The sequence below is a fragment of the Crocodylus siamensis genome, chromosome 7 (genome assembly GCF_052110815.1).
Source record: "Crocodylus siamensis isolate JL-2025a chromosome 7, ASM5211081v1, whole genome shotgun sequence".
Taxonomy (NCBI): domain Eukaryota; kingdom Metazoa; phylum Chordata; order Crocodylia; family Crocodylidae; genus Crocodylus; species Crocodylus siamensis.
Genome location: NC_143401.1, coordinates 25315386 through 25886106, shown reverse-complemented (window position 1 = coordinate 25886106; position 570721 = coordinate 25315386). Strand labels below are relative to the sequence as shown.

At 46.5% G+C, this 570721-nt stretch overlaps 3 protein-coding genes across 42 annotated transcripts; 2 read left to right on the top strand and 1 right to left on the bottom strand.

Annotated features, from left to right (window-relative positions):
- Nucleotides 1-13128: 13128 nt before the first annotated feature.
- Nucleotides 13129-196959, top strand: CAMK2G (calcium/calmodulin dependent protein kinase II gamma). Of its 26 annotated transcripts, none has more exons than XM_090058133.1 (24): nt 13129-13393; nt 14744-14838; nt 95870-95929; nt 115889-115943; nt 116349-116414; nt 122796-122868; nt 128133-128235; nt 130353-130436; nt 131261-131355; nt 140736-140858; nt 144646-144729; nt 145273-145315; nt 164350-164412; nt 169001-169041; nt 176150-176182; nt 179993-180061; nt 181547-181591; nt 182191-182239; nt 184102-184215; nt 185867-185992; nt 189056-189131; nt 189703-189797; nt 190853-191098; nt 194194-196959. In XM_090058133.1, the coding sequence occupies exons 1-23, from the start codon at nt 13329-13331 to the stop codon at nt 191083-191085; spliced, it is 1890 nt and encodes a 629-aa protein (XP_089914259.1). In that variant the 5' UTR covers nt 13129-13328; the 3' UTR covers nt 191086-191098; nt 194194-196959. The 26 variants fall into 26 exon arrangements, with proteins under 26 accessions (XP_089914259.1, XP_089914260.1, XP_089914266.1 ...); XM_090058134.1 differs by having other exon boundaries at nt 194191-196959; XM_090058140.1 differs by lacking the exon at nt 184102-184215.
- A 23055-nt stretch (nt 196960-220014) lies between these two features.
- Nucleotides 220015-474337, top strand: NDST2 (N-deacetylase and N-sulfotransferase 2). Of its 13 annotated transcripts, none has more exons than XM_090057078.1 (18): nt 221150-221341; nt 273810-273889; nt 305524-305666; nt 315648-315729; nt 380549-380611; nt 438278-439652; nt 452405-452492; nt 453088-453242; nt 455850-456035; nt 456723-456851; nt 461749-461931; nt 462731-462827; nt 463971-464094; nt 465800-465974; nt 466215-466385; nt 471093-471202; nt 472050-472152; nt 472376-474337. In XM_090057078.1, the coding sequence occupies exons 6-18, from the start codon at nt 438660-438662 to the stop codon at nt 472499-472501; spliced, it is 2640 nt and encodes an 879-aa protein (XP_089913204.1). In that variant the 5' UTR covers nt 221150-221341; nt 273810-273889; nt 305524-305666; nt 315648-315729; nt 380549-380611; nt 438278-438659; the 3' UTR covers nt 472502-474337. The 13 variants fall into 13 exon arrangements, with proteins under 13 accessions (XP_089913215.1, XP_089913204.1, XP_089913202.1 ...); XM_090057083.1 differs by lacking the exon at nt 221150-221341 and adding an exon at nt 221414-221734; XM_090057076.1 differs by lacking the exon at nt 305524-305666.
- Nucleotides 474338-479145: 4808 nt separating this feature from the next.
- On the bottom strand, nt 479146-570150 carry ZSWIM8 (zinc finger SWIM-type containing 8). 3 transcript variants are annotated; one of them, XM_090057373.1, is made up of 26 exons: nt 568939-570150; nt 536835-536988; nt 533495-533589; nt 527302-527474; nt 525449-525556; nt 520822-520903; nt 520263-520383; nt 519479-519680; nt 516280-516455; nt 511641-512649; nt 509341-509472; nt 506662-506841; nt 505190-505373; nt 504504-504602; nt 503256-503380; nt 499562-499796; nt 497102-497254; nt 496396-496618; nt 495923-496212; nt 495288-495511; nt 494520-495002; nt 493702-493870; nt 484953-485123; nt 482331-482450; nt 481835-482013; nt 479146-480151 (listed from the first exon to the last, which is right to left on the bottom strand). In XM_090057373.1, exons 1-26 carry the CDS (start codon nt 569114-569116, stop codon nt 479948-479950), a joined length of 5469 nt encoding a protein of 1822 aa, XP_089913499.1. In that variant the 5' UTR covers nt 569117-570150; the 3' UTR covers nt 479146-479947. The 3 variants fall into 3 exon arrangements, with proteins under 3 accessions (XP_089913499.1, XP_089913498.1, XP_089913500.1); XM_090057372.1 differs by having other exon boundaries at nt 484953-485126; nt 568939-570149; XM_090057374.1 differs by lacking the exons at nt 533495-533589; nt 536835-536988 and having other exon boundaries at nt 484953-485126; nt 568939-570149.
- Between the last annotated feature and the right edge of the window lie 571 nt (nt 570151-570721).

Here is a 570721-nt window from a genome sequence, read left to right as displayed (position 1 = left end):
CAACACAATTCTATATCTTCCATGTTTTGGGGGGTGTTGGTTGTAGCTGTGTTGGACTAAGGACATATAAAAACAAGGTAAGTGTGATATATTTTATTAGACCAACTAAATAGTTGGAAAAATTGTTCTTTGTAAGCTTTGGAGCATGAACACCCTTCAGGCATAGAAAGAGTCTGTTGGTGTTCTGTGTTCTCCGGGGTGGAATCTCCCTATAGGGTGTGTGACCTCCTGACTACAAAACTTTCATTCTCCTCGCTGGGAACTCTTCTTGGACAGGGCATGGCACAATAGCAGTTAGACCAGGTGCAAAAACAGTCTGTTCAAGTCTTTGTACAACATACACGTAGCTTCTAAAAGTAGGTACATGGTAAACAAAGCTAACAGCAGCAACTGGGCAAAACAGCCCTTTCTACCACCAAAGCTGAGAGTTAAAGTAGTAAATTCTACAGCATAATGAACTGCTTCCTGCCCGCAAGCAGTACTGGATGTATTCATTCAATCACCTGTCTAGTCTTGGGTGTGACAAAAAATAATGGAGAAACCCTACATTGCCAGGAAGTGCAAAATGCCTCAATACAACAAGGAATAGTATCTTCTGAACAACTGATATAAAAGATAGCATGGGGGAAATGCTATCGCTGTGGTTTAGGGAAACTTGAGGGATGTTTGATGAGCAAGGATTGAGGTTTTCCACTTGCTGCAGAAAAACGCGAATTTTCTCATTTTAAAGAGAAAAACGCAGATTTTCATATTTTAAGAAGAAAAACATAGATTTTCTCTTTTAAAGGAGAAAAATGCAGGAAATGGCAGGTTTCCCCTTGGAGGCTGCCAGAGTTCCCACCTGCAAGGGGCTGGGGGGAGCAGGAAGAGGGCAATCAGGCAGGGGGCATGACGTGCATGTGCACACATGCACTTGGCATCCAGACAATGGGGAAAGCAGCTTCTGCAGCTCCATGCAGGTAAGCCTGGAGGGTAGGGGAAATTGAGTCCCTCACAGTGAGGGAGGGAAGGGGGGAGATGGGTGGGGCTGGGGGCACTGTGGTGCATGGGGCCTGGGGCTGGAGTGGGGAATGCGTGGCTGCAGGGCCCAGGCAGGGAGCGGGACAGAGCTGTGGGCGGCTTCTCCAAGGGGCAGCACGGGGGGGGGGGGGGGGGGGGGGGCGGGACTAGTTCCCTGCCGCTGCGTGCACTTCTGGGGAAAAAGCATGGGAGGCATGTGTCCCCCAGATTTGTATGCTGGGGAGAGGTGGATGCAGGTTGCCTGTTGTGGACTGCCTGCTGTGGGCTCAGGGCCCCCTGCCTTGCTATCCTTCTCCTGGGAGCCTCTGCAGCAGATTGGGTGGGACCTGGTGTAGCAGGGCAGAGTAGGGCAGGGAGGCTCAGTGCCACTGTCAGGAGCCTCGCATCACCATGGCAAGTTGCCCCCTGCCTGCCCAGCAGCATCTGGGGGTGGTGCAGAGTTGTGCCCCCTGCTGCTGCTGGGTGGGCAGGGGGTGCCTTCCTATGGCAGTATGGGGCTCCTGACAGTGGCACCAAGCCTCCCACCCTGCTCTACCCTCCCACATCAGGTCCCACCTGCTGGCCATGGAGGCCTCTGGGGAGGGGCAGCAGGGTGGGGAGCCCTGAGCCGGCAGCCGGCATCCCCCCTGCTGCCTGTGGGGGAGGGGGAGAGGGAGGGGGAGGAGGAGCTGGGCTCTGCCCTCCACTCTGGCTGCAGCAGCCATTGCCTCCCACAGACAGCAACTGGGGCTGAGGCATTTCTTGGGGGCCGGGCAGGGAGCTGTGTACCCAGGTCCCTGGCCCCGTAGCCCTGGAAGCTGTGGGCCCCTCCAGCAGGGCTGGGGCGGGGAGTAGGGGGTTGCAAGTGAGGGGCACCGGCAGAGCTGGTGGGGTTGTGGGTGGGGAGTGAGGGGCACCAGCATGGCCAGGGGGATGTGGGTTGGGAATGAGGGTCACCAGCATGGCTGAGGGGGTGTGGCTGGGGTGTGAGGTGCACACCTTGCTGGGGTTATTTGACCCCAGCAGTTTCCTGCCCAGAGCAGGGGGGCTGGACCTGATGATCTCACGAGGTCCCTTTCAGCCCTAAACTTCTGTGAATCTGTAAGGGGCAATGGCAAGGGAAGGGTACTGGCATATCAGAGCTGCTCAGTGCCACAAAGTTGTCGGGGGAGTGGGGCAGGGGCAGCCACAGCTGGACCCACATCCTGGTAAGCGAAGGTGGCAGGGAATGCTCTGATTTTCTCTGATTTAAAAAACCCTAAACTCAAATGCCAAAATATAAAATTAATTCTAAATATCTGTATTATAATGTTTGAGGCACTGGTACTGCTTTAAAATTGTAAAAATATTAATAAAAGATTGTGTTCAACTGATAGATATTAGTGGTGCTTCATTTTAATAGTGGAAAAACACAGATTTGGGAGTTTTTAATCAGAGAATTTGGGATTTTTATCAGAGAATTTAGAGTTTTTAAAACAGAGAAATCCCTGTTGATGAGAAATATAGGTGTGCAATATATAGCTACAATCTTTGTGGCCACAAAAACTGGGCAATGTACAAAAGCATGAGGAGTGGCAAGCATGTCCACAGTATATTTTGTTCAAGTTCTGACTTATGTTCTGTAATACCATTTTCAGTGCAGTATTTTATTATCTATGTGAAAAGCAACATAAGTAAGCTTACAGAGGGGGGAAAAAAAACCACTTGAATGAAGTGTCAGCCAAAGCGATGCCCCGAATGTGCTCACTTGCTTGATGAAGAATTAGGACTGGATTTTGTGCCTCATGAATAAAGTCATTGGGATGAAGAGAATACCCAGAACTTGCATGTAAGACCTAAGCCGGAATAGACAGAGCAGAGCCAATGCTTGTGTGTCCATGGCTATGTCTCTCCACTAGAGGGGACTCTTCTACACACACAAATGGAAGTAGACCATTTCACTTGTTCTGAGGATTCAGCCAGGTGCATAGGGGAACTTGCTGGAAGGTGCTGAGTAACTGTCTGCAGACACTTAGCTCCTTACTGGATTAAGCCTTTAATTCTTGCCAAATGCAAGAGAATGATCTACAGAAGATGTTTGTTCTGCTGCTTTTATTTACACCCCTCATGCAATTTGCTTGAGGGGGTGGCTCAACTCAGGGGAAAGATTGCTGACTGAGTGCTGAGGCCATCAGAAACCCATCGAGGGGAGGCTTTCTTCCAAACCGCTCTGGAGCCAAAAGGTGGGCAAAGGCCGGCCTGACTTCCTAATAATGGCTGGCTCTTAATTTTTAATGTGCAAATAAAGTGCTTCGTCACTCTTTCTCTATCTGGCAGCAGTTGTTAGTTGTTTCTTGTTCAACTGAAGCTTAGTTAATTACTAGGGCTGTGTGAAGCTTCGGTCCCTGATTCAATTCAGCAGAGATTCAGCCTGATTCAGTGGCCAAATCTCCGAATCAGAATCGAATCAGGAGAGCCTTTAATCTCTCCAAATTGAATCAGAACCCTCCAAATCAATTCAGAGAGATTCAAAAAGATTTGAGAATTTGAACATAGACACAGCTTAAAACGGTTTTTTTTACATACCTCATGGTACCAGGCGGCTTGTGAATGCTGATGGGGCAGATGGAGTGTCCCACAGGAGCGCAGGCTCCCCAGTGCTCTCAGCAGCAGACCTAGAAGTGCACCAGAAATGCTTCCAGTTTTGCTGCCAAACCCCCATGCTTCTGTGCCAAACCCCCATGCTCCACCCACCCCACCATCGCAGCATTCACGAGTCACACCTGGTACATCAAGGTATGTTATAAAAATATATATATAGCTGTGTCTATGGCCGAATTACTGATTCTCTGAATCGGCATCAAATCTTCAGATTCAGCCGAATTGAATCGGGGACAGTGATTCAAATCAAATCACTGTCCCCAACTCAGGCTGAAGCCTAATCCGAATTGAATATGGCCCATTTTGCACACCCCTATTAATTACCCTTTCTTTCTGGACCTTTGGCCCTTAAACAGCCATGTCCAGACTTCCTTTGTCTTGGACTACCAATGCAAAACTAAAATGGCCTTCATCTGGAACCAGGATCCTTGGCCAGGTATAAGCATTTCTCTTGATAAGCACAGCTTGGAGGCTAAGTTTCATTGTCCATGCAGGTGATTTGCCACACATCTGTGCAAACATAAAGCAAACCTGTTACCTTGTACCACTTGCAAATAGAATCACAGAATCATAGAAGTAGGGTCAGGAGGGACCTTATAGATCTCCAAGTTTGACCCCCTGCCTGGGCGGGAGAAAAAAACTGGACTCAAATGATCCCAGCCAGGTAGGCATCAAGCCTCCTCTTAAAGACCCCCAGGGTAGGAGCCAGCACCACTTCCCTTGGAAGTTGGTTCTGGATCCTAGCCGCCCTGACTGTAAAGTAGTTCTTACAGATGTCTAATCTAAACCTACTCTCCAACTTGTGGCTGTTATTCCTTGTTATCCCAGGGGGCACTAGGGGAAACAAGGTCTCCCCCAAACCCTTCTGGTACCCCCTAGTGAGTTTATAGACGGTCACCAGGTCCCCCCTCAGGCTTCTCTTGTGAAGGCTGAACAGGTTCAGGTCCCGCAGTCTCTCATTGTAGGGTCTGCCCTGTTGTCCCCGGATCATGTGGGTGGCCCTCCTCTGGACCCTCTCAATGTTGTCCACATCTCTCCTGAAGTGGGGCGCACAGAACTGGACACAGTACTCCACCTGTGGCCTGACCAGTGTTGCATAGAGGGGGAGGATCACCTCCTTGTCCCTGCTAGAGATGCACCTGTGGATGCACGACAAGGCGCGGTTAGCCCTTCCAACCGTGACCTTGCATTGTCGGCCCATGTTCATCTTGGAGTCAATAATGACTCCAAAATCCCTTTCTGCCTCCGTGCTCTCAAGGAGTTTCCCATCTCATAAGTGTGCTGCTGGTTACTACTGCCCAAATGTAGCACCCTGCACTTGTCAGTGTTGAAGTGCATCCAAGTCTTGCTGCAGTCTTTCCCTCCCTACTAGCATGCTCACCTCACCCCAAATTTTGGTATCATCAGCGAATTTAAACAGGGTGCTTTTCACCCCATCATCCAAATCACTGATAATGAGATTGAACAGCACGAGAGCCCTGGGGGACTCCGCTGCCCACTTGTCCCCAGGTCGAATATGACCCATCCACCACCAACCTCTGAGTGCGATCCTTCAGCCAATCTGCAATCCATCCATGCCACAGTTGCCCAATTTTTTAATGAGGATGGTGTGGGAGACAGTGTCAAAGGCCTTGCTGAAGTCCAGAAAGACTACATCCACGGCAACACCATCCAATGCTTTTGTGACCTGATCATAAAAGGCAATCAGGTTGGTCTGACATGATTCTCAAGGAACAAATCCTAATCAGGTGAGATCTTTTGTGGCTGTACAGCAGCATCTCTGACCCTTTTTGGTATGTAATAAAAAGATGTTTAATGTTGAAATAATAATCTCTTCTGTGGTATAAAAGCTTTTCTAAATATTTTGAGAAACTTTGGTTGTGCTAACACTTATGTTCCAGCAATCAAGTACATTTTCTTACTGCCCCTCCAAGGCAGGAAGTCTGTGCCGCTGCAGAGCTCACGATGGTAGCTTCTTAATGGGGATCCCAACCCAAACTGACAGATCTCAGATATAATTTTTTTTAACCTGTGAAGAACCATCCTTCTGCATTTTACCTCTATCAACAAGACATAAAGTACATGCAGAAGGAGCTTCATGAAGGACTAAAATGTGCAGCTGCTCCACAAAAGGGCAGCTCAGCATGGCTGAAACCTAAGATTGGTGAGTTTTTGACAGTGCGTGGCAGTCTGAGATGCAGTCATTCCCTTCCTTCTCCCTCCCATTTATCCCATCCCACTTTTGGGCAGAAATATAATGAGAGCAGGAGTCTAAATGCCAGTGACATGATCAGAGCATCAGTTCCTTCCAGTGTTAGAACCGCTAGGAAAATATCCTTGCCTATTTCTGTCTTAGCAGTAAAACTGAATTCTAAATCTTTTGCTGCTACTACCTTTCTTTATTGCCCTGGACAAATAACCATCTTCCTCTCAGCCTTTTTTTCCTGATCTGTAACACATATACCTGTCTTTTACCTCTTTTTCATCAGTGTTCACAGTGACTGTAAAGCACTACTTCATCATTGCTTAGGCTTGGAAATTTGGGTGCATTACAGTCACTGAAAGAGACTCATCTGTCTGACTTGTCATGAATTAATGAATCTCTAATAAACTGGAAGACCTAATATGTGGAAAGCTGGGTGTAGTCTTCGCTGTAGTTCCCAGCTACCCTTTTGCGGCATTTGTTGCCTCAGCCTCTGTTTGTAAACAGTTGCAGTGCCTGTCTTTTGGATTGTTCTCCAGAGCCAGATTTTCTTTGAAGTCTAACAGGATGTGTGTGTTAATTAATTTATCTTACTCAGAGTATGAAATTGCTGCCAATGTTCTTCGAAGAGTCATGTGTGCTGTCTCTTTCCTCACATAAACACTGGCCAGCTTTGGTTAAAGTGTTTTATTTTTTAACAATGCATAAATGTTAATCTGGCTGTCAGGTGGAAGATGGGCTTTACAGGCTCCTTTAAAATATGAAGGTCTTGTTGAAACAAGATTACAGTTTATGCAGAAGAGATGCACTTCAGGACTAAAGGGTTTCAGAAGGCAGTGATCCCAGTACCTTCTCCTAATAAGTTTTATCTTCAGTGCTGATGCAAGTTGTTGGCTGGATACCCTAACAGACTGATTGCCTCTATGCTTATTCAAAGACACGTACAGTGTAGGTAGTGGCAATGCAAAATCTGCACCCTCCCCCCCTCATTTTTGCCTCTCTCTCTCTGCCTGAAGAAGGGTGTTTGTATCCAAAATCTTGCAAACAAGAATGTTTCCAACTATTTTACTTGGTCTAATAAAAGATTTACCCAAAGAACCTTACCTGCCTATGTCCTTAGACCAACATGGATACAACCAGCACTACTGATAATGGCAATTTTTCAGAGGAGCGTTCCAGATTTTTTCACTGCTACTCTCCAAAGAGTAACTACTGTCCATTGACAGCAGCAGCTTCAGAGTTAGCATCAGGTCTGGAAATTATGATCTTTTTCCACTAGATGAAAAAGTACCTGCCTCGCTCTTGGTCCTCTACTGTGGAAGGCAGCAGACTGAGCAGTTCTGAGATGGAGTCCAGTGAAATACACTTTTAACACTAGCCACCATTACTGGAAGAATCATGATGTTTGTTGAATATGATCCATGGTATCATTTTAGATTCACATAAATCAGGCCAGATGGGTGGTGAGGGACTGATCCAAAGATTGCATTAATGGTGCAGGGCTGGCCCCATGTGGTAACTGTTCCAGACAGTCCAGGACCCAGCGGGAACAGACCCTGCATCCTGGCCACTTGGCTGCCACCATAGAACCAAGTAGTGGTGCCGGGCAAGAGCCATGGTGCTTGAGCACCAGCAGCATTGCAACTTCTTCTTGTGGCTACAGCCAAGTGCCTGGGCAAGAGCTACAATGCTAGAGCCCCAGCAGCACTGGGGGAAGGTGCCTGACACTAGAGGCACTTGGCTGCCATGGGGGGAATAAGCTGAAGTGCTGGGCTGCTTATTGTGGTGCTCCAACATCATGGGTCTCACCCAAGGGCTTGGCTGCCACCATGGGAAGGTTCCCCATTGAGGCCAGAGCTGGGGTAAAAGTCTGTGGGCCAGATGATCTAGCTCTGCGGACTGGACTCTGCTGTATGTTTGACAGTCTAGATGTAAATGGTAGGAAATGTTTCCTGCTGTCTAGCTGATTAACACTGGACATTGACCATGCTCAAAGAGGATAAGAGTGAAAGCTTGAAAACTTTCTAAGTACAATATTGAAATGCCCACAATAAGTCTAGGAAGTCATACATGAGTTGAGTGCCGCTTAGAGCTTTAGTCCAGCTGCAATAATCCTTTTCAGGGCTTTATATAAACTACCACTTCTTAATCTTAAGCTAACGTTCAATCAAAATTAATAACTAAAGTATAAATGTATTGTGGGAATCAATCAATTATAGGAGTAGCTAATGGCATTTTAGCTCACTGTTCACAAAATATGCAAGACTTTTCCTTAGAAAGAGTGAAAGCTTGAAAGTGGATGCCAAAGAGGATATGACTGACAGTTAATACAGACTCTCCTGTGGCTCAGTCAGACCTCCAGCATACAGTCCAGAGATATCTGGCTCAGATTTTGGATGGCTTAATTCCTTGCAAGACAAGAAATAAGTAATGAGACTGTAGGGAGGAATTCTCGCAGCTTTTCCTGCACTGCCTATTCCTGTGCCAAGAATCAAGAGCTGGCTTTTCTGTCTCAACCAAAGGCCAGTAAATAAATATGTTGGTCCCTCTGCAAAGTCAGCATGAAGATCCTGCACAAGAGCCTTGAGTAGGGGCTGTAATGTCAGCTTGCTGTAGTGTCAGCATAGGAAGCCAAAACACATTTGAGTGCTGACATCTCAGAATTGCGAATCTAAGCTGTACTTGAAATGTTACAAGTCTCAAGCCTATAGGCTGAGAAGAAAACTAATCTTTCCCTTTTACCAAGAGCTTTGTCCAACTCACTGTACTAGAACAGTAGCCCTACAAGTCAGCAGGGGGAGCTGGAAAACCAGAGCCTATGAGGCAACTCAGCTGCTGAAGAGTCAGAGCAGCTAGTCCTGTTGAGTAACCAGTCCTCCCCTCCCATTTATTCCATTCCCTTTCAAGGCTTCCAAAAGGGCAGTAAGTTACAATGCTTATAGCGGTATAAAATTAGGAATGCCACACCTGTTAAGATTTCTCCATAACACAAGAACACCCAGTGACATTAAACCAGAAGAAACATAAGAGTGCAGTCTGGTTGTGTGTTTTATGAGCCATATAATTAACATGAGGCACTCAGTGCCGCAGGATATTGTTGAGTTAAATAGCTTGATGAAAATAAAAAATTCATTAGGCATTGACATGAAACAGAATAGTGTCGACACAGATGAAGACCAGCATTACAAGGGCTACCAATCTTCATGCTTCCAGGTGTGTCAGCACTGGGTTCAGGAGGACTCTCAATGCTTTGTGATCCAGTATCGCACAAATATATAGATACATTATGTGGTACTTGCTCTACTTTTTCCTTTCATGCTTATCACTTAGAAGGTGTCATTACCAGATACAGGACAGTAATCTAGGTAGATAATTGCATTCTAGTCTTCCAAAATTTAGTACTCTTCATGCAAGAAATTTAAACTGGTCTGCTTAAAGGTTCCTCCATTTCTCTACTGCTTTTTATGTTTGTGGATGTGTGATACTTAGACCTATGATACTATGCTTGGATTCATCAAGCTCAAGGCTTTCAGTATTACCTTTAGATTCACTTTTGTTCTGTATGTACAGCCAAGTATCTTGACTGTTATTCCTGGTAAACTGATCTGTGGTGTAGGCACTCTTTTCTTCTGCAGAGAGAAGCATTTTTCATTTTTCCCTTAACTATTTTTCATGCTTCCATGTAAGCTCTGCACCCTTGTTTTAATATGGTTCAGTATTTTATTGTGTTGTCTGTTTTCTGTTATTTATTGCTTGCATTATAGTAGTTCAGGGGACCTCAGCTGAGATCAAGGCCCCATGTTACTGAATATTCTACAATAAAATTGAGACAAGCCAAACCCCAAAAAACTGACAATCAATAGACTCCTCAGAGAAAAGATGAGAGAAGAAATAGAAGACAAGTTAACATATCCAGGGTTATGTGAGGAATCTGAGGTAGAGCTGAAATAGAGCCCAGTCTCCCCATCCACTGGACCATGAAGAGGTTAACAACCATACAGCCTTCTAAATGTTGTTATGTCCCCATTTTTTCTGTGTGGGTTAAGCGCCAGCCAGTTTTTTTCACTCATTTTGTAGCCTTTCATTCTGCATTCCTGAAGTTCACTGTTTTTATGCTGTTGCCCTTCCCACAAACCCTTTTCAGTATTCTGAACTGGACCTTAGGACCTGCAGATATTGGGACCTAATCCAAATCCCACTAAGAAATAAAAGAAAGGCTCCCATTAGATATCAGTGGACTTTGAATAGAGTCTTTGATGTTTGCTTTTTTATTGTAATTAAATCAATTCTAGGTATTAAGCCCAGATTAATCCATGACCTGGCTGACAGTTCAGTATAATGTCCATGAATATGCATCCTCCTTAAATTCACGGTGTTTTCCCAGTCAGTGGGCTATATTCTGCCCCCAGGCTAGTGTGAATCTGGAATAATGCCACTATAAGGCAAAGGATTTTCTTTATATTTTATCTCTGGGTAGCTGAAAGCAGAATCTGCTTCAGTATTTATTAGCTAAATCCCCCATTACCATTGCAAAGGCCTTTTCAAAAGCCTCTTTTATCTGTACAAATATTTTTCTGGTTTCTACATCATCTTTCTGCTCAGGCACCTTCAAATCTTTACTTTTTTTGCTGTTTTTATTTTTTACCTCAATGCAAGTCAACTCTGCTGTGTCAGCCAGAACACTAATATTGTTTTTGTTGACACAATACTCTCTTATCCAGCTTTGCCATCCCTTCTCCTGCTTCACTATGCTTAGATTCCTTCCAAAAACTGTATGCCCATCATTTAATCTCCTGCTCAGTGCCTGGCTTAATCAAGTCTGTCATGCATTGTATACCACATTTCTTTTTTGAATGCTAGTTTCTAAGTTAGCAATCTTGCATTTGCTGTCCAGGCAGCACAAAATTGTAAAATCTGGCCCTAATCTGTCCATCCTAAAATGTGCTTGGTGCGAAGAGCTGCTTATGGTACAGAATGGTGTAACCAGTTCCTATACCAGGTGCAGTAATACTCAGCCCAGTGGCTGGGCTGAGTATTACTGTAGTACAGCAATTCACAGGTGGGGTAAAGTCCCATAAAGATATTAGCTATTGAGTTTAAGATAGAGTAGCTTAGAGATTGCACTAATTTATGCTGTTGGGCTTCAGACAAAGAATAGGTCTAGGTACAGGAGAATTGGGCAGGTCCATGGTCCACCTTTTTTCTACACTGACCCCATCCTTTAATCTGAGCCACAGAGATTTGTCACAGACTAGACACATCTACATGAGACATTTACTGTACAGTAGATTAATTAGCTGCACAGTAAATGTGACACATCTACACGTGGGCCCCTATTAAACTAATTAACCCTGCAGCAGGATAGTATTTGTAAATACAACTCTGTAACATGTTTAGACGCTGTCCAATCTAGCTGAGGCATGAGGGTGCTTCAGTGCAAGTGTTGCCTATTAGCTAGCCCCACTCTGGAGCACCCTTATGCCCCTGCCAGCCTCCCTGCAGCACGCTGAACTGGGGAGAGCAGCCCTGGGCTGGCAGGCTGACCCCTAGGGGCTGCTCTGACCCAGCTCAACATGTTGCAATCTTGGGCACATGAAGATGCTGTGCCAGGAGCAACAAACTCCAGAGCAATGAGCAATGGGAAGCGGTGAAGCAATAAGCTCTGCAGTTTATTGCAGATATAGATGTGCCCACTGTGTATCATCTGGCTCGCTCCACCTCAGCACCCAGAATCTCACCTGTGTACTCTTGGCTGAACATGAGCAGCTCCTTCCTGTTAGAAGGGGATTGTGGGGGTCTCACTGTTGCCTTACTCTCTGAACTTCATCTAAGAAACTGTTGAGCAGAAAAATAAGGCCAGAAGAACAGCTTTAATTTAGTATTGAAAGTCTTTCTACTAGGCAGACTCAATGACTGGCACCTACTGGCTAAATAATTTGCTGGCTTTGAACGATTCTGTTGGGTCAGCAGGTTTCCAGCTCTAAGTGTTGGCATGACAAAAGAGGCAGACTGCTGTAGGCTCATAGCTATGTATTGAAAGTGGTGCTTGCTTGCAACATTGCTGTTCTTAATCGTCCTGTGTTTGCTGCCCCTCATCCATGTGGACTGACTGTTACTGCTGTCCATTTCTTCTTTCTTGTTGAATGGCGTGGATTGCTTCCTCTCTGATCCTTTAGTACTTAGTTCTTATATAGTGCTTTTTGGCCTTGGATCACTTTGATGTGGGCCAGGCCTTGTTCTGCATGAGCGACTTGGTGACTCCCGAGTTTGAGGGGCACCAGATCAATGACAGAGGGAGGTTCCACAGCAGCCGACTGCAATGGGGGGGGTTCCCCAACAGCCAATCACTGAGCCAGCAGCAAAACCAGAAGTACACTTCTGGTTTTGCCGCTGGTGCTTCCAGGGGCTGCACAGATGATCTCAGGGGTGCATGCACCCTCGACACATCACCAATGAGTCTCTGCGTCCAGTATATTTCCTTTTCCAGTTTCCTTTTAAGAAACCAGAAAACTTCCCCCTCTCCTCCTTTTCTGCTATATGAGTTGGGGTGTTTTCAAGCCTCCGTCAGAGGCACTGGGTGCCAACTACAGCCAAGACTGGGGACTTTGACTGGGGTGTGCCAGTGCTCCTGCTGGGACCGGTGCCAGAGGTTCCTGCCTGGAGGGTCTTGTCTGTCTGCTCAGGGCCAGACCCGTGGTCGTCTTTGGGGTCAGGAAAAAAGTTTATCTCTGCCTGGGACCTCGGGACCATGTACCGAAGACGTTTCAGAGACACAGGATGCTTGACCTGTGCCAGGGCTGCCTTATGTAGTGTTTACACCATGGAGCCAGGGGATGGTTTGAGAAGGGCTGATCCTGCCTCAGGCCGGGGTGGACCTGATGCCTCCGCAGCGCCCTCCCCTTCCCGGACCGCCGTCTGCTCCCCGGCTCCGGCCTCTTCATAGCACCAGGACCTGCCCCTGCTGTAGCCAGCTGCCACCCACTCCGTGGCAGGAGCTGCGGCTCGTCCTGGCCGGGCCCTACCTGCCTGCCCCCGGCTTCCCGCAGCCCGCCCGGGCTAGGCCCCCCCACTGGGCGCGCACCTGGAGGGGGCGGAGGCGGGGCGCTGTCCCCGGCGGCTCCTCCCCTCCCGGGTGTGCGCGGGCGGGAGCCGGGCACGAGGCCAAGGGGTCTGGCTGCAGCCCCCCCTCATCCCGGTCCCGGCGAGCGCCCCGACGCAACACGAGGCGACCGCCGCGCACAGCGCCCTCGTGGGCCGGGCTGGGGCTGGGCTGGGGTGGGGTGGGGTGGGGCGGGGGAGAGAGGGTGTCTCTCAGTAAGTTCTCGCGGTGCTGCCGGGCGCAGCCGCTTCCCCTCGCGGCGGGTGGTGACTGTGCAGCGGCGCGGGGCGCAGAGCGGCCGCAGGGATCTGCCGGAGCCGCCGATCGGGAGCACGTCCGCCCGCCTCCAGCCCCATGCCAGCGCCGAGCTGAGCGCCGCCGCCGAACATGGCCACCACGACGCCCTGCACCCGCTTCACCGACGACTACCAGCTCTACGAGGAGCTCGGCAAGTACGAGCCCGCCCGGCCCGGCCCGGCCCAGCCTCCCCTCCTGGCGGGCCCTGGCCCCACCACAGCCGCAATCCCCCCCACGCCCGCCGCCCGCGCCGGGGCCCTGGGCAGCGCCCGCCGTGGCTCTTCCGCCCCGGCCCCTCGCTGGGCTCCCCCGCATCGGGACCAGGCGCTGCCCCCCGCTCACACGCGCAGCCCTGCTGCGGCAGCCCGCGGGCGCTGAGGCATCGGGGGGAACGGGAAGTTGCTGCTTCGCTGCGGGCTGCCGCGCTCCCTCCGCGCGCCGGTCCCCAGGCTTTGCGGCTGCTGCGCCCCGGCCGGTCCTCCAGGCGCTGCTGCAGCCCCGCGAGGCCGAGCCTACTGGTTTGCCGGGGGGGCGGGCAGGAGGGATGCGGAGTGTGAGCGGGCTCTGCGGTGCAGGGAGGGACCCGGTGCTTTCTGTCAGCTCCGGTTTCCTGTGGGCTCCTGCTTGGCTCTTTCTCTATGTAATTTATTTTGCCAACCTACAGAGTCCTCGACAGCCTGGAGGGACCCAGTTTCCTCCTCGAAGGCTGGGCTGCTTCCCTGTCAGATTTCCCTGATTCATTCTTTGGCCCATGCTGAGTTCATCTCTCTGTCCTGTGCCCTGTCTCCAGGTTCCCCACTGGCCTTTAGAGCTGAAGGCATCTTTCCTTGCACCTCTCCCTCCCATCTTATTTCTTTTCTGCTTGGAGTCCTTCCTTCTTTCTCTGCTTCCTTTCTTGGAGCTCTCCCCTGCCCTCTTTTCCCCCCTTAGCCCCTTGGTAACAGTTGTACTAGTTGCCCTGATTCCTACTTGTAAACTGTTAACAAACAAGTGGTCTTCCCCGGCTCCTAACACCTGTGTCCTAGGTTTGTATCCCCCCTCTTCCTTTTCCTGGTGACTTGTCCAAGGTGTTTTAGTGGTTCAGTGGCAGGGCCTGAGACCAGAACCTGGGTTAGACAGCTAAGAAACACTTCTCCAACTGCAGGGTTGGCTCTGTTCAGAGGATGCTGGTTTTTTTCAGCCTTCTTGGCTGCTTTTCTTTCTCTGTTTGGTCCCTATGTGGTTTCCACACTCTACCCCCTGCAACCAAGGAGAAATTAGAGCTGTTTTGTTCTTGTGGGTATCAAGGCCCCGTGGAGTCTTGAGGCAGGCACTTGGGTGTATTCTTCTCAGCCTTTATTTGTGAACGTAGACAGCATTTTTAACTGGCTCTCACCTATTGTCTTCCCTGTACTTGTTTTTACCAGCATTTACTCCTGTGCATGTTGGTTGGGAGGGATGGAAACTGCATGCTGGATTTTCATTTTTTACTTGACAGCACCCAGCATCTTTTTGTTTTTTCCTAGGGGAGCTTTCTCTGTGGTTCGCAGATGTGTAAAGAAGAGCTCAACCCAAGAATATGCTGCAAAAATCATCAACACCAAAAAGCTGTCAGCCAGAGGTTAGTGTTCTGTTCTGCCATTCTTCCCATCACCCTGCTTGATTAACAGGAGAACCATGACTGGAATTTTATTTTCCACACATTTTGAAGGTGCTTATCTCGGTTCTTATTCAGTTATGAAATAAATGTCAGTCATGATGCAGACATTAACTTGAAGTGAGGCAGAATAGAGTCCTGGAAGGATCCCAAATACTTAGATCAGAAGTATTCTGGTGGTCACGTCCTAGAGCATTTTGTCATTTCTGTTTTTGAAAACCTACTGCTGTGAGCTGAGCTAAAGGTGTGTTTATAGAGGACTTATCCTCTGTGTTTGAGCATGCATTGCCAATAACAGAGGGAAGTCTTCATAGGAATTGAAATGTATTAGCATTGCTTGAGGCCTTGTAGGCCTGGGGCCTTTCTTTTACCTTGACAATATAATCTTGTGGGGTAGAAACTACAGATATGTCTAATTTCAGGTTGTATTTTTGGTGTATTGTTCTAGTAGTAGCTAGTCCTATGTTATAAGTGCTCATTTTCAGATGGTTTGGGATTGCATGGGAGAATTTGGTATACTTTGCTGCTGATGGAGCTAGGTGAAACTTCGGTTGGTCACATCTACGACCCATTAGCTAAAACCGATACGTTAGTATAGTTTGGTAGAAAAAGAGTGAGAGCCTGTCAAGTAGAGGTTATTCCTCAACCTGTTCTTTGTTTTGCCCTTTTTGGCTTTGTCATGAGTTATGCATGCATGTGGTGTGGAGCCTCTTTCTTTAGAGGGACTTGGTGATGCTGAAACTGCTGAAAGTGGGGAAAAACATGTACTGGACTGTGTTTAAAGGGAACTGCAAGGAGAGATTTGATAGGTGGAGACCCCAAAGGGAAGAATGTGGAAGAAACATATATGGGAAGACTTGATGCCGTCAGGGTCATTGGGCTTTGACAGAAATGATAGAGGTTCTTGATTTATAGTGCAATGGACAGACAGTGAGGAAGCTGAGAACTAGGCAGTAGTTCTACCAACAGGTGAAAAGGAGTCACCAGAGGTGTAGAAGGAGGCAAGTAAACTTGATGAGCAATTTGGTAGCAAAGAACATAGCTGGGTTGTCTAATTCCTGAAAAAGAGAGAAGGATAATGTGCTATCTCCCCAGTGCCAGAATATGAAATGTGCTGACAAGGGCTAATGGTAGCTTGAGGAAAGCCAGGGAATTTCCACTTAATGTAGCTTATGGAAGAACTAGTGACAGAAGGAAAGAGCTGCTATCAAAGAAGATTCTTTTAGGACCTTTGGAAGACAGCTGCAGCCAGGTCAACATAGGGCATCTTATATTTTTCTAGTACTTAGTGTGAGTAAAGTAGAAGGTCATACTGGAGACCAGCTGCTAGAACCTTGGATCATTTAAAAAGAAGCAGCGCTGGGTCTTCTGAGCATTGCCATCCCTTTTGTGATGAGTAGACAGTCTTCAGCACAGCCAGTGGGATTCCTGTCTCTTTGATTCAAATCTGTCAGGGCTAGAAAGACATAGAAAGGGAAATATAACTTAGTGAAAATAGAGGTTTTATTTAATCAAAGGAGAATATTATCTAGTGGATGAAACTGAAACATAATATTCCAGTGAATGATCCTGTTTGAGAGAGAGAAGGTGTGTGTCTATAAATTTAAGAAACTACTTTAATGTGAAGAAGGTGGTGGTGAGCTACTTTATGAAGGGCAAAAGAAATGGCAAAATTGAACTTCTAGAAGAAAATAACAACAAAAAAATACTGTCAACTTCCATGGAGTCCAGAATCACTGGAAAATAGTCATATGGATTTTAAGCACTTGGACAACTGTTGACTTGGAAGCACTCTAATATATGGTTCCTAAGCCCTCTTCTAGTGAAATAAAAGGCAATTTTTATGAGCCTGAAAGTAGATAATTTAGCTAGAAGAGAAAAGCCTCTTTGATCATCTTCTTACTGCTAGGGAGGCAATATTTGTGAATGTAAGTGTAGTAGGGATGCTGTGCTGACCATGAGACTCTTAAACTCCAGTTGTGCAGGAATAGCTCAATCAAACAGCTGTTTGAAGGTATTGGAGAGGAGGAGAAAAAATGCATATATAGTTGGGAAGAGAAAAGAAACCTGAGTTTTCCACTGAAAGAAAAATACTGGGGGCAGGAAGAAGTGGCTGACGATGCTTCTTGAGGCTCCACTAGTATATGAAAACAATAAAGAATCTACATTGAAAATCAAGGCTAGAGAGAAAATGCTAGCTGAATATACAGGCTTAGTTAAAGCAGCAGAAAGAGCAACGATAGTTTGAGTGGCTTGTGGGGGTAAGGCATCAGGTGCTGTAGAACTTGAGACAAACAAAAAGATGATCATTATAAGGGCTGTTTTAAGTAGTAAAGGCAAGAAACTCCAGAAACACACTGGAGACATTAATCAGTGATGAGGCAGAGAATAACCATTTGAAACTGGCAGAGTAATGAACAACTTTCTTTCCTTCAAACAAACAAACAAACAAACTGAAAATCCTGGCAGTCTTGGCAGCAGGATCATGAGATTAATTCTGCAGTACGCTGCATTTACCTTACCTGCTGCTTCCTTTTCCCAGCCTAGTACTTGTTCCAAATGAAAGTATGCACCAATTTAGTTTGTGCATGTAGTGTGGCATTCTCCCTGTCCCACACAGCACCATACCTAGTTCCTGTTTCCCATACAAGTTATCCCAAACCTTTTGATGTGCCTCCTCCATATCTCTAGGCTTAGCTGCTTCACCTCTGTCACATGCAGGGAAGCTCTGCCCTTCTGCACTGCTAAATTAAACAAACATTTAACACCTGTTCCTAGCAGTAGTTGAAACTGTAGTAACTGCTACTTCAGTCCATAGTGTTGCACTGCTTGTGACCATGGCCCCTTCCCAGAGGTTGATCTGTTATAATGCTGTCTGTATTTAAATCCAGGATGCTGACATAACAAGAAGCTTGGGTGGAGAGAGGTATTTTCTTTAAAAAAAAAAAAAATTGTCAGTGAAGACCCGGAAATAGAAGGCTGAAAAGCAGCAAAGAAAATGATTTAGAAAATCTAAATGTCTGGAGTCTGTCTTACTGCTTTAAACAAACTGTGTGAGGTGCAATATCTTTATTAAACAATAATGATTAAAAAGATGTGAGATGGTGTTTTTGTATGTTAAAACACTGAAAGCAAATGCAGCACTGATATGACTTTAAGCCAGTCATGGGACTTATAGTTTAGGTCTTTTATCCTGTGTAATACTATGCAACATCTAAAGAGATGTATTGGCATCTGAAACTGACCATAAGCAATAGGCAGCCTTACTTTAAAGAAAAATCATGCCCTACGTTCAGAATTCACAATTAAATTTAAAGACTTTGATATCATGGTGGGGCTAGGAACCCTAGCCCTGGGGTGGAGAAAGCTTGCTAAGAAAGAAACGAGGAAAACTTAAGCTGGCAGTTGAACAGAATATTCTGTATGAAGCCAGCCTCCCAAGGGAAGGTGATGGAAGTTCCATCAATAGCAGGCTGCATAAAACCTTCCAGAATATATTGTAGGAAAAAATCCCTCACTGGAATTTGGGGGGTAGGACTCTTTCTTGTGATACTTTGATAACTCCTGGGTTAACTTGCAATAGTAGCAGGCTGATTGGAGAGCTGTGGAAGGTGGGAGACCATTTTTTTCCCCCCATTTTTTCCCCTATTTCTTTTGTTGTTGAATCTTGCTTCCTGCTGAAGATCTGTTACTTTTACTTTGGAAAATGATATCCTTCCCCACCTGGACATAATAGGAATGCAACCTTCTTTCACCTTTGTAGAGAAACAAGTTTCCTGCAGGTCTTGTCTTTGTTTATAAATCAGTACTTGTCCTAGGACCTCTGAGATGCAGTCAACATCTATTTTGGGTAGCAGACACTACCTGCCCTTGAAAGAGAGGGTTTATTCTCAGCTTTGGTAGTGTTTTGAGTTCAAAACAGTAAAGCCTCTGCTGCAATTGAAGATTCCCCCTTTCCACTCCTCATTTGGCCCCTTCCCACTCTTTCTCTTGCAACTGTGACACTGTCTTTGGAAGTGGAAGATGGATCCCCATGCTGTCCCTCCTCTTGCCAAGAAGTAAACATCCCTTTGAGACCTAAATTTTCAGTCTTCTGGATTGTTTGTCTTACGTGCGTTGGGGAGGCAGTTTAGCTGTTTTTCTTTGAGTATTGTGGAGGACAGAATACAGAATTGCATTTCTCCAAGCTCTCCTTCCTTAGGTTCAGAGGTGTGCCACAGAAGACTCCATTCCCTGGGAGCTATAGGTTGGGATTATGTGTGATAACATGACTTGTGGTTTCCTGCCCACTAAATTTGTTGAGCCAGATTGGTTCTAAGAGCCTCACCTATAGAAGCCAGTGCTCATCCTACTGCTCTCTTTTATGCTTGCTCCTAATCTGTAGTCTTACTTGGACTACAGTAAACCTTGGGCTGCTCTCAGGATTGCCAGACTGAAGTCTCATCTCATCTACAGCGTACCCAGCTGAACTGGCTGAGGCAGCCGTGGTGCACTGCAGCCCTGTGTACAAGCTCCTTATTAGGGCAAGGAGAGCCCAGAACACCCGTCATAGCAGCCTGAAATGAAAATTCTGGTGCATGGACAAATGTCTGGGAAGCAGATGCTTGTCTCCATCTGTGGGACTTGTTTGGGGATTTTCTTGTGTTTTCTCTTGCGTGGGGTCTTTTTCCCCTCCTTTCTTGAAGAGATGGTGAATCAAACGCAGGCTCTTAGGCTGCAGTCAGAACTTCAGTGTGTGCTAGATGGAATCTGGTGCTGTGGGGTGGGAGCACCCTGCTTTTCTGTCAGGGTGGGCCTTCCAGTGAATGTGAAGTGCTGTGCAGCTCTCCCTGAACCCCTCCTCCCCTCTCCTAGCTGTCTGAGAGGCTGTGTGGATGGGGAGTCTGTGAGCACTGAGGATTTTTGCTGGTCTTTGTGCATGTGGCAGGGGGTGTGGGAACAACCCAGTCCACTTCTGCCTTGCCTCATGCACTCTCTGTGGCTCAGTTATTGTTTGGTGTAGTTAATATAATGGGCTTGGGAGGGGGTTGAAGTTAATTGGAAGCAGGGCCTGCTGAACAATAGTTGATGTTCACAGATAAATGTGTGTTGTGGTAGTGGTTGGATTCTTCTGCTGTGAATTTTAATCTATGTATGAAACAGTAAAGTACAAAGGGATAGGGACGGGAGGGTTAATCTGCTGATGTCATAAACTGCAGCCTTGCACCTTGTGCCAGCAGCCTTTTTCTCCACCCCCCCTCCCCCTCCCTATCACCTCTTTATCTTGTAGTGTTGCTTATAAGCACAATGTTTAGAATCATGATTATTTATCACTGCAGGAAATTCACGTTATAAGATGCTCGGAAAAGGAGATGGAGAGAGATGCCAGCCTAGGAGAAAACACAAGGAAGGGGATAGTTGCGGCCTTTCTCTTTTACTGGTGGCATTAGTTCGTCAGAAATAGCTGTAGGGGAAGACAGTGGTGCAGGCACTTGTGCTGTGGTTTGCAATTGCCAAAAGTTGGCTGTCTTCCCTACATGGTTACCCCAGGTTGCCTCTCAGTTTACGCTGTATATTTTATAAAGGAGACAGCAGGAGAGGCAGGATTTCAGCTTGTCAGTCCTCTCCGTGGTCACATTGGGTGTTAAATTACCAGCATTAACAATGGTAGAGGGAGGGGGAAGAGTAGTGTGGCAGGTACACAGATTGAGCAGAAGTTGTTGAGCCTTGATGTTAAGTTGTGGTCCCTGAAGAGGCTCTGTCAGGTGTATCATGTGTTGTTTCCCCCCTGTTTTTAAAGGAGAATGGTCACAATACAGATGAGTCAGCTCATGCCTGAAATTCCTGGGCTTGGGAGCCCTAGCTGGTCAGACCTGACTAGAATAAGTCCCGGTGTCCTGCAAGCTGGGAAAATGAGGATTTTGAAGCATGGTATAGATTCTCAGACCAGGGAGCGCTGATTTTTGTACAAAACACATTGTGTGAAAGTCCTTTGCATGTGGTGTTTGTTTTGGAGGAATGGGTGTGTGCATGTCTCCCTGGCTGTGGATTTACTCGCCCTTTGTGGATATTGATTTAAAAAAAAACAAAAAGAAGTCCTTGGCAGAAAGGGCTACTATCCCTGGATTACAAAGCTACTTCTGAAGAGCAATTTTTCCCACAAAATGAGCAGTTAGCACAGATGTTCTAGAGGAAGGGTCGTGGCAGTCTCCTCCCTTTCTCAGAAGGATTTTATTTCCCTGATCTCTGCAAATCTCTTTATTGCCTCCCTTCTGGATACCTGGTTATTCCATGCTGTGGAGTCTTTTTCCCATCTAAAAACTGTCATTGTGCAAGTTATCTCATAAAATCTCTTGCTGGTTTTCCTAAGCTAATTAACTTACTGGCAATCTTAATGACTACTTTTTTAAACAGTAAAAAGGAGAGGACATGTGATTGAGTTAACATTGGCTTTCAGAGCAAGCTGTGATTTGATGATGGCCAGCGGTTTTGGAAGGTGAGCATAGGATCATTTTCTTGGAAAGATCATCTTGAATGTAGTAGGTGTTTCTTACATCCTGCTTTTCCCTACCTGCAAAGCAGCTGGCTGTAGGTCTGTATTAGAGACTGCTTGAACCATTGTCCCATTGTGACTACAGGAGGAGACTGGCATAACAATGGCAATAACATGTTTAAAATGTAGGCCTTATTACTGGAATTTGTTTCTATGGAAGGAAAGTGTAAGCTTGCAAGTCATACAACTATTGTTTCTGCCGGTTGTTACAATGCTACATTTAATGCTTCAAGCTGAGGGGTTCTGTGGAAAGGGTTGACTTCGGATACCCCTCTGTTTCTTCTTAAACTGATATCTATTTAAATACCACTATACACTGCAGTTACAGCCTTCCATATTCTCTTGTCTTGCTGGTAATATGCTTGTTGGAGCCTTGCAACACAGCGTTTCATAAGAAAGCAGGGCTGGTAGACATTAAGAAATCAACATTGCTCAAAGTAAGTGCCAGTTAGCGGGGTTTGTAGCACGTCTGCTGAGATGCACATGAGGCCTTACTTCAAAAATTATTTGATAGTTTTTTTTGCACCCACTCAGCCAGAATGCTATCCTAGGTCTTGTTTGTTCATTGAGTTAACTGTGAGAAGCCAGCATATATGGCCATCAGGGCCTATATTTCCTAGGAGAAGTAATTGTTCTCAAGTAATTCTCATAATATGCCTCTTTAAAAACAACCTCCTCTTAGGATTGATGCTGGGCCATTCCCTGACTGACTATACTGCAGAGTTGCTATTGTGTGTAAATCTGAACGAAGCACAGTACAGAGAAGCTAGTGGTTGGTGCAAGCAGCTGTCTCCAGACAACAGCAAGCATAAATTAAAGCTGTCTGAAGAGCTGATTAATGTTGGATGCAGCCTGCCAGATATTGCCTGTTTTATTACCAGGAGGCAGGCAGTTAGGATATGACTGTAGCTCACTCTGTGCTTGAAACTCTGTTGGCAGGGTAAAATGGGTAGGAGAACAGTGTCTCTGACAGGAGTCCAATAAATACACTGATCTGTTGAAGAATGTGTGTTTGTGCCTGTATGTCTGTACCCAACATGTGAGTGTGTAAATGGTTCAGAGTAGGAGCAATCTATACATCCAAAGAAATGGGCCTGCTGTGCTGGTGTCTTAGTGCTGCGTTCTCACTCCTGGACAAGTTCTGTTGCAGGTACTCCTAGTACCTTGCCTCATTTGTTGTGACAGTACTGATAGAGATGGATGACCATGCATTTACATGTGGTTGTTGCTATCAGTTTCCCTAATCAGTCAGGGAGTGGGTGTCTTTCTGAGAACTAAATTAACTAAACAGTGCTGTTGGCCAGCCCCTTCCCTTAACCCTTCCTGATTTCTAGCATAGCAGTGTAACATGGTATGTAAATGTGCATTTCTTCCTGTGTTGATAAACTTGGCTAGCAATATCTATTTAAAAAATGTTATTGCTACCATGGGTCTGTTTGGTGTTTAAATTGGACAGGGAATTACACATTACTGGTGGAAAAAGTAGGGAAATGTTGGAGCTGGGACCTAGATTTTTGTGTTTTGTTTTTTTTAAAGGCAAGGCACCTCAGGGGATGTGGGTAGGGAAGAGAATGGATTCTTCCAGGGCCTAGCGATTTTCTTCAAACAGTAGGTGGGAAGGGGGTGGTATAAAGCGGAGGGAGATGTCAAAGGATGGCAGTGAGCCTGTAGTAATGGAATTGCTGTCATCTCTGGAGGGGTATTGCCCTGCCAACAGTGGGGACCAGGGACTGAAAAATCCAGCAAGTGCTTATGAGCCACAGAGCTAAACCTTCTCACTGGAAGAATGTGCCTGCAAAGACAAGGACCTGCACAGTTGTGAGAAATTCAGATCCTATATCTTTCAGCTGCTGAGATGGAAAGGGATTCCTAGTGGGATGCTGTTTCTAGGCTCTACTCATGGAGTCCTGAATCAGTCTTTGGAGTGTAGTACTCTGAAAGACTACACCTGCACTTTTCTCTACCAGAAGAGGAGGAATAAAAGTAGGAGAAAAGAATTGTCTTTAGTGTCTGCTTAGGAAGCGTGGGAGCTTGTACAGTCTCATTTCTCAGAGGTTGACACACAGTGATACTTTCCTGATGAGATTTTGCACCAGGCTACTAATAAGAGCTGAAATAATGTGGTGCTAGTGTGAAACTGGTTGCAGTGAAGACTTGGAAAGCTCAGCTATGTGGGACTTCATGCAAATTACAGAAATGTTTTGTGGGCTGCTATATTATTCTAATGCTGCTTTTACCACATTTTTAATTCCTGAGCTGAAGAACCAAATAAAACTAAGGAACCTTCACCCTGCTCCACTGTCTTTCTTTAATATGATTAGAAAGGCCTGGTGTGGGCTGTTAGTAGGGAGAGATTTTTCTCCAACCTCCTCCCCCTCCCCCCTGCAGTTTTAGAGAGGCTGCAGGTTGAGAAGCTACGCTCTTATCTTCATTCAAGAGCCAGGATGTTCAAAAGTTTTGTGGGTCCATGATCATCTGCAGTCAAATTTCTAGTAATATTAGAGTGGGTGTTTGGCACTGTCCCTCTTTGTCCCTCTTTGTCCTCTACATGTTTGAACTGGTTTGCCGTGTAGAATAGTCAGTCCCAATAACGCATGGCTCACTTGTATACCCTCATCAGTTGCATATAACTTGCCTGAGCATAGACCTGTGACGGTCTTCTCTTCTGGTCATTCAGTCCAAATGAGGACAGCCCTGAGGCTTTTGGAGAGTCAGAATCATGGCAGAAACCCATTCTCAAGTACTGTTACCATGCCTAGGTGACTCTGGTCACTGTACTCTGTACTGCTACAGAGGAGGTGACCCAGCTTTCAGGAAACACAGATGCTTTACAAGTTCTTTTTTCTGGCTATCTTCTCTTAATTTTAGGTATGCTTAACTTAGGGTTGAGCTGGTTAACCACCTAATCATAAATTTGAACAGGTTTCTACTTTGGCAAAAGACTTGTTTCATAACTAGTCCTGTGTCTTCCTACCTTAAAGCTGAATCCTCAGGTTTGAAGAGTTGAATTACTTTATTCAAATATATAGGTACAACTCTTTCCCCTCTACTAGAACTGAACTTCCTGTGGGAGAGCGAGGAGTATGTCCAGGGAGGCTAGCTTGAAAAAGGAGCAAGAAGGGATCTGAACTTCCTCCTTTATCCTTGAATTGCCAATTTCTGCATTGCAGTGACTTGGAGGTGTCTGCGGAGGACTTGCTGTCTCTGCTGACAAGCTAATGGCTGATATTTTCCCCTCTTCTCTCCTCTCAGCTAAGATTAAGGCCAGGCAGGTAATATTGTTGTCTGAAATCAGCTCCTTTGGGAGGTGGCTGTATCTAAGTGTTTCAGGACCCTCTGCCTGAAGTGGCAGGAGGCTGAGGCAGGGACCTTCACTGAGTCTACATGTTTTGGGGACGCAGCCTAGTATGTGCAGGTCTGCTTTAGAATAGCTCTGTGCCCTACTGTCTCAGTTACAGTGTGTCCACTTTAAGAGGGTTCATCTGCAATGCAGCTGTTAGCAGGGAAGCTCTGTAAATCAAGAGGAAGCAAGCGCAAGCAAGTCTAGTGCTTGCAGTTGTGGTTGGGTCCCCATCACAGCAGAGAGAGAGAAACTTGTTCAGAGAGGTTTCTGCGAGGTGGGGAGAGGGAACAACAGCAACGCAATGCAGATAATAGGAGCCCCTCCTCTTGTGCCTCTCTCAGCACCAGCTGCTCAGGGGCTGGAAAACATGTGGAAAAACACAATGGGCAACTGCCATGGAACTAGAAAATCCTGTCGTGTTCCCTTTCCCCTACCCTATAGGCAAACTAGGTATTTGCTTTCCACTGATCCTGTCAAGCTCAAAGCATCCCACCCCTTTCTTACACAGGATGTCCTGTTACAGTGTTACAGTTAAGTGCCTGAGAGCTTTTGTGTGGAAGGCAGAAAGTCAAGGAGGTCTCTAACCTCTGTTCTTCCTCCTCCATTGCCCACTCCAAAAACTGGCTGGACAGCTGCTTGAGAGTGAAAGAGGGCTGTGCTAAAGACCTACCAGGCTAGCATAATTACTGAGGAAGCTGATGGGCAGGGCCAGGGTGCTGCTTCTATGCAGATGTTTTATGCTCAGTGAGCAGGTCACAGCTGCTGCCAAGTGTTCCTGAAGGAGTGAAAGATAGGTTAGGGTGCTGCTGTAGTAAGGTAGCTGTATGGGCTGCACACCCTTTGAATGGGGTGTGATAGTTGTGTGCAAGATCTGCTTCAGACAGGGTGGTGGGGGTGCAGAACCAGATAGCAAGTTAGCTATGCTGTTTTTTTCCCCTGCTGTATTGCTTTCCCTGCTTGGGTTTGCTCAGGATTCTGCTTTGCTGGTACTGTGAGAATGAGTTAGCTGATTTTATGAATTGGAAGCTGATTTTTCTAATGGAAAGTCTTCTATAGTGACTGCTGCAGAGGGTTGGGGCTGCTGCTCAGAGAGGGCCCGAATTGGAATTTTGGTCTACTGAGGCAAGAGGGTGGGGAGTAGCACATTCAGCCTTTGCCTGCTCTTAACATGTAGCACTCAATTGCCTGCACCATTCCTACCGCTTTCCTGAAGACACAGTTGCTGCCAGGAAGGTTTTCTGTTATGTTTTCTTTGCGTCTTTCTCTGCCCCCCTGGGAGGGCAACACCTATTGACTGAAAAGCTGTGCCTTGGTAATTCAGGAGAAAGTATTAAGTGATCTGCTTTCTCCCCCCTCCTCTTTTCTTTCCCTTTCCTTCCTCTGGGGTTCTTATTCTCTCTGGGCTCTTGTCCTGACTGAATTGCTCTGGCCATGTATAAATGGTGTCCCCTCCCCTTTTGCCAGCTGGCTGACTTGTTGTAAGAAGCTATTTTTAGGGTCTGCTTCCTGGGATATTCTACCCACAGCCAGTTATGGTGATGAAAATGTCACTGAGGCATATGAAAGGGCTCCTAAACCCATTGCTAGCATTCCTGATTTTTGTCTTTTACTGGCCCACATGAAGGGCACCCCTCACCATCATGTACATTCATGATTTAAGGAGGAGTACAGTGTGACCCCTGCCTGTCCCCCTTTCCCATGATCATAGTATTTTGTGTTCCAAGGGTAATAGCAATACAGTAACCAGCGTTGCAGTTGAACTTGTAAGGGAAACAAGGGGACTGTTCTGGTTGTGTTGGGATGCATTTCTTTTGATCCTCTGGGGTATAAGTCAGGAAGCATTTTGTGTACATTAAAATACCAGTGCTTCAGAGAGTGCTATCCTTGACATATACAGGGTTGTCCATGACTGGCAATTTACTCCTTGTTTTAAATTGCACTGGGTTGCTGCCAAAGCCTGGTCTAGGCTAAGAAAGAAGGTGGCTTTTAAAACAGGTTGATGTCTTGGATAGACAGGGTTTAACATCTTTTAAAATGAATGATCTGGTTGTGATCACTTCCCATTTTTCTGAGTAGTGTTCACTGTGTGTAGATAAGTCATTGGCTTATGACTTGCATGATAATGGATTTCAAGTCATTAGCGCCTAAAAAGGCAGTTTTTATGTATAGTTTTTAACTAATCCTTTACATAAACATGTTAATCATGTTTTTATATCCCCCTCTTATTTAAAAAAGGACTAAAAGCATTTCCATGGCAGGTAGGTGCAGTTAGCAAAGGCAGTGTTGTTCTGTATCTGTAGATCCTTTACCCAGACTCAGGGATTTTAAAAGTAGCTCCAAAGCAAGAGATTGCTACTTTTCCTTCATTTGTTGGCCATTGGGTGGGTTTGCTGTCTTCTGTGTTGTTTGATGTATCTTGCCATTTGATAGAACATGTTTCTGAAGGCTTTGGTACAGATGTCTTGACACACCTAGTTTTACTTTTCAATCTTTTATATTCAATCTTTTATATTGAAGACAGGGATTGTTTCCAGTAACTTTCCCCTCTTTTCTGTGCTCCCTTCCTCTCTTCCTGTCTATAGCAGTTGCTATAGGGGATGTGATGAGTTCTATGCTACGTTGGTCAAATCTCTCTGTGCAGATTTATCTCTCACTGAAGACTGCATCTTGGGCATGTTTAGAAGACAGAAATTTTCTGGTTTTGTTCTGTTTGGGAGCCCCCCTGTCCCTGGCTCTTCTATATAAACAGTCAGTTCTATATTTAAAAATGTCAAGGCCGTGTTGAAAAGAGCTGGCACAGCCCTTCCTCTGTAAGACAGGCAGGTGGTTAACATTGTTAAGGAAGTTTTTATATAGCTGCGGAGCACTTCTGATCCACCTTGCGTATGCCAAAGGTTTGTTTTACTCTGGAAAGATGTCATTCTGTTTGTCTTTCTATATCACTTGTTATATTGCGATCCTGATTCTCCTTCAGCATTTCTTTCTCCCCTAAAAATAGTGAGTCAACTTCAAGTACTGCTTCCCCTTTGCTGTTCTCCATTAGAACCTGAGATGTGTCCATATTGCTTTTTAGCAGTATCTAGCTGCCTTCTTTGTTACCCTTGTTGACCACTTTAATGCTTGTGTGCAGTATCTCAAGATATCAACTTTTTAAGAAATACTAGCTGCCTTTATCCATCAGTACAACTATTGGGTAAGAACGTATAAGTCCTGTTTTACAAACAGAAAAAACTGAGACATGTAAAGGCTTTAAATGGCTTGCCAGAGCCTATGTAACATGTCAGAGAGACTAAATTAGGAAATGTCTTCAAGACCATCTTCAGAAGTGAGATGGAAAAGTGGCCATGGGGATTGGAAGAAAAACAGCATACATAGGTTAAAAACTTGTATGTGTTCAAGATCCATCATAGTATGACTGAACTGAGGCAATAGGGCTACAGATAGATCCTACATTTATCCCAGGATAAACCGTTTTATTCGGGCAAAGGGAAATCATTCAGATATCCATGTCTGTCCCAGGATGGATCCTAAAAAGGTTCGTGGGATAAGAAGTACTGCCAGTTATCCTGGGACATTCCAGAGTGTGTCTGAACAGTTGTTATTCTGCAGTTGCATCACTGAATCAATGGCAGAAAAGACCAATGTAATCTCTTCTAACCTAAGAGTCAGAACTCCTGGTATTCCTAGTAAAGCCTTCCTTTGTTTCATCTGCCTTATTTTTAATCCTGAATAAACTTTGTCATCTTTAGTCTAGTGTGGTTCCTGCATGCACCTTCAAATCATCTTCCACAGTATTCTGTACCAGATGTCAGGAGATGACTCAAACTAATGGCCAAAGATACTGAGACAAATAATTCTTTTATGTGATGAGTAAGAATTGTGTGAATTTGATGGACTCGCAGGTTATGAAGTTCTCAGTACAGAAGCTACGGGAAGAATAACTGTCCTAAGGTTACTTCTCGGGTTGCAGAAGGACTGGCAGTGCCAGATGAAGACTCAAGTGGTTGTCAATACAGAACATTGCTAAGCAAGGGTTGTGGCGGGCCAGTAGGGAGTGCTCCTGCGTTGATCCACCCACCTCACTGTGCCCAACCATCTTCCAGGCTCCGAGTGCCTCCCTAGGGATGCCTCGCATCTGCCTGACCCCATTCCTGGAGCACACTTGCTAGCCTGGGGGTAACGCAAGCTGCCACCGCTCTGAGAAGGGACTCTCTCGGCCCTGTGTCCTTGGGGAAAACACAGGCCTAATAGTCCTACGGGTACTCGACCCAGTCCAGGCACTTAGGGCACTTCCCCAAATTGGGGGCCAAAAAAGGAAGTCTCCCTTAGCCTGCAGACCTAAGGGGCCTCTTAGGCATAATTTAGGCTCACCCCTCAATAAGTGTCCTACACCAGTCACAAAGGAGAACTTTATTGATTACCGGGGGTAGGGTGAAAATAGGGTACAAGATAGAGCAATATCATAGGAATCCCATAGAGCAAAACAGTCTGGCTGAGGTAGCCTTTTGATCACGCATCTGAGTTACTGCCAGCTATATATCAGATCTTGAGTAGCTTACAAGTATCATCCAGAGGCTGTTGGAGATTCGCTCTGGAGGCAGGCCATTCCTAGCTTATGAGTTATGGGGGAGAGAGTCAGTTTCAGATGGTAAAACTCCTCTCTAAGTCCGAGTCCCCCGCATGACTGCTGCCCCCTCTTCCTGGGCAGTCTTAACTTATAAAGCCCCTGTGACCTCGTTCACCTGGTCCAATGGAGGCCAGCACCTGTTGGCTGTTGGCCAACCAATTTGCAATATATCACTAGTTGTTGGGCAGACTCTAGCCCACCAGGTAGAAGCCCCTCACCCAGGTAGCTGATACCAGTCAGGTAGGCAGAAGGAGCAGGTTTCCCCCCTCCCTCAGGAATGTAGCCAGCTCGGGTTACCTAAAGAGATAGGGTAAAGGTGTGTCTCCCCATCCTAATCAGATTGTCACAGGGCAGAGATTTTGGGGAGAAACAAAAGTGGCTTCCTGTCACAAAGGTAACACAGGTTTGCTAAGTCTGAAAAAAATGAACTGTTAACAGTAAATGTAAGATTTTTCACCAATACTGTATCCTGAGGCAACAATCTTATTCCTTATCCGTATAAAGAAAGGGGTTAAGAGTAGTGTCTTAAGAAAGTAATGTTATGAAAACTTAAAATTGTAGAAGAGTTAGGGAATTAGGTTTTATTCTTTGCTTGTTATGTTGCTTTGTGCTCATCTCTGTGCCACAGTTTCCCTTTTCTGAGGGAGTTGTAACGGTTTACTTTAGAGAATCTCTAAGATTTTCTGTATTGGTTAAAGGAAGGAACTATTGAAGTGCAAAACACATTGCTAGAAAGCATCCTGATCTTATGTGAAATGACCAAGTGCTGTAAATTTCTCAAACTGTCCTGAAATCTGTGACTATTCCAGGGTCCCCAAGGAATTTCTGACATTGTATTTTTGTCCTGATAGGGAAGCTGAGCTCAGATTTGTTGAATGCTCCCCTGGAACTAGGTAGCATCCTGGTGTATCTGCTCTGGGATGCAGCCCAATGCTGCCTGCTGCTGTCAGTGCTGCTGAATTGCTTACGATTCTAAAGGTAACTGCAGGAAGCAGTTGGGCTCCAAACCTGACAAACTAGCTCTGCTTCTCAACGGGGCTACTGGGCACCTATACACATACATTGAGGCTGCTCTGATGTGCTGTGATTGCAATGCATCAGAGCAGATTTGATTTAATCAAGCCTGCTGGAGTGTAATAATTGCCACTCTCCAGCAGGTTGTAGTGTCATGTGTATCAATGTCCCTGTGCTGAACAATGGTGGTGGGGGGTGCTTTAACTAAATCTTGTTCGAGCTTTAGTTGAAGTGCCCCTGCCACCATTTTTCAGCATGGGGATGCTGATGCACATGAGCTGATGCACCTGTAGCAATGTCCCAAGAGAGCTCTGTTGGCTGGAATCTGAGGTAGTGCCAGCTGCTTCCAGTTACAAAGCTCTGTGTAGCATCCAGGACTGCTGTGGATTTTGCTCCTGCAAGTTATTTGTTTAAAGCATATGATAAAGACAAACTAGGATCATTTCTTTAAAGGCAAAGCATTTCTTTCCAGCCTTCTGAATATTAACATATTTGTGGCTGTGTTTTAAGTAGTTTCCTGCTGCTGTGGTGTAGGGGTGCTAAGGTGTACAGTTGGAAGCCTAGAGGTCACAAGTTCAAGGCAGAAGCTCACAGCATGGCCACGGTTGTATTCCAGTGAATCTGCAAATTCTGCTAAATACCTTGTCGCAAGGACACATGAAGCAGGAGGAGTAGTTTCCTAATAATTCTTTCTAAACAGGTTCTAAGTAACCACAGATGAGAACTGCAGTCCTGTCATGAGGTTAAAAACAGCCAGAGGTGGGGAATGAAATGCGGAAGGAAGTAGCTAGTATTTAGAAAAAGTGTAAAGGGCACAGAGGTGTCTTCTAGGTTCTTCAGCCCTTCATAATGGAATTTGGTGGTTAGACAGGTAGAACAGTTGGGAATAGTGTGGGGCTGCCTGAGAAGCTCACAAAACTGGGCAACAGTTTGGCAAATAGAAATTAATAGTTTAACTGCTTGTGTATGCTAATGCCTCTTGAATGGTTCTGACCTTTCAAGAAAAATCTTAGAATAGATGTTTCCCCTAAGAGTACATGTGTACTGGCAGTGATACCTGAGCAGGTCAGAAAACCACCAAGAAAATATTTTTAAAGGTGTCCGTTCTTTGTTATATGCATGCCTTAGGTGCTTCATTAAGTTTAGATTGTGCGCTTTAAAATAGTCTAAGAGGACAACAGAAAGGCAGTAAAAAATAGTAAGTAGAGCTATTGAATCAGCTTCCATAAAAGGACAAGAGTAGAGTACAAAGGAGAACAGTAGAGAAGACATGGCAGAGGTTAAAGTGTGCTGTGAAAGTTGGGATATTCCTGACTCCCGTTTTTATAGTGAGGAAGAGGTTCAGGATCGCAACAAATTAAATGTAACTTCTTGTCACAGGGTAGTGTTGAGGCAACTGTTGTGGATGCAGAAGAGGGGTGAGAAGCTTCTATAAAGTTCTAGCAAATGTAGTAATACCAGTAAAAGGTCAAGTGCTTTGTCGTCTTCTGTTAGGTCGGGAAGAAATCCTCTCTTTCCCTATTTATCCAGTGCATCAAGTTGTCTAGTTTTCCTTTGCCTGAAACATCAGGTTTTAACAATTGCTAGTGACAGTTTACTCGTCTAAATGAACTGCTGGTCTGGCAATGAGCAAGTTTTGCTGCAGAACTTGTGGTGTTACTTATTACTATTTAAATATTTTTCACCTTTTGTAGTTGGAACTTGAATTTGAGCTTAATTTCTCTTTACCTACAGCGGTCTGAAAGTGCATGTGATGCTAGAGTCCTAATGTTTGTGTGGATTTTTTTTTTTGCAGTTACTGGCCATTGCTTTTTGATCTCTAGAATGCAAGGAATATAGTCCCACCTGGAGGCTTTTTGTATGCGAGTGATCCCAGGAGCACTTAGCTTGCACTAAAAACTTGCATTGCATCATCTGAAAATGAAATAAATCATCTTATGATGGGTTTATAGTACTTAAAATAACTGTAGAAAAATGGTCCCTTAATTGCTCACAAGCCTGCTTTGTGGTTTCATTATCAGTGACAAACAAGTATTTTTTTTTCTTTTTCTTTTTTAACTCAAGTTTCACCCTTTTTACAGTGAAATGATGAGCGAGCTCATCCTTCTCAGTGTCGGCAGCTAGGAAAATATTTGTTTATATAAACCCTGAGTAGACTCAACCTAGCTTTTTTGAAAATCAATAAACTTGGGAGTCCATGATGCAACTCTCAGAGCCTTACCATGCTGCTTAAGAGCTGAAGTTCCTTCAGGCTTGTTCCCAGCGAATCCATGGTCAAATTTGTGAAGTAGTGGACAAGACAAATGGTTCAAAGTAGTCTGCGCCCAGTTTTGGTCCCCACAGGTAAAAGGATAGAGAAGGGCAGCGAGAATTATTTATGGTGTGGGCAGGAAGTGGGGGGGGGGGGACACGGACTTCCATATGAGGAGAGACCAAAGAGGCTAGGCCTGTGCAGTTTAGAAAAGAGATACTTGAGTGGGGACATAAGGGCTTACAAAATACTAAATGACAAAGAGAAAGTAGATGGGGATTTCTTATTCTCTCATAATACAGGAACTAAAGGTCACACAATGAGAAGTTTAAAACTAACAAGAGGAAGTTATTTTTCACATGGAGTAAAGTCTGTGAAAGAATCCCATTCCAGCCTCCTCCCTCCTCACTGGGGGTTGCCTTCCCCCCCGACTTTCTCTGCCCAAGTGTCTGTTGGCAACCAAATTGCTGCCCTACAGTGCCTTAGCCCAGGTAAGAAGGGGGTGGATCTAGCTGTCTGTTGTTCTGGGCTCAGACCTCGCGACCTGAGGACAAGGGCTCGAGTTATGTCATACTCTTGGGTGACCCCGATGCTTTTTAAATTGGTTAGCTGGCATCAAACAACATCTGTCTTTGATTAGTTCTTGAAGGTAAGGTCAGAGAGGTTATTTAAGGGTCCCTCCATCTTGGGGGAGGGAGGGAAGAGGCATCTTACCTGAAAGTTATCTAGAAATATAGCTTACTGTAATGTAGAGGTGTAACAAAAGGCTACCAAGCCATACTGTTTGCTCTGGGTTATTCTTTGACGCTTCTACCTGTAGTCTTCCCCAGCCCTACCCTCTTTAGCTAATAAAGCTCTCTATTATAACAAGCTCAGTGGCACTTGCAGGGAGAGAGGTGGGGCATGCCTTTTTGCTCCCTTTGCTTGGCTGACTAAGGGAGGCTACTTTTCTATGCTTCAGGCTAATAGAAGCACTCCATGATCCCAAGGTCAACTGGGCCCAGATAAAGACCTGAGTCTGGGTATTGGCGGCACTACCCCGGGTTTGTGGCTGTGCTCCAGGAAGGGGATTGGTCAGAAATTGGCACCCCTGGGGAAGCATCCAAAGCCTGGTTTTTGGTGGGGTGCAGTGAGGCAGGTGGCTCAGTGCAGGAGCACCCCCTGCTGGCATGCCACACAGTTAAAGCTCATTGCTGCCAGATGTTGTAGAAACTGACAGTTTAGCCAGATTTAAAAAGGGATTGGACAAATTCTTGGAGGAAATGGGCATTAGTGGCTATTGAGCATGGGAGTGAGGGGTACAGCCCCTGAATTGGAACTTCCTAGATCTTATATGCCAGAGGCTGCAAGTGCGATAAACGGTGGGAGAGGAACCCCTGGGCATACCCAGTTCACTCTCCTTTTCAGCATCTACTCTGCCCCTGTGTGACACAGGATACTAAAAAAGCCAGACCTGTGGTCTGACCCAGTAAGTGGCAGTATTTATGTTCTTGTTTCCTCATCTTTTGATCTGTGACTTATGATCAGCATTGTAATTAATGAGAGCTGCATTGTCTCTTTGCACTTTTAGTCCCAGTAACAACATACATTGTCATTTTAGGCCTCTGGTTTGGTATTCCTACAACCATAATCAAAAGTTTGTCTAAAGCAGCAGTGCTCAGGCAGCAGTCCAAGGGCTAAACATACCCCTCAAAGCCATGATATCTGGCCTGTGGGGCTGTCCCCAGTTTTGGAAATTTGGTTGCAGCATTAATTGCTGTTTCCAGAGTGCTTTTCTGGACCCAGGGGAAGTCCTGCAGGCTAGATACCATGGCTCTGTACTCTAGATTATGCTGATGTGCCGGTACCATGCTGGATCTGGTCCACAGGCCATCCCCATGCCACTCATCCAACTTGTAGGGCCGGAAAGTTTAGCACAACTGATGTAAATCACTGAGTGCACTTTCTGAAAGTTTTGTGAACAAAGTTAGATCTATTGCAGTAACTATTTCAGGGTGCCAGCTTTAACTACAAGTACAGCTATTGTTAAAATGCATAGCACAGCTTCACTTTTCCTGTAGTGTTGGGTCAGTGCCCTAATAACTTGGAGAGCCAGCTTCCTGATTCTTGTGTGGACTTCAAAAGTGATCTCTTCTGACTGATAAAAGCTGCTAACTTTGTCAGGGTTTGGCAGCTCTACGAGCTCTGAGGTTCTTCTATAGCTTCTTTTCTGCAACCCACCTCAGCTATACAAAACTGAAGCTATGTTCCTGTCTCGGCTGTTATGACCTTGACCTGAGTTGTTATCCAGAATTTGACTTTTGAAAGTGGTTCTTCCTTTTGTTTGCCTGATGCCTAGAATTCATGGCTGATCTCACCTACTTTTGAGTGTATTTTAAAAGAGATTTGTGATCAACTTGAGCAAAAAACCCTGAATGTGTGTTGGTAGAAAGAAGTAATTTTTTTTCTTTTTCTTTTTAACGCAGTTATTTTGTAACTTTTTAAGTTTATGTAGGTATTACTTCATTGCTGAGTAGAGATCCTAAACTGTTCCTTTTTTTAAAAAAAAAAAAGCTTTTAAATTCATAGTCACTCTGTGGATCTACATAAAATGTAAATAACACCTTGTTCTGGGATTTATCAGTGTTCATAGAAAGATCAAGACCATTCTTTCCATCTTCCACTGTCCTTGCTCTAGTTAAGGGCATTGCAAACTGCACTCAGTTGTGGTCTTGTGCTTAAGAAATATTATTTAAGCATTTTAACAGGAATGAGAAATGAATGGCTTAAAGTGCAGGCCTAATCACAGAAGTGACTTTTCAAGAATGACAGTTGGAGGAAACCATACTTCTGTGTCACTGCTGATCTAACTTCTCAGAAAAATGGTCTTTGACTCTTAAACTAAGTCCTTTCTGCTGCAGTGTCATCCTGTGATCTGCATGTCCAGCTGTGATTATTTTTGGTGTCTCATTGACAGAAAAGCTTTGCTGTTGGAACCTAGCTGACAAACCTGTGTGGGACAGCATAGGCTGGAGTCTTCCTTCTATGTTTATGGTGGCTGAGCAGGACTAACAGTAGTAAAAAATGGTAGAGCAAGCAGATCTTACTCAGCAGCACAGAGCATGTGTGGAGTAAGAAGGTGCCGTTTTTACATAATGACTCATCTGACTAGACTCACACTTCAGCATGTTGCCACCTCCACATCGTGTGCTGTTTTAGTTGGGAGTGATGAACATTACTCTTCAATGGATGAATGGTTCTGCCTAAAGAAAGACAAGGATTGGCAGCTTGTGGTCTGCTACTAAAAAATAGAACATTTCTCCTGGGGAATCGCAGAGTAAATAGTGCACAGGTGACATCTCTATTTAATAATGGACAAGCACCTCTATCCTTTTGGAAAACTACTTCTCTGCCTGTCACGTCACATGTCTGTCACACTTGGTGTACCTGCTCTGTAGCTCTTTAAGACTGGTAAACTGTTAGGAGCCCAAGGCCCGTCTGTGTGTGAATACTGTTGATGTTAACGCAGCCTCTCCTACTTACCCCACTAACAAGTGTGGGGGGAAAAGCTGGGAGCCCAAGGATGAAGAGTGGGTTGTTCAAGATGCAAAGGGTATCAGTGTGAGGGGAGAGAGAGCAGTGCTTTCTGCATACCAGACTCCTGTTCTGAAGAACCCTGGGACATGTCAGTTCTGAAGACTTCTGCCTGTGGATCAGTAAGCTTTGAAAAACCTCTTCCTGTGACAATCATATGGTCTCATGCAGTGGTATCCCAGCCTCGCTAGTTGTTACTGCCTGTCCACAGTGAGCTTCACAGTGAGACAGTGAAGATGGCTGAGCTGAGCTATCTTTCCTCTGAGGTGCCTCTTACAAGATCATCTGTGTTCACTCTGCATGCCAGAGTCTAATTTCCTATTTTCATAGGAACCATCTTTCCAGAGCTAGACAGTGTTACATTGGAAACAGCCGGGAAGTGACTGTCAGGTGCCTTCATCACTCCCTGGAGACGTAGGCTGCTGTCTGCATTGCTGCAAGCTTAAACAAGGAGGGGATTTCAAGTTCTTAGGGTCCCAGCCTGTGTGTGACAGCAGAGATCAAATATCTTGTATTACTAGGTCCTGTCCCTTGGATAAAGACTTTCTGCCACTATCTAGCTTACAGGTATTAGACTGAAATGTTACTCTGCCATTTTACTTTTCACTTAAAATATAATTTGAACAGTTTATAGACTCCTAAATAGCCTTTCAGGCTTTCATACCTCATGGAGTATTAGCTTCCCCTGTGCTTATAACAACAGCTTGTAACTGAAACTTTAACACAAGTGAGGGAGAGGAAGCAAGATAGCCATCAGTGAGACATACCTTTTGGGGTTCAGTATTTTGGGACTTGTCATGCATACATCCTAATAATGAATGCTACTACTGTAGGCCTTCCTCAGAGGAGTTGTAGGCCAGGCCTGGGCATTGGAATGATTGTGTCGGAGAGTGTCATGGAATCCCTGTGTACCTGTGGTCAGCGTATTGTCGCGTTCATCTCCTGTTTGTGAAGCACTCAGTTCTTTGGGTAGAATGAGTACCTCTCTCCTAATGCTTCCCTCTTTAAAGCACTCGCCTGTCCCTTGGTGCTTGGTTAAGCAATTCTTGCATGGATTCAGGACTGAATAAAGCCAAGCCTTGGACTATCATGACTTCAGATTCCGCATAGTGGGATTGTATTATCACTCGACTACTTGGCTAGCACTTTAAATGTGAAAGTTGAAAATTAAAACCTTCTACTGCCCCCTCTAACTCTGCAGCTGGTGGCCAAAATGTGTGGACCAAATGACAATGATGTGAGTACATTGACTGGTCAAATGTTAGCATTAAATATCACTGCTATGTTCTACCGTGTGCTTAGAGGAAGATTCCTACACACTGTTAAAGCCTTTCAAATATTTCAAACTGTCCTTTTCTCTGACAGTTGCTTTTTGCATCTGGGGGCGGTGGGACTTTGGAGCTCATATAACTTTTTCAGGGTGCATTATAAGCTTGTGCACCTGCTCTTCATGGAAGGTGGGGGTAGGAGTGTTTACATGTTGAACACCCTAATCCTACTGGGCCTACAGAGCCATCTGTGAGAGGCCCAGCTGTCTGAACAGAAAACATGTTTGTGGTTGAAGCCTCTTCTTTGCACACAGAAATCGAACTGATGGATGCCTAAAGCATGCAGTAATATTGACTAGCTGTTTCAGCTAGGCAGAAGCTCTGGTGAATTGCAGAACCCTGTGGGGCTGAAGGGCAGCAAAAATGTGAACCAGGAAGTGGGTTGTTGTGTGGAAAAGGAAGTGGCCATACAACAGAAAAGAGACCGTGGCAATGATGACTTCCAGGATGCTATTGTGTTAGCTGAGAGAAGAAGAAATTAGCCCTGGTGGAAAACCATTGTGTGGCCTGGCGGTCTGGGTGCATCTTACTTGCTGTGTATGCATATATGGAATTTGACTAAATCTAATGGTGCCCGTCTCCTGGTTGCACGTCATCTCAATATTAGTTTTTTGGGGTTTTTTTGACACAGGTATGTGCCAGATCAGAGGCTGCTTTTAGTCCACTTCTTATGGCAGTCATGTTTGAAAAACTTGGTTTTTTACCCTGGAAGAAAAAAGAAGGATTTATGTAGAATATTCTATAAATAAAGCATATTTTAATATGTATTAAATATTAATAATGCAAACAGTGAAGAATCTTGAGATTTTTTTTTTTTAATTCCCAGCCCAATTCTCTTTGCTTCAGACTCCAACATTTTACAAACACTAAATGTCCAGCTGCCAGTGAATTCAGTTGCAGCATCACAGCATAGTTCTTCTGAAAACCAGGCCCTAGGCACCTGATGAATTGAAGTACATAATTATGCCAATAGACTATGTCTTATATAATGGGTATCCACCCTTGCTTCTGCTCATGTGAATGCAGTCTGGGAAGTCAGGGAATTTGAGTAGTCAGTTGAACTCAGTCAAAGCACTTATTATTTTGTCTGCAACTTAAACCTGAAGGGAGAAAAATACTAAAGACACTTTCTGTTGCAGGTAACTATCATGTGGTGCTAGGGAAGCATTCTTCTCCTTGTCATTGCAGCATGGATTTTTTCCACTTAGGCTCCAGGACTAAATACAGTAGTTGGCAGGAAAAGAAAGGCTTTTATTGCCTGTGCATCCTCCACTGATGGAGGGTACACAACACCCCAGCAAACAGCTAGGTACAAGTGCCTGCTCATCCTGCCCCTGACTAGTCAACATGGTAAATGACAAATATATGCTTGTTTTTTTTCTGAGTGGAGACAGACTTAGTGAATGGGCTTTACACCTATTGGGTTCTCTTCCCAGCTGCATAATATGATACCTTGCTTGGTAATAGTTTTGATGAGTAAAAAGGGCCACTTTTGTTAACAAGTATGGAGACTTAGACTCTGGTTCTCACATCTGTTTATTTGTCCCTGCATTGGTCGTGGGAAGGGGCCTTTGTCTGGTGACTCTCTTCTTGCTCTCCCCAGCATGTTCTAACCTAGTGCCAGGTCCCTGGTGAGCTTGGCCTGCCTTACTTTTACTCCACCTACTTGTTTTACCTTCTGTGGATTCTGTGTTAGATTATTCAGCGCTTATGGCATGAGCTTAAAAAATCAAGTACTAATAATGCAAGCTATAGAGAGAACCTTTGAAAGCTCTCATAATTTTCAGATTTGATCACATCTGAATGGAACTGCAGCAAAAAGCATTTTCTTGACCTCGGGATTTTTCTCTTGACAAAGACTGAAGCCTTGTCAGAAACAAAGGATATGTCAGGGTTTTGGCAAAATGATCCTTGCAAAGGTCTTCTACGACTGAAAGTATTAGGCAACATAAACATACAAGTTGGTGCCAGTTCCCACGTTTGTGTCAATGTACAAAGAAAAGGGTGTTGAAACAGCAAAACATTTGCTGTTCAACCAGTCTTTTATAGGTCTGAGGAAAGCAGAAGTGAGATTGTCTGGGGGTAAAGCCAAAGCCACATCTCCCTACGTGCTGTCACAATGTCCGCAGCAAACTGATTCTCTGGAATTTGAAGAAGTACTGTTCTTCTGCTTAAAAACAAAACTTGCTGATGGAAGATATAGGGGTCTTTTGCTGGCTCTTCTATAGACTAGCTTGGGTCTGAATTTCCATTCATTTTGAATGTTTAGTTGCCACACCTAAAGCCTGACTTTTTCTCTCTAGATTTGCTGTAATCTAAAGGCCATTGGAACTTTTGGACACCCAGCACCTGAGCATATCTGGGGCTGACAGTGTTGCACTGAATTCTCAAAATGTTTTCTTGGAAAGCAGTTTGTTTTTTAACCTCTGCTTAACCCATTTTCAAAACAAAGACTGGTTTCTTTTTTTGCATTTGGCAATGTCTAACTTCATTCACTTTCATAAAATATTTTTTAAATTCTGGGCTGGATGTTTGCATGTTGTCAGAATAATTTATAAATGCCCATTCCAGTTGGAGGGAAGAAAATGTAGGCCTGCCCCCACCCCACCCCATATCGGTTCCACTTAGACAAAGATATCACCTCTTCCCCCATGGATCTTTTTTCTTCACTATTTGAGGTTGGAGTGGAAGATGTAACAAAATTGACTAGAAGGCAGGAAAGATGCTGTTCTGGAAGTGCTTCCTGGTATTGATATCCTGCGTTGCATGAGAATTCCTGTCTCCGCTGAAGTAAGTGGTTGAGGTGACTTAATATTACCCTCGGCCTTCTCCAAAAAGAATAAAGTAATTGTGTCAGTAAAGAACCAGTGCTGGGAGTTTGTTCAATGTGAAAGCCAACATTTTACCTATATTAGCATCTTTCCTCCTGAAGGATTCCAAGCACTTCAGAAACAGACTATGGAGAGAGCCCCAGTGAACTACAGCTTTGTTTTGGGAAGGAATACAGAGGGATGCTAGACAAATTCAGGGCTGGAGTTGAAGAGTCCTATTGTCTTGAACAGGGGCTTCAGATAAAAAGCAATTAGTATGTGGGAAAGAAAATGACAGTTCCACATCTTTCTTGTTTTCTCACATGTGAACAATGAAGGCAAACAGCCATGGTCATCTGTTCTAGTAAGTTAGAGGAAGTTAAATAGTTCAGTTCTGGGTTGGCCTACTCATTTGTTTCTGCGTATGGTTCAAACAGTCTTTGCCATTTTATCCTAATCCCTGTGAATGTGTCAGTTCATCAGAGTAGAGCATCTTCAAGCAAGTTCTCTCTAGTGCAAAAACACAATTATAGTATGTTTTCATTACAAGGGTGGCCTGGTAGGCCTCAAACTATACCATAAACCCAGCTTTCTGTTGCACAGTGGTTGGTTTACTTGGGGGCCAAATTAGTATCACTCTGTTCCAAAAAATACATAAGAGTTCCCATCTTGCTGTTTCCTAAAGGTTTCCATCCATAGTTTCTAGATGGTGAACAGTTTTGGCATCCCCAGGGCTATTGTTAGATGTTTCCAAAAGCAACTGCTGCCTTGCATCTGTCACTGCACTAAATACATAGACTTCTGTGAGGGGAGTATGTCAGTCTTCTAGGAAAGTGTGTTCCTTACCTAGTACAGGTGGGAGAGGGAACAAGAGCTGTGTTTGGCCCTTTGTGGTGCACGTTGTTTGCTATGTTACGCAATGCTGACAAAGCATGTCATTCTAGTGTCTCTGTTTTGGCTTTTGGTCCTTTATCTGTGAAGCCATGAATGAGCTCCTTACTCTAAGCAAGGGCTAGGGGAAGCATTTCTTTAAGAAGGAATGGCATGTCTTAATTTTCCCTGCTCTTCTGTCAGCTCTTAATGACAATAAACATCAGCATTCTTTCGTCTTACAATGAAGAATTTGTATGGAGATGTTTAAAAATAAAGCTAAGCTCTACCTTCAGGACACTGATGTATCTTCTAAATTGGTCACTTCTAAATTGATCACTTAAGTTGTTTTACCTGCCTAAAACTTCCATTTTTATTAGTTATAGGGTCAAGTATAGCATCATTTTAATACCCAATTCATCTTCCTAGGTGTAGACACCATTCTGCCCTTGTAGGGAGAAGTAGTGGGAGCTACTATAGGTCTTTTTCATTTCCATTTAAGTATAGCTTCCCATAACCAGTTAGCAACAGTTAAACATTTGATGTGCAGATATGTAAAATGAGAACAATGCTTGAGACTAGCAATATAGTACATGGGGGAGTGTGGGGAAGGCAAGGGAGCATAGACTGTCAGTGTGTTTATTCTTGGCTGTTCCTGTTGAATGGCAAGACAGTTTGCCAAGGGAATATTGAAACATTGCATCTTTCATAGGTCTGTCTTTGGTACACATGATCTATAACCAGGCAAATGATACACACCAAGTACTTGCTTCCTGAGGAGTCATTATGTCTCATTGGCTTCCTAAGCAGAGTCATCATAGAATTAGGGTCGGAAGGGACCTTGTAGATCTTCAAGTCCGACCCCCTGCCTGGGCAGGAATAAAAACTGGGCTCAAATGATCCCAGCCAGGTAGGCATCAAGCCTCTTCTTAAAGACCCCCAGGGTAGGAGCTAGCACCACTTCCCTTGGAAGTTGGTTCCAGATCCTAGCCGCCCTGACTGTGAAGTAGTTCTTATGGATGTCTAATCTAAACCTACTCTCCAAGTTGTGGCTGTTATTCTTTGTTATACCAGGGGGCGCTAGGGGAAACAAGGTCTCTCCCAAACCCTTCTGGTCCCCCCTGGTGAGTTTATAGATGGTTACCAGGTCCCCCCTCAGGCTTCTCTTGTGAAGGCTGAACAGGGTCAGGTCCCACAGTCTCTCACTGTAGGGTCTGTCCTGTTGTCCCTGGATCATGCGGGTGGGCCTTCTCTGGACCCTCTCAATGCTGTCCACATCTCTCCTGAAGTGGGGCGCACAGAACTGAATGCAGTACTCCAGCTGTGGCCTGACCAGTGTCACGTAGAGTGGGAGGATCACCTCCTTGTCCCTGCTAGAGATGTACCTGTGGATGCATGACAAGGTCCTGTTAGCCCTGCCAACCGTGACCTCACGTTGTCGGCCCGTGTTCATCTTGGAGTCAATAATGACTCCAAAATCCCTTTCTGCCTCCGTGCTCTTAAGAAGGAGTTTCCCATCTTATAAGTGTGCTGCTGGTTACTACTGCCCAAGTGCAGCACCCTTGTCAGTATTGAAGCGCATCCTGTTTTTGTTAGCCCACCCTTGTAACCTGTCCAGGTCTTGCTGCAGTCTTTCCCTCCCTACTAGCATGCTCACCCCACCCCAAATTTTGGTATCATCAGCGAATTTAAACAGGTTGCTTTTCACCCCATCATCCAAATCGCTGATAAAGAAATTGAACAGCGCGGGCCCAAGGACCAAGCCCTGGGGGACTCCATTGCCCCTGTCCCCCCAGGTCAAATATGACCCATCCACCACCACCCTCTTGAGTATGACCTTTTGGCCAATCTGCAATCCATCTGACTGTGTAGGCATCAATGCCATAGTCGCCTAGTTTTTTAATGAGGATGGGGAGGGAGACCGTGTCAAAGGCCTTGCTGAAGTCCAGAAAGACTACATCCATGGCAACACCTGCCTCCAATGCTTTTGTGACCTGATCATAAAAGGCAATCAGGTTGGTCTGACATGACCTGCCCCTAATGAAACTGTGCTGGTTGCCCTTGAGCATCATCCTTGAGGCCGGCCCATCGCAGATGTGATCATCTTCTCAAAGAGTTTCCCTGGGATTGAGGTAAGACTGACAGGCCTATAGTTGCCTCCTCCCTTTTTTAAAGATGGGGGCCACGTTGGCTATCTTCCAATCATCTGGCACCTGGCCCAAGCACCACGAGCGCTCGTAAAGCCATGCCAAGGGCCCTGCAATAACCCCTGCTAGCTCCTTCAACAGCCTGGGGTGGAGAGCATCTGGACCCACTGATCTGAACACATCCAGCCCCTCCAGAAGCTCTCTAGCCCAGTCCTTCCCAGCCTGAGGTCTGGAGATGTTCCCCTCATGTCCGTCTTGCATCACGGTGGGGAAGTCCTGGTCTCTGCCCCTGCCCAAGAAAACGGAGGTGAAGAATTGGTTAAAGAGGTCTGCTTTCTCCTCTGGTACAACCATCAGATTGTCCAGAGGATCTTGCAGGGGCCCCACATTTCCCGGTCCTTTCTTCATCCTCCCTATATATTTGAGTCCTGAAGCATGCCATAACCTGTCTTACTGTAATGTAGATCTTGGGCAACATTCTTGATCTAGGGGATTGATTTGAAGCACAGAAACTAGAGAGGAAGGTGGGGAGGGTTTCTGTTTCTTTGTTGAGACCTAGCTTTGCCACTGATTTCTTATGGTTTGGACAAGTTGCCTTTTTTATTTTTTACTTCCCACTTTCTTTGTGGGAGATTTATCATCTTTGTGTATGTGGGTGCAGTGAGAATTACTGTTTGCACGCTGCTGCTATATTTTCAGTCCTTAGTAGGAACCCAGGAATCTCAATTGGCAGACTGGGGAATCTGATTCATTCTAGAAAACAGAAGATTGTACATTTCAGAGATTTACAGAATTAAGCTCTTCCCATGCTTACACAAAATAATTATTCCAAAGAATTCCAAAGCTCAGGCCAGGATTGTTTGGAGGCTTCTTTGTGGTACCTGTTCTGTTTTATTAGGAAACACACTTTATCGTACATGCAAACAACCTAATTTTGCTTGCTGGTCAGGTCACTTGGACTGGTTTCACTGTAGTGCTGGCAGGTTAAAAATGGGACATCTTTCTAGAAATCTGCTGCTGAAAACTTGGCCCCTTCTTTGCCCTGCACGCGGGGGTTCTTCTGGTACATCTGTGTTGATCAGGATTGCCAAAAAGTGATCCCTGAATAATATAACTGTGCTAGGAGAAACCCCTAGTGTAGATGCAGTTGGACAGGAAAGCTGTGTGTGTCGTCCCTGTCCCCCCCTCCTCCCCCCTCCACTGCAACTTGTTTCCCTTGTGGGTTAGCAGCTCTGTTCTTAAGACACAAAGCACAGCACTGCTGTTGTAACTAGCTGTACCACTTTAGTGCTTTGCTTGTATAACATACCAGTACTGTATTCCCACCTCAGGAAAACATCCCGCCTGGATGGAGGGATCCACACAGAGCAAGATTAATTGTTGAATCAGTAGAACAATGAACACTGTTTCTCATAATGAATTTTACTCTGCACCAGTAAGATTTTTTGACTACTTGATGTAGCGAGTCTCTTATTTTGTGAGCTTTGTTTTCTTTATCTTGGATTTAGCGATCATCAACAAAATTTGGATCCAGCAAGCGGTCTGTTTCTTTAAGCAAAATGACAGTAGTTGAAGAGGAAACTATACAGGTTCTGGTCTGAATGGCCTCCTTTTGTCCCCTTGAAAAGATGTTTCCTGTGGGCCTACAGCTAAGCCCCAAGAGTGGGAGCAGGTTTCTGTGCGGTCCCTTACAGTGTCGTCACCCACACCGTGAGTCACTGGTAATGCCTGAGCTCTTATTTTTAGTCCTGTTGCTGCCATTGGTCTGTAACCATTAGCCAGTAAGAGACTTAAGCAAAGAGATAAACACGTTAATCTCTCTATACCTCCCTTCCCCCCCCCCCAGCTGCTGCCTATGCTGCTCTGTACATCTGGAGATGTAGCTTTCCCTAGACCAGCCTGCTGGCCTGCAAACCCTGGTAGACTATCATTCAAACCTCTTCATAGCAAAGGTTCTGGGGCCTGTGAGTGAGTGACTTTTTGTGGGTGGGTGAATGGCTTGATTTTTATCTACAGAGCAGCATTCTTCCTGTATTTGGTGGTGGAGATTACATCAGTCTCTCTTTTTTTCACCCCCTTTTTCCTAAGTCAACTCCCTGTTCCCAGCATCCTTGTTTGGTGAGCATCCTGACCTCTTTGCTTTGTCACTTTACTCCCTTGTGTCTCTCTCCTTGGAGAGAAGTCTCATGCACATTTATGGAGATGGAACAAAAGCCTGTGGGATGTAATAGAAAATGTCGACCGCTGTCTGTGAGGTTTCAAAGCCTCCTTTAGAGATCTACAGCATGGGTACTAGTCGCTGAGACATTCTGTAAGATTAGAAGATAAGGGATATGTGCTTCCCTCTCCTCTGGCTTGAGTATACCACATGCTTTCATGGAAGGATGAGTGCTAAATAAAATTATAGCTCTGTCTGCTTCCACTTCAGCCACTGAGGAAAGAGGTTCAAGGGATAAGGCTGAGTTAGAACTTTTCTCCCTTTGGCCCCCAACTGCCACTGAGCCTAAGAGGCGAGTTACTTTACTTTTCAGGCCACAGGTTGTAAGTCTTTCTTCTTCCACCCATTGTTTATTAGCATATCCAGATATGTAACTTCATGGAAGCATTTTTGTACAAGATTACAATGTATTGATTTAATTGGGAGGAGGGAAAACGTGCATTTCGCCTGACTTTCTATGGCTGGGTTAGAGGCATGCGTGCAGGGGGTGTGCAGATTAATTTTAAAGGATGCATAGGAAAGTACTGTTTTGAGAAGGGAAAGGAAAGAGTCTGAAAATGCCCAGTACTTCTTATTAGCCATGGTTTCCTAATGGCAGCTGAGGATCCCAGTGCCCCAGCAGTCCCATGCTACACGGGTATAGCTGGTGGTGTTGCAAGGAATCGGAGGTTGCGACAGTTTCAGATTTCTGTTCTCTGGGAAAGGAGCTGGACATGCTCTTGTGTATGTTCTAGATTTTACTGGGTCCTTTTAGAATCTACTCCAGCTACCAGTACAGGTTATCCAATTTTTGTTGTTTTTTTGTATCTACACCTACCGCCTCGGATGCAAGACGTGTGTGTGTGTGTGTGTGTGTGTGTGTGTGTGTGTATGAAGGCATTTAGTCTTAATACCCAGATCCTAAGGTGATGGGAACTCCCAAAATGTAGGTGTGATCTTAAAGGTGTCTGGGCTGGAGCCTGCTTCCTAAGGCTGCTTGCTCATGGCATTGAAATATAAGTTGGCTACAGCTGATGGAGTAGGGAGGGTTGAGGCACAATTGCAGATGGCTGTAAGATGTTACAGTAGCCTCTGGATTTTTTCTCAAATGTATAACTCCTCTTGCAAGTAGCTCATATTGGGTGCATCCAGATGAGCGTGTGTGTACCTTTTTCCCAGTCTCAAGCCCCCTTGAGACGGTGCAAGAGGCACATGTGGTAATGTTCCCTGCACTACAAGTTTGCAGCATGGGGAGAAAATTAGACCCCTGGGGTCTAAAAAAAAAGAAGCTAAAAAAAAAGTGGGGCAGGCAACCAGAGGCTGGGTCTTCCAGGGAGATTCTCTGGCTGCCAGAGCTTCTCTGTGGTTGGCCCCTTGCCCTGGTGCTGAAATGTGCGGCTTGCCAGGCTGCATATTCAGCACCAAGGCTCCAGTGCTGGTCAGTAAGGGGTCGGGGGGTCTGGAGGAGGGGACCATAGGGAGGATCACTGTCCCTCCTGGCCAGGCTGGACCCATGGCAGCAGGACCCGGCACAGCGTGCAGGGACCACACACTGAGCCCAGACGGGTCCTAGAAGCCCTGGAGCTGCTCCTTCTGGCCAGACAGAGCAGCCCCAGGGCCAGCAGGACCCGTCTGGGTGCAGTGTGCAATTCCCGCATGCCATGCTGGGTCTTGCTGCCAAGGGCCTGGCCCTGCCTGGCTCAGCAGCAGAGGGGCCCCAAGAGTGGCAGGTTCTGCCACCAAGGGCCTGGCCTGGTCGGGCAGCAGAGAGGCCTCAAGACCTGGCTGGGCCCAGCATGCAGTCCTCATGTGCCACGCCAGATCTTGCCACCAAGGGCCAGGCTCGGTCGGGCAGCAGATATTCCTCAGGGCCAGCTGGACCTGGCTGGGTCTGACACACAGTCCCCGTGTGCCACGCTGGGTCCTGCCACCATGACTCAGCCTGGCTGGGTGGCAGAGGAGCCCCAGGGCCAGAAGGACCTGGCTGGGTCTGCCGCGCAGTCCCCGCATGTCGCGCCGGGTCCTGCTGCCATGGCTCAAAGTGCTCTACTCCTGCTGCTGCTGCTAAAGGTAAGTTATAGGCCCAGGGTGCCTAGGACCCTGGGGGTGGGGGGTGGCTGTGGCCTTCCAGGGGGGAGCTGGGACCCTGGGGTGGGAAGGTGCTATGCCCCTCCAGGGTGCCTGAGACCCTGGGCAGGGGGGCTGGGGCCCTTTGCGGGATAGGGGCTGGGGCTCTCTTGGGGGTGCTGTACCCTGTGGGGGCCAGGGAACCCACCCTTCTAGAGCAGTCCTCCACAGTACCCCCAGCAATCACCCCACACCTACCCACACACCAACCCACATCCCTCCGCGTGCGTGCACGTGCCTTCCGCCACACCCCTTCCTGCAAACACTACATCCCCTCTATCACACCATCATGTGCAAAGAGAACTTAACTCCTATATAGGTATTTAGAATTTATTTTTTCATGATGGAGACACTGGTAGGCTTCCACATTGCTTTAACATTGCCCAACCCCTCCCTGTCTGTGTGTGTGTGTAGCGTGGTCTCTTGGAGTTTTTTTAATTGTGGAACAACATAGATTTGGGGGTATTTTTAAAAATGGATTTGGGATGCTGCTGCAGCAGTCCAGCTGGCACAAGGGGTAGTGTCCCCAGGTACCAAGTGGCCAGGCCCCAGAATCTCCTGAGAGCGAGTGGCCCTGAGCTGCTTGCCAGGGCAGCTTTTTCTATGGATGGGGCCAGGACAGGGCAGCTTTTTATACTGCTGGGACAGCACAGGTGCTGGCCCCGGACTCTAGCTCTCCCCAGCTGCAGATCCAGGAGGAGCCAGGCAGGATTATTTTGCCCCAAGTGGCACAACTTGCTCCACAACAAAGTGCATGTCCAAGTATGTGTGCGGAAGCAAAAAGCCCTGGCTCAAATTTGTATCACTTCCATTTGAGCTGCTGCAGGTGTGCATGCTTGCATGCGTGGACATACCCATTAAGTCACAAAGACATCATTAGCATGGAATAGGTAGACTTGCAGTTTGTCTGACATCTGCTTGGGACTTGGAGCAGGGATAGCGGTGGAGTCATGTGTTGTATTGTTTCCCTTTGTAGGATGTTTGTATATTTTTAAGTATTCGGTGCTGAATTGAATGCGGAGGAAAATGGAACCAAGTATTGGGCTCTGTGTGATTGCTACAACTGAAGGTACTATTGCAGTATGGGACTTGTTCCTTCTCTAATTATTAATTAGGTAGTCTAGGTAGTCTAGGAATGATATTAGTGAAGACAGGCTTACATGAAGTTGAGCATGTAGCAGCAAGCAGAGGTCTTTTGGAGTCTGTGCTGTTGCATCTATTCCACTCAGTTACCTACCTATTGTGCAATCGTACATTTGATTGCAGCGTAAAACTCCACTCACAGTTAGGTTAACCACTTGAGGTGGCAAAACTTTTGGTAATTTGGTGAATCTTCCAACGTTACAGTATAGAGCAGTCTTCCATCTCCTTTCTTAGTGCTGATAGGAAGACGTGTCCTAAAGATGCTCTTGGGGTCTACACTAAAGGTGCACCAATACATTGCACCATATCATATCAGGTGCACCATATCATATCAGCACCAGTATAAGGAAAATTGACATTATTGGCAATTGGCTTTTTTGGCTGATGTGGCCGATTTTTAATGTCGCCAATTTAAATGCCATGTGCATGGAGTGCAGCCCGGCAACGTGGAGACCAGCGTCAGGCTCATAAGTCTGTTGTGGGGGAAAGGAGCAAGGTAAGGCCTCTGTGGTGAGGGAGGGAGTGGTCCAGGGACAGGGGCAGGTGCTGCACAGCCAAGGTCATAGCACGTAAGGGAGCCGCAAGGGTGGGAGCTTCTGCTGCTGCTCATATCCCAGGAGAACATGGGGAGTGTGTGCCCCTGGATCTGCATGCAGGGTGAAGGCAGGCTGCCGATGCCAGGCTTTTCCCCCTGGGGGGGTTGGGCTGGGGCTGTGCTCGGGGCAAGTGGCAGTGACACTGGGCAGGGGGTTACGGGGAGGAGGGCTACAGCCACTCCAAAATTTGTCTTGGCCCCCCCCCCCATGCTGCCAACACCTGGCCCAAGTGCAGCCCCAGCCTGGCACTGCCCCTGGCCTCAGTCTGCAGCAGCAGCTCACCCTCGCCCTGCATACACATCTGGAATGTTAGCATCACTATCCCCCAGATAGTGCTTGGGGATCATTAAAGTCTGATTAACCCTGAAATGGAACATGGAATACGAATGCAGACAACTCTGCGTCCTAAAACCAAGTTTCACTTAAATGTAGACAACTTTGTCTTAAAATCAAAATATAATTTTATTAGTACAACAAGTATTATTTTAGCAGTTTCTACATTGAGAGGAAAAACATTCAGTATAATAATCTCACCCAATCCCAGATGTTATTTTGCTCAACAGAAAAGCGGGCCACTCAGTTCCTGGAAGCAAAGGGTAAGTTGTGGGCTGGGACGGTCGAGACAGGTGTTAAAGGCTAGATTTATGACTACAACAACGAACTTTCTTTTCCCCCCTTTTTATGGTTTACTTCAACTTCACTTCTTTGACTCTTTGCTTTCGGATTGGTCTCTCTGCAGTTAGCATACTGTCCATCTTTTATCCCGTCAGCATAGTCATTTGTCTAACAGACCCATTGCATACGCATCTCTTAATTTGGCCTTTTTCTGGTGTCTTACTTTGATCATTGTCCATTGGTCTCCCTTATCTTTCATTAATATATCCAATTCTTTCATCCCTCCAATTCAGCTGGTTAGTGCCAAGTTCAGTTAACTGGAGCTGGTAACAAGGCCATTACTATGTTATAGTAAAAAAATACTTCTCACAGTGATAAAATAATAAAAGATATAATGAGCACCTATGAGCTCTACAACAACAACTTAAAGCCAGCTAATTTAGAAAAACCCCAAAAGCTAATAAGGACAAAACGTAAGCAATGGTTAAATAAGGCTAAATATAAACAATGCTATAAGGAGGTGCAGCTTCAAAACATTAAATATAAGCTACCCTAACAGGGGCACATGCCTCACCCCCATGCCTTCTGGGGGTGCATGCAGTGGCAGGAGTCACCCCCAGATGAGCCGCAGCTCCATCCTGCACCCTGCCCCAGCTGTGCAGCACCTGCCCCTTCCTCAGCACCAGCCCCACTCCTTCCTTCACCACGGGGCCTCAGTCTGCCCCCTCATACCCCTCCCCCCTCACTTCTTCCCCCACAACAGACTTAGCAGCCAGACACTGCTCTCCGTGCTGCCTGCTGGGGCTGCATATTGGGAATGGGATTGGTATTGGCTGATATGGCTTGTTAAAAATCAGCCATTGGTGTCAGCCCAAAAAAGTCTCTATTGGTGTACCCTTAGTCTACACTGATGCCTACTTGGGAAAGCATTAAGAGAGGGCACCATGGACTAAACGTAGTAGTATTTAGCATTTAGATGGTTTTCTTATTTTGAAGGTGTTTTATGAATATTATTCTTGTAATGCCCAATGAGTTGAGAAAGATGGTACTATCCCCATTTCATGCTGGGGAAACTGAGGCATAAAAATGATTATTGGACATAAGATTTGCAAGGGTCTTTTTCGAGGTGGTTTTACCTTGTTTTGAATCTTTCAAGTGGTCATTTTTCTTTCTTCCTTTTTCTAAAGGAGTCCTGTTGCATTTCATTTGTTCTTGCAACATTCATTTCTGCTTGGAAATTAGAGATTAGTCTTTTGCATAGGCCTGCAAACCAGTTTCAGCTGGTAATAACTCTTTGCAGCAGAATATTTATCCTGTAGGGCTGTGCAAAGCTTCGGTCCCTGATTTGATTCGGCCCGATTTGGTGGACGAATCTTGGAATCAGAATCAAATCGGAAGACCCTTTAACCTCTCCAAATCGAATCGGAAAGATTCAGAGATTCAGACATTTACTCATCTTTAAATGTTTTTTCTACATGCCTCTAGAGAGCATGCAGCTTGTGAATGCTGGGATGCTGGGGCACATGGAGTATCCCACAGAAGCGTGGGGGGCTCCCCAGCGTGCTTGGCAGCAAACCCAGAAGTGAACGAGAAGCAATTCCAGTCCACTTCTGGGTCCACCAGGGAGCATGCTGGGGGGCTTCTCCTGCCCCACCCCCCTTGGTGACTGGTGCCTCCTGGATCTGGGAGGGTACCTGGGGTCCCCCTGCAGCTGACTGTTGAGCTGGAGGGGCATGGGGGGGGACCCCCAGTGTGCTCCCTGGCAGATCCAGAAATGGACCGGATATACTTCTGGTTCACTTCTGGATGTGCCACAGGGCACCCCCCTGCTCCTTTAGTATGCTCCATCTGCCCCAGCATCACAGCATTCACAGGCTGTGCCTGGTACCTTGAGGTATGTAGAAAAAACATTTAAAGCTGTGTCTATGTCCAAATCGGCACCAAATCTTCAGATTAGGATTCAGCTGAATCGAATCGGGGAGTGATCCGAATCAAATCACTGTCTCCGATTCAGGCTGAATTGACTAGGACCTGTTTCACACACCTTTGTTATCCTATTGCAACTCTTGCATCCCCTTGGCAGCTGAACCTCTCACCCACTGGGCATGTGCTAGTACCATTCTGCAGGTAGAAATGGAGCGCCTCTTGCCTGCCCATCAATATATTTCCCCACACACTGTACAACAAATCCTGCTTGTCTCATCCCTTTGGCATGGCTGCAGTCCCTGATATATGTTAAGGAGGAGAGTGGCAGAAGGCAAGTAATCTTGCAAGCCGCTGGAAGGCAGAATACATGCTACCTTCCATCCTGTTACTACAGAGGTGGGGGGGGCATCTACTGGAATACCTTCCCCGCCCCCCCTGCCCACACACACACTACAGTACAATTCCATGCGGTACAAATTATAGCAGGGTCACTGCAGTAGCCAGACTGTTGCTGCATCATGCTCTTGTTTATTAGTGAATGTCAGAAGCTGCAGTATTTGTAATGCTTCAGAGCTACTTGCCACACAGTCTAGCTTTCCTCTGCAAGTGGATTTTCATATAAACTCTGGCAGCTGTTGGGGAGTCTTCAGCCTCAGTAGTTTCCCTGTTTTCTTCAATATGGAATTTACAGCATGTTTTGATATTTGTTTAGTGGACTGAACTGCCAGGGGTAGCACAGGATGGTAGTGATCTGGGAGGAGGAAGGAGGGGGTCACTTTACATCTGCAACCTCTGAGTCGGCGCCTGTCTGAGAGCAGGCGGTATTTCCTCATGGTGGGTGGGTTGTGTTTTGTTTTGTATTTTTACACTGATACTGAGCACCTGCTGAAATAAGGCTTAGGAGAACAGTGATTGTGCCTTTTTGAGTGTGGAAGCCTCCTCTCCTGTGGAAGCCAAGAAGACAGAGCCCTTGGCTCCCTCTGGCATGAAATCGGTGGATGACTAATCCACTTTTTGTAAATACAACTTATCCTATCAGTGACTAATGAGGGTTTTTGTCTCTCACTAAAATAAAAATTGTTACTCCAAGCAAGTCTGTTGATGGAATGACTTTCCCCTCTAATTTCATTTCTTCCCTTATCAACAATATGATCAGGGCTTCAGGGGCTTTACAAGGGGCAGCCGATTGCCCGTACTGTTTGGTTGAAATTTTATTCTGGGTTTTAATTGTAGGTTTGATTTTTGTTCTGATAAATGGGCTTTGGTTTAATATCTGCCCCTGAGGTGATCTTCTGCCTCACTAATGAAGAGTTTCTCCCTATATTGGCTTCTGTATCCTTCCCACAAATCAACATGCTGTTTCAGTTTTCCTGCTCGCTGTAGAACCATATTGTTAGATTTGTACCTAACATCTAGTATGTCTGGGCTAAATGGTCTAATTGCTCTTTCCTGGCTGTTCTTCCTGTATGCTGGTTGTGATGGTCAACAGCAGGCACTCTTTCTTGCTTGGCATCTGCTTTATGTGGGTGATTTGGCGTGTCCTCCTTGCCTGCAATCAGCTGGCATGCTAGCAAGGCATCAAGAAAAACCATGTTGCATTCAGGTTTGAAGGGGCATGTCATAGGTAAGTTGACTAGAATTGTTTCATAGTTTCTAGGGTCGGAAGGGACCTGAGTAGATCATCTAGTCTGAGCTCCTGCCATGGCAGGAAAGAGTACTGGGGTCAAATGACCCCAGCAAAGTGTTCAGCTAACCTCCTCTTAAAAACCCCCGGGGTAGGAGCCTGCACCACTTCTCTTGGAAGTTGGTTCCAGATCCTAGCTGCCCTGACCATGAAGTAGCGCCTCCTGATATCTAGCCTAAACCTACCCTCTGCTAGCTTGTGACCGTTATTCCTGGCCTCTCCTGGTAGTGCTCGGGGGAACAGGGACTCCCCCAGTGCCTGCTGATCCCCCCTGACTAGTTTATAACAGGCTACTAGATCACCCCTCAGCCTTCTCTTTTGGAGGCTGAACAGGTTCAGGTCCCATAGCCTCTCCTCATAGGGCCTTCCCTGTTGTCCCCTGATCATGCGAGTGGCCCTCCTCTGGACCCTCTCCATGCTGTCCACATTCCTCTTGAAGTGTGGCGCCCAGAACTGGACGTAGTACTCCAACTGTGGCCTGACCAGTGCCACATAGAGGGGGAGGATCATCTCTTTGGACCTGCTTGAGATGCATCTGTGGATGCATGACAAGGTGCAGTTGGCCTTCCTGACTGCCTTCCCACACTGCCGGCCCATGTTCATCTTGGAGTCAATGATGACTCCAAGATCCTTTTCCACCTCCGTGCTGACAAGAGGGGAGTTCCCCAACCTGTAGGTATGGTGCCGGTTGTTCCTCCCCAGGTGCATCACCTTGCACTTGTCTGTGTTGAAACCCATCCTATTCTCGTCCGCCCACCCTTGTAACCTGTCTAGGTCTGATTGTAGCCTGTTGCTTCCTTCTAGTGTGCCCACATCCCCCCCCACATCTTAGTGTCATCAGCAAATTTGAACAGGGTGCTTTTTACCCCTTTGTCCAAATCACTGATGAAGATGTTGAACAGTGCGGGTCTGAGGACCGAGCCCTGCGGAACCCCACTGCCCATGTCCTTCCAGCTTGAGAAGGACCCATCCACTAACACCCTCTGGGTGCGGCCCTCCAGCCAGTTGGCGACCCATTTGACTGTGTGGGTGCCTACACCACAGTCCCCCAGTTTCTTAATGAGAACGGGATGAGAGACAGTGTCAAAAGCCTTCCTAAAGTCCAGGAAGATTATATCCACTGCTATCCCTGCATCTAATGATCTGGTGATCTGATCGTAAAAGGCCACCAGGTTGGTCTGACAGGACCTGCCACTGATGAACCTGTGTTTGTTGCCCCTAAGCATGCAGTCCCCTGCTGGCCCCTCCTGGATGTGTACCAGAATAATTTTCTCAAACAGCTTGCCTAGGATCAAGGTAAGACTAACTGGCCTATAGTTTCCCGGGTCCTTCTTCTTCCTTTTTTGAAGATGGGAACCATGTTGGCCCTCTTCCAGTCCTCCGGCACCACACCAGAGCACCACGAGTGCTCATAAAGCTGTGCCAGGGGTCTTAAAGGAATTGGCCGAGGTCATTGCAGAACTCTAGGGTGGAGATCATCCGGACCAGCTGACTTGAATACGTCTAGTCCCTCCAGAAGCTCCCTAACTGGTTCCTTGCTAACCCTTGGCCCAGGTGTGCTTCCCCTGGGACCCGAGGGGGGCCCAGCAGGGAGGTGGCTGTTCTGGTCCCTACTTAAGAAGACGGAGGCAAAGAAATCATTAAACATGTTAGCTTTGTCGTCTGGTGTGACAACCAAATTTCCCAACACGTCCTGCAGGGGCCTCACATATCCCAGGACCTTCTTTTTACTCCCTATGTATTTAAAGAAGGACTTCTTATTGTCCCTAATCTGGGAAGCTAGTCTAATTCCATCTCTGCCTTGGCCTTCCTGACTGCCCCCCTACATCCCCGAGCGACTGCAGTATAGTCCTCCCTGGTGATGACCCCTTCTTTCCATTGGGTATATGCCTCCCTTTTAGCAAGGAGACCATCCCGGATGCTTTTGGTGAGCCATGGAGGCTTGTGTGCCCTCCTGCTCCCTTTGATCCTCATTGGAATTACCTTCCTTTGGGCTTGGAGGATTGTCTTCTTAAGGAGCGACCACTGTCCTTGGACACCTGGCTCCCCTCCCCTCTGGGACCTCAGTGCTTCCCCAACTATCCCTCTTAGCTCATTGAAGCTTGCCCTCCTGAAATCCAGGGCTGCTGCCTTACTGCAGGCCTTTGCCGCCTTGCGCTGGATGGTGAATTCCAGCAGGCGATGATCGCTGTTGCCCAGGTGGTCAAGCACATGCAGCCCCCTCACCAGGTCATCACCCGTGCCCAGCACTAGGTCCAAAAGCCCTGGTGGGGCTGTGCACCTCCTGGGTTAGATGGAGGTCCTGCATTCTGTCTAAGAACCTATGTGAGTGGTCAGACCTGGCTGACTGCTCTTCCCAGCAGATGTCTGGGAAGTTCAGGTCCCCCATGACCACCACATCCTTAGACTTCACTACCCCTGTGAACTGACCTAAGAATTCCTGGTCAAGCTCTTCTCCCTGGTCGGGAGGTCTGTAGTAGACCCCCACTGTTAAGTCTCTTTCCCCTCAACTGCCTTGTACTCTAACCCAAAGCACTTCCTCTGACTCTTTGCTAATTAACGAGGATGTGTATTCCTCCTTAATCTAGAGTGCCACGCCCCCACCTCTCCTTCCTATCCTGTCCCTCCTGTACAGCCTATAGCCCTTGACATTCACTGCCCAGTCATGCGTCGAGTCCCACCACGTTTCCGTGATCCCCACTATGTCCAGGCTGGTGTCAGCTAGCAGGGGGGTGAGTTCCTCTTGCTTGTTTCCCATACTACGAGCATTTGTGTAGAGGCAAAAAAGAAAGAGGTAGGCTTTCTAGCTCACAGGAAGTGTTCTAAAAAAATTTAGAAAATGTTGTTCAAATTGGCTGGAAACCAAAAAATTATCAGTTTCCTGTTATCTGGCTCCGAGGCCCCTGCAGTTGCTTAGGCAAGCTAATTATTTTAACCTTATAGTGATAGCAGTAATAAACTAAACAAGATTGTCAAGTTGACTGATCAGCTACAGGGGGCCACCCAGCATCCCCAACTCTAGGTCAGAAATGCCAGTGGATTATCATGGGCCTAAGGACCTGAAGTTTCTAGCATCCTTGGCCTTGAAATAGACTTCTAGGAATCCAAGGTGGCTATTCAAACCTTGCCTTGGGTTAAGTAAAAATTCAACTATAGAGAAGTGTACTGAGCATAACATTTTAGGTTTAAGACTGGTACTTAGAATCATAGGGCTGGAAGGGACCCTGAAGGATCATAGGGTCCAGGTCCCTGCATAGGCAGGAAGGACATCTGGGGTCAGACAGCCCCAGCCAGGTGATCATCCAGTCTTCTCCTGAAGACCTCTAGGGTAGATGATTGCGCCACCTTTGTAGGGAGCTTGTTCCATAGTCTGGACACCTTAGTTATAAAGAAGTTTTTCCTAATGTTCAGCCTGAAACTATCTTCCAGGAATTTGTAGCCATTGTTTCTAGTTTTTCCCCCAGGGCGACCTGGTGTAAACAGTTGTTCTCCAAGCCCCTGATGTACACCTCTGATATAGTGGTAAGCTGCAATCAGGTCCTCTGCCTTCTTTTCTTTAGGCTGGAGAGTCTGAGATCCCTCGACCTCTCCTCATGGCTTGCCATGCAAGTCCCTGATCATGCGGGTAGCCTTCTCTGGACCCTCTCAAGCTTTAGCACGTCCTTGTTAAAGTGCAGCACTCAAAACTGGATGCAGTACTCCAGCTGTGGCTGCACCAATGCTGAGTAAAGTGGGAGAATCACTACTTTGGATTTACTGGAGATGAATCAATTGATACGTGCTAGAGTTTTCTCTATGTTAAAACACATCTGGTTCCATTCTGCCCAACATGCCAGCTTTTCTAGGTCTGCTTGTATCCGCAGGTGTCTGCACAACCCCATATCTTGGTGTCATCTGCAAACTTGGCCAATGGGCTTTTCACCCTCTCATCCAGGTTGTTGATGAAGATACTGAACAGTACTGGGCCAAATACCAAATCCTGGGGTACGCCGTTGCCCACGTCTCACCAGGATGACACTGATCCATTCATTTGGATTCTGCGTCCTACCCCATAACCAGTTTTGCACCTAGCTGATGGTCCTGCAGTTGAGCCTGATATCTTCCAGTTGTCTGATCAGTACTTCATGAGCTACTAAGTCAAAGCCTTTCTGGAAGTTGAGGTATATGATGTCAACTGCTTTTCTCTCATCCAGGTGATGAGTCACCTGATCATAGAAAGAAATGAGGGTGGTCAGACAAGACCTGCCCACGACAAAGCCATTCTGGCTGTCATTCAGTATCGTGCCTTCTGCAAGTTTGTCACATATAGCCGCTTTGAATGTTTCTAGGATTTTCCCTGGAATAGAAGTTAAGCTAATTGGCCTGTAGTTTCCCAGGTCTTCATGCTTCCCCTTCTTTAAGATGGGCACAACATTGACCCTCTTCCAGTCCTCTGGGATTTCTCCAGAGGCCCATGATTTTTGAAAGGCCTTTTCCAGAGACTCTGTGATTACTTTATCAACTCTTGCAGCACTCTTGGGTGGAGTTCATCTGGTCCTACTGATTTTTATATACTTCTGATTTCTTTTAATTGATGGTTCGCCAGTTCTATGGCAATGGTGAGAACAGTGTCAATCCCGCCCTGCTTGTTCTGTGCCCTACCTAGGTCTTGTGAAAGACAGAGGCAAAGTAGTCATTTAGGAGTTCCACTTTTTTCCTGAGTGGTAGTGACCAGGTATCCTGAGGCATTGAGCAGCAACCCCACACTCCCATTACTTTTCCTTTTATTCCCTATGTAGCTACTTCAAATAGGTGGGGATGTTGCCCTCTCTCTTCCCTACCTAATCCCTTTTGTGAAGGACATAGCCCTCCATGGCTACGCTCTAGTCATGAGAGGAGTCCCACCAGATCTCCGTGATCCCTACTAGATCATAGTGGCCAGTAGAAAGCAGGAGGACTAGTTCCTCCTGCTTGCTCCCCATTTCTAATGGTACTTTGATTTATTCCTTTCCCATTGTCTGCTAAGTATGTCACTACCTGCTAGAAATAGTTGGGCCAGTGGTGCCCCACCTGTCTGGGCTCGGAGCTGGCAGGAGATGTCCCAGACAGGCGCTCCACACCCGTGCCTGGAAGCAGCAGAGCTTCCCCAGTGCCTCCTGGCAGGCAGGTGAAGCCCTGGCCCCAGCCCCACATCCTGCCTTTCCCTATTCAGCACCGAAGGCAGTCCACCTCCTGGCTGGAGCCGGAGTTGTTCCTGTCCCGTTTGCCCAGGTACGGCTGCTCCCAGCATCCTGGGGCTCATCCTGGGGGAAGGGGGACCCCTGGGCTGTGGGTGGGTTCAGCCCGCATGGTCCTGGTGGGAAGCTGGGGCAGGCTGGAGGGGGGTTGTTGCCTCCCCAAAGCCTGGGGAAGTCCAAGTGTGGATGGGAAGGAGTTGTGGGGAGGGGGCAGGTGGCTTTGAGGGGTGTGTCAGGGTGCAGGCTGATGCAGGAGCTCACTTGTGATTTGACTGGATAATGTCGGGGCTTTGCTGGGGCTCAGCATGGTGGGGGGCGGGGGGATCCTTCTTTGGCCGAGTGTCCTGCTGGCTTGTTTTGGCTCCCTTAGGAGAGAGGCTTTATTTTATACAATCGCCTCCTATATACGCTACTCAGAAACACCCAAATTGGGACAAATTATTTTTTGGAATAAAAATAAAATATTTTATAGTAGATGTTTGATTTTTAGCATATGATTTGTTTTTTTATCTATTTGTTAATGATGTCCTCACTGTTAATTTTATGTGTGTGGCCCTCAACAGCTTACCAAAACTCATGAAGTTCAGGCAGCTATGCAGCCTTCCAGGCAAAATAATTGCCACACCCCTAAAATAGCCTCTATGTCAGGTAGAAAGTATGTGCATAATAGCCCATATTTTAATAAGGCTGTTTGGGTCCTCCCTCCCTTTCTTACTGTTGGAGACCTACCTCCACCTCCATTCTAGCTGCTCCTTGGCTATTATGACAAGTATGTCAGCTTATATGGAGCTGTAACACTGGTAGAGAAATTTAACTCAGTGCTATGAATTCCTTATGCTGTTTGAAAATAGTGAATCTCTCCACTTTTTTTCTTCAAGCTGCTTGCTTGCCATTGCTCCTAAACATATACCTCCCCACTCCCTTGGATGTGCTGTCTTTCTTTCTTACTTTTTGCTATAGCAGTCTGATTGGCTGTCAATTGTTCTTGTCCCTACAGTGATTCCAGTCACTTACAGTCCTTTCTGCATCCTCCTCATGTGTAGTTCTGGCCCATAGTTGAGGCAGCTATGGTAGACTAGTTCCCTTTTGTATGCAGTTACTTTTGGCCTCCAGGATTATCTTTCAGGTGTAATAAAAAAAAAAAAATCTGCATACCCTTTTTCTTTTTTTCTTTCTTTTTTTAAAGAAGTAGACCAGCTAGTTTCCACAGATCTCAGGAAAAGTCTCTGGATCACAGGTTGAGATCCTTTAAACTGGAGGACTGGACTATAGTCTCTGCTTTTTTTTAATTTTTCAGTGAAGTTGTCTCCACCTTGATGTTAAAAGGCAAAGTACAAATGACATGCAGTAACTGGAGTTTCTCTAAACTCCTCTACAGAGTGAGTGAACCTTTTTTGTTCTGCCTCTAGCAAAGAAAGAATCCAGCTGTTCTTAATGTTTAAGAAAACAGACTTTACAGGAAATTTGTTTGCAAATGAGTAAATGTCTGAGTAGTGCTACAAGAAGAAGCAGAAAGCCCTGTGTGAGGCAGCAATTTATGCTGGGAGCAGGCCTTGAGCAAAGTCCATCAGGACAAAACCAACTTACCAGTAACCCAGTACAGAAGGGCACTGAGCTGGCCCGTTTAGAGCCATGGTTTTTTACAGAGGCTGGATGCTGATTACATTCTGTGCAGGGCATAGCAGTCCATTTGTAAGGGTCTTGTTCTGTCCAGAGCCTTTCTGGAGTGGTAGTGTTCTGAGATTACTGGCAGAGGAATCCCCTGCCCCAGGTCAGGGCGGTTTGGCTACAGAAATGCCACTTTCAGATATGACAAATAGTGATCAATTACACAAACAGGACCTGAGCCAGGGGATGTAAATCTGCCTCTAACCACAGATGTATAAACACAGGGGCATGTGACGTGTGTTCTGGGCTCCTGAGCCATATGCTGCGGGAAAGTTAAGCAGAGATTAAACTGGTCTGCTAGAGGAGGAGTCACATGGTTTGGCAGACCTGTGAAACCTCCTTTATTTCTCTATGCCAGGCATGTCAAACACATGGCCTGCAGGTCAGATCCAGCCCACAGAGCTTTATGATTCAGCCTGTAGGTCTCCAGACTGACCCCACATGCCGCATGGTCCTGGCCTGTCCCCAGCCCCGCGCAGGCTGGACCTGGTGCCACATGCAGTGCCTTTGCAGGACTGACTGCACTTTGGCTCCAGGATCGGTCCCAATTGGACTGTGCCAGAGCCAGTGGACAAGGTTGTCCTAGGTGCTGCATAAAGTGTGTGCTCCACCCTGGCTCCTGTGCTGTGTGGATCAAGTGCAACTGGTCCAGCCCACAATTTATGGTCCAGCCCTAGGGCTTGCTCTGCACCTGGTGCCCAAGGTGGGCCCAACACATAGTTTTGGAGCATAAGCTGCGTGGGGCTCCCACACTAGACCAGTCCTTTGCTGATTTTCGTGTACATGGGTGGCCAGAATAGGTTCTAGGAGCTGCCCTGGAGCTGTCATGGAGGGCTGGTAAGGCAGCCTACGCCCCCGAACCCCATGCTGCCTGCAGAGCAGACCCTTGATGCTGCGTCTGGCCTACAGCATGCGGGTTGGGGATAGCTTGTGTGCCATGTGCAAAGCAAGCCCCAGGATGGGGCCAGGACATGTGGGCAGGACTGGACTTGATGCAACATGCATTCCATGCAGCACTGAATCGGTCCCAATCTGGCCTGCATGAGTCTGACATCCCTGTCTTATGCCTTTGCTCCTTAGCTGGTCTGACCTGAGCCATGGGAGGGTAACTCATTTTCCATAGAGTGAAGAATATGAAGGCAAAGTGGCAGTAAAGCTCCTTTAACTCTTACTCACCTGAAATCCTGTGACCTCCAGGTTGATTCCTTTTATTGAGGTGGTATGCTATGTTGTTCATGGGACACTTCTGTACTGGGCATGTACCTGCTTTAAGAGGTGGTGTGTGACCTGACCTTAGCTTTTTTTGGAAGACTTGAGAGGCTTTGTGAATTGCACATGTTCTTGGGGACCGTGATTTCTGGCAGGGCTGGTGTCACTTGTAGGCCAAGTGCTGGCATGGGATAGCAGAACTCAATGTATCCCTAGCACTAGAAAGTTCAGGTGCCTGATGAAATGCAAAGGCTGGCCCAGCAGTGTAGTGCTTGTGCCATGCTTCATTCTGAAGGTGATTAGCACTTGCTTCCACATCAGTAGAGTGGGAATACCATGCTCTGTCCCACTGGAGTAGGAAGGAAGCAGTCCTCTTGCCACTGGCCATCACTGCTTCTGCCCTTCATTGGCAGAAAATGGATTTGCTTCCAATTAATTCATTTGCTTTCTCCCTTTCTTATGGCATCCCCCATACCTTTTTGTGTTCTGTCTGAGGTGGTCATCCCCTGCTGTATTCGTTCCATGGCTACCCTGAGTTCAGATGCAACAGTGATGGGCACAGTAAGAAATCACAAGGAGGGATGATCCAAATCAGTGGTGCTCAACATTTTGGCCACATGGAACAGATGAGCAGGGATCCGAGTTTTCAGGTTCCCATGGGGGAAATGGAGAAAAACATGGGAAGAGGGCAGTCAGGCAGGGGGGTGCCATGTACATGTATAGGCACATGGCTGCCAAGGCAGCCTGGAGAGCAGCTCCCACAAGCAAGTCATGGGGTGGCAGGGGAGGGAGCCAAGTTGAAGCTGCCATGGGAAGGCAGGGAGCAAGTTGGGCAGGGCTGGGGCCACTGCCCAGCTGGGCAGCATGTGGCACTTGGGCCTGGGGCCGATAATATGCACAGCTGCAGGGCCCTGGCAGGGAGCGAGATGGGGCCATGGGTGGCTCAGCCAGGGGGTGGGAGGTGGGGCAGACTCCACCACTGCAGACTCCTGGGAAGATAGAGCAGACCCATGCCCCCACCGCCCCCCGGATCTGTGCATGGGACGAGTGTGGGCTGCACTGGCTTTGGCTTCCTGCCCTGCTACCTTCCCTGGGGCCTCCACAGCCCAGTGGGTGTGACCCAGTGCTGCAGGGTAGAGTGGGGCCATGTGGGGAAGCTCCTTGCCCCAGCAACCTCTTTGCTGCCCTGGTGAGATGACCCCTGCCTGTGCAGCAGCAGTGAGGAGCCTCATTCCTGTGCCACTGCTGCCATGCAGGCTGGGGATGTCATGCCAGGGCACAGGCAGGCAGCAGGAGAGAGGTAAGCTCTGCACTTCACTCCTCTGTAGCAGCTGCCACCTCCCACAGGTGACAGCCAGGGCTCAGGCACCACTGCAGGGGCCTGCAGACCCAAGTCCCTGGCCCGGTAGCCCTGGCAGCTGTGGGCCCCTTCCAACAGGGCAGGGCTGGGGGGTGGGACAGGGGGCTGTGAGAGTAAGGGGCACAAGCAGGGCTAGGGGGATATGGCTTGGGAATGAGAGCCCTGGACCTGCATCCTAGTCAGCTAAGGGGGCAGGAGGAGCTCTGATTTTTCCATGATAAAAAGCCTGAAATCAAATACCAGAATTTATAGGTATTTAGAACTTTTTTTTGTAGTGACTGAGGCACTGGTAGGCTTCCAAATAGCTTTAAAATTGTAAATATATCAAGAAAACATTTGTATTCAACTGATATACCACGACTGGGCGGTACATATTGAGGGCTATAGATTGTACAGAAAGGACAGAGTGGGGAAAAGGGGGGGTGGGGTTGCGCTCTATGTTAAGGAGCAATATACATCAACCCTCATCAAGACAGAATCAAAGGATGAGGAAGTAGAAGGACTGTGGGTTAGGCTACATGGGGGGCAAGGAGAAAAGGATTTGGTGGTAGGGGTCTGCTACAGACCCCCACATCAAGGGGAAGAAATAGATTTGGGGCTCCTGAGGCAACTCTCGGAGACCATAAAAGCTAAAGAGGTGGTGGTCATGGGGGACCTAAACTACCCGGACATCTGCTGGGAGACACAGACAGCAAAGTCCCACTGCTCACGCAGGTTTCTAACCTGTGTACAGGACCTCCACCTGATGCAGGAGGTACATGCTCCCACTAGGGGGAATGCCTTACTGGATCTGGTATTGGCAACGGGGGATGACATAGTAGGGGACCTACAGATCGGTAGCCATCTGGGGGACAGTGATCACCTAAAAGTACAATTCAACATAAGGCGTCGAGTGGGTAAGGTAACTAGTAGGGTGAACGTGCTGGACTTTAGGAAAGCTGATTTCAGTGAACTCAGGCGATTAGTGAAGGACGCACTGCAGAGTAGTAGTTTTGAAATGATGGGAGCCCAAGAAGGGTGGCTGTGCCTTAAGGAAGCTATCCTTCGAGCACAAAGCGAGACAATCCCCGTGCGAGGTAAAAGAGGGAAAGGGGCCAGGAGGCTTCCCTGGCTGACCAGAGAAATTCAGGGCAGACTAAGGGCCAAAAGCGGAGCACATAAAAAGTGGAAACAGGGAGAGATCACCAAAGAGGAATATACCTCTTCTGCTCGTGCTTGTAGGGAGGCAGTTAGACAGGCCAAAGCTACCATGGAGCTGAGGATGGCAACCCAAGTAAAAGACAATAAGAAATTGTTTTTTAGATATATAGGGAGTAAAAGGAAGGCCCAGGGAGGAATAGGACCCCTGCTAAATGGGCAGAAACAATTGGTGACGGACAGAGGGGACAAGGCTGAACTCCTCAACGAGTTCTTCGCCTCAGTGTTCCTAAGCGAGAGGCACGACAAGTCTCTCACTGGGAGTGTAGGGAGGCAGCAGCAAGGCACCAGACTTCCATGCGTGGACCCTGAGGTGGTGCAGGGTCACTTGGAAGAACTGGATGCCTTTAAGTCGGCAGGCCCGGATGAGCTCCATCCGAGGGTACTGAAGGCACTGGCCAACATCATTGCAGAGCCACTGGCGGGAATATTTGAACGCTCGTGGCGCACGGGTCAAGTCCCGGAGGACTGGAAAAGGCCAATGTGGTTCCCATTTTCAAGAAGGGGAGGAAGGAGGACCCGGGCAACTATAGGCCAGTCAGTCTCACCTCCATCCTTGGCAAAATCTTTGAAAAAATCATCAAGGCTCACATTTGTGAGAGCCCGGCAGGACAAATTATGCTGAGGGGAAACCAGCACGGGTTCGTGGCAGGCAGATCGTGCCTGACCAATCTAGTCTCTTTTTATGACCAGGTCACAAAACGCCTCGACGCAGGAGGAGGGGTGGATGTCGTATACTTGGACTTCAGGAAGGCCTTTGATACGGTATCCCACCCCATACTGGTGAACAAGTTAAGGGGCTGTGACTTGGATGACTGCACAGTCCGGTGGGTGGAGAATTGGCTGGAGGGTCGCACCCAGAGAGTCGTGGTGGATGGGTCGGTTTCGACCTGGAAGAGTGTGGGCAGTGGGGTCCCGCAGGGCTCGGTGCTTGGACCGATACTCTTTAATGTCTTCATCAGCGACTTGGAGGAGGGGGTGAAATGTACTCTGTCCAAGTTTGCAGATGACACTAAGCTATGGGGCGAAGTGGACACGCCGGAGGGCAGGGAATAGCTGCAAGCAGACCTGGACAGGTTAGACAAGTGGGCAGAAAACAACAGAATGCAGTTCAACAAGGAGAAATGCAAAGTGCTGCATTTAGGGAGGAAAAATGTCCAGCACACCTACAGCCTAGGAAATGACCTGCTGGGTGGCACGGAAGTGGAAAGGGATCTTGGAGTCCTAGTGGACTCCAAGATGAACATGAGTCGGCAGTGTGACGAAACCATCAGAAAAGCCAATGGCACTTTATCGTGCATCAGCAGATGCATGACAAATAGGTCCAAGGAGGTGATACTTCCCCTCTATCGGGCGCTGGTCAGACCGCAGCTGGAGTACTGCGTGCAATTCTGGGCGCCGCACTTCAAGAAGGATGCGGATAACCTGGAGAGGGTCCAGAGAAGGGCCACTTGTATAGTTAAGGGCCTGCAGGCCAAGCCCTACGAGGACAGATTAGAGAAACTGGACCTTTTCAGCCTCCGCAAGAGAAGGTTGAGAGGTGACCTGGTGGCTGCCTATAAGTTCATCAGGGGGGCACAGAAGGGAATTGGTGAGTATTTATTCACCAAGGCGCCCCCGGGGGTTACAAGAAATAATGGCCACAAGCTAGAAGAGAGCAGATTTAGATTGGATATTAGGAGGAACTTCTTCACAGTTCGAGTGGCCAAGGTCTGGAACGGGCTCCCAAGGGAGGTGGTGCTCTCCCCTACCCTGGGGGTATTCAAGAGAAGGTTGGATGTGTATCTAGCTGGGGTAATGTAGGCCCAGCACTCTTTCCTGCTTATGCAGGGGGTCGGACTCGATGATCTATTGAGGTCCCTTCCGACCCTAGCATCTATGAATCTATGATATCTCATATATATGTTTTAATTGGAGAAGTTGCAATTTTTATCAGGGAAAACCAGGATCACTGGAGATAAGTGGCACAGGACCTCTTTGCAGGCTGGATCGGGCCCTAGGGCCTGGCATGGCCCCCGCTTCACACCTCTCACCAAGGTTCCCCCCAAGGTGCACATGTGCACGGCCGCGCACACCTAAAAGTGTGGCAGCACACAGCCTTTTCAAGGCCACACACCAGGAGAGACTGGGGCAGGAGCCTGGCATGGGGCTCCGCTGGCTCTGGGGAAGTGCCCTGCTCTCCCTTATCAGGGCTGTGGAGTGGAGCACTTCCTTGGAGCTAGCAGAGCCTGTGCCAGCTGCCTGTACCAGCCTTCATCCCTGCCTTGCCTCCCCTTGGGGAGGAGCCGCTGCCTGCCCCAGTGAGGCTCTGCCAGCTCTGGGACACTGCTCTGCCCCGCCACATCGCCTTGGGGAGCCAGGAGGCACATGGTGTCAGGGCTAGGGAGCAGAGCAGTGTCCTAGAGCTAGTGGAGCCTCACTGGAGCAGGCATTGGCTCCTTCCTGAAGTGAGGCAAGGCAGGGATGGAGGCTGGCACAGGCTCTGCTGGCTCAGGGGAAGTGCTCCACTCTGCGGGCCTGATGTGGGGGAGTGGACCACTTCCCCGCAGCTGGGGAGCCCATTCCAGGCTCCGGCCCCAGCCTCCAGCCACTGCCCCCCACCCCGTCTCCCAGCTCCAGCCCTTGGGCCTAGCCTCTGGCCCCCAACCCTCAGCTCCTGTCAGTAAGTGTCCCATGCTGGACCGAGGTGGCCTGCTCATGGACCGCTGCTCCTTAGAGGGAACATTGCCTCCCACTTGCCAGGATTGGGCCCTAGAGGTCCTGTACAACCTTCTCCTTGCCTCTGAGTGTTAGGCTTAAGCCCTGGGATCTAGCCCCACCCCCACCTGGCCCTTTGTACTGAGATCAGGCGCCAGATCAAGTGTGCAGGGCCTGGGGCTCCCCAGGGGTGTGAAGACTTGGCAGTAGGGGACCAGTGGCACTGTGAGGAGGCCCATGGGCTGAGTGACACTGGGTTGCGGGCTGGATCTGGCCCACAGACTGGAGGCTGAGCACCTGTGGTTTAAATGCATTTGCGTTCCTCCTAGTTTGCTCCTAAGTGAAGAGGGTGACAGAAAAAGGGTGTCCAGGCACACTCTGCCTGCCCCTCAGAGTTAGGCATCTTGTCTTTCTCACCTTGTTGGCTTTCTTTGGCCTTTAATATTTAGCATGCCCATGCCTAAAATTACCGTAGAATATATTGTTAGAGATGGAGCCTGGGTAGAGTGGAAGGAGTTCTACGCAGATTCCCGTTGTCTGTTTGGTTATTGACATTCCTGTGGCTGAGGGCTTTCCCCAGCCTTTGACTCAGTGCAAGACAGTGCAGTATATAACCCTTTCACATTATGTATTTCACACAAGCAGTTTTCTAGGAACTGCTTCTAGGAAGTATCTGAGTTAAGTAATACAGGAGGACGTATCCATGATAGACGACAGGAAATACCTGTATACAAGTAGTTTTGACACACAAGGCCCATAGCCAGGGGAGGAGACCTGGGAAACAAGGGAGAAATGATTTTTTTCATTCCTTCACTTTTTTTTCAAGCTGCTTACAAGTATGTTTCCAAAATGTGTCAGACTGATCCAGGAAAACCAGTCACATAGGGCTGGCCTACAGACTTGGACCAATTATACCTGAATGTGTCTAGGGCCCCATACATTCTGTGACTCCATAGTCAAGGAATCTGAGGAGGAAGGATATTGATTCATGCCTTACAGCTTGAAAAAAATAGGCTGTCTGCACTGGTTATACTCTGAAACAAAGACTTAGAACTGCCTCTTTCATATATCACTTGTATGTAGATTCTGAAGTCTAAAACTGACAATCTAAATATCAGCATGATTAAGTTCCACAGCTGATCACTGGAGCAGCTACGGTATTTTTATTTCTGGAATCTGAGCTACTTCCCAACACCACTCTGGGTACAGAAACCCCAAACTACCTCCATTCCTTCCTGTTTTCCTCCAGCTTCAACAGCGCAGTTCTCTATTGTTGATGCAAAAATGTGTGGCATGTTGAAACTGAAAGCGTGGGAACAGGGCAAAATTTAAATGACTCTGTCTTCTGTGGGACTGTATTATTAATTTTTGGATTTTATTCGTTAAAAAACCCTCAAATATAAAACAAAAAAAAATTGCATGAAGCAACTGCAGGATTTGTAGGCCATGGTACCTCAGGACCTGGAAACTTGCATTTTATTATAAAATTTAAGTCCAGCTTGCCGGTAGTGCAAGTCAGGCTTCGACTATAAACCAGTTGTGTGCACACATGGATTAGAGTTTTGCTGTCACTTTTTAAATATTTAATCTGCTTTTGAGGCATTCAAATGCTTATCTCCGTCCTAAATTTCTGCCTCAAAATAAGGGGATTGAAAGACTACAGCTGCCTGGAAGCATTGCAGCAATGGTAGGTGTAAGGAGCAAAGGCCACAGGCAAGCTTAATGTCACTGAAGAAAAGGGAATGTCTTTCTAATCAGCATCCTCAGAATTTCCTGCCCCTCACTCCCTCCCAAGATTTCTTTTGCCATTTGACAATTACACACTCCCCTGTTTAATTGTTTTGCCCTGCATTGTTTCTGCCCCTTGTGTGTTGCAGTCTGAAATGCTAGTCCTTGAGACTTAGGAAGCTGCAATAAAATCAGCAGAGACCTGATTAAAAGTCCATGGCTGTGTTGTTGTTGTTTTTCATGCATTATGAGCAGTAAGCATTGTATTAAAGACCCATTAGGTCATCTAAACCTACCTTGTATGGCTCTGATACAGGTTTGTTGTCTACAGCATATTGCCTGGGCTCTGATCTGACCTAGCCTGATGCCTCTTGTGACTCCAGCAAGCAGGTTAGCAACAAGAGGTTATGTTGTGGTACATAAATGTGGGTATGGAGCTGGATGCAATAGAGCAGAAGAAGTGCTGTAGGCTTGATAGTTTCCTTGAGTTAGCTTGCAGCACTCGTTGAATGACATCAGTACTTATCTAGGCTGTCAGAGATTTAGGGTGGGGGTGAAGGGTGGATGAGTTGAGTGACTCAGTCTAGGATACTACATCTTGGTTCTCTGTCTGACTTGTGGTTTAGTCCTCAGCAGTGTGGGGTGAGGGCACATTTTGTGGTTGCTGCTAACAGTGGACAGTTTCTGGTGATAGAACTAATGGTGTGACAGGTGACCACAGAACTTCAGTCTGTCCATGGGGATAGTGGTATCATGGAATAGAATGTCCTTGTTTTCAGACCTGGACAGCTGCCACGGTATACTTCCTTGACTATATGTGCTGAAAATCATTTGTATCTCTTAGGAACTCAGGGCATTTTACATGTGCTCCAAGATGTGGCACCAGGTGCTTTAATTATGGAGCTGTGCTAATTAAAAGCGCCTGTGTGTCATGCGCATAAGTGTCCCTGCGCTTTAAAAAAAAAAATGGTGGTGGGGCACTTTGAGCTAAAGCTCATCAAGTGTGTTTTATTTCAAAGTGCCTCTCCACCACTTTCAGCACTGAGACATACAAGGATGATTGAGTCTGTTCCACGCTGGATTTCCAGTACTTCAGAGCAGGCTCCCCACATGCATATAGGAGTCCACACATTGTTAATGATTTTTGGTGTCCTTGGAGAACAAAATCTGGGCCCCTCTTCTGTCTCTGGGATTCTAAATGTATTTGAACGGATGCAGCTGGGTAGTCACAAACCCTATGGGTGGATTTGGTCAGAGGGACAAATCCTATGCAAGGATGTTTTGCACTGGGGATCACTGCACTTCTCCTTTTTGCTAAGTGCTTTGTGGGTGATAGGATCTTTCAGCTGGCCCACAAGAGAATTCAACTGCAAGTTGTTTAAAAAAAAAAAATAGGAAGTAGGCTGCAGGGATGTTTGCCAGCATTTATTCTGGAGGGAGATGGCATTCTTGATGACTGGAGAAACAGACTAGCATGGAACTAATTGGCTATTGAACAAGACATAGAGTTTAACAGTATAAACTAAGAGTAAAGAGAAATTTGTATGGCAAAGGTGGTTGAAATACTGGATATTCTGGGAACTTCTCCTACACTCATGCTATTGATAAAATGGATGATGCTACATATTTTGGGTGGCTGAGTTGGGTTACAGCACATTCTCTCTTCTTCCAGGTTGCTTTTCGGAATTCAGTCAGGTGCATAACAATAGAAATTGTGGTTGAAGACTGTGACCTAAGACTCCTCTTGGGTCAGAACTGAGGCACCCTAGTGGGGTACAGTGAGCTTTCTCTGTCTTGGCTCCTGCTCTGTTCTGTACTTAAAAAAACAAACAAAAAACAAACCAAAAAACCCAACAACAATAATACCCTCCCCCCCAAAAAAAAAGGAGAAAAAAAAGCCTTCAGTCTCTTGTTGTCAGTTTGACACTTCCCACCAGAACTAAAACTTGCCAACAATCCCAATAGGGAGAGTTGCTTAGTACAAGTGAATTGCTTGTGTTCTGCTTGGTAGCTGTTCTGGTTCATTTCCGCTTTTCCTCTAGAGATGCTTTTCTCTTCTTTATTCATTTTCTTTGGTAGACAACAATTGAAAGGGCTGCATGCTCAGGTGGAGGCCAGGCCTGTACTATAGATTTCTCTTCTGTCTGTGTGTCTATCCATCCGTGTATACATTGGCTCCTTATTTGACACCGGAAGGTTATATTTAAGCATATACAGGCAGTCCTCGGACTTACGACACAATAGGTTCCTGAAAACCGAGTCTTAAGTCGAAATGTAACTTGGAACCAATTTTCTCATAAGAAACGATGTTATAAATGGGGTATTGGTTCCTGAACCAAGACCCGATACCCTATTTTCACCAAAAATACCCCGGAATTTTATATTCTATTATAGCAATCATATTGATTCGAAAGGACTTCTTTGAGGTGACTTTGCTGGACTTTTTGAAGGGTTCTTGACTGGAGTAGTCTCAGGAGTTTTGGCTGCAGGTTTTTCTGGAGTCTTGTCTGCTTTCTTAAAGAAAGTGTTCAAGGAAGTTTGGACAGAGGCTCTCCAAGGAGATGAGTGACTTAGCGAACTTGTTTGCTGGCGAGGCGTGGCATCAGAGCATTGTAAAGTCTAAACTGATGTCATAAAGTTGAAACAGTGTCAATTTATAAATGTTGTTAGTGCGAAACATTGTAACTCAAAACGTTGTAAGTTGAGGACTTGCCTGTATTATTCTGGTAAATAACTGTCTCTTTACTACCGTGATTATATGCAGTGTTATGCTAAGTATACCGTGTATTTAGATCCACGCAATTTTAAAAATGTCCGTGCAAAAAAACTCTTAAGAACTCCAGCAGTTAATTCAGTATGGGCTGGGTCCAGACTGCCAAGCCCCTCTCGAATCGGATCCAGACCTAGACTCAGATCTCTAGTGACAGGACAGGCAGCAGTGGTACCTAGGAGCTATGCAGGTAAATACGCCTGTCACTGGCCCCCTGAAACAAATATCCCAGGTGGGCTCAGTACCCTGGATTTTAGTGGTAAATCCTGCCTCAGCTCTGCACCTCCAAATTCCCAGCCCCTCTAGGACCCCTATAGGCAAGGTCCATGGTCATTACTACAACAGCAGCATTAAATACCCCAAAACAAATAAGATGCTAGTGCAACCAGCCAGGATTACTGTATATACTCATATCTAAGCCAAACCTGAATTTAAGTGACCACCCCCAATAATGAGTCTGTAAATGGAAAATGTATGGTCCCGGTATAGAATCTCATTATTCAAGGTTGTCTTTCCTGTCCCACCCCCCTCAACTGCCACAGCAGGGAAAGTGGTCGCTGGTGGGGAGTGGTCAAGTAGCCCCCTTGCCCTCTGCACATACTTCTGTGTCTTTCTTTTTTCTCTTCCTCTCCTACCCATCCAAGGACAAATATCTTCATTATGTGCTTCTCTATTTTTGTTGGATAACTCTGCTCTGTGTGCATGGCTTCATGGGGGAGGAGGGAATTAATATCTTGTCTCTCTTGTGGTTTAGGGCCTATCTCCTCATATCTGGCTGCCGCCTTATAGCCGAGGCCAGGGGCAGGCAATTATTTTGGGCAGAGGGCCACTTAACAGGTTTTGGTGAGCTGTCGGGGCTGTGTAGGTAGCCCTGCCCTTTGACAGTTCCCCCACCCCCTGGTTGCCACATTGGGACCAAAGGTCCTGCCCCCCTAATACCTGACCTTTGCCCCTGGAAGTTCTCCCCCTTGCTGCCCCCCTCCCCACCCCCAGCCAAATACTCCTTTTGGGAGTGGGTTGCCTTCTTAGAACCAGAAAAAAAAAACAAATTATACACTAGAAGTCAAACACCTACTATAACATATTTTAATTTTATTACAAAAAATTTGTCATGATTTATTGTTTACTGTATAGAAGGGATTGCATAAACCTGAAAAATAAATTCTTTTATTGTGTGTGTAGTGCAGCACTGGCCACTTTTATCACAAGGGCTCCACACCACACACCTGCAGCTCCACACTCGCAGTGGGGGACTGTGCTGGACTCCATGGAGAAGCAGGAGGCAGAGCTCCCTCCACTCCTGGCAGCATGTGGAGACCTCCGTAGAAGGGAGTGGGGGAGGCAGCAGGCTCCAGTATGGGGCTTCGCCTGCTGTGAGTGGTGGAGCTGCAGGCAGCAGTGCAGAGTCCTGGCAATAGGGAAGTCTCCGCTCCCTCCCCCCACGCTAGGCATGAGCGCCCTGACTTTCCCGCCTACTGCTGGCAGCTGGGGCTGTATGTGCAGAGGGTCCCAACACCCCCTTTCTTTCTGCCCCCCCTTCCCCCCCCAGATAAGTTTTGCTTTCCTGCTGCTCCTCTGAGTGCAGGCTCTGCATTGCACTCGCTTCTGCCCAGCTGCAACTCCAGGCCCCCCCCCCCCCCCCCCCCCCCCCCCCCCCTGCTTCCCTACCTGCTGCCCTGAGTGAGCAGGTTCTGGCTGCAGCAGGAGCCCTGCCTAGGAGCTGCTGGCTGGGCAAAGCCCTTCTGCCCAAGAAGGTGGAAGTGAGACCCAGTAGGGTATGTTGGGGGCTTGTACACTTGGGTGCCTCACTTCCAACCTCATGCACAGAAGGGCTGGGCAAGGTGCAGTTCATTCGCGGGGAGGTGGTGCTGCAGGCTAAATGAGTGCCTGGCGCAGGCTGGATTTTGCCCACCCCTGGCCTGGGCCTTTGCTGTGAACTCCTTTTGCATCTGAGATCAAGAAGAGTGCCTGGGAAAGGGGTGTATCTGGGGCAGGAGAGGAAGTCCCTTTCTTGCTCTCAGTGATGTTGCTGATAAGCTAGTCACATGAAACAAAGAATGTTAGATCTCCTGCCCCCACACGCTGTAGTGATTCTTGACTTGTCTCCCAAATTATCAGCTGAGCATGTGATATTGTAAACTGCAGTATAAAGATTGGTGGTATTGCAGAAGGGGATCAGGACTCAGGGTTCCCCATGCTGAATCCCTGAGCAGGGCTGATGGCTAGAGGGTATCTGCAGAGTGTAGCCTGCAGGAGGTGAAGCTAAGAGAGGGACTTCATATGTGTGCTGTAGGAGTCCCAGAGCATGAGGAGTGCATTGAATTGCAGGGTTAATGTGAGTGAAGTCTCATCGTATTGTAGAGCTGACAGGGCAGGAGCACAGGGTAGATGTGGCCTGCAGCTCTGCAAGATGTGGCTGACACGTGCTCAGCGCTGTTGGCTATGAGGTGGGGTTTTGGTTTCACAGGATGCAAGGTCAGCCAGGCAGGAGCTGAGGGATGTGCTAGGTTTGCTTTGTAGCAGGCTGACTCTAGGCTTGCTTTGACCGTTCAGCGCCCAAGGGAGGAACTGCTCCTTACAGTCAAAAGGCTTATAGCTTTTGTCTCCATTTAGACCCCATAATTTTCCTTCCTTTCACTGACTACAAAGGTCCTTTAGGCTTCTGAATTATTACTGGCAAAACATGCCTACCTAACAACTTCTATAATAATCCTTCCCTCCAGCCAAACAAAAATCAGTGGTGATTCCCAAGGGAATGTTCGGTCGAGATATTTGCACCATTGAGGGAGTTGCACCATTCCTGAGTAGTTATACAAAAATGCCTTCCTGGGTCAGTATTGGGGCTGGTGTACTTTTAGGTTTGCAGGCTTTGCGGTGATTGGTCTCTGCTGTGTCAGTATGGTGTAGGGGGTATCTGCCTCTGTATTGTGCTCTGTTTTATTTCTTTCTAACTGGTGGATTTCATGCTTTTGAAAAATGCCAACTTAATGACCTAGAAACTAATGCTGCAGACCTAGCCACAGACTGGCCCTTCTCTAGAGCCCTCTGTCTTGTCACAGAGTGCGTCCATTTAGAATGAAAAGAAAGACAGACCAAACCACTAGTTTGTTTGGTTGCGGGGGGGGTTTGGGGGGGGGAAGGAGGAGCTAGAGCAGGTAGGGGCAATTATTTTGGGCGGAGGGCCACTTACCGAGTTTTGGCAAGCTGTCAAGGGCCACATGGGTAGTCCTGCCCCTTGACAGGTGCCCCGCCCCCTGGTCACCATCTTGTGACTGGAAGTCCTGCCCCCTAAACCCTGACCTTTGCCACCTGAAGTCTTCCCCTTGTCCCTGGAAGTACTCCTTTCATCAAGGGGTTTTGCCATCTCAGAACCAGAAAAATACCAAATTATATTCTAAAAAGCAAATGTCTACAGCATTCATTAATTTGATTTCAAAAAAATATTTTTGTCCTGATTTACATGTGTTTGTGTCGTGTATATAGAGGTGATTGCACAATAGCTTAAAATGAAGTCTTAATGCTTGTATATTGTGGGGGAGGGTATAGGTTTGTGGTGGGGTGTGGGTGGGTATGGGGTTTATGCAGGGGCTGTGTATGGGGGGAGGGTGGCTGGGTTGTACGAGGGGATGAGCGTCTGGGGTTCTGCATGTATAGCATTGCAAGGGAGGTACAAGTGTATGTGTTTGGTGGGGCGTGCATGTGGGATTCACCCTACAAACACATGGACACTCTGCCCCAGCCTGCCTCCACAGACACACATACTGGCATAGTCCCATGCTTTCTAGTCCAGTGATGAAGTTGGGAGCCATGTCATGCCAGAGCAGGGCAGGGGCAGGAAGAGAGTGAAATAGCTGGGGGAGGGAGGCTTGGCTTCTCGGTTCTGCTGAGGGTTCCCTCTGCGTCTTACTCCCCCTCATCTTTGTCAGGTGGCCAGGAGCAAATGAATGTTAATCTACTAATTTTTTTAGGGGTCTCGTTCATCAGATAGAATGGCCTAGTGGGCCAGATCTGGCCTGTGGGCTGTATTTTGCCCACCCCTGAGCTAAAGATTATGAATTTTGTGGGTGCCTTTAGTGAAAAGTTTAGCAAGAGCCATGTTACCAGATGGCAGTGACCACAATTCACAACCATCCTGGCTTAAGGTAGAAAGTTTAAAAGTAGAAAGATGCATCAACATGAAATAGGATTTTTCCCCAAGCTGAAGTATTTTAGGTAGCTGCATAACAGCATTTTTAGGAACTTGCACCTGGTTTAGATTCTGTTGCTATGTGTGGCAACAAAATATGTGCACACATTGGTGGCGAGGGAGGAGGAGGCTGGCTTTCCCACTCTTTTAGTCCACTACCTTAGTGGTTATGCTATATGTTGAGAAAATATGAGGATCTGGGTTATTGGCCCATTTCACCTAGAGAAGGTTTAAACCTGCATCTCTTTGATGCTATCAAAGTACTGTAACCACCAGCCCGTAGGCTAGGTATTGCCCTGAACATGCCCCAGCCCTTCTCATGAAGGTGTCCCACTGTACCTTATGACTCATGATCATTGGATCATTGAATAAAATCAGTAAATGGTACTGAGAGAGGCTTTTATCCCATTAGGAGCAAGACTTCAGGCAAGAACTCGGGGACCCCTTCTTTCTAGGGCTGCATCCAGCTTGCTGAGCTACACTTTCTCTGGCTTTCTCTCCTCCTGGACCTGCCTATCTTCTTTCTCCAGCTGCCTAGTGGGCCAGCTCCAGTGGGGGTGGGGAAGGTGCTCTGAGCCAGCATTTCCTAACCTTTTTCACCCTGGGGCACACTTACATGGCCTCCCACAGCACACTGGCTGAGCAAGGGGGGGTGGGGAGAGGGTGGGGAGTGGCCGAATGCTGCAGACTGGGACGGTGGGGGGGCGGTGTTTAGCGAGCAGTGGGAAGCAGGTGGCACAGCATTTGAATCACCGTCTGGAGCCACATCCCCACCCATCTGTCTGCCCACAGCAGCAGGCAGGGGGTATAGCTCCAGCCCAAAATGCCGTGGCACACCTAGACATGCTTCACGTGCAGCATACCAGTTGGGAAGTGCTGCTCTAGGCAGTGTCTGGCTTATGGTCTGGTGGTTAGAGCCTTTGGCTGGGAAGCATGAGGTGAAGGCTGAAACCCTGTATGGGTGAGGGAAATGTGGAACCTGGGTCTCCCGCTTCTTGGGCAAATGTTTTAACACCACTATTCCACTGAAAAGCGGGAGGCCTGCCCTTCTCTGCTAACCAACTCCTTGCTAGTTGTGTTTTTTCTGCCATTATAGTTTCAGGACTTGCCTGGTGTTTTGTGCATGCCTGGGAGCCTCTCATTCCTCCAGATGCTATACAGCCAGCATGCCACCTATTGAACATGTTCAAAGGGAAATGCAGAATGAGTCTACCTATGCAAAATCCAAATGACATAAATGCTAAAAATTACAGTTGTGTGGCTCTGTAAGTGAGAGTTAGGTGTGCACAGGTGACATAGTATTTATTTAGCTCCATGTCCTACTGCTTACAGCAGTGATTCTCAGCTAGGGTGTTGACAGCCAGGAGAGTCTTTCAAGGTTGTCCTAGGGTGTGATGCAGTTAGCATTGCTGGGTGTACAAACATGATTCATGAGATGAACCCCAAAACTTCAAATGGGAATCTGTAGTGTCCGAAACAGTCTGACCTGCTGTTTGTCTGAGTTCCTTGCAACAGAAAAATTGCTCTAGTATTTTTTTTCTGTAACCAAAAAAGTGTGAAAACTGAAAGCTGGCACTTTCTGGGGAATGCCTTGTTTTGAGTATAAAAATGCTGAGAACCATTGGTCTGTACCCTCCCAACTCAAAAGGTGGTACTGCTGATCCAGTTTCTCCAGAAGTAGAATAGTTGCAGAACACCAGTCAGTGTGGTAATTTCTGGCTATTAAAAACAACTCCATATCAAACAGAGGCATTTGGAGGGATTTTGTGTTTATGATGACTTGGGTAATTAGCTGGCAGGGGAAGCAAAACACAGAATAAGGATGTGTGCATAGGTGAAGGCCTGTGCTCTCCAGCTGGGGCTGTGGAAAAAGAGAAGTAGGGAGAAGAGGCACTGCCACTAGGGGTATTGCATTTATTTGGAGGAGCAAGTGGAGTTTGTGAAGCACAGCAGGGTCTGACTCTCTGAAGTAGCTCATTTCTCAAGTCAGGACCGTGGAAGCTGGAGACTTTGTTGGTTGGAGATTAATAACTTATGTGGATTTTTATGGGTCGTTCAGTAAGGTGGAATTAATTTTTTGCTTGCCTCACCTTTTTTTTTTTGTACTGCTGCCCCCTGTTTGCTTAGAAGCAGTTCTTTTGTGTGGCCAAAGCCATGAGCTCTTCTCAGAAGTGTGGCTGGATGTTTGAGGACAGTGAGGCATAGTACTCCTTGTATACAGGCTTTAGAGATTGCATGGGATGAAGGGTACCTGTTAAGTAACTGAGCTGCCTCTTGTTGGATTCTTAGCATTTTATTGTTGTGTGGCGCAATGGTGCATCACATATCTGGTTATACTACCGCTGTTACTATGTTCTCTAGTGGTTACAGCTCTTGTGCCGTCACTGGCATACTATACTCAACTTCAGTATTATAGTGATCTACCCTCAGTTCTGCCAGGTCACTCTGGTTCCTGCCTTTGTTTCCTGGATACAAGGCAGTATGGCTTCTGAGGTTAGTAAGTGATGGATTCACAGATACTCGCTGTCCCTCTGCCAGGCCCTTTAAGTCACTTTTTAATCTCCTGAGCATACTTAAATGTGCAGCTACCTTATCCTGAGTGTTAGGTGTGCTTTGGCTCTATTATGAGTTCCCTGGCCCCAGATCCAGGGTCAGAAGTTATCCCTCAGGTAGGCTCTAGTAGGAGGCATTCTATGCATTCCTCATCCAGGGTTAGAGATGACCTCCTTCTTGAATCTTTTTGGATATGTGCTCATTCCATGTGGAATCTTTAGGTGTTTGCTAGCTTTGTACGCAAGCTTTACTGAGTAATGGAAGTAAAGGATCCAGTCTCTGGGACTTCTTTCCTGCCCTGTTCTCTATCAACCTCTGGAGAACTGCTTTAGTGATCTCCAAAGTGCCCCTTTTAGAGCTATGATCATGCGGTGTGCCAAGCACTTATGTTCTTCAAAGATTTATGTTGTCATGTTGCAGCTCTTCTCAGCTGCCCTTCTCTGAAGATGGATGTCTCATTAACTGCTCTGGTGCCTTGGCAGTGTTTTAGTTGGGTGCGTCTGTGTTGCAGCATTTTTCCAATGTGTCTGTACCTGGGACGTAACCTGGCTTGCAAGAAAATACACCGGGGTAGGCAACCCTCAGCACAGGTGCCAGAGCATGGCATATGAAAGCATTTTACTTGGCACGCATGCTTTGGGGCAGATGGCAGGGATAGGACTGAGGCTGCACTGCCACAGCAAGGATCAGGCCCCTCGCCAACCCCTGAAATATACCATTTGATCTGCAGGCAGCATAGATTTGGGGCTGCGTGTGTTTTGTTTTGGTGTTTGTTACTTCTCATGTATCATCAAGCTGTTATTTCAGCACTTGGTTTGGCTTTGACCAGTGGCAGCTTTATTCACTGTGTATGGTGCTACAAATCAGGATTCCCAATTCATTCCTTCCCTTCCTCATGCAGGATCATAGAATCATAGAAAGAAGGACCGGAAGGGACCTGTAAGATCAAGTCGGTCCCCTGCCATGGGCAGGAGCTAATTGGGCTCAAATGAGCTCATCAAGGTGCTTGTCCATTCTCCTCTTGAACACCGTGGTGACTGCATGACCTCTGCTGGAAGTGTGTTCCAGATTCTAATTACCCATGCAGAAAATAAGTTTTTCCTTATGTATAGCCTGAACTTTTCCTTGACTAGCTTGTGCCCATTGGTCCTTGTCCTCTCAGCAGATGCTTTTCTGAAAAGTTGGTCTCCCAGATCCTGGTGTTCTCCCTTGACATATTTGTAGGTGGCTATCAAGTCACCCTTCAGCCTTCTTTTTACTCAGACTAAAATAAACCCAGATCCCAAAGTTTTTTCTCATAAGGCCTATCCCCTGGGCCCTTCTCTGCATCATTTGAAGCACTAAGATGGGGGATGTGGGCACGCTAGAAGGGAGAAATTGGCTGCAATCGAACCTAGACAGGTTACAAGGGTGGGCGGATGAGAATAGGATGGGATTCAACACCGACAAGTGCAAAGTGATGCACCTAGGGTTGAACAACCGGCACCATACCTACAGGTTGGGGAACTGCATTCTTGTCAGTACAGAGGCGGAAAAGGATCTTGGAGTCCTCATTGACTCCAAGATGAACATGGGCCAGCAGTGTGGGGATGCAGTCAGGAAGGCCCAACCGTACCTTGTCATACATCCACAGATGCATCTCAAGCAGGTCCAAGCAGGTGATCCTCCCCCTCTATGTGGCACTGGTCAGGCCACAGCTCAAGTACTGCATCCAGTTCTGGGCGCCACACTTCAAGAGGGATGTGGACAGCATGGAGAGGGTCCAGAGGAGGGCCACTCACATGATCAGGGGGCAGCAGGGAAGGCCCTATGAGAAGAGGCTATGGGACCTGAACCTGTTCAGTCTCCACAAGAGAAGGCTGAAGGGAGATCTAGTGGCCCATTACAAACTAGTCAGGGGGATCAGCAAGTACTGGGAAAGTCCCTGTTCCCCCGAGCACTACCAGGAGTGACCAGGAATAACGGTCACAAGCTAGCAGAGGGTAGGTTTAGGCTAGATATCAGGAGGCGCTACTTCACGGTCAGGGTGGCTGGGATCTGGAACCAACTTCCAAGTGAGGTGGTGCTGGCTCCTACCCCAGGGGTCTTTAAGAGGAGGCTAGATGAACGCCTTGCTGGGGTCATTTGACCCCAGTACTCTTTCTTGCCATGGCAGGGGGTCAGACTAGATGATCTACTCAGGTCCCTTCCGACCTTAGAAACTATGAAACGTCCACATCCTTCTTGAAGTGTGGTGCCCAGAACTGGACACAGTACTCCAGCTGTGGCTTTACCAATGCCAAGTAAGGGGGCAGGAGCACCTCTCTGGAGCTGTTGGTGAGACATCTGCTGATGCATGCCAGAGATTTATTTGCCCTGTTGGCAACTTCATCCCACTGGTGGTTCATATTCGTCCCCTGGTCAATTGACACCCCTGGGTCCTTTTTGGGTGCAGTGCCAGCCAGTGTACCACTACCTATCGTATAGATATGGTGAGGGTTCTTCCTATCTAGATGAAGGACCTGGCACTTGTCCCTGCTGAACCTCATCTGACTGTGTTCAGCCCATAGGACCAACCTGTCAAGGTCATCCTGGATCTTTGTCCTGTCCTCGAATGTGCCTGCTTGTCCCCACAGCTTGGTATCATCTGAAAACTTAATCATTGTCTTTTCACTTCCTCATCTAGGCATAACCAGAAATGTTTTGATGATAGACGGAGGGAAAAATGGATGCATGCAACAAAACTGGGAAAATCCATTTAAATTTACCCTAAGACCTTTAGAAGAGATCTAGAAGTTGTAGTTAGTCATTTAGAAGTATCCTCTGAGCTAGCAGATATGCTGCTGCTGATTTTATCCTTCTTGTTGTTGTTATTACTATTATTATTATTATTAACCAACTGCAGTTTTGATGTTTGATGTTTGCTCAAGAAATTGGGGAAGTTGGGAACTTAGTGGTTCAAGCCCAAAATGATGGTGGTGGGTATCGCCCAATTAGTTCAGAGTTCCTTAGAAAGGAAGTTAAAATGGGCAAAGAAAAGCATGAAAGACCTGATGACACGGACTAGTCCCTTATTATAAAATCTATTTGGTAACTTGATTTAGGGATGTGAATGGTTAACCAACTAATTTTTTAACCAGTAAGCTGTGATAACCAGTTATAGCTTACCGGTTATTATTTAGTGCAGTGCAGGGCTCAGTCCAACTTGTGGCGGGGGCAGGGGGAGGAAAGCTGCACAGTACCCCAACAGCAGGAACTGGAAGGTGGTGAGGGAGTGGGGACTAATAATAACTTGGCTCTGTGGATCCCAGTGCAGCTGCTTGCAGCCTCCCTGCTTTAAGCAGTCTGGACTGTGTGGTGGGTGGCAGTGCCCTGCTGCTGCTAGGCAGGGGAGCCCTACAGGCTGGGCTGGAACAGTCCTATGGGGGCCAGGACGGGGTTGCCATATAGATTAATCATTTAACCCTTGTAATTACAACAGGTTAAACGGATATTTTTAATCTGCATTTATATGCCTAGTTTGATTTTAGTCTGAAAGCAACTTAAAAAGTATCTTTAGCAGGAGGCACACATTTACTATCTTTTGAAACTGGCATGATGACAGCAATCAATATGAATTTATTGCTCTAGTTTGCTTCCTCTTCCAGGCTCTTCCCATAGTTATTCTCAAAAAAGTAATCTAGAATGAAGATGCTATTCCTTCGGGGAAACGAACCTTCTTTAGTAAACCATATAGCCCTGTTACATGAGGAAGACTCTCAGGACCCACTTTGTATTGGGCAGCTCAGTTGATTCCAGTTGGCTCCAGAAAAACTGAAGGAAATACTAGTAGAAGTTTTCCTTGGTTCTTTAACCATTTTGGCTCAGATACCAGCTGCATCCCCAAGCTGGTAAATAGCAGTGTGAAAAGAGTAAGAGCCATTCTTGCAGTCCCTCTCAATGCAGATAGAAAAATTTTTTTTTTCCTGCAACGGTAGTTGGATTTAGCAAGGAGGATGGAGGCATCACAATACATATATAAACTTACTCATCTAACTGACTTTGGGGTAAAGCAATGGATACCAGGCCAAAATATTTTAAGCAGTCTGTTGGTTAAGGGTGCACAGTCTCTTTAAATCTTCTTGATTAAGAGTGGATCCTTTAGGCAGCTGATGGAAGAGCTTTGGCTGCAAAGCAGTGTTTGTGTTACAGCTGCCTAATGCTGTAATGAAAACCTTCTTTACGTCGCCTGGGAGTGGGAGCTGGTCAGGGCATCCGCAGCTATGTATGAAGCAGGGGGGAGGGGAGTTCATTCTGTGCTGTGTATGAATAGTAGGAATGGTACCACCTGACTTCTCTTCCCATGTTCCCCACTCCTTCTCAAGTTCTTGAACCTCAAGGCTGATCATCATTTCAGGTGTATTTCAAGTTGGTTTTTTGAGTTTCATTCTACCTCTGAAAAGCAGGACCACTATGGGCAGTTCTCTTCCCTCTGTCTGATCTTCCCTTTATGAAAGGCGGATTAGGCATAGTGAGCTTTTCCAACTTATATTTTTATGTTATGTAAATATTCCCAGTGGACAGCTCTAGAGAGAGAGAGACTCTTTCAACCTGTATTATACAATTCTTAAAAACAGGAAGGTGAAGGAAGAAAAAAGTGTGTGATCCCATGAATGTCGCTGAGGGGAAGAGGTTTCACCCCCTGGTGATATGAGTGGTGTAATGACAAGTGTTTCATGCTCAGCCCCTGGAGCAAGAGAGGCAGATATGTGCATACATGCTTGCTCGCTCACTTTCCTCTGGCCTTGATCTCTCTGTAGAAAAAGCTTCTTAAGAGTGCTGGTAATCCTCTTGAAGGCAGTGTTATCTAGTAGCTAAAGCCAGGAGTTGTAATGTACCTGCCAAGATCTTGGGCCATGTCTTGGCTCTGTCTTTTGTCTTCCAAATACAGTGGTAGCTTTTTTTTTTTTTACCAGTCCTGGGAGAAGTTTCTAGCAGTGGCCCATATGTAGGAGGAATCAACCACTTTATTTAGGTTCAAGTCCTGGACTAAACATTTGCCAAATTTCCCTTTTTGAAGTACTCCTGTTCAGTTCAATAGGATTCGTTTTATGTGTAAACTTAAGTATTTCCATATTTGTAGCAGAAGGTCCTTAATTTACATTGATAGTGTCAGTCTGAATTTTTTTTCCTTTTATAAAAATTGTAAAAAAAAAAAAAAAAATGAAAAAAATTATAAGCAACCACTTAACAAACTTTGTCAGAACTTTAGCGTGACTGCTAATAAGGCATCTTCTTAGATCAAAGTTGCTCTTTCAGAATAGAAATGCTAAAGGGAAATTAGCCAAAGTAGAACTTTGTTTTGTTTTTTTAATTGCCCAAGAAGTCACAATAAGAGCTTCTTTGAAGGCCAGGCAAAGAGAGCAGTATTAAAGTTGCAATTGTAACATGCACAGTGAACCTAAGTGTCGCCTTTCAATTTTTAATCAGTAATTGTGGGCAGTCATAATGTGTCATACTGGAATTGTTCAGAAATAAGAAGATCTTATTTTTATGGCTGGAGAACATTAAGGCTAGGGACAAACATTCAAAAAGCCTGAGCCTGATTCAATCTTTTCAGGTTAAAGTAACCAGCCTAGGTTAAACTGATTTGCAAGTGCACAGATGTTCTCTCTGGACTGAGGAAATTTAGGCACATGCCTTCAGCAGCTCAGGCTAGGGAGTGGGGGCGCTAGAGTAGTCTTCCCTTCCCTTTTATAGTGCTGAGCTGAGTGGGAGTGTGACCAGGATGCTCTGATCAGGGAGGGGTTTAAACTGTCACCCTGCCTGCATAGTCCCAGGCTTTTCCATGCTTGCTCAAGGAGCAAGAGTGTTGCCAGACCCCAGCTCCTGCCTAGCACTCTAAGGCAAGGTGGGGAGAGAGGACTATTTGTGTGCAGTGCATGCATCTATTGATGATACTGAGCTTCTCAATCTCCCTTTTCCTGCTTCTTCATACTGTCTTAAAGCCTGACAGGTTAGGGGAGCCAGCAGAGAGCTGAGTGTTAACAGAGTTTAGCAGGCCATCAAGAAAAGCCTGTCTCATTAGTTCAAGCTCTTCTTATGCAGCTTTTTCCAAGGAAGGAGGGGAGAAACATTACCAGCTGACATGTTGATTAGCTCCAAAAAGCCCTAAGTGGACACTGTCCTGTCTGCCTTTGTCCTATCCCAGTGAAATTGGATGGACGGAAAGACGGATGGACGCATGTCCTCAGCGTTACATGGCATACTGCATGCCTAGGGTCTGTGTGACTGGGGTTCGTACTGTGGGAGATGGCGGGGAGGGGGGAGAATCTCTGCTTGAGTGGCAGAGGCAGGGGGAAGCCAGACGGACCTGGCTGTGCCTGCAATCTCTGGTGGAGCTGCAGCTAGGGAGCAGAAAGGTGGAGCCAGCCCTGCTCTCTGGAGCAGACAGCCCAGCCCAGCTCAGGGCTGCAAGGCATCTGGGATGCTGGGGGACTCTGGTTTAACTTGAACCAGGAAGGGGTTTGGGACAGACATTGCATAAACCAGTTTGACCAAAATTAGTTAAGTCTGATGCTAGTTTCAGCCAGGTTCATCTTAAACCAGTTTCAGCCATTTTGAAACAGGTTTATGTGCACTGAACTTCTGTTCTGTTACAGATTTAAACCAGTTTCTGATCACTTGAACCAGTTTGTGTAATGTCCGTCCCTAGCCTAGAATGTATGTTGCATTATAGTTAAATTTTAAGTGTTTAATACTTGTTTAGGAAGAAGGTGCTCTTTAATTTAGTAGGAAAGAAAGTAGTGAAATCCAGTGGTTAGAAACTGAAGCTAGACAAATTCAGACAAAAAAATAAGTGCAAATTCTTAAGAGTTAGGTTATAACATTTGTAAAATTTAACTTAAAGATGTTCTCCATCATTTGGAATCTTTAACTAGGACCTGGATATCTCTTTAAAAGATATTCTATGGTTCAGACAAATTACAGACTTGATACAGAAATTACTGCATTAGATGTTCTGGCTTATTTTGCAGAAGGTCAGACTAGATTATCCCTTAACAGTCCCTTCCGGATTTAAAACATATCAGTTGCTCAAACTTATGTCAGACTGCATTGCTTCGCTTCTATTAGCATTGGGTTTACTACTGATGTGGATTAGGGGGTGGAGGAATGAATACTTCCTCACTTGACAGATGGTTTGTGAAAATCTGAAGTTTAATCTCTGGAAAAAGTGACTAGCCTTACAAACTGTTGATAAGACAGAGATCTGAACACATGGCTACCTTTCATCACTTCTGCTAATGCTATGAGTTAGGTTAGCAAGTCAGTGCAGTTTAGGAACATTTTAAGATTCCCGAATCCTTGGTTTTTTCATACAGTGTGTACCTTATGTACTGAAGCTGATTGCTCTGACTATTCTATTTTTTCAATATCTTGCCTTGCTTTTACAATCTCGCTATACTGTGTTTGTGACTACAGCAAAAAAACAAGGAAAAAAGTGTTGACTTTTTTAAATTTCTTGGATCAGAAATTTAAATCAACTTTTCAGTTTTGTGATTCAGTTACTTTCTAAAAGTGGTGTTCTGATTGACATAACTCTAAAAACACACAGACTTGCAACTGAATGGGGCCATTACACTATATTTGGCATGTCTTGCTGCCTGGAAGAGGGTACACTATGTGTACATTTAAGCAATTGTGTAGCGTTAATATTTTCATATTCTAACTATTAAGTACATTAGAAAATGGTGAATGATATATTGGTTATTTCTTAGGCAATTATTTTGCTTGTGACTTGTGTGAAGCAGTAGTTGTATTTAATGTGGTAACTGGAATATAGTCCTAGTGAGCTAAATGATGGGTGTCTCCTGAAGTCTAAACTCTGCTCCCAGTTTTGTTGCCTGTAGGGACCTACCTAATTTGTGGTGGCTGCCTCCAGATTTTGTGGTCCTGGTGTGGCACAGGTCACCATTTTCATGGCAAAGTGCAGGGTAGGGGTAAGCCTCAGGCCGAGGGACCCCAAAAGTCCTACCTCTCCCTGGAGATGGACAGAAGGCCTTGGGCAGGACTTCTGGGGCCCCTCAGCCAGAGGCACGGGCCTGGCCTGCTGCACTGCTGCAACTAGCTCTTCCCTCCCCTCCCCCCACACTCCACTTTCCTCTCCTTTCCCCACCACTGCGCTTCAGGACAGGCTTCTCACCTCTGTTTGCAGCTCTCTTTTTCTTTCCCCTCCTTTCCCCACTTCCATTTGCTGGCCATTTTCCTGCTTGTTTGTGGTCCCTGAGCTTTTTTGCAGGGACTGGGCTTTTTCACGGGGGACCCACTAAATTCACAGTTTTTGTGAAGTAGCAAATTTGGTAGTTCCCTAGTTATCTGTCTTGGACCTAGTAGTACATCCCCTGGGTCTTTCCCAGGATCAAGGCCTTAATACAGGACATGACCCATTTTCCATATTTTTACAAAACTTCTTTACAAAAAAACCCTGCTGTTGTGGTTCAGTGGTAGAATCCTTGTCTACCACCTGGAGACCTGGGTTGAGTTCCTGGAGATGCACATAGTGACAGCTATCAAGTTACCAAGTCTCCAGACTTGGTCTGGCCTTTGGATTCTGTCTCAATGGTCTGAAGTGGGGATGGAAGGTCTGGGCAGCCTCCACTCCTCTATACTCTTGCCTAGGTATACATGTCAAAGGTCCTGGTGACATCTCATGTGTACACCATGATACAGAAGGATCAACAGTTGCTTACTAATAAAACTTAATTTAAAAAGTCTATGCCCTGCCTCCCCTTGGTTCTTCTTTTTTTGTATATAGGAAAATGAGCAGCCTGTAAACCAAACCAAACCAGACCATGGAGTCGGTGCATTTATTAGGAGTGCACTAATAGAGATTTTTTTGGGTGATAGCTGATTTTTAAGGAGGCATATCGGTCAATACCAATCCAATTTCTGATGAACAGTCCAGCAGCTTGAAGAGCAATGTCCAGACAGTAAGTCTGGTGTGGGGAGGGGGGGAAAGGGCAAGGAGGAACAGATTGATGCTCCTGCAGTTGGTGGGGGGGGCAGGGGCAGGGACAGGTGGTGCCGGGGTGGAATGGAGCTGCAGCTCATCCAAGGGGCATGGAGGGGAGGTAACTGCTCAAGCCGCTACTCGCACCCCAAGAGGGCATGGGGGACATTTGTCACTGGATCTGCATGCAGGGCAGGGCAGGCTGCACTGGGGGCTGGGGCTGGGGCTGGGGCTGGAGCCAGAGCCAGGACTGCACTGGGCTCTTGCCAGCAATGGCTGGGCTGTGTTTGGGGTGGGCGAGGTTGGTGCTGGGAAGGGAGCTATGGGGGGGGGCTGCAGCCACCCCAAAATTTTCCATAGCCCCCCAATACCCACTCCCAGCACTGCCACCTGCCCTGACCCAAGCACAGCCTGGCCCAGCCCTGCCGGGAAGTGCCCAGTTCAGCCCTGGCCCCAGCCCACTGTAGCAGTCTGCCCTTGCCCCACAAATCCAGGGGCAAAAGCCCCCTCTGCCCTCCCAGTGTGCATGCAGCAATGGGAACTGCACCCCCTGGACAAGCTGCAGCTCTGTTCTGCTCCCTGCCTCACTCCTTCCCTCACCTCAGGGGCCTTGATCTGCCCCTTCTATGCCCCTTCCCTCCCTCCTCCCCGTCTACCACAACAGACTTACCAGCTGCATGCAGCTCTCCAAGCTGCCAGGTTGTGCTCCTTGCCACCTACATGTTGCACTGCGGCTGCACGCATGCACAGGGCACTTATCGGCCACGTTATCAGCCACATCAGGCAAAAAAGCAGATTTCCGATGCAGTCAATTTTCTTTATATCAATGCCAATTTGATATTGGACCAGTGTATCCATGCGCCTCTAGTATTCATTTATTTAATCCAAGACCACTTTAAATTTAAACCCCTTTCCCTCCTCCCCCCCATAATTGTATTCTATACATGGAAAATTTATAACATTTGGTATACTTTTCCATGTATAGAGTCTAATGTGTAGAAACGTTGTCTTAAATTAATTCCCACCCCCCGCTACTGTCACAAGGAAGCAATAGCAGAGGGTGAGGGGCCAGTGACTCCCAGTGCCTGCCCCCCCCACCATGTGACTGTGCCTGCCTGCCAACCCTCTGCAGCCTGCCCCTGGACCCCTTGCTTCCTATGCTTGATTCATGCTGCTTCCTCCTCAGTCAAAGGTGCCACTCTTGCCCAAGGTAGGCTTTGGCTTAGATCTGGCTTTAGCCCCAGCACTGGGGCCAAAGCTAAAGCTGAACAGCTGTCTGACCTGAATCATAAAATTAGAAACTTAGGGTTGGAAGGGACCTCAGGAAGTCATCTATTCCAACCCCCTGCTCAATGCAGGACTCCCCAACTAGATTAGCTCAGCTAAAGCTTTGTCTAGCTGAGCTGGTACTCAAATATAAGACAAGGCTTTGAAAAACCTAAAAAAAACCTCATGTTGGATTTGAGTAAATGCAGTATTTGGGATCTAATTTTAAATTTAAAAAGTGTTATAAGCAACAAAAATCCTAATTGAATAAAAGATTCAAATTATTTAAGGAAAAACCCCCAATATTTTATCAGACTAAGAAAAAGTAGAATGGGAATAAAACCCAATAAATGTGCCATAAGGAACAACCCTAAATTACAGCACAGAGGAGTAGATTAGATCGGACTAGAAGAGCCTCTTCACCTCTGAAAGTAGGAGATGGAGTCCTCTCTGCCAAGGGCTACTTGGAATTGAAGAGTAATTTAAAAGGTATTTTTAATGAGGGGCCCCTTCTCAAGTCACGAGTTACAGGGTGCCCTAGTGTCATCTGGAATGCAGTTGGTTATCCTCCAGAGCCCACTGAGTCAACGGCAGGGAACCTACCCTGTCTGACCTTTCTGTGCTTGTTCGTTGAATGAGGCTTACGTTGTCAGGGACTGGGGCAGCCACATGCAGTCTGAGTGCACTTTCTCTCTCCAAGTTGTGCTTGAGTTTGCCTGTTATGTTCCCTTGGCAACAGAGCATGGTGGAATGTTTTCCCCCGACCAGAAATAGTTTCCTGTACCTTGTGACTACAGTGCTGTACTCCTTCCTTGGTCTGAAGCCAGCCTGCGTATGCTGGGGGATGTAGGGCTTGAGGTCATGGCCCCTTGTCACAAGCTCTGGTGAGTATGCTGTCGTAATTGCTAGCCTGCCCTCTAGTCCCCTGCTCTCCTCCCTCTTCAGGAAGATCTAAGGTTTCAGGGGAGCAATTGCTCTTGATATATGTCTCCTGTGGCATTTTGGTGGTTATGTCATGATGTCTGGGGCTGCGCTCCTGTCAGCTGTCTGTTCTGGCTGTCAGGGCTCTGGCTGAGTAGCACACAGTGATCTCTTACCTCTCCTTCCCCCTTTTGCTCAGCTGTTTTGCTGCCCTTGTGAACAAGTTAATTCATAGTGAGCTTGTTCCTACACACAAGGGCAGTGTCATCTGTGCAAGCTTCAGGATCCACCACTGGGAGGTTGAGATGGAGTTGGGAGGGCAAGTGGAGAATATGTAGTACCCACTGACAGGGAAGGGGGTGCAGGTTCCATAGTTTATCTTCAGTTCTGGCAAGTAGATCCCCATGTGATATATAGCTAGTAAGAAGTAGAGGTGCAGCGATATATTGGATTGGCACTGATAAATGCCGCGTGCACGCACGCAGCCAGGAATGCATCTCAGCATCTTGGAGAGCAGCATCCTGCTGGTAAGTCTATAGGAGGAAGGAGTGTATGCGGGGGGGTGCAGATTGAGGCCCCCATGGTGAGGGAGGGAGTGGGGCAAGGGCAGGTGCTGCCCAGCCAGGATGGTGAATGCAACCCTGGGGACAGAGGACAGAGTAGGACAGAGCCACAACTGGATGGGGAGAGGGGGTGGCTCCCCACTGCTGTGCACACCCCTAGGGGAGGCATGGGGGCATGTACCCTCCTCCCCCAGATCTGTGTGCGGAGCAAGGATGGGCTGCGAGCTCAGGGCCAGGGGCTGTGCCAGGGAAGCTCAGATTGGGTAGGCTCAGCTGTGCAGGGCAGGCAGCAGCACTGGAAGGGGTGGCACTGGGGGAGCTTGGAAGCTATAGCCAACCCAAAATTCCTTTTATACCCCCTGTAGCCACCATTCCCAGCACCGTTGCCTCCCACACTGCACAAGTGCAGCCCCAGCCCAGCCCTACCGCTGGGAAGAAACTGGTGCAGCCCCTGGCCCTGAGCCCACAGTAGGCAGCCCGCCCTCACCCCACACACAAATTGGTGGGGGGCACATGCCCCCATGTCTCCTTTGGGGGTGTGCACAGTGGTGGGGAGTCGTCCACCCCCTGGACAAGCCACCTACAGCTCCATCTGGCTCCCTGCCCCGGGTTTGCATTTACTGACCTGGCTGGGCAGTGCCTGCCCCTGCTCCACTCCCTCACTGAGGGCCTCAGTCTGCCCCCCATGCTCCCTTCTCTCTTCCCCTCCCTCCACTCCCAACAGACTTACCGGCAGGATGTTGCTCTCCACACTGCCCAGCTGCATTCCTGTAAATTAGCTATTGGATTGGTATCGGCTGATATGGCAGGTTAATAATCGGCTATCGGTGTCAGCCAAGAAAATCTTTATCTGTTCATCCCTAGTAGGAAGGGGTGCCTAGTTCATTACTTTGCTGCTGTTCAGATGGCATGTGGTACCCTGCATGTGAAATCCTAGGGGAGTCTCCAAAGATTATGAAGGGGTCGTCTTCACAGAGAGCTTGGACTGCATTGCCCTTTGTGCATGTTACAGTCCTTCTGTATCATCCACTTAGGTAAGCTGAAATGCCTTGGTTCCCACTGCATCTAATGATTTGTGGTTCCTCAGAATTTCAGGCCCTTGACCATTAAGCTTTGCTGCTCTTCATACATGTGTTATCTTTATAGAATCACAGAAAATTAGGATTAGAAGGGACCTTAGGAGGTCATCTGGTCCAATGCCCTGCTCAAAGCAGGACCATCCCCAAGCAGATCATCGCAGCCAAGGCTTTGTCTATCTGGGGCCTTAAAAATGTCTAAGGATGGAGATTCCACAACTTCTCTGGGTAGCCTATTCCAGTGCTTTACTGCCCTCCTCATGAGAAAGTTATTGCCCACCAAAAGTCTTGCCTTTGGCATAGACAGGTATTTCAGGTCACAATCTACCTCTTAGGAGCCTCTTCTAATGATTGTTTACAGCAAGGGTAGGCAACCGCTGGTGCATGTGCCAGAATGTGGCACAGAAAGGCATTTTGCTTGGCATGTCTTTTGGGGAAGGGGCCGAGGTTGTTCTGCCACAGCAAGGATTGGGCCCCTTGCGGTTTCCTCGCTGTCCGCCCATGGCATGCCAACATCTTACAAGTCAAGGTTGTGGGTATTTTTGGTTCACTGCCCAAAAACCTTGTCGACCCCTGGTTTACAGTGTCTTTAAGGATACTTACCTCTTGATATTTAGTTTCTTTCTGAGTTGCAGTCTGGAAACAATGGGCTCCTTTCTACCCAGTGAATTGCTACAAGGAATTGTGGGTGAAACTGTACAGAGCTTGCCTATCTCATTTTAAGGGATTTTGCCTTATTTAATTGGTTTCTGCTTCTTATAAAGTTTACACCATGTCAGACTGGGGCTTAAGTGTTCTCCCTTCTCTCCCACTGCACAGAATTTTGGGTAGCTTTGAACTGAAACAGTGGTGTGGTCTGAGTTCATGCTAAATTCTTACCTCCCCTTGTTTAAAATGTAATTTAAGCCTTCCAAGGTACCTGGACTGAGTGTACAGCTTGCAGCATGCTCTGTTACCTCACAGCTGTTTTGCATGACCTTTGTTGTGAGGGATGCCACTGAAGAGAAAGCCAAGCCAATCTTTTTTTCAGCAATACAGGCAAAAGAACAGGGCACTGCACCAAGGCCTTGAGAGTCTAGAGCAGTTGTTCTCAACCAGTGTGCTGTGGCACCTACAGGTGCCCTGAGATCCTTTCAGGAATGCCATGTAATGTTAGCACTGTTAGGTGTGGAAACTATTCACAAGATAAATCCACAGATTTCAAATAGGAATCCATAGTTTGAAAAACATCCTGACCTGGTATGGGCTTTTTTAGTGCTTTATAACAGGAGAATTGCTCTATTTTTCCATAGTCAAGAAAACAAGTGAAAAGTAAGAGCTGGCATTTTCCAAGTGGTGCCTCAAGTCTAACAAGGGATGATTTGAGCCTAAGAAGGTTAAGAACAACTGATCTAGAGCTTCTCCAGGCCTTTCTGCTCCTTGCTTCTTTGCTTTGGGGTGATTCTGCAATAGAAGAGGAAGAGTGCAATTAAGTTTACTAACGTTGAGAGAGGGTGAGAGATGACAGGAATAGCCTTCCATCCTTTGCCCTCAACTGCTGTAGAGGAGGATGTGAGCATATTTGATCTTGTATCAAACATTAATCAAGATACTGTCTACACTGGTGCAATAGGAAAACAAAGACAAAAACCCTACAGCAGCTTGAGCAGTCCCTGCTCCCAGTCTTGGAGAGCACCTTCTGAGCCTAATCTTGTCTTACTGCAGTGCTTCCCAAAGTTTTTATTCAGCATGACCCCTCACTTCCACCTCACAGCCCTCAACTCCCCAAAATGCCCCACACTCCCAACCCACAGTCCATCACCCCCTAGGGGCCCCAGGGCCTGCAGTGCCCAAGTCCTGGTTGCCACCAGTGGGAGGCAGCAGCTGCTGCGATAGGGGCAGAGCGTGGAGCCTGGCTCCCTCCAAACTGAAGTGCTCCCTACCTGCCTGGCAGCAGCAGGGGCACAAGTCTGCACTGCTGTGACCGTACCTCACCTTGGCAGCCATTGCAGTGCGGCATTCCCTCCCATGCCAGGTCCCAGTCACTGGGCTGCAGGGGTGCCTCCTGCCCAGAGCTGGTCCAGCCCAGCTGCAGCCACATGCCCCACTGTGGGTGCAGGAATTTCGTGGGGGGAGGGGGGTAGAGGGGCATATGCCTCCTCTGCCACATCACCTTGGACCCCTGTTGCCCTCTGACACGTTGCCTTAGCCTCCCTGCCCCTCAACATGTTGCCAGTGGCCTCCAGATCCTTGTTTATTGTGATCCCATCTGCTGATGTTGTGACCCCATTTGGGGTCATGACCCACAGTTTGGAAACCGCTGTCTCACTGGTTGTGTTTGCATCTGTGGAAAGAAACTGTTACCCAAAGGTTTCCTGATGCAACAGAACTGGGAGGTGGGGAGTGAAGGAAGGACTGAAGGCAGTGAGAGGGAGATTTGGCCTTGCAAACGTACACTGACTGTGGGGTGCCTAGAGTATGTTGCAGTCCTGCCACTGAGTACACCATTGCTGTCCAGCAGGTTAGGCCCTGCTGTTCACATTATGCATGTGCCCATGAGGTAGGCTTGCATCTCTGAGTCAGGTACAGAGGAGTGTGTAGTTTCTGTGGAGGAACCCTGCTCCAGCATCCTCCTCACTCTGGGGCTAGTCTGGTCTGCCCCCTCTACCATCTCATATGTCTATCACTCTGGTTGCTAGGCAACTAACTCTGCCTGCCTGTAAGGGCAGGTGACCTGGGCTGGGGACATTCCTAGGGGAGGGAGAACCTGCTCCTCCTCCTGTCAGTTTCTCACCTCTGTAGGTCATGTGACTAGTTCTCTCACCAGGTCTGTCAACCTGGTTGCCTGGGTTCCCCTAGCTCCTATGGTTTGGGCACTTACTTCATGGCAAGGGGGCAGGGGTCCACACCACTAAGTGACCAGTATTGCTTTTTAAACTGACTTGGTTAGCATCAGAAACACCTGCCTGATTTGAACCTGGAAAGTGAGGTCACTTGAAAGCACCAGACATCAGCCAACAGGGCTGCTTCTAGTGGGAACTTAGTGGTGAGGTCATAACAAGGATATATAGGGTCCCTTCTTCCTGGAAGAGGCAGAGTCATCTTGGAGAGCCATTTTGGAATGCATAACAAGAGCTCCCATGCTGGAGCCCTAGGCTTCTGGCAGGGGGAAGAGCAGCTAAACAGCTGTTCCTCACTCCCTCTCTTTGATAACTGGACACGCGTGAACTGCCTGCCTCTAGAGGATAACAACCAGGCTCTGGATGATACTTGAGAGTAAGCTACTTGAAACCTACCTAGAATATATAGCTTGCAGTACAGCAGATGTTTGCGCTAAGATTATTCTTTGATATTGCTCTATCCTGTACCCTACTCCAAACCTACTGCCTGTAATTGATAAAGTTCTCCATTGTTCTAGGCATGGCTAACTGGCTGGGAGAGGAAGAGGGGTGCCTTTGTGTCCCCTTGGTCCAGCTGACTAAGGGAGACGGCTATTGGTGCTCCAGGCCAAGGAAAGCACCCCAAGTTCTTGCAGTGGGTCGAGCACCCTCAGGGTCTACAAGGGCTGTGAATCCCAGGGGCACAGGGCCACAGACAGACCAAGACTCCTGGGTGGTAGCATTGGTGACTCCGGGCTTGTGGGTGTGCTTCAGGAAGGGAGTCACCAGACATGAGGTGCCCCAGGGAGGCACTTGGAGCCTGGCAGGTGAATGGGTGCAGAGAGGTGGGTGGCTCAGTGCAGGAGCGCCCCCTACTGGCCCACCAAAGTTTCCACTTAATCTGCTGAAGATGCATAGTGGGATAATAAGGGGAGAGCAGAGCCAGAAGTGTTGTGTTCCTCTTGTGTTGGTGGAAATGGGGGAAGGAAGGACAAGATGGATTGCTCACATTTCCAGGGTTATGCCTTCCTGAGAGATCTAGGATTTAGCTGCTGTTGTGGCTACTTCTGCTGTCTGGGTCTTTCAGATCCTCTTAGCAAAGCTGTTCTTGCTTGTTACCCTCTTGTGAGAAACCCTCTCATGTGAGAAGATAACTAAGTGCCAGGACTCGGTCATGGGTACAGTGACACATCCCTTCTTTATGTTTGTCAGTGACTGGAAGCAGGGGGTTACCCAGCAAACATGCATAGAGGTGCTCTCTCTTGCTCTCAGTTCTTCCTTCCCAACCATTTGAAATATCAGGGAAAGAGAAGCTTTTCCTGTTCTTGTTGTTCCCCCTATGTGACAGTTCTGCTTGAGCTGACATTGCCTTTCTGTTGGAATAAATGTACTTAAAACTTTGCCAACTCTTCTCATCTATGGATCTCAAAATTCTTCATCAGCATTTCACCAGGGAACCCAAGCCCGTAAATGGGTGCTGAAATGCAGTTGCCTCTAGGGTCGGTTGCAAGCTGCAGGCTCCCCCATGTTGGCTGTGCATAGTTTTGACCTGTTTTATCGTTGTCTTTCTCTGGAAAATGGCACTTTTTTCCCCACAGAGGACTGGTGGAACTCATTTCATGCAAGTTCCTTAGTATCTATGGAGAATATCCCTCAAGAGAAGTAAAGTCACAGAATTCATTTAATTCAAGCTAGTACTGCATGAAAGATCAGTTTTTAACCCCTGTACTACCAGCTTTTAATCTAAGTTGGCTAAGCAAACCCACAACAAATGGAGCTGGAATAGATGTCTGTAGCCTGGGGCACTCAGCTCTTAAGGTAGTTGAGTTCTTGGGAGGCTGCTGCATTCCAGTTGCATTTGTCCTTTGGGAAATCCCCTGGGTTGCTGGGTTCTCTCCTATTAAATTTGAGAAGAACTTCTGTTAAGTATCTGTTTTTCCTTCTATTCATGCTACTTCTGTTTTTCTTCTTTCCAGATCACCAGAAACTGGAGCGAGAGGCCCGAATCTGCCGACTCTTAAAACATCCAAACATTGGTAAGTATCTCAATGAGTGTGTGGCTAATTCAAGCATCCAACAGGTGTGTGATGTTTGCTAGACTTCTGAGCTTGGCTACTGGATGCTCACAGCTAACCTCTGCACAATTTTAGCCATATTTGCATAGTGTGACCCCATAAGTTGTTCTTTCTTTCTACAGTTCCTGCACACAGAGCTATTTACGATGCTCTGTGACACTGGAGAAAAGACCTGGAACCCCTCGGTCCTGGTATATGCAATTGTAGCTCACAGAGGTGCATTGTGCACCCCTCCATTCTTGCACAGCAAACTGTCCCTGATTTTTGTGGCATGGTACTCTGAGTCCATTTGGCATTCTGCACCAAGGGCGAGTTTCTGTTGTATCCTGCTTCCGCATCCTGGCATCTTTTTCTAAACACCCATTGAAAGCTGTATTCAGTGAGATCTCCCATTAAAGCACAGTGGATTGAGCTCTTGGCTCCTCTCAACTTGGTGGTCACAAGCTCTGAAAGCAAGAGAGCCAATACTTTGTTTCCACTCTTGAAACTTTTTTTTTTTGGTTGAGTTTTTCTTGTGCGTGTCTATTTCCAAGTGTCACTTGCACATGGTCTGTTTCCATGGATATGCTACATGCAGGTTTATTTTCTCTCCCAGAAAAACAGAGGGGCAGAAAGAAGTGCCCACTCTGAAAGCTTTGGTGACAAGCTAAAAATAAATGATGGAGCTACAGGGACAGCTCTGACTTGAAATATGAGGAGGGGGAAATTAAGACCCAATTTCTAACAAAACAAAAAAACCAAAAAAAACGTTATTTACTGAACAGGAGAAACAGGAGCAGGATTGTGTCCTGTTCCAAAAACCCATGGAAGCTTGCCCAGCAGTCCTACTCCAGTGAAATTTGACATTATTTACTAGAAACTGCCTTGAACAGAAAATGTGGACCATGTTCTCTGCTTCTGTTTTTTCTTTAAAAAAAGAGGTAGGGACTAGCTAGAAACTAAACTGAGGTGCCTGTTTCCCTAGGGAAGAATAGTGAGTAAGTAACACCATTCTGCCTCTTTCAGGTACATGACAAAACTACTCTAGGTACCTCTGCTGCCTGGTAGACCCGTAGTAGAAGACCTGGCTCTGTTGCCTTCATAGGGAAGGCTTGGGTCTGCAGCCATCCTAAGAGAGGTTGCGTCTCCTAAGTACTATATTTAGTAACTCTGGTCCATGGGTAGCAGCCATGTACTTTAGCCCTAATCCAGATAGATTGGATGTTTAGTTCAGTTTTCATGACCCAGGCAGCCCTTTGACCTCTTTCCTAACCTTGTTAATTACCATCCTGTTGGTTTATATTGCATATTGCTGTAGGTCTATATTCAGTTAAAAAGATGTATATCTAAAGCTTTTAGTTCCTGTGGCACTTTCCAAAAATAGACATTTTTTTCCTGAAAAGCCAGGGGAAGGATGTTCCCCTACTACGTCTATAGTATGTTCTTTTTGTAAATATGTCCTAGGCCCCCAACTTCCTCCCATCCCTGCCCCACCAAGGGCTTGGGAGTGGAGTTGAGCTTTGCAGTGTATTCTGAAGGCCAACTGATGTATGCTATTTCAAAGGCAGTGAGCAGTTTCAGTAGTCAGGGCCCTCAACATGCAAAACAATCTGCCATGAGTGTTCAGGTAAGTGTGTTGCTATTAATTGCAACCATACGTGTATGGCACTGGGAGAGAAGTAGTGACCCAAAGAGACCATTGGAGTTTCTCTACCTTGAGGAAATAGCTACAGTCCAGGGGGATCTCTTCTAGGACCCTTCAAAATGTGGCATTTGTTACTATTCATCCACTGCACTTTATTAGTACTGATAAATAAACTGGCTTGTATTGGTTCAAGGTATAGTAGTGTAATAAGGTGCTAACACGCATTTTAGTAGTTCACTTCCAGATTTCTTGAAACCCAAATGTTGTTGGTTGGTTATTTACATGCTGGAAATTAAGCAAGAGAGAGCCATATTTTCATTTTCTTTTGGTCTTAAATTTCTTTCTTTCCCAGTCTTCTCTCCTCTCAATTCCTACATCGCTTCTTGTCAGGCCTTGGCAGATTAAGTATTGCCTACAAGGACAAGAGCATTTTCTGAGTGGATCTGGCTGTAAATGTGAACTGACTGAGGTCACATGAGCACAGGTAGTTTCTCTCTGCAGCTGGAACCCAATATTGAGGTACCTTGCCTGGTATTGGGTGTGTCCTGGTCTGTAGTCCATGACTAGGGGTATGGAGTTTTAAAAAGGAAGATGGCGTTGAAGGGGCACCTCTAAGTCGTGGCCAGCAGTCTCACTTAAACTCTGAAAGAAATGCACCATTTTTCCCCTCCTGAGAACAGCCTTTAGTTGCTTTAGATACCAATTTAAATCAATGTGGCTGTCCCAGGTCATAGAAAGGTACCCTGTAGGTGCTGTCATCTCTGAATCCTTTATTCTGTAATGTACCTCACATGAAAATTTCTGCTTATTGCAGTGCATGAGTGTGCACTATGCTAGTGATATTGCCCAACCACCAAAGAATTATGCAGATTGGAGCATGGTGACAAAGAAAAGATTAAATTAGTTTTGGAAATCCTGTAACAACATGTAATGAGATAATAGGGAGGACTGGTGCCTATGATCTGCAACACAGTTGCTGGTAAATTATTGAAAGGTAAAAGTTCATCCCATATGTAATTGCTGTCCCTTTTCTCCTGGACTTGTGGGGCATGAAGTATGCTAGTGGCTAATTTTGCGGGTCACCTGGTCTGGCATAGCAACTCCAAAGTGTGAAACCATGACTGCAGCACTTCTGTTTTACTCTAAATAACCTTTTTGTTACCTATTTGAGTACAAAGCAGTGCTGATGTTGCATTTGATTTTTATTACATTTCCCTTGCTGTCGCTCTTTGCATTATGACCACCTAGGGATTTATCCTGAAATGCCACCACCCAGTCTCAGCCCTAATTATGGGCTATTGCTCTGTAATTAGCTGTTTTGACTGTTTATGGATGCACACTGGGGCCAAGGTAATCTCAGTAGTGTAATCCTTTTGGAGGTTTATTGTTACAGTGCAGTTATTCCTCGATCCAAAGATGTTGGCAGTCTCTGGAGGGAAGAGACTTATCTTGAGGCAACTTTCAGAAAGCCTTCGTTTCCAAAGGCAAATTACTTGTAGGAGATATGTAAAGTGCTCTCAACTGGCTACCATCCAAATGTGGCTGACTTGAGTGCAGCATTTCAGACCTTATTTTCTTTGAAGAAGGGAAAATGTGTTCTAAGTTTTCTTCCTTAACCCTTCAGGTTCATTCCTCACCACTTTGTGCTGACTCTGAGTGGCAGTAAGCTAAAGTCCAATGGGATGGGGATCAGATAAGGACCCATCCACTTTCATGTACTGTTCCAAAAGGAAAAGAAACAGCTTTTACTGCAGAGGTGGAAGTACACGGGAAGGGAGCAGAAGGAAACTTGGCCCTAATCATGTCATTTTTAGGCTGGCAAAACTCATATGGCAGTCCATGAGAGCTTTTCCTGTGTTTCCAAGGTAGGTTCTGCTCTTTGAACCATTCGAACTCAAGACAGCTTTTATAGAGCTGTGTATCGCTATGAACATTCAGAAAACTCTTTGGCTTCTTTGGAAACCATAGGCAAGTGTTTTTACATAGTGCATGGGCAGCCAGATACTACCTCTTGTCCTGTAGTTTGAACTATAGCAGGGGTAGGCAAAAAGTGGCCTGCGGGCTGGATGCGGCCCACCAGGCCATTCTATCTGGCCCACCCAGCCCCCCCAAAATTTAGAAAATTAATATTTATCTGTCCCTGGCTGCCTATCATGTGACCCTCAATGGCTTGTCAAAACTCAATAAGTGGCCCTCCACCCAAAATAATTGCCCACCCCTGAACTATAGAATCAGACTTCCGTAGGCATAGTTATAGTCAGCCCATTCAACAGGGTTAAGCAGGCTATTTTATTGCTAGGATAAAATGCACGTTTTATTTTCCTTGTCAGAAACCAATTCAGCAAGTCTAGCAGTGTAGTTGCTTTTAAGAGTCTCTTAATTTTAGTTACTATCCATACTGTTCTAGAGAGGTTTGAAAACATTCCCTTACTTGGCATCAGGACAACTTTTGGGAGGCTTGAGAGCCCTAGTGTCACCAGAACAACCACATTCTCTATCCTTGCTTAGGTTCTTTAACTACAGATAGCTAAACATGGCCTTGCCTATACAAGAGCACCCAAAGCTGCAGTGGCAGGAAATGTGAAGGGAAAAAACCTTGTAGATAGATCATCAGTCTCAAATTGCACCTGATTAATCAAAGAACCTCAAAATATGTAGTTTGAAAAGTTTTCCCCCTTGCTTCCATTTCAGTGCAGGAAGACTATCATTTTATTTTCTTATTTTATTGCCTCTTGTTCTACAAGAGGCAAGGTAGGGTTGGGGTTTTTTGGCTTTTTGTGTGATTTTTTTTTTTTTTTTTTTTTTTTATTGGAGCAACTAATCAGTTGACAGAGATGTTGGACAAGTTTGTGACATGAAGAAAGGGCACTTTGTGCCCCAAAACTTCGTCGCCGTCTCAGCCCAATTATATAGCTGTCCCAATAAAATGTCATAAACCTTTAGTTTTAGTCTTGTACATTTTCTATACCTTCATGGTACAGAAATGCAAAAACACCCCAACAATATTTGTTCTACTAGAGTCAAGCAATTGGATTTTCCCTTGTATTTCTAGATTTAAAATATCTCACTCAAAATTTTTTACCTTCCTTGATTTCATTCTTACTGTGTGCTGCTCTCTGAATACAAGTAGATTGTCTATTTCCTGTTAGAGACATCACATAGCCAACAACCTATAGCTTCTTTGCCCATAAAGTAAGCCCAACCTGATTTTGTTTTGACATTCTTTTCTGTTGCTAGCTTTTTTGCTCACTGGCCTCCAGAACAGAATTCACTAAGAGCTACGGTAAAGTGCATGTACGTGTGATGTCATGTGTGGGCACCAGATGGGCTACTGTTCCCCTAATGTCTGCTCTGATGTCTGTCTTTAGTTGCTTTAGTGGTTCACATTCTTTATTCGTTTGAAGAAGTTTTGAGCATCAGCACGTTCTTCTAGGTCTTTGTAAGAATTACTGCTTTTTAGGTTTCTCTTTCTCCTAATATCTGGGTTCCTGATAACATTTCCGTGAATTTTTCAGGTGTAGTTTTCCTTCCTGCCTTTTCCCTATTGGACATTACCATGTTTGTGGTTTAGAGAGAGACCAGGAAACATTTGTTGTAGGTGAATTTAATCTCTTCTGACTTCACTTAGTTTGACATGTCTTTGTCAGCTGGTGTGCCACTTTAGAGGCCAGTTCCTCTAGTGTACAAATAGTACCCAGGTTTGTACACGATCAAATTTTGTGGGTTGTTGCAGGGCCAAGGCATTGTGCTTAAGTATGAGGAACTTTGGTTAGTCAGGAGTGTTGTATGGGTCTGCCTGTGAAATATTAAGCAGTGACCATGGCTGAAGGCCAGACGCCAGACTTGACAGGTTGATGGTTTGAACCAGTACTTGGACTTCTCCCTCTTCTAATTTTAAGAAATTCTATTCCCCTTTACTGTATCTTTACTTATTATTTGGAATACTTTTTCAACAGCCTTTTCCTAACAAGGAAGATGAATCTCTATCCCCTTTATTGAACACAACAACCACCCAAAAAAAATACTTTTAAAAGTGTTTGCTATAAACAGCAAGTTCGGTTTTTTCTTTTTTCTTTTCCTTGCTGTAAAGGTTTAGGCTGCCTTTGAAATGAGGACAAAGGAAACATTGTGTACAGAGACGAGTTAAAATGCTGGCTATAGCTACTTTCCGGCAATGGGGCCAAATTTATCCCTGCTGAAGTTCAGTTGACTGATTTGATACAACGCGATTAAAAAAAATATGGCCCTTTGCATTTAAACTGTCTGCTTTCTGACTTTTCTAGCTTGACAGAGGTTGTGATGCTCAACTTGTTCCTTTTTTCCTTGTGAACCTAGGAGTGAGAGGGAGTGGCTTGGAGAGTGGCCTGTATGAATTCCTTGTAGTAGGAGATATGTAGTTCATTGCTTTCCCAATTTTTGAATGGTTTTGCTTTGGAAGAGTCGTGCCCTACTTGAGTTGTGACTGGGTTGCTATGGCTTCTGGGAGTGCTTTCAGCAGTGGTTCCCAAACTGACAGATTGTGTGCCACCAGTTTTAAAATGATACAACCTTAAGTACCACCAGCAAATTTTTCATACATATAGGCAACAGACTATGCATTAAATCAACATTAAAACTTTTAGTAATCATAAAACATTGTTTTATATGGCTACTGTAACTGATACAACAATTGTAAATTTGAAAAAAAACCCAGTGTAAACTTACCAGTGATGCTTTTGGGGATATCTTTACTGGGCGGGGTGAGCTTGCTTGATAGAACACAGTATTCACATGTCTGGTGGGGGGCTATGTGTGTGGGGTTTGGAGCCCAGGGAGTTGGGTGGTATCCCACATGCTCTGGCAGGATGCAGAGTACTGTGGGTCAGGAGTGAGGGGCCGCAGGCTGGGGGTGCTGTGGCTTGGTAGTGACAGACAGACACAGTGCCCAGCAGGTAAGTCTGTGGAGGGAGAGGTGGGGGGGCAGATCAAAGCCCCCACGGTGAGGGAAGAAGTGGGGCAAGGGCTGGGGCCAGGGCAGGTTGTGAGAAGGAGCCATGGGAGGCTCATGCAGGGGTGCTGGGGGGGCGTGGCTTCCTACCATTGCACACACTCCAGAGGCGGCATGGGGGGCACATGCCCCTCCCCCCTGATTTGTGCTGGGGGCAGAGATGGGCTGCATGCTGGACTCTGCCCCACTGGCTGCAGATGCCACCATGCGCTGACTGTGCCTTGTCCCTTGCCTGCCCAGCGGCGCAAGGCACATGACATTGCACCCGGCTCTGGAGGCAGTGGCAGCGGGGTGCACAGCCCAGCAGACAGCCCACCTCTACCCTGCACATAAATCCCAGGGAGGGTACGTTCCCCCTGTGCCTTCCCTGGGGTGCATGCAGTGTTAGGAGCCTCTCCCTTTGCCCCTGGACAAGCTGCCCAAGCTCTGACTGTCCTACCACCTGCCCCAGCTCCCCATTCACCTCTGCCCTACTCCATCCCTCACTGTGGGAGCCTCAGTCTGCCCCCTTTTTCCCCCATGCCCCTTCCCCCCCAGCACACTTACTTGCTGGGTGCTGCTTCACATGCCATGTGCATATGCCTCCCTCCCCCCAGCCTTCCACATACCACTTGCACGTCATCTGTGTACCATTGATGGTATGTGTACCATGGTTTTGGAACCACTGGCTTTCAGGATGAAATAGTAATGTTTCCCCCACTTTTATTTGTTCTGTTTTATCTTTAGTTTAGTGGGCGGGGGTTTAGAAACATAAGAGAAGGAACAAAGCCCCTCAACATCAGAGGAGTCAAATGCCTTCCATCCCATAAGTGTTTGACTGTTGAGCTCTAAGTCCCGTGTGGCTGCTAATGCACATCAACTCTGTCCAACTGAGAATTCCCTGAACTGATGGTACTCTATCCCTTAATTTTTGCCTGTGATTCTCTCTCTCTCTCTCTCTCTCATTTTTATCTGCCAATAGCCTTGTCTGTTCTTTCAGCTTTAGAAACATATTTCCCCCTCATCACGTCAGTTTAGGGGCTGTGGAACAGCTCTGCACTTGTTAATCATGGTACATATGGTATGTGTTCTCCCATCTTAAGGTGCCTTAAAATGGCAAACGAGCAATAAATGTTCTATATGCAATATGTGGCTGGTTGGTATGGTTCCTTAAATTGAATGTGTGGCAGGGCCAGGGCCAAGGCTGACTATCAGCTTGTTGTTGGCCCTGGCCTTGGAACTGTACTGGGGCCAATTCAAGACCCCAGGGCCAATAGTTGGCTGATTGTTTGCTCCAGCCCCAGACCTTTGGGCATCTGGCTTTCAACTTGCCAATGAAAGGGGAGCCTGGGATCATACCGCACTAGCAAGTAGAAAGGGTATAATTGGGATCTGGTCCTTAATCCCAGGACGGTGCCTTTTGCCATCAACTTGTGATGGCAGAGGAGGGGGCGTATGATTCTCTGGCACCTTTAAATGGATATTTGTCAGCAGCTGTAGTAAAATTTATTCAAATATCTCATTGAGGATTTTGAGAGAGCCAAAATGATCGGTTCAAACTGAGAATATTACAAAAGGCAGAGAAGGAAGCATAATCCTTTGCATAAACAATATTAAGGAGGTAGAAACGGCACCTTTTTGGAGTTGCCTCTCTGAAAAAGCCCATAGAAATTGTCAGTCTGCAGGCTGATGAAGTAACAGGTTGCATTTTAAAGACCACAATTACTCCAGCATTAGGATTCTAGCCAGACTTCCCTGAGTAATGTGAACTGGGATTTTTTCTGAGAAACATGTTAGGAAAACTTAGCTTATTGAATATGCTGGCTGGTTGGCATTGGCCATGCCCATGCTGGGGGGTGGGGGGTAAGTGTAACGACAAGGAAACTATAGGACATTAGGAAACAATCTTTTGGCAGGCCTGGCACCAATTAAGCTCAGTGTCCTCCCTGAGTGCCACTTCACTTCCATTCCCCTGCCTAATCCACTGCTCTGCTTTTTGCTTCCTGCCATATCTGCCACTTGTCTTGACTGCCCCCTTCTCTGTCTCATGCCATACACAAGGCTTCCTGTGCCATTGGTGGCACACGTACTGCCCATTAGTCAACCCCTTCCTTAGGATGTGGCTAACACCAAACACTGCTTCAACCATGTTGTAGACAGAAATAAAGGAACACTGACTGTAGGACAGATCTTGGATTTAGGGCTTTTATTTGAAAACATTCATAAAATAAACTGGGAAAAAGACTAATCCAATTGAATCCCAGTTTCTATTTTGGATTCAGTTTAAAAAAAAAAAAAAGTTTCCTTTCCTTTGGATAAACTAGTACATTGCAGCCTTGGGACCCAACAGTGTGCTGGGTCAGGATAAGAAAATGAAAGTACCTACAAGTGGAAGCCTGATCCATCCCACACTGTTCCAAGCAAAAAACAAGCAGAACAGGAGGAGGAACTAAATTGTAGGATTTTAAACAGCTCTTTTAGTGTTATCCTTGTTTTGGCCTGATGCACACACAGTTGCATGTCAAATTTAAAACAAATTGCAGCATGTTGTCTTTAATTCATGGGTAATTGGGAGCTGTATCATGATTGCAGTTGAAGCAGGACAGAAGCAAAAAATCCCAGTTTATGCAAACTCATTTGACTTGCAGTAGGGTTTAGCCAAGTGTTTAAGAAACGTGCTAATCTTTCCTCTTATCAAGGTTGCAAAATAAAGGGGTGAATAAAGGTCGGCTGAAGTTGAAATGTAATTAATGTAAAATATTGACTGGAATGTGTTTTTTCCTTTTCCTACTTAAACTGGTCTCTGAGCAAATACTTATTCCAGAGGGTAAGCTCAGTCAAGTAGTGTTCCTGATTTCCCACAATACAATCTGGGTGTATATTCCTGGAGACAGTGCAGGGAGAGGAAGGAATGTGAAAGAGGAAGGGAATGGAGAAAAATGTATGGTGGAAGGAAGCCAGGAATGAAGATCAAACTCTAGAATGAGTCTGAAGTATATTGGTCTTTTCCAAGGAAGCTATGTATTGAGAAGGGAAAAACATTTATGATTCTCTAGGGTCTTAAAAACACAAGCAGTGTGAAATGGTTGGGTTTAGGGAGCTAGTAACAAGCTGCAATCCATACAACATTCAGTAACCTCTCTCTACTGGAGAGCCACAAGGAAGAGGAGGGGCAGAGGGGAGACTAATCCTTTGGGAGTGGTTAGCAGCAGCATGCAGTGTCCTATTAGCTAGCTGTCCTGCTGCCGTTAGTTACCATTCTAACAAAGTTGGTCATTAACTGCTGGAACAGATGATTTCTAGAGGATTATTTGTATTACACACTTTAATGCCTTTTAATAGCAAATTTTTAATTAAAAGGAAAGTCCTTTTGGAAGCAGCCCAAGCAGCTGCAAATGAATTCTGCGTGTTTAATGTAATTAGGAAAACAGCTGGGATGGGAGCTGAACCATCCTCTGTAGACACAGGTTTGCAATGGCTCCTAATGGGACTCGTATCTTGTTTGTTGGGAGCAGTGGTGGAAGTGTATTGACACTCAGCCAGTTACTGAAGTGGTGGGACAATTCTCTCTCTGGCTGTTAAGATGGCGAGCAGGTGGGGAGATGGGGAGTGGGTGGTAGCCATCTGTGTCAGTTCACTTCTCATGCTGCAGATGATTGTGCTCAGTTTGCCGTCTGTCAGGCCATGTGTATTTGTATTTGTAGCTTCAGCATCTTCTGGCAAATATTAGAACTTCTTCAGACAAGAGTGTGGGGCAAGCTTAGAATCTAATTTTATTCCACCCCTTCTCCCTGGCAGCAGTCTCTTGTACCCCTCCAGGTCATCTCCCCTCCAGGGGCTAGGGGATATATCTAACATGCTAATGGCTCCAAGAGGGATGCAGACATTCACCTGCTGTCTAGCTGGAATCTGCCCAGAGGTGAGGTTGATGTTGCTTCTGGTGAGTGGCTGTCATATATGCATTATTTTCATTCCAAAACATCCCAGAGCACTTGCAATTATACCACTATGGCTACTTGAAAGAGTTGCTGTGTGGTCATTACTATGACGTGGGGGACAGAAATCTCCATTACTATGTGTTAGTTCTTCTGTGGGTCCTGCAGGCAAAGCAACTTTATTTAAGCAGTCCAAGTGGTATGTAGCTGCTGCTCACCAACTTGATTAGCACACTGGTAAGGTTACCCAACAGTTTCGCTCACCCTTACAATGTGCTGAATGCACCTCTGCTTCAAGCTCTGAAAAGTACAGAATTCAGAGGTGAGGTATAAGCCTGCTCTTCTCTTCAGCCTTAACTCTGCTTCCCTTCCCCTCCTCCTGCTTCTCAGGACTGGCAAGTGTCTTTGAGGTGCATATATGTAACTGCTTCAGTTTGGGATTGCCCTGCAATAAGCATATGTGGCTAACTGCAAAACAGTTCTGACAGTTCTGTGGGGCACAGCCTGCAGCCTCTCACTTAGCTGCACATACGCTGACTATTCTCCTCTGCATTGGGGTAGCCATACTGACTGCTGTGGGTATTGCTTGCAGCAGATTGCCAGAGTTCACACTGATATGAAACCCTGATAGCACTCAGAGGGACCAAGGGCCCTTTTTTCAGTGCTTTTTTCAGTGCTGTGTTGTGCAGCAGGAGAGCTCATGGTCTCTTTGCAAGGGGATTTGTGGCAGCTGTAGGCATGATGCAGGAGAGTCCATTAGAGGGGAGAGGCAAGTTCAGGTTCTAGACAAAAAAAGTCCTTTGAGTGGGGGTCAAGAAGAGGTAAAATATGGCAACTCTGGGGAAGCTTGTGCTGCACTGAAGCAGTTGCTTATAGGGTAGGCACAGCCAGCTAGTGTTCAGAAATACGCCCCAAACATAGCTTTGGGGCCTTAGCAAGGACATGGTTTGACAGTTTCATCTATTGTTTGTATCCCAGTATCAGTTGAATTTGACTGAATTTCCTGCATCTCCATTTTGCGGGGAGTTATTCAGGGAAAAAAAGATGCATGTCCAGTGTCGCCTGAGCCAAGTTGTACAAGCCAGATAAAGTCATTTGCACACCTGCACCAAAAATGAGGCTCAGTTGCAAGTCTATTTGCAATCAGCCTGAGGTCAAAGTGAGTGACTCAAGCTAACATGCTTGTCACCTGCTAACATGCAAAGTCACCTGGACACCTTCACAAAAACTACAGCACTTTGATGGGTGAAATGAATAGGTGCATTTTTTTTTTTTTATTTTAGAGTTTGGATGAACTCTTGAAAAAAGTGGAAATGTGTCCTGTAGTGTATATGATAAACTTAAATTACAGGTTTGAGTGACCCACAGTATCCTGACACTGTATTAGTCTGTTGACCATATACTAATTCTTAGAATAGGAAGCTATACTATGCTTTAAAGTAAAATCTGAGTATGTGTGAAGTCTACAGCACTTGGAAATATCAGCCCTTAAACTAGAGCTGTATTCTTGGGGCAGAACTTCCAAAAGGAGCCCCTGCTGGAGGCAGGCAGACAGCAGGTAACTTGCATTCTTAGGAAGCTCTTGAACTTCCAGAATGTGGCCCTTGCTCAGGTTCAGTGACCACAGCATGTTAGCTTGAGTCACTCACTTTGACCTCAGGCTGATTGCAAATAGACTTGCAACTGAGCCTCATATTTGGTGCATGTGTGCAAATGACTTTATCTGGCTTGTACAACTTGGCTCAGGCAACGCTGGACATGCATCTTTTTTTCCCTGAATAACTCCCCACAAATACTGCTTTTCTAGAGGGGCAGTGGATGCCAGGTACTTACTGAGATGAATCCTGTCTGGGTGATATCAGAGCCATAGTTTGAGTCCCAGGAGTATGAGAGTGAAAAGAACAAGTCTACCAAAAATCTGGTCTCTTCCAGCAGTAGACTGGGCTCAACCTTAATGATAGTGTTTTATAGAAAAGGCCAAGTTACTCAGTTGCTTATAATGGGAAATGTAGAAAAATACTGCTTGGTTGGGACTGCAGGAGGAGTTTCAGGAAGCAGAATGTTGTTACCTGAAGGTTTCAAACTCAAAGTAGATAAAATGTCCATGTACCAACCTCAGTTTTTATATCTTACCCAAAAAGCACTGTTATGTAGTTTGGTTCACTCTAGCAACCTACAAGGGCATTGGTTCATTAATGACTCGATTGTATTCTTCCTGTATTGCCGTCACCTCTGCCTATGTGACACCCTGACAATTCAAAAGTTATCCTACTCGCTTGTTTTTCAAAGTAGTATTGTTTACAGGCAGCCTGTTTAGACTTCTGCAGTAGTCTTTAGGCCTTGCCCACACTATAAATTTGGTCTAATTATGGAACCTGGATAGAGTGCTGCAGACAGTGAAGTGTGTACATGTGACTTTTAACTGTGTTGTAACTGGATTGAAGTCTTGTGCCAGAGTCCTTAACTATGTTCTGAAATTGAATCAAATTTCAGAACATGTTTCAAATCTTGGGGTTTTTTGTTTTGTATTTTTCTCCCTTGCCCCTGTTGCCATCCTAGCAGGTTCATTCATTTGCTTTATTTTTGCTTCTTGCCCTACCTCTTGCTTGCCTCCTGAATCAGCACCTTTTATCTCGTAGCTGAGACATGCAGTCTGTAGTAGCTGTTGTGGTGGCCTGCGGATATGCAGCCTTGGCAGGGATGGAATCTCTACAGCTGCAAGATCCAGGATGATTGTATACTGCTCCCCATTCTGAAAAAAGCTTCTAGCTAAAACAGTCCTGCTGGAAAGGAAATGTGGTTTGAATGATCTCTTCAGAGCTACTATTTGCTAATGGAAGTAACTGTATCCCCTTCTCTATTAGTGCTGTGTGGGGAGTATGAATGAGCTCCTCTGGGAAGCCCTTGGTGTTTACTGATTAGTCACAAGGACTTTGGCATTTCCTAGGTGACCTGCTTCTATACTAATAAAACATGAAGCTCTGCTTTGATAGCTTGCTGCACTAGATGTATGAGTATCCTCTGCCTAAAGAAGGAAGCCATGAGATGCAGGTCTGCAGTAGTCTGTAAGGAAATGATGGAAGCTTCATTGCTTGAATAATTACAGCACTGTTGAATGTAGTGGGGGGAACAGTCCTTCTATGCAGGGAGATGGGCAAGATGCAGTGATTGGGGGTTTTGTTTTCCCCATGTCCTTCATCTGTTGTTACTTTTGTAAGAAGCAAGGGCTTTTTCAGTGATATATTTATTGGGCTACCTTTAAACTGTATAACTGGTCTAATAAAAGATGCCAGCAATAAAACCCTTCTTAAGTATTTTGGGGATCATCAGGATTGTGACAACGCTCCAGCCTTTCTTTTGTAGAACATGTTTGTGCCTGGTATTTTTCATGGCTTTTCCTGCCTCTGGTTCTATACATGTTTGCTAGTGTCTTTTTTTATATTGTTAAGCACCATGTGAACAGCTAAGGAAAAGTCAAGAAGCTTTTGCAGAGCTAAAGGTGTCAGACTGAATCACACCAATGTGGTAAGGAGAAAGACGGTAAGGTGGAAAAAAGAAGGAAGGTGCTGAGCAAGGGTGCTAGGGCTACCAGCTTTCACAGGATTTAGAGATTTTTTTTTTTTAGGAACAGTAAGACCTCCATTTTCATGACTATGGGAAAGCATCTGCCCTTTTGCTGAGAGAGTCTGGAGGTGATAAGCTGCTATGTGTTTTGGTGCCCATTGCCACCTTTGAGATGGGTCCACCCCAGGAAGAGTTGAAAGATGACTGGCTGTCAGGTAAAAATGGAGAAGAGGTCTGTGTATTAGTTGGAAAAAAAGATTTTTAGGCATTAAAGTGGTTGTAAGACTTGTAGAAGACCACAATGAGCTGAAGTGAAGTAGTGTACAAAACAGACTCTAAAGTCCTTCTATCTGTCTCCTAGTCAGTCTGGAGAATGAGGGAGGTACCTACAGGTTTTTGTGCTGCTTCATGAGGTACTTGAATAATGTCAGAAAGGAGCAGTAAGGTTAAGCTGATCATTTCTGGTAATTGGGGTTGTGCTTGAGAACAGAGTAAAAAGCTTTAATCTGTATGTTAAATTGGTAATTGGTCATGAGCATGCAACTGATGGAAATAGTGCCGCCCTTGCCAGACTTCAGGGGCAGAAGCCTGACTGGAGACATGCAGGGTAATTTGGTAGGGATTGTGTTGGGGTGGGATGAAACAAACAGGGCTATTGCTGTTCCATGGTGGGGAGAAATGGAAGCAGCACCCAACAGCATGGATATGTGCTGTAATTCAAGAGAAGGAAAGGGTTATTGGTGGTTGTTGGATATTCCACTGTCCCCTGAATGGATATTACTTTTCTCTTTTTCTTTTTCTCTTCCTCTTCGCCGTCTGTGGACTCCCTGTCTCTTGTCTTTCTACCTACATTACTACCAGCATCAGTCATTCTTCTACCATCTGCTAACATCCATGTTGTCTTTCAAACCCTTTCTTGCCGAGCTGTTCCAATGCCCCATCCCCTGGAGCACACTGAATTCCAGGTTGATTTTGCTCTCTGATATCCCCCTCCCCTGTGGCCACAGCATTTTCTCTCATGCGGCCTACATCCTGCAATGAAGTCTCATTCTCTTTTCCTTCTGGGCAGCCGTCACCACGGGGACCACTCTATCCTATGGGTCAACTCTCTGGCTATGCAGAGGTTTCTAGTTCACTCCTGTAAGTTCCACTATTTAGAATCAAGCTACAGTTTTACTTTTTGAAGGTTTTTCTATTGCTTCAGAACTCCTCTCTGCCCACAAAACTGTTCTTTGCTTGCTGCCCTTCATAATCTGGTCTTTGCCTTCCCATTAACCTTAGACATTTTACCAAATGTTGTGAACATCTCCCAGCCTTTTTGATTTCCTATGACAGGAGTTTTCAACCTTTTTTAGTACCCCTGGTGGCCAGAAGTGGAGCAGGAGGGGCCAGGGGGGTGTGTGGCTGGACCTGGGGGGTGAGGGGGAAGGGTGGTGAATGGCTGGACGTGGAGCAGTAGTAGCACAGGGTGGTGTATGGCAGCAGTGGTACAGAGGGGTGCCGCTGCCCTTGTCCTGCTCCTGGGAGGTGGCAGTGGTGGGTGGCAGCGCTCTGTCCCCGCGTTTCCCCTAGGGCCTTTCCAAGTACCCCCAGGGGTACAAGTATCCTCGACTGGCAACCCCTGTAGTATGATATATGTCTTGGCAAACTGAGTCTCTATTTCCTTTCTCTGCTTGGGACAGAAATATTTTTCTTTGGAAGAAGGAGAATCATTAACTACAAACCACATTTTTGTCCTGGTGGCTGCTTTTCATTTATCTCCACCATCTACACCTTTAGTATGAGCCATGGACCTCAAATTCCTCTTTGTTCCCTGTATACTAACTTGTTTGTTGACACCTTTGTGTAGTGCTGTTTTGACAGTATCTGCTTCTGGCTCCACTTCACCTCAGCTGGAGTTTTCATTCTTCTTATTTCTCACGCCGGATGTGACTACTGTAGCACCCTCTCTGAGGCCTCTTATGACTCCAGTGTGTCGAGAATGCTCAGGCCTACATTCTTGCACCAAAAAGTGTCCCTGGGATACCACCATCTGCACACAACTAACCTTTTTTAACCGTTTTGTTTTGTCACCTTGTTCCTGTTTATGACAACTGCCCATAGATTTGCTTTGTAGATTTTGCGGACCTTACTTTTGGTTTTACTCACCTCTGTCTCCCATGTGCCCACTGTCTCATTGCTTTTGGCAGGGAGCTGCCCTCTCTGCAGATCTTTCCTCTTGAAGCCAGTTGTTTTGTTATCTGAGCAGTGCTCCTTATTTCTAATCTCTGTCCTTTTTCTCTTTGCTGTTACCACCACTGCTGTGTTTGACTCTGCAAAGCATTTATAGTTTTAGTCTTTAAAAGTGGAAGTTTTTAGAAAAGTAATTTGAGTTTGATTACTGAAAAATAAGGTGTGAAAATATGGACTTGTGCACACCAAGAACAGGGGTTTGCCTTGTTTATTTGTGGTGTTATATTGCTCAGATGCATTCATTAGTTCTGGGCTATATTAAGTGTGATATAAACGGATGATTCCTGCCTTTTCCCTCTCCCCTACCCCCCTACTCCCAAAAAATAAATAACTAAAGAGTAGAAAAAGAGAGAACAGATGAGTATAGGCAGACAAGGGAATAGAATCAGTTGCAGAAAATCTTCTTGTCACTTTGATCAGATCTGCCCACTTTCATAGCCATCTACTGTTCCTTTTTCCCTGGAAAGCACAGATAGAGGACTTAGCCCATGGATAGGACTTTTGGGGGGCATTACAACAAAAGAGAACTTTAAGAAGGTTAAAGAAGTAGCTTTGTCATCATTTCTCCTGCATGAGAGAAGTAGCATGGGCGAGAGCATACAAATGCTTGATTGAAAGTTTTAACAAGTCAGTGATTTGGAGGCTGGTGTCTTGGGCCAATTAGAGGTGTGAATTTACCCTCTGGATACTAAATTAGAGAGACTGTAAAGGACCTTGAAGGTGAGAAACAATTGGTGGTTTGATGCAACAGGGGAAGAAGGAGCAGTAGATGGCTATGAAAGTGGGCAGATCTGATCAAAGTGACAAGGAGATTTTCTGCAACAGCACTGAACGTTAATAGGACAGGAGCGGGCAAAATATGACTCTCACGCCTGTTCTGGCCCCTGCCAGGTCCCTTGGTCCCACCCAACCCAGGTGTGGGGTACAACCTGGGCTGTGGTGCATGCAGCCAGTCCCGCCACCCCCAGGCACGCAGTGGTGCTGTGGCAGCGAGACTTGCTTCCCAGGAGCCCTGGTGGCAGCTCCTTCCAGCTGCTGCTGCCAATCTCCACTGCCCACCAGGGATTTTGGACAAAATGGGCAGGCGGGATCTCCATGGAAACCCACCCATGGCTTTGCCCCTTGCCTCATGCTGTCACAGCCCCACAATCCAGATCCAAATCCTGATCATCTTCCTGGCCCCAGCCCTGCCCACGTGCCCCACTCATGGATGCTGCTCCCTGCCTGCCTGTGACCCCGTTCTTTTCACTTCGCTTCCTCTTGGCCTCTTGGGAAGTTTGGGTGAGCTGTTGTGGGGAGGTGGGGGAGGCGCTGATCTGGCCCATGACAGCTCACCAAAATTCCCTAAGTGGCCCTCAGGCCCAAATAATTGCCCACCCCTGTAGTAGGAGGGCATTTCTCAAAGTCAATAGTTAATGGGAATGCTGGAATAACTGAGGCCTTGTCTGTTGCAAAGTTGTTCTGGCTTTGCAGTGTCAGCTAGATATGTGAAAAGATCACACCCTGTAGCTGTTACAGATCTGCCGACAAAACCGCCGGTGTGGACGCAGCCTTACTGGCAGCAACAGATTTTCTGCTGTTTGTGGGAGCTGATGCAACTCTGGCAGCAGAAAGTCGTCTTGTTTTGGCAAGGCTGCATCTTTTGGTCCCCAAAAGGGGACCAACTTCTTTACTTATAAGAGCAGCAACACTTTAGTATGTAGTACACTTCAGCCACGTGATGAGAGCTAGAGAAGTGTTTGCTGTATACATGGATAGGAAAGATAGAACCTTAGGGTGCCTACATGCATGCTCCGATGCATTCAGGCTGGAACATGCTGGAGCAGACTCATTCGAGTCTGTGTGCTGTGGCATCTTGGTGTATGGTGGAGTCGCATCATAGGCGCATTTAGCTTGCACAAATTCAACATACGCGTATGCCTTGGAGTGCCAGTTGTTTGGGTTCAGCCTGCAGCTGCCCCTCAGCACTGTGCACGGGGCCAGCAGCCCTACTGGGAAGCTGTGCACGCTGGCTGGGCAGGAGTTTGATGCAGGCTGCCCTGAGCAGGAGCAGCTGGATGGGGAAAGGAGCGGACTGTACCACTGGGCAAGCCCCCTGGCTCCCCTCCACCCCCAGCCAGCGTCTGGGACCTAGAGTGCATGCAGCCTGCAGCTGCCCCCCGCGGCACTGTGCACAGGGCCAAGCAGCTACATTGGAAGCAGCCCTGCTGGAAAGCTGTGCATGCTGGCTGGGCGGGAGTTTGGTGCAGGCCAGCTGATTTTTTTTCAAGAGTAATTTTGACCATACGCGATTTTCGCCTTATGCACTGACTCTAGAACCTAACCCCTGCGTAAGATGCGACTCCATTGTATTCAACATCCTGCACTTCAAAATGGTGGTAGGGGTGCTTTAGCTAAAGCTCGTTGCATGAGCTTAAGTTAGTGTCCCTGCTGCCATCGTGATATGAAAGATGCTGAGTACACAAGATATTGCGACGTTAATTGGAATGTGTATAGTCACCCTTAGAGATGGTATGCAGTCTGCAAGTGAGGAGTGAGTCAAAAATCATCCCTAAGTTATGGGCCTAATGACGGTGGCTTTCTTCAAATTGGTGAGCAAAAGAGGCATTGCGGAGATGTGTGCGCAAAAATTGAATGCAGTGTTCAATATGGAACAAGTTGACAGCTTGGGTGTCCATGAAACAGACAGGCTGAGGGTTTAAGTTTTGCAGAACATGGTACTGCAGCAGAGGGCGTCAATCCCTATATGTTATCCACGTAGTGATGGCATTTAATAATTGTGGATGAGATGACCAAGCAATAGGAACGGAGGGAGAGAGAAGGGAACAAAACTAGAGGCCTGTGAAACCTCACAGAAAGCTGCAGGGAGAAGGGTAAGGAGGATTCCTGAAAGGAGTGATTTTAAAAAGAAGAACCTGGAAAACAAAGGAAGATCCAGTTCTAATTAGATAAGCATAATTAGCTATGTTGCAGTTAGCTAAGACATCACAGAGGATGGAGATGAAATATTAGCTCTGAGATTTGGTCAAGAGCAAGTAGTTAGGTTTGGGTGAGAGCAGTTTGTGCGATGCAGTGGTAGATGCTGATTAGAGAGTATCTAGGATAGAATTAGAGCACAACAAATGTAAATAGCATGTTCACTGAGCTATGATATATCTTTCCTTGGGGAGGAAAGGAAAAAGGAAAGTCTTGGTTAAGATGCAAGTGGAATAATAGGTGGAGAGACTAAAGTATGTTTTACTGTGAAATGTGAGAGCCAAGGAAGGTTAAGGAGAACCATAAAGATGAGCTAGGAGTGGATATAAGGAGACCAGAAGGTTGATTTGAGTTACAGAGGTCTGAAGAAGGTGTTAGGAGGAAAGCAGATAAATATTTTATGCTTTTTGATCTGATGCTGGAGGGGGACTGCATGAATGAGACTAATGTTAGAGATAAGGGCAAGAGCATAGGTTCTTAATGCCCAGGTGAGGAGAATGGTGGATTGCAGGGATGGAGCTGGAAAAAACTTTGGTTGTAGAATTCCAGAGCAAGTGGCTCAGATCTGGTACATCTGCCATGTGCATTCTGAAGCCCCCTGTTTCTTGCTTGTGTTTCTGCAGTGCGGCTCCATGACAGTATTTCAGAAGAAGGTTTCCACTACCTCGTCTTTGATCTGTAAGTGCCTCTTTTTTTTGGTTTTGATGCTTCAGTGGTGATGTAAACTACAGATTGTTAAATTGAGACTAAAAGATGCTTGAATCCCTCTTCCCTTCCCTCTGGGGATTTACACCCTGTCCACAGTCACCTTGACAGTAATCTGTTGAGAGAGGATCTCTTCTGCAGCAGAGTGCTGGTCTCCTCTCTAGGGACAGTAGTGGCTGCTCAGAGGGTTCCAGAGTGCCTCTCTTGTAGGTAATCCCAGATGAAGCTGACTAAGGAGCGACTTCCAGGCAGACTCCTGGAAGAACTTGAACTGCAGCAGAGAGTAGTCTGTTGTCTCCCGAGCAACTGTGTATCCCTGGGGCTTCCTAGCTGCACCTGAGTAGTCTCTCTAACTTACTTTGTTCTCTTATGCTTCAGGGTCACTGGTGGGGAGCTATTTGAAGATATTGTAGCCAGAGAATACTACAGCGAAGCAGATGCCAGGTAAGATTTGCCTTTTTATGTACCAGTCCTGGTGGGGAGTGCACTCGCTTTCCCCTTTATCTTGTGTTGTGAATAGCTGCTGTGTATGCATTTCATCCCCTACATGGAAAGCCTTTTTTTCCCTTTTATTGCTAATGCAGATGTTTCTGAATTGCTATCACCACAAGCAGTGACATCAGTTTCTCACTCAATGAGGTCTGTCTCTTGCCCTTCTACAGATACTGCTTTGCATCTTGCTTTTGAAGCCTTACTGCCTCATATTTGACACTTCTGGGGTGGGATCTGCAGGGTGACTTTGGAGGGGTAAAGTCTGAGTGGAAGAATTAATGTGTCATGTGGTTGCATTAAGGGATTGGAGTCCTGGAATCCCAGGTTCTTATCCCAGCTCTATGAACAATCTATTTGTCTTGGGAAAATGTACGTATTTTGTTTGCCTACGTGGATAAAAATAAACAATTTAAAAAATAAGTCAGATTTTTCTTTTATTTAAAACTGATTTAAAACCAAAAATATGATTATTTAAAAATGCTTTTTTAAAAAATAAACCTGTATAAAAGGTAGCTTTAATTGTGTTATGTTAAAGTTGAAAGATATCATCATGGTATAGGGATTAGAACTTCTAATTATATACTATTTGAGACAATATATTCATGTAACCTTCTTAGAAGTTTTATAAGTGGGTTACAACATGTTGTGGGCTATATTAGGGGCCTGATCTTATGGGGTTCCCAGAGGCTCCTCTGTAGACTAGTATAAATTAAAGAAAACCATTCTTCCCAATGGGACTTAGTGCTTAGTCTAGAAGATCCCATTAAGTATGTCTATGATGCTTACTTTGTTTTCAAACTGTGTATTTGTCTCTCCAGAGATAACATCCTTGTTAACAGCGGTATATGGAGAGGAGAGATAACAGACCTGCTTACCTACCAATCAGCCCTATTATCTCTCTGCAAGGTGCACGCACACAGTGAAGCCCTTACCCCCCCTCTAAAAGTGCAAAGTTTCAAGGAGTTAAATGAACAGGACATTGTTGGGAGTGGAGTAGATCTGGGCAAGGAAGAGGAGTCTGGAGATAAATGCAAGGAGTCAGGGGTAGTAGAAACAAAAGAGAAATGTTTTGAGTAGAATTTTGTTGAAATTGCAAATACTTCCATTATAACCACTTTGCAGCAGCTGCTCTGAAGAAAGAAAACCAACTGTCCTACAAAATGTGTGATAGAACTCAGAAGTGGACTGTTTTGAGTGATATATTGAGAACTGGCCTAATCTGATGATAATTTGTGAGCAAAATAGATGGAATTGTCATAGCCAAAGTTTTCAACATTGGGCTAAAGAGAAATGTAGAATGTATGCTGGCTATTAGGGCTGTGTGAAGCAGCAAGTGTTCTCTTTGGATTTGGATTCAGTCAATTCAGAGGGACAGTGATTTGATTCGGGGGCGGGGGGGGGGGGCGGCTGGGGTTGGGCTGGGAGCGGGGGCTATGCCCTGCTTCTGCTTGCCCAGCCAGGCAGGTAGGGTTGCAATGCAGGCCCGGCACGCTCCAGACAGAAGGGGGGAAGACCTCTCCTCCCAGCATTGCTGCACCTGCAATCCCATATTCCCCCACTCCCAGTGTTGCTGTGCCCACATCCTGCCACACCTCCCCCCCCACCCCCGGTCTGGACAAACGGCGGCAGTACCCATGCCCTGCCACCCTGGCTAGGCAAATGGCAGGCTATGCCCTGCTGTCGCTTGCCCCCTTCCACCCAGAGTTATCTGCGCCTGTACCGCACCCTGCCCTGGCTGGGCAAGCGGCAGCAGGCATAGCCCCCACTGCCCCAGCTGGGCAGCTTGTCCCAGCCTCAAACTCTCCCTTGCTATGGAGGTGTTGATCTTCCCCTCTGCCCACCATAACAGACTTACCAGCTGGAGGCAGCAGTGCCCAGCATGGTGAGGACTGCTGCCTGTTTATAGCTGAACCTCCAAATCGGGCTGAATCTCCTCCAAATCAAATCGGCTACCGAAGCCTCACACAGCCCTACTGGCTACCCTGAAGCCTATTTCTGTTACCATGAATAAAGGTTATATTAAACAACAACAATCCACTTGTTGTAGAAAACAGTGATTTAAATCAAGGATTCCTGACCACTGATATCCACTCTGTTTGCCTCAGTTTCGCCAGGCATAAAGGGAGAACTAAAGCACTTAAAGATGTCCAGCCAACTGTTGTAATGAAGTGCAGGACACTGAAGCAGAGCATTGCATTTCAACAGTAAACAGGCTATTGAAAGAAGAGGGGTAGGCTTGTATGCCCACCCTTTTAAGACAGTATTGGGCTCCTTACTTACTATTCTGGTCATCCTTTAATTCATAGATTGTTAGGGACTGGAAGGGACCTTGCAGAACATTGGGTCCAGCCCCCCCACTCTAGGCAGGAAGACAACTGGGGTTAGGTGACCCCAACGAGGTGATTTTTCTAGTCTCTTCTTAAAAACCTCCAGGGTAGGTGATTGCACCACCTCTGGAGGGAGTTTATTCCACAGTCTGGACACCCTGACTGTGAAGGAATTTTTCCTGGTATTAAGCCTGAAGCGGCCTTCTAGGAGTTTTTAATCCATTGGTCCTTGTCTTCCCTGGGGGTGCCCTAGTGAACAGTTGTTCACTGAGCTCCTGATGCACCCCTCTGATAGAGTGGCAAGTTACTACAAAGCCCCGTCTCAACCTTCTCTTCTTTGGGCTAAGGAGGCCCAAGTCCCTCAGCCTTTCTTCGTATGCCTTGCCTTGCAAGTCTCGGCTCTTTTCTGGACCCTTTCAAGTTTTTCCACATCTTTACTGAAGTGTGGTGCCCACAACTGGACTCAGTACTCCGACTGCAATCTCACCAGGATTTTTCCTGGGATGGAAGTTAGGCTGACTGGCCTGTAGTAGCCAGAGTCCTCCCTCTTCCCCTTCTTGAAGATGGGCAAAAATGTTGGCCCTCTTCCAATCCTCAGGGATTCCCCTGTGCGCCACTGAATTCTGAAAGAGCTTTGCCAGGGGTTCCCTGATCTCAGCCAGTTCCTTCAGCACTCTGATGGAGTCCATCTGGTCCTGCTGACCTATAAGTGTCTAGCTTTTCTGGTTGGTATTGCACCCGCTCAGTGGAGGCAGTCAGTCCTGGCATGCCCCCTATGAGTTTTATTTCACTTGACTTTCCCCATGGTCTGGTGAAATACTGAAGCAAAATAGGCATTCAGGAGTTCAGTTTTTTTTCCCGAATGTCAGTTACCAGCTGTCCCAAAGTGTTAAGCAGGGGTCCCACATTTCCATTTGTTTTCCTTCTACTGCCTACGTACCTAAAGAAGGACTTGTCCTTGACTCCTATAGCTAACCTAAACTCCGTCAGTACCTTGACTTCCCTGATCATTTCCCTACAGGTGCCGGCCACTGTTGTATAGTCCTCCTTGAGGGCCATCCCTAGCTTCCTCTTTCTTTTTTTTAAGAAGACCGCAATGTCCCTATTAAGCCAGGAGGGTATCATGGGATGGGGTCCCCAGGGATGGCTGTAATGCCCCTAGGGCTCTATGACTATGCCAGTCTTGCCCAACGGGCACCCTTTTCCTTGTCTGCCATGTCTTGCTGGTAATTATAATGTAGGGAGGCTGCCCTTGAGTTTGTTCCTGGACATGTTCCAGATTGACCCCGCTAAACCCTGTGGGTTCTTTAGACCCCTTTTTGGGTCCCATTCAACATGGTTGCCTCACGGGGCTAGATGTGTGGCTCCAAACCTGCCCCTTTACTACGCCCCAAGCCTCACAGATGGTATTTATACGTCTCTCTGGGGCCTTGCTATTGCTGGGCTCTCCACAGCCCTGTCTCAGCAGCCACGCTGGCACTGGGGCCTGCTCACTCCCTTTGTCACCGCACCCCTGGCACTGGGTGAGGCCCTCTGTGGGGTTCCTGCCTGACTGCTAGGGCCCCCTCTCTCTAGGCAGTTTTTGCCCTTAAAGGAGCAGTTACCTTAGTGCCCTGAGAGAGGGCTTGCCAGCTGCCTCTCCTTTTTGCAGGAATGGTTTTCTTTTGTGCTTCAAGGATCATATTTTTGAGCAGCAACCACTTTTCGTACATGTCCTGTCTAGTAGATCAGCCATCCTGGCTGAGAACAGAGCCTTACCTCTACTTGTTGGTTTATGTGAGCCAGTATCCCATCTTCTGATTGATCAGGGTTTTGAGCTCTGTATACCTAATCTGTGTTTAGAGAGAGGGCATTTTACAAACAGAATTGCAGATGAACAGCTTCTCTTCAGTTCTAGCCCAGTGGGAAAAGCAGATGCCTCCAAAGGTCAAGTTTCATGTCACTGTCCTAGCATGTACTCCATTCCTACCCCTCACTTGAGTGAAAAAAGCCCGTGGAGAGTCAGGCAAGGTAAGACTAGCAGGGGTGTTGCACCCTAGAGAGAGCCTTGCTGGCAGAGCTGACTTGGCTTCTGTTGGCATGGGTAGGTTATATGTGAGGTGCATTCCTGTTCAGCACCGTAACTTCATATGAGAGAAGGGAGTGTGGCCCTGGCAGACTTGTCCTCAAGGCTGTCCAGAGAGCATCTGGATGCTCAGTTGTCTTCTCTGTGGCAAGGATCCATCAGTGAACCATTAGATGTCACACTTCTTTGGATGTGCTACAACAAGTAGCTGTGTAATGATGGAAAAAAATCTTGGGAGTTCTGTGGTTCTCCAAGGGAGCTGGCAATGAAGTCCAGGAGCCCTGGGATATTTTTCATAAGTGAGCAAATCTTGTAGACGTGGTGTCCCATTTAGCTGGGATGTGAAATCAGAACTTACTGGACTGCTGTATTCTGCCCACAACCGCCTCTGTTCCCTGATGAAACTAAAAAGTATATATTGCTAGGGAACAGGAAGGTGGCAAATCGTGGTTAGTTACGGGAATGAGTGAATGGGGAAGCTATTCTACTTTGTTTCTGTAGACAAACTCCTCTTGTCCTCCCTGAGGGTGCTTAGTGCCTCTGATTTCCAGCTGGGGAGGTCTAATAGCGCCCACAAAGATCAGTGTATACTGATTGAATGCAGACTCCTCCCTTTCTATCTGCATACTGAGCTGAATTCCAGAGCAGGCTGGGAAAGCGAGAGAAAGTGAGGTCAGTGCCAATCTGCCTCGTTTGGCTCGCCTGGGACACCTCACGCTTTTGCCATTTTTGGCCAGAAAATCTCTCTTGCTCAGAGTGTTCTGTTCTAATTATACTTTTTTGTTTTGTTTTGTTTTGTTTTGGGAGTGGGGAGATATTCATGGACTTCAACCCTGCAGTTTGTGCTGCCAGATGTGGTGAGAGGAATGGGTAGGAGTGATGATGCATAATGCATTGCCCTAATTTCCAACATTTCTCCCAAAGAGGTCCCTCCCCCCCAAATATTTTCCCCATTTAAAGTTCCTGAAATCCATAAAGAAACCATGGGTCCCTGGAGTTCTTTGAAAATCTCCTTATCCCAGTGAGACTTGCTGTTCTGGCTTCTCTAGAGAGAATTGCTGCAACACAAGCTTTCCCAGCTTCCTACAAGATGGTCTCTTACTGCCCTGGGAATTGTTAAAATCCATGCTGCTTTCCACATCAAAGAGGCTTCCTCTGTCAGTATCTCCTACATAGATGCTACATGTGCCTCAATCTGAAAGCTTGGGAGCCTATAGCAAAAGAACTAGTCTTCTCCAGAAATCTCAGCTGTGTGCGTCTGTTTTCTGTGTACACCCTTTGTGGGTGTGACATTGTCCTGATTTGACAGGTGTAAATAATATGTTGTTCCTCTCCCAGTGCTGTCACCACTGAGAGTGGCACATGCAACAGGTTTTCTGTGGGCAGGGGAGTTGTGTGCTATACTCAAGAGGAAGAATCTGCTTTTAAGATTGCTAACTCCCTAAGTGGAATCTGTACTTAAAAGGCGCCTGGCTAGTGGGAGTGTGTGTGCATATCGTGTATATTAAGTGCTTGAGATGTTGCTCTGAAAGCTTTGTGAACTGGCAAGCACCCAGACTCTTCAACCTGTACTTGATGGGGGAGGCTGCTGTTTCATAAAAGCGTGTTCTTAGCTTGAGAGAAGTCTAGCTGAGTTTTTTGTCTTTGCTTGCCCAGCCCTATGCTGCTCATGGGTGCATATTCTCAGCTGAAGAAAGAAATGTGATACCTATTGCCCAGCTGTGCAGACAAGGGTCAAGGAGAAGGTGGGAAGGGCCCTCATAATCAACTCATAATCAAGCTGAAATCCTATTGTTAAGAAACAGCTCTGGTAGTATTTGACAGCAGTAGCTGTCAGTGGGCAAGATGGAGGCAAGTCTTGGTGAAATTGGTCTGTAACCACTGCTCTATTTTTCTGTTCCCTCTTTCCCCTCTTCCCCTTATTTCCTTCTTGTCTTGCAGCCACTGTATTCACCAGATACTGGAGAGTGTGAATCACATTCATCAACATGATATTGTGCACAGGGACTTGAAGGTAACACTGTCTCCATGACACTGGGACTGGGGAGATGGGCACTGTCCTTCCTCCTTCGGCTAAGGGCTGTTTTTCACCTTATCTTGCCAGCTAGTGGGAAGCTGCACTTGTGCTGGGCTCAGAAGCTTGTGAAGCACCAGCATCAGGGAGTTCCTAAATGGCATGTTGAGCTCCAACAGAGCAGTGGCTCAGGGGCTTGCTTGAAGCACTGGCTGTCAGATGCAAAAGGTAAAAGCGCAGGCAGGTCTAGGTGCAGGACAGGAAAGGGGGAAGATGAGCAATTGGGAGTCCTCATGGAGAGGCAATTTTCAGAGGGACTTGGGTGCTGGAATTCATTAGAAGGGAGAATGCTGTTTAGTCTAATTCCAGAGAGCTCTGTGAGGGTTGGTGGTACACTGATGTGCCAGGCTGAGTTTGCTTGCATACCAGTATGTAGGTGTATAGTCCTCACTTGGATTGCCAAACATGCCGATAAGCTAAGATGTTATATAACATGAGTTTCTCATACAGCTGCTTTTGTATCTGATCAATATAACTTTCAGGTTAAACAAAACAACATGACTAGGCTGATGAGCACTAGCCTAATGAGGCATCTGTTATGTAACGGCACATTTATGGCCCCATGGCCCCTGTGTTGGCCTTTATTAAGCTACCTTCCCACACGGTGCCAGCCATGCTGTGTTGATTTGGTTCCAAAATTTTGCCCCAGGTGGTCTGCCCATCTAGCAATGTTCTGCATCTGAAATGCAAACGTAATAGCTGGAAACTCTTCAGTGCAAGGCACCACCCATTACTAGTGCTACTTTGCTGCAGAAAGATGGTGGCCTCAGCAGAAACTTTCCTAAAAGTACCTTCAAGGAATATAGTACATGCATGCTTCTTAGAAGTTCGGAAGCAATGCAGAAAACTGTTTCCTCAAGAGCGGGAGAGGTTACCTCCAAGTGACACTAATAACCAAAGCTAAGGGGACCCTGGCTGTTTTTGATGCATCAGGATGGCCCTGTAGTTCTCTGCTATAAATTTGCTTTCCAGTCACTGTTTTGGACTGAACAGAAATGCATTCTTCTTTACTTTTCACATAATATATTGTGGGTGCTTCTCTAAAGTCTCTCTGGTGGCAGCATTCTCCCCACTGTGAACCCTGTAGCCAACGGCACTGCCCCCGCTGTGAGCCCTATAGTTGATGAAGCTCACAGGGGACAGGGTTTTCCCTACAGCTGACCGCTGCAAGCCTTGTCAACTGCAGAGTTTCATAGTTTCTAGGGTTGGAAGGAACCTGAACAGATAATCAAGTCTGACCCCCTGCCCTGCGCAGGAACGGTGCTGGGATCATAATACCCCAGCCGGATACCTATCCAGCCTTCTCTTAAAGATCCCCAAGGTAGGGGAGAGCACCACCTCCCTTGGAGATGAGAAAACGGGCATGACAAGGAGGATGTGTAGACAGGATCCTCTTTCTAGACTGTTCTGGAAGTCATGGGAGGACTTCATGGTAGTTTGGGGTCAGAAGGGACCTGAGCAGATCATCTAGTCTGACCCCTCGCCACTGGTAGGAGCACACGCTGGGATCGCATGACCCCAGACAGGTGTTCGTCCAACCTCTTTTTGAATTTACCCACAGTAGGAGCGAGGACCACTTCCCTAGGAAGTTGGTTCCAGATCCTAGCCACCCGAACAGTGAAATAGTGCCTCCTAATCTCTAACCTAAACCTATTCTCCAGCAGCTTCTGGCCGTTGTTCCTCATCACCGTTGGCAGCAGGTGGTACACCCCTGTGGCTGGTAGCTCCCCACTTGATGGAGCTCCTAGCCACAGGGGACCACTTAGCCTCAGGTTCAATTAAAGGTGTGATTAGAACCAACTACAAAGTTATTACCCTTTTTTTTAGTAACTGTAGCTTACTGCTTGTTTCATCACACCATTGAGTTGAACTTGTAGCTGGGTCACAACTTAAGGCGTTATTACCTGGTTAATCATCAGGGATCCTAGTTTTCCTTAATAAAAATTGCAAATATTCTAATACCCTCCCCCCCCCAAATCCGTAATTAAAATTGAAAGCCCCCGACAGCCTTGCTGGTGCCCCTTGTCCAAAGCCCTGCCAGACAGGGCCCCCAGCTGCTAAGGCTACAGACCCGGGTCCACAGCCCCCTTCCCCCTGCTGCAACTCATGGGGGGGACCCGTGCCCCCCCCCCCCCCCAAGTCTGTATGCAGGGCAGGCGCATGTTGCGGGCTTGGGCTCCTGCCCTGCTCCCCTCCCCCAGGGCCTCTTCAGGCCAGTGGACATGACCCAGCACAGCAAGGAGCACCGGAGCTGCATGGGGATTTCCTCGCCACTGCAAGCTCCATGCTGCCCTGGTGACACACACTCCCTGCACATCCTGCTGCTTTGAGGGGCACAGCCCTGCAATGCTGTTCTCATTGCAGCCCTGTGCACAGGTGGTATGTCAACAGAGCAGCGCAAAGCTTGCAGCAGCGAGTACTTTGTCCATGCAGTGAGTAGTTTGCTGCTCTCTGCTGCACCAGGTTGCACCCGTTGGGCTGTGGAGGCCCCAGAGGGAAGGGAAGTAGGGTGGCAGGGAACAGCAGACCCACATGGAGAAGCTGCTTGCCACTGCAAGCTCCACTCTGTTGCCCTCTCCTGGGGCCTCCGCAGCCTGGTGGGCATGACCCAGCATGGCAGGGAGCAGCAGTTGCATGGAGAAGCTGCTCACTGCTGCAAGCTCCGCACTGCCTTGGCAACACAGCTCCTGCACATGGGGCTGCCGTGAGAGGAGTGGCATGGGGTTGTGCCCCTCAAAGCAGTGGTATGCACAGGGGGAGCATCGCCAAAGCAGTGCATAACTCACAGTGGCGAGGAGATCCCCGCATGGCTCTGCTGCTCCCTGCTGTGACAGGTTGTGCCCACCGGACTGCAGAGGCCCTGGGGGAGGAAAGCAGGGCAGGAGCCCCAGCCTGCAGCATGTATCTGACCTGCATACAGATGGGGGGGGGGGGGGGCCGTGTGTCCCCTCTGCCCCCTAGGAGTGCACACTGCAGCAGGGAGCTGGCCCTCCCGCCTCCCCTGGATGAGTCGCCCATGGCCCTGTCCTGTTTCCTGCTGGGGACCTGCAGCCATGTATTGTGGGCCCAGGCCCCGCCCCAAGCACTGCCCAGCTGGGCAGCAGCCCCAGCCCTGTCCAGCTCCCTCCCTACAAGGACCTCCATCCCCCTCCCCCCCCACTTAACTTCTGGAGCTGCTCTGCAGGATGCTGAGGCCATGTGCATGTACATGCACGTGGCACCCCCTGTCTCGCCACCCTCCTTCCAGCTCCCTGCAGGTTGGAACTCTGACAGCTTGTAAGGAGCTCATTGCAAAATTTTAAAATCTGTGGGTTTCTCTAGTAAAATGAGAAATCCGCATTTGCCTCTGGTGAAAGGTAAAATCCACAGTCTATTCCATTTTTCTGTGGGAAATGGAAAACCTAGATCCCTGTCTAATCATGCTTTAAGTGCAATATGTTGCGGGGGGTAGGGAGGGTCAGTTGGTAGACTATAGGATTTCTTTGGCAAGAATGAATTGCAGGAGGGGAAATGTAGAGCTTTAAGGAGGTGCTATATCACAATGATTCCCATGGGCTCTGCTGTGAAAATGGTCTGGATGGGCTCCTGGTGCTGCTTGCCCTGTGTGGAGGGGTCAGACCCATGGACCACTGAGTGAAGTGTGCCACCCACTTTAATTCAGAAAAAGGCGCGTCTCATCTAGTAAAAGGTTGAGAAACATTGTGCTCTCTCAATGGGGCCGTCAGGTTTGTGTTCCTGAAGATTCTGGTTTTCTTTCTCTCTCCACTCCTGATCACCTGCCCTCTCCCAAAGCACAGGCAGTGGTGGAGCTGCATGTGCCTGAAACCACTTCCTGTAGGAGTGCAAGCAGGAATGGGCTTATGCATGCCCGGTTTACTACACATGCATGAGTACCCAGTAGAGTAGAGAACTGGAGCTGAGTCCCACACCTAACTCTCCTAACCCCTCCCTCCACCTGGGTGAGTGAGCAATTGGACCCTCTTCTTCCCTCCTTAGACAAGGCAGCAGTTAAAGACTGCAGTGGATACTATTGCTATAGGAGTCGCAAATAATACCTATAAGTGCCTGAAAATACAGGATGTGCAAGGCCTGTGTGTATTACAAAACCAACCTGGTTGAGTGCTACAATTCCTAGCCCTCTCCTTCCCCTTGAGCGGTGGTGCCAAGTGAAACTCCAGTCAATGTGTAACTGAACAATGGAGAAAGGGTTTGGGCTCCCATCTATTCTCTTACCTTTCTTCTCTGACTTGCGTATCTTGCTGCCATTCATGTTGCAGCAGGAGCTCCATTTCCTGCTCAACTGCAGTAGCCAAGGCTTACAGGTTTCATACAAGATCCTCCTTGCTGTCCTCCCTGGTGATTCTGAGGAGGCAGTGCATCCGCCTGGGGGAATGTTTTGCAATCACTTTGCCTTTGGGTTGTATTGCATGCACAGTTTTGCCTCAGTGATGGAAGAATGAGGAGTGGTATCCCAGCCCAGCACATGAGAGAGGTGACATAGGGCCTGCACTGATATGGGTGGGTAATAGTGGTAACATAGAAGCACTTAATCACTGTAAAGAGATATTTTTGCAGCACAAATAGATGGAGTCTTTGATAGTGGCACAAGCAGTACTGCAGTGATCAATACAAGGTTTTCCCTGCAAGGGATGAAAGCTCCTGCCTTTCTAGACAGTGCTTTCTCATGCTGGATTTCTGTTTGGCAATCCTTATTAGTACTATATTTATTTGCCGAGGGCTTTGAGCAGCATGTGATGTTCTTTGGGAACCACATCACTGCAGACTGTATCTGCTGCATCAATTTTTTTTTCCACTCTGCATGGATATGACAGAAGTGAGTGGATGCTTTGCTGCTGAGATTGTGTTACCAGCACCATCTGGTGTCAGGACAAGGTATATAGGAGGTGGGCTGAGAACAGTAGAGAGAATGTAAGTATGGACAGAGGAAGGTGAGATCAGTGTCAGGTTTGGAGACTCTTCTTTTTTTTTTTCTTTTTACTGATGATAAAGCCATTTTTGGGGATATTAAGAGCTACGGTTTAAGACTATATTTTCCACTGACCACTCTGCTGCTGTACTTTAGGCATGTTTTCATACTGGGTCTGGAGAGTAAATTTAATAGCCCAAAATGTTAAGGGAAGGAGTTTTTAATTTGGATTTCTCTCTTTCCCCCCCATCCTTGCTCTTTCTTTTCCTCTCCCCAGCCTGAGAACTTGTTACTGGCAAGTAAATGTAAGGGTGCTGCTGTCAAATTGGCTGACTTCGGACTGGCTATAGAAGTGCAGGGAGAACAGCAGGCCTGGTTTGGTAAGAGGAGTATTACTGAACCTTCCCAATATTGCCCACCCTTCCATTTTTCTATTGTTTTTTTATTTAACTATTTATTTATTTATTACTCTCTGTACACTGGACTGTGGGAAGAATCAAGCTGACCTGCCGTTATCCTAGACATTTTCATATTATTTCTTCCAGGAAACTAGTTAAAAAAAAAAAAAGAAGAAGAAAAAAAAAAAAGTTGGCATCTTGGCTAGGGACAGAAATTACACATAAACCAGTATAAGTGATTGGAAACTGGTTCAAATTTTGTAACATAACAGAAGTTCAGTGCACATAAACCACTTTCAAAATGGCTGAAACTAGCTTAAGATAAACCTGGATGGATGTAGTATCAGACTTAACTGATTTAGGTTGAATTCGTTTGAATTTCTGTCCCAGATCCCCTCCAGATTCAAGTTAATTCATAGTCATCCAGCATCCCAGAATACTTTGCACCTCCCCTGCAAAGCCCCCCTCACAGGATGGACAGCCTAGCCTGGGCGCAAGCTGTCTGTTTCAAGTGAGTAGGAAGGTGTGTTCTTGCACCTGTGGGCTTTTGGTCTAAGCCACTGCAGGCATGTGGCTGCATTTCCAGAATCAAAAGTTGCACATGTTTTTACCCTTTTTATCAGCTCAATCTACGGAGCTTAGATTAGCCTGTGAAGACTAAATGAATCAGTAGGGTTGTGCGAAGCTTCAGTCCCTCATTCGATTCAGTGGAGATTCAGCCCAATTTGGTGTCTGAATCTCCAAATCGAATCAGGAGACCCTTTAATCTCTCTGAATCGATTCAGAAAGATTCAGAGACAGATGCAACTTCAAATGTTTTTTCTACATAGCTCAAGGTACCTGGTGGCTTGTGAATGCTGTGATACTGGGACAGATGGAGTATCCCACAGGAGCGCAGGGGGATCCCCAGCCCGCTCAGCAGCAGAACCAGAAGTGGACCAGAAGTACTTCTGGGTCCGCCAGGGAGCACGCTGGGGGCCCCCCAGCTCGGCTACTGGTGCCTCTTGGGTCTAGGGTGGCACCCAAGATCCCTTCGCAACTGATCGCTGAACCAGGGGGGTGCAAGGGGGCCCCCCAACACACTCCCTGGTACTTCTGGTCTGCTTCCGGGTTCACTGCCAAGCACGTGGGGACCCTCCCCCCAGTGCTCCTGTGGGATGCTCCATCCGCCTTGGCATCGCAGCATTCACAGGCTACGCCTGGTACCTTGAGGTATGTAGAAAAAACATTTAAAGCTATGTCTATGGCTGAATTGCAGATTCTCCAAATCAGCATCAAATCTTCAGATTCGACCCAAATCCAAATCGAATACGGCCCATTTTGCACACTCGTGTAAATCGACCTCTGATCGGGATCTGTGATACAATGGGAGAATTAACATTTCAGTGCAATTGCAATAAATGTGATTTATCTCTTCTGTTTTTCTCCAAAGTGCCATAGGGTTTAGTCATAAAGGAGACCCTGGCTACAAAGTCTAAATTTTGATCCAAACTTTCCTACTACCCAGGAGTTGTAGGAGGATTTCTAGCATTTTTAGAGAAATGTGGGCCATTGCAAAGTTCCATGCTTTGATCTGAACTTCTTTGGAAGCACTTTGGTACAAATGCATCTCTGGTTACATGCAACAGAATGGGAAACCAAACTTGGCCCAAGTAAATTTTCAGCATTGAAATTCCTGAGGGATTATTTCCCTGCAGATTACTGCAGTATGGCAACTGTGATGGGTTTGTCCACAACATTTGGCTGTGACATGTCCTGTTAGTGTCCAAGTTTCAGTTCTCTATCCCCAACCTGTATGTTCATCTAAGTAGAGAAGTGACCCAAGGATCTGTGCCCTGTAGGATGACGGAATCAAAATCTCTGTTTTACTTTTAAAGTTGTATTTGGGTCGGTGGCCTGTCAACTCATCCCCCACCTCATTTTATTTATTTTTTGTTTTCAATTTCATGTATCTGTATCTAGAAAGTATATCAGACAGTGATAAGCTAAAGGGCAATTTGTGCAGTTTGGATTTTCCTGTCAACAGATCCTGTGGCACAAGGTGAAAGAACTTTCTACATGTGTATTGTATATGCTTCATGTGATTCCTTTCTTTGCAGGGTTTGCCGGCACTCCAGGCTACCTCTCCCCTGAGGTTTTAAGAAAAGATCCTTATGGGAAACCAGTGGATATATGGGCATGCGGTAAGCTTCTGTTACAAACACACTTCACATTTAAACAGTGCTTTTCACAGACAGGAGCCATTCCTGTTCAGTAGGCCCATATGATCCCTATTTTGCAGATGGGGAAATGAAAACACAGAGATGGAAAGCAACCAGCCCAAAGTCGCAATAAATTTCTAATATAAAGTCTGTTTGGGTATTCAGTTGATCCTGCTTCCCTGGCCATCAGATCCTTCTGTTTGGCTACAGAATTAGGACCCACCCTTGCCTTGGAGCCAATTCCAGGTTGTTTAGCTTATGTCACGAGCTCCTAGTATGCCAGCTATATAGAAAATAAAATGTTGTAGGAAGTTGGTTTAAATCCACAGGACCATAGGGATATCTACCTGATGTGCAATAGACTTATTCCTGCAGATTGGGGTGTTAGACTTGAGTGCCATTCTTACCTTAATAGCATGCATCAGTCCTGCAAGTTTATGCAATACCTTGCTGTTCAGTGACCCCAAAGGACGGTGGTATTTGGTTTCTGAGAGCACTTGGGAGCTGTGGCTCACTGGCCATGAAGCAGCAGAGGGGCACCACACACTCTGCTCTGGCTCCCAGTGGATTTTGGTGTGCCAGGACCAAGTCCAACAGCTGAGAAGAAATTGTAGCTCCTACTGTCTTCAGTACCTGGAGGTCTGAATATGATGGAGAGTGAAGATCCAGTGTAGATGCTGCTGAGAATGATGAAAGGGAAGGAAAGAAGGTCTCTCCTGGGGTATGTAGAATAGCTGTACTGATAGAGGATGGGAGTAATTAGCAAATTAGCCTAACCATAGTGTATCTGTGTCTCTCCCTCCCAGGAGTGATTCTGTACATATTACTAGTGGGGTACCCTCCCTTTTGGGATGAAGATCAGCACAAACTCTATCAGCAGATCAAGGCCGGAGCCTATGACGTAAGGGCACTTTCTTGCGGGGTATCTGCATGGTCTAGAAAGCCTGTTCTACTTAGCCAGCCAAAATCTGGCATGTTATTTTACTCAATGGCCAGCAGCAGTCACAGGACTGCTGATGCTTGGAGCATTCATAGGGTTCATGCTTTTTGCTGCTTGTAGCACTTGTAGAACTATGTGGGGGCTGCTGGCATAGTGCACCGGGAGGTGTGGCTGGGGGACAAGGATGTTGAGTTAGTAGAGAAGCCCAAAAATGAATTGCTATATCTGCTGTGCTTAGTGCAGGGAAGTACGTGAGAAAACTCTAGGTAACTGTCTTCTCCAGGAGGACCAGAAAGCATGTTGGCTGAGAGGGCTTGTTGTCCTACTGTCTTAATGAAAAATGTAGAGGTATGTCCTGTAGAGTCTGTTGAACTTGGGGTCTGTGACCTCCTGTCCCAGCTGTACAATGCAGGGAACCTTGTGGGAAAACTAATGTGCCTAGTGGTGAGTGTTTAGGGGTAGAACTAGCTTAATGGGTCAGAGGCTATAGTGAAGGTAAAGGCATAAGCTTGGTGCAAATCTTCGAATGTGGCCAAACCAGTGGTCAGAGGTTCAGTGAGAAGTCTGGCCAAGAAGGGCTGCATCATGACAAGAAGGTCATGGCTGGAGCATAGTGATTAGGAAACTTTTTCACATGAAGAAAATAAGGCTTGAATTCTTTATTCAAGGCAAGGCAGCATTTATATTGCAGAGAAATTGTAGGGTTTTATTCTGTGGGTAACTGGTGCCCAAACATGGTTTAAAACAAAGGGAGCTGGAAGATGTAGTCGCAATATTTCTGCTGGATTCCAGTAACCTCCCCTGCTTTCAGGCCCATATCAGCCCCTGTCCTTTATTACACATATTGTTTCTAGGTTCCTTCTGGTTTGCTTGTTGCTGTTCCAAACTGATAAGCTGTGTTTGTAACTGGACCACAATGGGATTTTCAAAGTGTCTAAGGGTTATGTACCCTCTTGTGATTAGTAAAAGGAGTTGGTCATGTCTACACTGGCTGGTAGGAATGCCCTGAGCATGCTCCACTCCAATCATGTCTTGCAAGCTCTGAACTTAATGGAATACAGGGTATCTTCAGTAACTGCCTTGGCACTCAGGAGTGTGTCATTTTGACTGCAGAAGCAGTGGTTATTTTGAAATTCCTTTGCCATTAAATAGGGCTTGTGTGATTCAGGATACCTGTTGGATGGATTTAGTCTCAAGGTTTAGGTTTTTCAGAATGTTACTGTGAATCCTTTTTTTTAGGGGAGAGGGAAATCTTTAGTTGTGATACTTAAAGGAAATGTTTTCAACTCGGGTAAAATCCTTTTCCTTTAAATCACAGTTGGCTTTTAAAACACCTGTCCCTTTTTAACAGGTTTATCTTTTGTCCTGTAAGTCATGTGTGTTCATAGGCTGTAAATTCTAGTCCTGTGAGACAGCAATGTTCCTCTTGATTTCAAGGTGCTCTCATCTGTAAGATTCCCAAATACTTGGAGGAAGATGTAGAGGGCTCTGTATTCATCAGAACTGATGCACTGAGCTGAAATGGGTGGAGGAAATGTTTGCCAAGGGTTGTCACTAGCAGTAGTAGTCATAGTTTAGAACTCTGCCTTTCATCTCCATACTTGCATGTTGCTATCCTATGTGATCTCACAAACTCCTTTTGAGTGCTTGTCTATAATATGTGGGTATCTGCGTGCTCAAGCTTTCTGACACTTCTTTTGCCCAAGTAATACCTGTTTAACACACATACCATCTGTCTCTCTCTGCCAAAGGTATAAAGGGTTGTGCATTCTTCTGCTCCTCAGTCCTCTCAACCACCTTGCCTGAAGACGGACCTATTGGAGGACCCAAACCATGTTTTTGGCCTACAGCTGAGTTCAGAGCCTGGGGTTTTTTAGGGGGTTTTTTGGGACCTTTAGTTACCTTCTCTTATTTCCCTTCCTTTTTTTTCCCTTCGGTCTGTCCCTGTCTTAAGCAAGACCTTGTGGCTCTTCTGGCTTCTGCCATGCGTCTTAGCTAGCTATGTAAGGCTTCAGTTTTCATAGGATCATAGAAAATTAGATTTCATAGATTTCATAGACATTAGGGCTGGAAGGGACCTCGGGAGATCATCGAGTCCAGCCCCCTGCCCAAAGGGCAGGAAGTCAGCTGGGGTCATAGGATCCCAGCAAGATAAGCATCCAATTTACTCTTGAAGGTGTTCAATGTAGGCGCTTGAACCACCTCCACTGGCAGACTGTTCCAGACCTTGGGGACTCGGACAGTAAAGAAATTCTTCCTTGTGTCCAGCCTGAAACGGTCTTGCAGGAGTTTGTGACCATTCGACCTCGTCATCCCTTGGGGCGCTCTGGTGAACAGACGTTCCCCCAGATCCTGGTGGTCACCCCTGATAAACTTATAGGTGGCCATCAGATCACCCCTGAGCCTGCGCTTTTCCAGGCTAAAGAGTCCCATGGCTCTCAGCCTGTCATCGTAAGATCTGTTTTCCTGACCTCCGATCATGCACGTGGCTCTCCTCTGGACTCTCTCAAGCTTCTCCACATCCTTTTTGAATTATGGAGCCCAAAACTGGACGCAGTACTTCAGCTGCGGCCTCACCAAGGCCGAGTACAAGGGGAGAATGACGTCCTGGGATTTGCTCGAGAAGCATCTATGGATGCACACCAGCATTTTGGTCGCTTTACTAGCCGCAGCATCGCATTGCAGGCTCGTGTTCATCTTGTGGTCAATGATGACCCCCAAGTCTTTTTCTTCTGTAGTGCTAACCAACGTAGCACTGCCGAGCCTATAAGGGTGCTGCAGGTTTTTCCTCCCAAGGTGGAGAACCTTGCATTTTTCGGTGTTAAACACCATGAGGTTCTCATCTGCCCATTTGCTGAGCTTGTCCAGGTCAGCCTGGATCACCCGCCTATCTTCTGGCATGGATGCTTTGCCCCAAAGTTTGGTTGGAAAGGGACCTCAGGAGGTCATCTAATCCAACCCCATGCTCTAAGCAGGACCTTTACCAACTAGATCATCCCACCCAAAGCTTTGTCTAGCTGGGTCTTAAAAACCTCCAAGAATGGAGATTACATAACCTCTCTGGGTAACCTGTTCCAGTGCTTTACTACCCTCCTAGTGAGAAAATTCTGCCTAATATCTAACTTAAACTTTCCTTGCTGTAACCCGAGCCCATTGTTCCTTGTTCTGTTATCTGTCCCCACTGAGAACAGTTTAGCTTCATCCTCTTTGGAACCACCCTTCAGGTCGTTGAAGGCTACTATTAAATCCTCCCTCAATTCTCTGTTTTGCAGAAGATAATCCCAGCTCCCTCAGCCTCTCCTCAGAAATCATGTCTCCCAGCCCCCTCCCCATTTTGTTGCCCTCTGCTGGACTCAGTCCAATTTGTCTACATCTTTTCTGTAGTGCTGGTGGGGGGTGCAAAACTGGACACACTACTCCAGATGTGGCCTCACCAATGCTGAATAGAGGGGAAGAATCACCTCCTTTGATTTGCTAGCAACACTCCCACTAATGTAGCCCAGTATGCTCTTAGCCTTCTTCACAACACGGGCATGTGGTTGGCTGATATTCAGCTTATTTTCCACATGTGCTTTTTGGGCCTCTCCCTCAATTGTTGTGGTTTCCCGTGCTTGGAATCAAGCCAAGTTTGGGGCATCCTGTAGAGCCTGCAAGGCATTCTTGCATTATGTCATGGGGCATTGCATCCAGGTGCTGACAAGCCCACCATGATATTCTCCATCAACAAACAAGGGGATGAGAGAGATTTTTCCCCCACACTCCACCAGTCCCCTATTTAAGGAAGCAATCATCCTCTAGGAATCATATGTCTATGCTGGATGCAGCTGTTGGCAGGGCACCACCCAGATGTTTAGAATACCTTAGCAGGCAGCCTCAGAAGAAGCATCTCCTTGCATCATGAATGGCATATCAAGAGCTTGGTCCTGTAGAATACTTTCTTAGCCTAAGGTCAATCTATGGCAGACTTATTTTTTCTTAGACATTAACAAGAATTGTTGGCCCTTTTGTTCCAAAGGAAGGCTCATCCCAGGTTCTCTTCCTGATGTATCCATCATTCCACGGTCAGGGAAACATTCTTGTATACAGTCCTAACTGCACCTCTTGTTGTGAGTGCTGAGGAGATTGAGACTGGATTTTGCACAGTTGATGCTGCTGGCCTCAGCCTGGTTGGGGCAGCTCTGGTTCCCAGATCTTCCTTCATGTCAGTGAGGAGCCCTAGAACTCTGCTGCTGCCCTGGACTTGCTTCCCAAATGGGGAAATGCAGATATTTCATTCAGATCTGCACATCCTCTATCTTACAGCATGGATGTTGGATCACTTTTAGTGGTAGATGGGTCTGTTCATCCACTGTAAGAGGCATTCTCATTCAGGGAGGCAGGCTAGGTCTCTTCCTAGACTCCTTCCTGGACCTGAGCCACAGTTGCCTCTCTCTCAGCTTTATGTAACTGTACCAAGCAACTGTTGTAGCTTACACACATTTTATGAGAGTCAGCCTGTTGTCTTCCACCTGCCAGTGCGGAAAACCCTTAAGAACCAGAGAAGGTCTGTGAGATTTGAACCTGGTTCTTACAGCCCCGATGCACCTGCTCTTTGAACATATGGTAACTTGTTTGCTACACCATCCATCTGTGAAGACTGCCTTCTTGGTGGCCATCACCTTGGCCAGAAAGGTGGGTGAGATTATACACAGTGATGGCAAATCCTCCCTGGGAAACTTCCCCATGGTCTTACCATCACAGAACTGGAACTGAAGAGAGCCTTGTCCCTTTACATGAACAGTGTTTAGCCTTTCTGTAAATCCCCATGGTTGTTTGCCTTTCATATATTACGAAAGCAGTATCTGCCCAAAGACCATGTAGATGTCAGTTGGACAGCAGCTGGGCCTGCAATAAAATTGCTAAAGTGAGCCCATAGGTTACAGTTGGAGTATGCTCCAGCCAGGCAACTTTGGCTTCTCCTCAAAACCTCTGTAATTCTAGCATCTGCAGAGCATGTGCCTGGACCTTCATGAACCTCTACTAAGCATTTGCCATCACAGAAGCTGTTTGGCAAATCAGTTCTTTGGTAATGATTTGCCTAGAGCGGGAGTAGGTGATGTTTTTTGGCCAGAGTACCGAAAACCGCCACAATGCCTACCTTGAAAGGTGCCAGAGTGCTGGCATACCAGAAAAACAAAATGAAGGCGGGGGTACATGGCAGGATGCCCTGATTATGACCCTTGCCTCCCACCCAAAGCCCCTGCCCACCAGCCCAGGCTCTGTGGCTGTCAGCAGCTACCCAGAACCTGGGCCAGCTGCAAACATCTGCTGCCTCTCCACCCCTGCCCCTACCCCAGGCTCCAGGGAGGCAGCATATACCTGCAGTGCTCCCTGCTGTGTTGCCCTCACCATTTCTAAGCGATTTAACAACTTTAACAAAGCTAACCTATTTAATGACTCCTTTGCCTCTATTTTCCTGAGCAGGGACCGGATCAGCCATCCCAACCCGGCCCCTCTCAGGCTCTAGGGGAGGTGCACCTAGGGCAAAGGTCAGTGAGGATCTAGTCAGGGAAGTTCTGGAGGGACTAGATGTATTTAAATCTGCTGGTCTGGACGATCTCCACCCCAGAGTGCTGAGGGAATTAGCTGAGGTCATTGCAGGACCCCTGGCGCAGCTTTATGAGCACTCATCATGCTCTAGTGTGGTACCAGAGGACTGGAAGAGGGCCAGTGTGGTTCCCATCTTCAAAAAACGGAGGATGGAGGACCCAGGAAACTATAGGCCAGTTAGTCTTACCTCGATCCTGGGTAAGCTTTTTGAGAGAATTATCCTGGCGTATGTCCATGAGAGGCCAGCAAGGGAAGTTATGCTTAGGGGCAACCAACATGAGTTGATTAGAGGCAGATCCTGTCAGATCAACCTGGTGGCCTTCTATGACCAGGTCACCAAATCTTTAGACGCAGGGGTAGCAGTGGACGTAGTCCTTCTGGACTTTAGGAGGGCCTTCGACACTCTCTCTCACCCCATTGTCATTTAAAAAAAAAACTAGGGGACTGTGGTGTCAACACCTACAAAGTCAAATGGGTTGCTAACTGGCTGGAGGTCCGTACCCAGACAGTGGTAGTGGATGGGTCATTTTCGACCTGGAGGGATGTGGGCAGTGAGGTCCCCCAGGGCTTGGTCCTTGGGCCTGCACTGTTCAACATCTTCATCAGTGACTTGGACAAGGGGGTTAAAAGCACCCTGTTCAAATTTGCTGATGACACTAAGATGTGGGGGGATGTGGGCATGCGACAAGGGAGGAATAGGCTGCAGTCGGACCTAGACAGGTTACAGGGGTGGGCGGATGAGAATAGGATGGGATTCAATGCTGACAAGTGCAAGGTGCTGCAACTGGGGAGGAAGAACCAGCAGCATACCTAAAGGCTGGGGAGCTCCCTTCTCATCAGTGCAGAAGCAGAAAAGGATCTTGGAGTCATCAGTGACTCCAAGATGGACATGGGCCGGCAGTGTGGGGATGCAGTCAGGAAGGCCAACCTCACTTTGTCATGCATCCACAGATGCATTTCAAGCAGATCCAAGGAGGTGATCCTTCTCCTCTGTGTGACACTGGTCAGGTCACAGCTGGAGTACTGCATCCAGTTCTGGGCACCGCACTTCAAGAGGGATGTGGACAACATGGAGAGGGTCCAGAGGAGAGCCACTGAGGGGGCAGCAGGGCAGGCCCTACAAAGAAAGGCTCAGGGACCTGAACCTGTTCAGCCTCCACAAGAGAAGGCTGAAGGAGGATCTAGTGGCCTGTTACAAACTAATCAGAGGGGACCAGCAGGCATTGGGGGAGTCCCTGTTCCCCCGAGCACTACCAGGAGTGACTAGAAATAAGTTACAAGCTGGCAGAGGGTAAATTCAGATTAGACATCAGGAGGCGCTACTTCAGTCAGGGCGTCTAGGATCTGGAACCAACTTCCAAGCAAAGTGGTGCTGGCTCCTACCTTGGGGGTCTTTAAGACGAGGCTAGAGAAACACCTTGCTGGGGTCGTTTGACCCCAGTACATTTTCCTGCCATGGTAGGGGGTCGGACTTGATGATCTGCTCAGGTCCCTTCCGACCCTACAAACTATGAAACTTCTGTAAAGCAGTGTTGGAACCCGGTGCAGCAGGATGCAATGGGGGGGGGCGGTGCATAAAGCTGCCTGCTCCAAGCTCCTTGCTGCCCTGCCACACTTCCCCTGTGTGCATGGGAGCAGCGTAGGCAGCCGTGCAGGGTTGTGCCCCTTGCTACTGCCCCTGCCTGCAGGGGAAGTGTGGCAGAGCAGTGGGGAGCTGGGAGCAGGCAGCATTCTGTGACCCCCCCCCCCCCCCCCAACTGTGTCCTCCTGCGCCGAGTTCCAACACTGCTTTGCAGAAGCAGCAAGGGCAGCACAGTGGGGAGCATTGCCAGTATGTGCTGCCCCCCTGGGGCTGGGAGGCAGCAGATGTTTGTAGCTGGCCCTAGCTCTGGGTAGCTGCTGACAGCCACAGGGCCCGGGCTGCTTGCAGCAGGTGTTCCATGGGAGCAGCCTGGGCTCTGTGGCTATCACCAGCTACCCAGAGGTGGGGCTGGCTGCAGCTGGGAGGCTACAAACAGCTGTTGCCCTCCTGCCCCAGGCTCCAGGAAGGCAACAGGTGCCAGCACTGTGCCTGTTGGGGCTGAGGCCAGGGGCAGGGAGGCAGTAGCTGTTTGTAGCCTCCCAACTGTAGCTGGCCCCAGCTCGGGGTAGCTGCTGAGAGCCATGGAGCCCAGGCTGCTTGCAGCTTCCCAGGCTCCCAGCTGGCAGCAGCTAGCCAGAGCTGGGGCTGGCTGCAAACAGCTGCTACCTCCCTGGCCCTAACTCGTGCCAAGGAAAATGGCCTTGCATGCCATGTTCGGCACGCGTGCCGGGGGTTGCCAACCCCTGGCCTAGAGCTTTGATAGATGCCTCCAAGTAGACAGAGTTTTTCCCACTGCGGAATGTGCATATGGAAGGTCATTTGAAAGAGAAAGACATTCCCTATTTGTACCCAGAGTTCTTCATGATGCGTTTTCCATGGGCTCATTCCATATTCCTCCTTCCCCTGTCCCTCAGACACACAAGTAGAGGTAAGACATGCGTGCTGTAAAAGCACCTACTATAGTTTTTGAGCTTGAGTGTTTGAGGTACATGTACCTTCACAAGGGAATGTGCAGATAGATGGGACACCTCAAACTCAAGTTACTGGTGAGTAACTTCTTTGCTTAGATAACAATCTGGGATTCTGTAGACCTTGTTACAGCTTCTTAATGATGTGGAGTGGGAGGAAGAAGAATGTTGTGAGTTAAAGGAGATTGTTCTTCTCTTTTCATGCACCTGCTCTGAATATTAATTTCAAAGATCTGAAACTTTTCTCCTTGAGTTTTTAATCTGAATAAATTCCAATAGTGTGACTGAATTTTGAAGCGTTTGTTTACCTGTGTGTAGCTAGTCAAAGAGTTTTTGGTTGTGGCTGTGTTGGTCTAAGGACATAGGCAGGCAAAGTTTTTTGGTTAGATGTGATATCATTTATTAGACCAACTGAGTACAGTAGTTGGAAAAAAGTTCTTAGCAACCTTTCAGGCGTATTAACCCTTTGTCAGGCATAGGGAGTCTCTGCTGGTCTGAGACGCCAAGGAATGAGAAGCTAAAAGTGTAGTAGGATGTCAGTGAAGCTGTAAATAGGTAGAGATAACCAAGACAAAAGGTAAAGCGGGGAGAAGAGGAAGAGCAAGGGGAAAGAGAAAACAAAAAAAGAAAACAGGTGCGAGGGAGACCTTTGTTTTCTCCTCTGACCTTTTGGGGGGGGTTCTCTTTCCCCCTGCTCTTTTTCCCCCTCCCCTCCTCTTCCCTCCCCTGCTTTACCTTTTGTCTTGCTTACCTCTACCTATTTATACTTTCACTGACATCATACCACACTTAACTTTTCTCATTCCTTGGAGTCTCAGATCAGCAGAGACTCCCTATGCTGCCTAGTGAAGGGTGACTGCGCCTGAAAGCTTGCTAAGAAGTTTTTTCCAACTAGTCGATTGGTCAAATAAAAGATATATCACATCTAACCAAAAAAACGTGCCTCGCTAGTCAATGGGCATTCAGTGTACAGCCATCAAAGTGGCACATGTATGTATGCATTGTGCTTTAGAGTCGTTCATCAGGTTCCTTTAGAGCTTTCATGCTGTAGGTGCTTCGCAAAGCTTTGTGTCCCCTGCAAGCTTTCCAATTCTGAAGGGATTAATGCTTGAGTATGGCTCAGTCTAGGGGAGTGCATTTCCTTTAGAAAGGGAAGGGTTATGGTGTTCAGGGTCTCACCTCTTCTCCTTTTCTTCTCCTAGTTCCCATCACCTGAGTGGGACACAGTAACTCCTGAAGCAAAGAACTTGATCAATCAGATGCTGACGATAAACCCAGCAAAACGCATCACAGCAGACCAGGCTCTCAAACACCCATGGGTCTGCGTAAGTTTCTCCCTTCCTGTCCATTTTCTGTTCCAGAGTCATATAAATATCCATGGTGAAGCAACATACTGAGGATAGGGATGCTGAGCAAAGGGGTACTTCTAGGGGTGCAACAATAAAAATTTGTAATGAGCCATATCAGCTGATACCAATCTGATAGCTGATATGCAAGCCTGTTAGCTTGGAGAGGAGTGTCTGGCTGGTAAGTCTGTTGGCGGGGGGAAGGCGAGGGGTTTGGGGGGTGCAAATCAAGGCCCCTATGGTAAGGGAGGAAGTAGGGCTGGGCATGGAACAGAGCAGCTCGTCTGGGGAGCATGGAAAGTGGAGGTGGCTCCCACTGCTGCATGCAGCCCCAAAGGAGGCATGGGGGCCATGTGCCCCACAGATGTGTGCACATGGAGAGGGCAGGCTGGGGCTGAGGCTGGGGGTGGCTTCAGGCTCTTCCTGATGAGAGTTGAGCTGGGGCTGCCTGGGAGGAGGGGTTCAGGGGGAGGAGTGCTATGGTGAATTTTGGGGCAGCTTTAGCCCAGCCTGTACCACCCCCTCCCAGCACCGCCACCTGCCCTGAGCACAGCCCTCCTGCAGGAAAGGTCCAGGTGCCAGCCTCAGGCAACAGCGGCAGCTTTCCCTTGTCCACACACAGATTCCAGGGGGCACATGTTCCCCCTGTGCCTTCCCTGGGGGTGCACACAGCAGTGGGAGCTGCTCCCCCTTCCTGTGGCACCCAGACAAGCCACACTTCCATCCCCAGGCCTGCCCTGCCTGGGCTGGGCAGTGCCTGCCCCCACCCCTACCCCAGTCCCACTCACTCTCTCACCGTGGAGGGGCCTCAATCTGCCCTCCCCCACACCCTTTGCCCAGCCCCATCCTGACTTACCAGCTGGATGCTGCTCTTCAAGCTCCCGGGCTACATGGGTGTTATGGCTGCATGCATGCATGGGGCATTTATCAGCCACATCAGCCAAAAAAGCCGATTACCAATAATGTCACTTTTCCTTACGTCGGTCCATATCATATCGGCACCAATAAATCTCTGCACCTCTAAGTACTTCTGGTGGCAGAAATCAGGTGCTGCTTTAAACCAGATTGTTTACTTTGGATTGTGGGCAGTGACAGGGGAAGGGCCAACCTGTTGCATAGGGTTACATAGTTCATTTTGGAATTTGCAGAAAAATGGCTTGGCTTTTCAGAATAATTTATCCAGGAACTTAATTTTTTTTTTTTTTTGGTGCAGATCATAATAATAAGTTATGTACAGGGGGACAACAGGGATTGTGAGTTATGAATCTTTAGTCCCATTTTGTGGTAGTTTGTCTTTGCAATTGAGTTGGAGCATTTTCACATTTGGCTTTGAAAAACAGGCTTACTGTGTTGTCATTAACTGTAATGCTGGTAGTAGTGAAATGTTTTTAGCTAGTTCTGTCCATTAAGCTGTCTCCTTTATAGACCGCAAGTGTGGTTATCTTCTCATCTCCTGCAGAGCTGGCAGGGATGTCCTGAAATGCAGTTGGGGGCAGGCTGGGGAATGACTTCTCCCTTTGTCAGACTGAAAGTTTCTACTTGAAACGGATTAAACAGAATCATCTAATACCATAGCATGCTGCTGCTGTTTCCTTTTGTGTTCTTAGTATGGTGTTAGCTAACTCTTGTTTACCTGTTCATGAGAGAATAGCAGTAAGTTTCCCATTTCTCCAAGAGAAATGTAGTTGGCAATTCACGTGTTGTGTTTGTGTACTATTATCATTGTGAACACTGGGCTGGATCCTTATCTAATGTAATGAGGGCAGGTTCTACTGCAGTTGGAACTGTGCACATTTACACTAGCAGAGGATTTTTTCCCTGTATGTCTGTAACCAAATTGTGGCTTTTATATTTTAAATTTCACCCCAGTGCCTTAGACTAGAGCTGTGCAAGTCAGGAGCACTCCTCCTATAACACCGTGGAAAGGGACATTCTTTTTCTGCATAATATAGAGCTTAGTAAAGACTAATGATTTTAGTTCACAAATCACTTCAGTCTCCTTCGTGCTTGGGGTGCCCGTAGACATGAAGGGAGGCTGCTCAGACACAATGTAATTGCAACGCATCAGAGCAGACTCAGTTAATCAAGTCTGCTGGCGTATGCTAATTAGCATACTCCAGCAGCCTCTGTGTCTCGTGCATCAGTGTCCCTGTACTTCAGAATGATGACGGACGCCCTTTAACTACAGCTTATTCATTTTGAAATGCAGGGACGATGATGCATGAGACTCTGTAGGCACTTTAATTAGAGTGGTTCTCAGAGCTGTTCTAATTAAAAAGCTCTGCCCTCCCCCGAGCCCTGGAGCATGTGTAGAAACGCCTTTGGTGTTTAAAGCTGTTCTCACAGTGTCCATTGCATCCCTTGTGTGTGATGCATTACGTCCCCATACTTGAGACTTGTTGCCAAAAGACTAGCCATGGTTTTGCATGGAAGCACAAGACATGCCTGCCAGGGTCAACAGTCTTAATGCTTTGTGGTATTATATGCAAGCCACATTGCTACAGCTTCATGTTCAGGCCTCGTGTTCACTCCACAGGAGGTGGAGTGAACTGAAACAAGATGCTCTTTAGAAGAGATCAGCTGAGCACATCCTTCTCCTCCAACAATTGTCAGCCCTGATTTATACCAGGTGTCTAGCCTTTAAAGCAGGGTTGGTAGGTTTGATGTCACTGCAGAGCAGGGATGTCCTAAATATCTCCTAAGGGTCAGAGCTGTATTATGTGGCCCCCGTTGGAATGCAGAGCCAGCCTGTGCACAGGCCCCATACCACAGGCTGGGTGAGTTTAACACCTCTGTTGTTCCTTCCATAACTAGCAGTTTCTCAACACAGCATGTGTTTTTTGTTTTGTTTAATTTTTTTCTCACATCTTGAAGAATTTGTTCAAACCAAGAGGTAGCTAATGGAGGATCTGTAATATCTGTAGTTCAGCCATGATAATCCTTCACCCACTGAGCTTGTAAAGAGATTCCAGACTAGTACTAATGTGTATGAGTAAGCCTTAGCTAGTTCTGGCATTCTCCTCTGGCTTCCTAATGTGCTCTAAAATCAATGGTGGTACTTCTGGGAAGTGCGGTTCCTGCAGCTGCCATTACTTCAGCCAACTGCTTGTGCAAGTTTGCACCACCTTCTAAAGGTTATGCTCAGGCTGTTGGTTTGATATGGTAGAATTCTGTCCCTAAGCCACATGATTTTCTCCCCATTGCTTGCTAAATATCTCTGGCATTTGATGTGAGGGGTCTGAGTCCTTTGCATACTGGGCCAGTAACAAACTCAGATTCAATGAGAGCTTTGTTCACTAGGTATTAGGAGGACCATGCAAATGGTGTTTATTCTCTAGTTTGAATTTTCTTTTTGAGGTTTTAGTAACAAAACTCCGCATCTTGCTGTTGCTCCTCTCTGTGTAATTACTGGCTAATTTGACTTGCCTTATTTTTATGTTCACTTTTTCTTAGGAATCTGAGAAACAGATCATTGTTATTCATATATGCCTCAGTTACTTAGTTTCCCAGGCCTTTGACATCATACTGTGGCAAGAGATTTTAAACAAGTTAGCTTGTTACTAATGTCACATTAATGCTGATTTCTGCCATCAAATCCTCATTATCAAGTTAGTATCTGGTTAAAAAACTGGGCACCTGAAAATGAGGAGCTTAGTCATGTTGGTTTGCATAATTGGTGATGTACAGGTAGAGAGTTGGAGGAAGAACCTGTCTTGCTAATTTGTTTAGAACACTTCAGTGATCCTTTCTTGATTCTGTTTTCCAGCAACGATCCACTGTGGCCTCAATGATGCACAGACAAGAGACTGTGGAGTGCTTGAGAAAGTTCAATGCCAGAAGAAAGCTGAAGGCTAGTCTGTTTTTCTTTTCTAGGTGGTGGGAAGGGGGGCGGGTTGGCATTATGTTTAAAGCAAAGGACTAGATGAATGGGATTGTATTTGTAGTGCTGCTACTAAGTTTGAGCCTGGAAATGTTCCTTTTCTTATTTGCCCGAGTGCTGCTTCTGAAGTGGGGCTAATATTTATCTGGCAATGGAGTTTTGGAAAAGGAGTATATGAATATTTGCAAATGCTTGCTGAGACCTGCTCCATACCACCTTATCTTGGGGTGTTTCTTCCTGCAAAGCTCCTAGTTTTCTTTCTCTTTGTACTCCCCCTATCTCTCATACATGTAAGCTGAAATAAGGAACTGAGCTTTTAGAGCTGTTGCCTGCCCTGCTGGTCAGTCTCCTGACTCCCGTTCCTAGTGTAAAAAGTAACATAACTATTGGACAGCATCTGTCTGCCCCATCCTGTGGCTGGGGCTGTTGTTAAACTCTGGAAGGCTGTGTTTCAGCACCTGCTGTGATCTGAAATGATCAGACCTATTTATCCAAGCTCTTTTTTCTGCACAGGGTGCAATCCTCACAACAATGCTGGTGTCACGGAATTTTTCAGGTAAGTTGTCCATATGGTCATCCCTTCCCCCCAACTTATTGTACATCAGTCAGGATGCATTTTAATCCTTTGGAGAGAAGAGGGAATTCAAACCATTAGCACTGCATGGTATTTTTGTCAACGCAGTGGTCAGCATGGAAAAAAGGTAAGACACATAGCTGCAGTCTGGCACAAGACAGGAATTCAGTCCGTTACCTGAGGCTTTACCGCTTGGGACATTTTAGTGAGTCTCTTAGCATTTTCTTTTAGGAGCTTCAGTTGTCAGGTACTATACATCTGCAGTAGTGCTTTCTTCAGACCTGAAAAAATGCTTCTGCTATGGGCAAGTAATGGCATTGCTGTCATGGCAGGACAATAGCTATTGGAGCTTATTTGACTCAACCAGCAGTGGTATAAAAAAGGGGTGTCAAACATACTACTCATGGAGGTGGATCATCCAGACTGCAGTGTTTCACTCTAGTCATCTGATTCACCTTCACATCAGGCTAGCAAGGCTTTTCACCACAACTCCCAGAGCCACCATGCTAGTGTGGCCAACACCTCAGGGGTTACCACTACCCTGCTCTTTACAGACCACCAAACTTCCAGTTTCTGATCACGATTCAGGAACCAAACCTGTGGCAGGTTGGTGAGCAGTAGTGGTATTAACTCCCACATGCCTGCTGTGCTGACACAGCAGTTTTGGCAGCTGCAGCAGAACACCCCACAGGCCAGATCCTGAAGTGGATTATCTGGCGCATGAGAAGCCCTACAGCCAAGATATAGCCTGCCAGCTTGTTTGAGTTTGACACTGGTGATCCAAAGCATGAGAGCTGTTGAGATTTTCCTTCCTGATGTCTGAACTGGTATTCATCCTTTTAGACTTTGCAGTGCTTAGCATGACTCCAAACTGACAATACTGTGTGGTATACTTGCTGAAAACAGCCAAACAAGGAAATCAAATGAGGCTTTTCTGAAAGATATGTATGGTTGCTGGGTTGTGTTTTCATTAACATTCATTCCCATCTGGCATTATTTTTTAGGTGGGTGGTCTCCCTTTGTACATGTGCCTGCCAGTATTTGGGTCTACTCAATCCTTTAGCTGAAGCACATCAAATTCTGCTATGCCCCTGGGCCACATCTGGACTGTGGGGGCTGGATCCAGTCCAAGGATCAGGGGCAGCCAGGCTAGGTGTTGGTGGGGCATCTATCTAGGACCAAGCTTGCTACTGATGGCCACAGCCAGTGGAGCCAAAGGACCCTGAATTCTGTGGCAGGCCACACCACCAGTTTCCAAAGATAGTGGGTAGAGTGGCTTCACGGTTCAGATGTTTGGCACCCTTGCTTTAGCCCTCTTGTCTGTGTTTTCCGTCTTCAGCATGCAGTGGCTGCACTGTAATACATTCCCTAAGCAAGGTTTTGCTGTGCCTACCTACACTTACTGAGTCTTCCGTTGGAGTATAATTAGGGCATGAATGACTGGTGCCTCCTGCAACTGGGGGGGGGCACCATAGCAAGGAGCCGCCGGCTGTCGGCGGCAAGTGGGGGGCAGGCGGCAACCACCCACAGAAGTCAGCAGCAGCTTTGGCAACAGCCAGTCTCGGGGGAGCGGCACATGCCCCCGCCCATGAATTTGGGCATGGTTAATGAGAAGTAACAGTAATGTAACCTCCTTCATTCCCCATTTCCTTGTACTGCATCCTTTAATGATGGGCTCTGAAATGCATTTTCCATGCTATAATACAGAAAACTTCTAATTAAGAGAAGCCTCCCATGACATGGTTAACATGGGGCTTGAAGTGTGTGCATACACAAGCATTCTTTTAGGACAGGGGTTGTCAACTGGGGTTATGTGTACACCCAGAGGTTCTTGAGAAGGTCCTGGGAGGGTTATGCAGGCACAGAGCACCACCAAGCACCATCCCCTGCTGCCATACAGGCACTATCCACCCAGCCGGATGCAGAGAGCAGCAGAACCTTGCACGCGGCAGCTGGCACTGCTCATTATTCAACACTGCGCCCCCTCCCCCCAACTCTGCGTTCAGCCTCATGCCACCACCCCACCCCACACACACACTCCACATCTGGCTACATGCCACCCCCACCTTGCTCCATGTCCGATGGCTGGGGTATGCTGCTCAGCGTCTGGTTGCCAGGGGTACACTGATCCAAAAAGGTTGAAAACCCCTGTTTGGGGACATCCAGGTGGCCCCTTAATTTAGCTGGAATGTGCGTAATTCAAGTGATGTTACATTCAGTAGAAGAACTGAAAGCTATTCCAGTAGCTGTAGTGGGGCAGCCCCCAGGAACCTGAGAATTGTTGGTTCCTTTTGCAAATTGAACCTATGCAAGCATGTCGGGGCCATGCAGAAACTAATCTGGGTGTGGCAACACTTCTTTTTGTTGTGGTCTTTTAATTGTCAGGGAGACGGTTATTCTGCCCCATGAAATTGCCTCTGTATAGTCAGTCCAGTGATAGGAACTCAGAGCCATACTTTGTGATCCTAGAATAATCCTAAAGCAGATGAATCCTTGACATTGACTAACACACTGGATTCATGGTTCAAAGTTATAAAAAAAAGTTCTGTCTAACTTTTTCAGGAGCAGGCAGCCTTCAATCTGTTTCTCTCCAGTTGATCATACAGCTAATTTTTTCACATACTCCCTTTCTGATAATGTTTTTGATCATTGTTTAAATATAATAGTGGATGCATATTTTAATAAGATTAATGCCATCATCCACTTCTGATGAAATGGGGGAAGCTTTAGGATTTGGTGTAGTGGTCTTCAGCACATTGGGTATGTGCAGCGCATGGGAGAAGGGTGTACTTTTTAATGTGCTTTAGCCAGTGCTAGACCTAGAGATTAGAAATGTGTAGAAAAGGGCTTGCTTTGCTCATTTTGCTGTATCTTGGGGTCAGAGTGTTTTAATCCAAACTTTTCATTTTGTGGCTAAGAGGAGAAGGGAACTTATTTGATCCATGCTGAGCATACAGTTTCTGTACCATTAAGTTCGCCCCCAAAATAAGCAGTGCTCAAAGGCGTACTTTGAGAAGTCATCAAAAAATGCTGCAAATCTAGATGCGTGTAATAAGTGATTTTGTGTAGTAGCTATTTCTATCCCATTGGTGTTTACTGGGATGAGAGGGCTCCATAAAACTAAAGTTCTCTGTGGGAGTGATATAATCTGAGAATGTTTTCAAGTTTTCAGAGGTGTTCAGAGTTAACTCAGTGCCATTGAAACTTGTGTTATGGATGCCTCTTTATGAGCAGACTTACAAATCTGAAACCTCATCTGCTTTGTGGTTATACTTTTGTTCTTGCCTCACCTATTAAGATGATTTTAGAGATTATGTATGCAACATCTGAGCCCTGCGGGATTTTTACCTGGGCTTGTGTAACTTGTTTGGCCGTTATGGTTGGGCCTGGGCTGTATCTCCTGCAAGGTTCATCTGAATTTACTGAGTTGAGAGGAGTCCCCTGTGGTTCAGTGGTAGAATCTTTGTCTGCTACACAGGAGACCCAGGTTCAGTTCCTGAATGTTTGTACAAATATAGCCATGGAAGCTCCAACTGTCTGGACCCAGTCTAGCCTTTTGGATTCTTTCTCAGGGGCCTAAATGGGGGAATGGAAGGTCTGGGCAGTCTCCACTCCTCCAAAAACTCCTGCCTGGGCATATGCATCAAAGTTCTGGGTGACCAAAAGAATCAGTGGTTGCTAAACTGCACTGAAAAGTGATGCCTCTCCTTTGAGGGAGGAGGGAAGAGTGTGAGCCCGAGTTTCTACCTTCAGATTTTGCAGTCTTTTTCCTCTTCCTTGTTGGTAACAATAAGGGTACTGCAGGGGATTATATGATGATCTTGGATTTTTTAGTTGTTGCAGTCAAGGAAAAGGGATACAAACTCACCAGCCTGCTAGAGGAAGGATAAAGGCACACTCTTTTTAATATAAAGTACAGTTGATATCTCAAATAATGCTTGAGAGAAGACAGGCTTAGACATAAGATGTAAATGTCATACTGGGTGAGACCAGTGGTTCATCTAGCCCAGTATTCTGCCTCTGATGGTAGCAGGAGTGGATGCTTTAGAGAAGACCATTGAACCCAGGTGTATTTAGAGTATTCTAGCTCATGTTTGTTAACTTCCTTGGCATCTGCTGTCATTTAGTTTAGAGATGCCAAAGGATACATCCTTGACTGTTCTGTTTAATAGCTATTAATAAATCTGTCATCCAGGAATTTCTTATCCTTTTTTGAACTGGCCAGACTCTCTCCCTCTACAACTTCCTGTGATAATGAGTTTGATAGGCTAATTATGGGTTGTGTAAAAAGGACTTCCTCTTGTTTTTCAAACTGTCTCTCACCAATTTCAGGGGGTGCTCTATAGTTCCAGTATTCTGGCACCAGTGAATAACAGTTCCCTATTCATTTTGTCCATACCCTGCATGATTTTTAGACCCCTGTCATATAATTCCTCGGCCTACTACTTGCCAAACTGAAGAGTCCTACACTTTTTAGTCTCTCCTGGTATATGGTAACTACTCCATACCATTGATCATCTTGGTTGCCCTTCTCTGTCCCTTTTCTGATTTTACTACATCTTTTTTAGACATGTGGGGACCAGAACTGCATACATTATTCAAGATGTGTGCACACCATGGATCTGTATAGTAGCATGATTGTTTCCAGCTTTTTTTCAATTACCTTGTTAAAGATGGTAAAAAAGGCCCACCATTATATTAGCCTTTTTTGGTCACTGCTGTGCATGGATCTGTTGTATTTAGAGAACTGTCTACAATGACTCCAAGGTCTCTTTCCTGAGTCATAACAACTAGTTGAGAACCCAGGGGTGTGTGTGTGTGTGTAATCTAGGTTATTTTTCCCTGCATGCATTAAACACCAAAAAATGCAAGGTTCTCCACCTTGGGAGGAAAAACCTGCAGCATCCTTATAGGCTTGGCAGTGCTACACTGGCTAGCACTACAGAAGAAAAAGACTTGGGGGTCGTCATTGACCACAAGATGAACATGAGCCTGCAATGCGATGCTGTGGCTAGTAAAGCGTCCAAAACACTGGCTTGCATCCATAGATGCTTCTGAAGCAAATCCCAGGACATCATTCTCCCCTTGTACTCAGCCTTGGTGAAGCCACAGCTGGAGTACGTCCAGTTTTGGGCTCCACAATTCAAAAAGGATGTGAAGAAGCTTGAGAGAGTCCAGAGAAGAGCCACATGCATGATCAGTTGTCAGGAAAACAGACCTTACAATAACAGGCTGAGAGCCATGGGGCTCTTTAGCCCGTAAAAGCGTAGGCTCAGGGGTGATCTGATGGCCACCTATAAGTTTATTGGGGTGACCACCAGTTTCTGGGGGAAACGTTTGTTCACCAGAATGCCCCAAGGGATGACAAGGTTAAACGGTTAAAAACTATTGCAGATCGTTTCAGGCTGGACATAAGGAAGCATTTCTTTACTGTCTGAGCCCCCAAGGTCTGGAACAGCCTGCCATCAGAGGTGGTTCAAGTACCTACATTACTTACTTCATGAGTAAACTGTATGCTTATCTTTCTGGGATCTTGTGACCCCACCTGACTTCCTGCCCTTCAGGCGGGGGCTGGACTTGATGATCTTCTGAGGTCCCTTCCAGCCCTAATGTCTATGAAATCTATGAAATCTTTCACTTGTTGACAGTGAAATTCATCTTCTATTTTTATAGCCCCCTCACTTAGCTTGGTGAGGTCTTTCTGTGGCTCCTCTGTCAGCTTGGGACTTGACTACCCAAAATAAGTTAGTATCATTTACAAACTTGGAGATTTCAATTTGCATCCCCATTTCCATGTCCATTGATGAACATGCTGAACAAAATAGGACCCAGCAAAGATCCCTGCAGGACCCCACTTCTGACCTCCTTCCATACTCAGAAATGATCATGTAGCTCTAACCTTTGCTTCCTATCTTTTAACCAGCTCTTAATCCACAAAATATTCTTCCTTTCTATCCTGTATAAGTTCAGGTTTTTTAAGTCTTGATGAGGGACCTTGTCAAAAGCTTTTTGGAAGTCTAAATGTATTATGTCAACTTAATTCATCTTATCCATATTCTTGTTAACCCCTTCAAAAAATCCAGCAGATCTGAGGCAGGATTTCCCTTACAAAAACTGTACTGACTCTTCTCCAGCAGACTTGTTAGGAGATGGGCTCCTTCTGACTGAGGTCTGGGAGTTCTGTAGGCCTGTTCCCATTCCCTATTCTTATGATCCTTAGGACGTGAAGAAAATTAAATCAGACAGGTCTCATGTTGTCCAGGGAACCCTGATATCAGTTTGCCAGATGTGACACTGATATACAGGTGGTGTCTCAGGCTCTCCCGTTCTTATTAGAACCTTGTCTGTCAAAGGACATCATTTTCTCCCTCAATTCAGAGTTGGTTCACTCGATTTGCATGGGTTTTGACACTCAATTTCTGGCAAGATTGTGTGCTGAGATTTTGTAAAGCAGCAAGCTCTGTGGGAGTTTGTGTTCCTTCCACCAGGAAATCATGGGTTTGTAGATGAAAACATATTTGTGTTTGTTGTTGTATGTGAAATGTTTTTCTTATCCTGCTTGGTCCCATTAATCCTAGATCAGTTACTAGAGACAAAGCCCTCTCTATCCTTTTTTCATCGTTGAGGTGTATCTGACAAAGTAATTTCAGCACTTGATTTTTATTTTAAGTACTTATCTTTGCTCCACCCTACCTTTTTTTTCTTAAAAGAACAGGTGCATCTTTTTCCTCCCTTATCAGCCAGTGAGTTCCCAGGATGTGACTAGCAATAAGCTTATGAATATTTTCTTTGAGCCACTTGGGAGCCTCTGTTCACTGTTTGTTAGCGATCTTCCCTTCCAAGAGGGTAAATAAAATCCAAGTTCTGACATTTGACCTTTCAAGTAAGGAAAATGTGTTGCTCACCTCTGAAGCTTAAATTGACTTCAGATGTATATATGGATCAAACAGCTTGTCCTCTCGGCTCTCTCCCCAGAGCCATGTAGCATACATGAAGATTGTGAAGTTGCTAATTGCTTATATGAGATGTCAGAACCTTTGAGGAGTTCAAAAAGGAACCTAAGCCCTTTTGAGAATTGTCCTGTTGTTCATAGCCTTTGAGTGAAACCATCTATACCCAGAAATCATCCAGGATGATTGAAACTCTGTAACCAAAGCCATTACAATCAGATATTACTAGAACCAGTGGAAGTTGGAGTTCATCCCATTTTAGGGGGAAGTCATCAACATAGGCAGCTTCACAAGGGAGTGATTATTTTTTATTAGGCGGAGTCCCCCACATGGTGTGTCTATAGATGTGCATTGGTGTCCCTTGATCCTGTCTTCCAAATTTTTTGTAGCTAGTTAAGTGAATATAAGAATAGCAGAGGAAAGTTTTCAGTCCATTATAATTATGACAGGACTATTAGGAGGGTACACCATTGTTTAATGCACCAATAACTATTAAGTTATGGAGCTGAATGAAGCACAAGAAGAAAAATCTGTTTAATATTTGAATTTCAAAACTAGCTTCATCAGCCTGTTGCATTTGCTTTCCACGAATGCTTCAGTGTCTGAGTTTTGCTAATGTGAATATTTGGAGTGTTATAGCTTAAGTTCTGTTGTTTAATGAAATCAAAGTTTTGAAGTGTACATCTAAGCATATATGATTTAATATTGGAAATTATTATCATTGGGCTGGTTACATGTTGGTGTATTCAGGGATGGAAATGGTGCTATGTGGCTTACGTTAACTAACCAACACAGTGTACATTTTGAAGAATCGACTGCAGAAAAATTGGTCAATAAATTCTCAAAAAAATTCAAAGTATAACAAATACATTTGAGAGCTATGTAATCTGTTCACAGATTCCTCCTGAACAGAAAGAGAGAGAAAATATAATGGAATGGTAAATTATTTACGAGTCTCTAGAATACTTAAGGAGGGGTGAGGGATTGCAAGGGAAGGTGCATGGTTCCTACAGTGTGGATGTGCTGAGGTAATTAAATCTGAGAGCTCCACTTGCTAGTGAGTAGATTTTCTTTTTACCCTTTCCCTGAATCTCTTGGATTTTATTAGGTTTTTTTACCTTATATGGTTTGCTGATGTGAGTGGAATCTAGGATGTGTCAGTAATTTAAACACATATAAATAAAAATTAGGACTGGCCCCAACCTTTCAAATGATACCCTTCCCCCAGCTTCTTTGAGGTTCATGAAACTTCTGTGACTGCTTTTTCTGTTTGTAGTGTTTGCAGTACTCTGCACTTCCTGGTTTGGGTAGGAAGTGCAGAGTGCAAGAATATCACCCAGTAGAATTTTAGCAGTATGTTTAGCCCACTGAGAGTGAAATGTGCTTGAACAGATAAGGGACTAGGGAAATTATTCAGCCTGAAGTATCTTTTTTTAAGGTTAGATTCTTATTTGTTGCATGCACATACAACCACACAGGAATGAATGATTCAGGATGTCTATAGCAATAGGGAAATATTTTGAAACAATTCACTGAATCACATGGGGTTTGTCTACATGGGTTTTGTGCTGCTCTTGAGACTGCAAGTAAAAATAAATAAATAACGCCCTGCCCACCGCTCCCACTCTATGTATTCCACGTGGCAGGCCAGTAGGGGGCGCTCCTGCGTTGAGCCGCCCACCTCCCTGCGCCTGACCACCTTCCAGGCTCCGAATGCCTCCCTAGGGACGCCTTATGCTCGGCCGACCCCTCTCCCGGAGCACACTCGCTAATCTGGGGGTAACGTAGCCGCCACCACCCCGAGAAGGGACTGTCTCGGCCCTGTGTCCTCGGGGAAACACAGGCCTAATAGTCCGACGGGTACTCGACCCGGTACAGGCACTTGGGGCACTTCCCCAAGTCAGGGGGCAAGAAGTAAAGTCTCCTTTAGTCCGCAGACCTAAGGGGTCTCTTAGGCATAGTTTTGACCCACCCCTCAATAAGTCTCCCACACCAGTCAAAAAGGAGAACTTTATTGATTACAAGGGGTAGGGGAAACTAGGGTACAGGATTGAGCAATATCTTAGGAATCCTAAAGAGCAAACAGTGTGGCTGAGGTAGCCTTTTGATCACGCATCTGTGTTACTGCCAGCTAAATATCTAATCGGATTGAGTAGCTTACTCACAAGCATCTTCCAGAAGCTGGTTGAGTTTCCCCTCTGGAGTCTTGGGGTGAAAGAGAGAGCTAGGTTCAGATGGTAAGGCTTCTCTGTCTCCCCTGCTTTGCTGCTGCTTCACCTCATGTCTGAAGAGAGAAAGCCTGCCTCCTCCCCCCCAACTTATATAGCCCCTGTGACCTCATTCACCTGGTCCAGTGGAGGTCAGCCCCAGTTGGCTGTCAGCCAACCAATTTATAACACATCGCCTGTTACCGGGCAGGTTCCAGCTCACCAGGTAGATGCCCCTCACCCAGGTGGCTGATGCCAGTCACGTAGGCAGAGGGAGCAGGTTTTCCCCCCTCCCTCAGGAATGCAGCCAGCTCAGGTTACCTAAAGAGACAGGCTGAGGTGTGAATCCTCTGCGGGCCCATCTAATCACATAGTCACAGGGCAGAGATTTTGGGGAGAAACAAGGTGGCTTTCTGCCACACTCCAAACCAGTAAATGCAGCAGAAAGAATGCCCCCTCTCCATGCCCCCTGCTGCCACACTGTTGGTGTGCAGGAAAATAAAAGGCTTATCTTGTATTAACTGAACAAGTTACCTCTTCTTTTATGCTGGTTTTTTCCTTCCTCTCCAAGTCACTCCCCTTTTTTCCCCCTCTCTCTTCTTATTCATCTTGTCCATTTTGAAGCAATTAGCTGCTTTCCATACACATTCTATTGAACATTTTTGTTGCAGTTCTTCATGCAAGGATGGCTCTAGAATAGTTGATCAAAAATGATCCCCCCATTTGACAACTGGAGGAGCTACTGAGCAGAACTTTCCTTTTATCTCCCCCCCCCCCCAAAAAAAAAAGCTTGCTCTGAAGTTTTGGCATAATTTTGGCATAATTCCTGATTATGTGACTCTTACTACAAAGCTAGAGTTGGAAAATATTTTCAGAAAGTGGGATGGTCAGATATTAGAATTCTACTCAAGTAGGTATCATACCCCATTCAGTGTCCAGTTGGTTTAGTGGGAACACACAATGTTAAACTATAGGGGGTTTATAATTGTTGAGATGGACTGCTCCTGGGTCGGGTTCCAGTAGCAAGTCACTGGAAGTTTCCTGGGAAACATCAGAGATTCTCAGATGGAAATCAAAATGGAATATAGTAGAGACTACAGAAGCAGCAACCTCTTCTCTATTCTTGAAATAATTGTGCCATTTTTCTGGTAATTCTTGCTCTTACTAGAGTAGCTTGTGACTTTATAGCCATTGTGGCAGGTGGTTTACCAGTTCAATTATGAAACTCTACGGTCTTTGAGTTTTTGGTCTGATGCATATGGGGTCTGCACATTACCAACTAAAGGCAATGCAGGGTCACCAAAAGAGTAATCTTTCCATGAAAGAAGGGATAATTTTGAGAACTTCTAAGAAGGCTTGGATGGTTCAGCCATTTGATATTAAGTGATGTTCATGGAGCCAGGAGTAGTAGGGCTACTTTTCAAGGCTCCTGTCACTCTGCTTAGTTACAGCAGGTGGTCAGTGTGACTGTCTCTTTCATAATTGCACTTATGGAAATAAGTTCCATCAGAAATTGATTATTTCATAGATTTCATAGACATTAGGGCTGGAAGGGACCTCGGGAGATCATCGAGTCCAGCCCCCTGCCCAAAGGGCAGGAAGTCAGCTGGGGTCATAGGATCCCAGCAAGATATGCATCCAATTTACTCTTGAAGGTGTTCAATGTAGGTGCTTGAACCACCTCCAATGGCAGACTGTTCCAGACCTTGGGGGCTCGGACAGTAAAGAAATTCTTCCTTATGTCCAGCCTGAAACGGTCTTGCAGGAGTTTGTGACCGTTCGACCTCATCATCCCTTGGGGCACTCTGGTGAACAGATGTTCCCCCAGGTCCTGGTGGTCACCCCTGATAAACTTATAGGTGGTCATCAGATCACCCCTGAGCCTACGCTTTTCCAGGCTAAAGAGTCCCGTGGCTCTCAGCCTGTCATCGTAAGATCTGTTTTCCTGACCTCTGATCATGCGCGTGGCTCTCCTCTGGACTCTCTCAAGCTTCTCCACATCCTTTTTGAATTGTGGAGCCCAAAACTGGACGCAGTACTCCAGCTGCAGCCTCACCAAGGCCGAGTACAAGGGGAGAATGACATCCCGGGATTTGCTCGAGAAGCATCTATGGATGCACGCCAGCATTTTGGTCGCTTTACTACCTGCAGCATCGCATTGGAGGCTCGTGTTCATCTTGTGGTCAATGATGACCCCCAAGTCTTTTTCTTCTGTAGTGCTAACCAACGTAGCACTGCCGAGCCTATAAGGGTGCTGCAGGTTTTTCCTCCCAAGGTGGAGAACCTTGCATTTTTCGGTGTTGAACACCATGAGGTTCTCGTCTGCCCATTTGCTGAGCTTGTCCAGGTCAGCCTGGATCACCCGCCTATCTTCTGGTGTGGATGCTTTGCCCCAAAGTTTGGTGTCATCGGCGAACTTGGCCAGTCCACTCCTAACTCCAATGTCCACATCATTAATGAAGATGTTGAACAGGATGGGTCCCAGGACAGAGCCTTGAGGGACCCGACTGGTTACAGGGCACCACGATGATTGACTGCCATCAATCACAACCCTCTGGGTCTGACCACGAAGCCAATTTCCCAGCCAGCGAATCGTGGTGGAGCCAAGGCTGCAACTGGGCAGTTTGGCCAAGAGGTGATCATGGGATACCAGATCAAAAGCTTTTTTGAAGTCAAGATATATGACATCAATCTCTTCTCCCTTGTCTAGGTGATAGGTCACCTGGTCATAGAAGGAAATGAGATTGGTCAAACAAGACCTACCCGCAACAAACCCGTGCTGGCTGTCCCTTAGAATGTTAGCCTGGGCCAGTCCATCAAGGATGGCCTCCTTAATACACTTTTCTAAGATCTTCCCCAGGATAGAAGTCAGGCTAATGGGCCTGTAGTTAGCCGGATCCACTCTCCTCCCTTTCTTGAAGATCGGCACCACATTGGCCTTCTTCCAGTCTTCTGGCACTACACCAGAGCGTCATGAGTTTTCAAAGACCCGTGCCAGGGGCTGGGCTATGACGCTCGCCAGCTCCTTGAGTACCCTGGGGTGCAGGTTGTCAGGGCCAGCTGACTTGAAGGTATCCAGCTTCTCAAGGTGTTCCTTCACGAGGTCAGCATTGATGGAGGGTAGGGGATCCCCCTCACCCAGATTTCCCTGTCCCATAGCAGGCATGGGCATCCCATGTGACTAATGAAAGACTGACGCAAAGTACCTATTTAATAGGTTGGCTTTTTCCTGGGCGTCAGTTGTCAGTTGCCCCATCTGGTTTAGCAGGGGTCCAACATTGCCCTTGCTTTTCCTCCGGCTCCCCACATATCTGAAAAAGGACTTTTTGTTGTCCTTGATGCCTGAAGCTAGTTGGAGTTCAGTTGCAGCCTTGGCTTTCCTGGTTTGCGCCCTGCAGGACCGGACCAGCGCAGAGTAATCCTCCTTGGAGGTGAATCCCGTCCTCCATCCTTTGTAGGCTTTCCTTTTTAGCCACAGTAGGTCCGCTAGGTCTCTGGAGAGCCAGGGGGGCTGCTGTGCCTTCTTGCTGCCTTTCCTCCGTGTTGGAATAGATTTAGCTTGTGCACTGAGGATCGCTTCCTTGAGAAGCAACCACTCTTCTTGAACTCCCATCTCCCTGGGGTCATGGTCCCTGAGGGCCTGACCAGCTAGCCTCTTGAGCTTGTCAAAGTCGGCTTTTCTGAAGTCGAGGACTTCTGTGTTGCTGACTGACTTGCCAGCTTTACGGTGGATGGTGAAGGTGATCAGCTCGTGGTCGCTGTCACCCAGCTTCCCATCGATCACTAGGTCGCCGATTAGGTCATCCCCTGTAGCCAGTACCAGGTCAAGCAGCGCTTTGCCTCTCATTGGCCCATAGACCTCTTGGGTCAGGTAGAGGTCATCCACGCATGAGAGAGAGCTTTACGCCCGCTCAGATTTAGCTGAGTGATCTTCCCACGAGATGTCCGGGTAATTGAAGTCACCCATGACAACCAAGGTCCTGGAGCAAGCGGCCTCAGTCGGTTCCCGGGCAAACTCCTGGTCAAGCTCGGGACTTTGAGTGGGAGGTCTGTAGTAGACTCCCACCGTTGTGTCCCCCCTCATTTAATCTGGAGCATTTCAGTTCTCCATATACAGTCTCTTCTCCCTGCCTATTGCAAAGAAGTTGGTGAAAGTTGACTGTTTTCTTGTATTTGGCATAGCTGGAGTTTCTATACATGTAGATGGAAGTGAACCATAACCTGCAACATTGTTCCAATCTCTTCCTTCTGAATCTCTCCCTTTGCAATCCTTCCCACTTTGTATAGGCGCCATCCTTTTTTTCCTCGTTTTCTAGAGGAGTGTCACACAAGTGTGCAATAGGTTCTCCAGGCAGCATTCTCCCCTTTGATTCTCTCTTGCTGATTTTCCTTTTCAAAGCTGACCTTGTCAAGTAGTTCAAGTCAAGTAGTAATTTTGATCTGATAGAATATGACCTCTGAATTCTAAATATCTGTATTTTAAAGACCTCTCTTCCTCCTGCCCATGGTTTTTTTAATTGGAGTTTTCAAAAGACGCATACAAAGCCGATATCTTTTCCATATCAACAATACCCAACTAAAATTAACTATTTCTGTATGCTTGCACACTGCAGCTGCAAAGATTGAGACAAGCACAGGGACAGGAAAGAACCTTACAGCTGCTAAAGCTTTTCCATTCCATTAGAAATACAGAAGAAAAAAAATCAGTGTTTTCTGAAAGGAGAAATCATAAATTTGACTTCATATTATAATGCGTGTGTACATACATTTATTCATATATAAATATTCTTGAAGTTGTTGTGCACAAGCTTTTGGACCTTGACAATGGAACGAGGTGTTTTGTCTATCCTGATAGAAATGTCAGTCGTGCACACAAAGGCATCAGGTCATGGCATCTGTAAAGAGACGGTTCTATTGGTTGTGCTACCTGTTTTTGTTGTTAATCTGTCAGGCTTAGAATTGATTAATCACTGATCTTCAGATCAGTGTTTTTGTGACAGTTCCTGTAGCTTTTGTTTATTAAGTTGCAAATTTAATTGCCCATTTGATGTTCTTTCTTCAAAAGATAAGATTTGTTATAGAATTTTTGTGTCTAAAAGGGTTTTTTCTTCTTTTTTTTTTTTTCCCCCCAAAGATAATTATCTGGCTGCTTTTAAATTGGGAGATAGAACTGAGCTTAGACAGAAGTTCTCAGGAAAGGTCACCTTGGACTGGCATTTGCTGTGCCCCCTCTGTTAGGAATGGACATGTTCCTGATAAGCTCATGAACAAATTTTCCCTGCATTCCCTGTGCCAGGAAGGAGAGAGACAACTCTACTTCATGAAAATGTGCTGGTTCCCAACCTTCCTTCTCTTAACATCACTGACATTGTAACTGATAGCTAATCTAATGATGGAAAAGTGCTGTAGTGAACTCTTCCTTATGGATCTAAAATGTTGCTGGTCAGACTGGAGTTCTGAATGCCAGCCCGCTCTTTCATAGCCAGGATCTCTGTTAACTTAGGGTGCTGTGACCTTTAAACTATTCTCAATCTGTGGAATGTCAGGCAACTTGACAACCATTCTAGAGCAGTTGCAGATTAAGGCTTAATGCTGCTTCTCACCTGCACAACTGTGACTTGCCACTAGAAGGCCTGTTGAGCAGGAGTGTGGCTAGGAACCAGGACTTCCTCCTCTTAAAAAACAAAAAAAACCACACTCTAGACATTTAGCTCGGCAAGAGCCTGGAGCCTGGGGAAATGTGCCTCAATGGGTTCCGTGCTTTGCCATCTCATGGTTGCATTCTTCACATGAAGCTGCCAGCAGTCAACTGTGGCAACAGCATGGACCACTCTTTAAATGTATCAAGCTAAAGCTGTTATCAATTGTTTTGGTGGTCCCAGGGCTCTTTGTTCTATTCTGTCTTATATCCAGGTACCAAACTTCTGGGGGCTGCAAATGGACTTCCTTCTGAAGCTTGGTCCATGAGCAGATAAACTCCAGACACTGGTGAAGTTGTCATCATGATCTTCAATCTCCATTTTCTGTGATATTTTTAGTGCTAAAAAAAGGTTGGGCTGTACATGCATTCATCCCTCCTGGCTGCCCAAGGGAGTTCTCCAGCCCAGGGGCTCTAAAGGGCTGGTCCTTGGGTCCCCCCACTTCTAAGGAAGCCCCTAGGGAAAGGGGCAGGCTGTCATTGGGCAGCAGTAGCTGTTATGGAAAGGCACTCACCCTGGAGAGCTGGGAGAAGCGAGAACTGCTTTCCTTGTCCCCTCCTACCAATTGGGATCACCCTCTGAGTTACCCAGAGGGGTGCATGGAGTAAGGAGCAGTCTCCCATAGCCGGAATCCTTCTGGGGTTCCAGGAGGGCCCCAGCCATGGGCACACCTGTCTCCCACCCTGTGCATTCCTCTGGCATGATCCAGAGGGCTGCACAGGCTGGGGAGGATTCTCCTATAGCTAGAACTGTTCCAGGGCTCAAAGATGGTTTCTACCACAGGAGCATCCCAAAACAGGTTGGGCATGGGGGGTCCTCCTGCAGTGGAAACAATCTCAAAGCCCTGTAGTGGTTTCTAATGCAAATGCTTCTTACTCTTTGCATCCTTCCACGTCACCCCAGAAGAGTGTAAAGGGTGGGAGAGATGTTCCAGCCCCAGGAAAATGTCCTTCTACCCATCCTGCTAATGAGCTGATTGGTGGGGGAGGGCATTCTCCAGTGGTAGGAATTGTTCTGGAGTTCTGGGAGGGGTCTACTTGCTGGAGAATGCCCCACATTTCATGCACCTTCTGGGTCACCCAGGAGGGGTGTATGGGGTGAGAGGCAGAGGCAGTGGAGCTGGACTGTTCCCAGCTGTGGGAGATGGCTCCTATCTATGCACAGCCTGATTCCCTGGTCTGGATTGTGGCAGAAGGTAAATGCCTGGAGCTTGAACCTTCCCAGGACAGTTCCAGCTTGGGGGAATGCCCTCCTACCCCACCCTTGTGTGGTTCTGGGAGGACCTGAGTTTGTGCAGTGGCTGGGGGCATAGGCACATTGGTAGGATCTCCACAAAGTGCCTTCACAGCTTGCCCATGAATAGGCCATCAAGGTGCCAGTACTCTTTCCTCCCTTTCATTTGGAGGGGGGAGAGCAGAAGACTGTCGTATACTAGGTATCCTCAATACCCAAGAGATGCGTACAGCCATTCAAGTTGGTGTGGGAAGGGAGAGATTGACATTGCTTGGAGAGAGAGCTCTTCTTGCAGAGGGGCCAGTTCTCTTCCACAAGAAACTCCTTGAATGGTTGTACATTCTCTTTTTGTACAGGAGAGGTTTCTCTTGGCACAGGTGTAAGTCCTGTATATGACTTTAGATATCATGTGCCCAAGAATAAATGGGGAAGGAATTCTAGCAGAGCTGTCAACATGTTGGGCTGTTGGAGGAGTCTCTGCTACTTGTGCTGAGTCACCAGATTAACCTTGCTGGCTGTAGTTGAGCTCTTGACAAATAGTGTGCATTTAATCCATCAAAGATAAGGAATATTTTTTCCCTTTCAAAGTCTCTCATAATTTGATTAGGAGCTAAGCTTTCATTTCACAATTTTTTTCTGCTACTTCTCTATAGCAACTTTCAGACTACTTTGTATGTCTGAGAGTCTTCTGTCATCTTCTGGTTGCAGGTAGGAGGTCTGCCTGCTGTTTCAGAGAGGAAGGAATGCATCCTCTCCTAGCAGTGTAGCAAACCTTGCTTTTTGGAGCCCTCTTTAGTAGCTTTTTTTGAGGGAGGATGATGGTAAATCTAGATGTGTTTAGAATTTCATATGTCTGCAGTCAGGAAAACCATGTTATCTGATTGAGGTGAAGATCTGTTGTATTGTTTAGTTGCTGAATGCCTGTAGTCCTGAAACTATGACCTACCTTTTGTGTGTAGCTTTGAGACTTGGTCATTAAAGCTCATGTAGCTAAATAGCTATTTCTTCTTATCACAATTTGACAAATAACAAAATGCTGTCTGTTTCTCTTCTCAAGAGGTTCCTTCATCTTTGCTTGTTCAGACTCCCCTCCTGTCATTGAGTTGAGATATAACACTAATCCTGTGTAAGGTGGTGGACTCGTTTTTAATACCTAAGTGAGAGTTTACTCTGCTTGTTGCTTCTCAAGGTCTTATTTCTGGACAAGTTGATAGCAGAACAAGACAGTTGCACATGCTAAACCTATAAGGATCCATCCTCCTCAAACATTTCTTCCCTTCCTTTAAAAAAAAAAAAAAAAAAAAAAAAGGACTTTAGAACTGTGGGGTAGCAGCCTCTTTTCTCCTTCCATCTTTAGTATGCCCCTTGGTAGTAGTATTAATGCTCTTCGGATTTGCAACTCTTATTTTGGAGGGGTACTACCCAAAGTGGCATATGTTTATTTACTGGGTTATGAGATGGCAAGTTGCTTGCTCCCAAAGTTGTCTTGGCCAATTCCTTCAGACCTTTCAGGTGATTTTGTTTCAAACGTAGAGCTCATTTAAGTTACCAGTAGCCTTTTTCTTTTTGATTGCTTCGGGTAGAATCTGTAGACACAAATAGGTTACGTGCTATTACATGGAGTTAACTGAAGACTCTCCTTCTCAAACCACCCTCTCTTTCCTCCTTTTTTTCTTTTCTGTCTATGTTGACCACAGCAGGAGGTTTTGTGGTAGCATGTTGGGAAAACTGGGTCTTCATGCCTCTTTGTAAATGTGGCTGCATGCTTTCGTAGCATTCAGGCATCAAGATGTGGCCAATTTTGACTGCTTCCTTTTTGGAAAAGTTGGTCCTTGCACCAGAGCATGCAATTCCCAGAAGTGTTCTTCTGTGCAGAAATTATAGTCGACCATTTCTGTTGTAGGTGACTGGTATAACTTTTTCATTCTAGCTTCTGGTGTCATACAAGGTAATGGAGTGCATGTGTATTCACTCCATACATATAAAAAATCAAGCCTAGATGGGGGTGAGTGGCCCTGTTAAATATTCATGAAAGTGGTACTAATCCTGATGAACATGGTAACTTTTTCTTTATCTTATCAGTGAGTACCAGCACTGGACAACATTTACTGAGCTAAATTTCTGAGTTTATAATCCAGTAAATAGATGGGAGACTGGAAGATCCCAGGCCAACCCAGTATTTGTACCTTTGGGGTCATCTACATTGCTGTATAGTGTTCACTGACTTCATGACACATGGAGAGATCCAAAAAAATCATCATCAAGTTACAATCCAATAAATCAGGTTTTTTTTCCCTAGCCTTGAGTATAAAGGACTTGTTGCAGTTCTCTCACACGGGATATGCTGTACTGACAGGGTCTGACTTTCTTGAAGCACCCCTGAGTTCAGAGCTTTTCTATCACAAACACCCATGCATTTGGGGGTGAGACTTCCAGCATGTCAAGGGTTGATTTGTGTAGGTCACTCTATCATGGAGTTTACTTATTCCTGTTGTGTTTTGTTCTAGTTAAGTATGTGACTTCAGAATTAGATTTTGATGCGATTGGTAGCCTCCTCCAATATATCCTCCAAAGCACTCTGATGTAAGCCAGTTACTCTTTAAATGAACAAAAGTAAGACCAGAGTTGACTATTACTTCCTTCTGGCTGAGCTGACCTCAAACCATAGCTGCAAACCCTTCCTCATAAACTCTTCTTTAATCTAGATCCATGGCTTTCCAAATTTCATTCCTGTGTCGTAAGAACCCCTCACCCAAGATCCGTCTCTGTAATTCTGTTACTTTTTGCCCTTCACACAGGGTAAAAATAATCTTATTTTCTTTCTCCCACCTTTTAACACTAATTTACTTGCATCTTACTCTCTCGTTGCTGGTTGGCCTCTGTTGCTTTATTACTGCTCCTCCCACTGAATGATTCTATCCAATCAGTTGGCAGGCAGAGCTCGGCACCTGCTTCAGCCACCAAGAGTGCTGCCGGCCTGGCTGAGCAAGGTACGTGGCATGAGTTGTCCTGTCTCCTGAGTGCCTGAACCCAGCCCACCCACCCACTCACTGCCAGTAGAAACTAGCATGCCAATGTTTGCACACCCAGTAAGACCTCATCCATGCTTGCTGGCTGAGAAATTGGCATGCACAAAATTTCATCTAACCTGGAACCATAACCATGGTGAATTTACTGAATTACTAACCAGAACTGCATGCTGGACACACATAGGGTCCTGCAGTGAACCAGCACATGAGATTTGAGAGGGGACAGCTGGATTTAATGAAGTTAGTGCCTGAAACCTTGGCGAATGGGAGTAACCAGATTAGTTTAAACAATCCAAATATAGCACCTTTAAATGCTCTTTTGGAAAGTTCAAAGGAGCTTTGTTTGTGTGTTCTCTCCAGAACCTTCTTGTACTGTGATGAAACGCATAGATCAGTGTTACCCTTCAGTGGCCGGTTGTTCTGAACTAATCCGTTACTACGTTCTGTGATGACTTGGGACAGGTTTTCCCTCCATTTCTGTTTTTTCATCTGATACGAATTCAGACTTTGGAGGGACCTGGTTCACTGTTCTTAGTACAGCAGAGGTGTGAGGGATATGGCCTGTAGGTCATGTCTGGACAATGGAGCCATGTCATTTGGCTAGTGAGGCCAGCAACTTGATGGCGCAAGGAACAACAACCACAAGTCAGAAATTTTTGGTGAGATGAGTCAGCTGCCAGTGCTGTGGGAGCTGTGGCAATTAACGTGGCCAGGATTATCATAAAGCAAAGAGAAGGTGTTTCACTTGCTTTCCTGTCAGGCATTCAGTAATTTCCCTGTATTCCCCCAAACGAGAAGTTTAAGTAATCCATTTAAAAAACAAAAACAATCACACATCCCTTCCAATGAAGCAATTCAAGAACATACACACCGAACGACTGTTCTCGAGAAGAGAGCAAGAGCAACTTTGAGTAGGGTAGTCAGGGAAACCATCCACAACTTGTTTGGTGGTAGTATTTTAGTCCCATATAAAAACTCCCCTTTCATCACCTCTGGCATATCTGGAGTGAAGTCGCCAGCAATAAATAGTGGACAGTTTTAGGGATTTTTGACTTGGCCAGGTTTGTTAGAGGGGCTAGTTTAAATTTTCTTCAAAGGCTGAAAACTAGATGTGCCTCAGGGTTGGGAGTGGAGAAGGAGGAAAAGAGTATTTGTACTCTTCAGGAAGAACATCTTGTTAACTCAGACATGGAAGAGCACTTTAAGCTGCAAACATAGTGCATGGATGCCCTTGTATTGCTACAGCATAAATTCACATAATGAAAGGGTTTTGTTAATTTCTTAATCATAAGAATAGTTAGGATTGTCATGAAAATGGATATACTGTCCATATCCTCTGCCTGGTAAACTGTAGAACAGAAATGCGAGACCATTCTCTAAATCTCAGTGGGCATCCCTTTACAGTCCCTGGATTTTTCCTACTCTGTCTCCTCTTTGCAGATTGGAATGTTTGGTGGTGTTGTCTCTGGAGTTTTTAAATACACTTCTCATTACAGCCAGTTTTGTCTATGTGTTGCTAGCTGTAGAAATCATACCCACTGCCTCTTTGCTTGGTAATGTGTACAGATTGACCAGTGAGTAAACCTGCATCTGTCCTTCCCATCATTTAGTATATTTGCCACCTTTTTGGTGTTTGAATGCATTTTTTAGACTCTCCCAGTGTCCTTACAAATCTTATTATGGGGTACGAGCTCAGTGAGCAGCACGTTGAATTTCTTTCTGCAGTGCTGGGTCACCCGCTGATAGGGCTATACTAAGCTTTGGTAACCGATTCAATTCGAAGGAGATTCGGCCCCATTTGGCGGCTGAATCTCCAAATCCAAATTGAATCAGGAGACCCATAATCTCTCCAAATTGAATCAGAAGCCTCTGATTTTGATTCAGATTGATTCAACCATAGACACAGCTTTATATATTTGGGGGGGGGTTTTCTATGTACCCCAGGGTACCAGGTGCAGCTAATAAACACTGAGTTGGCAGGGCAGAGTAGACCACTTCCAGGTCCACCACCAAGCACATGGGGGGACCCCCCTCCACACTCCCATGGGACACTCCATCTACCTCACCATCTCGGTGTTCACGAGCCACACCTAGTACCTCAAAGTACGTAGGAAAAAACACATAAAGCTGCATCCATGGCTGAATCGCTGATTCTCCGAATCGGAATTGAATCTTCAGATTTGGCTTAATAGAATCAGGACAGCGATCCAAATCAGCTACTCAAATCACTGCCCCCCGAATCAGGCCAAATCCAAATTGAATTCTGCCCACTTCACACAGTATTCCCTACTACTTGGATTGTTGGTGCAGCACTGAGATTTCTGTGGGTACCTTGGGCAGGAGCAGGGAGGCTTTCTCTTGGAACTCTGGCTGGCGTTACAGGGTGTAGGGTCAGGGGGGAGGCTGAATCGATAGTACTAGTGTAACTTTTGCAGGGCATTTTACCTGTGGCTTCAGTGCAAAGGTAAATGTTAACTTTCATGGGAAGCTAGGAAGAGTTTGAAGTATCGTTTCACTTCCCAGCATGTGCCTAGGCCCCTGGACATGAGGCAGCAGCATAGCCCTGCTCCAATTTTGTATTAATCTTTATTGCTTGGTTATTCGTGACATTTGGGAAATTGCAGAATCTATGATTCTAGTGACATTTGCTTCCTCCAAGATGTAGCGGCTTGTGTTTTTAAAGCAGCAGACGTTTCCTAATCAGAAAGCAACTGCCTCAACAAATGTTTTGTGAGTTAACTTGAAACATGTAGAATCCCTCTGAGCTCCACATTTGCCTTCAGACTCATGCTGTTTTCACTCCATGGAATGGAATTGCCCCCTGCTCCCACACTGGAAGCATACGCAGTGCTCAGGTGGGGAAGGATATTTCTCAGATTCTCTCCTGTGCTGGTTTAGGGTAAATATATACTCAGCAGGAATACCACTGCCAGGCAGCTGGTTGTCTGAGTCTGACATTAAACCCTTTAGCTGCAAACCTGTCCTCATAAACACTGGTTTTCATAGATTTATTTATCTGTGCTGTGGAACTGTGTTTTGGCACAACCGCTTTGACATACTATGCAAAGCGCATCTATGCACTGCTTAAAACTGTCATTGTTCTAGTGCCTTCTTGACTTCCTGAAGCACTGCCCCATTGTGCCCCTATTACCTTCTGGGAACAGGAATTGCAAGGAAAATTCCAGTCACAAGGTGCTGTGCTGGGGTGGAATTAGGAGAACCAGCTCTGTATTAACAAGTAACATGCTTGTGGTGCTTTTTTTCATCTTGGAAAACAGCTATTGTCTACACTGAGCTAAAAGACCTCAGCCCAGGTGTTATCCCACCACCATAACTGATGTTCTAGGTTGTCTACCCATGTGTGGGGAAGGGAGACAATATTTATGGACTTAGTTACATAGGTATTGCATGCCCAGGCTGCATATTACAAAAACAGATGCATTAATGACTTGCATTTAGGCACCTAGGTCTGCTGAGATACCAGATAGATGGAGAATAATCTGATCTGGCTCCTAGTGCCCATTAGTGTTAATGGAACTAAACATTTTTCAGCAACTACTCAGAAAAAGCAGGTGCCTCAAGTGCACTTCCTGCAAAAGAAATGGCAAAAGTTGGCCACAGTGTACATGAGGACACACTGACATATACATAGAGGCTGGAGGCAGGCCACCTATTATTGACAGCTATAATCACCGTATCTTTCCTATAATAAATCAAATAGTCCCAATATGCATACTGGCATGCATACATATGCATCCTGTGGTCAAACACCTACGTGCTTTTGCTAAGTGTTACACATGCACGTGTGTGCTTCATTCTCTCTCGTGTGCACTGTCACTTGCCTCTCCAGGTATATATGAGTCTGTTTCAGTTGTAGCACTACTTGTTTAGACCAAGTATGCTAGAGCATCTGTATCCTTCAGTGAGGAAATTCTGCCACCTTGGTTATCTTTTTTTACAGCCTCCCATAACAGCTGGCAGCATTGCCTTCCCTTCTCCTCCCCCACCAAACTCCTCAGTCCCTTGCTGCTATGCCAGATGTTCCCCAGGCTAATTTTGGACTCTGGCAGTGATTACGAAGGCTCTGTGTTATCAGTCCCCCTTTTCATAAATAAAGTCTGTTATGTAAATGGATGTACTTGAGGGCAAATCTGTCCGACTACAAGGATCTGACAGAATCCTTCAGCTTTCTCTCTGTGACCCCTGCCACATCTGGACAAAGCTGGTATGTGAGTAGAGTTATTGAGGTAAAACCGCCTCAGGAGCGCTGTAGCCCTATTGGAGACTGGATTTCTGAGTTGTGGAGGGTGGGAGAGTTGCTGGCTGAAAATGGAGCATTTTTTTAGAAAATATAGGCAGTCTTGATGGCAGTAACAGCACAAGAATTGAAGACAGACTCAGCCTGGACTTTATCACTCTTGTTGTTAGAAAGCAACATTAGTAGGGGGCCTTCCCCTCGAATTCTCCTGTGATTTTGAGTAGAGGGGAGGGGGAGGGACAAAGATCTGAAAAGTAACCCCTGACCTGCTTTTCCTGTTTCTCTTGGCAGCTGCCAAAAGTCTATTGAACAAGAAGTCAGATGGAGTAAAGGTAAGTTCCAACTTTTCTAAATCACCTCTTTCTGCCTGTTTACAAGCAGGCAACTTGTCTCTTTAGTGCTTCTCCTTCCCTCCCCCTACCCCATGAAGCCACAGAAATATAACTTCTCTCTGAAGAGCCACTTGTTCTGCAGCCACGAGATCAGATTCCCACCAGCAAGGCACTTCAGAAGTATTTCCTCTTCACTTCTTGGGTACTGGCTGTCTCTAGAGGCAGGCAGCTCCATTTACAGACCACAGATTGCCTCTGATGTGGCACATACATGCCTCTGACCAGCCTTGTGATGATCCATTCAGTGTACTTGGATGAAGCAGCCTAGCAGAGCCTATGGAAATCTCCCTGCCTTGCCCTGTCGACAGGGGCTTGGGGTGACAGGGAGGGTGAGTGCTAGCCTTTGTATATCTATGAGAAGTTGCTGTGAAGGCAGAAAAAAACATTAGTCTGAGTGACAATGTTCCAAGTACAGTATTCCCCACCCACCTTCTCATTCTAAAAACTCCTATGCTTCGAAGGTGGGAGGGGAGATGGAATTATTTTTCCCTAGTTTACTATATGTACTAGGGAACTATGTACTATCAGTCTTCAGGGTCAGAAAGGAGCCATACCAACGGGTGTATGATAACTAATGATGGCTACTTGTACTTGGTAACTGGCTGTGTAGAGCAGGGATGGGTAGAGCATTTGGGTGGTCTTGTAGAAATTCCCATCTTCTTGACTGTGACACTCCTCTTTTCTGGAAGAGATTGGTGGGGATTGTTTCTCTGGTTCACTATGCATGCACCTTCAGCCAACACCAAGCCTTTCTATCCTCAAGTCTCTCCATGTTTTACCTTGTGACAGTCTTTGTGCTCTGATTGCTGGAGGTTGTGACATACACATTGAGGGAACCATCATCCTATTATTTCCTATTCTCTGAGCTTGTTGTGCAGGTGGTGAGGCTTTGATTCTGGAAGGTGGTTTGGGAGAGTTTGTGGCTATGCATTTACCTCTGTTTCTGTAGTATAGGGGTGTTTAGACTTACCTGGCCCATGGGCCGGATGAGGGTCTCTAGGTTGATATGCAGGCCAGACTGGGACCAACCACCTGTGCAGCGCCTGCAGCACTGCAGACAGCCTATGCACCACACAGCACATGCCAGCCTCAGGCTTGCTGTGCTGCATGGATGACGTGGGGTCAGGACGAGGCATGTTCTGCCGACGGTGTATGGGCTGACCGGTCCTGCGTATAGCACAGGGTTGACATGGTATTGCACTGCATGTGATGAAGGCAGCATGCAGGACCAGTCCAGCAAGTTACCATGGCTTGATCCAGACTGGCCCTGGAGCCAACTCTCAGGGCATCCAGCACAAGTCCTAGACCAGCCTCCTCCATTGTATGCAAGGTGTATGTCATGACTTTTGGAGCTGCATACTCTCCCTCTTCACAATGCCCATGACTTCAGCAGGTCTTCTCTTCAACTAGCTGCAGGCTTTTGGCCTTTCCATTAGCACTCTCCAGTAGGGTGCAGTTGCCACACTTCATTAGTTGCATGTAACTTATGTCCCCTTCTCAGACCACCATCATCTTGGGGCTCCTTGGGTCACATCAGGGCTGTGGCATAGGCTGACCAGCAGTGGGTGCCATCCCATTTACAGTCCCACTTAAAAGTAACCATCCTTACACCCACCAACCCCCCAAATTTAATCCAACTGCTACACTGACTACATCCTCTGTAAGACGAGCATGGTTGTCAGTGCCATGGGAAGTGTGACCCGTGAGGCTGGCTGCTGCTACTTGTTTGGTGAAGTGTTGTAATTTTAGTCACACTAACTTGGTCATCTTAGCCAGTTTCAACAACTGATCTGAGCTGGTGACTGGGACTGGTCAAAAGAATCAAGGTTTGTATTCTAGTAAGGGATTCCTCTTTTTCCCCACTGTAGTAAGGATCAGCACAGAAGGTGTAGCTGTACACAAAACCAAAGAGAATTGGGCTGAACAAAAGTAAAGTTTCAGTATTTGGTATGGTGAGGTTAAGGGTGCAGACCTCACCTCCAGGGCTAGTTCTGTATAACAAAGGGAAGGTTCCAAGTGTCTTTTGCTTTACATATTTTGATAATGTTGTGGTTTGCTACAGTAACTAACAAGGGAGCACCTCATGTGAAAGAGCAGTGAAAACCTCAAAAGAACTTTTATATATGCCGGTCCTTGAAATCAGCAGGGCTCAAACCACATGCCTTCTGTGAACAAAGGACCTAAAGATCATGTAGAAAGTTTGGTTATACAAACATTACTTTGTCATGTTGTTTATGGATCATTGGATAAAACAAAATAAAAAGACCAAAATCCAACTTGACTGCACAGCTAGTAATAATTGCTTCAGGTAAGTATCTTGGGGAGCAGGTTTTAGGTTTGTTAACAGTAAATAACTTTTAGCATTATGGAGCACACATTTCCAACCTTAACTGCAGGAGACATGTTCCATTTTGTTGCTTTGTGGTGTTTTGGAACCTCGATCACTGGGAATGCTGTAAGCATGTAAAAAGTGAGTCCCTGCCTCATAAGTTTACAATTTAAATAGGTGATTGGTAGAAAAGGAAATGGAGACCCAGGTAAATCGACTTGCTTAGAACTGTACAGCAGGCAGGGACGAAGTGGAAACGGAACCCAGTCTTCAGTGTCCCAGTTTACTTTATTGTCCACTGGATCAAGCTGCCTTTCATGAGTGACTTGATGCCCACATCAGTGCCATGAAGAATGGCTTTTTTCCCACCTCCCTTGAAACCCTAAAATAGTCACTGAAATAATGACACCTTGTGTAAGGTTAACGTCTATAGTGGACTTAATGTGTAAGAGCATTCTTTTCAGTACTGTGCTATTGTGAGAACTCCATGGAAATGGTTGCAGTAGAAACTGTTTGAGCCCAAGTGGCTTCCCTATAATAGAAACTACTCTTGTTAACCTGATTAGTGTTACTATTTATTTCTTATAAAATCTTTCAGCTTGTGTTGCCTTTTCTGGTATTGCTCGGAATGATTTATACCTGACATCTTTAGTGTTACTTCTGTTGTGACGTAGGGGTGATGATTCATAAGGATATTTTCTGTGTGCTGCCCACTTCTGTTTATTGTTACCCAAGGCAAAATTTCTCTTCAGATTCCAGTGCAGATAATTTACGCTCCTTGTTATGAGATTAATACCTAAATTCTAACCCAAATACAGAAAGCAGAACTTTAGTGAGGAGGAATCCTTGGGGATGTGAGAATAAACTTGCCTGCATTGCTTTGGGGGAAAATGTTATTGTTTTCACCACAGTAGTTCCAGAAATTGTGAAAACCTTTGATATAATGAATGATCAGTGGCAGCTAACTTCCTCACTGATAGAGAAAACGTTTACAGGGTAGGAGACAAGTTGTTTTTGGTGTTTTGGGTTTTTTATCAGGCAGGATAAGTGGCCCACCACCTGAAATAATTGCCCACCCCTGTTTATAAAGTGATGGGTCTGTATGGTAATACTATACCTATTAGCTATAGCAACAAACCTTTTTGGTATGTCAGAAGTAAACCTTCCTAGCCTTTTAAATTCACCAACTTTGTCTCTCCCTTAGAACCTCTCCCTGTTGCTACTTTTCCACCTTTTAAAGGTTTGTTCTCATATTCAGGACCCTTCACAGGTCTTCCCTTCCCTGCCATAACCAATGTTGTCTCTTACCCACATTTGCTGTCCCTTGCACCATCCAATCCATCAGAGACTTTTAGCTGTAAGTGTCCACACTCTGCTGCTTCCATATATCCTGTCCTGAACTGGTCCTGAGTTCCAGTCTCTCCATCAAATCTCTTCTTGATGCATGCCCTTTCCACAAGACCTGTTAAGAAATTTGTAGAAGATTGTCACTACAGTGTAAGGTTGAGCTTTTAAAATATCTTTGTGTGTACCCTGAGCATTTTTTCTGGACGTTTTACCTAGCTCCCACTATTGCTGTCTGCCCCTTTTCTCTGCCTGGTCTGGTTTCTTTCAAGATCTTTAAGATCTTTGGGGTAGAAAATTTCTTGCGTTGCACATAATTCAAAGGAACTATGTGATCAGTGTGGACTCTGAGGTTAAGCTGAATAATTCTGGTAGAATACTTTTTAGCATGTCTTAGTATTTGATAAGAATAGTTACAGCTGTTGCTGTCATGAATAGTTTGTTTGTTTCTTTTTCTTTTTTTGGCTTAGAAACATTTTTCCAGTATTTGTAAATGCAGCCTTTGATTGAAATTAAGCTCAAAGAAACATTCTTGGCTATAAAGCAGTTAATCTATCAATTTTTATATTATCCGTTATTATATGAGGTTTTCCTTGAGTAACCGTCCTAGTTACTTTTTGAATAGTTGTTCTCATAGTTTTATCTAGGTGAGTTTTAAGGGTAACAAGCTCATCTGGCCCTCTGGATCAGACCTACTAACAATTTCCCCCTCTCTCCGCGCAGGTTGGGCCAGGACACTTACTTAAGTGAGTGCTGTAGGTAGTGCAGTCCGGGACCCAACCTCAGGGAATGCGCGTCCTGGCCTCTGCATGTGGGGCGGATCCAGTACAGCATGGGGGTCAATGAGGTAGCACTGGGGGCCAGATTGTGGGGCTCCATGGATCATATCTGGCCTACGAACTGCATGTTTGACACCCCTGAGTTACATGGTCGAGATATTTAATTACAGTATTTGAGGTAGGCTGTAGACTACCTATTTGACTACCACAAAGATCCTATGCTATTTAAGGAAGGGTTATTTGGCTTTTTCAGGAGAATTGATCCTTAATGGTCTCCAGGGAAGCTGAATTTATCTACAGTTCCTATCTGTGTGCTGAAGACTGTTGCAAGAAGCAGGAGAAATGCCTGTAAATAGAATGCATATCATCTTGGTCTGCTGGAAATGCTCTTTCACACTTGGACAATTTTTTGTGGCTGCATTAGGCTGGAATTGTTTCCATGGATGTCAGATGCTATTATCAGTTGGTTTTGTGGTGTTAAGTATATTTTGACTTCATTTATTTTTTCTTTTGTTGTTGTTAAGTTCTTATTGGGTACAGTGTGTAGTACACAATCGCATGAGACCCAGGGTCATCTTGAGCATTTGACTTTAATTGGTTTTCTTGTCACCTCTTACTGTCTTTTTTTAAAGTCTGTGTCCATTCAGTTCTTGCTGCCTGATGCCATTCTTCCTGTTGAATTGTCACACAGCATCCAAAACTTCTGAAGTTATTTCTAGCATGTTAATTTGTATTGAATGTAAGTTGTTCTTTTATTAAGTTCTAATTTGCAGGGAGCTTTACATTTCCTTTTTTTTTTTCCTTTCTTTTTCCTTTTTTTGGTCTGTGGTAATTTTTGTGCCCTTAAGTAATTCCTGAAAAGGACAGAGGATTATAGTAAGGCGGGTTTTGTGTTTTCTGAAGTAGTTGGATGACCCTGGATAGATATGAAACCTGATTATTTTGTTAACAGTTTTCATTAGGGATTTTTAACCCTGTTTAGTAGTTATCTTGATGATGCCAAATAGGCAGGGATTGAAAGGGATTGAATATCCTCCTCTCCTTCACCCTTTTTTTCCTTCTTATTTTGATACTTATCAGAAATGTGCTAAAACTGAGAATGAGATTTGATTTGTAGCAGCACCTTCCCTGCTGTGTCATTTTATGCAGATTTGACTCTCTTTATCCATATGCTTCCATATATTTGCAGAGGAGAATAAAGGCAAATGTTTGGGGAGCACGTCCTCTGGTGCTGTAAATTGTTATTTACACAGGCTCTAATTGAATCCTGACAGGTTGCACCAATGGAGGATTTCCTTTTGGGTTGCTGCAAATAGAAGCTGGTTGCCTTGATTCTGTTAACCCTAATCCTCATTGTCATGTGTTTTATGACAATCATTAGGTTGCTGCTGCTGCTGGCTTTCCAGTCCTAGCCCATCGCTTTCCTTTGAGTTGTGGAGTAGCAGCCTAAGATGAGACTAGGTTTGACTGGCTGAGTTAGCCAAAAGTAATTTCTCTTTTAAAGCCCATAGACTCTGGATGTGTGTGTGTGTGCTTGTGTGTGTGTGTTTACCTGAGCCAAAAGGAACTTTTGAAATTATCGTCTTTCTTGGCAATGTCTAATGATCATAAATTGCAGCCCTTGAGGTGGTCCATCCAGTTCCAGCTCGTTTGGGAACAACTTGTAGAGATGCTAAATTGTCCTAGGAGAAGGCTACAGGAAGCACAGGAATATAGTGCAGACAGTGGCAAGTCCCCTGCTATCTCTGTGAAGTGAATACAGGTTGGGCCATGTGTAAGCAGGTCTTCAACTTCCAAATGGATCAACATAACCAAGTGTAGGCCCAAAATAAGTCTGGAAGATTTCTAGTTTGAAATGGTTCATACACTATCTTGGCTGCTCCCAGAATCTGGTGAAGCAGCCTGAGCGTGACTGTAAATTGGGAAAGAAGGGAGGCAGTGTTTTGAGGACCAGTTTCTAATCCTCTCCTGAGTGTAAAGCTCCTAACATCAATTCAACTGAGAGTGCCTTTCACCTTTTCTGCCTCAGCCAGAGTACATCTCAATTCCCCTACCCCAACCCCTCCTTTGGTCTCCCCACTCTGTGCACATGGGAGACCCTACTCTTTTCTCTGCCCATAGGGGTGCCCCTCTCGCAATGCATTCCTCATCTCTGCCCTCTGAGTGTGTGGTTTGTACACCTATTTAGTTCTCTTGCCTGCTCCTCTGCCTGCCCTGCCTTTTTGGCTGGGAACACTGTTAGTTCCTTTGGTGTAGGTACATATGTGGGCACCCCTTTGCTTCTGGGCCCCTGGGCCTATATATTCCATCCATGTCTTGTGCCTGTGAGGAGTTTTTTTTTCCTTGTCCTCACATCTGTGCATGTGTGGATGTTTTCTATCCTTTCCCTCCCTGCGTGTGTATGGGTGACTCATTAATGCTGAGTGTTCTTTGAACCCTTTGTGCGCCTGTGCATTTCTGCTGCTATTGCTGCCCCCCCCGGAGTGTTGTTGGCAAGAGGGACCCTTGCTGGCTCACTAACGTGTGAATAGTTTCTGTGCTTCTCTTCTCATTTCCTCTCTCCCCTTCTCTTTCCCTCTCTCAATGGTGTGTCCAGAAAAGGAAGTCGAGCTCCAGTGTGCATTTGATGGTGAGCACCTCCCGTAAGCTGCCTGCGATTCGTGCATCCACCATTCTCATGCCATGCACGCTCAGCTTGTGCTCATCACCTTACATAGCATGTTTGGGGAGGGTGGTGAGATGGGGAAATCATGCACTTCAAAGGTCCATGTCCTCACAAAAAGGACCGTGTGATTGGTCAGACTCTGGCTAATCTCAGGTTCCCATTCTCTACAGAAAATTGGCTGCTTAAAATGCAGTTGAGCATTGCCTGCTATTGGTGTCTGATGCGGGGTGAGAAACAAATGAAGAAGGCAGTACCTCTCCTGGGATGGAGTGCGTGGTCTCTGCACAACAGATCTGTGCCTTGTCTGGACATGGGGCCTTGTCATTCTGTTGCAGAGGTGCCAAAAGAGGAGCAGGTGCTTTGCCTCGTTGGTGCTGTCATCCCTGGAGATAGCCCTGCAGTGTAGAACAAACTGGGAGTCGCTCCAAATATGGCAGAGGCTTCTGATGGGTCTCCAGCGTGCAAGGAACAAAGGTGCGGGCACAGCACCACCTGGTGGCGAAAACTGCCATTAATTTATTTTTGTTAGACTTCTGTATTGAAAAAGGTTTGTCAGAGCACTTATAATCCAAATCTCTGTTCTTTGGATCTCCATTTTGTTTCCTAGCATGATCAAGTGCCCAGTAACTACTCCCTCTTGCAATTTATCCATTCCCCTTTCATATATCCAAATGTGTTTGATATCCCTGGAATATACTGGAAAATGATGATTTATATTGATTCTTCAAGGGAGAAAAGAAAAAAACAGCCAGTGCCAAATTGTGGATTGATGCTACTGCCATTTGCTACTGTCCAGGTCACTGTTGTGAAGCCATGGGCAGTAACTAATGTGAAAGTATTCTTTGTATTCTGATTTGCTGGGTTGTGGTTCTTGCCACCTTCAGGTGGGAAGAAGACGCACAGTGTCACTAAAGGAGAGAAACTGGCTTCTCTGTTTCTACCTGTTTCTCCCCCTTTCATTGTCACTGTAAATTGTTACAAATAAGCAATAAGAGGTCACAAAGGGCTGCTTAGAAAGTCTTTTAGTGACATGTCACTTCCGGGGCAGCATTCCCTGATTTTTCCAGCCCCAGCTGTGTTAGATGTAAAGGTAGGAGGTTTTGTACAGGTCACCAAGCGCCGCACAGCCTAGCTCAAAGTTACATTTCTTTGCCTACTTTAAGGCAGCTGCAAAATGGAAACTAAATAGGTGTCTGTCTCGGGACAGTGAATTTTGAATAAATGACCAGTGAATGCTAGAAGTGTCCAGGTGGCTGGTGTTTGCTTTCCCGTCTTTCAGTGTATACCCCAGTGCTGTGATCACTGGTTGGTTCTCTCTTGCACCATCCGTGTTGTCTGTGTCTGTCTGTCTTTCTTCTAGCACAGGAAGTACACTCAGTATCTGTGTCAAAATGAATTGCATCACAGATCTTCTGAATGGTCTGACACGGTCCTAGGTAAACTGCCTTCTTTTTAGAGTCAAGACCTTCTGTACTAGAACAAATCAGCTATGTTTCTTGCTCCCCGTTGATGTTAATGGTGAGGTGATGCATGTGTAAAATCCTGTGAGACTCGTATGCACTCTGAGAGCCCATGTGTAGGATGACGGGCAGCTGGCTAAATGGTCACAGAGCAGGGGGACAATAAATGGGAGTCAGTAGATCTGGCACCTCCCATATGAGCTGTACATGTGAAGCACATAGATCAAGTTTCCTGTCTCCTTAGCTTGCCAACATTCCCTTTGCGGTGTTTTAGTACCATGCTACAAATCTGGGCAGGAGACGTGGAGGCACAGTCCCAGTCAAACTAGGGAGGATTGGTGGTTGCAGAAAAACGGGACAGCTCAGGTTCCACTAAGGAATGTGTATGTTTTGGAAGCTCCCATGGTGCAAAATTGAGTGAGGGAGATTGTCCTGATGGCAAGTGGGAAGTTGCAGAAAAGCTGACGCTGAGGGCCTCATCCTGAGGTGCTGAGTTCTAGCAATTTCTTTGGAAGCTTTTTAGATCGAACCCCTGGGATGAAATCTTTATTTGCCTTCTAGTCCTTTGTTGCTGAGCACACTTTAACTTGAGTCCAGCTTAGAATGTTCAATGTCGTTTTTTCAAGCACCCTGTATCAATCCCTTTCTAGTATACTGAAGTGTAATGATGGCGTCCCTTGGCTGCTGAGCAGCACATGAATGAACCAGATTTAAACCCCCTTGAGATGCAGCTAGTAATTTCTAATAGATTGTAAAAGGCACTTTGGTTTGATGGCAGGAGGCAAACAAGATTCTCTATGGCCACGGTCTTGTTTGTGCCACAAAGCAGCTTGAAACTCGTTCTTTTAGGCTGCTTTGCCCCTTTTACCTTTATGTGTCTGACACCATCAAGCTAGAAATGCACCCAAAGAGTGTTTGCCCTACTAGAAAGATGAAACGAGGCAGCTAATGAGATGTAAGGCATGTCATTTGTGAATGAAGATGTTCCTCCTTTCCCAGATTTTTAGGGATGAGCAGGTTTATCCGTTCTCTGGCTCTGTGGAATCTCTCTTTTTCTCTCTCCTTTTTTTTTTTTGGTTAAAAACAAACAAAAAAACTCTAGCAGCACATGGTGCCTATGAAGAGAAGCTGATACAGGCAGGGATGGATGCAGAATCTCATTTTAAGATCTGCTGCTAGTGGTGGATGTGTTCAAAATTTTCTTTGGACCTTTTCTTGTCATTCCTTGCATTGGTTGCTGGGTGCAGAGGGTTTTGATACATTGGGGGTTGGCCCTTGTTCTACTCTGCCCCAAAAGATAGGCAGACTGCCTACATGTTTTTGAGCTACAGTGAACCTGATTTGTATCTTATTTTTTGGTGTTGGGTACAAGAAGAATGTTAAGGGGAAAGTGCTTCAGCAGCCAGTCAGGTCTTCTCTGTAAGTCAGATCTAGCCTGTTTTCCAGTGCATGGAGAAGAAGATTTGAATTTATGGATGGGGGAATGTACATGATGGAAAACAGCTTCAGGGCACCTCCTTCCTAACAAGACCTGGACTTTGGGCATTCTCTTAATTAAGCTGAGACATTTCCATGCTGCAAGTGTGGAGGAGAGTTGGTAACTCTGCTGCTTTTGTTGTGCTATGGGAGTGAAGAGAACAGCCTTTATCAACAAACTTCATAATCTTCCCCAGCTACAAGAGAAACTCCTTGGGAAAGGCATAAATCCCTTGGGAACATCCCTAAGACTCGTTAACCTACCTGAGCAATCCCCTGGCTTCTTCCTTGGTATTCTCTCCACTCCTGCCCTGGACCTCCTGCACCCTTTCTCGTGCTAGCGTTGCACTCTGGAATGCCAGCATCATCCCACACTAGTCTCATCCAGCACACCGTGGGATACCATGGGCACAGCTCCAGGTCATCCCAATGTGGTGCTGCACAACACATGCCCTATACTGTCACTTAGAGTCTGTTAGCACACATCCTGCCACACATCAGCTCCCTCTCTGCTGCAGTGAAGTTTCTTGGTAGCACCCTTCCTGGAAACCCCAACCCTTTTGGGTTGCCTTCTCTTTCTTTCCCTTCCCTTTCCTATAGATCTAGTAACCCACCCATTTTTGGGCATTGGTGAGTTCACTATTGCACCTCCTGAAGAGACAGGTGGTATCCAATGACCACGGCAGTATTCCTTCCTCCTCCTCCTCCCCTGTTCTTGCGATTTGTGGGGTGGGGGCGCAGAAGAGGTGGTGGGGGGTTATATGAGATCAGTACTGTAATGTTTTGCTGTCACTGCTGGACAGCAAGAGAACTAAAACAATCTATTTTTCTGTCTCAGCCACAGAGCAACAACAAAACCAGTCTAGTAACCCCAGCAAAAGAAACTCCCCCAGTGCAGACGTCCATGGTATCTTCCCTGACCACTATTACTTTTTTTTTTTTTTTTTCTTGTTTGGTTTAGTTCTGACTCTTATCCCCTCACCCCAGTGCTACCTGTGCTGCTCTGTCTGAGCTTGTGTTTTGGCTTAGTTCTGTCTGTGTTCTTTCGCTGCTGTGGGAGCTGGGGTGCCAACTGATGTAGCAGTTGGAAACGGGGACTTCAGCTAGCCTGGACTGTCCCTTGTGCCATCCCTGTATAGTTCTGTCTCCCATTCAACTGTCTGGTTTGTTTTTTTACTTTGGTTTGGAAGAAGAGACTGATGGAGCAAGTGACTCCATCTACTTTCCAACATCCAGGAAAACAAAAATGGGCTTCAGCACCCCCTGACAGAGACAGGGTGGGCCAAATAATTGAGTTTCAAATGAGACCCTCTATGGCCCAATTGCTCTTTTTGGCTGTATGGTTAGTCCTTTGCAGCTGATTGATCTGCTGTGCTGTCATTGTTCAGCGGTGTCGCAGTGCATGCAGTGGACTTCTAGGGAGATCTGTGCTTTGTATGTTTAGCAGTACAGCCCAAATAGACTCTACCGTGGATAAGCTTGGAAAATCAGGCATCATGTCAAGTAGTAACAGATTGGGTGAGTGTGATTTGCTGCAACATGTGGCCTCTGGTGGCCATTTCAATCTTCCTTCAGAAAAGGGATGCCAGTGGGTGAGTGATGGTGCAAGATCTGTGATGTCTTCTAACAAAAGGATGAGTACAGGAGCAAGCTAGCACTCTTGGAGGCCTGGTAGCTGCTTTCTGCTCTGTGTCACATTCCAGAGAGTTCTTTTTTTCCTGGGACACTTCATAATTTTCAGCTCTTCCTGCACTGGCTTAGCCTTCTGCTGTTTTGATGCTGAGAATGCCTTTTTATTTTTACTATAAATGTCCCATTTTGGAGACTTTGTTCTAGCAAAATGTGCATTTTCTTTTGCAGCCTGGTAGCCTAAGCAGTTTCTCACTGAAAGGCACTGGGACACTCTGGCTTTATTCCCTTTCTTATGGAAATTATGAATGTCCCTCTTAAGAATAAAGTACTTGGCAAACTCAATGGAAAGCTGGGAGACAAAGGCCCTAGCCCACTACCAGTCCTCTCCCTAAAAATCTGATTTCTGAGAGAGATGCTGTAGAGGGCTTGTTGCATAGTCAACTGTCTTCTAAGGGTTGGAAATTTATCCTGAGACTGCTGTTTGGTCATAGTTGTAAGGCTGTCAGGCCAAGGACAGTTCTCAGGGCTCAGATTGGGACCTACAGGGCACCTGGGGGCTTTGTCTCCTTATGAATGTAGCTGTTAATGTTTTTCTCTTAGAAGCCCTCTGAGTAGGGAGTGTGTGTGCGTGTGTGCACGCACGTGTGCAGTTTGAAGGTGTTTTGTGCTTTGTTTCCATGTTGGTTACTTGCTGGAGGGGGAAGACAAATGAGACAGGCATCAGAATCTGAGTTTAACTTCTGCCTTCCTCCTTACCTAGGAGCCTCAAACAACTGTTGTCCACAATGCTACAGATGGCATAAAGGTAAGGGGAGGGACAGCCAGCATTTCCCTCAGAGAAATCCCCACATCTCTACTTGCCAATCTGCTCTTTTCTGATTCATGTCCCTGCCACTCTGGCGACTGTGTCAATGCATTATTCTGAACAGTAACACTTGGATATCCCTGTCCTTTTCCTGACATGATGTGTATGATTACCTGTGAACTCAGGGTAGAAGATGAGATGTGCCTATCTACGCATGTGCCTTGTCTCTTCAGGATTTGGAGGCCAATTCCTTAGAGTGAACTTGTAGGTCTGGGATCTCATTTACTTGCTCCTTGAGGCTACTACAGATTGTGCCCTGTATTTTACTATTCCCAGGGCTTGGCAATGTCTGTTCTCAAATGGCTCCAGCATCATATGCTTGCACTACTTCTTTCAAGAGATTGCTAAGCCTAAAAGATCTTGCTTGATATTTGCCTCAGTTTTCCTTTGCATAATTTCATCCTAATCCTCCTAACCATAAATGCTTTTATCTTGTTCCTTCCCCTGTTTTATGCAACCCCATCCTCTTCTGCAAACAAATGAAATAGTTTTGACTCTATGGGCATTGCTATCTAGTAACATTCTCTTCTACCACGCAGGGGTCCACAGAGAGTTGTAATACCACCACTGAAGATGAGGATCTGAAAGGTAGGTGCACTGACAAGTCCCTCTGACATTGTGAGGGGACAGAAAGGAGATTCTGGAGATCCCACCTACCACAAATGATCCCAGACTTGTCTGATTCAGTTCCTGAGTTTGCCATGGTTTTCTTTACCATTCCCCTCATGGCGGAGTCCTGGGTAGGCACCTTTCAGGCTGCTTTGAGGAAATTGCCAGCCCTCCCTCTGCTGAGTGGGAATTCCTTCCTCATAGATGATGGGATCTCTCCATTCCAACCTCTTTAGTGAACTGGAGTCTCCCTGCTTCTTCCCTTCAGATTTAAAATGTGGCTGCTCCTTCCTTTGCCTCTCCACAGCTTGTGAGCAATTGGACCCTTCCTGTTCTTGCTCCCCCATAAGGGGATTGGAATCTGTTTACTCCTCTCTGGGAATCTTTGTTTTCACTGCTGTTCTACAGATGTCTTTGAATGTCTCTTACCTGTGCCAGCACAAAGGATATCCTCTATTCTCTGTTCTGTTTGTGGATGAAGCTGGAGTTCCAAGACTGCCCCTGCTTGGGGTGTTTTAACAGTGGGAGATGAGATGTTAACAGACAGGGGTGAGATTTTAGAGCTGTCATTGGCCACAGCATAAACTCTTCCGCCTCTGGTGATGAGCTTTAAAAGTGCCTTAGATGAACAAGCGCTGCTTATGCTGGAGTGTCAGATTTATTTGTGCTGCTTGTGCAGCTGTCTAGTATGTTGGGAGGGGCAAACAGGTCAGGAAATTCTGGTCCCCACACCTGCCTCCCCAGTGAGGGGTGCCCTCCCTGTGTGCAAATTCTGGAGTGTGCCCTTTTGGGTATGGAAAGAAATAGTAGCTTTTTGATTTATGAGAAGTCATCAAGGCACAGGTACCCCTGCCCTGCTCCCCGCCCCCCCCCCTTTACCTGCACTCAAAGCCCATTCTGTTGAACACTTGGGAAAGCACTAGTGCTTGTCTGGTGACATGGGTGCTGAGGTCATGTCAGGCAGTAGGGACAGTTCTTAATGATGTTCTAGTACCGTGTCACAAGCTGCTGGTTGTACAGTTAGCTACTGTTAACTGTTCTGAAGACTGACTGGGAACAGCATCATGAAGTGGACACACTCTGTACAAGTGCAGTTTCAAAAGAAACTTGGCTTTATTGCAAGGTAATACTCTTTCTGTTTTCCCCAGGTGAGGAATACAAAATTATAGAATCCAGTTGGGAAGACAGGGAATGAGTCTCTCAGATGATTTTTAGCACACAGTGAAGTATGTAGCCTCTAATCTCGGGATACCTAGATTGGTATGGGAGGGAAGGAGCTTGTGCAGTGACCGTCTGACTATGCCCAGCTCTAGTGATACTGTTAGACCTTTATTTCTAAGATCTTCCCTTTCTAGTTTACCAGGGGTTGCTTTTGCCAGGTTATAATGTTAAGTTTTTCCCTTAAGTCATTGAGTCCCTCCTCTATCCTTTGCCGTATACAGCCTGGATTAGAGGTGCTAGGGTTCTCAGACTCTGGGGAAAGAGAGGCCAGCTGGATCATTTTATTTTTCCACCTCTTTGAATAGGAATATTCTAGGGAGGTCTATACTGACATGGAACAGTATAGAGCTGTTAGGCCCATAGTCAGTCATGCCTTGGTGAGCTGTTGTTTCTACTGTAGCAGGGCTGGAAGGGAGCAGCTCCTCACATGCCATTTATGAATCACAGAGGGACTGTGCTGTAGAGCAGTCTGCTTGGCTTAGCCTTGGAGGATGCTCATGCAAGTTTTTGTGCTCAGCATTGTGGTTTCTTTAATGTTCTCCTACTTCTTTTCCCTTTTTTTATTTACTGAACTTGCGTGTTTTGTTTGTTTTTTGTGTTTTAATTCCCTGCCATGCTAGCTCCCCCTCTCTCCACCGGGGACGGCAGCTCAGTGCTTGAAGGACGGAGGCACAGTGAGAGCAAAACACAGACTGAGACCATGCAGTCCCAGCTTTCTCTCTGTTTCTCAGCCAGTAAGTCCAAGGGTGCAGCGCTCCACAGCATCTTTCCCCTTCCCCTTCCTCCACCATCCCCCATTTTTCCCACCCCAAGACCTTCCTTTCCCCAGTTTCCATCCAGAATGTTGACTTTCATTTCTAGTACTTCAGAATAAAAAAGATTTTCTCCGCCCCCTGGAAAACCTCTCCCTTGCACTGAAATTCTCTAGACTGTCTCCCACTGTAAATTGGAACCTCATCCTGGCTAATTCCAATTCTTTACTTCCATTTGGATAAGGCATGGAATTCGTTGCAGTGACACTGACTTGTTGGGTCCCTTGGTCAAGTCACTTAATCTCTCCACAGTGTAATTTTCCCGTCTGAAAAAGGGGGACAGTGGTACTGACTGACTTTCGGGGGAGGGGTGTTGTAAGGTGGACTTCCTTCTGGTTTAAGAGCTTTTTGCTCTTTGGATGGAAAATGCTAAAAATGTACTTAGGACTAGTAGTAAGGGCCACTTTAAAAGGTGCTATGAAAGCAAGGCTTTGGCTGCTAGAAGAACCTCCCCTCCACCACTCTGTGCTGTAAACTATGGAGGGGCATCTCCTCTGTTTGTATTTCTGCCTTGCATGTCTCGCTTTATCTCAGTGGGTTTGAAAACTGAATATCCTGTCAGTATTCTATGCAGTAGTCTTCCCAGTTTTCTCCCAAATTCTGTGGTTTGGCCAAGGAGCTCTTAGTAACCTGGCAGCAGAAAAATAGTAAGAATAGGTGGCCAAGAGAAGACACGTTTGGGCTCCCCAGACCTTTCCTCCCGTCTGGATGGTTTTCCTGAGTTGAGTCTCTTACTAGCCTCACATTTGCACCTTTTAGAATGGGGAACAAACATAGTGACACTCAGGATATTTTGAATCATCCAGTCAGACTATTTCAGTGGGTGGGAGGAAACAGGCTTGCTTTCTCCTCTTCCTTCTCTCGTCTTCATTCCTTTGTCCCTTTGCCAAACATTCCTGTTAATTCCTTTGATGAAGCAGTGCGAGCCTCCCTTTTGGGACTAACCTTAAGCATATAACTCTGGTAATGTTCTGATTTGGATGAGAGGGCCCTGTCTGGCTAGACTGAAAGGGCTGTGATCTCTTATTAACTCCCAACGGCTGTTACCCCTACAGCACTGTATTCTCAAATACCCTTTCCTTACCAACAAGCCCCTGGTTTAGTACACTGGACTGCTGAAACCTCATTCCCCACAGTGAGGAAATGTTTTTTTTCCCTTGCCACTTTTCTGGGTCACATTTGTAGTGATTTGGATCCCCGGCCTCCTTTTTCCCCCTTTTGTTTACCCCATCCTCTCCTCTACTCATCAGTCACAGACTGGTGAGGGTGGATTGCTTCTGGGCACACTCAGATATCACCCTTCAGTCTCAGTGAGGGATCCACCCTGTTCTGCAGGGCATCCCAAGGGCCCGTCTTGGCCCTTTGGAACATCGTCCAACTGAGATGGCACAACCTATTCAGCACAGAGATTGATGGTTAATGGGGTATGTGTCTGTAAAAATGGGGTCTGGGGCTGTGTGTTGTGTTGTATATTTTCAGTTTGCTTTGGTTTTGTTTTTTGTTTTGTTTTTGTGTTTGTTTTTTGGTTTGTTCTTTTTTTAATTTTGTTTTAATGCTTACGTTTGTTTTGCAGCCACACAGTCTTGTGAAGAGAAGCTTCTTGCCTGGGACAGCCCAGGGCAGACATTGGAGTTAGAGCGTGCTCAGTCGGAGCCCTTGCTAACTCCAGTAGTTCCATTTGTACTTAACAGTCCACCGTGTAAGTTAGCAGTTGGCTAGTAGTAGTGGAGTAGTACAACTAATATTAGTTACCTTAGATATTTAGTTACCCTTCTTTTCTTCATCCTTATGTTCCTCATCCTCGTATTCCCAATTCAGGAAGATGGAATGACTTTCCATGCTACAGTTGATGCCAGGACTTTGTGAATGGCTAGAAACAAAGTCACTGTAACTGGTGACAAGTTCCATGGTTCAATACACAGTCACCAAAGCATTTGTGCTGTTGAAGCTGTCTTTGTGTGTGCACACACAAACTACTGTCTTCCTCTGTGTGGAAGTACATTATGGGAAAATCTGGTCTCCTCTTCTGAATTACATCTGTACATGGGGTTGCACCAGCAAAAGGTGGGGTAATGTGCTCCAGAATAAGAATCCCCTTCCCCTCCTCAAATCATGTAAGCAAACAATTACTGGATGAATGTGGTGAACCAATTATAAGAGCAGCCAAGTGCCAGCCTGCGTCTTTGGCAGGGATGATGTGCTTTCAAGCTGTCATTGTTGTTAAGTGTTTGAATTGTAATACATATAGATAGCCACAAGTCATGTGTAAAACCATCCGTGCCTCTTAAGTGGCTAGAGATTTGGTTAAAAGTTGTAGTGTGGGCAGGACTTCAGAATTAATTGTTGCCTATTTGTGGAGATCCTTGCCTTGCCAGTGCTAGAAGCTCACACTCCTGAGTCTTCCTTTCAGCAGTGCTCTGACAGTGTCATGCAGGATGAGACTAAGGGACAGTGGTATGATGGTAAGGATTTCAAGAGATCAACAATTGGACTTCCCAAGGGCTTTGTGTTTGTTCCTTGGCTTACTCTTCCTGTTGCTTTCTTCTGGAAGGGTAAGTTGGTGAGGCCCTGCTTATTTTCATCTTGACTGATGGGCAGTAGTGCCTCACTGCATGAAATCCAGGGGCATTCTCCATTGTAGGAGAAAAGGGAATGGATCTATGTTATTCTGATAGCTTTGCCTGTACAGTAAATGCAGGGAGGAAAGCATTGTTTTATGCCTGAAATGCAGTCAGTCCTGCTGTGTATATTGGGCTTGGGGGCAGGGAGCATAAGACATACTTTAAGATGAGCTAGCACAAGACTTTTATGGTTTTAGGCTTCTTCACTTGTGCCAAATTAAATCTTGCTCCATTCTCCTCCCTTGGCTCAGGATTCTGTTTCTATATGTTACAGTTATACTTTTCACAGAGTTGGAGGCCTGGTCCATTACCCGTGTGTGGATCCAAAGCAGCATGGTTGTACACCCCTTCCCACTTCTTGGCTGTTCCACATGTTAGCCCTCAGCATAGGGTCTGGCCAGAGCCTCTTCTTTCTTGCAGCCCTGGAGCCAGGGATGAGTATTGCCACCACTTTATTACCTCCTTTCCCTTGCTGCTGAATGCAGCAGGGAGAGGAAGTAAGAAGGGCAGATGGCAGCAGCTGTCACCCCCTTAACTCTGCAGCTACACAAAAGCAGGGGCTCTGACTGCCCTGATCAGCTGGTGAACTCAAAATTTGTTGCTTACATAGAGCTCTGGCAGGAGCCTGCGCTGATCAGGGAGCAAGCCCTGAAGGTCACTAGGCATGTTTGGCACAGCCAAAGGAGAGGGTGTACCTCCCTTGCTCCATTCCCAAATCCACTGCTGATTACCCATGCAGCACATGGTTACATATAGATTATGCTATACAGTGCTTCTGCTGCCAGAGCACGCACAGTGAGATTAGCTTATGCTACTAACTAAAATGTTTCTGTGGCTTGCTGCCTGACTTAACTTCCTTGGTGGATTTCAGGCACATAGGGGTGGTAGTCTCCTATAGCAGGTGAGATATGACTGTCTTGTGCCTTATCTTTGGCAGGCACTGGTAGTATGAAATATATGGAATATGGGAGGCAGCTACAAACAGCACAGCAATATCTAGACTACTTATTTGTACGTTTAAATATGGCACCGGTATGAAGTCTAGGTATGTGACGGTAGTTTATCCAATAGCTGCACTTAGAGGCAGAGGAAGGGAGGGGGGAGGCGGATATATAGATGAGCTCAGGTATACTTAGCTGTGTGTTTATGTATGCACATTTGGTGCAGAGATGAAGCTGATGCATGTGAATTAATGTATGGTAGCCAAAAATAAGAAGGAAGATTCATTACACTAAGTACTTAAGCTGCTGCTGAGTGTTCTGATAAAATCAATTCATTGCACAAGCCTTGCCATGATGGATGGGTAGTGATGACAAGTTGAAGGGAGATGCTGAGGTGTAGGAAGCCTGGTAGCAGAAAGACTAGGTGTGCTGATGCATGAGATTTGGGTCCACAACAAACAGGTCATTCGTCCGTCTTTAAGTCCATTAAGGGGAGTTAGATAATTGTAGTGCTAATCGCATACTGAGGATGGACTGCTTTTTTATCCTGTTACAGGGTTGTATGCGTGGCAGAAAGCTAACGTGGTGTGAGTGTGTAGCCTCACAACATAGATGAATGGGGTCTGCCGGTGCAGCAAGCTATCTTGCTATGGTTGTCTCACTAGTTTGTGAAAGCCATCCCTATGTATGTCCAAATATTTTGTTTGCAGTGCTCTCAAAATATGGTGGGTAATTATTGGTAATGGTAGTAAGTAGGTGGCTGGGGGATTTTTTGTTGATTCTTTGTAGCGATATAGTTATTCCCTTTCTACAGCAGATACAGGTTCAAATTTTAAGATTTTTTTTTCAAGTTGCCACATACACAGAACACTCTCTCAGGGTCCCTTTCTTATAGTACCTGGAAACAGCTAGAGCTGTCATCTATTTTAAGAAGCTACCATGGTCCCTAGGACAGGCCTTTCTTGGAGAAGAAAAATGCTTGAGTCTATTCCCCTTTTCCCTGCTTCCTAGGATCACCATTTCCCTTTCATACTATTGACCCCATACCTTTATATGGATGGCTGTCTTTACTGCCCATGTCTTGAATGCTGGGATCAAGGCTAGTGGTGTCCTGCAGGTTGTCCAGTAGGATGCACTTGATTGCCACATCCAGCCATTCAGAGTTGATGCAGTTAAATTGCTTTCTGTTCTTGTCCACAGTGCGTAAACAAGAGATCATTAAGATAACAGAGCAGCTAATAGAAGCCATCAACAATGGAGACTTTGAGGCCTATACGTAAGTATGGTCAGTCAGAACATACTAGTTCTGAAAGTTGTTTTTTATGTGTCAGTTGGTATGCAAGTAGCATAATGGCCTCCTGCCCTAAGCAAGTCAAGCAGGTTTACAGCTCCATGGCAAGAATTAAGCTTTAGTCTCCAACTAGTTTGGGTGGTTCAGTATGGTAGAGCTCTTTAATGGGCACCTGGTTCAAGAGTAATAGCAGCAGAAAGGTTGGCCAAAAGGAGTATACTTGGTGGTCTCTTACAGAGGTGGGGAGAAGTCAGTAGTAGGGCATAGAGGGAGGGAGAGTGAAGGAACAGCCTTGATGTGACATGCAAAGCTTGACTTAACTTGGCTGAGACGCAAAACAGAAAAAAAATGTACCAGTTACTGCCAGCCCTGTATCTTCATAGTGAGTAACAATTCCAGGCTTGGGCAGTATCTGGGAAAAGACATAGTACTAGCCACATAACAGCATGTCTAGGTCTTTACTGGTTTATAAGAGCTCCTGGAGCTTGGGGCTCATTTGAGACAAGGTGACATATTTAGTTCAATAAGAAGAAGGAATATTCCTTTTTTCCTGCAGGAAAATATGTGACCCTGGCCTGACCTCGTTTGAACCTGAAGCCCTGGGAAACCTAGTTGAGGGGATGGACTTCCACAAGTTTTACTTTGAGAACTGTGAGTGGATTGATTCTGCCATTGCAAACAGTCTCCTCCATGTGCCCCTCTTTCTTGGGGAAATTGCTGCAATTTTCCTAGGCCACCAGGCTTTTGTTATTCATGGATTGTGATGGATTGTTAAGAGCCAATGTGTTTTCATTGCAAAAACCTTCTTGCCTTGTCAGAGGTGATTTCCTTTTTTTCCCCACCATTTTTCTTTTACCATGGGAATAACATAACTAATCTTGCAAACATCAGATGGAGGGAGAACCAATAGTTCAGACTAAGATGCTGGATTTCCTGTCTGTATGGAAGTGGTATGAGAATCTAATTATTTGGTAGAAACAGCCTGCACAGTCATTTGAAGAGAGGAGGGTTTTTCCCTGTCATGCAAACAAGGACCTGATTTTCTGTTTTGTGCAACTCACTGGAATTTCTACAGTTTAAGGGATCTCCAACCTCTAGCAAACCCTTTAATGATTGGCTCTAGGTGCTCCTTTGTCAGAGTGGTTGAGAAGGGAATCTGGGTAAATGCTTTCTAAAGAACTCTTTAGGCCTCTTGGTCTTCTAAACTTCACTGAAGTCTTCTGCAGCCTCCTCTATCTGGCAGTCTCCAGAATGAGGCAAAAGGCTATCCTAAGCTGCTGCATTCAGTTGGGTTGGGGGAGGGGGGCAGTCAAGACCCCACTGCTTAACATAACCATTCCTGTGCTCGCAAAAGAGAAGACTACCCTTCGTAGCTTTCTTACTGTTGAATGACTTGAGGCCTGCCAGTCTTTGGAAAGGGCCTGTTTCATGACTGTATTTTAGTAACATTTTTATAATGAAAAGAACTCTCCTGTAGTTGGAGACAGCAGTAGCTGATGGATGAGGAAGCTTTGAGGATAAAGAGGCTAAGTTCCCATGGGGTAGGGGAGGTGGCTGGGAAGGAAATGATTTGTTTTTTTCTGAGGGCTTTTAAGAGAAGGAGTTGCTCTATCCTAGGATACATTTGGAAGCAGCAGATTTGATGCTGAGGTGAAGACTTTCTTTCGATGGGGAATTGAAACTGATAGATTTTTATGTTCTGCCAGTATTGTCAAAGAACAGCAAGCCAATCCACACGACCATCCTGAACCCTCATGTCCACGTCATTGGTGAAGATGCAGCTTGCATTGCCTATATCCGCCTGACGCAGTACATCGACGGTCAGGGCCGGCCCCGCACCACGCAGTCTGAAGAGACTCGTGTCTGGCACCGTCGTGATGGCAAGTGGCTGAACGTCCACTATCACTGCTCTGGGGCCCCTGCAGCACCGCTCCAGTGAGGATCAAACACAGGTATGGTCCACTAAGGAGGGTTGAATTTCATGGATGTAGCTGACTTTGCTGTCAGCAGTGGCCCAGAATGTTCAGTGGCCTTTTAGATTAGTGACCATTCTCTAGTTAGCCACAGACAAAGTGTGGAGCTGCCTAAAAAGTAGTTAAGATAGGGAAATGTTTCCCTTGACCCAGCAATGCAGAGCACTTAAATCCTCCCTTCTCCCTGTGGTATTCATTTCCCTGAGCAGACATTATAAGGACATGGTAAAATCACTGAGCATTGCTGACAAACTGGAGTCATGACCTCTGCAAGTCTGGCACCATGCAGGGGATTTCATGGTGCTACACTGAGAAAGCTCGTACCTGCAGATGGAGACAGTTGTATCTGCCTCCAAGCCACAATAACCTCAGGGCACTAACCTGAGGCTATAGACCAGATAAACTGGTGAAGGCATGGATGAAATGGATGCACCTTGTAGTGTGCTGGGTTTTACCTCCCCAGGTCCTTGAGTACTGGGAGGGTCTTCATCTTTTTCTGTCTGGTCATGCTATAACTAAAAGTCTGGAATGCCAGACTACGACAAAACTGGAGTCTGAATAGCTGGGAAAAAGATGGCACATGCTGAGTACAAACTAGGTCAGAGACAGGCATATACTAGCAATGTCAGTAACACAAAGGCAAAGAAATCTGCTAAAACACAAGAATACATTTCAGACTGAACTAGGTAAGGGCAGTGGTGACCCCCAAAGCAAATTTTAGGGATCTTCTAGGATGTCAGATTGAGAAGGTCCAGCCTCCAGTGCAAACTCCAAATGCCTGTATAACTGAGAGAGGCATAAAACCACAAATGTGTGAATGAGAATGCCTGACAGCAGGGGGTGCTTGATGCAACATGATGAAATGCTCAGATCCTGTATGATATTTTAGCAGTTGGCTATGAATGCAGATATCATCAGAATCTGTCAAAGAGAGAGGAAGTTGCTTTAGATTTTAATGATTGCCTAGAATTTTTATGAGAGAATTTCAAAAACAAGAGACCACAAAATGTAATCTGCAAGGCACAAACCCAAGTTGCAGAATATAGATGGACTGGTTTAAGTTTTACTATCAGTCTTCTGATCAGCAAAAGGATAGCCAGCGCACAATGTTGAGAGAGATCATAGGAAAACAAATATGGAGAAACAGGAATATTGAAGGACTTTAAAATACCCACCTGTAAGTTAGTCGAGCATCACAGGGAGGCGAGGTTTGACTATAAAGATCAACACCTTGAAACAATCATTTCTTGGTTCTGAAACCATTTGGCCCAGATAGCCTTATGCAGCATGTTATCTAGCCACACTGGCCGGTTTCTTGCCTTCCCACATTCTCTTTGGACTATGCAGGCTTCTGGTCTTTTATAGCTCTCGTGCTGAGTCTTAGGATCTACATTTCTGAATAGTAGGATATTTTTTACTAGCTCCTCCTATTTAGAAAAAAAAAATCAATATTTTTGGTGTCAATAGGCAAGGGTTATTTTTCCCTGGGGATGCTGACCTAGTTAAACTTAGTGTGTTGCTTAGGATTAAGTCAAACATAGGTTTCCCTCTTGTGTGTTTTAGAGGGATTTGACCCTACCAAAGGCAGTAGAAAGGGGCATAAACTATATCCAAAATTTGTATCATGGATACTGGGATGGCCAACATAGATTTTGAAGAGGAAAGAGCCAAAGATACAAAAGCAATAATTAATGTTAAGGCAAGAACCTTTGTGAACATTTGTGGGTCCACTGGATTTTAGTGGAAGCAACAAAGAGGATAAGGGCTTTGCAGGGAAGTGGAATGATTTATTTCCATCAGTTTTCACCATAAGGGCAACCTCCACCCTAGACCCAACACTTTTCTGTGGATTCCAAACAAAGTGTAACCCCTGAGAACAAAGCCTGGGTATCAGTAGGGACAACTTCCTAAAAACATCTGCTTGTTCTGGAGTGATGCAGTGAATGCAATGAAGTCTTAGGCTGGAGAAGAAGGGGGATGGGAGAAGATACTAAAAATATTGCAGTGCAGTGATATAAATCAGTTGGAAGCCCTCACCTGGAATTCAGAGTTCAGTTCTGCCCAGCTTACCTTATAAAAGACACAGAAGAACTAAGAGGATAAGGAATAGGGATGGCTGGGCACATGAGAAGAGATTGCCTGTTGGTGAGGAGTAAGAAAGGAGAAGCAAACTGAAGACTAGTGGAGAGAATGGAAATAAGAAATCCTAGTTAGTCTCTCAGTGTAAGGCTGATGAGGTCAGTGATGGAATTGAAGAACAGCAAAATGATAAAATACACAATTAACCTGTAATAATAATTGCAAGAAGACACCACGGAGGCCAAGAGCTTGGTGGGACTTGGGGGAAAAAATGAGGCAGGTACAGATAATGCAACTGTCTGGAGTTACATTAGAAAGAATTTTAAAAGCCAATTAAAATGGAAATGTGTGTGAAGTCTTCCTAACCCCAGTAGGAGCTGGACTTTAGCTGGGGGTGAGGAAGAAAGTGTTCCTTTGCGGCCAGTCGCCCCATAACCACCCACTTGGGATTTTCCAGCAGCGTCTTCTGAAGTGCCTGGGACTGGGCACAGTTGGAGGCAGGATACTAGCCTAGGTGGACCTTGGGTCTTACCTAGTCTGTCAGTTCTTTTGATTTAACCTTCTAAACCTCCCATCTCACTGTAGTGCTGAGATTCATCTTGCAGCAAGTGATGAGGGTTAATTAGGATTCCCTCTGCCAACCTCAAAGCTCAGCAATATGTCATTTTGCTTTACCACTGGGATTCATCCTCCCAACCTGGAGCACAATGGGGAGGGCCAGGTGTATTTTTGCCTCTTACTGTTCCCCTGCCCAGCCCAGGTTTATTTTGCATTTGTGTGGGGTGGGGGGAATGGTTTATTTCTCTTGTGCTCCTGGGTTCGCTCTCCTGGACTATCATGCTGCATAGTTTTTTGCCTGTTTTCATGAGCCTATGGGGAAAATTGTTTTGTATAAATTCCTCAGTTAACTTTTGACTTTTATTTCCCTTCCATCCTCCACCTCATTCTCTCTTCGCCTTTCTGGGTGGACGCTACCTTTTTCCTGGCTGCAGCAGCTTTTGGAGATACTCAGCGGGAGGGCAATATCTTCTTAGCAAGCAGCTCTGGAGTGCCTGAGTAACAGCAACGGTCGTGTCCGTTTTGACGTTAAAAAAAAAAGTAACAAATTACAAACAGGCAGCAGCCAAATGCACGAAACCCTGCATGCATCTGATGCTCCGGGCACTGCCGTCTTTCTGTTGTTTTCCATGGATCCATCGTGTCTGTTTCTGCTGTACGAAGGTGTTTTTTAAATTTAAGAGACATGTTGTTTGTATAAAATAACACAAAACAGGAATAATGCTAAATAAATGACAGATTATTTGATGCCCCCCTCCCCCAGGGCTGATGACGTGGCAGCAGTTGGAGCATCTTTCAGAAACCAAGAGGGGAGAAGGAAAAGCAATGGAGAGAGGTGGGGGGATAGAGAGAGAGAGAGAGAGAAAGGAGAAGGCACCTTGGGCAGCAGATTTCTGAACTCTGCTCTGCAAAGTCAAGGTGGAAGCTGACATGGTATTTAGGCTGTGCTGTAACTTTAATCAGTGAGAAGTGGTGAGGAGGTCCCGGAGGAGCTGATGTGAAAAACAGGGAGACAAAGTGGAGGAAAGAGACGTCTCTCCTTCCTGCTGCCCAGTGGACTGACTTCAGCCTGAGTTTCTTCTTAAATCTTCCGCTCAGTGAGAATGCTGCAGAAAGCTGGTTGCTCAGCTGCTGGATCCCACAAAAAGACTCTTTAAAAACAAAATGGGATGTTTATTCCCAGCTAAGGATGAAAGTAGGGAAAATAACAATGGTTTAAATTAAAATAAATAAGTAAAATAGGAGCTTGCTCTTCAGATGATACTGGTTTTAGAGACAGCCGCTACCTGGCCGAACATGGATATTTGAAGCCAGTTTAATAAAAAAACAAAAACAAAAACAAAAAAACAACAACACAACAACAACAACAATGACGATGAAAAGTATTAAGAGCAAAGATTTTTAAAGGAAGAGGGTACATATATGGGATTTTCTTTTATTTTTTTTCTTTCTAGTAACATAGCTGGGATCCGCAGTGCTACAGAATATATATGTTCCTTAAGAAGCAGATGAGAAAAACCTAGTGTTACGTTCTTTCATGAAGACTTGCATACACTCCTATATGATGCATAATTTAGTGTGTGTTTTTATACTGAAATATATGCACCCATAGAATTAGGGGGCTCACTGCCTTCCAGTTTGAGTTGTTTGTTCTCCAAATAAAGTAGCAGAGGGAGTCAGCAGCTGTTGCTTCTCCCCCACCAATAACTCCTCTAATGTTTGTAGGCATCCTGTTTCTTGGTGTTCATTTGGATACTTTTCCTATTTTTATGGCGATGTTGTAACTTGGAAAACTTTCAGATCAGAACTGCAATGTACCGCAGCCAGGCTCCAGGCCACCTCCTGGCATTTTCTCTCTTTATTATAGAGGATAACTCATGAAATCGAGGGAAAAGGGAGTTGCTGACTGTGATCTGATTGTCCTTTGGGCCAATTCATCTTTCTGTTCCCTGTCTTTGTGGGGCGGGAATCCGTTTCCTTTATTTGGTAGGTGGGAAATGTTGAATCTTTTCTTTTTCTGTTTCTTTTTCTTGACTTATGAATAAATCCTGACCCCAGGAATGAAAAGGGCCTTTCTAGTAAACCTTTTTAGTGCTTGGACACATCGTGACTTGTGTCCTGACCAAGAGAGAGGCAGTTGCTTTGCTTCTTTTGGTAAATTGGAGGGAATACAGGTACAGACTTATTCGCAACTCCAAATCACAAACTGTGGTCACAGGGCTTTCCAGTAGGTTATCCCTGCATTCCAGAGAGACTGAATACATAGTATATTAAAAGGGAGGAAACATTTTAATGGGTCTGGAGAAAAGGGAAAGCTAAGTTATAAAGTGACCATTGTTGAGCAGAACAGAGGGGAAGAAAACGGAAGCTGTAGAACAGAATGGAGTTAAATCCTTGCAGTGGAAATTTCTCCACTCTCATTTAGGAGACAATTAAGTCAATCCCACTCCATGATTAGAGCAGCTGATTCATGATGCTTCCCAAAGCTTGTCTGAACAAATAGTTTTCTTCCTTCCTCCAGCACCCTAAGTGCATGCATAGGCAAAGTGAGGACTGAAACAAGAGGAGGCAAACACTAGATTTTATAATTTTTGGAACGTTTGTAAGATGGCACTAAGATAGTGAGTGAGGTGGAAAGGAAAGGCTTTGTTATTTTATTCAGATTTTTTTAAAGCGAGACAGAGAAAGCAAACAGGAGACTACAATTATGCAGTTTTAAAAAGAAACATACAAGAAGTTATGCATGCCTTCTTTAGGTCTGATCTTTCCTTGTCTCTTTACCTGATGATTATTAATGATTAAAAACCCTCTGTATTTAGTAACTGCATCTTTCAAAGTAAATGTTAAATTGTTGGGTTTTTTGGTTTTGCACAGTCTTGAAGACTAACTGTTTTTTCTTTGAAGTTAATGAGAACCTTAGCTTGGTATGGCCATTATCAGACACAGCTGTACACCTTTAGCATTCTTAATGTTCTCTTATGGGGCTAATATAAGTATCTATATAATATATATTATAAATATCATGTTTTAAACAGGAAATGGAAGGTGTTTGATGCAGAATTTTTGCATGATATAGAAATTAAAACAAAGTTAGCTAGTGTTTGTTTGTTTGGTCTGAATGTTGGTAGAACCTTCATAGCTTTGTTACAATGAAACCTTGAACTGACGGTATTTAATAAAATAACATTTAAACAGTGCAAAAAGTTGAATGCCATTTATCTTCTCTAAATCGGGGGACATGGTGAAAATGGAACTTTCTGGGATCAAATCTCGTCTTAAAGCAGGTCTGATGAAATCCAGTAGATGCCTTGTGATCACACGTCATCCTTTGCAAAACCTTATATGTATACAGCTCTGCCACTTCCAGAAATGACTAGATACTGACATTCAGAAGACACAGTGTATTCTTTCTGAGACAATTTTATGGTAGTTGTAGACCAGTACTGTTGGCCTGGGCCTTGGAAGACCTGGGTAATTCCTAACGCTGGGATGGACTTTTTGTCTGGTTTAGGGCAAGTCCTATGTCTTTTTGCTTCCCTTCCCACCCTCTATTTGTTCTGCTTAGATTGAAAGCTCTCTTGAGGAGAAAAGTTATCATTAATTGATAACTTGTATGAACCCGATAAGGTATTTATAAATTCTCAATGGAAAATTCCTGGACATGTGTACTTGGTTTGGCCGAAATTAAACAGCAGACATTTGTGTCCACCAGCTAAAGCTGGGGCAGTGCCCCAGGTGAGCATTATAAGCACATTGGTTACACTATAGTCTATACCAGTAGTTCCCAATCTGGTACGGGTACCACCAGTGGTATGCATACAACCTGTCAGTGGTACATGTTAACAGATTTATTATAATTACTTGATATGACAGAAATTTGCTGGTAGTACTTAAGGTTGTATTGTTTTAAATTGGTGGTGCACAGTCTGTCAGTTTGGGAACAACTGGTCTAGACATTCCTTGCTTCTGTGCAGCACATATTACTATGGTCTCCAATTATGGCTTCTCTCATGAAGTGAATGATAACATTTCCTCCCCAGGACTGGTCAACATCAACCTGTTTGGTTTATATAATATAATACAAAGCTTTATTAACTTTTTTTATAATGCCCACTATTATATTCTGTGGTACTCTATCAGTAGTGACAGAAGGGTAGACAAGGCCCCCATATCTTAATCGCCATTTCACCTAGACCTCCCGATCTTATGGATGTGCACATGATTGTCACCACTGCTGGATCTGCACAAACCATAATATGGTAAGAAACGTTAGGTAGATCTATCCTACAGTCACCAGAATTGTCTTTGAACTACCTAAATGGAATGTCACGTCAGTCTAATCTGGCAGCATGGAGCCTAACCACTGCCCTGCCCCCTTCATTTGAGTATTCTCCCAGCTTATATGAGTCTTGCAGCCCATACTGAGATCTGTGTTGCTGTGGCTACTCTGCTACTGGTAACCAAGCTGGTTTTAAAGCTAGTTTAGGTATGTCTATTTGGCACTTCAGTCACAGCAGTGTAGATGTACCCTTGCAGAAAATCCTAGTGTACTGTAGACAATAACTTTCCCTCCTGCTGCAGGGTTTAATTCAGTTCTTTGAATAAAACTCTGCGTATCTGGGCCCAGAGCTCCTTGGTAGTGGCAGAACCCACTGTTGTGCTGGCAGGGTCCCCTCCCCTATTTGGAAGCCAACAGAGGGCATATGTAGAAGTTTGCACACACTTTTTGAGCTGCTATATTCCCTTCTGCAGGTATAGTTTGAGCTCTGGTAACACCTCTCCACCCTCATGGAGCCATGCAGAGCCACCAGAAGCATCTGACAATGCTGGCTGCTGCCAGGCAGTCTAGTAATGGAGTGAGGCAAGTCAGGGCTGTTCAACTAGCTGCCTGCAGGCCACATCCAGTCCTAGGGGTTAAGCTGTGGCTTGCAAGTCCCGGTCCTAGTGTTACTGCCTTCACTGCATTCCTGCTGCTGCTACTAGTGTCTCCAGCCTGCCTCCCTCCTGCTGCCTGTCCCCACCCTGAGGGAGCCCACAGCTGGAGAGGTTTGGGGAGGAATTGGAAACCCCAAACAGCATGCCATGGTGCAGAAGGTGGGAGGGGGGTACACATGGCCTGGAGGGGCATGCAGCCTGCATGGCATGTGGCCACTCAAAATGGTCCCTGGTCACTTGGAAGTTGCACAGCCCTAGGGTAAGTACAGACAAAACCTAAGAGGGTTCACTCTGTTAAATCTCCTTTGAATTTAGTACTTGTTTACTAAACAAGTGCAAATTACTCCTGTCCAGAGGTTCTTCACCTTCCTTTTAAGAGGAGAAATAGGATTGTCACTATACCAGGACAGCGGAAAGGAAAGAGAAGTATTTTGCCCTTTCCTGGAAATTAAGATGTAGCCTTCCAGAGGGCTCCTCCCTACCTGATACTACCCCCTACAGCTGGAGGGGCCAAGAGACTTGCCATCACTTGTGGCAAGTGGCAGGATGACTTTCCAAGGAACCCTTTACTGGTAATTGTAGAATACATTTGCAGAATATACTTCATTGTGGTCCAGCATGCATTAGCAACATGACCCCTTTCTCCCCTTTGGGCAGGGGGCTGGACTCGATGATCTCCCGAGGTCCCTTCCAGCCCTAATGTCTATGAAATCTATGAATAGTGTAAAAATGGTTTTGCCATGTTTTTAAGTTAACTAAGACCAAAGTTTGAATACCATTGCAAAAAATGTAGTAGATACTGGGAATGTCTAGGTTGGATTTCTAGCATAGCTGGATCCTTTAGGATGATTCCTGTGCATGTATACACTTTGAATAATATAAACTGTGAATGTATTGCAATTACTTTTCCTTGTTGGTTGCTTTCACCACTGGCAGTCTGCTAATTCATCTCTGTCAGGACACTCAGCCAGGTTCCAGACTTGGAGTAGTTACTTCAGAGCAGCTGATCCACAAAATCCCACCTGCCTCCCTGCCCCATGCCAGTGGATCTAGCAGTGGCAGAGGGTGAGAAATGGTGAAATAATCTCCAGTCCAATGGCAGCTCAGATGCTACAAAGTTCTGAAACAGTTGCATTTTTAGCTATACATTTGTGGTTAATAACTACTGTATCCCATTGGAGAGATCTTCAGATAACATGCTGTATTTATTTCTAGAACTAGTAACTGCACTTGCCACATCCTGATATTGAGATCATGACATCTTCAAATACACCTATACCAAACAATTTCCACTCTTGAACCTGTAAGTGACCAGGTGGAGCCCCTATCAAAGTTTGGAGCTATTACACATTTGTAGGAACATTATGTGTACTCTTCAGTTGGTGTCTTGCACGGTTCTTCATTCCAAATTCAGCTGCTTTGCATTACCAACAACAATAAAAATTGCAAATACATAATATCAAAATTGCTTAGCTTCTCATACCCCTTCTCAACTACACCTCTTTAGACGTCACTTGTCCTGAGACTGGAGGGACCATTTTCATGTATTTTGTACAGTGTCAAGCACTAGCATGACTTTTATCTCAATGCCTCTGGGTATTATAATAATAATACTTTTTTTTTTTGGAATACAGCTGATGAAAGAGCTCTTATGAAGCACTTGACGTCTCAAGTTATTGGCCCAGCACACCCTGGTGTTCTCGAGCATAATTTCTCTCCAGTTTTTCCTAGTTGAATTCCTAATAAAAAAGGGAACAATATAAATGGTTTTCTCTGTTCAGCCAGCTGATGGCTAACTGGACCACTGATGCCCTTAGGCTTCTGCTCTGCTACTGATAATCAATGTCTCCAGCCTTCGACACACAGTGTCCCACCCAATTCTCGTGGGCAAGCTGAGGGACTGTGGCATTGACGAATGCACAGTCACATGGGTGGCAAACTGGCTCCAGGGGCGCACCCAGAGGGTGGTGGTGGACAGGTCGATGTTGACCTGGGAGGGTGTGGGCAGCGGACTCCCCCAGGGCTCGGTCCTTGGGCCGGTGCTGTTCAACATCTTCATTAGCGACCTGGACAAGGGTGTGGAGAGCACAAAGGCTGTGGGGTAAAGTGAATACAACGGCAGACAGGGACTGCATCCAGGCAGACCTGGGTAGGTTAGAGAAGTGGGCGGATCTGAACAGGATGCGGTTCAACAAGGACAAGTGCAGGGTGCTGCAGCTGGGGAGAGGTTATAACCAGCATTATGGTTATAGGTTAGGGGCTGACCCTCTCAGCAGCACAGAGGCAGAGAGGGATCTTGGAATCAGGATTGACTCCAGGATGAATATGAGTTGCCAATGCGACGAAGCAGTAGGCAGAGCCAACCGCACCCTGTCATGCATCAACAGGGGCATCGCTAACAGGTCCAGAGAGGTCTTGCTCCCCCTCTATGCAGCGCTGGTCAGGCCGCAGCTGGAGTACTGTGTCCAGTTCTGGGCGCCGCACTTCAAGAAGGACGTGGAGACCTTGGAGAGGGTCCAGAGGAGGGCCACTCATATGGTTGGGGGCCTCCATGGCCAGCCCTATGAGGAGAGGCTGAGGGACCTGAATCTGGAGGAAGAGGAGACTGAGGGGGGATCTTGTGGCTGCCTACAACCTTATCAGGGGCCAGCAGCAGGGACTCGGGAAAAGTCTGTTCACCAGGGCCCCCCTTGGAGTCACCAGGAACAATGGCCACAAGCTGAGGGAGGATAGGTTTAGGTTAGATATTAGGAAGAGCTACTTCACTGTAAGGGTGGCCAGAGCCTGGAATAGGCTTCCCGGAGAGGTGGTGCTCTCACCTTCCCTGCGAATCTTCAAGAGGAGACTGGATAGGCACCTAGCTGGGGTCTTATGACCCCTGCCACCCCCAGTACTCCTTCCTGCCCATGGCAGGGGGTCGGACTCAATGGTCTGTCTAGGTCCCTTCCGACTCATTGATTCTATGAATGTACTGGGTTCTTCTCACACTGACCTTGGGAGTGCTTTGCTGAGGCATTGGTACCTCTTCTGTATCCTGCTGAGGAGGTACAAAGCATCGCTTTCTGCTCTTCGTGCAATTAGTGCATTTAGTCTCCCACCTCTAGAATTTCTGTGAGCAGCTTCTGTTACCAACTCGGTTCCTCCTGTGAGGCACATGGTACTCGTCTTAGGGAAAGTATATTCTTTGGTCATATCTCAAGTTTTGCCAAAGCACCAAGTGATGCTCCTGGGTTTAGAATAGAGTAGGGTGTTGCTGTGGTGTTTTGGTTTGTTTTTTGCAGGGGGAGGATCTTGCCATCTTCCTGGATGGGAGATGACTCTGGGGATTTTAGTCCCTCTACACAAGGATGTTGGTTACTGTGCAGAGGGCCTGTGATTAGTTCTCAGACCTTGCCTGAAGACATGAGATCCTACAGAGAGCACTCACAATCCCTTCCTGTTGCTTCCTGCACATGAAGGTAGCCAGGAACATCTCAAAGGCTATAACTTTGAGACAGAGTAGAATTGATTTCTGCTGTATTGTGCCAAGATGCCATTTATGTTGCCAGCTTCAGTGAAGCCCCAGTGAATCAAGAGGCCTTTTTTTGTCACTTCTGTCCTGACTTACTCGGCAAAACTCATTAGTGTTGAGATTTCAGTGTTCTTTGAACCACATTACTCCACTCTAGGTACACTCTAGGAGCACATCCTGATGCTCAGGATGACTAGTAGCTTACCTTTTAGCAAAGTCCCTTGTTAGCATGTCTCAAGAGAAACGGACTTCATGCACTCACAGCTAAAGTTGATCTTGACACCTGAGAGCAATCAAATCTGGTTTCTAGTGACAACCACCCTGCAGTACTCTAAATACGGCCTGCACAGGCACTCAACCTGCAGATTCTAGTAGGCAACTAGTAAGATGATTCTGCCTTTACACTGAGCTGAATGGATCAAAGCTGTTAACAGTGTGTGGGCCTGTAAGAGCCCCTTGGTTCCTGTGAAAGCTTTAGCTGTAGTGATGCTGGAAAATTAATATTAATCTGCCTGTCATGCAGCCCTTGATGGCTTGCTGAAGGTCAGTAAGTGGCCCTCTGCCCAGAGTGGTTGCCCGCCCCTGTTTTAGGGGTCTCACGTCCTTGGAGCTATTCATGTTTCCAGAGACACTGCACTCCTATGAAGTAGGAAAATGTTCTTTGTCCCTGGGGGGGATGTGAACACCTAGTGCCCACTGAAATAAGTAAATCTGATCTCTTTTATTAGACTAACCCCAATAGTTTGAAAAATTCTGCTTAGCAAGCTTTCAGGTATAAATGCCCTTCTTCAGGCTGAGGAAGCACCTGCAGTTTGTGTGTGTTCTTCCTGGATGGAATGAATAGTAAAGAAGCCAGAGGCTGGTATGCATGCAAGAAAGCCAGTTGGAGAAGGTGTAAATTGAGGAATCAGTGGGTGAGAGACAGACTGGGGGTTGGCGGGGGAGGGAAAAGGAAATACATATAGCTGGTAAAAAGTGGAGAAGTACCTGGGGAGTCAGATGTTAGGCAGGTTATAATGTGTCATATAACCAAGGTCTATATTTGGTCCATGTTTTTTATATCCAGGAGGTTGATAAAGTGAAGTTCACAGGCTTGTCTGTGAAAAGTATTTTGTAGATTCCCTTTTGAGGTTTAGAACTAAGAGACTGGAGAGAGAGAGCGGTTTTCTTGTGATACATGTGCCCACACAGGTAATAGGTATTTTTGCCTGTACTAGATTTTTGGTGTGCATTCATTCTGGTTTGCAGTTGTTGTTTTGTCTCTCCTACATATTTTCCATTGGGGCATTTGGTGCCTTGGATGAGAGAGATTACATTTCTGGAGGTGCAGCTGTAAGATCCAGGAATGCTGAGGGTTCTGTTGTGGATGTAGTAATTGTGGGGGTGGTGAAGATATGTTAGCAGGTTTTACATTTCTTGTCATGGCATGGTCTGGATCCATTCAGTGTGTTTTGGGCCACAGGAAGTTTCCTTCTGGTGACGAGGTTAGAAAGGTTTGGTGCATGTTTGAAGGCTAGGATGGGTGGTTCTGGGAAGATCTCTTTAAGAATTAGGTGGTCTTCTAGTATGGGTTGCAAGTATTCAAGGATAGGTATGAGGAAGGGGTGATATGTCATAACCAGTGGTTTGTGATTCATGGGGATTTTCCCTCTGTACTGCATCAATTCTTTGCATGGTATCTGGCTGGCTCTTCCTAATGTGCAATCTACCGCTCTGGATAGAACCAGCGATCTCACCCTAAACACACCAAGAAAGCTGTAATATACAGCCAATCCCTCAGATACCACTGAATTTGCACTGAGGAGAGCACCCAGAATTACTACCTCAAATCTCAAAAAGGCTTTCACTCAACAAGGGCACTTCTCCAGAAAGAGAGATCACACATTTGAAAGAGCTACCTGGATACCTCTCTGGAGAAGATTAGAAAGGCTAAGGCAACAACTGAATTTAAGCTAGCAATGGGAATCAGGGACAATAAGAAGTCCTTCTTTAGGCATGTAGGGAACAGAAGGAAAACAAATGGAAGCATGGGGCCCCTGCTTAACACCTCAGGACAGCTGGTTACTGACACTCAGGAAAAGTAAACTCCTAAATGACAACTTTGCTTTGATATTTCACCAAACTAAGGGGAAAATCATGCTAGATGAGGTTCAGAGTGGGCATGATGCACTCTGCCCTACTGAGTAGGACCATGCACCTTCCTACTGTTGAGGTGGTGCATGGTCAGTTAAAAACGTTAGACATTTGTAAATCAGCAGGACTGGATGAACTTCACGCAAGAGTGCTTAAGGAGCTGGCTGAAGTCATCATGGGACCTCTAGCAAACTTCTTCCAAAACTCATGGTGCATGGGGGAGGTCCCTGAAGAATGGAAGAGGGCCAGTGTTATCCCCATGTTCAAGAAGGGGTAGAGAGAGGACCTGGGCAACTATAGGCCAGTTACCCTAACTTCTATCCCAGGGAAAATCCTGGAAAAATGTATAAAGGAAATTATGTACGATATGCTCGCAGAAGGAAGGATTCTGAACGACAGCATGGCCTCTTTGCAGGTAGGTCTTGTTTATCAATCTCATCTCTTCAATATCTTTATCAAAGATGTGGACATTGGTGTCAGAAGCGCACTGGCCAAGTTTGCCGATGACACTAAATTTTGGGGAATAGTGTCCACACCTGAGGACAGACTAGTGCTCCAGGCTGACTTGGATAAATTTAGTAAGTGGGCAGATACAAACTTGATGACGTTCAATACTGATAAATGCAAGGTACTCCACCTCAGGGTGGAAGGGGAGGAAAAAACCCACAGCATGCTTATAGGCTCAGCAGTGCTGCACTCGCTAGCACCATGGCTGAAAGAGACTTGGGGGTCATGATTTAACCACAAGATGAACATGAGCCACCAATGTGATGTTGCAGCTGGTAAAGGAAACAAAACTCTGGCTTGCATCCATAGATACTTCTCAAGTAAATCTCAGAATGTCATCATCCCACTGTATTTGGTGAGGCCACAGCTGGAGTACTGCATCCAATTCTGGGCTCCACAATTCACAAAGAATGTGGAGAAGCCTGAGAGAGTCCAGAGGAGAGCCACGCGCATGATCAGAGGGCAAGAGAATAGGCTGAGAGCCACTGGACTCTTCAGCCTGGAAAAACGCAGGCTCAGGGGGAACCTGGTGGCTGCCTATAAGTACAAAATGGGTGTGCATCAGGATCTTGGGGAACATCTGTTCACCAGAGCACCCCAAGGGATAATAAGGACCAATGATCATAAACTCCTCCAAGACTGTTTTAGGCTGGGCATAAGGAAAAATTTCTTTACTGTCTGAGCCCCCAAGGCCTGCAATAGACTCCCTCCAGAAGTGGTGCAGGCACCAACTTCAGACTCATTCCAGAAACGTTTGGATACTTATCTTGCTGGGATATTTGACCCTAGCTGACTTCCTGCCCTTGGGGCAGGGGGCTGGACTTGATGATCTTTAAGGTCCCTTCTAGCCCTAATGTATGTGAAATATGAAATATGAATCCTATTTTTAGGATCCCCAGAGCAACTGAAGCACATCATAACTCAGTTATTGCTGGGACTACTTGCAACAAAGGATTTGTTGCAAGGAGTCTACATGCAGCATCAGTCCTCCCTTACATCAGTGCAGGAACGTGCATAGTTTTGGGCAAGCCTTTGCAACAGAAGAATCAGTAAAATGTACATAGATGAGTTTTCAAAGGCCAAATATATTTTGCTGCAAGAAGAGGACAAACGTAATGATGGTGTCAGTCCAAGAGAGGCCAAAAGGGGGAGAAGGTTGCCAGCTTTACTTAAAAGGTACAGGAAAAAGAGAGGACCGAGATTTGATTAGTTCCAAGATCATAGATTTCATAGACATTAGGGCTGGAAAGGACCTTGCGAGATCATTGGGTCCAGCCCCTGCTCAAAGGTAATCATCCAAATGCTTCTTGAAGATGTCCAGAGTAGGTGCTTGCACCACATCAGGGAGGAGTCTATTCCAGACTTTGGAGACTCGGGCAGTAAAGAAGTTTTTTCTAATGTGCAGTCTAAAATAGTCTTCCAGCAGTTGGTTGACCTTGTCTTCCCTTGGAGTGCCCTGGTGAACAGATGTTCTCCCAGATCCTGATGCACACGCCTTATGTACTTGTAGGCTGCCACCAAGTCCCCCCTGAGCCTATGCTTCTCCAAGCTGAAGAGTCCCATGCCTCTCAGCCTCTCCTCATAAGGCCTGCTCTTCTGACCTCTGATCATGCACGTGGCTCTCCTCTGGACTCTTTCAAGCTTTTCCACATCCTTTTTAAAATGGGGAGCCCAAAACTGAATGCAGCACTCCAGCTGCAGCCTCACCAAGACAGAGTACAGCAGGAGGATGATATCTTAGGTCTTGCTTGAGATGCTTTGGTAGATACAAGCCAGGGTTTTCTTTGCTTTACCAGCTGTGGCATTGCGTTGGTGGCTCATTCATCTTGCAGTCAGACATGACCCCCAAGTCTCTTTTGGTCATGGTGCTAGTGAGTGTAGCACTGCCGAGCCTGTAGTATGACCAGGGTTCTTTCTCCTTGCATTTCTAAGTGTTGAATGTCATTAGGTTTTTATCTGTCCACCTTGCAAGCTTGTCCAGGTCAGCCTGAATCCGCAGCCTAGCCTCTAGAGTGATCATGCTTCCCCATAATTTGGTGTCATCTGCAAACTTAGCCAGTCTGACACCCGAATCCAGATCGTTTATGAATATATTCAAGAATATGCGTCCAAGAAGTGAACCCTGTGCCATGTTGACTTGGTTCCACTGACAGACATGCTCTAGGTCTGACTGTGGAGCCAGTTCCCCAGGCATCAGACTGTAAGGTTGTTGAGGCCACAGCTCCCCAATTTTACCATGAGGACACCGTAGGAAAGTAAGTCACAGGCTTTTCTGAAATACAAGTAAATGTCATCAGCCTCATCTCCCTGTCTAGGGCAAGACCTACCCACAACAAAGCTGTGTTGGCTGTATCTCAGAATTATGCTTTCCGTTAGCCTGTTGATGGATTCTTTAATAATTTTTTTCCACGATCTTTCCAAGGATTGAGGTCAAACTGATTGGCCTGTAATTCACTGCATCTTCCTTCCTTCCTTCCTTTCGCTTTGGACGCACCGGACCAGGCTCGCTTGGAGCTGCGTGGGGCGATCCCGAGCGTAAGACTCCCCGGCTTCCTATCTCTTTTCTTTTCCCACTCCCACCTGCCTAAAGGTCTCTAGCCTCTGTTTATCTCGCTTTCTCTCTCTTTTCTTGCTTTTTTGCAGCTTTTTTCCCCCCTTTTCTCTCCTCTTTGTCCCATCCCCCCGTACTTCCGGTCTCTTTGTCTTCGCAGCCTTCCTTCTTATTGTCTCTTTCTCGCTCTTTCTCTCTCTCTTTCTTTTCTGCTTGCTTGTAGCGGGGAGTTACTTTCCATTAGCTTGCCTTCCGCGGGGTGTTCTAAATTACCCCTTTTCCCCCCTCCCTTTTGTTTTTGTCCTTTTTTTTCTCGCTTTTTCAAACCCCAGCCGCTTTTTTTTTTTTTTTTTTTCTCCACCCCCTTCCCCCCTCCCATCTGGAGTTTTTGTGGCCGCTTTCCCGGACACTTATCTTTTTTAGTTACTATAAACCCTTTTTGTTGTTGCTCTGCTTAGTTAGAGTTGGGAATTAACCCTGTCCTGTCAGGAATGGCTGCTCCTACAGCCAGCAGCTGGCACGAGGATGCCTCCCAGAACCTTCCCATTACCTGTGGGTTGAGGGTGCACACCCCTCCCTTTGTTGGGGTTGAGGTCTGCGTGGACGCTCTGGCTAGTCTCGTGGGACAGCAGACCATCCGTTACGCAGGTCGTGTCAACACGGTCCCGATGATCTACCTGAGCGACCCCACCCTAGTCCATAGGGTGTGCGTAGACGGCCTGGACATTGCGGGCGCGCATTACTTTGTCACCCCCCTGGATACCCTAGCGGTGAGGGTGGTGATCTCCAATGTGCCCCCGCACGTGACCGACCGAGACCTGGCCGGGGTACTCGAGCCCTATGGGGTGCTTACGAGTCCCTTTCGCCGGTTGACTATAGGGAGCAAAAACCCCAAACTGAGGCATGTCCTGTCTTTTCGAAGGCAGGTGTTCATGCTCTTTAGGGAGGGCTCATGGTCTCTGCCTCAGTCCTTGAGCCTCTCGTCCAACGGGCGGAGGTATGTGATTTATTTTTCTTGTGGGGAGACCACGTGCTTTCAGTGTGGGAGCTCGTCCCACCTAGCGGCCCAGTGCCCACAGGGGGGATCGGCCAAAGCGTCGGCAACTACAGCGACACCGACGGACGGCCCATCCACTTCCGGGACGCAGGCCCCACCCAGTGAGGCCGGGAGTCTTTCCCGACCTCCTCCTGCCCCTGTTCCATCTGAGGGGGCTCAAGTCTCTGGCGTGGGAGCGTCATCCGGCGGAGGGGCTGGGGCTAGGCCCCAGCCCCCCCCCCCCCCATTCCACCTACGGTGCCCACTCCCACCAGCACAGAGACGGCACCGGGGGGAGAGGCGGATGCCTCCGCTTCCGCCCCGCCTGCTCTGACCCCCCCGATCGAGGCCGGGGTGGTCAGCGATTGTGGCACCAAGGCCCCATCGGACGATGGGGCTCAGCCCCCCTGCAAGTTGCTCTCCACCACGGCTTTGGCTGAGGTGGCTGGCTCTGAGGAGACAGGCCAGGCACAGTCTGGCCCATCCTCTGTGAAGGAGGGGTCATCTGCCACAAAGCAGAAGAAGAAGAAGGGCAACAAGGAGAGGAAAGTGAAAGGGACCCCTCAGGACGCCCCGTCCCCGCTGAGGCCTTCCGCAGCTGGTGCTGGGGGGGGCCCCCGGTGGGGAGCCTGGCCCTGCTCCGGCCGTCACGTCGGCAGCTCCGCTGACTGGGGGGGAGGGCGGTTTGGAGGTAGGGGAGACAGGGGTCATTAACGCCTCGCCCGTCTCCCGGCTCTTGGAGATGGGGGGCAAGAAGACGTATGCACAATGCGTCGCCTCTGGGGGTCTGACCCAGGGAGCAGCAGAAGAGTCTGCTGACCTCTTGGTCACGTCCCAGGCCACTGAATCAGGTGAGGAAGCTTGTGAGATGGAGATCCAGCTTTCTGAGTGTCGCAAGCGACCTCGAGAGCGAGATGACCTCTCCCCCCCAAAGAAGGTGGGGCTTGCTCTTCAAGAGCCAGACCTCGACCTGGACGATCAGAGGAGGTTGATGGGCTTGGATATCGAGGGGGTGGATGTAGCGCTCCCAGCCAGTGTGCGCCCTCGCCGCTCCTCTGTGGGAAATGTGCAGCCCATGTTGGCAGCCCCCCCCGGGTCGCTCCTGACTATGGGGGGCTCCTGACCTTTCTCAAGCAGACGAAAGGGCAAAAGAACATAGCGGCGCGCATCACCCAGTGGTGTGAGGACCCTAAAGTGTTCGTCAAGGCTGCCAGGGCGGCGGCCAAGCTCATGCAGCGGGATCTGGGCACTAGGCAGATGGCCTATCATCTGGAGAAGCTTGCCCAGCGGGTGAGAGATGAATGGGGCCTGGTGGGGTCCCTGGACTAGAGTAGGGCATGATAGGCCTTTTCTCTTCAACCTGTCTCTGCCTTTGCTCGGCTCTTGGGGGCTCTTTATCTACGCCTTGCCTCGCTCTTCTTCTCCCAACCTCACACCCATGGCAGCCACAACCATCGGCACTTTTAACATCAACGGCTGTCGAGACCCGGTGAAGCGAGAGGCCGTGCTGGAGCTCCTGCGCCAGAAGCGGCTGGCTGTCGCCTTCCTCCAGGAGACGCACTCCGACAGGCACAACCAGTTGGCCTGGCGTGCCGCCTGGCAAGGCCAGGTGTTCTTGAGTCACGGCACCAACCTTAGTGCCGGGGTCGCGACTCTCCTATCACCACAGCTGCAGCCTGACACGGCGGTGGCACGAGAGGTGGTCCCCGGCCGCCTGTTGACGGTTCGCGTCACCCTAGCGCAACACCATCTGCTGCTCGTCAACATCTATGCACCTTCCGATGGCCAGGAGAGGGTCACTTTCTTTGAGACCTTGGCCGGTCTCTTGCGCCAGGTCGGTGAGGACGATGACCTGCTTCTTGTAGGCGGGGACTTTAATTGTACCACCAATACCCTGCTCGACCGTACGGGGCCCGAGCCTCACCTGCCCTCCGCCCGCAGGCTGCAGTCCATCTTGGAGACTGCAGGCCTCGTCGACGTCTGGCGAGTCCTGCACCCCGACGCGCGCCAGTACACCTGGGCCAGGATGAGTGCCGGGGGTCTCACTATGGCTCGCCTTGACCGCATCTATGTCACCAGGCACCACCTGCCACTCCTACGCAGCGGCCGCATCGTTCCCTCGGGCCTGTCAGACCACGGCCTAGCTTTTTGTGAACTGAGCCTGCCAGGGAGAACCTGTGCACGAGCGCCTTATTGGTGCTTCAACGTCAGCCTGCTTCAAGACTCGTACTTCCGGGACTGCTTTGCCAACTTTTGGCGGGGCTGGGAGGCCACAAGGCCGAAGTATTCCTCCTGGAAGCTGTGGTGGGATGTGGGCAAGGTACAGATTCGGGCCTTTTGCCAGCAGTACACGCAGCTGGCCACCAATGAACTGCGCCGCCATGTCAGAGAGCTGGAGGAGGACGTGGTGAAGCTCGAGGCTGCCCTGTTGTCGCGGTGCTGCGCGAGAGCCTCCGGTTCCGGAAGAAGTGCCTGCGCGACTTGGCGGAGAGCGCGGCCCGTGGAGCGCGGATCCGCGCCCGCTGCCAGGAGCTGGCCGAAACGGATGCCCCGACCCGCTTCTTTTTCCACCTGGAGCGACGGCGGGCAGCGAGCAAAGTCTTAGATCACCTCAAGACCTCCGAGGGCCAGGTCATCACTGACCCAGGCGAAGTACGCGAGCATGCTGTGGCTTTCTATCGCGACCTGTTTGCGGCTGAGCTGTCCTGCCCCGACGCCGCGCGGGAACTCCACGCGGGCCTGCCGCGCCTTGGTGCCTCGGAGGCTGGCGAGCTTGAGCGGGAGTTGTCTCTGGTGGAGCTGGCGGCGGCCGCCGCTGGCCTCGCCTCCGGCAGGGCCCCGGGCCTCGACGGGCTGCCTGCGGAGTTCTACAAGGCTTTCTGGCCTCTTCTCGGCCCCGGCCTCCTGCGGGTTTTCCAGGAGAGTCTTGCCGACAAGGTCTTGCCGATCAGTTGCCGCCGTGCAGTACTCACGCTGCTGCCCAAGAAGGGAGACCTTGGCTGCATTAAGAACTGGCGGCCGGTCTCCCTGCTGTGCGCGGATTACAAGATCCTGGCCAAGGCGCTGGCCACCCGCCTCCGCACTGTCATGGCCCCCGTCATTGGGCCTGAGCAGAGCTACTGCATGCCGGGCAGAACCATCCAAGACAACTTGTTTCTGCTGCGCGACCTACTCACAGTCAGCGACCTCTTTGGCCTGGATGTTGGCCTTCTCTCCCTGGACCAGGAGAAAGCCTTTGACCGGGTGGACCACACCTACCTCTTTCGGACCCTGGAGGCCTTTGGCTTTGGGCCCCTGTTCGTCGGCGCCCTCCGGGTCTTGTATCGAGACACTTCCAGCCTGCTCAAGGTGAACGGCGTGCTCTGTGCCCCGTTCCCCGTGAGCAGAGGCATCCGTCAGGGCTGCCCCCTGTCGGGCATGCTCTATGCCCTGGCCATTGAGCCGCTGTTGCATGCGCTGCGGCGCCGCCTGAGCGGTGTGGCCCTGCCACCAGCCGTGGGCCCGTCTCTTGCCCCTCCGCTGCGGCTCTCGGCATATGCAGACGACGTGACCGTCTTCCTTAACACCCAGGAGGACGTGGAGGCCCTGACAGCCTGCCAGCGGGCCTATGAGCGCGCCTCTTCGGCCCGTATCAACTGGGCCAAGAGCGATACCCTGCTGCTTGGAGAGTGGATCGCCACAACCCCCCTGGCCTTGCCCGGGGGCCTCAGCTGGCGCCGCGAGGGCCTCAAGATCCTGGGCGTGTTCCTGGGGCCACCGGCCTTCATGGCGCGCAACTGGGACGGGCTCGAGGAAGGAGTGAAGGCCCGCCTGCAAAGGTGGCACTGGCGCCTGCCCAGCCTCTCCTACCGTGGACGCGTCCTCATCGTGAACAACCTGGTGGCGGCGAGCCTGTGGCATCGGTGCGCCGTACTCGACCCGCCGGAGGACCTGCTCGAGAGACTCCAGCGCCTCCTGGTTGACTTCTTCTGGGACGGGCGCCACTGGCTCCCACGACCTGTCCTTTACCTCCCTGTGACTGAGGGGAGCCAGAGTTTGGTGGACCTGGCGAGCAGGGTGGTCTCCTTCCGCCTCCAGGTCCTCCAGCGGCTCCTGTACAGCGAGGAGCGCCCAGCTTGGCAACACCTGGCATGCCGGTTTCTGCAGAGGGTGGGGGCCCTCGGCTTTGACCGGGAGCTCTTCCTGCTGGACCTCACGCTCTTGAACTGGGCCGTGCTGCCAGCCTTTTACCGTAGCGTGGTGCGAGCCTGGCAAGCCACGTTCCACCTCCAGTCCCAGGCCCGTCGCCTTCAGTTCCCGCGGGTGCTGGGGGAACCCCTGGTGCACAACCCGGCGCTGAGGCGCCCCGTGCCGAGCCTGGCCTCTGCCAGTCTCACGGCCGCTCTCATTCAGGCGCGTGTTCTCCGCCTGGGCCACCTCCTGGACCCCGCTCGGTCGGCCTGGCTCTCGCCCGAGGCCTTGAGCAGCCGGCTGGGCAGGCGCTCCGTTCGCAGCGTAGGCCGTTTCCTGTGCGACATCCGGGCCGCCCTCCCTTTGGAGGCGGCAGCCACCCTGGAGGCCCATCTCCGGGCGGGCCAGGCCCCCTGCACTGAAGACGCCCTGAGCGAGGCTTTCCCTGCGTTACCAGTCACCCCAGCCGTGGCCGACGATCTGGCCGGCGGCCCTGGCACCCTGCTGACGCTCCCTGTGCCTCCTGACAGTGACACGGGTTGTTCTTTTGCTTCTCTGTCGCGTAGAGGTTTATACGCCTGGGTGATCCACGTCCGCCACGCCCAAGTGCTGGCGGGCCGCCCCAACACACCGTGGCGACGGCGCCTGGGGCCGCCAGGTTCCCCACCGGCCCACCCGGCGTGGCGCACATTGTATAAGCCGCCAAGCGCCAAGAAGACTGGCGACCTGCAGTGGCGGTTGCTACACGGCATCCTAGCCACCGGCATGTTTGCGTCCCACTTGGACCCAGCCGCCTCGACAGCCTGCCCTTTCTGCCCGGGGGATGTCGAGGAGACCCTTTTTCACGCTTTCCTGGACTGCCCCCGCCTGCAGCCGCTCTTTGTCACCCTCAGCCTGCTGCTGCGGGCTCTGGGCAGGAGCTTTTCGGAGACCACCTACGTGTGCTCCTGCCCGTACCAGGCGGCCGAGAGGGGCCCCGTCTGCCTGGCCAACTTCGTGCTGGGTCAGGCCAAGTTGGCCGTCCTCAAGAGCCGCCGGAACCGGCTGGCCGGGACCGGCTCAGATGACGCCCTGCGGCTCTTCCGCCTCCTGGTGCGGGCGCGCCTCTCGCTGGAGTTCGAGCACGCTGTGCTCCGGCGGGCGGTGCCCGCCTTTGAGGCGCGCTGGGCCCTGGAGGGCACGTTGTGCCGGGTGGAGGACGGCCGTCTCAAATACGCGCTCTGATGTCATGACCGGTCTGGGCGACCGGGCTGGCTCGGGGTCGAACTGCGACTTCCAGCGCTGCCGCGTCCTGGGCCCTCGCCAGGCTGCTTTTTTGCTCTCTTTTGGGTGGAAGTTGAAGGCTTTGTGACGTGGATGAGGGGATGGAGCAGGGTCTGAATCGGTTAGGACTGTGTGGCCGGCACGCCGACCGCATAGCATGTGAGACACGACGTGAAATGCAGCGAAGGTGTCTGTCACGGTGTGATGTGTGGGTGGTTTGGTTGGCCCGGGGTTTTGTCTTTTGGCCCGGGATTTGGGGTGCGTGGGACACACCTTTTGCGGACGGGCTGTGGCTCGGATCTCTTTGTAATACTTGGGTGGGCATTAACTCCCTTGCCCGATTTGGGTTCTGGATCCGAGGACAAAGAGACTCGTCCGATCTCGTTTTTGGGTTGGTAGTAAGTTGTTGGTGCTTTTGCTTGCAAGCGGCCACCATTGTTGTACCCCTGAACCCCTGAATAAAGTATTTAAAAAATCAAAATCCTTCCTTCCTTCCCTTCTTGAAGACAGGCACTATGTTGGCCCTCTTCCAAACTTCAGGAACCTCTCCCAAGTGCCACAAGTTCTCAAATATCCTCACCATTGGCCATGCTATGATGTCAGCCAACTCTCTTAGCTTACTATTTTTAGCTTTTAGCTTACTATTCTGGGATGACTGGTTGAAGGATTTTTGGCAACATCTTGCATTCCAAAGTGGCTGTTACAAAGGTGATTGATGGAAATCCAAGTCAAGAGTTTGGGGATACCAGTCTGCCATTGCAACAGCTCCCATTGTAAATTCCATTCTCTTTAAGCAGGACAGATTGTGTAGCGCAAAATGGCTTGTACCCTTTAGATCATCTTGTGGGAGGAAGGTGAAGAACGTAAACACTTATGTAGTGGGAAGTGACAGAAGGTATGGGCAAAACCACACCTTGGGTGTGGATGTCCTTTCTAATCAGTGATATAGTGGTGAAGGCAGTTGTCTAACAGTCCTAGCCTCACAAAGCTGTCATGGTGAGGCCTTAATGTGGTGTAACAGAAGCATGAAGTTTGCCATGTAAAAGACAGAATCTCCAGAGAAAAAGCAAGAGTTAGTCAAGGAATTACGGTGAGAATTATTTGCCTGTGTTTACCCTCTGTCATATTCTAATTTGGAAGGGGCAAAAACTGAGTGTTTGGCTAAGAATGCAACTGAAACAACTTCAGGCTCAATACAAGGCTGCCCAGGAAGACTGGGATACTTGACTGCTTTCTGATGTAACAGACTGCCAGTGTGGGCTCACCAGATTGGCTTGAGATACTTACCCTGGGCTAGAAACAGTGCTGGTGAACTCTGAGCAACCCCAAGGGTGAAGCAGGGAAGCCCTGCCCTGTGGAAAGGGAGAAGCCAATCAAAAGAAGGGGGTTTCAATCCCCTCAGTAGCATGGAAGGGGGATGGCTGGGGTTGTGGCTGGCTGGCTAGTTTGCAAGCCAGGGAAGGACTGCCTGAGGGGATAAAAGCAGTAGCTGAACTGGCATGTGGGGGCTGCTGACAGTGACTCCAGGGAATGATGCAGGAGGCCTGAGAAGAGCTGGGGTGAGCTGACCCAGTACAGGGAGCAGAGAGACCCCTCTGAAAAGCCTTGAAGGCCCTGCGAGAAGGCAGCAGCAGTCGGCCGTGCCTCCAGCCCTGCAGCAGAAAGGGAGCCACGGCCAGGGCTTGGGGCAGAGAGCTAGTGCCCCAAGGCCACATCGCAGTGTGCTGGACATGTTGGGCATCCCAGAGGCTAGGGGTGAGAGTCGGCCCCCACTTCACTGCGGAGAAGCGGCAGCAGCCAGGAGCGTAGGCGGCATCCTTATCCGGAGCTGGGCTGGGGAGTTGAGGAAACCGCTTGCCTTCCCTGGCGAAGTAGAACAGCAGCAGGCAAGGCATGGGGATCCTGAGAAGCAGAGCACCTGGATTTCATAGATTTCATTGACATTTGGGCTGGAAGGGACCCCGGAGGATCAAGCCCAGCCCCCCGCCCCAGGGACAGGAAGTCAGCAGGGATCATAGGATCCCAGCAAGATAAGCATTGTGAAGGCATTCAAAGTGGGTGCTTGAACCAATACCGGCGGCAGTCTATTCCAAACCTTGGGGATTCGGACAGTGAAGAAGTTCTTCCTTATGTCCAGCCTGAATCGGTCGCAGCAGAGTTTGTGACCGTTTGATTTTGTCATCCTTTGAGGCACTCTGGTAAACAGATGTTCCCCCAGATCCTGATGAGCACCCCTGATAAATTAATAGGTGGCCACCAGATCACCCCTGAGCCTGCGCTTTTCCAGGTTGAAGAGCCCCATGGCTCTCAGCCTGTCATCGTAAGATCTGTTTTCCTGACCTCTGATCATGTGCATGGCTCTCTGCACTCTCTCAAGCTTTTCCACATCCTTTTTGAATTGTGGAGCCCAAAACTGGACGCAGTACTCCAGCTGCAGCCTCACCAAGGCCAAGTACAACGGGAGAATGACGTCCCAGAATTTGCTTGAGAAGCATCTATGGATGCAAGCCAGCATTTTGCTCGCTTTACTAGCTGCAGCATCACATTGAAGGCTCATGTTCATCTTCCGGTCCATCATGACCCCCAAGTCCCTTTCATCCATAGTCCTAACCAGCATAGCACTGCCGAGCCTATAAACATGGTGCAGGTTTTTCTCCCAAGATGGAGAGCCTTGCATTTTTCAGTGTTGAACGCCAACAGATTCTCGTCCGCCCATTTCCTGAGCCTGTCAAGATCTGCCTGTATCACCCTCCTGTCCTCAGGTGTGGGTGCTTTACCTCAGAGTTTGGTGACGTCAGCAAACTTGGCCAGTTCGCTTCTGACACCAATGTCCACATCATGATGAAGATGTTAAATAGTATAGGCCCTAGGACAGAGCCTTGAGGGACCCCACTGGTCACAGGGCACCAAGACGACCAGTGGGGTAAAGCATCCACTGGTAGTCTTGGTGCAACCGTCATCCCTGCGCCCCGAGCTCCCAGGGATGAGGGTCCCTAGGAGCTCGGGGCGCAGGCTGGCGCTCAGAGCAGGACTGGCGAGCCACAAGGCATGTGGGGCACCCAGCAAGTCATCTGGAACAGGGGTTTAGAGCAGTGACCCCTGGGAGCTGCCTGTGCTGCTGTCCCTTATTCTGCAGCTGATTGTCATTGAATTCTGTCCATGAGCTTTGTGCTTGGTTCATGCCGATTGTTGCAGGAGCCTACTCTTGGGTCAAGCCTTGTTGCTTGCCTTTTTGGTTGCCACAGAGGGAGGGGGGGTGTCACCCTTCAGCCTCTTTGGGTTTGGGGTTTGATACAATTTGATTGCTGCAGACCAGAAGAGCTTACACTGTTGCAGTCGGTTGCTTATTGGGAAACCTGTTGGAGCTGCTGGAAGTGAGCACCCTGCTTCCTTGCTGTAGCATCTCAGCAGTGGCTGAAAGCTGCCAGTTACCCTACTTGTGGTTCTTGAGTCAAGGGTTGACTAATGCATTCTGGCTTGTTTTGGCATTTAAGTTCACTTGTAAATAACCTTTCCTATTATTCTTGTTTTGTAAATAAAGTGTAAATAGGTAAATCAGTTAAGTGTTAGACCTTCTTGGGACCACAGGCTACTCTGTGGAGAGCAGGGGTGGCTGGAAAGTAAATTGGCGCTGGCCAGAAGCCCTGCCCCACTCTCACCACACCATCCCTGATATTTGGGCAGAGGTAGCAACTGTTTGGGCTGCTACCTGGTTTACACTTGTCATAAAGCAAAAACTCTCCCTGTGCTAAGTTTGAAAGACCTGCTGTTCTTTCTTAATGGTTTTTCCCATTTGAAGGAAAATTTCTGCCTCACTTTCATATATAGTTCCCTCAAATTTGACTTTTCAGCAGTGATAGGGCTAGCAAACTTGCTCTCAGAATGCCTGCCTTTAATAACTTATGTCCAAGCTTCACAGTGTCAGAAAGAGATCCAATAGAAAGTCAGACTCTGAAGAGATCACATTGACTAGATTCTGACTTTCTCCCAGCCTTAGTCTGACTCATGCTGGTGCACTAAGATACAAATGCAGCATAGCATTTCCAACAGTGGGAATGCAGCCCTATATTCTGGGAGATACTTGATAAATCATAATAAGTTCGTAACTGTTTCATTATCGTGTGCTACCAGACTACAGAGAAAAGGCATTATTACTGATTCCCAAAAACACCTGTGTGGTGAAGCCCATTTTGAAGCATCCAAACAATTGATGATCAAGCAAACAAACAGACTTTAGGCCCCGATGTGACCAATGTTTAGGGAAGGTCACATCGATGATTATACCTTGGTAAATGCTGATCTACTGGATGTATCCCTATCTCCATTTTGTATTTGGGGACAGCAGTGCCAAATACATATGTCGCCTTTTGGACTATCATTGCCACTGCAGGTGATCAATTAGTACTTTGAGCAGTAAACTGAGATCTATGTGGAAAAAGATGCATTTGAACCACCTGACTTCATGAAGACCTGTAACTGGGGTCTGATAAAACAACTGAGAATGCCACTAAGACTTGGATGAAACCTGCCACTACATGTCCTTTTTTAAATGTAGCACATTCCATCTCTCAGCATCCTCACTGCCTGAGCCCAGGCCACAACCCAAGATGATCTTAGCTGGCTAGAATTCAGCACAAGCAAGATGGAGATGGTAGTGGGGCAGGGAAGGGGAACCACTACAGGGTTGCAAGGCCAGAAGCCACAGAGGCTTCCGGTTGGGGGCTGAGGGCAGGTGAGGGGCTGGAGGTGGGGTGGAGCCAGGCCAGCCTTGCTGCTCAGCCACAGGCTCCCACTGGGTCCTGCTGCTGGTGGCTGCCTGTCATCTTTGACAGGCAGCCAGGGGCAGATAAAAATAAATTTTCTAAAATGTTGGGAGTCTGGATAAAATGGGCTGGTGGGACAGATCTGGCCTGTAGGCCGTATGTTGCCCACCCCTGTGCTGTATAAATAGCTAGGCAGTTCTGTATGCCTGTGAAGTATGCCTACCCTGTTAGGTGTATAGAAAAAAGAAGGTGAAAGAACCAATCCTCCTGCCCAATATTTTATTTTGTTGTTCTTTCTAGTGCCAGTTACAGGCTTACTGTGCATAAGTATCCCTGAGGCAAGGATTTTTGTGGGCAAGATCTTTTTTTTTTAAACTAGCTGCATGGTTGGGATAGACTTAGACAAGCTTTTGAATACGAAGCGTTCTTCATATAAGTACTCCCAAGTGGTTCACCCTCCAGGACTCGGTATCTAAGATGATAAGGTGGGTGGGTTGCCTCAGGCAGCCGAAGTGCCTTGCGTGTGGGACACTTATAAGCCCAGAACTTTTCACTGATGGGAATTTCTGCCTGAAAACACAAACCCAAGAGGAGGAATTTTTGGGGATATATAGCATTAGGGAGAATTTTTGGTAACCAATTTAATTTGATACAAATTTCAGAGAAAATTATATTAATACCAACTTGGAGGTTTGAATGCTTGTTATAACTAGGGCAACCTAACTTAGTAGATAGAGGCCAAAAAAAGTAATTTAAGTTTTAACTGAAAATTCTGTTGTACAACACAATGAAATGCAGTGGTGTGTATAGGTAGAAAAGCTTTGATGCTCACTTGGAAGAACTTATATGATTTGCTCGGTATCATCACCTATGAGTCAAGTGGCAAGAATACATTCATACCTGTTTTAAAAAAATAATTATAAACCCATCCAAGCACTGTGGACACAGAGTTTGCATTCAACCTGTTCATGTACCACCTTTTCAGGTTGCCTGTTATTTCTACAATCCATGCTTCTGGGTTTTTTAAAAATCTAGTCTTCCAGTTTTACCCTAAAAAAGGAAATCTTGCAATTATGTAATCAAGGCAGTTTTGCTTGAGTTTTCCCTCTCTACTTGGTCAAGATTTTACTGGTGATGCTGATAATTATACAATGTCTATGTAGACAGTCCTATTCCAGAAAGAGTGCTTCTTCTTGATTTAGCTTTAAACCTTTTCCCATGACATACGCTAAGTTGACAATAAGGGAAGAAAACTTCCCTCCCCAAGAAGGGATTATGCTAGTACACCAATGTAAATTCATACTTTAAATGACATTAAAAAGATGCATATTTCTTGCCTCTACAAGGCCCAAGTCTGGAGACAGGTACATTGATAGACTAGTTCTGAGACTTGTGAACTGACTTTCCCAATTCACGGCAATAGTGTTGATTCTAAAATGCACCAATCACAATTTAATAGTCAGATTTTGCAGTGCTTACATCTTATGTAATTTATTACAACCTCTTTCTAATCTGCTGTGTATAATAGTGGCAAAAATCCCCTAAACTAGTTAAAGAAGTGATAACTTCTGAGCACAGAGTTGGTCAGCTAGCTCATGCTTCCTGTTGGAACTCTTTGTGAGCTTTCATGTATGTATAGTATGTTGCTGTTTATCCATTAGTATAGCACCATAAATTTACTCCCCTTTTGAGACAGGTGCCTCCACTCAAACAGCTGACAGTCTAAGTGAATAGAGATCAACACAAAACACAAGCCTGTTATCCAGGAGAGAGAGTGTGAAGGGATTATTCATCATGAGAATGGAAGAGATTGTTTTGAAAAGGTGGGCTGTAAGGAGGGATTTTGATAAGGAAGAGGGAGGGTACTTGCGAAAGAAACACAGGGAGAGGGTTGCATAGCTAAGGCCACGTACATGTGCACGGTCCAACTTGCAGCGTATCTCTATGGGTCGACCAGGCCTCTGTCCCTTGTCTTGATGCCAGAGCTTAGGGCCAGGGCACGAGCGCGGCGATTAGGGCCGGTTGCGGCGGAGGTGTCCGCGCCCCGTGTACGAGCCGGGCCCCCGGGAGTCTGCTGGTCCCCCCTCCTATGGCCTGTCCCTGGTGCCAAGGCCTGGCTCGGCCCACTTCGCTTCGCTCCGGCATCTTCCTGCAGCTGCCACAGGGCGTTTGGTGAGGTTTGCAGCCACGCGGCTTCCTCCGCTTCACTCTGCTCCGGGCCCCGCGAAGCCGGCGGCGGCTCCGTGTTCGCCGAGACGGGCAGCGCCCGGGTCGGCCCGGCCCCACAACAGGGCGGGTCCCGGGGGCTTGTCGGCGGGGACGGAGCCCAGCGCAAAGCCGAGCTCCCCTCACGCCCGCAGCCCGGGCTAGGCCGCCCGCAGCGGACAGGTGGCGGGACATCCCACGGCTGGCCGTGGGCCTGAGGCCGCAGCAGCGGCTGCGGGGCACGACCCCCGAACCGAGGGGAGTCCGACCAGCCCAAGCTGGCACACGCGAGAGGCGTGGCCGGGCCGAGCTCCTCCCCCATCCCCTCCGGCGCGGCGCGGCCGGCTCCTGCCCCTCCCCCCAGCGGAAGATGGCGGCGGCGCGGCGCGGCTGCCGCGGCTCCCCCAGCGGCCCCCAGCGGCCGGGAGCTCGCGGCCCGCGACTGGCCTGAGGTGCGAGGCAGCGGGGCCCCGCCTCCGTCTCCCGCCTCCTGCCTTCCGCCACGGCGCAGGTGAGATGAGCCCGGTGTGGGGGCCGGCCAGCTTGTGGGAGCGGGGACGGGGCGTGCTGTGCTGCCTGCGGGGGCGGCTCCGGGCCGGCAGGGAGCGCCCGGGGTGGCGCTGCGGCCCCGCTACTGCCTCGCTCGCCCCAGCCCCGCGTGTCTCGTCGCTGCCCTGTTGCCAGACCCGCGGGCCAGGCTGTCCCGGCGGGCCCCGCCGCTCCCGTCATCCCGGGCCGCTGACCCACTTTGCGCGTGTCCAGGGCCGGGCTGGGCCCCCGCGGCCGGTGTGTCGCTCGGGCCCGCCCGGCAACAGCAGGGCAGGAGCCGCCCGCAAAGGGGCGCCTTATCCCCGCACCCTGCACTTGCCTTTGCCCCGTCTCGTCCCACTTCGCAGGCAGGCAGGTAGGTGCCCCTTGCACTGGCCTCCGGAGCCCGACCTGCCCCACCTCCCCCAAGCAGCTGCATCGCTGCCCCAGCTCTGACACGTCCCGGGTGTAAGTGACCCTAGTTATGATGAGTGACTTGATACTGGGGCTGACCAGGAATGAGCCGTGGACCCAGACTAGGAGGGATGCGCTCATGTGGCAGGTATCCGTGTGTGAACTCCCCAGTACACTTCTGGTCTGCGCTGACCACTCATCCCGAGTGGCACTTTGTTTCATAGTCGTGTTCAAGCATGTTTGGGGCGGTGTAGGGCGTGTTCAGGGGCGGTATAGGCAGAGCCCATGGTGCTGGGAGTCCTTCCAAAAGGTGTATGGACTTGTTTGAGTTAAGGCAGCATAGCACAGTTTGTGACAAGCCCTTCTAGCCATACCCACAAGTGTGGATATTTTGTATGTTTGCTCCCATCCATCTGTTATTTCTCATCTTTCCCAAGTACCCCATTTCCTTTTTGCGCTGTTATTTTCCCATTTTTTCCACCTCTCCCATCATTTTCCTCTTACTCTGTAAGTCTTTTCCGCCTGCTACTTCTCTAGTTCAGCTTCCAGTTAGGGCTGCCCTCTGCCCATCATCAATCAGTCTCCATTTCAGTGATTTGTTTTGTTTTTGCAGGCTTCAGACATTGCTTTGCGGCAGCTTTGTTTCTGTTGGTGGGATTTCAAAACAGAAAGTATTGGAAATCTGAAATGTAAATGGCAGCATAATTGCCTAATGGCTGTAAACAGGAACAGGAATTGTAAATCTTCACATATTCTTGAATTTTCTTTTGCAGTCACACAAGTGAAAGGCTAATTTGCTTTGAGGGATGATGGGGTTCTCAATATGGGGGTTACAAGCAGATCCCATGTCCACCTGGCCTTGTGTCTCCTGTTACTGGCCTGTTGCCAGAACTGTGGCTTGCGTGGGCCAGGCTGGGCTTCTCACATTGCTGGTGGGGAGAAAGAGGGAAGTTGTAGGCAGCAGAGGGACACAAAAGGTTGAGAATCACTATTGCAAGGTATTGTTCATTTCTAAGGCAATATCTACTCCTGCAACCAGGTATCCTCCTATGGATATAGCTTTGTTGGCAGAAGTTTACCTGCCACCCAGGTTACATGAGCTGCCTAGCTGGCAGAAGCTCTGCCAACACAGCTGTGTCAACCCTGGGGACTTTGCTGGCAGAGCTCCGCTGGTGACAGCATGTGATCTCTTCAGACCCCCGGTTCAGAGAGGTCTGTACTGTACAAAAGGGCTGAGCTCAGAAGTCTCAGGGAACATGCATAAGTATATGAAGAGGTCTGGTAAAAAGCTTCTTGTGTGTTTTTCAACTGTGTCCAGTAACTGCAGTGGTACATTCTACTGTGTAACATGTAGTGCAGGTTTGTTTTACCACTGTGTCTTGTAATGCTCAGACCTGATATCTGGTATGCATTAGTTTACATCTCCAGTGAGATGAATTGATGGTAAAAAGGGATGGAGTCTGTAGCTTATACTAAGGTTCGTACCGGCGTTATTGCTGAAAAATGGGAAAGAAGTATCCCTGTGGAGGCATGGGTAGTATGGATCCTTGACCCCCAGTGCATCTCTCCAATATTGAGCAGTGATTGAGAGGTTTAAATGCTTGTCTCCATCTCTGTTGCATATCTGTAAAGTCCTGTGGTACTATAGAGAAGAGCTGCACAGATAAGTTAATCTGTTTCCTTTTAATTGGCAGAGTTGTTTACACATGATCTCTTGCTCATTTTCCTCTTCTAAAGGAATGCATATCCATCCATGATTACAGTTCAGGTCAAAATCCCTCAGCACTTGTAGCAAATCTCTCTTAATTGGTCTCATTTAACTCCCATAAGGGTATATTTTATTTCTCTCTCTTCCAAATCCCTCTCTCCATTCTGTAGTGTAATTTATTACAGGCAGAGGAACAGCCCCTGGCTGTCAACAACCTTTGTGGTGTGTCAGATTTCCAGCATAAAAGGCAGCTGCAGAAGAGTTTGTGGGTGCGAGGTAGTGATGCTGCAGCAGTACACAAGCAATCTGTGGTGTTGGCTTCAGGCATAAAGTGTCCATTCCGTTCCAGAGTCTTGTGCGTCTGAAGATAACAAGGGGGGATACTCCTGTTTTTGACTCTCTCCTCCTCCAGCATCCATGTTGCTTTCATTGATGTTCAGGGTCTTTGAGTTCATTTCTTCTGCATTCTAGCTGTCTTCCTCTTGTTCATGCCACACTGAGACTGTAAATGTCACTAGGTTACTGTTTTCTATGAATTTTGTCTTTGAAGAACAGACAGATGATTGATTCTAGACTTTATTTAAAAAAAAAAGGCCAGGTATTCTACAACATATATAAAATTTGAAGTAATTTATTGCTTATGAAAGTTCTGAAAGCGGTTGCTTTGCCTAGTGGGTCATGGTAATGTAAGCCAATGTAATTTTCTGGGCTTCACCATGCTTCTAGCAGTACATGTTGCTCCTCACTGCTGATAGGTGTACTGGCAGAGATTTATAGCAGATACTAACTTCTGATCTCCAGTTATCCTTTCTACATAGTAAGCCTTGCATCACTTGGGTGATACAAGGCAGACCTCGAGTCTCTTGACAGCTTCTGCCTGGTACTGTGCTATACTTTTAATTTCAACCCAAATGCAGAAAGATAATGATAAATACTTCCTAACATGTTTCATTTGTGACTTAGAAGGTGGATAAAAATCAACGATTTAAAAAAAAACAACCAAACAAACCAACAGATTTTTTTTACCTAAATCGGATTTTTTTTATTTAATGTTTTTTTTTGTTAAAAGGCTTTTAAACCCCCCCCCACATATATAGTTTGACTTTAAGATATGTTAAAGCTCAAAGATATCATCATTGAATAGGGATTGTAACTTCTAATTGTATACTATTTGAGACCATATATTCATATAACACTTTTAGAAGTTTCATAAATAGGTCCCAACAGGCCATGGACTACATAAGGGGCCCAATCTTATGGGATTCCCAGAAGCTTCTCTGTAAATTAGTAAAAATTAAAGAAAACCACTCTACCCAATGGGACTTAGTGCTCAGTCTAGAACAGGGGTGGGCAGTTATTTCAGGTGAGGGCCACTTAAGTTTTGGCGAACAGTTGGTGGGGGGTTACATAGGTAGCCCCACCCCTTGACAGTTGCCTCCCCACATTGGGACTGGAAGTCCTGCCCCCTGATCTTTGCCACTGGAAGTCCCTCCCCTCGCTGCCACACTCCTTCTTGCTCCTTTTGGGTGTGGCGGTTGCCATTTTGGAACCAGAAAAATTATATGCTAGAAGTCACACGCCTACTATAATATACTTTAATTTTATTACAAAAAAGATTTGCCATGACTTGTGATTATGTAATCCCTTCTTTATACAGTACACAACTCAAAAATATAGTGTCACTCTTATACTGGTTGGGGTGTGGTCGTGTAGGGGAGTATAGGGTATGTTGGGGTGTGTGTACATATTAATGGGGGTTGTGGGGATAGGGTGTGAGGGAGGATGGGGGGTGTAGGGACCCCCTCCACACTTTCCCCCATGGCATGCAGCCCCTGCTGCCGGCAGCAGCAGCAGGCAGAGAGGTCAGGGTGCTCGTGTTGGTGCAGGTACATGGTGGGGTAGAGTTCTGGCCAGTGCTGCGCATGGGGGTTGAGGGAGGAGGGAAGTGCAGCACAGTCTGCCCGGCTGCCTCCATTGTTGGGGCTCTGTGCCACGTGCCTGCAGTTCCAGCACTCACAGTAAGGGAAGCCCCACGCTGGAGCCTGCTGCCTTCTTGTCCCCTGCTGTGCAGGTCCCTGCATTCTGCTGGGAGTGGAGGGAGCCCTGCCCCCTAATTCCTGCAGAGTCCAGCCTGGGGCTTCCCCATTGCAAGTGCAGGAGCTGCAGGTGCACCATGCTGAGCCCCTGTGATAGCCACAGCCAGGCAGGTGCGCTTCTTGCCTCCAGTGCAGCGCTGGCCGCCTCTGTCCCTGGGGCTCCCGCACTTGCAGGGGGGAAGTCCAGCGCTGGACTCCATGGAGACTCCCTCCACTCCTGGCGGAGTGTGGGGACCTGCGCAGCAGGGGGCAGGGAAGGCAGCAGGCTCCAGTGCAGTGCTTTCCCCTGAAGGCCTGCAGCGAGCCCTGGTGATAGAGGCAACTAGGTAGGCTGTGCTTCCTCTGCTCCCTACGCAGCACTGGCTGGAGCTGCACCCCACTGGGCACGAGTGTCCTGACCTTCCTGCCTGCTGCTGCTGGCAGGCATTGGGGTCTGCACACTATGGGGGGAGTGTATGTGATCCCTACATCCCTACCCTCACACCCACATCCTGTCTAGTTGAGCTCCACCCCGCCAGGCAGATTCCATGCTACGCTCTGCACTTCCACCCAGCTGCAATTCTAACCAGCCCCGCCCTGTCCCTACCTTGGGTGTATGTACAAGTGAGTTGGACTTCCAGGAAGCCAGTTTCCTATGGGGGGCAGGGTGCTGCAGCAGGAGCCCTGCCCCAGAGCTGCTGCTGGCTGGGCAGGGCCCTTCTGACCAAGAGGGTGGGAGGAGGCACAGTAGGGTATTTTTGGGGGGAGGGGGAGTTGTACATGGGGATGTCTCCCTCCCAGCCTTGCAGGGGGAAGGGCTGGGCAGGGCACATCACTGGGGGGCTCTGTGGGCCAGATGAAAGTGCCTGGAGGGCCGGCTTCAGCCTGCGGACTGTATTTTTCCCACCCGTGGTCTAGAAGATCTCATGAAGCATCTCTGTGATGCTTACATTCAGTTCTCAAACTGGATTTGTGTCTCCAGAGATCCTAGGCAGACAAAGTCCTTTGGATAGATATGATATCAACAAACTAAATAGTTGGAAAAAGTGTTCTTTGGAAGCTTTCAGGTACAAACTCCCTTCTTCAATCATAGGCAGCGTTTGTCATCTCTAGAGATAACGTCCTTGTTAACAGCAGTATACTGGGAGATGGGAGATAACAGACCTGATTACCCACCCGTCAGCCCTGTTGTGTCTGCATGTTTGTATACACACAGTCAAGACCTTACCTTTCTCTAAAAGTGCAGATGTTCAAGAAGTTAAATAGATATCAAACAACAAGAATGCACTGTTTACAGGTTTCCCTCCATTTACGCTGTACATGCTTTCCTGCAAAACATTACATAATTTTAATTTGTATAAAGGGAACCCACTTTACAATGCAAAAAATAGGGATATGTTCCAAGACCTTGACTGTACTGACCCCCAGACCCATTTTTACTACTTTTACAAGACAATTTTGGTACTCGCCAACAGCAGACAGTACACAAAAGTGCAGGGCACTGTCATAGTGGGGATGGCAACTACAGAAACGCATTGCAGACGAGTGAGGATCCACACATGAGACTATATTCTGGTGTGCGTCACTCCCACAATGCACTGCACAAAGCAACCCATTGCGGGCTTCCACCACACCGAATGCATAAGAGTGAATTTACCTCACATATAATTAATTTTTGGTATAAAAAGAGTCATCGCATAGAGCAAATTTGCACATACAGAACCTGCATAAAGCGAGGGAAACCTGTATAGAAAACAATGTTTAAATTGAGGCTTTCTTACCAGTGACTTAAATCGTGATTTAAGTAGATTTGATTTAAATTTAATCCACCCTGGTGACCTATGAGAATGCAATAGATGTGTCCAGAGGCAAATGGTGAATTAATCCTCTGTATCAAGAAACACCATCTTATACCACTCAGGGCTTGTCTTCACTAAAGTTTTTACTTTCATACTGGATTGCCAACACACAGGATGGGTGATATCTCTGTAAAGGTTTGCCTGGATTTTCCCTCTCCCCTCCACCAAAAACAATTATGGTGTGCCTTGGCATGAACATTATGGATCTATTGGTTTTTATTTCTTTTTCTCAGTGGAATAGTGATGTGGTAGTGGTAGTTTCTTTTGTTTGGTTTTTTGTTTTTTTTTAAAGCAGTCACAGATGCTCTTCAGAGGGGAAGAGATGTGGCTGTGGTCTGTTCCTGTATGGACTTGACCACCTTTAGAGGTGGTAGAATAAAATGAATAATACAAAATAAGCAAGGCAGACCAGTTTCAGTCAGTACCTGCAAACACACTAATGACCTGGAGATCTTTAGGAACGCCTTTCTCTGCAAATGTGTTTGTAGTTGTATGCAAGTATAACTAAAGCTGTTGCTCCTGCTGGGATTGCAGCACATTTACTGTATTTCCAGCTGCTCTCAGGGTAAAATGTTAATGCCTTAACTTAGCCTGAGCTTCTGCGTGCTCTCTTCCCCTGGGCTGAATCTAATTTTCCTCATTAAATACAGACTGAAGTAAAACATTAGAACTAACCTTGATTAGATATGAACATTCATATTCCCATGCAAAATCAGATGTTGAAAGGTCTGTTAGGTCGCATGGTCATCTTATGGGGCCTTGTGATGGATTGTACCCTATAATTTTTGTTAAATGCCTCGAGACTTAATACAGAGTTAGGGGTTTCTCATGCACTAATAGTGTTGAGTTCAATTACAAGTAAGCCTCTGAACCAAGGGTTCAAGGTATGTACATTCCTTAAAGTATGGAGGTACTTAACTTGCTTAAAACCAGAAAGCCCAATAGCTTTATATATGTAACAGTATCAATATAATATTGATATTGTTAGCATCCCCATATATCACAGCCCCTTCCCTGCTGTCCTGAAACAGCATTGCCCCCTGCCACCCATCATCCTGGCTAACATGGGAGAGGAAGGAATGGTTCTTAGACACCTTCCTAGGGGGCATGGTCTCAGATGCAATAGATCAGGAGCTACCAAAGGAGCAAAGGTTGCCCCACTTAGACTCTCCCACTGAGGGATCTTGGCCCTTGTTAGATTTGTTGCTGTCCCAATCCGTTACATACATGATGTGTGATGCTTCCTGCTCTAACCAGTGTCCTGAGACACAAGGTGATGAATAAGAGACATCACCTACTGTTTGACATGGCCTGGACAAATGGACAGATGAGGTGGAGCCATCAGTTTCAAATTGGAGAGGGAGATTGAAGGGGTAACAGGCCCAAAGAAAATCCCTGGCACATTTTCCTCTTTTCTGAATCTCATTCCTTCCTATAGCTGTTTCTTCCTGTAACAGAGTATAGTAATCAATTTGTTTACAGATATTTGTTTTGGACTCAATAGCAGTGTCTGCTGCTAGCCTCTTCCATATTTGGGGTTGTTTTTATTTTGTGTGTTCTGTTCTTGAGTTGCTCTTTTTATGTTGTTGCTGCTGATGTAGTAATTCCTTGTCTGATATTATCAAGTGAAAGCTTTTGCAAATAGTGAACTTTATATCATGCTCGGAAAACTATGAGCTATCAATTCGTAATCTCTTTTGGTAGGTTGTTCTTCCATCAAGTATACCTAGTGAAGAAGTCCTTATTATCAGCTCTTGGAAACCTGTACTCTGCTCCCTATCTGCTGCATTTATCCCAGAAGGTTGGGTTATGAATAGATTGTCTGGGTCCCATCTGTTCAAAGACCTTTGAAGTTTTTAAGGTAAAGGCTCTTTCTTGACACTGGAACTGAAAGCAAACAAGGAGCCCTGAGCAGAATAAGTATAATTTCCTGGCATGCTGGAGATGGGAGAAGGCTTTATCACTGATACTTTTGATACTGGTCTGAGTCCAATAAGGCCATGGCTCCTTACTGCCCTAGAGGAGAGCTCTGTATTTTGGCTGGCTCCTTAAAGTTTTGCTTACTCCAAGCCAACCCCCCCATCACACTAACCTTGTGTGTGTGCACATTATATTCTATAGCTTTTATTATAAATTTCAAATAGATATTTTAAGAAGACAGGCTGGATTTGGAGAAGAGATACTTGATTGCTGCCAGGCCTCTCTACCTGTGAGGGTTCTTGGAAGAAGAGAAGTTAGCTGTTCCTCGCAGTTTTTTGAGCACCCTTTCAGATGAATGGTAAAACTTAGCATAGTAATGCTAATCATCGTTCCATCTAGGTATTTTAGAAGGAATATTTGAGTTGCAAAGTAGAGACTTTAGAGATGTGGGGTAATATGAGTATTGAGGCTTGGCTAAACTTCTAGTCTCCATTTGCAATTCATAGTCCAGAACAACTGTCCAAACACTAACCCTTTATTTTTTTTTCTATTTTCTTTACAGATCTTGTTACTTTTCTTAATTTACGTTGCATATTTTGGATCCATTAATCATATTTTAACTCAAACTGTCACATTTGCTTCAAGTCTAAAGGACCAGCTCCTGTCCCTTGATTGAGTGCCATCTTTCTGTAGCCTTTCACTTGATGCCCCTCTTTCACCTCCCTGCTTCTCCCTATGTCCATCTCATTGGTTCTTCTCTCATGAGTAACCAGATTTAAAATTTTCAATTTAAATCCCCCTCTCACTTCAGGTTATGACCAAAGCATGTGCCATTGTTCTGTGGTAGCCTATGTAATTTGTACTTGGCATCACCACGCTGTGCTAGGAATACTGAAAACTCCCTTTACCTGAGATTATAAACACAAAGTTTCCCTCGCTAGCACCTGCCATGCTTGTCCCAACTGTTGTTTTTAAAAACAAATTCTCTTCTCTTTAAGGTACTTGAATCCCTGAAGCTGTTTTACTGCTGTCCATGTAATGGTGTTAAAGTTTTGAATCAAAGTTATGTTCAAGTGTGGTTCTAATTACAGTTACTATTATATATGAGCTTTCTCTGGGCTTGTTACAGTTGATTCTCTTGCATCTATTACAGCTGTTGTGCAGTTCCCCTGTTGATATGTTAGAATGCCTTCATCGCATCTCTGTATTGCTCAGATAAAATGAAAGGCCCCTTTGACAGGTAGCTCATGTATGGTGTCTCTTAGTTACTTCAGTAACTCATGGGTAGGGATCTATCCTATTTGCAATTTTATGTTTGTCATGGAAACCGTGAAAAAAATCAGTTTGTGAACCACGCAAAAAATAGCAGTCCCTGTGCTTTTAGCATGGAATCACCAGGGGAAAAAAAGAAACGTACTAAAAATAAAATGCTGGCTCCTCAGTGGGAGCGAGGGCTGCTGTAGACAGGCCTCACAATGCAGGGGAGATTTTGGCATGAAATGCAGCAGCAAAGGTGGCACTGCCCTCTCCCCCCACTGATGGGTCAAGAAGCCACCCATTGTGCAGTCCCACCCCTCTCTGCCAAGCAGTGGCAAGGGAAGGAGCTGCACAATAGGCAGCCCTCATGGCCAGTAAGTGGCAAGGGGTGGGGCTGCTTTGGCCCTTTGGCCAATCAGTCTGTAGCTTTTCTTTGGTCTCTTATTAGGAGAATACTGTATATTTTCCTTATAGCATGACCCTTATGCAACTTGCTTTTGAAGGGAAGCCTGAAGGAAAAGAAGAGATCTTTGAGGTAAGTAAGTGGTAGCAACTAGGGAGTTGAACCTGCTGCCAGCCCTGTGTGCCAGTTGGGGCCCACAGATTGACTCAGCATGGCAGGTCTGACACTGTAGGCCATTTCCATCCCCATGTGCCGGCTCTAGAGCCACATGCTGAGTCTGTGACCCTATGCCAGGTCTGGGGCTGCCTACTGGCTCTGGAGCCGTGTGCTGGGTCTGAACTCCACATGCCAAGTCTGGAGCTGTGCATGAAATCCAACCCTACTTGCTGGCTCTAGAGCCACTTGCTGAGTCTGACCCAGCATGCCCGCTCCAGAGTCGCATGCTAGGTCCAGCCTGACATGCAACCCCAGAGTTAGTGTGTGTTTCCACACACGAGTCCCATTTGGCACATGGCTCTTGAGCCAGCGTGTGGGATTGGACCTGACACTTGAAGTGTGGGGCTGTATGCTGGGATGGACTGAGTGGACTAGCCCTGCACACCAGCCCAATCTAGGGCGTGGATGGGGCAGGAGGCTTCCTATGGGTCCAGAAATTTGTTGGACGGGGCAGTATGGCCATGGCTCCAAGAGCTGTGGCAGTTAATACTGCCACTGCTTCTTCCTGCTGCCAAACTTCTGGACCCAGGGGGATCTCTTTTCCTTATCTGTAAGTGCATACCCTAATCTTCCCCAGCTGGTTTTGGGGGTTGGGGAAGTATGACTTAAATGCAAGAAAATATCGTAAATAGAAGCATCCAGCTTTCTTCCTCATGCCATTTACTTTTGGTATCTTTAATGACACTCTTGTTCATTGTTTCTCTAAACTGAAGATAATTTTCCTCACTTATGTCCATCTTTTTTTTTTTTTCTGCTGTACTATTTTTTTGCATAGTGACTAGAAGTCAACATGTTACTTCAGATGACCTGTAGTGTAACTAGCAGGACACCATCCCTGGGTGCCGTCTTGAGGGAGGTGTAAGAACACTGTAAGAATAGCAGCCATGACTACTGTTGGCCTGGCCGCCATTACCCTTGTGCAGAAACTTCCTTGTTAGGCCTCTGCAAATGAGGGTCTATTGCAGGAATGAGCAACACCCCCCCCCCCGACATGTGCACGCAAGGCCATTTTCTTTGTCACGGCACAGCTGGCCTGGGCTCCAGGTAGTTGTCACCAGCCACAGAGCCCAGGCTGCTCGGAGCAGGTGGCCAGGAGGCTGCAAGGAGCCCAGGCTCTATGGCAGGCAGAAACTGCCCATAGCCCAGGTCAGCTGCAGTTGGGAAGCTACAAACAGCTGTGCTGTGCTCCACAGCTTCAGCACTGATTCTGTGGCTGCGGCAGCTGCGCACATGGCTCCAGTACATGGCTAGGAAGGGACCTGAGAGCACTGCAAACCTGGCTCCACCCCTGCTGTCCATCCAGAAACTCGCACGCAGCTGCAGCTGCCAGTGCTGGCTACTGCGGAGTCCAGTGTAGATGTTTGCAGCCTGCCTGCTGCAGCTGGCCAGAGCCCGGGGCTGGCTGACGGGCAGCTGGGAGGCTGAAAACAGCTGCATTGGGTTCCCCGACCTGGCTTTGTGGAGGCGGCAGCTGCACGTGTACACTGCAATGGACAGCAGGGTAGGGACCAGGGCTGTGCTGTCCCAGATCCCTTCCTAGCTGTGCACACAGAGGCATCCAGGCAGCCACTACCATGGAGTTGGTACCAGGGCCCTGGAGCCCAGTACAGCTGTTTGCAGCTGCCTGGCTTCCTGCCACGGCTAGCCCAAGCTCTGGCCAGCTGCAGCAAGTGGTGGGCAGGCTGCAACCAGCTGTGCCAGGCTCTGGAGTATCTTGCAGCACATGGTGTAGAAGGGGCTGGGCAGCACAACCCCGCCCCCTCCCCCGCTGTCTGCCTGAAGGCATGTGTGCAACCACTGTCAGCAATGGGGATCTGGGCTCCTCATACCTCCTCCGCCCCTGGCACGCCAGGCCAAGGCATGGGTGGAGGTTGGGGTGTTTTTGGCATTCCAGCCAAAAACATTGCTGACCCCTTGTCTCTTGTTTATAATGTGTGTCAGACGTGGCTCAGCTTGTGGAGCTCTGTCATCTGGCTTGTAGAAATTAGGGTATGTATTTTAAGCAAGGAAATATGGTAATAGCAGCTTCTGGAGCAAAATATTGCTGTGCAGGGTGTTTGACAGCTGTTGGATGTGAACACTTTCTCTTTCCTCAGAAAAGGCTCAGACTTCAGAAGGTGCTCCTGACTCAGCAGAAACTTCTACCCTAGCACCCTGGGCTGAACTGTATTTCTAAAGTAGAGGTGATCCCCAGGTGCCTGTTGGGTGGCCCCATAGCTGATTCCATAGGTGCTTCTGGCTGCCCAACCAGCTCAACTGTAAAAGAGAGGTCAAGCATTTTGACCCAGTCTGTAGCACATACAGTGTCCTGCAGTTAGTAAGTTAACAGAGCAACCACGAAGTTTGCTCTCCTTCCCACCCCCACAACTGCAGCTTCCTATGTTTTCCTAGGAAAATACTGTACTGATTGGTATTTTTATGGAAAAGTCTTTTCTTCATTTTGCCTATCAAAAACAGGGTGCATTTTATTTAGGGACCTCTTGTATGCAAGAAAGTAAAATAAAATAAAAATCTCTCTATATAAATTCTGTATATATAAAGGGCCTAGTCTGTCTGTCTGTCTGTCCGTCCGTCCGTCCATCCATCCTTCTGTAATTCTCTTTAAAAATGAATAGCTTGAAAACTATAAGAGAGAACATTTGTGTCTTCAGATAAATTCCTTTCTAACCTTAGTATTTGTTTAGTGACCATGTTGAATTAAAAATCGTGGTTCGTTTCTCGGGAGGTGGAAAAAAACTTTCAGCTACAGACACACTTTATTAGCAACACAAAAGGTATATATTTGCAAATAGGGTCAGAGAGAGAGACAAAAGATCAATCACTCTGCCCCCGGGCACAATCATTAGCAGGCTTTTATCCCCTCTCTCCTGACCACGTGTGCAGAAGGAGGAATTTTTACAACTCATTTCCGGTTCATACAAACATATATGTAAACATGTCGCTTCATACGTCCCATGTGCATTATAATTAACTACTTAAGTATGCGGGGCGGGTAGGCTTAATATGCATTAGGTTATCACGCGTGCGTAGATGGGACCCAAGGTTACTCAAGGTTCAACCTGAAGGCAAAAATGGCATTTGCTCTTATCTTAGCCTAGGAATGTGGGGGTCATGAAAGAAAGTGTGATTTAGTGTAACAAAGAGATAGTAAATTTGCAGGACAGAGAGGGAGTGATACCTTAGTACAAAGGGCCTTTGGTGGTTTTTCCCTTCAATTTCCAACCCCCCCCTTCCCTCTCCCATTAAGGAGACAAGGAGGGGTAGCAGCTGTGTTTTTTTTTTTTCTAAATCTGCTATTGATAATGCATTTTTAATAATATTTCTAACAACCATGTCGGGATTATACCAACTTCTAGAATTGGGGGGAAAAGTCAGGGGCCAGGGCTGTTTCTACTGAGCTCCTCCTGAGAGGGTGCTGGGAGCCTGGCACGGTGGGGTAGGCCGGAGTCGTCCCTGGGTGGGGCAACTGCCCCGGGGCCTGCACTTTGGGGGGCCCTCTGCAAAGCTGGGCAGAGCAGCTGTGGCAATTCCATGCCACCGCCACCGGCTTCACATCCAGCCGCTCACAAACAACACCCCCCCCACCCCACCCCCGCTGCCGCCACCACCACCACCACCACCACCTATAGCAGCAGCAGCTTCTTCGGGTCCAGGGGCACATGGGATCCAAGCAGGGGGCAGGGCCTCGCATGGGTTGATTTGCCCTGGGCCCCACACCCTGCTTGGATTGGCTCTGGGGAGGGCAGAGGGAAGGGGCAGCTGAGGAAAAGCGGGAGCTAGGCAGAGGCATGAGGCAGTGGGTGAGCAGTGGTGGCCCTGCCCCAAGCCCTGAGCAGGGTGGCACGGAAGAAGCCCTGGGGTGTGGATGGCTGTTGCAGGGCATGGAGCTCACCTGCCCTGGCCCAGCAAAGAGGTGCGCAGGCAGCGGCTGGGTGGCAGCATGAGCAGGTCTACCTCCAGTCCACCGGACAAGAGCAAGTGCAGGAAAGAATTGGTATCTTCAAATAGTTCGTCTATTTTATTTAAGTTTTATAAATATTTAATTTATTTAATAAATATTAGAAGTAAAATCTATGTGTTTGTTTTTGTTGTTTGAAATTTACCTGTCATTCTTGATGGGCAATTTGCTAGTAATCTCATATTTTCCATCATTATCTTTATACATTGTAACATTTTATTTATATATTTATCACTGCTATTGTATTTACTCAAATTTAAGATGACCTGCTAATTAATTAGATTCTATAAATGGAAATTTATAAATTTGTTCTAATTTTCCATGTATAGAATTTAATTTATTGGAGGGTCGTCTTTAATTCATTCACAAAAGGGAGCAAGCAGTGGTAGTGCAGGTGGTATGGAGAGGTCAGACAGCTTGCTCCCTGCTTGTACTGACCCCCTCTACCTGTCTCCCCATAGACTTGCCCTACCTTCCCCCTCCAGTCTCCATTGCCCCCTGCAGCCTCTGTTCCTGCCTCCCTACTACAGCTTCTGCTTCCCTCTCCACCCTCCATCAGGCTTCATCCCCATTCTAGCCTGGGGTACTGAGCACATCTCCAGCCCAGCCCTGTAGCAGCTGTGTGGGCTGCATTCTGCTATGGGACTGGGATCTGGCTTAGGTCATGGTCAGTGCCCCAGGTTGCACTATGCATGGAGCTTGTTGGCACAGAGCAATAGTAAAGGGTGGAAGGAGGGGGGCAGGTGGGAGAGCAGAGACTAGTGTTGGGAGGGGGAAAATAGGGGGAGCTTAGCAAGGTGCTTGTCCAGCCTCCTCTTGAACATCTCAAAGGATGGTGACTGCACCACCTCTACTGGGAGTGTGTTCCAGATTCTAAGTGACCCTTACAAAGAAATTTTTTTTTCTTATATCCAGCCTGAATCATGGGCAACTGGTGCCATCTTAGTCAGGGGGGCACATGCCCTCCCTTGCGTCCAGTCCTTCCGACTGGGTGGGGGGTCCCCCTGCAGCCGATCCCACGATGGCCGATCTTCTGGCAGTGTTCCCGCCTGCCCCCCTTCCAGCCAGTCAGAGTGCACTGGCACTCTCGGGGGGTGAGGGGAGGCTGTGCACAGCCCATGCACCCCCTACATGTTGCCACTGGCCTGAATTTACCCTCTATTAGCTTATGCCCACTGGTCCTTGTCCTCCCTTGGGGTGCCTTCCTGAAGAGTTGCTCCCCTAGATCTTGATGCTTACACCTGACATACTTGTAGGCAGCTATGAAGTCACCGCTCAGCCTTCTCTTACTCAGATTGAACAGGCCCAGTTCCTGGAGTCTCTCCCCAGAGGGCCTATCCTCCATGCCCCTAATCATATGGGTGGCCCTTCTTTGTACCCTCTCCAGCTTATCCAGATTTGTCTTGAAGTTTGGTTCCTAGAACTGGAAACTACTTCAGGTGAGACCTCACCAGTGCCGAATGGAGAGAAAGGAGCACATCTCTGGATCTGCTGGCCACACATCGGCTGATGCGTGCCAGAGTTCTACTTGACCTTCTGGCAGTCTCATTGCACTGTTAGCTCATGTTCATCTTCCGACAGTCGTAACCCCCAGGTCCCGCTCAGATGCTGTGCCAGCCAGCAGACCACCACCCATCATGTAGTTATGGCAGGGGTTCTTTCTGCTCAGATGAAGAACCTTGCACTTCACCCTGTTAAACCTCATCTGATTCCATTCTGCCCATGAATCCAGTCTGTCAAGGTTGTCCTGGATCTTTACCCTATCCTCTGATCTGCTCACTTTTCCCCACAGCTTGGTATCATCTGCAAACTTAATTATTGAGCTTCCCACCCCCCCATCCAAGTAATTAATAAATATATAAAAGAGCACAGGTCCAAGCACAGCCGCATCCTGGGACACCACTGGAGATGCCACTCCCCGAGAGTTGTAATTGATGGGATGGCCCTCAAACCAGTTGTCCACCCACCTCACAATAGACTGGTCCAGCCCAATACCCTCCAGTTTGAGAGAAACGTGTGGGAAACAGAATCAAAGCCTTCACTGAATTGGGGGATACCTCATCTTAAAATTGTGTACATACAGTATACAGTGAGCAGAGATGCCAGTTGAGTTGTCCACACTGATGCTTGTCTTTTTTGAGCTGTTACAGCTAACTTAGAAACTAACATTGGTTATGAATATTCAAACATTTCCTTTCAATATATCATGCTTTGTGTTTTTCAACAGTGAATTCCATCTGGCATCATGCTGTCTATTTCTGAAGTCCCTTTGACATCCCTCGTAATCTTTATCAGTCTTAATCTAAAAAAACATTTTTGTTCAAAATTTTGTCACTACACATTTCAACCTCTTTTTCAGGTCATAAATGAATGCCAGTGACGAAGCAGTTGTTGCATAGCTAACAGTATTGCCAGATCTCATTATTTTTGGTCTTGTTCTTAAAGTCTATACTTTGGGAATGTGAAAAACGTAGCTCTTTCATTTACACTTTCTCTCTCCGGTATGCACATGTACATGCACGCATGCGCACACATACATGTGACAGCTAAGTTTTTTGTATTCCTGAAGCATGGAGACAACTCCAAAAATCATGACTTGGCAACACTTAGCTAAGGCTGCAGCCCTGTGTTCAGCGTAAAGCCCAATTTTTACCTGTCCCTTAGAAAAATACAGAGGCTTAGAAGACTAAAACTTGGTAGGGTCCTTCTGGGATCCTGGTAGAACATTTCTCATTGACCTTGCAAATCAGACAGGTGATACAAAAGAAATAAGCATGGGACATGTTGAAGGGAAACATGGCTATCTATATCTCCCATGACCAGGAAGAAGAGGGCTCAGTCTTCTCAATAGCAGTCCTAGTCCAGTAAAAAACAGCTGTTGTTCTCTTAGCTGATGAGCCATATTGTATTCTCTTGCTGGGCCAACTGTAAAAGGAACAATTCTGTGAACTGTGAGAAGCGCCTTTGTTACCAGCTGTGATTCTTCCTGGGTTGTCATTGTGTTCTCCCTTGCACTATGGCTTTATTTTTTCTGTGAATAATTTACTGTAAGACTACTCAAAACCTCACTGAGAGTGGTATTTTGTGAAGGAAAAAAGGTACATGACAGAGAGAGGATTAGGGAGAGGAGGAAGTTTGTTGCCTTGGTCAAGAGGTCAACATTTGGGCCTTCAATTGCAGGCTCCACAGTGGGGCATTTGAAGCTATTTTTCCAGTACCTTACAGTTGGTCTGGTGAGCAGTACAGTTACGTCCCTGTGTTCACCCCTTCTTCCTGCTTGTTGCAGAAATATCAGATCCATTTTTGCAGAAAGCTATTTTTAAACTTCCAGCTTTCTACAAAAAGCTTCTACTTCTTGCACTTTTGTCCAAATATTAATGCCCCTCTACCTCCTGTAAAGGATTTTTTTCTAACACATCCACTTCTGCTGCCCTGCCACCTCATTGCTGACTCCTGAGACTTTCTACCTCTTTAGATGGATCTCTGGGGAATAAGAATACATTGAGAACGCACTTTGTTGGTGGTCTGTTCTTTTTTTTTTTAAGCTGCAAACTGCATTGTAGGTAGCCCTTCATGGGACTATCCCAAGCTATGTAAAAATCAACTCTGGCTTCATCATCATGGCCTCTCCTGACAGCTGCATGCTACTTGAACTATGAAGCATTTGACAAAATTAGGGGGGAGCGGGGAAGACTTGTGAGTGCAGATGCCAGAATTTTCATGAATACTGGAACAAGATACAGACAAAATATGAATGATCAGTGACCTCACTGCATCCACAATATAATGCAAGGCTCAACTCTTTGATTGAGATTTCCTACAATAAATAATTCTCAAATACAGCTTTAAAGAAATTCTACCAAAGCAGCCTGTAGTCTAATCAAGTAATTTTTGTTCTTCTTGCCAGGAAGGAAAAGTTGGGGGTGGTGGAGATTGTTGTCTCAATTTATGGGAGTGTTAGACACTGTGTAAGAAATTGGATAGATGTTGCACCTTGCCCCCTTGGAATAGGGCTGGCATCACAGACTCATTTCACATCAGACAACCATCAGATGGGTTTGACTTTTGATTACTACTGATTTTGTTCTCAATGGGCACTAGAATTTTGGTATCAAAAGCCTTTTATCCTTGTATTGGCTCCCAGGGCAGTTCAGGCAGTTGCTTTGCCTGGGCAAAAACCCTAGGAATGTTTGTTGTGTTGCTTTCCAAAAACAACAGAAATTAGTAACTCTGGGAGTCAGTGGAAAGATGCTGCAGTGTATAAAGAAGTTCTTCCTACTTTGTGGTTGCCTGGATATGGGTTCTTTCTGCTAGGAAGGAAGACGTACTCTGCATTCTTTACCTTCTTGGCTTGACAGACTTTCTTCACTGTGGCAGCTCCCAGCTATATTCACATGCCTGTTAAGTTCATAGCAAAGCATCATTGTATTTTAAGAGTGGGTCACCTTGAGGCTAAGTAGTGGAATGCTTTTTCTTGCCCATCTAGCCTGTGCGCTGGCCCACCAAAAGCAAAGTGTGTGGAACAGCAATCTGCAGACAGCTCTGTAGAGTGCTCTCCTATCCAGCGTTCCATTGTTCTTGCTGCCTGAGGCTTTGCAGCCTTGGGTTTTTTAGTTAAAACCTTAAACAATGGATTATCTGTTTTCACAGACTTTGGAAGGTTTGAAATAGCAGTTACCCTGAGGCATTTGGCTCAAGATTACAGCAGTAAGTGCAATCATCAGAGTCTCCAGCCCCCCTAAAACCATGCAGTTATAAGGTTACCTCAGCCATGCTTTTCTGCTTCCAGCACCAGTGAAGTGTGTCATCCCCTTAATAACTGAAGGGGGAAAGCCAGCTTCTGCTAGCCCCTGCTCCCTCAAGACATGCTGGGCTTGATTTGTGGGTGGTTTCCAACCATTTTATTGGTAGTTTTGCTATAGAAACGGGGCCAGCTAGTGTCTGGAATCTTGTAATTTCTGTTGAGAATTAGTATTTGAGGCTTTGTCTACGTTAGTGGGGGCCAACCTTTTTGGCAGCCTTTCCACAAATTAGCCCTGCACCCTCCCTGAGTGCCACTCTGATTCCTGTCTCCTGCCTGCTCTGCTGTTTCCTTTCCTGTGCTTTCTGCCCTATCTGATGCTCTACTTTCTGCTCCCTGCTGTATCCGCTGCTGTGCTGCCTGCCCCCTCCCTAATCTGCTATATGCCACACACAGGCTGCCTATGCTACTTAGACTTGTAGGTCTAATGAAAGATATCACCTCTACCACGAGCCCTGGTTGCTTTTTCCTCTAGACTAATATAGCTACCACCTGGATACCTATGCTACTCTTGGCACTTCTACCACAGGTTGGCCACCCTTTGTCTGTATCACAGGCTGTTGCAGCTTGGCTTGCACAAAGGGTTTTTCTGCCAGTAGGGTTAGCCCAGTTCCACAAGTGGCAGAAGCTCTTTTAACAGAAGACTTTCTTTTGTTAGCAGAACTGAGTCTTCATGGGGGTGGTTTACAGCCATAGCTAGTTAGATAAGGATAGAGCGTGATTTCTTTTTCACACCTTTTGCTCTGCCAGGAGAACTTCGTAGTATAAAGACTGAGAGAGCACCCAGTCTGATGGAGCCCTGATCCTTGTTTGGACAGTTGAGACCTTTCCCACAGTACTGTTCCTAAACCTCATTTCATTTCTTATCAGTTGAAAACCCTTTTTTAATGGAGAATTCTGCCCATATTCCATAGCACAGCAGTGCGAGATTGCCTGTGGCTGTCCAATTTTTAAATTGGAAGGTGACTTTAATGAATATCTGTGTTTCAGTGCTTTGTGTCCTAGCTGCCATCTTTTTGAAAGGCAATGCTAGGAGTGCTACAGCCTGGTATCAGAGATGATGAACAAGTTGCCATCCTATTATTTCGCCTGACACTTAAAATAAAAATTCATTTTGACTACTTTGTTTAAACAGTGAACAGTAATGTTTTTCTGCTAAAGCTGTGAAATCTAGAGCAGTTTACAAATATTGGACTTTCTGCTGTTGAGCTGCTTTTCAACAAGACGTCAGCTGCCAATAGGAGACCCAAAAACCAGTTCTTTATTTAAAAAAAATAGAAAAGGAAAAACGCATGCACACTTTCAAATGTAGCGTGATTTATTTACGGGTAGAAGAGCTTCTCACGGAGTGGACTTTGCAAGGGCTATGCTGTGTACAATGGAGTTGGCTTTCTTCTAAAGAGCAGTTTTATCTCAAAAAAGTTCATTGCACACAGCAATCTATGAAGTCCATGCATCTGAGTCCTGTGCAGATTTCCATCTCTCTCAGAATCTATCGATTGGCAGCCATATCAGTGTGCTCTAGTCTCGCAGCTTTCTCACCTCCTCTTATCTTGCAATAAATGCCAAGTCATGCTGCGCTCACAACGGGCAAATAGTGTGTGCTGATTGGTTGCTGGTTTTATCAACTGAACCTCCCCACAACAAAAACAAAGAGTCTAAGAAGGAAGCATTCCTTTTTCTCTACAGGTCTTTTTCCCTGCTTAGGTTGATCATATGTAGTCTTTTAAAAGGCAAAGAGAGATGAGTATACGTTATGCCATTTAACAACTTTGTCAGGAAACTTTTTACATTTATTTTCCAGTAACGGGTACCAATTCTCATATATGCAGAGTTCAGGCATTTTTGGTACTGCGTCTCACGAATAGGTGGTGGTGAAAGCACTGCTCCCTCTCTTTACTCAAGCTTACTCAACTGCAGGGTGATAAGGAAACTGGTGTGTCACCGAAGGTACTCCTTTTGTACTCAGTGGGGAAATATTAAGTATGCAAGTTGGGAAGGAAAGAGCTCTTATTCCTGTTTTTATTTGGAAAACAGATGTGGAGTTGGTAACAATGTTATACAGCAAATAAGTGTCAAAGCTAGAACGAGACCTCTGTAGACTCTTGGAATAAAGACTGGTGCTTATTCTACTGGAGCTCACTGTCTAGTTCAATGATTCTCAAACAGGGTGATGTAGCACCCTGACTTCCTTTTAAAGATGTTGTGGGGCTCCACACAGTTATTAGCACTATTAGCATTAGGTATGTAAACACCCACACAAGCCAAGCCGAGAGATTTCAAATAGGAATCTGTAATGCCACAAGTATTCTGATTTGTTGGGGTCTTTCTCAGGCCTTGCAACAGAATAATTGTTTTATTATTTTGCTGTAATTAAAAAAAATGGTGAAAGTTAAGAGCTGACATTTTCTGATAGCTGTCCAAAGTCTAATACAGGTGCACACAGAGGTTTAGCAGCAAAGGGAGCACTAGTTCCTGACGACAGTGGCACAGCCACCTGCAGCAGTGGCTATTTTTGAGCCTGCCCCACCCCCACAAAGGCTGTACCCGGGGCTACTGCCCCGGTTGTCCCTCCCAATCAGTTACACTACTGGTGAGCTGGTCTAGAAAGGCTGAGAGCCACTCGCATAATAATTTTACTGAGATTTGGTGGGAAAGGAGCATCTCATTAGGTTTACATCATTCAGTTTGTCTCTATTGTATTCTCAGGAAAAATACTGGCAAGTTTTGCCCATAACTGTATTTGTGGGTAGATGTTGCATTCCAGACAGGTTGTGTAGATGTCTATATTATAAGCGAGTACCTTTTGTTATCCCGATTTAAAATCTTTTCAAGTTTGGCCAGTATTCAAGACTTTCGGAAAGAGGGGGATGGGGTTAGAACTCGCACGTGCTTAATAGAGGCTTCTTAGACTTCAATAGTTTCCTTTCTTTTTCGTGTACTTCTGACAAGGTATTTAGCAGAGTTTGCAGATTCGCTGGGATCTGAGAGGGCTGGGCTGTCAACTGTAAACTTATGCCCACTCTGCCCCAGCCCCCACTTTAATAGCTAAAATCTATAAATTTTTCACCCACATGGATGATGTTTTGGTGGGGGGGAGTTGGATTCTTGCTGCAGTTGCAGCTCTGGTCTGTGGCAGATGCAGCTGGGACTGCCACTAGAATGTAGAAAAGGGAAGACTCTGTCCTGTACTTTCAAAGTCTTTGCCATGGTGTGTCCAGATAATATGGGGGAAGAAGCTGCTTGGTTTGAACACAGAGGGAACACTAACTGGATGGAGGGAAAGAATAGGTTGGGGCAAGGATCCTACGGGAAAAGATGGAACCTAAGCCAAGTGTTATTCAGAAGTAGACAAGGACCAGTCGCACAAGGAGAGTAGGACAGGGAGGGAATTGGGGATATAGAGATGGGGGTTAGAATGAAATTGAGCAGGGAACCTGGGAGTCAGTGGAATTTGGGAATATGGGGTGCAGAACTCAGAGACGGGACTAGCTGAACAAAGAGAGAGAGAGGTGTGGCCCTTGAGAGGATACCAAAATTCATTAAGTGGTCCTTCAGCGAAAATCATTGCCCACCCCTGTCCCAAATCAAACTTTCCACATCTCTAACCATTTTTGTAACTCTCCATTGGACTGTTTCCAGTCTGTCTACAACTTTCTTGAAGCATGGAGTCTAAAACTGGACCCAGTACTCCAGGTGAGGGCAGAAGGAACTCTTCCCTTGTTTTGTGATAATACTCCTGTTAGTATAACCCAGTGTGCTATTGGCTTTTTTTGCAACAAGAGCACACCTTTGGTTCATATGCAGTTTAGGGAATATTGGATACGTCCTTATGAATTCAGGGATCCTGGTTTTCTCTGTTAAAAAAATCCATAATTCTCTGGTTAACCCCCGCCATCTGTGTTTTTCCATGATTAAAATGAAATATATATATTTTATATATATATATAAAAAAAAAAAAACATTAGTAGTGCAACCTCATACATATGTGTGTGTGTGTGTGTGTGTGTGTGTGTATATATAGGTATCAGTTGAACACAGTGTTTTATTGGTATATTTTAAAATTTACAATTTGAAGCAATTTGGAAGCCTATCAGTGCCTCAGTCATTATAATTCTAAATACCTATATATTTTGGCATTTGAGTTGGTTGTTTTTTTTATCATGGGGAAATCAGAGCTCCCCCTGCCTTCTTTGCTCACCAGAATGCGGGTCCAGCAGCAGCTGCTACCCCTGCCCCCCAAAACATGGCACTGAATGGCCATGCTATGCTATTGCTTTGCCGCTGGCATTGCCCCTCACTCCCAACCCACAACCTCCTGGTCCTGCCAGTGCCCTTCACTTCTGACCCACAGTTCCCTAACACTCCCAGCCCTGCTGGTGCTCATCACTTCTGACCCACTGCCCCCAGGCCCCAGCCTCCTAGTGTGAGAGGAAGGGGATGGGTATGTGAGCAAGCTGGGTTGGGGCATAGGCAGTTTGTTTCAGGCTGGATACAGATGATGGGTCAAGAGGGCAGAGGGGCACCTGCCTGTCCAAGATTTCTGCACCCACAGTGGGGCACGGGGCTGCAGCCTGGCTGGACCCATACCAGGCCCTACCCATACCAGACCCATACCAGGCCCTACCTCCATGGCCCAGCACATGGGACCTGGTGTGGGAGGCAGTGCCATGGCTGCCAAATTAAGGTGCTGTGGTACAGAGTTGTGCCCCTGCTGCTGCCAGGTGGGCAGGGGGCACCTCACCTTGACCATGGCAGTGCAGTGTTCCCTCCTGGGCCAGGTCCCACTCTAGCCATGATGGTGGCTCCTGGCTAGAGCTGGTCCAACCAAGCTTCAGTCCTGTACCACACTGTGGGAGCAGAAATCTGAGGGTTCATGTGCCCCCCCCATGTGTTACCTGAGCTTTTCCCACCCCCCCAATATGTTGCTTGTGCTTTCTCCACCAACCCCATAGACTTGGAGGGGCTGCCTCCGTGCACGTGAAGCCCCCTGCATCCTGTTCCCCTAGCCTCATGTTTTCCTGTGTTTTTCTCCTTTTAAAGGGGAAAATCTGGGTTTTTCTGCGTTTTTCCACAGCAAACAAAAAACTGAAATCTCTGCTCACTGTCTACTCCCTGTGCAGGAAAAGGCTGGGGTCCTGTGGTAAATAAATAGCTTATAATTTTTCACAGACAGCCTCACTTCTGCTTTGCCCAGTCAGGGGCATGGACCAAGGTGGTCAAGGGCCCGAAGGCCTGCCGCACCAAAGCCCCTCCCTCGCTGGAGCTTAGCAACAGGTTCGCACCTCTTGCAGCCCCAGCAGAGCCTGCTCAGTTGCCAGCTCCCGCAGGCAACCCAGGCTCAACCACAGCTACTGCCCCCGCTCTCCCCAAGTCAAAGTGAAAGGTGTTTGTTGTGGGAGACTTCATCCTGCAGGGCACTAAGGGGGCAATCTGCCGCCCCGACCCCTTAGCCCGGGAAGTCTGCTGCTTCCCCGGGGCCCGCATCCGAGACATTGCGGAGAGGATCCCACAGCTCCTCCAGCCCACAGACCACTACCCCATGCTCGTTATTCACGTGGGCACCAATGACACGGCTCGGAGCACCCCCAGCCAGGTCATGAGGCACTACAGGGATTTGGAAGCGGGGCTTAGGGGTCTGGGAGCTCAGGTGGTGTTTTCGTCGATCCTCCCAGTCTCGGGCTATGGGCTGAGGAGGGAGAGGAGGATCCATGCGGTGAACCAAAGACTGCGGAGCTGGTGTCATCGGGAAGGCTTTGGCTTCCATGACCACAGCCCGCTCTTTGCCGAGAGAAGCAGCGAGCTGCTGGGAAGAGATGGCCTCCACCTCTCTCCCCTGGGGAGGAGGCTCTTCTCAGCCAGGCTGGCTGACCTGCTCCACCAGGCTTTAAACTAAGCCTGCTGGGGGATGTGGGGATGACTGCCACTGCTGGCCCGCTAGCAACCCTTGCAAAGCCAGCACACCAAGGCACTTAAGAGAGTCCCCCCCCGCCCCAGCCCTGGCACAATCTGTGGGCAAGGCAAGAGCCCCCAAGGGGACACTTGCCTGCCTGTACACTAATGCCAGGAGCCTGGGCAACAAGCAGGACGAGCTCGTCCTCCTGCTCAGTGCAAAGAATTATGACATCATTGGGATAACGGAGACCTGGTGGGACTCCACCCATGACTGGACCACAGGTATAGAGGGCTATACCCTGTACAGGAGGGATCGTGTTGACAAAAGGGGCGGGGGTGTAGCTGTCTATGTGAAGGAAAGCTACATGTCCTTGCAAGCTGATGTTGGCGACCAGCACGGACAGCTAGAGACTCTCTGGGTAAAAATTCGTGGGGAATACGGCACGGGACACAATGGTGGGAGTCTACTACAGACCTCCCACTCAAAGTCCTGAGCTTGACCAGGAGTTTGCCCGGGAACTGACTGAGGCCGCTTGCTCTAGGACCTTGGTTGTTATGGGTGACTTCAATTACCCGGACATCTCGTGGGAAGATCACTTAGCTAAATCTGAGCGGTCGCAAAGCTTTCTCTCATGCGTGGATGACCTCTATCTGACCCAAGAAGTCTATGGGCCAACGAGAGGCAAAGCGCTGCTCGACCTGGTACTGGCTACGGGGGATGACCTGATCGATGGGAAGCTGGGTGACAGCGACCACAAGCTGATCACCTTCACCATCTGCCGTAAAGCTGGCAAGTCAGTCAGCAACACAGAAGTCCTCGACTTCAGAAAAGCCAACTTTGACAAGCTCAAGAAGCTTGTCGGTCAGGCCCTCAGGGACCGTGACCCCAGGGAGATGGGAGTTCAAGAAGAGTGGTTGCTTCTCAAGGAAGCGATCCTCAATGCACAAGCTAAATCTATTCCAACACGGAGGAAAGGCAGCAAGAAGGCACAGCAGCCCTCCTGGCTCTCCAGGGACCTAGCGGACCTCCTACGGCTAAAAAGGAAAGCCTACAAAGGATGGAGGACGGGATTCACCTCCAAGAAGGATTATTCTGCACTGGTCTGGTCCTGCAGGGAGCAAACCAGGAAAGCCAAGGCTGCAACTGAACTCCAACTAGCTTCAAGCATCAAGGACAACAAAAAGTCCTTTTTCAGGTATGTGGGGAGCCGGAGGAAAAGCAAGGGCAATGTTGGACCCCTGCTAAACCAGATGGGGCAACTGACAACTGACGCCCAGGAAAAAGCCAACCTATTAAATAGGTACTTTGCGTCAGTCTTTCATCAGTCCCTATGGGACAGGGAGATCCGGGTGATGGGGATCCCCTACCCTCCATAAATGCTGACCTCGTGAAGGAACACCTTGAGAAGCTGGATACCTTCAAGTCAGCCGGCCCTGACAATCTGCACCCCAGGGTACTCAAGGAGCTGGCGAGCGTCGTAGCCCAGCCCCTGGCTCAGATCTTTGAAAACTCCTGGCGCTCTGGTGTAGTGCCAGATGACTGGAAGAAGGCCAATGTGGTGCCGATCTTCAAGAAAGGGAGGAGAGTGGATCCGGCTAACTACAGGCCCATTAGCCTGACTTCTATCCTGGGGAAGATCTTAGAAAAGTTTATTAAGGAGGCCATCCTTGATGGACTGGCCCAGGCTAACATCCTAAGGGATAGCCAGCACGGGTTTGTTGCGGGTAGGTCTTGTTTGACCAATCTCATTTCCTTCTATGACCAGGTGACCTATCACCTGGACAAGGGAGAAGAGATTGATGTCATATATCTTGACTTCAAAAAAAAGCCTTTGATCTGGTATCCCACGATCACCTCTTGGCCAAACTGGCCAGTTGTGGCCTTGGCTCCACCATGATCCGCTGGCTGGGAAACTGGCTCTGTGGTCGGACCCAGAGGGTTGTAATCGATGGCAGTCACTCATCGTGGTGCCCTGTGACCAGTGGGGTCCCTCAAGGCTCTGTCCTGGGACCCATCCTGTTCAACATCTTCATTAGTGATGTGGACATTGGAGTCAGGAGTGGACTGGCCAAGTTCGCCGATGACATCAAACTTTGGGGCAAAGCATCCACGCCAGAAGATAGGCGGGTGATCCAGGCTGACCTGGACAAGCTCAGCAAATGGGTGGACGAGAACCTCATGGTGTTCAACACCGAAAAATGCAGGGTTCTCCACCTTTGGAGGAAAAACCTGCAGCATCCTTATAGGCTCAGCAGTGCTACGTTGGATAGCACTACAGAAGAAAGAGACTTGGGGGTCATCATTGACCACAAGATGAACATGAGCCTGCAATGCGGTGCTGCTGCTAGTAAAGTGACCAAAAAGCTGGCTTGCATCCATAGATGCTTCTCGAGCAAATCCCGGGACGTCATTCTCCCCTTGTACTCAGCCTTGGTGAGGCCGCAGCTGGAGTACTGCGTCCAGTTTTGGGCTCCACAATTCAAAAAGGATGTGGAGAAGCTTGAGAGAGTCCAGAGGAGAGCCATGCGCATGATCAGAGGTCAGGAAAACAGATCTTACGATGACAGGCTGAGAGCCACGGGACTCTTTAGCCTGGAAAAGCGTAGGCTCAGGGGTGATCTGATGACCACCTATAAGTTTATTAGGGGTGACCACCAGGACCTGGGGGAACGTCTGTTCACCAGAGTGCCCCAAGGGATGATGAGGTCGAATGGTCACAAACTCCTGCAAGACCGTTTCAGGCTGGACATAAGGAAGAATTTCTTTACTGTCCGAGCCCCCAAGGTCTGGAACAGTCTGCCAGCGGAGGTGGTTCAAGCACCTACATTGAACACCTTCAAGAGTAAATTGGATGCTTATCTTGCTGGGATCCTATGACCCCAGCTGACTTCCTGCCCTTTGGGCAGGGGGCTGGACTCGATGATCTCCCGAGGTCCCTTCCAGCCCTGATGTCTATGAAATCTATGAAATTTCTACCTTTTAAGTGCTCAACTTTGCAATGTCTCATAATGTTCTTTAAAAATGGTTTGTTTTGCTGTGTGGATGATCAAAGTGGAGACATAATGCTGTTATCTCTCTGGAACTCTTTTTTTAAATATTTCGGCTCTCCTGTATCAATGTCAAAGGAAGAGAACTTGCCATTGGTTAAAAGTTTTTTCATATTGGCTAATAGTTGTGGATTAGCTACTGGAGGCCCAGTGGCATGAATTAAGCAAATATTTTTGGTATGTTAATTCTTCTTATTGGTTCAGCAGCATGGCATGTGCGATTTAAACTCCAACCCTGGAGCACTAGATCTTGTAACATGAAAGCAAAATCCTCCCTCTCTCCAGCTTGTGAAGGCACCCTTTGCACGACTAATGTTTTTCTTTTGGGGAAGTGATTTCTATATAGAATTACTTCCAGTGTCTTAACTTCTGCTCCACACCTCTTTGGTAGTAGCATCAGGGAATTGACCTAAGTGATAGCTTGTCTTTGCCAGAGTACCGTAAGCAAAAAACTAAAATGTAAGTAATTTAAGGATACATAGAAAGGGGGAAAGAGGAAATGCTGTGACATTAGTACCAAGAGAGCTTAATTTATGGCTTGGCTAACCCAAATCAATAATTTTCTCTCTCCTTTTGCAACCTACCTAACCCAAATCAGTAGTTCTCCATTTCCTTTGTAGGCCAGCTTATTTCCTGTTATTCCTAAGGAGTAGCTGTGTGCACCACTTCATCTTTCCCTTACCAGTCTTAGTCTGTAAAAGCAGTTAAATGAAAAAGAGGGAGGGAGAGAACTGGTACATAAACAGAAAACTTACTAAAAACATTGATTCTCTTGGGAGTTGTGTGTTTGTTTGTTTGTTTGTTTTTGTTTTGTTTTTTTAAGCAGAACTCTGCTTGTCCAGCCTAGGAAAAAATGTATTTTTAAAACAAACAAGCTAAAACCTTGCAACTGGTATGTTTAAAAACTCTAATATAGACAAGGCAAACTGTTGCAAATAGCTGTGAAAACTTATACGTTCAGTGTTGTGGTAGAAGACCTGAAACTAACTCTGAGTGGTGCTAGCTCAGTCAAGTTTTAATTCTGAAAGAGAAATTGGGACTATGCTGGTACCAATTTTTGTTGTCTTATTTTCATAAAGAAAGCATAATATCCCTTTTATGCTTAGTTGAGTTTTTTTTTGCTGAAGGTCTTTTTTGGTAGGTTGGTTGTTTTTTGCAGCTCACCTTTAAAGGGATTTAAACTTTTGGTTTCTGAATAAATTTAACTACTTCTGTAGTATTTGGCCTATTTGAAACTATTAGTACACCTCAGTTGTCAATAGGTAGACCTCCTTCCTACCCTGGTCCTGAACAGTCTTGTGTTGTCTCGCACAGCAGAGTATGGATAGAGGCTTATTAGGATTTGGCCTAAAATTGAATCTTTGGATGGAAAAGATTATTGCACCAGCCTACTTTATTCAGTCCTACATTTTCTTTTTAGACAGTTCATCCTTGTATTGCATCCCTGTTTTTGGATTCTACAGACAAGATGTATGTATGCCTATTGCTGTTTTTGCTACGTAGCAGAATGTCACCATCACAAAGCTTATTTCTAGGGTTGTGCTGATCATTAATATAAATATTTGTTTGATCACAAGCAGTTTCCCAGATAGGTGAAAAGACATAGTTCATACCTGCAAAAGGTTTACATTCAAAGCGGGCAGCGTAAGAAGGCAGGGAGGAGCATTAAATGTAACAAGCATTGTGACTAATTGGCAAAGCATGACATATGGGGTTTTTTTCCCTCTTCCATGATATTTCTCTGAATTATTTCTTTTGTCTTCCTCCTTTATTTAATTTTTTTAAAGTAAGGAAGTCAGTTATCTGCTTTTTTAGCTCTGAGAAGGATTAGAGTTTCTGCAGGCCTTTGGAAGTGCAGTTGTTTTAAGGAAAAACTTCAAGGAGGAATCAGTAGGGTCTCTGTGGATTAGGTAGCGAAAGGAACTCCAGGCCTTGCAACAGAAGACATGGAAAGGGAATAATGCTGATATGTTAAGGGGGGGGAAAAACCCATGCATAGAAAGTAGGAATACTTACCAGTTCCATTAGTAATGCAGACAGGAGCACTGGGTTAAGAGATACCTGTTTTCAAATGAAGAGTACAGTAGGGAGGGACATGGATTATGTTCAGGCTTCAAAGAGGGGAAAATATGCGGAGGCAAATGAGGGAGAGTGCAAAAGTGCTCTGTGAATGTCTTTGAAAGGAATTAAAAGAGAGATTGATTTGCATTTGGATTTTTTTCGCTTTGTTGCCCAGTGTTGTTTTTGGTTGTTTTGGAGCCCTGGATAGTTCCTCCATGCCAGGAATTGTTTTTTTAAGATCAAATAGAATGACATTTGCCTGAGGCTTCTCTGCAAAATGTTTTGCCTTATTCTGTCTGCATAACGTGTGCCAGTAGGAGGTGCCTGCAGTGCCTGGAATTCCTTCCTTGCTTCTGTAATTGGCAGGTGGCAATTCTTGCTGTTCATGGACAAATTTCAACAGGCTTGTGCTGAATGAGGCACAAACTGCTCTTCAGAGTTAGCATAGCTTGATTCTCTGAGTATGAAATAAAAATCAGGAGAAGAATAGAAAAACAGTATCCTATACTTGGATATTTGTCCTGCAGTGCGGTGTGGAGGTGCTTTGAGTGAATAATGTATATTTTAAGACAGATCTGCTAAAATGAGGATTTTTCCTGTATGTGCCATTGTGGCTCCACATGCATCTATAGGTTTACTGGCACCTTGTATGCACAAGCCCAGGTGTTCTTGAATAGCTGTGTGTGCTAAGGCCATGCATATACAGCGAGTTGTCTTATGTTTCCCTGTATGTGTGAGAGGGGCTGGGTGGCCAAGAGCCTCTCTATTTCTTCTTTCTGCCCCTTGCAGTGAGACGGGACCTTGTACATGTCTAACCTATGCGTTGTTAGCTCTGGTTAAGTTCTCAGAACTCTCTAGAAATTTTGATAACTCCTCTTTGGTACATGACAGTTATGAACATCTTTGTCTTGTCAAGTATAGGCGGTTGGACTGCCACCAGCAGCAGAAAAGCTCTCATTATCCCAAGCAGTGTCCTTGATTCTTCCCTAGAGTAATTTCAAGATATTCCAGGAGCTCCACATAATATCAGAGACCGGAGATACCAACATAAGTTATAGAGCTCATCAGAGCAGTCCCTTGAGGTCAGTATTTTGACTTCTGATCCAGCCAGAATTGGCCTTCTTTAAATTGATGGTCTTCTCAACCTAGCTAAAGCCCCACACTTGATACCAAAAAACAAACTTTACTTTATTTAGAGCCATGGTGAAGGTGCCATAAAAAATCAAAAGGAGGGGCTTCTCAGAAAAGTATTTTGTCACTCCAAAGAAGAACAAGGTCCTTCTAAGCCTGGGTAGACTTCAGGCCTTGAAATGAGGGGGAACTGAGAGAAGGTTACAGTTACCCCTTCTGTCAGAGGAGGCAGAGTGTGGGTGCTGCTATTTAAAAAAAAAAAAAAAAGTTCCGGTTTCATGTGTATGAGGTGCATATGCATCAACAGTGGAACTAGCATTGAATATAATGTCTCAAAGAATCGCAGTTCCTGCAGGGTAAATGACTGTTCTTTACTTCTGAAATAAGTCATCCATGTCTCCTTTGTAAAGACACTAACAGGTAGTGTACATCCTTATAGGCTCGGCAGTGCTATGCTGGCTAGTACTACAGAAGAAAGAGACTTGGGGGTCATCACTGACCACAAGATGAACATGAGCCTGCAATGCAATGCTGTGGCTAGTAAAGCGAGCAAAACTCTGGCTTGTATCCATAGATGCTTCTCGAGCAAATCCTGGGACGTCATTCTCCCCCTGTACTCGGCCTTGGTGAGGCCGCATTTGAAATACTGCATCCGGTTGTGGGCCCCACAATTTGAAAAGGATGTGGAGAAGCTTGAGAGAGTCCAGAGAAGAGCCACGCGCATGATCAGAGGTCAGGAAAACAGACCTTATGACGACAGGCTGAGAGCCATGGGGCTCTTTAGCTTGGAAATACGCAGGCTCAGGGGTGATCTGGTGGCCACCTATAAGTTTATCGGGGTGACCACCAGTGTCTGGGGGAATATTTGTTCACTGCAGCGCCCCAAGGGATGATGAGGTTGAACAGCTATGAACTACTGCAAGACTGTTTCAGGCTGGACATAAGGAAGAATTTCTTTACTGTTCAAGCCCCCAGGGTCTGGAACAGCCTGCCATCGGAAGTGGGTCAAGCACCTTCATTGAACACCTTCAAGAGTAAATTGGATGCTTATCTTGCTGGGATTCTATAACCCCAGCTGACTTCCTGCCATTCGGGTGGGGGGCCGGACTCGATGACCTTCCAAGGTCCCTTCCAGGCCTAATGTCTTTGAAATCTATGATGTAAGAATAGATGATGAATATTACTCTCCATGAGATTGGGAGGTAGCAAATTTGAAACTGGTAAAAAGAAATTAATTATGCTTGGCATGAACTTCCACTGTGTGGAAATCATTGCTGTGTTATTGAAGCCAAGATTTTAGTCAGATTCAGAAAGGGATTAGGGATTGAGAATTACCCAAGCAACAACCCCTAAGGTATTAAGGTAGCGTCTAACTCAAGGGTGGGCTAAATATGTCCCACAAGCCAGATCTGGCCCACAGAAGGGCTTTGTCCGCCTGCAGCAGATCCCTTGGTCCTGCCTGCCCCAGGCATCATCACACAGTGGCACATCCTGCCGCCCCCTGGGAACACAGCAGGGCTGGGGCAGCTTTGTGCTGGGCTCCCTTTCTAAGCAGCCCAGACAGTGGCAGCCGCTGGCCCCAGGCCCATGGTACTGGCAGGGACTCATACAGCCCCAACCCACCCTGTGTCTGCTGCAGACTCGCCTGCTCATGCTGAACACCTGCAGCAACAGCAGAGCCAGCTGGGTCCACCTACACCCCCCACACACACCCTTCCACGCCCCCCTTCAATATACAAGAGGAAGACTTCATTTTCAGCTATTATGCAATCACCTATTCAGGTATAATACATCACACAAACACACACAAATTGGGACAGATCTTTTAAAAATAAAATTAAAATATGTTATTGTGGATGTTAGATATTTAGTATACAATTTGGGGTTTTTTTATCACTTCCAAGATAGCATACCCCCTTCCCAAAAAGAGTAGTTCTGGGGCAAGGGCAGGGACTTCCAGTGGCAAGGGTTTGGGGGCAGGACTTCTACTACCAAAATGGCAAACAGGGGGTGGGGCTACCCTTGTGGCCCTTGATGGCTCACCAAAACTCGTGAAGTGGCCCTCCACCTGAAATAATTGCCCACCCCTGTTCTAACTATTGGGGATTAGAAGGACTGCTTTTTCTGAGTAATATTATGATATGAATATTACTGTAGGGTTTCTTGCACCTTTTGAAGTATCTTGATACTGAACTCAATAATATGCTGGCTGGTCCAATATGGCAATGTTATATGTTTGTGATAACACTGAAACAGTTCAGATAAATCAAGTGCTTACTAGATCAAATGAGAAGCTATGATGATCCTAGTAGAAACAAGATGCTTAGATGCAGTAGTGATGAGATGCATAAAATCTTGGCTAGGAAAACAGTCCATAAACTGGATATGATATGCCAGATAGATGCAGGTCATTGGTGCATGAGGGAGTTGAGGAACATCATGGATTTTTTGTAGTTATTTTCAGATATGATATACTGATTAAACTTAACTGACCAGGTGTGAATGTGCAACTGTGGGAGCTACTAATACACCTTAAACTTTTATTCTGACCCAGAGGTAGGCAATTATTTGGGCTGGAGGGCCGCTTACAGAGTTTTGCTGAGCTCTTGAGTGCGGGGGGTTCATCGTGACCTAGCTGCAGACCTCTGTCACAGCTGTTTACACCACGCAGCAGGAGGGGAAGGGAGTGGCCCTGGGAGGTTCCAATTTATTCTAGCCAGAAGGAGTAGCAGGGAAGGGTCTTTATGGAGACTGGCCTGGGACCCCTGTGTGTGGGGAGCAGCATCTAAGAGTCGGACAAGTGGGCAGGGCTGGGATCACAGGGTGATGACACTGCAGGCCCAGGACAGAGCTGTAATCTACTCCCCCATTGTCCCTGCTAATTGTATCTCCCAGAGGACATGAGGGCAGCAGATAATGGCTCTGCCTCAGGCCATGGCCCCATGCTGTCACTCTCCCGTGATCCTGACACTAGCTGTGCTCACCTGCCTGCGCATGCCCTGTCCACAGGAGTCTCTGCCAGTCTCCATGGAGACCTCAACCTCTCTATCCAGTGCCCCTGGTGGTAGGTGCTGGGCACACAAGTCCAGGGTGCCCAGGTAGCAGGGCCTTGGTCCGGTAGCAATGGGGAACGCACCTGTTCCTGGGTGGTGAGAGCAGGGGCTGCGGGGAAGTTGAGTCTGGCCACCCCAACCCCATGTACTATCCCAGTGTGCCCAAGAGCCATGCACGGGGATAGGGCAGGCTGTTCCAGGTGGCACCTCTGCACCTGGGGGTTGGCAGGACTGGCTACACGCACCATGGCCCAGACTGCCTCCCATCCCTGGGCCAGGCAGGCTGAGGGACCCACTGCAGGCTGGATGGAATCACTTGGCAGGCCAAATCCGGCCCACGAGCCCTAGTTTTTCCCACCCCTGCTCTAACTTAGTATATCTTCCCATTAAACAAAATCCAGCTTTCTCAGACTTTGACTATAAACTGATCTGCCATTGTTTATTTTAAAATAGCTTATTTTTACCTAACTTCTTTTTCCTCACTTGAAAGATGATAAACGACTAATGGCTTCTTTGGTCTATGCTCAGTTTTTAATTCATGGAGGGGAGACTTGTTGGGTGGGCAACTCTATTCCAATACCATTCCTTGAGAAGTGGTACAGAGCAAGATTTTTCCAAGGAGCAAAAGGAAGGAATTGAGTGGCATCTTTATTGATCCAATCCAACACGTGATAGAAAACAGCACAAGACCATACCATGGACACAGGCTGATGTGTCAGCTCTTGACCATGGATTCTGAAAGGGCAAGTGGGATATGGGGTAAACTGAGAACTGCTAAGGAGACCTACTAATGTTTCTGTATTCTCTTGCATTTTATACCACTCTTATGCTCGCTCTTGTTTTGTTTTCTATTGTCTGTTGAGTTGGATCAGTAAAAGGAGCCTTGCTCCCCTCTCCCAACCCAAGGTCCTTCCTTTTGCTCCTGGGATAACTCTAGCTCTGTATTGCTTTTCAAGATGTGGTATTGAAGTACAGATGTGTCTGTACAGGATTATTTTGTAGAAATCTGAAGCATCACTTTTCCAAATGAGGAGAGGTCAGGTGAACAGAAAGGGGCCAATGGAATTATATAATCACAAACATTGAAAGAATCTGTCAGCCAGTCAAAAGGAGTATGTGTGTAACTGAGTACACCTATTAGCACTCCAAAGCAGCCAGGATTTATTTCTCTTATAGGTGGAAAGGATGAGTGACAAAAACAATCCATTGCTACTAATGAATGGTTCATTTATTTACTCTGCTGTAAAAAGGTGTTCTTTCTGTGTACCTGGAGTCTAAAGTTCATCCAGAGGCATCTAGCTCAGATCTGGTCTCCCTGGAACTCTGCTACTAGGATTGACCAACTGAGCAGAAGGCAGGTCCGCAAATATGCACAGGCGTTAGTTAAATAACTGGGAGCAGTCGCAGGTTTTCAGAGTATTTTTGTTTTGATGAATCCACATGTTCCTTTAAGGAAACTACACTGGGGAATTTGTCCTGAGAGCTACTCAACTGACTTTTGTAAATATGGCCAACTAATTACTAGAGGGAATAATACAGTGTAATAATAGCAGTAGACTTAATACATTCTGGTTCTGGGTGAAAAGTGAGGGAGACCTGTTGACAGTACATTCCCTGTTCTAGGGTGAGAGCATTAGAGTTCCAGGCCTGGAATAGCAGGAGTTACTCTGGGTCAGGCTTGGTGTACTACTTGGAGATGGGGAGGGAAGGCAAGGAAGAGGCTAACGCATTCTAGCAAGTGCCCTCTGCTTCTCATTTTTCTTGTCACCATACTCAGCCAATCATTTATTAAATAGACAAGTTTTCTGACTATCTCCTTGGCTAGTGTTATCTCTGTCCTAGTGATAGGACATGCTAGATAAGGTATGTCTACAGGCTGTTGGGACAATGCAGCAAAACTAAGAGAAGAAAAGCCATTCAGTGAAAATGTCTAAGTAGAATGCATCTAGGTGCCAAAGGCACTTTTGGATTATAGCTGTTACTTAAGGATGATGGGTTATTTTACAATGTACTGGACTGAAATTAATGCCACTACTAAAGGGGGCTGACTGAAAGTACTTTTTCTATACATACATGCAGTATTTTTATGGCAATCCTCTCACAACACTCATCTGATGTGCACGGTGCCTTATTCCTTTGTCTGGCTACTCATCTCTCCATTTTCTAGAAAATCTGATTCTATACACTTAAGACTGAAATTAAAATTGCAGACTTGGATACAAAGGAAAACTGAGAACCTATTTTTGGCATCTTGGAGAATACATTTTATGACTAGAATTTCTTCTTCCTAAGCAGAACTTTTTTCACTCTTTTACAAGTTGTCATCTTTTGTGATTGCAAAGCCCCTGCCATGTATTGTAGATGTGGCTGGAAAGAGTCTGTTGTGTAGCAGGAGGCAGAAACTTGTATTTTCGCTCCTTGTGATTTAAGACAGCAGAAACTGAGTATATGCTCAGTGCTAAACAGATGGCCATGGCTGCCCTGTTGCATGGTATATACTTGGATAAAATAAAGTTAGGTCCCATCTCTTGTGTCTCCCCTTAGTAATGGCAGCAGTTGTAATCATCATCATCATAGGGAGCACTTCCGATGCTTTTTCAGTTATTCTCAGAGTTCTGTACAAAGGAAATGTCATCATCATTACTAGATTTAGAGATGAGGAATTATCCAGGGTCACCCAGCAGGCTAGTGTTCAAAAGGGATGGGAAGCCAAGTCTCCCTTGATTCCCCACATAATACCTTTTTCTCATTAGATCGTGCTGACTTGCAAATGCTTGTCTGAGAACTTTCTTCAAAACTTCACTTTTTTTCAATTTCCAACCTAATTGTTTATAGGTATAATTTGCCAGATGCAAATAAGTGACAGATGCACACTATCACCCAGTACATATGCAGTGGGCTTACTATGACAAACTTGCACAAAGTGGTTTTAGTGAGCGCTTCCTTGTGGAATGAAGGAGAGTTTGTGCTGGTGCCAGATAGATGATGAAGAGTCAGTTAAAACAGCTGTTTTATTTACACAGCTGAGCTGTATTTAATAGTATTAATAGAGTACATCCATGGTTTTAGCTGTAGATATACCCCCTCTGAGTTTAGTTAGGGCAGGAATAACACTTTTTTTAGCATGGCACATGGAATTGCGTAAGTCACTTAACTCTCATGTTTAACTAAACCCAAGTGATGTGAGGGTGATGCTCATTTTCCTTTGTAAATCACTTGGACATCTAGAGATGAAAAGATCTATATTTGTCATACATTTATATTGTTTGGCTCATCCCATATGTTGAGAAATAGCACCCTGTTCTCTCCTTCTATATGGTCCTATCATATAGCTAGTACCAAGTGATTATGATAATTAATATAAAGTGAACAAAATAGGCCAAAATAGCTGTTTTCACCTTCCTCTTCCTACTGAATGTTTTCCTCTGTGTCTGATAGTTACAACAGCTCTTCACTCTTTCTGTTTGAACAGTGCAGCAGCCTGTTCTGTAATCCTACATCAGAATCCCATATCATAGCTTATTACGCTTATGATGCTTCCTGTCGTCTTTTTCCCCTGTGATTTCTTTCCCATTCCTTGATGTGAATTCATGCTTGCTCTTCTCAGATCACTTATAACCTTCCAAGTACAGTCTCTTCCTGTTGTCTCTGATTTAGTGTTTCTTGTTTTACCGTCTTCCTGTCTTGACATTTTTTCAGCTCATGTGTTACATTAGTCTCGGCAGTAAATGCGCAATTCCTCTAGTTGCACAGAATGGTGTCAGATGTCTTTGTAAAACTCCCCTTTTCTTTAACATCTCTCCAGTGTTTTGTGATGGATTTGGTATGGCTCTGAAGAGACGCTACTCTGTAGTCCAGTTTTGGGATCGTCTGTTTTCATTATCGTTATTTATTCCCTCCTCCACTCGTGCATCAACTTCTGGCACCCCTCTTCCTCTCTCCTCCTTTAGAACTGGAGACAAACATGCAGAGGAGTTTTTTGAGTGTCTTCTGCCAGTCCTTTCTCTCCTAGGGCAAGCCTACATACACAATTGGATTGGTTTAATCAAAAATGTAATTTTTAAATTCATCTGGTTAAGATGAAACAAAAGGGTACTAAACTGGGTCTATTTCAGTCAGTCTTAAATAAATTAAGGCAACAGTTAAACTGAAATGCCAAAAAAATCTTTAGTAGAGCTACTTTGATCATGTCCAGGTAAGCTGTGGGGCAGCTTGCTGGTCTCACTAGGCATGTGTAGTCTGCAGAAAGCTGTTGCAGAACTTTGGCATTTAAAATATTTAGCTCAATGAGTCTCAACTGTCTGGCCCCAGGGGCCAGAGGGGTGACGTGGAGGCAGCCCACACACACTGGATCCAACGTGGGGTCAGTGTGTGGGCATGATCCAATGTGCTGATCCTCCCTGCCCACCAGCACAGTATGCCTGTGGGTTGACCTCATGCATCAGATCCAGCTTTGCTGCCACAGTCTGGTGTGTGGGGCCATATCATGTGTCCTTCAGGGCTTCCCACAAGTCTGGAAATTTGGCAGCAAGGGAGTGGTGGCAGCATTAATTGCCTAGGTTCTGGAAGCTGCCACTGCTCCCCTGCTGCCAAATTTCTGAATCTGTGGAAAATCCCATGGATTAACTGACATGGTATGTGGGCTGGAGATTGAGCACCACTGGTGTCGCCTTTATCCAGTCTGCAAGTAGATGGGTTACCAACCTTCATATGTGCAGCACTTGTACTTTAGCCTGTTTTCCCAAGGCGCTCCAGCCAGCTCAGATGTGAAGCGCCCCCAAACTTGGTAAGACGAAGCAATGGATGGTGGTGGTTGGAGACTCCCTTCTGCAGGGGACAAAGGCTGGCCTGACCTGTTGTCTGTCTTGGGAGATCTGCTGCTTGCCCAGAGCCAGAATCCTAGATGACACAGCGGGATTACCAAGACTCATCTGGCCCTCTGACTACTGCTCATGCTGCTCGTCCATATGGGCACCAATGATAATACCAGCGGTGACTACGGACAGATCAAAAGTGATTACAGGACTCTTGGTGCAAGGGTGAAGGGGACAGAGGCTCTGGTGACGTTCTCTTCAATTCTTCCAGTCAAGGGGAAGGGCCTGGGCAGGAGGAGATGCATCCTGCAAATCAGTGCATGGCTGCACAGGTGGTGTTGCCAGCAGGACTTTGGCTTCAACCACAGGATGTTGTTCCAAGAAGAAGGATTCCTATGAAGAGACGGGATCTACCTGATAGAGAGGAAAGAGCATCTTTGCTCTTGCTAACCTAGTGAGCAGGGCTTTAAACTAGGTTTGTCAAGGGAGGGAGACCAAAGCCCCGAGGGAAGTGAGTGACCTGGAGGAAGCACTAGCAGGAGGGTGCAACAAGGGAGGCCAGCTTTCTGAGAAAGTAGGTCAATTCGCTAGTTCCCTCAGGTGTCTTTATATGAAGGTGCGGAGCCTGGGAAATGAGCAAGAGGAACTGGAAGTCCTCTCAGTCCCAGAACTGTGATGTGATTGGAATAACACAGACTTGATGGAATAGCTCGCATGAATGAAGCAGTCATGGATAGGTATAAATTGTTCAGGAAGGCCAGGCAGAAGAAAAGAGCAGGAAGAGTTGTGTTGTATGTAAAAGAGTTGTATGATTGCTCAGACCTCCAGTGTGAAACTGGGAATAGGCCTGTCAAAAGTCTCTGGGTTAGGGTCAAAGAGAGTAGTAGCAAGGGTGATGTCATGGTGAGTATGGTGAGCGTTGTGTATAGACTACCAAACCAGAAGGATGAGGCTTTCTTTGAACAGCTAGTGGAAGTTTCCTGATTGAAGTCCCCCATGAGATCCAGGTCTTGTAATCACCCTGGCATCTGCTGGGAGAACAAGACAGCAGTGCACAGACAATCTAGTAAGTTTTGGAGCGTGTTGGGGAATACTTCCTGGTGCAGGTATTGGAGAGGCCAGCTAGGGCCCATGCTCTTCTTGACCTGCTGCTGTCAAACAGGGCAGAACGGATGGGGAATGTAGTGGATGGCAGCTTGAGCAGCAGTGACCATGAGATAATTGAGTTCAGGATCCTGAGGACAGGAAGGAACGAGAGCAGCAGACTAAGGACCCGAAAAGCATTTACCCTGCCCATCAGTTCCCTGAGGGAGTCTCTCCTGGGAGGCCAGTCTGAGGGGGAAAGGAGTTCAGGAGAGCTGGTTGTACTTCATAGATTCACAGATTGTTAGGGGCTGGAAGGGACCTTGCAGATCATTGGGTCAGGCCCCCTCCCCCCCCCCGCTCTAGGCAGAAAGATAACTGAGGTCAAGTGACCCCAGTGAGGTGACTGTCCAGTTTCTTCTTGAAAACCTCCAGGGTAGGTGACTGTACCGCCTCTGGAGGGAGTTTATTCCACAGTCTGGACACCCTGGCTGTGAAGTTTTTCCTAGTATTAAGCCTGAAGTGACCTTCCAGGGGTTTATATCCATTGGTCCTGGTCTTCTCCAGGGGTGCCCTAGTGAACAGTTGTTCACCGAGCTCCTGATGTACTCCTCTGATATAGCGGTAAGCTGCTATCAAGTCCCCTCTCAACCTTTTCTTCTTTAGGCTAAAAAGGCCCAGGTCTCTCAGCCTTTCCTCATATGGCTTGCCTTTCAAGTCCCTGATCATATAGGTGGTTCTTTTCTGGACCCTCTCAAATTTTTCCACATCCTTATTGAAGTGTGGCACCCAGAACTTGACGCAGTACGGCAACTGCAGTCTGACCAGTGCTGAATACAGCGAGAGTATCACTTCCTTAGTTTTATATGAGATGCATCAGTTGATGCGTGCCAGTATGTTGTTTGCCCTGCTGACCACCGCGTCGCAGTGACTGCTCAAGTTCATGCGATGGTCAGACATTACCCCTAGGTCCCTTTTGGCTGTGTTGCAAGTCAGGCTGTCACCTCTGAGCCTGTATGTATGTTGAGGGTTATTTGCCTCCAGATGGAGCATTTTACACTTGGAAGTGTTAAACTTCATCTGGTTCCAGTCTGCCCAACTCCCTACCTTATCCAGGTCCTCCTGTATCAGCAACCTATCTTCTGGCATGGCTACACTGCCCCATAACTTGGTGTCATCCGTGAACTTGGCCAACAGGCTTTTCACTCCCCCATCCAAATCATTGATAAAGGTGTTGAAAAGCACTGGTCCAAGCACAGACCCCTGAGGGACTCCACTGCCCAGTTCACACCGTGAACGGGTCCGTTCGTGAGAAATCTCTGGGTCCTACCGTGTAGCCAGTTTCCCACCCACTGAACCATCAAGCAGCTGAACCTACAATCTTCCAGTTTTCCACACAAGGATATCGTTGGATACTAGATCAAAAGCCTTTTGGAAGTCCACGTGTATAACATCTACCACGTCTCCAGTGTCCAGGTGGTGAGAGACCTGGTCGTAGAAGATGAGATTGGTAAGACAAAACCTACCTGCAACAAAGCCATGCTGGCTGTCGTTTAGAATCTTAGCTTCTGCGAGTGTATCGCACATAGATTCTTTAATGACCTTTTCCAGGTTTTTCCCTGGGATAGAGGTTAGGCTGATTGGCCTATAGTTGCTTGGGTCCTCCCTCTTCCCCTCCTTGAAGATGGGCACAATGCTGGTCCTCTTCCGGTCCTCAGGGATTTTCCCTGTGCGCCACAAATTCTGAAAGAGCTTTGCCAGGGGTTCAACTCCCTCAGCACTCTTGGATGAAGTCCGTCCGGCCCTTGTGACTTATAAATGCCTAGCTTTTCTAGTTGGTATTGCACCCACTCAGCATCCACAGTGGGGAGGCTGTCAGTCCTGGCATGCCCCCTATGAGTTTTATCTTGCTTGACTTTTCCCATGGTCTGGTAAAATACCGAACCAAAGTGGGCATTCAGGAGTTCAGTTTTTTCCTGAATATCATTACCAGCTGTCCCAAAGTGCTAAGCAGGGGTCCTACATTTCCATTTGTTTTCCTTCTACTGCCTACATACCTAAAGAAGGACTTCTTATGGTCTTTGATTCCCATAGCTAACCTAAACCTGGTTGCTGCCTTGGCTTTCCTGATCATTTCCCTACAAGTGCTGGCCACTAAAGTATTGTTCTCCCTGAGGACTTGTCCCTAGCTTCCACTGTGCATATACCTCTTTTTTCTTTTTTAAGAGGACCACAATGTCCCTTTTAAACCAGGAGGGGCTTACCAGCCCTCCTACTACCTTTCATTTTTGCAGGAATGGTGTTCTTTTGTGCTTCAAGGATCATGTCCTTGAGCAACGACCACTCTTCGTGCACCCCATTTGCCTTTCCTTCCTGGTCCCTCATCGCCTCCCTTACTAATGCTCTGAGTCTGTCGAAGTCAGCACTCTTAAAGTCCAGGACTTCAATCTTGCTGGTTGATTTGTCAACTTTGCGGTGGACAGTGAATCTGATAATTTCATGGTTGCTGTCACCCAGGTTACCCTCAATGTTTAAGCCACACACCAGATCATCTCCCTTGGCCAAGACCAGGTTCAGGAGAACGTTATCTCTGGTTGGCCCTTGCACTTCCTGGGTCAGAAAGAACTCGGTCACAGTCAGGAAACTGTGTCAATGATGTGACCTAGCCAAGTGTTTCTCCCAATCTGTGACCTAGTAATTGAAGTCACCCATGACAACCAAGTCCCTTACGCATGCGGCTTGTGTCAGTTCTTGAGAGAACTCCAGATTCAGCTCCTCCCTGTGGTTTGGTGGCCTGTGGTAAATGCCCACAATTAGATCTCTCTCACCTCTCACTTCAAAATAAGCCTTACTGAGGGCACAGGAACAAAACATCCTGATGTGCAGGAAAACTAGCAAGTAGAGCAGAAGACCAGGTTGGCTTAGCAGGGAACTCTTCAATTAGCTAAAACACAAAAAGGAAGCTTACAAGAAGTGGGAACTTGGACAAACAGCTAGGGAGGAGTGTAAGAATATTGCTTGGGCATGCAGGAATGAAATCAGGAAGGCCAAAGCGCACTTGGAGTTGCAGCAAGGAGGGGAATGTGAAGGGGGTCAGGAAGGGTTTTTACAGGATGGAGCTGTGAGCAGCTTGTCCGGGGTGGGGTGGGGAGGAGGGTGGTGGCTCCTGCAGCTGCATGCACCCTGAGAGTGCACGGGGGGCTTGTGTCCCTGGATCTGCATGCAGGGCGAGGGTGGTCTGATGCTGTGGGCTGGGGCCAGGGCCAGGCTGGGCTGGGCTCTTCCCGGTGGGAGGCTGGGCCAGGCTGTGCTCGGGGCGGGTGGTGGTGGCACTAGGAGTGGGGCTTTGGAGGCACCCAGCCACCCCAAAATTCGCTGTAGCCCCGCCCCCCCCGTGCTAGCAGCAGCCCGCCCCTCCCTGCATGCAGATCTGGGGGTATATACCTCCCCCCATACTCTCCCAGAGTGCATCCAGTGGTGGGAGCTGCCACCCCCCTCCCTGTGCTCCCTGGACAAGCCACTCGCAGCTCTGTTCTGTGACCTGTCCCACCCCAGCTGTGCAACGCCTGCCACAGTCCCACTCCCTCCCCCACCACTGGGGTCTCAATCAGCCCCCTACCAAGCCTCTTCCCTCACAACAGACTTACCAGCGAGACCCGCTTTTGGCTGCCTGCATTCTGCGCTGTGGCTGCATGCATGCACAGGGCATTTATCCGGGACATTATCAAAAAAGCCAATTGCTGATACTGTCAGTTTTCCTTATACCGGTGCTGATCTGATATGAGACTAATGTATCAGTGTACCTCTAGTAGTAATCAATGGTGTGATATCTAGTTGGCAGCTGGTATCAAATGGAGTGCCCTAGGGGTTGGCTCTGGGGCCAATTTAGTTCAATATCTTCATCAATGACCTGGAAGATGAAATGGAGTGCACCCTCAGCAAGTCTGCAAATGACACTGAGCTACAGTAGATGCATTGGAGGGTAGGCCTAGGATTCAGAGACACCTCGATAAATTGGAGGATTGGACCAAAAGAAATCTCTTGAAGTTCAGTAAGGACAAGTGCGAAGTCCTGCACTTAGGGTAGAGCATTCCCTTGCACTAGTACAGGCTGAGGACTAACTGGCTAAGCAGCAGGTCTGCAGAAAAGGATCTATGGGGTTACAGTGGACAGTAAGCTGAGTAGGAGCCAACAGTGTGCCTTTGTTGCAAAGAAGGCTATTGGCTTAGTAGGAGCGTTACCGACAGATTGAGGGAAGTGATTCTTTCTATTCAGCACATCTGGCGTGTTGTGTCCAGTTTCGGGCCCCTTACCACAGAAAGGTTATGGACAAATTGGCAAGAGTCTAGCAGAAGTCAGTGAAAATGGTTAGGGGACTGGAACACATGATTTCTGAGGAGAGGCTGAGGGAACTAGGCTTATTTAGTCTAATGTAGAGAAAATTTAGGAAGGGATTTATTAGCAGCCTTCATCTACCAGAAGGCTGGTCCCAAAGGAGATGGAGCTAGACTTTTCTCAGTGGTGACAGATCATAGAACAAGGATCAATGGTCTCAAGTTGCAGCAAGGGAAGTTTAGGATAGATTTAGGAAAAATTTTCTCACTTGGAGGGTAGTAAAGCACTGGAACAGGCTACCCAGAGGTTGTGGAATCTCCATCCTTGAAGGTTTTTAAGACCCATCTGGATAAAGCCTTGGCAGGGATGATATAGTTGGTGATGGACCTGCTTTTGAGCAGGGGGTTAGACTAGCTGACCTCCTGAAGTCCATTCCAACCCTAATTTTCTTTGAATCTATGATTCTACTGCAACTGCAGAGTATTCTTATTGTTCATAGAAAATTTCTCTTTTCTTTTTTTTTTTTAAACTCCAAAGTATTTTAAGTTAATATTTTTGTGGTCATGCATTCTACAGATATGTATCCCCTTTTTCATGTTTTCTTCTGTTTTAAATATGATATATTTTAGTTTCACTGGGTCCAGGTACTAGTAAAAGTAAGAATACTCAACTTAGTTTCTCAGTACTTATCCCTTTGTACTTTCTCTGCTTTTATATGCTTTTATTAATCTCCAGTTGCCTAAATCAGCCTTAATCTCTGTAGCCTCTCTGGATGCAAGTATTTCTGTTCTTCTGGTCATTGCTCTTCTTTAGACCTTTTCTGTTGTTATTATGAACTGTTTCAAGGATGGTTACTAAAACTGAACACATTATTGCAGATGAAGGCAGTAGCAGGAATTTCAGTATAAGTCCTTCTCCTCCCAAGTGTCCTGGTTTTCTTACCAATACCAAGCATCAAGCAGATTATTTTAAGATGCACATAGTAATGCATATACAGCATGGCTACTTCTGATGTGGTTATGGCTAATTCAGAGCACATTGCAAATCTACTTTCTTCCTTCCCCAATACATATCCTTGCTATTGTAAACACTGGTATAGCACCAGGCAGCCAATTTGCCTTTTTGGACTTAAAATTTTCACAATTCTTTTCGGACTTTACAAACCTAAAAAATAACTTGGTTATGCAAAATTTTGTTATTTCTCTGTTCACTCCCTCTTTTGGATATTTAATAACTATATTGAGGTAAACAGACTGGTACAGATTCTTGGGTGGACATGTATCCATCTTTCATCATCAAAACTGATAACTTCCTTCTATCCTGTTTTCTTTCTTCTGGCTCATTTCTCACCTATGACTGTTACTGTATTTCTCTTCCTGACTGCTCTTCTTGATCCTTCTGTAGTCTTTTGTGAGGGACTTTTAGCAAAAGATGCATCTAAAGTGCAAATAAATTATATGTACTTGTTTTGTTTCACTAACTGCGTTGACTTCTTTAGAAAATTTGAATAGGCATCTTCTTAATTAGCAGACCTCCTTCTGTTTGGTTTGTCTTATCATTTCAACCATTCATTAACAGACTTGATATATAATTCCCTTTCTCCTTGTTCTTGAGAGGTTTTCTTTTGTCAGATGCTTCATACAGATCTGGGGGCATCCCACCATGCCCTCCCAGGGTGCGTGCAGTAGAGGGAGCTGCCCCCTGGATAAGCTGCAAATCCATCCTGCGCCCCACCGTGCCCCAGCTGGGCAGCACCTTCCCCAGCCTCATTCCCTCCTTCACTGCAGGGGCCTTGATCTGCCCCCCCATGTCTCTTCCCTTCCCCCTCCTCTTCCACCACCACAAACTTACCAGCTGCACCCAAGCTGCTGGGCTGTGCTCCTTGCCACCTACATGCTGAGCTGTGGCTGCACACACACACAGGTCTTTATCAGTCAAATTATTGGCCACATCAGGTTGATTTCGGATGCAGTCAATTTTCTTTATATCAGTGCTGATTCAATATTGGGCCAATGTATTGGTGCACCTCTACCAAATGGCTCCTCTTAATGTAAGCTTAGGGGGCAGGCAATTATTTCAGGTGGAGGGCTGCTTACCAAGTTTTAGCAAGCTGTCGAGGGCCACATGGGTAGCTCCACCCGTTAACAGGTGTCCCAGCCGCTGGTCACCATCTTGGGACTGGAAGTCCCACCCCCTAACCCCCCAACCTTTGCCACCAGAAGCTCTTCCCTTTGCTCCAAGATATACTCCTTTCAGCAAGGGGTTTTGCCATTTCAGAACCAGGAAAATACCAAATTATAGTCTAAAAATCAAACATCTATAACATTCATTAATTTGATTTAAAAAATATTTTTGTCCTGATTTACATGCATTTGTGTAGTGATTGCACAATAGCTTAAAATGAAGTCTTACTCTTGTATACTGGGGGGGTAGGAGGGGCATGTGGGGTGAGTATAGGTTTGGGGGGGCTGTAGGTAGGTGGATATATATAGGGGGCTTGCAGGATAGGTGTATGGGACATGGGTATGGGGTGAGGGAGCATGTGTGTGTGGATGTGTGGTGTGGGTGGGTATGGGATTTATGGGGAACTGTGTGTGGAGGGAGGGTGGCTGGGGTGGGTGAAGGGGTATGGGTGTGGAGGTCTGTGTATATGGCAGTGCAAGGGGGGTGTGGGTGTATGTGTATGGTGGGGGTGCTTGTGGGACTCACCCCATGAACACATACACACTCTCCCTCTCCTTCCCTCATTGTGCACAGAGTGTGCTTTGCTCACTACACACTCTCTTTCTCTCCTCCCCCGTCCTGTTCCCCCCCCCCCCATTGCACAGGTGCGCACCCCCCCCGGCTCCTGGCCCCAAGGTTCTGGCGTGGCCCTTTGCTCCCATGGTCCAACAATGCAGCCGGGGGCCACGTGGTGCTGAAGCAGCCGTGTTCAGAGAAAGCAGCTGTAGGCAGAGGCTTCCGGGTGTGTGTATGTGTGTGGGGGGGAGGGGGGGTTGGGGTGGAGTGGGGTGGGGCGGGGCTGGCCTTTCTCTTGACTCCTGCTGGCTTTTCCTCAGTCCTGCTGCCTGTCTCTTGTCATCTTTGATAGGCGGCCAGGAGCAGATAGATATTAATTTTCTAAACTTTGTAGGTGCCCTATGGACTGGATAGAACGGCCTGGTGGGCCAGATTTTGCCCACCCTTGATATAGTCAGTATGTCATGCAGATCTATTGTAATGTTGTGCATTAAGGCAAAGTATAAGCCATGGGACCTTAAACTATCAGCAATTCTGACAGTGTTGTGTAGAATTTTTCTGAAGGGGCTGCCTTGTATTTTGGAGAAAGTTGCTAAATGAAGTTGTTTTAACCAATTTCATAAAGATTTGTGTTTTTAATGAAATTTACAAATGAAACTAAACTTTGAATATGTAGCCAACTCAAAGAGAAAAATAACACACAGGGAAATGTAGAGATTAAAAATATGACTAGGACATATTGAAATTTAAGATTTCATTTTCTAAGAAGGACTGTATAAGATACTGGAGGTAAAATAACCTGAAATGTTATTATTTGTCGGCATGGGATTCCCCAGTGCTGAATGAAAGTAGTCTTGGAATGAGGGTGGGTAGAAGATCAATGAGTTTGCAAGGCCATATGGCAGTAAAACAGAAGTCAGTGGACACATCTACATGTGTACTTTAATGCACAGTAGCCTATTTTACTGTGCATTAAAGTGTCATGTAAAAACAATTATGCTAGTACACAGTAAAATATGCATAATGCTCAGTAGTCTTACTTAAAAACTGTGCGCATTCATTACTAAACATTAAGGCAGCCTAATGCATATTTGTTTAGTAACTCACACAGGAGATACTAAATTTAATGCACATTAGAAAAAGCGCCTTAATGCACATGTAGGTATGTCCAGTTTATAGAGAAGTAAAAGGACGATCTCTCACTGGGCAACTAAGACTTAACTCACAGTTCAGACTAGCAGTTTTCTCTCTCCAGCCTTTTCTCTCCATCTCTATATTCTTTCTTTCTATCCATCTAGATTAGCATAACCATCATGATATTTAGGTCCAAAGATGCAATGGAAATAATAGAAGTGGAAGGATTTAGATGTTAGCTCAGGTTGTTGTCCTTCTTTTGAAATATTTGCTTAGAAGCAAATTGCATGTTAAGTTACTGTAGTGTTGTAAATGAATGCAGAGGGGGGAAGAGGTGAAATTAGGCTTTTGAATCTTCATTAATGATTTGCACAGTGGGATTGAGTGTACGGTTAGCAAATTTGTGGATGACACCAAGTTAGGTAGAGTTGCAAATAATCTGGAGGGCAGAGGTAAGATCCAGAATGACCAGGCTAGACTGGAGAAATGGTCTGCAGTGAATCAGATGAGATTCAACAAGGACAAGGGCAAAGTCCTGTGTTTAGGACCTAATAATAACATGCACAAATACAGACAGGGGAATGACTAATGACTAATTGGAAGGGCCAGTGTGGTTCCCATTTTCAAAAAAGCAAGGAAGGAGGACCTAGGAAACTATAGGCCAGTTAGTCTTACCACGATCCTGGGTAAGCTTTTTGAGAGAATTATCTTGGCTCATGTCCATGAGGGGCCAGCAGGGGAGATTATGCTTAGTGGCAACCAACATGGGTTCATTAGAGGCAGGTCCTGTCAGACCAACCTGGTGGCCTTCTATGACCATGTCACAAAATCCTTAGACGCAGGGGTAGCAGTAGATATAGTCTTTCTGGACTTTAGGAAGGCCTTCAACACTGTCTCTCACCCCATTCTCATTAAAAAACTAGGGGACTGTGGCATCAACACCTACAAAGTCAAATGGGTCACTAACTGGCTGGAGGGCCATACCCAGACAGTGGTGGTGGATGGGTCATTTTCGACCTGCAGGAATGTGGGCAGTGTGGTCCCCCAGGGCTCAGTCCTCGGGCCTACACTGTTCAACATCTTCATCAGCGACTTGGACAAGGGGGTAAAAAGCAACCTGTTCAGATTCGCAGACGACACTAAAATGTGGGCAGATGTGGGCACGGTAGAAGGGAGGAATAGGCTGCAATCAGACCTAGACAGGTTACAGGGGTGGGGGGATGAGAACAGGATAGGCTTCAACACTGACAAGTGCAAGGTGCTGTACCTGGGGAGGAAGAACCAGGAGCATACCTACAGGCTGGGGAACTCCAAGATCCTTTTCTGCCTCTGCACTGATGAGAAGGGAGTCATCATTGATGCCAAAATGAACATGGGCCAGCAGTGTGGGGACACAGTCAGGAAGGCCAACCACACCTTGTCATGCATCCACAGATGCGTTTCGAGCAGGTCCACGGGGGTGATCCTCCCCCTCTGTGTGACACTGGTTAGGCTGCAGTTGGAGTACTACATCCAGTTCTGCGCACCGGATTTCAGGAGGGATGTGGACAACATGGAGAGGGTCCAAAGGAGGGCCACTCACGTGATCGGAGGAAGAAGGGCAGGCCCTACGAGGAAAGGCTCAGGGACCTGAACCTGTTCAGCCTCCACAAGAGAAGGCTGAGCGGGGATCTAGTGGCTGTTTACAAACTAGTCGGGAGGGACCAGCAGGCATTGGGGGAGTCCCTGTTCCCCCGAGCGCTACCAGGAGTGACTAGAAATAACGGTCACAAGCTGGCAGGGTGTAGATTCAGACTAGACATCAGGAGGCGGTACTTCACTGTCAGGGCAGCTAGGATATGGAACCAGCTTCCAAGCAAAGTGGTGTTGTCTCCTACCCCGGGGGTCTTTAAGGGGAGGCTAGATGAACACCTTGCTGGGGTCATTTGACCCCAGTACTTTTTCCTGCCATGGCAGGGGCTCAGACTTGATGATCTGTTCACGTCCCTTCCAACCCTACCAACTATGAAACTATGACTAGCTAGGCTGCAGTAGTGCAGGGCAGCAGTGGACAGTAATTTGGGCTGGAGGGGCACTTAAGTTTTGGTGACCTGTTATGGGCCGTAGTGTAAGGGGTGCTGGCCTGGCCTGGGGTGGGGGGTGCAGTTGGTCCTATCTGGTCCCAGCCCACCTGCACTGCACTCACAGCTGGGGGTGTCATATGGAGCAGGTATGTAGGGTCTTCAGGGAGACTGGCCCAGGACTCCCATGGGCAGGGAAACACTTGACTGGGTGAATGGGATGAGGCTGTGGATGGGTGGGGAGTGGCATGCAGGAGCAGGATGGCTGCGTGGGGCTAAGGTCAGGGCTAGGGTTGCAGGGTGGTGACAACACAGGACTAGGGCCCAGGGCACAGCTATGATATGCTCCCCACACATCCCTGCAATGGGGACCTGGCAACCATTGTCACCCAGGCCCTGGCCCCACATTGTCACAGCCCCACAATCCTGATCCTGGCCCCTGGCCACCCATCCCACTCCTGGACATCACACTACCCATCCATTTATGGCCCCGTCCCCTCCACTTTTCCAAGCATGCCCTGCCTGCTATTGTCCTGGGCTGGTCTCCACGGTGACCCCACCTACTCATTCCATTGGTGCATGGTGGACTGGCAGTGGCAGCCAAGTAGAGAGTCTGGCGACCACACCACCCCTGCCCTGCCATTTCCCCAGGGGCAGTGGAACCAGCCACAAGGATCATACCCCAGGCTGCCCCCCATGCCTGGGTTGGGCAGACTGTGGAACCTGCAGCAGGCTGGATAAAATCCTAGGCAGGCTGGATCCAGCCCATGGACTACATTTTGCCCACTCCTGACCTAGGGGTTATAGTAGTAGACCATAAGCTGAATATAAGCCAACAGTCTGCTCTTGGTACATAAAAAGCCAACAGCATGCTGGCTTGTATTAACAGAAGTGTCACTTGCAGAACAAGGGACATGATTCTTCATATGGTGAGGACAGAAATGGGATTTTCTGTATGGCCATAGGAACAACGGCCTCAAGGTGCAGTAGAGGAAATGTAAATTGGAGATCAGGAGGGACTTTCTGACTATGAAGATGGTCAGGCCTTGGAATAGGCTACCTAGAGAAGTTGTGGAATGTCTGACTTTGAAAATTTTCATGCAGGTTAGACAGACACTTGCCTGGGATGGTGTAGTCAGGGATGATCATGGCTTGAGCAGGGGGCTGGGCTAGATGAGCTCCCCAGGTCCCTTCCAGTTTTACTTTCCTATGATCCTTTGACTTCCCTGGGCCTTGTCTTTTTAATCACTCGACGTAAATAAAAGTCTCCATTCAATACTTCGTAGAAGCACTTGTCCAAGTATGTGGAAGCAAACTGGCATAATTGAATCTAATATGTTCTGCTCTATTGTTTGCTTTCTTTTTAGAGCTCTGTCTTGTTTAAATGCTGTAAAGGGAATTTTCAGATTATGGGCTGCTGCTTGTGTTAGCTTCAGCCAGCTGTGGAAACTAACAAACTACTAGACAGCCTGAATGAATAATAGCAAAACTCTTAAAAACAAGAGAAGGTGACAGCGAGATTTTTTTTCCCCATTTTCTTTAATGAACCAGAGCATATCTTAAAATTGTAGTTATGAGATCAGTCTTTGCTGTGAAGGGAAGTGAAGATAGCCTTGAGCTTTTCTGTTTGCTTTATGTGATAGGGGAAGTGGTGAAACATGTTCGGGTTGCTGCAAGAGCCAGCTGCAGTTTTCCTTGACAAATTGACAGATGACTCTTGGTTTCTTGTGATAAATGAGTTCTGTGATGGAAAGCTGAGACTGGGCTCCATGTGGAATAGTTACACAAATTACTCACTGCAGGCTCATGAAAGGAAAAGTGGAGCCATTTCAGGCACTGGCTGGCTGACCATCATTGTCTTGAAGGTAGCCATGGGGTTAAATGGAGGAGATTTATGTAAAGAATTTGGGAAATGTACCAGTTTTGGGATTTTCCTAAGGAAGGCTGGAAAAACTACCTCAAGTTTTGAAAACACTAATAAAACATTGCTGGTTTATCATAATCCACAAAGGCTATCTACAAATAGATGTAGGGGTTTATACCACAGTCTGAATTCCTGGATAGAATGCTGTGAAACCTGAACAGGTGGTCTTTACCTACCCTCCATTAGGAAGAGAATTCTTCATGTGAAATGTGTATTGGCATTCCCAAGACTGATATTTTTGTTGAGCCATAGGGACTTTGATTCTGATCAGGGAGATCATTACACACCATTTGTTGGCAGAGCAGACTCCCTTTTTAACGCCATCTCTTTCAAGTCCTGTTGCGTGGACCATATTGACTTACCTCTGCTGAGTAGGCTTCTATCCAGGAGCAATACAGCGTGCAGTACCATGTCAGCTATATCTTCCTTTTTCAAACAAAGGTGGCTTTTCTGTGAACCTATGTGCAGTGGTACTGGTAATCATATAAAATGAAGTGCCGATTTAGGTTCTGATCTTTATTTTTTTTGTAAATCTCTAATCCAGGCCCATTTCCCTTTTCTAGCTGGAGAGAGTGATTGCTAGCTAAGCATTGTCAGCTTCTGCTCCGTATGCTGGCTGCTGAACAAAGGTGCTGCTGAAAAGGTAAGTGCTTAAGCTCCATCCTCTTTGATGTAGATTTATATTCTTAGGAGCTGATAAATTAGACTTCCCATACCTGTCACCTTAAACAGGACCAAAACTTGCAGTGGAGAAAATTTAATCGACCAGCTCATAAAATGTTAAGTATCAGGCATCAAAGCACTGTTAAATTTTGGTTCAGTGCGAGTGGCATGGCTTTCTGTAGCACTGCAGAATGGAGATGCTGGGAGGTAAGTGCACTTTGCCTTTTACATAGGGACAACAAGCTGGATTTAGGGCAATAAAAATTGCTTTGACTTGACGAGGCCCATTGCTTAAATCATTAAACTAGTGGTATAATACAAATGTTACCAAAAACCATTGTTTGCAGGGTGTGTTTGAGAGGAGAACTTCAGATGTGTTGCACTAATTGGAGAAAAGTTTGCATGTTTCTAGTTATATTTTTACAGCAACCTACCAGTTAGCAGGATGGGGTTAAGTGTTGTCTGAGAACACCAAATATTTGTGCATTTAGTTGGAAGTAAAAGAGGGGAGGGGGACCAGGTATAAATAAGGGAATGAGTTTATCCCTAATCTTCTGTTACCAGAAGTTACAAATAACCCTCCAGCAAAAAATTCAGTAAGACTATGATTCCAGTCAATGAATTAGGGAGAAGTGTCAGTAAAGGCATGTGTTTTACCTACATATCAATTTGGCAATGAGCAAGTTCAAACAGCGCAAAATTAGCACAAACTGGAGCCTTGAAAGCCCTCCATTATTCTGTAGTTGTGAAATAGGATTGCATCTTGTCTGTATGCAAACTAAACTTTGTGTGTACAAGAGTATCAGTACTTTACAGAACAACGGATGAAAGTGAATATGCCGTGTGGTGTGATATAAAGTATTTATTGGTATGTGTTGGGGCTGCTTGTATTACTCAGATGAGCAATGTACAAATGAGGACTGCAAATCACCCCTAAGAAGTGGTGATTAAACTTTTATACTGTCACATGTTCTGAATGTTCCTGATTATTGTGCAGAAAATTTGCTTTAGAATTATTTCTAGGTCAAAATAATGTATATTGGTACTCTTACCTCCATTTATAACCCGAGGGCTTCAGAGCTGTAAGCCAAATATTTCAGAGTTTGTAGGAAAAGGAAAGTTGTTGGTGTTCTAGAAACTTTTTAATAATTTCCTAAAATAGGTTTCTGTACATAGTAATATCAGGCACTTAAAGTCCAATATCTGAGAACCCTTCAAGATTAGAAGTAAATGCTACCAGTGTTCCACTTGGATTTGTATGAAGTTCTCATTGCTAGTCCTTGAAGAACCAAGGGATACTGAAATTTAACCAATCCTTGAGAGGTACACATATACATTGGTCCGATATCGGATTGATACCCATACAAAGAAAATTGGCTGCATAGGAAATCAGCCCAATGCACCCAATAATTTGGCCGATAAATGCTCACGCGTGCGCACACACAGCCGCAGTGCAGCACGTGGGCAGCAAGGAGCACAGCCCAGCAGCGTGGAGAGCTGCGTGCAGTTGTTAAGTCTGGTGTGGTGAAAGGGGAGGTGAGAGGGAATGGGTGTGGGGGGACAGATCAAAGCCCCCCACAGTGAGGGAGGGGCAGCGGTAGGCGCTGCCAGCCAGGGCAGGATGGGGTGTAGGATGGAGGGGGGAAGGCAGCTCCTGCCACTACTTGCACCTCAGGAGGGCTTCTGGAGGGCAGTGGCTTGTGCCCCTGGATTTGTGCGGGGTGGAGCAGGCCGGCTGGAGCCGGGGCTGTACCAAGCTGTTCTTGGCAGGGGCTGGGCTCTGGTGGGGGAATATTTAGTGGTATATATGTAGTGTATATTTTAATCTTTTTTTGTTTTTGGTAACTTCAAAAGGCCTTTTCTAAACTTGAAAGGCATCTTTTGAAGTCTTATAAGGTGAAAGGCACCTGCAAAAAAAATTATTTTCTGACTTTGTGCATGGATAAATATTTCTGTAAAACCAGGTCTTTTATCATTCTATAATTCTTTTCAGCCAACTCACCCATGCAGGAAATCTTTCTGAATGGAAACCTAGCAGTCCTTTCATAAAAAGATATTAGAACAAAAGTTATACAAGATATAATTCTTGAAGTAGGTACAACTGTGTGTGATTAGCCCCCAGTAGTAATTTACACAAGAAATAAATGCAAATATGAGCAAATAAAATGGCCTGTGGCATTTGGTTGAAATGTTTCTTCTCTAGTAGGATATAAGGCGGGGGCAGTGTATAGAAGGATTTGCAATAGAAGTTTTGCAGGATAACTGAGTACAGCAAATGGCAGCTTTTAAGTGCAAAAGGATAATCTGATGGAGTCAGGGTTATAAAATTGTATAATCATTGGGGAATTAGAGTAGGAAAACAATATCTACCTGTGCTACTATAGGTGTAGCTGTATCAGGATAGTACTGCTGGGAGCCCTAATACAGGCTGTGGCTTCTGCTTGTCCTTTACCCCTGTGTAATTGAATTGGTGCTAAATTCAGTGCAAGTTTCTTCCTAAAATTCCCAATTGCAGACTAAGACTTAATAATGAACAAAGGCAATGTGGGAAGGAGGGAGAGAAGATCTGGAAAATTTTTAAATTTTGTGCCTCTTTTCTGAAAGTAACTGTAAAAATGGCAGTGTGGGATTCTGTATTAACTTTTCCTTAATTCCCTCTTTCACATGCTTCTTAGCAAGGAAAAGGTGTCCTTTTTTACACCTGCAGATGGAGCCTGGGATCTGAGCCAAGCAAGCTTCTCTTCTCCTTGCATTTCCTCAGAATTAGTAATCAAAGAACTGTGATGACATCAGTGTAAATGCTGGACAGTAGTGAACAAATATGGTGTGGGAGAAGAGCAGGATCTAGCACCTTTCTCATAGGGATTTGGGCTTTTCACGTCTCTCAGAAGTCAAATGGAGCAAAATATTTTTGTCACTATGAAGTGTATAAAGCTGGGACCTGGAGTTAGACATAAGGAAAAACTTCTTTACAACTCTAGTGTCCAGGGTCTGGAGTAGACTCTCCCCAAAGGTGGTACAATCACATACTCTGGATATCTTCAAAAAATGTCTGGATGCTCACCTTGCTAAGATCATCTGACCCAAACAGCCTTTCATGTCCAAGCGCAGGGGGGCTGGACCTGATGATCTTGAGAGGTCCCTTCCAGCCCCTAACATCTATGAATCTATGAATGCATAAATAGGCAGGTCAGCTGAGCAAGAAGGTGCCACTTTTCAGACTGTAAGGCCAGGGTGGGCAAAATGTGGGCAGATGTGAACTTATGGGAACCAGCCTGCAGGCAGCCAGTGGCTCCAGCTTTACCTGCTGTGTGGTGCTGGGCAGCCAGGACCATTTTCACCATGCCAGGTGGGCAGGACTGCTTCTGCCCAGCACTGACATAGCAGCAGCAGCGATGTACTCAGGCGGATGCCCCGAACCCCACCTGCAACCTGCTAGCCACATCCACAGTTGCTGCTGCTGCTGGTGCTGGCCTGGGATTGCTTCTACCACACTGGGCAGGTGCTGGCATAAGCTGCAGATGTGAGCAGCAGGTTCTGGGCAGGGAGGAGATGGCGGTGTGCTGCATCTCTAGGTGGGGTGGGGATCTGGGTGTGCTGCAGTTCTGGCCAAGGTAGGGATGGAGGGGGGAGGGAGAGGGCCCTTGAGAGGGCACCAAAACTCATTAAGTGGCTGTTGCAGCGCTCTCAGGCACTTTGCGACTGAAGGTGGAATTGGCTCAGAAGAGACCTCTGGTGGCAGAAAGGGGGAAGCGTAACTGCCCGTCCCCAAGACTGTGCAGGTGCGGGTTGCCTTAGTAACCAGGGAAGCCTAGAGCCAGGAAGGGACGGGGCTTGGTCCTTCTTAAGCCCAGGCGGAAGGCCAGGAGAGCAGTTCCCCTCTGGCAGCCGCAGGAGCAGCCCAGGCTGATGGTTGCAGCCTGACCGCTCTGACCGGCTGCAATGATGCAGGGGTAAAGAGAACTCTGACGGAGGTAAGAGAGAGCCAGCATAGAGTGGAGCTGGGTTTATGAGCTCGGGGGCTTATGATTGTGTTATGAGCTGGTAGGCTTCTTGTTTATGTTGCAGGTGCTTGGCTCATGGTTTTGTTATTGTTATACCGGAGGATCGGGTGGGGCTGTAGGGGTGTGAGGAAGCCTCACGGGAGCGCCCCAACAGTGTGGGGGGTCTGTTGCCCAGCGGGCACAGCGAGTGGTGCCGGAGAAGGCACAGTTCTTTCTTTTGTTGTTCATTGAGGGGATGCGGTGGCCCAGCCTGGAACCCAGGGGGCAGCGTAGTACCCTGGCTAGGGGGCAGCGAGGAGCCCCGGAACTGAGGGGGCAGAAAAGAGCCCCAGAGCTAGGGGGCGGTGGAGAAACCCTGACAAGGGGGCAGTGAAGAGCCCGACAGTGGGGGTAAGAAGGAACCCACAGTCTGGGGGGGGGGGGGGGGGCAGCAAGGGGCCCCAAGAGTGAGAGGGGTGCTGAAGAGCCCAAAAGGCAAGGAAGGGCCGGGACCCAATACCATGCTTCGGAGGAAGACTACGTCAGCAACAACTGCGAGGCTTGGGCTGTGGTGCAGGGGAGGAAAGGAGCCGCAGACAGCGCCCCCTGTCATCGGGGCGTATAAAAATGGGCAGCTTCCCGCTAGGTTACACCATTCCTTAATTATGAACAAGATCAAGACGTGGCAGGCGAGAATAGGCAGGCGGTGGGCCCATTGCAGGAGGTCGGAGCCGCACGCCCGGAGAGGCTCCGAAAATGAGACTCCTGTTACAGTAGCCCTCCAGCAAAAATAATTGTCTACCCCTGCTATAAAGCATAAGGAAGGGTTTTGAATAGGGGTTGATGCTCAGAGGGTGTGGAAAGGGGAGATGAAGAGTTTAAAAACAGTGTAGAAGAGGAAGCCTAAAATGAGTTTTATTAGGGGCTGACCTGGGTGGTAATTTCAGTGATTGAAAAAAGCAAATGCCTGACACCTATTGTTCCTACAATATGTGCCTTTTAGTGGTTTGGTTCTTGACCAGAAAGTGTTCATGGTCCTTGCTGATCTCTCTTTCTGTGTATGTGGAATCTGCTAAAATTGCATTCAAATCCATACACCTGTATATGCTATAGTCTGCTTAAATAAAGTGGCAGGGTGATGTTGATTATAAAACAGTTCCCTAGAGGAAAGGTGACTAAGCCTCTTTTCCATTTCCATCTCCATCACATGAGAAACTCAGATCACAGTACAGGGGTCAGATAATTTCAGAAACAAAAAGTTGAACATGAAGTGCTTTTCTGCTTATGAGCTGTAGGCTCAGTGGATGGAAAAACATCAGCAGGTTCCTGAAGCATGCCTGGTTTTTTTACTGGGATTCTTTCAAGTAGGGTTGTTCCTTCCTCTCTGCAAGCAGTTGTATCCCTGTGATCCCTTTCAAATTTGCTGGCTTTTGGGGACTGGTGGGAGGAGGAGGAGGGTATTATGTTTAATTTGGTGTCTTTCCAATGCTGGTGGGATTGTTCCCAGCTGTCAGTGACTCATAGTAGCTGAGTTAATGTCTCACAGTTCAAATTGCTGGAATTTGCTATTCAGTTTCCCTTGATTTGTCTGGCAGAAGAGGAATTGTCCCTTAAGTAGAAGAAGAGAAATTTTGCAAAGCAGCAGCTTAAGTGCATGTTGAGTGTGTATAACTCCAAGACTCCAGTCCTTGCTTACCTGCCTGATGGATATAGTCCCTTAACAAGGAGTATGATGGATCATGCAGTCTTACATTCCATTTTTTTCTACTCTGTATAGGTTCTTCTACTTCACTGACTACTCTGGTATCCAAAAATGCATTAAACCCCTGACTAATATCTGTCATATGGTCGTTGTCTCATCTCTCCAGAGGGAGGAGTGTGGCAATGGAGCGATCAAATTTGGAGTTATTTTATACATAAGTACAGCACTGTATGTTTGTGTTAGAGAAAGGCAAGGTCAATGACTTCTGCCTCGCACTAAAAGCAGATGGTATTGAGGTTTGTAGTGGTCTATATTTCCTGACGGATTCTATTCAGCCTTGTTTATTCAGAAACCAAGGAAATATTATTCAGCTAGGGTTTCATAACATCAGTAGAAAGCAGGCAGTTGTATTGATTTCCCAAGCCCCAGTTTGTCAGCATGGGAGCTAATAATCAGTTTGATTATGCCAAATATAAGTACCACACAGGTGACACAGCTCAAGAGTAGTTTTAGCTCAAAACATCAACTGAACAGTTAACCTCTTTTCTCTGTGTGTTTGGCTACTAGAAGTGGCTTGGGGGGGTGGGACTGTTGCAGGATGGGGAGGTATCTTCCTGCTGTTTTTAACTGTTACCCTGCACATAGAAAAGAAGGGCTGAAAGAGACCCCATGAAGTAATCTAATCCAGCCCTATGCTCAAGGCAGGATCATTGTCACGGGTGGGGTCTAGGAGTGGCCATGATCTCACTAGCGTCCCCTGCCGTGTCAATCAGGCAATCCAGCACCCTCTACTCACCCGCCACTTCTTTGATGTTATAAGGTTCAATATGGGAGGCTGCCTCTTATCGCCCTGGACACCACGCTAATACTATTCCCCGTTCCGAGTGGGGTGCCTCAATGCACCCCTGCCTTACGGGCAATCCTCCTACCTCCCCTTTAGCACGCCCCAAGCCTCACAGCTGTTCCTGGACGTTATTAGGTCCTCCCCCTTCGGCGCCCTTTCTCTGGCGCCCCGGGCTGGTCACGCAGCCGGCGCCCTTCATCTGGCGCCCCTGGGCTTGCCACACGACCAGCGCCCCTTCTTACTGATTAGCCCAATCGGGCTCACTAAGGGTGTTCTTCCCACCAGGGTCGGTGGCCTAAGCCTTTCCTGGCCCCTTTGGGTTCCTGTCAATAATAATTATCCAAATCCTATCCCCGGTTGGGACTCAGGCGGCCGGAGCCTTACCTGGCCCCTTTGGTTCTTCGGGGTTCCTGTTATCCTGGAAACCCTCCGGAACGCCTTCTAGACCTGCACCCCTTTTGGGGCGACTGTCAATAATCTGCGCCCCTCTTGGGGTTGCTTCTTATTACACGTGCCCCATCTGGGGCCTCTCTTCTACACATGCCTGCTCCCACGGCTTCTCAGCACCTTCTCCGGGCTCTCTATAGCGACTGACTCGCCCTCGCTGGGCTAGTCGCCTTTACAGCACCCACCCTAGGCTTTTATCCGCGTGGCTCCCACACCTGGAGCCCAACACGAGTCCTTACAGGCTTCGTTCTGGTGCTACAACCCTTGGGCGGGGTCCTCTATCCTACTCGGGCCTCTCACTATTGCCCACACAGAGCTACCCACTGTGCTGCCTCGGCACTGGCCAGCTGTGCCGTCCCAGGCACCACTTGTTTGCCCACACAGGGCACTGGGAACCCCCCAAACCACTGGGGAGCTCCCGTGAGGCCTCCTCACGCCCCTACAGCCTCACCCAGTTCTCCGATATAACAATAACTAAACCATAAGCCAAACGGCTGCAACATAACAAACAAGAAGCCTTCTGGCTTATAACATATGGCCTATGCTTCCTTGGCTCTCTAACCATGCTGTAGCCACTCGGGTGGTCATGCTGCAACCATCAGCTCTGCTCTCCCGCAGAGCTCCTGCTCCTGCGGCTGCCAGAAGGGTACTGCCCCCTAGGCTCCGGCCTGGGCTGTTTATAAAGGCCCGGCCCTGCCCCCTTCTGGTCACATGGCCCGCCTGGTTGCCGCAGCAACCGGCACCTGAGCTGCCCCTGGAGATTGGCAGCTCCACTTCTAGGAACAGGGCACCTCAGTGCTCCTGTGACAATCATCCCTGACTAAATTCAGCTAGGTGTCTGTCTAACCTGCTTTGGAAAATATCCAGGAATGGAGATTTCGCAAACTCTTTGGGGAACCGGTTCTAGTGCTTAACCACCTTCATAGTCAGAAAATTTTTCCTAACCTCCAACCCAAATTTCCTTTGCTGCTCCTAAATTGTTCCTAGTCCTGTCCCCTACAGCCAGAGAGAAAAATCTATCTTTGTCTTCTTTATTATTACCCTTCTGGTATTTGAAAACTTATCAAAACCCCTTCCAGTCTTCTCTTCTCCAGAGTAAATAACCCTAGTTCTTTTAGCATTCCCTCGTAAGTCTTGCTTCCCAGGTCTCTAATCATTTTTATTGCTCTGTGCTGCTCCCTTTCCAATTTGTTTGTATTTTCCTTGAGTGTGAGGCTCAAAACTGAACACTACTCCAGGAGAGATGTCACCAGTGCCTGATAGAGTAGAAGGATCTCTTTCCTTCATTTGCAAGTGATGCTATGGTTAATACAACCCAGTGTGTTCTTGGCTTCTACCCCCTCCCTGCACAAGAACACACTGTTGGCTTATGGTCCACTGTAACCCCTCAGTCCTTCTATGCAGTTCTGCAGCCTAGTAGTCATTCCCCAGTCTGTATTTGTGCATGCAGTTATTCTATCCTAAGTGCAGGACTTTGCCAGGTAACAGCTGTCCTTCTTTTGCCATTGCTCCTAATTTCATAGTTTAACCAGTGGGATACCATATTTACTTGAATATAAGATGATGTCCCCCAAATCGGCATGGGGGGATCCCTTCATCTTGTATTTGCCTACAAAGCGGAGTGGGGAGCAGGTAGGTGCTGTAACTCTGAATCTGGCCCCGAGCCAGGCCAGATTCAGACTTCCAGCAGTCTTCTGCTTCCCCCTCTACTTCCCCTCTGCAGCTTCTGCCCCCTAACCTACCCCATTCTATCCCTTTTACTGTCAGGCACAGTTCAGCTCTGGCTGGATCTGGGGTCTCTCTTGGGCAGGGAGCACATGGAAACTCCTTCCCCTGTCCAGTCAATTGTTGTGTGGACACTACTGCTTTGCCTGCTCAGTCAATCAGCAGCTTCAGCGCTGTTGCACAGCCAGTGAAGGGCAGAGCTTTCATGAGCACCAAGCAGACTGAGCATAGAGTGATCACCTTTTTTAAATGTAAAGGTGAGACGCATGCCCCCCCCCCGCAACACAGCCAGAGCACAGCTGAATGGGGCAGGGGTGGCTGCAGGCTTGGGGCTCTCCATCCTGCTGCCCTCCCCCTGGGAGCCGCACACTAGCTATATGCCCCCTGCCTACCTGGCAGCAGTGGGGGACACAACTTCATACTGCTGCTACCCCCGCTGCTGCCAGGCAGGCAGGGGGCACATCATCATGGCAGCTCAGGGCTCCTGGGGGGAGGGCTGCAGGGCAGGAACTCCAAGCCTGCATCTGCCCCTACTCCACACACAAATTTGTGGGGGCACATGCCCCCCCGATCTCCCCCCCCCCCCCCCCCCCCCGTGGGTACATGCAGTGGCTGGGTGCTTCCCCACCATGACCCACGCCCCCTGGACGAACAGCCTAAGGCTCCATTCCACTCTATGCCCTGGCCCCATGCACTGTCCTGGTGGGCAGTGCCCTCAGCCCCTGCCCACTCACTCCCTCACTGTGGAGGCCTCGATCTGCCCCCCCTCCTCCCCCATGCTCCCTCCCTTGCATAGATTTACCTGCAGGAGCTGCTCTCCATGCTGCCTGACTATTCCCAGGCCTGTGCGTGTGTGCAGGCACACATGTGCATGTGGTACCCCCTGTGTCCTTCTCTCAGCAGCCCCTCACAGGCTGGAACACTGCCAGCCTGCAAGGGGAAGCACATTGTTTCCTGCGGATCACTGCAGATCCATGACAAATGCTGTCCTGGAGTCATGTGACTGGGCCTTGAGGTTCCCATTCCAGGACTGTCCCATCCAATTAGGGGTGGGTGGTCACCCTAAATGAGCAATATGTGCCAGTATTGTGGGGTGGAGTGGGATGCAGGTGGCATCAGGGCAGGAAGGCTGCAGAGGAAAAAAGTGGGTGGGGCAGAGGCCACGGGCCCACGTGACCTTCTTAGTCACTGCTTTCCCTGCTGTAGCAAGGGGGGCAGGGGATTCAAGACAATCCTCCAATATTTAGGTTCTATATGTGGAAAGTTATTACAAATTTATATATTTTCCACATATATAGAATCCAATTATCGGGGCATTGACTTATATTCAAGTAAGTATGGTACTTAGAAAGTCTACAGCTTCAGAATAAGAAAACTTAATTCAATTTGCTCAACATTCATGTGAGAAGGGTAGATGCAGTTTATTTTGTCTGAGTATCCTGAATGAGAATGTTTAGAAGAATTTAAATAAAAGCATCTCCATTCCATGTCTTAAGCTCATCTTTTCTTCCAGCATTTCTGCTGGAAAATGCAACATGGACTAAGGACCAGTTTGCTTTCCTACTGCCTGTGAATTTTTTTTGCTCTGATTTACCCTAGTAAGATTTCCGCTTGCTATTCTATTAGTGAAACTCAAAAATATTAACTTTGCTTTCTCCTTGAACTTAAATTTTGAAACTCCTGATCTATGATGTCCTCCAATTCTCAGATGTCTAACTAAGCTCTGCACTCAGTTTCTAATATTCAGGCAATACTGCCAGGAAGATGTTTCTGAATATGTCTGGTCCACTGGCACAGTAAGTGGTGTGTGCAAATGTCATCATGGGTGAATAATTGAAAATGTTGGGTACCTATACACATGCTGGATGTCTCCTCCGATGCATGCTAATTAGCACAGTTAATCAAGTCTGCTGCAGTGTGTTAATTAACACGCTCCAGCAGCTTCTGTGTCATGTGTATTCAGCATCCCTGTGCTTCAAAATGGCAGGAGTGGCACTTGAACTGAAGCTCATTAAACGAGCTTTAGTTTGGGTGCTCACACTGCCATTTTGAATCATGGGACACTGAATACATGTGATGCTATGGGCAGTTTAATCAAAGCAGCTCTCAAAGCTGCTCTAATTAAAAGCACCCTCCCTTCTACTCTGGAGCACCTGGCTAGTCTGGTATAGCAGCAATGTCAGGTGCTTGTGTATCCTAAGTTCATCCACCTTCTGGCAGATGTTTCAACCTATTTGGGGCGTTCATCCCTTCTGCTTTGTCTATTCTCATGTATTATAAAATTTTTATAAAATGTTATTACTTCCAAGCCCACAACCATTGCATCTCTCCCACCAACAAAGTGGACCAGTTACAATATTTTGTCCTGAAGTTTTCTTGCATCTTTTCCCATGAAACAGATTCCAGTTGAGAATTCCATTGTGGGCCCTTTCCTTCAGATAAAAAAAAAAAAAATGAAATAATCTTCTTTTTCTCAGTGTCTTTGGGTTGAAGTGCATCTTTGGTTCTTTGTGCCCTATGGCACTTTGCCAAAATATTTTACTGGTGCAGTCAATCCAATAGGAGGCATATTTGAGAGGGTTCTCTGGTTCTGCCAGGTGTTTTGACCATCATGTAACTTAGAATCACCCAGAGCAAGGTTTATTATAAATGGCTGTGAATGGCTGCCAGAGTCGTGTTAAGAGCTGTATATATTATTTATTTATTAGATTTATAAGCTGTGCTTCCCAATAAAGTCTCGGAGTCACTTACAGTTAGGAAACAAAGCAACTTATAAAAGCAAGTAGAATATTAAAATAAAACAATCCCACCCACTGTAAACAGCATCTCAGCTTACCTTTGCTTGGTAAATATCTGTCCAACTAATTTTAGGGTGCTAGCAGACATTTATTTAATGGTGTAATGGTATCTGATCCCTGACCCCAACAATCATACCTCCTGCTGGTCCAGGGGACCAAGCTTGCAAGTGCTGATTGTGAGGAGGAGGGAAGTTGATTCATCTCCTTCTTCCGCCCCCCCCCAGCAGGTGGAAATCCATGAACTGCTATGCCAGACCCTGGGATCAGAGAGCCTTTCTTTGATCCCAGGGTCCTGGTGCATCAGGATCTTTAAAAACACATATGTGCAGCCTCCCAGTGCACAGGGACCCTGGCATCAGGGATCTTTAAAACCTGTGCATGCATCCTAATAGTGTTGCAGGCATGGCTTCGAACTTGCTGTACAGGAGAGAGCTGACCTGACAAGTTGACTGCCCAGCTGTGTGGAAGTGGTAGAGTAAGGCATTTTAAAACTTGAGAACATTTTCAAGTGCCTTGCTTTGCAGCTCCCAAAGTAACCACTACCAGGGTGGTGAGAATTTTTTGTACTAGTCTCTCTTGACCTTAGTGCCTTAAAGCCTCTTGAAATTTGGTGTTGGAGGATAATACTGAAATGCTTTTAATACTGAAATTAGTGGTAAACCCTCACGTGAACTCACAAATTCTGTTCTAGTCTCCTAGTTTAAAAATATGTATCCAGAAGAAATAGAGGGGTTCAGAAAAGAGCAACAAAAATTAGTAGAGGCCTGCAGAGATGTAACATGAGGAGGTTGCAAAGTAAAGCTGTTTAAAGAAGAGGCAAGTTAAGCATGAATATGATGATATGAAATAATAGCTTTAAAGGAGGTAAATCCAAGCACCTGTATACCCTGTTTACCATCACATGAACAGAGGAGCTTTTCATTAAACTGAAAGGCAACACACCTACATTTCTTTCCTGTACTGTGCAGTTAGCTATGGAAAACTGCTACAAGGTATCTTTAAAGCCAAGGTTGAGATGGGATTTAGCAAAGATCTGGTCATTTATGTGGATAATGAAAGCATCCACATTTATACTACTAAGGTTTTTTAAAGTAAGTACAATACTCCAGACTTCAGAGAGAATATAAACTGATCCAGTAGAAGCTTGTGAACCAAACCCTACGAGGTTTAAGAAAGGCAGTTTTATCTATCTGGATTGTTCTATTATTGCCCACTTCAGTGTTTCTTGTACCTTTTACTGAAGTATCTACAGCTGACCACTGTCAGAGATTGGATGTTTATTGAGAGAGGCCACTGCTTTAAACAGGCAGTTCTTGCGTTAAATCTTTCATGCTAACTGTCAGTTGCCTGATACTAGGAACTAATGCCATCCAAGAGACACTAGAATGGTGATGTACTGAAATCACCCTCCCACTTTGGAAGATACTGCATGGTGAGAGGAGACCTCCAGTAAAGGACTGGTGTCTAATTCAACTTATCCATCCTTCATTCCACTTTCGTCTGGGCCTCTGTAATTTGCAGTGGCTTCTATTCTTCCTCACTGTGGTGATAATGGAGAGTTCCAAATCTTTCAATGATTCTCTCTTCACAGGTCCTTTCCGTATTCATTCAGGCTGTCTCCTGCAGGCTAACAGCAGATCTATGCCAAAGCATGCATTCTCTGATTTCAGAAATCAGAAATTAAAAGCACATCTGCTTTTAAGTGACATGGGGTAATATCTGCATCTTAGAGTGTTTGTGCTTCTGCCAAAATGTCTGTCATGTAACAAAGGAAGCGATCCGGACAGGTTTTGGTTGTCAACAGGGTATCATCCATGTGTAAAATCAGTTTTAAATGAAGAATCTTGCAGAGCATTTCTTCATCTGAGCCACTGGGAGTGGGTCTGGATGCAAGGGACCAATTATTGGCTATGCATCCATAATGCAAGGAACAGAGCACCTCCAGCCGAGTCCTCGAGATAAAAACAGGTATTGATGCCTACCCATCCTCTCCCCTGGTGCTAAAACATCTCTCCAGCTGCTGTTAGATCTCTCCTACCCCATACTGCACCTGGATATTATTATTTGCTCTCCTACCTAGTGAGGAAAAATGCAAATTTTTCTTAAAGGCTCTGTGAGTTTTCAAGGAGGGATCTTTTGGAGTGAATGTCTTGTTCAAGTGATTCTCAAGCCACATCTTTCCCTCCTCACCCATTCCTAATTTTTACTTGAACTAATGGCCCATCTATTTTCTTCTTCTATGCCAAGGACTATTTCCATGCACACACCTAACACCCCCCCCCCCAATCTTGAAGGCCCTCCTTCTGAATTTACTTAGGTGGGAAGTCTGTCCTTCCTGCAGTGTGCACCTAATCAACTGAAAAAGTGTTGATTCCCTGTTTGAAATGTAGTAGCTGCTAATTCTCTTAACCACCATAAGGGGAAAAAAGCCTTGCAAGACCCGGAGAAAGAAAAAGGGTGGGAGGAGAAGGGAGAGGGAAAGGGGTAGCTTAATGAGAATGAGGGAAAGGGAAGATGTAGAATGAAGTGAATTTCTGAAAAATCACAAAGAGGCAATGAGAGGGGAGTTGTCTGCCATCGTTGGAGGCAAACCAAAGCTGTATTTGTTCCCCCGGGGTTCCTGTGTGCTGTAATTGAGTCAGTGTGTCAAAGTGAAGTATGTGAAGAGCTTTGTGGGTGGGGGGAGAACTGCATGCTCAATTTATACAGGGCTTGCATGAACCTTCTGTCTTGCAGTGGTAATAAGCACTCTGCTTTTTGCATTGCTGAAGCTGCGACTCTTTAGCTGTCCAGCCGAGCTTTACAGTTGATGTTTCCCTGAGATTTTTTAATCTCTGTTCGCTTGAGAAGCTGAGAATAATTGACTGTGGCTTTGCTTGTGGTGTGGGAGAGGAGGAGGGGCAGATAGAGAGAGTGATTGAATATGCTACTGTGTTTTGACATTCAAACATAGGCAGACTAGTCTGCAAAGGCCTTTCTTATTTTAACTATGTTTAGATCTTAAAGAAACAAAGGCTGTTAGTTCTCTGTCGTGTAATCGCTCTGTTGGCTGGCCTGCAGAAGAAATGGGGGGAGCCTGGGATATGTTAAATTGCTTTTCTCTAGTTCCTTTACTGTTCTCTTCTTAGAATCCTGCTGGAAAAAGGGTGCACGATTTCAGCACTTGGGCCTGGCAGAGCTGCAGCTGCTGACTGTCTGCATGGCTCCACACCTGACACTGTCAGCAGCTCCATTTTTGGCCCTATCCTGTTGTGGCCTTACCCTTGGAGCTTGTGTAAATTGAAATTCTTTGAATTCTGTTATTTCTGTGCTAACAAGTCTGCTTTCTCTTGATTTTTTTTTTTCCCCCTTTGGAGTTTCTACCCTTGACACTTGCGCATTTTTTTTAAAGCACTCATAGACTTATCTTTGATGTGATGATAGTTACCATGGTGACAGCAGTAGTAGAACTCTACCAAAGGGAGGCATCTTCAAGAATTAACATTTTTTATGGGGAAATGGGTGCTTCACGGAAATGGGATTTTTCAAGTGCTCAGGAAATTCAGATGGGGAACAGAAAAGCAGAAGTGTTGGGATGGTGGTGATAGAGAGGGAAGGGCAGCGCGGAAATGATGGTGTAGCATCTTGGACGGGAAACTGAAGTAGGGAGCTGAGGGAGGCAAAGCTAGCCATCATGGGTATTATGTTCCCGCAAGTATTAGTAAAGGAGTCTTTGTCAAGCATAGACAGTGTGAAGGGAGAGGAAATACTGGTCAGACTGTTGCTTATAATGGTTTGCCTGCTTCTCCAGCACATGATGATTTTTGCTGCCCCAAATGAGGCTGAAAATATAATGTTCAGAGAGCTGTTGCATAAAAACTATTCCCTTGCTGGGACAGATGTTTAAGGCGTTAGATAACATTAGGACTAAATATCTTTGTTTCATCATTCTTTTCTACCAACCCTGTCTTCTTGGTGCCAACAGCTTTTCAAAGTAGAATCAGACCATTAGTGGGGAGCTCCAATTTCTTGTCTTTCTTTTCCCTGGTCCTAGAAAAGTCAGCTGGCTGGTATTTTTTTTCAGGGCAGTGAGGCATTACCCCATCTCCCTGCATATCTTGCTGATTTATTTGAAATCAGACCCTGGGAAAAAGAAGGTTAGCCTACCATGTTTGTTCTGCACTAGGTCCCAGAGCTTCTAACTGTGGCAATGATCAGTTTTAGGGTTGGGTGAATTATATATACTCATCATCACCTTTCATATACAGTACCAGCTTAGACAAATAGGCTTGCTTCACTCTACCAGCAAGAGAAGATGAAGCTGGAGGTGTTTATGTCACTGTTCGTTTAGAAGCAGCTTTAGCTGTCTGTCATTCATGTATCATTCGCTTTCTCCAGTAGGTAAAAATAGTCCTACCTGTGTTCGCTGATTAAAAGTATTCTGAACCATTTTTCTGAAAGCTCTAATCTTTCTTTCTGTAGTGATTGGTAAAGCCTACAACTCTGTTTGTTGCTATTTCTTTTTATTATGATATTGCCTAAAGACCCCTATCATGATAAGGGTTTCACTGTGTCCATGCCGTTCCGCATCCAGAAGAATAAAACAAGCAGTGCTGCTTTCTCCCAGAGGGGAGGCATACTTTGACCCCCGGGGAATCAAAGAAGGCTAGCTGTGAGCCCCTGAGCTATGTGCCCCTGTGAGCCTATGGCTTCCAATGGGATGCTTATGTGTCTGTACACCAATGCCAGAATCATGGGGAATAAACAGGAGGAACTAGCCCTCCTACTAAACAAGAATGACTATGATTTCATAGGAATAACAGAGACCTGGTGGGACTCTACCTATGACTGGGCCACAGGTATAGAAGTCTATACCCTGTACAGGAGAGATCGTGCAGATAAAAGGGGCAAGGGTGTAGCTCTTTATGTGAAGGAAAGCTACACATCCCTGCAAGCTGACATTGGCACCCAGGGAGGGCAACTAGAGACCCTCTGGGTTAAAATATGTGGAGAACATGGCACAAGGGACACAATGGTAGGAGTCTACTACAGACCCCCTAACCAGGAACAAGAGCTCAACCAGGAATTCGCCAGGGAACACTCTTGGTGCATGGTTTTCATGGGAGACTGCAACTACCTGGACATCTTGTGGGAAGAGCATTTGGCTAAATCGAAACGGTTGCAAAACTTCCTCACGTGCATGGACGAGCTTTACCTGACTTAAGAAATCTATGGACCAACCAGAGTTAAAGTGCTGCTGGACCTGGTACTAGCTAAAGGGGATGATCTAGTCAGCAACCTGAAAATGGAAGGAAAGCTGGGAGACTGTGACCATGAGGTGATCACTTTTACTATCCATTGCAAAGCTGGCAAGTCAGTCAGCAGTGTAGAAGTCCTCGACTTTAGGAAAGCTGACTTTTTGATAAGCTCAGGAGGCTTGTTGTTGAGGCCCTAAGGGACCATGACTTGACAGGGAGAGGAGTCCAAAAGGAGTGGTCGCTCCTTAAGGGAGTGATCCTGAAATCACAAGGGATGTCCATCCTATCTCGGAGGAAAGGTAGCAAAAAGGCATAGCAACCCCCTTGGCTCAGCAGGGAACTCGTGGATCTCCTATGCCAAAAAAGAGAGGTTTATAAAGGATGAAAAATATGAATCGCCACAAAGGAAGATTATTCTGGACTGGTCCATACCTGTAGGGAGTGAACCAGGAAAGCCAAGGCTGCAACTGAACTCTGCCTGTCTACACATATCAAGGACAATAAAAAGTCCTTTTTTAGATATGCGGGGAGTCGGGAGAAAAGCAACGGTAACATTGGATCCCTGTTAAACCAAATGGGACAACTGACAACCGACACCTAGGAAAAACCCAGCTTGCTTAATGCGTACTTCGTGTAAGTTTTTCATCAACCCAAAGGGACCACCTTGCCTAGCATGATGCAAGACGGCCAGAGTGAAGGTGAATTTATACCCAGCATCAGTGTAGACCTTGTAAAGGAACATCTTGAGAGGCTGGACACCTTCAAGTCAGCTGGTCCTGACAGATTGCACCCCAGCGTACTTAAGGAGCTGGCAGGAATCATAGTCCAGCCACTGGCAAAGATATTCAAAAACTCCTGTCACTCAGGTGAAGAATCTGAAGATTGGAAGAAGGCCAGTGTGGTGCCCATCTTCAAGAAAGGAAGGAAAGTAGGTCTGGGGACCTACAAGCCAATCAGCTTGACCTCAATCCCTGGAAATATTCTGGAAAAAATCATCAAAGCGACCATTCTTGACAAGAGTGCTGATGGCAACATCCTGAGGGACAGCCAGCACAGGTTTGTTGCGGGTAGGTCTTCTCATTTCTTTCTATGACCAGGTGACATCACCTGGACAAGGGAGAAGAGATTGACATCATATATCTGGACTTTAAAAAAGCCTTTGATCTGGTGTCTCACGATTTCCTCTTGGAAAAATTGGCCAACTGTGGCCTCAGCTACATCACAGTCCAATCAATGGCTGGGGAATTGACTTTGAGGTTGGACTCAGAGTGGTGGTCAAGGGAAGTGAATCATCATGACACTCCATGACCAGTGGTGTCCCCCAAGACTCCATCCTTGGACCTGTTCTCTTCAACATCTTTATCAACGATGTGGATACTGGTGTCAGAAGTGGACTGCCCAAGTTTGCCAAGAACAACAAACTTTGGGGTAGTGCGTCTATACCTGAGGATAGGTTGGTGATCCAGGCTGACTTGGATAGGCTTGGAAAATGGGCAGATAGAAGCCTGATGACATTAAATACTGGCAAATGTAAGGTACACCACCTTGGTGGGGGGAGAACCACAGCACGTGTATAGGTTCAGCAGTGCTAAGCTCACTAGTACCATGGCTGAAAGAGACATGGGGGTCATGATTGGTGGCTCGTGTTCATTTTGTGGTCAATGTGATGTCGCAGCTGGTAAAGCAAAACTCTGGCTTGCATCCATAGATGCTTCTCAAGTAAATCTCAGGATGTCATCTTCCCGCTGTACTCTCCCTTGGTGTGGCTACAGCTGGAGTACTTCATCCAATTCTGGGCTCCACAATTCAAGAAAGATGTGGAGAAGCTTGAGAGAGTCCAGAGGAGAGCCACGCACATGATCAGAGGACAAGAGAATAGGCCTTATGAAGAGAGCCATGAAACTTCAGCCTGGAAAAGTGCAGGCTCAGGGGTGACCTGGTGGCACCCCATAGGTACATCGGGGGTGTGCATCAGGATCTGGGGGAATGCCTGTTCACCAGGTCTAATGGTCATAAACTCCTCCAAGACCATTTTAGGCTGGACATAAGGAAAAATGTCATTACTGTCCAAGCCCCCAAGGCCTGAAATAGACTCCCTCCGGAGGTGGTGCAAGCACCTACTCTGGACTCCTTTAAGAAGTGTTCCGATGCTTATCTTGCTGGGATCCTTTGGCCCTAGCTGACTTCCTGTCCTTGAGGCAGGGGGCTGGACTTGATGATTTCCCGAGGTCTGTTCGAGCCCTAATGTCTGTGAGTGCCCTTAAAAACTGAAAATGTTTATCCCTGTTTTGTGTTGCAGACTTAAGCCCAGATGTTAGCTGTCTTGCACAGTGAGTCAATGGTAGAGCTGGGAAAAGAATCCTGACCATGTCTCCCAGTCCCTTGTCTTACCTACTTCACAAATGTCTTCATTCCTTTTTACTGCCAGCACTCTGTTGTTGAAGAAAATGAACCTATCTGTTGAAGATGGAATAAGAGGACTTGAATTAAAATAAGCAAACTAGTAAGAAGTGACGCTCTTAAGTAAGACTGCTGCTTGCAGAAAGAGCTGGAGCTGGGTTCTGGCTATACCTTGTCAAGGCTATGGTATTGAACCGGCTATTTCTGTACTCTGCTGTATTGTTGCACTGTATACCTATTCATGCTACCTATAGATATAGCATTGAATTTAATTGCTGCTGCATGGAATCAGACCAGCCAGCCTCCTCCTGGATCTGTTCTCTTTACCCTGGTGCTGTGAGAGCAGCAACAATTGACTGTTGTGCTGTTCATCTTCCCCACCCAGCTACATGGCAAAATGGCTTCCACTTGGGCCTAGAGCTCCCCTAAGGTTTTCCTCTTGAGAACTGCTGCTCCATGGTCACAACCACCATCTGGAACCAGCAACCTCAGCCCCATTCTCACGTGACAGTTTGTATGTATGGGGCCATATTGCCCCTATTATATATAGGGAGGGGACAGACGCAAGATGGAGATGCGCCTTCTGGAGAAGGAAGGGGAAGGAGCTGCATGCTGTCTTATATCAGACCCTATAAATCCTGTCTGAAACGCCACTCTTTTAGCTGGGTGTATGCCAACCAATTAATTGAATGGAGAAGCAAGGTGCTCTCTGCTGCAGAGGGGCCTGGGGTTCTACTCCCCTGCCCCCTTTGTTGTGGCAGCTTGCTGATGGCCAGTGAGGAACATGACTGCTTATTTTTTAAAATGTTTATAGTTACAAAGATTACTTTGCAGTTTTGCAGTCTTCACAGGAAAAAGATGGTTTCTATTCCATAAAATTGCTAGTGCAGATGGACTGCCACCCACTTAGTTGCTGAGGGCAAAGTTCATTGAAAGCTGAGCTTGAAATGGGCCTCTAGTTGACTTTCTGGCTCAGTCCATCTGCAGTCTCTATATGAAACCCCCTACAGTATTTCCCACCTGAACGTTACTGAGATTTCTTGTGTGCTCTTACCAATAAAGAAAGCTTTTCCTGTGTCGGTCCCAGAAGGAGATGTTGGAATGGGAGTTTTGTAGTTGCATTGTTTTTTCTGAAAGAAGAGATAGAAAGGTAAATGCAGCTTGAGAGGGTAAAGGAGAGAGGCATGAAACCTGTTTGCTTCCTGAATCATCTAAGTGTTGGAGTCACCTTGTAGATGCTTTTAACTGCAGGTTTGAAGAAAAGAATTCTGCTCAAGCTGACCTCCATGTTGTCCACAACCTGCCGGGCATTTCAGCAACTATCTGAGGCAGTTACTAGCCACTGGACAGTGATGTTAATCTAGAACAGAGGTTGTTAAAGGTAGAGTCCATGGGCCTGGCCTTCAGAGCTGTATCATCCAGACTGTGCAGCTCTTGGAGAAGCTGAGAATCTGGGGGCAGGGCAAGCAGGGGCGAGATCTGCCACTGAATTCCAGTGTATGAAGTCCTGCTGGGGACGCATGTTGGCAGAAGAGTGGTGAGTGATGGGTGTGTTAATCCCTGTGGTTCATTAACCTGTCACTGTTCCTCCTGCTGCTAAAGATGGGTTCACATCTGGCCCACGAGGAGTCCTGTGCTCAGGGCTTGGCATTGGAGGACTAAGGGAATTAGTTTAACACCTGTGAGTCTTATTCATATACTCCTCATGCAGAAGCAGAGTTGATGATGTCTAAAAATCTCTTGGCTTTAAGATGTAAGGGGGCTGTCCCGGGGAGATGGGGCGGAGCTTGCCCGCGGAGGCGGCGGAGCCCGAGCGGGACATCCGCCGCTTGTTTGCACCGGAAGCTGGTGCCCGTGCCGGCGGTCGGAAGCTGGCAATAAAAATGGCCGGCCAGAACGAACGGGGCAGGAGCCCGGAGAGGGGACTCGCTGTCGCGGAGGCGAAGGCTCCAGGAGGGGAGCCGGCAGATGACTCCACACTGGGCAGGAGTGCGGACCCCGGCGGGGAGTGGCCGCCCGCCCCGGCGGAGGGAAGAACAGCGGTGGCAGCCGGATCCAGGACCCCGAGTGGGGAGCGGCTGATCGGCCCGGAGGACGAGGATTCCAGCGACGGGGAGTTCTGGGACTGTGCACCTCCAGCTCACAGGACTTAAAGGTCTGGGGTCAGCGCGGGGGCCCGGGAGGGCACCGACGAGGCACAGTAAGCGCCTAGACCGGTGCCGGACACTAGCGGCCAGGAACCCGGTGAGGAGTACCCCCGGGAGGGCCCAGGTTGAAGGCTTGGTGCTAGCCGGCTAGATTTCTCACCTTGGACGAGGAATCCGGTGAGGGGCATCACCGGGAAGGTCCGGGCGAGGGCCGGGGCCACAAGTACAAGAAGACCCAAGGGGGCGTGAGGCCGGCGTGAAAGGGGGTGGCGGAGCCCCGCAACGTGACCGCCTGGGACCCCGGGCTATGGAGAACCAGGAGCCGTCCCACTGAACCTAACAGCAAGTCGTGGCGGGCGAGAACCAGGGCGGGAACCTGATGACCCAACATCTGCTCCGGACCAACGGCGTCCCAGGGGAATAGCGTCACCCTTCCACCGTGAGCCGCTATTCCGAAGGGGGTTCACCCTCCCCCCTTCTCCAGCCCGACGGTCACAGGGGCTATTGGGGTTATAACATTTCTTTTTTTCGCAATGTCCTCATCATCTTGTGCCCAGACATTGGATCTTATAGGCAGTGGACAAAATTTTTGAATAAACTAAGCTGCTTTGATTTTTGAGGGAGTCTTACTTCTTTCCTCCTGTGTGATAAATAGTTGTAAAGTGTTAGGGTGATTATGGAAATTAGACACTATTTTAGTGGTTCTCAACCTTATTAGATTTGGGGCAACCCTTGAGAGACTTTAGATACCCCTCAGAAATACCAGCTGCTAGTTCTCACTTATTTTTTGCCTACAGAAAAATAACAGAACAATTCTTCTGTTGGAAAGAATTCAGAAAGACCATAGCAGATCAGAATGATTTTAACACTATGAATTCCTATTTGAAATCTGAGTTTATCTTGTAAATCATGTATGCTAACATGGCACCTTAGTTGAGAATCACTGCCCTAGCTCCTACTCCTTGGCATAGCTGTTACAGTCAGTTCCCAAGTCCAGTCAGTTCCCAAGTAGAAAGAGTCTATGGACATCCATCATATTGATGGCTGTCATAATGTTCCTTTCTGATCCCAGTACAGTAGCAAATGCATGGAGGTCTTTCATTTCTAACTACCTTCATTTGACTATAGGAGATTTAATTTGTTTTCTCTGATCATTGCCCTTAAGTTCTTTTTCTTGCTATGTTTAATCTGAAACATTTCCCTCTCCACTCACTTATACCTAGATAGTAAATTATTAAGCTAGGGTCACCACCTTTGCTTCTGTCTTGGCGTCTATACTCTGTTCTACCAAAAATGGTGAATTTCTTCTTCTTGTTCTTCATCATTTTTTAAACTTGGTCATTTTTTTAAATACACTACAAAAATCAGAAAAACATATATATCCATTGTACATGTATAACTGAACTATGTCACAAACAATAAAAGGAAAAAGAAAAAAAGGAGGAGGAAAGAAAAGGGAAAGAAGAAAATATCTAGCTACCAAAAAATATTCCCATAACTTCTTCTGAATTGCACCAGACTTTCTGAGCCGTCCTGCCTAGGCATCTACATGACTGTCTCCATAGATGCCAGCTGCATCATCTCATTGTATTAGAATTCTACATTTGGAAATGTGCTACTTTTCCAATGCAGCAATATAATTCTGCATGTTACTAACGAAGACTGCTGCAAGAGTGCTATTTGGGATTCAGTTTGAATTCCTTGGGGATATACTCAACAACATACACATTTGCCACAGGTATGAATGCTGTGTTCAAAACCACATTAACTCTAGTTAAAAAGAGATTGGATAATACGGCATCACCAAAATATGTGCCAAGTGTTGCCTGTAACGTGTCATCTCCTAAATGGATTTATTGGCAGTATATTTAATTTTTTAAGTTTAGACCGAGCCCAGTGCAAATTAAAATGTATGTTTTGTTGTATAAGACAAAGTCTAATATCAGTTGATGTTTAAATATAAAATAGTGAATTTCTGTCTGCAAGCATCCTGCCATCTTCTTTGTGGTACTGTTCCATGGCCTTGTATGAATTTCCCTACTGAATACTGTCATTCCTAATTTACTACTTCTTTGTGTTTTCCCCTCCCATCTCAGAACTCCACATCACATCCTTTGCCTCTTCAGGTTATCCTTTCCAGTTTTCCTCACCACTTTTTACTGTGTGTTGGCTAAATTTGTAAGATCCCTTTCTGTTGCATACGTGTCTTGTGAAAGGGGTACTGCAGAGTGCTTTTGAAGTAGGAGGAACTTCCTGAAAGGCAATGGACCAGTTCGGTAATTACAGGGCAACAGTGGCAAAATAAGCCATTTAATTCATATGCCTCCTGGTACTTTGCCTTTTCTGCACACTGACTACAATAGGCATAGCAGAGAAAGTAGCCTTGAAAGGAGGTTTTGTTCCTCAACCTCTTTCTTGCTTTTGTTACTGTTTGACGGTAGCTCAGCAGAATGCAGGAAGCATTTCCTGTATTAAATATAAAAATCAACCCTTTTTAGGTCTCTTAACAATATTTCTTTCCTAAGTTTGGGGGAGGGCTTTTTGGGGAGGGTTGGTTTTACAGGTGGGGAGGGAGGGGCAGGCAGGGGTTGGCTGCTTGCCAGTCACCTCTATAGTTTGAGCTCTGAAATCATTTGTGTTAAAAGCACCATATTTATATCTAGCTGTAGCATTTAAGAGGGAAGGGCAACAGGACTGCAGGCATAGAGTGACTACTTCTTTACACCCATGTGATTGTTTGCATGGTATTGATTAATTTGGAGTCTGTTTTATCTTCCCTTCTATTGCTTGATGGTGTCTGATCTACTGTAAAATTATTCTTTGTGTTATATTGCCAGATGTATTTCTTTTTATTTGCAGAGACTCTTAATAGGCCTGGCCTACACTGCATAGTCTTTCCATGCTTTCTCCTTACTTCTGTGGTCCCTTTAATCTCCAGTGTCTCTATGGTAGTAGCTGTCTGCCAGCAGAAGACTTGTAATAGAGGCAAGTCCGTAGAAAAGGGCAGTTGGATCCTTGCCTTTGCCACTTGCTCTGATTACATTTCTTTTTTAATTGCAGTTTTTAATTTCCTTGGTGAAGTCAGTTCTACAGCATACTAATTCATGGTTTAGATTAGAGGGAACTGGCAAGGGCTATATGGCACTCTGGTGAGTGTCTTCACTTTTTGGCCACACTGAGATCCTAATGTTACAAAAGCAAAGGATAAGGGTGATCTTCTTTGTATTGTTGACCCATGTAATACAGTAGGTTCTTTAATAAAAGCCGTGATAGTGTTTAATTACAGTTACCTGACTTGCTGACTGTTTCAGCAGGCATGAAGGGTCTCTGTGTTGGGCACTTCGGGGTTTTTTAATTGTAAATTAATTTAATGCTGGATCAGCATCTCTGGAGGCTGTTGGGTAGCAACCATGCTGTCCCACTAATGCTCACGCTAAGTCATCTACTAATTAGTGCCAACTGTGATGGTGGTTCTTGTAATGTGGGAACTGTACTGAGACCACTAAACTTGATGGGACCAAAGTCCATTTCTTTCTCAGCTAGCATGCAGTTGTGCTGTATTTCACCTCTACTTGTGTTCCACTGAGGTGCAGAGATGATGGTTAGCCCTGTGAATGTCAGCTGTATTGTACTTGAATTTGGCAGTTAGTTGAGACCTTGACTCTGGACGGGCTTCTTTCCTACTTCAGTGCTAAGAGATCCACTTTTTTTATGTGGGAGGGAAGGGGGGAGGTGCTTATTTTTTAGTATGCTTGGCAAACTTTACGATAGATTCTCTCTCGCCAATAAAATGTATATTTTGGAAAACACCCCCACGCCCTTCTGTTGATGGCCATAATGAGTTGCAGGATGAGGAGAATCATGTTGGGGGGTGGAAAAGAGGCAGTAGTACTTATTTGGTGAGGCCGTCTGCCTCTTGAAAGTGTTTTCACAGCATTAGTGATATGGTTGGTATCATGGTTAATGTCTTCCTTCTTGCCTAAAGCCTGCAGTTAGAGGGGGTGTGGGAAGACTTTCCTTTAGCCCTTGGAATTGTTTTCAGATCACAGCAAGAGAAAGGATCATATTAGCAGGTGGCAAGTCTTTGAAGTACATTAGAATCCACTTCAGGGGAAAGAAAATCCTCCCTCCACACTGCAGATAAACAATAATGCTTGCAAACCGTCAAGAGGATCTAGGCGAAACTGTTAGCAGCCAGTTCAGGGATAGATCCTGCTTTGTCACAACTAGCAAAAATATCTTCCTTCTTTTTGTGCTGCCCTAACAAAGCACTTGGCAGGTATAAGCTTGTTGTTCCCATTTTATTTTTAAAAGCGAATTGTTCTTGTCTTTTCTGAGAAGAATCACCTTGATGGAGGCAAGCCCCAGGGCAGGGGGTTGGACTCAATGATCTACTGAGGTCCCCTCCGACCCTAACATCTATGAATCTATGAAGTATATTTTTCCTTAGATGATCACCTATCTTCAAAGGCAGGTGCATATTCTGCAGAAATATGTAGTACTGTAAAACAGATGCTTTTGAAAGGAATGAGTGAATGAAGTCCTTTTTTGGGTGATAAAGATGCAAGGAAAGTCGTCTTGGGGGTTATAATGTCAGTTTGGCAGAAACCAAATTACCAAACTGTTAAGAGATGAGGGGTAAAAGGTGCATCCAAAAATGAAACTTTAAATAGGAGCTAAACGCAAAAGAAAAGTTACTGTAGTTTTTGTTTTTAAACGCTTAAGCCTTTAAAACGTATGTGCTGATATCTTTGGGTTATTGGGAGCATTCAAGGCAGCTCTGCAGGTCACATTTAACAAAAAGCCCAGTGTATAGACAAGGCTATAGAGATGCATGGTGCCAGTCTATTCCACATACAATACCACAAGCAAGAACAAACTAGGAATTGAGAGGCACTGGGCAGGAGTGGGGGAGGGAGATTTAAATCTGACCTTCAGGAAAAAAATCTGTGGAAGGAATTCAAGAAAGAATAAGACGGCAGTGGTAGCAGCCAGGATTTGCAGGGCTTTTCATTCCTTTGTTTGGTTATCTTGCGTAAGTGCTTTAGCCCAAGACTCTTTCAGTAGCTGCATGGGGCTGGCTTGGAACACAAACGTGCTCGAATCCAAAAGTAATTTCCCCGTTGTGCATGTTCTGGCTGTGACAGTTCAAGTTATGAATGTAAAATAGGAAGGAAAGTTCCGAAGACGGCCAGGGCTGAAATGTTAATAGGAGCTGAATTACCCGGGACTCCCCTGAGCTTGGCAAAGGTGATCCCTGGTTTTTGAGCGAGTGACTGCTATCTTACTTCATTTCAATACACCTCTGAAAAAAATTGGGCAGGCTGCTTTGCTTCCAGGACATTTGGTTTTGTGGCAGTAAAATACTGCCAGTTTATCCACATGTGAGATGAGAAGAAATAGTTATGTAGGCAAGGCTGACCCCCTGTTTAAGATTGGGGAAGGTGCTAGACAGACTGAAACTGCATTAGTGTCTTCGTTTTGTAGCACTGAAGCACATCTGCTGGCGGTAGGGTAGCCCTGTACTAGTCTTAGGAGGACTCTAGCAGTCTCTGTAACAGTAACTCCTCCTTGGCCTCCCTCAGTGCCAGAGGAAGTTTCTGATTTTAGAAAGATTAGATCAGTGAGTGATTTCCTTCCTCCACCCCTGATATGTCTGCTCACAGAAAAGGCACCTCACCCTGATCTCAAGACCGCTTATTGCATGGAGAATTCTGTAAAGGCAGGAGAGGTGCTTTATCTTCTTCCATGTAAAGCTTGTTCTGCAAGGTTTACAACTCTTCCAGCCTCTTCAACATCAGTTTCTCCCTGGCATGTTCTTAACTTGCCCGTCTTTCTGTCTCTTTCCCCATCCTCCTTCCATCTTTTGTTACCATGGAGAATGAAATGCCAGCTCCATTCAAGACTCCACTGAATAGGTTTTGAGGTTGATGGATGGTGAGAATCTCTTATCCCTCCACCTCCCTCCTTCTCCAAACACCGCCCCCGCCTGGTTCTTGGCATTTTGCTTGCCAGAGAATGGCAGTTAGGGAGAGGAGACTGAAAGGGAGGGTGGCAGTGTCCTGCTGAGATGCTCTTCAGTTTCTTGGATGAGATCAGCAGCCCTGAGAAGGTCTTAAGGACTTGCTGCAGAGCCTCATCCTCCAGCCAGCTGAAGCATGAATGCTCACTTGAGTGCATGCTCTTTCCTTTCCCCACTCACTTTCCCCAAGACATCCAGAGAAAGGGAGATTCATATGCAGTTCTTGCTCTTGCTTATGGCTCTGTTTCAAAGGGTGATGTAACCTCTGCAAATTAAAGGGAAAGGTAAGGCACTCTTTGCAGTGAGTACTGACTATACTTCAACCCCTCTCTCATGCTCTGTCTCGCACTCCTGCTCTCTAATACCCCTTCTATGCTTTGGCTTAGTGCTGCATGTAAGAAATGAAATTTCTTTGCTGCAGTCTGACTTGCTATATTCCCCCACTGCAGCAGTGAAAGTTGTGGGAGAGAGAGCGAGCGTGTGTGTGTGTGTGCGCGCGCGCGCGCACGCATGATGTGTACATATATGTTTATGTAAATACAGTCACCCCCGTTTATATTGACTGTCTTCTTGGAGCATTACTGGAGCGGTATCTAAAAAGCTTTTGGCAATTTTTGTTTTGTTTTTAAATTTGTCCAGTTCCTTGCAACAAAATAGTGTTGGGCCTTCCTGCACATTTTTTCCAATGGCTGAGGCCCAGACATGGGGGCACAGACTAAATTTAAAAACTAAGATGGGGAGGAAGCTCAAGAGAATTACTGCATTAGAGAATTACACAGGAAACATTCCCATGCGGTGATTTATCATTTCTGGTTTGAAAGAAACTAAGATTTGTGGAGCAGCAGGGGCACCTTTGGGTATAAATTTGAAGGTTGTCCTTTTTACTAGAGAGCTTGTTCTAATGTACACTACACTTGGGTGCAGGTAGAGTGGTATGCAGTATGTGAGATCTTGCAGCAGTTGAAGGCTGGAGTAGGTGAGCAAGTGGCACTGGCGGCTTTTGAAATTAAATTAAGAAATATTTTAAAAATGTGAGCTTGTTTGAAAAAGAAAACTTATCTTCTGTGATTTTTTTTTTTTTGCTGAAACCTTGATGCACCTAACACAGCAGTCTCTTGGGGCTGTTATGAGCTATCTTGTGGACTTTTTTCATTCATTTTTAATTATTGCCACTTTATAATACCTGCTGACCAAGGCAGCCAGTATAATTCAGCTTTCTCCCAAAGAAAAGTTCAAATTAGTTAGTTCATCAAGATTTATATGAGCAAAATTCCTTATCAATCCTACTGTTTATGAATAAACTTAATAGATTTGCAGACCTGATGATTTGAATTTCAGCATTTAGTTCATTGAATAGCTCTATTATTTGTTGTGCTGCACCTGGAGATGTGCTTCTGGCTTTTGTGCATCAGGATATAAATTATGTCACCAGCCAAGTATACCCATGGAGGCTAAGTTCAAATTTATGCTTAGGCCATGAGTCTGAAAGTCTTTTATGGGGATGTAAGTTGTACCCATGTTGGTCTAGGGACATAGGCAGATGAGGTTCTTTGGGTAAATATGATATCTTTTATTAGACCAACTTAAATAGTTGGGGAAAAAAAATTCTTAGCAAGTTTTTGGATTTAAAGAAGCCTTTGTAGTTGATGTGTGGTCTTCCTAAATGGAGTGAATAGTGAAGAAGCCAGAGGCTGGGCTGGTGTGCATGCAAGACAAGCAGTCAGTGAAGATGTAAATTGAGGAGTCAGTATGTGAGAAACAGGTTGGCGGGGGGGGGGGGATTTGAGGGAGAGTAGTTTTCTTGTGAGAAATGTACCCCTACCAGTAATTGGGTATTCTAGTCTTTGATAGATTTCCAGAGTGCATTCATTCTGGTGCACAGTTGTTGTTTGGTCTCTCCTACATATTTTCCATCAGGGCATTTGGTGCACTGGATGAGATAAATTACATTTCTGGGGTGCAGCTGTAAGATGCAGGGATTCTGATGGCTCTGTTGTGGGGTGTAGTAACTGTGGGTGTGGTGGAAATATATGTTGACAGGTTTTGCATTTCTTGTTATTGCATGGTTTGGATCCATTTGGTGTGTTCTGGGCCGTAGGAAGTTTGCTTCTGGTGATAAGGTTAGCGAGGTTCAGTGCTTGTTTGAAGGCTAGGATGGGTGGTTTTGAGAAGATCTCTTTAAAAATAGGGTCTCCTTCTAGTATGGGATGCAGTTGTTTGAGGATTTTCCATATGGGTTCAAGGGAAGGGTATAAAATATGTAGGAGAGACCAAACAACAACTGCGCACCAGAATGAATGCACAGGAATCAAAGACAGGAACAGCCAAATTACCTGTGGGGGCACATTTCTCGCAAGAAAACCACTCTCTCCAATCTCTCAGTTCTAATCCTCAAAGGGAATTTACAAAACACTTTTCACAGATGAGCCTATGAATTTCACTTCAACCTCCTGGATACAAAAAGTCATGGACTAAATAGAGACATTGGATTTATGACATTTTATAACCTGCCTGTCATCTGACTTCCCAGGTACTTCTCCACTATTTACCTACTACATTCATCCCTCTTTTCTCCCCCCCCCCCGGGTCTGTCTCTCACCCACTGACTCCTCAGTTTACATCTTCACTGACTGCCTGTCTTGTATATACACCAGCCCTGCCTCTGGCTTCTTTGCTATTCATCCATCCAGGAAGAGCACACACCAACTGAAGAGGCTTCCTCAGCCTGACAAAAGGTTTTTAAACCTGAAAGCTTGCTAAGAATTTTTTTTCCAACTATTTAAGTTGGTCTAATAAAAGAGATCAGATTCATCCAAAGAACCTCATCTGCCAAAGTCTTTTATGGAAGTTTCTCAGTGATTGGAGACTGAGACCAATAGTATCTCTCCTTTCATTTCACTGGTCTGAAGCCTTGGCTGAAGCATGGAGTTATTAAACAAATACATCTTCTCATACCACCACCAAGGGCTTTTGCATCTGTCCTGTCTGCTCCAAGTATATGTTCCATTGATACTGTATGTCTTGTCTCTTGTTGAATTATTGTCTCCCTGCTGGAGTTTTCCCCCTGTGAAGTTGCTCTTCCTGTTGTGCAAGCAGTTTCCCAAATGCTAGTACGGTCGTTGTTCAGCCTCTAGGGTTTCAGAAGAGGAATTTTTAATGAGCACATCAGAGGCCTATGTGTGATTGTATTTATATAAGTGTATTAAGTATGTGTATGATTATACCGCCGTAATTCTTTAATGAGTTTGCTGAAATGATCATAACAGTCTTTATTTCTCTTCAGAGCTCCACAGGGATTCCCCCAGACATGCACACGTTATGGACTCCTGCTTACCCTCATGGATTATCAGCATCAGAAAGAAAAGTGCTGTACCTAGAGCTTTGTAGGTGTCTTGTTTTGAAACTGGCTGGCTGAAGCCCTGTCTTGGAAATATTTTTAGAATTATCCAGCTGGAGCAGCTTCTCTGTACCCCACATTCATCAGTCATGTCAGATGGAGTTAAAAGAAAGTGATAGAGTCAAAAAAGGAGGGAAAGAAGTCCATTGGGACACAGCATGATATTGAAGATGAGGATTAGCTTCCTAACAGATTCTTAGCTTCATGTTCCCATTCATAAGAGCCATGGGGGAAGGGAAGACATCTGCTTCATTCTGGTGATTTGAGGGATGCTGGAGCAGTATGAAATCCAAGGCTTGGGCTGTGCATTTGCATGCATTCTGTAACATCTCATCTGGATATTTCTTCTGTATGGAAAAGAATGGGCTCAGGCATACTCATGAGCTTTTATTAAATTAAATCCTCTTTTCTGTCTCTTCGCTTCCCCTGCTGGGATTTTTGATTAGTAATAATTGTAGGTGCTCAGAATATTTCCTGGGTATTCCTGACATAAATTTCAGCTTCTGAAGAATCTAAGTATCTTCTCATTATTCTCCACACAAACATACTTGGTTTCAGTTGAATTCCTCTGAACTTTCTCCCTTTTTCCCTCCACCAAGTCTTACTCTTTTCTGATCCTATTCCTGAGGAGAATTGCTCCAGCTTCCCTTTTTGACAGGTACTTCTCAGGCTGTGTCCTTCCACTGATGGCCTCTGAGCTAACTTCCATCCGGCCTGCAATTAAATTATTCACAGATAAAAATTTTAACTGCCTGCTGATTTAAGATTGCTGCCTACAAAATAGCAGCTGTGGGTCTTTCTCTACTCTGTCACTCAGACTTTTTATAGTTTCGCAGATGAAAGTTTTTTTCCTGTATATGCATTGGTTAGTACTATTAATCTCTATGGGTGGCATTTTTATGTCGTTCCCAGGAATAATTTCTGTCTTCGAAAATTATCTGGGAAGATGTGAACACTACTTTTCTACTAGCTCCATACAGCTACCCCGTGTAGTGCCCCTGTGCCATTCTCTGCTGACTCCTGCTGATAGCAGCTGTGACTGGGGTAAACCTGAGGTCAGTATGCGTGCACCACTCCATGAAGGCATGGCACCAAATTTATTCTTTAGCTGCATAATTTTCCACAAAATTTACCCTTTGCCTCAGAATTTTACTTAGAACCTTCCATTCTTTTATTTAAAAAAGTTAAATTTCTAGCGTGCATGGCTGCCCAGAAAACCTGCAAAATGGGAACTGTGTGAATGTGGTGCAGTCTTGAGTCTGCGCACAGCCTGTAGTGTAGTCTTCCTGCATGTAACTTGACAGAGCTGTTAACCCTGAAGCCTAATAGTGAGGTAATGCTGATAGCCGCTGGAAACATGGTTAATTATATATTCATTACTGGCAGGGGTGAGAGGCAGCAGTGGGCAGAGGATTGTATTTGAGAATTTGGGGGTGAGGAACATGTCTTCTGTTCTATGCACTTATACTGCTTTCATCAACATAGTAGTTAAGAACCCAAGAAAGCTGTTAATTTACATGACTAATTCCTGTTGCATGTAATTCTTTCTTTCTCTCCTCCTTGATGCATTGTTATGGTTTGTTATAGTGCAGTGTGTGTGCGTTTGTCTTAATTATGTGTGCCCTACGAATTCTTTTGTGGCCGAGGCCACAAAAATACGTGAGATTTATCCTTCTGTCCCCTCTACCTATTCCCCTTTGTCATAAGCCTGATTACCTCCTGGATCTTCTGTGTACTGCCATAGATCACAAACAGTCCACTTTTAGTCTGTTACACTTTCTGGCTTTTCCCTCTTCCCGTATCAGTGTATTTACTTGCGGTCACTGCATCCTGTTGGAAATCCAAGTATCCCATACAGCAACTTTTGGTTTGAAAATTCAAACGATGCAAAGTGTGACAAACTGACTGTTATCACTCACTTCCTTGTAGAAGCTTTTTCTGAATTCTGTGTGAAACTTTCAGCTGAGGCTGCTGCAGAAATCTCTGTTGTACAAGAGATTGGGTAGAACCTGAGTCAAGATTATTAATGTTACAGATTCTCTTTGTGGAGAGACTGGGGGGCACTGAAGTTTGACAACACTAGCAGATAGAAAAGGATGTAATATGCAACACCTGCCTCTCAGGGTGATCAGTGCCTCTGTTGTCATGCCCCCTGTAATTTACAGAAATAAAATAATTGTGTATTGCTTATTGTCTTCCTGTAACAGATTGACTGTCACCTTCTGTTCTGTTTAATAGTCACTTACAAAAAGACAGTTAACACTAGGGCTAGTTTGAATTAGCAGTAAAACAAATTTGTGAGATGCATTTGTTCTGGGCTTTCCTGGCATCTGTCAAAAATGTCTCTGACAGATATTGAGTAAGCTCAACCGCTTAGAGAGCTCCAGAATCCTGAGAGTATTGATTGGCTTAACTAATCTACTAATGCTGGTAACGTTTGTTGGAGAATAAATTTGCAGATAGTGTTCAGCTAGTTCTCACTGCATCCCTTGCTTTTGTTGTTTCTTTTCTTGCTTGCTTTCATTTCACATTTCCTTCCAAGAGATCACAGTGTATTTCGTCCTAAACAGTTTTTGATGCATTTGTGTTTTTGGTCTCCTTCCCTTACTGGGCGTTGTATTCTCTACCTCCTGTTCTATATCCAGAGACGACCATAGCAGGGTACAGGGCCCAGACATGGCAAGGGCTGGCAAGTGGCCGGACACAAAGCTGGCCCGGCTCCACGGGGCCCCCCCAAAGCGCAGGCCCTGGGGCAGTTGCCTGGATTCGTGCCCCCCAGGGATGACCCTGTCTATATCTATTGTCTTCCCACACTTGTTTCCACATCATGCTTTTCCTTTCCTATTACTATTGGTACTCCTCCCTTTTTTCATCCAGCCAGAGGAGAGAATTTACTAGTCTCAGCTTGATATGAAACATGGAGGGATCTCAGTTGCCAAATGGGATAGCAACTTAATTTTCATCCCTTACAGAGATCTGGTACAAAACAGCAGATGTATGAAAGGCCTTCTTTTAGAGAACTTTGCTTAAACTTGGATCAAATTCTAACTGTCTTGCATCAGTCTCTAGCAACTAGGTGTTTGATGGATAGCTTATTCTCACCAAATTAAATCCCATGCTCCTATTCACAAAAATCGCAGAATTGCTGCATTTGTCTGAAATCACACTGTTCACACAGCCTGTACATTACTCTCTTTTTACTTGTTCTGACTTTTTAGATATTCATTTTTTGGGAGCAGATACTGGTTACTCCATGCTTGTATAATGCCTAATACAACTGCGATTGGTCCTTACACACTACCATATATAACCATAATAAAACAGAATGCTTCTCTTGTCCCCATTCTCAAGAAAAGGGGTATTCTGAATTTTCTCATTTCTCATCTACTGGTTTGTTACCGGGACAGATGCATCTCGAGCAGGTCCAGGATGGGTCCTTCTCAACCTGGAAGGACGTGGGCAGTGGGCTTCCGCAGGGCTTGGTCCTCGGGCCCGCACTGTTCAACATCTTCATCAGCGATTTGGATGAGGGGGTAAAAAGCACCCTGTTCAAATTTGCTGATGACACTAAGATGTGGGGGGACGTGGGAACATTGGAAGGATGCAACAGGCTACAATCAGACCTCGACAGATTACAAGGGTGGGCGGACGAGAATAGGATGGGTTTCAACACAGACAAGTGCAAGGTGATGCACCTCGGGAGGAACAACCGGCACCATACCTGCAGGTTGGGGAACTCCCCTCTTATCAGCATGGAGGCGGAAAGGGATCTTGGAGTCATCGTTGACTCCAAGATGAACATGGGCTCGCAGTGTGGAGAGGCAGTCAGGAAGGCCAACCGCACCTTGTCATGCATCCACAGATGCATCTCGAGCAGGTCCAAGGAGGTGATCCTCCCCCTCTGTGCGGCACTGGTCAGGCCGCAGCTGGAGTACTGCGTCCAATTCTGGGCGCCGCACTTCAAGAGGGATGTTGACAGCATGGAGAGGGTCCAGAGGAGGGCCACTCGTATGATCAGGGGACAACAGGGCAGGCCGTATGAGGACTGGCTGCGGGACCTGAACCTGTTCAGGTTCCACAAGAGAAGGCTGACGGGGGATCTTGTGGCCTGTTATAAACTAGTCAGGGGGGATCAGCAGGCATTGGGGAAGTCACTGTTTCCCCGAGCACCACCAGGAGTGACCAGGAATAACGGTCACAAGCTGGCAGAGGGTAGATTTAGGTTAGATATCAGGAGGCGCTACTTCACAGTCAGGGCGGCTAGGGTCTGGAACCAGCTTCCAAGAGAAGTGGTGCAGGCTCCTACCCTGGGGGTCTTTAAGAGGAGGCTAGATGTATACCTTGCTGGGATCGTTTGACCCCAGTACTCTTTCCTGCCATGGCAGGGGGTCAGACTAGATGATCTCCTCAGGTCCCTTCCGACCCTACATACTATGAAAATGGCCTGATTTTTCTTCAGTTTCACACTTGCCTCTAGGTTCTTGTTTGTCTCCATGAAAATCTGGATTAGTTTCTAGTGCTACATCATAGAAAAGTTCGGAGCATGCCAAGGTGCTGAAGCAGTCTGTCTGCAGATTTAGGAAGACAATTCTGCATTGATTTATAGTTGACAGGTTATTTTCATAATCTTAAGGTCTAGAAATATACTTTTAGGTTAGGTTTTGCCAAAACTTCCTATGTGCCCTGGTTGAGAGGATTTTAAGTTCTGTTTATGCACCTTTAGAAGATGTTTGTCTAAATGCAGAGTTATAGTGCTATGCTTTCTAATCACTCATTTCCTTATCTCAGGTGTCATTGACTGGAATCTCTTTACCTTTTACCTTCTTGTACAATGTAAACTGAATTACAGGCATATATAATTAAATCATCATATTGAGTATATGAGGATTGGGGAGGATAATGGGAATTTCAATAGCCATATCTCCAACCAGCACAGTAAAAGCTGTGATTCAGACTGTCTGGACTGTTTTTCTCCTGTATCAAGAGGCCTGCGTATTTAAGAGGAACTTCCAGCTGAGACTAGATGTGTTTCTGTACTAGATCAGCACAGCTGGAGCTCTTACACCTCACCTGGCAGAGCTGCTGCCCTGCAGACTAAGTGACTTCTAATTCAAAGCTCAGCTGTATTGGGTCACAGCTCTCACAGGCTGGTGAGATCTGTCTAACTGCTAAACCTGGTGAGTGGCTGCAAAGAACAGGCTAAAGTAAGTTTTCATTTGCCTTTGTCCAACAGCCCCATTCCAGTCCCCTTGCATTGATTGTGAGAATTCACCAGCTCACTTTGTGATTTCTTTCATTTTAGCTGGTGTCCAGGACATGCTCCCTTTGCCTTTTTGGCTCCCTTTGGTGTGCCCAGAGTGCCTATGTGAGGGTAGTCTCTGTGTATATAATATGGAGGCATACTGGATTCTGAGCCTCAGCCTGTAATTAATTTTACATTATGCAGAGATGTGTGCCTTCTGTCTGCATAGCTCTTCGCTTCCAGTACCCCAGATTTGAAGCACACAATCAGAATGAGGCACTGTAAAACAAAACATAGCAGAGAAAGCATGACAAAATGTGGGATTAATCCCTTTAACATAAATACCATTCCCTCTAACCTCAGTTTCCTGAGCAAGTGTTTGATGTCAATTTACCATGAAGACTGAGAACAGCAGGCTGGTGTGGGGTGGAGTTAGATATGGGTGCAGCATGAGAGATGCCCCTTGTAATCGGATGGAGTTGAGCAGTATGCGCCTCAAGGCCAGCTGCCGACTATTGAAGCTTTGTTGTTGTGAAACCCTGTCCTTTAGTTTTGTTCCAGAGAAGTGGCACTTGACACCCACCTTTAGAAATCTTGTTTTCATGGTCCTGCTGCATGTTGCTCTTTCTCAGCTGTAGTATTAGATTTTCATTCTATTTGGGGGGGAGGAAAGAGTGGAAAATGATGAGGGAAGGTTTGGGAATGCATGCTCTAATTTAGACACAGTAACAGTTCTGTAATTTGGTAGCAGTGAGGAAACATGGTACAGATAGGAACTTAGACAGAGCTCTTGGAAAGCCTTGGTTAGGATTGTTGGCTCCAGAAATCTATTCACATTTTGATGAGATGTTGGGACCCAGTGATATCTATAAAATAAATGTAAAACATCCCTAAAACCACTGCCCCCAACAGCATGCTATTGTTCTAAATTTTAAACCCTTATATTACTGCTAGATACACATTCAGTTCATGCGGACTGTGAGAGGGTGTGGGATGTTTAGATCCAGGAACAGAATTATGCCCCACAGAAACATGATAATACCACACAGAGTAATGTGATCTGGTGGACAGAGCCTCCTGGATTCTAGTACCAGATCAGCCTGTGATTTTCTGTACAGCTGTGGGCCAGATCACAGTCCACTGATTAGGTGTCTGATTAGGCACTTTGGTTTGTACATGCCCTTTGACACCTATGTTATAGGTGCTTTAAAAGGGGCAGGGGAGCTGCAGCTTGGGAGCATGCAGTAGCTGTGACAGCCTGACTGTTGCATCTGCACAGTCTTGCAGTGACACAAGTGAGCTAAATTGCCCTAACTTTGAACCCAAGGAAGGTTTAAAACCCAAGGAGTTTTGCTAACTTGTATTACTACAGAATGGCACAGATGTACCATTAAATCATAACAGCTTTTAACATTATCCTTTAATATTGGTGCTGTTGTTCTGCTTAGAGCAAACCCATTCCTTCCTGCTTGAATCCCTGGCAAAACAGGAATGCTTCTATTTGTATAATGCATTTTTATTTTAGTGGTAAAACTGAGTTACAAAAAGTGACAAGGATGGGAAAGACTTGCCCACCTTTTTGTATTGACTGTTTTTCACAGGATTCCAGCAAGGTGGAAGGGAATTGCTCACAGACGCTTAAGTACCATTTAGATGTTGACTAGATGGGATGAGCTTTGATGCTTAATCTGCAGAAGAGGGTATTTACCTTCATTTGTAAAATGCTTTAGGAACCTTGAATAGGTGAATAGACAACATGCCAAGCAGCTTAGATCGCAAACAATCAATTTCCTCCCCTGCTGGTGTTCTCCCTGTGCAGAGTGCTTTGTGAGTGTGTACATGATGATGTTTTTTCATTGCTGTTATCCAGGGTAAGTATGGGCTGTTACTCCCCCAATTTACAGTTTTCCCTCACCTCAGAGAGAAGTTGTGTATATTTTTCAGGCTGAAAGACCAGGCTTCTAGTTCTGTCTCCCTAGTTGTCCATGACTTATCTAGTAATTAATTGCATCTGCTGTTTGAAGTGCATGGATTTGTAACGCCAGGATCCATTGATGGAAACATTGCTGGATACCATTACCAGTGGGTCTTATCAGCTATACACAGCAGTACTTGCTTTGGATTCAGAATCTTTTGCACTTTGAATGACTGGTGCATTTTAAATAAATTTAGATGCGTGGCAGACTTACCGATACAGCCCAGCACGTCTGGGCTTGGAGAATCCTTTTCTGATTGGTGGAGCCCATCCACCAGTCAGGTAACTGTTGGGAGGGGTTTGCCCTGCTTCTGCTGGGGAAAAGAGGGGGAAAAACAAAAAAAAGTCTTAGACCTGGTTCAAAACTGCTCTCTACTGGTCTGGCAGAACTTCAGGGGCAGAGCCCCCAAAGAGAATAAAAGGAGCTGCATGCCCAGCACGTGGCAGATGCGTTGGGGGACAGAGAAGAGAGAGAGGGGGGCTAAGAAGAGCTGGCCAGCTGGGCGGAGGCCAGTGCCCTGAAGAGCCCAAAGACCCCCTTTGGCAGGACGAGAGAGCTGGACAGCCACAACTTCCATTTGGTGCACAGTGGTGAGACCCTAGGAGCTGCATGAGGCAGCTTGGGTCTCCAGCCCCCCTCTCAGTGCAGACAGTGCTGAATGGAGGGTCCCAGCGGACTGAGACCCTGGGAGCCGCTTGAGGCAGCTCAGGTCCCTAACCCTGGCATGAGGCTGGGAACTTGGTGCAGGAGGCACTGCACTGGGGGCCCCGAGGGATTGAGACCCTGGGAGCTGCTTGAGGTGGCTCAGGTCTCCAACCCCTGGCACGCAGCCAGGGGTTAGTGCAGGCTTTGCTGCACGGCAGGTCCAAGCCAGACCAAGGCCCTGGGACCACACAAGGCGGCTCAGACCCCCAACCCTGAGCAGAAAGCAGAGCCTCTAGGAGCACAAAATGGTGCTCAGGGCTACTAGCAGCCAGGTGGAGCCAGAGGCCTGAAAGGAACAGCTTGGCCGAGGGGACACTGACCACCCACATGGCCCTGGAGTCATGAGTTACTGGGGAAAGGGGTTCCCACAGGGGAGGGAACACCCTGGCCAGGCTATCTGGGTGGGCTATTTTGGGAAGTATTCATGCTAGGGCTCCCCAGAGGGGGATCCTTTTTCCCCTCAAAGGCATTGTTGGGGTCTGGATACCCAGGGCGTTCTGGGGTGTGCCACCCCCTAAGCATGAGGTACTAAATGGTGTCTGTGTGCCTTATATTGTGTAAACAGTGCCTCATATTGTGTTCTTTTGAGTGCCTTGATTTGTGAGTTGGTTCATTGCTATAGTGTTGTTATTATATGATTCTTTTACTGAGACTCTGGTTGGAACCTTCCATTACTGTTCATCTGTGACTTACCTGTATCTGGAGCCCTGGTATAAGGTTCTGTGTTTCTGTTATTTGCTTGTATATTGTGTGTGTATACATACATACATGTATGTTTCTTTTCCTTGTGTTAAGTTAACGTAAATACATTTGTATATAGTTAAGTTCCCTGACTGTCCTGTCCTGGACTGGTTCTGTAGGGAGAGAGGTAAACTATGAGTGGTCTGCAGTTCCCCCACAGCACACCTGCCAGCTAACAATTCCCTTCAGTTGGAGAAGGGGAGTACATACCCAAATACACCTGGGCTACAGATGAATAATAAATCTTACTCTTAGGGTAGAACTAATAAGTGACATTCTATGTTTAATGGATGTAATTGGTATGAGGAATCCACTGAAGAATATCACCTCCATCAAGTCAGCATGAACTATTATGGATCTTTTTGGCAGACCTGGGGACTAACTTTCAAGGAGCTCAGGGCTAAGATTCAGGGCAGTTGATATTAAGTACTATAGTACTTTCAAAGTGTTGTACATCCATTGAGAATGATACCTAAGTAAGTTTATCACTTTGGGGGGCTTTGGAAAGCTTATTAATCAACCCCTACTAAGTTCCTAGAGAAATAGCTCTCCAAGCACCATGTTTAGACTCCATGCTTTTTTTGGAATGTCTTTTTTGGGAATACCTGTGGATGCAAGGCAATGAGGAGGAACCTGGTTACTTATCCATAGTTAGTCTTAGAGAAGAGAAACTTAAATGCTGAAAGAAGGATGCTGGAGAAAGTGGTGAGCTTTTTTTTTTTTTTTTTGGTGTGGGGGGGAAATCTCTGATGGAACACAGGTTTAAAAAAAAAAAAAAAGGCCTTCCATTTTATGTGCGTTTATGAATAAATGGAGTTCTTATATATTTGCCAACATTTGTAGAAATGGTTGAGAGAGTAGATAATCATGTACCTAGCTGCAGAAGTCACTTACCCTTGTATAAGAGCTTTCTTCTTGGAAACACTCATTCCATTCAATGCACCTCTGCCTTTGGTAGAGATGCTATATCTACCTCTTATGTATTTGACAGGCGATTATTTTTTACTTACAGGATAAACAGGTCTGTGGTGCACATGTACAAGAGAATTGGGTAATGGGAGCATTTTGTGGAAAGCAAAAATGTGTTGTTAATGCAAAGGTTCCTTCCAGCCAGAAAAATTAAGAACTTCCCTCGTTTCCTACCCCTGGAGAAGATTCTGATTCTGAAAGGAGCTTTTTTTTCTGAGTTAGGAAATTTGTCCAGAGGCAAGTGTATGTGAACACTGGACTTCTACAGTGTGTCCCTACATAGGGAGACTATGTAGGGAACAGTAGACTACTTACGTGCCAGTACTAATTACTTAAGAATGGTGGGGTAGTGGTGTCCCCTGGCTTCCTCCGTAAATGACAGAAGAAATTGATTCTATTTGGCAGCAATAAGATCAGCTTTCCTCTTACTTCGCAGATTTTGTTATCTGCATCTGATTTTGTCTGATTATTAGGAGGTGGTGAATTTTGTGCTGTCCAGATTATAAAATGTTTGTCACAGTTATAGGTCAGGTTGTGCTTTAGATCTTGCTTAGCTCCCTCTTCTCCAGTGGCAGATTTGACTATTTTCATGCCTCTCTGGCATGAACCAGGTAGTCGTACTACCTCTCTAAGTCTGTTAGTAACACAACAGGTCCAGTGGTGTTCAGCACCAGCAAGCCCATTTCCTCCAGGGGACTGGGAGCAGCAGCTGATTAAAGTGATTTGAAAACTGTTTCTTCAGAACAAAATAATTTTATTTATGCAAAATGAATGTAGCAGAGGAAATGGATAAAACAAAGAATGCCAGCATGCCTTAGTTTTAGCTATTTTTTCCCTTTTTCTTGCAAGTTTTGAATAAGTTCCACACAAACAAGCCATCCCTAGCTTTTGGGCTGGGAGAGACAGGCAGCCGCTGCCATATTCTATCAAAGGCTGATTTCTCACAGATGCTGCCAGCTCATCTCCTTTCCTCTCTGGGCAGAGATTGTAATGTGTTAATGCCCCTTTCCTGAGCCTGGGAAGAATAAACAGCTTAGCTGGAGCTATCCAGGTGGGAAGCTGGCATTCTCCTCCAACATTCCCTTAAGTTACCATAATAAGTTCATTTTTTTCGTCCCCTGTTTATTTCTTCCTATCCATCAGGTAAACCGAGGGGCATGTAATATTAATAGAATACTACTTTTATTACTTTCCATGCCCACAATTTCAAAATCAAAGTGGGATCTTGAAATTTGGATTCCAGCTTTAACTACTGATGCTCACAGGAGATTTCCTTGCAAACTGAACTTCCTTAGCTCATTTGGAGAAAAGGGTACCAAAGGATGTGTCCGGTTTGGAAAACTTCATTGGCTCACATGGCCTTGTATCAGTATGTTATACTACACTCTGTTTCCTTTCCCCAGGGGTACAGTGTCCTTTACTCTGGCTGCTTCTGATATGGTGTAGCCTGGCTCTTCCTTTGACTGTACATGGCTGCTTCTTAAGGTAAGTGAGAAGTGCAGGTAACTGATAATTTAGGCCTGGGGGAAAGGATGTCCTCCTTCCTGGGGATCTCTGGTTTTGCATGTTTTTGAAGACTGTGGAAAAAAAACAGATATTACCTTTGGCGTGGGAGATGAGTACACTTCTGTTACATTGTGCTGTCCACTCTGCTCTCCCTTTTGTCATTCTTGTTGCTACATGTGAGGTGCCTTGGAGATCGAGCAATTCTCCATAGTTGTATAGTAGATTTTCAGAACTTTAAACTGTAAGCTGTTTGAGCCAAGGGCTATGCTTGAGTTTTGGGGTTATAATGCCTAATACAATGGGGTCCTGATCTATGACCAGGACCTCCAAGTGCTAGAGCACCTGTGAAGTTACCTCCACTTATAGATAGGTAAACTGAAGTACAGAGAACATATTGGGACTGAGTTGAGAATAGAGTCAAACCACTTGACTTTAAAACCACCATTTATAACCACTTTGGTTCTCTGGCCACCAGGCAGTGTCTTTTCTAGAAGAAGCTATGAAATCCTGATGCACAATGTAGGTATCAGCAAGTTGGCTCTAAGAATGGGTTACTCCTGTTTCCCTTAGCTGTCCTATGCTGTCCACCATGCATTGTAAAGTTGAACTGTTGTGCTACCGCTGTTTGGGGGCATGGGAATGCTATATTTTTAGTAGTAGATGCCAAGTGGCAAATCTGTTTGTTGTTCATCTAATGACTCCATATCTAGCCGTGGCTGGGAGAGGAAGAATTGGTCCACAGGCACCATTTTGTGGGCTATGCTTTTGTGATCACTCCTTCCCAGGTATGGGTTTCTTTAGTAACAGAGTGCTGTGGGTACACATACAGTGCTAAACAGAAGTTTTGCAAGAAAGGAAAACCTGCTGTGCTGTGTCATGCTCTGGACACAAGGAAGATGATGCTGCCAGCTATAAAGACCAGGCACAGCACCAAGTGCCAGGCAGAGGTTTATGAAAGGAGGAGCTTCAACTTTTCTGCTACATTGTAGAATACTTTTCTCGTGCTTCTTTTCCCCTGGCTGGCTCTCAATCTCTTCCATTTCTTTTTGTCTTTCTTCCCTTCTGCTCTCCTCTGTCTTCCATTGTCCCTTTTTTCACTCACTCAGTCAGTATGTGCATAATTGCTGAGCCATGCAGTAGCATCGTCAGTGGCCATGTGCAGTTTCTGTAGTCTGCTACTGAACTTAGTCAGCAGGCAGTCATCGACAATGTGAAGCATGGTGTGTTTTGCTACAGCTACAGTCTGGGTTGTTGTGAAGACCCTGATGGTGGAGGTTGGCTGCACATAGACTTTGCCCTTTCTGGAACCTATTCAACAAGGCCCACTGATGGTGTGGCAGGTTGAAGCTGAGTGGGTAGACTGTAGGATCTGTGATAAGGAAGTTGTTTGGTGATAATGTCGACTTCCATTCCTCACACCAGAGGGTCTCCATGGTGTGGTCCTGGTGCAGCAGTTTGGACCCCAGTGGGTGTCACAATGGTAGATGTGCAGCAGGTGGATTTAAGAACTTGTCGTACAGCAGCAGCCTTGGATTGGGAAACAATGTTGCTTAGGACTGGGAGCCATGATAGAAGTGGGGTCTGTTGAAGAATTCCTGAGATGATGCGCATTGTCAAATGTAGCTGCACTTCGGCAGGTTTCATGTGTGATGACTGGTTCCAGACTGGTGCGCAGTACTCTGTCACAGAGTATGAGATGGCAAAAGCCAACATCCTTAGGGTTGAAGCTCTCACCCGCTACAATGACCCAGAAGCTTGTTAAGGAGGTTGTTGTGTACCTTAACTTTCATTGCTGTCTTTTTCAAGTGTTCATTGTAGCTCAGTGTCTGGTCTAGCCTCATGCTCAGGGAGATGGGTTGCATTTTGTGCCTCAGCCTCTGACCATTCAGGTTTAGCTCCTAGCCAGCATTAGCATTGTGTAGGTGGAAAATGCTGGAAATTGTCTTACTGATGTTTGGCTGGAGGCGCCAATTCTTGCGGTAGTCAGCCAGCTTTGTAATGAAACTGTTCAGAGTGTGTTCTAGCTCACAGAAAGTCTGGGCTTGGAGTCCATAGCAGATGTCATCAGCATAGATTAATTTCTGTGACTGGGTTTGTGGCAGGTTATTGGTATATAAGTTGTACAAAATCAGAGAAAGCACAGATCCCTGAGGCAGTCCATTTGTCTGTCTTTTCCAAGTGCTTATCCTCTCACCCAAGTGCACCCTGAACCATCTATTGCAAAGGAGCAGTTCAACAAGGTAGGCATTTGCTATTTTTATGAGCTGACTGCGTGCCAAACAATACTGTATACTGCTGTGAGGTCAAGGAAAACAGTACCTGTCTTTGGGTTCCTTTGAAAACCATTTAAAACCACCATTTACAAAGCGGCATGTGGGGCCTGTGGCTCCTGGGTTGATCCACCCACCTCACTGCAACGGACCACCTTCCAGGCTCAGAGTGCCTCCCTGGGGGCGCCTCACGTCTGGCCGACCCCCTTCCTGGAGCACACCCACTAGTCGGGGGTTGCACTGCCACCACCCAGGGCTGGGCTTGATTCTGGTTCTACATACCCTGGGAAACACAGGCCTAGTAGCCCTTGAGGGTACTTGATTCATTTCAAGAACTTGGGATGCTTCCCTCAGTCTCCACTCCCAGTAAGTCTCCCACGCTAGGTACAAAGGAGAACTTTATTGGTTACAAGGGGTAGGATTGCAATAGGGTACAGGGTAGAGCAATATCGGAGAAATCCCATAGAGCAAATTGGCATGGCTGGGTAGCCTTTGATCATGCCTCTGAGTTACTGCAAGCTATATATCTAGTTAGATCTTAGGTAGCTTACTCACAAGTATCATCCAGAGGCAGGTGGAGATTCCCTGTGGAGGCAGGCAGTTCCTTGATAATGAGTTTTGAGAGAGAGAGCAAGTTTCAGATGGTTCAGCTCTTCTCTCTCTCTCTGAGTCTTCCTCATGGCTGCTGCCCCTTCCTCCTGGGCAGTCCTTAACTTATATAGCCCTTGTGACCTCATTTGCCTGGTCCAATGGAGGCCAGCACCTGTAGGCTGTCAGCCAGCCAATTTGAAATGCATCACTAGTTGCTGGGCCCACTGGCAGTTCCTAGCTCCCCAAGGAGCCCAAGCCCCTCATCCAGGTATGTGATACCAGTCACGTAGGCAGAGAGGGAGCAGGTTTTCCCCCTCCCTCAGGAATGTATCCAGCTCAGGTTACCTAAAGAGGTAGGGTAAGATGTGTATCCTCTGCTGGGCCCATCCTAACCAGGTTGTCACAGAGCAGAGTTTATGGGAAGAAACAGAGGTGGCCTTCTGCCGCAGGGCCATTCCACATGGCTGCCATCCAGTCTATACTCCCTGTCGCAGCCCAGAATGCGCTGCATTGCTAAAGCAGTACGAGTCATCTGGCAACCTAGATGTGGCTGATCACTTGATTAAATCATTACAAGCAATGCACCAAGCTATAGTGGAGGAAATGACTGGGAAGTTGGACTTCACCCATTCTAGCTGGAAGTGTTGGAGTCTACTTCTTCATCTTGGAGCAATCATCAGGTATCAACACTGAGTCATCCTCCCATGGCACCCAACCAGGTAGCCAGCCACCTACTTACTTTGCATAGCAAAATCACTGCTGTAAAAGGGAGTGAAAAGCCACCTCCAAAAAGAATGGAGAACTTTCCACTGTATGCACCAAACCAGAACCTGTCCAAAACCCTTCACTGTTCTTGAGCTTAACAAGGTTTTGGGTAGCATCATGTTTGGCACCACCTCAGGATATGACAACGTCTCCCCTGGGTTCCTGAAGCATCTCAGACCATCTGCTTGTTCTTGGTTGGTTCAGTTCTTTAGAAGGTCACATGCAAGGGAAAGCTGCCAAAGTTCTGGCGCATGTCAGAAGTTATTGACCTCCCCAATCTGGAAACAGGTCTAAACCAGGTGTCAAGTTGATATCGCTGCTGCCCATCTGTTTTAAAGTCCTGGAGCACCTGAATCTACAGCGCATACTCCCAAAGGTGGAGAATATTCTGAGTATCGATCAAGCAGGTTTCTGACAAAGTCAAAATGTGTGACCAAGTACTTGCACTAACAGCATTCATTAAAAATGGTTTTCAAAGGAACCTCAAGGTGGGTACTATTTTTTTTTCACTGACTGAGTGAGTTGCACACAAGATAGGAAGAGACTGTGCTAGAAAAGGCAATTTAAGGACTACAAAATAGTTTAAAGGTCCCATGTGGCTTCTGGAGCCAGGTCTAGCATGTGGTGTCAGAATAATAGATTTAATTTCAGGTTGTCGGCTGGGAAGCCTGGAGATAAGAAATTGACTGATATCTTCCAAGCACTCTGCACATGCATCCCTGCCAGCTGTTTATCAGCCCTGGCCATGTGGGCACTCTGTCTCTATGACCTGTAAGAGGTGTTTGAGCACAAGGTTTCCAGCCCTTTGGGATCTGCACCTCTTGTGTTGCCTTGTGACACTAGACAATTAATACAACTGCTTGGAATAGGATAGGTTAGAAGGGGGCATGAAGCATCGCACTTCTTGGCTCAGTTTGTATATAGCCCATTCAGTGGCCCGACTTGTTTCTAAGTTAGGGCCAGTCATCACTCGGATATCATACCATGTTATGACATATGCTAATACACAACACATTTATCAGTCAATGTAAGAGTTAATTACAACAAGCTGACATGATTTTAAACATGACTGGGTTGTCTATAATGAGTGCTGGGTTGTGTGTTTTAACCCAGTAACCTTTGCCAGCATGAACAGAACCATAGATCTCCGTGCTCTCCTAGAAACCTACTTTGTCAGCCCTGGCTAAATCTTCCCACATCATCGTTTTCTTCTGGTGATGCTGGCTGGCCACCACTTCTTAAAGAACTGATTGAATTGTGGCTTTATTCAGAGCATTTCTTACCCTAAAGGAACAGTATGGGAGAGTTGCCCTGTGTTGCAGTTTTTTTAGCTGTCTAGGATGGCCCCTTAGGATGGTTGTACTTTTCTTATTCATTTCCAGATACTTATTTGTGTGGCTCTTGATCTGGTCCAAATGTTATAATTTTGCATAAGAAAGGAAGACTCCACTGGATGTGCATGTGAGGGTAAGACAGTGCCAGTACCAACAAACTTTAGTTTGTTAAATTGGGCATAGTGGGCTGAAAGTGCTGAACCATGGTTTTTTAAATGGTGTGTAGAAGGTTCTGCAAAAGGACTACTGTGTTGGAAGGGAATGAGTATAATTTTCTTTCCTTTTACCATTTTGTTGTGCTGCTCTTTCCCCTTCCATTTCTTGCCCCATTATTGTGTCTGAGTCTTAAAACAAACAACATAAAAATCCTTGCATATCTTGGTAACTTTAACAATACAAAATTTGGGCAGGAAGGGGCCCCATTTATGGCACTTTGTCATCAGATTTGATTTGATGTGTAAGACTAAAGAGAAACTTTGGCAACTGCAGTGATTTCCCGTATGCAAGTAATGAGAGAGAGAAAATTGTCAGTTGAAAACAGCAGGAGCTGCATTAGCAAATATAAATTAAACAGATGGCTGAGATGCTGCAGCTGTTGCTGAGAATCTCCAGGAAGATCTTTAGCTCGGAGCTGTAGGAGACCATTTTAAAAGGGGGAATGAAAACAGCAACAGTACAAACTTTTTAGCATGACCAGAGGCAAAAAATAAAGGTGATTAGATGAAACTCATCAGGCACTGAATCCCTTTACATTTCACACCTCAGTACTCTAGAATTTAGTTCTAGATCCAATACAGTAAGATACATTTCAGATATTCCTACAATTGACTTGCTTGGTGGCTTTGTACATCCCTTCTGTGCTTCCATGCAAGATAGAGACGCTGTGGGGAAAGGAGGAAATGTGCCTCATCACACAATTGTGGTCCTCTGCTGGCTGGCTGTTCTTAAATACCTGTAGAAAATCCTTCAGGAAGCATTTCATTTAGAAGCGAGTCCTTTATTACAGTGTAGCATCATAGATAGTAAAATTTTGTTTAGAGAGGCACTGTCATTTAAAGCACCTTCAAACAAATCCATCTAACATATTCAATCTTTGCGTGACATTTATGTGGCTTGTTTCCAACCCACCAGTGAATTTTTTTCTGCCCTTTTGTAGAAAGTGATAAAATTACTTGCAAGGGTTTTGGTTGTACCAGCAAGACATAGTGGAGCTTCAGTGATAGCAAGGTTGTTTACGTGTTTGCTTTTTGGTAACTCTTCAAAGGGTAATTTCAAAAGACTGGATTTACCATATGCATGGTTCTTGGTGTGGGCTATTGCTTTTATCCTATAGACCCATCTAGGAGGAAAAACCTTTATGTGGGCTCTGTGTATAGCCAGTGATTTGCACATTTAAATAGAAGGAGCTGCACTGATAATGTGCATTCAGCAAAATATGCATCTCAAACATGTTTATTGATCTTCCTGTTCAAGCACTTTGTTTCTTGCGCTTGTTTTATTTTTCTAATGCAAGAATTGCTAATGTGATATGGTTCAGTTTTTAAACACCATTTATAATTTAGGAAATTCTGAGTTATGGTTATGTAACAGCCCCCTTGTGCATGTTTAATATCTCTTTATTACTTTGTTCTCCCCACATTATATCATGCCTTTACCTTAAAGTGCACCTACAGATATGTATGATAAAGGCATAAAGTCTTATTTCATGAATCATCTATACAGGGAACATTTGAAATGCTGAAAGAACTCTTTTTCTTTCTACTTGCCTCTTCTTTCAGATAGAGATGGGAGTGGAAAAGGACTCTAACTATATAATTCACCCTTCTCCCATCTTCCCACTTAGTCTAAATAAATAGGCTGTAGTAACCTCTAAAGACCAGTGAGCTTGAGTTCTAATGTGGGACTGAGTTCCAGGCACCAGGCCCACATTGGAAAAAATTTGCTCACGGATAAAAAAAGTTTAGGGACTGTATACTCCTGATTCCTTATGGAACCTAACTCGTAATGAAGAATTTGTGAGGAGATGTACAGTTTGTGTCACCATTACCTTTTAAACCACAAGATGCTGTAAAGTAAAGCCAGCTCCTTGAGCTCATTTCTGCTATGCCTGCTGGAATCTCATGGCATTGACTCATCATACTACTGAAGCTGCTTCATCTATCACACAAGGTAGAAATGAGACATCCACCCTTATAGCAGGTTCCCTGTGTTGTCCTAGCAGCTCCCATACTTTCAGACAGAGAAGCAGCATACCCAATCACATAAAATACTTTTTGTTTGTTTGTTTCTAGCCTGCCTGATTAGAGAAGCCTGGGAGCAGGAATGTGATTGACTAAAACCAAGTGAAAAGCACCAGACTTCCTTCCTCCCTAAGCATGGTTATACCATTACCCCCAGCAAAGATGTAAAGAATACAGCTTTTCAGTGTGCATTGTGCATAAAGTCAGCAAACTTTGGGCATCTTTGACCTCAGTGGAAACATCCCAGAGTTAGACACCTTTCCCATGGGAATGCCTGCCCTTAACCCATAGATGTTTCCATTTTGAGACTATTGGTACGAGGGCCTGAGTTAATTCCTACTCCCATGTCATCAGACCAGTGCCGAGGAAAGTTTTGGGTAACTTGTACAGTTAGGGAGTCATTTGCAAAGGGAGCTGCTGTAGTTGATGGCATAAATGCTCTTATCTTTGTCTACACTAAGGAATTAAAAAAAAAAAATCATGCTGACATTTGTGTGAGCTTCTAGTATTGGCAAGGCACCACATTCTTAGCACTGTTAACTATCATGGTGGCAAAATCCAAGAAAGGCACTGCAGTACTTTCTGCAGTAAAGTTCTGGCTGATATTGGCAAGATTTTTTTTCCCCCCCCCCAAAAGTTGTCTAGTTTAGGCAAAGCCTTTCTGTCTGTCATCCCCAAGGAAATAGGCAGTAAGAAGTTATGGTATAGTTTTCTTGTGAGCTTCGTGGTTGCCCTGAGTGAGATGCATCTCTGGAATCCTTTCCCAGACAAAGATTTATTATTGTTATCATTCCTTTGAAATTCTACTGTCAACCTAGTAGGGATCCATAAGTGCCTGTAGATTGCAGTCCTCTTGTACAAGTAGCCTGACATGCTCCTGGTAATAGGAGCAGCTGTCAATACTAACATACAGTCAAGATTGTCCCATTCTCCCCTCTCCAACTTCACATTGAACAACTGAGTCATGGTGCAGTTTGGAATCATAACTTTGATTTCCCTGATTTTTTTAGGCACTTAATATTAATGTTAATTATGATGGCCAATACCCATTTATGATAGACCATGCTGCTTAGGCAGTGGGCAGACTCAGTAGGAAAAGTCTGAGAGAAGTATGAATAACCCTTCTTACTACAGTGGTGTTTATTCTGAATGCTAACAATAGACCATTATAAATATTGGTTCTTTTAGTAAAAGCTTTCAGTGAAATTGCTCATCTCCTTTTGAAGGATGCGGATAACCTGGAGAGGGTCCAGAGAAGGGCCACTCGTATGGTTAAGGGCCTGCAGGCCAAGCCCTATGAGGAGAGATTAGAGAAACTGGACCTTTTCAGCCTCCGCAAGAGAAGGTTGAGAGGCGACCTGGTGGCTGCCTATAAGTTCGTCAGGGGGGCACAGAAGGGAATTGGTGAGTATTTATTCACCAAGGCGCCCCCGGGGGTTACAAGAAATAATGGCCACAAGCTGGAGGAGAGCAGATTTAGATTAGATATTAGGAGGAACTTCTTCACAGTTCGAGTGGCCAAGGCCTGGAACGGGCTCCCAAGGGAGGTGGTGCTCTCCCCTACCCTGGGGGTATTCAAGAGAAGGTTGGATGTGTATCTAGCTGGGGTAATGTAGGCCCAGCACTCTTTCCTGCTTATGCAGGGGGTCGGACTCGATGATCTATTGAGGTCCCTTCCGACCCTAGCATCTATGAATCTATGAATTTTCAGAGTCTGAGACTGCATGCACTCTCCCAGGAAACTTGAGTACGGAACCTCCAGCCCTTGCACGTAAACACGTTACTTCCAGTATAACCTATATGAGCTTTCAGGGATAAAGGTTGTAGCTGTGTTGGTCTAAGAAGAACAAGAAGTCAGTGTGCTAGAGTCGGTATCTTTAATTAGACCAACTAGACGGTTCCAATTTTTTTCTTTGTTTGCAAGCTTTCGGGCACACACGCCCTTCCTCGAGAATAGGAGAATGAAAAGATTATAATTTTTTTCCCGGCTAGAAATGAAAATAAATATTTCACAGGAGAACTGGAGAGTAGAGTCAAATTTCATTTCTACCTGGGAGAAATTTTACAATCTTCGCATTCTCCTTTGCCTGAGGAAGGACATATGTGCCCAAAAGCTTGCAAATAAATTTTTTTTTGCAAATGTCTAGTTGATCTAATAAAAGATATCACCTCTAGCACACTGACTGCCTACATGAGCTTTGAGACCAGTGTAAGTTGCACCAACGTCTGGAATAGACAGATGACAAGAACCCCTCAGGTAGTGGCTGAAATATGCACCATTACAGCACCTCACCACTAGGAGATGTTAGAGCCAGGACTCGTTGTAAATATTGGGATAGAAGTAGACGTACAAAACTTACAGAAGGGTAACTTACAGCAGTGTCGTTTTACCACTGATTTTTTTTAATAAACCTACAGTGCATTTTAGTAAGTTGCACCAGCACAGGACTGCACATCATGTATCTGCTCCTTGTTTATAATTGTGTAAGAACTGGTTACACTGAAATAAACATGCTGTGCCTCTGCACCCTTTCTCTTCCTGATTCTTAATGACTTTGACTTCTAAGTCATACGAGCAAGCTGCTGTGGGGCTTGCTCATGTTTGCTGAGCATGGCAGAATGAAAGTGCTGTTGGGGTGTACTGCAACCTTGTCTAGTGGTGAGCTGAGGATTGATGAGTGGAGATGAGCTATCACTAAGTCTTTTGCTCAGGGGTGCAGAGAGGGCAGGGAAACTGTCTTTCAGGTTTTTTCCCCTGGCCAGTCGCAGGCTGCTAAATCAGTTCTCTCCTTTTTCCATCCCCAGCCTGTTGCTTCATGTTGAATGCAGCAGAGTTAGAATATGAGCAGGCAGTTATGAAATAACTTTTGGAGGGAGGCAGAGTAGGTACTAATGAAGACCAAAAAAAGGGGCTATAGAAGAATTGTGCTGCTGTAGCTCAAGACTGGGGAGGGAAGTGATGATAATCTATGGTTGTAGCAGCCCAATGTGGAGGGACCTGATCTGAAGCTCAGAGGCAGGCAGTAGCAGGAACTGTAGGCAACCTGGAGCTGAACATCACCCAGTTTCACGTGAGTTCTGTTCCTGAAGAGAAGCAGAGAACAGTTGGCTTGAATAGAGGCCAAAAGTGGGACAGTAAGAACAGGGGGAAGAAAGGAAGAAATATAGGGGAGAAGATGAAAGTCGCAGAGCAGATCTCATTTTTATTCTACACATATTTGCTGTCACTGTTTCCTGTGGAGTGACTTGAAGGTGCACATTAACTTTGTAAAAGTATAGTTAAGAACGGTTTTGGGGGAAAAATTCCTGTTGCTGCCATTCCTGGGAACAGAGATGACCCTAGCAGGGTGTGGGGTCTGGATGTGAGGAAGGCAGTGGCATATTTGGCAGCAAGGAGGGGAGGCGGGGTGCTGAGCGCCCGGTTGTGAAGCCAACGACAGTGCACAGTTGCCGCAGCTGCTCCACCCAGCTCCATGGGGCCCCCCAAAGTGCAGAGCCTGGGGCGGTCACTCTGATTTCCCCCCGCTAGGGACAGCCCTGCCTGGGAGTATTGCTGTGCATGGGGCATAATAGAAAGCTCTAATTGTATAGGCATAGCAAATGAAACGTGAGTAGGATATGCCAGCCCTATGTCATTTAGAAGAGAACTGGGATTCCAAACTTTAACATGACAGGAAGTGGTAATCCTAGTCTTACTGGAGAGAGGTAGTTAGATCTGTTAGTCTGAAGTTAGGCAAGAAAGTAGATCAAGGTTGCACCTTGTAAACAGAGCAAGTCAGTCTATAAAATGCCACCCTTATATTCTAGTAGTTCAAGGACGCTCACTAGCATTCAGAACTACAGTTGTTAGGGAGACCTGGAAAGAAAGATGGTAGTTGGCAAAAAATGGGTACATTTTGAAGTCCAGTATTTTTCATCCTACTAAAAATGCTTTCTAACTGAAAGCAAGAATGTCCAGCTTTCTAGGGGACTAAAAGAGTTGCCTCTGGCTCTTGCAGTTCACAAGAAAAATCGCCTTTCCACTCTACCAGAATTGGTCCCTTATTCAAACCCTGTCTTTTCTGACTCTAGTCCAGAATTGTCTGTAGCAACTCCCAGATTTTGGAACAGTGTCATTTTCAATCCTCACTGTACAGTCAGGGATGCTTTAGAAACCAGCTGAAGTTGCAGGAAGACTAGCAACTGTAAATTAATCTTCACTATCATGCTTATAGTTTGCAATCAGTGTCACCTAGTGAATGTTTCAGCTGTTATAGAACATTACATCAAGCAGTTCCAGCAACTTGGCTTTCAGATTTTACAGCATCTTTATGGTAAAAGCTGAATCACTAGCTTTTGGATTAACATGCTATTAATAGCTTTTTATTTGCCTGAAAAATACAGTAGGCGGGGATTAATATTTAGTTTTGTTTCAAGACCGGTTTAGCTTTATTTTCCCATGGAAGGCAACAGGATACACCTGTTTAAGCTGTGGTAATGAAACCTTCCTTTATGCAGAAAACAGCTTTTCCATATTGTAAATCCGTTTACCTCGTTAAACTGTGGCAGCTTTGGTCTTTGGGACTAGAACTCTGAGATTCCAGACTTAAGCATGACATATTCTGGGGCCTGAGCTAGCTGGATGCATGGGGAAATATTTAGCTAATTAATAATCTGCTGCAGATGTGAAATCCAACTCTGCCTTAGTTCTGGGCTGTGGTGCACTGACTTTGGTGCTGTGGGTATTAGAATACCCCGTGCTTCCGTAGACAGGTGTGGCATGTCTCTTTTTCAAAAGAAATACAGGGCTGTCTGTTCGAAATAGGACTTCAAGGTATGTATAAGGCAGAGAGGATCTTAAATTTAGATCACAAAGAAGGAGAGCAGCTGTTTAGAACTGAAGCATTGGGACTTACTTCCAGCCAGTTTACAGCTGCACTGAAGTCCTCTGATAGCCCTGGGGAGATATGGGGCAATGGTTAGAGATGAAATTGGCATAACTTTTATGAGTTTCAGTGTTTTGATGCTGGGGGAAGAGTCTTTTCCGCATAAAGAAGCAGCCCTTTGATTGTAGGCAGGAGCTGGAGGGATTTGATGCACCAGTTTCATCTGTGTACGTCTCTTTTTTTCCTTGGAAATATTGGGAATGTTGCAAGTGAGAAGCTCTCACTTCCTTCCCTTTTACAAACAAGCCCTTGGGTAATAAGATTTGGTACAAGCTTCTAACAAGATGAACATTGGAAAACACCAAAAGGCACCGTGAAAATGCCCCACTACTGATAGCTACAAGCTAGGCAGACCAACGCAGAATAAGGCTAGAAATGAGAAGTGAGAGAGATAGTAGCCAGTATAACTGGGGGAACCTGGTGTGGGAGACATTTTTTAGAGGAGGGCAGAGAGATCAGTAACAATAAGAAGAGAGAGGGGTACTTAGCTTTGTAAGTTTGAAGTCAGGCAGAAGACAGGGCAAAGCGGCACCTTATAGACTGACTAATTCAGAGGCATGGAAAAGAAACTCAGTTGGCAGGTAGCTAGTATTTAAAACTATTTGTGTTGTGTATGGAAGTCCAGCAGTGTTCAGTGGTAGAAACAGAAACATATTTGGAGGGCTCAAGTGATACGAGTACAAAGTTTAATACCTTTTCTAGGCATCCAGTGAATGTTTTGAACGACCATCCCTGTCTCTGCTAGCTGAATACATAATCCATAATTCTAAGACTGATAGTAAGTCTGCATTTGTTAAATGGGATACAGTTCCAGTTGGAAGCACTTAGTAATGCATTATTTTCATTCTTATTGTCCCTTCTGATCTTGCTCCCAAAACAAAATCATCCAGAGCAATCAACCCAGAACTCTACTCTGGAAGGTACTATTTAAACAACTCTAGGCCTCTGGTTACCTCTGGTAAAGTTTTTGTTCAGTCCACAGAAATTGAGAAAAAAAGGTAGACTTGTGAGTGAGATGTAGAAGCTATAAATATTCATTATGCAGTTGCAGTTGAAGCTTAGTCCTGGTGTCCACTTAGTGTATTTGCTTGAATTCATGCCAAGGTTCCCCCTTCCCCCCTGTCCTTTGACATGTGAGACAAAACAGCCTTGTCTTGGAGTCAGGTACCAGCCTGGGGTAGGTTGTGGCTCTGTCTCCAACTTTGTCCTGATGCAGGCCTGAGGGTAGAGGCAGAACTTCAGTCACTGTCTGCTCCAGGCAAGGGGCAGGGCTGGGGCTGCTGCTGCCGCCACCACGACTGCTGCCACTGCTGCCTGGCTGGGGCAGAGCCATCACCATTGCATGACCAGGGCTGGGGCCATAGCTACTGAGTGCTCTCTGCCCCAGCCTCAACCTCAGCCATAGCCATTGTATAGGATAAGTGGTGGCAGGGGTGGAATGGGGAAGTGGCAGGGGAGACAGGTGGCAGAGAAGCAGGCATGGGAGGGTGGAGGAGGTGGAGGCATTGGGGGAGGAGCAGATTGGGGGAGTGTTGTGGGAGGTGCAGGGGATGGGGGTCAGGCCTCCTGCCCCCCATTACTAGTTTCCCCTTTGCAGTGTTGGGGAGGTGAATTTAAGATGACCTCCAATAATTAAATTCTGTACATGGAAAATGATAGCAAATTTATAATATTCCATGTTTATAATCTAATTATTCATTATTCATTCTAATTATTCATTGTTCATCTTAAATTCAGAATCATCTTGGGTAAATGCATTCAGTTTTCTTATTAGATTGGTATTATTTAAAAGGGTGCAGAAATCACATCCCTAATCCACATAAATATGTCCTGTTGTTAGATATAATTACATTGGTGATTATACTATCCAAAATGTCCTTTTTTGACAGTATAGCTTTGTTCAGTGTCTGGTGTTGGTAAAAGCGAGTTTGGGCCTATATAAACTGTATCTCTAAGAGAGTTTGCTGGCATAGCTACAGCAGCAAATCCTTTCTAGTGCAGAATAGGCTTTATTGATGATAGTGTGAGGTTCCCATAGCAAATGAAAAGCGCAATACAAAGTGCTTTACAAACATGAATTAAGCCTTGTAATGCCCTTGTGGAATAAGTCATGCTTCTTGCTAACCAATGTCTGGTTTCTTTTAATATGAAATGTTTTGTGAGGATGGAAGGAAGGGATGAAGGAAAAGGGGCAAGAAGGGAGTGAACACCTGGAAGAATAGTGGTATTGATAGGACAACTGACATTACTGATTTATCGTCATTCTTGTTGTCATGAGAAATTCTAAAGATGTCTTGGTAAAATCTATGCTTTAAGGCTTTGGCTGATGTCACCTGATTTTAAATAATGTAAGAAGGGAGTCTCGATTATGTACTATTTACAAGTGGTAATTCCTTGCTTTCTGAGAAACTTGACTTTAGGCCTGGAGCTATTTTCCAACATGTGGTATTCTCATTAGCTGCTGTTTTCAACTACTGTATTCTGTTACCTCCCACTCCTTTTTTTTTTTTTTTTTTTACTTACGAGTTTTATCAGACTGTGTAGTTTATGTGCAGTTCAGGGTCTGACAGGGAATGTAGAGAAGCAACAAAATTATAGCTGTGATTGCACATACAGAATTTTCAAGGCACACTATCAAGATTGCAAATTGAGCACTCAAAATTAGACAAATACCAGAATTAAGGGGTTTTCTGTGCAGTCTTAATTCTGATTTCTGTCTAGTCGCTGTGATGAAATCTTTAATTATGTGATCATCAGGGATCCTAGAAATCTGTTTTCCATGAAAAAACATGGACTTTATGTTTTTGTAGACAACCTTTAGAATCACGGGAAAAAAATTAAAAACTTACTGAAAATAAAATGCTGGCTCCCCATTGGGAACCAGTGATTCTCATGCCCACTGGGAAGGAGAAGCTGCTGACACACAAGGAAGTAGTTAAGAGGAGGTGGCTGCCTCCTTCCTGTGGTACTGATTGGCTGAGAGGGTTCCCTGTTGTGTGGCCCCACCCACCCCTCTCTGCCAATCAGTGGGGAGGAGCAGGGGTGCATGAAAGGCAGCCCTCTCAGCCAGTCAGTGGTGAGGGGTGGGTCTGCTGCCAGGGCCCCATAGCCAGTCAGTGTTGTGGGGGGGCTTCCTGGGAAATGCGGTTTAATGTTTTTTATTAGGTAACTTTTTCTGTCATGGAAATCTAGGATCCCTGGTGATCACATTCTACTTTTTTCCTATTCCATTCTTTATGGAGAAGGACCCAGATCCACTGGGGGACTTATCCGTGTTTCTTCCAAACACCACCATGCCTTACAATACCTGAATAGGTCCAGAGATGGAATTCACAAGTCTGAGTTACATCCTTAAATTTACTTGTACTGTACATGAGAAAAATTAGGTGCCTAGAATGCAGTTCACAAAAGCCAGCACACTGAGCAAGGAGAGGAGAATGAAATCACAGCTTCTACCAGTTATGCACCCATGTGAGACTGAGGGTCATGGCCCAAAACTGCTCACTGGACCTCTGCACTTAGTCATCCCCTTGAGTACAGATGATTTGCTCACTCGCTTTTCTTCTAAAGCACTGGCTTGGGAAGAGAGAGGTTTTGGTCCCTGTTCCCAATAATATTTGTGTATTTTATCCAAAGTCTCTTTATAAACAGACTCTGATGTGGAAATTAGAATGCAAGACAATCTCTTTACAAGAGAGTGCCCTTCTCACAGAGCATTCTCCCTCTGTTTGCATGCTCTTTCTCTGGTCCTATGGGTAGGCTAACCACCTGTTCCTAATTGGGCAGGACAGTCCCAAAATGGGATCATCAAGTCCCGATCCTGGGCTGCATGACTCTGGGACAGCATTTGTCTTGGATTTACAGCATTGTGCTGGGATCCAGGATTCTTCTTTCAGGCTGGCAGTGTTCCCAAGGCTCCCTGCCCTGCTACCCTTCCCCTGAGCCTGTAGCAGGCAGCTTGCATCTGCCCCCATCCTGCTTGGCCTTGGTCTAGCCATGCTGCCAGCAGCAGAGGGGTAGGGGTGGGGAGGTAGGGAGGTGAGCATGTGTCACACCTTCCAATTTAGAAAAGGTAGTCACCCTACCTATGGGCCTAGCCTTCTTTTCTACACAGGGTTTCCTCTTGCAGGCAGGCAGCATTCTAGCCTTCAAGGGGTCCTGCTTGGGACTGTCGGGAGTGAGATGTGTGCATGTGCACATGAACATGGCCAGGAATACAGCTGGGCAGCATGGGAGGGCAAATTGAGGCCCCTACAGTGAGGGTGGTGCTCACCCAGGGCAGTGCATGGGACCCAGGGCTGGAGCAGGGAGTGGGACAGAGCTATAGGCAGCTTATCCAGAATGCGTGTGTGTGTGGGGGGAGGGGTTACTGCCTGCCACGGTACACATAACCCGGGGGAGACATGTGGGGGGCATGTGCCCACCCCAGACTTTTGTGCAGAACAGATGCAGGCTTCTTACTATGGGCTTGGGGCTTTCCACTCTGCTGCCTTTCCCTTGGGAGCCCTGAACTGGTTGCTTGCCCCCACCCTTCCAGCAGCAGGGGGAGTGGCAAGTTGTGCCTCTTGCTGCTGGGTGGGCAGGGGGCGCACAGCCAGCATGGGGTTTCTGGGGCAAAGACAGCAGAGCGGAGAGCCCTGAGCCTAGAGCAGATAGCCCACATCCGCCTTTGCCCTGCTCATCTGTGCTCTGCTTAAAAGTGTCCTCGCATGTGAAAATGGTGGCAGTGGCACTTGAACTAAAGCTCATTCGACTGGCTCTACTTCAGATGTCCCCACTGCCATTTTTAAGCACCTGGTTGCTGATGCATGTGATGCAGGAGGCTGCTGGAGCGTGCCCAAAAAAAGGTTTCTGTCAGTAAAATGCCAAAAAAAAAAAAAAAAGGGTTTCTTTCAGTAAAACGCAAGGCATTTAAAGTTAATTGATTATCAGATCAGCATCAGTTGATATGGTTGGTTAACGATCGGCTGTTCATATCAGCCAAAAATTCTTTATTTGTGCACCCTTAGTTATAACTTAGATGTGCCTGTAGATGTGTGGGGATGCTGCTCTGATGCACTGTAATTGCAGCATGTCAGAGCACACTCAATGTAATCTAATTAGCATGCTCCAGCAGCCTTTTTGTCTCATGTATTCAGTGCCCCTGTGCTTCAAAAGGGCCTGTGCCTTTTGCCCTGTGCCTTCTAAAGGGCAAAAGCCCTTTAACCAAGCTTTGAATGAGCTTTAGTTAAAGCGCCCCTGCCACCACCTTGAAGTGTGGGACACTGAATACATGGACCCTCAGAGTACATGTGAAGATGCCCTAGGTGCATAAATTCTTGCCTTTAGGAATGTGGGATCTCTGCACATTATTTGTATTGGATTTGGTTTTTCCTTTAGTCACAACAAGCATAAGCTTCTCCCTTTACTGTGCAAGCTTCTTGGAGCAGAGCCCTGTCATTTTGTATCGCCATAAAACATGAGGTCCACCAGGATTTTGTATAAGTAACAGTGAATAATGTTAGCTAAATTGGGCAGTTTGACATACACACATGCATCACCAGCCCCAGCTCAGGTTCGTGAAGAGGTGGATGTAGGTTTGTCTAATAAAACACCACTCTTCTAGCAAATGCTTACTGCATAGGGCAGGACTCTGCTGGGAATCTGGCCTGGGCCCAGTAATATCTGGGAAGAGGTAGAAGCATCTGGTCTCTGACAGTGTTCCCTGGTGGGACTGCTTGCTACCCTAACCCTTTTGGTGTGTTACAGTGAGTTCCAATACCTGCTTTCCTTCTCCTCCTGTGTCTGCTTGATTTGCCTACAGTATTTTTGTGCACTGTTTCTATGGCAACAGCATGCTTTCTCCCCTCCCCCTTCCCCAGGTGGCTGTTGCTTTGAAAATTGGACCTGTAGAAGAAGCTTGGCCTTTTTCTCCCCACAGAGATTTCAACCTGCCCAGGGGTCACTGGAGGGTAGGCTTGTGTGGGGAAAGTGTGACTGTTGGCAGAGCTGATGTGATTATGAAGTGGTGGTGGAAGGAACCGTCTCTGTTAATTGTGGTTTTCCAGTGTTAATAAAATTATTACACTGCAGTAAGTTTTAGCTTTTCTTTTGCTGTGTCTGTTGCTGAGCAACTTTTGTCATTAGTAATAGTAGTCTCACCTGTGTTCTTAAAACTGCATGTGATGATGCTCTTTCACTTATGCATGTTCATTTACAGGCACAATCTGAAACGCACACTCTTTTTCACATCTGTTGGGAGAAGCCACGGGACTCTTTAGCCTGGAAAAGCATAGGCTCAGGGGTGATCTGGTGGCCACCTATAAGTTTATCAGGGGTGACCACCAGGATCTGGGGGAACATCTGTTCACCAGAGCGCCCCAAGGGATGACGAGTTCGAACGGTCACAAACTCCTGCAAGACCGTTTCAGGCTGGACATAAGGAAGAATTTCTTTACTGTCCGAGCCCCCAAGGTCTGGAACAGTCTGCCAGCGGAGGTGGTTCAAGCACCTACATTGAACACCTTCAAGAGCAAATTGAATGCTTATCTTGCTGGGATCCTGTGACCCCAGCTGACTTCCTGCCCTTTGGGCAGGGGGCTGGACTCGATGATCTCCCGAGGTCCCTTCCAGCCCTAATGTCTATGAAATCTATGAAGGCTTTTTGAATGCTGGTTAACCAAAAAGATATACTTGCTCAGTGGTCTCCAACCTTTTTATAGTGAAGATCACTTTTTGGAACTAAAGGTCACCCCAGGATCTACCACACCCCCTGTACCATGCACCCCTGGACCATGGAGTGTCCCAGACCTGGCCAGGTTGGGACCTGATCTCACTTCCGTGCCACGGCTGTGCTGAGCTGTGCCTGCCTGGCAGCCAGAGAAACCTGGCATTGGGCCCCAGCCTGGATGGGTCTGAAAGTCTCCACAGTCCAGGGGCATGTGGAGTGTGTGTGGGGGAAGCGGGGGGACTCATACTGCTGGGCGCAGCCCGGTGGAGGTTCCAGGGACCCATGCTCCCTCCACCTGTGCTCGGGATGAGACGGCTGCTATGGCCTGAGTACAGGTTGCGGGGGTCACAGGTCCCCAGGGCCTTCACCAGACTGTGCCCAGCAGCTGGAGCCCCCAACATGTGCCCCTGGACAACCAGATCTTCCCAGACCCAGCTGGGCCAAGGCCACCCCCATGTGAGTCCCTGCTGCTGAGCTAAGCTGTGCCCGCATGTGGCCAATGGCAGTGGGACCTGAGATACAGCAGCAGCCTCTGTCACCTCTGCCCCCGCAGAGATGGGGAGGGAGCCGACTGGACTGGGGCCCCACTTACCTACCCCTGCTCCTGGATGGGCAGCACGGTCAGTTGCTCACTATGGGGGCCTCGATCTGGGCCCCCACCCCTTGCCTTCCCCACAGATTGACCTGCTGGGGCTGGGGGCATTGGGTATGTGCATACGCACACACCCAGCTGTCCCCCCAGCCCAGGATCTACCAGAAGAGGCTCCGGGATCTACCTTTAGATCGGGATCCCTGGGTTGGTTACCCCAGTTTGTAAGAAAGAGCAGTGCTATTGGTACCATCCTCTCCATCTGACTTTACCAAAGTAGGAGTAGGTGTCAGAATAATATCAGTACAAGAGATGTTGCTGTAAAGAAACATTGTTGGGTTGGTTCTGAGGTAGCCAGGAGCAACTGTGCAAATCAGGTTGTGCTACCCTGAGGGATTGAGGTTGGAACTAATTGAGCAGCTTCCCCCATGTTTTTATTTTTAAAAATCTTTGCACAGTTCTGGGTCCTGTCATGATTATTCATTCTTTGGAAATAAATGGAAAAAATGGTAGTGGTTTGGGGTTAGGGTAGTTTTTCTCTTTTTGCGGAGCACTGCACATTCCTCTTTTTGACCATGGTTAGGAAAATCATTCTCTTCTTGCCTTTCCACTCCTTAATGGGAATTTAATTTCTAAAAGCAGCTGCTTTTAGAGTTGGAACTGTTTTATTTTGCCTAATTCTCTCCCCTGCCCCTCTGATGCTGAGCACTAAGCTGTCCCCTTTTCTATGACAGTAGATCATGCAGACCTAAAGCAACTTTGAGACACCTTTTATTCCTCTCTTTCATTAGTTATGCACCTTTTTATTTAAGTTGAAACCAGGATGCTGATTATGTTGTATGCTGCACTTAACAGGCTCATTAACTGAGGAGGCCTATGAGTCACGTTAACATTTTACGGAATTAAGTTTTGATCTCAGCAAGTTGATTGTTTTACTGATGTAGGCAGCTGCAGTCTTCTCCTTTAGAAGTAAATATCCTCTGCATTATCCTCTTTGCCAGAAAGCATTCTGACAGCAGCGCATGGTTTATCTTCACAATCATGATTTCCATCTCTACTACTCCAAATGCTGGAAATGTGAAACCTCTCTTGACAGATTCATTAAAAAAATATATTGACTGGCAAAATTAGAAAGAAATGGATGAAAGCCACATATGATAGTTGTTCTAAAGAGATGCACCTCTTATATATGAGTACATTGACTGAGGTGAGAATATTCTTTTACGTTTTCTTCAGTCAAATGCAAAAAGCTTTTTGGGGTTAACCATATCCTAAATGTCATCATGGAAACTGAAAGCACATTAACGGCAAACTTGTATGTTACAATAAAATCTTCTATTATAAATTCATATTTATTAATTATACATTTATATCCAGGATTCTGCAGCCTTAGATGCACATTGTATTTGTAAATATGTAATATTTTGTTGTTGTATACTTATGCTAATTTAATGTTTATAATGTGTTAACATGCCTTTTGACTTTAATTTTTATTTATGTTGTTATCTCTAAGTTCTGCCTTTTAATAATTTTATCAGAATGTTGGTAATATACATTTATCTAAGCAATCTTCTTTCTCCTAGTGGAAAAATACTTCTCTGAATCATAGCAATGACAAAAGGTTGTATTGACCATATCTTTGAAGACTGGCTTTTTACATAGAACTTTATTTAACCTACATTTAATGTGAACTGTCCTCATATTTTAATACATTTACAAAAAACAGTATAGAATAGCTAATTAGTACTTCTTTAAGAAGTACTAAAAGGTTTAATTTTGCTTACAAACTTTATTCTTATTCAGTGTAGATTTTTATAGCTCTTGTTAAACAGTGCATTAAGCTGATAAAAATACAGGAGCAGTAAGAAGTAGACATAATGGAGTACTGTTGATGACCTATGTATGAAGGAGGTCGTGTTGTAATTGCAAACACTACTATTCATGAGACAACATACTTTTTACTCTGCCCTCTTTAATACTGTACATTTTTCTGCTTTTATAAAAATAACTTCCATGGCCTTTGTGCAGCATACACGAAGCAGCTCACAGTTCTATATATGTTCCTTAGATTTTGAGGGGGGGAGGGTGCTGAAGAAGGATGCTATATTTCATTTGAGCAATGGTATAGGATGTTTGTGTATATTAGAGAGCCATGGGTGTGCAAGAGGCAGAGAGAAAGGTTATTCTAAAGGCCTAATTTTAACATTTGCTAACTTTGAAATGTTTTCAGTTTCATAGATATTAGAGTTGGAAGGGACCTTTTAGATAATTGAGTCCTACCCCGGGCAGGAAAGAGCACTGGGGTGAGATGACCCCAGCCAGGTGTCTGTCCAGTCTCCTTTTAAATACCTCCAAGGAGGAGGACAGCACCACCTCCCTTGGAAGGATATTCCATACTTTGACAACCCTCACTATAAAGAATTTTTGCCTAATGCCCAGTCTGAATTTGCTCTCTTTCAGTTTGTGGCCATTATTTCTAGTTACACCAGGTGCCCTGGTAAACATTGTATCCCCTATTTCTTGCAGACCCCCCAATGAGTTTGTAGGCAGCCACTAGATCACCTCTAATCCTCCTCTTGCAGAGGCTGAAGAGGTTCGGGTCTCCCACTCAGTCCACATAGGGCTTTTTCTGTAGGCCTTTAACCGGACGAGTGGCCCTCCTCTGAACCCTCTCCAAGCCATCCACATCCTTCCTGAAGTGCAGTGCCCAAAACTGGACACAGTACTCCAGCTGTGGCCTGACCAATGCTGCACAGAGGGAAGTATCACCTTCCTAGACCTATTTGTGATCTACCTACTTATGCAAGAAAGGGTGTGGTTAGCTTTACTTATTACCTTATCACACGGGTGACTCATGTTCATTTTGGAGTCGACTATGACTCCGAGATCCCTTTCTGCAGTTGTGCTACTTAGAATGTACCTCCCAGGCTATAGGAGTGTTGATGATTCTTCCTCCCCAGTTGCAACACATGACACTTATCCTTGTTAAACTGCATCCTGTTCTGTTCCACCCGCTTCCCCAGCCTGTCCAAAATTCACCTGTATTCGCTCCCTGCCCTCTTGTTTGTTTACCTCCCCCCATAGTTTGGTATCATCGGCAAACTTGGACAGGGTGCTTTCTACTTCCTTGTCCAAGTCACTAATGAAGATATTGAATAGTACCGGTCCCAGGACAGAGCCTTGGGGGGAGACTCTGCTGCCTACATTTCTCCAGGTAGAAACCAACCTGTCCACCACCACTCTCTGGGTGCATCCCAGACTGTGTAATAATCTACATTGTAACTGTTTAGTTTACTTGTAAGAATTGGGTGGTGTGATACTGTGTCAAAGGCTTTTTTAAAATCTAAATAAATAACATCTACCTCTGTTCCTTCATCCAAGCATTTTGTGACCCAGTCATAAAATGAAACCAGGTTAGTCTGGCAGTATTTGCCTGCTATGAACCCATGTTGATTGCCCTTTAGCATTATTTTACCGGCTGTCCTCCACAAATGTGATCCTTAACAATTTTCTCAAAGGCCTTGCCAAGGATAGAGGTGAGGATAACCAACCTGTAGTTACCTGGTTTCTCCTTCCTCCCCTTCTTGAAAATAGGGGCCACATTGGCCCTTTTCCAATCCTCCGGGACCTGTCCTGAGTGCCACAAGTGCTCAAATGGTTGTGCCAATGGCTCCACTATGATTCCCTAAGTACCCTAGGATGAAGATTGTGGCGAAATGCCGGGCTAGCGGCTCCGGCACCGCTTAGGGGAGCCGCGGGCTTTGCGGAGTTGTGCGAGCGCGCGGCTTGTGGGGCGGAATTGAGGTAGCTCTTAGCCGCCCTCGAGGTTCGCCGGGTTGGCACAAGTAGATGACTTAGAGTAAGTAGTTAGTGTCTCTTAATCTATAGGGTGTCCGTTGGTTCACGAGGTTCCAGAGCCAGCCCTTGCGTTCCAACAGTGGAGCTAGTCCAAAGCTAGGTGCGGCTGCCGACTCCTTAAGTCCCAGAACTGGTCAACGGCTCATTGATATGGAATGTTAGTAATAAAAGTTATTACAGAGTAGATATAGAGTAAAATAAAAAGGTTTTATTCACTCACCTGGCCTCACCCTCTTACAAGTAAGAGGGGAGGCCGGTTGGAACGAAGTTGCAGTAAATACAAGTATAGCGAGCGTAAGTATGCTGTCTAAGCTATGATGAGAGGCAGTCGAGAAGCGGAGTCTCCGATGTTTCTTCAGTTACAGTATGCTGGATACTAAAGGGGTCTGTTGGTTCACGGGGTTCCAGAGCCAGCAGCTGCCGACTCCATAGTCCCAGAACTGGTCAACAGCTCATGAATGGGAAATACAAAGCAATACTGTAACATGGTGAATCGTTGTCGGTTGTTGGATTTCTGAGGCCTTTGTTCTCGCTGGGATACGCCCAGGCGGAGAGGCTGAGAACCGGTCTGTGGGGTGATCAGGCCCACAGAGTTTTCCAGTTGTCGTCTCTGCTGCTTTCTGCTTTTTTGCCTCTTTTATAGATGTTCGTTGGACTGCCTCTATGACAGTAACTATAATACACAGATAGGATAATTTTCTTTTACATAATAGTTACTAGGCAGATTTTCTACACAAGTTTTGTCTCTGTAATACTGACACTTTTTAGATAAGAGGTAAAATTTATAGAGTATAGGTGTGGGGTCTACTGCTAGCAGAGCATAGTACCAGGCACTTTGTTTAGACTAACAGTAAAACTGCAAGGCAATAAAAAGCAGTACCAGGCACTTGCTTTGGATAACAGCACAGGCCTCAAGGTTACATAAATGTGAGAGTGCCACACGGCAGTTATACAGAAAAGGGAAAATAATATAAAGTCTTTCCTAAAAACTATAAGATAGTTACAAAGATCATCAGGGCCTGTTTACTTAGATACATTCAACCCCTCCAGGTGCCCCTTTACTAGGTCAGCATGAACAGTTGGTGGGTTGGTATCCATCCTGGGCTTACCTAAAGTCCCAATGGGATGCATAATTGTATTCATGTCCAGGAACACGGATGCAAAGAAATCATTTAGAAGCTCCATTTTGACCATCCTTTTACCAGTTGCTCTAGTTCATCCTGAAGTTACCTTGCACCTTCTTTTTGCTTCCTATGTACTTAAAGAATGACTTTTTGTTATCCTTAACTTTTGTTGCCAGCCTAAACTCCATTTCCACTTTGGCTTTCCTCATTGTTTCCCTGCAAGTTCGAGCCAAGCAGGTATACTGCTCCTTGGTGGCAGCCCCCTGCTTCTACAATCTGTAGGCTTCTTTTTTTCCCCGTCTCCTGGATTTCCCTGCTCAACCAAGAGGGTTTCTTTGCTTTTTTACCCCTCTTTATGTGTATTGTGATGGTCTTTTTCTGTGCCTGCAGGATTAGTTCCTTGAGAAACGCCCACCCTTCCTGGAGTCCCATCTCTCTGAGGCTTTTACCAGTCAGTCCCTCCCTGACCAATCTCCTGAGCTTGTTGAAGTTGGCCTTCCTGAAGTCTAGCACTTTTGCCCTACTAGTTATCTTCCCCACCTTTCTCCAGGTAGTTAAACCTTATCAATAGGTGGTCACTATCCCCTAGATTACCTTGTACCTGCAGATCCCCCACCAAGTCATCCCCTGTGGCCAGTACCAAGTCTACTAAGGCATTTCCCCTAATGGGAACACGAACGGCCTGCGACAGGTGAAGGTCCTGTAAGGAGGTTAAAAACTTTTGTGGATAGGGAGATCTGGCTGTCTGTTTCTCCCAGCAGATGTCTGGGAAGTTTAAGTCACCTATGACAACCAGGTTCTTTGAGCACACTGCCTCTGAGAGTTGTCTTGAGAATTCTAGGTCTAACTCATTCCCCTTGTGTGGGGGTCTGTAATAGACCCCCACTACGAAGTCCCTTTCTCCCTGACTCCCCTGTAATCTGCCCATAGTACCTCAATTTGCCTTCTTGGTCCAGTTTAACTACAGAAGATGTATATTGCTCCTTAACAGAGAGCAACGCATGCCCCCCGCCCCCTCTCCACCCAACTTTTTCCCCACTCTGTCCTGTCTGTACAGCCCATAGTCCTCAATGCCCACTGCCCAGTCATGGGTAGGGTCCCACCAGGTTTCTGTTAGCCCAACCAGATCGAATTCTAGCACAATTGCTGTAGTGCTGTCCTTGACCGCTGACCAGTAGGATGGATGAGAAGACCACCTGTGCCCCCAAACCTCTGAGCCTGGCTCTCAGCGCCATGCAGTCACTCATGACCCCGCCCAGACTGCTCTGATCTGCATCATTCATTCCCACATGGATGAGGACCATGCAATAGTAGTCAGATGGCCTAATCAGGTCTGGAATTCTCATTGTGATGTCACAAATCCGGGCTCCAGGCAGGCAGCATACCTCCCATACCATGGGATCTGAGCTGCAGATGGCTCCCTCCATTCCTGTCAGGAGTTCAGATGCAATTGCTGTTGCATTAAAGCTTTTATATTTAATTTTTAATTTGAAAAAAATGAAGTCTCAGTTTCCAGAATTTACTAATAATGAGAGCTTTGTAAAAATTGAAGATAAGGTTTATCTATTTCAAAGTTGCACACTGTATAGTTGGTCCACCCTGAGCCTAGCCTGTCCTGCCTGAATCCTCCATCGCGTTCAAGAACCTGTATCTTCTGCTTTCCCTAACTTTTTTTTTTATTAAAAAAGGAGAGTGTAAGATTTCTATTTAACACTGAGTTATTTACCCTTAAACTACTTGACACAAACTAAATTTATGTTAATACGATCTTGATTAAGAAGCAGTTATTACTACTCACTGTCATTTGGCCAAATCAGTTCCCTAGCAGATATCACAATAAAGAAGGAATTGTACTATAGCATGTCCAAATTAAGTAGAGCATATTGCATTAATATTTTACACTTGTAGCACCTTTCATTCCAAAGCACTTAAGCTAATTGTCTAAAGAGATATTTTGTGTAATGACCACAGCAAATTTATACCTCTTAAGAGCAGTGATGCACTTTGTAACTTCTTGGCATACCTGGTATCCTTACAAATATTAAGGTCTTTTTTGAAATATTCATCTGGTACGTTGCATAGAACTCAGTTTATGTACTTGCAGAAGAAGGTCTTAGCCAGCCCTGCTTTGGTTTGAACAGATGTCTCTAGGGGCACTAAATATTTCAAACCTCATGTTTAAACCACTAAGTAATCCCTTCCAGCCAAACATGAAACCTCCAGTGCTTTTCTGAGCACCTTCTCCTTTTCCCTCATTCTTTTAAAATCATTTTATCTCCACAGCAATTATTTGTGCCAAACACACTCTTGCTCAGAGTCCTATCAAGGCCTTTCTCATTATATACCAGAATATCACGCGCAGCCTAACCTTTCTGCGTTCCGGTGGAGAGACTGGCCCAGAGGTTAAGGAGGAAATGTTTATGTTCCTTTTACTGTCTATTTCTTCAGGTCATAATGTTCCTACTTGAATCCTCTCAACTTTTTTTAAGTACCAGTTACCAAAATTTTAGATAAGGATGTAGTGTTTTTTAATGTAATGTAAAGTTAAAAAACACTCCTGCCACTTGCCCAAGCCATGGTAGTTCACATGTATAGTTAGGTAGATGGAGTTTCAATGTTTAGTTTGTACATTTCATGTGTGCACACAAATTTGGGCCTTTCAGGCTTTGGCCATGTCATATGGAACTGTAGGATGGTCCAGAGTTGATGGCTGAGCAGGTAAGTCACTTAGCCTTATGTTTTCTACCTGAAAGATTGGGATTAATAAAATTGTGCACACACCTGAAAGCAGAGATTGAAAACAGTTTGTCCAAGGGTCACTATTCTTGAGGACAGGACAGGTCTGGCACCTCAAAGGAATCTATTCAGTCTTCAACTCTTCCCAAAAATATTATATGTGGCCCTGACACATTTCACATCTCTTAACCTCTGTTTGACTCAGTTAGGTTTTCTGTAGAATGGAGATGATGCAGTCTTGTCTGCCTATGCTGAGGGAGCAGGGTGAGGGAGTTTATGGAAAGGGAGTGGGACTAGAACCTGGGCACAGCCTACGCACATTCTTAGGCCATGACACTGAGGGAGAATGGTCCCTGAATAAAGATCCCTTTTGTTTAATAACAAAGTAAACAAAAACATCTCTGAGATCCTAATCCTTCCTAAAACTCTGATAAGATGTACTTGACTGATTTGGAACAATTCATTTGAGAGCTAAACTTAATCTTGCAGATGTGAGAGGTAGTACATTTGGGGTTGTGCACAACTTTCAGACTTAGCATTTTCTACTGTATGTGCACCTGTCTGGGTCTCCTTGTGGCCAGAAGTCTGTTGCTTTATTATTTTCCCAAACGTGACACTAAATGAGTTACCTAATTACATTTCACATGAAGAGTTCACCTGGTTCAAATTTATCCCCCAGGGAGGAAAAGGACTTTTTCCAAATCAGTAAAAAGATTTCTTGTTTCTGTCAACTTTAATGTAATTTAAAACAATGCACTGGGGGACAAAAACCAAGGATGAAAAATTTGAGTGCAAAAGGTGAAACTCGTGAGCAACTGAAGGCGGGGATTATACTGGGAAAGGCTTTGCCTTCCTAATTACCTCAATCAGTATGTATACTTGGTATACTGTGTGATGGATGGTACAAGAAGGGAAAGAAAAAACATGCTAGCTTTGGCAGCGTACTGCTGACTGCAGGCCTCTGTGGGTATCGGTTGTGAATCTGAGTCCAGGAACTGCAGTTAATGACCACAGTGAAGCAAACTGCCTGTTGTAACATGTAAGCTTCCCAGTGGCCTTCAGCCCCATTGCTTCCCACAACCTGTGGGTTTATTCTGCTGGTGGGGTAAAGCATCCACACCCGAGGACAGGAGGGTGATCCAGGCAGATCTTGACAGGCTCAGGAAATGGGCGGACAAGAACCTGATGGTGTTCAACACCGAAAAATGCAAGGTTCTCCACCTTGGGAGGAAAAACCTGCAGCATGTTTATAGGCTCAGCAGTGCTAGGCTGGTTAGCACTACAGATGAAAGGGATTTGGGGGTCATGATTGATCACAAGATGAACATGAGCCTTCAGTGTGATGCTGCAGCTAGTAAAGTGAGCAAAATGCTGGCTTGCGTCCATAGATGCTTCTCAAGCGAATTCCAGGACATTATTCTCCTGTTGTACTCGGCCTTGGTGAGGCCACAGCTGGAGTATTATGTCCGGTTTTGGGCTCCACATCCTTTTTGGATTGCGGAGAAGCTTGAGAGGGTGCAGAGGAGAGCCATGCGCATGATCAGAGGTCAGGAAAACAGGCCTTATGATGAGAGGCTAAGAGCCATGGGACTCTTCAGCCTGGAAAAGCGCAGGCTCAGGGGTGATCTGGTGGCCACCTATAAGTTTATCAGGGGGTGCTTATCAGGATCTGCGGGAATGTCTGTTCACCAGAGTGCCCCAAGGAATGACGAGATCAAATGGTCGCAAAGTCCTCCCCGACCGATTCAGGCTGGACATAAGAAAGAACTTCTTTACTGTCCAAGTCCCCAAGGTTTGGAATAGACTGCTGCCGGAGGTGGTTCAAGCACCCACCTTGGGTGCCTTCAAGACGTATTTGGTTGCTTGTCTTGCTGGGATCCTATGATCCCTGCTGACTTCCTGCCCCTGGGGCAGGGGGCTGGACTCGATGATCCTCTGGAGTCCCTTCCAGCCCAAATGTCTATGGAATGATAAAATGGAGATGTAAGCAGGGAGTGGAGAAGAGAGCTGGGCCTCTAGAGCCCCTTGGACTTTTGGCTTGCAACATTTGTTCTTGTAGCTTCTTGTATGTACATCGTACTTTACAGTAAAGCAAGAAACCAGGGTCCTGCCTGAAAACTAACTGAAATATATCCCCAAAATCTGAGGACTGGTATGTGAGGAATGGGGTGGTAGTGGGACCAAGGCCCTGACAGCCTCTGCTCTGCTTTGTGATTCTTCCTGCCAGCCAGTTATATCATTGATGAGGTGGAGGAGCTGATGGCAGGGTGGTAAGGCTACAGCAGCAGTGACCTCCCCTCCCCACTTTGGCTCATATGTCCCTGCAGTCTGTCACTTGCATTATTGATGAGGTGGAAGGGTGAGGGGAGGTTGGAGAGAGATATGAGTTTGATTTACTGTTGACTTCATAATGTTTGAAGGAAATCAAAGATATGGCAAGTGGGAGCTGGTGAGAGAGCTGGTGAGGGCTTTTTGGGGCCTTAATGGTCCTCATAGTAGCGTCCTTCTGTATTATTCATGCCCTTTGAGCTCTTAGCCAAGCTGAAGCAACTGTGCTAAAAGCATGATGGGAGAGAGAGAGAGAGGAGATTAACCCTGTGATGCCAGGTAGCCAGGTTCCATGGGAAATGATTTGGCCTGTGTGTGTGGGGGGTCACACCTTGTCTGACAGAAGAAGATAGAGAGTTGGTATAACCCTGAATATATCTGGATGCCTTCAACAGCACTCTGAGCCATGAACCAGTTGAGAAATCCCACATGAATCAGCATAAGGATCCAGAGGAATTATTCCAACCACCTATCCTCCGTGCTTGGAATTTAATCCTTGAGGGTTTAAGAAGAAAATACCCTTTGTAGCCACTGTGTGAGCAATGCCTATGGTCTTCCACATGTGTTGATTAGGATAGGACAGGTGCAGTTTCCAGAAGACTTTAGCATTTTAGGAATGATAACGGCCTAAGACTTTTCCTGATGGTTCCCAGATCAGGCTTCAAAAATCTCTTCCTATGCTAGATCTAAGGATATTATCATACAAATGACCATTCATATAAATATATTCTACTTTCTTTACTGTTTTAAATAAACTGCTTGGGATTCTTCCCTCCCCCCACCTTTTCTCGCTTGAAGTTATCTTCACATCATACTCAAAGCACTGTATTTCCCAGGGGGCTTTTTGGTGGGGTCAGAGGTAGGAGGCTTTTAATGAGGTGGATCCATTTCAGTAATTGATCTGGGGTATTTGTGCTGTGACTACCCTTACCCCCCAGTTCTGTAGGGACTCTGCTCTGAGTGGCCAAGATGTTAAATGAATTACTGCAGACTAGCAGAAAAGTGAGAACTCAGTTCAGTAGCTAGGAATTACCTTAGGAGATGAAGGCCAAAGTGACTATAAACAGGAACCTGTCTCTGGTGTGTGCAGGGTTTGGGTTTATCTGGGTTTTAATTTACCAGATGTAGTCTTTTCGACAAGGCTACAGAACACTACACAGGAAGAAAGGGAACACAGAGCTACATAAAGAGAGCCACAATCCCTATGCCAGGAATTGCTTTGCTTCTGAACCCCATCCCACCACATCTCATACGTGCACACAGCTGTACACTTCCTCTCCTTTGTTCCCTTCCAGAAAAATCAGAGCTAGGGGCACTATTCATGCCAGCACCTAAGTCACTCTGAGCCTAAGTTCCATCCATTTTTCACAGGAACTCAGGCTCCTAAATGACCTAGGCACTTTTGAAAAGTGTACCCTAGATTACTAAAAGGTGTTTTTTAACATCCTTTCAATGGGTTGATAGATTTGTTACTTTCCCTTTGGAATCGGCCTCAAGAATTGTTCCTCACCCTGCCCTGGCCCTGCTCCTGGGAGGTGGCGGTGGTGGGTGGCGGCGCTCTATCCCCATCCGCCCACCCCCCCACAAGGCCTTCCCAAGTACCCCCAGTTGACAACTCCTGTTATAGGGGGTTACAGTGTTTTAATAACATATCAGAGATCAGAACTGCACCAGACTACAAATGAGGGAAAATAAAATGGAAAAGGTAGTTCTTTAGAAATGGCCTCAGGTCTCTGAGGCTGTAACCACAAGAGTGGAGAGGTAAAGTTCAAGGCCTTAACCGTAGAGTGAATGTCACTGTGGTGGCTGCACACAAGAGTGCTGTGAGTTTGAAAGTGTGAGATGAACTGTCTCTGAATTGAAGGGGAGGTATTTGAAAGTGTGAGGAAATTGCTTCCAATTTTTCTAGTGGTCATGTGTTTGCAACCTTTTTTCTTCTTTTTTAATTGGAACAGTCTGATTTTTCCAAGAACTGAGTTGTTTCTGTCCACGGCCTGAATATTACCTCTGCAAATACCTATCCATGATACATTTGCCCTTGGCTATGTAGCCTTGTGCTAGCTACCGTGATTTTACCTCCCATACTTGTTTAGGCTGCTCAGATTACCTTTTGCTAGGTGTCAGCAGTAGGGTGTATCTGAACATAATCTAACTGCAGGTGTTGCCTGTGGCTGACTTATCAGCAGCGCGTCAGACCTATGGTTAAAACCTTGTTCTTGGCTGTACTTGCAGTTAAAGTACGCAGAGCATGGTTTCAGCTGCAGGTGTTTTAGACACCCACTGTAGACAGCAGTTTTTATAGAACAAGCCTTTGAGCACTAGGTCTGATGTCAGTCCATAACTGTAACTTAATTCCCCCTTCCCTTCCCTTCCAGCACCACATGGACAGTGACAAATTTGAAGACGACAAACTGCAAAAATTGTAGGCTTCTGCTGTGGGACTTGAAGAATCTGGGCTTTTTCTTCACTGGCCTTGTCTTCCTAGATTGGACCCTCTTGAAACATCTGCATTCTCTGAGATATAGGAAAATACTTTCTGGATATTTAGGAGACCTATACTACATTATCTAAGGGTGCAGACGGAAGTGACAATTTTTGCCCTATCTGGCCACAGAAAGTAGTTTATAGCTGACACCAAACACAAATGCTCAGCTGCAGACAGCTTCAAAAATAGTTGATTGTGTGAAAATCTGATCCCTCATTGCATGAGATATCAGGTAATGATGTTACGTTTGTAAGTTGTCTGTGAACTCCCTCCCTGTTTTCAGAATAGGAGAGGGGAAATGGAGTGGAGGGAGTTAGGCCCCCAGGAGGGTTGGGTGGGTATACTGGAGCACCACAAGGTAGGGGGGCTCCAATTTACTTGGCCCACCCATCAGCACCAGCTGGGAATCCCCAAAAACAAGCTCCCTTGGCTACCTTTCCCCCCTCCCATGCTGAAAGTAGAGCAGAGGCAAACTGCCCTGGCTGTTGCTATGAGAACCTGACTTGCAGGCTCCCAGCCAATTCCCCTCCCCGCGAGAACCAGCAGAGAACTTCTGGGGTAACTTGTAACTTGGAGCGCTTTGTAGAAATCATTCTGACTTGCAGCTGGGACCTGCACTTCTGTCTGCACCCTAAAATAAGTCTCTGTGGTGTTATTGTCTCTCTAAAATGGAATAACCAGGTATAGTCAGACAAAAATAAAATATCTCACCAAAACGGTAACTAGGTGTATCTGTGCAACTACCTCAGGCAGAAAAGTGGAAAGCCCATGGTTAGTTTTGATTTCTGTCATCAACTCCTTACATCTTTGAATGGCAGACTTGCAAAAATATGTACTGAAGCACTAGGGTTAAGGTGTAGGCCTTGTGACTTGAAACAAAGGAGCTGTGTGCTTATTTTCAGTTGCAAGTGCTACAGTGGAGAAGAGACTGAGAAATAAAAGGGAACAGGGCAAGGATGAGAGAGCAGGGAAATAGTAAACTGTTTCATCAGATGGGGTGTGACTGGAAAGTCCTGCTCTGGGGAACAGGTAAGCTTATTCTGAGAAATAAGAGGGGGGGATTGCCAAGAGAGTTTCACATAGACTACTCTGACTCCATTTGAGTGTTCATTGTGCCTGCTGTGCTTAGCATTGTCAGCATTTAAATGGCTTCAACTTGACTTCGAAGTTCAAGCTGTGTTGAGTTGACAGAGTTCACTGCGTTGCTGCTGTTTGGCTGGAGACCATTGCCTGTAAGGATAATTCTGTGTATCTGTTACATTTTGAAGCATTTTGACAACAAGGAAAATGTAAGCAGGGGTTTTAAATGAAAATATACAAATTATGAAAAACTATGGAAGACCTTAAGGCAGCAGAATTTGTCACTATTCTGCATTACCAGTTTTTTTTCTTCTTGGTTTGATAACATTTGAGATGTGGTTTCCAGGAATGGTTCCTGACAACAGTGAAATGGAGGGACATTTTAAGAAAAAAGTTGGCCAAAGGCTATTTACAGTGGGAGGAGTTGCTCCAAAGTTCACCCTTTTGTATAGATTTGCCATTCCCTGTCCCCAAGCTCCAATCTTTCCCATCCCATCTGTTTGCCATCCTCATACTCTGTAGCTGGCTGAATTACTTCATCCTGTGGGGTGTGCATCCCTTTTTCCTGATCACTCCGGTACATGAGAGAAAACGGCATAGCATTGGAGAAGTACGTACATGTGTGTCTAATTAACATGCAAGAACAGTTTGGGAGGAACAGGAGGAATGGGCATTTGGGGTGCAGCACTGGTTCTTAGCTTTTAAGATAAGGTTGACTTGCGACTGAAAAAGTGTACAGCTGCCAGTATGCCTTGAGGGCATCAGCAGTTCCTGCAGAAAGCTCCATTGCAGTGGGTGGGGGGAAGAGACTTCCCCACTGTTTGACAAGAATGTATGTGCTGAATTTCTAGAGAGAACGGCTTTCAGATACCGTATATATAATTTAGTGTTTATTCTCTTAAGAACAGCAGAATGTGTGAATACAGACAGCTTTGATGCATGTGTCTGCTTTCCTGTGTCCTTCTCAAGTGTAAGTTGTGCCTTTTTATTCAGGGAATATTTCAGAAATCAGCCCAGAGTTGTCAACAAAAGCCATTTGGGGGGTGAAAGCAGTCAAGTGGGGCAGGAACTAAAGGTAGAACTACCTGTAAAATCCATAGTTCCTAGGCCATGCTGGAACAGTTGAGCAGATGAAAGCACCGCTTGATTTTCTTTCTTTTTTTTTTTTTTAAAGCTGTCCTGCCTGACACACCATTCACCCACAACAGTGATAAACCGCACATAGCAAACAGTAAAAACCTGATATTCCTTCCCACACTTGAGGCAGGACCAACACTGAAGCAGCAGTGGCAGTGGCAGTGTTGGCCAAACTCTCTGCTGGTGATGTAAGCTAGTGGAAGGAGAGTTCCAGACTAAGAGGAACAGCTTGTAAAGCAGTGATCTTAGGACCCAAGTAGTTCAGTCAAATATGCTTCCTGATACCATGGCTTTTTCCATTCTGCAGAGTTCTTTGCATAGTAATCTCACTGCAAGCCTATCTCAGCTGCCAGAGAAAAAGCTTCATTATGTGAGGTTAAAAAACAATGAAACCTTATTAATACACAGCTCTTGGCTTTGGGAGTTGTAGGAGTCACCATAAGTGAAGCACTCTGGACCTAAAAGCTGCAGGCCCCAACTCCCTGGTTATGTGCAGCAGCACAACCACCGCTTTCACCTTCAGGGGATGGGGCAAGCAAGTTCCCCAGAGTCCCTTGTAGTGCTTCATCTTTGTCTCCTACTGTAAATTGAATCCTGTACATCTGCACTTGAAATGGGATCAAGTCGCTCTTTCAGTGGCTGTTTTGTCTCAGTCTGCCCAAGCAATGAGACACTGAATTAATGAGCAGAACATGGCTTCAAAGCCAGCCAAGCCCCTGCACTGCTAGCCATTTGTGTGGCAGAGCTCCCGTTTTGCAATCTGTGGCAGCCAGTAGTGATGCACAGGGGTGCATGTGCACTCCCTGCGAGGGCTGGTGCACACCTTGACCAGCTGCGCTCACCGCTTAGGCAACAGGCGAGGGGGACAGGCAGGAGCACTGGTGCCCTCCCCCTGCAAGTGTCAGGCGGGAAGCGGTTGCAGCCAGTTCCGTAAGTGGCTGTAACGATTAGCCATGCCTGCAGACGCGCCTGCAGAGTCTTGGGACAAAGAGTAGAATAAAAGATGAAAAAATAGTCTGCAATGGAAAAAAGACATTCCTATAATAGACACTGCTAAGATGTGAGAGAATAGCAGAATCCATAGATCACTGTCACACCTAACTCTAAATTCTACAAAATTAGGTCAAAGAGGTGAGAGAGTAATGGTATATCCAAAAGATTCCACAGAGTCTAGTGAGACTAATTCTGCGGTGAAGATCACCCAGCTAGATCTGTGAGGAAGCAAATCCCAAATTTCAGGGATACGAAGGTAGTAGTAGGAGTAAGTTACCTGCCACTGAGATCAACAATGAAGTCTCATAAATGATAATGGGTGGGAGACATCAAATATGTGTATATAAAACTGTCACAATGGGACAAGCTTAGAGGATCAGGATTAGCAAAGCTTATACTTCTGTTTTAAGAGGCCCAAGGGGTGCTGCAGGAAATTACAGACCAAAAAAAATCTTACTTTGTACCTTGTAAATGAGCTGAAATTTAAAAATACTATCTTTATGTTCTGTTTGTATAGAACCTGTCACAGTGGGGTTGATGGTCTATGACTGAAGCTCCTGTAGTAATATAAATAATGACAATCAAATAAAAATATAAAATAGACATAACTTCAGGGGGAACTTCACTACGAGGTGAATAGGAAGCATGATGGCAGATAACTGTTATAAGTGTTAATTTCATAAACTGCAAAGCAATACACCAAAAAGTAAAGAATTAAAGTATAAGACAAGAGAGAACAGGTGGACAGACCAGCAGCGGTATGCATAAGGACAAGAAGAGAATGCAAGTTTCCTTAATAGACAGTGGTCTCTGCATCTCAGCAGTTAACTCTAAGCATCATGGACATGGAGTGTGCCAAGACTAATGATGTAGCTCTGCAGATGCTTATGGGGAGTTCCTTCCGATATGGAGGCAGCATAGTAGAAAACATGAAGGGGTTTGTTTGAAAACTGGTAAGTGGTCAATAGTGGTTACATCATAGACCAGTCAGAGGTAGGAGCTCAACTCTGGATACTGAATGAGGAATTACAGGTAGAATGTGAATAGCCTACCAAAGGCCTTGAAAGTGAAAACCAGACACTTATAACTGACTCAGAAAAGAACATGGAATATAATGGAGGGATGCAAAGGGGATGGTGTCATTGTCAAAGCAATTGGCTATGAAAAATATCTTAACAGCAGTTTTCTGAATAGCTATGAACAGGGCAAGATTCAATTTAAGACCAGAGAGAAGGTTGTTACTGAAATTAAGATGTATGAGACTCCTAGATTTCTAGGGAGTGTCCTGGGCCTGGGGTGGCATGGCCATTAAGGTGGATGGTTGATAGTCCAGAGGTTGCAAGTTCAAGGCCATAACAGAAGCACTCAGAGCATGATTTTGTCAGATGCCAATGAATCTGTGAAATCTGCTAAATGCCTTGTCCCATCAAGGACACAAGGAAGGGAAGCCTATATATATTAGACAGTTATATATAGAGGCAGGGAAACAAGACTTAGACATAGCCTAGATATCAGGACCTAGCAAGGGATCTTAGTCAAGGATGATGCAGGTTATGGATTTCAGTGACAGCCAAGATGGTACAGTTTTGTCCACAGCAATCAAGAAAGAAAGAAGAAGACTTGGAAGAATGATTAAGAACTTTGTTTTTAGCCATTCTGAGCTTGAGCTGACATCTGGACATACTCGAGGAGAAAACTAAAACTTGAGTCACAACCTAGCAGCATTTCTCATGGAGGTAATTCTGTAGGAAAAATCTGTTTTTCTTTATGTGGGGCATGCCACAGGAACTAGCCTGGGTCTCTGTTAAAATTCCTCATCTGTAAAGATCCTAAGAGATGTGAGCAGCTTCCTCAAGTTTGGCTGTCTTAGAACACAATGCAAAATCCACCTTTTTGGCAAACCCTTCTTATAACAATGGATGTAGGCACCCAGACAGATACCATAGAACAACAAGTACCCCAGCTGTAAGAGAGAGAAGACTCTTCAATCACCCTAGGTAGAAAGAAAGGAAAGAGAATAGGAACTAGGTATAAGGGACTTAACAAAGAGGAGCAGAGTTTTTGTGGGCAAGTACTTGCATTTAAGTTTATATTTAGTAAATACATTTGAGATATTGAGTGGTGACTGAGTACCAGAAACATGCAAGCAGTGGGTAATCACTGAGCTGCTACGTATATGACAGCCAGAGCCAAAAAGCAGACTCTGGCAGAACGGAGAAGCAGTGTGCTAGCTGTGGCATGGAGAGAGTGCTACATCCAGTCCTGCTGAGCTGGAAGGAAATTCTCCTTGACCCTTGAATGCAGAATGTATTACAGCAGCACTGGGGGGTTGGAATAAGAGGCATGTTTCAGATTTATATTCTGGGATCCTTCCATTTCCCCTATTAAGATATTAAATATTTAATCAAAGCAGGAAAGCGATCAGCATAATTTCAGTAGCAGTGCATTTTGTGCTCAGTCCTTTGGGATTTTTCACCACTGGTGAGTAAAAAGACCAGAGAGCACTCAGGGTGTTTCATGCAGACTATCAGTATGATGCAGCTGTCTTCTTTACAAAAATTCTGCCTCTAAAAAGCAGGCCAAATCTGAGTATCACACTTTTCCTGAACCTTTGTTAGGGTTGAAGTTTCAGACAAAGGGCATGTCTACCCTGTACAATCCTGTTGCTTTGACCCTACTACTGTAGTCTGAGAATCACCAGTAGCAGGGACGGTCCAACCATTAGGCGAACTAGGCAGTCGCCTTGGGCAGCAAATTTTGGGGGGATCCAAAATTATATGCAGAACAAAATAACAGGAACATCATTCTAAATAATAGCCCTGGCTGGCTATAGCTTCACCTTGGTCTAAGACCTTTGGTTCGATAAGGGGAGAAAGACCTTTAATGAAAAATGTGAAACAATTAAAAAAAATTGTTTTTATTGTTTTATTGTTCATTTCAAATATCAAATAAGTGCATGTAAAAGTTCATTCTAGACTTCTTTTTTTCCTCTTTATTGGAAGTGGTGTGGGCACTGAGGTACACAGTTTGCCTAGGGTGCCAATTACCTTTGGACTGGCCCTAACCAGCAGCATCACCATGTCACCAGGAAGCTCAGTGTGGCCTGGGTATACACTTAACCAGTTGGTCCACGTTCTGCTCTATAATGCTGCAGCTATACTGCCAGCAGTACCTGAGCTAGCTAGTATAAAGCACTCCGTCCACACTACACTGCGGTATATAGGTATACCATATGGCAGTGGTTGTATCTTCATATGTGCCTGGGCCGTGTGCTTAGGACAATGAAGCTCTTTATCACCTCCTATAAGAGCCTGTGGGCACTGCCAAAGGATCAGTAAAATAGTGCAAGTGGCATTTTTGCTGCTGCTTAAAAATCGAAACAAAAACAACAATTAATTTTTTTGATGGAAATTCAGAAATTGTCCTGTCCTGAAGACTGCAGAGTGAAGAAATAATAAATTATGACACTGCAACAACAAAGGAAGTTCAAGTTGGGCAACTACAAAGAGAAAAGACTCTTTATTATAGTATTTGTTGCCCTTTATTTAACTTCATTGACTAGTAGACAGTAGAGAGAAAGGGCAGCTAATCCTTTCTCTTTCTCACTAAAGCAAAAGAATTCCCCCAACAAGTGCAGAAAGCCCATGATTAATATCCCTGACAATTCTACAGTAAAATAAAAAAAGGATGCACGGGAAATCAACTTTGGTAAAAACAAAACATCCTAACCCTCTGAGCACATGAGAAAGATATAAAAAAGGGCTAAGTCCAATTTAAAAACAAACAAACAAAAAACCTTTTTCAGGATATTATGAAGTCAAGTATCTGGGAAAAATGCGGGGGAAATGATTTCTTTGTTAAAGATAATGAGCTTCCACTTGCTTTAATTAAAGTCTGAAGGTTCTCAAATACAAATCTCTGAGACCTCCAGTGTGTTCTGCAGTAACATCAAGAAAAAGCAAGTCTGACACACTTAACACTCCCAAGTATAGAGCCCTATATTACTGACTTCCATAACCCTGCATTACTGAAGTCTTTTTTTAAGGCAGCAAATAGGAGAACGGCATTATTTCCTTTCCTGAGGCAACTTTAAGAGACATCTTCAGTCATAATTACTCTGTAAACTAGCTCCATTATTAGGAATGACATCCTTTCCTAATAGTTATCAGGAATGGAAAGCATTTATAACGAATGATAGGAGAAGAGCTACTGAACTAGCCTATCAACTCCTTATGTGTTAGGTTCCTAGGGCATCTGGCACACACCAACATGTGTCCTGCAACTGATTCAAAACTACTGCCACCATGGGCAACTGGTGCTGCCCTAGTCACAGAGGACAGGGTGGGGGGGTGTCCTGGCATCGCTCATACGGGCCTCACACCAGTGAGCTGGCCTGGGTCCTGCCTCCATGGAGCCAGCCTGGGGATGTGCAGCCCCTGCAAGCAGTTCCAGGACGCCCAGGCCCATGTAACGTGGCACAGCTGGTGCTCGGTGCCAGGTGGCTGGGACCACGCTGCGCTGTGCCTCAGCAGGGCTCTGCTTGAAGTGGGCCCTGAGTATCCCCACAGCTGCTGCTGCTGCTGGTGCTGGTGCTGCTGCAGGGGGCTGTGCAGGGGGCAGGTGGGCGCTCCACCCCTGACAAGTAGACCACCTCCACAAACCCCTCCCCAAAATACCCAGCCACAAACCCCACACACAAGCCCCATACTTTCCCCCCACAAACCTCATCCCCAGAAATCCTACACCCACCTATAAACCCCCAACCCACCTGTAAAAATCCCACACCAATTCCCCCCCCCCCCCGACCCCACATCCCCCTCACAAATCACACCCTACATGCCCAGCTGGCTACAATAGATGAGATGGGACCTGCCGGCAGGAGCTGTGCCTGCAAGACCAACTTCCACACTGCAGCCCTGCCCCATGCCTACAGCAGTGTTGGGACACGTGGCCCCAGGCAGGGGGGGCTCCTGCTTCCAGGAGCCACTTTAGTGTATGATGGGCTGGGGGGAAGAGTGGAAGTTGTCAGCAGGGGTATAGTTGAGAGTGAGAGATAGGGGTCAGGGGGGAGTGTAGAGTCCCCCTAGTCACCTAGAGCAGCCTGTAGCCTGGCCTAGAAGGAAAGGGCCCTGACCAGCCCAGTCCCTGAACCCCTGTCAAGGGCTTTCCAGGAACAGCAAGGGGATCATTGTGGCCTAGGCACAGGGAGCAGAACAGCGAGGGCTGGCACTGCTCAGAGCTACACAACAGTGGGTGGTACAGCTGCAGCTGGACTCATGTCCTGGTGCTGGGACAGAACTGCAGCTTGGAGGGAGCTAGTGGGGGGCAGGCAGGGGCTGCAGGTCAGGAGTGAGCAGCACTGGTGGGGCTGTGGTTTGGGAGTGAGGGGCAGGGGCAGGGCACTGGCATATCAGTGCTGCTCGGTGCTCCACATCCTGATGAGTGAAAGGGGTAGGGGCAGCTATGACTTTTCTATAACAAAAAAACACAAAAGCAAATGCCAAAGTGTATAGGTATTTAGAATCTCTTTTATTATGATGATAGAGGCACTGGTAGGCTTCCAAACTTCTTTAAACTTGTAAATATAGCAATAGAACATTGCCAAACTGATCTTTCTATATACAGTGTTTCATTTTAATAGAGGAAGAACATGGATTTTGGGTATTTTAATGAGAGAATTTGGGTTTCTTATCAGAAAACGTACAACTTTTAAGCACGGAACACCAGGATCTCTGCTGGTGAGGCAAGTGGAAAGGTCCAAGCAGAGGAACCTGCCCAGGGCCAGCACTGGGGACCCAGCTGGAGGCCATATGAGGTGGCTGACCTTTTGGCCATTTGGGGTCAAGAAGACCTGCTTTGACAGGTCAAAGCAGGCCACTGCAAGGAGCACATCTTCTTGGGCAATAGCTGCCCGGATGGAAGAGCAGGGCGACCAAAAGACATGACAGCAGTGCTGCCCGAAGTCCAACTGTGCAGCCACAGTACACTGGCTGCTGGCTCAGAGACGTAGGCGGCTCTGCTGCAGTGGCCTATACCACAGCCCAGGCAGCCGTGCTGTCCCCATCCAGGTCTGGCAGGCATACAGCCATGAGGCCACAGGACCAAGAGGGCAGATACTGTCGCAGGTGGCATCAAGTCACAGCTAGCCCCCATTGCCAGCCTGGTGTGGTGAGTAGAGGGTTCAGGATCCACTCCAGGTTAGGGCTGCTTCAGCAGTCCAGCTGGCACAAAGGGTAGTGTTCCCAGATACCAACTGGCTGGGCCTCAGAAACTCAGAAGGGCAAGTAGCCCTGAGCTGCTCACTGCGGCAGGTTTTTATACTGCTGGAGCTAAGGTGCTGGCCCCAGCCTTTAGCTCCGCCTGACTGAAGATCCAGGAAGAGCTAGGCAGGGTTAGTTTGGCCCAAGGGGCACAGTTTGCCTCACGCCAATGTTGCAGAAATGGCTGCGGTTCGTTTCTCGGGAGGCGAAGAACTCTCAGACACACGCTATTAGCAATACAAAAGGTATATTTGCAAATAGGGTCAGGGCGAAGACAAAAGACCACACTCTGCCCGCCGGGACAACTTCTCAGCAGGCTTTATCCCCTCTCTCCTGAGCATGTGTGCAGAAGCAGGAACTCTTACAACTCATTTCCGGTTCATACAAACATATGTGAAATGACGTCATGTCATCCGTCGCATGTGCATTATAATTAACTACTTAAGTATGCGGGGCAGATAGGCTTATATGCATTAGCTAATTACGCCTGCTCAGAAAGTACTTTAGGTTACCAAAAGTTCAAATCCCCCCCCCTTTTCCAAGGACACAGTCAATTAAATCACAGCCTTTGTAGTTTACAGGAGTAGAGGCAGAGGAGTTTGAAGGTATGTGTGATTTAGTGTTACAAAGAGATAGTAAATTTGCAAAACAAAGAGAGAGTGATACCTTAATACAAAGAGCCCTTAGTAGCTTCTCCTCCAATCTCCTCCTCCCACCAGGGAGAGCTGGCAGCTGTGCTGTTCTAACAACACTATTCATAATGCATTTTTAATAATATTTCTAACACCAAAGTGTATGTTCAGGTATGAGTGTTGAGGCAGAAATCTCGGGCACAAATTTGTGCCGCTGCTATTTAAGCTGCTGGAAGTGCATGTGTGTGGGCTGCCAGTCTAGAAGAAGGACCAACCCTGAAGATGCAAAACTATTTAGCTTTTTACCTTTTTATATGATGCCTTCTCATAAGGAAGACAGTAGCTACCTCCCAGCTCTCTCGTTTTCATGGTACTTGGTGTCTGTTGTTTTGTGGTACTTTGATTTCTGAGGTATCTAATTGACCTCTGGAAGCTGGGATAAACCAGACTTTCTGTCCTTGGGCCAAAACCCTAAAATTGCTTTTCCTTTCTGCCTTGCACACTCCTTCCTTTACCACCAAGCTTATGGGCATTATTCAGTTTTCCCCTACCTGCAGTAGCCAGGGGACAGCAGATAACTGCCATGTAACTGCAAGCTATAATTTCCACTTGATAGGAATTGTGCATTATTTCCATACTGCAGTATTATATAGCTTCTAAATCTATCACAGGCTCTAAGGTTCCACAGAGATCTCATTGTTCATCCTATCTCGTTGCCTAGGTTATGGAACTGTCACCTCACACCCAAGTACTGGGAGATGGCAGAAAGAATTATATTTGACATGAGATTATGGAGAGTGAAATTTAATGGAAGAGTCATTTCCTACTAATATGGAGATCTGAATTTAACACTTTCACCAGTAATCTTTTGTGTCAGATAACCCACTGGTACTGGAATCTGGCACTTCCCTGATGCTGCAGTAGTAAGGAGGATATATAGCAATAATGGTTGGAAGCTTGATGCAGCATGTAAATATGCTCCTCTTAGTATGTCCAGCTGTCACCAAGCCTTGCTTAGCAGTATCTGTTTGACAGCAAAGGCTTAACCACACTTTGCTTGGTCTGCTTCACAGTGCAGCCACTTCTAAGCGCTTTGCAGCATGTATCTGTGAACTTCTGCTTGAGGTCCAAGAAAGGTCGGGGCAATCAAGCCAGAGTCACTTATTTTTACTCAAATAAGGGCTGGGGAAAGGGTTGCCCAGTTTGAGAGAGAATTTCATTGTGATGGATTAACTTTCCCCTTGGTTGTTTTATGGTACATCCGAATGAGGATTGTAAACTGCCTGACAGCAGTGAACCCAACCAGTGTAATTAAAACCAGCTGTGTGGGCAGGGAATCAGCAACTCGGGGCCAGCCAGGGGCCAGCTTCCACCTTCAGCTTTCCTCAGCTGTGCATGGTCCACATTGACTAAGCTCCCTCTGTTTGCAGCTGGGTGAAATGTGCCCAGGAGTCTGAGATGTCCTATACTCATATTTCCTGCAGAGATTGTTTATCTCTGCTGTGTGCTACAGTAGGTCACAGATGAAGCTCCACCAGCTGGAGGCAAAGTGTAGTCCAAAACAGTTCTGCAGGGCCTGTTTTTACCCCCCAACACTGTGCTGCTGCCCAGCACCAAGAGAGGATTCTTTGAAAGATTACTGCCTGCTCCAGTTTTTTACTTTGCTCTAGTTAAGTGGTGTTTGACCTCCAGCTCGTAAGCCAGATGTTGCCCACAGAGGTGCTGTCTGGCCCGTGGGGCTTCCATAGGTCCAGAAATTTGGTGGCAGGGGAGTAGTGGCAATGTTCATTTCTGGATCTATGGGGAGACCTACAAACTGGATGACATGACCCTGCATGTTAGATCAGGCCGGTATGCAGGATCACTTCATGGCCGAATCTGGATGCCCAGGATCACACTTGTGGACTGACAACCAAGCTGTTCCCACACGGGATCTATCCTGTGGGCTGTAACCCTATGACAGTCATCTGGCCCACTGGGCCAGAAGGTTGGGCCCCAACTGCTCTAGTTTGTTTCAAACTACAGAAACAATTCCTTTTGCACCTCACACTGAGACTGAGAAAGAAGCAACTACCATTTGCAGACATGCAGAGTGACATCTGCATAATCCAGTGGTTCTCAGACTTTTCAGAGTCAAGGTACCCTCCACCATTTTTTGAATGAGCCAGCATCAGTGGTTGAGAACCACTACCACTGCTGCTTCAGCCTACCTCAGTGCTTCTCAACCATGTTACTGCCTCCAGGAAAAACTGACCTGTGTGTCTGCTGCACAGTTAGTCTGGGAAGGGTGTTGGTCCCACACACATGCCTCTGTTTCTGGAGGAATAGAGGCGGGTGGGGGGCAGATATGCAGGGCTACAGTCCGAGCTCTCTGCTTTAGGGTTACCAGACAGTCCTAATGCAGGAGTGTGCGCATGTGCCACAGCTCTATAGCTAGGGAATTTTTACCTGTCTGTTATCACAGTGGCAGCACCTACTTGATGACGACTCTTAAGGGGTCCTTGCGATACCCTGCTTGAGAACCACTGGTATAATTGTTTGCTTTAATTGTATGTTACACAGAACCCCTAGTTCCTGAAAATCTGTTTACCCTGAAAAGTGCAAACCACTTTTGCCTCTCCCAAATATCTTAGCTCTGCGTATTTATCTAGCCAACTATCTTCCCAAGATATGAAAGGTCTTCTTGTTGAAAATGAATCCCAAGTTATTGACACGGAGAAGCCTTTCTTAGGATCTGTTTTGACATCCTGTTCAGTGCTGTTCAGACATACTTAGCAAGTATAAAGCTAGTATAAAGTCCATGAAACAAAAATCCACTGTAGACAGTGCATTCCTTCTTGGAGTCCTGCATCTTAAATAATGTTACACTACATTAAAATCCCTGTTGTCCAGGGTTTTATTAACCGGCACACTCTAGTAACTGGAATTTCTGGCCGGGTGGTTGATGTGGAGGGGCTGGGGGGAAAGCTCGCACATGGCCGCTGCCACCCACCACACTGCACTGCCTCTGCTTCGCATGTGGCTGCCGCCACCCCCCCATAACCCCTGCTGCGCCTCTGGGCAGAAACCCTGTGCCCTCAGGTAACTGGTATTTTTACATTACCAGCACCCCCTGTTCTCCAGTCGTGCCAGATAGCAGGGATTTTACTGTACTTCCTTCTCATCTTGCTGGTGTACACAGTAGTTGAAAATGTGCAGTAGGGGTGCAGCTCATGGCAGTATAGTTCATTTTGGTTTACTCTGTGGTGGACAGTCTCAGCTTCTGGCTAGTGTTGCTTATGATTTTCAACAGCTGTTCCTTTTCATGGGTGAGTGACATGTTCCTGCTATATCACTTCCCTCCTTCATGTAAGCCTGTATAATTTTTGATGAAACATTTCTGTGGACAGAGGAAGCTAGTAAAGTGCAAAATACTGTCATGCTTTACTTACTGGTAGATATATGCATGGCTCCACAAGGAGCCATGGCTCCATCCTCTTCTTTTGTGTTTGTTCTTTTCTCTATTTGACCTACTTCTTAGAGATTCATTCTGGAGCAGGAGCATGCTTGTTGCTCTTTGACCTTTGATAAAGAGCTGGCTAGTTTTTTAGTTACTAAGGCTAGACTAGGTTTCATGCTACAAAGGGAATAGTTTAAGTTGTTGTTGAACATGATAAAACTAAGAAGGAAGCTTTGTCCAGAGCCAGAAGAGACTGAGGCAAAGGGTCAAGGGATCCTCAGTCCCTTTTCGTTTGTACTTCTCCCCATCTGGAGTGGAGAAATGCTGTTCAGTATTGCTGAGATTTCGATGCAGAAATGATATTGAGAGGATAATGTTCTCTCCTCTCTTGGCACAGAAAATAATTTGCAGAGGTCTCAGAATCAATTTAGAAAGAGAAAATGACCCTTTACATTACAACTCCCTGGCTGTGCTCATCATCCTCTTGGTTTCTCTGAGGAATTTCTGGAAAGCCAGCCAAGGTGCTTCTACCTGTTTAGAAATAATCTTTACTCCAGCCCCTTGCTGGAACTGTTGGGCTAATAGTATTAATTTATTCAATAGCCCATTGGTCATATTATGTGCATGTGCGCATACATGCATGTGCCACTTGCTTTCCCTCCTTGAAAGTTTCCATCTTAGAAGCTGCTATGCTCTTAGGATATGATGACCACACTAATGAATTCATCAATCACCATAATCTGATTAAATTGAGGGGGGAGAAGGAAAGGGAGCCAGCAGATACAAATAGATTCTTTTAAGATATATGAGATACCCAATTAGTGACTGACTCACTCAGCATTTAAATGGAAGTGTTGCACGATAGATTTACTGGTAACCAACTTAATAAATCATACTCTATGGTTTCTCGGTTGAAAGCACAGCATGCAGACTGTTAGAAGGATCCATAAATAAACCAGAGTGGTGAAGTACAGTGGGGAAGAAACACCAGTTATATATCGCCCTATATTTTTATTGTCCTATGTGAAATGAGCTAGGATATTTACAGTGGAGCTAAGGGAAGGTAGATTAGCATGGATTTGGAGCTTTCTGGAAGTCATTTGGCAGGACCTGATGAGAGGGGGTTGGAGGCACAAGGGACTGTATATGGAAGGAGAGTCACATTGTCTTATGCCCCTGAGTTTTCAGGGTCAGCCCTCTAGAGGACAGAAAAATTAGGAGGGAAGCTTTCTGTCAGGGAAGCATATGTTTTTGTGGAGATTACACTGTGTATAGATTAGGACTTCTGGGAGGGAGGGAGGGAGGGAATGGAAGGAAGTAGCTGGAGCATAGGACTGACCATCTGCCAGTACTATGGCATAGTCATCCCATTAATGTGTAGCTTATTAGCATGGGCCTAGCTGAGATAGACCAGAGAGGGAGGAAGGAACAAAGGCAGAAAACTGTTTGTTACCTAGTATTCTATCAGAAAAGGAAAGGCTCCAGGGAGTTTTGTTAGCAGGGTTATACCTGCCTGGTTAAGATCTTTTAATTTTGCTGTTGCTTGCTGAAAAATGTTTTGCTTAATTCAGGGATGTAGAATGGGACTTGCTGCAGAAGACAGGAATATATTACTGATTTTAATGCTGGCTTTGGTATTGGTGAGAAGAAGCTAAGTGAAAGGAGTTTATTACAGACAAAGTGTGCGTTATATTGACTGCCTTTTCCCTCTGGGAAACTTAAACATCAGTGTGCCCTGTATTTAATATTCTTTCTTATATGTGCTGGCAAAAGGTTCAAACAGGAGGCCAAAATGTTGAGAAAATCAAAACTCCAATTTCAAGATGTATTAGCATCCCTGTAAAATGTATGCCCACATAGTCCAGAACTTGCTCTCTGGGAAGGAGAAAACAAATTAATGTTTTGAATAGACAGAAGGGAACGCCCTGGCTGTACCACATTTGGAAGGAGCCAGTGTGGTGCAGTGCCCAGGCCACATGGTCCTGGATTTGGGAGTCCCTGGACCTACATTTTGTTCCTGACTGACAGTCACTCCCTGAATGACATTGGGTAAGGCCTTTAATACCTGCTGAGTTTCCCCATTTGTACAATGGGGGTAGTAATACTTACTGTCTTTTAGGAAGGTGCTGTGTCATCTGTGGGTGAAACATACTCCATAGGAGTAAATAGTATTTTATTATACCAATACTCTTGGTACTGTTGGCATTTCCAAGCCTGATCCACATTTGGGCCTGAATGAGAGCTAGGTGGCTAATTCGTAGCCCCAACAAAGCCAGTGTTGGGAGAAGTACTTTGGAGACAGGGAGAAGATTTATAGCAGTTCCTACCCCTTGGCAAACACACACATGTACATATACATACATACCCCACAAACACTGCCAGCTCTTTGTTACGTCACAATCTGGAAGTCTTTTCTTGATCTCTGACCATTACAAGTTACAGTCAAACTAAAGAGACCCTAGAATTAAAGCAGTGGAATGGACCTCAAGAGTTATCTGGCAGGATTGGATGTAAACTGCCATGCTTCAGAGCATAAACTGACCACTAATTGTTTGGCATTAGGAACACTGTTTCCATATAGGCATGTTGTTTGATAATGGTTTCTTGCCACCTTCCTATTAAGCAGCTTGGTGAGACCATTGTTGTGAGGGAGCGGGGCCTAGGGGCGGCCGTGAACTCCCTAGCGCCCCCTACCGTCACGTTAGGGTGAACTTAGCACCCTCAGAATCTCGCCCGCCACGACTCAGATGACCAATAAGTTGTATGGGAGGCTGCCTCCGTTTCCCTAGTGGACGGTACCGATGTTCCTGCTCCTACTCCTAAACAGGGGTATCTATATGCACCCCGCCTTAGGGCTATGCGTGCCTCCAAACCTCCCGTTCAGCACGCCCCAAGCCTCGCAGCTGTTCTGGGGACGTTTGTATGGTCCCTCGCCCCTCGGGTACTCTCATTCACTCTCTCGGGCACCCTGGGCTCCTCGCCCACCTGGCGCCCCCTTGGGCCGGGCTCTTATCTCCAGCCCGCTCCCTGCACCCTGGGCCTGTCTTGCCGGCGTCCAGCTAATTGCCGGCGCCCCCTGGGTCCGGCTTGCTACTGCCGCCCTGATGCCGGCGCCCCCTGGGTCCGGCTTGCTACTGCCGCCCTGATGCCGGCGCCCCCTGGGTCTGGCTTGCTACTGCCGCCCTGATGCCGGCGCCCTTGGGCCGGGTTCTCGCCGGCGTCTGGCTAATCGCTTGTTCTGCCCCGCTCTGGGGCCTTGCCCTCTCTAGGGCCAACCCCCGCGCCTCGCGCTCTCTCTCTGCCCCGCTCTGGGGCCTTGCCCTCTCTAGGGCCAACCCCCGCGCCTCGCGCTCTCTCTCTGCCCCGCTCTGGGGCCTTGCCCTCTCTAGGGCCAACCCCGCGCGCCTCGCGCTCTCTCCCTGCCCCGCTCTGGGGCCTTGCCCTCTCTAGGGCCGACCCCGCGCGCCTCGCACTCTCTCTCTGCCCCGCTCTGGGGCCTTGCCCTCTCTAGGGCTGACCCCGCGCGCCTCGCGCTCTCTCTCTGCCCCACTCTGGGGCCTTGCCCTCTCAGGGGCCGCTACCGTGCTCCGCATGCTAGGGGCACAGGCAATCGCCGCCGTGCCTGTCCCCTTGACCCTTCTCTGGGTCCGGTTGGCCGACTGGGCAAAACCCCGTCCTTATAGGCTGGGGTCTGCAACCCTGCACCTCCCTGGCGCAATACAGGAAAACCCTGCACCTCCCTGGCCTCTCCGGCACCGACAATAGTGCCCCGCTGGCACTGTGCCCCTACTGGGCACCAGGAACCCCCAAGCTGCTGGGGAGCCCCCGTGAGGCCTCCTCGCTCCCCTACAGCCTCACCCGGTCCTCCAGTGCAAACTGTAACATAAGCTCAAGCCATCTGGCTGTAACATAAACACAGAGGCTCCGTACTCCAAACCATAACCTCCAAGCCCCACCAGGGCTCTCAATCCTACCTCCCTTCAGGGTGTTCTTGTTCCCCACAGCCAGTTAGTGTGGTAAGGCTGCAACCACTTAACTCGAGCCACTCAGCTCAGCCACAAAGCTCCTGCCCCTGCGACAGCCAGGAGGGAACTGCAAGGCAGGCTCCGGCCTAAGCTGTTTATAAAGGCCTGGCCCTGCCCCCTTCTGGTCACGTGACCCGCCTGGTCGCCCTGGTAACCAGCACCTGAGCTGCCTGGATGATTGGCAGCTCTGCCAATCATACTCACAGTCAGGGGGCACTTACATGAGTCCGTGACAACTGTCAAATAGGATACTGAGGTCAGGTGGTCCATTAGTCTGGCTTGGTAAATCAGTTCTTTGTTCCTGGATCAAGGAACCAATGGAAAGTGTTTGCTTTTAAAAGAGAAGTGCATATATGTCCTTCTCATTCAGTTGAAGTCCTTGTTATAGTTCTTGCATCCTTGTCAATTTAGAGATTAAGTTACCTGAAATGCACTTTCTGTTTGGAGACTGAAGCTAGCCCAGTATTCATTGCTGTGTGTCATCTGAACCTGTCACAACATTGCCCAGTAGTCAGTCCTGGGTACTGGTTTAGGGTAGACTTAGATAAGAGGGTAGGTTTAGATAAGACTTAGGGTGTTGTTTTTAACTGATAGTGTGTGGAGTGGCTTGATTCCTGGATACATGAAAAATTACCTCCCTTCTCTTCTTTTGTTGCTGCTGCATTTTCTATAAGGAAGAGGATGCTTAAGACAGCACTACCCATGTTTTAAATGGAGTTGATGACAAAGGGTTTTCCAGGAAGGATCTTAGACTTTGGAACTACCTTCCTTCTGCAGGCCATCAGGGTCTGGACTTTTTCATCTCCTAGGCATGATACAAAACTTGTAAGTTTTCCAGAGGTGAGCTGATGGATGGGGTTGGCAAAAGGCAGTTTTCATTGTACAGTTTGAGGTGAGACTGCTGTTTTTTATCTCTATTGATTTAAGAGGAGTCATTTTTATGGGAGATTTTCTTGCCACGCTCTCTCTAAATTTGTTCAACCAAAAGGAACGTGTACTTTTAAGAAACATAAATAAATAGACTAATGTAGTTGGGAAGTGAACCTTTAGTTTCAGTTAGTCCATTCTCTTAATTCAAGCAGGGGGAAGCTTAACTGAAAGAAACCAGGCTGGTCATTGGCTTTCCATATCTTCTTTTTATAAAGCAGGCCAAAAAGAAATAAATGTTACCTGGATTCTCAGACCTTGTAGAGATGAGTGGCTTATGCTGGAACCCAAGAAGAATAAAGATCTGTTTTAAAAACTTATATGCTAAACTTGCTTTGGAACCTACACTCATGCCAATAAAACTGTTACAACCACACACACCATTATGTTTTTTTACTTGGTTACATATAGGCATATAGTTATGCAGAATGGTCAAGCCTGAAGTTAGAAAAAAACTTGCATTGCCTCCTTTGGCATTGGATTTGGGCCTCATTTGGCTTCTAGTATGGAAAGTGTTAGCCTTCTTTGTGGCTCTGGATACAGATTCATTTCTTTGGACAGTAATTATGTAGCCTGCCTTAAAATGGGAATGTGAATCATTTTTGACAAAAGAGCCAGAATCATTGTCTTGTTCGTTGAGCTGTCCTATATATCATCCACTGAAATGTGATTTTATAATTTTCTACTGTGATGTTATTCACTCTCCCTGTGCTTTCTAAGATGTACTTTTCTTTCTCCAATGGTGAAAGAATATTGCTGTCTCACAAGGGCATGGTAGGTAATGGCTTTGGCCCAGTCAACAATGAGACTAAAGGTTTTTTATATAGTGACTCCATAAAAAAACAAACAAAAAACCCCAAACCCTACTCTCCAGCTGGCTAGATGCCTCTTAAAAACATAAGTATGCCCATAAGTAAGAAAATTATGCTCACATAAGGTTGCATTTGCAGTCGATCTCTTTGAAAGCTAAGGGAACCTTTGCTAATGTTTCAGTTAAACTATGAATTTCAAATTTCACAGATTTCATAGACGATAGGGTTGGAAGGGGCCTCGCGAGATCATCAGGTCCAGCCCCCTGCCGAAGGGGCAGGATGTTTGTGTGGAAGTGCATGGAATTTAATAACAGATTCTGTGAAATAGAGTCACAATGAGACAAGAGGATGAAATGGGGGAGACTAAGCAGTCACAGTGCTCAGAGGCTGAGGAGAACCTGAGGAGAGAAGCAGAGAGTTTCATTAAAGTGAATTAGAAGACAAGAAATTGCTTACTCAGTTATGTGTTGCTTGAAAGTGCTGCCAGGTTCTGGGTACTGTTTCTTCTTCCAAGCGTACTGTCCAAAGGAAAGTGCCAGTGGCCTTACATAGAGTTATTGCAGGGGTTGTCAACCGGGGGGGAGGGAGGGCGTACTTGGGAAGGCCCTAAAAGGTATGTGCAGGCGGGTGGGGATGGAGTGCTGCCACCTACCACCCCACGCCACTGCCACCGCCACCGCCACCCCCAGGAGCAGAGTGGTGGTGGGGTGAGGGCAGAGGTGCTAGCCAGCTCCACGTCCCACCGTGTGCCATCCCCGCCCCCCTCACTCTATGTCCAGCCGCCGGGGCTGCACTTACTACTAAAAAAGGTGAAAAACTCTGGAGTTATTGTATTAGTGCCTTGCTGGATCTGTGGTTCTCAGTGATCCACAGAGCTGCCCTCAGTGCGCTAGTCAGTCTTCACGTATGAATGCTTCTTGCTGGCTGTGACGCAGGCTCTTTGGCCATGTCGCTCTATTGTTTGTCTCCTGACCCCAGGAAGTAAGCCCTGCCTACCCGCCTGTACTGAGGCATCTCTGAGAACCTGTGTGTGGCATGGGAGTGGGGCACTTACAGCTGGTTGAGCCTGCTCCTGACCTGTTTATGCATAATTGCAGGGCTAGTATAAGTTAGCGGGTAGAGCTTATTTCCTGACCTGAGGTTGGAAATGAGTCAGGATTGACATGACCTTTTGATTTCCAGAAGCTTTTTGCCTAGCTTAACTGAAAGCATCTATCAAGTTACTTGTTCCCTGAGTAACTGATACATGTATACTTTTTTTTTTTTTTTGGGGGGGGGGGAAGGGAGGGTGGTTTCTTGTAAATTCAACCACCAGCCAGTTGTCGGATTCCAAAGTTCATGAAGCAAAAATAAACAACATAATATAAAATAAGGAGATTCAGCCAAGCACTTGTACCCACAGCATTAAAGGGAATTTATGTTCATCTCTTCTTGTGATACATTTTTATGTAACCAAGCTCTATAGCTGCTTTGTGGAAGGTGTGGATTGACTGAGTAGAGAAGCAGTTCAAGTAAGGACCTCAGTCCTATGTAGTAGTCTGCAGTATGAGGAAGTCTGGAGAACCAGGCAGCTAAAAGAGGTACATTTGGTTTAGATGGATTTGAGGGCTGAGGTTCTCTGTCAGCTTAAAAGAGGGAAACTGAGTTTAATAGGTGACTTGGATTTTCTTCCAAATAGTTGTAGATTAAACTAGTACTTTCCTTTAATGTTTTCTGTTGGTGGCACAACACAGCTTGGTAATGACTAGCCACATATCAGGCCAAGCTTGGTAGCAACTGAGAGCCTTCAGGGGAAGAAGAAACTGACTGCTGAGGTCTTCAGCATGCCAAACTACCAAAGGGTGAGGTAACAGTACCCACAGGGAGCATTCAGGCAGCAGCTTGCAAGGAGGTGGGCTTTATATATTTGAATGGTGGCCTTGGAAGCATAAGTGAAAACCAAAGGACCTATGCTTCATACATAGGATCTGAAGGTTGTCACAGCATGGGTAATCCGGTTAGAGGTCTTGATTCTACTGTACTGCCTAGCTCTGATTACTTGCATTGCTTACAGTTGCTTTGAACTCTGGTAGTAGTAGAAATAGCTGCCACTCCGTTGCCTTCAGTGGAGGTGATAACCTTTTACACTCAGGCTGAACTTGGTTCTGTAGTGTATTTTGTACCTTGCTTTTGTTTGAGTACAGGATACTCTATGTTTTGCATAAGAGAACCCTTTGTACAAATGAATACTATGATGTTTAATTAAAGAGTCCTTTTTACAAAATGGTAAGTCAAGGATCATCAATTCATGTAGCAGGCTTCTCCATGGGCTTAAGTAAAGAGTTGTATATAGTTCCTGCCCTCTCAGACACTGGAGGAATCTCCTTTGGAAGGCAGAGTGTGCTTCACTTTCTCATAAAGGGTAACACTAAGAGGGAGTGTGAGGAGTTTGTATAAGCATACAGTCCAGATCAAATATTGGTAATGATAAATGAAAAATGCTGAGAAGGGGATCGTGTAGGCCAAACCAATTATACTTAAAGGAGGGTCATGGAAGATAGAAAGAAAGAAATTTCCAGCTCTCAAAATTCCCAGTATTTGCATTCTGCTTCACTGTAAATAGATCGGCATGTGTGCTACTTCAGGGGTGACGGCATTAAGTTCACTTTGTGACATTGACCTGAGGAAGCCCAGCTTCCACAGTATTTTCAAGTTGGGTCTCCTGCAAAATTAATCATTATTTTTATTGTTTATCTTTAATGTCAGAGGACTGGGTTAGCTGAAGTGATAAAAAATACTTATTTTCCTAGTGTAGATGTGGCCTTTGGGACTGGGCATGGAGAGATGAATCAGCACTTTGTCAAAATGGGCACTTTTAGCTTCTCTGCTCCAGGAAAGGGTGATGTCCACCCCAGCAGACCATGTTCATCAGTGACATACTGATAATGTAGGATGTCATGGAAGCTGTAGTGCTGAGAAAGCCAGGAGCCGAGTTGTTTAAACAGCCTGAGTGAGACAAAAGGATTAACCATGTTCAGAGAATGCCGCAATGCTACCACCTTCACTATAGCAGTGCTGACAAGATGCTGCTACTTTCTACAAGTCTGTAGTGCTTTGCTTCCCTTTGCATAAGAGATCAGCCTCTGATTCTGGCTGGAACAGAGGCTGAAACAAATCAAAGAGAAGAGTGCTTGAACCCCCAAAGGTTTTTTCAGTGGTTCCTGGAGCTGTCTCCCTTACACATATATAAAGAAGAGAAAGAGAACAAGGAAGAATCCCTGGTAACTGCTTTGGGCTGTTATCTAGCACCTCTTCCTCAGCTCTCCTTTGTCAGGTATTCAGGTTGTAGCCATATTGGTCTAGAGCAGTGGTCTCCAAAGTGGGGTGCGGAAGATGATCCATTGGGGTGCAGGAAGAAAATATTAGAACTTCTATTTATATTTATTTTTTATCCAAAAAAATAAAAAAGAAATTAAGCTTTAATATATGGATTGACACTGGTGCCCTCACTCGGTCCATATGTCAGATGGTCACACGAGGTATCCTGAGAGAAGAGTGGGAGTTCCACAATGTGGAGGGGTTGACAGTGGCGCTCCCAATAAATATACATATATTGGGGGTGCATGCTCAAAAATTTTTTACTGACGGGTGCGCGATCAAAAAAGTTTGGAGACCGCTGGTCTAGAGGAAATAGTAATCAGGGCTCATGGTAGAGGTGATATCTTTTATTAAGCTAACAAGATTTTTGCAAAAAAAAATTCTTTAATTGTAAGCTTTCAGGCACAAACACCCTTCATTGGAGAAAAGATTGTAAAAGTTCTCTTGGATAGAAATGAAAGTTCATGTTTCATAGGATTTCAAAGAGGAGGCTTCTTTGGGCAGGCAGTTCTTAGCTCTCAGCTAAGGCATCTCTCAGCTGTCTTGTGAGGCTCTGTTATGATGCAAATTACCTTGAACCAAGGCAGGAGCAGTATCTCAGATGGTCACAGTTGCTTCCTGCTTGGGAAATTATAAAGATTTCATTTAAAAAATCAGGAAAAATTAGATATTTTCCATGCGTCAGGTATCCAGGTTGTAGCAGTATTGGTTTAGAGGAAAAAACAATCAGGGTCTAATAAAATATATCACCTCTACCACGTGCCCTGATTGCTTTTTCCTCTAGACCAGGGGGTTTTCAACCTTGTTTAATAAGTGTACCCCTGTCGGTCAGATACGGTGGGGGTGGCACAGCACGCAGCTAGATCCAGAGCAGCAGCAGCACAGGGTGGTGGATGGATGGCAGCAGCCACCACTGGCCCTGCTCCTGGGAGGCAGCGGTGCAGGGTGGTGGGTGCAGCGCTCTGTTCCTGCCCACCCACGCATACTCTCTAGGGCCTTGCCAAGTACCCCTGGGGGTACGCATACCCCTGGTTGACAACCCCTTCTTTAGAGAGAGCTGAGAGACTCCTTACCAGCTAAGAACTGCCTGCCCAGAGGAGCTTTCCATCTGTTGCCTCCTCTGTGAAATCCTATGAAATATGAACTTTCATTTCTACTCAGGAGAACTTTTACAATCTTTTCTCCACTGCCTGATGAAGGCTGTTTGTGCCCTAAAGCTTGCAGTTAAAGAATTTTGTTTGCAAAAATCTTGTTAGTCTAATAAAAGAGATCACTTCTACCATGAGCCCTAATTGCTTTTTCAACTCTCCTCTTGCTTTCTGCCCTTGTCCCTTCTCTTATCATAAAGTTGGCATAATCTTTGTTAGACTGTAATTTTGCTGACCAGAGACTGGTAACTGAGTTGTTGTTGTTTGTTTGTTTGTTTGTTTTTTGGGGGGTTCCCCTTGATCTTGATGGCAGTTGATTGGACAGGCAGACTTAGTTAGCTGCCTGTCAAATTGCTTCTTGCTGCTGAAGGAGGACAGTGACAGATACAGTCATTGATTTAATGTTGGCTGCCTGCATTACACATTTTTGTGAACTGGTCCTCAAGAACAATCTGGCTAGCAAGGACGTGAGTGCAGCCCAGGTGCATACAAATATAGCCATAGATTCATTCACAGATTGCGAGGCTGGAAGGGACCCTGCAAGATCATTGGGTCCAGCCCCTTGCACCGGGCAGGAAAGAAAACCAGGGTCAGATGACCCCAGAAAGGTGACTGTCCAGTCTCCTCTTGAAGAAGGGTAGGTGATTGCACCACCTCTGGAGGGAGTTTATTCCACAGTCTGGACACCCCAAATGTGAAGAAGTTTTTCCTAGTGTGAAGCCTGAAACGGTTTTCCAGACGTTTGTGGCCATTACTCCTGGTTTTCCCCAAGGGTGCCCTGGTGAAGTGTTGTTCACCGAGCCCTTGATGTATTCCCCTGATGTAGAGGTAAGCTGCTACCAAGTCTCGTCTCAACCTTCTCTTTTAGGTTGAAGAGACCCAAGTCCCTCAGCCTTTCCTCGTAGGCCAACTAGGACTGTATCTCAGATCTGCCATGGTATGAATAGGCTCAGAGAAGGGGTTTTTTCCCCCTCTTTTTCAGTTCACCAACTACAGGATGCCATGTATGGACCAGTAAGATCCTAAATAGTGCATTATCTGAGCAATGAACCATAGTGAGCCACTCGCTCTTCATTGTAATGTAATTTACATGGTTGCTTCCTCAGGCGATTCCCTGAGCTCAAATAACACAGCTTAGAAAGTGGGGAGGCATGAGAAATGAGCCTCTCACCTTCCTTCATTAGAAATGAGTATTCATTTAACAGCTTCACTGGGGGTCATAAACCTTTTCCCTTCTTAAACCAGTTCTGCAGGATGCACATGAATTAAGCATAGCAGAGTGTTGAAGTGTACTTAACTGATAAAAAATGCTCCAGTTAACTTGCTTTTACACGTGCCCCAGCTGCTTAGTTCCATCCTCACCTTTTGCCCAGGAGATTCTGCCAACTTACCTACTCCTCCTCTTTCCTTCTTTCATCAAGAAGCTGCTCTTTTGCTTTCTTTCCTCTTGCATCTTCATGCTCAGCTCCTGAAAGAAGCTTTTCTTCATCCAAGTCTTATCCAAAACTTTCTTGGGCAGCTGTAGTGATGGAGCTTCAACCCATGTTTTGTATTCTGTTCCAAACCCCAGACTTGGTTGCTCTTATTCTTAAGAATTAACATGCTTCAATCATGAACGATTCCTTCCCCTCAACTGTTGCATTACTTTCTGCAGAACTCTTGTTATGCTTTTATGTTATAGATATCAAGCTGATTCCAGCGTGGGTGTATGTAGCCATGTGGATAAAATTGAACAGACACTAAGGCACCCAATTCACTCTGAGAATCAAGTATACTCCAGTGATTATTAGCCAGGATTCTTGAGGTGCAAGCACCTACACTGGGGGTTTTCAACCTTTTTGGATCAGTGTACCCATGGCAGCCAGATGCAGAACAGTGTACCCCCAGCAACCCAACACAGAGCGGGGTGGCGGGCATACGGCCAAATGCAGAGCTGGGGGCGTGCACAGCTGAATGCAGAGTGGTGGTAGCTTCCACCCATACATACCCCCAAGAGCAGGGGCAAGCAGTTATTTTGGGCGGAGGGCTGCTTACTGAGTTTTGGCAAGCCATTGAGGGCCCTATGACAGGCAGCTGGGGGCAGATAAATACTAATTTTCTAAATTGTTTAGGGGCCCCACGGGCCATACAGAATGGCCTGGCAGGCTGCATCCAGCCTGCGAGCTGCATTTTGCCCATCCCTGCCCTAGAGCCTTCTCAGGTACCCCCAGAGGTATGTGTACCCCCAGTTGACTACCCCTGACCTACTTGATTCACAAGATAAACCCAGATATTTCAAATAGCAAGCTGTAGTGTCAAAAGGATTCTGACCTGTTGTGGTCTTTCCAAGTTCTTGGCAACAGATGAATTTCTCTATTCTTTTTCTGTAGTCAAAAAACAAGCAAAAGCTAAGAGGGGTGCCTTGAGTTTAACAAGGCATGCCTTTCACCTAAAAATGATGAGAACCACTAGTCTACTCTGTTCCTCTTTGAGGAAAAACAATAAGGTGCTTAGGGTGGTGGTGAATTGTCCTGGCCAGTTTCATTCTTGCTTTAATGCAGAAGTAGATTTTTAGAAAGCCCAGACTTGCGGAATGATAGTAAACCTGTAATTTGGAAAAGCTGGCTGATCGGGGCATCATGCTGATTTCCTAATTTGTCTCTTGCTAGTTTTGGTTTTTTTACTATTATTTGTATTATTGTTGCACATTGGAATCCTACACATGGACAAGGATCCATTGAGACTTGGTGTACAAACACAGAATAAGAGTGTTTTTTCTTTTCTATTGCTAGAGCAGTGCTGTGAGTTGGCACCTTTAGTGGCATAGGAATCCTTTAAATTAAGATGCTGACAAATTACAATAACAGCAATTTGCCCCAGACACCCTAAGATGGTCAAAGCTCCCAGGTCTAATGGAATCTTAGGAATGCATCGTAATTTCCTATGCCCACTATATAGGCATTATTAATTAACTCCCTTTAGTCTGGAGTTCTTTGTGGAAGCAGAGGGAGAAGGGGAATTATCAGTACTCTAAAAAGAACCTCAATGACCGAGCATACTACATAACATTTATAGTGCCTGTGTGGATCTCCGTCTGTGCTTGCTGCAACAAAAGAATCTTATTCCAAGTGTATTGGACACCAGAAGTGTTGCACAAGATAAAACTCTTACCCTCTGGCATTCGTTGGTGCTGCAGTAAAGAAAAAGGAGGCCCTGATACATAAGCTAAGAGGCCATTTGACAATCTTCCTACTCAGATTGAGGTAGGAGTTGGGCATGAGATAAAGTAGCACACTGTTTCAGCAGCCAGACCCCTGCTGAAGATTTGGGCACTTAACTGTGAAGTAGGATTTAGCTCTACAGCAGGGACTTTGTGGCTCTTGAGGCTTTCTGTGATCACCAAGAGCATTATTGTACACAGATGAAAAGAGCAGAGTTTCATAGTTTCTAGGGTCGGAAGGGACCTGAGCAGCTCATCTAGTCCGACCCCCTGCCATGGCAGGAAAGAGTACTGGGGTCAAACGACCCCGGCAAGATGTGCACTAACCTCCTCTTAAACACCCCCAGGGTAGGAATCTGCACCACTTCTCTTGGAAGCTGGTTCCAGACCCTAGCCGCCCTGACTGTGAAGTAGCGCCTCCTGATATCTAATCTAAATCTACCCTCTGCCAGCTTGTGACTGTTATTCCTGGTCACTCCTGGCAGTGCTCGGGGGAACAGGGACTCCCCCAATGCCTGCTGATCCCCCCTGACTAGTTTGTAACAGGCCACTAGATCCCCCTCGGCCTTCTTTTGTGGAGGCTGAACAGGTTCAGGTCCCATAGCCTCTCCTCATAGGGCCTGCCCTGTTGTCCCCTGATCATACGAGTGGTCTCCTCTGGACCCTCTCCATGCTGTCCACATCCCTCCTGAAGTGCGGTGCCCAGAACTGGACACAGTACTCCAGCTGCAGCCTGACCAGTGCCGCATAGAGGAGAAGGATCACCTCCTTGGACCTGCTTGAGATGCATCTGTGGATGCATGACAAGGTGCGGTTGGCCTTCCTGACTGCCTCTCCACACTGCCGGCCCATGTTCATCTTGGAGTCAATGATGACCCCCAGATCCAGTTATGTCCAGATAACAAAGCAGTAGTATTTGCCTCCATCTCAGCAGCCAAAAAAATAAATCGGTTTTGCTATATGGACCAGTTATACCAATTCATCCCATTTCTAGATGTGTTTGGATAGGAAAAAATGTTCAAAATCATTCTTTCCATCTAATGTTACCCCTTCTGAGCCTCTGCCCCAATCTCCTTTTGTCCATGCACCTCCTGTTTTTCTGTGTAAATTTCTCCTGCCCACATGCATACCCCTAATGTCTGTCTGGTATTTGTTGTGCAGAATTGATGAGTTGTAAAATTGTGTAACTCTGGCAATCATGTACACCCTTCAGGAAGATTGTGAGCTAAAAGTCATGTTTCTTTCTTTATTTTGTATTGTTTGTTTCTTTACACAAATTAATTAAAAATAACAAAAAAGCCAATTACGTTACTTAAGAGGGATTTCAAGACTGTGATCATATCCCTATGGATCTGGTCTTATTTAGACTGTATAAAAGTAACTTCTTTTATTCTACCACTTAAGGCTTATTCTCTAATCCTTGTGTATTTTTACTGCCCTTCTGTTTATTTTTTATATCCTCTTTAAGCTGTGGGGACCAAAACTACACTCAGTTTATCTGATGCTATTACTACAGGGTTATATAAACCAGAATCACTGCCTATCTAGTTTTATTTGTATTGTTTGTCCAGACTCAGAATAAAATCCTGCTGGGAACAGCAGCTTGAACTTGGACTCCTTTGTGAAATATGCTGTTTGAGACAGGTGGAGTCTGTTGTATTTGATCAGTGTAAATATTAAGATGTATCTACTTAAAAACCTAAGCACCTTTCTGGATTACAGGAAAGCTGTTCTGCATCATAATGGTGGAGCCACGCCTTGGCAGGACCTTCTACCATTCTCTCTTATGTCACAGACACTCCCCAGAGCATCTGCTGCACTGAGATTTTTTTCTCTCTTCTGAAGTAATATAGAAAATGAGACTTTCAGGATGATTAGTGTTAAACAAAACAAACAAACCTGGGGCATACAAATCTACAGGTCCATTCCTTATTAAGTACCCATACTATACACATGCTGACCTTTGACCTTCTGATTCAAGCAGTCAGTGTGGTCAGGTTTCTGCAAAATGAAAGTTTTTTTGATTCTGTTGCTTTTACCACTGATTTTTTAAAAACTAAATATAAACATCAGAAGAGAGGTGTTGCCTTCTAAAATTAGTTTACTTGTTAACTACCATCATGTAGAATTGTGCACTGTGTATTTGTGTATGATATCAATGAGCTCTATGTTGCTTAGGGGAGGAAATAAGTTACTGTTTCTTATGTTGAACTGCTGCCTTATTGCTGCTGCTGTTTGTGTAAAACCCACTCTGTATTCAGAAGGCTGGTCCATATGCACCTCCTCTCTTAGTCTTAAAGTTCGTTGCAAAGGAAATTACACAGGTTTGATCAGCTTCAACCATAGTCCAGGAGTAAAATAGCCTTCAAGTTTGATCGTGTCACTCTTTTTCTTTTAATCCATTTATTTCATAGATTTCATAGACATTAGGGCTGGAAGGGACCTTGGGAGATCATCGAGTCCAGCCCCCTGCCCAAATGGCAGGAAGTCAGCTGGGGTCATAGGATCCCAGCAAGATAAGCATCCAATTTGCTCTTGAAGGTGTTCAATGTAGGTGCTTGAACCACCTCCGCTGGCAGACTGTTCCAGACCTTGGGGGCTCGGACAGTAAAGAAATTCTTCCTTATGTCCAGCCCGAAACGGTCTTGCAGGAGTTTGTGACCGTTCGACCTCGTCATCCCTTGGGGCGCTCTGGTGAACAGATGTTCCCCCAGATCCTGGTGGTCACCCCTGATAAACTTATAGGTGGCCATCAGATCACCCCTGAGCCTATGCTTTTCCAGGCTAAAGAGTCCCATGGCTCTCAGCCTGTCATCGTAAGATCTGTTTTCCTGACCTCTGATCATGCGCGTGGCTCTCCTCTGCACTCTCTCAAGCTTCTCCACATCCTTTCTGAATTGTGGAGCCCAAAACTGGACACAGTACTCCAGCTGCGGCCTCACCAAGGCCGAGTACAAGGGGAGAATGACGTCCCGGGATTTGCTCGAGAAGCATCTATGGATGCACACCAGCATTTTGGTCGCTTTACTAGCCGCAGCATCGCATTGCAGGCTCATGTTCATCTTGTGGTCAATGATGACCCCCAAGTCTTTTTCTTCTGTAGTGCTAACCAACGTAGCACTGCCGAGCCTATAAGGATGCTGCAAGTTTTTCCTCCCAAGGTGGAGAACCTTGCATTTTTCGGTGTTAAACACCATCAGGTTCTCGTCTGCCCATCTGCTGAGCTTGTCCAGGTCAGCCTGGATCACCCACCTATTTACAGCCAAGTCAAATTGAAATTTCTTGGTATACCTTCTAAAGCCTTACCCCTTCCCAGTTATTCAACTTGGTGAACTTCTTGTTGCTCCATCACTCCTGTTCTGCTCATGTTTTTCAGCTTTGTTCACCTTTTTGTCAACTTCTCCCACAATCACCTTCATCCCTTGGATGTGACGCTCTGTGCATGGTACAGGCTTCCTGACCACTTTTGCAAGGCCTCTCTCTACTTTTCTGCATTTGAACTCCTATTAAATACCTGCTTTCCAGCTCTGGACATCTACTAGTTGTTTAGGGGAAAGGCTGAGAAGAGATTTGGCATGCATGGGAGGTAGTGAGGCTGTTTAAGGGAAGGAGTCCACTGTCTTTCTTAATGAATATTGTTTCAGCTTTTGTACATGCTGGAGAGTTGTATTTTTTAAAGTTGGAAAATAAGCTGTAATCACAGCCCCACACTCTTCTCTTCATGTCTTCGCTGTTTCTGTGATCTATTGTACAGCAACAGCCCTTGTCTGCTGTTAAGCCGTCTAGGATTCATCAGCAGCCTGGGAATAATTCTTCTCCATCAGCTTTTTAAAATACATGGTGTACATAGAAGGCAAAACTTGCCAGACCAGATAAGAGCTATGAACTATAACCTGCACCAGAGACTGGAGAGTGAGATGCAGGCACCTTTGCTGTGGGCTGTCAGGGCTTAATCTGCCTCTAAGGACAGCAGCTTTCCAACTCCCACTGTTCAGGGGTTCATAGATATGCTAAATCCAGGCCATGTTCACCCCTAGCAAAGTTATATTTTTCAACTAAATTTGAGCTGATTGGCTGTCTGATATGCTTATTAGTCATATACATGTCTAATCTAATACTGTTTGGGGTAGGGTCTGTTGTTTTTCTGAATCCATGTGCTGTGCTTAGCAAAAAGAGGTCCTAGCATGCAGTAGACGTATTGCTGCAGTAGCCATGTGAATAATAATTAAGCTCTTGACTCTGTTACATATAATGGCAGTGAGTTCCATGGCTTTATTGGGCATTGTATGGAAAAGTGTTTCCTTTTCATTGGTTTTAAATCAGTTTCCTTTGCAGTGACATTGATGGCCCAGCCTTTGGGACTGAGCAGTAATCATTTTGCTATCATATCTAATTGTTTTGCCTGCTGCTCTGATCTGACACCATCTGATCTGCCCAGGGAAATGGCTTATTTACCTCTAAAGGAATAGGGCATTCCTAATAGTGCTCAGTAGTCTTCTGGTAAATGTCTAGAGCCTAGCAAAATGGCCTTGTGTGTATGGATTAGTAATCAGCAGGCGAGATGGAGTTTGGGCATACCAACATGCCAAGGAGAATTCTTGAGACTAAAGCCTTTAAGGTGCCCATATTACAACATTGGTGGAAGAGAGGAGTCTCCCACACACTTTCCATGAGTTTGCTGCCTGAGAATGCAGAAGGAAGTGCCCATCCTAGGATAGTTTATTCAGTTATAGAACAGCACAAGTCCATTTCCTGTTTGGTTGCTATTTGGGTACGAAATAATTAAAGTTACTCCCCATCCCGGGGAAGTTAGAATCATAGAAAATTAGGGTTGGAAGGGACTTCAGGACTTCAGGAGGTCATTTAGTCCAACCCCCTGGTCAACGCAGGATTGGAGTTGCTGTGCCTTGCTGAATCAGCACCTGTTGGAGCTCCAGGGTGTTTCAGGAGAGCAGCCTTTCTTCCACCATTGATGCAGGTCTGCAGTGGAAGCTCTGCCTCTAGAGGCTGCCCAGCAGGTGCAGTAGATAACCCTGGTATTTCTGTCCTATTACAAGTGCCCCCATCTGTGCTCTAGTGACTGTGTCCAGTACTCTCACCGGCAAGCTGCCACCTGTTCCATATGTGCTGAAGTTTCTTCTGTTTAAATTAACTTCACAAAGCAACATTTTTATCATCTGAATGACACCTGGATAGGTAGTTGGGTGAAGCAAGGCGTGTCACCAGTCCTGGGTTGATCATTCATGCTTCTGTATATACATTATGATCTAATTCTTTCCTGTGCTTTCATGGTCTGTGTATAGTTTGTCATACCAATGAAGCCTGACTGAATTGAATTATATGTAGCCAAAAGAAAGGGGGCAAAGACTTAATAGTTCACTTTATTGATCATGTTAAAGGTAGCAGAAGTATTATTAGACAGGAGATGAGAAATCCCATTGGAATTACAGGAGAGTCTGTCAACTCACCACATTTTTTCCTTCTTTTCTTTGTATTTTCTCTCTGCATCCAGACAAATCTTTAGCATTTGTCCTCTTGTTTCTTTAGCATTTGTCATTCTCAGCTCATCCTACTCTGTCTCACTCTGTTCTGCGCAGAAATGCAACTCTACCATGCAGCCTCGATAGCTGTCCAGTCACTGCAAATGAGGTGTTTTCAGTGCCTTATTCTGCCCTCATAAAGTGGTTACTATAATGTAATTGTTACTTTGTTTCTGGAGAGTGAAAGTGCTCTTGCTAAGCAAATATTTACAAACACTGTTGAGAGTTGACTTTAGGAAGGGGAGAATGGAACACCTTTTATAACAATGTTCCTCTCTTATTTATTTTAAAACAGAAAGTTGTGTGGGGGAGAGAAGTCTCTAGCAAGCAGCTCCCATTCTGCAGTGTGTCGCTGGAGGTGAGTGTAAGGTCTTTGGATTTGCTTTGTGCAGACACCTCCACTTCTAAGTGAGGGGGAAAAGAATATGTCACTCAGTTCCATTTCTTCCACGCTCTCGCCTCAAAGTAAGAGGCAGGGGACCAGGTTAGGGAAGGAGGTTGGACTTGAATTGAGCCAATAAAGTTTCTCTTATTTAACATCTCTTTTTAGTTGCACAGAATGATTTGGAAAGGACACAGTGTTACATTGTTGCCCTCAGTAGCAGAGCTGTCAGTGTGCCTGAGAATGGAAGTTAAATTGCATAAGAAGGGAATTTCTGGTGCCCTTCTTAAAGGGAGATGGGGAGGTGGGGATTGGGCACCACACAAGAAGGTTGTAGACTTGTTGCTAAATATTTGTTTTGGTTTTGGTTGTTTTGTTTTTTTTTAATTCCTGAATGGAGTTATGACCTGCATGCCTTCTGGGCAACACGTTGGGCAATTGTTCAGCGTCCATTAATTCAGACTTGAACTGGATAGAAAAAGAACTGGGAGGATGTGGATTATACATGTTCCTAAAAGTTTTAAAAAAAAATTCCAGCTGAAGAGTTTCTGAGCCTCTTGAAGTGGCACTGTGCCCAACAGCTGTGAGAACCCTCTCCAGGAAACATATCTACCAATTTGTGTTTGTGTTTTTGCACAGCTCCCAGCACACTAATTCTCCAGCTTTGACTGAAATGTCAGGAGTTGTTATAAAAATAATTAACAGGAAATTCTGCGGTGAAAGGAATGCCTTGTGTGTTCTCTATCAATTCTGTCTGCATCTACGTAGAGATAGAAGGAGAGGGATGCTGTTAGCATTCTGTGGTTCATCTAAGTGATATAGTAAAAAGTGGTGAGTTTGTGCCTGGGTGCTGAACCTCTGTGGTATTGCAGAGTTACACCATTCCTCTCTGAGTTCCTGATTCAAAGCCCACTAAAGTTCAGGCCCTTGACACTTGCATGTTTTCAGATAAAACTTTAAAAATGACAGTCCTATTTTAGTGGCAGAAGTTTAGAGGCAATACAGTCATGTCACATCCCAGTTGAAAGGTTCCTAGATTCTTTGCTTGGCTACAGGAGAGGTGATTTGCGCTTGTGTCTGTGCTGGAGATGCCTGGATGAAGAGCCTTTTCATCAGAGGACCTAATGAACATTCTCAGCTCTAAGGGTCTCTCAGATTGCTTCATATAAGTAGACTTCTACAGCTTCAGTTGCACTGAAAATTACAAAGAAACAAAGGGAGCATAGACCAGTAGTGCTGTTCTTATCCAGTATATGCCATTAGATTGGTCTGAAAAAATGGGAAGAGAAAAATGAGTAGGTTGTCAGGCAGCTAGTACTTCTGAGTTCCAGTGTACAAAAAGTAGGGTGGTTGAGGAAAGCATTTTAATCTCTGCGGAAGGCAGCATCAAACTAACCTTCTCCATTAATTCCACAAAGGGCAGCAGGAGAAGAGAGGCTATTACCTGCACATAACATTTTCACAGTGGGTTTCAGATTGTAATCCTGGGGCTTGTGGACTCTTTTGATATGTGTTGCTGTCAATTGTGCATGAATAAAATCTACAAGGATTAGTAAAGGCACTGAATGAACTTGAATTGGGGCAGGAATTCTTTGTGCCAATGTGTAAAGGATTTCTAAAGGATGGTAAATGTGGAAAGAGCATTTCCTTTTGCAAATTTCAGCACCATCATCTGAATTAATTGTTCAGAATTTTCAGTGGAGGAGGATGGGCAAGTGACTCATGAGACATCCTATCCAATTTAAATTGGTCAGTGTGTAATTCCACATGTACTTTGCACCACTTTCATATGGGAAGCTGTATGTTTACAGTGAGGCAGGGAATAACAGTGTCATTAGTGGTAAACCATGTACATACAGTTGTGTGACATCACTGGCAGAGCAGCAACAGTAGGAAGAGGAAGGTTTACAGTGGTGATGATTCTGGCATTGGGTAGATGAACATCCAATACTACACTGTTGGGTTTTTTGTGTTTTTTTTTAACTCTGATGACAATGAGGCAGAGTAAGGTTAGAATTGGTCCATGTTTTGGATGGTAGCAAAATTTCAAGATTAAGGGAAACTTCCAGTATTAAAATTAGCCATCCTAGTCACTGTGCCTAATTACAAAGCAGAGAAAAAAATCGTTTGTGAGGGTTTTTTACTGTAATATAATCAGAAACTGGCATCAGGGTACTGCACTGCAGAGTACAGCTGGTTTGTGATTGCAAAACTTTTGTGACTGCACAGGGAAGCAGAGACTTTTCAAGATCTAAATTGTCTTTACTAATTAAACAGTGGATCACATTGCTGATCCAGGATTTCTTTACAATTGGCAGAAGCTCCACCACTTTTCCAGTAGTAATAGTAGTGGTATTTTGACTAACTGTGGTTAAGTCATCTTCTACTGGGGGAAGTCCAAACCCAACACCACTCTATAGTTATCAGCTAAGTGAGTCAATGGTGCAAACTTTATTTTACAGCAGTATTCACAGTGTAGCTAATGCTTTCCTGTGTATCCAATAGAATCTTCTTTACTATCAGACTAGGTCTACCTGTTGAGAAGCAAAAAGGCAAAAAAAAATCAGAAATATGGGGACCATTCATGTCCTCTTCTAATATATTTTACCCTTTTCCAGCTTTTGTCTATTTCTTTCTTTGCCTTTCCAGTTGGTTCAGTTAAAGTTATCTATTGACCCTTTCCCTGGTTGACCTGATTAGACCTCTAGCAAACTCTAGTTTTTTTCTCTCTCTGTTTCACAGGAGGTGCTAGCCTTGTGTTATAAATGTTGTGGGGTTATCCTAATTTCACTAGCAAGGTCCCATATTTTCAAGACCACTGAAGTGTCCTCTGAGTTATTCTGAGCAAGTACAAGACGGTATTTCTTCATTGTGCCCTTTCATAGTCATGCTGTAGAAGTAACTGCAGTTGTTTCAATTAGCTTTTATCTCAAGTATTTGAATTGATTAATTGGATTACATCTCAACAAAATTGGCAAGATACAAACGCAGTGCTGGATTTTGGCCAATTATGATTCCACTGACTTTTCCAGAGTTGCCTGTTCCCAAAGACAAGAGTGTTAGATTGATTGATTAATTTATCCATTTTAGATTTTGCACCATCTCTAAGCACTTTACAGTTTTAGAAAAGAACCATATTAACTGCATATTTACTGAGAATATATCTGTGTACCATGTGGACTTTGCAGCTGGTCTGGAAACTTGATGCATCTGGACCCTTTTGAAGGAACCGTGGAAATGAATGTGCCGTGGAAATGAATGTGAAGTTGAGGACTTTGCCTGGGAAATGTCCTATCTTCAACAGCCTGCCTCTTATTTGTATTTGCTGTTGATAGTGTTTTGCTGCCTACTGGGCTGCATTACCCTTTTTTTGCTTGTGCTTTGAGCTAAATGTAGTCTCATGATTTGGATCTGGCTAGCTCCATTTCGGGGGGCATTTCCTTTTGTAACATACAGAAGAGAAAGAGGGCCTCATGGTTACCATTGACTTTTCCTTCTCACTGGAATAGTAATACTATAGTAACATAGACTTTTTCACAATATGAAACCAAAGTCATAGCATTTACTCAGGTCAGAACTTACATGCATCTTCAGGAAAAAACAGCCTTTTTGTTATCCTTAGGACTTGACTGAAGCACTAAGCTTAGGCATTCACCATACTGCCAAAGTCTGCCCCAGAGCTGGGAAACCAACTGAGGGACAATAAGAACCTATCCATTCAGCAGCCAGAACAGATTAAAGACCTTGTTTCCATTTATTGCATCTGTTGCAGCAGCTGCTACACAACAGTACCATCTCACCAGTTTGACACTGATCAAGTGAAAAAAATTATCTGCATGTTCTATATCCTGTCACATTGCTGACAAGTTCTAGTGATAAATCTGGAACCTCATACTCCTTCCCTTCTGTTCAGTGAAGCGGGGTAGAAAGGGCAAGCCTGTTGCTTGAATCTCCTGATCACAGGACATGGTGGTCACCCCTCAGATAGGATAAGTGAGATGACAGGAAATAAGGGAGGTGTTATGTCCTTAGGAATCTGAGCCTCTGACAAGTTGATCCACTGCATTCAGGAACATCCATACCCATCCAGCAAAACTTGGGAGTCTATTTCGTTCAGAATATGAAAGAACAAGCATTTTATGATTGACTTGGACTCTCTTTGTCGCTAGTGAGACGCTCCCTTTCTGAAGTTTCACACAGGTATTCAGTATAGCTGGAAATCGAGCAACATCTCCTACAAGGATTGCATGCTCTTAAGGTTTGAGCAGATTAGGACACATGCCCAAAGTGTCCCTCTTCTTTTGCACTTTGGTAGCAGTTGTATTGGTTTGTTAGGCCAATTATTATTGGATGTAATTGGTGTCTCCCCCGGCCAGACCAGTGGGACACAGTGCCCCTGAATTCAGAGGAGGATTAAGTCAAAGGAACATAATTCCCCAATAAATCCTTGGACCAAGAAAACCAGATATTATTGAAAAATGCTTGGATAAAGTGCCCTTCTGTCTTCCTGTATTCTTCCAGAACTGGTAGAGAGTAGAGAGTTCCCTCTGATTCCTCAGAAGGTTCCAGGCAAGTAAATCGGTAATCAGGTCTTGCATTCAAAAGCTTATCTAACTTCATCCCACCTCCGTAGTTGGTCCAATAAAACATACCACCTAAGAAAGCCTTGTTAACTCTTGTTAACAAAAGAATAGAAGGTAAATGCCCTTACGTGGGTACCCAGCAATGTAAGTTCTTGACTAAGAACTATATACTGTAGATAGCTGGAGTTGGGGGGTGGCTTTGCACACCCCAGTCCTAAAGGAGATTTTGGGAGAGTGGAACCTCTCTCAAATTGTAACAGTTGAACCTCATGCCCATGTTTCTGAATTTAATTCTGATTAACATCACTGACAGCATGGTGAAGGTATTGAACTGACTTTCAGCTCTTACTGTGAAAAAGAGCAGTGAGGGATGCTAATATTTACATGCAAACAGAATTTACATGCAAACATGTTTTCTCCTTGCTGTCACCAGAGAGAAGGTATTTCAGTTTTTACCATCTGCAGTCTCAAGGTTTATAGTACTGGCTGCAGCTGTATGTTCTCCTGCCCTGTTTTCTGCTTCCTCATTGTAAAATGTAGCAAAATGATGAGCAAAATGGAAATGAAACAGTAATCAAGGCAGGGGGCTTGTGTGAGAACAGGGTACACGTTCCTGTGCTCAGCTTGGCTTGGCAGAGACACCCTGCTTTGCCCTTTGTTCCTGCCTGGTGGTTGCAGGCTGCATCAGGAAAGGCAGTCTCAATGGAACTGCCTTGCTACAGGCCCTCATTAGGGCCTGTCTACACTACAGAGATAGAATGGCCTGAATCTGAGAAGGAAAGAAGGGTGTCGGACAAAAAAAAACTTATGACTGTGGTGGTTGCAGCTTCCCTGACATGGGATGGTATGAAGAGGCTGTTTGCTTTTCCAATTAGTCATTTTAAACATCCAAGTAAACAAGTTAGCAGCACAGCCCTGTTAATACCACAGACATCTGAGAAAGGATTAACAGGGCTCCATGGGATATCAACGAGATCTTTATCTAGAGCTGCTGAGACAGTGGGGGCCAATTTTTTTGCCACAAACTACCCCTCCTCCCCAGGGCCACTCTGATCCTTTTCCCCTGCTTAATCAACTGCTCTATTTTTCTCCTTGCTTCCTGCCCAATCTGGTGCTCGTCTTTCTGCTCCTTGTCTGGTTTGCTGCTCTGGTTTCTGCATCCTGCCCTATCAGCCACTGTGCTGGCTGTCCCTCCCCAGTCTGCCAGGTGTCACACACAGAAGCTGCCCATGCCATTAGTGGCATGCATGCCCCAAGTTCACTGCCCCTGGGCTAAGAGATTTACCTGAGTAGAGTCATCCTTTTATTTAACTATCGAAGGCTGCAAAGATACTGACTTTTTTGTTGCTTCTGAACTGATCATTCAGTGCCAGCTCTGAAGCTGAAAGCTAGGCCTGAGTGCAGGGATAACTGCTGTGCTGGGCTCAGAATGGTCATTATCCTTTAACAAACATCCCAGTAAATGTACAGTTGGACTGTAATGACCCCAGGCATGTCAGGGTTTATTATTGAGGATCATTACTGAAAAATATGCTAATATTTTTTATGCAGAGTGGGTTAGGTAGATGCAGAGACGCATAAAGTTCACTTTCTTACCACTCACGGCTAGGTCAGGTATTCAGCTGGATTTCTCATAATTATAAAGTATAAGATTTGTAGCCAGACACTGAAGGAAAGATAGCGGTTGGATCTTTAGCACTCTTAGAATGTGTACAGCTCCAGGGCTTCCAGTTACTTCCAAGGCATTATGTTAGTGATGAGCAGGGATCCTGGTTTTCTCTGGTTTAAAAAGGTGTTTAATTTAAATCATGGAAAAATGTGGATTTGGGGTTACTTTTTTTTAAAACTGAAAATTGGGGATTTTTTAAAATCAGATACAACCAGGATTCTTGGTAATGAGAGAAGGGGATTTCTTTCAATTCATATGAAGGGATGGAGGTTTGCTTTTCCTTCTCAGCCATTATGCTGATGTATAATTGCATGGTCCAACATCAGTTCTTAAAATTGATTTAATTACCTCGTTTATCAAAAGTGTCTGAAGGATACTTTTCTAAGGAAACTATAGGCCAGTTAGTCTTACCTCGATCCTAGGCAAGCTGTTTGACAAAATTATGCTGGCACACATCCATGAGGGGCCAGCTGGGGACTGCATGCTTAGGGGCAACCAACACGGGTTCATCAGTGGCAGGTCCTGTCAGACCAACCTGGTGGCCTTCTATGATCAGATTACCAGATCATTAGATGCAGGGGTAGCAGTGGATATAGTCTTCCTGGACTTCCGGAAAGCCTTCGACACTGTCTCTCACCCCGTTCTCATCAAGAAACTGGGGGACTGTGGTGTCGACGCCCACACAGTCAATTGGGTCGCCAACTGGCTGGAGGGCTGCACCCAGAGGGTGTTAGTGGATGGGTCCTTCTCAACCTGGAAGGACATGGGCAGGGCTCGGTCCTCGGGCCCGCACTGTTCAACATCTTCATCAGTGATTTGGACAAAGGGGTAAAAAGCACCCTGTTCAATTTTGCTGATGACACTAAGATGTGGGGGGATGTGGGCACACTAGAAGGAAGCATCAGGCTTCAATCAGACCTAGACAGGCTACAAGGGTGGGCGGATGTGAACAGGATGGGATTCAACACAGACAAGTGCAAGGTGATGCACCTGGGGAGGAACAACCGGCACCATACCTGCAGGTTGGGGAACTCCCCTCTTGTCAGCACGGAGGCGGAAAAGGATCTTGGAGTCATAATTGACTCTAAGATGAACATGGGCTGGCAGTGTGGGGAGGCAGTCAGGAAGGCCAACCGTACCTTGTCATGCATCCACAGATGCATCTCAAGCAGGACCAAGGAGGTGATCCTCCCCCTCTATGCGGCACTGGTCAGGCCGCAACTGGAGTACTGCGTCCAGTTCTGGGCGCCACACTTCCAGAGGGATGTCGACAGCATCGAGAGGGTCCAGAGGAGGGCCACTCGCATGATCAGGGGGCAGCAGGGCAGGCCCTATGAGGAGAGGCTACAGGACCTGAACCTATTCAGCCTCCACAAGAGAAGGCCTGTTATAAATTAGTCAGGGGGGATCAGCAGGCATTGGGGGAGTCCCTGTTCCCCCGAGCACTGCCAGGAGTGACCAGGAATAACGGTCACAAGCTGGCAGAGGGCAGGTTTAGGCTAGATATCAGGAAGCACTACTTCACGGTCAGGATGGCTAGGATATGGAACCAACTTCCAAGAGAGGTGGTGCAGACTCCTACCCTGGGGGTTTTTAAGAGGAGGTTGGATGAACATCTTGCTGGGGTCGTTTGACCCCAGTATTATTATTTCCTGCCATGGCGGGGGGTCGGACTAGATGATCTACTCAGGTCCCTTCCGACTCTAGAAACTATGAAACTATATAGTGGGAATGTCTACTGAAGTGCCCTGGCACTTGCCCCCTTAGCAGGAATTCTGGCATTCCCTATTTGAAAACTGAAAAATTGCTGATAAAAAAAAATCCCAAAGTTACTGTAGTGGGCACGTCTACATATGTACTTTAATGCTCATTAGCTTATTTTAATATGAATTAAAGCATCACCAAAAATGTGCTCGTTCTCTAATGTGCATTAAAATAGGCTAATGCATCTTTTTCTAGTTCCTCACAATGAAGGGCACTTTATACATGATCTGAGGGTGAGGAGGCGGCGCTTTAATTTAAGCACTGCCGTGTCTTGTATATCAGTGTCCCCATGCCTAAAACTAAAGCTTATTCAATGAGCTCTAGATAAAGCTCCCCTGCCTCCATTTTTAAGTGTGGGGATGCTGATACACAAGATGCAGAAGACCTCTGGAGCATAGCAATTACCACACTTCAACAGACTCGATCAGTTTAATTCCTGCGTGTTGGGGCAGCCTCTGCGCTCATGTATAGGTGCCCAGAGGTACTACATTTAATGTTCATTAACAAAAATGCATTAATGAATGTGTAGATAAGCCCAGTGATTCTCAGCCAGGGACCTGCCAGACCTGGATGGGGACTGCATGGCCAGTAGAGGCATCTGCCCCTCTGGGCCGGCTGCCAGTGGGCTGTGGCTGCAGAGTTGGCCTTTCTGCGGCACTACTGCCATGTGTGCCTCTGCCTGACTATCTGGGCAGTTATTGCCTGGAAGCTGTTCCCAGTTTGGTGGCCTGCTTTGAACCGTCAAAGCATGTCCTCCTGACCCCAACTGGCCAAGAGGTCAGCCACCTCCAGCTGGGTCCAAGGTGCCAGCTCTGAGCAGGCTGCCCTGCCTGGGTCCTGCCACTTGCCTCCCTAGCAGGAATTCTGGCGTTCCCTATTTGAAAACTGAAAAATCCCTGATTAAAAAAAATCCCGAAGTCACTCTGTAAAATACCCCAAAATTCATGTTCCTCCGCAATTAAAACAGAAGACCACTGCTTGCTCCCCCAGCCGCCTGGATTGCTGCCCTGCCCGGCCCCAATCAGCTCCCCCCAAATTTGCAGCGCGGGGATCTTTTTTTTTGTTGCTGCACATGCAAGGGGCTTTGAGACACTGCAAGAGGCACGTGTGCGCTTGTATGGACACACCCCCTGCGTTCATCCTGTGAATTATGGTTGCAGCCCTAACTTTGCTAACATTGTGTATCACCCTTGAAAGGATCTCAAAGCACCCTAGGGTGCCAGAGCACCCTGGTAAGGATCACTATCCTGATCTTTGTGACTGGGGAGCTTGTCACCAAGGGGGGAGCTGATTTCAGAAGTATAGTAGATACAGTGGTGGTTTGGTTGATAGCAGGACGCAACTTTTCCCAGGTTGCGTTGTTTGATTCCTAGGAGGGAAACATTTCTTGTAATGAACAAGCATAGGCTGAAAAGGGTCTGCATTAGAGCCCAAAGCCTAGGTAAGAAAAGCTAATGCTTCCCTGCAGCTCCCTAAGAAGGGTATCCCTGTGCTCCCCATCTTGGAAAGGACCTGTTGTCTGAACTGAAGTGGATCAGATGGGTAAGTAGTTACAGTTTTTCAGTTTCTGGCCTTAATTCCTCTCTGCTTTCAGGAACTCTGGGAGAAACAAGCAACAAGTTGTAGGAAAGGGACTTGCTTTATGGATTTTTTTCATGTATCTTTTACTGGACCAGCTGAATAGTTGGGGGAGAGGTTAGGTAAGCTTTTGGACACAGAAAGTAAAAACAGACAGCTTATTTCCTGCTGTCCTGATCAGGCAGGGCACAGCTGTAGGCTTAAATGGCAGTTAAAGTAGCTGCAGTTGTTCCAAGGAAAAGTGATTATTTTGAATACTTTGCTGGTACTTAATGTGGGACAATGGACTTGTCCATCAGTAAGTTCTGGGGTTTACCACAAGATAAAATGCTCATATGAGCACCAAGCTGGTTGTCTGATGAAATTAACTTGAGTTCATGGAAGCTTGTGCTCTGTATATAGCTCTTATATAGTTAATCTCTAAAGGCACATATTTACTTTATTTGCTTTCTGTCTTTTTTTTTAGCTAGAGTGCCCTTCCTCAAGCAAGGACTAGTCTTTGCATGGCAGGCTGAGGAGTGTAGTTGTAGAAGGGTGAATGAAGTAGGCTTTTTGAATAGATGCCCAGTATGTTTAAGGGTGCATACAGACCTAACACTTGAACAATTCCAAGTATACCACTGATTGGGAACCACTTCACAGTTGTCTTTAGACAGAAATATCTAGACACGCACAGCTCAGGATTCTAAGTAGAACGGTCACCTTTTAGGGATTGCACAGCTGCCACAATGCCAGCAGGGTATGTATGGCAGAGTACCCAGACCATCATGCTTTCCAGAGAGACGTAGAAGGGTTGCTGGACACTTGGGATCTGTGAGGCTTGCTTGCTTGTAGTTCCCAGGGGGCTGTGTGCTCAGGGGTTCCTCCAGGATCTGCATGGCTTTTCAACCCCTGTCTCAAAAGCTGTGCTGTCCAATTCACCTCCTTCTAGAGCAGAGATGGGCAGAATGCAGCCCATGGGCCAGATCTGACCCAAGGAGGGGCTTTCTCCAGCCCATGGCAGGTCCCTTGGTCTCACCTGGCCCAGACACTGCTGGGCTGTAGAGTGTCTTGCCACCCCTGTGCATGCAGCCAGAATGCAGCAGCTCTGCAACTGGACTACCTTTTTAGGCTGCTGCTGGCCTCAGCTCCGTAGTACTGGTGGGGATCAGCACGCAAAACCACCGACCCGGCACACCTGCTCTGCACTGCCTGGCTGTGCTGTTTCCTGCTGCCCCCTGGGCATGAAGCAGGGCTGGGGAGGTTCCTTCCAGCTGCTGGTATTGTTGGCCCCAGCCCCATGGTAATGACAGGGACCCGTATGCATACCCCTAACCCAGTGCACCCCGTGCCTGCTCTGGACCCACCAGTTCAGGCTGAGCAATAGTGGTGAAACCTAAGCAGAAACTGTTGCTCAGTGTGGGAGGAAAGTGGCCCCACTTCCTTGCCACTAGCAGGCAGTTCTTTGTGCAGCCACTCGGCGCCTACACAGTGCCAGGCTGCCCTGCAGCTCTGCTGCCATCACCACCATCTCTGGGCTACCCAGTGTGGCAGTGCAGAGAAGCTGCAGGGCAGCCTGGAGGTGATGGTGATGGTGATGGTGATGGTGGTGGAGCTGCAGGGCAGCCCAGTGCCATGCAGGCTCTGAGCGGCTGCAGCGAGAACTGTCCAATGAGGGGGAGGAGCCGCTTCCCCCCCCCATTCTGAGCAACAGTTTCTGCCCAACGCTGCCACTGCTGCTCAGCCTGGAAGGGCAAGCCCCTGCCTGCCTGCCAGCAGGAGGGATGGAAGCATCAAGTTGTACCTCTCACTGCTGCCAGGCAGGCAGAGGTGCCTTGCCATGGTGGTGCGGAGCTCCCAGCTTCCCCACCTGGTCCCACTTTGCCCTGCTGTGCCAGGTCTTGCCTGCTGGGCTGTAGAAGCAATAGAAGCATTGCAGGGAGTCCCAGGCTCTCAGTGGGCAGCCCCCATCTGCCTTTCCCCCGCAGTGGGCTCCATTCTGGCTGTGCCGCCCAATGCGGGAGGGGGAGCCAGGCTCTGTGCTGTGCTCCGCAGCAGCAACTGCCTCCTGCAGGCAGCAGCTGGGGTTCAGGCAGTACAGGGAGCTTTGGACCTAGGTCCCAGCCCTGTATCACTGGCAGCTGGGGCCCCTTCCAGCAGGGCTGGGGAGGGTAGGGGGATATGATAGGGAGTGAGGGGCACCAGTAGGGCCCAGGGGGCTGTGGTTGGGGAGTGAGGGGCACCAGCAGGGGGCTGTGGTTGGGACTGAGAGGGGCAATAGCTTGGGCAGGGCACTGGAATATCAGGGCTGCTCAGTGCAACACAACAAGAGGGGAGACAGAACAGTCGCAGCTGGACCCACATCCTGGTGAGTGAAAGGGACAGGAGGAGGCCCCTATGGCCCTCTTCCAGCATTGCCACCGCCCACCCCAAGCGCAGTGCAGTGTACCCCCCTTGGCCCCAGCCCACTCTGCCCTGTGCAGATCCAGGGGTACATGCCCCTCCCCCATGCCATCCTGGACAAACGGCAGGAGCTGCCAGATGAGCCACCAAATGAGTGGTGTACAGCAATGCACAGCGGTGGGAGCCAGCTCTCCCCCCACATCCAAACGAGCTGCGGCTTCATCCAGCTGAGCAACACCAACCCCAGCCCCGCTCCCTCCTTCACCATGGAGGGCATTGGCATTGATCTGCCCCTCCACAATCCTTCCCTCCCCTTTCACCACAGCAGACTTACCAGCTGCATGCAGCTGCATCGGAAATCAGATCGGTATCGGCTGATATGCCTCCTTGAATGTCTTGGCCCCCAAAATGTCTATCGGTGCACCCCTTTTTTGGGGTTCTTAATCATTGAATTTACAGTTCAAATCCTTGTAACATTGTAGAGTCCTGGCTGTGTTTCAGGAGCAGCCCCTTTCTCTCTACACGTTGGGGCTGGGGATGGGAAGTGGTACAATTTGGGATATGTGGAAGACTGAACAGAAACTTGGGAGGGAATGCTGTGTCCCTAAGTAATACTGAGCTGGTTCACAGACAACCAGCTGAAAACAGTACTTGATTTCCCTGGTGTGCTTCTGAAAAATTCCAGGAAGGTTCAGCCTATCTTAGGTGGTCTTTACATCTGGACTCTTGGGCTGCATCCAGATGAGTGCATATGTTTGGTTCCCCAAGGACAAAAGCAGTGGCACACCTTGTGCTGCTGCTACTTGTCCCCAAGGAATGCCCATGCCACATGCCCTCTGGTGCACAGCAGGTTTCCTTGGGTGGGGTAGAGTAGCCTGGGGCCAGCAACTGTGCTGGCCCCAGCAGCTTTATCTGGGGTCCTGAGAGCTGGGGAAGCTGCAGCTGTGGCACTCCTGCTTTTGGGATCCTGGCCAGCAGCCGGAGCATGGCTCCAGTGGGCCAGGCTCTGGTTTTGAGCAGCACATGGGGCAGCCACATGCGCTGCCATGCTTTTTTTCTGCATGGGTCTTTTTGACACCAGGATCACCTGTGGTCAACACCCCTGGTGATGCAAGTTAACATGTGTGGTGCCGCAGGAGGTTCTGCAGTGTCACATACCACACAGCTGCGCTCATCTGGACACGGCCTTGGGGTTTAACATGGATTTAGAACATGGTAAGCTAGGGTTAACGTCTGTCTACACCCAAGGAGTCATTAATCATACCAAAGAAAATAAAATTAAGAAGACAATCAATAAGTGTCTAACAAACCTATATTTCTATAAATCTGCAGGCCTAGGGACAACATACCCAAGAACTAAAAGAGAAATTATGAAGGAAATCTTGGCTCTTTTGAAAATTATTGCTAACTTGTGTGCAGTCAGAAGAAGTTTGTAGTGAGTTTTCTGGCTCTCATATGATTAATACTGTGGTGGGAAATTTTAATATAGACTTTCTGCATGTAATTTCTTGAAAGAATTCATTTACAGTCACAGGGCTTGGTTACAGTGGCCTGGTGCTAAGGATTAAAACACTTTTAGACTAATCATAAAATAAAATGTTTAGTTTAGTTTTGTTGTTCTTGTTGGTTCTGCACAGCTTTTAATGTAAAGGTGTACAAAAAGCTGCATTACTGCGTACTGTTACTTAATATTCTTTCACGTTAATGAGAATGCTTAGAACACAATGACAAAAGATACATACTGGGATCCCTTTTAGGTATGGAGCCCAAATGTTTTAAAATGTTCTAGATGTCCTTTAAACACATGCTCACTCCTTTTGAGGGAGACAGCTATTGATTCCTTAAGTGCATTCAGCAATGATTGGCACTCTGTCCTTTATCCATTGCTGGGCAATAACATCATCTTAATGCATGTTGTGCTTTTCTTCCTGAATAACTCTAGTGCCCTTTTCAAGCCACGTGTGAAGGAAAATGTTTTTAAGCATACAGTTCTTATGAGATGCAGCCATGTCTGGGGTAAAACAGCATCTTGTTAGGCATCACAAAACTGTACAGTAGGAAGTGAAGAATACGAGGGAACCCAATTTGGGTTGAATTACATTTTTCCATTCAGTACGAAAATGGCCAGGTCCTAACATGTAACCCCGCCCCCCAGCAACATAGAGTGGACTGGAGTGTCAGGTGCTGCTGTCTGTGTAGGCTATGTTCCTTCCCTCCCTCTCTCTCTCCCTCCCAAATCCCTCCTACTCCTTATTGATGTGGCTTTTTGTGCTGTCATTCTCCCTGGCAGTACATTTTTAGCTTCCCTCCTCTTGACAAAAGCGGAGCTCGTTTCAGTGGCACAGCAGCACCAAACTGTGTTGGTTTGGGAGTGGGTGGGGAGAAAGCCTGGGGGTTCTCTGTACCCCGTTCCACATTTGAACCAAAAGCAAGCTTATGTAGTCACTTCACTAGAAATGCTTTTGAAACACCGCTAGATGTGTCAGCTGCTGTGTGAAGGGAGTTGAAAGCCTCATTGTGGTTAGATGCTTGAAAAGGAGCTCTTGGGTCTGCTGTGTGCCACAACTGTCTGAACTCTGGATTATGCCTCCCTCTGCCTTCTTCTGGATGCTGCTGCCTTCAGTTTCTTCTCATTGCTCCTGGGATTTCAGAGAGTAACATGGAAGCTTTTCAGAGAGGAACTGAAATGAGAGAGCATTTGGGGACAACAGAGCTGTGGTATGAGAAAGCATCTGGGGACACCAGAGCTGTGGTGCTGGCCCCTGTATGGGACCCTGTTTTGCCCACCTGTGGCTGCAATCTCTGTCTGCTGGCTTCTGCCTGCCTGGTACATATCATGCTCAGCAGTGAAGCTGTCTTTTCCAGTGTGAATTTATTGACATTTTTCTGCATGGGTGTAAAATTCCAGTGTCCTCCTGTTCACTAACTGATTTGAGAGGTTTTGTCAACTCCAAGGGAAGAAAAGACAGACATTGCTGCCAGTGACTATTCAGCCATCTACTATCTATGTAGCCCAGCTGCCCTTTCCAGAAGGACAAACTTTTTTCATATGGGATTTTGTGAGGAGCTGTTCTAGGGCTCTGACTCTTCCTTGCTTTCCTTTTGGCTCAGTGTGTTTCCTTGGCTTGCTAGCTGTCAGCGTTATAACTTATCAGACCCAGGATTTTCAGACATCTTTGAGAGATCATGCTTCTCCTTGGTTTGTAAAGGTAGGCATTTGTTCAAGATATTGCAGTGATTGTTCTATTCTGTCTACAGAGGAACTTATTTCTTGTTTCCCTTTGTGTTCCATAATTTGAGTCTTAATTTAACAAGTCATTGTCTGCAACAGCTGTACTGTCAGACAAGTGATGTAGAGACTGTTGGCTAGTGAATGTGTTGGGTGATTCAGTAAGGGAACTCTGCTGGGCTGTGTCTAATACCAAAATGTGGCATCGCTGGTTTGCTACATTCCGTGGCTATTAAGTCTCTTTGTTAGTTCTCTCCTCTCCTCTGCCTCTCTCTTTCCCTGTCTTTTGGCTTGCTACTGGGTTATATTTAGTTTCTGAAATATGTAGGATGAAAGGAAGGTTCTGATTGGCCAGTAAGGAGTTCAGATGCCTTTCTTGGTAGCTCACAATGAACCTGAACAGCATAGGGTTCCTGACAAAGCTGCACCCTTTCTCCTAGGCTGGTCTTCCTTGTCACAACACAGTAACATAATCTTGACCTTTCTCCTACATTCATTTTTTTCTTTGGTTACCAGATTGCTCTGGGGAGGAGGAACAAATTGCAGCAGCGTTAATAATTCATGAAATCATTGTAAAGATCAGAGGAGTTAGAGATGAAAAATTAGAAAATCAGATCATACCTTGTCTGTCTCCAAGGGCTAGTGCAGGGTTGTTCTTTACAGCATGTGTTCTAGTGCTTCGTTATCCAGCCACCTAAATCCTCATTTTCATCTCGCGAGCAAAACCAGGCTCAAAATTAATATTTGTTAATTTGAAAGTTTGGACAGGAAAATCCTCAGATGTGTGTGAAGAAAGGAGAGTAGCATTAGTAAAAGAAAAGCTGTAAATAACGCTGAGTCAAGATAACTGAATCAGAACTCTAATGCTGGGTTTTCTTGGGGAGGCTGTTTTGAATAGCCCTGTTGCTACTCTAAGGAGTTCTCACCCATTATGAGGCTCTGCAATGCAGCTGCCATCCTGCTGGTCCAGGCACATTAGAAGAAACTTGGTTTAGTGACTATTAAAAATGTTCCTTAATTAACCAGGCAAGAGGGCCAGCAGCACTCTCCCTGTGCCATTGCTAAATGTTGCTGGCATGAGAAGCAAGAGGCTGCCCTGGGATGCAAGCCAGAAAACTTTCATTGGGCCAGCCATGATCCCAGATTCTTAGTTTTCAACACCTGTCATAATAAAGAGGGTAAAGATGGGAATGCTGGTTTTTTGATAGTTGCATAAACATGGTTTTCCAGAATACCACCCGGTCCTGGTAATGAGAGTATGTTGAAGACAAGAGAGTTTTCAGGGTGCTCTTCTTGCTTTACTTCTTTTGCTATTTTAAATGTAGGTGAAGGGTGGGGGGGGGGTGGATGGAGGATGAAGAAGGTTTTGGTTCCTGTTTCTCTGCTGCAATTATCTGGCAGCACCCATATAAGGCTTATCTGCTTTGAACACTTATAGCTATAAAAATATTTTTTTTCTTTCTGTTCTCCATCATTCTGAACCATCTGGACCTAATGCATACAGTTTTCCCCTCTTACATAAATTCTCAGAAGTGTAATGAAACTAAACCCTATGTAGTTGGAATAATTAGCCCTGTTACTATCTGCAGCACTGAAACAACTGTGTTACATGGCCCAGGAATGTATTCCAGGTTGTGTAGCTACGGTATGGCAAAATACTTTCTGGGTAATGCAGCCATATGCTTCAAAACACAGTTACAATCTTGTCACTTGACCTTGCATCCTGTCAGGAGGGATTGCATCAGGGTGTGTGTAGGTATTTCATAGAAAATCATAGAAAGTTAGGGTTGGAAGGGACCTTTTGGAGGTCATCTAGTCCAACCTCCTGCTCAAAGCAGGACCATACTTGACTATACTATCCCAGCCAAGGCTTTGACTTACCAGGTCTTAAAACCCCTCAAGGATGGAGATTCCACCACCTGTCTGGGTAACGTGTTCCAGTGTTTTACTACCCTCCAGGTGAGAGTTTTTCCCCAATATCTAACCTAAACTTCCTTGTTATGTCGTCTGCCAGCACTAAAAACAGTCTCCATCCTCTTTGGAACAACCCTTCAGGTAGTTGAAGGTTCCTATTATGCCCCCTCTCAGTCTTTGCTTTTATAGACTAAATAAGACCAGTTCCCTCAGCCTCTCCTCACAAGTCATGTTCCCCAGCCCCCTAAACATTTTCATTGCCCTCTGCTGGACTCTCTCCAATTTGTCCACATCGTTTCTGTAGCAGGGGGCCCAAAACTAGACACAGTACTCCAGATGTGGCCTTACCAGTGCTGAATAGAGGGGCATAATCACTTCCCTCAATCTGCTGGCAACACTCCTATTGGTGTAGCCCAGTATGCTGTTACCCTTCTTTCCATCAAGGGCACACTGTTGGCTCATATTCAGTTTACTGTCCATCGTAACCCCCAATTCTTTTTCCAGAGAGCTGTTGTATACCCACTTGGTCCCCAGCCTGTGCTGGTGCATGAGATTGTTCTGTGCTTAGTGCAGAACTTATTGAACCTCGTGAGATTTTTTATGGCCCAATCCTCCAATGTGTTGAGGTCTTTCTGCATCCAAACCCTACCCTCCTGTTTATCTACTACTCCCTCCCCAGCTTAGTGTCATCTACAAACTTGCTGAGAGTGCACTCTACTCATCTTCCAGGTCGTGGATGAAGATATTGAACAAAACATCTCGAAACTTTCTGTAGTTTCAAATTTGATACATCTCTGCCTTCTCAAGCAGTCTTCATGTGCGACAGTGGACTACCTCTGTACATCTGCATTAGAATGGAGTGGATATTTAATTGTCACACAAGTGCATACTTTCTTGAGGGAGTTTTCCTCTGCCAGGAAAAACTGCTGTCTATTAGAAAACATTTGGACTATCCCTTACAGCCTGAGATAATTATCTTTTTCCCTTGTGGACCCTTTAAGCCTGCTGGGTCATGCACCTTCATCACAAGCCCATCAACCAAGTGCATACATGCTCTCACATCTTTGCCAGCAGCATCTTCTGTTATGCAGAATGAGTGAATGTGAAGCTCATTTCAACTAGTTATCCAGGTATAACTCCTAATGCTTAGTTGCTGGAGAATATGCAGAATCCTGTCCTGAGTAAGGGGAGAAGTAGTGGGTAGAGCAACCCTGTTCTCAAAAGGGTACTGGAATCCCAGTAACTGGTGTTCGTGGAGCTGTCTTTTTTCTTATTAATTCATACAAAGCATTTGCAGAGTTTGGTAGGAGGATAAGAAGCAAAGGTTATGAAATAAGTCTGCTCATATACATTAGGACGAGCCCAGGCATGAGGTGAAAGGAAGGCTGAGAGCTCTTTATTATCTAATATTCCCTCTGGGCAGTAGCAGACTCATTGTAGAGCAAGCCAGCCAGGCACAGAGGCTGGCAGAGAAACAAAGAGAGCACACATTGTTCTCAGAATACACTGGTACTGGAATGTTTCATTGTGAATTTGAAGCTATCTTTAATGTAAAATATTTCTTCAAGGGATTTGTTTTCGTTGCTAACCATTTCAGAAGGCACATCCAATCCAACACTGTGCCTTCTCCCAGACAAAAGGCAGTCAAGTTAGGGCTTCATTCAAAGAAAGATGTGCTTGCCTTAACCCCAGCATGTACCAAGGGGGAAATGTGAAGTCTCTGTTCTGTAAAAATAGGACCCAGGGGTGGGTGAAGGAGAAGCCAAATGGAAAAATAAGCCTGTTCATTTGCTGCATCTTCTTCTTTGAAGGAGGTTTTATTTGGTATTCTCTTATCCTTAATGGCCACTCAGTGGTACTTGCTTTGTATTTCTCCAGTGAGGAGACTTTGGCAGTGGGAAGGATTTCTTTTTTTATTGAAAATTAAAATACACATGTAATCGCTATGGAGACCACACTGCTCTCTAGGAAAGGAGGGAGGCGAGGAGGGAGGCATCTCACTGAAAACTCCAGTGGCCCCTCTCCAGAGGAAGGGAGAGGTGAGGCACCATGGCATGTGGTTGGGACATAAAAGGAGGAAAGGCCTACTTCTGTTAGCTCGCTTCACCTACATTGATTGAAACCAGCCTGCTACTTAGATTTGGTTTCATAGTCTGACCAGATGCATGGAGGAAAGTCCATATCTCTGTAAAAGGTAGGGGGCTCCAAGTATCAATTCCTTTTTTTTGGAGGGGGGGTACTTAGTGCATTTGCAAAGTCCTGTGTATTCTTCATATATGAGACTTTTTACAAAACAAGTACACACTTGTGTCCTTCCCCCAAGAACTAAATGAATGCCATTGCTAGCAGCTGAACTCCAGGGCCATGCCAGACTGGTAAGTGATGGTGCAGTACAGGAACCAAGATAAGTAAATTGGTGCAGGGGTGAGAAAAATAATTTTGCTTACCGCTTCTGTGGGACTGTTACAAATGAGCAAGTAAAGTCTGAATATTTTTCATTTAATTAGAACCTATTGAAGAATTTACCACCTTCTAGCCATCTGGATTCTCATATTCTGGAATGTATACAGTACATGTTTCAAACATATGGTCTATGAGCCAGATCCTACCTGTGGAGCCCTACTGTCTGGCCTCCAGTGCTGCTCCTGATCCAGTTCAGACCCTCCTGCAATATACCTGATCTAGGGGCTTCAGCCAGTCTGGGCACTGAGCTACATGTGGCACAGATCCCAAAGTTGCTGGATTGGGTGCAGCACACAGTGAACGCTCCACGAGTCTAGGACCCGCTTTGCATGTGGTGCATATAGGTGCCACGTGCAGCATGGATCCCAGACTGCCTGGAGCTGGCACTGCATGCAGCACAATTCCAGAGTTGCCAGGGAGGCCACTGTGTGCAGCATAGTTGGCCCTCTGGACTGCGCTGCACACAGCACCTCTTCTAACCACTCCAGGATCAATGCCGCATACATCAAGGGTCCCAGACTGGTTGTAGGAGCCGCTAGATTAGGTATGCTGAGGAAGGGGTCTGTGGGCCAGATCAGGCCCGCAGAACAAACCTGTGCCACTCATCCAGACCCAGGGCCGAATGAATTTGACACCCCTGGTATACAGTATAGCAGTTCCTCTTACTATGAAACTGAAATGTGTGTTTCATTTAAGAGTCTTAGTTCATGCCAATATCATGCTTTCCACCTGAGAATCTCAAAGTCCTATTCAGACATCAGTCCTCAGAGCACTTTTCTGTACTTTAATCCCTGTTTACAGATGTGGAAACTGGGGCACAAGAAGATAAGGCTCACTCGTGGTCATTCATAAAGTCAAAGGCAGAGGTGAAAATAGAACCCAGAAGTCCTAGCTCTGATTTCCAGCTTCAGTAGTGATTTTCCACTCTTTTCCAATAGGTGCATTATAATAGCTCTCAAAATGGTTTGTCACCTTGTAAACTGGTGCTTGTGGACTGGAGGCCAAACAAGAACCAAAAAGCCCAATATACCTTCCTGTGTCTGTCTCTGTGAAAGTCCTGCTGTTCCCTCCTCCTCTCCCCTGTGTGTTCAAGGAGAGCTGGAAGCTGATGTAGTGCTGAAAGGGCCTTTCTCTCAGTGATTTGGCCTTGGATATGGCTTGTTTAATTTTGATCCTTATTAGCTTTTTGTCTTGTCTCCAGATTGTTCATGTCTGTTTGCTCAGGAGAAATTACTGTCTGATAATCTCTACGGAAGACGGAAAATGTGGACCCCTGATGTGTCTGTGTGTGAGAATATATCAGAAAAAGGTTCCCCATAACAACTTCGGTGGCAATCTGATTGAGAACAGCATATGGCTTGATAACCCGTAAAACACAACTCTTGGCTTTCCTCAGATAGAGTTATCAGTTACTGCTGACAAACGCTGCCTCTGAGCAGAAGGAAACAAGGGGGCTGAAACTGGAGAGCTGCACTGGTAGATTTCCTGGAGCTGAAATTACAGATACATTTGTCAAGCTGACAGCCCAGGATGGCTGAGGCAGTGGGGGTCATGCACATCTGTTCTCACGCCATTGAGATATACCTTTGAACTTGTATGTTAGGCTGTGTTCCACTCCCTCCCCATTGTGGCTGGAGTCTGAAGGTGAATTGTGCACATTCGTTCAGAGCTTGACGGGCTCTCTCAAGTGAAGAGATGGGGCTGAGTTGCATTCCAACATCAAACAGCTGCCTCTGAGCTACTGTGTGGTCATTTCAGAGAGAAGTCGAGTGGGAAGACATATGCACAGGAGAGAGCATCAGAAGGCCATCAATGAGCAGCATAATGGCAGTGGGGCTAGAGTCCGAATCTGGGGATTGAATCACTCCTAATTCTCTAAATAGAGATCACCATCGTAATTGTGTTGAACAGCACTTGGTGCTCTGTGTTGAAGGGAGAAGTCAGAGCTTTCTGAGTGATTATGAAGGTATTGGTCTCAGTTCGCTAGTTAAAGTTGAATTTTGCTTTTAAAACATAATATTAATTAGTTTGAGTTTTAATTTTATAAATGGCCCTCTAAGCAATGTAGTGTGACATATCATCCCATTTTTTCCTCTTGAATAATCTTAATAACACCGTCTTCAAACTTCCCGTCTAGCAAAACATTACCAAATTCTTGTACATAAGCAACCAAAAGGAGGGGAGACAGCCTGGGCGAACAAACAACCTTAATTCTGTCCTGGGTGGAAAAAAAAAAGAGCCTTCTATATCTTTGAACATCAGTTTAATCCCAGACTACCAATACTGAGATGCATGAAACAGAATTGTATGTTTGTTAAATATCACATCACAGTCCAGCAAAGTTTAAATTATGTCTGAAATTCTAGGTTTATTAATCTTTGATTTAAGGTACTCACAGCATCCTTGCATACATTTTACTTTTAAATCACTGATAAATATGCTGAGCTGTTACATGTGCTTTTCTGGGTTATAAAATATGGCCATGATGGTATCGATTCTCTCATAATAAGAAATGGGTTACTGTTAGCCTATTAGAAGATTGTAGTTCAGGCAGTTTCTTGGCATAGTGAAACCTCTCATTTTCTTCCTCTTCTTCCCAAAGGGCTGCTTCTTGGGCAAAGAAAACTGGTAATCCAGTAAGATGTGCTCCCTTTGGGCTGCAGTTGCACCAGATTTCACCAAATAAACAACACTTGGCACTTTTACATGTGCTCCGGAGGTAGAGGGGAGGCCGTGCTTTAAGTAGAGCAGCTCTGAGAATTGTTCTAATTAAAGCACCATTGCATCTCCTGTATCAGCAGCCCCATTCTTAAAAATGGTTGTAGGGGCGCTTGAACTAAAGCTTGTTCTATAAGCCCCACCACCATTTTTAAGTGCAGGGATGCTGACACACAAGACACAAGGAGGCTTCTGGGGTGTGGCAGTTGCCATGCTCCTGCAGACGCAATTAATTGAGTCTGTTCTGATGTGCTGGAATTCCAGCACATTGGAGCAGCCTCCATGCTGGTGTATAGGCACCCATTGAGTCTGCTCTGTATTTGGATGGTATGTTCCCTAGGTCGGGGTGCTCAGCTCTGGCCCACAGAGCTGTGTCATCTGCAGGATCCAGATTTTCCATTTTCCTTGGGATAATGGAGAAAAACACAGAATTCTTATTTTAACAGAGAAGAACATGGATTTTGCACTTTTGCAAAGAGCTCTCTGCAGACTCGCAGAGTTCCAGCCTCCAAGGGCCTGGGGGGGAGTGGGAGAAGTGCAGTCAGGCAGGGGGTGCCTGGGGAGCAGCAAACAGGCAGCCTGGAGAGCAGCTCCCACAGGTAAGTCTGGCAGGGGTGGAGGCAGGGGCAATTGAGGCCCACATAGGGAGGGAGTTGGGCTGGGGCTGGTTCTGCTGCCCAGCTGGGTGGTGTGTGGGTCTTGGGGCCCAGGACCAGAATGCATGGCCACAGGACTCCGATGGGAAGCATGTCAGAGCTGCAGGAGGCTTGTCCAGTGTGGGGGCTGCTACGTGCACTCCCAGGGGAACAGCAGGGACTCGTGCCCTCCAGATCTGTGTGGAGTGGGAGTGGGCTGCCTGCTGCAGGCTCAGGGTCCCTGCCCTGCTCCCTCCCCCGGGGCCTCCATAACCCAGCGGCCAGAACCTGGCATGGCACGGCAGAGCAGAGCGGGGCTGGACATGGAAGCTCCTTGCAGCTGCAAGCTCTGTGCTGCCTTGGTGATGCACTCCCTGCTTGCCCCACACCAGCGAGGGTAGCAACCCTGTACCACTGCCCCCACTGCTTCCAGGCAGGCAGGGGGCACCTTGTCAGGATTACACAGGGCTCATAGCAGGAAGGAGTTTTCCCACCCAGCCCTGCTGTGCCTTGCCATGCCAGGTCCCACCTGTCAGGCCCTGGGGGGAGAGCAGCAGGGCAAGGAGCCTGAGTCCTCAATGGGCAGCCCACCCCCACCCTGTGCACAGATCAGGTGGGCACGGGTCCCCTGTTCCCTCCCCACAGGAGTGCACGCAGTGATGGGGAGCTGCCCCTCCCTGAGCCTGCAACAGGCAGACAACACATGCCCCTGCACGGGCTCTGCTCCAGCTGTGCTGCCAGTACAGGAGAGGGAGCCAGGTTCTGTGCTCCGCTACACTGCAGGAGCTGCCACCTCCTGTGGGTGGAAGCCAGGGCTTGGGCACTGTCGACTCGGGTTCCTGGCCCAATAGGTCTGGCAGCTGGGGCCCCCCTTCAGCAGGGCTGTGGGGGGGGGGGGCAAGGGGCACCAGCAGGGCTGGAAGGGCTGTAGGGGGGGAGTGAGTGGCACCAGTGGGGCTGGGGGGCTGTGGTTTAGTAGTGAGGGGCCTGGACCTGCATTCTGTGAGCTAAGGGGCAGGGGGAGCTCTGATTTTCCATGATAAAAAACATAAAATTAAATACTAAAATTTACAGGTATTTAGAATTTATTTTATTGTATTGATGAGGCACTGGTAGGCTTCCAAACTGCTTTAAAATTCTAACCATGTCAAGAAAACATTGGGTTCAGTTGATACTTATATATATAGTGGCATTTCATTTTATTTCATAGACATTAGGGCTGGAAGGGACCTCGGGAGATCATCGAGTCCAGCCCCCTGCCCAAAGGGCAGGAAGTCAGCTGGGGTCATAGGATCCCAGCAAGATAAGCATCCAATTTACTCTTGAAGGTGTTCAATGTAGGTGCTTGAACCACCTCCACTGGCAGACTGTTCCAGACCTTGGGGGCTCGGACAGTAAAGAAATTCTTCCTTATGTCCAGCCTGAAATGGTCTTGCAGGAGTTTGTGACCGTTCGACCTCGTCATCCCTTGGGGCGCTCTGGTGAACAGACGTTCCCCCAGATCCTGGTGGTCACCCCTGATAAACTTATAGGTGGCCATCAGATCACCCCTGAGCCTGCGCTTTTACAGGCTAAAGAGTCCCATGGCTCTGATCATGCGCGTGGCTCTCCTCTGGACTCTCTCAAGCTTCTCCACATCCTTTTTGAATTGTGGAGCCCAAAACTGGACGCAGTACTCCAGCTGCGGCCTCACTAATCATGGATTTGGGGATTTTTATCAGAATTTGCAATTTTTTATTAGAGAAAACCAGGATCCATGGTCACCTGGCATGCAGAGCTACTCAAGGGTCCATTAATCACTGCTCTCCCATGGCCAAATTTCCAGGCCCAGGAAGAGCTCCATGGTCCAAACAACATGGCCCTATCGGTGGGTCGGGATTGGCTACGTGACTAGATCAGGCCTGTGGACCAACCCCATGTAGGACCCTGTACCGCTCAGACTGACCCCATACCACTCAGATTGCCCACGAAGCCAAACTTTTGGGCTTATTAATGAGAATGTTGTGGGGAACAGTATATAAAGCCTTGCTAATATCAAGGTACATCACATTTATGGCTCTTCTGCCATCCATAGAAAGTCAAGTTGGTCAGACATGACTTGGTGACTCCATGCTGGCTGTCTTGATCACCTTGTTCTCCTTCAGGTGCTCAAAAAAAGGTTCCAAGATGACCTGCTCCATAATCCTTCCAAGTATTGAAGTCAGACTAATGGGTCTGTAATTCCCCACGTCCTCCTTCTTCCTTTTTATAATGATGGGGACTATATTTGTCCTTTTCCAGTCATTTGGGACCTTGCTTGAAACAAGTTCTCAAAAACTTGGCAGGCATTGTGGAAGAAGGGTTGAGATGGAGACGATGTGTGATACCGGTCAACAGCAATAGCTGGCTTGTAAGCCCTCACCCATGCTGGCTGCTGACTCCTGCTCCAGGGCATTGGTTCTCAACCATTTTACATCTGCAGAACTCCTCCACCACTCTTTTAAATGTGGTGGTATCACCAGTTGGGAAGCACTACTGGTGCTGCCTGAGCTTACTTCAGTGTTCCTCAGTGTGGTGCTGCTGCCTCCAGATAAAACTGTCCCAAGCCTGCCACACAGTGAGCCCAAGAGGGACTGTGGCAAGTGTGTGCTCTTCCTCCATTAGGGTTGTGATCAGCCTAAAGCATGCAGGAGCTGCCTCATGCTGTGCAGCCCTATGGACTAGGGACAGACATTCAAAATGCCTGAGCCTGAACTGATTCAAGCTTTGCAGGTTAGTCTAACTTGTCTAGGCTGAACTGATTTGCAGCAGCACAGACATTCCCTCTGGACTGAATAAATGCAGGCACATGCCTTCAGTGGCTCAGGCTAGAAGCTGAGGGGCACTAGAGCAGCCCTCCCTTCCCTTTGACAGTGCTGAGCTGAAGGGTGGCATGGGCATGGCCAAGCCCCAGCAGGACGCTCTGATTAGGGAAGGATTGCCCCCCTCACTGCTCTTGACCAGCCCAGCAGGGAATTGGTGGTAACAGAGTATATATCACCCCATCAAACAAAACAAAAGCCTCTCTCATTAGTTCAAGCTCTTTTTAAACAACTTTTTCCAAGGAAGGAACGTAGGGACATTACCAGCTGACCTGTAGATTAGCTCCAAAAAGCCCTAAGCGAACACTGTCCTGTCTGCCTTACACAGACACTTGTCAGCATTAGCTAGCATACCACACTCTGGCTATGGTCTGTGCTGTGGGAGATGGGAGGGGGCGAATGTCTGCCTGAGTTGGGGGTGGGGGAAGCCAGGCAGACCCTGCTGTGCCTGCTTCTCTGCCAAAGCTCCAGCCAGGGAGCATATGGGAGGAGCCCCACCCAGAGCTGCAAAGCATCTCACATACTGAGGGACTCTGATTTAAGTTAAACCAGGAAGGGGTCTGAGACAGACATTGCATTTGACCCGAATCAGTTAAGTCTGATAGTACATTCAACCAGGTTCATCTCAAACCCATTTCAGCCATTTTCAAACTGGTTTATGTGCACTGTCTGTTCTAGTACAGGTTTAAACCAGTTTCTGATCTCTTAAACCAGTTTGTGTGTAATGTCTGTGCCTAGCTTTGTAATCTGGTCCCCCAAGCTCCTCCCAGAAACAGAAGCATATGGATGGAGCTTCCTTGCACACTTGTTTCTGAAAGGAGCTTAGGAGGGGCTGGACTGGGAAGGTCTACAGCTGAGCCTGCTGCTGCTTGCTTTAAGTTGATTAGAACCTAATGCACCAGGAGTGAGTGTGGTAAGGTTTTACTTGGCTGTTGCCACAGCTGGAGCAAGTGTTGCAGTACCCCTGAGGGGGTTCACGGCCCCCCAGTTGAGAAGCACTGCTCTAGGGCAGTGGTTGTCAACTGGGGGTACGCATACCCCTAGGGTACTTAAAAAGGTCATAAGGAGTGGGGGGTACTCCCACTGCTGCATGTACCGTGGCATCGGCTCGGGGGGCAGATGCCCCCCTGATCTGTGTGTGGGGTGGAGGGGGCTGCTGCTGCTCACTGGGCTTTGCGTGCCGCTGCAGCTGCCCCAGGAGTGGTGCAACACCATGTGCATGCTGCTGGTGGGCTGCACCGTGCCTCCTGCCCACCCAGCAGTGGGACGCATGTGGCGTCGCACCACTCCCGGGGCTCTGATTGTTCCACAACCCAGCCCAGCCGGTGCCCCCTTCGTCCCTGCCCCTACCTGTGCCCCACTTCCTCCCTCACCATGGGGGCCTTGATCTGCCCCCCACCCCCATGGCCCTTTCCCCTCCCCACAGACTTACCTGCTTTGGGAGGGGTTGCGTGTACATATGCACGCATGCACTTAGCCCCCTCAAATAACGGGGTACATGAGCTGAAACTTTGAAACAGAAGGGGTACACTTGTTAAAAAAGGTTAAAAACCCCTGCTCTAGGTTGTTTCTTATCCAGCCCTGCTAACTCAAAAGCATCTAGCTCAGGGGTGGGCAAAATACGGCCTGCAGGCTAGATCTGACCTACCAACTGATTGTATCTGGCCTGTGGGCGGGCGGCCACAAACTTATGGCATCCAGCCCACAGGCAGCTGGCAGCTCTAGCTCCAGCTGCTGTGTGATGCTGGGCAGGTGAGGCTATTTCCACTCTGCTGGGCAGGCAAGACTGTTTCCACCTAGTACTGACTCAGCAGCATCAGCTGTGGACTCAGGTGGCTGCCCCAGTCACCACCCAGAACCTGCTGGCTATGTCCATAGTTGATCCTGGCACTCGCCCAGGGCTGCTTCCATGTGGGTGCTGGCATAAGTTACAGACTGCAGCTCGGGCAGGACAGGGTAGGGATTGGGGGTGGGGAGAGAGGGAGAGACAAATGTGGCCCTTGAGAGGACCCAAAACTCATTAAGTGGCCCTTCAGCCAAAATAATTGTCCAGCCCTGATCTAGCTTCTCTAAATAATCCCTAACCAATTTTTCCACTGTGCTAGGCTGTTTGGTTCCTTCGCTATCTTTTCTGCCAATTGTACTCATCATCTGGTAGCTGAACTTACTTGTGAAGTATAAAAGGTATTAAGTTTTTCAGAGTTCTCTGTATCATCAGTAACTAGACTGCCGTCTGCATTCTGTAAAGACGCGATGCTTTCTTTGGTCTTCCTCTTCTAACGTACTTGTAGAATCCCTTTTCAGTGCCTTTTCTGTTTCTAGCAAATTCCTTCTCTTAATTCCAGCTGTTGTTGCTGTGGCTGCCATGGCTACCTACATCTCTTATGTCATATTCTATTGGTATATTAGGAAATTGCAGCCCTTGTTTTAAAAGCTGCAACTTCACAATAAGTAAAAGCAGGTCTTTGTCTTCTAAGTAAAACAATAAAGCAGCCACAATACTACTGAAACTATTTTGCACTTATTTTTGTTTGCCTACTAGATTTCAAAGTTTTGGGGAATACTGGGTAGATGAGTGAAGTCCAGTTCTGTTGTAGAGAAATTCTTGCATGCAGATGTCTTAGCTAAATGGTATATTTGGGATAATCTTTCTCAGGATAAAAAAGGAGGTGGCAAGGAGGGAACTATGTAATGGATTTTTATAGTGATTTAATTCCTTAATGATTCAAATAGAAATGCATTAGGTTTCTAATTAACTGAAATGTGGGAAATGATCTGAAACTCACCACCTAGTAATTTCTGAAGTTTTTCAAACTCACCAGCTAATAACTGAAGTTTTATAGCAGTGTGAGGTTTGATTCCAGAAAAATAAAAATCCTTTGAATACACTTTTTCCAGTTTTCTAAATCAAATTTGCAATTGCTTATCTACTAGCTCTATATGGTAGTTTTACTCAGTGGAAGTGCATACCAGGAGTTTGGAATGTTTTAACCTACTGTGTCTCTAATTGAGAAGTCCGGGAGAAGAATGGCAGACTCTAAAATTCTCTAAAGAAATATGGATTTCTGCCCTGCCTTAGACACTGAGTACTTCAGCTACATGGGATGTCTCTCATAGGGTCTCAAAAAGTAAAGAGAGCTCACTGTATAGTTAAAAGCTCTAGGGCTGAGAGTATCTCTATGTGAGACACTACACTGCAGTTGAGAAGTGTGAGCTAGCTTTATTACAAAAAGCAGTTTAGTATCATGGAGCTTCACACAGAGCTAACTTGACCAGCTTAAAAGCTGGGTAAAATAGCCCCTGCAGAGCTCTATAGTACTTCTGCTAGACTTCTCCTGGTATCTGAGCTAGCTCTACCCATGCTTACTTAGCTATTTCTACAGTGCTGCAGTATGCAGCATAGACATGCTCTTTCAACTATTATGTGAATAGTCAGTTACTCTTACTGTAAATTTCAGATATCTGTCCCATCCAAGTGGTTCTAGGTTTTTTAATACTTATCCCACCTCAAAGTCCTTGTTCATGACAGCCGTGAATCAAAAGTCAAGACAATTTGGCATAACAAAATGCACCGTGAAAACAAAGAGCAGATATTTCTAGTAGGGAGGACTATTCTTTAACAAATTTAATGGTCATAATCATGTACTTTCAGGCAATGCTTAACAAGTATGAGTACAGTGGGGCAGAGTTGAACAGCCATATGCAGAAAGGCTAAGGAACTTGGGACTCTTCAGCCTGAAAAAGAGAAGTCTGAGAGGGGACTTGGTAGCAGTTTACTGCTATATCGGGGAGTACATCAGGGGCTCGGTGAACAACTGTTCACTATGGTGTCCTTGGGGAGAACCAGGAGTAATGATGATAAACTCCTGGAAGACTGTTTCAGGCTCAACATTAGGAAAAACTTCTTCACAGTCATGGTGTCCAGCAGTGAAATAAGTCCTCACCAGAGGTGGTGCAATCACCTACCCTGAAAATCTTCAAAAGGAGACTAGACAGTCATCTTGCTGGGTTCACCTGACCCCACATGTCTTTCCTGCATGGTGTAGGGGCTGAACCCAATGATCTTCTGAGGTCCCTTCCAGGCTTACAATTTATGAATTCATTGACAGGTTACCTTCAGATCTCAAGGAAAGCTCAGATCCGTCTACAATGTGGTTCTCAATCGGTTGTTTCGTGGAAAGTTTGAACTCCACCTGGGTGCCTTAAGCAACCATTATTACTCTTTGGTATCAACCTCCAGGTCTGATACTTTGCCTCTTGTTAGAGCATTGCTACAATAATTGTGTAGATAAGTTGCTAGGTCCCATCTCTTAGAGAAATAAACTATTCACTGTTTACCAAAAGTGATGTACATACTCTTAAGAAGGAGGAAAGATTACTTACCATATTTTCATGCATACAGTTCCCAGGAATCAGATCAGAGAAAACTTCATTACCACATTGTATATCCATTTGTTGGTATTAACTTTGGCAGATGATTTAATGAGTTTCAAAATAAGTGCAGCATCCATGAAAACCACAGCTTTTATTCTGGAGGAGAAATTATTTCTAAAAAAGGGTCTATTATTTAAATGCCAAAGACAGATTAAAAAAACCAACACAGACTGGAGAAAACAACAAGTTTAATCCAAGTGAAAACCTGATGAAGATTAAGTTATGACATTGTAAGGAATTGGGATATGTTTTATCATAAAAGTGCAATATATGTTTTATAATTTGACTCATTTGAAGTTGTATTAAATATATATATGTGCACACAATTGAAAAAGACCAAATAATTTAGCTGTAACTTTCTCCCTACAGGGTTAACATTATGTACTCAAATATACATGCATATGTATGTGTATATATGTGTGTATGTTTGTGTGTATGTATTTTACTTTAGGAAAGTTACACATGTCCATCTAATTGTTCTAATAATGAAGTGATATTTATTTTCTCCTTGTACAAGCTAAAATTAAGTAAATCAATGCTATACATTTTAGAAAGGGAGAAGTTAAGGATAATGTATATTAGCTTTGATTTACTGAAGAATGTTATTGGTGTGTGTGCGTGCCTGTGTTTGCAGACAAAGAATATAAACATTACAGATGTCAGAACTGCTGTTTGGTTTAGTGTATTGAAAACCCTCCCCTAGTATTAACTGATTGGTTTGATCTGAAGAAGTACTGGAGGTGAAGTCAATGGGGGCTGTTTTTTTTAACATATTAGGTGCTGTGTACAGGCAATCCTTGGACTTACGACACAATTGGTCCCTGAAAATCCTGTCTTAAGTTGAAACATTGTCAATTGGAACCAATTTTCTCATAAGAAACAATGCTATACATGGGGGATTGATTCCTGAACCAACCCTATTTTCACCAAAAATACCCCAGAATTTTGTACTCAATTATAGATGAATAATATAGCTACATTAATGTATTTATATTGTAAATAGCAATCATATTGATATGGAAGGACTTCTTTGAGGTGACTTTGCTGGACTTTTTGAAAGGCTCTTGGTTGGACTTTTTGAAGGGTTCTTGGCTGGAGTCTTCTCAGGAGTCTTGGCTGCAGGTTTTTCTGGAGTCTTGTCTGCTTTCTTAAAGAAAGTGTCCAAGGAAGTATGGACGGATGGTTTCTAGGAAGATGAGTGATGCAGCAAACTTGTTTGTTGGCGTGGCGTTGCATCAGACCAAGCGTTGTCATAAAGTTGAAACAAGGTGTCTATTTATAAATGTTGTAAGTGAAAAATGTTGTAACGTGAAACATTGTAAGTCAAGGACTGCCTGTACTTCAAAAAGTCAGGTTCTAGATAGTTTTAATGTGCTTGTACCTGAGCTTGCCATCTGTGACCTGGAGATAATAATGTATCTTCATATCACAGAGATCTTGTGAAAATAAATTAATTAATATTTAGGAAGTCCTGAGATACTATTGTTATGACTGAAGAAAAAACTCTTGAAATGGTTAATAGTTTTATCTTCAGTGCTCGAGGGGAAGATAAGGCAGTTGGCTGCACATTTAAAAATGAAGGAAAAAATAAAATATTGAATAGCCACACGTCAAATGAACACCAACTATTTTGTGCACTAAATTAATCATAGAATCATAGAAGATTAGGGTTTGAAGGGAGGTCATCTAGGCCAATCCCCTGCTCAAAGCAGGACCATCCCCAACTATATCATTTTTTTCTGCTCAGCTGAGGTGAAGCATGGGTCTTGTGGAAAAAAATGGTGTGCAGTCATGTAACTCAACACTTTTTATAAACTCAAAGTGTAGGTCTGTTCTGTCATCTGAGAAGTCATCTTGTACATATTGAAGATGGAGGTGTCTGTGGCCCCTTTCTCCTACTGTTTGTGACATATTTCTTACTTCTTGTGTGAAGTCTTTATAATATATTTGCAAGTTGGTACATTCAGTGAGTGTATAATGTTTCCTGGTTCCTCATCTTGTGGAGTATGTATTTTATTTTTGCACATTGGACAACAGCAATACTAAACAGCATAAGAGAAGAGAGGTACAAGTTAAAGAGAGGCCAGCCAAATGAGTGAAAATAAAACTTCTGTTTCTTTCCAAGGGAATGTAGTATGTTAATGCTGTATGTATTAAATAAATATTCTTTATAGACAGATGTTCACAAGATGCAACTAGTTGGTTAAAGTGGGGAAGACTACAAAAGAATCACAAGAAGAGGAAATTTGTGTGAAAAATTGCACCTGAGGAGACAATTATGGACAAAATTCTCATGTCTTATAATGTTGGACGTTGAGAGGGTACATAAAAGTGGTATATGACATGTCATTTCCAAAACATGTATCTTTATTAGCATAGGATAAATGTAATGTGATACAACAGGTAAAGTTAAGATGACAATTCTTTGCTAAACTCCTATTTTTGTGCATATCGCTTTTTTTTTAAAGGACACATTTTAGGCCTTTTACTGAAAACTATATTTTAACTTCAAATTATCTTTCTTACTGGTGGCATATATTTTATTTAAAAATATTTATTTAGAAAATTGAAGAATGTGATAAAACATTTTTGAGTTGTCAAGTTTCATTATATTTTCATATATTTAATTGGCACATTGATACCTCAAAAACAGGTCTTTTTCCTGAGTTGTAACAGCTAGGTTAGAACCCACATACTGTGTGTGTATGTATATGTGAATTATCTTGCATTTGTGGACACTGAAATTCATCTGCCATTTTTTGCCTACTCAATTTGATGTTTTATCTCTACATCTTGTCTTGATAAGGTATTTACCCAGTCTGTGTGAGGATAGCTGAAGTCTCCCATTATTATTGCCAGTCCTTTGTGCAGCTTCTTTAATCTCCCTTAGCATTTCCTGATCATCTTCACCCTATTGATCAGGTAATTAATTATTAGTACAATCCTAGTATGAAGTTTATTTTATTCGGTTACAGAATTTCTAGCTCTAAAGACTCAGTAGTATTTTCCTTTTTTTTTATGGTATTTTCCTTTCAGATAAGGAAAGGAAATCCTTTCCTGATAGATGACAGAACAGGGAGCAATGACCTGAAATTGAAGCCAGGGAGGGTTAGGTTGGATATTAGGAAAAACTTTCTCATTAGGAGGGTGGTGAAGTACTGGAACAGGTTACTTACGGGGGTGGTGAAATCTCCATCCTTGGAGGTTTTTAAAGCCCAGCTTGACAAAGCCCTGGCTGGAATGGTCTAATTGGGGATGGTCCTGCTTTCAGCAGGGGGTTGGACTAAATGACCTCCTGAGGTCCCTTCCAATCCTGATTTTCTATCATTCTAAGATTTTTAGTTATTGTCTATATTATACTTAACATACTCCCCCAGCTGCATGTCCTACTCTGTTATTCCTATATATGGGATTGTACTTTAATATAACTGTATCCCATTGATTATCATCCTTCCACCAGGTTTCCACCATTTAATACCATTAATTCTAGTTCAACCTTAATTTTTAGCTTTCTAGAATTTGTAAATTTATAAATGTTGTCCTTCCTCAGTTGCCTGTTACTGCTTGTACCATTTGATTACGAACTCTAGGTTTTCTGACCTGTCTTCATCATTTTTTACAGCAGTCGCTCTCAACCTGTTTAGAACAGGGCATCCCACCACAATTTTTTGAATGTGGCAGCATCCCCAGTTGAGAACCACTGAACTATTGTAACATGGCTCTTTGTGTTCACTATGGAAAGTACCTAGAGGAGGTATAGAGAAGCCATGAAAAACCTTCCTGCATTGGAAAGCGGAGTTGGAGATGACTGACCAAAAGATATTTTTGAATCACCCAGCCTTAAACCAATAGCATCACTTCAAGACTTCTCTGTGACTAGGCTTCTGATTTTTAATCATTTGGAACAGGACAGCACTGAAGAGTTAAAAGAACTGTGCTGCCTTTTGTTTTCTGAAAACTGCTACAATGACTTTGACCAATTTGATCTTACTGAATCTGGGATACTGTGTCTCAAGACTGTTTGAACATTAAGCTAATTGTATGTTTGCAGAGTTAATGGAGTTATTTTAATGTCTTGTGATTGAAGGAAATTCATACAGAAATCAGTTGCACTGCATAGCTCCTCCAGATTGAAATCTGCTGCCCCATCTTACCTCAGCAGCTGGGTAAGCTCAATGGCTGCTGCTACTGTGAAAAGGTAAAATTGTTCCATGTGCCTGCTGCACAGGCAGCCGCACAGGCTGCAGCGCAATGGCTCTCCTCTGCTTGCATTAAGCTCTCTGATTAGGCTAAAGGAGGCAGGACAGCCTCTGGTTCTGCAGCTCTTCCTGGTCCAACCCTGCATGACATCTGGAAACAGAGGCATATAAGATAGGTGGAACTGTCCTGCATGCCTTTGATTCCAGGAGGAGCGTGGGAGGGGGTGACTGGGAAGGACTGTAACACCAGAGGCTGTCCTGCCTGCTTTAGGCAGATCAGAGATCCTTAATGCAAGCAAGAAAACATGCTTGGGGCACTTCTGCCTGGCTGCAGCTACAACACCTGCGTCATAGCACCACTAAAGAAGTCTCATCTAGAGCAGTGGTTCCACACCTGTTGACTGTCCTCCAGTTCTTAGTTTAAAAACTCCTCTATAGCCTTTATAACTCTTAGTGCTAGTCTGGTTCCATTTTTGTTCACATGGAGCCCATCTGTTCTGTTTAGGTTTCTTATGTCCCCAAAAGTTCTCCAGTTCCTGATAAAGCTAAACCCCTCTTCCCTACACCATTGATTCATTCACACATTCAGACTTGGGAGCTATGCCTGTCTCTCTGTCCCTGAAAATGAGACTGCAAGCATTTCAGAAAATGCTACCATGGAGGTCCTGGACTTTAACCTCCTATGTAGCAGCCTAAATTTAGTTCTCAGGATCTCTCTCTTACATATACCTACACATCATTAGTACCCACGTGGAGCATGACCACCAGCTTCTCCCCAATACTCTCTGTCAACCTACCTACATGCCTTGTCGGATCTGCTACCCTGCACCTAGCAGGCAAGTTACCATGCCATCCTTCTGTCTGTCACCAACCCAGCTATCAATGTGCCTAATGATCAAGTCCCCTATCTCTTCTTATCCTATAGGGTCCCTTCCCTTGGAGTAGTATTCCTGGTGCAAGAGGACACAGTGACATCAGCTGGAAGCTGTGTCCTATCTGAGGGATTGTTTTCCTCTTTCCCAGATTGATGCACTCCTTCCCTGAGGCTCTTATCCTCTCCAGCAGTACAGGGACTGCTATAGTGATGGCAGAACTGTTCTGCCATGTCCCTAAAACCCTCATCAATGAATCTATTTGCTTTGTTTAGCTCCTCCAGTTCAGCCCCCTAGCCTTGAGAGAACATGTCCATTTTGTCAGAGGGCCAGGAGCTCTCTGCCACAGGTGCACACACAGACAATCTCCCCCAGGCTATGTGAATCGTATATACTGTCCCTGGTCCCAATGCACAATGTAGGACCCAGCATGCAGCCCCAGACCCAACACATGGGAGGGGAGCCAGGTGTCCAAGGAGAGTGGTCACTCCTTAAGGAGATGATCCTCCAAGCCCAAAGGGAAGTAATCCCAACGCAGATCAAAGGGAGCAGGAGGGCACACAAGCCCCCATGGCTCACCAAACGCACCTGGGAATGTCTCCTAGCTAAAAGGGAGGCATACACCCAATGGAAAGGAGGGGCCATCACCAGGGATGACTATACTGCAATCACTCGGGGATGTAGGGGGGCAGTCAGGAAGGCCAAGGCAGAGATGGAACTGGGACTAGCTACCCAGATCAAGGACAACAGGAAGTCCTTTTTTAAATACATATGGAGTAAAAAGAAGGTTCTGGGTAATGTGGGGCCCCTGCAGGATAGTTAGGAAATTTGGTCATCATACCAGATGACAAAGCCAACATATTTAACGATTTCTTTGCCTCCATTTTCCTAAGCAGGGACTGGAACAGTCACCCCCCCCCCCGCTGGACCCCCCTCAGGCCCTCTAGGGGAGGCACACCTAGGCCAAGGGTTAGTGAGGAACTAGTTAGGGAACTTCTCGAGGGACTGGATGTATTCAAGTCAGCCAGTCCAGATGATCTCCACCCAAGAGTACTAAAGGAATTGGCTGAGGTCATTGCAGGACCCCTGGCATGGCTTTACGAGCACTCGTGGTGCTCTGGTGTGGTGCCAGAGATCTGGAAGAGGGCCAGTGTGGTTCCCATCTTCAAAAAGGGGAGGAAGGAGGACCCAGGAAACTATACTGGTAAGGCCAGTTAGTCTTACCTCGATCCTGGGCAAGCTTTTTGAGAAAATTATTCTGGCACATATCCACAAGGGGCCAGCAGGGGAGGTCATGCTTAGGGGCAACCAACACGGGTTCATTAGTGGCAGGTCCTGTCAGACCAACCTGGTGGCCTTCTATGATCAGACCACCAAGTCATTAGATGCAGGGGTAGCAGCAGACAGTCTTCCTGGACTTTCGGAAGGCCTTTGACACTGTCTCTCACCCCGTTCTCATTAAGGAACTGGAGGACTGTGGTGTCGATACCCACACAGTCAATTGGGTAGCCAACTTGCTGGAGGGTCGCACCCAGAGGGTGGTAGTGCATGAGTCATTTTCGGCCTGGAGGGATGTGGGCAGTGGGGTCCCCCAGGGCTCGGTCCTCAGGCCCGCACTGCTCAACATCTTCATCAGTGACTTGGACGAGGGGGTAAATAGCACCCTGTTCAAATTTGCTGATGACACTAAGATGTGGGGGGATGTGGGCATGCTAGAAGGGAGGAATAGGCTGCAATCGGACCTAGAGAGGTTACAGGGGTGGGCGGATAAGAATAGGATGGGATTCAACACTGACAAGTGCAAAGTGATGCACCTGGGGAGGAACAACTGGCACCATACCTACAGGCTGGGGAGCTCCCTTCTTGTCAGTACAGAGGCAGAAAAGGATCTTGGAGTCATCATTGACTCCAAGATGAACATGGGCTGGCAGTGTGGGGATGTAGTCAGGAAGACCAACCGCACCTTGTCATGCATCCACAGATGCATCTCAAGCAGGTTCAAGGAGGTGATCCTCCCCCTCTATGCAGCACTGGTCAGGCCGCAGCTGGAGTACTGCATCCAGTTCTGGGTGCCGCACTTCAGGAGGGATGTGGACAATATGGAGAGGGTCCAGAGGAGGGCCACTCATGTGATCAGGGGGCAGCAGGGAAGGCCCTACAAGGAAAGGCTATGGGACCTGAACCTGTTCAGCCTCCACAAGAGAAGGCTGAGGGGGGATCTAGTGGCCTGTTACGAACTATTCAGAGGGGACCAGCAGGCATTGGGGGAGTCCCTGTTCCCCCGAGCACTGCCAGGAGTGACCAGGAATAACGGTCATAAGCTGGCAGAGGGGAAATTTAGGCTAGATATCAGGAGGCGCTACTTCACGGTCAAGGCGGCTAGGGTCTGGAACCAGCTTCCAAGAGAAGTGGTGCTGGCTCCTACCCTGGGGGTCTTTAAGAGGAGGTTTGATATACACCTTGCTGGGGTTGTTTGACCCCAGTACTCTTTCCTGCCATGGCAGGGGGTCAGACTAGATGATCTACTAAGGTCCCTTCTGACCCTAGAAGCTATGAAACTATGAAACATGGGGACATGGGCCACATCTGACACATGGACCTGGCTCTTCCCACCAGAACCAGCCTTCAAACTGGTTGGGCCCCATTTGTCCAGTCTGCATACCAGAAAGGTTGAACACCACTGTCTTAGGTCTATCAAGAATGCTGCAAAGTTTGATTATTTTTAACTTGACTACAGACTCCATCTTTTCCTCCTCAGCAGGTGTATCTACACATGCATTAACATGTTTTAATTAACGTTCATTAAATCTGGTATCTCCGTTGTGAGGTACTAGGAAAATGCACATTAGCTTGTCTTAATGTGCAGTAACTAAAAAGAACAGTTTTTAAGTGCCATTTAATGCACATTAGCCTATTTTAATGTGCATTAATTAAAGAGCACAGTTTTTAATGACACTTTTAATGTTCGTGTGTAGAAGTACCCAGTCAGTGCTAAACATGGTGGCCTGGCAGGGTATGAGAGCTTCTGCTGAAAAATTTGTCTCAGCTGAGATTTTAACAGCTGTACATTTTGTTTGTTGAAGAACGTATGTGTATCTGTTTGTTTTCTCGAGGGCAAGGCTGCTAGCTCCAATACATATCCTGGACAAATGCTGTCTCTGAGCTGTGTTCTGCCCCCCTGAGTAATCTTTCCCTGCCTACCTCCATGGTCTCATTTTCCCTTACTCCCCCTCTGACTACTTGCTGCTCCCTTCATCTTTTCCTCCTACTCTCAGTTTTGTACCTTCTTTCATGCTGCCTCCTATTCTTGGCACCGTCTCCCAGTTCTCTGCCAAGCCCTCCCTCTCTCTCTCCTTTCAAACCTGTTCCTTCCAGTAGTCATTTCTACCTTTGTTTTCTGACTAATAATCTCTCTGTCTTCTCCCTTCTTGTCTCCTGTTTAAGAGGATAAGCATTGCAGGGCAGGAAGCATGTTTGTCTTGCTTGTGTAAAGCATTGTGTACATTTATAGCCCTATGTACATGTTTAGCAATACATTCCCTTTACGGTTTTGAGTGCAGTGTTCTTAACTAAACTGTTGTGTACTGTTGGCTGTGTGCTATAAAATAGCTGCCATGTTTCATCCTAATTTCTACGCTACAGAAATCTATCACAGCAGCTTCCAGAAGCTGGGCTGCTAAGTGTAGACATAGTTCAGGTATTTTCACCCAGGTTCCTCCATGACACAGCAGTAAAACACATGAACCCAGCCAAAGCTAGCACTACATATCACTCCCAGTGATGCAGCTTCACACATTTGTGGCAGTTGCTTTGATACAGCCCTTACTTTTCTAGCATAGGAAGGTAGTGGTGTTTGTGTTGGTATATGCGTGCCTGTGCTTACATTTTATAACACACTTTGACATCCTTTAGCTCAAGAGTCAGTGCAAGAAGCTGTTGGTAATGTTTTACATTCTGAACACCTCTCTTCTGTGAAAACAGTCACGGAGTAGTAGAACACCCATCATGTAGGCACATTCACACATCAGTAGCTGCTTGGATTCCTATAGACAAATGGTAAAGGAGTTTTCAGCCTGTATGCATTTTATATGTTGAATATTTTCACAACAGAGGACAGAATTAGACAAATTGATGTTCTCTATGAGGTCTTGGAGTTTTGTCTTCCTAAGTAATGGTGATTTCTGTGTTGCAGTTTCATGTATTGTCCTGCCTGTTTTTCAGTTGCTTCTACCTTCCCCATTGTGAAATATGTACAGTGTAATTTAAATAATTGATTTAAGATACTGGATTTATTAAAAATAATTCATTAAAAAGAAGTTGAAGTTTTAAACCCCTAATATTAAAATGGTGTTATTGCACACCTAGATTAGAACTTATCATAAACTATATTTTGAGAGCTGTTTTTCCTCCTCAGTGCTACTGCTGGCAGTGCAATTTACTTGAACTATGCAAACCTGATATGGGCAAAAAACAAAATTAAGGAATGTGATCCTGTAAGCACTAAAGCAGGTGTGCAAGTTTACTCATTGCAGTAGCTCAACGAACATGAAAAGTTTAAAGTTCAGCATGCAAGTGGTTAAGTATCAGGATCAAAAATGGCATTGTCAATAAGAACTGTTTTCTATGGGGAACAAAACCTTTGTGACTTCAAAATAAAACTTAAGTGTTAATATTGAAAAATTAGTTAGACTTTCAGTAAATTAGTGAAGTTTATTGGGGACTTCTGTAAAATACATGGATTACATTTTTCAAGAATAGGAGTCTTAATAGGCTTTGTGTTCTGAAAGGAAACTTGACTTCAGACTGCAAATTCTGATGGAACTATATAGCTCCATCAAAGTTATTTCAGTTTCCTTGGCATATGGAAGTTCAGTATATCACAGGGTTTTTTGTTGCAAATATAACCTAAACTACTTGCTTATAAGTGCTCTGTTTGAGTTTGACAATAAGGCTATTGTTGTGGCCCTGTACTTGTCTTTTTCAGCATAAAGGAACACTCTAAAGGTGAGACTTTGCTGCTGAAAAGAATTTTGTATGTAAATTAAAATACAACTTGCAATTAGTTGAGTAATTAAAGAAACAAGTACAAAGAAACACTTTAATGATTAAAAGTCTATAAAATGGTAAGCAAGTGAAGAACCAGAAACATGGAATTACAAAATCAATTTTAAATAATGAAAATAATTTAAATTTAAATGAAGTTTTTTGTTATTTTTAAATCAGGATTTTTATCTCCTCTTGCTGACTGTTAGTGTAAGTATAGAGCCTGTCTGCATTGGCTGAGAATATGCTAGTACAAAGTGGGTTGTTGAAGGGTAGGAGAGAATCCAGCTAGAGAGCAAATGCAGTGGAGCGGGAGCCAGCATACATTTGCCTGGATTGCTGTGATTTTATAATGATCACGAATGCAGATGGCTTGAAAGAAAATGAAATAAATTCCACCCACACTGAGGAAGAGAGATCTAACAATAGCTTCCCACTCTCTTAATACTTGTTTGCCTGCTTCTTCAGCAGGTGCCTTCATGCTGTTTTTCACACTTCTTTTCATGCATGGGATGATCTCCCCAAATTGGTCTGCAGCACTACTAACCTGTCTTCCCTCCAGTTGCCCCTTACTTTCGCTATAATGGCAGTGAAAATCTGACCTCTGACACTCCCTGAGCCGCTGTCAAATGGCAACGATCAGTGATGACATAATTCCACCCTGATCAAGTCTCTACAAAATCTCTATTTTTTGTAATAAACCAGAAACTTAGTCTTAACACTAAGTCACAAAGAGCAGGGAGGAAGAGGACTGCCAGAGTGCTAGAAACCCCACTTGGAGGCACAGAATCCACCTGGCCCAATGCTTTACGGCTCCCACCTGCAGAGCAATGAGCCCCATGTGCTGGCATGGAGCCAGCCTGGTCGGGTCTGAAGTCACAAACACCAGTGGGCCAAGCTTCCACATGCAGCCCCCGGGACTCAGTGCATAATTTTGAATTTTTCTGCATCTAATTCCCTACGGTGTAACTTAAGACACAATTAACCTGTTAACTATATTTTAAATGGTAATCTGGCCACACATTCTGGCAATTAATACTACTATAAAACATGAAACCAGCCACACAATCATTCTGCAAAATATGTGCAATAATTCTGTGGCCAGTTTCCATCCCAAGTTAAATTGAACGTGAGTCAGGATCCACCACCATTTAGCTTAGTGGCAGCTGTATGGCAAGGCTTCGTTGGCAGCTTCCTCAGCCCCATGACCACACTGGAGTGTTCAGCCAGCTCTGGTGCAGGGACCCACAGTCAGCTGATTGTTGGTCCTGACCACAAAACTGCACCGGAGTCTCAAAATGGCTCAGGTGCAGTCACTGGGCTTGGATGAAGGGGCTTTTAAAGGGCTTAAATTAAATCCTGCTTGTTTGAATTCTTGATGAGGGCAGGTTTTAGAAGGTTCTCTCTTGAAAGGGAGACCATATTTTAAAGCAAAGCATTTAGTTACTTTACCAGGGCCAATGTTGTGCCTATCTTCAAGAAAGGGAGGAAAGTAGATCTGGCTAACTACAGGCCCGTCAGCCTGACCTCTATCCTGGGGAAGGTCTTTGAAAAGATTATCAAAGAGGCCATCCTTAACAGACTAGCTGAACGTAATATCCTGAGGGATACCCAGCATGGGTTTGTTACGGGTAGGTCTTGCCTGACCAATCTCATTTCCTTTTATGACCATCTGATTTACCACCTGGACAAGGGGGAAGAGATCGATGTTGTATATCTTGACTTTAAAAAAGCCTTTGATCTGGTATCCCACAATCACTTCTTGGCTAAACTGGCTAACTGTGGCCTCGACCTCACCACGATCCGCTGGCTGGGGAATTGGCTCCGCAGTAAGACCCAGAGGGTGGTGGTCAGTGGGATCCAGTCGTCTTGGTGCGCAGTGACCAGTGGGGTCCCTCAAGGCTCTGTCCTAGGGCCTATACTATTTAACATCTTCATCAATGATGTGGACATTGGTGTCAGAAGTGGACTGGCCAAGTTTGTCGATGACACCAAACTCTGGAGTAAAGCATCCGCACCTGAGGACAGGAGGGTGATCCGGGCAGATCTTGACAGGCTCAGAAAATAGATGAGAACCTGATGGTGTTCAACACCGAAAAATGCAAGGTTCTCCACCTTGGGAAGAAAAAGTCTCGTCAGTGCTACACTGGTTAGCACTACAGATGAAAGGGACTTGGGGGTCATGATTGACCACAAGATGAACATTACCCTTCAATGCGATGCTGCTGCTAGTAAAGAGACCAAAATGCTGGCTTGCCTCCATAGATGTTTCTCAAGCAAATCCCAGGAAGTCATTCTCCCATTGTACTCCTTGGTGAGGCCACAGCTGGAGTACTGCATCCAGTTTTGGGCTCCACAATTCAAAAAGGATGTGGAGAAGCTTGAGAGGGTGCAGAGGAGAGCCACGTGGATGATCAGAGGTCAGGAAAACAGACCTTATGATGAGAAGCGGAGAGCCATGGGACTCTTTAGCCTGGAAAAGGGCAGGTTCAGGGGTGATCTGGTGTCCACCTATAAATTTATTAGGGGTGCTCATCAGGACGTGGGGAAACATCTGTTCATCAGAGCGCCCCAAGGGATGACAAGATCAAATGGTCACAAACTCTGCCACAACCGATTCAGGCTGGATATAAGAAAGAAGTTCTTCACTGTCCAAGCCCCCACGTTTTGGAATAGACTGCCACTGGAGGCGGTTCAAGCACCCACTTTGAACGCCTTCCAGACGCATTTGGATGTTTATCTTGCTGGGATCCCGTGATCCCTGCTGACTTCCTGCCCCTGGGGCAGGGGGCTGGACTTGAGGATCCTCCGTGGTCCCTTCCAGCCCAAATGTCTATGAAATCTATGAAACTTTTCCCCGCTTCCCTGTTGCTCCTTGCTTTTAAGTACTTTCCGTAGTAACATAGTTTGTATCACTGGTGTTACAGGAGGTCTTGGGGGAGCTATCTACTCACTTGGGCTAGAGACAGACATTTAAAAAGCCTGAGCCTGAATTGATTCAATCTTTGCAGGTTAGTCTAACCTGGCTAGGCTAAACCAGTTCATAATCATACAAAAATCCCCTCTGGACTGAAGAAATGCAGGCACATACCTGCAGTGGCTCAGACTAGGAGCCAGGGGTGCTAGAGCAGCCCTCCCTTCCTCCCTTTCTTTCTACAGTACTGAGCTGAGGGTGGAGGACATGTGGCCAGGCCCTGGCAGAATGGTCTGATTAGGGAGGGAACTAGCAGGGAGTTGCAAAGCATTTACTTACACAGCAGGGAGTTACACAGTGTTTATCATCCCATCAAGAAAACAAAAGCCTTTCTCATTAGTTCAAGCTCTGCTTTTAACTCCAAAAAGCCCTAAGCGGACACTGTCATGTCTGCTTTACACAGACACCTCTTAGCATTAGCTAGCATACCACATGCTGGCTACAGTCCCTGCTGGGGGGGAAGTGGGGAATCCCTGCTTGAGCAGGGAGTGGGGGGGGGGGGGAAGGAGGAAGCCAGGTGGATGCTGCTGTGTTTGCCTTCTCTGCCAGAGCTCCACCTAGAGAGTAGAGGGGTGGGACTAGCCCTACTGTGGAGCAGAGACCCCTGCCCAGAGCTGCAAAGCATCTGGGATGCTAGAGGACTCTGGTTTAAGTTAAACCAGAAAGGGGTCTATGACAGACATTGTATAAACTGGTTTGACCCAAATTAGTTAACCAGGTTTCAAACCGGTTTCATCCATTTTCAGACTGGTTTATGTGCACTGAATGTCAGTCCTGTTTCAGGTTTAAATGAGTTTCTGATTACTTAAACGGGTTTATGTGTAATGTCTGTCCCTAGTCTTGAAGAAGCACATGATCCTTCTGCCTCTTGGTTCCTGGATGTTGTTGGGACTAGAGAGATTAAAGATAACTATGACTACTTGATACAGTGCAGTTTCTACTGTACAGACTAGGCCCAAATTGCAAAGGCTGCAGCAGCATATGCGTTTGCTCAAGATCCTGGATGGCATCTGGTGCTTTAAGCAGGAACCAGCTTATTTTCTCTAAAATGCTAACTAGCCCTCACTCTCCTTGTACTGAGGCATTGATTGTCCCTTCCAGTAATATGACCAGAGCATCTCTGCTGGGGTATTGCTGCTGTATATGAAAATTGAGTTATTCCTTCCCCTGTCATCTTCCTTTGACATATACTGCTTATTGTCCTTTATAGAATGTCTGCTCGTCTAGTCAGATAGTACATAGATAGCTGAGTTTCTCTGTGGAGCCTGAGGTTCTTGGATTAACACTTCTTGCTTTAAAGCTAAAGACAAGGACTGGTATATAGTGTGTATTGAACAATCAGCCAGGGATTGTTCAATACACACTATTGTATTGTGTTCTTAGGGTGAGTCCCACACATGCACCCCACCATACACGTGTACCCACACACCCCCTCGTACTGCCATACACACAGACCGCCACACCCATACCCCCTCACACACCTCAGCCACCATTCCCCCTACACAGACCCCCACAAACCCCATGCCCACCCACACCCCACATATCCACACACACCCCCACCTGCTCCCTCACCCCACACCCCACAAGCCCACACACCCTCCAGCCCCCCACAAACCTGTACCCCCACCATGCCCCCCCCCCCAATATACAAGAGTAAGACTTCATTTTAAGCTATTGTGCAATCACTTCTATGTACACTACACAAACACATGTAAATCAGGACAGAAATATTTTTTGAAATCAAAGTAATGAATGTTGTAGATGTTCACTTTTTAGAATATAATGTGGTACTTTTCTGGTTCCGAGATGGCAAAACCCCTTGTTGAAAGGAGTCCTTCCAGGGGCAAGGGGAGGGACTTTTGGTGGCAAAGGTCAGGGGCTAGGGGGTGGGACTTCCAGTCACAAGATGGTGACTAGGGGGCAGGGCATCTTTCAAGGGATGGGGCTACTCATGAGGCCTTTGAAAGCTTGCCAAAACTCGGTAAGCGGTCCTCCACCCAAAATAATTGCATGCCCATGCTCAAGATTAATCTTGTCCAACCCCTGCACAAATACAGGATTCTTGAAAAGCACAGGTGCAGTTGGCAATGCCTGAACTTGCTGGGGTTCAACGTGTGCCTTCTTTTTTTTCTTTAGAGAAAAATCATCAATTTATTTTTAATGTTCTTGTGCCAAAGGGAGGGCCCAGGAAGCTTTGTGTCTAGCTGGAGATGTACCTGGAGAGAACCAGCTGTCAGGAGCTGAGAATGTTGGCAAACTAGTCTTTAAAGTGGTTTGCTTACTGGAGGTGTGCCACTCAGAAAAGCCATCTGAAGGCGGGAAGGAAGGGAGCCTCACTACACTGCTATTTGTTCTTCTACAAGCCTAGGAAATTGTGGCTTCTGTGTAATTACCAGTTTTAAAACCCATAAGAACAGGTATGCATGGAGGCCTTTCCTGTGGCTTTACACTCTGCTGGAGCATGCAATAATGTACTGTATATCCTATTGTAATTGGTTCCTATTGCATTTCTCTGGGAGTTAGAGATGAGAAAGAGGAAACAGATCTTGCATCCTAGATTTCATCTGTTAAGGGCTGACACAGGGTACAACTCTTCAATAGAGAAGAGATTAAAAAAAACGACTGCACCTATTTCTAGCTAGTTAGTGATAATGTTATGAAGGAAAAATGTGTAAGATTTTTGGACCGGGCTCACTATTTCAGTGGCAGCAGCAACAGTCTTTCAATACAAGGATGACAGTTTTCTAGGAAATAGAGAAGTCATTGGTGAGTCCATAGATGACTGAGGTGGCCAATCAGAGATCTGCACATTTGACTGCAGACATGACAAGTAGTTCTGGGAAGATGGAATAGATCGTGGTGATGTCAGGTCACAACTCTTTTCCTTTGCCTATCATTTGTCCACCTCCTTGGTGAGGCAAGTTTGCTTGGAAACATTGATGCCTTATTTATTGCAATGCCACTGCAGAGTGTCCTTGGTCTTCAGAGTGTCCTTGAAACTTTTCTTTTGCCCAGCTCTAGAGCAGTGACCATCACTGTTGGGAGCATAGGACCTGTTTTGGGAGCTGGTTGCCAGGCATCCTTATGACATACCTGCCCAAAAGCTGGTGCTGTATAAATGTGATTTTAACACTGGTGGTGATCGTTCTTCTGTCCTTCCAGTACATATGGAGGATGTTCTGAAGACATTGCTTATGGTAATGTTCTAAAGCTTTTAGGTGTTTTTGATATGTCATCCAAGTTTCACACCCATATAACAGGGTAGAGATGAGAAGTTTCGTTTTGGGCCTGATGTCATGATCATCAAAGACACGATTGCAGAGACATCCAAAGGCAGCACTGGCAGATTTTATCCACTGTTGATCATCATCTATGTTTATTTTTTGGGAAAGGTGACTACCCTGGTAGGGGAAATTCTCAATATTCTCAAAGGATTGCCCTGTAATTGTAATGTGTGGAGAAGCAGCTTGTTGGTTCAGGTGGGTTGGTAAAGTGTCATGGTTTTCATGAATTTGACAGTAAATCCAAACATGTCATATGCTTCACAGAAGCAATCACAGTGTTTTCAAAAGTGGCTCCAGCTTTTGGGTCCAGGTGTGTTTTCAAATTAAGAACCTCAGGTCTTTTGAGCATCCACGTGTTCAGTTCTTGATACATTTTGTTGTCAGCCCCCTTGCCTGCATAGGATATTTATCAGAAGAAATGCTTGCAGAGAAGAACATTTATTCTTATGATTAGATTCTTTTATCTAAGTGATGACAGTGGGGTAGATGAGGGAAAAGACATTTATATCCTTGTCTCTATCTGGTACTGAAGGCCATCCTGTTGTCACATGCAGCTCAGAAGTGTTTTGCTGTGATAAAGTAAATCTGTTGAAAACTGGTGTATCGGGGAACTTTGAACTTGTTATGGAAGTATCCCATAGTTGGTAGAGACCCTGAGGTTTTCACTAAGCATTCAGGTAGGTGGGAGAGCATCAGCTAGTACTTGCTCGTGAAGAGCATGGAGGCTGTGTATTGTTCCTCCACCTGCAACTCCAAGCAGCTGGTCACAAATAGAAAGAGGAGTCTCTCATGTATCCCCCTTAGTTTGGGTGAAGAGTTCCAGTCGGTCACTTGCAGATAAACTTGAAGAATATGGCAGATAGAAAGGAAAAAAATTCCACAGCAAAGTCATGAAGCCTTCAGAATGATCTCAGGTCCTGCAGTACCAGCCTTTGTGATACATGAGATGAGGAAGTGAAGGTTACACCTGGATACCTATGAAGAAAGTGGATTTTCCCCCTAACTTCAGGGTCTGTGTAGCCAAAGAGCAGTTATATCTCATCAGCTGCTGGAGGACACTGACCTACTTGTTCACTTGCAGGCTAGGGGCAGACATTACACATAAAACAGTTTAAGTGACCAGAAACTGGTTTAAACCTGTAACAAAACAGATGTTCAGTGCACATAAACCAGCTTGAAAATGGCTGAAACCGATTTGAGATAAACCTGGTTGAATGTAGTATCAGATTTAACTGATTTGAGTCAGACCAGTGTGTGCAGTGTCTGTCCCAGACCCCTTCCTGGTTTAAGATAAACCAGACTCCCTCAGCATCCCACAAGGCTCTCTGGGCTGGGTGGGGCTCTGCTCCACAGGAGGGCTGGCTCCTCCTTTCTGCTCCCTGGCCAGAGCTTCAGCAGAGACTTGCAGGCACAGAGCATCTGCCTGGCTTCTCCCTGCTAAACTGGGATTATTTCTCCCTGAAGACACCTCAGCATTAGCTAGCAGACCTCATGCTGGCTACAGTCCATGTGCTGTGGGAGACAGCAAAGGCAGACAGGCTTTTTGGAGCTAATCAACAGGTAGCTTAATGTCCTTCCTTGGACAAGCTGTTTAAGAAGGCTTTGTTTTCTTAATGGCTTGATAAATACTGAGTTAGGGGTGATAATTCCCTGCTGGGCTGCTCAGGAAGGAGGGGATAATAAGAGTGTCCTGCCTGGGCATGGCCACAGCCCACCTCAGCTCAGCATTGTGGAAGTGAGGAGAGGGCTGCTCTAGTGCCCCTCAGCTTATAGCCTGAGCCACTGTAGGCATGTGCCTGATTTTTTCAGTCCAGAGGGGAGGTCTGTGCGGTTACAAACTGGTTCAGCCAAGCCAGGTTAGATTAACCTGCAAAGATTGAATCAATTCAGGCTCAGGCTTTTTGAATGTCCCTAGTCACGTAGACAGGATATACACACACTCTCCTTTTCATTCCACTTAATGTGTAGAGCTGGCAGGCCACCTCTATGCTGCTTTCACTGGGGTGAGCTGTACTTGAAGTTGCTACAAGATTCCTTTAGTTTTCTAATTTGTGCATGTGGAATTTCAGCCAAGCTGAGAGGGAAGGGGAAGTTTGCTTTCTCTTCCCATGTTGTGCACTGTACCAGGAGGAAAAAAAACAGGTAGGGGCCGACATCAAACTCCAAGGACAAATCAGTGCAAAGGTCTGACCTTTTTATGCTTATGAAAAGGAACACCTATAGGTGTAGTGAAACCAAGGCAGTAAGTGTAAAGTTGTGCCCATGGGTGTCGGAGTGGACAACTGTATTAACTAAGATGCTTAGTATCAGGAGGGTTTTTTCACCACTGAGAGGATGGCACTAGAGTTCCTGCACCTGCTTGAGGTGTATCAAACTAAGACTGGGTCATGATTTGGATTACGGTGCCCATAATGGGGATAGGGAGGTTGGGTTCCTAAGCCTATAATGCAGACTGTGGAGGAGTTCAGGGAAAAAGAGCAAAGGAGGGTTCAGGAAGAATTTAGTTCCAGCAGGGACCTCAGGAATGGGGGATTTTGTGCAACTACAACACTTGCCAAATGGCTAGGAGCAGCTTTGCAGTGGGTTAGAAAGCATCTCAAATGTCAGGTGATACCTTCAGGCAATTCCAGCTAGCGTGAGTTGGTGCTTCAGGCTGCAGTTCAGTTTTCTCTAGGTTGGATCAGGAGGAGTTAATGCAGACCTGTCTCTCATAGTCTGCAGCTTATGCTAATGCAGGGGGTGTGAAGTTACACACCTGTCTGAAGAAAAGTAATTACTACCTTGCCTTATAGTTCTTCACCTCCTGTTTTAGGCTGACACATTTCAGGCCTGTTGGCCAGCTGGCAGCCTTCCTGCTTACCACAGATCTATGCTGAGAGTCCTGTCCCTACGGGGTGACTTGCCCAAGCAGAGCACAAAACCGTCTGGAATCTGTCTCAGCATCTGTCAGAGCAGTGTAGGCACCACTAGTACTTCTTGTCAGACTTGATCTGCAGCTTGAGTCTGCACTATTTGGGCTAGCTAAAAATTTGATTGACAACAGGTAGTGATTATGACTCTGCCTCATCCCCCAAAGCAGCAATGTTTGAGTATCAGTACACAGAAAGCTTCACCTGTTGGTTACTTGAAATGCAAAATATGATGAGCTGCTGATTATAATCAAGGGCTGACCACTCTTCCTGCAGTTGGGCTGCTCATGCCCTGTCTATATTAGTGCCACACTGTAGGACCACAGGAGTGAGGGGAGCCATGGCTGGAGCCATTGTTACACAGCTGTTATACAGCTCCAAGTATTAAGACAGATACAGCCACTGAGGAGCTGATGTTAAGGGTATCACACAGATTCACTTTGTTATAGAGCTGATAAACAAGCAGTCTTTTATACAGATGGCAGAACAACTGTACTAGTACTGTGGCTGTACTAGAAATTTGGAGATTGTAATTAAAAATATCCCTGTTCTTTACAAACAGTAAGGAAATGATGTGTTTCCTGGGAGATGGGAATAAAAGAGGAAATTAATCAACTTTTATATATATAATCCAGTTACAGTGGTCTCTGGTGTCCTAGGTAGCTCTGATTGCACAGGAAGTATTGGAAGGAACTAGTGTAATATGGCAAAGGAGAGGACTCCACCATTGCAGGGTCTGGAAATCCCTTGATGGGGACAAGGAAAGGGTTGGACTGATAGTCGTTTCTTAGGGTGTTGATTCTTCTGCAGGAGATGTTCTTTTGCAAAGAATTTTCAATGATGTTATCAGACTGAGTCTGTTACTTTCCCTGTCCATGGGCATGTACATATCATCAGTCCCTGATGTGTTCTTACACCTGTCCACCTCAGCCTTTCCTGTTTCATAATGCTAGTTCAGGGCCAGTATTTAGGGAAATTACTCTGTTCTTGACCCTTTGGTACTGATCCAACAAAAGAATTTCTAGCCTTTGCAGAGGGCTGGATAGCAGACCTTAAAATCACATTGTTCTGATTGGTTTCTTGCTTTTGTGCCATTCCAGTGGCAGCCTGATTTTAGCAGCTGATATTTCACAAAACTGCTGACGTTCCCCCATTAATGCTCCATATCAGTACGGAACTAGGCTTCTGAGTGGTACACGGCATTTATCTTAGCCTTAGTGATTTGTGAGATAGCTGACCTTAAAACTGTCACTGGTGCTTTCATCAAGCAGTACTTTCATGGCAGGAATGAACACAAGGAGTCCGGAACCTTGGACTAGCATCATTTTTAATTCTTGCTGCATGTTCTGCTCTCCTGTTTCTGTACTCCTTACAATGAAGCTATACTGGTGACTTTACAAGACAGAGACTGGAACAAACCCTTCCTTCTTCTGAAACGCCAGGTTTATGGAGTCTTAGGATCCCCAAGAGCTTGATCATACAGGAATGGCCAGGTAATTTCTTCTCCTTCAAGAGGGAACTGTTTACAGTACTTAAATTCCTGCTGGAGGAAATCTGCCTGGGCTTTGCATTTTAGGCATGGCTGGCTGCTAGGCATCTCCCTCACCTTTGCTGATGTCAGTTTTGTTGTACTGGGTTTTTTAACTAACCCAGCTGATGCAGTCCCCAAAGAGAGTGTAGTTGTGCTGTGCCAGCTGGCATGCCCTCTGGCTGTGAGGCCTTGTTAAAGAGATCGGAGCTGACAGATTCTTGAGCAGCAATTTGATATGGGCTTTTTTTTTTCTTACTTTCTGATTTGTTTTTTTTTCCCCCTTTTTTGTGTTCATTCATGTAACAAATGACAGCTTGTTTGGAAGCCTCACTAGATCCCTGAATGGAGTCATTGTTATCCAAACACTGCTGTGATTCAGAAGTCTCCAATGCAGGGGGATTTCTCCCACTCCTACCCCTCAGCTGGGCACTGCAGGTGCAGCTTTAGCTTAATCCCAGCTCATCCCTTCCCTAAGAAAAGTCCAGCTGTTTGGGGATTTTTTCTGGAGATTGGTAACTAAGACACTGTGGTGCAGTATGTTGCTCAAGGGGCACAGGTTTCAGCCTTGGGTAAGGGTGGAGGGCTGTGTGGCTTTGACAGAGGGTGAGAACAAGTGCTGTGTTCCAGGCTGAATTTTTGAGGGTAGAGGCTTACAGCAGTGATCTAATGCTTAGTCAGACTCCCATAGGTGTCAAAGTCATCTGACCCAATGAGACCCACAAACCAGTTCTGCATGCCTGATTTGACAGGTGTCTCAGGCTAACCACTCCAAGACCATGCTACACATGGCACCCACTCCAGTGTACTTTAGCTCCATATAGACTCCAGCACATGTCCAGATGTGGCCAGAATAGGTGCCACTTGTAGTGCAGCCCCCCCAGAGCGGACACTATGTACTGCCAAGGCTGCAACTGAACTCCAACTAGCTTCAAGCATCAAGGACAACAAAAAGTCCTTTTTCAGATATGTGGGGAGCCGGAGGAAAAGCAAGGGCAATGTTGGACCCCTGCTAAACCAGATGGGGCAACTGACAACTGACGCCCAGGAAAAAGCCAACCTATTAAATAGGTACTTTGCGTCAGTCTTTCATCAGTCCCATGGGACGCCCATGCCTGCTATGGGACAGGGAGACCCGGGTGATGGGGATCCCCTACCCTCCATCAATGCTGACCTCGTGAAGGAACACCTTGAGAAGCTGGATACCTTCAAGTCAGCCAGCCCTGACAATCTGCACCCCAGGGTACTCAAGGAGCTGGCGAGCGTCGTAGCCCAGCCCCTGGCACAGATCTTTGAAACCTCCTGGCGCTCTGGTGTAGTGCCCGAAGACTGGAAGAAGGCCAATGTGGTGCCGATCTTTAAGAAAGGGAGGAGAGTGGATCCGGCTAACTACAGGCCCATTAGCCTGACTTCTATCCTGGGGAAGATCTTAGAAAAGTTTATTAAGGAGGCCATCCTTGATGGACTGGCCCAGGCTAACATCCTAAGGGATAGCCAGCACGGGTTTGTTGCGGGTAGGTCTTGTTTGACCAATCTCATTTCCTTCTATGACCAGGTGACCTATCACCTGGACAAGGGAGAAGAGATTGATGTCATATATCTTGACTTCAAAAAAGCCTTTGATCTGGTATCCCACGATCACCTCTTGGCCAAACTGGCCAGTTGCGGCCTTGGCTCCACCATGATCCGCTGGCTGGGAAACTGGCTCCGTGGTCAGACCCAGAGGGTTGTAATCGATGGCAGTCACTCATCGTGGTGCCCTGTGACCAGTGGGGTCCCTCAAGGCTCTGTCCTGGGACCCATCCTGTTCAACATCTTCATTGGTGATGTGGACATTGGAGTTAGGAGTGGACTGGCCAAGTTCGCCGATGACACCAAACTTTGGGGCAAAGCATCCACGCCAGAAGATAGGCAGGTGATCCAGGCTGACCTGGACAAGCTCAGCAAATGGACGGATGAGAACCTCATGGTGTTTAACACCGAAAAATGCAAGGTTCTCCACCTTGGGAGGAAAAACCTGCAGCATCCTTATAGGCTCGGCAGTGCTACGTTGGATAGCACTACAGAAGAAAGAGACTTGGGGGTCATCATTGACCACAAGATGAACATGAGCCTGCAATGCGATGCTGCGGCTAGTAAAGTGACCAAAAAGCTGGCTTGCATCCATAGATGCTTCTTGAGCAAATCCTGGGACGTCATTCTCCCCTTGTACTCGGCCTTGGTGAGGCCGCAGCTGGAGTACCGCGTCCAGTTTTGGGCTCCACAATTCAGAAAGGATGTGGAAAAGCTTGAGAGAGTCCAGAGGAGAGCCACGCGCATGATCAGAGGTCAGGAAAACAGATCTTACGATGACAGGCTGAGAGCCACGGGACTCTTTAGCCTGGAAAAGCGTAGGCTCAGGGGTGATCTGATGACCACCTATAAGTTTATCAGGGGTGACCACCAGGATCTGGGGGAATGTTTGTTCACCAGAGCGCCCCAAGGGATGACGAGGTTGAACGGTCACAAACTCCTGCAAGACCGTTTCAGGCTGGACATAAGGAAGAATTTCTTTACTATCCGAGCCCCCAAGGTCTGGAACAGTCTGCCAGCGGAGGTGGTTCAAGCACCCACATTGAACACCTTCAAGAGTAAATTGGATGCTTATCTTGCTGGGATCCTATGACCCCAGCTGACTTCCTGCCCTTTGGGCAGGGGGCTGGACTCGATGATCTCCTGAGGTCCCTTCCAGCCCTAATGTCTATGAAATCTATGAAATACTGTGCAGTCTCAAACCACTGCTCTGGGACCATGCATCCCAGAGTAGGCGCCATGTTCATTGCATGTCCCAGAGCAATTGATCCAGGACCACAGTGCTTTGGGACTGCACTGCATGGGATGCCTGCTTTGGTCACTCCAACATATGCATGGGATCAGGCATGGATTGGATGTAAGCTGTAACGGGGGGGACCGCATGTGGTGCTTGGGACCATCTGGTGCATCTTGCCCTTTGGGTCCACTCAAGACCCACAGGCAGCACCTGGGGCCATATGATAGGGCTTCATAGGCTGGATCCAGACTGCAGGCCATAACACCCTGCTCTGCAGTTAAGATTGCAGATTCTGACCAGTAAGCATGTATTTTGGTAACCTTTGTGTATAGCCCAAATGCTCCTTGAAAATACCTCCTTTTAAACCTGTCCTTGCAAGAAGAACCCCTTAGGCAATGCTCAAACCTCTTAGGCAATGCTGGTGTTCCCTGTAGCCTAGCCAGGAGTGAGCTGAGGAAAGGGTGAGCTGCTTTGTTATGCAGTTGGCTTAGAGTCCTCAACCTGCCATTCTCACTGGAAGAATCAAGTATTCAAGAACTTGAGTGGGCTTTTGCTGTGGATTTGTTATGTGGAGATAGAAGGAAGCAGATCTCTCATAGCAGTTTAATGCCTATTGACATCAGGGTCATGCATGCCTGGTGGACCCAGAAGCAGTACAGGGAACTCCCTTCATGTGCAAATCATAGCATACTGCTGTTACTGTGCAACTGATATTCGCTGGTCTTGAATGCTGCCTCTTTCAAACCATGGCCAATGATTTTTGGTGTTACATTTTTCAGTTCCCAACTTTGAGAGAGTTAGAGCTTGATTTTCAAAAGTTCTGAACCCCTCCAGGCTTTGTGTGGTCCAGCTGGAACGGCTGTGGTCTGCATTTTTTGCTCTTGGTCCAGCAATGCCTTAAGTTAGGCACTCAACATCAGCAGCTGTTTTTCAGCATGTTGACATAATGCCTTTGGTGATTATTTATGAGCCCACTCTCCTTGAACCATCCTCAGTAAAAGGACAAAAAAAATCTAAACTCCACCCTTTATAAAATGATCAGTGTTGCAGAGAATACAACATCTTCACTGGCTGGCTAAACTTCAGAATCCAGGTATTCTATCAGTAAAAAGCTCTAATTCCTGCTTTACAACTGCCAGCTGAAATCCCAACCTTGAATCTTTTTGTCTTGACTCTTCCATGACCTTGCTATTTGGCCTTACCCCATCCTTTAATTTCTCCATCTGTTTTTAATACCATGAACTTATATTGCAATAGCTACTGAGGTACTCATCAGTGTTGCAGCATCATTGTGTTAGGCACTGCAGAAACACATGCAATGAACATAGTTAGTCCCTGCCCTGTTGAGCTGGGAACCTAGGATCACACTGATGTTCTGGGCTTTCTGACATGAGTCACCTGTGTGCTCCCCACCTCTACTCCCCTTGGGGTACAAGGTAGCAGTGCTGTTTATTTATAGAAGCCTCTCTGATTTATTCTCTGCTTTAGGCTGTGCCAAGAATTTGAAGTCAATTGGTGGGGAACCTGTAGAGTTTGACTGGCCTCATTTGTGAATTGATCTTTTTCCTGACTCAAGCATTTTTTCCTGTTTAGTAATGAATACATGTTACAAAACCAGCAGCTGCATTTTGCAAGCAGTTTCTCTTCTAGAGTTTGGCTTTTTTTAGAGCCCCTAATTCTCATATGTAGATCCTATGTCTGCTTCACTCTCAGAGAAAAATTGGGCTCATCAGAGTATTTGTACATCAGAATAATAACAATCAAGACAAAAAGGCTGAGAAGTAGGGGCAGGGAGAAAAGGTGCTGAATCATTCATGCTGGTAGTACTTCAGTTTCTCATGCTGTTGCTGATGAGCAGCTCTGACAAGCAATGCCACTGGTTGGGCATCAAGAAGATATGGGTGTGGCATGGGCACTGTTTGTGCTCCAGGTTTATTTGTTTGTTTTTAAAAAGCATTTTAAACCAGCTTGTTGTGAACATGTGACTGACTTGCCATGGGGCATGGTGACATGCCCCTTGTACCAGCCCAGCAGCTGCCTTAGGAGTGTGCACCTATGTGCTCTCCAGTAAGCATGTCTGTCACATGTGCCAAGTGCCTTTGAAACCACAGCCACTTTTGCATTAGGTCAGGGATAAGTAACATGATCTGCTGGCTGGATCTGGCTTGCAGAGCACAAGGGCCTTGCCTATGCCCATCCAGGGCTAAGCAGTGAGGAACTACAGCAGGGCTGGCCAACCTCCAGCTGTGCTCTTGCTGCCACTGCTGCTTCTTCCCACTGCCAAGCCTTTCCCTGGCTGCAGTGTGGGCTCAGCTTCCAGCTGAGGAGGAGCTGCATCATAGCCAGGCAGCTGGCTCTGCTGCTGCTGCATCTTCCTCCCCTCACACTCTCAGCCTCCCAGCTGCAACGTAGATGGAACAACAGTGAGGCTGCAGCTCCCCACTAGCTGGAAGCTATGCCCACACCCCAGCGGACAAGCTGGGGACTGAGAGAAGCAGTGGCAGTGTGGGCACAGCTCCCAGCTGCCTGGTCCCAACACAGGCACATGGCTTGAAAAGGCTGTTAGCCATCACATTAGGTCATTGCATTTCTGACTAGGAGAAGCAAATCAAAGCAGTGATTTTTGAAACAGGGGCCAGTCTCATATATCAGGATAATAATAGCAAGCAGAGCAAAAAGACTGAAAAGAGGGAGGCAGGGACAAAAGTCCAGTAGTACCTTGCCTAGTGTTTGCCTTTTGGAGGGACTGATGTTTGTCAGTGGTTGAAACAGTGCTGCTAATATAAAAGCAGGAGAAAAGTTGTTGAGTTGGTAACAAGACATTGAGCTTTCATCTCTAAGGCACCAGCCAAAACCACTGCAGATTGCTAATGGCTGAGCAACACCCTGGTGCTCCTCGGTGGCGTATGTGAAATTAAGAGGAAGGTGTCATAGGTGTTTTCACCATTATAAACACTTATTCAGTTGGCACTGCTTAGCAAGCTCAGAAGAGATGGGCTGAGCTCCCGTCACATCCTTAGAAGTATCTCCCACTCACAGGTGAGTAGTTAAGGCCTATTGGTACCGTGGGCAAGTTTGCAGAGCTGCTGCCCCTAGGGGCTCTTAACTCATTGGTTAGGCATCTTTCACCTGCACAGCTAGCCTGGGAAAAGGCATCACTGCTCTGCATATGCCTCCTGTATGAAACTGCCTCTGCCTTCTCTGGCTTAGGGCACATGTGGCATGTAGGCCCAGTCCTTCATGTGGTGATCTTCCTCAGGAACCTAGAAGGCTTTGTTCTGAGAGCTCAGGAGATGCAGAGGCTCCCAAAGCCATCAGGGAAGCCACACAAGGCATGGTGTACTAATAGTGGCTATCAGGATGGCATCATTGTAAGGGTCAGGAAGTTGGGAGACCTAGTTGGAACCGAGAAGAAAACCCCATAGAAATCAGAACAGCAGTGTCCCAAAAACATGGGAGGAGTGGGCAATGATTGCATGCCCTTCCCATGTTGGGGAGCACTTCCTATGTTGGTTGTTATGAGAGTGGGTTGTAAAAGGGAGTGTGAAACTAATGTGCTAGTGCTATTGTTTTTGAGAGAGTGAACTGGGTGGAAGGGGATTTCTGCCTTGTATTCAGTTCCCTCAATGGCATAAAAGGTGGGAGGCAAGCGAGAATCCTGCCTGGGAAGGCAGGACCTGGTTATGACTGCTCACTGGCAAGTGCACAGCCATTCCCTGCCTCCGTGCTATTCACACCTGCCATTTTGAGTGCCTGGTCCCTGCTGAGACACTGAGAGCTGTGTTCAGAAGTGACTTTTTCTTTTTCAATTGCAGGGTGCAGACAGGAGGCGTCATGTGAATGACAAGCAGCTGGCTGAGAGCAAGGCTGCCCAGCAGGATTCGTGGCAAGGCTGAGCTCCACGCCCTGGTGCACAGGATGGCAAGCTGATTTGCTCCCGTACACAGGCATTCCATAGCACTGCCCTCCTCCTGAGGCAGTGTGCAGAGGAGCAATGGGAATTGAGAGCCATGGTTACTTGACATAAATGGCAGATCCCTGGGTGTCTAGTCTCATAGCTGCTCGCTTTAGCTTTGCCTCTCTCTGCAGGAACTGTTTCTTTGCAAGCCACCTCTGGGTGCTGCTGCAAGAATACTGGAGACCTCAAGGGCAACTTGGGAGCAACGCTTGAAGAGGGGGTGGGCTGCCCGCCTCACCATGATTCAGCTGTGGAAAGTGGTGCGGCATGTGCGACAGCTGGAGCTCCACAGACTGATTCTGCTGCTCATTGCCTTTAGCCTGGTCTCCATGTGCTTCCTGGCCTATTATGTCACTAACAGTCCCAAGATCAAAGAACCACCGCCCCTGCCCTTCAGTGACTGCAGCAACCAGCACAGGGTCCTGATCCCTCCCCAAGCCAGCTGGAGACTCACCAAATCCGTTGACACCTTGCGCACAGATCCTGTGGTGCTCGTCTTCGTGGAAAGCATTTACTCTCAGCTGGGGCAGGAAATTGTGGCCATCCTGGAATCCAGCCGATTTAAATACAGGACAGAGATTGCCCCTGGCAAGGGGGACATGCCTACCCTGACGGACAAGGACAGGGGCCGCTATGCTCTCATAATCTATGAGAATGTCCTTAAATATGTGAACCTAGATGCTTGGAACCGAGAGTTGCTGGACAAATACTGTGTGGAGTATGGAGTAGGGATTATCGGCTTCTTCAAAGCCAATGAGAACAGCCTGCTCAGTGCTCAGCTAAAGGGTTTCCCCCTCTTCCTACATTCCAACCTGGGACTGCGGGACTATCACATCAACCCCAGTGCTCCCCTGCTCTATGTCACCCGAGCTAATGAGGTAGAGCAGGGACCACTGCCTGGTGATGACTGGACGGTGTTCCAGTCAAACCACAGCACCTATGAGCCCGTGCTGTTGGCCAGCACAAAGTCATCAGAGTCCATTCCTCATCTGGCCACCCACAAAGCACTGCATGCCACTGTGGTGCAGGACTTGGGGCTGCATGATGGGATTCAACGGGTCCTGTTTGGCAATAACCTCAACTTCTGGTTGCATAAGCTCATCTTTGTAGATGCCATTGCCTACCTGACTGGCAAGCGCCTCTGTCTGACACTTGACCGCTATATCCTTGTCGACATCGATGATATATTTGTGGGCAAAGAGGGCACTCGCATGAAAGTGTCGGATGTAGAGGTAAAGCTTGCTAGAATAGCCCAAGGGTGTCAAAACAGAGTCCCTTTGTCCAATCTGGGGCTGCTCTGATGAACAACCAGCAGCCCCAGGATCGCCCCAAATCTGCATGAAACAGAGAAGCTAGCTGCATACTTTTTCATCTTTAATATAGGGTGCAGCTGCTCAGCTCAAAATGGAACATTGAATGTTGGGACATTACATGCCCCCACTCAACCCCAACACCCAGTTTTTCCTCCCACTCACTCACTAAGGCCTTTTGAGGTTTTAGTCTTAGTAGTATAGCTTTGGGGAAGGAACCCCATCCTGGCTTGGACAGAGCCAGACATTTTTATCTGAACTCCTTTAAAGCTGCCTACCTGAGGCTGCTTATGTGTCCCTGTTTCACTTTCAATGCTCGGTTCTCTCTTGAAGCCTCCATTGACTTAACTGTGTGTTCACAAACAGACAGCAGTGCAGTACTGGGCAAGGAGACAGTTTTGTGAAATAGTAAAACAGAAAAAAAACCCTATGAATGTTTTCCCAACTCATCACGTCTCTCCTACCCCACTCCCCACTCCTGGGCAAGAGCTGAGGAAGAATTTCCAGTATTTTAGGGAATTTCATTCTGTCCCTCTTTCCCCTTGGAGTATCTTTTACTCCTGGGATTTCAAACTCCCATACAGTCACACAGGACTGTAAACCAAATAGTCATACAGGAAGAATCCCTGCTTGCCCACATCTCACATAGTATCACCATTACAGGGTCAGTGTATATAAATCCCTACCAAACCATTTTACATCTGTCACAGCTTTTTCTAGATATCAATAACAGACTGCACATGGGGGGTTCAAGTGATCCGTGCACTCTTGTCAACTAATGCCTTGAGGTTTGTACTTAGGATTAGGCCCTGCCCCCACCTGAATGTCTTCCCAGTAACTTCTCACCTTCCCGTCCACCCTGGGAACTGGGTAGGACTACCCCTCTTAAAGTGCAAGATGATATTTGCATAGTTGTTTGGGGTGTACAGTCATCTGTCCTATCCATATGGCTGTAGCTTCCTTTGGCCCCAGTGAAGAAGGGTGAGACTGTAGAGCCCATCTGCCAAGGGGATCTTACTGAAATCATCTGCTTTTTCCAAGTCAGGGAGGTGAACCTCCCTGTCTTCCTCTGGGATTTAGTGTCTGTGTTCCTGCTCATTGTTCCACAGGGCCTCCTGACCTTTTGTCTCTTGATCTCCAGAATATGAAGTTGTCTGTCCTTGTCTGCAAGCCTTTGATACTGCCTCCTACTTCTCTTTACCCACATAAAATCTTTTTGCTTCTTGCTATGGTTTTTCCCCTATGGCTCTTCATTTAGGGTCTCAGCTGGAGTCTGGGCTCTGGCTGATAACTGTACCCCAAGTGCCCTCCCTAGAGATATATTGTTCTTGCCCACATCTGAAGGGAGATTTAATATCAGCCTTAAACTACCTGAAGGGTGGTTCCAAAAAGGATGGAGCTAGGCTGTTCTCAGTGGTAGCAGATGACAGAACAAGGAGTAATGGTCTCAAGTTTCAGTGCAGGAAGTTCAGATTACATATTAGGAAAAACTTTCTCCCTTGGAGGATAATAAAGCACTGGAACAGGCTACCCATATTGGTTTTGGACCCTCCATCCTTGAAGGGTTTTAAGAGAGAGCTAGATAAACTTTGGTTGGAATGATGTAGTTGGGGATGGTCCTGCTTTGTGCAGGGGTTTGGACTAAATGACCTCCTGAGGCCCCTTCCAACCCTAACTTTTATGATTCTATGATCTCTGGGCATTTCACCTCCTCAGACAGTCCTTGGACCTCCTTAGATATGGTTCTTTCATAACTCTGTCTCCTGACATCTGCAGATAAACTGAGCTCCAGTGCTGAGTCCTCATCAGGACATGGATCAAGCATTTGCTTGCCACTTGTCTTGTTTAGCTCTTTGGTGCCCAACCCCTTTTCTCTCCACATTGGTCTTGTTTAACTCTTTGGTGCCTGACCCCTTTTCTCTCCACATTGTTAGACAGCTGTGCATAACTCATTTTTTTTTACCTGTCCTTTCCACCACATAAGAGCACAGACCATATTCCCTCCTGCTTAACCTTTGCTGACATTTGTCAAGTTTAGTACTGTCATCCTGTCGTATGTACATATGTGCCACCACCAGAATGTCAAGGTTCTCAGACTAGTGGCACTGCTGACCCATCTCACTATCTCACCAAATGCACCCTATGCTTTATCTCACCAGGGGCAGAATCCTGCAGTTCTCAGATCAGGACCTGAATCCATCCCCTTAATACCAGCTGAGACCACATCAGCAAGTCCAATTGAGATTAGGCTTTGTAAAGATTCCTTTTGAGGAGCCTGTGCTAACAGCCAGCTAAAGCAATTAAAAAATAACTTGTTCAAAACAAGGTATATTTTATTCCCTCCCCAACAGCATAGTGCACACTGGACCTAGGTATAAAGCAGAAAAGAGCTGTACATGTGTATTCTCTTACCTTCACTGGGCTTGCTCTTCACAGCCAAAGTGGGTCCAGCTTGCTTTTCATCACTGAGTTAGGAAGACCCACCGTATGGTTTGCAGCCTGCTTCTCTGCCTCTGGGATGTGACTCTTCCCCGCTTGCCCACTCTTACTGAAGCACCTTGGGCAGCCTCTCCCACCCAGGGTTTTTTGAAGTTTTAGGCCCTATTTTCAATTGGGGGTATAGCTTTGGGAAAGGAACCCCATCCTAGCCTGGACAGTGCCAGCCTTTGTTATCCTTTGAGGCTTGCCTACCAATGGCTGCTTATCTTGTGTCACTGTTTTACATTCCCTGCTTAGTTTTTTTTACTCTCATGTAGTCTTCTTTGACTTAACTCTGTTCATGGACACCATTACAGGTACAAAAGCAATTGATCAGAGACATCTGTAATATTAATACCAAATATTTAAGCCATTTTCACAATTGGTCATAGTAACCCTAAGTTTGGGGACATTCAGATGTCCTCAGTGAAATCACTTGAACCCTGCCCTGGTCCCAAGCAGGACAGTCTCTCTAGAACTGGGAAAAGTTGGAAGATGCTCTTATCTGTAGAGGGCAGCAATATGGTGAGAAAGAGGAGACAGTTGGTCTGACCAACCCAAACCAGATAATTCCATGAGATGTTTCATTGTGGGTTTTAATGGGATGAAATGGAGAAATAATCTCTAATCAGTAAATGGAGAATCTGAGACAAAGCTGGTAAAGCCCAGATTTATCCACTTAAACGAGGGTCTCTCATTGTAGAGCCAGGAGAGGTTAATGATTTTTTATTATTTTAAAGGGGAAAAAAAACTACATGGATTTGTTGATGGCCTCTTGCTGTGGGGAGTGGAGGATGGGATCTAACAGTGAAAAAACAGCTGGTGTTTTGTTTGGGCTTTTACATGAAAGCTATTTCAAGGACATTATCTCAACGTACAGTTCCTTATCCTGCAGCTTAAATAACTCTGGGCAGGGGGGACAGTTTGGGGAGGGAATGTTGTTTCAAATCCCAAAGATGGCTTTACTGTTGTACTGAGGCCACTTTAATTCACAGATCCCTATTCAAGGGGGTCCACAACCCCAGAGAGAATAGCTAATGGAAGAAGACTGTACATGTCCTTTGGTCATACATTAATCAGCTGTAGGTGGCCTGAAGGGGCTGTGGAGAATGAGAGAGAGGTCAAGAGCTTAATGTTTTGCCATTGTGACCCTTTAGAGGTTAGTAACCTGCAAAAATCATGTAGTCTGTCAGCGAGCACTCCTTGTTAGCGAGGATAAGAGTAGATTTAGGGTGCTTAACCCCAGCCTGCAGGACAGATCTGGCCTCTAGTGTCTTGTCATTCCACCTGCAGAGCTTCCCACAGGCCTGGGCCCTGCATGCTAGATCAAGCACAGAGAGCAGCAGGGGAGCTGATCCTGACACATGGAGCCCAGCAGAGGTGGTGCAAAGTCCTGGGGCCCTGATCTTGGTACATGGGACCAGGTGGGGGTGGTTTGGTTCAGATTGGGGCATGCAGGCTTGATCCTGGGGTGCAGGGTCCAGTCCCACCTGCAGATTGGCCCTGAACCACTCATTTGGTACACAGGGCCAGAAGGTTAGGCCTCCTGGACTAGAACTACAGATGACCTAAATTTTAGTTCGTAGGGCAACTCTGGTAAAGATGGACAGAAAAAAAAGAATTTCAGCAGTTCTCCAAGGATGGTTGTCAGCAAGGTTGGGGCATCTGGGCACTAGACACACTATCCTAGAGGTTGGCCTATCCTAAATTCAGAGTATTTAGCAATTGTCACCCTGATTTCAGCTTCGGGAGAGAGCCAAAAATGACCACTCTCTGTCCTCGCTAGCACTGTCTGACTCTCAGAGCCAGTCTGAGGCCCTCTGCATTTCTCCCTTCTGTTTTTGTGCGTGTATTTCTTCAACATACACTTTCCTGTCTGACTTGACGCTGCTGCTTCTCCATACCCCAGTATGGAGGACATTCCCCCTGTCTGCTTTCAAGCTGCCATTTCTCTGTTGCTGCTTTTTTCTCCTTTTTTTAGTACAGCCTTGGGGGAGGTTCAAGATTTGTGCTAACCAGTAAAAATCACTGTAAGCTGTATGAAGTGAAACATTGTGTGCCTAATATGAGCTGAGCCCATAAAGGACAGCTCAGCTACGCAACTCTGATGTCAAGAGCATCATACCATAGAGAAAAGAGTTAGCAGTTCAAATAGCAAGCTAAACAAGATAGGCTGTAACTCCTCACCCCACACTAGAATTCATAACCCCCCCCAGTTAAGGGGGATATCATCTGTGCACCAGCTTGTCTGAGTTCATCACGATTGTAAATGCTTCTGCCAAACCAGCAGTGGAAATATGTGAGCTTTTTTAGTTCTGTCACACCAGACTGGTAACTTTTCTTTTACTTACTTCCAGTATGTGCTTTACAGTAAATATATAGGGTCATCAGAGGTTTTTAAGCTCCAGTTGTGAGAGGCAACCCATTGCAGGTCCAAGTGAGGGAATTTAAATACCATTTTTGATAGTGTCCATGAGTTGGGGAGTTGGAATTAGGTGTCCATCATTTGGGTCACTGCTGATTGGTGGGGCTAAGTTAAAAACTGGAATGACACCTGTAGTCCAGAGTCCTTGTCTACCAGAGCAAGCAGAAGATAGGTCCAAATTTGACTGGGGTGACAGGTGAGCAGCAGTGAGAACAGCTCCTTTCTGAAACGGGAGACTAAGTCCCATCTCTTTCTCCTTGTGCTAGCCTTGCTGTGCTCCTTGTTAAAGTCCAGGGAGGGACTCTTAATCAATTAAAGGGCAGGACTCTCTCAGGGTGGAGATGACTGAAGGATTCCAGTTTGTGATACTCAGAACTACCTGAGGAATGGGTAGGGGAAAAGGATTTTGTGCTTACGCTTCCTTGAGGATAGGTGAGGAACAAGCTCTAAGTCTACTGCGGCAGGCTGAGGCCAGTGCCATGAAAGTAACTGGCATTTCCTAAGCGCAGGAAGCTGAGGGGCTGCTTACAAGTGTGTGATCACTTCGTATTTCAGCTCAGGGCAGTCTAGTTTCTGGGCAGCTGGGGGCTGCATGCAGAATAGGTTGCAGACCTGGGGGCCACGTACCAAGGATTCTGCACCCCTGACCACACACGTAGCTCCCCTCTGCCATGTTCATGGCTCTGTCCAGCTGCTGACCCACACATGGGCTACCCACATTGTAATGCAGGCAGCCCAGCTCCCTCCTTTAGTGAGGGCACATAGCACAGGCAGCCTGGTCCCCTCTGGCCACACCAGGAGCAGGGCCAGGTACCAAGAAGCTAGAAAAAGAAGTGGAAACTTGGAGACCTGGTCACAAGCCACCACCTCTGCTGCAAGAGCAATGGGCAGAGTGGCAGTTAGGCAGGAGCCCATGGTCTGCATGTTAACCCCTTGCAGGGCACCAGTTGAACAGCCCTGTCTTAGCTGATATCTTATTTTGCCTTTCTCCAGCACCTTCCCTCCCAAAAGTACTTGACAGATGAACTGTGCTTCACACTACTACTATGGAGTGAGATGCGGCCTCACTTTTGTCCCATTTGCAGAGGGGGAAACTCAGACAGAGTGAAACCAAATGCATGTTGAGAACCAAGTGGGCAGCATGACTGGGAATACAACCAAAGTCTCCTGACTGCCAGTCCCCACACTTCCTTCATCCCGTTACTGCTGTTAGAAGTACCATATCCCTCTCCATGCATGTATTACCTCACATGACTAGGGCCCCCTCACCTATTTGTGTTAATACCCTAGGAAAAATTTGACATGCAGTTTATTAAAGGCATTTCCTCTGCAGCCTTTGTTTAACTCCCACCATCTCCCTTACCCCATGTAAGGGGGAAAATGATGTCAATCTGAACCTACATTGTGCTGCTTCCTGAGCGGGCCGTAAGGAAGGACCAAGGGTCAGCACAAGGTCTAGCACATCATTAACAGCAAAGCTGCCAAGAAAGCAATCTGACAAACGCTCCATAGTCTCAGAGTTTCTGGGCTCCCTCAGCCCCACCTCTTCCCTGGGGTCCCTCTCTGTAAACAATAGAATTGCCTGCTGTGAAACCGGGTTGTTTAGGATTTATCAGCTGACAGATGTGTTGTCATAGTAACCCAAGCCAGGCTTTAAATCCCCCTCAGTGCAGAGGAATGTTAAGCCTCTTAGCCTCTGTCTCTTCTTGCTCACCTTCACAGAAAACTTGAGGAGCTGGAGCTGCCTTGCAGTAGAACAGAAAAAAGTAAAGAGGCCTGCAAGCCTCTGGAGATGCTAAAAGAATGTGAAGCTTTTCACATCTAAGTTATCAATGGAGGTACAACCATGTGGCACAGGGCATCTTCCACAGTGCCTGCCCCACCTCTTGTGTAACACCAATGTTTTGGGGCACTGAGTGCTGCAGTGTCCTGTGTGTAACAAGGCAAAGGTCTCAAATCTAATTCCTGATGAACTGCAGGTATGCATCTCTGACCTGGCATGGAAGGGGTAGGGACAAGTTACACATAAGCCCATTTAAGTAATCAGAAACTGGTTTAAACTTGTAACAGAACAGAAGTTCAGTTCACATAAACCAGTTTCAAAATGGCTAAAACTGGTTTAAGATAAATCTGGTTGAATGTAGCACCAGACTTAACTGATTGAGGTCAAACTGGCTTATGGAACTTCTGTCCCAGACCCTTTCCTTGCTCAAGTTAAATCAGAGTCTCCCAGCATCCCAGCATGCTTTGGGGCCCTGGGCTGGGTTGTGCAGGGCTGGCCCTGCCCCTGTGCTCTATAGCTGGAGCAGTGAGAGCTGGCTTGGGGGGGAGTGGGGAAACCTGGCTGGGGACCATACCTGGGTCTGCCTGGTGGGGGTCTGGGGCAAGGCAGGGCAACAGGCAGAGAGGAACTGTCCCCCCAGGCAAACCCCAGCTGGGTCTGGGGTCTGGGAGGGGCTTTAATCCCCCAAGCCCCAGCTCAGTGTGCTGCCCACATCCCCTGCTCTCTGCTGAAGGAGGGTGTGGGGCACAGGCAGGCAACAGCCTGAGAGGGACTGCCTCCCATCCCAAGGCAAACCCTGGATGGGGTCTGGGAGGGGCTTTAATCCCCCCTTCCCCAGTTCAGTGTGCTGGCATCAATCCCTGCAGGACTAGACAGTGAGGTGGGATGTGTTGGCAAAGACCTGGCACAATCATCACATGTATGTGCTAGAGACAGAGGAACAGGAGAGGGTTGCAGGCAGCTTGAGCTAGTGACACCAAAGAAAGCAGAGAACTACATTTGCATTATAAAGCAAAACCTGTAAAAGATGGGAGACTGGAATACGTTAAGCAAGAACTTTGTAAATACCTGCTGTAAGGAAACAGTCTGCCCTCCAGATTAAGTAACATTCACGCTAGGCTTTCTTTTGTCTTTTTGGTTTATTACATTCCATTTTAAGTTAGACTAAGCTGTGTGTGTTCCCACTGTGTTTTACTGGGCTGTATCTTAGCTTAGGTGAAGGTTTTTGGTTGTTCTGTCTTGTGCTTGAGGTTGCATGCTTGCTGGTTCAAGCTTTTACAAATTCAATGCCATTACCTTCCACCTACCCCCTGTCCTCAATCTGGCAATAGCTGCCCCCCCACCACTTGAGCAGGGAGGTCCCCCCCACCTGCATACCTAGGCTGGGGTCCCCACCCTCCAGCTAACCTGGGCTTGTGCTCAGCCAGCCCTGCCTCCTCTGGAGCAGGGGTTGGGGGGAGGGGGAAATACCTTGTAGGGCTTCTGTCTTCCCTTCTCTTTCGCAGTGGTTGGCAGGCATTCTCTAATATCCCCCAGCTTCTGGCTTGAGCCACGGCAGGCATGTGGCTGCATTTCCTGCATCAGAAGTGAAGGTCTGTTCATTTCCTTATTGGTTCAATGTGCTCAGTTTAGACTAACCTGCAAAGACTGAAATGATTTAGCCTTCAACTTTTTGACTGTCTGTACTTAGCCCTGGTGATTGCGTCCAGCCCAATGGTGACAAATGTTCACAGGGCATTGTCTGTTCTGTACCTTGTGGGGGACATAAGCCACCAGGTCTCTCAGCGTGACACCTGCCCCAAGCGTGCATTAATCGTAAGTTCCAAAAAATACCACATACTGGTTTTTCTTCAAAATATCTCTGGCTTTGTGGGAATGAGGGTGGCCTCATTTTCTGTATGGTGGTGTTGGGCACATATTCTTCAGTGTAGCCCTACTCCTCATCCCAGGCTAATTCTGCCTTTGCTATAAGGCATGAGAGAATGTATGGGTCTGGCCTTTCTCACTGGAGAAGCTGGGTTTAATGGGGACTCTTGGACAGGTTGAAACCCATTCTTGGCCCCCTGGAGATAAGTGAGCTGACATTGTTTGGCACCCTGCTGTGCATCTGCAGTTGGCACTAGGCCCTTGTTTTCTCATACCCCCTTATAGTGCCTACCTTGAGCCATGCGTATAAGAAACAGGAGAAGAAATGTTCAGCACAGTGAATGCAGTTAATGAGTTGGCACTAATTAGTTGCACAGGTTGGCTTAAACAGCTTCTGACTTTTTCTACGACTTGCCCTCACTTTCCAAAGGCAGGTGCATGGCCTGGAGATGGAGGAGGGAGGTGATGATCATATGAGCTCCTGGGTTAATGCTGTAGGGAAATCGTGATGGACACTCCTTTGAAATACTTTTAATTGCAGTGATTTGTGCTTATGTCCTTTGGTAACTGAATGAGCAGTATAGCATAAAGCTGGTCTCCTTGTGGTATAGGGTTGTGTGATCATGGCTGTTGCTCTCACAAATGTGTCCAAACAATGCCTGTATAGAGTGGGCCACACAGGGGCTGCCCTAAGGTGCTATCCTGTGCCTTGAGGAATTTGATAAATGCAGCTGATTCAGGAAGCTCTTCTGTGCTCCAGTGGTCCAGGAAGAGACTGGGTGCATACTGCAGGTGGTTTCCTAGCCCTGCAGTATCTAACCCAGGTCTGTCATTGCTAGGTCATCACCTTCACATTGCTGCAATCACTGAGCCCTCACTTCTTAGAAAAGCTATTAAAATGCAAATAACTGTCTGGGCCATGGCCACCTCCCTCCCTCACCAGGCAGTTCCTGATTTACCTGCAGCCAATGCTCCTGCCAGGTCCTTGCTTGATTAAAAATGGCTCTGAAAGGCAGCTGCATTACTGTTGTTTTCCTCAAGGCTGGGCAGGGTCTCAGTGTGGGGGTTTGGAGGTACTCTCCACCCAAGGTGTTTGATTGGAATTGGGTTGTAGCCTACTGTTTGTGACATGTATCTCTCTATTATGGGTTGCATTTCTGTCTGTCGCCTTGTCCCTCTCTTGCTGCTCATTTTCCATGCTGCTAACCTACTGGAAATCTGGCAGAAAGCTGTCTTCTTGCTATCATAACTATTTAGGGTATTCAGGGGTAATACAGAAAAGCAAGGAAGAGCCTCATGTTTTGAACCTGAAGGTTTCCTGACTTATCTGGGATGCCATCTCCCCTCAGTTTCCCTCCAGAGGCATGTGCCTTCAAAAAAGAAAAAGGTTTTTGGAGCTTTCATACAAGACAAGATCAGGGAGATATACTAGGGCAGGGGTAGTCAACCTGTGGCAGAGGCAGCCTCTCTACGTAGCACAGGGGCAGGCAATTATTTTGGGCAGAGGGCCACTTACCGAGTTTTGGCAAGCTGTTGAGGGCTGCGTAGGTAGCCCCGCCTCTTGACAGGGGCCCCACCCCCTTGTCAACCGGAAATCCTGCCCCTAACCTCTGGTTTTTGCCACTGGAAGTCCCTCTCTTTGCCCCAGTAAGTACTCCTTTGGGGAAAAGGGTTTGTCATCTTAGAAGGGGGGGAGGGAGGGAGAACAAATAACATACTAAAAATCAAAGGCCCATAATCATATATTTTAAACTAATTTAAAAAAAATATTTTTGTCCTGATTTTGATGTGTTTGTGCTGTATATGTAGAAGTGATTGCATAATAGATCAAAATGTAGTCTTACTCTTTTATAGTGTGTGGGGTGTGCAGGGATGTCGGGGTATGGGTGGGTGGGTGGGTGTATGGATGTGTGTGGGTACGGTATTTGTGGGGTGTGTGATTGTGTGTAGGAGAGGATGTGGCTGTGGGGTTTGCAGGAAGGATGTGAGGGTATGTGGGGTGTGCATGGGAGCCTCCCCCCCCCCCCGCATGCACCCCCTTGAATTGGTCAACATCTGCCCTGCAACAGCCAGAGCCCAAGCACCTTGCAGCACCTCCCTGCCACCATGAACAGCACACAGCCTCAGTGCACCCGATGCCTGCTTTGCACTGCCTGGTCACATGCAGCCATAGTGGTGGGGACAAGCACGTGCAGCTGCAACCCTGCGTGCCCAAGCTCTGGGCTTGCCTGTTGGGGCTGAGTGGCGGCAGCAGCAGCTGGGCAGAAACTGCTGCTCAGTGCAGGAGAAAGTGGCCCCTCCCCATTGCTGCCGCTGGACATTTTTTTGCTGCGGCTGCCTGGAGCCCACACTGTGCTAGGCTGCAATGTGTCTGCTTCACTGCCACCTGTGAGCTGCCCTGCAGCTGCTCCACACTGTCACTGCTGTTACACTGGGCAGCCCAGAAGCGGGGGTGAAGGAGCTGCACCACACCCTAACATAGTGCAGGCTCCAGGTGGCTGCAGCAAAAACTGCCCAGAGGCAGCAAGTGGGAAGGAGCCACTTTCCCCTGCACCAAGCAGCAGTTTCTGCCCAGCTGCTGCTGCTCAGCCTCAGTGGGCAAGCCTGGAGCCAGCACAGGGCCCAGGCACAACAGCGGCAGCGCGGGACAAACTGCTGCTCAGCACAGGGGAAAAACAGCCCCTCCACCTTCCGCTACCAGTGTTTCCTGGTGCAGCCACTTGGAGCCAATGTAGGGCTGCCCTGTGTCTGCTCTGTGCTGCCACCACTGCCCCACAGAGCAGCCCAGAGGCAGTGGTGATGCCAGAGGCAGCAGAGTACCAGCTCAGGGATCCAGCCTCGCTTCCAAATGCTCCAGGATCACACACCGGTGCCAGACTTGAGCAGGATCTCCATATGAGATGCAGGACAGATGGGCAAGCGCAGTGTGTGTGAGGTCGGGGCTGGCTCCTGTCATCTTTGACAGCCAGCCAGAGGCAGATAAATATTAATTTTCTAAATTTTTTAGGGGCTCCGCCGGCTGGATAGAATGGTCTGGCAGGTCAGATTCGGCCTACGGGTTGTATTTTGCCCACCCATGATATAGCATGTAGCAGATTAGGAAGGAAGCAGGGAGAACGACAGGAGATCAGGCAGGGAGAAGAGAGCAGAGCAACAGATCAAGCAGAGAAGGGTTTGTAGCTGTACTTGGGGAAGATACAGGGCTTACCTTGTGGCATGCCTGCTAAAAAGGTTGGCCCCTTGTTGTCCCAGGGGCAGGGGTGGCAAACCTACATGCTGCAAGTGGTACAGGCAGATTGCATGTGGATTGCGCATGGCAGACTGGGGAGGGGAGAGGCAGCGCAGTGGCAGATAGGGTAGGGAGCAGAAAAAAGAGCAACAGCCTGGGCAGGGAGCAGAAAGCAAAGCAGCAGGTCAAGCAGATGAAGTGGACCGGAGTGGCACTTGGTGAATATGTCAGGCTAATTTGTGGCACAGCTGCAAAAAAGGTTTTGGTCCCCCTAGGGCAACCCAGGGAACCCTGCCCGGGCAGTTCTGGGAGCTCTGATTGGCTCTTTGAAGGATTCAATTAATTTTCTCTCTCTCCTTGTTCACTATTTGGTCTCAAACCCTCACCCATCAGGAGACTGCTATTCCTTAGATTGCAGCCCCAGGGAGCAAGGAAGAACTCAGCCTGGTCCCAGCCAGCAGTGGAAGTGAGGGGGACCTTGATGTTGGGACAGGAAAGCTTAAGGAGCTGCTGCTAGGAGATGTTATTTACTGCCCCACTCTGTCTCAGGATTTGCTGTCCATGTCAGTGATTTTTGAGAATATGAATAAAAGGGAGTGATTGTGGCTCTTGAGGTGACCCTTTCACTCAGCAAGGCAAAACTTCTTACTGTAAAGACTGGAGCTCAGGCCTGTGTGGAGGTTGTGTGGAAGCTCTTTCGGGGAGCACATTAGGAGGAGGTCCCTCTGTAGCATGGCCCTACTCTGCAGAGTATGGTGCCCTGCCACTGACCTCCACAGGGTGTCTGTGCTGTCTCTTCCCCTTCCAGAACTGAACTGGAAACCAGGAAAGTGCAGAGAGATGTGATGGAGGAATGGGATATGAACCCTTCCTTTTTCCCTTCATTCCAACAGGCTCTACTGAATACTCAGAACAAGCTGAGAACTTTAGTGCCCAATTTCACCTTCAACCTGGGCTTCTCTGGGAAATTCTACCACACAGGTAAGCTCTTAGCAGCTGCTTTGCATTCCCCTTTTTCTGTCTTGTCTCCAGGGATGGCTCCCCAGCAGTATATCATAGGCTTTGGAAACAGCCTGTGGTTCTCAGTCAGGGTCTGTCTGATTAGGTCCATTTCTTCTAGCACTGATTCTCAACCAAGGTGCCATGGCACCCTGGGGTGCCATGAAATCCTTTCAAGGGTGCTACAGGGTGCCACACAATGTTAGTGCTTAAGTGTGCAAACATGATTTACAAGATAAACAACATTTCAAACAGGAATCCACAGTGTTAAAAGCTTTCTGACCTGGTATGGTCTTTCTGAGTTCTTTGCAGCAGGTGATTTACTCTATTATTCTTCTGTAGTCAAAAATGGAACAACCAAGAGCTGGCATTTTCCTAGGAGTGCTTTGAGTCTAAGGAGATTGAGAACCACTGTGTTAGGATCTGCTGACCAAACATGGTGGGGCTGCCTCTAGCAGCATGTTGCAGTGCTAGCAGGTCCATGGTTACCCTGTTTGTGTTTGTAACTAGCTAGAAATTTCATGTTAAATGTAGCATCTCTCTCCCTTCTGGTTTTCCCATCTTCTCCTCCCTGCAGGTACGAATGAGGAAGATGAAGGGGATGACATGCTGCTCCAACACCGGAAGGAGTTCTGGTGGTTCCCTCATATGTGGAGTCACATGCAGCCTCACCTCTTCCATAATGTCACCGTGCTGGCTGAGCAGATGAAGCTCAACAAGCAGTTTGCGCTGGTAAGTGGGGTGAGCCACCAGCTTGACCTCTCAGAACATTGGCCTGAGTTGAAAGATCCCAAAATGTTCCTTCTTTGGGGCACATATTGAGATCCTGCTCAAGTCTGGCACCAGTGTGTGATCCTGGGGCATTTGGGAGCTGAGGTTGGATCCCTCAGCTGGTGCTCTACTCCCACTCCTGGAAACATTATCCATTCAACTTGCAGGAAGTTTGCTTGCTGGCACCCATTCCAGAGCACAGGTCATGACACACTTGTGTGCTGGGGTTTTACATTCATTCTGGCTTTACAATCCAGTTCAAATGGCTGTAGACTCTGAATGTGAGGAAGCATTTTCTGCTCCATCTCAGTTAGCTCAATGAGATTTCTAAGGGAGTCACCTGATCAGCACCATTAGGATGCTTCAGGCAGAAACACATGGAGGACTTTGACTTCCCAATGCAATGCTAGAGAGAATCTCTTTTCTGAGAAAAATAGGGAATCTCCCCTCTCTCCTTCCCCATTGTCAGGTAAAAGAGGAAGAAATGTGCAATGCATAGGGTTAAGCATTGTCCGCACATTCCTTTGAAAGCAAGCATTTCTTCAGTGTGCACTGGCCCAGTTGGCTGTAATCCCCTCTGGAACAGGAGTCTGTTATTTCATGCCCATGTGACCTCTCAACCCCGCAAAGCTCCAGTGCACCAGAAATGACACAAGCACAATTGTCTCCTTTTTTTCTGCATAATTACCAGGGCAGTCCCTTGCAAAGAGATTCAAAACAGACAGAGTGATGGGAATGACAGGTCTGTCACTCCATCAAGATGCTCTGGTTTCACTGTCAGCCATCAGGGCAAAGCTGTCATTATTCCCATTATCACCAGAGCCTGTCAATGGCATTAGAGCCGTGAAATGCAGATATTGCCTTCTATTTTAATATAGGGTGTGGATCTGGGGCTCAGAGCCAAATAATATGTCTCTCACTTCCTGTCTGCTCTCCCAGGCATTACCCTCCCCCAGACAGATCCCAGCTGTTGTCTTCCTTGCCCTTCACATCTGTTAGGGGAAGCTTTGTCTTGCTGCTCTGGTGATTCTATCCTGGGCTTTGTGGGATCAGGATTTGCCACAGCAGCAGCATTGGTGGCTGGGCCATTGTAGTCACTGGGACTGACATCAGGCTTTTAAATCAGTGCTGTTTGTCTGACCCCCTTATATAAGATTCCTTTTTAGCGGCTGTCCCAGTTTGCGGCACACCCTATTTGATGGATAAGCACTCTTTCCTGCCCATGTGCGTAGATTTGTTGTGGAGGAGGAGCATGTAGCACCCAAAACTTTCCATTTCAGTGAGATTCACTGGCAGTGTTATCCCTGGTTCCTTGCTGCATGTAGGCACTACTGCTAGCATGAGTCTCATCAGGGCCAACAGGAGATTAAATAAATACAAAGTGATAATAATAGAAAAATAGGGCTGGAAGGGTACTCAGGACATCATCTAGTCCAGCCCCCTGATCATGACAGGATCATCCCTGTTTAAACCATTCCAGACAAGTGTTTATTTAATGTGCTTTTAAAAGCTTGCAGTGATGGAGATCACAGCCTCTGTAGGCAATCAGTTCCATTGCTGGACCACCCTCAGAGTGAGGGAATTCTTCCTAATATTCAATTTAAATTTTCCGTGTTGGAATTTAAACTTACTTCTCATCCTGTCCCCTGTGGCCACAGAGAATATTTATATCCATCTTCTTTATCATATACACCCCTCAGGTAATTGAAGACTTATCAAATCTCCTCCGTCTTCTCTTGACTAGACTAACTCATCCCTTCCTACCTTTGTTCATAAGTCAGGTTACCCAGACTGCTAGTCATTTTTGTTGCTTTCTGTTACAGCAGGAGTGTCAAACATTCAGCTCCTGGGCCAGATTCAGCCCACAGAACTGTATGGTTTGGTCAGTGGGTCACTGGACTGACACTACGCCCCAGCCTAAAGCTCTTCATGCAGCGTACAGACAGGAACCAGCACTCTGCACCCTGCACACATTACAGGGAGTCGGTCTGGGGCATACACTGCATGGGTTGTGCTGCTGGACCAGCCCTGTGCACTGGCTCTGGGACCAGTCCTACCCAGGCTGTGCTGGAATCAGCATGCAGGGCTACTCCAGTGGGATGCCACATGCAGCACATACCCCATACCAGCCCCCTATGCCACCTGCAGCACACAGCATGTGGCACGCACCAGCCCTGGGGCTTGCTGTGCATGTGGCACATGGGGCCAGCTCATGGCATGCAGTGGTATGCAGGCAATTCAGGGCAGGAGCTGTATGCGGCACTTGTGCTGCCTGTGCCACCAGCAGCATGCACCTTGCACTGACCCCATGTGCCAAGTGCACAGGGACCCCAGGGCCAGCACATGCAACACTTGGGCTGGACTTGGCACCTCAGGCGCTACACAGGGGTCAATCCCAGTCTGGCTTGCAGAGTGACCCAGCAACCCTCAGCCAGTCCCTAGGGCCAGATGAACTTGACACCCTTGTGCTAGACTCTTCCCAATCTGTCTATGCCTCTCTTGCCAGAACTGAGCACCACGCTTCAGGTGAGGTTCCCCTCAATGCTGATAATGCTGTTCTGCCCACAGGAGCATGGGATCCCCACAGACTTGGGCTATGCTGTGGCCCCCCATCATTCTGGGGTTTATCCTGTCCACACACAGCTCTACGAGGCCTGGAAATCTATCTGGGGCATCCAGGTGACCAGCACTGAGGAGTATCCACACCTGCGGCCTGCCCGGTACCGTCGAGGGTTCATCCACAATGGAATCATGGTGAGTGAGTTCCCCCCTGCAAGAGTGAAGGCCCTAAAAGACCCCTAGATTAGGCATGCTGGGAGCAGTCAGCTGAGGGGTGGTTTCTAAGTGACCAGCATGGGGAGCTCATCCCAGTGTTCTGAATTCTGGACCATCCCAAACCCACAGATCACAAATGAAGGAGAACTTGGGTAAAAACCCAGTTGTTTGTTTCTTAGATCGAGTCAGCACTGAGCAGAGTCTATATGCTGTGAGCTGGTAAGAATGAAGGCTCCTGAGTGCCTGTGCGCTTCTAAAAATCCACATGAAAGAGCATGCAAAAGCTCTGTCTCTGCAGGAGCAAGCAGCAGGTGGTGCTTTTTGGACACAAGTGCTTTTCCTGAGGAGGAATGTCTGCAGCCAGCCCAATTTCAGCATCTGTCCTGAGCTGCCTTTCAGATGGGGCAGGTCAGCAGCTGGGGGGTGCAACATGGAGAGCCAAGCACAGCAGAGCTGTACTGCTATCTTGTTAATCCCCCTGTATCATTGTCTAGGGCTGGTCAAGCATGTAGCTAATTGGAATGTCCAAGTCCTCCAAACTGGTGATACTGGGTCCCATGCTGTCACCCTGTCATTCCACAGGGTACTGCCTTGATGCTCCTCAGGACTCAGTGCACATGCACACTCTGCTTCCTCTCTCACTTTCTCTCTCTGTGGCTCATCTAGGTGCTGCCTCGACAGACCTGTGGTCTTTTCACTCACACCATCTTCTACAATGAATATCCTGGTGGCTCTAAGGAGTTGGACAAAAGCATTCGTGGTGGTGAACTCTTTCTGACAGTGCTCTTGAACCCAGTAAGTTCAACCCCCAGTGAGGGACACCAGGACAGAGGATGAGAGAGGAAAAGGGATGAGTTCCCAGCCTGCTGCCTTTGCCCATGGCTTTGCCTGAAAGGGCTGGTACCTGCTTGGTGCCCAGAGGGAGTCTGAGGCTAAAAGCCCAGCAAGGAAATTCGGATAGACTGCATAGCCTGAAAAAAAAAAAAAAAACCTGGATCCTGGATGCATGGAGATTCTTGGCAAACTATGTTGCACTGTCATCATCTCCTAGCAGTTTGTATCAAGTAGAAACTCAGCAAGCACAGCCTTCCCCAGGCATGCAGGGCAATATGTAGAGCAGCCAGACACTAGGTGGGTGTTAGCTTTGTGGGAGTCGTCACCAGCCTGATGCCTGAGCCAAGGGGGAGGTGTTTTTGGCTCCCTCTATTCTGTGCACATCTGGCTGGTCCCCAGGCATGGTGATGATGAGTCCTGCCTCAAAGAATCATCTCCTGAGCATTTGTTGCTACAGAACTTCCCCTCCCCCCAGCATTTTCATTTTGGACTTGCCTGAAACCATTATAGATGTTTCTCCTGTGATGCTCTGTCATCCCTGAGGCAATCTGGGCCTGACACAGCTGTTTCTCCTCCCCACAGACCTTGCCCAGCTCCAGGAAACTACTGAGCAGGAGGCTCCCTTAAGCCGTCTTCAGCCTCTCTTCAGTTTCTGTTGTGGACTGAGGGGCTGGGGGCCTTGCCCACTTCCACCCAGCTAACGCTGGAGAACGGAGCTATGTGGCAGTGGGCTCGGGCTACCACAGAGGGGTTGGACTGATGCCAGTTGGAGCTCAGCACTGTTGGCAGCCCAGCCCCTCTACTTATTACATTTACTTCTATTCTGTCCCTTCTCTTTCCTGCTGTGTAATGCTGCTTTGGTGCTTGAGATGGTGCTAAATACTTAGGGCGCACTCTGGGTGCTTGAACTCAGCACACTATAACCATGACAGAGGACAGGAACCATGTTGTTGCATGTCAGTTTGTGACCCCTAGTAGGGAATTTAACTGTTTGTGCAACCCATTGGTCAGTGTGTTGTGCTTTGTTTTGTGTGTCTCATCTGCAGAGGACATGGGTTTGTTGCAGCCTGTGGCAAAAAAGTTTGGGTCTTTAGTTCTGGCAGTAGGGCTTCAAGTTCTCTAGTTCTAGAGGTTCCTGGTTCAATTCTCTAGAGTCAGCCAAGATGGAGGCCATAACCTTTACACAAACTGCAACCAGCAAATCCACCCTGTGCTTTTGGTTGTCACATCTGCTCTTATCAGTAGCTTTCAATTGAAAACAAAGTACAAACTGAACCCAAGAGGAAACTTGTGTTGCATTATGTACCCACTGGTCAGAGGCATCACTCTGGACAAGTGGAGAGAACAGCACAGCTCCATGTTTCACTTGGAGGCTGGGATTTTCAGACCCCCTGGTTCTTTGCAAAAGCAGAATCCATCCCCTGCCTCCAAAAGCCCCACTTTGCTACAGCCAGGTCTTGAACACCCTCTGCAGAGACTGCTAGTGAAACTGCCCCCTGCCCAAAGCAAGCTCTTTTAGACTCCGTTTTGTCTTTCTTCTGTGACTTGTGTTTGCACTTTCATTTCCTCTGGCCAGCTGAGTGTTTCTCCAGTGAACAGTGGAAAGCTTGCATGCTAAGGCCATCCTTGTTGATCCTGTTTACAGAGTGTCTCAATCCTCCCAGCACAGGGCCCTGCACTCCTCTCCAGCCAATAAAGCCATCCACAGTCGATAGAAAGCTGGCCAGCCACCATCCCCTGGCAGTGATCCGTAGCAGGCTTGGGGCACAGGCTCTTTTCAGGGCTCTTTGGTGCTTCCAGCCTGCTGTGAGCGTGGGTACACATGCTGGAGTCTCCAGGTCTGTGTGTGATTAACTCTGCAGTGTAAACAGATGATGTTTGAACTTCTGACTAGTGAGTGAGCCCTTATGTCAGCCAGGAGAATAGCTGCTTATGTCTCAGTTTGCAGGCTGCCACGTGCCTCGGCTCTGTTTACCAGAAGCAGAGAGGGGGGATGTTTCTAAGTGCTTCTCACAGGCTCTTCTGTTCACGCCACATGCTAGGCCATGCCCACAGATGTCTGTTTTATGTTCCAAAGACTCTTTAGCCCTCCCTTATTCTTTGAACGTTCAGCTTCTCTGCCCTTCCCTCCCAGCTCCCTGTCAGTGTTAAATACAGGAAATCAGGCCATGCTGAAAAAAAAGGGGGTCTACTCCCAGGCTAGTCAGGGGTCAATTAAGGGACAGGGTACAGCAGCAGGATTGCTCAAGACTATGTTGTCAAGACTAGTCATGGCCAGGCAGGTCAGGCCACCAAAGGTAATTTGAAACTTCCCTTCTTTGTGCTAGGGAGAGTCATCAAAAGGCCCTGCAATTCCCCTTGCTTGGGGCAAGGGTGTTCCCAGTACTGGTCTGTAGATTTTAATGGAGGTCCTACACCTAATCCGTTGCATGCACCCAGGAGGTTCTTAGAGCAAGGGGATGGTGTGAGAGCCACCCTCCTCCAACAGGCGCCATGTGCCAGTGGAGGGAAAGGGGGTCCATGTGCCTCACTCTGTGTGCTAGCTCCCCTGGTGGTGGAGGGAAGGGATTCCTAACGATGCCTTGACAGGGACTTCTGCATCCCACATCCCACTCCTCGCACCAGCACCTGCCAAATGAGGGCAAAAGTCTTGATATGAGCTGCACTCCAGCTGTTTGTCTGCCCAGCCCTGTGGGGGGTGGGAGGTTGGAGTGGGTGCCCTTCCCTTCCTCTTCCCTACTGTTGACCTTGGCACAGCTATTGTCCTGTCCTTCTTGCACAAGGCTGCGCTGCACACAGTGTGAAAGACAGCTGCCACCTCCCATCCCGTGTTCAGAGGCAGATGGATGCGATGGATCTTCAGTTGCACTCCTGCGTTTTTTTCTTCCTGTTTGCTCTTCCTACCCTTCTGCAGTCCCTTGCCATGGCCTCTCTGCCTATCTAGCTGGCCCCAGTGTCAGCATGTCTCACTGCCAGGAGGGAGTTCATGTTTGTAGGTTAGTGCTTTGCAGCTTGAATGAGCAGAGCTCCAGAGAGGCTAAGGATCCAGTGCACAGAGGGAGGCAGGTGCCAAACTCCTACTCAGTGGAAATCAATGGGGATTGTAGGCTCCTAAGAACCATTTTGGCTCTGGTCCTAAGTGACTTTCCAAGGCCACACCAGAAACCTGGCAGAGCAGAGGTGAACTGAGACATCTCAAGCACCAGTCTAGTTCCTTCACAGTGGAACTATCCTGCTCGTGGCCTGCTGCACCTCACATGGAGCTGGTATTTCAGCCAGGGCAACCTCTGCACAAGCAGGCTGGGGCCTGGCTGATCCCTAGCTGCACTCTGCTGTGGACAGGTGTGTCCAGCTACTGCCAGGAGGGGCCGGGGAGGAAGTGTGCTGGGTCAGCTGCCAGGACCTGGTCTCCTATGTTAATCCAGTTGGAATTGGTTACAAAAGTCATTATGCTAGAAACAGGCCCAACTGCAGCTCTTCTTCCTTCAGGTGTATTGAAGCATCTCCCTGAGTTGCTTCCCAGCAGCTGGCTCTGCTGACCTAGTTGTCCGTCCTTCGTGGGATTCAGCTTCAAGTTCCTCAGCAGTGGGTGTCCACATGACCATCAAGCCCCAAAGGCCTCTGAGAACCCTGTTGCTCCTGCACTCAGTTGCGCCAAAGAGGCACTAAATGGCTGCCTCCATCCTGTCTCTGGTTGTGCTGCTGATCTTTCACCCTTAAGGTATTTCTGTGCTTGACCGCACATGGCAGCATGGCAAGACCTGAGCTGTGCAGTTCCCTGGGAACTCTCAGAGCCACACTAGACCCCAGCTGGCAGCACTTGCATCCACATGCTAAAATATTTAGAAGCAAACTGTCAGGGGAAGTGAATCTGCCTGTGATGGGTGGCATCTGAACAAGGCAATTACCGCTCACTGCAGGGCTGAGAACAAACAGCTTGTGCCAACATTCAGGAGAAGAGTGAGCTGTGGGAGGGCTGTGCCTGCACCCAGGCCTTGGCCATGGCGGAAAGTCCAGCAGAGAGTCAGTCACACACCTCAAGACTCTGGGCCAGGTGTGGCACTGGCTCTCAGAGAGAGAGGGAAGAGGAAGGCTGTTACCTCAGGTGCATCATTCCTGTTTTAGAGGGTGATCCATCCCCCAGTTTTCCCTACATTTGTGATATTCACTCTCAACTGAATCAAACCTGCCCATAGAGACAGGCCCTGAGAAACTCCTGTCTGCCTTGGGCACTGGGACGCGGGGTTGTCCCTGGCCAGGCAATCTGTGCCAGTGAGCTGGACAAAGAAAGCTGTGACTTCCAGGGGGACCACTCCAGGACTTCTGCTCCCAGTTTCTGATGAGCACATACTTTCAGAGCTTCTGATGACCAGCAGAGATTGCCTGCCTAAACAGCTCTAGGCCCTCTGGTAACTAGGGTCAATACTTTATGCTTGAACCCAACAATTGGTGCCTGTGCCTGTGTCTTCCTGGGCAAGCAAAAATGTTTGCAAGAGGCACATGAGAGGGGGAAGCTGTGGAAGGGTTCCTCTAACACTAACAGCTCCTTGTGGGGGGTTGGCAGGGAATGCGCTGTGTTGTACGGCAGGCTTTCTTCTTGGCATTTTCCAGAATTAGACACTACTTAGGGATGGGGGAGGAGCTCCTGCCTTCTCTCCTGAGTTTCCATTGCTTTGGGCAGGTTGGGACGGGGTGGATCTGTACTCCCTTTTCACTGGAGGACAGCCATCATCTATGAGAAATGCATCTACCTCAACTCAGATAGCCGTGTTGGCCCTGAGAAGGAAAGAGCTTCATGCTTGGCCAGAGGGAATTCTTACTTGTCACTTAAACACTCACTGTCTTTCCCTGCCTGCAGATCAGCATCTTCATGACCCACCTGTCCAACTACGGGAATGACCGGCTGGGGCTGTACACCTTCGAGAGCCTGGTCAAGTTTGTACAGTGCTGGACCAACCTTCGCTTGCAGACTCTGCCCCCAATCCAGCTGGCCAAGAAGTACTTTGAGATCTTTCCCCAGGAAAAGAACCCACTGTGGCAGGTGAGGCAGGTTGGGATCTTTTTAAGAAGCATGTCCTACACTAAGTTAGGGCAGCACATGGGGAAGGAGAGATTTCCATAGTGATGCTACTCCAGCACACACAGCCATGGAGTGAGAGGGGAGGGAGGCAAGGCTGCAGTGGGCTCTGTTCCTGGCATAAGCTGAAGGGACAAAGGAAGCTGTTAAAAGTTATTGGCCTGGCACATTCTGCAGCCACAGGGATAGCTGAGGGTCCCAGCGTAGTTACAGCAAGCTAGCATGAAAGGTAAGCACATGGGGCAGGGCTGGTGCTGGAAAAGTTTGCAGACATATTAGCGTGATTAATCTGGAAGTAATTTCACACCACAGAATTCATGTTGGTTAAATAAAAACATGCTTATTCCATTTCATCCCAGCACAGCAGTTTTCTGCATGTTAATGAGCAGATAAAATTAACTGAAGGTGATAGAGTTGTCTGTCTGCCAGGACTTCACAGCTGCTGTGTTTTAACATCATGGTGTGGAAGAAAATGCTTCTCAGCCCAGCAGCGATGGTACTAGGTTGTGCAGGCTTGGGTGTATAGGGCAAGGACACCAGTAAAGCTTGCAAAAGGAGCTCAGACTCCTAACTCATGTAGGAGCTTTTGAAAGTGTTTTCCAGCATCTTTATTCGTGTGTTGTTGGTGCTCGGTGAAGTAGTGACGTGACTGTGAAATATCCCCTATGTATTACACAAGTGTCCCTTGAGGGCCCTCTATATCCACTGCTCCTTTTGGCATCAGCTCCATCGGTAACACCAAATTTTGCTCACTATCCTGCAGAATCCCTGTGATGATAAGAGGCACAAGGACATCTGGTCCAAAGAGAAAACATGTGATCGGCTCCCCAAGTTCCTCATCGTTGGACCTCAAAAAACTGGTAATTTTTTGAAAATTTGAATAATCCATTAAAGATCAATCCCAGGCAGTACCTGGCCTAGACCTGAGACCTGGCCCAGTAGAGCTTCTACAGATATACATACCTTATGAATTAGAAGTGAGCTGAACTGTTTCAACTCGAACCATGAATAGGGTTAAAGATGGAGTAGTTTTGCTACACTGGTATTCCTGTAGAATCAGTCAGAGGTAATATTTGCATTATTATAATATTTGCTTGTATCAGTGTCATTTGATAGGGCTATGAGTGTTACCTATGTCTATACTCAGAAGAGCTTAGAAGAGGTAATACTGGGTGCCCCCTGGTGCCATTCTTGTGCCCATCTGGGCTCTGATGAGGCCATCAATATCACGGGCACTCTCCTGGTCATTGCAGTTGTGAGCAGTGACCTGGCATGTAGTCTTTGAGCGAAGGAGCCAGTTCTACCCACTGACAAAGCCTCTTCAGTGAGAACAGGTCGAGAGCCCTGGCCTGTCTCTGCAGGGCACTTAAACAACAGATGCCAGTCAGTTGCGTAGAACAGGGTTCTCCACCCCACAGGAAGCAGTTCCCCCAGCCAAGCTGTTGCCTCCCACCCACGTTCCATTGTGAAGCTCTTCTGATCTGCCTGCAGCCTTGGCAGTGTGTATCCCACATGCTGGAGCAGTTCACCTTTCTGTGCTGACCAGGGCCATCCTTAACCCAGCTAGGCCAGGCCACAGAGAGCTACCAACTGACACCAACCTTCCTCATAACTCTCACCCACGCCCATAGCAGTCTGGACTCCTGCTGCCCCTGTGCCAGCATTGACAATGCTTCATCCCACCCTAAGGTGATGTTTGGGCTGCGAAAAAACACAGGCCAACTAGAATCAGGTTCAATCGCTGTGGAGACATGGTGCCATGGGTTTAATTCTGATTTGCAGCCTGGGTTCTTCCCCAGGCTCCCCTGTTGGCTAAAGCTGCATGCTTGAGATAACGCTGAGTTATCCAGGGCTATTTTAACATGAATTACAGTATCTAACTCTGGGACTCCAAGCTCCATCCAGCACACAGCTACATGGGGGCTTTTTGCTGTATAGAAATACCCATATTTCCTAGTCTTCAGAACAATGCAGGGTCCATTAACCATCACTTCTTCTTGCAGGCACCACAGCTGTGCACTTCTTCTTGACCATGCACCCTGCTGTCACCAGTAATTTTCCCAATCCATCCACCTTTGAAGAGATCCAGTTTTTCAATGGACCCAACTATCACAAAGGAATTGACTGGTCAGTGTATGAGCTGCACTCCTGCAGTCATGTCCGCTTCTCAGTAACTCTCTGCTCCATCCACCTCAGCCTTTTGCACTCCCATTTCTGCCCATTGGGGTTCATCTCAAGGTGCTCCACTCACATCCTCACAGGAAACTTCTCTCCATTTCTCTCCAGCCCCCAGCCCACTGGGGCATTGGGTCCTGGCAGTACATGTAGTCTGTAATCACATCTGCCCATAGCCCAACTTTGCCTAAATTTTTGAAGTTTGGCACCCTTTCCTTCAGGAAAATGGAACTGCACCTGTCCCTCCAGCCCTGCCATGTGGTGTTAAGTGATCTGCTCACTCAGGGCACATTGGAGAGATCTCCATAATATGGGACACTTCCATTATGTGCTTTGATAAGCTACGGAATAGTTAGGAGTGTTCACATCCCAAGCATTGAAAGCATCTGAGCTTGCACCTGGGTGGAGTATGGGGCAGCTGACACCTGGGTGCTTTTGTGTAGGCACTTTATCAACTCAGGTAGATGCCATTGCATCACTTCCACGTGGCCAGGGTGTGTATGTGTCCATAAGGACCTTCACTGGTGTGGGTAGGCTGGTGTAACAGTAAATGTCTCTACGTGGGGTTTATACCACTGACACTGTAGCAGTATCATTAAACTAGCACCTTTCCAATGCAGACCTCCCTCTGCAGGTCTGTCTTTACTGTAGAAAGAAAAAAAAAAACAGCACCACTGTGTCCAAACAGCATTAATTCATGCGTGACTGCTGCAGACATATCTCATGGCTCCTTGGGCTACACTAAGCCAAGCTGCTCCATGAAATCTTCCCTGGTGAATTTTGGGAGAATTTGCCTGACCTTTTTGGGCACCTAGGAAATTCTGGGATGCCCTAGTGGCCCACTAGGAGAATCATCTCACAGCCATACTGCCAAGTGCAAAGGGCAGTTGTATGAAGGTACTGGAGGACTAGGACTAGAGTGAGGTTGGCCTGCCTCCAGGATGCAGAGGGGTTGTGTTAGCACCTAACAAGTTGTCCTCACTTGGGTTTTTTAGCCTATGTCATGCCCCCCCCTGCCCTACCCCCCCCCCCCAAGTGAGCCAGGCAGCTTGTTAAAAAGCACTGCTGTGCTCAAGTTCAGGGGGTTTGTGCATAGATAGGCCTTTAAGGTCTGAGAACCTCACAGCCTTTGTTGCAGTGGCTTTCCTGTGAGGTGGGCCCCAACTATTATCCCCACTACGCAGAGGTTAAGTGACTTACTCAGGATCAGACAGGAAGTCCATGGCAGTACAGGAATTTGAATCTGATTTTCTTAAGTCCCAGGTGAGTGTGAAACTCTTGGAGTATCCTTCACTTCTTACAGGGTTTTCTTTGAAACTCCAGGAGCAAGCGTCTTACTTGGAACCTCCAGCTACTCCTGTCCACCACCCAAGTGGGTGTGCCCCACAAGTAAGAAAATGCTGCCTTAGCCCTTTATGTTCCCTACCTGATGTCAGGACCCAGATGCTGTTGGCAGTGCCCCCAGTCCAAGTCTGCCCCTCTCTGATGCCTATGTGCCCATTCACACCAAGCTCCTGTGTAGCTGGTGCTGGTGTTGTGAGTGCCAGGTACAGCGTGGAGGCCTGAGGAGGCGAATGGGTCACATACTTGTTTCCTGCTGGTCATCCTCCCCCTCACTCCATTCCATCTCATTCTCATTGTTGGCTTTGTTTGGCAGGTACATGGAATTCTTTCCCATCCCGTCCAATGCCAGCACAGACTTCATGTTTGAGAAAAGTGCCAACTACTTTGACACAGAGGTGGTACCAAAGCGTGGCGCGGCCCTGCTCCCACGAGCCAAAATCATCTCTGTCCTGATTAACCCCGCCGACCGAGCCTACTCCTGGTACCAGGTACCTCCCCTCTGCTGGGCTGGGCTGCACATGTGTTCTAGTTGGGGAAAGGGAGTACACTGATTTCTGCAAGGAGGGAGGGCCAAATTGGTCCTAGTTTTGGACAGCAGAGAGTTTGATGTTTACCAGGGACTTGGTGTGTCTGTGCTAGGAGCCAGTTGGGTGTATAGTGATGTGTTTGTTCAGGGAGAGGCAGAATCCTGTGTCCCTGTCTCCTAACCATGTGCATGTGTTCCCCAGCACCAGCGTGCTCACAACGACCCTGTGGCACTCAACTACACCTTCTACCAAGTGATCTCTGCGAAAGCCCAGGCCCGTCAGGAGCTGCGTAACCTGCAGAGCCGATGCCTGCTCCCTGGATGGTATTCGACACACCTAGAGCGCTGGCTGACATACTATCCCCCAGGGCAGGTATGAGTGCTACCACCTGTAGCAAAAGGGTGGTTGGGGTCAGTGAATGGTGTTGCGTGGAAACCAGCCGCTCTCAGGAGTGACAGAAGGCCCTTGTGCCAAAGGGGAAGAGGGCAAGAAAGTGGCCTGGCTTCTTGGAGCCCAGCATGGTGACAGCAGAGCCAAGGGCTATGCAGTCCCTCTCATTCTGCTGTCACTTCACCTCATGGCTTAGTCCGCTGCTTCCTGCCCTCCCGTGTGACTTGATAAGGGTTGAGGTTGGATATTTTATCATATCCTGCCCCCACACATTTCAGAATTTCAGCTGGGATCCAGCATCTACAGGCAGCAGAGTCAGCATCAGTGTCTAGAGCAGCGTGTCAAGCTCCACAGGCCAGATGAATGGCGCAGGGCTGGTCCACAGGCCAGATCAGGCCCATGGATCTACTCCCCATGCCTCTGCCTGCATGCCTGATCCATTGTAAGCAGCAACTGCCCAAGCTGGTCCAGGGCACCAGCTCCAGTAAGCATTGAAGCCCAGGACTGGCCCTGGCAAGCAATACAGCCTGAGACCTGGCCCTGCCAGGCTGCCCTGCTGGACCAGTCCTGGACCGTGCCATCCACACCACGCATTGGGTTCAGGTCCTGGGCAATGCCTCCTGCACCATCCAGAGGCATAGGCAGCAAGCAGCGTGGGCAGTGCAGCCTGAAACTGACCACAGCGAGTGCCACAGGTGGCCCATGTCTTGGACATTGCATGGGGTGGAGAGCAGTCTGGCATAGCAAAAGGAGCAGCACCAGGGCTCCATGGGTCATGTTTGACACTCCTGGTGTAGGTGGCTGTGAGCACCCCAGTAGTGCTGCACTGTGTGAAGACCCACAAAGGACTCATGTCCAGCAGTAGCAAGGCAGTGTGTATCCCCGGAATCCAGGGGTCGTGCAGCTGCCTGCCATCCTTTGCAGGGCTCTAAAGGGAGGCCTTAGGATCTGCTGCTTGTCATGATTGCTCCTAGCTTCAAGTAACTCTGCTCAGGGTGCATTTTATTGCTAAGGAGTCTGTTTATCAATTTCCTGAAGATAATTAACATGAAATGCAGATCATTTCAATCCATGAAGCCACCTTCGTTAGGACAAGAGGTTTAACTCTCCTGTGTGCTCGGGTCAGGGACTATCTTAGCAACCTGAGTTTTCTGCTCACCATAAATTTTGATTGCCCAGGACTCAGCCTCTGTTGACAAAGTTGTTCTTGGGGAGCTCACACTCCCACAGCCTCCTGTCAGGCACCTTTGGCCCTTGTTCTCTGCAGAAGCAATAACTGACTCTAGCGGGTGGATCTGTTCTCTCTTGCACACAGCCCTGCCATAGAACAGGAGGAGAGAGTGCAGGAAAGCAGAGCTCTGTGTTGGCTGTTAGAGCAGAACCAGTGCCTCCTGCCCTATGTGGGCAGCAGGATGCAACTCTGACAAGAGCAAACCAATCATGGTGCAGCCATGGAGAGCAAAGAGCAGCTGATGTCAGCTCTGCCCAGACTGCATGTGGTGCAGCTAGAGGTCAGCAGGTTACATCCCTTCCTCCACACCCTGCATGTACAACTGGGAACCCTGGTAGAAATTATAGATTAACTATGCCCCCCGCCACCACCACTATTAACTTAAAAGTGGCAGCAGCAGCTACAGGAAGCCAGACCGCACTTGCTTCTATGTTCAGAACTGGGGGCGTCAGCAAGGATCCACATCAATCTGAAGTATGTCATCACATGGCTGAGCATGCATCTGTCTCAATTAATAGCTGGCCAATTAGTACCAATGAAACAGGAGGGAGAGAGAGAGATCCCCTTAGCAGTATTATCTAGTGACAAGACTTTAAAATAATGGCAGGAAGGATGAATCAGAAACAGCTGTTAATTACACTGAAAACTTTTCAGCTGAGCTCATCACAAAAACTTAAAGTGCTCTGAAAAGGTGAAACTAGGGAGCTCGTCTGATCATGGCAAAGTCTGCTGGCCAGGCTTCTTCAGCTGGTGCACAGGACAAAGACTAAGGCTGGTTAGAATAAGACTCTGTGGACATGACGTCACTGCAGAGTTGCATAGTAAGATCAGCATCCAGGTTGGCCTAACCCAACTTCAAGCAGCCACACTAGATGGCTGGCCAGTCTGCTTTTGAAGATTTCCAGGGACTGTACCACCTCTGGAGGGAGCTCATTCCACAGTCTGGACACCCTAGTTTTGAAGTAGGCAGACAAGGTTCTTTGGGTGAATCTGGTATCTTTTATTAGACCAACTTAAATGGTTGGAAAACAGTTATTAAGCAAGCTTTCGGATTCAAAAACCCTTCGCCAAGCTAAGGAAGTTTCTGCAGCTGGTGTGTGCTCTTCCTGGATGGAATCTGCCTGTGTCCTTAGACCAACATGACTACAACCTACACCCCTGTAGTTTTGAAGTAGTTTTTCCTAACGTTGAGCCTGAAATGGTCTTCCAGGAGTTTGTGACCATTACTCCTATTTTTCCCCTGGGGTGCCCTGGTGAACAGTTGTTAGCTGAGCCCTTGATGTATTCCCCTGATGTAGTGGTAAGCTGCTACCAAGTCCCCTCTCAGCTTTCTCTTTTTGCTCAAGCCACTGCAGCCTGCCTGGAACTTCACTTAGGTTTGTCACTAAGATGTCTGGAGGTGCATCCTATGCTGCTTTTGCATGATTTAGGTTTTGCATGATTTAGCATGCTTTTGCTATGAGCAAGCTTGGCTGTTCTGGGTGCACAAGAGGAATTATGGGAAGGAACAGGAGAACTGTCAGTTGATGTATGCTTCAGCCTGCCTCCTCATTGTAAATGGAGTGGTTTAACCAGACTGAATGAAAACAGCATTCTGGTTTCAACCTATACTCCCAGGCAGTCAGCTTGCATGGGTTTGGCAGTAAGAGGGTTTTGTCAGGGCGATGGAAAAGGGGTTATAAGAGCTTGTCAGCAACATTCATTTAAGAAAACCAGTTTTTAGGAGGAAGAATTCTGCATTGCAAAAGGCACCAAAAATACTATAACAATGCAGTGACTTTATACAAAAGGGGGCTATTTCCCTGTCACTCTTTCTTACTGGGCTTTGTTTTAGTAAACTTAATTGCATAGGAAAAGACTCTACAAATTGTTCAAGGGTATTTAAACTGGTTGGTGTCTGGAAATCTGCCACAGAGAGGCTGTCATCCCCCACCCCCTCTAAACACCACTTCCTCACTTCCACTCCAGTATGACAGTCTGAGGCCAGGACAAAAAAAGGAGCCTTCCCATTCTGAGGCTGAAAAAAAGAGCTGCTAAGCTCATCTGAAGAGATGAATTGCCGCAGTCCAGTATGCCTGGTGTACCCATCTGTGGCCAGCAGCTTCTAGCATAGGGGCAGGCAATTATTTTGGGGGGAGGGCAAGTTTTGGCAAGCCGTCGCAGGCCGCATGGGTAGCCTCATCCCTTGACAGGTGCCCTACACCCTAGTTCCTGTCTTATGACTGGAAGTTCCACCCCCTAACCCCTGACCTTTGCCACCAAAAGTCCCTCCGCTTTCCCCTGGAAGTACATCACTTAACAAAGGCTTTTGCCATCTCAGAACTAGGAAAAAAAACCCAACAAATTTATAGTCTAAAAAGCAAACATCTAAGACATTCATTAATTTGATTTCAAAAAATATTTTTGTCCTGATTTATAGGTGTTTGTGTAGTGTACACAGGGGTGACTGCACAATAGCTTAAATGAAGTCTTACTCTTGTATATTATTGGGGGAGGGTGTGGGTGGTGTGGCTAGGGGTGAGGGAACATGTGCATGTGTGTGGATATATGAGGTGTGGGTGGGTATGGGGTTTGTGGGGGGAAAGGGTGGCTGAGGTATGTGAGGGGGTGTGGGTGTGGCAGTCTGCAAGTCTGGCAGTGTGAGAGGGAGTGTAGGTACATGTGTGGGTGGGGTGTACAAGTGGGACTCATCCTATGAACACACACCCCCACACTCTGTCCCTCCCTCCACCTCCCCCACCCACTCCTGGCCCTGGGGTACCAGCACAGGCCCCACACTCCTGCTTGCTGCCACTTACCCTTGCCTGTAGCTGCCATTTCCCGCAGGACTTTTTCTATAAATTTCCCTCAGGCGCAGGGAGGCGGGAAAAGCCCCAGGGGCCCAGGCGAGAAGCCTCTGTTAGGCGTGAGGCTTCTGGTTGGCAGGGGGTTAGGCAGGCCTTGCTGCTGGGCTTCAGGGTCCTGCCACCAGCTTCCCCTGCATGCTACTGCTCCTGTAATCTTGACAGGCAGCCAGGAACATAAATATTAATTTTCTAAATTTTTAGGGGTTCTGCAGGCCAGCTAGAATGGCCTGGTGAGCAGGATTTTGCCCACCCCTGTTCTAGCAGCTGCTACATGACCCTAGGCCTCAGCTCCCCAGAGCTTGCCCCCAATTTATTCCTTGCGAGCAATTGCCAATTAAATATAGCTTCTTGTGACAAGAAGCCAGTGTTTGTCAGCCATGCTCAGAGGAGGAAAAGGAACTGTAACACTGTGGAGAGCAGCATGTTAAAAAAAAAAGAAAAAAAAAAAAAAAAAAAAAGAAGCAACAGGCTCTTGAGCCAAGGTCTGCAATTGTTCTAGGCATCTGATTGCACAGCGCTCCTTCACGAAAGCCCAACCCCAGAGACGCTCCTTCTCTGGGTGCATGACAGAAACTGACAGACCCAGGAAGCTCATGGAGGGTCTCCTTTCAGATTCTGATTGTGGATGGTCAGGAGCTCCGGCACAACCCTGCCTCCATCATGGACAGCATCCAGAAGTTCTTGGGGGTGATACCACTCTTCAACTACACCCAGGCTCTCAAGTAAGGATGCTTCAGTATGCACACAACATTGCGCATAGTTATGGGCGAGGCACAGCAGTGGAAGCTTGACCATGACTGCCCTTCGGGGGAGAAGGGCTGTAACCAGCTGTCTGAAGGTTCTGCAGAGGGTTGCAGTTTGCAACTGAGGAGCATGGGGAGGCTGCCTTAGAACTGTTACACCCTTAGCCGTTGGTGTAGACACCCTGACAGAGCGATTAAACCCTTGCCTCCAAAACCAGATGGAAACCGTGGCCAGTCTGGGCCCTTCTGGTTATGTCACTTCTCAAGAGCTAGAAATGGGCTGAGTGGGTACTGGGGAGGGAGGTCTCACTCTTCTTAGGAGCTGTACTACCCGAGTTTGACTTTCTGGGTATGTGCCTGTAGGCCAGAATAGACCATAGGATGCATGCTGGAGTACAGGTGCCCCTCATGCTGCCCTAGAAGCCTCCCTCCCTAAAAGTCAGCCTCTCCAAGCCCTGTTGCTGGGTAGTGAGGTTCTCAGTACAGTAATGCCTCATTCAGGACCTTGTTATCACAGTAGCTGCTGGGGGACAGGATATTTTTCCCTGTGCTGGTTTAAAACCACAAGGCTGAGGTTTTGAGCACAATAGGATGGTAGTCTAACTCCAATACAGACCAGGATTTTTTTTTTTGACACTAGCTCCTACAGAACTCTAATTAACCTTTTTTTTTCCCCCTTCATTGTCAACACTGAAAAAAAGTGCTCAGAAGAAGCAAACAGCACAGAATGAAACATCAGCGTTTAAAAATCTTGAACAGGGACTCAGCTAAGGGAAAGGAAGACATTCATGTACTCCTTGATTTTTAACATAAATGTCTTTTTCAGGTTTGATGAGGCAAAAGGCTTTTGGTGCCAGGTACTGGAGGGGGGGAAGACAAAATGCCTGGGAAAGAGTAAAGGAAGAAAATATCCCGATATGGATTCCTCGGTGAGTAGCCTGCTCAAGCAAAAACTGTGGTGCCCAAAGAGCAGTGGGGACACTGTGCATGGTCAGGCCTGAATGCAAGTGCCTTTCTTCTTCCTAGGAGATGTTGTCGCTGAATCAGCAGCAGGGAACAACAGGGGACAGGGACCTCTGCATTAGAGGAATGTGTTGTTGAGGGCAAGACATTATTTAACCTTCACTAACACCATCTACCTTCTCCATGCAGTCACGGCTGTTCCTACGAGACTTCTACCGGGAGCACAACATTGAGTTATCCAAGCTGATGAACAGACTCGGACAGCCCCTTCCGACATGGCTCCGGGAAGAAGTGCAGAATGCCAGCTGGAGCTGAGCCTGACTGGCAGCCATATAGTGCTGTCACTCCTACCGGAGTGGAAATACCTTACACTGCCATCTCTTGTCACTCAAAAAAAAAAATACTGGACAAAAGGGCAGGAGCAGGGAACGTGTGCAGAGCCCCTCCTCCTGTCCCGGCAAGGGCTGCTGCCTCTGTCCGTGTCACCCACCAAGACGCAGAGGATGTGGCAACAGTGCAAATTGGGCCCTTAAGTATTAATGGTTTGTCACATAGCTTTGTGCAAGATGAATGCAGAGCAAATGCAATCACTCCCAGTTCAGCACCTGCCTCACCCCTTCCCAAGCAGAGAAGCACCACAGACCTCTGGTGGGCTTCACCCCCCTCCTCCAAGCAAAGCAGGCTGGCAAGGGGGGGTGGAAAAAGGAGAATGGTAGCCCTCTGTATACAGCCCACTATGTGCAGAGCACCCAAAGCATGGTGGCTAGCGTTAAAACCTTACTCCAGTAACACTACTGAAACAGACTTGGTGTGAGGGGCCTGTGCTTTGGCTGGTGGGTGGCAAGGTGGGGCTGTGACAGAGCAAAGTGAGGGTGTAGGTCAGTGTAGCAGAGGCAAGGAGAGGCATCAGTCCCACCACTTTCTCTGTGTGTTGGAGGTTGGTGCCACTGACACTGTGTGGCACCTCAGAATTGCACCCAGTAGTCTGGGCCCTGCTCCAGTGGTATGAAAATTGCCTTTCCCTGCCTGCAGCCTTGCTGTCATGATCCTGTGTCCAGTGAGTAAAGTTACGGGGCCATGGGAGATGAGGCAGAGATTTGCACAAGTTGCCATAAGTAAACCACTTGTTTTAAGGCAGAAATGAGAATGTGTGCGCTCTCTTGCTTGCTCTCACACAACTCTGTGTGGGTGACTGGCCTTTGCCTGCTGAAGCTCCTAAATGTGGTTTGTGGCCCAGTATAACCAAGCAGGGCTCCTTCAGGTCAGCCTCCCCTCCCACCAGGTGCTGTGCAGTACCATCTTTGGTGGGGACATCAACAGACCTGGGCTTCATCAGCCTACATTAAATGAAAAAGGATCCAAATGAAGGCAAGGGCAGAAGGTGAGGCCTTAAGCCTGTTTCAGACCACAGCTAGTCACCTATGCCATGGGGTTTTGTCTTACTCTGATCAGGCACTCTAGAGCAGCAAGGGACTGAGTCACTTCTGAAACAGTTGCTGCTTCATTTTGCTGTTACATTCTTAAGTTCTCTTTGGCTGAGCCATGGGCACTTCTCATGTATAAGGGGAGCCTCTGGAGGCAGCAGGTTCTCTCTCCCACCCCACAGCATTATGCACACAGGAGAGAAGGTGGGGGAATGCTTCTTCTTCAGAAGACAGAGGCTCCCCGAGAGCTTTCTGGCCAGGAACGTACATAACTTACGGCAATTTCTGCAACTGTCATGATTTTTCCCCCCTCCCCATCAGGGAAGAGAAGCTGTTTCAACCAAGCTTTTTTCATTGAGCCCTAGGTATTGTGTATTTTTAAATGGTGCATTTACCATTGTATGTAAATGTATATAACATGCAATATAGTATTTTATTCCATGTGCCCTGGGGAAGGGTAAACCTTGTGCAGTCGGAAAAAAGAGGAACAAAACCCATTCTCAACCTTGTTAAAGGCCAGAAGAGGCAAGCTGAGGAGAGCCCCACTTCCTGCACTGGATTCATGTATAATGTCATTCACATTGAATGATGATGATAACGGAGAAATTCTTGGCTCTCGCAGCTGAGCACAAGTGTCTGAATAAAGGCTAGAAGTAGCAATAAATGTACTACTTATTTTTTGTTGGGCTGCGCTAGTCTGCCACCTTATCTTCTGCCTGCGGTTGCTCACACAGCAAAAGCCACCCTTCCCTCAGGGTGTGCAGGGACAGCTGCTAGCCCCAAGGCTATGGCAAGCAGCAGCTCTATGCCACAGAGCTGTACATTGTACAACAGGCTGCAGCCAGGAATAGGCTCACATCTCTGATGAAACAAGACCAAGTCCAGTGCTGCTCAGGGCATGACCAGGGAACAGCCTGCTGTAGGATTAGCACATCTATAAAGGTGCTCACATTCTCTCATTTCACTCAGCTACTAATTAAATTTGAGGCTAGGTGACATTATAGTTAAAATTAGGCAGCTGTTTGAACAAACAGAAATAGCCAGCTATCAGGACCCCACACACTTCAAATTGCAGACCAGGGCCTGAGGCAGAACCCACCCAAAAAAATGCAGGTGCAGTACAGCCTGCGATTGTATTATACACTGCATTGCAGAGTTCCCTTCTGAGGCTCCTCTTAGACTTCCCAACTGTGTTGGTCCCTTTTGAATTGTCACTTGTACTCAAGCCTGCAACACCCAGGCCAATAGGAATGAGCTGCTACTGCAGATTTGTCCAACTTCAGTTCTTCTTCCTCAGCCTTGGTTTCATCCATTCATCCAATGGCTTGGGCCCCAATTCAAGGACTCTTAGCCAGTCTACCCCAAGCAAGGTTTCTCAACCAAAGCTTCCTCCTAACTGGCACCTTCCAAGTCTAAGGAAACAAAAACCAAATCGGCTATTCATATAGGTTTCAAACACAACTGTCCCATGTGCAGATGCATTACCTTTACCCTGACTGGAGGCTGATGAAGTCCGTGCTAATGTGATGTAGTTCAGTGGAGATGAAGGGCATGGCCACAAAAGTTGTTCTGTAAGAAGGGAATTTAAAATGTACAAGGAAACAGTTCCTGTATCACTGCTGTACAAAACCTTGCGGACGCCTAGCACTGACCCACCACCACAGAGTATGAGAATTTCTGCAGACTTAAAAAAAACAAACAAAAAAACCCCAGCAAATTCATAAAAACTAGTACAGCACCCAAGATGTGCATCTAGAGCAGTGAGTAGTTCCAACCTTTTTTTGCCACCGCCTGCCGGCGGAGCTCCCAACATGGGACATGGCTCTTTTGTGCGCAACGTCACCAGCACTGCCCCCTGCAGCCCCCATTTGCGTCATGACCCAACATTGGGAACTGTTGATCTAGAGCTTGGTTTTGTAATGCACTGAAAAGAGAACTTGTAACCCTGAAAATACTGTAGGAGTTTCCTCAGAAGAGGCTGCTGCTTCTCCATACTAGCTTGGAAAATCATGAGCTAGAAAATGGACTTATTTGATCCCATTGGCCTGAAAGGACTCTCCAGGTTAGACTGCACTGTTGAAGAGATCACATCTTGAGCATGTGCATTTAAGAGGTTAGAAGACTTATGACCAAAAGGAACAACTGCCTTGGGGAGAGAGCTTAGTATTGTCAGACAGTCAATGGCTAGAGTCGAAGTTCACCAAATGCCGCACACTGAGCCTTATTTTCAATTCCAACTTCTTGAAACTTCCCACAAATGAAAGCCACAAGAATGAAGATACCATAGCCCACTGTCTGAAAGTACTGTTAAGCTGAGGTGGGGAATATTATCTGCGCAGAAAACCTCAGCAGCAGCATCCCTTCCACATTAGTAATAAGGCAAATAAATACAGAGGTGTTGAAAACAGAGAAGAGACCCAGTTATGATCAGGGTTCAAGGAAGGCAGTGCTGAAGCTGGAACCTAATTCCCCAGCCATGGGGTAAATGCCTCTTTATGGGACACCAGGAAGCCTTTCATGGATAGTGTAATGACATCCTGGCTTGAGCATTCTACCTGGGACCAGTCTCCAGGTACCCACGCTGCCCAAACCCAGCGTTGCAGTGCTGGAAGCAGGAAGAACCTGTGATGGGTCATACTCTACACTGGCAGAGCAGAGAAACGCACCTCTTGTCCTAAGGCATGCAAGAAATGCCCATCTAAAATGGAGTCATGCATCGGAAGTGTTCAGAGCTGGCACATTACCCTTGTGTGTTTGATCCGTGTCCTTCCCAAGTATAACCTTGCGACCAAGTGAAACAGGAATGCCAGAGAACTGCCCTGGCAAAACAAGAGGAGAAACATCGCACAAGATGTTCAGAGAAAGAAAGAGGGGCATTTGAGGCACATTGCCCCCAATCTTAGAGCAGCAGGGCCAGGCATGCTACAAATTATTAGCCCATGTGCTATCCAGAACCCCTTCCGCTGTCCAATTGGTTGGCCTGCTGCTTCTCACCCTGTGCTCTCTGCCTGATCTGCTGCTCTGCTTTCTGCCCCGTCACTGTGCTGTCTGTCCCCTCCCTAGTGTGCCAGCAGTTGGCCTTGGAGCCGTTTGCAGGGATTTCATCCAGGAGTTTAAACCCTTCAGGAAAAGACAGTGGCTTTGTAAAGAGTTATTCTGGTAAAAACAAAAAAACCAAAAAACAACTCTGTTCCTTACTGAAAGTGCTGCCTGGTTCTGCAGCAGACTGCAGCTTTCTTCTCTCAGCTGGCTTTGCCACAGATCTAAGAATTTGGCTCATCTGTTCTAACCCCCTGCTGAAGGGCAGGGTGGGGGCAAGAGCAAGGCAGGACTAGCCAATACCAAGAGGAAAAATATCACAGGAGAAGCCTGCCAAAGGAAAGAGACCCCCCGCAAAGCAGAGAGAAGAGGCACCTCCAATAACTCTGGACCGTCCTCATTTACACAGGGCACTTCTGGCACTGTAAATGTAAAGTACAAGCACCCCACCTGTTACAACTGTGCGTTTGCCTTTATGCAAGTGATGCACATGTCCTCCCTAGCAAGCAACCCAGCACTTTCTGCTTGTATTGAAGAGGTGACCGTCCAAACAACATGTTGTGGTCCTCAGAAACCTAGGGTAGCTGCTATCCACAAGCTCCAAGTCCCTTTGCTCCAGTCTGAGAGATGCACATACATCTTCTTGCAGCTGCAGGAGAAACATGTAGGAATACAATGAAAGCAAGGAAATGCTGAGATCGAGTGTCCTTCACACCTACCCCAGTCTTCTCCACAGTTTTCTGGCAGTAAGGAGCTCTTTGGTTACTCATATGGTCCAACTGCTGTGGTGGATGAGTTTGAAATATCCTTCCCAACAGAAATTGAGTCTTCCACTCAATAATCTGGATTAACTAAATCTCTGTCATCCAGTTTCTCCTTCAACCTAAGTGCACACACTTACCTCAGTAACCTGTTCTGTGCCTTGTGCTCTGGCATTCAGCACATGCAGCTCCACCACTTTGCCCTCTGCTCCCCTCCCTCCACTGCATTCTCCCCCTCCCTCATGCTTTTCATTAGACTAGTCAGATGCAGAAAGGTTAGGAGACTTTTTCAGAAGTTTCATCTGCACAGCTTTGAACATGGGGCCTCCTGCTCTCCAAGTGGAAACCAAGCCAACCTTCTTTACAGAGAATGTTCCTGGAGACCTAGACCTAGACAAGTCCTTCATTTTCAACATTAAGATAACTTGAATCACACCCAGTCTTCAGTTATCCCAGCAACACCAAACAGTTCCTATTTACATAGTGCTGCTATTTCAGCACCCCAACCAGGCAAGCAGATGCACTGGAAACCTCCAAGATGGGATATTTTCTTCATATTTAGCTGAAGACCGGTAAAAAAACAAACAAACAAACTTTCCTGCATGTTGCACCTTAATATTTCAGCAGCTTTTTAATCTCTCAGCCCCCATGTAGGCAGCCACTTGAAAAGCTATTTGACCATTTAACAGGACGTTCAAAACAGTATTTGAGTATGCCTGAAAACTATTTTTGCCCAACACTTGCAAATCTGTCCATGCATTTCAACAGCACAGGTAATGAGAACCTTTGGAACAACCTAGCAACAAATGCAGCTGAGCTTCCATCACTTGAAGGCTTTTTAGCAATCAAGGAGGATGCTATACTGCAAGTCAATCCCAAGTTGTGCTTGATACAGGAGCACCTAGACAAGATTCTCAGCTGAGGCTTAGAAGGGGTGATAGTGATGGTCCATTCTGGCTTTAATTTGTTAATTCTTTTGAAGGGTTACTGATAACAGTTTGAACTGCAACACTTCCCCTTCCCAGCACCAGAAGCCCAACATGGCTGGACTGTCTTAATGCACAAGAACCAGAGTGAAGCTCATTGTTACTGGCCAAGCTGAGTGAAAAGCAAAATGCACAGCTGGTAAATACACAGGTTGGATTCTTACCATCTTTTTAGCATCTGTGTTGCTATTATTAACAAATGAAATACACCATACCTCCTTTCACAGATACATTTAACATGGCAGTAATCCTTTAGGTGTCCCAGACAAAGGAAATGCTTTCTTGTTCAAATGTCTTCCCCACAACAGCATCTCTGCTGAACTTCTTTCCAAAAACTTACATGAGCAAATGGCTGGTCTTCCTCTCTTCAGACCATGTAGATGGTTCCAGGAGAGCAGTTACTGTTAGTTCACACCTCTACATTACAATTAAGCTTCTGAATAGTATCACCAATGTTCAAGCCCAAACCCGGTGAATGTTCAATAAGGACACATAGGAGGCTTCACTCCACTTCTACCTCTTAAACTTAGCATTCTTGCAGATCCCCCAGGTATCTCATCAGCCAGCATCAACATGGGCTGCATGAAGGAAACACCTCCCCAATGCTATGCCAGGCAAAAGATTTTTCAGACCGGCTGAGGCTCAGCCCAAAGCAACAGCACCCAGCTCCCCTTCGTACTGTCCCAACTACCCCCCAGCAATACAGAAACATGCCCTCACCACAGCAGAAAGAGAGAGGAGGGAATCTGTCTAAGAAAACGAGTGTTTAATCAGGAAACGAGAAGAGACAAGGGATAAGAAATCAATTACAGGAGAGCAGTACCCCAGCCAAAAGGAACACGATTGTACAACTCAGAACGACCAGGATCAGAACATCCTATGGATCCAGCAGTGCCCCAGGGGGGAACACTCCTGGGAAAGAGCCCAAGCACTTCAATAAATCCTCCAGGCGGCTGAAAGCAGTCCTGGAGCAAGCCTGTCCAAGCCCCGGCTTCTTCCAACAGCAGCTGCTGTGGAGACTTGAAGGCAGCTCTAGCAGAAAGGAGCTCCCTGCCACTCCAACCTCAGCCTCTCTCAGCAGGAGATGCTGAAGAGAACGGCACGGGAGCACTAGCTGTGCAGAGAGCAGTCTCAGCCTCTCCTGACGGGAGGCAGCCTATGAAGGAAGAGAAGCCCATAAAAAAAGTTTACATATTTATAAATGCCAAAATAAATATTTGAAGACAGACTCCCCCCAACCCCTCACACGCAAACACTGCGTGCCATTCGTGGGGCAGCCTCTGGGGCACAGGGCAGCCAGCTTCACTTCCTTACTCCCTCATGCTTTCAAGGCCCATGGCCCACTGGGGAGGAGGAAGAGTGAGCAGGCAAAGCAGAGTGCTGATGTGCCGCGGTGCCAGAGGAATGTCATGGTATAAATACACCAGATCAGTGGTTGCCAACAATTTAAAACTAAAATAAAAAAAAAAACACCATAAGGAAGGATGGTATGAACAGAACTAAAGCTAAACCAGGGCTGAGAGCTGCGGGTCCATAGGGCTCTGCCAGCCATCATGGCGAGAAGGTCGTCATTTCCAGAGAGACCCTTTGCCACAGCTCCTTGGTCTGCTTGCTCCGCTTTAGATTCTGGAGGATGTCATTGAACTGCATCATGCCCATGGGCGTCAGGCAGAAGGCGCTTCTGGCGCTGCGGATGGCATTCACAAAGTCATCGTAGTCAGCTGGAGTGAGGTGGATCAACCGGTGGTGAATGTACTGCAAGAGGAAAGGGAAAGAGCATGACAGTATCCACTTGTTTGCCTACTGCTGGCAGTGAAGCTCAGGGTAGGGCTCAAAAGCTTGCATATGAAATATCAAAGGTTTCCAACACTCAATAAAAAGCCCAAGACTCATGGCCATGCCACATGTTACACTCAGGATGAGTTAACTGCTTTTAAGACTACTAGTAAAACGTGCCAAATGCTAGTTAGGACTTGTCATGCAAGGCAAGGACTACCTCCAGATCGCAGTAAGTACCCACATTCAACTACCAGACTGCTCCACAGAAACTCTACCAGTTCAAGATGCATGTGATGCAGGGGCTGAGACCGACAGTCAGCTGATCATTGATCACAGCCCTAGCACCACACCGGGGCCAGTTTAAGACTGTTAGCAAGAGACCTGGCTTGCCCCACAGATTCAGCAGCAGGAGCTGCACCCTCTCAGGCTCAGCTCCCTATGCCTCCCCTCCACCAGCTGAGATCTGGCTTGCCCTGGCATGCTGACAGAAGGTGCCCTAGTGCTGAACACTTAGGCACACAGTGGCAGCAGGAAGGGGGCTCCAAGCATGGGGGTTGCACATCCATACAGTCAGATGGGCAAGCTGCAACACCTAGTATTGGGTGGGGGCACAGCCAATTCCAGCCCTGTCCAAAGTAAGCTATACTGTGCAACTGCTCAGAACATGTTTTAACAGCTTGTAATACAGCACAGGGATGCTCACTATTCACACATCATCCTTCCTGCTGCCACACAGACAGGGAAACTGATGCCAAGTCACTACAGGGCACCTCCAGGTACCTGAATCTGTCACTTTCCCATTCGTTTCTTGGCTGAGGTCCTAAAGCAGCAGCCCAGCCCATGCAAGGGCATTTCTGAAATACACTTCAAACAAGGGTGCAGTGCCCTTCATGCAAGGGCTCCAGTGCCACAGACTGCCACTAGGTGGCAGAACAGTATTCTATGTAGATGGGTCTAGTCTAATCCCTCTTTCACCAATTTAGCCATAGCTGCATCTGCAGAGGCCCCATACACCTCTCTGCCCTGACTGCTCTGGTCTAGCACAGCCTTTCTGCCCCAGCTGGATCAGAGTGGGAGCTCTCACCTTCCAATAATATCCAGAGATATCTACTCAGTGGGAGAGCAACCAAACGGCCAGCCTACCACTGTCGGTACACCACATACCCACCTACAGAGTGCGAGAGGGAGAAGGGAGACAAGCCCAGCCTACAGACTGGAAGAGAAGAGAGACAGCCAGACAGGGAGGGGAGACCTAGACTGGGGAGAGAGAAGAATGCCAGAGAATGGGAAAAAATACCTGGTGCTGGAGCCCAATGGGGAAGGAAGAGAATAATAAATTTGTGCATGAAGCAGGGCAGAAAAGTTCCTCCAGACATGTGGACACAGAAGCAGGCACCCTGAGGTAACACTCCCAATGGTGGGTGTTGATGGAGCCAGCATAGGAAGACAGTACTGTGTCTGGTTTGGACCATCTCTCCCCAGGTCAGCCCAATCTGCTCTGCCCCCTACTGCCAAAAGAGATTGTCCATATGGATGCACTAATTCAGAGTCAGACAATCCCAGTGAATCTGGGACCCTAGGTGCTCCTCCTATCCTATGCACTAGGACACTACCAGAGTGAGCAGACAAACAGGTCCAGCAGCTGGTTTGGCACGTTACCTGCATGTATGCTTGCTGGCACCTTTGTACCAGCTGGTGGAAGGCTGGAGTGCGCAGATGATTGTGGACATGGGCGGGGTTGAGCCTCTGCAGAGCTTCCATGATGATCTCCTGCAGCACAAAAGGGCTCAGCACACCCTTGGCTGCACCAACACAGAACTGATGCACATAGTTGACACCTGCACAGAAAGGAAAGCTCATCATGGAAGGTGAGAAGAATGGGGAATACAGTTACGCCACACAAGCACTGGGGCCTGGCCAGCATCACGCACTTATGCAGCACCTTGGAACTGCATCTCTATAGATCTCAGGGAAGCCACCACTGCCTGGACTAAGGGGCTGCTGCCATTCTCCACAACACTCCAGGGAAGGGCACTAATGCTCTTTCCTGGTACACCTATTCAGTTCTGTGGCCCATGAACTTGGCCTTTCCACCAGGACAGACCCTTCAGTGCACACCTGCCAAAAAGTGTCAGAGAACTGCCCTATTCCTTACCTAGCTTGGCAGCTAATCCCAGGAGCCATTTCACATCCTCTGTGTACGGCGGACTGCGGGAAAAGTTGTTGGGATGATCGTTGTGAGCTCTACGACCAAGCATCTCCAGTGCCAGCATTCCTGCATGCAGGAACAAAGAGCAGCTCAGCCAAGCAGGAAGACACAGCCTGCCCCAGGGAGACACTGCCCTCACACCCATTCACCACTAGCTGCTCCAGCTCTATTACAGTGCCTCAGCCTGACAGGTCACACCCTTGGAGGCAAACAGCCCACAAGACAGAAATGAAGCAGCCTGCAGGCAAAGAGGTCTGATGGAGGGGAGTCAGCCACCCCATACTAGTCCCAAGCCAAGGGCTGGGGTGCCCTATATAGCAGTCTGTTCAGCAGTGCTGTGAAGGAAGCCCCACTGGCAGGCCAGCTGCTCACAGCACTGAGCTATCAGCTTGGGGTCCTAGTAGCAAGTCCTAAGAGTTCTGCTAGTGCAGGGGTAGGCAATAATTTGGCCCTGTGGGCACAGGCAGTTCTGGGGAGCTGCCACAAGCTAGTCAGCAACTCCCCCCGCCACACACTGCATGCCCTGCAGCTCCTCCCTGCCACTGGCAACAGTGCAGCCCCAGGCCAGACCTGGTCTGCCCCACACAGTCAAGACACCCTGGGCAGAGCAGACCAACTAGAATCTGCACACACAGGCACCAACTCCAGCCTGCCCCATGCCTGCCTGCCCATGCCGAGCAGCACCAGCAGCCAGGCAAAAGCTGCTGTTTGGTGTGGGTAAAACATAGTTCCTCCACCGCACCGCCTCTGGGCCCTTTTTGCTCCAGCCACCCAGAGTCCATGCCCGATCTACCCTGCGGCTCCTCTCCACCACTGTCACAGTGCCTCTGGACTGCTCAGTCAGGCAGCTCAGGCACAGGCTCCAGGTGACTGTAGCAAGAAGAGTCCAACAGCAGCAAAGGGGAGGGGCTACTTTTCCTTCATACCAAGCAGCAGATTCTGCCCAGCCACCACTGCTGCTGCTGCCCCTCAGTAAGAGCGAGTAAATCTGGAGCAGGTGTGTGGTGGGCTGCGGTCAGGGTTGTGCGTGCAGGATCTGGCTGATCTGGAGTTGGTCCACTCTGTTGGGTTGAGTCCAGAGTGGGTGTGGTGGGGTGAGCTGCGATCTGAGCTGTGTGCGCAGGTCCCTGACTACCATAGGGCTGGGCTCACCAGCAGCCAGAAGGAGCTGCCACTTCCTGGGCTGCCTAAAAAGGCAGTCCTGCTGTGGAGCCACCCCAGCCCTGCTGCGTGCCCATGGGGCAGTGGGATGCGCCACAGGCAAGACAACACCTGGGCCAGGTGGGACTGAGGGACCTGCTACAGGCTGGAGAAAGTCCCTCCATGGGCCAAATCCAGCCCAGGGGCTGTATTTTATCCACCCCTGCCCTAGTGGTCCACTTGCAGCACAAAGCAAACCAAAGAAACAGGCTCCACTGCAAGAGGGTCTGGGTGCTCTGTTTATGGCTCCAATCCCTAAGCCTAGCGTATGATGGACCTTGTCCCTAATTTTCCCTTGATATCCCTGGTGCTCAGCTCCATGACAAGATATAGCCTCCATGCCACCCTGCTCCCTCACCTTATGCCTCAGTGCTATGCTAGCTTCTTCTGCCCCTGCAAGTGGGTGCCTGTCCTCATGCTGCTTCCACATCTAACCACCCTCCATTCCTGGCTGATGAGTACTTTCTCCCCTACAGCTCCCTCCTTAAGTCACTGCTTCCAGGCAACATTCTTTCCACTCCTTGTCCCATATCTACCCTCAATCTCTCTGCCCCAGTCAGCTGTCCCATTTGCCCTGCCTATCACTGAGGATACAGCCTGGAGGGCAGGGAATTCATGCAGTGATGAAAGGTTGGAGCAACTTATGATCACTCACAAATCCTGGGGCACTGACACTATGGCCAGTGCAGACCAGGCAGAGACTGCTTACTTAGTTGTTTTTGTCTTTTCACAGCTTTGATGAAGCCAGCCACTGCTTTGGAAAGCTTATCCTACCGCTGATTTCATCTACAAGGTGCAAACCTACCTGCCTTCTGCCTGCTGTTGTAACCAGTTAGACTGGGAATGCACACAGCCATTACCTACCCACAGCACAAAATAAGTTCCCCTCCTGGTTGGGATGGCACCAGCATTCTCCTCCTCCAAAGACCCCAGTGGTATTACTGTGGCACCTCTGCCAGCTCAGGGGGAGGACTGCACATGCCATGTGACCCCTCCAGGAGTAGGAATGGAATTTTCCTCCCTCTCATGACTCAGGAGGTTCCAAGTACCTCTCTACATGATCCACCCAACTCCTTGCCCCAGACTTGCTAGGAAATTATAAGGCTGCTCCTAAGCTGCTTGCTTCCGACTCTTCTCCGTCTAGCTAGCTAGTTCGCGGCCAGTCTGGGGTAACAATAGAAACATCAGCCCAGCCTGAAACTGCCTTTCCTCCATCAGCATGCGACAGTGACGCAGCCTTATCCCAGCACCATGCTGCCATCACCAGATAGGTGCAGAAAGGAATGACCACACAGCGGTGGGAGTCTCCTGCAGCTCTGGCCCAAATCCCTGTCCAGGGCCAGGGGAGCCCCAACTGGTTGTCCTTACCAACTCGGTAGGCAGAGTGGAGGTAGTGCAGGCCCTGAGGGCTCACAGGTTGGCTGTGTTGTTCATCCTCGGCAGGAAAGCCCCCTGTAACAAGGGAGCTGGGCTGGGAGGACAGAGTCGTCAAAGAAGCCCCTTGAATTGCTGGGAAGGTTGACCCCGCATGGACGCTTCCTACTGGAGAGGAAAAAACACAGCAGCATTAGGGCACAAGCCCAGCTCCACAAGCCCCAACTGCTGTCTCCATGCTGTTCTGATAACCCAGCTGCAGCAACACACTAACTCTTTTTAACTGAAGCTGGCTGAAGGTGAGAAGTCAGGAAGTAAACAAGACTGCAGCTCTGGTGCCACTGTGAAGGCTTTGGCTTCTATGACCACGGCCCACACTTCAGAGCGCCAGAGTTACTGGGAAAGGACTGCCTCCACCTCACTCGCACAGGGAAGAAGCTCTATCCAGCCAGAATGGCTGACCTGCTTGACCAGGCTTTAAACTAAGTTCACCAGGGGAAGGGCAGATAATCTCTGGTGTAAGCCCACCAGCCACCAAACCATCAGGTCAGGCTGTACAAGGAAACAAACTCCTACCCCACCCCAGAGATGGGGCTCTTCCAGAAGTGCAGAGAAACCAAGGGCCACTGATGGCAAGCTCACTTGCCTTTACACAGATGCAAGGAGCCTGGACAACAAACAGGAAGAGATGCCCCTACTCCCAAACAGTAATGATTATGATCCCATAGGAATAACAGAGACCTGGTGGGACTCCACCTGACTGGACCACAGGTATAGATGGCTATACCTTGTACAGGAAAGACCGTGTTGCAAAAAAAGGTGGGGCAATACATTTCCCTACATGCAGAGATTGGCAACAAGAAGGGCAACTTGAGACCCTCTGAGTAAAGATAAGGGCGGGGGGGGGGAGGAACATGGTGAAGGGGATATAATGGTAGGAGTCTACCACAGACCTCCTAATCAAGAGCAAGAACTTGACCACGAGTTCACCAGGAAACTGCCTGAGGCTTCACACTCTTGGTGCATGGTTGTCATGGGTGATTTTAACTACCTGGACATCTCTTGGGAAAGGCACCCAGCCAAATCTGATTGGTCACAATGCTTCCTCATAAGCACTGACGAGGTTTATTTGTCTCAAGAAGTCTACAGACTGACAAGGGGCAAGGCGCTGCTGGACCCGGTACTGGCCATAGGGGATGATCTAATCAGCAGGCTGAGAATTGAAGGGAAGCTGGTTGATGGTGATCAAGTCAGTCAGCAAGACCAAAGTCCTTGATTTCAGAAAGGCCAACTTCCACAAGCTGAGGAAGCCAGTTATTCAGGCCCTGAGAAATCACAATCTGGCAGGGAGAAATGTCCATGATGAATGGCTGCTCCTCAAGGATGCAAGCCTTGAAGCACAAGGGAAGTCCATTCCAAGCTGCAGAAAAAATAGTAAAAGGACTGGACAACCCCCTTGACTCAATAGGGAACTCAAGGACCTCTTGCACCTAAAAAAAGAAGCTTATAAAGGATGGAAGATAGGAAACATCATTAAGGAGGAGTACTCAGCACTAGCCCACACGTATAGAGAGCAAGCTAGGAAAGTCAAGGCTGGAAGTGAGCTCAAACTCGACACTCAAATTACGGACAACAAAAAGTCTTTCTTCAAGTATGTGGGAAGACAGAAAAAGCACAAGGGTAACATTGGACCCTTACTAAACTAAGTTGGGCAACTGATAACCGACACTCAGGAAAAAGCCAATCTCTTTAATGACTACTTCATGTTGGTCTTCCATCAGTCCAGTGGGACCACCCTGCCTGACAAGAGGCAGGATAGCCAGGGGAAGCATGAACCTGCGCCCACCATTACCACCGATCTTGTGAAGAAACATCTTAAGAGACTCTACACCCACAAAATCAGGCGACCCGGAGGACTACCACGCTCTGGGGTGCGTGCTGAAGGAGATGGGCACACAGGTGGTTCTCTCTTCTATCCTGCCAGTAAGTGGACGAGGCAGACGGCATGAAAAATGTGCATCGCGGAGACCAACTGGCAGCTACAGGAATGGTGCTTCGAGGAGGGCTTTGGTTTCCTCAGCCACGACCAGCACATCATGACGAGAGACATGCTGGGATGGGACGGGCTCCACCTTTCCCCTAAAGGTGGGTGTGTGTTCTCTTCTAGGTTGGCAGACCTCCTCCGGCTGGCTTTAAACTAGGCTCGTCGGGGGAAGGGGAAGACGAGGGCGGAGGAAACAGACTGCCGGACCAAACAGCACCCACAACTACAGCCCAGCCCAGACCAACGAGCGAAGCAAACAAACAGGTAAAAGAGAGGGGCCAGGGTAACGCTGGGACTAGGGGGTCAGTACACACACCCACAGGAGGCCTCAAATGCCTCTACACAAACGCTTGTAGTATGGGCAACAAGTAGGAGGAACTCACCCTCCTGCTGGCTGACACCAGCCCGGACATAGTGGGGATTACGGAAACGTGGTGGGACGAAATGCATGATTGGGCGGTCAATGTCAAGGGCTATAGGCTGTACAGGAGGGACAGGATAGGAAAGAGGTGGAGGCGTGGCACTCTATGTCAAGGAGGAATACACATCCTCGTTAATTAGCAAAGAGTCAGGGGAGGGGCACTCTGAAGTGCTTTGGGTTAGAGTACAAGGCAGTTGAGGGGAAAGGGACTTAACGGTGGGAGTCTACTACAGACCTCCCGACCAGGGAGAAGAGCTTGACCAGGAATTCTTGGGTCAGCTCACAGAGGTAGTGAAGGCTAAGGATGTGGTAGTCATGGGGGACCTGAATTTCCCAGACATCTGCTGGGAAGAGCAGTCAGCCAGGTCTGAACGCTCACGTAGGTTCTTGGCCAGAGTTCAGGACCTCCATCTAACCCAGGAGGTGCACAGCCCCACCGGGGGGATGCCTTGTGGGACCTAGTGCTGGCCACGGGTGATGACCTGGTGAGGGGGCTGCGGGTGCTCAACCACCTGGGCGACAGCTATCATCGCCTGCTGGAATTCACCATCCAACGCAAGGTGGCAAAGGCATGCAGTAAGGCAGCGGCCCTAGATTTTAGGAGGGCAGACTTCAACGAGCTAAGGAGGATAGTTGGAGAAGCGCTGAGGTCCCGGAGGGGAGGGGAGCCAGGTGTCCAAGGAGAGTGGTCGCTCCTTAAGGAGACGATCCTCCAAGCCCAAAGGAAGGTAATCCCAACGAGGATCAAAGGGAGCAGGAGAGCACACAAGCCTCCGTGGCTCACCAGAAGCATCCAGGAATGTCTCCCAGATTAAGGGCAATAAGAAGTCCTTTTTTAAATACGTAGGGGGTAAAAAGAAGGTCCCAGGTAATGTGGGGCCCTTGCAGGACGCCATGGGAAACTTGGTCGTCACACCAGACGGCAAAGCTAACATATTTAACGATTTCTTTGCCTCCGTCTTCCTAAGTAGGGACCAGAACAGCCACCTCCCTGCTGGGCCCCCCTCAGGCCCCAGGGGAGGCACACCTGGGCCATGGGTTAGCGAGGATTTAGTTAGGGAGCTTCTGGAGGGACTGGACGTATTCAAGTCAGCCGGCCCGGATGATCTCCACCCTAGAGTTCTAAAGGAACTGGCCGAGGTCATTGCAAGTCCCCTGGCACAACTTTACGAGCACTCGTGGTGCTCTGGTGAGGTACCGGAGGACTGGAAGAGGGCCAACGTGGTCCCCATCTTCAAAAAAGGCAGGAGGGAGGACCCAGGAAACTATAGGCCGGTTAGTCTCACCTCGATCCTAGGCAAGCTGTTCGAGAAAATTATGCTGGCACACATCCAGGAGGGGCCAGCAGGGGACTGCATGCTTAGGGGCAACCAACACGGGTTCATCAGTGGCAGGTCCTGTCAGACCAACCTGGTGGCCTTTTACGATCAGATCACCAGATCATTAGATGCAGGGATAGCAGTGGATATAATCTTCCTGGACTTCCAGAAGGCTTTTGACACCGTCTCTCACCCCGTTCTCATCAAGAAACCAGGGGGCTGTGATGCAGACACCCACACAGGCAAATGGGTCGCCGACTGGCTGGTGGGCCGCACCCAGAGGGTGGTAGTGGATGGGTCCTTCTCAGCCTGGAAGGACATGGGCAGTGGGGTTCTGCAGGGCTCGGTCCTCGGGTCCGCACTGTTCAACATCTTCATCAGCGATTTGGATGAGGGGGTAAAAAGCACCCTGTTCAAATTTGCTGATGACACTAAGATGTGGGGGGACGTGGGCACACTGGAAGGATGCAACAGGCTACAATCAGACCTCGACAGGTTACAAGGGTGGGCGGACGAGAATAGGATGGGTTTCAACACAGACAAGTGCAAGGTGATGCACCTCGGGAGGAACAACTGGCACCATACCTATAGGTTGGGGAACTCCCCTCTTGTCAGCACGGAGGCGGAAAGGGATCTGGGGGTCATCACTGACTCCCAGATGAACATGGGCCGGCAGTGTGGAGAGGCAGTAAGGAAGGCCAACCGCACCTTGGCATGCATCCACAGATGCATCTCGAGCAGGTCCAAAGAGGTGATCCTCCCCCTCTATGCGGCACTGGTCAGGCCGCAGCTGGAGTATCGCGTCCAGTTCTGGGCGCCACACTTCAAGAGGGATGTTGAAAGCATGGAGAGGGTCCAGAGGAGGTCACTCGTATGATCAGGGGACAACAGGGCAGGCCCTATGAGGAGAGGCTACGGGACCTGAACCTGTTCAGCCTCCAAAGGAGGAGGCTGAGGGGGAATCTTGTGGCCTGTTATAAACTAGGTCCGGGGGGGGGGGGAAAATCAGCAGGCATTGGGGGAGTCGCTGTTCCCCCGAGCACCGCCAGGAGTGACCAGGAATAACGGTCACAAGCTGGCAGAGGGTAGGTTTAGGTTAGATATCAGGAGGCGCTACTTCACAGTCAGGGCGGCTAGGGTCTGGAACCAGCTTCCAAGAGAAGTGGTGCTGGCCCCTACCCTGGGGGTGTTTAAGAGGAGGTTAGCTGAACATCTTGCTGGGGTCATTTGACCCCAGTATTCTTTCCTGCCACGGCGGGAGGGGCCGGACTAGATGATCTGCTCAGGTCCCTTCCGACCTTGAAACTATGAAACGCACCCAGGAGCACTAAAGGAACTAGCTGATATTATAGCACAGCCTATGGTGAGGATATTCAAGAACTGGTGGTGCTCAGGCGAGATGCCTGATGATTGGAAAAGGGCTGATGTGGTGCCCATCTTCAATGAAGGGAGAAGACAAGATCCAGGGAGCTACAGGCCAATTAGCTTGACCTCAATCCCTGGAAAGATCCTGGAAAAAATCATCAAGGAAACTATTACCAACATCCTAACAGAAGGTAATGTTCTGAGAGATAGCCAACACGGCTTCGTGGCACAGGTAGAACTCGTCTGACCAGCATGATTTCTTTCTACGCATCACCTGGACAAAGGAGAAACAGCGGATATCATATTCTTGGACTTCAAGAAAGCCTTTGACCTGGTGCCTCATGATATACTCGTGGAAAATTTGGGGAATTGTGGCCTAAACCATTTCATGGTCCAATGGCTGGGGAACTGGCTCTGTGGACAGACCCAGAGAGAGTGACAGCTGATGGAACCAAATCAACTTGGCACACTGCACCCTGTGGCATCCCCAAGGGCTCCGTTCTCAGACCTGTACTCTTCAATGTGGATGGGAACCTGATGGTGTTTAACACTGAAAAATGCAAGGTTCTCCACCTTGGGAGGAAAAGCCTGCAGCATCCTTATAGGCTCAGCAGCGCTACACTGGCTAGCACTACGGAAGGAAGAGACTTGGGGGTCACCATTGACCACAAGATGAACATGAGCCTGCTGCAGCTAGTAAAGCAACCAAAATGCTGGCTTGCATCCATAGATGCTTCTCAAGCAAATCTCGGGACATCGTTCTCCCGTTGTACTCGGCCTTGGTGAGGCCGCAGCTGGAGTACTGCATCCAGTTTTGGGCTCCACAATTCAAAAAGGATGTAGAGAAGCTTGAGAGAGTCCAGAGAAGAGCCACACACATGATCAGAGGACAGGAAAACAGACCTTACGACGGACAGGTTGAGAGCTATGGGGCTCTTTAGCCTGGAAAAGCACAGGCTCAGGGGTGGCCACCTATAAGTTTATCAGGAGTGACCACCAGGATCTGGGGGAAAGTTTGTTCACCAGAGCGTCACAAGGGATGACGAGGTCAAACGGTCATAACCTACTACAAGACTCCTTCAGGCTGGACATAAGGAAAAATTTCTTTACTGTCCGAGCCCCCAAGGTCTGGATCAGTCTGCCATCGGAGCTGGTTTAAGCACCTACACTGAACACCTTCAAGAGCAAATTGGATGCTTATCTTGCTGGGATCCTATGACCCCAGCTGACTTCCTGCCTTTTGGATGCGGGGCTGGACTTAATGATCTTCCGAGGTCCCCTTCCAGCCCTAATGTCTATGAAATCTTGCAAGGTCTCTTCAATCCTAGTGTCTATGAAATCTATGACAGGATGTAGGAACTCCATATTTTGCATAAAACAAAACAGACTCCTAAAGGACTGTTTACATGCAGATCTGCCCTGTTCTAGATACTGCCCCACTGACATGGTATGTAAGACTCCAACCACCATCTCTACATTTTTGTTTGTTAATGCTCTAGAAGAAAGTGACATTTGGGGGCACAGAGTGGTGGGAAGCTCAGGAGGGCAGTGGGGTTCATGGGAGCTGCTGACTCAAATGTCTTTGCCAGGCTTTAGTAAGTTCAAAGTGTCACCTGCCCAGGTTTCACCCACTGAGAACGTCATGAAGACAATCGTTGTTAAGTAGCCTAGAAAGGTGGAACCCTGGGCAAGGGACCAGTCCTACCTGCAGCCATACCTCTACTGAGCCTTCTGAAATCCTCTCACTGAGAAGCAGCTGTGACTCTCTCCATCCATGCACACTATAGTGAGAGCACTATCCTAAGCCAACCATGGACTTCTTTTTTTTTTCTACCATGGAGATGACAGCAGGGTTCCCAGCAGTGCTAGCACAAGTAACCATGCATGCATGCTAGATCAGCAGGTGCAGGTCTGAAATGGCTGTGTAACACTTAAGTGCTCTTAGGGCAGAGGATGGACTTGACAGAACCTATTCCCAAAAAAATCACGGCAAAACTGGCACAGTGCGTCTCCTCAGCACATACAGGGACACAGCAAGTCAAACTGGACATTACCAAGGGATAAGAGCTTATCAAAACTCTCTGGAGAAAGACACTAGAGCACACCTAAGAACCCCAGCCATATGTGAACAGAGGATGCCATTCACATATGAATGAATCACTTCACAGCTTCCCAATATGCCTCTAACATTTATTTTGCTACATGAGCCTGGGATGCCTTCCAAGTTCTCCTTTATGTTTCTTTTAACATAGCCCCTGCTTCTTCATAAGTTAATTAAGAGCTGAGCCCCTGAAACCTGCATCTCAGGCAAGTCAGTCTGACCTCAATAGCTAAGCAGGCAGTAGGATGGCAAACTCAGCCCACAGTGCACTGCAAAACCCATGCTGCATTCCAAGGCAAGCTTGGGGGAGCTGACTGTCCACCAGAACTACAGGCAAAGTCACATGAGCCAGTGTTCCCCACCCAACCTGCCACACAGTGCTTCGGAAGGGGCAGAGCACTAGAACTGGAGAAGCTGAACTCCTACAAGTCAGACAGTGACAGATTTTATTCCTTTTCCAAAGGTCTGGGACTCCAGGAAAGAATAGCAACAGTTCTGCAACTAGGGGTGAGCCCACTCCCCCAAAGCTCAATTCTGAAGCTGAAAAGCAAGTGGTTGTGCTGAGCCAGATCAGGCAGGTGAAAGATCCTGAGACCTCCTCAGAGTTTCTAGTCATTGTTATGCAGAAGTGAAGGAAGTCCCCTTTGAATATCAGACACAAAAGTCCCTTTTTCCTATGCATCTGGCATGAGGGAGGCCAACATGCCTCTCCCAGAACGATAAGTTGCAAGGCACTGCCACTCCATGGGACACATCTAGGCGTGTACACACTACAGCACCATTCTGTGTGCAACACCCTACCATCTAACCCAGGCTTAAAAAGATGGTGCAACTGAGTGAGCCAATCATTCCCTACCAGATGCATGTCTTGCAGCAGCAGGAGCAGGTCAGCAGTTGCCACATACAACAGCTGTTCCCACACTGCAATTCATACTAGCAACAGACCCAGGCAGAAGGCAGCCTAGGAGCAGTTACTCAGAGGCTGTCCTTAACCTTCCCTAACCTCCCCACTGCTGAGGAGCCCCTCTCCTAGGGTTACCCATTTGGGGAAACAATACATCCAAACGCTTGTGTAGTAGAGGAAACCTTTAACAAAAATATTGATGCTTCAAACAGGTCCTGCCAGCTGACCAAGAAGCACTGCATAACCTGTCAAAATCACTCAGGCGTGCCTACAGACAAGAGGATGAGGGGAGAAAATAAAGCTCATCCAGCTACACAGAAGCAGACTGCCAAGTCTCTTGCTCAGTTTAGTATGAGGAGCCAAGACATGCTGGCAACTTCAGTTCTCTTCACTTCATTACACTCTACTACACCACCAGGGAAACCCGTAGTGCATTGTCATGAACCTCAGTGCCTTTCTGGGCTGTGGTGAACTTGTGGGACATTTCAGGAGTGACAGTCCTATTCCAGACTAGCAGGAAACACTGGGAGCCAGCCACAAGGACTGCTCCCCAAACGTTCATTGCACAAGCTGCAACCAAGGTACTCACTTGCTACATTGGAAGATAATGACAGTCCTGTCTCAGTGTGATATGGATGCACAGCAATCTGCGTCATGGATGGGACTGGCACCCCTGGGAACGACACTGCTGTAGCTGCCAAAGATGGCGTTGTTACCGAGTAAGGATATTGTGCACCTATAAATGCTGGGTGGACACCCTGGAAAAGAAAGAGGCCAAGCAGTCACATTTGCCTCCAGGGCACCAGGTCCATTCACAAGTGATCTTAGATAAGCCTTGCACACTCACAATTCCAGTACAGGAAAGTGTTGGAAGTCCCAGTGCCAGAGGCTCTTCACCCCTAACTTGGAGCACAGCAGTCACAATGATGCTAGCACACAAATTTGCTCCTCTTCAATTTAAATCCAAGTAGAATTAAACAGAAATATTTCATCCAGCTCCAAGAAGAACTGGTAGAGAAAGCCTTTTTCCATATCCCTCTGTACTGGCTATTTAGACTAAGTTCTTCAAGTCAGAGGCATTTCTATCAATTGTATAATATGCTGCCAGGAAATAAGTATCAAGAATCATCATGCTAGTAGGCTGTACTCCACTTAATATTCTCCCAGGACATTGTCTGCTTAGCTACCTTGGGAGGTGGAGCTCCCTAGATGAAGCAGGAGGTGTAGGGAGCTGCCCAAACCAGAGTCAGTGACAAAACAGACTGGAACTCAATAAATTCTGGCTCTCACCCCTGGACTTCTCACCCCCAGCCCTCCACACCCCAGCAATGCTACAAATTGCCGAGGTAAGTTACCATGAATGGAGAGGAAGAACTAAAGACCACCAGGCCACAGGTGGTGACTTACCTGGGGGTATGCTGAGCCAGGCACAGGGAAGACTGCTGGGCGTGGCATGTGCTGAATAGGATGTCCAATATATTGGGGGTTACAGGGTATGTGGGTTTGGAGAGTAGTGTAAGGGTGGAGGCCTTGTGTGTGTGCATGCGCCATTGCTGGCCCTGCCATTGTATGCTGCTGGTACATGGTCGACCCCACAGAGATCACCGGCACCACTGTTGCTGCTGCCGTCACAGCAGCTGCCACTGTCACTGTGGTCGGTTCAGAGGTCACTCTGTTGTCAGTCAACCCACGTGCTGCTTCAGAGGCTGCCCGGACACCACTAGCACTGCAGCCAGTAGCTCCTTCCCTCTGTCCTGGGGTCCCACCTACAGTCTGTTCATAAAGCCAGTACCACTGGTGTGCCACTTCAAACAGGACTTCTGGGTACACCCCACCTCCTTTGGCCGCCTCTTCCACAGCCATGCAGGCCTTTTCCAGCATCAAGTTATCCTGGTCATGGCAGAGAATGAAGAAAAACCCAACAGCATGAGGGAAGGAAGAAAACTGCACTACAGAAAAAACCATGAGCAAAGGTGTCTCAAAATAACAAACACTGCCTGGTGCAGCTGGCAGCTCATTACTGCTACAGCATAGACAAATAAGATTACAGCCAAGGACCAAGACAGAAAACAGCAGAACCCATGAAAAAACTGAGAAAAGACCCAGGTCCTTGGCTGCTTCTCTAAAATGTCCAGACCCCATAAGTTCAACTAGCCACAAGCATGCGGTGCTCACCTGCTCCTTGCATTGCACCAAGGCTCTCTGGATCTCGTTTGGGTTCAGGGCATGAGCATGAGGCAGACAACTTAGTGCAAGTTCAGCAGCCGCTCGCACCATGTTGGAGTCCCTGGCTCTTGAGGCCCTGTCTGCCAATGAGGCCACCTCTGGAGGAGTCAAGTGTCCATCCCAGCATTCCACCAGGATGTTCAAGGCTGCACTGCCAATCTCCATGGCCTGCCCTGAGAACCAGACAGAAGAAAGAAGAGCATCACACTACCTGCCAGTGCCTCACTGCAGCACCAATCAGCTGTTGCAGCAGGAGACAGGTGCTCAGCCTTCCCCAGCGTAGATAGCTCCCCTCTGGGAAATGAAATGAAGGCCAGTCACTGCAGCAGGTGACAGCACAGTCAAAAAAGCAGGTCAGTAGAGGAACTCCCCAGGGCAAAAGTAGCAGTGCTGTGCAAACCCTGGCCAACTACTGCCTGTTCTTGGTCACAGCAGGCTGCACCTATATACACCTATACCAATGATTTATAAGATTAGCAAGGAGCATCTATAAAAAGAGATAGTTTATAGAGAACTAAATGTTCTTCAGTGCTGTTAAGAACAAGGTCCCAGCCCACCAGCACCTTAACAAATGGTGCCTTCACCTGTGATCCACGAGACGTGGGAGGAGTAGGTTCGAGAGAGCCAGTTGGGGGAGACAAAGTTGTGCAGCCCCAGTGCATAGAGCCCAATCTCAAAGGCGCAGAGGTGGAGGTTGCGGTGGGGCCCCTGGTGCCCACCACTGGAGGATGGGTGGGTGAAGATGGATGTGCTGCTGTTTCCACCTGCCTTGATAAGGACAGTCTTGGCCAGTTCAAAGTAGAAATGAGCAGCTGCCTCCGAAGGCTGGTTTGGGACATGAGGTGCATGGCTCTCTGGCCGCCGCCCCTTGTACCTATAAAGACAGGATACAAGAGCCACCAGTGGACAAATTGTTTAGCTGGAGTGCAAAAACTCCACAGGGTCAGGAGCTGACAAAGCAAGCTCCCTCTGGCAGGCACTTCTCCTGTATCCATGCCAGGCCCCTCACAGAGACCAACGTTGCATGCTATTTATGAAGGAATGTATGACAGCATACCTGCCAACTTCTACGGTTTTTGCACGTGCTCCACCACTGGCTCTCCTGCTGCCGCTAGAGGATGATGAACCCAGTGAGTCACTTGAAGAGCTGCTGATGCTGTCACTGTCCTGCCCTCTGCCCCAGGAGGTAGCTGCCCAGCCCCCTCGCAGTGGCCGCCGACTGAGGGTTGGAGAGCTGTCAGAGGTCGTTTCGGGAGCACTGCTGTCAATGCTGGCCATGCCTACAACACCACAGCCAAATATGTCAATGGGCAAGCTCTCCCTCAGGTCAGCCCCACACCCGACTCAAGACCAAGCATTGAGGTAACTGACAACGTGATCAGCCACAGAGCATTTTTCTTTACTAGATAAAATAGGAATACAAATAAAGAGTATAAATGGTTAACTTGCTGGTTTATCCAGCACCACTGTACTGAGTCCACAAGCTCCAAGTGATTAACCCAAGGCAAATGTCTAAGGTCCAAGTGCAATATTGAGCACTCCATATAACACACACAGAAATCTTCCCCACCCATAGTCCTAAGAATTACACCCCAGCCCAACCAGTTCCCAGGTACAGCTGCAAGAATGGCAACAAGCTCACTCAGATTTGGCACTGAGCCCAAAAAACATAGCATCCTGCTCCATGGGCTTTAAGCCCTGCAGGTTAGCCCTGCAGAAAGCTGGCACAGCTTTGGATACTGCAGGAATTAATGACTTCATACCTGTGTGTTTCTTTTTCTGTCGGACAGGTGAGCCCCAGCATCTTCCATTGTATCCACCTCTGTTTCCAAGAGCCAGACGACTGGGGACCTTCCCCTCTTGTTTCAAGACACTGGACTCCCCAGCTGGCTCACAAGGGGACCTCTGAGAGCTCTCTGCACAACACAAAGGCAAAAACATGCACAGAAACCAATCCTGAAACATGCAAAGCCAAATGTCTCTGCCCACATGAAAGCAAAAACACTGCCCCTCAGCAGAAATACAACTGGGTGAAGCGAGTGGGACTGTGAAGGATAATCCATCACACACTGGGGTCTGATGTTGATCCAGAGTAGCCTGGGTGCGTTGACATGCATTTGAGTTGCACATACATAAATCCAGGCTGAGGCTGAAAGTGCATATTACATGGAGTGTTTCTGATCTTTCTCCATCCCCACCTCATTCACTCTAGAGCAGGGGCTGACAACCCCTGGCACGTGTGCTGAGCATAGCACACAAGGCCATTTCCTCAGCATGTGCTGGGGCCAGGACAGGGAGGCAGCAGCTGTTTGCAGCCTCCCGACTGCAGCTGCCCCTGACTCTGGGTAGCTGCTGCCAGCCAGGAGCCCAGGCTGCTCCCTGAAGGTAGGTGGGAGGCTGCAAGCAGCCCAGGCACCATGGCTGGCAGCAGCTACCCCAGAGCCTAGGCCAGCTGGGAGGCTACAAACAGCTGCTGCCTCCCTGGCGCAGTGACAGCACCTGCTGCCTTCCCGAAGCCCAGGGTGGGGAGGCAGCAGCTGTTTGAAGCCTCCTAGCTGCAGCCAGCCCAGGTTCTGGGTAGCTGCTGATAGCCATGGAGCCTGGGCTGCTCCCAGCAGGCAGCTGGGAGGATGGAAGCCCTGCTGCAAGCAGCCCATGCTCCATGGCTATCAGCAGCTTCCCAGCCCTGGCTCCAGCTGTCTCCCAGCCCTGCACTCTGGGGAGGCACCAGACACCAGCGATGCTCCCCACTGTGCTGCCCTCACCACCGCTTCTGCAAAGTAGCGTGTGAAACATGGTGCAGCAGGGCACAGCAAGGGGCACAGAAAGCTGCCTGCCACTCCAAGCTCCCCACTGCCTTGGCCACACTTCCCCTTCAAGCGGGAGCAGCAACGAGGGGCACAACCCTGTGTGCTGCCCATGCTGTTCCTGTGCACACAGGGGATGTGACACCCAGGCAGCGTGGAGTTTGCAGCAGCAAGCAGCTTCCCTGTGCAGCCCCTCTGTGTGCTGCCACTCTGGGTTGCATACGCTGTGCTCCAGAGGACCCAGGGGAGGGCAGCAGAGCAGGGAGCAGTGCCGAGGGCAGCACAGTGGGAAGCACTGCCAGTATCTGCTGCCTCCCTGGGGCCGGGGTCACAGCAGCTGTTTGCAGCTGCCTGGCTGCAGCTGGCCCAGGTTCTGGATAGCTGCTGATAGCCACGGAGCCTGGGCTGGGAGGCAAGGAGCACAAGCAGGGCATCCTGACATGTACCCCCTTCCCTAGTTTAGCTTTTCTGGCGTGCCAGCACTCTGACACCTTCCAAGGTAGGCACTGTGTTTTTTTTCCAGCACTCCAGCCAAAAAACAAACAAACAAACAAAAAAAAACAACACATTACCTACCCCTGCTCTAGAAGATCAGAATGTTACCAAGCAGCAAAAGCCAGGCTTCATCTTCTGGCACAAACTTTTAAATGTAATTTGTTCCAATTACAGGCATGGAGAAGCATCCAAATCATCCTTTATTATATTATCCTTCTATCACAGTTATCACAAAGTGTTTTAAGTTTTCAATTACAACATGCATCGAGAGAACTGCATTTTAAATGGATCTTTATACAAAGACTAGCAAAAGAATGAATAATTGTCCATTACTCTTTGGTAAAGAAACTTGAAGAGATTTTACACATGACAAGGGCTTTAAACAAAGCAATGTTAATCCCTCCTTTCATTCATACCTCAAAATTATTTTCTCTTTTAAAAGAAATCAAAAGAGACTTGCCCTTCCCAGACATGCCACAACTTTTCTTCATGTAAATATGGGAACATATGGGAATGTATTAGCCAACATGTCAGGTGTTGCTAGAACATGCACATGCAGCAGACTCAAGAAACATGGGGCATCAAAAACAGAGTTACTAAATTTAGCAAGTAAAGAAAATGGTCCTGTGGTTCAGAACCAGCACGGGGCATGAAATGGACTGAGCTCAGTGACTGGCTGACACCAACCTGCTACCCATTTAGATGGGGAAGCTGGTGTGCAATAAGCTAGGGAATGAACTTACACAGCCACTCTTTACCTCTCCATGAAAAGTACTCAACAGTACTCTAGTGTTATGGACTGACTGTTTGATCGTCACATCAGCCCTGGCTGCTTCTCAGAAGAAACAAGGACCTTAGCTTCCCTTCTCATCAAACAAGAACAGAACATTCAGCATGGCTCCACTGGAGCAGGTATCTTACCCTGTGCACTCTTCTCCACAAAGCTTTCAGAAGGACTGCTCTGGACTGCAGCAGTTACACCTGTTTGCTGCGTGACTGAAGTCCCTGGAAGCTGCTGGATTGCTGTAGTGGATTGGGCAGCATGTTTGGAAGGAGATTTCTGATTGGCTACTGTGGGCTTGCTGGAAGAGTAGAAGGAACTCAGCGTCTGGGGCTTGTGCGTTTGGCTCTCTCTGTCTAGCAGTTTGTCTAAAATCTTTAACAGAGTGAGAAAAAACCCCCAGGGATTAGCAAATGAGTGAGAAACCACCAAAGCATTTTAAGGGATGTAAGCAAGATAGTCATTCAGCTTTAATGGACAAAATTAATTCCATTAGATAACAGTTCAAACAAAATACACTCCCTGATTCTTGGTAAAAAGTAGACTCTGTGCCCTGAGATATCAGCCACCCACACTCTGTACGCACATGACTACAACACGGGTGGGCAAAATGGTGGATCTGACTGGCAGCAAGACTCCATTTCCCAGCAGCCTTTGCCTGCATAGCTAGGGCTGGTTTCCATGGAGCCCTAGTGCAAAGCTGGGGTTTCTGTGGAGACTGGCCCCAGCAGTATCGGCAGGACGCAGAGCTGCTCCGGAGCCGAGCTGGGATCTTGCGGTGGTGACACTATGGTCCAGAGCCAGGGCAGAGCCGCAATCTGCAGTGTGCAGGCAGTGGATCGCAACTCTGCCCCAGCTCCTTGCAACAGTGACCAGGAGGTCCGGAACCAGGTCAGAGCCCCGATCCGCTGCCTGCATGCCCCTGCCTGGGGTATGCAGGCTACAGATTGCAGCTCTGGACCACACTGTCACTGCCACAAGATCCCAGACTGGATCTGGAGCAGCTCCCTATCCTGCTGCATGCCCTGCCGGCAAGGACAGTGCTAGGGGATAGGCTTGCAGAGCTACAGCCAACCTAAAATTCCCCTTAGTCCCCTGTAGGCACCCCTCACAGTGGCGCCGCCACTGCCACCTGCCCTGCACAGGTGGCAGCAGCTGAGCTCCCCCCTGCTCCCACCCTCAGCACAGCACTCCACCCCAGGAAGAAGCCGGTGCTGCTACTGCTGGGGCAAGTCTCCACAGAAACCCTGGCCCCGCCTATGGTTGCTGCTGGGGTCTCCCTTGGAAACTGACCCAAGCCTTATGAACAGGGGCTGCTGGGAAATGGAGTCCATTGCAGGCCAGATCCAGCCTATAGGGTGGACTTTACCTGCTCTACACCCTTATGTAAAGAAGCAGATTTCATATACACCATAAAAAAACCCAAAAACAATAGTTGCACTCACTGAAAATATGCCGTCATTCAATGTCAGACAATTCAGCCAGTCAAAGAGTGGTTAAAGCAGGGAACTAGGGTGATGGAGAGTCAGATTCTATTCACAGTTTTGACTAAATTTAACAAGTGACCTTAACCAACTCACTAAGCTTATACCCCTCATTTGTAGAATACTGACCTACCACATAAGTATTTTTATACACGAGAGGAATGCCAGTGTGTGAATTCTACTAGTTTAAAAATTTTGAAGCCCCTTTTATTAGTAGCTACTGAGGAACAGCTGCATGAAAACAACTTAAAAAATTGTGTCCGCTTTTGCCCAGCCTTGACACAGAAATAATCAATTTTGATAACTCTGAAGATTAATATATACAGAGTTGGTAATGTCACAGGCAGACCATTGCAATTAGTAATCATAAAAAAAAAAAAAAAAAGGCAGCAGAAGAAACTTTCCTTTAAGAGGAAACTTTTCTCCTGCTCTTTTCCCTAAGGCTAGGGACAGGCATTACACAAACCAGTTTAAGTGATCAAAAACTAGTTTAAACCTGTAACGAAACAGATGTTCAGTGTACATAAACCAGTTTCAAAATGGCTGAAAACAGTTTGAGATAAGCCTGACTGAATGTAGTATCAGACTTAACTGATTTGGGTCAAACAAGTTTATGAAATGTCTGTCCCAGACCCCTTCCTGGTTAAAGTTAAACCAGACACCTCCATCATCCCAGCATGCCCTCTGGGCTGGGGGGGCTGTCTGCTGGAGCAGAGCAGGGGTGGCCCCACCCCTCTCCTTCCTAGCGGGAGCACTATCCCCGCTCCGGCTGGCTGAGGGGTAGCAGCAGCTGCCACACTTCCCCCTGCTCCACCCCGCCCCCCCACTCAGCTGGTTGCTCAAGCAGGGATTCCCCTCCCACACCTCTCAGCAGGGACCCTGCATCTGGCCATACCCTCCCACCCCCTGCCCTCCACCTAGCTAATACTGATGGGTGTTTGTGTGGGTCTCCAATTTCACTGGAACAAAGGTCAGAGAGCTAGTGGCTTGCAAATGCAAATGCACCCTGCAGATAGGACCCTGAAACTAATGAGAGAGATGTTTTCTTTTGTAGAGCTTGATGGGCCAATAAACAACCTGCTGCCACAATCCATCTTCAAGAGGGGACAGAGAAAGGTACTAAAAATGTCCTGGTTTACAGAAAGTCTGAAGAAGCAGGAAGATGGAGATTGAAAAACTCCATATCAACAGATGCAAAGTTTGGCAACACTCCCACCCCTTGAGCAGCGAGCAGCAAAAAGCCTGAAACAGTACAGGCAGGGTGGGGAGTTTAAACCCCTCACCAATCAGAGCCTCCTGCAGGGGCCTTGTCACCCCCCACCTTCAGCTCAGCACTGCTGCAGGGAAGGGAGGACTGCTCTAGTGCCCCCCAGCTTCTAGTCTGAGCCACTGCAGGCATGTGCCTGCATTTTTTTCAGTCCAGAGGGGATGTCTGTACAGTTACAAACTGATTCAGCCTAGGCAGGTTAGACTAACCTGCAAAGATTGAATCAGTTCAGGCTTAGGGAATGTCTGTCCCTAGTCTAAGAGAATAAGAAAGCACTGCAGATATAGTATATGAAGAGAAGTATTTCTAAGTGTAATGAGCATCAAAGTTTTCCTGGAAGCAACAGCAGCTTTTACTTGTACTGTACAATTGTCTTTTTCAACAGCATTTGAAAGAGAGGAGTGGATAGTATAAAGGCACTGAGATATATTATGAAGTGAAATGTTTATTACACTTCTCTATTCATGCATCAGTCACAGGGGACTGCCACAAAGACCACATACAAAAAGCCCAACCTCCCCCACACACAGGTACATTACTTGGGCCAGGCAGAGAATGGAGGCCAATACCCTTGAGGTAGGTTGGAAGCCAGATACAGAATGGACATCAAAACCTTGGGCCAGAGGCCTGTAAATGAGGGTACAGACCAAATGCAGGCAGCACACAGCAAGTTAGATAAGTAATACAATGAACCTTACCAGCCTGAGGGTGGATAATTCAAGAAGTCTAGACATGCAATTCTCAACCTCCTTGGACTTGAGGCCCCTCTCCATAACATTTGTAAATTGAGTGGTGCCCAATTTCAAAAATTATTCTATAGATTACTGTATCTCCTTGCAGAGAGGCCAGGCAGTGGGAATGGACTAGTGCCTGAACCTGCTCTTATCTGCTTAGTTTAACTGCTTATCTCCTAGCATCTCAGGGCACCCTTCAAAAGATGGAGGCACCCTGGAGTGCCCCATCACCCTAGTTGAGAATCACTGGTCCAAACATATTGACAATCCTGATTCTAATAACAAAACCAAACACCACCTGCCAAACAGTACTTGACAGATACCAGCTCTTGATTTTCAAGGGACACACCTTTTTGAGTTTAGACTGGTCGTCCTTGTAAGTGATCATCAGGGCTAGAGCCAGATCACCTTTCTCCCTGCGAGTGCCTTCACATAGCAGCGGATGCTCTGCTTCACTGACAGTTGTCTTCATACCTGCAGGACAGAAAAGAAGGATGAAGAGACAGGCAAACCCATGAAGTTTAATCTCATCTGATGCATTTTACCTCCTTCCCTAGGCTGCTTTGCATACCTTCTGACTTCTCTGGTTAACAGGAGAAATAATTTAATGCTTCAAGAGTGGGAGCAGAAGTTCTTCCCCAGAACTCTGCACTTTGACAGCCAGAGCAATATGAATCTGACAGTGCTCAGTAAGAGCTTAAACCAGCTTGACACACTCCCGTCTTCAGCCAGACATGCCAACTGTTCACTTTTTGCCCCTTCCCAGGTTCTGCAGCTGCCACTGGCAGAAGTTCAAAAACCACCATGCCTCTTTCCTTCTGGAAAGATTTCTGCTAACAATCCATCCAACCCAAGATGATGCATACACAAGGTACTAACAGAGCATAGGCACATGAACAGGTTACTGCAAGGTGTAAGGACAGTGAGGATTTACGGAATGTCAGCTGATCTGCAGTCACTGCTTCTGTGCATCCTCTTACCTATGATAGCTTCCCCTCAGTGAAAGACGGGTGAACTACCATGGATTAGCTTTTGTCCACCACAGCTCTGCATGCAGTTACTGCAGAGAAGCTGGCATTCTGTAAATCCCCACCTCTCAATTACCCTGCAGTAATCTGTATGACAGGCCTTTACGTGTGTGTACGTGGTACTACAAGCCTGCAAGTGACCTGAAGGCCAAGAACTAGGTCATTTACTATGACCAATTGAAGCAACTGATTTTTGTTCTTTGAACATTTCCCATTCCAGCTATTCATTCAGCATTTCTTTCAAGCCAAACAGCAACAAGGAAAATTGAACACAGTACTTCTGCCAGCCCACCAGTCTGTTCAAGTCCTTAACTGCGTTCTCCCCACTGACCAGTTCTGCCTAAAGACCTCAAATATGACATTATAAAGATCCCCAACATTATCCAAGTCCCAGACTCCCTTCACCAGCTCCAACAAAATTCTTCCAAAAGGCATTCATTTCCATAGCAGACTGGACACAAACCAACAGGACTTAAATCCTGTTGCCCAAAGTAGCCTGAGATTCATAGCATGAATGAGAAACAACTTTTTTCTTCACAAGGTAGAGGTGAAGAGAGCTGAATTCTTACCTAGAGCAGCAACAGCTGCCTCAAAACCAAGCTCTTCGTCCCCAGGCATTTCATTATTCCAATTACGGCTTGGGGGCCTGGACCCTGTAGGAGAAACCACTGGAAAGAGACAGACTAATCAATGCTCGGCTCTATAAAGGTAGAATCCCAGGGCAGAAAGCATTCCTGGCAGCTGTCTGGACTCGTCACATTTCCCATGCTCCCATTCTAAACCATCAAGTAAGACCCGAGGTCAAAGCACTGCCTCCAAGCTTTCTCCCTCTGTTTCTAAACTAGACCCCTCCTAGCTTATCCAGCTCTGCTACAGAAGGGGGTTTAGTCACAGGTTCTCTTTTTTGGTGGTTAGTGAACGCATTTCCCCCCAGCCCAAGTAGCACTGGGGCCATAATCACTTGAAAGGAACCATGATTATCTTTATAGGGTAAAACCAGGGTCCCCAAAACAGTAAGATTCAAACTCTTTTTCATGGAGGGGGTCCCAGAAAACATGTCTGTTCTATCACAGTGCAGAGAGATCCACAGCAATGTGGAGGGAACTGCAGCAAAAAACCGAACCTTGGCAGTAGACTGCAGGGACCGTCAGTAGTGCTGCAACCATAGTAAAGCAGGTACAGATTTGGTCCGAAAGCCTCTTTTGGTCCCCAAGGTTTGGAGCCCCTTGTGCACACAAACCAATGGGGACAGTACCTGGAGTGCACAGGACATCAAATATAAAGCTGGCCAGCATGAGTGGCAGGACAGGGCGATAATCGCACAAGGTTCCCTCCCTCAGCTCTTCAGCCCTTCCTCGAATAGTGTTCATCTCATTAGTGCCCAAGGGGATCTTCTTTAACAAGGCCACAATCTCAGACTCCTGGTATGCCAGCTTCACCTGGGGGTGCCCGCAAGGAAACACAAGAAGAAGCCATCAGCAGAGACCCCCAGGTACACAACCATCCTGCCCTACAGATATTTAGTGCAGAAAAAGTTTAGATTGATTCAGATTACATGCCTTGTAATCCACTGAACTCTAAATCACCCTTGCGTTCTTCCCCCTAAGCAGGCACAAGTGAGGACAGACCGTGCTCAACTGGAGACAGCTCCATAGGATGTGCAAGTCTAGACTGCTTCCCTATGCACAACTCAGTCAATCACAATCACTCTGAAGCCTGGCTGGGAGGAAGGTAGAGTCAGCCTTCACCAGGACATGCTGAAGAAAAGGTTGCAGAAGGTTGCTACCTTATGCAATACAACAGCTTGAAACAGAAGGGACTATCCAGGAGGAGAACAGGGCCAAGGACATCAATATTCAACTGAAACAAAGACCGTCACCTCATAGGATATTATACCTTGCTCTAGGCTTCCTAACGCATTAGGATTGGAGGAGAACAGGTTAGGCTAGTGACTGTTAGCCCCATATTTAATGGTCTTGCTGAGCCCTTTACATACAAGTGTAGGCCACCTCAGAGAAACAAGTTTATTTCTTGATAGGGCCCAGCAAACCTGTGCACTTCTGATGGAAGCACCACCTCTGTGTGGTCAAAAAAAAAAAAAAAAAAAAAAAAAATGACAAGAGCTTCAAATCAAATGTGCAAAGTCTTGAACCTAATTTTAAGAAAGATGCCCTGAGAGCAGTAGTTAACCATATATGTAATTGTGTACCCAAAACTGCATGTATTTATACATCCAAGTATAAAAGGTGGGCAGGAGTTACTGCCTGTCTACATGCATAAACTGCAGCAGTTTACCCTAAGGTGTAAATGATTTAGTCCAGAAACACATACATCAGTTTAAGAGTGGCTTTTCAGTTTTGCTTAAGCCTATAAGGAACAGATGAGCTAACTGGGAGCAAGCCACTCAGACCAAAATCATGTGCTAATTAAAACTGGTTCAAACTCCAACTTAAATGATGTTAAATTCACCACTGAGAACAAGTCTATGCAACTTTCTGCAGAGAAGACCTAAGCCCTTTTTCACTGAAGATTTGGCTTAAGATGCATCTGAAGTAGAAGCAGCCAGTACCAACAAATTTTAGGTAAATCAACAACCCATTAAGGATCCTCAAGGTATCATTTGGCTCCCTAGCAACTAGTTCTGAAGGCAGGACCAAAAACAAGGAACTCAAAGGGGGAAATCCCAGTACTGCTTGTGGGTATGGCCCTTTTACGGGACACTCCTACCTCCAGGGCTTTGGTAGAGGCTGGTGGCCTCTGTAGCTCCAGGGCAAACATGCCGATGCGGAAGGCAAGGTTGTGATACTCCAGACGCTCACTCAGCACAGTTAGCAGGAAAGCAGCTTTGGACAGGGTGTTAGTTGCCATCCATGTCTGCTTGCTGGTTGACACCTTGTTCTTCTTCCCCTGTTTAAGGAGTACATTTTTAACACTCACGTCATAGAAAGAAATTCAACCCAGGTGTGATGGTGTGACCCTGGCCCACCCTCCCCATCTGACAGTTCAGGACATCTCTTGCTTACTTTCCTGGAAGCACTGTTTTCTCCTGCCTCTTAACTGTCTTTGCTCCCCACCCCCCTTAATGCCACAGTTTCTCAGATAGTGAACTGGGGATGCAGTTTAGCACTCATCTCCATGTGCCAAGAAATCCAGTCTCCAGTGGCTCTAGACACACTTTTCCATGGTTTCTTTCAACCTCCACTCCCATACAACAACGTAAGTGTGTTCTGCCTTCTTTCCAACCAGTCAGTCAGGATCAACGGGTGGATCCTGGAGCCTCTTGAAGTCAATCCTGGGCTATGGGAGCTGAGCACTTGCATGCCCCTTTCCCCACCCCCCACAACCCCAAGCAGTTCAGTAGGTGAGGAAGGGAAGGGGCTGAGGCCTGGGGAGTATGTGCAGCAAGGCTTGGGGTACAAAGCCTAATCCACAACAGTGGCCGCCTCGGCAATGCAGACTGCAGAGACATGTGTCCCCCCCAAACACGGGGCAGTGCCAGCAGCTCTGAGGTACAGAGTGCGGCTGGGGCAGGGACAGGTCCTGTATAGCCATGGTGGGGCAGAGGACAGAGCCACAAGTGGCTCGTCCAGCGGGCTCAGGGAGGGAGGTGGGGGTGGGAGAACACGCAGACCAGAAGGGTGCGGGGGGGGGGGCGCCATGTCCCCCAGGATCGGCACATGGGGCAGGGCAGGCTGGGGCTCTTCCCAGGCTGGGCTGTGCTCAGGCCAGGTGGCTGCGGCAGGAGTGGGGCTGTAGCCCCCACACCCCCTGCACTGCCACTAAGTGCAGTGCAGGCCAGGCCTGGCAGCAACAGCTGGGCGCAACCTTCCCCTCCACCCAAGGGCTGGTGGGAACAGCGCAGGGTGGGCTGCAGCTGTGGGCTGGAAGGCTGTACTGGGCTGTTCTCACCAGGCCTGGCCCTGCACTTGGTGGCAGCACTAGGAGCAGGGATTAGGGGGGCTACAGCCCACCCCATGGCCCTGCTCCCAGTGCCACCACTGCAGCTGCCCAGCCTGAGCGCAGCCTGGCCGGGAACAGCCCAGTGCTGCCCCGGCCCCAGCCTGCAACCCGCTTCACCCCACAGGCAGATCCAGGGGCATGCCCCTCCCCCCAGTGCCCCCCTGGACTGCATGCCCCCCATTCCCTGCACCCCCTGGATGAGCCACTCGTGTCTCCATCCCCTGCCACAGCTGTGCAGCGCTTCCCACTCCCTCACTGCCACTGGGGGCAGGGCGGCTAGGGCTGGAGCCACAATCTGCAGCAGAGCCTGCCAAAACCAAAATGCTCTGGCTCTCAAACAGTCAACTTACAAAGAGCTTTTGCTCTACTTGGGTATAAAGCTGCAATAAAAGGCAAATCTATTCTTGGTGCTGGTTTTTAAAGTCATGCAGGACACAGACACAAGGACTATGTAGACATACAAACATGTTAGAATATGTTGTGTTCAATTTAATAGTTAAAACAGAAGGTATAGATTAGGGCTGTCTGACTTCCCTGTGGCTCAGGGCCACATACCTCATGGGCCACATGCCCTGGAGGCAGCACCACAGAACCCAGTCCCCTTGGTCCAGCTGACCCAAAGACACCCTCCACCACAAGCTCGTGATCCCCTGCCTGAACTGTGCCCCCACAACACCATGCCCACTGCTTCACCATAGGCCCTTCAACACTACGCACCCTGGGCTCACCCTCAGCTCCCCATGCTGCCATAACTGCCCCACCCTCTGCTGCAGCCACCAAACAACGGAGGGGTGAAGCAGTAGCTGGGCAAACCCCAGAAGTCCACAATTTAACTCTTTGCAGACTGCATTCAGCCCATGGACCACCAGCTAGACAGCCCCGGTGTAAATCAAGGGTGGCCAACTTGCAGCACATGAAACAAATGGTACATGCAGCCTCCATGTGTAACATTCGGGGCAGGGGACAGAAGTGGCACTCGGGGCAGGTGCAGGATTCAGCATGCACCACACTTGCCAAAAAAGTATCCCTACACTGGTGCAGATGCACACTGATCCAACAGGGAGTGCTGCTCATGGTGGCTTCCTAAAGACAAGGCCCAAGCTAGGTAGGGACAAGTGGAGGCCAGAGAAAGGAAGGCAACCAGGAAAGAATGAGATGTAGGTTCTAGTGACTGGTGATTTGAGACTCCCTCCCTCTCCCCTACACACAGAACAACCCATTTTTTTGCCAAGTAAACTACTGAACAAGCAGAGAAGCCCAATCCAAAAAGGGTTAAAGGCAAGCTCAGGCAAAAGGCAGCCATATTTAGAGGGATTTCAGTGACTATTGTGCCTCAGCATCTCTGAACTGCCAAGTTCCATTCTACAGCCCACTGAGGGTTTCTGAACCCAGGCAGCCCTGCCTACTCTCCCTTCCACTCACAATGCTGGCAAGCACTCCCTCTACCTTGGTTGGTGGCTGCTCCACCTTGAGATCAGGAGGGTTGGCCAGTAGGTCCCTGGCCAGCTCTACAGTTAAGCGGCAGGCTTCGTTACTGTATCCATGTGCATAGAGTGCCTCTGCACAGGCAAAGAGGATCTGCAAATGAAGGGACAAATTATCAGATTCAGCCCGTTTCCCATGGCTAGCCTATCTTAAGCACTTTCTCTCAGTGTCACTGAACCCTAAGTTCCAAGCTGACCTCAGTTCAGGCTTGGCTCAAATGCTTGTAGAGCCATGTCTTCTTGCATATAGCCCCTGTCCCTTTCCCTCAAAGCACCAACACAATGGAATGGGAAAAACACAGCGGTCAAAAATGAACCCAATCTGTCATGTTAACCGTTTCCATTTAGTTTGCTTTTCTTAGCATCCTACTTCTTCTGCCATCCATGGGCACAGTCACTGTCTGCAAGCTCTGTGCACGTTTCCAAAGGCTGATGGCAGAGTCTGTTATAGTTGCCTGTCGCTTCCCATTATTCAACTCTGTTTTCATTTTCTTATACCTTAGCCAGCCTTTATCCTGTAACATTTGCCCACACCTTAGGGCTGAAGTCTTCCATGTTCAGTGTCTGCCTCAATTTAAGTTTCCTCTAAAATAATCCAGCCATTTCCACGAAGGCAGAAGAAAATACTCTGCTTTGCTAACATTAAAGAACTCAGACAACCTTTCATCTGATAAATGCTGGTGCCCCAAAGCTTTGGAGCAAGCACCTAAAACTTGGCACTGGGAAACAGGGATTTGTCATTTGCCGTCTCTGTGAAAATCTGCCCATTTGTACAAGGTGTAACCATTAGGAAAGCAACTGCAGTTCATACAGAGTCTGTAAAGACTTGCTAGTGCTTACAGCTAGTGAACACTTCAAGAATTGTCATGAATTGACATGCTCCAGTTCAAGGGAAAGCAGGACTTCTTTGTGCAACTGTCCCCCTGGACTGCTGTCTGCCATCCCAAGGCCAGACAGCAGAACCCAAAGAGGAGAACCTATCTTCCCTGTGCTCTACACATCTGCCCTGCTGGATGCAATGAAACAAGGATCCTGGGGCAAAACTGAAAACTGGTGGAAGTGGGGGTAAGGAGTTAGGGTGCTGAGAAACTAGGAGTGGCTGGGCACATAAAATGGATGAGGACCCATATAGGACTGGCTCAATGACCAGAAAAGGATGAGCAGGGGAGCAGCATCTTAGGGGTAGGAAAGAGGCAGGATTAGGACCACTGAAGGGGGTGTGGAAAAGGGACACATTTGAGAAGAATGGACACTGGAACATACTCCAGTGCAGAACCTGGAAGGGAACCAAACTCTCACTGCTACTGGGCTATCAGGCAACATCTGTGCAACATCCTTGCAAAGGCGCCAATTCTCAGCTTCCTACTTACTAAGGGATTTACAGAGGACAACATCTACTATTGCAATCATTTACACCAATACCTCAAGTGGAAAGGCCTGTGTGGTAGATTGAAAATTTCCAGTCCCGCTAATCTACTAATAAAAGTGTCATCTTGTGGTTCAGTTTTATTTTATTTAAAAGCACACGCCTAGGTAGTTAACACATGTTACATTACAAAAATAGTAAGGCTGAAAAAAAGTCAAGTACACAGGAGTTAGGAAATTCAATAATGACAGTGCCCCTGTGATTTTTATTTCAGCTTTTTCAAGCATATACTTTATATGATAAAGTCTTTAATCACATATAATGATATACTTTTATTTGTAGCTTTGAGACCTCAGCACTTCTGCAAACCAGTCAGGCACCCAGAAAAGAAGTCACATAATTAACAAGGCCATCTGTAAAAACTTGGTTCAGTGACTTGTTCAGCATCACATAGGAAGTGTGCCAGAGGTAGACACCAATTCTCCAGGGCAGCGTTCTATTGCCTTAATCCTGGGACCTTCCTTTCTCTTCTTGCAGGTCTCACTCACTATATACCTTCTAACTCCTGCAAAAAGTAGTGCAGGAGTCCTGCCACTGTATAATCTCCACTACACAAGTCTCATTTGTCACCAACAGTCCATTCTGTGCACTGACTGAACCATAGGCCCTGTAGAGAACATTAATGATAGGATCGATAACTGACGGTGGTATCATGGTTTACACCATCAAGGAGATTGAATTAAGGTTGCCCAAACAGCCTCAATTTAGGCATTTCCTAACTTCTGAATACTTGATTTTGCAACTGCAGCAATACACTTTTACCAGTTTGCGTGTGCAACACATATAGGAAAATTAAAACACTTACACATCATAATTTTGCAACTAGATTTTCTCACCTCCATTCGGTTTTCCTGTTCCAGTGGCTTTATGCCAGCAAAGACATCCTGCTCCTCTTCATTGCCTACCTCTGCCTTGTCATCCTCCTCCTTGGCCACCTCCTGTGGATTCATATAGTACACCTGGTAATCATCTTCCTCCTCCCCTTCATCCCCTCCCCCAGCTGCACCATTCTCTCCCACTTCTTCTGGCTTCAAACTTGCACCACCACTGTTCTCATCTGCAGAAGGCAGATCGTCATCCCCACTGCCCATTTCTTCCACAGGATCTTTTGGAGTTTTCTTGGCAGTGGGAGTACTCCTGATGCTGGGCTCAAGTCCCTCAGAGAAGTACACACCACCGTCATCCTCAAAAGTGTCCCTGTAACTCCTGCTCAAGGAGCTCTCAGTGAAACTAAATGTATTGCTGGCCTCTGCTCCCAAAGCTAAGCTGCCGTCATCCAGGCTCATCTCTGCCAAATCCGGCTCCAGAGAGCTGTCTTCACTGCTCATGCGTCGTTTCCCACTATGCTTACTGGCCAAGCTTTTCCCTACTGGCAGCTTGGCTTTGCCCACTGTTGTCTTATAAACTGCTTTATCTCCTTCTGCAGAAAGTCGCCTTAAAACCCTCTGAGGAGCATCAGAGACCAGTTTCCTCTTCCCAATGAGCTCCTTCGGACGGACAGCTGGTTCTTGAGAAGATGGACGGGTTCTGTCCCCTGGCTGCAGACACATTCCTCCAGATTCCTGTCCAGGGGTTCTACCAGCCTCACAGGTGGTTTCCACACACTGCAACCGGCAGTTCCTTTGTTGAATGGCCTTTACCCAACAGAATGAGTTCTTCTTGTCAGTGCTGCTGTAGGTAATCCCAGGGATTGGATACGCCTCCTCCCAGTTGAAGTAGCAAGCTTCAACAGCTGGCTTGAAACCCTGGAAGAGTTTCTCCAGGGATTTCTTGTGCTGTCCTCTCTTGACGTTATCTATGACCTTCAGCTGCCACTGTCTGAGCTGGGTGCAAATGTCCCTGCGCCTAGTGGGGAGGAGGAAAAGGACATATCAGAAAGGAGCCACAAAATGCACTAACAACAGACTACCCTCAACTCATAGAATACCTCTGTCAAGGGCCTCTTCTGCTGATTTAGTGTAAACAACATTAATCCGTCAGAAAATTGTCTAGGGAAAGGAAATAGACAAGTCAACAATCAGCTCCTAGCTAGGCCAGTGCCACAAAAGCAAAATGCTGCCAAGTCAAACCTGAAAATTTGCAGCAAGTTGGGAGTTTGGGGTGAAGCATTGCAAGCTGCAATGCAGTTAAACCTTGCAATTACCACACTGGAGTCGTGACCTTTAACACTGCTGAGATACTAAGGCACCGGTTCCAAACAGGGTGCCACAAGCTCCTTTCCTCCCCACCCCCAGTGTGCAACAAGGCAAGCACTGAATGCCATGGCAGCAGCCAGGTCAAACTCCCCTGAATATACACTCCTGCTGCATTAGGACTGTGATGAGCCTAAGCAGGCAGAAGCTGAGCTGCTATAGCTCTCCCAGTCCAGCCTCTCCCATGCTCCTCCCAGAAACAGATCCACCCATCCACCTCTGTTTCCAGAAGGAGCACAAAGGGGATAGACTGAAAGGGACTACACAGCACGAGGCAGCTCTTGCCTGCTTCAGGCAATCAAAGGATCATAGAGGAACTCCCCCTCCAAAGAAATATCCCACCGATAAATCAATAATGCAGCCGGACTCTGCGTGCATGTGCATAGACTGGCTGTGCAGCAGACATACAGGGCAGTTTTACCTGAAGGCAGCAGAACCTAGTTGAGAAGCACTGAAGTAAACTGAGGCAACACTAACAGTGGTTCTCAACCAGAGGTGCCAGCCATCACATTCAAAAATGGCAAAGGGTGCCCTGTCCCTGAAGCAGCTGAGAACCACTGCACTCAGGACTACAAACAGGGAACTGCTGCATGTCCAAACTGTGAACAACTAGCAAAGAAAATTCAAATGGTTTGCATAGCTCTTAAAGCCAATACTTCTACTCAAGAATATCAAATCCTCCTCCCCTGAGTATTAAAAGCCTACACAGTCAGGTTCATAGTTAGGGACAGAAGGATGATCTAGCCTGGCCTTCTATATAAAGCCCGTTATTTCACCCAGATACTTCAAGAGTGAGCCCAATAACTTGAGTTAGTCTCTTGAGGATTGAAAAGTTGGAGTCTAACTTGTTCACAGCAAGCAGAAAACTAGAGAGACCAAGGCATCACCATTGCCCAGGGCCACTGCAGTAGAACTGATTAGGTAGGGTATATGCACAGATGATCCTAGCTGATAATCCCAGACACAAGCTAGAAGAGGGTGAAAAATGGAAGCTCCCATGACAATCCAAGCCAGGAAAAATTCCTTCCCAACCTCAGTTTCACTTTGACCTTAAGCACGGAGAGAGTAACTAGGAAGGAGCAAGTACATTCCTAAATCACTAGGCAAATCCAAATTTCTCAACACAGCTCTACTGCAGGCCCCAAAGACAGGACTTACACACACAGACCTTCTCAATCTTTTCGAGTCTCAAAAGCAAAATAAAATGGAAGTACACCGAGTAAGGGTGTTAAGCATTAAGTCTCAAAGCACATTAGTCTGGGATAAAAGGAGCTCTACAAAATGGACTGTTTCCACTTGACTGCTAAGCAACCCAATTAGCTAGCGAATAGGCTGACATGGATTAATCAAATAGGCTTTGTAGGAGAAAGGGGTGGAGGAGTTACTCAGAGAAAAGGTAGCAAAAGACTGTGGGGGAACCTGCAACAATTTAGGAATAGTGAAGCAAGTCTAATTGCAATCCACTGGAGAACCGTGAAGGAGTGAAAATAAAAAGCTACAAAGGAGCTGAACCAAGGCAGAACATATCCCCTTTGGCAATTGTATTGAAATGGGAGGAGAATGGGAAAGGAGAAGTAAAAACACCTGAATTATCCATGACAAAGTAGGAACTTTTAGTAATTTGGAATGTATCAAAATGACCAGAATGTTAGGAGATTCACACACTGCAGAAAAGAGGAGATATGAACAAAGAACTTGTTTTACTAACAGTGACATGACTCACTGTTTTAAGCTTTCGTTCCTGGTTTCCTACTGGCTTCACTTGGTCTACCTTAAGCTTTTATACTGTAAATTCTTCAAGGCAGAGACAACACCTTTTTAAGGAGACGTACCCTAAAATTATGACATTATATTCATGTTCAATGATAGTTAAAAGATTAAAAAAAAAAAAGTGTGCAAACACTTAAAAATATACCAAAAATGCTTTTTTCTTTCCAAAAGCTTAAGGTTAGCTTTTCCAATGTACAACAACTTATACTAGAGCATGCATTGCATGATATTCTGCTAAATGCTGCATACTGTATTTTGCGTATTTTGCAAACCAAGGTATCAGTGTGCAAAACTGAAGCTGAACATGAAACATCAAAACACCACCTGCTATTCAATTTTTACTAAATGGAGAAGCTGGTTATTTGTGCATGTTAAGCAAGATAAAATGCTCTAGGATGAATTGCAATACTTCTGATTGTCCTGAACTTGTGATTGCTCTGAACAATTCCACACACACAGACCAAAATGATCACTATATGTGGGACTTGTCAGTATACATGGTTCCTTGGGACTGTAGAAAACGTAACAGTTACAATCTTGAACAGAGTAAGAACAGATAATTTTCTGGGTATACAAACCTGTGAAACTACTAGTCAAAAATACTAGATTTAAAACAATCAAACAGAAATACAGTGATCTAGCAGGCTTTAACCTAAATAGATTTTTGAACCAAATCATGTCAAACTGACCTGGATAAGCCCTCTCAGTACCAACACTGGACAAGGCAGCAGGTGAAAACTGCCAATGTAATTGACCTGAGTTTAGAAAGGTACTTGACAGTACAACTTAGCACCACTGGAAATAGAGAAGCATGATTTTACTAATGCACTAAAGGTGATGGATTAACAAGAGCAAGTGAGCTATAAAAATGGGGTAGACCAGCATCCTTTAATATATTAATTGATAATAAAGAATACACAATGGTATTTAGGATTCAAACCAGCAATCTACACTAAGCTAGAAGACACAGCAAGGAAAGCATGATAAAACCAAAAACAAAACTGAATATAAACAATTTTGCCATTTGGTTGATTTGTGTGGTCTGAGTGTCAATGCAAAGTAGTACTAGATAACAAGGAAATACAGAAATATTATGGCTGAACAGGTCTGGGGTATAATTGAACAGAACTGTTCAATACAGTGGAAGTGTCTTTCTGGAATAGCACGCCATCAGGAAAGCCTTAAGTGCAAGCCAAAACTCACATTTAAGGGATAAAAGGCCATGAATATTGCAGAGAACCACACAAATACAGTAGGGTTTAATACAAGAGCAGTGAGGACAATTAGAGATAAAAGCGATTAAGGTTACCTTGAACACCAATATAGACCATAAGAACTTACAACTGAACTATCTGCTTTAATAACATAATACACTTGCTAAACATCTAAGGATAGGGTGGTAAAGTGGAATTGTGCCCAGATGCCATAACGATAAGCAGGACTGAACAGCACCACTTAAGGAATTTTACCCGCCAGGTCTTGGCTCCGAAGATTATCTGACACTTATGCTTACCTCTGTGGGCTGATGGTTGGATCTAGAACAGCCAGCCTCCAGAGGACCACCATCTCATCACACATACTGGCACAGGCATGAGCAGCCACCTCAGACTGGCCATTACTGCGTCCAGTATGCCCACTGGCACTACTGTGAGACGCGGATGTTCGCACACTGTACCACCAACCAGTTATCTGCAGAAAAAAGGACATTCAATGGAGCCATGCCTAGACAGCCAAACTCTCTTTCACAATTTCTGGAAACATATCACAGATGGAAAATAAATAAATATATTCTGTTGTTAAGTTTTCAGTGCCTGAAAACCAGGAGAACTAAAAACAAATCCAGCAGACATAACAATAAAAATTGCCACTACCTGCTAACAGTTAGGTGCCCCATGCAATAAGAATTTGATAGGCTCAGGCTGGTTCCTAAAGGGCAGATACTCAGGTAGTAAGTCACTAAGACTAGCTTTTCTGTCAGCAGCCTAAGAGAACACGGAATGAATATGAAACATGAAATCTTTGATCCCTTGAATCTACAGATAAGATATATCGGGGCAGGCAAAAATACAGCTCACAGGCTGCACCCAGCCCACCAGGCCATTCTATCCAGCCTGCAGGGCCCCTAAAAAATTTAGAAAATGAATACTTATCCGCTCCTGGCTGCCTGTTAAAAATGACAGGAGCCAGGGGCAGTAAGACCCAAGGGAAGCCAGTGGTAGGAACATGCAGCCCAGCACCAAGGCCCACCTTCCCTCCCCCTCCCCAACCAGAAACCCCGTGCCCCATGCTTCCCAGAGGCTCTGGCTGTTCCCACTCCCTGCACCACAGGAAAATTCAGATAAGAAGGCAGGGGTGGGGGGGCGAGGGGAGGACCACAAGTGATTGCCTCAGTTCTCAGGGCCAGGCCGGGATAGCTCCTTCTGAGTCCTGCAGTCACAGCCATGTTGCCAGCCACTCCACGTGGTGCTGGAGTGGCTGGCAGCAGGCAGGAAAGCAGGGAAATAGCAGCCACAGGCAGGGTGTAGTGGCAGTGAGCAGGCAAGCAGGAATGCAGCAAGAGCTGAATGGGAGCACAGAGCCAGTGCCAGCAGGGCCAAGAACAGGACAGCAGGAGTACAGGACCCCTGTCTCTTCCCCACCCCAGCACTGCTGGTGCCAGACCCCACACTCCTGCTGCCCCTCTAGAGCTAGCCCCAGGACACTGGTGCAGGACCCATGTTCCTGCCGAGCTGTATTCCCGCATGCCCGCTCGCTATCCCTTCCCCTGTCTGTAGCTGCCATTTCCCTGCTTTCCTGCTGGCTGCTCCAGCATGACATGACTCCCAACTGCAAGCCTGTGATTGCTGGAACAGAGCCTGTGCCAGTACCCTGCAGCCAAGAGTGGAGTTGGGGAAAAGGGGATGTGCAGGGAGGGAGGGGAGAGTGAGTGAGTGAGTCCCACACCCCCCCACCATACACATGCAATTACACCCCACCTTGCACTGCCATACACTCACCCCCCACCACACACCAGCCACCCTCCTCCCCACAAACCCAATACCTGCCAACACCCCACATATCCACACATACCCACATGCTGCCTTACCCCACACCCAGATGGCTACCAGGGGCTGGGGCACCTGTCAAGGGGTGGAGCTACCCATGTAGCCCTCAACATCTTGCCAAAACTCAGTAAGCAGCCCTCCAACTGAAATAAGTGCCTGCCCTTGAGGAATACAATAGGATAACAGGGAAAACCGGATACTATAGCTGTTCTTGCTTACATCTCTACTTACAGAAAGAAGATCCATCTCCATGTTAATATCAACCTTTTCTCCAACAATAAAATTCAACCCAAATTCATGGAAATTATTTTCAATTAAAATTATCAAAGTCTAATGAATCGTGTCAAATGGCAGAATTTCAAAGCCAACACATAAAAAATATTGTCCAAATTAGAGGTGTACTGATACATCGGTCCAATATTGGATTGGTACCAATAAGGAAAATTGGCTGTATTGGAAATCGGGCTAATGTGGCTGATAATTTGGCCAATAAATGCTTGTGCATGCACATAGCTGCAGCACAGTATACAGGCAGAGAGGAGCAGAGACCAGCAGCATGCAGTTGGTAAGTCTGTTGTGGTAGAAGTGGAGGGGGGAGAAAAGGGTCATGGGGGGGCAGATCAGCACCCCCCCACTCCCCCCCAGTGAAGGAGGGAGGGGACAGGGGTAGCTGCTGCCCAGCTGGGGTGGGGTGGGCACAGGATGGAGCTGCGGCTCATGGAGGGGGCGGGGCATTTCCCTCCACTGCACACACCCTGGGAGGACATGGGAGGGGTCTACAGAGGGGGCTGTAGTCAACCCAAATTTCACCTTAGCCCTCTCCCAGCACTGCCGCTGCCTACCCAGCACAGCCCTCGCTCAACCCCTGCCTCCCCCCACATGCCAGGAAGAGCCAGGGCTGCACTGTGCAGGTGGTGGTGGCGGCACTGGAAGCTGGATCTGATGAAATTTGGGGTGGTTATGGAGCCCAGGCCCCACTGAGAGGAGCCCGGCACAGCCCCAACCCCAGCCCAGGGCAGATCTGGAGGCATACGTCCCCTCTCCCCCACAGTGTCCTCTTGAGGCACACCCAGCGGTGGGAGTCACCCTCCTCCTCCACAACGAGCCACAGTTCCATCCCACGCCTGCCCCACCACCCTATCTAGGCAACGCCTGCCCTGTCCCCTCCCTCACTGTGGGGGGCATTGATCTGCCCCCTCCACACCCCTTACCTACTCTGTCTCCTTCCACCATAACAGACTGACCAGCTGCACACACCTGTATCAGAAAAATCGGTTTGGTATTGGCCAATATGCCTCCTTAAATATCGGCTACCTGTATCAGCCCCCAAAATCTCTATTGGTGCACCTCGAGTTCAAGTGCACCTTATTTTGACATAATCCATGGAATAAAACTGCACTGATCAGAGAGACTATGCACAGGGGAAAGGTCGAGGTAAAGTTGTTGAGAAAATGGCTTCATGTTGATGTTAGGGCATACGACAACCCCAACATCCAGTGAAACTGGTATCACTGAAGAAGCACTCAGAATACCAAAAAGCAAGTTGCTTTAGTGGCAAGGGACTACTCCCATAATGCACTTGCAAGGCACAAAACACCACTGGAATTGTTGCCACCTTTGATTAGTCCCCCCCAGTCACTGCTCTGCTTTCCCACAGGGTTTAAATACCTGCTCATAAGTCAGACACTGGTCAGTTAGGATCTCCAGCAGAGGGGCTGCATTGCTATCTCGCCTCTTAAACATCTCTCGGACAATGGATAGCAGATTCCAGATCCCCTCGGGCTCCCTCCCTCTCAGGGGACGGAGGAGACACGCCCATTCAGCAGCAGCAGGTGGCTCCGTGGAGGAGAGGTACATAGAGTTCACATCACTGAGAGGGGGAAATGGAGAGAGTAAAAGAACAGAAGACAAGATAAAGCACAGCAGCAAAAAACAGGGACAAAGCTGCACAATGTTATATATTTCCATGCATCATTTTTGCAGGTTGAAAAAGGCAGAAGGAACCACAACTCACTGAAGAAACACAGTGTAATAGGAGTCGGAGAGGAACAAACAAGTAACATACATTCTTAACTCCAGAGAGGGTCTTATCTACTAGATAGATGAAAACCTGGAAGGGTGACCTAAAATTAAACACCTTGAGTTTCAAAGCATCATACCAATTTAACACTACAGGGCATAAAGTAACCAAGAAGAGAATTCCCTAGACCAGGGGTGGCAAAATGCAGCCCGCCAAGCCATTCTATCCAGCCTGCGGGGCCCTTACAATACTTAGAAAGTTAATATTTATCTGTCCTCTGCTGCCTGTCATGCAGCCCTCGATGGCTTGCCAAAACTCAGTAAGCAGCCCTCTGCCCAAAATAATTGCCCGCCTCTGCCCTAGACTCAAAGTCCCTGTTATGTTTCATGTGTAGGAAGGGATGATTATTACTCTGATGAGGAGGCAATTTACCTGAAAACAACAGGAGAGGGCCCACAGAATTTGTGAAGGGTTTTCTTTATGTTGTCACTCAGAGTAGATTCATCTAGGTACCAGGTGCTTTGATCTGAGGCTGAGGGCCCAGCAGTGGGATCTTGAGAAACACAGTTTGCAGGTGTTAGAGTGTTACAGTCTATACCCCTTATTCCAGGTCACAGGCAGCAGATAAGCAACACTCATTTTCAACTCAGTGCAAAAGTAGACACAGACCTGTTTATGGACTCTAGAAACATTTTTCAGTCATTTGCACTGGGTTACATGGGAAACTCTTCCATTAAAAATAACCTAGATGTGGTAGTACCTGGAGCTCCTTTTATTTACTGTAAGTTCTCACCAAACCTGTAACACCAGCAACTTCCTGCAGCTCCCTGCACACACACAAATCTCTCTGCTTTCCTCTCTCCTCCCCCTGCTGCCTCAAATTAAATAATGTCTCAGCAAGCCAGGAGCACCCACTGATGGAGATGTGATTGATTCCCATCCCTGAAGCAGACTATAGAACATCAAATGTAATAAGAATTATCCATGTTACCTGGGGCTCCACACACCGTGTTGATGGCAGTGGACTGAGAAGACAGCAACTCATCCAGCAAACGCTGAGCAGTTGGAAGAATCTAAAACACAAGACATTCAGTACCATTTAAAGATACATGTGCACCTCTTACCCTGTCATAAACCAAGCAACTATTCAGATTTTTGTTTCTGAGGGACCTGGGACTGACAGATGTTTAAACACACTTTAGTCCAGTTTCCTTTCTGGGTTCTCTAGGTAGTGCACAACTTGGAGATTTCTACCTACTATATATGTGTAAGAGTACTTTAAGTACTCCAGTGGAGGGAGTAACACATACTGCAGCTGATACCATAGCATAACTCTAGTTATTCCACTTTCCTCCATGTTTTACCTTAAGGTAAATTAAGCAACCTTGTCACATAGTTCATACCCTGCAAGGTAAATAAAAGAGCAGAAAGGTATGGATGATCCTATCTTTTGTTTTAAATGAGGAAAAAATGATTTTGCAATTCTAAGCTTCTCATTTCAACATATGCAACATTTTCCTACAACTACTCTATATGCTTCCATTACTTGGAAGGGGGGGGTGCTATCTTCAAAGAGGAGTATAGCTCCTCTGCTCAAGCCTGTACGGGGGGCTGCCAGGAAAGCCAAGGCAGACACAGAGCTAGGACTAGCGTCCAAGATCAAAGATAATAAAAATTCCTTTTTCAAATACATAGGGAGGATGAAGGCGGCACCGGGAAACATGGGGCCCCTGCAAGATACTCTGGGCAATCTGGTGGTTGCACCAGAGGAGAAAGCAGATCTCTTTGACCAATTCTTTACCTCTGTTTTCTTGTGCAGGACTTCCCACCATGATGCAAGACGGACTTGAGGGGAATGCCTCCAGACCTCAGGTTGGGGAGGACTGGGTTAGAGAGTTTCTGGAGGGGCTGGACATATTCAAATCAGTGGGTCCAGATGCTCTCCACCCCAGGGTGTTGAGGAGCTAGCAGGGGTTATTGCAAGGCCCTTGGCACAGCTTTACGAGCGCTCATGGTGCTCAGGCCAGGTGCCAGATGATTGGAAGATAGCCAACGTGGTCCCCACCTTTAAAAAAGGGAGGACCCAGGCAACTACAGGCCCATCAGTCGTACCTCAATCCTAGGGAAACTCTTTGAGAAGATCATTAAGGAGCATCTGTGATGGGCCAGCTTCAGCGATGATGCTCAAGGGCAACCAGCACGGTTTCATTAGGGGCAGGTCATGTCAGACCAACCTGACTGCCTTTTATGATCAGGTCACAAAAGCCTTGGATGCAGGTGTCGCTGTGGATGTAGTCTTTCTGGACTTCTGGACTCTGACACCATCTCCCACCCCATCCTCATTAAAAAAAAAAACAACTAGGGGACTGTGGCATTGATGCCTACACAGTCAGATGGATTGCAGGCTGGCTGAAGGGTCGTACTTAGAGGGTGGTGGTGGACAGGTCATATTCGACCTGGGAGGAAGCGGGCAGTGGAGTCCCCCCCCGGGCTCAGTCCTTGGGCCTGCGCTGTTCAATCTCTTTATCAGCGATTTGGATGACAGGGTGAAAAGCAACCTGTTTAAATTTGCTGATGATACCAAAATTTGGGGTGTGGGGAGCACACTAGTAGGGAGGGAAAGACTGCAGCAAAACCTGGACAGGTTACAGAGGTGGGCTAACAAAAACAGGATGCTTCCATACTGACAAGTGCAGCGTGCTGCATTTGGGCAGTAGTAACCAGCAGCACACTTATAGAGTGGGAAACTCCCTTCTTGAGAGCACGGAGGCAGAAAGGCATCTTGAAGTCATTACTGACTCCAAGATGAACATGGGCCGACAATGCGAGGTCACAGTTGGCAGGGTTAACCGGACCTTGTCGTGCATTCACAGGTGCACCTCCAGTAGGGCCAAGGAGGTGATCCTCTCCCTCTACGCAACACTGGTCAGGCCACAGCTGGAGTACTGCGTCCATTTCTGTGTGCCCCACTTCAGGAGGGATGTGGACAACATTGAGAGGGTCCAGAGGAGGGCCACCCGCATGATCCGGAGACAACAGGGCAGACCCTACAACGAGAGACTGTGGGACCTGAACCTGTTCAGCCTTTACAAGAGAAACCTGAGGGGGGACCTGGTGACCGTCTATAAATTCACTAGGGGGTATCAGAAGGGTTTGGGGAAGACCTTGATTCCCCCAGTGCCCCCTGGCATGACAAGGAATAATGGTCACAAATTATTGGAGAGTAGGTTTAGATTAGACATCCGTAAGAACTACTTCACAGTTAGGGCAGCTAGGATCTGGAACCAACTTCCAAGGGAAGTGGTGCTGGCTCCTACCCTGGCGGTCTTTAAGAGGAGGCTCGATGCCTACCTGGCTGGAGCCATTTGAGCCCAATTTTCCTCCTGCCCAGGTGAGGGGATCAGACTTGAAGATCTACAGGGTCCCTTCTCACCCTACTTCCATGATTCTATGATACTTATCCCCAAACTACTCCTTAAAAAGCCAATTCATTTAAAGCAGTGGTCTCCAAAGTGGGGTGCAGAAGATGATCCACTGGGGTGCGGGAAGAAAATATTAGAATTTATATTTATATATAGCTATATTGGGGGTGCATGCTCAGATATTTTTTACTGATAGGGGTGTGCAATCAAAAAAGTTTGGAGACCACTGATTTAGAGCACCAAGGAACCCAGACTTAGTCAAGCCCTCCCAGGCACCAGAACTGCAGGGAAGAAAGCTGGTGTTCCTGAATTTAAAATTCTTACAGGACTATAGCCTTAGACCTATTTGCTAGTAAAATTCATGTTGGCATAGTGAGTTATGAACATGTATCAGACTTAAACATGAGCTAACCAAGCTCCTTTCCTAACCCACCACCATTTCATACATCCACCGGGATAAACATGATCTCATGCACCTCAACTAAGTCATGAAGTACTCCTGGCATACCCTCCTAGAGAGAATGAGAGATTGATATGGGCCTAACTTCACTGATGAACAGACTGAGGGAAAACTGTTTAGTGAAAGCACATCATGTCTTTGAGGCATCTGGAGCAACAGGCTTAGCATTAAGCCATACTTACTTCTTTTTCCATTACTACATATTCCAAAGTCAACAAGAGGTAAGAAAAATCACTTACTGAGACAAGCTCACACATTAAAGGCTGTTGTACTATGGAACTGGCAGGATGAGGGGAATACTTGCTATACACAACAAGTGCCTGAGGGAGAAGTCCCTCAGCAAAACACCTGTGCATATAACTGGGAGTCTGGGTTCACCAGTGCAGGTAACTCCTTGGAGAACTAGGTAACAGCTTCTGAAGGCACCATATGAAGGCTTTGACTTTCATAGCAGGAGAGCATCTTACAACATTTGTGCCTAAGTCATACAGCCCCACAGCCCAGATTCAGCAAGCAGCAGGCCAGATGAGTCGGGCAGGGGAACAGTGACAATATTAAATTACTGCAGATTCAAACAACAGTACTTAATGCTGCTGCCACTTATTGGGTTCAAAAATTTGGTGCCACATGGGGAGCTCCGTGGGGCTGGATGGCACTGCTCCATGTGCTAGATCTTGGTCACCACTGTCTTAGATTATTTTAAGGATCCCTCCTCTTCTACTCATGTTCCACATGTGGCCACCATCATCCCATGTTTGAATGAGAAACTTCCTTGTTATGACAATTATGTATTTAAGTTTAATTTACCAGCTGAAAGACCCACTCATTGTTTGAGAAGCAACTCTCAAACAGTTATCACTTCTTGATGTTTTTTTCTACAAGTCACATTTGTCCACATCATAAACCCTGCATTTTTTGCAGTTATCTTAGCAACACTGATCGGCCCACATAATTTGCATGCATCTTCTGAGCAGCTAATGGAGAAGATGTAACCTTCAAGGGGAGTGAGGCTTTTTCTGCCTTCGTAACTACATCTGGCTCATGATGAGTCCCCATTCCACGACCACCTTGGGGAACAATGACCCAAAAGAAACGCTTGTTTTTGATAAAAGATTTGCTCACCATTGTGATCCCACCCCAGGTTATAACTCAAAGCCTATTCAGTGGCCTACGCAATAAGCCAATCAAAATTATAAGATGGTTATCAACACCGAAGGGACTTGAAGTCAGAGAATCTAAAATTGTTCTTCTACCCTTTGAGATGCTCTTATAATTAGGGTTGAAATGCCAGAAGGCCAGGAGGGAACCACTGTGTCTTCTGGGGACAGTGCTCAATGCTGCCAATCTAGCGTCTTTATTCATCTAGCGTCTTTATTAATCCACACACAGGAAGATGACAGACGCTGACTTGCTTTGAACTCCCTTGTGTATTACATTTATTATTTTGATTTTCATATTTGCGAACTGAGCACCTGTTTATGCCCATGTGGCACCCTACAACTAACCAACACTTTCCTTTCTCCTTTGAAGACACCACTCTAATCCTTTATTTGGCCAATGACAGCTAAAAAACTTGATAGTGGCCTTGAGTCAGGCAGGAATGAAAGCTGCCTCTGTTACTGGTGATCAAATACAGCAACAGGCCACTATAAGTAAAATACTACACAGATCAAAGCAACCTGAGATTACTTAAATTTAACAAGGGCTCTGGTGGAACAGAATAGCTCTCCTTTTACCTGTTGTGGGAGTTCACTGATTAAATACTGAGCAAATTTCTGCAACTGATCTCTTTGCAGTCGAGACAAGGACTCCGAAACAGGCGCTCGTAAGCATACTGCCGATGCCTGGAGAGAGAAGAGAGATAAGAGAACGGCTGTCAGCAAGGTCAGGCAGGACTAGTCCTGTACACTAGATGACTGAAGCTGTTTTAGCAGCAGCCATGGTTAAGCATAGATTTTCCTTGCAATTATGTAAAGCAGTGCTGCAGACTGGACTCGGCCTATGTCTTGATTTTATAAAGCCTATTTTTAAGAAAAGAATTCCTTTTCAAGGAAACTGCTAAACAGCTGTGCTTAAGATCTGTTGTTGCTAGCAATTGCACAAACACTGGCAGAGAATTCACAAACAAACCTCTAAAATAGGCCATTATTTTTTAGCTTCTGGCAAAGAAACAGCTCTGTGGGGGGCTGTTTTATAGAATCGCCATCCAACTAAGATAACCATTAGATGCTTATTCATTTAAAAATTAAATTCATTTTCTCTTCCTTACAGGATTTTTAAAACGAAAAAGATTATAAACTGTACAAGAATGTCTTAATTTCTTTCACTACGCAGAACAAGCAGCAGTCACTTAATTTAAAATTGGAAAAAGGCCAAACCATGTCAAGGAGAAATAGGCAGACGTACCTGGCATCAAGCAATCCCCTTCACATACAGTTCCCCTTTTGTGCTCAGAATATACCAGCTACAAAATGGTTTCCATATCATCATTCTGGTTTACTTCTATTGCATGGAGGATTCCTAGCCTTTTTGTGCCTAATGCTATAACTGAATCAGAAAACCTGCTGGCTACTCCCAGACTCCCAAAAGCACGTATTGGAATAGCCATGTAAGAGCAGAAATTGCATTTAAAATACCCAGCTGTCATCTGGCAACTAGAGGCAACAAGGTGCTTTTCTTAAGGTTTGCACATTCAAGCCTGCAATAATTATCTATTGTGAAATACCACTGATAAATTGTTAGCAATTTTCACCTCTGCTTTTAGGGAGGGCTAAAATGGATTGAAAACCATGATGAGCTTTGATGGCTTTAAGACAATGAATAATCCTTCTGTTCCTTCCAATAAACTACAATCAATCCCTCAAAATTTACTTGGTGAAATGTCTCTCCGAAGAATATCTGCAACATAAGGCTGCACCCTAACATTACATAATTTGTATTTTACCAGCTTATTCTGCCTACTTTCACAACAGGAGTTTCTTGGGACAGAGAGCACATCTCCACTGCATGTTCATAGTGTTAACTACACTGCAGGTACTCCAATAAAAATGGGGACTCACATTTTGAGATCAAACAGGTGGGTTAGTTACCCAACCTGAGGCATAGCATGTTAAAATGGGCAGCAGTACACAAAGGCCAACATATACTGAAATGGTTTTCAACAACAATAGTGCAAGTAACAGCCTTCAAATTCAAAGAAACACTGTGTTTGCAAAGACTCCTGAAAAAGAATTAAAATAATAAGCAGTTTTGCCCACCAGTGACCCTTGAGCATATAATCCTCATAAAAACACTAACGAGGGGATAGAAAGGGGCAGTAGGTATGCATTATCAAAAGATGGTCAAGCAGCTTTGGAAGCTAACTGTACAGTATAGTGAAAATATACAAGGATTAGAACTGTGAATTTGCAGGACTTGCACTGCCACTCAGACTGCAATCTCCAGAGCTACATGACCCATAGCTAAAGGGACAGTCTAAACTTCCCTGGAGAGAAGCAAGCCTGAAGCATAGAAGCTTGTACCCAAGCCACTATGCTTCAACACAGGAGAACATCAAGAAAGTGACACAGAATTGTATTTAAAGGCCTACATTGTGAATCCGGAAGAGACAGAGGGCCACGACATGGGCACACCACTTGGCCCCAGCTCCGCAGGTACAGCTGCACGAGGTGATCCTACATCGGTCAAACATCACCGCCACGTTGTATGCACCTTTTGGTGGCACCATCTGCGGAGGTACCACTGTCGCGCTCAGATGGAAACCTGTTGGAAAATAAGACAAAATTACTGTCCCCCTGAGGATCCGAACATGACCCTGTTTAATACAACAACACTCACATATGTGCACTTATATTTAACTTTAAATGTTAAGCAGTACAAAGTTGTTCTGATTGTATAACAGCATTCATCCTGAGTCTCTAGAACTGGTCTGCCCCTTTAGCTGATCAGAAGAGTTACGTTAATTTAAGTGCAATAAGAAAATGCACAGAATAGCACGGTGTCATGAAATGTGGGATCTTATCAGTGGAGGTGTTCAATACTGGACCAAGCACCCCCATGAGGAACATTTTAGGATAAACTAATCCAGTCCTCCCATACTGCAGAGGAACAGGTAAATTGATATCTAAGAAGTTACTTCAAACTTAGGTGAACTTTCAGAATGTTGCAGTAATCTATATTACACTTGAGCACTTCTGTTGGCATTTCAAACACCACTGCTAAACAACGATTTATTTCTCAAGAAAGAGTTCAGGTAAATTACGCATCACCTTTTGATTCTGAAAATACTCTATTCCAATAACCAACGTCTTGCATGAGATTTAGGTAAACTGTGAAAAGAAACAACACTGAAATATCTAAAAAGCCAGCCCCACTCTTCAGTAAGCAAACAAGTGGGAAGTTAAATGATGTATTTCCACCTAAGCGGGATGACAAAGTCAGAGGTTGGCTTCATGAATAGTTATGCACAATAAATACTCATCGTATCCTTAAGGCAGCCTTCCTCTACAAACATGGTTTACTTACCAGGGCACCTTAAATGTTAGAAACAAAAAATGGCTAACAAAACATACCAGTCTATTTCAATTGCCTCTTGAAGACTTCTGTTCCATGTCAAGATTTCTCTCTGGCAATGCATATCAGCTCCTTTAACTATCCTCAACTTCTTAAGAATTGGTGCAGCATAGAAAAAGCACTAATGGTACCATTCACCAAATAGCAATAATTAGACTTGTAGGCTCCTACTTACCCGCTTTTCTAGAGTGAACTTTTTTGTAGGGAGGATGAGGGACAGTATTTGAAACAGATTTCCACTGTCAACATGCTAAAGGTAGGTAAGTGGACTGTGACTCCAGGGTAGCAAACTATATCAGCTTTGGCCAAGCCACTGTTATCATGGTGTTCAATACTGCCCACAACTTTCTAAACAGGACGAAACAAATCTTTTAGTGTTGGGCATCCCACTTTCTGCTGAATCCTCCTGATAATTACAACTTTCTGGTACCTGGTTGCCTCCTCATTGCTGCTGTGCACTGGGATTCAAATCCTCTTCCTGACTTAGGTAATATATTTCGTGATCAGTGCAGGTGAATGCCACCCAATCCAAGTGGCAGAAGAATTTGGGGGAAAAAAAATAAAAATAAAAGGAGGTGTTCACCACAAAACTACTGCTCTGCTTAATATAAGTTATAGATCTAATTTACTCTCTGCATAAATGTCTCAACACGTCATTTTGCTACACTAGGAAACATCTCAGAAAAAAGCTAAGACACCCTTCTTTCAATAATAGCATGTTAAGCCTTCTGCAAACTTGATGTGCAGCCATACTTCACTTGTACATGCTAAATGTCTAAAATGTTTTACAGAACAAGAATGGGTTGCAGTGGCAATCTTCTTGTCAAAAGTTTGACAAACTTTATTTATATGTGAAGAAACTTCACTTCTGAAACATGAGGAAAGGAGAACTGGTTATAATTAGAGGAGGAAGAAAGCAACACCTTATGTAGCCATCTCCAACATTCAAAACCAATTCACAGACTTGGGCTTGTTTACAATGTACCAGTCATCTTCTGTACAATAGCATTTCTCAACCCATGGGTCGGAAGAATCTCTCAAAGAGTTGTGAACAAACCTTAAAAATGGATTCTCCTTTAAAGGAGAAAAACATGGGAAACCATAGGTTTCCTCTTGCAGGCTGGCAGAGTTCCAGCCTGCAAACAGCTGCCTGGGGGCTGGGAGGAGGGCAATCAGGCAAGGGGCACCATGTGAATACAGAGAATACAGCAATGACAGTAACCCACATAAAATCAGCCCCTAACAGGAGGAGGGAGAGGAGGATCCAGGTAGTTAACCAAAGACTATGGCACTGGTGTCATCAGGAAGGCTTTGGCTTCCATGACCACAGCCCGCTCTTTGGTGAGAGAGGCAGCAAGCTGTTGGGAAGAGATGGCCTCCACCTCTCTCCACTGGGGAGAAGGCTCTTCTCAGCCAGACTGGCTAAGCTGCTCCACTGGGCTTTAAACTAAGCCTGCTGGGGGGCAGGGGACTACTGCCATTGCTGGTTCACTGAGCAACCCTTGCAAAGCCAGCAGGCCAAAGCACTTAAGGGCACCCACCCCACCCCAGCCCTGGTACAATCTGTGGGCAAGGTAAGAGCCCCCAAGGGGACACTTCCCTGCCTGTACACAAATGCCAGGAGCTTGGGGAATAAGCAGGAGGAACTCACCCTCCTGCTCAGTGCAAATAATTATGATGTCATAGGGATAACGGAGACCTGGTGGGACTCCACCCATGACTGGACCACGGGTACAGGAGGGATTGTGTAGGTAAAAGGGGCGGGGATGTAGCTTTCTATGTTAAGGAAAGTTACGCGTCCCTGCAAGCTGATGTTTGCAACCAGGGTAGACAACTGGAGACCCTCTGGGTTAAAATCCATGGGGAACACGCCACAGGGGACACAACGGTGGGAGTCTACTACAGACCTCCCACCCAAAGTCAAGAGCTTGACTAGGAGTTTGCCCGGGAACTGGCTGAGGCCGCATGCATCAGGACCAGGGTCATCACGGGTGACTTCACCTACCCAGACATCTCGTGGGAGGATCACTCAGCAAAATCTGAGCTGTCGCAAAGCTTCCCATCGTGCATGGATGACCTCTATGGGCCAACGAGAGGTAAAGTGCTGCTCGACCTGGTACTGGCTACTGGGGATGACCTAATGGGTGACCTAGTGATTGATAGGAAGCTGGGTGACAGCAACCACGAGCTGATCACCTTCACCATCCGCTGTAAAGCTGGCAAGTCAGTCAGCAACACCGAAGTCCTTGACTTCAGGAAAGCCGACTTTGACAAGCTCAGAAGGCTTGTCAGTGAGGCCCTAAGGGACCGCGACCCCAGGGGGGAGGGGAGTTCAAGAAGAGTGGTTGCTCCTCAAGGGAGCGATCCTCAAATGCACAAGCTAAGTCTATTCCATCTCGGAGGAAAGGTGGCAAGAGGGCCCAGCAGCCCCCCTGGCTCTCCAGGGATCTAGCAGACCTTCTGAGGCTAAAAAGAAAGGCCTACAAAGGATGGAGGATGGGACTCACCTCCAAGGAGGAATATTCTGCACTAGTCCAGTCCTGCAGGAAGCAAACCAGGAAAGCCAAGGTCCTGCAGGGAACAAATTAAGAAAGCTCCCTCCTGTTCCAGGTCCTGGCCAGAGCTGCAGCCCCATACCCCGCTACGGGCACAGGAATCTTGCAGGGGGGACATGCCACCCAACCCCTCCAATGCACTTTCATTTACTTTCAGGAAGATTAGTGAGGTTTACAGTAAATGACAGTGCAACAGAGACATATTTATTTTTATCCAAGCTAAAAGAGTGAGGCCACAGGGCAGAACAGCATCAAGTATTTTTCAAGCTCTACCCCCTCAACCAGAAACAGAGACACTAATGATGCACCTCTGACAAAACTGTGTATGTTCACAATGGCTCCCTCATTTCCTGACACATTTGCTTTCCAAATTGTAGATTTACATGAATACAAATGAATGGAAAATGATTTCCATTCTGTCCACGGCGTGTCCTTTTTCCTCTACAAAAATGAAAATGCTTGTCCCATTCCAAAAAACAGCTATTTTTTCCCCCTATGCATGCTGTCTTTTCTCCAGGGGCTCTGCTGCATATACAGTTGAAATGTCTCTTGAGTTTTAATCTTACCTGGTTTCTCTTCTGGTTCTTTCTTTTAATTGCCCATCCTCCCTGAATCTCAGTTTCTGAATAATATTTTACTATCCTTTATTCTTCTTACATTGCTCTGCATTTTCCATATTGCCCTTTTAATGTATTGCCGAAATGAGTTTTGATGGCAGTCCCCCACTGTATATTAAACATTTTGTTCTTTGCCACTGTTAGTTTCCTAAGCTGTACAGAATTTCAGACCGTTTCCTTTTAACAAATTCTTTATTTCTTCAAAGTTTCTTTTCCTAAAGTCCAGTAATTATTGTGCTACTATTCTCATAGCCTCCTACCAGCTTTTCAGTCCTGGTATCAGTGGTTTGTCTGTATGTGCTTTTAACCTTCAGCTTGATCATATCTGGCTCCATTTCACTGATCAGATCTAAATTAGTCTCTGGCAATTCTTACAGCTCTCTACACTGAGTTTGAAGAACTGCACCCTTCTTTAGAGCTCCCACTATTCTTTGCAGAGTAGCCTACTGGACAAATTTAACTCTTCTGTGATTGCAATGACAGACTGCCAATAATAATAAATACTTTCCAACTTATCCAAAAATTGGATTATAGCAGCAGAGGGCCAGCTGTGGCTCTCACCATTGCTTTTGAGGTGCCAGTGGCATCCACCTTTATAAATCCTTTTCAGTCTTGCCCATGAGCCACGAAGCAGTTTTTATCCAGCATTTAACAGACTGTAACTTGGAAGTAGGCAACCTAACAGATTCAGCCCAAACAAGACTGAGCAATACTGCTCACAGGATAGACGAAACAATGACAGGAAATAGTGGAAATTATGCAAGAAGCCCTGGACCAACGGGGGTCACTTTTGCCAACGCTGTTCCAATCTAATAAAGTTGTCCTTACTTCTGCTAAAATTTCATTCATTGAAAAGGTTCCACTTGGGCTGCCAGTAAATGGGTATCCTTTAACATTCTCCCAGCCCACCCAGCCTTTCCAAACATTCCTCTCTCACTTCAAAACTCAGGAGGCAATTTACCATTCTGCTCCAAATTACATGCCTCAGAGACCAGCCCCTTTTTCTATTGTGCAACTTCTTTTCAGTTGCTTAACAGACCACAATTTCTCAATGTCTCAGTCTATTCTTTCCAGAACCTATCCAGAGCACCTTCTGGTAAAGATAAAACTGAACAGCTGCGCAAGAGTTTCACTTATTTCTTGTCAAATGTTTGCCATCTTCCTGTTCTACCTCAATTTTGCTTCCTCCATTTCTTAGCATGCATGCATACATACCTGCCCTTCTAATTCCCTCCAAATATTATACTTCACTGAGGTGTTGTCCTTCCTAGATTCTGCTTGGCAAGCAGAGAACAACACTATATACATTCTACACATGAGCTCTTATTTGACATTCAAATATTTGGATTTCATATAACTTCTTCCAGTCTTTAAGCCTGCCAAAGACAGATGCCACCTTGTCTGAACCACAAGGGCTCCATGGAGAATGAAGAGTCCAATCTCCTCAATAAAAAAAATCTAGGATTAGCTTTACAGTTATAAGTAACAGAATAACACAAGCAGGGAAGATGGATAAAAAGCGTAATCCACAAAGAGCTTTCCTTATCCTGTTATCAGTAAAGCTACATACACATGATGCTCTGCCACATAACCAAGAATTCATCAGATTGCACACTTGTCATCTCTGCACTTATTTTACTAGGAGCATTAATTACATCAAGACTTCAGACAGCCAGGTTATATATTAAGCTATCAATGAAGAATTAAAATGTCATGGAGACAACAGCACTACAATTAAATTTTCCCCAAGTCATCCAATCAGATATAGCATCTAATTTTCAGAGAAGTTTCTGCATTTCAGTTAGTTTTCTAGTTCAACTGAAAGAAGCTGCACAAAACTAAGGAACTTGTCCAAAGCTTCAGTGATCAAGTAGCAGGCTCAGCAGAAACCTTAACCCAAGATATTTTAGGTTACAACTCCTTCACTATAGTTATCGACAGTTATTCTTAATAACAGAAGTTGTTTGGAGGCACTGTTGCTTTGTTATGTGAATGAGATTTCAAGATCCCTATAGACGTGAAGATGCAGAGCTCTTACCTATCTGGAGAGGGTCTTTGACAGCCCTCATTCGAAACAGTTGCTCCCCCCGCTGGAATTCATCCGCACTGCCATTCGCCAAGCAGGAGTACAATCTATGAGAAGCAAACATTATTCCCTTTCAAATACAATCTTTAAAAGGGGGAAGGGGGGCAGAAACACTGAACTGCACCTTGTTCTCAGTCCATGGAGTCAAGAAACCTATACGGTATGACTGGAACAAAAACTGCTAGCTGCTTTGAGTGTATAAAGCATAGTTTTAGCCCAGAGAAACTACAGAGCATATGGAGATGTGGATAAAATGCTGAAATGGTTATTGTGGTGGGAAAGATACAAGGGCCGGAGAGTGAAGAACTCTAGCTCCTTTTCTTTACAGGCTGAAGCAGTGCTATACTCCCTGCCTGAGACAAAGATGTGTTCTATTTTGAAACTGAACCCTTCAATCTGGCCACCAGTTACCCACAGATCTCTTTCTACTTTCTCCACTTTTGCTAGAAATGTGGGGGTTTGTTTTTTGCCAGATGAAATGTTATTTAAGAGCCGTGCCAGCTATTTATCACTGGATGTGTTTGGTTCCAAAAACATACGGGCTTTTAAAAACTTAAGGCCTTTGCCAGCCAAATTCTTCCAAGCATGTCAAAAGTTTGTTTCCTCATTTGAAACCTACAGCCACAGCCAACTGAGTCAAAAGAACTATTTATGAACTACTGTTTGTATGATGCTTTGATCATGTGAGCTGCACCCTAAGAAGCATATTAAATGGTTATGCAGGCTTCACCCCAAAGCAGTAGATTTTTGTAACTTTAAAAAGTTACTTGAGAAGAATGAGAAATTTCTCTGGAATAGTCTGTTGACAACTGCAAAGTAGGAGTGAAAGTGGTGAGTAAGAATGCTATGACTCTTTCAAACCTATGTTCATGGTAGCTGTGATGTTACTGTTAAGAAAGCCAGAAAAGCTATAGTTGCTATTCTAATATTTTGGGAGTTAATAATAGTCTCCAATTTTGTTGTGGTAAAGTTACCTTTATTTTTTTCCACAACTATACACCATTATCCTTTTTTGGGATACTACAAGAAGTGCGACTTAAAACTGAACTGTTTCACCTTTACGCATCTCTTGTACCATTACTTTGTTCACAAAAAAGTCATAGCCCAGATATGACATGTATAGCCTGGGTGTATAAACATTAGCATTTTGAGGAATGTCAACGTACGGGCTCTGAAATACCTAATTCTTTCACTAAAAACTAACTTTATAGGTGCCTTCCTAGCTTCCAGAGTCACTTGTTCCAAATATGTACCATGACTCCCTCTACATTTTAGGGAACAGCAACCAAATACTTAATGAAATTTCCCATCTTTGCATCTTGTAAGTAGGTTGTGGTATAGTTCTTATGCTCTCACACCAAGCTAGCTATCTACATTCCCCCACAGTCCAACTTTTCCAACGACTTTAACCCAGCTGGAGACCCTTATTGAATGGGGATTTCCTCTGTGTATAATGAATGGTCATGCTTGTCCAGGTATTAAAAAGGATAGTTATTTCTCAAGGAATACAATGAGCACTGTCTTCCTAGACAATCGACAGGGTTGGAGTGTAGCTGTAAAAGCCTTCCCTTCAGAGGGTTCTGGATATACAGTGAATGCACATGTGCATGCAACCCACAACTGCAGAAGTTTAGATAAAAGCTTGATAAATTCAGAAATCAGAACAAAAGCAAAAAGGTCTCTGACCAACTAAATTACAGATGCCATTTAAAATGGCCATCTGCTTGCTCCATGTGTGTTTTGGTCTCGCAGATCCTTGAATTGCTGCAACTAAAAGGCCCATGTAAATTCAAGTCTTCTATGCTAGCTGTCACCACACAGGAAAGATCTGGGAGTCACTGTGGACAGTTTGCTAAAAACATCAGCTCAGTTCTCAGCAGCTATCAAAAAGGCAAATAAAACGTTAGGGATTATTAAGAAAGGAATTATAAATGACACTGAAAGTATCATCATGCCCCTTATAAATCCATAGTGTGTTGACACCTTGAACAATGTGCTGAATTCTGATCTCCACACCTCAAAAAGGATATAAAAGAACTAGAGAAGGTACAACAAAGGACCACAAGGATGGTTAGGGGCAAGGAGAACCTTCCATATAAGGAGAGACTAAAGAGACTTAGCCTATTCCATTTAGAAAAGATGCTCTAAGGGAATATGATAAGGGTTTACAAAATACTAAGCGGTAAAGAGAAATAGGGATTTGTTATTTACTCTCTCACAATACAAGAACTAGGGGTCCCCCCCCAAAAAAACAACAAAAACAAAAAACCTAGTAGGTAGTAAGTTTAAAATTAACAAAAGGAAACTTTTTCACATGTCATTAAAATATGGAAGTCATTGCCATGAGATGTTGTGGAAGCTGATGGTTTATCCAGATTCAAAAAGGAACTGAACAAATTCTTGGAGTAAAGGGGCATCATTAGCTACTGAGCATGGGAATACAGCCTCTGAATTGGAACTTCCAGACCTTAAATGCTGGAGACTAAAAGCAAGAGAGGAACAAGGAGGGGGAGAGACCTGGTCATACTCAGTTCACTCTCTATCACTGTGTGACACAGGATACTGAACAAGATGGACTTACAGTTAGGGACCTACTTAGAGTTTCGCAGATTTCACAGAAACCACGAAATCCAGAACTGTCTGTGACATCAGAAAAAAAACAGCTTAATAAAAACAAGATGTTGGCTCTCCAACTGGAGCCAGCAGTCCTTGCTGCCAGGACGGGAAGGTGCCAACTGGCAGGGCAGCAGGAAGGGCAGCAAACAAGACGGTGGCTTCCCCTTCATCCCTCCTCCCCCCCACTGAGGCCTCCCCGCCAGTAAGTGTGTGTGTGTGTGTGGGTGGGGGGGGGGGGGCTGCATGAAAAGGCAGCTAACAATCAAGATTGCAGTGCTCTCCCTCCCCCCGCCCGGGGCCTCTCTGCCAATCAGCACCGAGGGGGTGTGGCTTCTGCACCAATCAGTGCTGAGGTTTGCGACTGCTGCAAAACAACCACACAATAAGAACTTTATGCCACAATCAACCTGCAAAAATGGATAAGTTCTCCCACAATTTACATAGACCCCCTACCTATGGTCTGACCCAGTAAATAGCAGTTCTTATGTTCTTTAGGATTTCAGACCCCTTGGGTTCTGCCTCTTTAGCAAAAAAGGTTCAAACCAGAGAATAACCTACACAAGAACATGCCTGAGCAACAGATATGAACAATGCCAGGGGAGGCATGGACACCTAATCTGCATAGAAAGCAGAGCCTGTTTCAAAGCACAAATGCAGTGGAAGCAATCTCTATTACCTGATATCCTCCTCATTCTCTGGGAAACTCCAGAAGGCGATCCGAAGTTGCAGCTGTTCAGGCACTGGTGGGTAGACTTTCTCCACCACCTCAAATGGAATGTGAAATGCTACCTGCTTTGCAGACAACTCCACCAATGGGATCACCAGCCCATCTAACAAGACAAGAAATGTTAAATGCAATTAGCTATACGGAGTGTCAGACTAACTGGAGGCTGAAAAGGAAAGGGGAGATAAACTACAGGGTTTATTCTCCTCTTCTTCCCATCAAGTTGAGAAAATAGTTCAGGAAATGGTATCAAAAGCTTTTGCTGAATTGGTCATCTATCAATTCAGTGTCTATTGGTAGCCACACCCTGAAAGATATACATTCGCAGATGACAATGTGTTTGCTAGGAAGAGTAGTCAGCTGGCCTCAGTGACTCAGAACCTCTGCTACTTGGGAATGTTGAGTCACATAAAACTCTCTCAAGCTAACCAATACATACATTTTCACTTATTACAATAGAACAGATAACACCCCGAAGTAGGTACAGCTTTTTTTTTTTTTTAATTGAAAGAAAGAGTGAGAAATTGTACATTTTTATTTTGGTGTGCCCTCAAAAAACAGTCCAAGTGCTCTTCAGCTCAAAGCTAGTTTAAACTGCACAAATTTCACTGCTTCATATATCAATGATATTTAAATGACCAATGGGGCCACAAAAAAACCCTTTGCTTTGTGATTAAATACAGGGTTTTTCATAGCCATATTAAATTCTAACAAGATAACCTAAGCTTCACTTGTCTTCTAAAAAAATCTCATTAAATGAAAGTCTCTCTCCACCTATCTCCAAAAGCACTAAAAGAAAAGAAGGAAAGGCAAATTGGTGGGCGAAGCAGAGGAATGGGAATCAGCAGGCCTGAGTCCACTCCCTAGTTTGTCGGTCTGTGACCTTTTCATCTTAACCACCTGCAAAAAGAGTATAGTATCTCCCTATCTAACAAGGATTTTGGAAAGTTAAATACAAATCTGAAAAAATGCTCAAATCAAACTCCAGATGTTGCCAGTCTGCATGGCACAAACATTTCATGGTACTCAGAAAGAGAAAGCTCTCTAAAGACTCAACCCTTCTCCAAAGACGGTTATAAACGACTGCAAGACCGTTTCAGGCTGGATATAAGGAAGAATTCCTTTACTGTCCGAGTCCCCAAGGTCTGGAATAGCCTGCCATCAGAGGTGGTTCAAGCACCTACATTGAATACCTTCAAGAGAAATTTGGATGCATTATCTTGTTGGGATCCTATGACCCCAGCTGACTTCCTGCCCCATGCGCAGGGGGCTAGACTCGATCTTCCGAGATCCCTTCCAGCCCTAATGTCTATGAAATCTATGAAACTGCAATACCCAACCAGCTCCCATTTTCTACCATTGCAATTTAGCAGAAAGATTTGCTTATTCCACACAAAATTCTACAGACCCATGACTGGTCCTAACTGTTGATACAGAGATACTAAGCAGACACTATTTCCTGGAGATGGGACTACTTTTTCTTAAACCTCCCCCCCCCACCCCCACGCACACAAAAATCAGTCATCAAATTGTATTCCAACCCTTAAGCTTATCGTACTCTAATCTTCTCAGATCATCTAACTGGGAACAGAACAGTTTTCTGCCAAGGTCTCTACAACTTTTGTGCTTGAGATCTGAAGACCAGCTCCTAGGCCACTGAACAAATAAAAATAGTTGATCTCTAGACATGTTAGTTTGAGTTTAACGTTATAGTGCAATACTGCACAGAGGCCCTAAACAGGATCAGGGCCTGACTATGCTGGGCACTAGATGAATGTGTCAAAACAATCCCTATGATAGAGTTTACAATGCTCCTTGAGAATGAAAAACTCTCCCTGAACTGATCAACACTGCCAATTAAGGATGGCTAAGCTGCAAGGCATATGAGGATACGTATGATCTGGCTGCTAAAGAACATATCAGAATGCACATGCACAAAAAGGTTAAGGCCATCCATGAAATTATGGCATTTCCTAACTCAGGTCTCAACTTTGTAACCTAAACAAATTTTCTTTTGAAAGCAGTTAAATGCAATAATTTATTCTTCTCGCTGCCACCTTCCATGTGTCATTTGTCTTTACTTTGCAGGTTCTTCAGAGGAGGCACAGTTCTTTCCTGCACGTTGATACATGACTGGTGTGAAAGGCCTGACCCTGACTGGAGAGTCCGGGTGCTTAATGTAAATTTTAAACAACTATGCCAGGGAAGACATTAAATCCAATCCTTACAATTTTAATGTCAGCTATTTTTTTCCTTTTGCCCTCAGCTGCACAGCGCAATCTGCACTCCTGGAGCTCCAACCCTAATGAAAAGGGAACACACAACAGCCCAGTCTACAAGGATTCATTCCCCAGCTTTACTGAGATTACATCCTCGTTCATCACCACAGTGGCTCTGGTTCACACCTGGCCCTCCAAAACTCTTTGCCAAGTGCCTAATAATACATTCTCAGATATTTCACATTACATCTCTGTCTCCCTAAGCAGCTTCTAAAACTCCACTGGAAGCCAGAATGTAATCCAATCTGGTCCTAGACTTTCCCTCCCCACCAGCCTCTACAGCAACATTTCAAAGAAAAACCTAAGCACTGATGTCACACAGCACTCTCCCTCCCTCTGCCTAGAAACAGCCCTCCAGTCAGAACAGCCTGCGAAGAGACAGGGTGGGATAGGGCCTTGCAAATTATACGCAGTAAAGCAGCTAAGATTTTGCCCAATACCAACAGGCCTGTCAAACAGAGGGATTACACAGACAAACATGGAAAGAACACATACAAATTTTCAAACATCTGCATTGCTGACATTTGATTATCGTACAACAAAATTAGACAAACTAAGCAATATTACCTTCCTTCCCTCAACTAGAGCCAATTAATGGAGCCAGTCCTTTGCTGACAAAGGGATTTCCCTCCCCTCCCCCAACCATAACTGGAAAGATATGCTTCTGCATTTCTTTCAATCTGCAGTTAAAACAGGGCCCCAGTTTGCAATGATCCCAAACAAAAATGGGAAAGATAAGACTGTAAATTTAAGTTTTGATAACAGGGGGATGTAGCTGCATATAACAGGTTGGAAAGAGACTTACCCTATGTCACCCATTCTCTGTTAGGAGTTTTACACTTTCTGCAACTGGATTAGTCATCAGAACCACAGGGTAATTTTATTAGTGGAACCTCATTCAATTTAAAAACAACTTATTTTTAACCACCATAAGTAAAGGTTCAGCAATAAATTGATACCTGAAATAATTATAACTGAATAAAAAGATTGTGCTTTTCAACAGTATGCGTTGTATACATTCAGTTTACCCTATTAAACTAAGGATTTTCACCACACACTACAAAAGGAAAAGAAAGCAATAAAAAATTAAAATGTGATTTTAAAATGCAAAAAACTGACATGCGCTTCACAGATGGGTGAAATACCTGAAACTTTTAATAAGTATATCCAAATAATTATTAGATTGCAAATCTGTCACATCCCTCTGTATATGGATTTAGTGCTGGCAATAGAAGTTGGATAGATAGCATTCAAAGACTGAATCTTACAGTTAAACAGCCAGAGCACAAGCATTCTGTTAGTAGGAGAAAGTAATTCAGTCACCATGTCCTCAAAATAAGCTGAAGGTGTCAGTAAATACCAGTTATTATGGTGGCTTATGTAATGCAACTAGTCTCCCTACCTGAAAGGGGAATGAGACCGTCAACCCCAGACTGACTTCGCAGCCTTCAAAGCTCTAAAATAACAATCACCATCCTTAAGCCAATCAAGCAGATCCCACCTTTGGGACTCGCAAAAAGCTTAGCTACACAGAATGATTTAAACTGTTTCCCCCTTTTTTTCCCCTTTAAAAAAAAAAAAAATTCAAATGACAAAGGTTTTCAGACTTGGATATCTCTTCAGCAACAGGGCAGGCTTATGCTCTTGGAGGTGGGATATCAAAACTTCTCAATCCAAATCAGATGTTGCTTTGAGCCTTGAAGAAATGGTCTGAGTCATAAGAGAGCTAGCATGTGCAACAGCTTGTTACTGCAAATAAAACCTTCCCTATCGATAACTGTCATCCTTTGACAACTAAATACATCACACTTAGTAAAGCACCAATCTCTTGGTCCCAAGAATTCCCACATTCCTCACTCACCCTTCACTGGTATCTGGCAGCAAGTTAACAGGTGAAAACATGTGGAATGACTATTAATGAGTATGAGCACAATAATGTGTAGGATGAGAGCTCCTGAAAATCTAGAGCAGTTTCTACTGTCAGTGCAAAAAATATTAACAACAGTTGGATAAAACATGCCACACAAGCCCCAAAGATTCCAGCAGGATGATGCTGCCTCTGGTACATCATCCAAGTATCAGGGAGGCAGGCAGTAACGCAGGAATACTGGAATTGCACTTGAGAAAGTGAGATAATAGCAATTTGGAATGAATCAGAGCAATAGAATGTGGAGGTGAATAAACATTATAGAGAAGGGATAGGAAAGACAAACCTTGGAGATCAAGGATGATGATGATAAGAACCCAACACTGGTTAGGCGTTTTGCATAAACAGAAAGCTAAGTATATTTTACAATCAGTCTTTTAAAGACCTAATCAGGAAAAAAAGAAATCGAGATGCTGTTAAGGAAATGAAAAGTAAAAAAAAAAAATCAAGAACTTACAAAAAAAACCACCAAAAAAATGAAACCAAAAAACCCCCTTTTGTTCCTAAGGAAACCTGTCGGACTGGCTAAAGCATCAAGTAAAGCCAACTTTTTAAAATTACATTTTGTGGAGGAAACGTCTCTATTCTGAATGCAGAGAGAACACTTCTGAGATGAGGAGGAAGTGATTTAAAAAAAAGTGTGGAAAACAACATATTTATTGATATAGGAAGTTTTGGCCATCTAACTTCTGAAGTCATACATAATCTCCAAGGAAAAACATGTTAGGAAATGAAGAAACATGTCTGAAGAAGGATTAGAGGAAGGCTGAAGACTAGGGATGAAAGTCCTATTTCTTAAATAAACACCCACTGCAAAAAATCTACAAGTATTAAAAATAAGAGTAAAATGATCTGCAGTCAAGATGTAATTCACATTTGTATAAATGGAAACATCAGGAAAACAGAGAGGGGAAAAAAAGCCAAAAAATTTACCCATGAATTAGAGAAGCGGAAAGAAAAACATTTTAAAATGTGTCTGAGAAGAACAAAGAAAATAAGAACCCTGCAAACAAGGTAAAGAAAAACAATAACTTGTAACTGAGCTACTGAAATATTCCTCCAGAAGCAATAAAAACAATTGTAGCAAGACAGGCAGCATGGTCCAGGTAAAGATTAAGACATGAAGAAAAGAATCAGTATTTTGATGAAAAACTGACATAAAAGCAAGACAAACATTATCTCAGGGACAAATATGGCCACGTTTGTAAGGCAGACCCCACCCACACCAACTGCTGCTATGTCTTGGGAAACAAAGTACCTGAAGACTAAAGAAAGATATGGTTTTGAGTCTTGAAAAGGGAGTCAGAGAACATAATCCACAAAAGAATTGACTTGCAGATTAAAGCATCAGTAAATAAAAACCCAGGTACACTAGACTTTGCCGTAATAGAAATGTGAATTAGGGATGTGTTCTTTTTATACCAGCAACACATCTAGTACAAACACTGTTTATACCAGAATAAAGTGTTTCTGGCACTTGGCTTGCTTCCCTTTTGGAGAAGCAGTATAAGCCACTCGTATGACCAGGGGACAACAGGGCAGGCCCTATGAGGAGAGGCTACGGGACCTGAACCTGTTCAGCCTCCAAAAGAGGAGGCTGAGGGGGGATCTTGTGGCCCGTTATAAACTTGTCGGGGGGGGGGGCGTGGAAATCAGCAGGCACTGGGGGAGTCACTGTTCCCCCGAGCACTGCCAGGAGTGACCAGGAATAACGGTCACAAGCTGGCAGAGGGTAGGTTTAGGTTAGATATCAGGAGGCGCTACTTCACAGTCAGGGCGGCTAGGGTCTGGAACCAGCTTCCAAGAGAAGTGGTGCTGGCCCCTACCCTGGGGGTGTTTAAGAGGCGGTTAGATGAACATCTTGCTGGGGTCATTTGACCCCAGCATTCTTTCCTGCCATGGCAGGGGGTCGGACTAGACGATCTGCTCAGGTCCCTTCCGACCCTAGTAACTAGGAAACTATGAAAACTACTGACAAATAGAGGTGCATCAATAGAGATTTTGGGGGCTGATACCGACAACAGATTTTTAAGAAGGCATATTGACCGATACCGATCTGATTTGTGATACAGCTGTATGCAGTCCACTGTAGTGGAAGGGGAGTGGGGAGGGAAAGAGCTGGGGGGGGAAGCGGGGGTCAGATCAAAGTCACCTGTGGTGAGGGAGGAAGTGGGGCACTGGCTGGGGTAGCACCTGTTGCTGTGTGAAACCCAGAAAGCTGGGGGGGGCAAATGTGCCCCCAAATGTGCATGGGGTAGGGCAGGCTGCAGCTGCAGGCTGGGGTCAGGGCGACACAGGGCTCTTCCTGGCAGGGGTTGAGCCGGGCTAGACTCGGAATCGGCTGCTGCAGCCACCCCAAGTTTCACCATAGCCCCCACTCCCAGCACCACCACCAGGAACAGCCCAGTGCCACCCCGGCCCCAGCCTGCAGCTGCAGCCCCCCTGGCGCACCTTCCCAAGGTGTGTGCAGCAGCATGAGCCAAAGCTCCCAGACAAGTTTCATAGCTGGTAGGGTTAGAAGGGACCTGAGCAGATCATCAAGTCTGACCCCCCTGCCACAGGCAGGAAAGAATGCTGGGATCAAACAACCCTGGCAAGGTGTCTGTCTAGCCACCTTTTAAAGACCCCCAAGGTAGAAGCAAGCACCACTTCCCATGGAAGATGGTTCCAGATCCTAGCCGCCCTGACTGTGAAGTAGCGCCTCCTGATGTCTAGCCTGAATCTACTCTCCATCAATTTATGGCCATTATTCCTTGTTACTACCAACAGTGCATGGGGGAACAGGAACTCTCCCACTGCCTGCAGGTCTCCCTTGGCCAGTTTATAGATGGCCACCAGATCCCCTCTCAGCCTTCTTGTGTGGAGGCTGAACAGGTTCACGTCTCGTAGTCTCTCCTCGTAGGGCCTGCCCTGCTGCCCCCTGATCATGCAAGTGGCCCTCCTTTGGACCCTCTCCATGTTGTCCACATCCCTCCTGAAGTGCGGCACCCAGAACTGGATGCAATACTCCAGCTGCAGCCTGACCAAGGTCAGATGGAGAGGGAGGATCACCTCCTTGGACCTGCTCGTGATGCATCTGTGGATGCATGACAAGGTGCGATTAGTCTTCCCAACTGTGTCCCCACATTGGTGGCCCATGTTCATCTTGGAGTCTAGAACGACTCCCAAGATCCTTTTCTGGTTCTGTGCTGATGAGAAGGGAGTTCCCCAGCCTGTAGGTATGCTGCTGGTTCTCTCTCCCTAGGTGCAGTACCCTGTACTTGTCAGTGTTGAATCCCATCTTATTTTCAACCACCCACCCCTGTAGCCTGTCCAGATCCAATTGCAGCCTGTCCCTCCCTTCAAGCATGCCCACTTTTCCCCACATCTTAGTGTCATCTGCAAATTTGAACAAGGTGCTTTTCACTCCCTCATCCAAGTCACTGATGAAGATGTTGAACAGTGCAGGCCCGAGGAACGAGTCGTGGGGGACCCATTGCCCACATCCCTCCAAGTCAAAAACGACCCGTCCACTACCACTCTCTGGGTGCAGCCCTCCAGCCAGTTACCAACCCATTTGACTGTGTAGGTGTAGATGTCACAGTCCCCTAGTTTTTTTTTAAATGAGAATGGGGTGAGAGACAGTGTCGAACGCCTTCCTAAAGTCCAGAAAGACTACGTCCACTGTTACCCGTCTCTAAGGATTTTGTGACCTGGTCATAGAAGGCCACCAGGTTGGTCTGACAGGACCTGCCTCTAATGAACCTACGTTGGTTGCCCCTAAGCATAACCTCTCCTACTGGCCCCTCATGGACATGCGCCAGGATAATTCTCTCAAAAGGCTTACCCAGGATCGAGGTAAGACTAACTGGCCTATAGTTTCCTGGGTCCTCCTTCCCCCCTTTTTTTCAAAATGGGAACTACATTGCCCCTCTTCCAGTCCTCTGGCATCACACCAGAGCACCACGAGTGCTCGTCAAGCCATGCCAGGAGTCCTGCGATGAACACTGCTAATTCCCGCAGCACTCTGGGGTGGAGATAGTCAGGGCCAGCTGATTTAAATATGTCCAGTCCCTCCAGAAGTTCCCCGACTAGATCCGCACTGACCCTAGGCCTGGGTGTGCCTCCCCTGGGGCCTGCTCACTGAAGACGAGAATTGTTCTTTGACAGAGCCATACCCCACCTGTCCTCCCTGTTCTATCCCTCCTGTACAGCCTATAGCCTTTGATGTTCACCGCCCAGTTGTGCGTTGGATCCCACCATGTTTCGGTGAGCCCCACTATGTCTGGGTTTGTCTTAGCTAGCAGAAGGGCAAGTTTCTCCTGCTTGCTCCCCATTCTACAAGCATTAGTGTATAGGCATTTAAGGCCTCCTGAAGGTGTATGGACTGCTTCCCTAATTCCACGACTATCCGGGCATGTCTCTTACCTGGGTATTTCTTGAGTTTGTCGTCAGTCTTGGCTGGGCTGTTCTTGTGGGTGACACTTGGTTTGGTGTTCCAAAGCTCCCTCCAGCCTCATCCTCCCCTTCCCCAACAAGCTATGGCTCCATCCTGCACTCCACCCTGCCCCAGGCTGGGCAGTGCTTGCCCCAGCCCCAGTCCCCCCTTTACTATGGGAGCCTTACCTGCCCCCCACCCCCCACACATACTCCTCTCCCCCTTCCCATTCCACAATTGGACTTACCAGCTACACTCAGCTCTCCAGGCTGCAAGCATGCACAGGCATTTTATTGGCCAAATTATGAGCCACATAAAGCCGATTTCCGATGCACTCAATTTTCTTTACATCAGTGCCCATCTGATATCAGACCAATATATCGGTGCACCTCTATTGACAAAGCACCTTTTTCCCAGCAAAAGTTGCGTTTACACTAGAAGAGCTTGCACGAAAAATGTATATGTATAGTTGTACCAGATAGGATATTTTAGAAAAGGCTATCGGGGTCAGTGATCTACAGACAATGGACCAGATCTGGACTGCAAAGAGGTCCAACCATACCCAAGAATTAGGCAATATACAACTGCACCAAACCAGCTGTCTCCCTCTTCAGCACCTTCCTCTGCAGCCCTCCCTGCAGAGCAGTCAAATATCTGCAGCCAGGGTAAACCACAAGCTCCCTGATCCAGTCCATGGGCTATAAGGAAGGAAGATTTAAGGCCCATAGCCAGGGGCCAGGTGGCAAGCTCTGGCCCACTGGGGCAAAAGGTTAACAACCCCTAGCCTAGACTAGAACAAGTTCCAAACAACAGAAATGTCTGAAGGAGACTGCATTCAAACTAAACTCGAATATAATGTTTTTTGATGGAATAAATTAACTTGTGGATAAAAGGCATATTGAAGGAGATTGGAATAAACATGAATTTCTCTGGAGAGCCATCAAGTGCTGTGAGGTCACAAGAGATACAAATAGGACTGGTAACTGTGCTTAATATTCTGCACCTTCATTACTGAGTTACACTCTCCAGGAAATTGTTAGTGATGATACCTGCAGCTCCTATCATACATAGAAGGGTAGAGCAATATAGAGTAGAAAATAAAAATACAACTGGAATTGATCTGACTAGTCAAGATGAGACTCAGTGGGAAGACAAAGCATAACTGTCCAGTTCTGCACCCTGAGCAGTGGCAAGTGTACAGTGCAAAAGCAGTGGCCATAGGAAAAGAAACATTCATCCTTTTTTGTTACCAACATGCACTGCCAAGCAGCCATTTAAGTGGATTTCCAGCAGCAAGAAAAGGAGGTGACGGCTTACCATAGAGAAGTGAGCCTCTGGCCATTGCCCCTGCACCATGTACTGGCATGGCTAAGGGCACAGAACTGGCCAATTATACCTCTGATAGAGCTCTGTCTTTACCCAAAGTCTCATCTTGACCTGTAATATTTGTTCAGCTCTAGTTGTAGAAACACACCTGCACAACTCAATTACCTGTGCAAGACAAAGCAGCCATGAAACTTAAGTCCCATTAAGCACAAGAATCTATCTTCCTCCTATCACTACCCAAAACAAACTAGAGAGTTAGCAATTATGGGAGGTGGGCTTAGGAAGCATGCCTTGCATTTGAAATGCAGCATCTCAATGTTCTCCGAAACCTGAAAGCTCTAATTTCATTGTCTATTTACACACAACGTTTTCCTCTACCCCTTGAAGTCTGTTCTCCCTCCACTTCATTGCCTCCTCTGTGAAAAACTACTATTTTTTTTTTTTAAAGAATTACTAACTACAGCAATTTTTGTTTTCCATCTCAAGCCTTGCACAAATGTATCATGCTTGTTAATAAATGTTCGCTTTCACATTTGGAAAGCACAACTTGGAAAATAAATTTCTGAGAGAACGTGCAAAGTACTTCTCATGGGCACTAAATCCAAGGCAAGGTTAGTTTCAGACCAAGTGATCAAAACCCAAGAGAAACCATAGCTTCACTCGTTTTTCCTAAACAAGAACATTTTTAAATCCAAAACATCATTCTAAAAACTCACGTGCAGAATAAAGGGAACATGAGAAGTTGCAGTAAAACAAATTGCAGGTAAATGAAAATACAGGACTTCCCTTTTCTTCTTCCAAATCTCTTTAACATATACCTCTTCTATGAAACCAATGAATGCTTCTCCACCCTTTCACATAAAGGACAGAAGACTAATAAAACAAATCATGACCCAAACTACTCCTTCAGTACCTCAGTAAAGTTTTGCTCGTTTAGGCCATGATCATGCTGATAAGTATAGCAATAGGCCTCTGTGCAAAGTAAAAATACATTTCTACGAAATCAACCTGTAGGTTCAAGGCCTTCAACTGTAAGCTACTTGTGGCATCTATGCAGTGATCATGCCCGTTTCTGTATAGTATACTTAGTAATAGACTCCTCTGTTCATGTGTGCTAAATGTTTTAAAAGCAGACCTTACTTACACAAACATAGGTTAGGGGTGATGTTACACTGTAGGCCACTGACTGCCAGCTTGATACTACAGTTGCAACTGGAAGCACTGCTTTCTCATAGTTTAGGTACAGAAACAGCTCTCTTACAGAGCACAAGTGTCACTGTATTCTATACTCGTGAGACATCTGACATGTAGATCTGAACTAAAATTTTCCTACTGAAAAAGCAATATTTAGTGCCTTAAAAGCATGACCTATAAGGAGTAAGAGAAGAAGAAAATGCTTTGAGATGTGGGGGAGGAGAATATTGCTCCAAAACCAGATGTTACTGCCTGAAATAACAGGAGGAGATATTATTTGGCCCCTGGAAACTCAAAGCCAAGAAAATAAGCTGAAATTTAGAAGAACTCAGAAGTTAGCTGACAGCAAGAAACCTTTTTTTTCTGGAAACAGATGAACTGCTAACACTATTATGGCATTATCACACGTATTTAAAGAAAGGTTAGATCTATGCATGTTTGGAGGAGCACAAGGTCTGAAACGTTAGATATGAGGAGGGGCAGATCTGACCTAAAATGACTCCTGTCAAAAGCAGTCAGTTGCTAAGAATGCTGTAACTGGCCTTGGTAAAACAAGCTGCTGATCTCAATCCAGTTCACAATGGACAAGTAAACACAATCACAGAACACTACAAAGTAATTGGAGCTAATAGACTCCCTTAAGGCAGTTGCAGCAGAGGAGCCAAGAAATGAACAGGCACAAAGAATGAACTCTATTGCCCGAGAGGTGATAAGAAGGAAGAACACTAACTGGAAGGCTTGTGATGAAGCTTATGCTGCCATAGCTCTGCTGTAACCATTTTGGAGACAAAGGAATCCAGTCACCAAGGCCATGAACTGGCACACTGGAATATTAGAACTTTATACTTATAAAGGGGGTAGAGGGGAGGGGACTAGGGAGTTCCAACCCAAATCTCAAATGGACTCTGCATAAAACCAGCCTGAACTTGGGAAATCCAGCTGAATGCTAAAACACTAACTCCTACCTTCTTCCAACTGATTTCACTCCACTGCTGATCTACAATTCTATACTAACTTCCACTAAGAAGCACAAAAAACTTTATAATTGCAAGCCAGCCTCAATATAACTGTTTAGCCTCACTTCATAGAGGGGAGGGGGAAGGTCGAGCAAAGATGTGAAGTGACTTAACCAAGTGACCAAGATCACTCAACTAGTTAAGCAACACCTACTTAAAAGAGACAAGGAAGTCTTCTTTCATCCCTCCCTTCCCTGTCTTATATTCAAATCACTCTATTTGACAGCCTGCTCTCTGCATGACCTCTCTCAGCATCTGATAAAAGTGGGTTCTTGCTCATTAAAGCTTATGCATCTCTGATTCAGTTGGTCTATAAGATGCATTTCTACCCTGCCATCCACTAAATTAGTTTCATATAACCTAATCTAGACTTGTCTCAGCAAAATTTCCTCTAAGGCTATCCACCTAAAAAGGGGCTCCTGAAGCCCAGCTTGGCACTGAACCAGCTAGCTACAAAGTGGATTGAGAGTAATTCCTGGAAGAAGCTATACAGCAGAGTTCGCATATAGTGTTTTATATGGAGTACAGAAAGCTTTGGAGCAAGAAAGAGGTACTGAATATCTTTTCTACTGAAGTTTAGTCAAGCTCATTCAGAAGAAAGCGCAAAGCAGAAAAAAAGCCTGATTTAAGCTTTAAGCTTACTTTTGACAAAAAAACTGTCTGAGGGGGTTTTTTTGTTTAATACCAGGATAACTGAAGCAGTTAGCCTTCCTGCTGTAAAATGCTCATGAAAAGAAAAAAAAAAAGCAATTTGGTTTTACAACCCTGCAAGTAGGGCAAGGCAAACTACAAGCAGGGGTATGTTTTTGACCTTGCACAGCTATCTTCATCTCCCTCCCACTGCTGCTCACCTCCCCACCCCCCAAAACATCTGGGTCCTTTGCCTTCACTATGATTTTATAGTATTATAGTTAACCCACATTTAGTTACTTTCTTCTTGGCAATGAAAATATAGCCTTAGAGAAACTAAGCCATCAACATACAAGTGGAAGATCTAGCCATCTAGTCAGAACTTAATTTAAAATTATTAGTGTATCAATTTACCCATAGGACAACTTCAAAAAAGTGCCGATCAGTGAGAATGCATAATATCATAAAATTAGATTTAGAGTTCAGGTAATTCACCTGTTATTCTCCATACAGACCTTACTAGAGATAATTAATACCATACAGACCTCAGTATTAGTATTATTACAAGACCACAAACCAGGGTAACCCGATTTATACTGATTTCTTCTCATAGAAAAAAAATCCATTTCAAAGGGGTGCAAGAAACCTATGCAAAAAAGGGATCAGGAATAGAATCTATATTTACAAAAGAATCAGCATTTACAGTTTGTTTTTCAAAATAGATTTATGACATAATGAAGGATAAGCATCAGATATAATCAAAGAATACTTTAAGTTCTGGGGGTCCACATCACTGTTAAACCACAGGAAAATAGCTTAAAAGATGCACAAGACAGATGCAAAGTGGAATAAGCATCACAACATTTTATGTAGAATATATCTGACATGGCTGTTGAGAGGCAATACCTGGTAGACACACAAATCCCAGATGTGCAGATTAGTCAGGGATTAAATACTCTTGCTTACTGGATAAATCACAGCTACTATCTGTGCATGATTTTTTCCTACTGAGAGCTACCACAGAATGTTTTAAGGTACAAAAATCTAATTTACAAGAAAAGGGCATTTCATTTATCTTCAGGTGTGCACAGACCTTGAAAGTGAACTTTTTAAAACATGATTTATAAGCCAGAATCAAATTTAGGAGTTATTTAGTCTGTGAAAAATACTGAACACTTGGAAATAGCTTTGGGTTAGCCAAAATATTCGATTGTTCAAACTGTTCATGTGTTTTGGGTTGCTCTCTCCAGGTTTCCATTAGAAAATGCACAGAAGTACTAGCATATACATTTTATACACTTGGAAACTTTTTGACTTTTGGAAGCAACAAATGAGTCTTATCTTCAGTCCAGCCTTAAAAGTCCATTCAAAAACTGAACACTGACATGTTTTCTTTTACTTCAAGCTAGTGTCAGATTTTAAACACATGGCAACTTTAAAAATGCTGAAAAGCTAGACTGAGTTTGGTTACTTTTTTTAACAGATCAGTGCAGTCAAACCAGACCAGTTTGAAGTTTCTAAACTTTGGTCATTTATGAAAGAACATTTCTGATAAACCCTTACTAAATTATATGTTTTTCTCCAGGTGTACTTAATTGAGCAACTGAGCTAGTTTAACAAAACTGAAGACAGAGTGCCATCCCTGCAATAGATAACATTAAGCATAGAAGTTGCAGAATGCTGCAGCCCAGAAAGATTTTGTTCAAGTAACTGTGAGCAACTGGAAGAGGCCACACACTTAACTGAAATAACTGCTATTAGCCAGTGCCTCAAGTAAGTACTTGTATACATACATACATAAAGAACAGTTTCTAGGTGCAATGCCTTCTGAAGCTTCCCCAACCCCCATCCCACCCAAGATGACACCTATCCTTCCCAAAGTGGGCATTCCACCACTGAAAGGAGGTCTGCAACCAGTCGCTGGTGACATATGTAGCATCTGCATGATTGAATAGTGAAAGGCTTATACGTAAAAAGGGAAAAGAGTTTTCAAAAAATTGTCAAAATATATACAACTCCCCTTATACAACTAAACTAAACTCATAAAGACAAGAACCCTCAACCCCATTTGCAAGGTCCAAAGGCAGATAACAGAACCAGCATCACGAATGTCACACCAGAACACTGGCCATCTGAACCTGTCCCTTCTGAAATAAAGAGATCTGGTAAAAGAGAGATACAAGCCTCTTGCTTTCTGCTAAGGAGTTAAACTGATTTATTTCTCAATAGTCACCACTTGCTTTCACTTACACACAGCTAGATGGCAAAAGTAGGATCAATAGAATAGGGAGCAAAATTCCAGATAAACACTTGTTTTAAAATCATTTAACATTCACCGAGTCCCATCTCTACTCCATGCTAGCTCTCCAGCTATTCCAGTTCCTCTGCTGCCCACAGCAAATCCTTCGGCCTTGTGCCAAGTAGTCAAGACCGAACTGCATAAAAGCTTGAGACCCTCTCATTCCATCCCCTGAGGCTACGTACAGTGTGACCTTTCTCCCTGAAAAAAATCCCAAAAACTGGACTACTTTTTCTGACAGTTTGGAGGTCATCAGCCCTCCTGTTATCCTAGTCACAGTGGAATCAACAAGGAGGAAAGATTAAAAATGAACTCAGCAAAGTACTACTAGGAGCACTACAGGAAATTCTGGGGTCCTGTGCCCCCTGGATGCCCATGGGCCAGAAGAGAAATACCATGAGCTATGTTTTTCTGAGACACTTACTGACACAATGAAACAGGAATGTACCTTTAAGAGAACAAGCAGCAGTGTGCACATGAGACTAGATGCCAGCACACTAGCTAACAGCTGTTCTTTTGGATCAAAAACTTACCCTATCAACTACCTCCAAACTACAGTGGCAGCAGTCAGTGGAATTGTACCTCATGTCACCACTGATGAATTTGGCCTAAAAAAGTCAATGCTATCATCAGCAACTAAACCAGAATTACTACCACACCAAATAATTCACTGCCTAAAATGCTGGCTTCTCTGAAAAACATTTCAGTCAAATTAATGGATGACTTTCAGGACAAAAAAAAAAATAGCACTTAAACACTACATATTAGATTACATAACCACAACCCAGTCTGAAAAGGCAGCTCCACCATATTCTTAAATCTGGAACAAGCTTTAAACACACTCTTCTTCTACTGTACTGAAATCCATAAGAAAGTTCTGTTTTAGCAATAAAAAGTTACTATACTATTTCAGATTCAGATGTCTGGTGTCACAAACCCACCCCAAAAGCAGTAATAATTTTGGGGTTCAGAATGTCTCATGCAGAGGTACTTTACTTACAGCAGCTTAAACTGAACTATCCCACCCTGCTAACTATCCTTTGATCCCTGCCAGAAGCAAAATCGACTGAATTCACTTGTATCACTTATCGCTATGTTAAGACATATGTATCTTTGCAGTTTTGTGTCATAACTTAATCAAAAGGTTATAGCCAGATTCCTGGTTAATAGTTATTTACACGTCAAAAGAACTCTTGTATGCAGGCCTAATGAACAGAGGGAAAGAAAAACTATTATGTATCAATGGCCAATTGCTTTGCAAGACCAAGAGCAATGGCCACTTCCGACAAGGCAGAAAGGGTAACGGTTGAGATGGGCACCCAAAAGACTGGATCTGCCTGTAAGGAGACAACAAATATATTTTAAGATGATGGGCAATTACCTCAGAGACTTCCAGACACCTCAGAAAAACGGAAGTTTTTGGAGGATTCTAACAACTCCCTGGAAAATGAATAGTACAGCAGAAATGGAGGAGCTTGAAGGTACAAAATGCTCTGAAGGCTCATGTAGTAGTTAGGAAAGAGGGTGAGAAACTTAATCAGTTTCTCTTCTGTGCTCAGGCTGCAAACTGTTTCACTTTTTCTTGTACATTTGTTTCTTCTAAGTCCTTCTGCTGTTTTCCCACTCACCGATTGCCCAAGGTAAAGTGTGATCTTCAAGTAAGTAATGGTCCAGGTGTGCACCATTAGCAGAGGATGCATGTGGGGAGGGCAGTGGTGGGGGAAGAAGAAAAAAGCATAACATTTGACATGATTCAAAGTAAGGTCTCACCCTCCCATTGGCACAACTGTGGAGTCTGGTATAAGAGCAGGTTGAGCAGAGGTCAAGGGGCTGTCCCAGAGCAAACTTCAGTTTGTTCCTTGAAATAAACAACAGTCAATAGGACAGTGAGGAGAAGAGCTTAGGGCTCCAGGGGTAGGCCACAGCTGGGTACATAACAACTGGTTTCATGTGTTCCCTGAATTTACTTCATACAAATCTGGTCTCATTCAACACAAAACTTGTTCAAACAAGTTAAATCCAAACCAAAAAGGAAAGAGGCACAGAGTTTAACAGGTAAATGTTATCTCTACTGTTTCTCTCATCTACATTCACCCACCCTTTCCAGGGAAGATCAATCAGAATCTTCTGGGCAGTCTTTGAGTTAACAGTGCTTGAGAGTATATTGAAGCATTTCCTGAACAAGTCGGGAAAACCAGATTAAATCAATTTGTCTCTGTAGAAGCCCAGAACCTCAAGAGCTAAATATTGACAGGCTCTTTTCTTAATACTCACCTGCTTAAATCTCAAATGCAGTTGGGAAGCAAAATGTGCCACTTAGTTCAGCAGGAACCAGGCATCCACAATGTGTCAGAATTCTCTAGAGAAGGTTCATCCAAGGGGAAAAAATAAAGTTCTCAGTCCCTTATTCTTATCCCTTAGAAAAAGAGCAGCAGAGACAAGCATCTCACTGCTGTTAAGAATGCTAAAATGATGAGCACATTTTTATAAAGCCAGACAGGGAGTGCTACAAAATACTGTATTTGTGCCAGTGCTGGCCAGTATTTCTTGACAAAACTGGCAGCTTGCGTTCTGCTTAATTAGCTGTGGAGCTGTTCTGATCAGCTTCAGTCATTTTCGCTGCATTGTTACTCCTTTTACTTTCTCTGCGTGTAAAGCATGCTTCTTAACCTTGATGTCGTGTACTCAAGAGTTCAGAGAATAAAGTCACTGTTCTCTTCTAGAAGGTTTCCATGTTTCCACATACTTCCTATAGGAGATATAGTGAAGCTTTAGACCTTGGGGTGACCTGCCCTAGGTGATGTGAACAGTTGAAACAGCCCTGTATCAAACCTGAACCAGACCTATAGAGAATAGACAGCTATTTTCCAAACACAAGGATTTAGGCTTTTGGAAGACTAAACTCAAATCAGGAAGTCAGACTCCATTTCTGACCCAGCATCCCTTCCTATGGAGAGATTCTGCTATGCTCAGGTGCTATGAGGCAGCTTTTACAAAAGCTAAGCTGCTTGATGTTTTATTTCCCATCTCATCAGTACCTATCATCATCTCTAACCCACTTTTCTCTGGGCGTAAACTTCACTTACCCTTCAAAACAAATGTGATGGCAGAAACAAACAAAAAACAAAAAATGCCAAGTTGCTGCATTACTGAATGAATCAAGGAGGGAGAGCAAGCCAATTTTATCATAGTGTTGGGGGGAATAGGTCTGAAGCCCCTGGGCTTACAGGATATTTGTAATACCGTTACCAACTGTATACACAATTGGTAATTCTATATGGAGATTTTCATCTCCAGGGTAAAATGTTCAAATCCAGCCTAAAAACAGAACAGAGGTATTTTTCCTTGATTAGTTAGAGAGCAAAGGGAAATAAATTGGAGACTTCAGGACTAGACTTTCAAAGGCTGAAATCCATGAGTATGGTGTCTTTGGGCATTCTTTGGATACCTAAACACCCTGACAAAAAAATCTGACCTCAAGCCTTGTTCCTTATGGAGAGGTATCATCCACCCTACTGAACCAGTAACATCTTTGATAGCCTTGGCAGGGATACCCAAAATGAATGAATTACCCCCTTATTCATAAATGGCTGCTCTTCCAGTTCTAAGTTGCAACACTGGTTGCTCAAGCAAGTTTGCACTGCCACCTCTCCACCCTCTGCACTGCTGCTGTACAGTCCAGTTGGATTGAAGCTGTGAGTTTCCAACCTTTTACTAGCCTTACACTAAACTAGCAATTATGTTTTGCTCTGTTCATCTAGAGTACTCTTCATCACTGTCTGCATTTCCTCGTGCCAGGACAGGAAATAGATTCCTTCTCCAAGACCGGAAGTAAATAGTGAGAAGGAAGCTGATACAGTTTTAGAAGGAACATCATGAAACACTCCAAGCAACAGAGCACTTAAGGAGAAAATGGTTGTGCCAAAATGCAGTGTGACAATTTTGGGGTCACGATCAAATACAGCAGTCACAGATGGATGACATCCCACCAAGACCTCTGCAACACATTTGGATGGTGCTAAGCGAGCCCACTGCTTCAGGGGGAATCCTCTTATATTTATGCCAAAGTCCTGAAACCCTTGCTGCTCACCACTGGTTAAGTCTAGTCCCCGTCCTTGAAACATAACCAGCTTAGCTAGCTGGCCCCCATGCAGGACTGCTGTCAATGTAACTGACTTGTCAAGGAAAAGCTGCAGAGGCTGACTTAATACAAGCAAAGCAACTGCATCAAATCATCCCAAGTGTAAAACCAGCATGAAAATTCTGTGCAGGTAGTAACACTTTCACTTCCCCTCTGCGACTACGGTGAACAACAGATTTACAAATTACCCTCTGCAACTGTCCGAGCATTTATTGACCTAAATATGAAATAATGAAGAATGGAGTTTTGTATAATTTGCTGCAATAATTGCAACTAACTCATGAGAACTATTGAATCATATCCCCCAGACTTTTTAAAGATATTGAGTTTCAAGCAAATTCCAAGCACTTGAGCAACAGCCACACAGCAGGATTACAGAAAGAAGCCTAGCACCATTGCTTGTCCCTATGATGGCAGCCGTGTACCAGGATGTCAGGCCTCTCTTCCCACCAGGTCTCAGACCAGCTGGAGTGGACACAAATGCACTGGGCCCAGATAGTGTACAGTAACAATAAGATGTATAATAAGATCCAGGCAGAATACCAAGGGAAACAAATCCCGACTAAGAAATAGTGGAATATCCCCTTGAAACAACTAAATAAATTCTCTTGAAATACTCGCACCAAATTGGTCAGTGCACTAAGAAATACCATAAAGCGGGAACACTCCTGCACCATCTCCAACTGTTGAAATAGATGCAACCCTATTAAATCAGAGAAAAATGTTATTGGTAAATTAACCCAGGCAAAACATTTCCCAAATGCCCACTGGTCATCAAGGTGCTTTTCTTTTAAGAAGAAAGAAAATAAGATGGAAGGATTAGTCTACTAAGGAACTGTAACATAACAGAATGTGCACACTAGCAATGAGAACAGTGAAAACTGAAATTCCACATATGGAAAAAATAAGTTATCGGCAGATTCCATAAGGTCACTCTCATTCAGAATTCACAGGTTCAGTAAACTCCTCCCTAGCACACTTACTGAGAGGAAGAGTCTGGTTGTCATACAAACTGACAAGATGCCAGTAAAAATGGTTTGGCTGCAAGCTGGTATTGTTTTCATGAATATGTTTGAGAAGGCCAGATGGTTATTTGGAGATATATATCTATATATATATATATATATATATTTTTTTTTTTTTTTAAGCCGTCTCGCTTTTTCCACTCCATAGCTAGATCTGTAAGTGGGGAGACATGCCCACCTCTCCTCCCCTATCTCCTACAAAGCATAAGAAACAACCAGGAAAAGGCACAATTAACAAGAGAATTAAGAAACCAGATAACAATCCCAATAAATTAGGTTCTAGTATACTGGACTTCAGGACTTGCAATTTCTCTCTAACCCATGTTTTCTCCAAATGGTAAGACCATCTAAAAACAGTGCAGAAGGGTGATCTACACTATGGAGATTATCATCACACACATTAGGAAATTCTAGATGAAATATGCATCCTTTTGTTCCAGCCCTTCATTTTCTTGAACAAATCATGCCAGAGAGTCCTGCATTGTTTTCACCATCTGACATTTCCCTTTTTCACCCACAATACTGCCCCTCCTCCCCCTACTTAGCATTATGGCATTCAACTCTCTTATGCCAGATACTGCCCCCCACCCAAAAAAATCTATCTTTGCCTCCACGTACATCTTTGAACCCCATTAATCTTTAAGAATTCACCTAAGAAACCGTGTATGCCAGGCATGTGATGCTTTCAACTACAGCAGACTCCCAACAGTTTGTGGGGGAAATTCTTTATAAATATCTAGCACATATACAGCATTTTAAAATCAGATCTCTAAGCATTTTAGAGATATGCACTGATGTTGGCTATACACTTTTCCCTTGCAGCAAAACCGACCATTGCCTTAATTTTTAAACTGGTTCTGCTTCAGTAGCAAATATTTTCACCAGCTAACAGCAAGGTAAGCTGAGCTCAGCCAAGCTGCGGGGCATGAAAAAGGAATTCACTTACAGCAAGAGCCAGGGAAATATTTATATAGTGAAAACTGTAAATGCTAAGTTCCAAATGCAAGCCCCTTACTAGCTCAGATACAAGTCCATTCCCTTTTAACTCCCCTAAAATTTGAACAGCTGAGTAACATTCTTAGCTCCTCTTCTTTCCAAATCTCTCTTTTTTCCAAAACCCTGGAGAATTTAGGAACTCCTGAGGGCACTGATTATGCAACAATTTAAGGTTCTAAGGAAATACGAAGAAATCAACTTACATCTTTGCCAAAGCATTGCACATGCATTTTTTTTTTTAAAACACTTTTCCTAATTTATACTGTTAGATTATAAATTTTTCATCTCGTTTAAAACAGTTTTTGCTAGTCATCTAAAAGCTATGATGATCATTCATTGTATTAAATAATATTTAACAAAAGCTAGTCATTTGTCATGCTGTCATTTTTTTTTTTTTTGCAGGTTCTGCTATTCTTGCAGTTTTTAAAGAGTCAAAGCTGCTCCACAGACCTCTACAGAGCATCTTTGTTTCATTTGTTTTAAACACATTTAGTTTCTTTTCCTATGGACACAAAAATGAGTGAATTAACTTTAAATACTATCTCCATAAATCCTACCAACAAACGTAGCTTCTGTATAATGTGCCCATGCCCTGCAGAAAAAGATATTTAGAAAGATGAGATTAAAATGGAAAATACAAAAAATGCAAAAAAAAAAAAATCAAAGTTCTGCATGGACCTGAAATTCAGCTGCAAAAACCCCTCTGAAGTGAACACCATTTTACAGATGAACCTGAGGAGGAAAAAAGGGAAACAATTCATTCAAAATAACACAAGAAGTCATAGGCAAATTTCATCTGGAATTCCCAGCCTCTCAACTGTTAGCCCTACTTCTTCACATCAGGCAATTTAGAAATGTGCGACAGACTTTACCACCGGGATGTCTGACTGGTTACTCACAGCTGCATGCAGCCTATGAAGAGTTAAGTTGCAGTCCAGCCCCTGGGCTCCAGCTCAGCCCCTCCTCCCCAACCAATCGCTTCAGCTCCCACAGCAGCCAGGGGCTCTCAGATCCCCTTCTGTCCAATTGCAGCTTCCTGGCCCTGCCTCAGGGTGTGAGACATTAGCCGGCACTGAGTGGAGGGCATGTTCATAGCTGTGTGATGCAGATGCTGGGAGGAAGACCGTGGGCATGTAGTGTAGAGGTGGAAAGGGGCCATGTAAGATACCCTGGAGCAGCCATGTGGCATGCAACTTTCACTGGTGTGGTACATCAGGCATGCAGCCCCAGCAGCTTGGAACTTCAGGTACTAAAGGCTGAATCAGCTTTGATTCAGGATGTTACCTCCAAAATGGAGAGAAATGAAAAAGCCTCCTAACATACTTGGAATAAAGCTAACACAGAAATGTTGAAACCCAAGGTATTCAGAATTTGCTTCACATTTTAATTTTTTTTCTCCCTCTCATGACATCCAACGAGATTGCGTGTCTACTGCCTCAAGGTAGGCAGCACAGCTGAACTACAGTACTGAACTGCAACTCAAGACCTGCGTTTCATTCCTGACTCTGTACCTCTCCTATACAAAATGATTTCGGTCTCCATGGCTTTAGGCAGGTCATTTTACTGCCTGTATTTCAGTTTTCCCATACTAATGATGGTAGTCTCCTTTGAAAGGATACCATGAAATGTAGGTATTATTACATGTCAACTGTGCATTTCTCCTTTACATAAGACATGCCTGCCCAGAAGAGCATTCCTTCTTTATACTCCTCTGTGAAATATGAAACACCATAACCAGAAGCAAGTGTGACTACCTCAAAGTTGTTTGGTGGTAAGCAGGATGTAAACAGATTATTCCAACTTCTCTGAGCCCAATCTGCACATAAAATTAACTACTCCAAACAGGCTAGTTTACCACACCTTCAACTCTCCTATGAAATATGAACTTTCATTTCTACCCAGGAGAACTTGTACAATCTTTTCTCCCATGCCTGAAGAAGGGTGCTTGTGCCTGAAAGCCTGCAATTAAAGAATTCTTTTGCAAAAATCTAGTTGGCTTAATAAAAGGTATCACCTCTACCCCAAGTTCTGATTCCGTTTCTCCTTAAAGCACCCACACAGTGGCCTTCCCAGTCTTCCAGGAATATGCAGGTTTCCTCTATTGAACGGCTTTTGGGAGTGCTCAATGATCTCTGCTGTTCATTTTTTGTCATTTCTCTAAATGCCTCCTTGACTTCAAATTTCTTTTACTCATAATTGTAAACATTTTTAAACCATTTTCTCAGCAGACGAGTAAAAATGATAATCCAGACCATCAAGAATTCCACATGGACAAGCAGCTATATATTCTTGCCTAAGCTAAATAGTAGCATTATGTAATATGTTGTCAGCAGCCCTTTCATAGGAGGATTGAGTCCTCCAGTATATAGGGAAGTCATCGGTGAACCCACAGATCATCAAGGATGCCAACTGGAGATAAAAGCATCTTTACAACTGCCTTAAACTCTAAATGGAGATATCAAGGCTTGTTGGGGCACCTCAGTTTTCTTGAATATAACATACAATAAATCTATTTCTAAAAAAACAGATTACATAGGAATCCAGATGTGTTAAATAAACCATATGAAAATGAGCTGCTTTGGTGGGAAAAATCAGTATTGCAAAATAAATTTATTTTGAGTATTTAAGCCATTCCTAATTCCATATTCATTTTTGTAGCAGCTTAACATATTGAGCCTGCATTTGCTCATACATTAAAAGTTAATAACTACGCTGTCATGGTTACACAATATTTTATGAAGTATCGGTTGACCTGAAGATACCATATACAACAGCAAGATAAAAAGAGGGGCTGGTTATACCTTAATTTTTATCCTCAATTTGCCAGCAGTGGGATGAAAGCCTTTTCCTTGGTAGCTACCTGTTATGTGGAACAACTTTTACTTGAAGAGTGTGGGATTTGGGTATAACATTACAAGTCTCACCTGACTGCCTCCCTTGTTTATGCTCCAAAATTCCACTCTATTTATAGATCTAGAGCAGGGGCAGGCAATTATTTCAGGCAGAGGGCCGCTTACCCAGTTTTGGTAGGCTGTTGAGGGCCGTGTGGTTAGCCCCACCCTTTGACAGGTGCCCTGCCCCCTGGTCACTATCTTGGGACCAATGTCCCAGGGCCAGCACCAGTGGATCCCAAAGAGGGGCACAGGCTGGCAGGTGTCTGTGGAGCCGGGCTGGGGTGCACCAGCAGGGAAAGGGTAAAGCTGGCCAAGCGCCATAGAGCTCCTGCGGGCTGGGACCCCACACTCCTGCCTTCCTGCTCTGGGCCCTGCCAGCACTGGCCCTAGGACACCAGTGTGGGCCCCATGTTCTTGCTGGCTCCCATGCCCACAATACAAGTGGGGGGCAGCGCACAGCCCCAATCCCCTGCTCACTGGCAGGGAAGAAGCTGGTGCTGAGCATGGGGAAAAGTGGCCCCTCATCCACCCCGTGGTCAGCACTCCCTGCTGCAGGTGCTTGCAGCCCACGTGGGGCTGTCTGGAGCAGGCACAGGCAGCCCCATGTGGGCTGCAAGCAGCAACAGCACGGGGCACAGGCCATGGGGCAAGCAGCAAGGGGCCGCTTTTCCTTGCACATAGCACAGGCTACTAGCCCAGCCCTGCTGCCAGCCTGAGCTCTACACCAGCTCTGGGCTCACCCATTGGCAGCAGCAGCTGCAGCTCCCCCATTTACCACACCAGGCAGCGTTGGCTGTTGCTGCTGCCCATTTGGAGCTCGCATGCTGGGCAGCCCAGAGGTGACGGTGGCAAACACTACCTGCACAGCAAGCGGGGGGCCACAGCTGCTGTCATAACGCACAGCCCCCAAGGGGCGAGCCCAGACCCAGCACGGGGCCCAGGCTGGCAATGGAGCCATGTTACAAGGTGATGCTGAGAGCGGGGGGGGGGGGGGGGAGTGGTCCCTTGTCCACCCTGTGCCCCACACTCCAGCTGCTCACAGCCCACCTGGGGCTGCCTGGGCCTGCTTCAGACATCCCCACGTAGGCTGCGAGCAGTTGCAGCGTGGGGTGCCAGCCATGGAGCAGGGGAGGGGCTGCTTTCCTCCTCACCAGTAAAGAGCCAGGGGAAAAGCTAAGCATTTGGGGGGGCGGGGGGAGGAGCAGCCCCTCCCGCACCCCATGGCTAGTACTCTCTGCTGCAGCCACTCACAGCCCACGGGGCTGACTGGAGCAGGTATAGGCAGCCCCAGGCAGGCTGCGAGCAGCTGCAGCATGGGGTGCCAGCCTCAGGGCAGACAAAGACCGCTTTCCCTCCACCCGTGTTCTGCTTTTCCCCAGGCTCCTTCCCTGCCCTCCCCCACCCCCTTTCCCCCCTTACCTGAGGTTCCGGTGCAGGGCAGCCATGTGCTCCCAGGCCAGAAGCCCCTGCTGGGACTTCCAGATGTGGGGAGGGGCAGGGCAGTGGGCCCTGCTGTTGTGGGAGCCCACTGGGCTCCCCCTGGGTCCTACTGCCCTTGGTTCCCCTCTTTTTTTTGTTTGTTTGTTTGTTTTACAGGAACCAAGGGCAGATAATTAATTTTCTAAATTTTTTAGGGGCCCCACAGGCCATATTTTGCCCACCCCTGATCTAGAGCATTTTTAGAAAGACAGCTTGTATGACAATAAAGTTTCCCTGAATTAAGTTTACATAACTAATTTATGGCTTTGTTGCTATTTTTCAATCTGAATATGAGTCCCAAAGCTGTAAACTGTCACAGTATGTTGCATCTGACCAAGGACTCCTGGAGCAAACAGATTACATCTATTACATTTGAACAAGAGAGAACACAAGCACACAGCACTACTCTGTAAGAGTTATGCTATTGCCATTTTGGAGGTGGGACCAACTCTGAAAAGTTATACAAAAGCTAAACAATCACACTTTTGGGGACAAAGCAACGGATATGTAAAAATTACCAGCAGGTACCTGAGACACCTCAAAAGATTCATCTCAGCTATGGGAAGGTCTGCTCTTTTTGAGACTAGGCCCAGAAAAATCTAGATGCTGAGGTTCAGTGATGCAGCAGATGTAATGACCAACAAGCCACAATTTACAATCCCTCACAGCATTTCAGCTGAGGAAAGAATTACAGGTTCTCCACCTATTTTTCCTTCTAACTGCCCAACAAGATACCAGTTTTCCTCTGCTCCAGCACATAGCCCTTTCTCAGCAGTGACCATAAAAGCAGTAGGTCCTTCTTAGTTTCAGCTTGCTTTTCTTACTGGCCATGCTGGGGATGTACTATGGGTACAGCCCCCAGGTATGAGCTCCTCTGGTAGGTGTGACAGCCAAATAACTGATCTCTCCTTGCTCTCTACTCACAGCACAAGCCAGGTCACAGCTGTGGCCCAACAGAATCAAACTGACAAAAGTTAACTCGATCCTGCTATTCCAATCAAGAGTGCAGGCAACTATTTTTACCACGATCTAAATTGTCATGTTTTATCTCAGAGTAGTTCACACACACAAGTTATCCAAAGGTAAATACATACCAAAGCTTTTCAAGAAATTAAGAAATGCTTTGAAGAGGGTGGAAACAAGCAAAGAAAGGAAAGAGAAAGCAAAGAAATGCAGATTTATACAAAGATATGCACTCAGTTAAAGAACAACCCCATTGTTCCCTTCAAATCTCAGGCCAATGGCACTGTCTGTGGCCTTCCAGCAATACCAGAATATCCAAGGTGCAGGGGAGTGGGAACAAGTATTTAAAAAGAAGCTCAAAAAAAAATTCTAGGAAAGCTGCTAAATAGAAGGTGAGAAAAATTCAGAAACAAGGGCCAGAAATACCAACAGGACCCTAGAGAAGGAAAGGGAAGCATAAATTTAAGACTACTGAATTTCCAGTTACCAGTCTAAATGCAGCTGGCAGGAAAAACAAGCCTGTCTGTACCTGAGAAATCTTTATGTTCTTTCTCCTGTAGTCTTTCTTGAGGGAAGTACATAAAGACAATAAACTGCCTCACAAGAGCTCTGCAAATAAACAACACCGAGGGAAGGGGGTAAAAACCAGATAGAGAGACAGAAATAGGCTTTAATCAGTTATCTGGTTCATCTTGAGAAAAAAAATCCAAAAGTTCGAGATACAACTGGGTAGATATTTTCATGATAAAACTGAAACACTGGATTTGGAAGAGGACTGTACACTGCTTCTGTACTCCGTACTCCTGCAACAAAGCAAGGTGCTTGAACTACAACTGACCAGTCTCAATAAATGAGTCGCTAGAATGTCATCTGCTCAGTTACCAGTTCTAGCGATTCCACAGCTTCCCTTTGCAGTTCTTCCCTGGCCCTAATTATTCCAGTAATCCAAGCTTTTTTTCCCCCCTTAACTTTCACATTCCTTGATGCTTTTGAAGAACCAGGACCACCTCCAACACCAGCCACAACACACTGAATTAGGTTCAAAACAAGAGATCCTTTTCCCCCCAACAGTTTACAGACATCTACTTCTAACCTTGCTAAGCAGCCAAGTCCTCCCCTTACCACCAAAAAGGAACATTCTCAGTGGATACCTCACTTCTAATCATCATGGAAGTGTACTCCTCTGCAATATTTAGAGTTTTTTAATACTTCCTCAAAAAGGACCTAAGATAGGTATTTATATAGGTACTTTTGCTCACTGGCACCAGAGTGGGGTTTTTGTTTTTTGGTTTTTTTTGGGGGGGTTGTTCGTTTTGTTTTTAAATATACATAGCTATCTCATGGCTACTTTTAGGAGCAGTGATATAATATAGCATTTTGCAGTTGTGTTTTGGCAAGAACAGATTTTTCAAGTGTTGGAAAATGTTTAACCACAAAAAAATTGAACAAATATGTTGTTCACTTGTATGTCCTATACATATAAAGGTTGGATTAAGCCTTCAACCTGCAACATGACAGACTAGTGAAGGAGTTTGGGCTACACAACACACAAAGATAGATGCAGGCTACCCAAATACTGCCTTGGATACATGATACCACAGATGTCATCTCTCAAGTCTGGACAGAAGAACATAAAGGATTGAACAAGTATGCTCTACAAGTTGCTGTCACAGGAGTTTATTCTGTAATTATCTTTAACATCTTGTGCATTCTATTGGCAGTGGAGGGAGAACAAGGTGTTGGTTGTCAAGCTTATTTATTCTTTGTCCTTCTTAAAGAATGAAAATTAGTCACTATTTCAGAAATTTAGATACGTCTTGCATAATGTCTTTGCAATAAACTTTATTCCTCTTCATTGTCTCTTTGCCAAACTTTCCAGAATTCTTCAATGTTTTGTCTTTGCCTCTTTCAAATTTGTCTCTTACCAAGCATTACACACAATTTAATACAGTAAGAATTCCCAGGGGCTTCAGAACAAATGACACAGTACATTATAATTTATAGTCCTTCAAAGGAGTCCTACCAACTTCCACAAGCTATCTATAGCCAATGAGGATGTTTTCTGGGTGACCACCTGCTGCCACAATTCCTCACTGCATGCTTTAGACACTTACTAGTGCCCAAGTTGACAATAAAAAAAAAGTTCTTTTCACACAAGTTGCCTGTTACAAATACAGTTTTAACACTAAACAGTTTTGTCCCCTTACCACACATTCAACAGTAGCTGGTGTAAACATGTAGATACTAACTGAGCAAAAAAAATTGTGAACACACTACTTAGCAGTTCTGCAGTATTCTTGGCAGCTTGAGAAGTGTTTGGTAAACATTTGTCCTTGAGAAGTGTGGAGACAAGAGAGACTGGGGGTGGAAAGACTGAATATGAAAAACTTTTTTTTCCTGAAAAATCCAGCAGAGTGGGCTTGTGAATCTCCCTCCTCCCCCTTTTAAAACTTCTTTCACAAAAGAATCTGCCTAATGTTTTTATGCTAAAAACCTTAGAATCTACTTTCAACAGGGACTGAACATTTTAATTCAATGTTTACTGGTTTGGAAGAACGACAGGATCCTCCAAGTTCTCATTGTGTTTTTTGGGAAACAAAAAATTATCTGGAAGCCTAGAAGTGCAAATGGGTTCAGGCACTGAAGTTGGAGGCTGGCTAATGGACAGACTCAAATATCCTTTAATATTTATGTGGGAAGGAGGGGACTTGGCATTGTAAACCCTTGTAAGGGTTTGATAGAATCCAACACATTGCTGGAAGGTGGAAAGATCGTTGCATAGTGTGCTTCCATCAAAATGTGGCTAACTCATACAATTTTCCACTCTTCAGTTGTTCTTATAAGGTGTTCCTTCTCGTTCCAAGTACAAAATATGAACACTACTGATCAATATTACAAATGAGCAATTACCAAACGTTAGATATAAGAATTAATTTGACCTGGTGTGCTAAAAGTGAGGGTGTTAGAAACAATTTAATCAACTAAAGTAACAAAAACAAGATCAGTCTTTTTAAAAGTAAAATGTTCATCACTGCCAAAAGCCACTTCTCAAAAGGTTTTGGCTACAGTGCAAGTTTATACTGAAACTCCCCAAAAAAACTAATACAAGTACACATGGATTGAGCCGTAGTGTAGACTCAGCAATAGCTACAAAAAAATCCCTACATTAGGCAAAATCCTTTTAAATATCATGCTATTGATTCTACATATGAAAAAGAAAACTAGTGCGCTCTTTGCCATTTTCTGAAATATTGCTTTGTTTAAAATGTTCACAAGCCTTTCATTTTTCCAAAATACACACTTCATGAATTATACCTATAAAGTAAAATCTCTTTGCATCCACTTTACAAATTAACCCTGACCACAGTTTAGGAAAAGCCAGTACACAGCCATGAACCAGACATCTCTCTCTTTCAAATTGCTGTCTTGTTCTGTGAAAGACCAGCTTTCTTCTAGAGAAAGAAAAATAAAAAAGTTTCTGGTAGTTATGGCTGCAAATAAAAGTCTAAAAAGTGTGAGCCAAGTATAGCTAAAGCTGTGCACACAGATTTGCAGAGAACCTGGAACAATGATTCCATGGTGTGTTCTGTCCCATTCATCTGGTTAATATAATGGTGATAACTTAAACACTGTTAACAATTTCATTGCTTGATGTAGAAAGGAGACCAAGAATCAAAGATATGCATAGTTTACTGACCCGCGATTTCTTACTTTGTTGCAGCAAGTGGATGATGTTCAAGTGATACAGCCATTTCCTTCCGACTGAGTAAAAGTAACCATGCCAAAGTAATCTGGCAAAGCCCATGGGCACACATTCAAGCCTCACCAAAGAGCCAAAGAAGCAGTTCAGTAGAGTCCAGCAGCACAGTTATATTTTGAGGACAGCTGAATGCATCCTCATTTTGACAACTCACAGGCTGAGTTCAGAAGAGTAATCACAACCTTTTCAAATCTTAATCTATCCCACAGTCCTATGCAGGAAGTCTCACACACCTCTCTCTGCTAAACTAGAGATTTGTCTCCACGTTGATACATTTTTACACCTGCAACAACAAATCGCTTCAGGAGTACTAATGTGGGTAACAGTGTTTGAAGCAGGATATACTGGAATAAGAGAGCCTTGTAGTATATATGCTCCTTTGAGGCAAGCCCTTGTTCCTACATCTTAAGGTACTGATCAGCCAGAGACAGCTTTGACAGAAAATGATGCTACATTTTACATAGAACTAAGTGGAGTGTTCAACGCTGAAATAAACCTGTCATGGAAGTAACTCCCCCAAAATAGCATTTCAGGTAATGCTTTCATTTACCAATATCCAAGTCCTTTTTCTTCCCCATCATACCCTTCTTCCCCAGTATTGTTTGTAGCTCCAAGACATTCAGCAGCAACACACAAAAGGAGGTTAAATATCCTGGACCAGTGCCAGGACTCAAGTTCATTGAACAGAGAAAAAAATGTATATTACACTACTACGCAAAGGCCATGGCTCTAATAAAATGCATTTTCTAGGCCTAATCTAATGCCAACTGGACATCCATACACATCAAAAAACTACCATATCGCAACAACTCCTTACAAGCAGCATTTGCTGTTCAAGAGAAGACTAGGCTTGGAAAAAGCAGGAAGTATTATAGGTCAGAAGAAAGATACAGTCACAAAAAAGTAAGCTAGGATTGTGCAGGTTAGTATCAATAAGAGATAGAGCTTTGGAAGGAACAAGCTGTATTAACTTTACACCTGGTTATTCCCAGTGAGACCAATACCCAAGTTTTGTTGCAAAGTTACTTGAGAAGCATGGAGACATCATGGTTCAAACAAACAAGAGTCAGTTCAGATTAAAAATTAGCAGACTATTATTTGAAAATAGGCTAACATATGGTATCAACATCCAAAACTGTCTCTGACCCAGAAGAGGTAACTGTCAGCAAGGCACAAATAAACTCAACCTTGGAGTGGAGCTGAAACACTGCTGCATCTTGCAACAGGACTCTAGGCCACCTCCTCTTCTATAACTACCGGTGAAACTGCTACAAACACTAGTAGAATCAAGTGAAATAAGAAGTGAACAAGGAAAACAGAGTGGTTTATAGAAACACAGGGGAAGCTTACAAGCCTCTTCATTAGTAGCACTGTTGTAATTAGACCATGCCAAACGCAACAATTTATTCAAATACAGCTGGGAAGCAGTGAGCAATTATTCCCATTGAAGTTTGTACCTTGCTCATATCAACCTGTTTTTGAAGACTCCAAGAAGAATATTAAAAAACAAACTGAACTTTCGTCAACAAGCAACTTCATGCACATCTTCTGCAAAATTTCAAGCAGTTGCCCTTACCCACCCTGACAAAGCACCTGAATTTTGCTTGTACTTTTGATGGTCGCACCACGTCACATCCTCCCTTCTGCAGCCATCCCAGAAGTTTCATCCCCAAGCATACCATAACGCTCAATGCAACTCAGTGATCTCACCTTTCATTTTGACAGTGGGCGAGTTGGGTCCAGCCGACTGCTTCCTCCATCCTCTCCAGTTCTGGCAAAGGCTCTCAGCCTCCGAGATAAAGGAACAAAGAGAGTCCTCCTCAAAGCGATCAGAGTCTTCAAATGAAAACCTTTCCCCATCCTCCCACTCCGCAAACATGAGTTCCATCACATCCAACAGCCACAAGGAAAGAAAGATAGACCTGTTCACTCAGGCAGATGGACACGGCTCCAGGGCAGCTTCTCCTGGTACTTAAAAATATCAGCTCTGTTCAGGCCCCCTACTACAAGTGGGGAAGGTGGGGGGGAGAGAAACCAAAGCAATGGCTGGGTGAAATGGGGAGGCAGAAGAGTGACACAAAAAGGGAAACGTCTAAAAATCCCAGAGAGAGCACAGCACCGTCCTTAAAAAGTTTAAAAATGGTGGATGTGTCCACATGAGTGGCTTCAGGCTCGGGCAGGTCTCTTGAGAAATACTCCCAGCTGAGGCACAGGTGCGTGCCCAACACTCACACAGAGCAAGTCCGAGGTCTCCCCGTGCCAGGGACCTGGGGGCAGGGGGAGCGGTTTCCTTGAAGGCTCACTTGGACTCAAACCGGCTCCTACGAGGCGGGGCGGGACTCCCTGAGGTTGTGCTTTGCTCTCGCTTTAAGTGTAGAAGAGACGGAGATGCAGCGTTGTGCACCCGCTCTTCCTCCTCCCGCGGGGGAAGGGCCCGGACCTGCCCCTCGCTCGCACGACGGCCAAGTGCCGGGGCAAGTGGTGGCCGAGCGTTGCGGTGCCGGGCCGAGCCGGGACCGGGGCAGCAGCAGCAAGGGAGGCTGAGGCCGAGGCGGCCGGCGGGGAGCGCTGCCCGGGGCAGGCTGCGGCGGGCGGGAAGCGGAGCCCGGGGGGAAGCGGGGCGGCGGTTGGTTACCGAAGCGGGGGCGGCAGCGGCTCCTGCCCCATGGGGGCCCGGGGCGCGGCGCCTCTTCAGCCGCTTGTGGACGCGGCCGGCAACACCGCCACCTCTCCAGGGCTGGGACCTGCAGCTCCGGGCTGTCCCTGTACTCTAGCCGCCCATAGCCCCAGCTCCCCCGCGCGGACTCCGCTCCGGCCCAGCTCCCGCTCCTCACGCGCGGGCGGCGGAGACTCCCCTCCCCGGCCCGGGCACTAAGATGGCTCTGCGCCTCCCAGCTTCACCTGCGGAGACCCCTCCCCCACCAGCTGAGACACACTTCCGCCCGCGCCGCTTCCTGCTTCCGGTCCCCGGCTCAGCCCCGCGGCCAGCAAGAGACTGCACCTCCCAGCGGACAGCACGGGAGTCGTAGTGCATGTTGGGAAGAGCGGACCTATCCTCCGGTTGCGTTGCAGTGTATGCTGGGAGTTGTGGTCCCTGGTGGGTGCCTGATGGATGCTGGGGGTTGCGAACTGCTCGCTGTCCACAAATGGGAGAGCAAACAAGGGCAGCTGGGAGTGTTCGGAGTGACGTGATGTTCCTTGGTTTGCTTTGCAAGGGGCAATCCAGACAGTCCTGGCGCGGGTACGCATGTCCTAGGCTGCTCTCGGCCCAGCTGGTTTCTGTCCAGCTTCAAGGTGAAGGCCCAGCATAGCTATAAAATTAAAAGCATCTCAACAACCAGAGGATGTGACTTGCACTCCTTGTGCACTGCACAGCAGGCGCCGGCTGTAGCACGAAGATCGAGAAAAGGTCCAAGCTACCTCATTGCAGAGGAAGCCAGGCAGAGGAGCCTGCAGGACTTGTAGGCATGAGGTTATTTTGGGGGGTATGGTT

Bases quoted from the DNA above. Each gene is read 5' to 3' on its own strand.
- CAMK2G (XM_090058133.1), top strand. From the start codon at position 13,329: ATGGCCACCACGACGCCCTGCACCCGCTTCACCGACGACTACCAGCTC. The intron at 130,437-131,260 runs GTAAGCTTCTGT...TCTCCCTCCCAG, and splicing joins AGTGGATATATGGGCATGCG to GAGTGATTCTGTACATATTA. The intron at 189,132-189,702 runs GTAAGTATGGTC...TTTTTCCTGCAG, and splicing joins GGAGACTTTGAGGCCTATAC to GAAAATATGTGACCCTGGCC.
- NDST2 (XM_090057086.1), top strand. From the start codon at position 438,660: ATGATTCAGCTGTGGAAAGTGGTGCGGCATGTGCGACAGCTGGAGCTC. The intron at 452,493-453,087 runs GTAAGCTCTTAG...TCCTCCCTGCAG, and splicing joins TGGGAAATTCTACCACACAG to GTACGAATGAGGAAGATGAA. The intron at 464,095-465,799 runs GTCAGTGTATGA...TTTGTTTGGCAG, and splicing joins TATCACAAAGGAATTGACTG to GTACATGGAATTCTTTCCCA.
- ZSWIM8 (XM_090057372.1), bottom strand. From the start codon at position 569,116: ATGGAACTCATGTTTGCGGAGTGGGAGGATGGGGAAAGGTTTTCATTT. The intron at 533,590-536,834 runs GTAATAGAGATT...TGCTTCTCATAG, and splicing joins GAGAATGAGGAGGATATCAG to ATTGTACTCCTGCTTGGCGA. The intron at 512,650-516,279 runs GTAAGCATAAGT...CCTCCCCACTAG, and splicing joins CCAACCATCAGCCCACAGAG to GCGCAGGGACATTTGCACCC.